Raw genomic sequence first — 529830 nt, 5'->3', positions numbered from 1 at the left:
CATCTACTAGTAACCCATTTCCTACCACCAGAATCCATCTAGGTGAGATACATTTCCTTCCACCAGAATCCATCTACGTTAACACATTTCCTACCACCAGAATCCATATAAGAGTAACCCATTTCCTACCATCAGAATCCATCTAGGTGAGACACATTTCCTACCACCAGAATCCATCTAAGTGAGACACATTTGCTACCAGCAGAATCCATCTAAGAGTAACACATTTCTACCACCAGAATCAATCTAGATGAGACACATTTCCTACCACCAGAATCCATCTAAGAGTAACCCATTTCCTACCACCAGATTCCATCTAGGTGAGACACATTTCCTACCACCAGAATCCATCTAAGTGAGACACATTTCCTACCACCAGAATCCATCTAAGAGTAACCCATTTCCTACCACCAGAATCCATCTCGGTGAGACACATTTGCTACCACCAGAATCCATCTAAGAGTAACACATTTCCTACCACCAGAATCCATCTAGGTGAGACACATTTCCTACCACCAGAATCCATCTAAGAGTAACCCATTTCCTACCACCAGAATCCATCTAGGTGAGACACATTTCCTACCACCAGAATCCATCTAAATGAGACACATTTGCTACCCCAGAATCCATCTCAGTGAAACACGTTTCCTACCACCAGAATCCGTCTAAGTGAGACACATTTCCTACCACCAGAAACCATCTAGGTGAGACACATTTCCTACTACCCTAATCCATCCAAGTGAGACACATTTGCTACCCCAAAATACAACTGAAGAGTGATGCACTGGCACTAAACGATGGATTCTGGTGGTAGGAAATGTGTCTCACATGTGCTGGGTCGTCTGAGGCATGCCGAGTCATCAGTTCCCAAACCTGGAAGCAAGGCGCAGAAAGGCAGCATATACTACAGAGGCTACACCCCCAACCCCATGAAACCCCTGCTTGAGAGCTGTCCGCACAACACCCAATCGGAATGAGGCATTCTAATGGTGTTCACTGAATCAAATATTATTTATTTCAGGTTGATGCAGTTTGCAGCAGGCAATACTTGAAATAGCCACAAGATGTCCTCCTGTGACTTATTTTTGACAGACACCAGTTCGTCAAACTAATCATTTTACTTTTGCAGGTGCTTTATGAAAACAAATACATGGAGTCTAAATTACACAGCAATGCATCAGTGGTTTTGAATAAGCACTGTTGTGTTTAGTGGAACTTGCCTTAACTGTTATATGTGATCTTACCGACCAAAATTACAGTGTGCTAAATTTTCAGTGCAGACAAAATACTGATAAATACAGATTTTTTTGTTTTTAAATTTGGGGCGTCCCCCCCCCCCTCCCCGCCTACCTCCTCCCGCCCCCCCATTTGTTTACCCTTATAACGCCACCCCAAACCCACCCTGATCCATTTGAACCCATTTACCCCACTACCTTTTATTTATTTAATTAATGTTTGTAGTGTTTTTCCGTGTTCCACTCTGAAATTTACCAGTCTGTTTTTCGAAAACGTTCATGGTGCGAGCACCAGGGTTTTTTTGATGTTCTTAACTGGGGAATAACAAACCGTGAATGGCAACAGTTTGCGGTAGCAGAGAAAATCATTTTTGTGTTATCAGGGCTTTTTTTTATAATTAAGATTGTTTACTGTGGAGGGCAATTGCAACCAGATTCAGGGGACAATAAAGAGCCAGGCCAGCAAAATGGCAGTACAAGATATATAATAAGGGCTTTAAGTGTGCTGTGTCTAGACAGGGCCAGGCCCCGGCAGTCTCAAGAAAAGGCTGCCGAGCCGTGGGGCCCTGCCGGGGCCCACCCTGACAAATCCCAGCCATGCCGACACCTCGTGCAGCTTGTGTAGCCAAAGCACTACATGGTTACGCGGCCTGCCTGCAGATGTCAGCACTTTGGATAGCCTTTTCTTTTTTTCTAATCGAAGTACTGACACCTGCGGACAGCCCCTGTAACTGTGGCTTTCGCTACACGGGCTGCCTGGTGACTTTGTACTCCGAAACAGAAGGAGGGCTGGAGGGCCCGGCACTCTTATCGTTTCTGAGTAAACAGTCATCAGGCAACATGAAAGACTTTTGACTGCACGGTTAAAAGGCTTTCCTGCTACCATATGACACTTTACTCAAAACCAATAGTAGATCCGGGCCCCCCAGCCCTCCTGTTTCTGAGTAGAGTCATCACGCAGCAGACAGACCTTTCACTCAAGGAGCCCATGGTTTTGAACTACGCGGCTCCTTGAATGAAAGGGCTGCCTGCTGCGTCTGACAGCTGGGGCGCACTAGTGTCACACCTTTGGGGCACCCAGCCCCTCCTTCTTTTTTAAACTAGGGGCTTGCCGCACCAACAGCAATAATGCCAGTGTGCCTCAGCTACCCTGCTTTCACCAGCCTCCCCCCGTAGGCAAGGAGGGGCTCTCTTTTGGGGCATAGCCTGTACTTAGGCCACGCCACCTAACGATAGCTCCCCTCGATTTAGCATCCCACTTAAAGCACTGTATATGACACCACTTTACATTGCATTCTAATGAGCATAACGAGGGACAACAATGGCATGGCACTGTTTAAACTGGCACGGTCATTTTCTGGGGCTGTGTGAAACTGGCAATTTGTGTGGACAAAATAGAAACTAGACCAATAGTACCAATATGCACAAACAGGCACTTTGTGTTTTCATGTTGTATTTATTGGTGAAACAGGGATAGCGCTTCGGAGGGAAATGCTGTACATAGGAATAAGACAGGCCAGAGAATTTCCTACTGTGGGTTCTTTACAAAAATGTTAAGGGCCTCATGACAAGTTTGCCAGTATGGGGAAAAAGTGGAGATCATTTTCTGTTACCACTACTTTTCCCACAACGCCAAATTAGAATCTTTGGCAGATGTGTTGCCAGTGGAATTACTGCGTGGTAAATCCACTGCTTTTTGGAAGTAAAATGTTGGATTCACTTCCAGCTTGTGCTGAAGCTAAGTCCTCCCCTTTAGCTCCAAAGATTGGCAGATTTACCACGCAGCAATTCCAGCTGCGGTAAACTTGGCAGAAATCCCCATGTAATTCTATGGACTCCAAAAATTCGGAATTACCACCACTTGTGATCCCGCTGTAACTCCAGAGGACAAACTGGCGTGAATGGTAATTGAGTTTTGAAGTATTCTGTCGGATTTACCACCAGAATACCGCCAAACTCATAATGGGGCTCTAAGTGATAACCAAGTAGGTTGACATCGATGTGATGGGGGTGAAAATAAAGCTAACACACAAGGAGGACTGACAGCAAATATTAGGAACAGTTAATGCGACCGGTCTAATGATTCCTTACGGTCATAAGTGTACAATATTTCCTGTATTTACAATGAGGGGGTGGAGATTAGGGAGTGGCCCTAGTGGCAGAGTAGGTGAGGTGTTCCCTTGAAAGGAGAGTAGATGGAGCAGGAACAGGAAGAAGATCAGGGTCATCAGCGTGCTAGGAGAGTCTGAAGGAGCAAATGAGTTTACCCTGTGGAGATGTGAAGAGGGTGAGAAGGGGGCCCAGGGCTGAGTCTTGAGGTACTTCTTCTGGGAGGGCTGGAACGGTCTGAGGCATCCATGATCCAGGAGATGGAGAAAGCACAGCCTGAGAGGCAGGACACACCCAAGGCAAGGGAAGTGCCTTGGATGCAGATGGCAGAGGGCCTTCTTAGGGAAGGTGGGTGGTCGACAGTATCGAAGGGAGTTGTGAGGATGTGATTTATGAGGACAGTTCAGAGAGTGTCACAGATGGCCTCAAGTTGCATGCTAAGGTGTATGCTGTTTGGCTGGCTGTGGCGGTGCTCTGACGTGAAGAAACTTTCTTGCCCGCGGTACGTCGGTCGATGCCTATGGACACGAAAGGCTGAACTGTTGAACATTGTGTGACTTTGTCTCCATAGACAACTTGGACAACTTGTGCTGCCGAAAAGGACACGTGGCTTTTCTAATAGTGTTGTTTTTTTTTCTGCTTTGTTCCCAGGTCCCGCCTTCTTTTTTTCTCCCGGACTCCATTTAATGTGAGGTCCACACGCATAGCGCGAGCGCATGTGAAGTTGCATGCTAAGGTGTATGCTTTTTTGGCTCTTCTGCGTGTTCGCTGTAAGCCCCTCACAGTATCACTCTCGTGTTTGTGCCCCTATTTTTGCGAAAGTTACACAAAAACACGAAAACACACATTTTTCATCTTGTGTTGAGACCTAGTCATTTGTCTGTTGTAACTGCATGTCTAACGGGTTGCATACCCTCAAGTCAGGCATGCCTACCAACCTGGTGACTTCTCGAGCGTGTTTAATCCTAAAATCCACCCTTATCAAGTCCTCTCCTATTATTGCAACCAGGAACATACTCACCGGAGTTAACTCCTTCTTGGTGGACAAGAAATCAATGGCAGAGGACAATCGGGATATACGCGACTTGTGATCCAGCTCAAGGAGTTGCTGCAATCATGGGGAGCGAGCTTCCATCACGGCAGGAGAACCCCTCAGACCCCCAGGTAAATCTTTAAAATGTCTCAGTATCTGATACTCAGCTTTTGTCAGGGGGGATTGATTCTCAGGCTGGAGATGTTGGCTCGCCCCCCCATTGTTGACCTTACTAGTCAACTCGAGACTGTAGACGAAACGCCCAGGGTACAAAATGTCGAAAACTTAAACAGTACTTTTGTAAGTGTTGAAAATGATGCTGAAAGAAGCGATGAGTTAGGTTAGGGGAGGTGAAATCTGGGTGTGAGGCCGAATTAGAGAACAATGTCGATAAAGAAGTAGATCACTCAATAATTGGAATTCCACAGTGTTTTTCACCCCCAAACAGCTGTAAAGCAAGAGCACAACCACCAAATCACTCCCATAGTTTATTTGAGCCGGCAAACCAAACAGATTTCAATCTCTCAGCTTCTTACATCCAGCCGACCCCAAGACGAACTCAGAATATTTCATCAGCTCACCATAAAGCGAGGGAAGTATGTGGAGGCCATAGTGAGCTTTCGCCTTTGTTACAAATGGCTTTGACTGCAATTAGTACATCTGTTTCATCGCTATTAAAATTGTTTGACACCATTGAGGAAAAAATTAGTCATCAGTCAAAACAGATTGATGATTTAACAAAACAGATCAAAACAGATGGATGCGTACAATAGAGAAAAACCTGCACAAAAATCCTGACAGCAGAATAGGAAATAACCTGGTTGTCAGTGATACAGTTAACACAGCAAGCGCATCTGTGCCTGAAACAAATACGGAGAGCGTCTTACCCATCTTTCCCTCAATCCTTAGGCCGGTTGAACCTGCTGCTGTTTCCAGCATAGATAACTCAAGCATATCCCAAACATTGCTCCAGCATCTTCCAATAAACAACCTGCAATGTCTGACTGCCTGGGAACTGATCCTAGTGACCTGGTGTTGAAAGTCACCCAAGACACCCAAGTGCCCAGTGTTACTCTGCCTTCTGATCTAAATAAACAAGTAGACAACCCACTGAAATCAACATATATGTTTAATGAGAGGTCTACTTAAAAATTAAAAGGTGAGGAGCGGTGAAAAAACATCTCTGTAAATAAATTACGCAAATCTCGAAAAATTGGGTTCAGACGTTTGTTGGCAGAGTGCTAGCAAGTAATAATGCCGAAACCCTGCCTCCAATACCGAAAAAATCTTGCAGACCTCCTAAAAGGAAAAACATGGACAGCTCTGTGTCTGAATATGAGTCTCCTAACTAGGCTCCTTTGAATGCCTTGATCTCTGCATTGGCGAGTGGTGAAAAATCCTTAAGAAACAAGCAACCAGAATCACAAGCGATTGTGGGCCATCCATCTGCAGAGATGAATGTGCAAAATAACAACAATGATAATATGCACAATCCACAGTCAGTGGCGGCCGCGCAAGCTGTAAGTCGTGAGAAAGCTTGTAGTATCGGGGCTGCTAGATCCAAAGCACAAATACCTATCCAACAGTTAGATGTAGCTCAAAGTCTTCTCCCTCAGATTAGAGACATGATGCAGTCTACTTTCAAAAACTTACTGTCCAATAAAAACCACCCTGACATTAGGGATGAAAGAGAGACTCAAACAACGAGCTCCTCAAGAGATACTCATCATCCCCAAATGAACACACAAAAGCAGTGGCATAATAACACAAATGGCACTTCCAAATGTGCTGCTAACGCTGCAAAATTGAAAAGATCTGGCCCAAAATCCATTTCTCAAGCCGCTTACTGTTTTATTCTGAAATGTCGGGAGGCTCCTTTTCCTCTGTATGACTTGAATCGAACCTCAATATTGGCAATCTTTGAGGAAGTTCCAAGTCTGCAGGATATTAACGCCAATGACATTTCACAAGTCGAGTTTCTCAATGACCAAGATCTATCTATATATATCTGGATCTTGTCCAATGTAGTACGTAATGTTCTTTGGAAAGCAAAAATGGAACTATTCACAATGGGTTTCCTGTTGGCTCAAGATCCTTCAGCAGTAAAGGAGTTTCCAGAAAAGGACACTCTCGAAACTAAAAATGTTAGATCAGATATTAGCGGATTTCAGGCTTCTAGAACTCAGTCAAATGGTGTTTCCTATGAAAACTCTAGGCAGCCCTCCGCCAGGGACCTGTGACTATCTAGCTTAAATAACTGCAGCATCTTGAATTTAGTGAGCTGGAACACATGTGGATCTTCACATTTGGCGGTTTCTTCCTCCAATATCTTATTACCGTTCCAGATACTAGCATTTCAAGAGACATGATTAGTTACGTCCCCGACCTGGAATGGATATGAGATTAGTTTACATCCCGCCAGAACAAATGCTAAAGGTAGACCATCTTCTGGCCTAATGGTAGCAGTTAACCGCAAGGCAGGTTTTAAGATGTCATCATGGTTGACGCCCAATCTCAATACTCAATTAGTTAGAATCACTTTCTGTAAGCAGAACACAGCGCTAATCAATGTATACCGTAATCCTATTGCTGTTCCAGATGGTGTTTTCTTTGGTGATTTAGAATCACTTTTAGATATAGTGATTCAAACACCTGATATTACTAATATTTTTCTGATGGGTGATTTAAACTTGAATCTTCTAGGGGCCAAAACGGTAAAGATGAAGAAAGAGACTCAGAGTGTTGATCGATGGATAACTAATGAAGGATCGACAGTTGATAGTGCTGAATGGTGCTTTTATAAAAGACAGGCCTCCAAGAAATACCTGGTCCAGAAATAAAAGTGAATCCATTCTAGATTATATCTTTACTGATCGGGCCACCTTTTGCAGTATTAGTGATTTTGAGATAGTTTCTCAAACACACAGTGATCATAACCTAATTACTGCCAAATGGTCTGTCGATCCAATTAATTTTTGTTCTGGGGAGATTATCTATAATCACTTCACAACCATTAATAATGCAGGCAATCGTATAGAGTGGGATGACAGAATGTTAGATAATTTACTGCAACATGGTTGGCGCGAAGAACAATACATGACAACTCTCCAATGCTATCAAGCTCCCCTTTGCAAGTCCACACACTCGAGATCTAAATATAGACATCATTTTGAAGCCGAGGTTGGGGCGCGCAAGTGAGATTTACATAACGAACTTAGATGGGCACGCCTTGCTCCTCCAAACTCTAGACATGCCCTAATCCAGGCGGCAAAATGCAGACACCGAAATTGGTAACATATGTATAGGAGCACATTATACCGACAAGACGGTGAAAAGATGTTGAAAGCGATTTGCAGTAAAAATACTGCGGATACTTGGGTCCTGATAAACAATACTATTGCTCCTAAACAATTAAAGGTACAGGTCAACTGAGTCACGGAACTACAATGGAGATATTATTTTTCGCAGATGTATGCTTCTCCTAGAAATCAGATTGAGATTGACAATTATCCTAAGCACAGTTATGGTGAATTACAAATTACTAAGGAAGACATATTGTCCTTCATAAATAAATCCAGTTGCTCACGGGCACCAGGCCCTGACGGGCTTAGTAATTGGGTCTTTAAGCAGCATCTAGAAAAATGGACTCAGATCCTCTTTAATCTCTTCAAAACAATCATTGAATGTAACACTGTGCCTGAGTCATGGAGATGCTCGATCGTCGTTCCAATATTCAAGAAGGGCGATCGATCGTGCCCGGCCAACTACAGGCCGTTCTCCCTTCTCGACGCCCCGGGCAAGTTATTCTCTCGATTTATTTTGAAAGAATTTAACGCATGGTCAATAACACATCTTAAACGTGACCCGTTTCAAACAGGTTTTATAGCAGACATGGGCACATCCATTAACTTGCCTACTCTTAAGGCTCTGGTGACCCATTATCTACCATTGAATCAGTCACTTTACATTATTTTTGTTGACCTCAAAGCAACGTTTGATTCTGTTTCCAGGGAACTTCTGTTACAAAAACTGATTGAGGCTGAATGTCAGGCACACCTGGTACAGTTAATAAAAGATCTACATATCGGCACCAAAATGCAGGTTAGACTGGATTTACAGGGCTCTCTGACCGCAGATGTCGAGACACGAAGAGGGGTGAGGCAAGGTTGTATACTAGCCTCTGCCCTCTTCAATTTCTTCATCTTTGATATTGGAGATGCCTTTGTGAGCATCTTGTCTGATTCTCCAAGTTGGCTGGGAAAATCATTGCGGCCTTTCTGTATGCGGACGACCTTGTTTTAATTTCCAAGTCACCACAAGGCCTACAGAGGTTACTGAACGCATTGTCAAGTTATGTAAGGGAGAACTGTATGACCATAAATCTGACAAAAACTAAAGTGATGATCTGTCATAAGAACAGAAGCCAGGATAGAAAGCAATGTCAGTGGGTGCTTCAGGGCGAAGTCCTAGAACAGGTACAACATTACGTGTATCTAGGTGTAACCATAACAAGTAAAGCAGATGACAAAGCCCATTACCAGTGTTTGGAGCTGAAACTAATTAGATCTATGTCGCAAGCGACCATAATTAATGTTACTTATGGCAAATTCTCACTCCTGTATACCTTGACCTTTTTTTCTACTGAAAACTACCCCCATAATTTTATATGGTGCAGAAACAAAAAACCCTGTCACTGAAATAAAGTGGAATAGTTTGGAATTTCGATTTTGGAAACGAGTTCTCAAACTACCGGGATGTGTTCCAGGTGTTATAATTAGACATGAATTGGGCATTATTTCACTGTATGCGCGTTACATCTGGCAAGTCATTTCTCTTTTCAGGAAGTGTCTGCTGGCAATTGATTCTCATTTGCTGATAGGCATGTTATCTAGACATATGTTTAGCTCTAATGGTTTGTTTGCCAGAAGATGGCGATTAACAGCAACACGAGCTTTAACAGATGCTAATATATCTTTGGACACCTTATTAAGCAATCCAGTTCAAGCAAACATTTTACTTTTTCAATTAGATTGTATTCGGAGCAGAGATAAATGTATGAAATATCAAGATTTTTATAGTAATCCTTTTACTCAGAAAAAATACAGTCAACCAGAAAAATATCTGAAATGTTCCCCGTCACTTCATTATAGAGCAGATTTTATGCGCTTGCGATTTAATATATGGCCAACCAATCAGATTTTGCATAGACACAAACTTACGGCAAACGCGACGCCCTATTGCTGATTTTGTAACCTTACAGGTGAAATAGAAACTTTAAAACATATAGTAACAGCATGTAAAAATGTAAGTTACCAACGTAAACAGTTTCTTAAAAAACCTCTAATGATGTATAGAGAGTTGTCACCTGAACATATGTGGGAATTGATATTCTCAGGTAATTTGGTGTCTTTGAGAATTGCTGTAATTAATTTTTTGAAAGCTTTAAAACTTGATCAAGTTAACATGAATGAAATAAGTAACAATCTCTACTGTGAGGAATCAAGTAATTTTGCTAATTAAGGGATATGGCTGTCGACAAAGGATATTATGAACAAGACTATTTTTAGTGTGTTGATCAATTTTTTCTGTGGATCAATTTTAGTTATAATGTACTATGTTGAAAATTGTCTGAATGAAATGGGTTTTTAGTACTTGTCTTGCTCTATTTTACATTTTCCTTGTACTGGATTTGTTCTTCATTTAAATTCATTTAATTTTTAATCTTGATTCATCTGTATGAAAGTGTGTAACATTGTAATTTTTGATATTTGTTTCTTTTTCTTATATAATGCTATTACGAAATTGTAAAAGTTGATTAATTCAGCTATATACAATAGAAAAAAATAAAATAAAAAAATTTCCTCAAGAACACACCAACTCTTGCAGAAGGTTCAAAGGTTTTTATTAAGGTCAGTAAAAAAGGGGCTCACTGAAGCTCCTCCATCAGATGGTTACTGGGCTAACCGCTGGCTTACTTTTCCCCAGGGGCTGAGTTGCAATAACCAAAAGGCGTACGACAGTCCTTAAGCCACGCCCATTTTTCATGTGCGTGTCCGCCGACTTTTTCAAATTTTGGCCTGCTGCAAATAAAGTCATTTTTAAAGTTTGTGTCAGGATTATGTGGCACATCTGTATTGCCGGTGTGATTAGTGTGGCCTCCCTCAGTGGCTCCACTTGTCGCTACCTCTCTCTACGATGAGCTGCAGGCTTGAGTCTCCACCGCTAGGAATCCTGGTACTTGCAGTCCTAGGGAAGAATAAAGAAAACACCCACTGGTGAGCAGTGCGCATAACAGGTCTGGAGAGAGACAAAGTGGTATTTGACATTTCTAGCTAGGCAGAGGTAGAATGAGCAAAGACTGGTGCCCTCCCAACTGCCACACCCCACCTGTGGAAACCATGTGGTAGGTCTCCTGCCCCAGAGTGAGAGGGGTCACCATCCACTCTTGACGGGGTTCAGACCCTGACCCTGGCATATTAACACATGGCTCAGGGCCATTTCCATGGGCTGAAGGCTCTGGAAGCCGGATTGGAGGGGGAGAAGGGGGATCACATAACTGGCTGGCTTTTAGAGATTTGGTGAGCCAGTTTAAGGCAATGCATTCAAGGATGTTGTCATATCTTGGAAGGGGAAAGAGAGGGTGGTCATTGCTAGGGTTACTGGGCTCTGCTAATCACCCTATTATGATGGGTAGCACAGTGGCTATTTTAAAGTAGGCAGGGGTGATTCTGTTTCCAGGCAAGCGTCATTCCTTTTGAGCACTGAAGTAATAGAACTTGGGAAATGGCAACAGATGTACACAAATATTTTAATTCGTCCCATAGGTGGGGCCTCAAATTGGGTCCTGTGGGGAGCCATTTTGCAGTTATCTTTCCCACCCCCTGTTTTGTTTTCAAATCATCATCAATGTTGTGGATGATACCCCTGCTTCTGCTACAAAGTTTCACTAATTTGGATGATGGATTTCTGCAGGGAATATATCTTTTAACTTTGCAATTTAGTGATATCAGATAACTCACTATGGCTCAATTCACAAGAAGGTTATGCCCAATGCACTGATACTTTGACACTCTTTCCAACTTTCTTCTTTATATCCATCTCATCTTTCTACCCGTCTCACCTTTCTTCTTTTTGTTCCATCTTTCTTTCTTTCTTTCTTTCTTTCTTTCTTTCTTTCTTTCTTTCTTTCTTTCTTTCTTTCTTTCTTTCTTTCTTTCTTTCTCTTTCTTTCCCTCTTTCTTTCTTTCTTTCCTTCTCTTTCTTTCCTTCTCTTTCTTTCTTTCTTTCTTTCTTTCTTTCTTTCTCTTTCTTTCGTTCTTTCGTTCTTTCTTTCCTTCTCTTTCTTTCCCTCTTTCTTTCTTTCTCTTTCTTTCTTTCTTTCTTTCTTTCTTTCTTTCTTTCTTTCTTTCTTTCTTTCTTTCTCTCTCTCTCTCTCTCTCTCTTTCTTTCGACACTTTTCTACCCATCTCACCTTTCTATCCCTCTCACCTTTCTACCGACCTCACCTTTCTATCCCTCTCACCTTTCTATCCCTCTCACCTTTCTACCCACCTCACCTTTCTACCCATCTCATCTTTCTATCCATCTGAACATTCTTTCTTTTGTCCCATGTATCCACTCTACTATCTTTCTTTCTTGTGTTGTTCCTTTCTTTCTCTCACCTATCTACCCCTCTCACCTTTCTACCCATCTCACCTTTCCACCCCTCTCACCTTTCTACCCATCTCACCTTTCTTTTGTTCCATCTATCCATCTTTCTTTCTACCCATCTCATCTTTCTAGCCATCTAAGCATTCTTTCTTTTATCCCATGTATCCACTCTACTATCTTTCTTTATTTTGTTCTTTGATGCTTTCTCTAACCTTTCTATCCCTATCACCTTTCTATCCCTCTCACCTTTCTATCCCTCTCACCTTTCTATCCCTCTCACCTTTCTTTCTTTTCCATTTTTCTATCGTTCTGTCCATCTCACCCTTCAACCCATCTTATCTTACAATCCACCTCACATTTATTTTGCTCCATCTCTCCATCTTTCTTTCATTCTATTCACCTCACCTTTGCTTCTGTCCCTTTTGTGCTCTTCCCTGTATTCTTTCCACCCTTCTTTACTTTCTTTGTTTCCTTGACTCTTTCTTTTATCACATTTCGTTCATTCTATCCTAGGTAAAACAAGCTCCTCTTTCCTTCTTTCCCATCTCTGGTTATGTCCTGTCTTGGGGCATTTCACGTTGAAGCATCAAATCCTAGAATGCTATTGGTGAGAGCCCTCAGGCATGCCAGCTGCAGTTACTGGCTGATGCTGTTGAGGGAGGTTGTACTTTGAAATAGTGCCTAATACATTCCCAGTCCTATTTTAGTGTCTGGGGCACTAACACCCAAAGGCATCTCAGCACTCTGACGAGTGCACAAAGAAAAATAAATAAATAGTAAAATTAAGCAGCATTGAAAAGGAGTCATTTGATATATGGATAGCATTTAAAAGTAGTCTAGCGTTGGAAGAAATGTTACGACCTTTAACATAACCAACCTGATCCGGTTTTACAAGTGAAGGAAGAGAAGATTCGATCCTATTGGCTAATATTTTCGCAAAGATTTTGCTTTCTACATTGATAAGTGAGATAGGGCGATAATTTCCGGGTAAGGAGGGATCTTTATCGGGCTTGGGGAATAGTACGAGTAAGGCTTCTGAGAAGGAACCTGAGGAGGTTTTCTGGACATAGAAGTAAGAGAATAGTTTCAGGAGCTTAGGAGTTAGAACTTGTGATAGACTATTGAAGAATTCTGCAGAGAGGCCATCAGGGCCGGGGGCCTTACCTTGACCTAGGCCTTTTATTGCTCTGGAAATCTCTAACATAGTAATTTTGTTATCAAGATGGGATATGTCTAATTGAGGGTATGAGGATCTGTCTATGTTATCGAAAAAGGATGAGATGGTATTATGGGGAATGGAATTTTCAGGAGTGTATAGGTTAGTATAGAAATCTTTAAAACAATTTAGAATATCCTTAGGCTGGTGCATAATGGTACCAGATGAGTCTTTAATATGGGAGATAAGAAATTTCTCTTTTTTCGTTTTCAAGTAAGACGCTAATGCTTTTCCGGCTTTATTGGATGTTTGGTAAATTTTCGTTTTATATTTGAGAATAGTTCCGGCTGCTAGGTTTGTAATCTCCTTATTTATGTGGAAGCGAATTGACAGTACTAGTCGGAGGTTGTTTGGGTTGGAGTCTTTGTAATAATTTTGTTCGGCGGTAGTAAGCTGAGAGTAAAGGTCGTCTAGATGTTTTTTGCGTAGAGCTTTCATTTTTCCAGAGTAGGACATTATGTGACCTCTTAAAGCGGCCTTAAAAGCATCCCAGTTATTTACTACCGATGTATCGCAGTCTTGATTATCAGCATAGTATTGATGAACAAACGCCTCAACAGATATAATAAATTTAGGATCTTGTAAAAGAAAATTATTAAGTTTCCAGCGGGATGATGGTTTATGCACGTCAGAAAGACTAAACGAGGCACACACAGGGGCATGATCTGAAATGATGATGCTGTCTATTTTAGAGTCGATGATGGTGCCTGTCAGGTTTTTAGTAGTGAAAATATAATCTAGGCGGGAGAGAGTATTATGTGCAGAAGAGTGGAAGGTGTAATCTAGTTGGGTAGGATGACAACTGCTGGTCATGTGGAGATCCCTCTGCATCATTTATGCATATGTTCTTTTGGTGTCCCTATACTTTTAAGTTTTGGCAACAAGTGTGGAAGTATCTAAGAGCTATTTTTTTCACAGACATTCCACTTTCTTTCATGAATATTGTTTTAGGAAACCTCGCTATTAACACCGACTTACCAACAGGTGCTGCTAAGCTATATGATCTCTTTATTTCTCTTGCTCTGAAAAGTATAACTGCTAATTGGAAAAACTCACGTTCATTGTGCATCAAAAGCTGGTGGAATAACATTTGTCTCACACAACGGATGGAATTGTGCATGGCTAACAATCTCAATGCTATACCTAAATACAATGCTAAATGGTCATTTTTCATTTGTTATCTTGATCACTTCAATGCAACCACACATGGAAGGTGATTTTGCCTAATGTATAACACCCCTTGTATGCTCCAAAGATCTGTTAACATATGAATATTACACCTGATACGTTATTGAATATTTATATTAATCGCAAAAGTGCCTCTCGTCCTTATTCAGCCCCCTTTCCCCAATCTCTCCCCTCTTCTCGTGTTTGTCATGTGTTTGTCATGCGTTTGTCCTCCCCCATTTCTACATATAAGGATGCAGAATTGTTTCCACACTAAGTTGCACATAACATATGGCTATACTTCATTGTGGTTTAAGTGAGCCTTATTACAATCTTTCTATTGCTAGTCAGTACTCTAGCCGAATACTCTTAACCTTTATATATAGCAACATTTGTTTAACTGTTGATCATTAAGGGGTTTTGTAGTCAATGGATTACTGCATTTTGCTGTAGATATAATGAATTTATATCTGTACATGATATACTTCAATAAAAACTATAAAACAAAAAAGAAAAGGAGTCATTTGATTGTCTTCCTAAAATGGGACCGCTCTGTGATTCCACAAGTCCCTGCCAAATCCCTATCCCATGGTTTTGCACAAAGGACAGAGCACGATCTACCAAGGGGCCTCATTCTCTGAAAGCGAGAAACAATCGTTGCATGTCATGTAAAAGATCATAGAGGGTGAGAAGACATATGACGTAAAAACACTATTTTAATGAGCCGGTGCACTACCATAGAGGTCTCCATGTACAAGCATAAGTAGCTTGGATTTAATCAGAAGCGAATGCAACCTCTTAATTGCTGGGGATATGTGGTCTCGTTATTGGTAACAGTCTCTTGAAGTACCTGTACACATTGTAAGATATATTTAGCAGAACCAGCAAACAGGGCTTTGCAATAGCCGATTGCATTCCCTATGGTGACATGGGCAACAGTAGGTTTAAGGGCTTTTGGTAGCAAAGGCCCAAGGTGTCATAACAGCATGAGATAGTGGTTTGCAGAACCGACTATACTATGAACACTGAGGTTCCATAGATAGTAATTAATCAAAATCATTCCAAGTGTTCTAACTTTACCAAGTGGTGGCATTGAAAACCCAGGATACATATGGATCTCCTTAGTTAAAGTGTTGGGAGGAGGATGGAAGCAAGCAGGGGAATACCAACCAGCCAGAGATGGGCATGAGTTGAATATCAGGTTGCACAATGCAATGGTACTGCAAAGTTACTTTTAAAGCAAAAGAGTGCTAAGGAACTTCTGTTTCCATTTTGGACTGAGGCAAAAGGGCCTGGCATCTTGGATTGATTGCCCTGGAAACTGAATTAGAGGAATTAGGTTGAGGATGTGTAGCATTATGGATTTGAGTCCTGAAGTGGAATTGGGGACTTTTTGTAAAGCACCCAGAGTTGTTTGTTTGAGCAACACAGGACAGATGGAAAGGTTATTGGAAAATGTGCATACATTTTGTTCGGAATAGCCTGTCATGAACAGTGGTTTTCTATTTAGTCCAGAGGTCATCCAGAGGAGCAAGAATGTAGAATCACAAGATAGCTCAGACTGTTCTGCGCCCGTAATCAAATTATACAAATATATTTTGAAATATATCGTTGGTTTTAGAAACAATTATTGGTAGACACAGACATTTGTTTTTTAAAAGGCTCACATTGATTTTATAATTTGTATACCTAGATACAAGCAGCCAAAATATTTTAACATGAACTAAAATCATTTTTGGTACAATTACAAAACGTGGGATTATTACTTGGAATATTGAAAGGCATTGATTGATTTTTAGTAAATAATGGATTAAAAGGTTGAGATCTCTTTTGGGGAACATGCATCATTCTGGATGCATTGATGTGTATTATGATGAATGAAGAACACATGCAAATATGTTTTAATAAACACTTTACAACGATACACCAATTTGGTAATCTGGCAAGTTTTCGAATCAGTCCCTGATTCAAGGAGTAAACATGAATATTCCCTTTTGTTATCAATAAATGTGCAATTGAAAGTGTATTCATAAACAGGCTGTTTTAAACACACTCCCCATTCACTAAGAAAAAGGTGACCAGAAGCATGGAATAGTTAAGATGCATGGTGAGAAGGAAGTGGGCAGAATCAATTAATCACTGACTCATTTGTATATGTTTTGACAAACGAATTAGTAAAAATGTATGTTTAACCCCTGAGAAGACTTTTCACAAAACTGAAGCTTTCAGGGGGGTCAGACAGGGTGAAATGCCAGATGGAAAAAGTCCCTGGTAAAATGTTTTTTAAAATAAATCTTCGATCTGAAGGATGACCCTTTCTTCAGAACAAGAGGTCAGAAGTCTAAAATACATGTCAACTCCCCTAATAAGATTAGTGTCTGCACTTCTTGTGGAAATATCAAAACACATGCCTATTGTTCTCCCAAACAGCTCGCAGCAGCAGATACAACATTCCTGTTTCCCCACAGTGAAAGCATTCCATTGATACTTAACAACTAAACAGCTCCTCTGGCTTACTGAAGGGTTCCTGGCTTCAAATGCACATGCTAGGGAGAAGAGCGGGCCAAGTTTAAGAGCTCACAAAGGGTGGAAAGGTCCGACAAAGTGTCCATAGCATTTCCAAAAAGCCTTCATATAACCATAGGCCAATATCAGCCCACATGACCAAAAGCACATGGTCTAATTACAGACCAACCCAGCCCAAATTACATAGGTGCAGTCCATATACCCAGGCAGAAGGGAGAGTAGACAATCAAGCCCCTAAGAGCACACAAAGTGTGGAAAAGTACTCCACAGGTCCAGAGTAGTCCTAAAAACAAAGACGTTGGCAGGCTTTTAAATAACCTTAGGCCAACCGCCTATCAGTCTGCATGACCATAGGCACATGTCCCAATCACAGACCAAACAATTCCATATTACTCAGATACAGTCCCTATCACAAGGCACCACCCAGGGGGAGGAGAGATAAGACTATCACTGCCAAGCTGGGCAGTCTTTGAGTAGGTGGTAATTGAGAAGGAGCTGGAGGAATGTGTTTGGAGAGGATTGGCATGCAAGAGTTTTATTGAGAAGAAATGATTTGGAGGAGGTAGTTGGAGGGAGGATGTGGCATTAGAGGAGGGAGGCTGACATCAAGAGAGAGATGTACTCAGGGGGAAGGCCGTCCTCAAGATATAGTTGTTCTAGAGGAGGAGGCTTGTGGTCAGGAAAGAATTGTATATGAGGTTGAGGTTGCAGCCATGATTGTGGTCACAGTAAAATCGCATGTGGGCACGGATAGGTACAGGTAAGTGCCGAACTGTGGAAGAGTCACGACAGGGTTGATGGCATGCATTTCCAATGAGCATACAGAGGACAGAGAGCATGGATTTGTCTGTGGGGTTTAAGTACTGAAATAGTCCCCACAAATGGTACAGAAATCACACTGATTCTTTAAGATGGTTGAAGGGTTTTTCATTTTTCTTTTTTTGGGGTCTAGTGCCATCCCGCTCTCTCATCTTGTTATGACCCCTGACATCCTAACCAATATGTCTGTAACCCCCAGTTCGTAGTACCAAACGTTGACCCTCTACTCTCTAAACTCTGTCTAATGATAGTTCCCTAAATTAACCTCCACAGGCACTTCCTAACTCTCCCTGCCCTAACCAAAGGTTAGTGTTCTAACGGGAATAGGAGTAGTACCTTGTGCTTACTCTGTGGATTCAGCCTAGTTCAATCATGTCCACCTCTTCTCCCCTCCTCTTACTCCTACCCGTCAAAAGTCAGTCCCTTCAATGTTTCACTCCTCCTAGTCTTCGCCTCCACCCTTTGATGGCACTTCTCCTCCCACTACTCTTTACTTTTCCTCCTCTCCACTACTACTCCCCTCCTCCCACTACTACTGTCCTCCAACTACTACGCTCCTCCTTCCATTACAACTCTCCTCCTTCCACTACTACTCTCCTCTTCCCACTATTACTCTCCTCCAACATCACTAATCAGACACTCTCTTTTCATCCTGTGTCATTCACATCACAACCACTCTTTACGCTTGTCCCACTAATCTGTCGACACACAAACATGCACACTGACTCTTCAGAACCACTTTCACTCCTAAGCCAATACTTCACCTGCTTCATAAATCTCCTCCACAAACCGCTGCTCTTTCCTTCCTCTTACTGGTCTCTTGGTCATCCTCCACCTCTGACCTCAGCCGAAAAACCTGCACTTCCTGGTTCCTGTTCCCTGATTAAATCTCCCTCTCCCTATGAGGATTAAACAGCTTTCCTGGGTCAATCTGGCCTTATCTTCGCCACCTGGAGTGTGTACGTGCGAGGGAAAGTCTTGAGGAAAGGTTTAAGTCATGCACACATTCTGGGTGCGAGTCTGCTCCTTACCAACGATGGCCACAGTCCAGTGCCACATTTCACGTTCCCGCTCCCCGTGCAGTGAGGGTCACTGGCAAGACTTTCTACCAATGGTGGGTTTGGCTCCCTTTCTGTCCTCTAGTGGTCCAGGGGGCTTTTGTGCTCTTTTGCGAGCTCACCAGCTCCATGAGACATCCCGTGTGGCCGACTAGGTCTATGGTCTCTTCCGTCATTCTTTTGGGTTTGTGCTTCGCTTCTGGTCAGCGGCTCTCTTTTTCCTGGACCCCTGTTGTCCTATGGATGGCACTAACTTCTCTACAATTGGGGCAGTGTCTGCGACTTAAGATGCATATTTTCAAAAAATAACAGCAAGACACTGGCAAGTACCTATTCCACAAGGTAAGGCTGAAGATAAGGGCCTTCAAGCAAGCTTGCTGGCACAAGGGGGCGGGGCGCAGAACCTGGGCCCCCTCTCAGCTGCCACCATCTACCTCAAGGATAGGACTGGTTCTAGATACTTCTCCGGTAGGCCTTCCTCACCCGAGTGAGAGGGGTTCCCATCCCCCCTTGCATTGGCCAGATTACTGGCCTTGTCCCACACCTTTGCCCTTTCTCCTAAGTCTTCCTGTTCTTCCCCCTCCTCTCCCTGCATGCTTTCTAATTTTGGATATCGGGGAGAAGAAATCATCATTAGCTTGTGTTCTTCCCGCTTGATGTTCAACAGAAAATGAAAATGGCTGTTGGGCCAAAAACGATCTCAGGACTCAGGGATTAGCTTCCTTGTGTCGGTTCATCCAGACTAAAGGGATGCGGTCAGTCACCAGTTTACATTTTCTCCCTGTCAAATAATACCGTAGACTGTATACGGCCCATTTAATATCCAGTGCATCTAGTTGTACTATCCGACAGTTCATCTTCTCTCTTGGTTGTAGTTTACGACTAATGTAGATGATGGGTTTTTCGTCCCTATCCTCCATTGGTGATAATATGGCTTCCAAGGCAACGGTTGAGGTGTCTGTCTGTAGGATGAACTCTTTGGTGAAATCTGGTATGAATAGGACAGGATCTTTGCATGAGGCTTCTCAAAGTTGCTCAAAAGCTCTTTGGGCTCGACTATCCCATTGTATGATGTTAGGGTGTTTTCTTTTTCAATCTGTCCAGTAAGGGACTGGCAGTTTCCAAGAACCTGGGTATCAACCGACAGTAGTAACCCACCAGGCCTAAAAAGGCTGAAATGTCCTTTTTTTGCATTAAAGTGATTGTGGACCAGACATATGGCCTGCACTGTGATACTTTGCGGTAGCATTATCCCATTCCCCACTGGAAGCCCAAATATTTCCCTGTGGACTGAGCTAGATGACACATTGCGGGTTCGCTGTTAGATGGGCTTTCCACAGCTGATGGCAGGCAGCTTTGAGCTAATGGATGTAGGTGTTCCTGCCAGCTTGAACTTTAGACTATTATGTTGTCAAAGTAGGTGCCAGCAAAGGTTTGGCAAGGGGCCAGGACTTGGTCCATGAATAGTTGGAACGTGGCCGAGGCCCCATGTAGTCTGGAGGGAAGCACAGTGAATTGTATAGGCCATCTGAGGTGGAAAAGGCCGTTTTAGGTTTGTCCTCTTCAGCCAGAGGTACCTGCCATTATCCTTGGGTAAGATCCAATGTGATTTAATTTTGCCGGAACCAACCTCTCGAACATCTTGTCAATTCATGGCATGGGGTAAGCGTCTGTTGAGATGGATTTCTAACATCTGACCTGGTGGGCAGAGGTTTAGGAGGCCACCCTAGTTTAGTAAACTGGGGAGCCTTCTGGACAAGCCAGACCAATCTAGGTAGCTTGGCAGGTGGTCAAGACTAAGTCTCAGGAAGGGTGAGAGTGATCGGAAGCCCACAATGAGCACACACAGTAACGGACCACAAACTACTCTTAGACAAGTGTATATCAAAAATATATATACATTAATGTCGGCCGGACCAATGGACAAAAGTAAACTTTGTTTATATAAAAACAGTTACCACACACTTCCTATACTAAGTAATATACATACAATACATTTCCTAATGCAACAAAGCAGTAAAACACAGCCACACCCTGTAACAGAAAGGGTTGGTTAATATATTTGGAGCATTAGACAATTCTTCAGAGTTGTTCCCTTACTTTACTTTCGAGTCCAGCCCTAAGAAGTGGGGAGCCTTGTGCTCAACAGTGCAGTTGTACGTAAAAACGCACGATCGTGCAGATGGAGCAAAAAGTGGGTCTTCTTTAGGGAGCGGAAGGGGCTTGAGGTGATGAAGAATTGCTTCCCACTATTTGAGAAGGATCTGTCCTTGGCGGCAGAGCAATTGGCAAAAGGTGAGAATAACTGGGGAGTGCAGGCTAGCCCACTCAAGAGTGAATACCTTTAAGGGATATGTGTGTGTAAAAGGAATTGGTTGTACCAGGGGGCCACCGGTAAGTGATGCAAGTTCTCACAAACCCTCGGCACAGTCCAGTCTAACTTTGCCAGTTTAGTCGAGGTTGCTAGTAGGTTCGATTCCTGCAATTTGCAGCGCTCTGGCTCTCAGCAGCTGCGGGATAGAATGATCATCCGGGACAGTTGCCTTTTCTCAGCTTCCGAAGGAGATACAAAGAAAGTTCCGGTGCAGCAGGTGTCAGGGCACAGGCGAGCAGGTCAGCAAGGCACCTGCAGCGACTGTAACCAACAGGTAGTGACGCGGGAATCACAGGTGTGTGCGGTGTTACGCACTCTCCTATTTCGGGACCAAGAGGAGCTAGTCTTACAGAATGTGGCGGGAGAGGGCATGGGACCACACGCAAATGATATCCGAAGTCTCAGGTTTCAATTCGAGACGGCGGTGGTTCTGAGGGACAGCCCGAGGTAGAGCTGAACTGTTCACTGGATGGCCCAGGAAGACTTCCGAACAGGCTCCTTCGGTGGGTAAGCAGGGGGCGCTGAGGCCGAGAGTAGTTGTTTCCACTACTCCAAAGGGGCGAAGCACCTTGGCAGGCCTTCTTGATCGATGAAGAAAACAGGGGTCTGATGGGACAACAGAGGGCAAAGGGTGCCAAACCTTCTAAAGTGTCTCTGGTGGGTTCACATGTCTGTTTCCTCGTTGCAGGATACTTGGCTCCTTCTGTAGTTTGGGAGAACTCAGGTGATAGACCTGGAATGGATGCAGAGCCCCTTCTCTTATCCAAGATTAGCTTTGCGCCAAAATGAAGGACTTCTAATCGAAGATCTGCTCTCATGCAAGCATCCCAATTGTGTACCAATCATGGCCCATGGTGGTCCCAGTCATTCAGGCACTCCAAACATCCTGGCGCCATTAGTGTGGATTGGGACCAGACAGTCCCAACCCGCTTCCTGGGCACACACACGTGACATGCAGAAGCCTGTGAAAGAGATCGGTGTTCGCGGGAGGATTCAGGCCCAAATAAGGAAAACCTGTGTTACTCGACCTGGGTGAAGGCAAGGGACAAAATGGCCAAAGGACAGAACAAAAGGCTTTGTGGCACGCCCATTTTCAGACCTGGCCACAGTCTTGGAACCAAATGCAGTAAACACAATATTATTCCGTAAAAAGAAGTAAAACACGTATAAAGAAATAACTGCTGCCACCAGTTTGTCCTAGGCACACTTGTACAATCACAAAAAAATACTTTGAGGGTGCCTAGGGCCATAAAACAAAAAGAACCCCAGCACACGGTACTGCAAGGTACATTGTGCACTGTTAAAAAGTTACCAAGAAATGGCAGCATAGTCCAAGACTAAGGGAAACATAGTTTCCCAATACTGACAGTCCTAGGAACGTGTCAGTTTCCCCATAACAAGTGAGCAAAAGCCCAGGGGAGTGCGGCGTAAGGCTGTGCTCCATGGACAAAAAGTCAGAATAGGATAGCGAGACAAAGCAAAAGGTTTGGGGACAAATGGAGGGAAAATTACACATTGATCAAATCTTTACTAACAGCGTCAAACTGCGAAACTTCATTCATGTGACGGAAGTTGATATAAAACCTCCAGCTCTGGTCAAGCTTGGGTACCAATACGACTGGTGACAACCATGCACTGTGGGATTTCATTATCTGCCCTAAGTTCAACAATTTTCATAACTCCTCACAGATAATCTGCTTCCAGGGGTTCTGGTAGTCGGTACAGTTTCAACTGTACTAGTGCGGACAAGTCTTTCTTGTGAGGTGATAGTTCGAAGGAACATCTTCTGACCTCACCCTGGTTTCATGAAAAACATGCCAGTGTACCCGCTGATCCATTGGTCAAGTTCTTGATGTTCTCAGATGCTTAGGTGGTATGGGCATTTCACATACTTCAAGAGGTAAGGGACTCCCTCTGGTGTTATCCAGATATACTACCAATAGTTGAGGATTACTATTTTCTTTGTAGGCCTTAGGTTTGTTAATATGATACAGCTGAAATAGTTTCCTCCGATCAGCCTATTGTACTTTATAAGTTAAGAGGGAAAACCTTTTTAGTAATAGTGTAAGGCTCATGCTTACTGGCCAACAGTTTGTTTCTTGCTGTAGGCAACAAGACCATTCATTACTTGGGCTCCAACTTGGAAGGTTTGCAGCCGGGCTTCTTTGTTGTAGATTCTTTCTTTGCTGCTTTGAGTCTCCTCCATGTAAGTTCTCACCAGCCAACAGACCTTTTCCATATATTCTCAGGTTTTTTAAAGTAGTCGATGCTCACTGGTTTGTGAGCTATAAAGGCCTTCCCATTCCTCTGTCAGGATGTTGAAAACATCCCTAGGGTTTCACCCATACAGTTCGAACCGTGAATATCCTGTGGATGCTTAGGGTGGAAGGGAATAGGTTGTCCCAATTCCAACCGCCTTCTGCCACTAGTTTTCTGAGAATCTGCTTCAGGGTCTTGTTAAACCTTTCCACCGGTACATTTGTTTGTGGATGGTAAATGGATATATGCAGAGTCCATAACTTTGTTTGCTCTTTCATTTCCCCATTAACCGAGACATGAAACTGCTCTCCTAGTCTGTCAAGGTCTCTGTTGGAAGCCCATCCTCGTGAAAAATGGTATGAGTACTTTCAATATGGCCTTGGTGGTATTACTTCACATTGGAAAGGGCTCCGGCTATCAGAACGCATTGTTGACCACCACAAGGATGTATTTGGTTTGAATCTCGACCTTTCTAATGGTCCGACTATGTCCATGCTGATCCGGGTAAAGGGCACCTCTGTGATCGGTAGTGGTGGTAGTGGTATATTAGAGGACACAGAAGGGAGAGCCCAGAACAGGAGCAGGACAATGGGCTAGCAAAGGCTGTAAACAAGAAAGGGTCCTGCCTGTAGGGGTACTATTTGGTTGCACACTTATTCACAATGCAAATTTATTTACATGAACGGCATACTGGCAGCATATTATTTACTGACAAGTTGTGCAAGGCTGTGTCAATAAATGCAGTACAGGCACTCAGAGTGAGTTACAATTTGTTTTACTGGTGCTGGACACATTCATTATTGAGGACATACATCAAAATTAAAAAAAGTTCTATGAGCAAATGTACATCAGAACCCGAGAGGGTTCATATAACAAGAAACAGGTTGTCTCATGATAAATAGAGAGGTACAAGTATCAGTATGATTCCAACAAACTATATTCTTTGTACATGCAAGGGTGAGTTGCCTAGGTACATGAATACCCGAACCAGGCACGTATCAGTATTGCTTCATGTTCAGTGTACATGTGACAATGAAATCTCAAAAGTGTTAATTATTCTCACATATAGTGCAGGGAAATAACAAAGAAATGTCCAACTACAAATGCATTACTTCAGGCAGGATTGTTATTTCATGTGAACACTGTAGGTAAGTATAGAAGATGGAAGAAGAATCCCAGAAAATAGAGTCCTTCAGGTACACAATTCTGCACCTAGTGCTTAAAAAGTGGACATTGTGTATAATGTTATTTTCACAGGGATTTTCTCCTTTTTAGACCTTAAGAGGGTCTATTCGAGCCAGGCTGTAAGATGACCTTGTGATAAGTCGATGCCTAGACTGTAAATCATAAACCCCAGGCGGGGTTGAACCATTCAGCAGCAACAAAAGGTTATGCTGATGTTCACAGACTTTTCGGCAAATGTTGTGGACAAGCCTGCTTCTGGAGCCAAGGCGCTGATCCGCTGCAAAAAGCAGAGGGGACTGTGAGATGGGTGGAGGTAGTGTCATAATGGTTATTGTTCAGTGTAACTAACTACAAGAGTGACACAACATTGTTAACACAGACTAAAAGGGTAAGTTTTAAAAGGGGTATATGATTTGCTCTAGGAAACACAATTACAAACGTGCACTGACCTTGACAGGGATAGCAACAAGTGGGGTTGCCTAGCTGGCTTGCAAGTTTGAAGTTGGAGGGTGAGTAGCCTGTGGTTTGAAAGGCAGTTCCGATTTGTTCACCATCCAAAGTCGAGACTAGGGCACTATAGAATGTCATAGGGAAACAAGGATAGTGCCCTCCAAAAATGCAGTGAGAAAAAGACACTTTTAAAATTGGAGGATGCCAGGCAGAGCTGTACAAAAAGAGCTAGTGCATGCACATAGCAGCGGGCTCGTACACTGATCCCGTGCGCATGCGTCTGAGCTATGGCACACAGAGGGAGCTGTGTACAGCGAAGTCAAACTGGTGGTCGCGTAACTAAGGCAGCAAGCCGGCGCAGGTAATGGATACAATTACTGCATTGTAAATGTGTGATAGGAATGTCAAATAGAAAAGGAGGGTCTAGGCGAGTATGTGGTGCACTGTCTCAAGATATGAGGCACGTGCGTAAGTAATAGAAAACATACAGAAGGGCATATCCAGTATCCCTAAAATGTTCCCAACATTAAAGCTCTGGTAGCCAGTAATGATGGCCAGTTCATCCCACTGTATAATGCCCCACCAGGGAGGGGGGCTGGTGGGGGGCGTGTTGGGTTCGGGAGCCAAAGGGCGAATGGTAGGGGAAAGCCCAGTTGTGTCTCATATCATGGGGCCTACTGGATGTGCCTCATTAAGTCCGAGTGTTATAGATTTAAGCGTAAACATCCACCAGGCTTCTTTAAAATTGAGTGAGCTGCCTGCATTATTCTTCTGTGGTGTCTTGTCCACTATCCACCATAGGAAGTTATCTGGGCCATAGCGAAATTCTGTAAAGTGTGCTACCAGAGGTGCAGTCATGTTCTTGCACCGTATTCGGGACCTATGTTCACTTACAACCCAACAACCCCCCGCCCCTCTCCCTGGTAGGCCATTATACAGTGGGATGAACTGGCCATCATTACTGGCTGCCAGAGCTTTAATGTTGGGAACATTTTAGGGATACTGGATATGCCCTTCTGTATGTTTTCTATTACTTATGCACGTGCCTCACACCTTGAGACAGTGCACGATATACTCGCCTAGACCATCTTTTTCTATTTGACGTTCCTATCGCACATTTATGACACAGTAATTGTATCCATTACCTACGGCGGCTTGCTGCCTTAGTTACGCGACCACCAGTTTGACTTCGCTGTACACAGCTCCCTCCGTGTGCCATAGCTCAGGCGCTTGCGCACGGGATCAGTGTACGAGCCCGCTGCTATGCACATGCGCATGGGAGCAGTCCCTCACTTCACGCGCATGCGCGCCTGCTCTTTTTGTACAGCTCTGCCGGCAACTGCTCACAGCATCTACCAGTCTCCCGCCGGCGGAGCTGTACAATGCGGAAAGTAAACGGATCGATCCATCCGTGCCCTAAATCCTGGTGAGAGTCCACAGTCTCTATCTCGCCTCCCAATAGCAGACCGCCCCATCTTGGGGCCACCAATAGTGCAAACCATACTTACAGAAATACGCTTCTTTTCTGTTTCTCTCTACGCAGCAGCATGCATTTTCTTTTGTGCTGCACGGCTCCACTGGGACCTCAAGATTGACACAATTCGATCCTGTCACTAACCTCTCCCTGGACATTAAGGTACCCAGTTTTTTACATTCATGGTGCCATGTTCTGGCATCCTCCAATATTAAAAGTGTCTTTTTCCCACGGCATTTTTTGAGGGCACTATCCTTGTTTCCCTATGACATTCTATAGTGCCCTAGTCTCGACTTTGGAGGGTGAACAAATCGGAACTGCCTTTCAAACCACGGGCTACTCACCCTCCAACTTCAAACTTGCAAGCCAGCTGGGCACCCCCACCTGTTGCTATCCCTGTCAAGGTCAGTGCACGTTTGGAATTGTGTTTCCTATAGCAAATCATATACCCTTTTTAAAACTTACCCTTTTAGTCTGTGTTAACAATGTTGTGTCATTCTTGTAGTCAGTTACACTGAACAATAACCATTATGGACACTACCTCCACCCATCTCACGGTACCCTCTGCTTTTTGCAGGGGATCAGCGCCTTGGCTCCAGACGAAGGCTTGTCCACAACATTTGCCGAAACGTCTGCCAACATCAGCATAACCTATTGTTGCTGATGAATGGTTCAACCCCGCCTGGTGTTTCTGATTTACAGTCTAGACGTCGACTTATCACAAGGTCATCTTACAGCCTGGCTCGAATAGACCCTCTTAAGGTCTAAAAAGGAGAAAATCCCTCTGGAAATAACATTATACACGATGTCCACTTTTTAAGCACTAGGTGCAGAATTGTGTGTACCTGAAGGACTCTATTTTCTGGGATTCTTTTTCCATCTTCTATACTTACCTACAGTGTTCACATGAAATAACAATCCTGCATGAAGTAATGCATTTGTAGTTGGAAATGTCTTTGTTCTTTCCCTGCACTATATGTGAGATAATTAACACTGTTGAGATTTCATTGTCACATGTACACTGAACATGAAGCAATGCTGATACATGCCTGGTTCGGGTATTCATGTACCTATGCAACTCACCCTTGCATGCACAAAGAATATAGTTTGTTGGAATCATACTGATACTTGTACCTCTCTGTTTATCATGAGACAACCTGTTTCTTGTTATATGAACCCTCTCGGGTTCTGATGTACATTTGCTCATAGAACTTTTTAAATGTTGACGTATGTCCTCAATAATGAATGTGTCCAGCACCAGTAAAACACATTGTAACTCACTCTGAGTGCCTGTACTGCATTTTTTGACACAGCCTTGCACAACTTGTGAGTAAATAATATGCTGCCAGTGTGCCGTTCATGTAAATAAATTTGCATTGTGAATAAGTGTGCAACCAAATAGTACCCCTACAGGCAGGACCCTTTCTTGTTTACAGGTAGTGGTATACTAGGCATATCATCTGGCAAAGTCTTTTGACATATGGGCCAACAGGCACAATAGTGTTTAATTTCTCCATACACTCTAGGCCAGAAGAATCTGCTTAGCAGGGTCTTCTGTGTTTTCCCTAGTCCCAAATGGTCTTGTCCCAATTGGTCTGCTGTAAGGTTAGCATGGGCTAACTCTAGCACAGCTTTTCTGAAGGTTTTTGGCACCAGATTTTGGTGGTAGACAATGCCGTCTCCTCTGGGGTCCATGTTGACTATGTAGAGGAGTAACGCCTTCTCGACAAAATGATGGGTTTTCAAGGTTCGGCTCTCGACTTGAGAAACAAGGCCCTTCCTCACTTGGTCCAAAATCGGATCCATCCTTTGCGCCTCCAGAAATTTGACTGCAGCTCGCCATGGGAGATTTTGGACTAGTCTGTCGGTTTCTTGAACTTCTGTCATCTCTCCAAATACGGCTTAGACTCGGTGTGTGGCCCTAAGGGTTTCAACTTCCTCTACGGTCGGGATGAGCACTCATTCAGACAAAAGTTAGGTCCTTGTTTGAGAATTAGGGGACTATATACATGGTTCAGCTGGGGTACCTTGACCTCTCCCTGGTAGTCCTGGTCTATTACTCCCGATCCTACCTCCAGGGACTGCTAGCGGGCCAATCCTGACTTTGGGCCCACTCTCCCGTAAATTCCTTCAGGTATTTCCATTCTCAGTCCTGTCTGCCACCATTTGATGGTACTTCTCGCTGCGCTCCTCTTTATCTTTCCTGCCCTTCTCTGCTGCTACTCCCCTCCTTCTCAATGCTACTCTCTTTCTCCCACAACTACACTCCTCCTGCCACTACCACTCTGCTCCTCCACTACTACACTCTTCCTCCCCTACTACTCTCCTCCTTCCACTACTACTCTCTTTCCACGCCACTAATTGGGCAGCATACTTTCACCCAGTTTCGTTCACTTCACAACCACTCCTTACTCTAGTCTCACTAATCAGTTGCCACACAAACACGCACACTAACTCTGCAGAACGACATTCACTCCTAAGCCAATAACCCCCTTCTCTACAAATCTCCTCCACAAGTGTCACCCCCCCCCTTCCTCCTGCTGGCCTCTTGGTCATGTCATCCTCTACCTCTGACCTCACCCGTATAAATGCACATTTCTGGTCTCCTGCTAAAATCTTCCTCCCCTTGTGAGGTTCGGACAGCTTTCCCTGGCCAATTTGGCCCTGTCTTCCCCAACCGAGGCATGCATGTGCAAGGGAAAGGGTCTAAGCGCTGCCCACTTTCTCTGTGTGGGTCTGCACTGTACCACCAATGACAGCGTAAGCAGTCCAGTGTTCCAGTTTGTGTTCCGGTTTCACGTGCGGTCGGGTCATCAGCAAGTCTTTCAAGCGAGGATGGGTTTGTCTCCCTTTCCAATGCCTGGTGGTGCAGGGGACTAATATGATCTTGTTTGGGCTTGCTGGCTCCCTCTGGCAGCTCCACAAGATCTCTGTGGGCTCTATCTCTTTCTGTTGTGCGGTACCAGTGCTTAGGGTGTTCTTCGGGATCTGCACTCCACTTCTGGACAGCAGATCCCTCTCGCTCCTTAACCCCTGTTGTTCCATTGGCAGTGCCTGCGACTTCAGAGGCAGGTTTTCTAAAATTAAAATAAAGACACTGGTGAGTATCTATTCCAGGAGGTAAGGCTTGAGTTAAGGATCTGTAATCAAAGTGCTGGCACAAGGGGAGGCAGGATTTGGGGCCCTCTCTGCAGCCACTATCTACCTTACAGGTAGGATTGTCTCTCGATCCTTCATTGGAGGGCCTCCCACTCCCAGCTGAGAGGGGTACCCGTTCCCCACTTGACAAGGCCATACTACTGGCCTTGTCACATAGTTAACTGCTGCGGTTCCATGCCTCTCTGGCAGAGAGGTGTTTGGGAGGTCTGCCAGAACTTTGCCTTCCAGGGCTCATTTTCTGCCACCGCTCAGGGTCTTGCTCACCACTTAGTCTCACTGGCCCTGGTTGGGTTTGATGGAGAAGCGGAACCCTACCCTTAACTGATCGCTTCTGCCTTTTATTTTGCTTCCAATGGCTGACTTTCTTCCTTTGCTTCTTCCTAGTCTCTATCCTGGCGCAGTGTCACCTGTTGTGTCCTAGCATGGATTCTGTAGACAGAAGGGAGGACCTGAGATGGATGGAGGAGAGAGAGGAAGTGATGAAAGTGGCGGAGGAGAGGCAGTACGTGTTAGAGAAATAAAGAGGAAGGTTGCTCCATACTTTTGTGTCCCGTCTATCATTTGCCATGGCCTACTTGCCCAAATTAACACTTCAGCTAGGCGACGAGGGCGGAAACGAGCCAGCGCACACTGCCAGCTCATCCGGGCACCCCTCCAGTGTGCCGTTGTACCGGTGTAAGCAGCTGTATAGCCAGCTACCCACGCAATGACATTCGCATGGTAAGTCGGTGAGAAGTGGGCATAATTCACCATAACACGGTATGGTTCGCCATTCAGCCGGACGTGTCACAGCAATGCACAGGCATGCATCCTCTCCAGTATCTGGGCCTACAGAAGAGCGTGCCATCCACATCCATCCACAGCCTGGACCACACCAATACCACAGCCTGCCGACACGAGTGTTGTCCCTCCTATCAATCTGATGCTGCATACTGGGAGGCAGCTATCCTCCCCATCATGCAGACGGTCCGTAAATTATCGTAGTATTCGGAGGCACTGCTCTTCGTCCCAGTAAATTTAAATATATACAATGCAGGCTGTAAAAGGAATAGCACCACTTCCACCCAATACAAACAGGGCATCCTTTCTGAGAAAACTGTCACCGTTTGAATTGGTACCACAAGCCGACCGAGGCTCAAGGTGGTCAGAATAGGTAGACGATTTCAAAGATGTTATCAAGGCTGTGTGAATGTGAGAAACCTGAGGTGTTTCTCCCATGCTATACCAGGGGAGGACCATCGGTCTTGGATCCCAACGCTGGGGGCGGACAAACGAGGGAGGATCACCTGGGAAGCGGGTTTTGGGTGAGACGCGATATCCTTTTTTTCTGCATACACCCCTCCCCGACAACCCCTCTGTCTTTATAGGATATAGGGCCTCATTACGAGTTCGGAGGCAGCCATGCCCTTAATAAGGGCATGGCTGCCTCCAAACTCGTGTCCAGGTCCGGGTTCCCTGAATGGGGAAATACCGGGCCATTCCGACTTTGGACGGCCCGGTATTTCCCCATTCAGGGAACCCAGACCCAGACCATCCCCATTTCCATCTGGTCTGACCAGACGTCTAGAGCTTGTCCTGCAAGGGGACCTCGTAATAGGGCGGAATGGGTTTAACGTCGCCGGCAGCTCTAACAACGCTGTTAAACCCATTCCGCCAGGGTCATAATGAGGCCCATAGTCATCAGAGTCCCGTCCTACCCCAAACTTTTCCCTTATGGAAAAGAAGATGGCACCATCAGGGGAATCCAAGACCATCCATAAACCCCAATGCAAATGTTACCTCTCCTTCCGTGAAACCCATTTCTCAGCAACCTTACACCCAAACCCCCTTTACTGACAAAAATCCACCCTATTTTTCATTCCCTTTCAAAGGACAATACAACTCCCATGATCCCATTCTTCTACTAGAATACGAAAAGACCTGGACGAGGAAGAGAGGGACTAAGAGTATGAAGATTACAAAAGGAAAACACACTAAGGCACAGAGCACAGGCTTTTCCATTCTGACAGCAGGCTATCTTGTTAATGAGGACAGGCAAGGTCAGGCAGACCCAACCCTGACCAAACACCTGCAGACAATTAGCATCTCACGGGTGCATAAAAGGAGCCTGCAGGGGAAGAGAAGACAGTTGCTCTTGGGAAGCTAGGTGTCAACATTTAAAGGGATGAAAGGGTGTCAACCCCTTCTCCCGAACCACAGAAGCCGAACAGTTCGACCCTCCCACCATGGTTGGCACGGGCGCCTGGATATTGATAACACAGGTACCCACGTGGCAGCCAAGGGAGGGGAAGAAGGAGTTTAGGGAAAGGGGGTGGACAGATAAGGGAAAGGTAGGGGAGAGAGATCATGCATATAAATCCTAATCAAACCTACTACTAATCCTGTACTCCTAAGCCTAGCTCCAAAGCCTGTTAGTTCCTACTCCTGCCTCACTCCTGCCACTACGCATAACCCATGTATCCTAGTACATGCTTAATCCACTCAAACAAACATAAGTGCACATATAACAAAGTTTTGACTAACATGAAACATGATGGAACATAGCCCCTGACATAAAGCTTATGAGGACCACAATGCAAGACACGGTTTTGACAATAAGCTGTATGGCACAGACAAGGGAATCTCCCTGTGGTGAAAAAACAAGAAACCTGGCCCATTGGGCTAGCAACAGCAACACATAAACATTACATTTAGCAGCGCTCTTCCTAACTCACCATAAAAGAGCCACCCCTGTTCAACATGTTATATTCTGCATCACGTGTCCTTAATATTCTGTAACAGCACTAGCCACGCGCTGCTAATCTCATGAGTTGTGCTACCATAATGTTCACAAACAGGAAACGTAAGGAACGTGTCCGTAATCCCCTTTGTTTACATTTGAATGTGTTCCTAAACTCATAAAGACATGAGCCGCATAGGAAGCCCTCACCAGCGTGGTATGTGAAAGCACGTGTCGTAACACGTCTCAAATTGCTTGTCACAGTCTGCTAGGAAAGGCTACACCCAACACATTTTCACATTTTGCATGTTTAGAATATCGAGAGGACGGAACACTTATACTGCCCACCAGGTAGGAAATGCTCAGTCACTTATTTGAGTGTCCGGGTGCCTTGCGAGGACACCCGGACTCCGTGGAATGAAGCGAGGTTGCTGCCGGGGCCATTGCTGCTCACCGTAGCGGCCCGGGTTGCTACATCAGCATTCTGCCTGCTTCCCGTGTCTTCCAGATCTCTTCACTCTCGAACGCTGTGACCGCCCGTGCTGCACATCGTTAATTATCCGCACAAGATCACGGGCGGCCGGCGGTTTAATAGCCACTTCATCACTCCCAGCTGGCTCGCCGTGCAAACTCACAAGAACTACACGTTGGCCCACATGATGCTGGGAAGTGTAGTCCAAACCTATTTTCTACAATGTACTCTTCTTCATTTGCCCCAAACCCAATTCCTGACACTAGGAGGGATGCAAGGCTGTTGATCCTTTAACACTGACTTTCCTTTGCATATACATTCCATTTACACACTTTTTGTATAAGAGATAGGGCAGGCTTTCGTTTTTATTTTAGCATAGGCCATCTTTATGTGACATAAACTGACTTGGACTGTTTCTTTCCTTATTTCAAAGGTCGAGATTACTCCCATTCAAGTTTTTCCAAACCCCTTGAAAACTGTTCTATAAACACCCTTGAACTTGTTCTTTGTTTTGCGTTCTTACTTTTGATACCATGGGTTCCTTACAGGAGACAGAAACGCTTCTGATATGGTGGGTATCTTCACCAACCTGGTTGGTAGAGACGTGAAAACAGTAATCAAAACACTTCAAGATGTGGACAAATTACAATATGCCACATTGATCGCAGCACTCAGCCAAAGGTTTGTGGCCCAGCAAAATGGAGACTATGGGCATCATTCTAACTATGCTGGTACGGTGCCGGTAAACCTACCAGCACCGTTGTTACCGGACTGGCACAGTACGACTCTGTGGGTGGCTGCCGCCCCGCCCGCCAGTGTCAGACCTGGCGGGCGGAACGGCACCTGCCCGCGGATCTTCACAGAAGCACCCCTGGCACCGTTATTAACGGTGCCGGTGCTTCTGTGGTCCCCATTCGCATTGCGTCCTATGGGACTCAAATGGGAATGGGGATTTACAATTACCGGCGCCTGACTTCCCGGAACGCCAGGGTTGTAATCCCCCAGTGTTTCCGGCAAGCCAGTGTAGAGGAGGTCCCAGACATTGCCTGCACCCCAGCCCCCCACTTTGAGCTACCAGGAGCATATTTGCCAAAATATGTGACGTATGAGGAACAAATGAACCAACAGAGAGCTACACTTGGACTCTGTCCAGTGCATCTCAGAAGAGCAATACCTGTTGAAGTGCCTATAACCAGACAACCATGGGCAGCTCTGTACCCTCTGAGGCAACCATACCAACAGCTGGCCCAAAATGAAGACTACTTACAGGCCGTCCCTGAAGAGACACAAAGAGCCCTAATGGAGGGTAAATGGTGATGACATAAGAGCCTGTACAGATGCATAAACGACGAACGAAAAGGATAACATGAACACGAACAACAATCGAAAGATGACACACAAGGATGAAATGTAAAGAATAATGATGTGAGGCATTTATAAGAAGAAACAAAGTAGATATATAAAGAGACGTAAGGAAACGTAGCTGCGAAACAAGATGGAAGTTGTGGGATGTTTTACCCATGCAACCGAGCCCTACCACAAAAACTGTGCATTACTGGCATTGAAAACATCATGATGGCCAGAACCCCCCAGAAAATGCATAGGGAAAACATGAAGAATAGGCTGCCACCCATTTTTGCCTATGTTGTGAGCACAGGAGGGGACTGCCTAAAACCACCATTGGGCTACACACACAGTAGCCTGAAACCATTGCGAATGGCAAGGCTGATTGCCAAAAGCAACCCAGAGCTGTTGGGAATTCATTTTCTTGATGTCAAAAAGTTGCAAAAATGGGTGCAGTACCCGCTTTGGACACAAACCGGCGCTAGCGGTCTAAACTCTTACAGGAGAGCTGTCTTGCAGAACTGTGCATTGATCAGAAGGAGTCTTAGTTAATTAAAAGTTCAAAGAGTCTCTGTTCATGGGAGGCATTTACACCAGCCCTGAGCAGCAACAGCCCAGGAAATCACAGGTCTCTGTTAATCAAATGCAGAGTGGCCCCCCTGGTCTGTTGACCTCAGCCTGCTGGACCCAACACAATAGACCCTTGCAATTGAATGGGGTATGTTGATTTTCAGTGTGGACTGTAAACAGAGCCCTGCCTGGAAGGAGATACATGTGTTTCCTGACTTACCCAGTTTCTGGGGGTGGGCACAGACACTTTTGTGGAATCATATTGCAGCAAATATATGTTTAAGTTAAATGCTTCTAAAATATTGTATTAAGCTTACAAAAATGTGCAATTTGGAGATCCTTAATCCAAGAAATGTACCCACAATTCAAGACTTGATTCAACTTTGTACCATGTTCTGAGGCAAAACCCCGCTATTTATTGATATTACAGACACTGGGTTTATGCTAGAGACCTAGTAAATTAATGGAATATGGGTAGAAAGGCGGTGTACATGTGTGCCATTTTTGGTGAAAATCCGATATTGGTAAATCAACTAAAAATGAAAATAAGTTGTCATTTTTTAATGCAAGCCCCCAGGAAGATCAGAGTTGGGCCAGAATGTACCTTAAGTAATCTGTAATGTGTACATGTAATGTCAAACAACTGTGTATCTGGGAAATATGTGTAGTTATGAAAAATGATTTCTAAGGTAAAAGCAAAGGGGCGTTTCTTCAATAGATCGTAAATGGCTGACATCACTCTGACACACTATCCTTTCTCAAATCAGGGACCAAAGAATCCTTTGGCCTATCAAATCTTGAGAGGGTTGGGCATGCAGAATTAGCCGACCCACCCACTTTCTAAACACATAAAAAGAGCCACTGGAAGCCAGATAGGGACTTTCTTTTTCACTTTCTGCAGAGCATTTTGACAGACAACTCCACATCCAGACAGAGACCAGAACTTTGAATTCAGACTTCAGAATTTGTCAGCAGGCCTCAAAATCTTTTGCAAACTGATTCACCCCAGACTCCCAAGGGGCACATCAGAGTAAAACAGCCGGGCTGAGCTGTTTGATTCTAGCCTAAAACCCTGCGCCAGAAATCTCCAGAACCAGAGAGCTGTACCCAGAATCCACTTGATCCAGACCAGCAGAACCAGAGATCCATGGAGTGCCAAGAACTTTTGCCAGAATCAGAGACCAGACGCTGTGAGCAGAACCGCCAGAAGTCCAGTCCAACCTGTTGACCCGATCCGTGACAAAGTCGAATTCCTGTCCAAAATCTAGTGTGAGTACCCAGCTAGCACTGTGCCAAAACCAATCTCTTAGTTTAAAATAATCTAATCCAAACAATTTTAACCTATTAGAACTGCCTCATACGAATCGTGTGTGTCTTTCTGTCAATTCACAGCTGCAAGCTGTCATCTGTCATTTTGAGTTTTACTTTAAGATTTCAAATCCGAAAAACTACCTTTACTAAATTGTCCGTATCTCCGGAACCGTTTGTGCTAGGAACAAAATTTAACTTTCATCTTAAAGCTAAGATTCTGGGCGAACCCAGAACCGACTTTCTATTCATTATACTTCTTCTGTAATCGCGCTCGACGCAGTCGGAAAAATTGCCGCAATTTGACATTTTGCTTCATTTTAGCCACGTGTAAAAATATTTGTCTTTTCTTGCATCCCTGAAATCCGTTTCCAACCTAATAATCCCTCATTAATCATTGTAGCGCGGACCTGAACTCATTCCAAGTATCTAACACCTACCCTGAACCTCCTATAGGGAATTAAAAGCAATTTTAGCACATTTCTCACTTCATTGTCATCACATTCAAAGCATTTTGGGCCTGTGTTTAAAACTTTTACCTGTTTTCCTCTAAGCTTGCTAGGGGGGGGGACTGAATTATATTTGATTGCATTCCTGAGAACTGTGTTCTTTCCTTCCATCTCTTTACCTTGCATAAAGGGGGGGGGGTGAATTGTCAATGAAAAGTGATTACATTGTCTTTTGTTGAAGTCATATCAGGTTTATTTTCTGTACTGCATTTTCATTCATCATTGCATTGTCCTTGAAGCCATAAAAGCATTCTCAGCTACTTTATCCTCTCTATATCACTTCTAAGCCATCAAAAAGAGTGTACCACTGTAACATTATCCATTGTTGATCACTATCATCTTCACAAGTGTGCTATCAAATATTAATTTATTATAAAAGTGCGATATATATATATATATATATATATATTGTTTAATTCTCAAATAAACCTTTTAAATTTGCAAAACAAACTTACTTCTTGGCTCAGTGGGGTCAGGGGGATTCTAAGAGAGGGGTGTTATATAAGGGTTGTCATCCAGAGTACACAAACTGTACATGAAAATATATAAATAAGGGCTTCCCTTGAGCAATCCCAGACAAGGCACTGACTTAGTGGGACTGCTTGATTGGAGTCATTTAACAAAGTGGGGGCTCGTAGCCGGGGATTCTGGATTAGATCCATCACTTGTAAAGATTAATACAGTGTGCCAGCTGACAGGATACATATCCGGTTAGATCACCACGCTGTGTTACGCTGTAAAGCACTCCTCAAAGGAACGCTCTAAGGAAACGGTCTGTTTTGCAAAATAAAATACAAACTTCTGTAAGTCAGGAAGGAACTCAAATTCCAGAATGACGATACTGGTAGACATCAAAATAGCCAGAGAGCACTTCTTACATAAGCTATTTGTGAGAGGTGAATGGACTGAGCAGGGCCAGGATGTGTGGTTGCAGGCAATCACACGACAGGTCACTCCAACTGGGTTAGATATCTGGAGAGATCAGGGTCCCTTACATGTGGCCCTGAGTGAACTATACATGGCTCCTAAAGCTAAAGATGAACACGACAAGATGGTTAGGATAGCAGCATATTTGTATCTATATATGGGAGCCATGCAGGACAAATGTGCTGAAGGCCAAGATCTGGCAAATAGGCAACAGATTGCGTTAGAGAAGGCCCAATCTGACCTGGTCTCTTCTGAGCAGAGGATGCACAGAAGCCAGGAGTCAGAAAATGAGAGCAGACAATATCTCATGAAAATCAAAGAAGACATGTGTATCCTGAAACAGGAAAAGTCTGACCAGGATACCAGATTTCTGGCCTTGCAGATCGAGTACCAAGAAGGTTTGGACTCCCTACTGCAGAGCCAGAAAAAGCTGGAGCAACAATTATATTTCAATAGGGCATGTGCTGAGCAGGTAGTTACCCTGCAAAGCCACCTAGATAGGGAAAAGGCAGAGAGCAATAAACTGATCCTGAAAGACCTGGATACCCAGGTAGAGTTTGATCAGGAGCGCCAGAAAGCTGGTGCCTTTCAAAGGCAAAGGGACGACCTGGCAGCACAGATGCAGACTCTTATTCAGGAAAGTGACACCTTAGGCCAGGAAGTCTGCCATTTAAAAAGAAAAACTGAAGAAAATCACTTGGCCCTCCAGGGGCTGGGTGACCTCCAAAAAGAGCATCAGAACTTGTTAGAGCACACCAGGAGGGTGGAAGAGGCTCTGGCAAGAAAGGAGCAGGCCAGTAGGGATGGGACACAGGAGGTAACCCTCCTGCAGCAAAGACTGGCCCAGTACTCCAGAACCAATCAGGAGGCACAGAGAGAGAATGAGGCTCTCTGCCAGCACAATGATAGGCTCCAGCAACAGGTAGCCATGCAGGAGAGACTGATAAAGTCTAGTAAGGCCTTAACTGAGGAACTGAAAGCGCAGGCTCTTGCATTGCAACAGGGAGCAGGGGCTGATAGAGATGAGGTTCGCTGGGAAAGGGAAATGCCTGAGCATAACCTCAGGAGCCCTAGTACCAGAGGCCTTCATCTCTCCCAGTCCCTGGACTCAGCCACCCCCATGTCCCCTGGCGCACATGAGCACAGGGCCACAAGGATGGCAGATTACTATCCAGCCAAAAGGATGGGCCTCATAGGCCAGTACCACCCAGGAATGGATGGGCGGGCATTCGGGTATGGGCACCTAAGTACAGTGCAATTTAGTGGGGAACCCCAGGAGAGTAGGCCCACTAAGGGCATCCTGAAAACCTCTGCCCAGTTAGGTCAGTGGGAGGGGTACCCATAAAATCCTGGTAGCAAGGAGGGATCTGAAGACTCCTCTGAGCGTCACAGGACACAGGAGACCAGGTCCCCACATTCTGCCAGCTATTCCCAGGCTCGCAGAATCCGGGAAAACCTGGAAGATCAGACGGGCACCTCTGGGAGCAGTGCTTCTGAATCAGAGGATGAATGGACCAGGGTTACCCGAACTAAAAAGGCCAATAAGGTGAAAAGGGCCTTGCTTAAGGACCCCTTAAAACAGATTAAGGCAATCAGGAGTGTCAACACGCCTTATCATAAGAATGCCAAGTATTCTGTTTGGGAACACTTGGAGCTCTATGAGCAAATGATGGAGACTTTCCATTTGAAGGACAGCAGTAGCTGCATCCAGTACGTCAAATGGACATTCTCCCCTGAATACTCCAGTTTCTTTGCGGGGCTGGAGGACCAAAACCATTCAAGATGGTCCACATATAGGGCGGCCATCTTGAAACATTTTTTTGTACATAGAAATCCCCAAGAGGCTCGCAAGGCAGCCTACAATTTGCTATGTGGGGAGGATCAGGCCCCACAAGAATTTGTGCAAGAATTGAAGCGTGCCTTTGCGCAGACCACCAGAAGGGTGCGCACGGACAGCAGAGAATTCATCTACACATTTTTCCATGCTCTTCCCATACATACTGACCCAGCTCGTGAGAGATTTTCATGAGAAAAGATCTTTAGACTGGGTCATTGAGCAAGCCACCCGGATCTATGAGGTGCAGAAGCCCATAGAAAATAAAAGTAATGCGCAGAAAAACCCCAAAACCAACAGCACCCCTGCTGCTGCAAAGGTGGCGGAGGTAAAGGTTGCCCCCGTTTTAGATTTGGAGATGGGGGGCCTAAAAGCCTGCCTGTGCAGAATAACTCTAACACCAGAAGGCCCTCGGGCCAGTCACAGACAGGGAGTCAAGGAGGTAGTCCCACAAATGGGGTCCCTCGCTCCCCTGATTATGTAAGTCCCCGCTACAAGGGAAACTGACCCATCCTGGGTTATGTGTGGACTCCTCCAGCCCAAGGGGGGGGATCCAGCCAAGTGCCTAACCCGGGGAACTTCCCTCCTAACTTCCCCCAGGAGGGCAGAAATTCACCAAATCCTTGGCAGAACTTTTTCCCCAGGTATCCACCCAATTTCCAACCCCAAAACCATCCATCCTTCTTTCCCCAAATCCCTGAGCCCAGACAACCTAATCCGGGAGAGGGGAGGCCAAGGGTGGAGGGGTAACCCAAATCTTCCCAACCCAGGGTATTACCAGAGAAGGGATAGCTACCCTTCCCGGGATCAGCCCAGGGGAGAAAATAGAACCCTGTATCAGCCTGAGCGGGTTTCACAACTTGAGCGCCAGGTCCAAAACATGGCACGGGATCTGGGTCACATGCTGAGGGCGCAACAGAACCCTCAGATGAGCATGCCAGCGCAGAATGCCCCAAACTCTGGACCTGCTGCTCCAGAACAATGACGGGGGCAGCACCCTGATAACCCATCGGTTGCCAGGGAGGAGGCACAAGGGGAAGGGTTGTGTAAAGCCTTGGAGGAAGCTTCCTTCCCAACTTGTAAACAGCCCCTGGAAAACCAGGAACCGGAAACAAAATCTCCTACCCCTGAAAGTCTGCCACCCAAGGAGCAGAGAGGAGGTAGGAGACACAAAGGACCCAAACAGACCCACTTTGTGGAGGAGGTACAGGTCTTCCAATTTGAGGGAGAGGGATCCTCAGAGGATCCTGGGAAAAGTATCTTCTCCTTCAGAGATGGGGGAACTCCTCCCAAGGAAAAATGAGTCCCAAGAGATTCCAATCCAGACTGGGTAGATATGGGGATTGAGCTGTCGCCGCCCATCATTCTATCCCAGAACCAACAAGACCGACAACCTCTGGTTCAAACCCATCCTGGTGACTGCCTCCAAAAAGGGGGGGCGGCCCAGAACTGGAACCAGGGGAACCCAAAACCGCATCAATAGACTGGGTAGATGTGGGGATTAAGCTGTCGCTGCCCATCATTCTATCCCAGAACCAACAATACCAAAATCCCATGGGTCAAACCCATCCTGATGACTGCCTCCAAAAAGGGGGGGGGGGCAAAACTGGCACCAGGGGAACCCAAAACCATATTAAATTGCCAACTTTTTCTTTCAGATTCCCCAGGCTCTCCACAGAATTCTGCCTAAATCTCTTCTCTCGCCATGTCCAAAACCAGAAAGTTAGCCCACCAGTTGTCCAAAAATGTGCATTATCTGTGCCCCTTGAGGAGAAGGAGGGAAGATACTATGCCCCGGTACAAGTAAAGGGGCAGGGTACAATTTTGGCACTGGTGGACACTGGATCCCAAGCTACCCTTCTGTCCGAAAGGGCCTTTGATGAACTAAATGCAGGAAGGGGGGAGAATTACCATATTCCTCTCACCTCTCTACCTGGACAACTCCAGAACTTTGACGGGAAGGAAATTCCCGTCGAGGGGACTGCAGATTTGGACATCAAAATTGGGCGACACAAGGTGAAACACCCGGTCAAAGTAGTGACTCCAGAGGGCACCCCTTGTTTACTAGGGAATGACCTCCTGAGAAGGTTGTCACCCCTAATAGATTGTGTAAACAAGGTCCTCTGGACCCAGACTAGCCGACCAATAAAATGAAAGCAGAGTGTCAACCATGTTAGTTTAAATGGCACGTGCCACATGGTTGAACAAAAATCTGACCAAGTAGAATTTCACTTCCAGAACAACCAAATTCCAGACGTGACAGTAATAGCAGTAGGGCAACAGACTGGTGATGGGGGGGTCCTCTCTATTTCTGAAAATCAACCTTCCTTCCAGTTTAAGGTGGTATTCCACACTGGAAGGAAATACTCTGAAATTCTTTACCAATCCAAAATCAGAAACTGCCACTCCTATAGTCCAGAAAGATGTGAAATCAGCTCAGAGCCTGGCTGATATTCAGCAAATTGGAGATCAGTTGTTCATCCCTGTTCAGTTAAATGATGGGAAGGACTCTGTTCTCGCCCGAGTGTGTGTGAACAACGGTAAGAGCTTCATTAGCGAAGCCATGTTCCGACAACTCCCAAAAGATCCAGCCATTCCCACATTCAAACTGATAGACAAATGGGAAATGGACCTGGAAGCACCTAATTCCAAACATCTCCTGCCAAGCAGGTGTATGCTCAAAATCTCCATTGGCAACAAGAGCATAGTCCATAATTGTTGGGTCGTGCGAGACGTCACTGCCGCCTTTTACTTAGGCAGTGACATTCTCAATCGCTTTGCCATTAGTTTGGACCTAATAAACTTCAAAGCTTGGTCCCGATTAGCGGATAATCCCATGGGCTTTGATGATCCAGAAAAAGCATTTAGGTCAGCTCAATTGCTACCTTATGCAGTCAAAATTCAGCTTAAAGAGGAAGTCACCATCCCAGAAAGGATCCAACAATTCTCCCTGGAAGTGAAAGTTAAAAGAGGACAAAAATTGAAAAACCCTGATGCTTATATTCATCTAAATGCTTCTCCCCAACAGAAAGGGTTGGGGGTAAACCCAACACCATTAGTCAACATAGAACATGACACCATTCCAATAGAGGTGGATAACAGCGACTTAAAGAGTATTACTCTAGCCGCAGGCACCATTATTGGAATGGCGGTTGATGACCGACATTTCTCCATTGATTTAGGAAATTAACTGTTAAGACCAATCCCCAAGGACTGTTTTGACAGTGACAGTGATGACAATACAACACCAGACAGGATCTTTACCCGGCATGGGGGGAACTTCCTGGTGTACACTTCTTGCCCTTATGGTAAGGAAGACGTGACTTGTGACTTTAGAAGGGATGAGGTGATTTTCCAGGTCCATGAGGGCTGACTTTCCCACCTGAAGCCTCCAGTCCAAATCAGCACTCTGACCAGGGACTTCTCCACCCAGCTGGAGGAGGCCGCTGAGATAGCAAAACCAGAAGTCTTTCCAGGCTTCAGGCAGATGGTGGAAGAGAGAGTCAACCTGGCTGATGCCTGTGTGACTCTGGAACAGAAGCAAAAGTTGAAACAAGTTTTCTTGGATTTCCAAGATCTCTTTGAGGTAGACTCATATGACTGCGGTCGCACCGACATCCACACCACAATTCCCACGGACCCTGCAATGACTCCAGTGTTTGTGAAGCAATATCATTTGTCTCTCGCATCCATGGAGTCCCTTACTGAAATAATTAAGAACCTTGTTGCCCAGGGAATAATCCGTCCAGTACACAGCACCTTCAATAATCCGGTGCTGGGAATATGCTGGGAAGCCAACCGGCCAGTGGAGACTCTGCGCCGACCTTAGGGAGCTCAACAAACGGGTCCATACTTCCCGATGGCCTCTGCCCTACATTGACCAAGGGCTGGCCCAGATCCAGGGGTCACGGGTATTCACTGCAATAGACCTGACCAATGGATACTGGGCCGTGCCTGTCAGTAGGGAGGACCAATACAAACTGGCTTTTACCTTTGGGGGCCAGCAGTACACATGGACCCGGACTCCCTTTGGATACTTCAACTCCGGCAATGAATTCAACATTTTCCTACATAAGGCCATGCCCGACCTGGGTGCGAGGGGTAACCTGGCTTATGTAGATGATGTCCTCATCAAAAGTTCATCGGTGGATGAACACATAGCGGAGATCCGTTATGTTCTGACACAGTTGAGGGCCGCCGGAGCAAAACTTTCCTTTCAGAAAGCACAGTGGTGTGGAACCCGTGTTAATTTCTTGGGGCATGAGATTACTCCTCAGGGTCTCTGTCCCCAAGAAAAGAAAGTGGAAGCACTCCAGAAACTGAAGGATCCCACAACTCTGCGGGAACTAAGGAGCCTCCTTGGACTGACTAATTACAGCAGAAAGTTCATTGAAGGCTACGCAGAGATCACTAGACCCCCGATTCATCTCTTGAAGGGGGGGTCAAGTGGGAATGAGGTCCAGAACAATCTGAGGCAGTAAGACAACTCAAGAGAAGCCTCTCACAAGCACCTTGCCTAGCTTACCCTGTCAGAAACAAGGAGATCTTCCTGGAGACAGGGTTCTCTAATACGTGCTTGACGGCAGTATAATACCAAAAGCATGACAAGGTCAATAAAGTAATCTCCTATGCGAGCAAAACTTTATCCTCTGTGGAGGAAAAATTCAACGATTGTGAGAAGGCACTCCTGGCAACGGTGTGGGCATTGAAGAATTACCGCCCGTTTATCCAGGGGGAACACATCATAGTGGAGACTCCACACCAGCCTCTGCAATATCTCCAAAGTGACAGAATCCTGGCCGGAAATGTGAGTAATTCCCGAATTACTTCCTGGATTCTGTCAATGCAAGGCTTTCCTGTGGAGGTCAGATATGGCCAAAACAAGAAGAGTCCCCTCGCGCAAGGTCTGGCTGACTTGCATGATTGTTCCAGAGAAAACTGTCTCGAGGACGAAAGTCTAAATCTCAAGGACAACATGGAGGCATACCTTAATTCCCCCCACAAAGTCTTTGAAGAAGACAAGTGTGAGGGAATTCACACTGTCTATGGGGATGGATGCTCTTACCATGTTGACAACGGGGAAAAAGAACTGGTGGCTGGCGTAGGGAATGCATGGGTGAATGAGTCCCCAGAACCCTCCCCTCGCTGGGTACAAAATTGGTCCCCAAAGTAGTCAGGTAGCAGAGTTGATGGCTGTGCATCAAGCCATCCTCACTACTGTCCAACATCAACTCCACGAACTGGTCATAATCACAGATTCGGATTAGGTACAGAACGGGTTTGTGGAGCACCAGGTCAATTGGAAAACCAGAGGCATGTTATGTGCTAATAACAAACCCCTGAAACATGGGAAGTTAATCCAAAACATTGATGATCTGGTCACATTGAATGGGATGACCATCTACTGGAAAAAGATCAAGGGTCATTCCAAAGTAGAGGGACCAGACAAAACTGGAAATGACTTAGCTGATCAGCTCGCCAAAACCGGGGCCACCCAAGGGGATCTAATAGAAATAGAGTCCCTGTTGGGGGAAATCCAGGTCACTGCTATCACTAGGTCCCAGACAAATGCTCACAATGATCTTTCAACTGCACAATGGAGTAAGGAGACCCCTGATGCTGATTTAATTACGGCTCAAAAGGGGGATCCAATAATTGGTAAGTTTTACCAACACATTGAGGACCCTGAGAACTTTCCCCTGATGGATACCGATTATATTGGGAAAGAGGACCTAAGAGTGGTGATGAAATGTCCAAAAAGGTTCCGAATCCAAGACGGTTTGTTGGTAAGGAAATCCCAAGCTGGCCATGATCAGTGGGTGGTTCCTACCTCATTCCGAAGCCTGATGTTAAGTCAAGCCCATGATGCGGCCACCGCCGGTCATAGTGGGTTTCACACAACACTTGAGATCTTAAGAGAGGTTGCATACTGGCCACACATGGGGCAGGACCTCGACCAATACTTGAAGGGGTGTCTCGTGTGTGCACAATTTCAGCCAACATCCCTCACACACCGTGCGCCTATCCAAAAGAGGGGGATGACACTGCCATGGTCAGATTTGCAAATCGACTTTGTAGGCCCTGTGATTCGCTCGGCTTGAGGAAACAAGTACATGTTGACGGTTACATGCTTGTTTACCAAATGGGTGGAATGTCTCCCGGCCCCAAACTGCAAGGCAGAAACAGCAGCTGCCCTGATGATTAACCACATCTTTCCCGTTTTGGTCTAGCTCAAAGAATTGAGTCAGACAGGGGTAGCCACTTCACCAGTGAAGTAATGACAAAGATGTGGGAGATACTGGGGGTTAAAAGGAAGCTACACATTTCTTACAGGCCAGCTTCTTCTGGAGCAGTGGAGAGATACAACCGAACCATTGTGAGCATCTTAAAAAAGTTTGTGGCAGATTCTGGGCCAAGTTGGGATATCCGATTACCTCTGGTCCTAATGGCAATCAGATCTACCCCTTCATCTGCAACTAAAATGTCACCATTTGAGTTGATGACCGGACTCAAGATGGTGCTTCCCCAGCATTTGCTCTACAGGACCCAAGAGCAGACACTGATAAATGCCTCCACAACTCATGAGTATGTGGAGAATTTAAGGAAACACCTTCAGCATGCTTTTGCCTATGCTCAGCGGAATCTAGAAAGATCAGCTTATAGCATGAAAACCCACTACGACCTGAAGACCACCAGGAAGGAATATACTGTGGGAGACCGGGTCTATCTATACAATTTCCAAAGGAACCAGGCCAAACAGCGAAATTTTTTGACTACATGGAAGGGACCGTTTGAAATTATAGACAAAATCTCCCCTGTAGCCTACAAGATCCGCATCCACAAAGGTAGTTTGGCGGAAGGGGAAGACAAGTGGGTCCATATTAATCAGCTAAAGTGTTGCCATCCCAGGCACACTCTGCAACAATTGGAGGAGTCCTCTGCAATACCAGAGGGGACCGCTCCAGATTAATTCAGTTCCAACCCTAAAATATCCCACATATAGGGCCTCATTACACAGATGGTTAAGAACCATGGCGCTATTAGCGCCATGGTTCATGCCGGTAAAATACCGGCACCGCCTTGGCGGAAAGGGGAATTACCGCCCCATTCCAAGGTTGGCGGGGCGGTAATTCCCCCTTCCACCATTGCCCTTCCCCATTCCCATTTTTGCCCCATAGGGCTCAATGGGAATGGGGAAGGCGCTAATTAAGGTACCGCAAATTGCGGTACCGTAATTAGCTCCCTGGGTCCCTTTGTGGGTTGGTTTTTAACGCCTGCAAAAGGCAGGCGTTAAATCCCCCAACCCGCAAAGGGACCTCGTAGTAAAGCGGTAAGGATTTACTGGTACCAGTATTTTACCGGTACCGGTAAATCCTTACCGCCATCCGTGTAATGAGGCCCATAGTCTCTAAAATATTATGATTCTTGTATGCAACTGTCTTTGAATTATATCTTGTTTTTCAAAATAAGAATGCTATGTCTCTTGATTTATAAAATGTACATGCCGCCCCACTAGATCAATAGTGGGGGAGAAATGTCTACGAATATTGCCGCTTTTGCTTTATCATCTTAGGAGAGATGAAACCATGGAGACTGACCAAGGAGAATGACCCAGGGACAGGGAGCAAAGATCCGAGGGGCCCGGGGTACCACCCAATATTCCCATCAGAACCGGCGAGGAGAACCGATCGATCCACCTGATGAAGGAAAAGATACAGAACTGTGCCATCTACCGGAAGAAGATGAGGCGAACATCCCAGATCTTGCGAGTTCCATCAGTGAAAGATCAGAATGGCCATCGCAAGAGAGGGGGCCTGTGGGATGTTTTACCCATGCAACCGAGCCCTACCACAAAAACTGTGCATTGCTGGCATTGAAAACATCATGATGGCCAGAACCTCCCAGAAAATGCACAGGGAAAACATGAAGAATAGGCTGCCACCCATTTTTGCCTATGTTGTGAGCACATGAGGGCACTGCCTAAAACCACCATTGGGCTACACACACAGTAGCCTGAAACCATTGGGAATGGCAAGGCTGATTGCCAAAAGCAACCCAGAGCTGTTGGGAATTCATTTTCTTGATGTCAAAAAGTTGCAAAAATGGGTGCAGTACCCGCTTTGGACACAAACCGGCGCTAGCGGTCTAAACTCTTACAGGAGAGCTGTCTTGCAGAACTGTGCATTGATTAGAAGCAGTCTTAGTTAATTAAAAGTTCAAAGAGTCTCTGTTCATGGGAGGCATTCACACCAGCCCTGAGCAGCAACAGCCCAGGAAATCACAGGTCTCTGTTAATCAAATGCATAGTGGCCCCCTGGTCTGTTGACCTCAGCCTGCTGGACCCAACACATAAGACCCTTGCAATTGAAAGGGGTATGTTGATTTTCAGTGTGGACTGTAAACAGAGCCCTGCCTGGAAGGAGAGACATGTGTTTCCTGACTTACCCAGTTTCTGGGGGTGGGCTCAGACACTTTTGTTGAATTATATTGCAGCAAATATATGTTTAAGTTAAATGCTTCTAAAATATTGTATTAAGCTTACAAAAATGTGCAATTTGGAGATCCTTAATCCAAGAAATGTACCCACAATTCAAGACTTGATTCAACTTTGTACCATGTTCTGAGGCAAAACCCTGCTATTTATTAATACTACAGACACTGTGTTTATGTTAGAGACCTAGTAAATGAATGGAATATGGGTAGAAAGGTGGTGTACATGTGTGCCATTTTTGGTAAACGTCCGATATTGGTAAATCAACTAAAAACGAAAATAAGTTGTCATTTTTGAATGTAAGCCCCCAGGGAGATCAGAGTTGGGCCAGAATGTACCTTAAGTAATCTGTAATGTGTACATGTAATGTCAAACAACTGTGTATCTGGGAAATATGTGTAGTTATGAAAAATGATTTCTAAGGTAAAAGCAAAGGGGCGTTTCTTCAATAGATCGTAAATGGCTGACATCATTCTGACACACTATCCTTTCTCAAATCTGTGACCAAATAATCCTTTGGCCTATCAAATCTTGAGAGGGTTGGGCATGCAGAATTAGCCAACCCACCCACTTTCTAAACACATAGAAAGAGCCACTGGAAGCCAGATAGGGACTTTCTTTTTCACTTTCTGCAGAGCATTTTGACAGACAACTCCACTTCCAGACAGAGACCAGAACTTTGAATTCAGACTTCAGAATTTGTCAGCAGGCCTCAAAATCTTTTGCAAACTGATTCACCCCAGACTCCCAAGGGGCACATCAGAGTAAAACAGTCGGGCTGAGCTGTTTGATTCTGGCCTAAAACCCTGCGCCAGAAATCTGCAGAACCAGAGAGCTGTATCCAGAATCCACTTGATCCAGACCAGCAGAACCAGAGATCCGTGCAGTGCCAAGAACTTTTGCCAGAATCAGAGACCAGACGCTGTGAGCAGAACTGCCAGAAGTCCAGTCTAACCTGTTGACCCGATCCGTGACGAAGTCGCATTCCTGTCCAAAATCTAGTGTGAGTACCCAGCTTGCACTGTGCCAAAACCAATCTCTTAGTTTAAAATAATCTAATCCAAACTATTTTAACCTATTAGAACTGCCTCATAGGAATCGTGTGTGTCTTTCTGTCAATTCACAGCTGCAAGCTGTCATCTGTCATTTTGAGTTTTACTTTAAAATTTCAAATCCGAAAAACTACCTTTACTAAATCATCCGTATCTCCGGAACCGTTTGTGCTAGGAACGAAATCGACACACTCGGAAAAATTGCAGCGATTTGACATTTTGCTTCATTTTAGCCACGTGTAAAAATATTTGTCTTTTCTTGCATCCCTGAAATCTGTTTCCAACCTAATAATCCCTCATTAATCATTGTAGCGCAGACCTGAACTCATTCCAAGTATCTATCACCTACCCTGAACCTCCTATAGGGAATTAAAAGCAATTTTAGCACATTTCTCACTTCATTGTCATCACATTCAAAGCATTTTGGGCCTGTGTTTAAAACTTCTACATGTTTTCCTCTAAGCTTGCTAGGGGAGGGAACTGAATTATATTTGATTGCATTCCTGAGAACTGTGTGCTTCCCTTCCATCTCTTTACCTTGCATAAAGAGGGGGGGGGGGGTGAATTGTCAAAGAAAAGTGATTACATTGTCTTTTGTTGAAGTCATATCAAGTTTATTTTCTGTACTGCATTTTCATTCATCATTGCATTGTCCTTGAAGCCATAAAAGCATCCTCAGCTACTTTATCCTCTCTATATCACTTCTAAGCCATCAAAAAGAGTGTACCACTGTAACATTATCCATTGTTGATCACTATTATCTTCACAAGTGTGCTATCAAATATTAATTTATTATAAAAGTGCGATATATATATATATATATATATATATATATTGTTTAATTCTCAAATAAACCTTTTAAATTTGCAAAAAAAACTTACTTCTTGGCTCAGTGGGGTCAGGGGGATTCTAAGAGAGGGGTGTTATATAAGGGTTGTCATCCAGAGTACACGAACTGGACATAAAAATATATAAATAAGGGCTTCCCTTGAGCAATCCCAGACAAGGCACTGACTTAGTGGGACTGCTTGATTGGAGTCATTTAACAAAGTATTCAACCCGCTAATGCTTGTAAATAGGCTTGGAACGCACAAAGCTAAGAAAACGGAACTGCTTGCGATGCTTAGTAGAAGCGCCAACCATATATCTTCCTCAATAAAAGCACACTATACAAGTACGACTCCATTTTGTAAAGCAGAAGTATGCCCAGGCGGCCAGAGGCCTACCAGGCCAAGATTCATATTCCAGCTAAAGCCAGAGGAACGAGCGGAATCGAAACTCAGTAAGAAGCAGCTCATGCTTGGGAATTCAAGGTCAACCTAAGGAAGGGAGAAGAGCAGCAACCTCGGAGAATCGGAACTTCAGAGCATACCAGCCAGCCAGTGAAGGTCGAGATAAAGAGGCCCCAGGCAGATGGCGAGGCTACAGAGGTATCAAATACACGAAATAGAGGGGAAATGGGGCAGATTCATGGTGAACAAACACGTGACCTGCCAGGCGCGAAGAGGTACCAACGTCTGATGTCACCCAGAACCCGAGGAGGCCATAACTTTTCCCGATAAGAGACTACAGTTTCGAGGACATCCTCAGCCAACTAATTGACACATAGCCCTAAAGCACTGATTGATGGAAAGGAGGCAGGGTGAATCTTGGGGCACAAGGCACCTGGGTGTCCATTCTGCATGCTGCTAATTAAAGTGGAAATTTATGTCTAGGGTGTAACCTGCCCAATCACAATGGACCAAATAATCTGGGGTCCTATAGCTGTAGAACCAATAGGATGTCGTACTTGTAGTGACGTCTATCACGAGTGATGTAGAGGGATGGACGTAGACGCCCACCCAATCAGAGTTATCCAATCCTCACGCTCTATTATCATATACAGATAAAGCACCTACACTTAAGTTACCTTTTCCAACCAATTACATTGCATGACAAACTTTTAGAGTTAGACGTCAATGATGACGAGTTTTGAGTATAACTGTTGCTGCAGTTTGCAGATTTGGGGGCGCTGAAGCGAGACAGGCGATCGCACACTGTTGATTTCCATTTGTTTCCACGTTTTTTGTACTTGTCATTAAACAGACTTCCCTTTGCCAAACTATTATTGAATTGTGCTGGAGTAAGAGAATCCTGAACCCCATCCTCCTCGAGGTGCAGCTATCTTGTCTTACAGGTACTCGAGGGTGAGTTCTGCCCATTGGCCCGTCAGAAGACGCTCCGCCCTCCTGTACACTTGGTAGCGATGAGGATGGTTTTGACCATCAACTATTGATTAATGAATTCTAAGACACCTATTGACCGATGGCAGGAAGTAACTCCAGGTCTTCGGCAATATCACAAGTCCTTCGCCATTCGGCTGAGTAGACTGAGAAGCTTCCCATGGACAATGATAGTCTAACTCAAAAAATCTGCAGTGGGTCTGAAGGAACCTGCCTTTCAAAGCATAACCCTTCTCATTTGCACAGGCAGCCGATCGGACGTAAAGACCGCAAGAGGCGGGAAAGGAGGGGTGGTGATCCCAAGGTCCCAGAGAGGAAAAGATGCAAGCGGTGAGTGAAACAATAAACTCATTACTTTGGCAAATGTCTTGTAGGCATTAGAACAAGTAAGGGAAAGGTAACCGAGGGTGGCGGAGAAAAATAAAATAGTTAGAAGTAGAGAAGACTGTATATATATATAAGAAGTTAATGACTCGAGTATAATAGAGAAAAAATGGTTACCGGGATAGACACCCGAGAGAAAAATAGTGGTTACCGGGAGGGCACCGGAGAGAAAAATAAGTGGTTACTGGGGGACACCCGAGAGAAAAAGAGAAGGATACCAGGAAGGACAACTGAGATAAAAAAGTAAGTGGATTCGCCTTGTTCCTGCACTTTAATATAGCGGTCAGAAGAAACGTGAACTCAGAGCCCACATAATGGGGGGCGATTAGACTACGGTGACGATTAAAGACGGCACTAAAGGGGTTACTTTAAACTCCATGCCTGGGTATTGATTAGAAGGCAGAGATATTTGTGTCCAGCTGGTGTCTGTCTAGTCTATCAAGTGTCTGTCGAGTGTGTTCTGTTACATGTCAAATGTAAAGAACTGTATATCATTGATTGTTTGAATCTAAGTTTGGGATTTACGCAATTCTGTAACTAAGAGGGAATCGCACATGGATTGATGTTCTTGAGTAAAATTGATGACATCAAATTTGGCGGGAAAAGATTGGATTGGAGCTTGCGTATTTGGTGCTCGCTCATATTGTTGGGAGTATTGAAATTGCATAAAAATATTGTTGGAAACTGAATTTGAACATGGAGGATATAACACCACTTGCTCATTTATGTAAACAGTTACCTAAGCATGCACCAAAGCTTAAGAAATATAGCACTGAGTGGATCAAGGGTACCGCCCACAAGATGTTTATGCCATGGCCACAGAATGGGTCCCTATCCAAAGCCGTCTTGCAACACATGACGACTGATCTGCATGCCACATATACAGGTAAAAAACTAGAGAAACGCCTCGCTGTTCTCGAACTGTGGAAAATGTTCGAACAGGTGAAGGAGGAAGAACCACCTGCAGACTGGATATTAAACGTATGCACGGAGGGGGGTGTGATGCCTACCACGCCACCAGCCCTGCCTGAGCCTGAGATTGAGGGCAGTAAGTCAGAGGGACTCTAGCCCGCTAAGAGAGCTCAAGGCGGCCACGAGGTATAGCAACCCCGCATATGAGTCACCTACGTACAGTAGTGACGAAATCAAGGGGAAGGATCAGGAAATTAATATTACCTCAGCAGTCCTGAGGGACAAGGAGAGGCGTAATGATGAAAGGAAAGACTAGGCACAGAGTTGTGCACCTCTTGATAAAGAGAGAGAGGGAAAGAAATGGAAAGGAAGCAAAGATAGAACTGATGAGATAGCATTCGGAAAAGATGAATGGATGGGAGGACAGATATTGTTGTAACTTGATGGAAAAGGAAGTGATGATGGGAGACCGAGAGAGAAGTCTGATGAGACACAAAGAAAGGAAAAAGAGAAGGATAAGGAAATAAGGGACGAGAGAACAAAAAGGAATGATAGGCTGAGGCGAGAACAGCTATATCGCGAAGAGCAAGAAAAACAACTTGTTCACAAAAATAAGGCAGCCTATGACCAGTACAGACAGAATCAGCAAAGGTTGGAAGAAGAGCAAAGAGTATGTGAAAAAAGAATAAAGAGACGAAAGGATGAGGAAGATAGAAGGGTAAATGAACGTAGAAATGAAAGGAGAAGGAAAGAAGATAAGACTAGAGAAGAAGCGAGGAAGCGCAAGGAAGGCGACGATGATATAGAACGCAAATGTAGACAGAGGGCACAGGATCTTGAATAGTTAAAAAACCCAATCCTGTTGTAGAATGGGAAGACATCGAAGAATTCTTTCCTGTGTACAACTCAGTACCAGGCACGAGTGGGACAAATATTGAAGATGACTTCGACACCAGAAGCATCGGGGAAACGATTGATAAAATATACGATGAAATGGGGCTGGAACAAATTTCCCAAGGGGAAAGGGAAGTCGAGCGCTTGGAAAGCACTCAACTGTATGACACAGAGGATGTCACCCGAAGTAGTGGGAGCAGGGGACTGTCCCTAGACAGGCTAGAAATTAGTAAGAATGATGAAGATGCAAGGAGTTGCGTGAACTGGGAACAATCAGCGTCCGACTCCGGTGGGGAGACGGAGGACAAGACACACGAAGAAGGGAGACGGCGCGAAAAGCAGCTCCTGAGGGACAAAGGGGTATGATGGTCAGATGCCAGTTAATCTGCATCTAGAGCATCAGAGTCTGCCGCGCAGCCTGACCGACATAAAGGAACACCCCACGGTCAGAGGGGGGTGTCAGCACCTGCCTATGTAGACATATTGAGGACATTGCCAGGTAGACGGCGATGCGGGAATGATACCCCAGTGATAGACAGGAGAGCTATGGGGAAAGAGAAGGAAGACTGCGCATTTCAATTCCGCTGCTAGAAAAGAGGGGAGCAAGACCACAATATATTCCATGGCCACACATGGATCGAGAGAACCTGAAAAACAAGCTTCCAATGCTGACATTGTGAGCCGGGAAGTGGATACATGAGTTAGAAAAAATGACAGAGGGTGTCACATTAGCTATAGGGGACATTAAGGGTCTCCTGATCGCCATACTTGGTGAGAGAACAGACGATGTATGGAAATGAGCTGGGTACCCTGGTGTAACCATAATTAACACTACCGATGACAGAGCGCCATTTAATAATTGTAGAGCAGCAGTGTGGAAAGCACTTCGAGTGCTGTACCCAGACATTTCCGATATGGGAGCTATAATGACTCAAAAAATGAAAGAGTCAGAGGATCCGTTGATTTATATCCAGAATTTTCAAGACACATGGGTGCTCGAAACGCATGAATCTTGGACGAAATCTATCCATGTATTCTACCATATATTGTGCCAAGGTTTGCCTGAACCGGTGCAAAAATAGCTCAAGAAATTGGTAGGAGTAGAAGCTAAACCATGGGCCGAAATACAGGTGACAATTGCACATTACTGTAGATTGTTGCAAGAAAAGAATCGAAAAAAGGAGGCAACTCGTAAGAAACTCTCAAAGTATGCTCTCGAAGGAGCTATGCTGACCAGCCCAGCTGAATCGAACGTACAACAGGCGACTAACCCATCACAGAATAACCACGGTAATGTGGGATTTTACCCGAGGGGAAGGGGATTCAGAGGAAGAGGATGGCAGAGTAATCAGGGAGGGTTTCAAATTAATCCGGGAGGTTTTCAGAATAATCGAGGTGGCTTTCAAAACGTGCAAATGGGCAGTCCAGATATGCCTAATGGACAAATGGTCCAACCACCGCCAGTGTGTTGGCTGTGTGGAATAATGGGACATGTGGCGCACGCGTGCAGAAGCCAAGGCACGTGGCAAAATGGCCAAGGAATGGGAACAGGCATGGTGAATCAGCCTGCCTTCCCACAACAGGGCGGTGCACAGAATCACACAGTACAGCAGCAATCGCCAGGCATGCAGCAAGGCGTACTGCAGGGGGTTCAACCCCCAAATATGGGGAACTTGCCACAGGGGCAATCCCAGCAGGCACCGCCGCAAATGTCTCAGGGCACAAACTCCGGCAGGGGAGACAACCCTGGAAATGGAGGAAATCCACAAGTATACAGTGGACCGGACTTATATATGAAATAGGACAGCTCACTGGGAACTCTGATGTGTTCTATCCTATCAGTGACAGGAGACCCTAACAGGGAACCAAGGGTAAATGTCTTCATAGGGGGGAAAGAATATTCCTTCTTAGTTGACACGGGTGCAACACACTCGTGCATACGAGAAGGCAAGTTCTCCTTGTCCGGCCAGGCCATAGATACTCAGAGTTTTACAGGAGCTCACAGCAGAGTTCCCTTTAAAGACGCACTCCCAGTCACCGTAGGAGAATGCAAAATGAATGTACCTCTAATGTATTCGCGTCAGACCCCAGTAAACATTTTGGGTCGAGACTTAATGACAAAGTTGAATATGACAATTTCATTCGCGGAGGAGGGCATTGTATGCTCCACTCCAGGAATGCATTATTCCAACGTGTGCGAAATAATCAGAGCATATTCAGGATGTGTAGCCATGAGAGCTATACCATTAAAACCAGAAGTCTTCGCATATGGTGTACGTGTGCTTATGGCGGGATTGCCAGGTCTCGCAGATAGAACTATGAGAGCCCCTGATGAGTTCCTATTCAGGCCAAGAATACCTATGCATGAAGAAGAAGGACAAGTATTTCCCTTAATGTTACATACTGCAGCAGTGCGAGGGAAAGTAGCATTAGTCGAAGGATACGATGATGAAGGCAGACAATGGTGCGCGATTATCACCATTGAAGAAGGGTATCGAGTGACTGACGTCACCGATGACGATCTGTTCGAAGAACACCCTGACTTAGAAGAGACGAGGGTGGAAGTAAGTCTCATATTCTGGGTCAAAATTATCAAACGAGAAGTGCCACAGAGAATTATGTTGGCGCTGGTCCGTCCAGCATACTTTGAGGATGACATGGCCCAAGTGCCTGTCTCAGTATGGACTACTGGACCTTATGATGTAGGCCTCCTGAAGGGTGTGGGAGAAGTGAAAATCAAACTGAAACCAGGAGCAATTTTACCAAGAGCGCGACAATATCCCATGTCCAGAGAAGCGGATGAAGGGATCGCGAAGACATTTTCCGCCATGATGGAGCAGGGCATCCTAGTGACATCAAAATCACCCTGTAATACGGTGATTTACCCCGTGAAGAAATCAAAGGGAGGGTCTTGGCGTTTAATCCAAGATTTAAGAGCATTAAACGATATTGTTGAAGCCGCGTTCCCTCTAGTCCCTAATCCATCTACAATCCTATGTAGCATACCCACAGAGGCAAGATATTTCACGGTGATCCCGTTGCACCGTGACTCGCAAGATCTGACATCATTTACTTTCAGACAAATGCGTCTAAAGAGCACGAGATTGCCACAGGGGTATTGTGAGTTCCCGTCCATTTTCAACAGAGTCCTGCAAATGGACCTAAGCAATATTGCAGTAGACTGTGTTGTTTTGCAGTATGTGGATGACATTCTGATCTGCAGCACCACTGAAGAACAATGCAGGTGCGATTCTGTCCAGCTACTGACTATACTGCCTGAAAAAGGATATAAGGTTGAGAAGGAAAAGTTACAATACTGTCAACAAGAGGTGCTGTACATAGGCCAACTAATCCCACATGAGGGGAAAAAGTTAACCCCAGAAAGGGCTGAAGCTATCATGAACATTTCTAAACCGCTCACGATAAAGCAAATGCAGAGTTTCCTAGGCCTATGCAATCATGTCAGAGCATGGGTCTTCGATTACAGTTCTTATACCAAGCCTTTGCTTCAGGCCCTAAAGAAGGCCCAGGCGACAAAGGAAAAGATTGAATGGACTGAGGCAATGGAGAAGGGGTTTGCAGAACTCAAGGGGGCAATTTGTAAGGCCCCAGTTCTTGGGATTCCTAATTATGCAGAGGAATTCTACCTGTTTTCACACACAGATGGCAACATTATAACGGCAGTGCTTCCTCAGAGAACCTTGTTGGGGTATAAGCCCCTGGCGTACTACAGTGGGAGTTTGGACCCAGTTATGAGAGGCCACTTTCCATTCAAACAAAATCTAGCTGCCGCAGCGTTCGCCATAAAGAAGGCATCATCGATTGTAATGGGATGCTCCATGACGTTATACGTCGAGCACTCATTATTCACCATTCTAGAGAAACCCAAAGGCACACTGACATCTCAGAGAGCGCCTGCCTATGAGGTGATTATATCCAACCCATCGATCAAAATAGTTCAATGTAAAACAGTAAACCCAGCCACGTTTATAGCTGAGCCAGTCGCTGAGGGAGAACCTATACACGACTGTGCAACCTATGAGGAATTCTATGATCAGATCCCCAGGTAAAGGAAAATGCCCTGGCAGGTTGTGAGATTGTGTTTATTGACAGTTCATCAAGAATTGACCAAGAGGATGGACAAAGATACACAGGCGTGGCCGTGGTAAAACACATCTCATTATTCAGCACAAGCTGCTGAATTACTGGCATTGATACTCGCCATAGAGAATTATACAGACTGGGAAGTAACGGTGTACAGTGACTCCGCCTATGTGACGTCAACAGTGCACGCAGGCTTAGCGCGCTGGAAAAGGAGGGGCTATCTCTGAGCGGATGGCACACCAGTGCAGCATGCAGCCTTATTGGACAGGCTGATAAGGGCACTACAGCTCCCAGTGGGCATAGCGGTCGTAAAATGCAGCGCCTACAACAAAGGGACAGATTTCATGTCACGCGGAAACCATGCAGCAGACACGGAAGCCAAGCATATGGCATCCAAGAGTGAAACGATCATGGAAGTAGAAGTGGCACATACCCATGAGCGTATGATGGTAGCACGAGCCACACCAGAAGCCTATAGCAATATGGGGCAGACCCAACTAATGGAGCTCCAAGAGGAGGCACCTCAGGACGAGAAGAATCTATGGAAGCATCGAGGGTGTTCTTTAAACCCCTCTGACGGATTGAGGAGGCAAGACAGCACTGGTAAACCGGTAATGCCTGTAAAGATAGCATTGGAGCAATTACATTACCCTATTCACATGTCAAAAGAAAATCTTGCTGCAACGCTCGCAGAAGACTGGTTTACACCGAATTTAGCGGAGCATGTTGCATTCTTTATGGTGAACTGCATAATCTGCCAGCAATTCACCGCTGGGCACTCATTAAAAGTTGATTCTCTGTCGCCTTTCGGTAATTATTTATTTTGCTCGTTGGATCTGGGCTATGGGCCCTTGTATCCTCCTGATGTTGCCTGGTACTTGACTTTTGCTTTGACCTCTCTTCCTGCCCTGTATTTGCAGCTTTCCTTTCTAAGGTTTTCATTATTTTTTCCACTCTCTCAATCGCAGGTCCGACGGTCTTTACCTCTCGCCGGTCAATTTTTCTACCTGGGTCGTCAAGTCTGTATCCCCAAGACTCCAAGTTGTTCCTTACACCCAACAAGCTTTCTTTCAGTTTACTTGTCCTCAGGTGTAGTAAGACCACATCCGGATTTTTTTCATCAATGAACTCCACTATTACCACATCATCACTATGGATTCCCAAAGTTGATGGTAGGTCTTTAAGTAGTGCCATCACCCAGGCCATATTTAACACAAACCTTTTTCTGTCTCTCCAAATCCGTTCCAATTTAAGTGTGTGGAATTGACCATACTGGCCCCCAGTCTCCCGTCTGTCCCCTTGCTGATTTTTTGTCGTTTGCTTTTCTAGGTTCCTATATCTTGGGGTTTTTCGCTCTTGCGAAATCGACGGGTTTCCTGTGCTCTTTTGAAGTCTTACTTTTCGTCTGGCTTCAAGCTGTTTTAGTAACTCCAGTTTCTTTGTTGCGTTATTAAGGCTCCTTTTCCTGTCCATTGTGGTTGTTTGAGATTCTTGGGCTTTGACGTCTCTCTTCTTTTCTTTAAGATCATTTGGTCTTTCATCATGAGATTCATAGGGAGATTTCACTCTCCCATGGGATCTACTTCCTTGGTGCCTATCCCGTGACTTCCTTTTGATGTTTCCTTTGTCGTTATTTGGGAGATTACCTCGAGATTCTCACCTCCTGTGGGATCCATTTTCTTGGTACCTGTCCCGTGGACTTCTTTTCACCTTCCAATGTTCCTCTTTTGGATGATGGGAGCCTTCATGTCTTTGTTTAGCCACTTCATTGTTCATTATTTTTTCATTGAGTTTCTTTTTCCGTTGGTCTTCCTTTATTCTCAATTTTTTTCTGTCGGGGCAGGATCTAACTGCTTGTCTATTGCTTGCCATTCAGATAGGCTGATATTATCCCACAACTCATCCTCTTTGACTTCCTCAATTGTTTCTATGAGGTCACTCAGGCAGGCACTTGTATCTAGTTCTTTTTCCTTCTGTTTAGTAGCGACTTTCACCTTCGATACACTTGACAAGCTTATTTCTCTCCTGGGCTTCTTAGTTAGTGGTTCATCCATCTCCTCAATAGGTAGTTTGATGTTCCTTAAGAATGCTCTGGATCCGTTAGCTTTACGTTTGTGTGCCTGATTTTTGGCTTTCTTTTGGCTGGTTCCTTTCTTGTCTTGGAGAGGTTCTTCTGAGCAAATGCTCCTTCTTTCTGGTTGCTGTGTGGGTTCTTTAAAGATTGCATAAGTTGATTTTTTCTCCTCATCGTCTATTATCAACCGGCAGTCTGAGTTAGTGGGTCTAGGTGCCTTTAAGCCCTTGCCAAGCACTAGGGGGCCACCTGGTTTTTGCTTTGGCTTGATCACTTCAGGATTTTTCCTCCTCGGCTGTTCCGGGTCCTGTTCCCTTAGAGAATTTCGTTTGGGGTCTATGTTCAGGGAGGACTGCTGATTTAGCTTCCTTATCCACTTATGATCCTCAAGAATGGCTTCCATCAAGAGTTGCTTATCGTTGGATTCCTGGCACGCCAGGTCACACAGGCGCTGTTGCCATTGGTGTGACAGGTCAGACTCTTTTTGCAGTCTCACATCCAATTGCTTCGTGAAGCTTGCTATTTCGCCCATTCCTTCCTCAGTTTTTAATGCTAAGGAATGTAGTGACTGCAAGGTTTCATTCATGGACTCATAAAGTTTCAGGAAGGGGGCAAGCGTGATATTTAATGATGCCATCACCACGTTCTGAGTATGAGCCATGTCGTCCATTTTTCCCTTGCAGTACAGATCACTTAATTTTTCCAGAGAGATGTCATCAATACTCATAGTCTGTACCTTTTTCATCGCCCCCTGAGGGGTTTGGCTTCTGGGATCAGTTCGGCTGGAGCCTGGATTTTGATGTACATTTCCCCCTCTTTGTGAGGGATTAGAATCAAATTGATCTATTAGATCCACATCATCATCGAGCGCTGCCAATTTGTCCTTAATGAATGATAGACTTCTCCTTTTTTCCCTGACAATTGTACCAGTAAGGTTTGAAATATCCAAAATTAATTTGGAAGCAAGACTTGAGTTACTGGGGGTTTCGTGAGCCATGCCAATACAGCCACTATGAGGGGGATTGGGCAGCAGACGACCAGACCTCTGCTCCCTACTATCTCCGAAACTTAGGTCTGTGTCATTAAAGATGTTTGCATCAGGCTTTATCTGCTCCTCATGTGGACAGGGGAAACCCCCCAAGCTAGGTGGTATAATCTGGGTGGCCGGTTGTAACTGGGGAATCTCATACTCAGTAACTGGGGGTTCTGTGGTCAACCCCCTCTGAGTTGCTGTTGCATCCAGAGGGACCCCCACTTCCCCAGATTGTATACAGGAGGCTCCCAACCCTGGTGCATCATTATGGGCTTCCCAATTCTCAGGTATAGTTGGGCCAGATGCTTCGACCCCTTGTGTCCTTTCTCCCTCAGCCTTCTCTATTTGAGCCTCCAGGTGTGACTGGTCAATGATCGAGTTCCCCTTGTGTGTGTCTGTCACCTCCCCTACGGGTTCTTCCCCACCATGCGTCTTCGAGTGAATAGGCTCATGCGGGATCACCTCCGTCTCCGGGGGCCTCTGCTGGTGTCTCTTATCCCCCTGGTCGTTCTGCAGAGTGTACTGATTATCCCCTACCTGGCCCCTGTCCACTACTGGAAAGCTCTGATCTGATCTGGCCTCAATAGTTATTTGGACAGGTTCTCCTTCCTCAGGTACTGGGTCAGTGAGAACAGATTCTTCCCTGGCCAATATCGCCGCCTGGGGCTGGTCCTTCTCATGGACTTTTTTAGTCGGGAAAGCCAGGCGACTTTGTCTCCAAGGCAACATGCCTTTATTGAGGCCACCCGTGGTCGGTGACAGACAGGAGCCAGATAGGAAGCAACACGCTACCTTACCTGCTGTCTGGTTTTCACTCTTTCTTCCGCCCCTGAGTCTGAGTTGTCGCTTTTCAGGCGTCCCATCGTCTTGCAGCTCCTCTCTGGATAAACCGGGGGAGAGGGAAACTCGATCCCCAAGTCTAGCACTCCTCCCCACCGCACCACCGGGAGCGCCGGCAAACGCCCCTTTACACCACTTCCTCTGGGACAACTTATTTGTCAGTTTGAATGGGCTCGCGTGTTAGCCAGCCGCAGAGTAGAGTCACAGCCACAGCAAGCAGCACAACAGCCAGGTACTTCAGCCAGACGATGCCCTTTGCGCGCTCTGGCTTAGCGCCGCAAGGGTGTCTGGGTGGGAGTTATGTAGCACTTCCTTCCTCCTGTGGGAGTAGCAGGGGGCGGGCAGGGGGCGGGCCAGGCAGCGCTACGGCGCAATGGAGTTCTCCTTTCCTGCCTTCCTCTCGCCTTTCTCTCGCAGCGTCCACACGCATCACGGGCGTCCTCACAGGGAATCCAACAGCTGACAGGCTGCAATGAGGGATAGCAGCCACAGCACAACAGCCGGGTACTTCAGCCAGACGATGCCCTTTGCGCGCTCGGGCTTAACGCCGCAAGGGTGTCTGGGTGGGAGTTATGTAGCACTTCCTTCCTCCTGTGGGAGTAGCAGGGGGCGGGCAGGGGGCGGGGCCAGGCAGCGCTACGGCGCAGTGGAGTTCTCCTTTCCTGCCTTCCTCTCGCCTTCCTCTCGCAGCATCCACACGCCTCACGGGCGTCCTCACAGGGAATTCAACAGCTGACAGGCTGCAATGAGGGATAGGAGCCACAGCACAACAGCCGGGTACTTCAGCCAGACGATGCCCTTTGCGCGCTCTGGCTTAGCGCCGCAAGGGTGTCTGGGTGGGAGTTATGTAGCACTTCCTTCCTCCTGTGGGAGTAGCAGGGGGCGGGCAGGGGGCGCGGCCAGGCAGCGCTACGGCGCAATGGAGTTCTCCTTTCCTGCCTTCCACTTACCTTCCTCTCGCAGCGTCCACACGCCTCACGGGCGTCCTCACAGGAAATCCATCAGCTGACAGGCTGCAATGAGGGATAGCAGCCACAGCACAACAGCCAGGTACTTCAGCCAGACGATGCCCTTTGCGCGTATGTGCATATTTTGCCTTTTTGACTGACCACAGCGGTTTCTGTTTCCCAGAACATAATGCACAAGTTGGTGCAAGGCAAACCAAAGGTGAAGGAAAGCATGGGAATACGCTAAATAGAGTATTTTCTATTTTATTGTTATTATTTGTGTTTGGTGCGAAAAAAACAAACCTTTTACACAATATTAATTACATAAATATTTGAATACATTTCAATACACATAAAAGTTAACATCAAAAACAGCTATTACATAGTTAAAAATCAAAGCAATTTGATTACTTAATAAAAGAGTTTTACAATCAATATCTAAAACCTTCCTCCTAAACAAGCCAATATAAAAAACAACCTCATCTGAAAAAAGACCTCTAAGATCATGAATCTCAAATCTTGCTAAGAGTCTACATATAAAACTTGATGTTTTACTTTTCTTTAAAAGCCACATCTAAAAATATAAGTCTAGCAAATATCAAACTCAATTGAGAGCCATTTAAGAAGATAGGCCACCATTCTTCTGTCAGCATGTCCTTGTAAACACTCAAACATTTCCCAAAATGAAGTTGTCTCAGGTTCTTTGGGCCAGACCATTGCACCAATACATGTTCCAATGTTTTGATGCATCCAACATTTTTTTGCCGGTATTTCCGTGTCCGCGCTAGTTGTGATGCTCACGGTGATTCGTGTTGACGGTAACGGAGGGGTTTCCGTGCAGACGGACTTAACGGGAACCCTATTTCCGCGGTGGCGGTTTAGGGTGGTGCTATTACCGGGGCCGCGGGTCATGATTGGGCGGACATGGAAACGGTGCCGGTATGGTTTTACCGGCAGTGTTAATTCCGGACCGGAGTACTTGTAATGAGGCCCATTGTCTTAGTTTTTGTCACATAAATCATGAAGTCATTATCTAACGCATATCTTGAGAGTTCATTTAATTGGCGCTGTAACCCTATGGGGTTTTGGTCAACTAGGACCAGATCATCAGCATACAGCAGCCAGTTGATATGCAATCTACCAATACAAGACGGAAAAGGTTTTGCACAAGTTATGTAAGCCCCAATATCCGATATATACAAATTAAACAAATATGGGGCCAACATATACCTTGCTTTAGTCCTCGAAAAGTAGGAATTTGATCAGTAAGCAGGCTCTTTTGGTTCAAACGTATATACGAATGAATGTATTTGTATGTTAATCTTTAATTATCTCTAATAAATCCAGAGGACACCCCCATTCTGACCATTTGTTCCATAGCCAAGCTCTGCCAATGCTGTCAAAGGCTGAAGGGAAGTCAATAAAAGCCAAATATACCTCCAACTTCTCACAAACTGCTCTGTTTAAGAAAATGTAATATAAAACCATTCATGGAGGTATCATGGCCCTTAATGAATCCTGCCTGAAACAAGTCCAACCTATTGTTCGCTTCGGCCCAATTAATCAGCCGAGATCGCACTAAGGATGCAACATTTATTCCAGGAATATCCAAGAGGGAGATAGGAATATAGTTCTTAGGATTAGGCCTATTGCTGTTTTTGGATATTGGGACTATTATCAGGGCTTTCCACAATGAGGCATCTCTTTGTTGGTCAGAACTTTCCAAAACAAAAAGGCAAGGAGTTCAGCCCACACGATCGGAGAGCCTTCAAGAGAAACATTCGAAAGCCTGTCAGGTCCTGATGAGATCTTGCTCTAATGGTAATAGACAGGATGTGGCCCCATCCTTCTAAGTGTGCTGATCAGCTAGTGGACCCTTGGAGTATAATAGAGCATAGTGCTCTTTCCAATCTGCCTCTAACATTAAGCTGAATCTGTCATTGGGGCTATGTTATACCCTTAATCAACCTCCAGAACCCTGATGCATTCTTATTCGAAAGTAATAACAACACAACTTGCTCGTCTTTCTGGATAATAGACGATTTATGATTTTTCAGCCAACCTTTGAATCTTTGCTTTAGTTGTTTTACTTCTGCGACATAGTTTGATTGATTTTTCGTACCCATGGTTCTTAAAGCAGCTCTTAAATGACGTTTCTGCTTATGGACTTCGGCATCAAAAACATGCCTATGTTTAAATAGACATTTTCTAGGACCGTGGGTTAAGTGTTTTAAGAGGATACATATCGCTATGAAGTGAATGCATTGAGTATGTAATCATTATTGGCCAAGGACTTTTGTTTACAGGGATTACATTTCAACACATAAGGTGACTCCATCTAATTTGATTCTCACCACTATTTACATTTAAATTGGTAGCGTATTGTACAAAGCATTGACTTAGATCTAAAAAGTCCCATTCCATTTTGTGTGTGTGATGGTCACTCATATTGCTTTCGATGATTCGAAAAGAGACAGACATTTGAAAAATATTTTGTGATAGAAAATATAATCAAAAAGAGCCAACTGAGGGCCACGCTGCCATATGGTATGAGCCGGAATGTCCCCTGAGACCTTACCATTTAAAATGGCCCTGCCCCAGTTGTTCATTAGTGCAAGCCATGCTAAACTTCGTTTAGATGTTGAAAAATGTCTTGCATCAGTAATCAAGTTTCTGAACTGTTAAGGCCACCCCATATCAAAACTGCATTTGAATTGGAGCCTTCCAGCCATTCACTAATTATTTCTTCAAACATATCTAAAAAGGTATATTGGGTTATTCTTGTTGGGTTCCAATAAAGATTACATAACAAAAAGAACCTAGTCTAGGATGGCATACAGAATCCCAAACTAGTTCTACTGCTTCAACATAGGGATTGTTAAAGTATATGTCACATAATACCGCCTGATAATGAACATTGGCCTAAGCGCATTCCCATCGTACTGTAAATCGCATTTGAATGAACCTGAAAACAGGCTGTCCACGCCGCCATCTTAAGTTATCCGCCATTTTGATAAACTCCTGCTTTCTGTCCTATGCCATAATTCGTGTTTTCAACTCAAGCAGAGCAAAATGAACTTTGTACTGTGTCAACGTAGATAAGCATGTTGAGGCTGCTGAAAGTTGATTCTTTGTTGTGCACTAAGAAACCTTGGAGCTAAACTAGAGTTGAACTGAACAGTAATTTAGATGATTGTCTGTATCAATAGCGTCATCCTTGTTCAAACAGTGGAACAGAATGTTGAATAGCTGAAACCATGTGCCTTTGCAGAAATCTGTGTGTACGTTCCTTGGAACTGGACTAACTTTAAGCTCGAGAACAAACGAAAAACCAACATGACCAAGTAAAGCAAAGATTGTTACCATTGTCTTTTTATGTATACAAAAACATGTCTAGTGTTTAAGGAAAACATTGAACAATGTATAGTTATTTGAATCTGTATTAGTTATGTGAACTGGCTACGAACCCTAAAATGAATGAATAACACAAAGAGGGGCTGGACAATGTAACCGGGATTGTGGAAAAAAGTATAAAAACCTGTGTCTTTGTACTATCCAGCTCTCTCGCCCCTTACGGTGTCTGCTGGTACAAACTGCGAGGCGTTGAGAGCCAGTAAGCTATCTGAGCAATAAACTGTACATGTACTTTTGAACTCGTGACTGGTGTATTTCATTTTTGGTGGTATTAAGCCTCGATATTTCTTTTGATCTTTCAGATTGTGCCTGAATAGGGACCCTCAATATTGAGGTCACATCGCTAGACGAAGACGAGGCTACTGGACTGGGATCGGAGAGTGACGGGGGCCCCTGCAAAGTGAGACATGATTCCTCCACAGTACTGCACAACCCAATCTCTGGACGGTGAGCATCCTTTAGGAGGACATCTTGACGAGGGTCCCCATATCGAGGCCTGTTTATCAGAATCGCCAGCCACGACGATCCTTTGAAATCCGATCAGACCTTTAGTATTTTGAAATCAGGTGAGTCGTGCCCCGATTCCTCAGAATCCTGATATTGGTTGCAGCTTTGGTTGCAGCTATGGTTGCAGCTTTGTAATTGCAAATAAAAACAACGCAAATGTCATCCTGTTTCACGGTATTATTCCGCAGAAATAGACAATCTTTGGGACAAGGCAAATCAGCGCCACCCGATGGGTCGCCGGCTTATTTTATGTATTGTAGGTACAGCCTAGAAGTTATTATATTTAATGATATTTGGCAGAGACAGACTAGACATGTTTCTGAACTTCAGTGGCCAGTTTATGGTAGTTTTGAAATTGCCCGCCTAGAGCATTTAGAATCGATAGGGCTTTTCAACTTGATGTGCAAAAGATATATCCCTCTCAGGATTATCATACATCAGATGAGTTACTTGAAAAATTATTGAATGAACGTAGAACTGTTTCAACTGCACCACCTCCTTATGTGCTGCCTCCCGTTGTTGTGCCTCCTCCCATTGTAGATCCTCCTCTTCCTATTGTTGTTCCTCTTCCTGTTGTTGTTCCTCCTCCTGCACCTCCACCCTTACCGACAGTTGCCGTCTCCTTGATTCCGTCTGCACCGCCAGCGGTATTGTCTCTGCTACCTATTGAACAGGATTTGTCTGCACTCTCTTTACCAAGTGGTTCTGCTCCACCTGTAGTGATTGAAGGGGCGGGAGCTGATTCAAGAATAGTGATTTGTGGTACAGTGTATTTGTATTTTGTATTTTATTTATAATGCGCACCTAACCCGGGTTTAGCCAGGTGCAAAGGCAGCAAGAGGGTTGCAAAACTTAGTTACATACATACAGTAGGGTGAGGTCCAGCTGCGCTTACAGTGCCGGACGTATCACGCCGAGTAGGAAGGGTAGACCATATACACTATAGGCAATGATATATACATATTTACATGCAATGAGGTAAGGAGCCATGTGACGCATTTGGGCATTAGAAAGGTCGTTATGAGTCAAGAGTTTTAAGCCAGTGGGTAGTCCTGGCTCTGAACTGGTGGTAGGGTAGGTCCTCCCTGCAGGTAGGAGGAAGAGAGTTCCAGAATTGCGCTGCTTTTACTGGAAAGCTGTTGCCTCCTGACATTGTACGTTTGAACCTGGGCACAAGAAGAAGGTTGGAGTTGGCCGTTCTCGAGGGGCGAGAGAGGGTGGGTCTAGTGAATCTGGAGATGATGTATTGAGGGGCTGCTTGGTGGAGGCATTTATGAATCAGAGACACCGATTTGAGGAATATCTTGTCCTTGGTGGATAGCCAATTGACCGATCTTCTGGAATCAGAGATATGGGCTTTCTTCGGGATACTAAGGGCTGCTCTGAGGGCATTATTTTGGAGGATTTGGATTTTGTTTGAGATATATTTATTACAGCCTACATATAGAGCGTTGCAATAGTCCAACTTGGACAGGATCAGCGCCCTGGCCAAGGTGGTACAGTTGGTGGGGGAAAGAAAGGGTGTGGCTGCCCTAATGAGTTTGCAAGTGCAAGAGGTGGCGGAGGCCATTGCATTCACTTGTTTGTTGAAGGTAAGGGTGGAATCTAGATAAAAGCAGAGGGTTTTAACCTCCTTAGCTACCTTGATCTTGTTATCGTCAATTATGAACGCTGAATATTTGTGGTCCAGCTTGTTGAGGTAGTGTGTAGATCCTAGAATAAGGAGTTCCGTCTTGTCATCATTCAGATATAGACCGTGTGATGCCATCCATGTCTGGATGATGAGGTACACTCTATTAACGAAGGCCAAATCCTTGTCATAATCCCCCGATAACGGGATGAGGATCTGGGTATCATCGGCGTAGTTAGTGTAGGTGATACCCAGGTCATCTAGATCATCGAAAAGGGGCTTTGTGAAGATATTATAGAGTGTAGGGGAGACACAAGATCCTTGAGGCACGCCGCAAGTGATAGGTGTAGGGTCGGCTGATGCTGACAGTGAGAAGACTCTCATTGTACGGTTGTTAAGGAAGGATTGGATCCAGTTGGTTGCTTCTTGAGAGAAGTGGGCAGCTATTTGTAGGTGGTTGCACAAGTTCTCATGGTCGACCAGATCGAAGGCAGCCGAGAGATCAAGGAGTAGCAATAGTGCTGTCTTACCCTGGTCTCTCAGCTCGTCTATCTGTGCCTTGAGATCTATAAGTGCAGTTTCGGTTCCATGCTGTGGCGTGAAGCCCGATTGTCTGACGCCTAGGAGATGGAAGTACTCAAGGTAGTGTTGGATCTGTTGGTATGCTATTTTGTCGAGAATTTTAAGAAGGAACGGAACTGTGGTAATGGGGCAATAGTTAGTTGGAGTGGATGGGTCTAGGTTCGGTTTTTTAAGCAGAGGGAGGACCCAGGACTGTTTTAAATTATTAGGTACTGTGCCTGATGTGAAAGACGCATTTATTAGTTTGGTAATAAATGGTGCGAGATCACGGGCTGCATCCTTGATCAGTTGCGCAGGGCATAGGTCTCCGTGACAGTTTGAAGGTTTGAGGGTGAGAATAGTATTTTCTACCTCTTTGGTAGATACTTTATGGAAATTAAAAGGGGGGTTGTGCGCTGGGGGGGATGATTGAGTCGGGTGAACCTTTTTATGGGTGACGTTGCTTGGCTTAGTGGAGGAGCGCACAGATTCTTTTTTGATGCTTATCTTAGTCTTAAGGGAGGTGATTTTGTTCGCTAGGGCATTTTGTATGCCTGTGCACCAGTTTTTATCTTTGATGCACGAGTCCGGCACTTGGATCGATCGGGGATTCAATCTCATTGAGTATTGTGAAAAGCTCTCTAGTGTTAGATTTAGCTTGTGAGATTTGCGTACTATAAGACGTTTGTTTGGCCAATATAATTTCTTTTTTGTATTGGGAAGCTAGCCTGCTCAAGTTTTTTTTGTTATTTTCTGAGGGGTGGGCTCGCCAGATTTTTTCACAGCGCCGCTTTTCCTGTCTGAGGGCTTTAAGATGGGGTGAGAACCAGGAGTTGATGTGTTTCCGGGGCTTGACCTTTTTTAGCTTCAGAGGGGCTATGGCATCGAGGGATGAAAGCATAATTTTGTTATAGATGTCCACCATCGTGAATGGATCGGCGTGATCCTGGATGGCGTTCAGGGTTGGTGTGATTAGCGGGATCAAGTTTTCAGGGGTGATGTTTTTTTTATTTCGGGAATGGACAGCTGGAGCTATGCTGTTAGCTTGTGCTGGGGTTGCCTCAAGGGTGAACGAGATCAGGTAATGGTCTGTCCAGGGCTGCGGGAGTATGGCCGAGACCAGGACTGGGCAGTTGTGCACTGCTAGCCAGTCCAGAGTTCTCCCTTTGATATGGGTGGGCTCAGTGATCTTCTGAGTGAAGCCCAGTTCCTCTAGGGTGTTGTTGATGGTACTGGCATTGGCATCTGCGGGGTCGCTAAGTCCGAGGTTAAAGTCTCCTAGTAGGATGCGTTGTGAGGAGTTTTTAAGATTGTTTGATAAGATGTCTGTGAGGTCTTCTTCAAATGACCCTAAAGGGCCCGGTGGCCGGTAGATAAGGTGAATGGAGATGGATTGAGTATTAGATAGTGTTAACTTGCCGGTTAGAGATTCACAGGAGCTAACAGTGGTGGGGGATTCAATGGTAATAGGGAATTTAGTTTTGGCTATAATGGCAAGACCTCCGCCTCTAGAGGTGGTACGGTCAAGTCTTAATAGCGTGTAGTCATCTGGTACCGCTAGCATAATTGCAGGGCCTGCCGTGGGGTGAAGCCAAGATTCAGTGACCGCTAAGAAGTCCAGGTCTTCGTTGTGAAGCAGGTCGGCAATGTCTGATGCGTGGGCTACCATGGAGCGGGCGTTTATTAGTGCACCCTTGGTCCCAAGATCTACTGGGTTTAGGGGTGGTGGCACCGATTTGTGCGTACTTTTTTGGACACGGATGGGCTCGCGGTGGAGTCTACTGTTCAGTTGAAGGGGGTGTAGGGATGGATTCCTAGTCACCTTGTTGTGGGCTAGTTTGGATAGAGGATCATAGAGCCTAGGGAGCCTGGCACGTAGTCTAAGGTTCCTCATGAGAACAGGGCAAGGTGAGGAGGTCATAACAGTTAGTGTATGTAGGTTGTGTGTGGGCTCAAGTGCTGGTAAATTGGGTAGCATGGTTGGGTAATGGCTGTTCAGAATATACAGTATTGATCTCAGTAACACTGTGTAAAGCGCATGGAGAAACATTGTGAAGTTGGGCAAGAAAGGGCTAGTACAGTGTAGTTGTTGTCCGTTAACGAGGGGTCTAGTGTCATCTAGGTGGTGGGTCGAGCGGTGGCAAGCGACCAAAAGGGTCTCAGATAGGTGCAGTGGTGAGCGACCAAAAGGGTCTCAAGTAGGTGCAGTGGCGAGCGACCAAAGGGTCTCAAATAGGTGCAGTGGCGAGCGACCAAAAGGGTCTCAAATATGTGTAGTAGCGACCAAAATGGCGAGCGACCAAAATGGTCTCAAATGGGTGCAGCGGCGAGCGACCAAAAGGGTCTCAAGTGGGTGCAGCAGCGAGCGACTAAAAGGGTCTCAAATATGTGTAGTAGCGAGCGACCAAAAGGGTCTCAAATAGGGGCAGTGGCGAGCGACCAAAAGGGTCTCAAGTAGGTGCAGTGGCAAGCGACCAAAAGGGTCTCAAATAGGTGCAGTGGCGAGCGACCAAAAGGGTCTCAAATAGGTGCACTGGCGAGCGACCAAAAGGGTCTCAAGTAGGTGCAGTGGTGATCGACCAAAAGGGTCTCAAATAGGGGCAGTGGTGAGCGACCAAAAGGGTCTCAAGTAGGTGCAGTGGCGAGCGACCAAAAGGGTCTCAAATAGGTGCAGTGGCGAGCGACCAAAAGGGTCTCAAGTAGGTGCAGTGGCGAGCGACCAAAAGGGTCTCAAGTAGGCTACAGGATGCAGTCTACTACAATACAATCAAGTGTGGTCTGTAGGCAACCAAAGACACCTAAGTCCAAGCTAAAATGCAGTAGGGTAACCTAGGTTCAAAATGACACAGTTTGGCGAAAATGCCATGGGGTAACACCTAAGTTCAAAATGACACGGTATGCAAAGGTAGTGACTAACAAACACATTTAGAGTGGCAGCTAGATTCGAATGGCATACTGACACATTAACAAAATAGCTCATACGTAAAGTAGACAGTTAGCAAATTGAGGTGACGGCTAGGTGACTAATAGTCATAAAGGGAGTTCAGAGGGCGCCTTTGTTTATCTAGAGCCAAGCGCTTACCTTGGCTCCAGTGGTAGTGTAGTTGCTATCTGGATTTGCAGAGAGATCAGTCTGCTCTCACACGGCGGACAGCTGCAGACAGGTCCTTATGGCGGGGACCTTGGTGCGAGGGTCCACAGCCGGCTCACACCTTCCGGCAGTGCAGGCTACGTGATCAGAGGACGGGCAGTCAATCTGGTGGCTGTCTGGAATCCGGTGTGCTGCGGACCATGTCTGAGCAGTAGCTGAATGCAAGGATTAGTGATGGGGCATGAACACAGAGTTCAATGGGAGTCGGGGGGGGTTCAGGTCCGCAGCTGCAGGGAAGGGCTGTATGTCTCTTACCCCTCTAGCTGGAAGGGCATCCTGGGAGAGGCAGGGGTCGTGGCCCTAGGCTCGAAGGCACAGACAGGCTCGAGACAGGCAGGGTGCCTTTGTTGTGTGCCTTTTCGGTGGGCCGGCTCCAAGCCTGCCGGCTTGTGGTTGGCTGCAAAGTAGCAGCAAGTAGCCAACTAGGATGCTCGTGGTGAGAAGGGCTGGATAGGAGGTCGTGGAGGTGGCGGTCGGCCATCTTGGAGAGGTGAAATACCTCGTGGAGGCCAATGGTGGGCAAATACCCTGCCGATGGAGGTGGGCAAAACCAGGTGCGAGCGGGGCCAGAAGGAATTTCCGTTGAAGCGCGGAAATTATTGCTTAATCTGCCGCGGGCTGCCGAAATTCTGCGGTCATGCTATTGATAGCAGAAAAGCAGCTGGGGGAGGCTTATAGCCTACCTTTGTTAAGCAGGGCTGGAGGGCATGTTGTGCTGGCTACTGCTCCTGCAGTAGGTGGAGGGAGCTCCTGCTCCTCCAGGCATCAGGATCTAGTATCTAAAGCTAGAAAAAGAGAACTGTATACATGGGCTAAAAAGTACATAGAAGAGGGCGATGAATCGGCTGTTTTAATTGCAATTTCTGTTCAAGGGGAAATACCCGAACAGACTATTTTGATAGAACGATTGGAAACACATTTAGCTGATATATGGAGTGATTTGACGGACATGAATGTCCCACAGGGGTTGATGGATTTGAATGTCCTTGCCCGCTCAAGAGACACTGTGGAGAAAGTACATGAACATGTAAAGAAGGTGTTTGAGTTTAAGAGGGAGCTAGATCGGTTACAGAAAGATGAAATGGATGATAATGGACGGAAAGTTTCATATTTGCAGAAACAATTTCTTCCGCCATTGAAACCAATGAGTGAAGAAATGCATATTTGCACAAGAGATGCTCTTAGATGGATTTCGGATGTTTCAATTTCTCCCATTGAAGTGCATGGCACGTTTAGTCAGTATACTCCGGCAATGCAAACGAAAGTGTTACAGGTGATAGTTCAATATTTACAAGATGAATTTATGAAAAGAAAGGTTTGTTGTGCCGCAGATTTAATGGTCATTTATAAGAGAGCATTTTCGCCCGATACTGCTTTGACTACTTTGTTGCTTTATTTAGCTTTGTTGCTTAATAGACGCTCAGATCTGCCTATTTTATAATTGCCGATGAGGGAGGTTCCTCCGACATTTGTTTAGAAAGTAGATATTCCAGCTAATGCCACAGCAGGAACACCTGCCACACTATTGAAGCACATTATGTCTCACAGTTTGTTCATGTCCCATTTTCTAGACAGGAAGTGAATACCATTAGGCAATCAATTCCATATATAAGGAAGAATCCAACAGGATTTTATAAAGAAATTTAATCTGTTTTGCATTCATCAGTTTTTACGCTGGGTGATATAGATTTGTTGTTTCCCGTGATCCTTCCTGCTGATTTGTGGAAGCAGATTAGAACTGTAGACGATCAGGCAGGGATGGGTGATACATGGGATGGCTTGGTACGAATAGATGGGGAAAGGAATGCTGGTGAGAAACCGCCACAAGTGATATTAGTGTTCCCAGACAGAATAGTGACTAAATTGAAAACTCTGGTTCCTGAGAAAAGAATCATATGGGATAAACGTATGGCTTGCGTACAATTGAAGTCAGAGGGTGCAACTGAGTATTTTAACAGATTTGAGCAAGTATTTTCTGATTTTAGTGGTCAGGATTTAAGAACAGAGTCAGGAAAAAGATTGTTTGTAGACAAGTTTGTGCGTGGATTGTTGCCTGAAATCCAGTCACAGATTATGACTTCTGAGAGTGATTGGCAAGCAAAATCATAATCTGAAGTATTACATATGGCTCAATACTATGAAAATAGGGTTAATACAGAGAAGGAGAAGGCGGAAAAGAAGAAGGGAGACTTGAAAACTAAAGTATTATTGCAGCAAATAGCTAGAGGAGCCAGAGGTGGGAATACACAGTTCAGAGGTCGATATACAGCACAGGGTCATGCACAACTGGGTCCTGTACACAGGAACCAATGTGCATATTGTAGACAGGAAGGTCATTGGCGAGCACAATGCCCGATCCTTCAGCAGAGATCAAATAGCACGTATGGTGCCATGGGTAGACGATCCAGACACCGTCCTAGAAGTCAGTTTGCACAGAGTCAACATGCACCTTTGCAAGATAATCAGCAACAAAGTGTTAACAGTGGGCACATTTTCTATAATCCTTCGACTGCCTATTTTTCCAAGGATCTTACATTTGATGATATACTGTTCCGTTAGGACAGCCTGAAACAGGGTCTGGAACCAGTACCTATTCCCGTCGATCAGAAAAGGCCCTACGTTGAAATGAAGGTGGGGAATACGGAGCATCTCTTCTTGATAGATACAGGAGCACAGAAGTGTTCTATTGATCATTCACAGGTTCCAGATATTCCACTGTCAGGGCAGAACAACATTTCTGTAGGGTTCTCTGTTACGCCAGTGGTTAGTCCAGTCTCTCGGTCGGTACCGATTTCACTGGGACCATTTCCTGATTCTTGTACATTTCTGTTGATGAAACATTGTGGTGGAAATCTGTTGGGATTACATTTATTAAAGAAGTTGAATGCTCTGATTAACTGTTCTCCAGATGGAGTGCATTTAACGATTTCGCCTCAACAAATTTCCATTCCACAATTTTTGTCTAGACCTTTATCAACTGAATTGAATAAGGTTCCGACATGTTTATGGGCAGTTAATGATAATGAGGTTGGATTTTACAAATTGAACCAGTTAAAATTGTGTTGAGCCCAGGTGTTAAACTGCCACATTTTCCGCAGTATGAGATTTCGGTTGAAGGTGAACAGGCTTTGAAGAGTATTATTTCTGATTTTGTACACATAGGTGTGATTGAAGAAATTGCAGGGAGTGTGTGTAATAGTCTGAGTCTACCAGTTTATAGAAAGGGGATAATGCAATTCCTTTTCGTTTCATTATTCATTTGCACGCCATTACTAACGTTGTTGCTCTACCCTAGGGGGCAGCTTGTTCACATTAACTTGTGTGCCACAAGGGTACGCTGAGAGTCCAAGCATCTATAGTAGAGCATTGAAAGAACAGCTTGATACGCTTGAGTTACCTTCTACTTGCACGTTGTTGCACTACGTTGACGATCTACTTTTAGCTGCTGATTCTGAAGTTGCTTGCAAAGAAGGCACTGTGTTGCTGATTATTCATTTAGCGGAACATGGGCATAAGGCTTCATTGAAAAAGTTTCAGTATTGTCAACAGGAGGTTGCCTATTTAGGCTATCCCCTGTCGAAGGAGGAAAGAAGGCTGACACCTGAACGGATACAAAGCATCTCTGATATGTCTGTCCCAAATACACAGAAAGAGGTCAGAGCTATACTGTAGACAGTGGATCCCGAATTTTCATTATTGATAAAACATATGTTGGCATTGACAAAGAAGGGAATTTCTTTGCCTTTAACGTGGGACATGGATTGCCAGAATTCTTTTGATCTGCTCAAGGCTGTGTTGTATTCAGCACCGGTTTTGGGCACACCAAATTATGAAATAGTCTTTGGGCCTCATTAGGACCCTGGCGACAGGGGGTTAACGGCACCGGTAGAACTGCCAGCGCCGTTAACGCCCTACCGCCTCATTACGAGGTCCGCTCGCAAGTTGCCCAGCATGCTAACAACAGGCCCGTCTTTTCCCATGGGGGCTCAAATGGGAATGGGGATCGTCTAGGTCTGGCTTCTCTGAATGGGGAAATACCGGGCCCTCCAAAGTCGGAATGGCCCGGTATTTCCCCATTCAGGGAACCCGGACCCGGACCCGAGATTGGGGGTAGCCTTATTATTGCCCTTATTAAGGGCATTGCCCTTATTAAGGGCATGGCTACCTCCAAACTCATAATGAGGCCCTTTGTGTTGTATGTGCATGAATGTGATGGATGCGCTTTGGCTGTTTTGACACAGGAACATGGGGCCAAGAATAGACCGTGTGCCTATTTTTCCTCCACGTTAGACCCTGTTGCATGCGCTTTGCCGAGATGTTTGAGAGCTGTAGCTGCTGCTGCTTCATCCGTGAACCAAAGTGAGGGTATGGTTTTAGGTCATTCTTTTACTGTGATGGTACACCACTCCGGAGACGTTCTATTAAACAGATGCAACATCTCACATCGGCTCGGCTAACAAGATACAAGCTGATTCTATTTGCTCCGCATATCCAAATTAAGATGTTGCTCATTAAATCCGGCTGAACTATTGCCTCTTCGCAAGAAACAGACCATAGTGACAAGATGTCACATGACTGCCTCTAACCCAAGAACAAGAAACTAAGGGCAGAATTGATTTAAGTGATACACCCTTAAAGAATCCACAAGGGGAGCTGTTTTGTGATGGCTCCTGCTTTAAACTTCCGGATGGTACATCCACTGCTGCTTACGCAATCACCACATTAAGCACGATTGTGGAAACCAAACCAATTCCGCATAATTCTGCGCAGGCCGCAGAGATTATTGTGTTAACCAGAGCCTGTGAACCTTCTGAAGGGCTTAGTGTATATACACAGACAGCAAATAAGCCTTCGGGGTAGTCCACAACTTTGTAGACTACCCCTCAGTATTGTGAAAAGCTCTCTAGTCTTAGATTTAGCTTGTGAGATTCGCGTACTATAAGACGTTTGTTTGGCCAATATAATTTATTTTTTGTATTGGGAAGCTAGCCTGCTCAAGTTTTTTTTGGTATTTTCTGAGGGGTGGGCTCGCCAGACTGAGAGAACTTTCTTGACCTCACATGGAACAGAAATCCAGCATGGCACTCTAATAGTTCAGTTACTTTCAGCACTTGGGCTTCCTACACAGTTAGCAATAATAAAGTGTGCCGCACACCAGAAAGTGATGGACGAAGTAGGAAAAGCAAACGCCTTTGCTGACAGAATAGCCAGACTGCCACTGATTTGCATTCAAAGATGTATGTGTTAGATCCAACAAAATGGGTCACTGACACTTGTATGATGAGCAAATGGATTAGCTGTATAAATTCAGGCTGAAGTTACTCTAGAAGAAATCAAACAGTGGGCTGAGGGTCCAGCGGGTCTAGATGATGAGGGTTGTTGGGCAGATAATGAAAAGCAAAGAAGCATGCTACCCAATGCCTATGTTACTGCTATGGTGACCATGGCTCATGGTCCAACACATATGTCATGATCTCTGCTTCCAAAAGGTCAGGGTTTTCCCAACTCCCTTGGAAGCAGATCCATAACCCAGGTTCCGAGTGCCAACCAGTCCCAATTGGGACCTTTTGGACCCAGTCCTGGCGCCAGTGGCACCAGGCTCATAAATATGCCCAGTCCCCTCATAATGCTTGGGTGGACTTACCTTCAGCAGACCATGCTGCTTACTTGCCTGCCAGTTGAGCCTCTGATCCTCTTCTGTTTGGAACTACTTTTCCTGTTGGGTGGGGCTGGAGCCACTCCCTAGATTCAGAACACTGGAACTCTTCTGGAAGGCAGGAACTCTTTTCTTACCAGGAACTCTTTTCTTACTTAGGCGTGGCTGTGGAAGGAGACACCTAAGCACTACAGGAGGCTATTTAAACCACACCCGGTGGATGAATCTTGCTTTGCGTTATTCTGCAACCTCTGCAGCAGAACGCTCATCGTGTCTTCTGCATCCGGTCCTGGGCCTAAGGAAAAAGGCTTACCATCCTGAATCCAGTCTTCAGCAACACCTATAAAGACAAGAAAGAACAGGTTAGCATTCCGGCATCTGAAAGGCAAAGGCTTACCATCCTGAATCCAGTCTTCAGCAACACCTATAAAGACAAGAAAGAACAGGTTAGCATTCCGGCATCTGAAAGACAAAAGTTTACCAACTCTTCGGCGCTGCATCCCGCATCTGAAAGACAAAACAAGGTGCGTTTAAAGACATTGGGGAACTTTAATACTCACGTGCCATTACTCATTTCCACATCTAATCCAGTGGGTATTCCGGCACCCTGCAGCCGCTCCGAACTCGTACCTGCAAAATAAAAAGACAGTTAGAGCGCATAGTGAAGCAGGCAACAAGCGCTTACTTACGTGCTTCCAGGCGTTTCTATTCATCACACGGGCTCCATCTTCAACTCACTTCAGCCCGTCATCCGCCATCGCCGGAACCCTGCAAAACAAGAGACATCATTACTAAAGACTTTAAAGACATTTGAATGACTCGAAACTTACCGTTCGTGCAGTAAACGACGGACAGCAGTCCTCTGAAGTCAAGAGGCCTGCGCTACATATCCAGTGAAGAAACTGGTTACAGCACCCTGCCCCGAGGCAGATGGAGAGCTCGGCATTCACTTACCTAAGGTGAGAGCGTTAACCTTTGGGGGTCTACAGGAGAGGAGAAGAGGAAAGAGATAGGGACACCCCAATAACCCCAGTTCATTAACCCCATATTTTCTATCTGCAGACATCTTACTCTACACGTCAGGCATACAGTGCACAGAGGTCCAGCCCAAAGAGCCAACCGGGTGCTACACATCACCTTTGAAGATACGGTAGTCGCCCAGTCAAGACCGGCGCCTCTGCGAGAATCAGGTGAGCGTTACAGAACGCAAAGCCTACCGCAAAACTCTCGCCCAGGCGCTATGGAAACCTCGGATACTGACCCCCTAGCCCGGTTACTTGGGGAACTAAGGGCAGAAGTGCATGCAGCTCGTCAGGAAACGAATGCTCTAAGAAGGGAACTAATTATTTCCAAGGAGAGAACAGACAATCTTGCTAGACAAGTGCTACAGTCACAAGCCGGACAGACCCCGTTACCCGCATCAGGGGCAAATCTTCCTTCAACATCCTCTATGAATCCAGTGCAGATCAACCTACCTGGGAATGTACCTCTGGCTCCGCCCGAACGATTTTCTGGTGACCCAAAGAGGTTTGCAGTATTTATCAATCAGTGCCGGTTGCACTTCTTATGCCGGCCAGCAGCCTTTCCAACTGATCAAGCAAAAGTAGCTTTTGTACTTTCGTACCTTAGTGGCAATGCGGCAGACTGGTCGATCCCTCTAGTTAATCAAGATGATCCGGTTCTCCATGATTTTCAAGCCTTTCAGCTTAGTATGGAAAAACTGTTCGCAAGACCTTCACAGGGGCAGGCCTTGGACAATGAGCTTCTTTCGTTGCGACAGGGTAATCAAGACCTTTTGGCTTATATTGCATCTTTCAATAGACTAATAGTGGAAACTCAATGGCCTGAGGACAAAAGGATTACGCTGTTTTATAGAGGTCTACAGGGAGAGCTCAAAGACGTTTTAGCCCAAGTAGTGAATCCCCCACAAGACTGTTCGGATTATATAGACTTGGTCGTTCAAATAGATCACAGGCTGCAGAACAGGAAGGCCGATCGTTCCAAGTTTGATGCTCAAGTATTTTCCAAACTGCCAACTCCTTCCAAAGGAGTAGACTCCGGGGAACCCATGCAAATAGGGGGTCTGAAAGGTCCTCTAACACAAAGGGAGCGGGAAAGGAGGAAACAGTTGCAATTATGCCTATATTGCGGAAACTCAGGGCACTTTCTTCGAGACTGTCCGGTGAAACCTGCCAAGAAGGCAGTAGGAGCTGCAGTTACCAAAGTTACAAACTCTGAGCAGGGAAACGACCTCGCCCGACAAGAATAGAGGTCCTCTTGCCGAGCGTGAAAACCAGTTCCGTGACCTCGCATTTCGTGATACCTATGGTCCTCATTAGCCCTGATAATCCGGATCGATTACATGCAATTGAAGCTTACGTCGACAGCGGTGCCATCGGCAATTATGTGGATCATGAAATGGTTTTGAGGATGAATCTAACTCTTTGTCCCAAGGCTGTAAAGGACGTCATTACTACGGTGGATGGTACGGAGATAGCCTCCGGGCCAGTAACGCATACCACTCAAGAGGTGACGCTAGTAAGTCAAGATGGACACCATGAGAAGATCGTGTTCGATGTGATCAAGGCCCCTCAGTTTCAGATTATTCTAGGAATACCTTGGTTAGAGAAACACAATCCTCTGATCGATTGGCGAGCAAGAACGGTCCAGTTTCCAGAATGTGTCTCTACTTGTCACCCTCCACCTGGTGTTGCACTGGCCGCAATTTCTTCAGAGACTCCCCAGTTACCTCCCGAATACCTAGAATACCAAGATGTTTTCCGGAAGGATCAGGCTAACTCTCTACCTCCTCATAGGTCTTATGACTGCCAGATAGACCTGATACCTGGATCTACTCCTCCTTGTAGTAGAATGTATGCCCTCACCGAGCCTGAGAACCTTCACCTTCGACAATACCTGGATCAATACCTGGCAAATGGGTTTATTCGTCCTTCCAAGTCCCCTGCTTCTTCAGCTTTGTTCTTCGTTCCAAAAAAGGAAGGAGACCTTAGAACTTGTATCGATTATCGCTCCCTGAACCAGATCACCGTTAAGAATAGATATCCGTTACCTTTGATCCCTGAACTCCTGGACCAAGTCAGAAAAGCATGCATATATACAAAGCTGGATCTTAGAGGAGCTTACCACTTGGTACGAGTAAAAGAGGGCGATGAATGGAAGACGGCCTTCCGCACCAAGTATGGGTTATTTGAATATCAGGTCATGCCCTTCGGACTTTGCAATGCCCCGGCCGCCTTTCAATATTTTATGAACGATGTCCTCAGAGAGCTCATAGATGTATGTGTTGTTGTTTACATTGACGACATCCTCGTTTATTCTTCATCGGAATCTGAACATCGGAAACACGTGAAAATGGTCCTCGAAAGATTGCGTCAACACAAACTTTTCGCTAAGTTGGAAAAATGTGTTTTCAACGTGACTGAAGTTGAATTCTTGGGATTCATATTATCACCTGGCGGAGTGCGTATGGATTCAAAGAAGGTCGATGCAGTTCTTAAATGGCCATCACCATCCTCCATAAAAGGTGTGCAAAGCATGTTAGGCTTCGCTAACTTTTACCGCAGGTTTATCCCCGAATTCTCTCGAATAGTCCAGCCCATCACTGCCTTGTTAAAGAAAAACAAACGTTTTGAATGGTCTACCGAGGTGGAACAAGCTTTCCAGGATTTGAAGACTAAATTTATCTCTGCACCAATCTTAAAACACCCTCGCCCCGAACTCCCCTACATCGTGGAAACTGATGCTTCAAGCCTTGCCATGGGGGCAGTTCTATCACAAAAGGACCCGGTAACCAATCAGTTGCATCCCGTGGCATTTTGGTCCCGTAAATTCTCGCCTCCTGAAATCAATTACACGATTACTGACAAGGAACTTCTGGCTATCAAGTCTGCCTTTAAGGCTTGGCGGCATTATCTGCTGGGGGCCCGACACACCGTTACTGTGATTACGGATCACCGAAACCTGCAATATTTGAAGACCGCAAAAGCCCAATCCTCTAGACAACTCCGTTGGGCATTATTCTTTGCCGAGTTTGACTTCATAATTACCTATCGACCTGGTACAAAGAACGGTAAAGCCGATGCCCTTTCTCGGATGGGAGTGGAAGAACACTTGGTCAACCCTAAACCTGTACCAATCATTCCCGAACAAAGAATTCTGGGTGTAATCGCCACAGAATCCATAGAGGAAGTTAAGGATAAAGCCAGGCAACTTGTAACTCCAGCAGACATACAGAATTGGCATCTGCAGGGAAAGGACTTTGCAGTAAAGGACAACTTATTGTATTTCCAAGAACGATTATACCTACCCAGCACAGATTTACAGAAAAAAGTAATCTCTTGTTATCACGACTCTTTAATGGAAGGTCATCCCGGTATAGCCAAGACCTCAGAAAAGATCAAGCGCTACTTCTGGTGGCCGTCTTGGAAAAAAGATATCAGAGACTTTATAATGTCCTGTGGAGTATGCGCCCAAAACAAGAGTCAAAAGGAAAGACCAGCAGGCCTCTTACGCCCTATTGACATCCCACCTCGCCCTTGGCATACGCTTTCTATGGACTTCATCACCGATCTACCTCCATGCTCCGGATACAATACGATTCTAGTAATCGTGGACTTATTCTCCAAGATGGCGCATTTCATTCCGCTCAAAGGCTTGCCAACAGCAGCAACTCTGGCCCGAGAATTTCTCGAAAACATCGTCCGACTGCACGGTTTTCCTTCGGTTCTAATTTCGGATCGAGGTAGTCAATTTATTTCTCATTTTTGGCGAAGTTGCTGTCGGTCGGCTCAAATTGATGTGAGACTATCGACCAGTCACCACCCTCAGACCGACGGACAAACCGAGAGGACCAATCAAACTCTGGAACAGTATTTACGCTGCATGCTGCAACAAACTGAAAAAACTTGGAAAGATATCCTTTGGATAGCCGAGTATGCCTACAATAACTCTGTCCATTCGGGAACTGGGAAAACCCCGTTTTTTCTTTTGTACGGAAGTCACCCTCGAACCTCGGAGTTGGATCCCCTCCAAGATCTTGAAACACCAGCAGTAGACTACCTGCATTCTACAATCACCCAAGCCTTTAAGGAAGCTGTTTCTCACCTTCAAAGGGCTAAAGAACAATACAAGAAAGGAGCAGATCAACATCGGAAGGAAGCCCCTCACTATCAAGTAGGGGATCAAGTCTGGTTATCCACCAAATATCTATCTCTAAAGGGGCCACGCACATTCAACCCAAGATACCTTGGTCCCTATTCCATCACTACCATAATAAACCCAGTAGCGGTCAAGTTGGACTTGCCCCCGCACATGAAGATACATCCGGTCTTCCACGTCTCTCTATTAAAACCCGTGCAACCTCAAACCCGACTAACCAAATCTCCAAAACCTATCCTAGTGGATGGAGAACTCAAGTTTGAAGTCAAAAGCATTCTGGACTCCAAGATCTCCAAATCTAAACTATTCTACCTAATTGACTGGAAAGGCTACGGCCCCCAAGAGAGATCCTGGGAACCTGCTGAATATGTCCACGCTCCTCGCCTAATCAAAAGATTTCACCGAACATTTCCTGACAAGCCAAAACCCCCGGAGAAGCCCGGTTTGGGAGGGGCCTTGAGGGGGGGTACTGTCATGATCTCTGCTTCCAAAAGGTCAGGGTTTTCCCAACTCCCTTGGAAGCAGATCCATAACCCAGGTTCCGAGTGCCAACCAGTCCCAATTGGGACCTTTTGGACCCAGTCCTGGCGCCAGTGGCACCAGGCTCATAAATATGCCCAGTCCCCTCATAATGCTTGGGTGGACTTACCTTCAGCAGACCATGCTGCTTACTTGCCTGCCAGTTGAGCCTCTGATCCTCTTCTGTTTGGAACTACTTTTCCTGTTGGGTGGGGCTGGAGCCACTCCCTAGATTCAGAACACTGGAACTCTTCTGGAAGGCAGGAACTCTTTTCTTACCAGGAACTCTTTTCTTACTTAGGCGTGGCTGTGGAAGGAGACACCTAAGCACTACAGGAGGCTATTTAAACCACACCCGGTGGATGAATCTTGCTTTGCGTTATTCTGCAACCTCTGCAGCAGAACGCTCATCGTGTCTTCTGCATCCGGTCCTGGGCCTAAGGAAAAAGGCTTACCATCCTGAATCCAGTCTTCAGCAACACCTATAAAGACAAGAAAGAACAGGTTAGCATTCCGGCATCTGAAAGGCAAAGGCTTACCATCCTGAATCCAGTCTTCAGCAACACCTATAAAGACAAGAAAGAACAGGTTAGCATTCCGGCATCTGAAAGACAAAAGTTTACCAACTCTTCGGCGCTGCATCCCGCATCTGAAAGACAAAACAAGGTGCTTTTAAAGACATTGGGGAACTTTAATACTCACGTGCCATTACTCATTTCCACATCTAATCCAGTGGGTATTCCGGCACCCTGCAGCCGCTCCGAACTCGTACCTGCAAAATAAAAAGACAGTTAGAGCGCATAGTGAAGCAGGCAACAAGCGCTTACTTACGTGCTTCCAGGCGTTTCTATTCATCACACGGGCTCCATCTTCAACTCACTTCAGCCCGTCATCCGCCATCGCCGGAACCCTGCAAAACAAGAGACATCATTACTAAAGACTTTAAAGACATTTGAATGACTCGAAACTTACCGTTCGTGCAGTAAACGACGGACAGCAGTCCTCTGAAGTCAAGAGGCCTGCGCTACCTATCCAGTGAAGAAACTGGTTACAGCACCCTGCCCCGAGGCAGATGGAGAGCTCGGCATTCACTTACCTAAGGTGAGAGCGTTAACCTTTGGGGGTCTACAGGAGAGGAGAAGAGGAAAGAGATAGGGACACCCCAATAACCCCAGTTCATTAACCCCATATTTTCTATCTGCAGACATCTTACTCTACACGTCAGGCATACAGTGCACAGAGGTCCAGCCCAAAGAGCCAACCGGGTGCTACACATCACCTTTGAAGATACGGTAGTCGCCCAGTCAAGACCGGCGCCTCTGCGAGAATCAGGTGAGCGTTACAACATATATGTGCTAAAAAGATTTGCAAACAGTTAGATCCTGTCTGGTATAACACTAATATTCAGAAAACTGCTGATCGTTTTGTCCAGAGTTGTATGATATGCTTGCAACATAACATTGGGAAAGGAACACTGACACTGAAGGATAGATTTGGCCCCCCCTCCATGTCTTTTGAGGTGATTCATTTTCATTTTATTTAGATGGAACGTTGTCAAAACTATAAATATGTTTTAGTCATCATCTGTAATGCTCACCTGGTATCCACGGGGACACCACCCAGCCCTCGTTGGATGATTTGCAGTCTCGAACCCTCTCCCGGTCCCTTGGTAAGGCCTCTGGTTAAAGATGGGTCTGCAATATAGGAGAGCTGGATTCAATACCAGATTGTCTTTGTTTTCCCACCTCCCTTGGCCTCAACTCCTTCCTCCCCCTTGGGCCTTCTCCTCACCTTAATATTGTAAAAGGTGGATTCTCCGTCCTGCTCCTCATGGCAGGGGCGCTTAGATGTGGGGGGCGAGCAGCGACCAAGTTACTTCACTGGTGCAAGCCCCCCTGTGGGAATCCAGGCCTGCTGCGACTCCGTAGGTTTGCTGCTTTAACAGTCTTTATATGCAGTTCTTATGTTCTTCTTGGTTCGAATAATAATGTCCTGCTTCTTTTCTTTGAGGTATGGAAAGGCATGTTGGTGTTGTCATGCAGTTTGAAAATGAGCATGGGCCGGTAGGCGAAAGCGCGGTGTGCGCAATGCTGTCCGATGAGTAATGCGTGATGCGCGGTGCTGTTTCGTCTTTTATATTGCTAACCTGTGTCGTTTCTCTCCTTGCAGGTTGCAATGTTCCTTGCCGAGCGCCGTAATGTTCCAGCAATGATACTGACCAGGAGATGGCTACCCAGGTAAGAATTGTGTGGCTTTCTTCATTCAGGATGAAACGTGAGTAAACGCTTACTAACGCTATCTTTCTTTCTCCTCTTTCCAGGTTATGGTATTCCAGGATGCGTGCGGTGCCGGATGATGGAGTTCGTACCTTCAGGTGAGTCGAACAAAGTCAGTGATGGATTGAAAACAGGATACTGTTCCAGGTAAGTTTCGTAGTTTTCTTTCTCTCTCTGCAGGTCCTTGGTTTCAAGTAAGCTGGCATCAAAGAACTGGACACGGTGAGCGTTACGCTGCCCACAGCAGAATAACACAAAGCATGTTCTGCTGTTTGGGTGTGGTTTAAATAGTCTCAGCTAAAGTAGTCCAGGTAAAATAGTCCCAGGCCTGCCAAACCCAAAGTATTCCAGGTAAAGTAGTCCCAGGCCTGCCACACCCAAAAGACTAGACCGCATAGCTCAGTTCCTTGTAACTGAGCTATGTGTGTGCCTCCATGTTGGCTGAACCCCCCCCAAGTTAAATAGGCCCAAGTAAATAGTCCCATTCTAATGTTGGTCTTCATGATGGTTATGAGCCTGGCGCCAAAGGCCAGGACTGACTCCAAGAGAGTCTTGGATGAGGTTTGAAGGCCTTTGACCTGGCCCTAACTGTAAGGCTGACTTGCCAGTGGGGGCCAGGGGCAAGGGTCATGCCATCATCTGTGCCTTCAGTAAATGGGTTGAGGCTTTTCTTTAAAAAGATGCCACAACAACAAAGACCATGCTGAAGGAATATGTTCCTAGGTTTGGCTTGCCGAGGGTAATATGGTCCGATAATGGCCCACACTTTATCGCTGCTGTCATCCTGCAAGTTTGTGTGGGATTACAGATTGATAAACGGTTCCACTCGGCCAGACATGCTCAGAGTGCCGGTCTTGTGGAACGTCATAACGGAATACTAAAGAACAAAATCGCCAAAGTGTGCGCACATAGTAATTTGAAATGGCCTGATGCTTTGCCGATAGTCTTTTTATCAATGCGGACGACCGCACAATCAAAGGCAGGGCTCTCCCCCTATGAAATCATAATGGGAAGACAAGCAAACGAATGGAATGTTCCAAAACCCAAACAGTTAAAATAAATTGAGTATCTGCTTCTGTCTGATTATTGTGACTAGTTGACTCAAACCTTGTGTTTGCTTCATCAAAAGATGCAAGCAGCCCTCCCTGTAAATTACGAGGGCCCAGGACATTTACTCCGACCTGGACCGTGGGTCCTACGGAAGAGTTTTGTATTGGGGCTCCTGTCTTGCACCTCGTTCGAGGGGACAACATCAAATCCTTTTGGCCATGCACACCGCTGAACGAGTAACTAGGAAGAAGCACTAGATCTATGTGACACATGTGAAGAGGATTCCTTTTCCTCTGAACTACGACAAAGGGGAGGAGAAGGGAATTGGTGATCTTAATGCTCACAACGAGCCTTCTCTGATCGACACCGAGGGTGTCACGGAAATCTTTCCTGAGCCCGTGGGGACTGGGGAGACTGCTGTTTCTTCTACAAAAGTTCTTCCTGAGCCTGTGAGGCCTGGGGAGATTGTTGCTTCTTCTGCGAATTCTTCTTTACCGTCGATTGATCTTGCTTCTGCATCTTCAATTTTTCAGGACACAACAACATTTTATTCACCGATCATACCATACCTGGAGTCTCAAGGTACGATCTGCGACCACGGAACCAGATTTAAATTTAGATTTTGCTGACATTACATTAATGTAAATAGGATAGGAAAGTGCAGCTAGGCTGTGCCCACAAGAAACCCACAAGAAACCAACATTGAGCCAGTCCCTCGTCATTCCTCTGCTGCTTAAAATAAGAGGTAGGGACCGGCAAAGTTACCTTCAACCAACATAGGCCACGTGGTCAGGTGCCACCCATGTATGAAGTATAAAAGCCTAACAGTGAGGCTTCTTAACGGGCGCTGAGAAACTATGCCTATTTTACAGGCCACTCGTACAAAAAAGGATGCTGGTCACTTTTCTGATGATAAGTCTGCTCGTCAAGGATCATGGTCCCTTAGGACCAAATGGATACTGGTTACAATAACAGCTTGTTTTATAATTGCAATGACATTGGGTTTTGGTATTTGGAAAATGCACATCCGCTTGATGTATTGTTACCGACTGCAAGTATCTCCACTGTGTCTCCACCTTACATGCATTTGCACACTCTTCATCCTCAAGACCTCCAACACAGAGGGGGTTATCATAATAACACTCTTTTAATGATTATGCATGCAAGCCATGCCATTCTGAATAAGACCAACTGCTGGTTGTGCTCGCATTTGCCACAACATGGGGAAAAGGGAGTGGGCTGGTATATACATCCTCTCCCTTTAACTACTGCTTGCTACGCTTTCAACGAATTTGAAAAGCAACTTCTAACACCTCTAGGATATTCTTGGTTTGCAAATAGGAGCAAGCTTAATGTTGCTTCTATTAGGCCTTCAGACAGACTCTCTAGACCTTTTCAATTGATGATTACCTTCAAAATGTCTCCCATAGGTAATAGGGATGCCAAGCCTCCTTCCTATACCATCAATCATAATCCAAACTCGATTCCATTCTGCATACAAAGAGAGGGTTCCCAACGAATGGGTCCATTTGAGGTATGTACTAACACTGCAGTACTAACCAGTGAGGGTAGACCTTTGTACATAGGAGATCCTGTTTACTTCGTTTGCGGTGATGAAGCATATCCATGGTTACCCGGAGATTGGAAGGTTACTTGTTATTTGGGTATATTTTTACCAGGAGTATATGTCGCCACTTCTGCTGAAGTCTCAAAAACTCGTCTCAGGCGGGATGAGGATGGTGACACTCATTACAAATTCTAGGTGAAGTTGCCAAATCCTTCGTGCCATTCTGGGGACAGATAATAAACTCCCAAGATATTAGAAAATTGTCAAGGGTTTTGAAGGAAACCATCAATGAGACCACTGACATCCTACATAATATGACGCTAGAGCAAAAGGTGTTAGATTAGTGGCTCTCCAGAATAGGATGGTGCTTTTGTACCTGATTCCTCCTCCACCATATTTAAGGCAATTAAGAAATTACATGTCTTTAGTACTGAAGTACATGTTCCAGAGGGAAACTGGAATATTAGTGCATGGTTCTGGGACTTATTGCGATCTTGGGGTTGGAAAATCTTTGCAGTCTTAATTTTAAACCTTAGCATTCTACTGTTCTGCTGTTGTTGCATGCAATGCCTGCCTGTCATTTGTTCTATGATAGGAGGAAGTTGTGCACAGGCAATAAGTGGACTAGAAACTAAGGCACATATGCCCGGGAAAATTACTAATGCTTTAGTAATGCAGGATATTACCATCAAGGAGTTAATGCCGATTAATGTCTTTGAAGACAGCGATTCAGGATGTTGTGACAATGATACATGGTTTTCGGATAATGCTGATGTTTCAATAAATGCTCTTGGCTTAGGCCAAAAGGAGGGTTTGTTAAAGTATATTTCACATAATACTGCCTGATAATGAACATTGGCCTAAGCGCATTCGCATCGTACTGTAAATCGCATTTGAATGAACCTGAAAACAGGCTGTCTACGCCGCCATCTTAAGTTATCCGCCATTTTGATTAACTCCTGCTTTCAGTCCCATGCCAGAATTCATGTTTTCGGCTCAAGCAGAGCAAAATTAACTTTGCACTGTTGAAGTATGCACACATCACAAGCCACTTGGAGGCATCCTTGCAAAATCATACTACGACAAGCTGTAAAAGAGATGAGTACGCTTGGCAGCCAAAGTACAAGATTTACTGTGTAAGCACAATAAACTAGTTTGTCTAGGAGATTTTAATCTATGGCTGGATGTTTGTTCTGTACCTAACTAAGGAGTTCTGGGAAATTTTGAGGCATCATGATTTAACACCTTTAGACGTTTCACCTACCCATGTTCAAGGACATTGCCTCATCCAATTCTGGTGATAGGGTCTGGTCTGACAATGATTGAGACCTTACCAGTATCCTGGTCTGATAATTTTGTTACATGGTTTTCTCTTACGCATCGTAAGAAACAGGAACTGGTATCCTGGGTTAAACAAACAGTATCATCGCATAGACTTAAAGACCTTGAAGCAATATCAGGACCATAGGTAAGGAGGGCTCTAGCCTCCATTGATCCTTGTTATTGTTATTGTTATTTTGCATTTATATAGCGCCTTATATACCATTGGTATGGTCTGAAGGCGCTGGTAGGTTGAACGCCCTTGGGAACCGAGGTTCGAGTCAGTAGAGAGGGTGGAGAGAGTCAAAAGGTGCGTGTGCGCACAAGGTATGTGTGCAGCTGGTGCGGGGTTAATGTGGTAGCTGCTTCTTAGCGGTAGGTGTGGTGGTTGAGAGGTCAGGAGAATGTGTACGCTCTGGCTGAATTTATCCAGTTCCAGAGTGGCTGCGTTAGGCCTGAGGAGAGACGCCAGGCTGGGGGTGTTAAACCAGCGGTGGTTACTTAGAGTGATGGGGAGTGAGCGGGAGATGTTGATATGAGAACAGTTATACCGAATGGTGTCATAGTATCCCTGTGTTCTATTTGAGTGGTGGTGTAAAGAGGAGAGTAGGCGTGGGGTGTGGTATGATATATGTTGATTCAAATTTACGCACACCAATGCATGTTATGTAGGTCATGCAATTTATGCGATCAGGAGCACACTCGCGCGTTCATAGTTCGTCTTGCGTGCTCTAGTTAATCCCTCATTTTCAGTGTGCTTCATGCATGCTCTCATGTATTCCAAATGCATGCATTCCCGTCGTCCCCGCGAATGCACTCCAGTCTGTCTATGCGTTCATCCGGTCTGCACGCTTATCCGGTCTGCTCTACACAGGCGTCGGCTCCACGCAGGCATACGCTCTACACAGGCATCTGCTCTACACAGGCATCCGCTCCATACGGCTATCTGCTCCACACAGGCATCCGCATCACATGTTCTCGTCCGCTCTACATACGATCGACTGCTACATACAGTCGTCTGATCTAGACACTCGATCGCATCCACACCCGTCAACACCCTTGGTCAATCCGCATGCTCATTGGATCTTCACACTCATCTGGTTTATCGACTTATCGGCACAACTCGTACGCTCTGCTCCTCACACTCAGTCAATTCCCAACACTCAGCCATTCTCCACACTCGGCCATTCTCCACACTCAGCCATTCCCCACACTCAGCCATTCCCCACACTCAGCCATTCCCCACACTCAGCCATTCCCCACACTCAGCCATTCCCCACACTCAGCCATTCCCCACACTCAGCCATTCCCCACACTCAGCCATTCCCCACACTCAGCCAATTCCCCACACTCAGCCATTCCCCACACTCAGCCATTCCCCACACTCAGCCATTCCCCACACTCAGCCATTCCCCACATTCAGCCATTCTCTCCTCCGCCCTCTTATCATCCACATATTCCGCCCTCTTCATTCATCAGCACTCGACACTCATCCATTCTCGACACTCATCTGAATCCGCGTGCTCATGCGCTCTACAATCATTTGCTCTCCAGACTCATCCGCTCTCCACATATTCCGCCCTCTTCATTCATCAGCTCTCGACGCTCATCCGTTCTCGACACTCATCTGAATCCACGTGCTCATGCGCTCTACAATCATTTGCTCTCCAGACTCATCCGCTCTCAAGACACTTGCGCTCTGCAGATTCATCCGCTCTCCAGACTCATCCGCTCTCCAGACCATCCGCTCTCCAGACCCATCCGCTCTCCAGACCCATCCGCTCTCCAGACCCATCCGCTCTCCAGACTCATCCGCTCTCCAGATTCATCTGCTACTCACACTCATATACTCCCCACACTCATATGTTCCGTACACTCATACGCTCCCCACACTCGGTCTGCACGATCATGCGCTCTGCACGTTCTCCAGGCTCATTTGCCGACAGAATTTTCCCTCACATTCGTCCATACTCATCTATACTCATCCATACTTAATCGCTCTTTCCAGTCATCCGGTCGCGTCCTCTATGCTCATCCGCTCTCCTTGTTCATCCGCTCTCCACGATCTCTTCTTTCCATTATTCAGTGGTTCTTTCTATTTAATCATTTCCCTGTTTAGATCTACTTTATTCGTTTCAGTACTTTTTCTTAATGTCTGTTACAATCTAGTTCGGTTATTTATTATTTATTTTTTTTTTGGTATGTTAGGTTGGTGTTATTGTGATGATGCTGGTTTGGGGCTGGTTAGTTTTAGGGAAAGAGCCAGGTTTTCAGTAGTTTGCGGAAGGCCGTTAAGTCCTGAGTTAGGCGGATGTGGGGTGGGAGCGAGTTCCACAGGGTTGGGGCCAGGGCTGAGAATGATGCTCCGCCTAACCTGACTGAGTTTGTTTTAGGAATTACTAGGAGGCCGGCTGAGCTTGATCTAAGGGTGCGGGTAGGGTGATAAGGTATTAGCTTTTTTTGAAGATAATGGGGTCCAGTTTTATGTAGAGCTCGATGGGTGAGGCATAGGGTTTTGAAAGCCACCCTACGGGCTACCGGAAGCCAGTGCAGTGTCTTAAGGGCTGGGGATGCGTGGTCCCTTGGACCGAGCGCAAGAAGCACTTTGGCTGCTGCGTTTTGTGCTCTTTGTAGTTTATTCAGTTGGTAGGCATGAATTCCGAGGTACAGGGGGTTACCATAGTCCAGTCGTGATAAGACGATTGATTGGACCGTGGAGACTCTGTTAGGGAATGAGAGATATGGAAAGATGCGCCTAAGGTTTTTGAGGTGGTAGTGGCAGGACTTTGAGACATTGTTGACTTGGCGCGAGAGAGTTAGGTCGGAGTCCAGGGTGCACCCAAGATTTTTTACTGTGTTAGAGGGGGTCGGTGAGTTGCCCATGGCGGGTGGCCAGGGTAGTGGGTGCGGAAGAAAAACGCAATGATGTCTTTGCCCAGGGGACAGCCATAGTGAATGATATATGCTCCAAAGCTGACCCCTGAGACCCAGGAAGCTAGAACAAATCAATGTCTTGGTTTTCTTCAAATCTTGCTTCCTTTGAAGACAGTTTATTGAAAAACAGAGTGGAAGTGGAGATAATATAGCACCCCATATTGTGCTGTAGGGTACTTTTAAGGCCTAAGGCAGAAACCCTATAGCAAAAACTGCATTTTAGCAGTCACCCAGAAAATGGCTGTGCTTTGGTCTGCTGAGCACATATGGGGCAAGAGTTGAACACAGCCACCCCAAGAATAGCTGCATTTTTTTGTCATTCACGTGAATCCAGAGAAAACCACTCAAATTCAGAATGGCTGTACATAGCTGTTCTGTCATTTAAACATTCACAGCTGCACAGGAAAATTACCTACATTTAAAACAGCATTGCATTGGTGCTACTTTCATTTCAAACATCACACAGTTTTGTTCTGTTAAAACACAGTCCTGTCCGTGTATTTTATTTTGAACACCATCAAATAAGGCCATCCCTCCCAGAACGGCATTGTTTCATCAGTAAAGTCCATGAAAAGCAATATAATTCTGATTCAAATCTGCACAGCTTGGATTTACTTTTTTAAATAAACCAACACATGCAAAGTATTTCAAAGAAAAGATGCTCTCTCTTGCCTCGTGTCAATTACCAAGAACTCATTTTTAAGCATATCTCTGTGTCCAGAAACTGACCAGATCTATAAAAAGCCTTTCAGAAAGTAAATGCAAAGGAAGCGGTGTGCGGGAAAAAAACGTGTTTTGAGAAATAAACATGAGAGAAAAAGAACATGGGTAAATCTGTTTAAACACGCTGGAGCACAAACATGTCCGAAATGTGGAGAAGTGAATGCAGGAATGGTACATATGTTCTAGTCATGCCCTGAAATAGGAACATTTTGGAGGGCGGTGGCCCACTTCATGGCAGGAAAAGAGATAAACTTAAATGTGATGTTAAGGATTTCAATCGGGTGACACACACCTTGGTCTCAGCCTAGTATGTAGAGCACAACTGAGATCCCGTTCTCTTTATTTTATGCGGATTCAATTTGAGATGGTACACAACTCATCTCACACCCCCTTTTTAAAATACCCAGGCCACAATGCACCATGAATCAGGCTGGTTGGTGAAAATGCAATATTTTATTTACTTCAAGATTCAAAGGAAATCATACAATTCTAATATGGGGCAGCAATCACCAATGGGGTGATAATTACAATGAAAACGGAAGCAATACACTTCTCCTAGAACATATACAAAGCACAAGTGAATAGGAGAACTTTTTGAATTAGGATAGATAGCACCCAAGGTAAGGTCTCCCCCTGCAACGATCGCTCAACCGCCAATCAATCAGATTGGATAGAAAGAAGCAGCAGGTAGTCAGGAATAAGGGGTAGAAAACAGATTCAAAATCTGACATTCCCTCACAGAATGAGATTTTAAACCCTTTGCAAAGGCATGACATGACACTTGGAAATGGACAAATAAATAATTAATGTGCGGTTAAATGTGTGAGGCAAATATGATTTCTCCCAACAACAGGAATGAAGAAACACTAGCAATCACAATGCAATGGATCAACAAGAAGCATACAATTAGAAAATGAGTGGAAAATTAGAACCCAAGCTACTCCTCACTGATGACGCGAAGAACGATGGTCTGGAGGGTTGCCCAGAGCGATGGCAGAGGTTAAGATTAATTCTAAACCTTCCAGCCATCACCTCTTTTATTTTGCTATTGTCACCCCGAGTGGGACGGGTATGCCCAGACGTGGGTCATGTGCCTGCTGGGCCTAGAGACCCAAGCTACTCCTCACTGATGACGCCCAACAAGGCTGAAACATGTCTGGGGATGCTTGTGGTCTCGTGCAGAAGGGATGTGACCTAGCAGTTCGGGCTGGACTACCCCTTTGGGGTGGGACCAAGCCTGATTTGCATATGGTCTTTCCCCTTTTGTAATAGCTTAGCAGGCAAAGAGCGATGGTCTGGAGGGTTGCCCAGAGCGATGCCAGAGGTTAAGATTCATTCTAAACCTTCCAGCCATCACCTCTTTTGTTTTGCTATTGTCATCCCGAGTGGGACGGGTATGCCCAGACGTGGGTCCCGTGCCTGCTGGGCCTAGAGACCCAAGCTACTCCTCACTGATGACGCCCAACAAGGCTGAAACATGTCTGGGGATGCTTGTGGTCTCGTGCAGAAGGGATGTGACCTAGCAGTTCGGGTTGGACTACCCCTTTGGGGGTGGGACCAAGCCTGATTTGCATATGGTCATTCCCTTTTGTAATGGCTTAGCAGGCAAAGAACGATGGTCTGGAGGGTTGCCCAGAGCGATGCCAGAGGGTAAGATTCATTCTAAACCTTCCAGCCATCACCTCTTTTGTTTTGCTATTGTCACCCCGAGTGGGATGGGTATGCCCAGACGTGGGTCCCGTGCCTGCTGGGCCTAGAGACCCAAGCTACTCCTCACTGATGACACCCAACAAGGCTGAAACATGTCTGGGGATGCTTGTGGTCTCGTGCAGAAGGGATGTGACCTAGCAGTTCGGGCTGGACTACCCCTTTGGGGGTGGGACCACGCCTGATTTGCATATGGTCTTTCCCCTTTTGTAATGGCTTAGCAGGCGAAGAACGATGGTCTGGAGGGTTGCCCAGAGCGATGCCAGAGGTTAAGATTCATTCTAAACCTTTAGCCATCACCTCTTTTGTTTTGCTATTGTCACCCCGAGTGGGATGGGTATGCCCAGACATGGGCCCGTGCCTGCTGGGCCTAGAGACCCAAGCTACTCCTCACTGATGACGCCCAACAAGGCTGAAACATGTCTGGGGATGCTTGTGGTCTCGTGCAGAAGGGATGTGACCTAGCAGTTCGGGCTGGACTACCCCTTTGGGGGTGGGACCAAGCCTGATCTGCATATAGTATTTCCCCTTTTGTAATGGCTTAGCAGGCAAATAACAATGGTCTGGAGGGTTGCCCAGAGCGATGCCAGAGGGTAAGATTCATTCTAAACCTTCCAGCCATCACCTCTTTTGTTTTGCTATTGTCACCCCGAGTGGGACGGGTATGCCCAGACGTGGGTCCCGTGCCTGCTGGGTCTAGAGACCCAAGCTACTCCTCACTGATGACGCCCAACAAGGCTGAAACATGTCTGGGGATGCTTGTGGTCTCGTGCAGAAGGGATGTAACCTAGCAGTTCGGGCTGGACTACCCCTTTGGGGGTGGGACCAAGCCTGATTTGCATATGGTCTTTCCCCTTTTGTAACGGCTTAGCAGGCGAAAAACGATGGTCTGGAGGGTTTCCCAGAGCGATGCCAGAGTTTAAGATTCATTCTAAACCTTCCAGCCATCACCTCTTTTGTTTTGCTATTGTCACCCCGAGTGGGACGGGTATGCCCAGATGTGGGTCCCGTGCCTGCTGGGCCTAAAGACCCAAGCTACTCCTCACTGATGACACCCAACAAGGCTGAAACATGTCTGGGGATGCTTGTGGTCTCGTGCAGAAGGGATGTGACCTAGCAGTTCAGGCTGGACTACCCCTTTGGGGGTGGGACCAAGCCTGATTTGCATATGGTCTTTCCCCTTTTGTAATGGCTTAGCAGGCGAAGAACGATGGTCTGGAGGCTTGCCCAGAGCGATGCCAGAAGTTAAGATTCATTTTTAACCTTCCAGCCATCACCTCTTTTGTTTTGCTATTGTCACCCCGAGGGGGACGGGTATGCCCAGATGTGGGTCCCGTGCCCGCTGGTCCTAGAGACTCAAGCTACTCCTCACTGATGACGCCCAACAAGGCTGAAACATGTCTGGGGATGCTTGTGGTCTCGTGCAGAAGAGATGTGACCTAGCAGTTCAGGCTGGACTACCCCTTTGGGGGTGGGACCAAGCCTGATTTGCATATGGTCTTTCCCCTTTTGTAATGGCTTAGCAGGTGAAGAACGATGGTCTGGAGGCTTGCCCAGAACGATGCCAGAGGTTCAGATTCATTCGAAGCCTTATTCCCACATGGTTTTGTAGCTGTAGTCAGCTTGTTTTACACAAGAGTCTATAGAAGGCAGAAGTCTTCATGGATTTGACATGTGCACAGAAAGCTGTGATTTTCTTTTCAAGCAGTGATTTTTTTGACATTTTGTAGCAAAATTTAAGTGTTTCCTGCGTAGCAGAAGGAAAGCTTTTGTTAATTTTCTCAGGTTTGGCTGGCACAGCCTGTCATTCAGGGATAAGGCTCTTTTCTGATGGAGCACAATGTGAATATGGCTGGGCATGACAGGGTCTTTTTGATAAAAGCAGTTTGATGAAAACAGAGGGAAAAAAGCATCAGAGCAGCATCATTTTAAAGGTGAAATATTCCCTTTTTCAATAGGAACTTTGGGGCTTGTAGCAAAGCAGTGCTGCTTTTTCACTCCCCTTATTTTGTACATGTAAGCAACACACTGGCAGGCTTTTTCAGTGAGCCCCATTGTTCCCTCCTGCCCAATATGTGCTCGGCAAGGTGGTGAAGCCCTCTTTTGTTGCTGAAAAATGCAGTTTTGGTCTGAGGCAGTGGTGCTCAAAGGAGCCACCGCAGCCATTTTGCTGTTTCTGATGAAATGCAGCTTGGTGATGTGGGGATGTACTGCTGAGTGGGTAAATATATCCCACAGTGAGCTCCCCTTGGGCGTGCCTGTTGGGGGGGGGGGGTTCTCCAGACCCTGTAGACTTAAACACGTGAGCAAACTTAAAGACCTGGCATATATATTAGTTAAATGTAGAATAGCAATGATCTGCAAAGTGAGTAGGAAACCGCAGGCACAGGTCTGGTGGCAAGATCTTAAGAAATGGGCAAATGCTGAAATGTCGGTATGGCAGGAAGGAGCAGGTAGGGGGGAGGAGGAGGAAGCAGAATCGTTGGTTGCCTGGAGACAACTAATAGCGAGATTATTCGCGCCAGACCAGGAAAGTCGGAGAGGAGATAGCCCTACAGGGGCGGAGTAGCCTGGGAATCGCTGGTAGCTGCATGTGGGGAAGGTTCTGTAGGTTGGGGGAGGAGGGGGGAGTTTGGGGTTGGGGGGAGAAAATACAAAATGAAACTGTACATAAAAGTTAATATGTACGATGGTTTTATTGTGCTGTATGGTTGGCATGTTGGAAAATAATAAAAATAATTTTTAAAAAAAATGGGTAAATCTGTTTTTGCAAAGCAGAAAATGACATTGGGAAAGTTAAATGTGAAATAATCCTGTAGCGCGCATAGAAACACAATTGTACATGTGTGGAGAGGGGTTGCAAAGATATGTATTGTGCTCTGTTTTTCCCCCCCAAAAGACAAATCATCCTGGCTGAGGCCTGGGAATTTCTGTCAAATCAGTTTGGCAGCAAGGCCAACGTCGCACCTCCCAGTGAACTGATACTGGAAGGGCAGGGGCCCTGTTCTTATGGACCGAACAAGTGTGATAATTATAGGTTCTCCCAGACTGCCAGGCAGAACTGCTCCCAAGGACAAAGGATGGGGGTGAAGCTCTGAGTTTTGCATCGGGGGTGATTTCCTCTACATTAAAACTGGAGGACTTCAAAGGTGAGTCATGCAAACCCTTGTGCAAGCTGACCCAGGGGAGACAATTTGGATTGTGGGGATGGCAGTGCCGCCCACATCTTTGGCAAATCCACCTCATTGACAATGCAGGACATTTATACTTTTAGATATTTTTCGCTGCAATATGAATAAGCAGTAATGTGATGTTATGATAATTTTAATGTGATTTTTGGACAAGAACAACAAGACAAGGTGCATCTTTCTGGCATGTGGTGAAATGGCAGGAAAAATGCAATTTTGGGGAAGCATAAATGGCACAGATATTAAACTTGGGAAAACAATGCCAAATACTATTATGCATGTGTGTAGCCATTTGCTGAATTTCAGATAAAAGATTGCTCCGGAAAATGGCAAAATTGTGCCCAAGGACGGGGCAACATCGCACAGATTTGGAGTTTGAACCGGCATATTCCTTGTGAAATATGGGATATGCCTATCTGATTTTTATGATGGTGACTATTGTAAATATGAAACTTTGTTCCATAACCCACTTTTGTGAAAAATAGGCTTTAGAGACAAAGGGGGTCATAAAAATGCACACACCTAAGGTGAGGTCACTTCCCTTTTACCAATCAGCCCTGAGTGAGGAGGCGACCCCAATAGCCTGGCCTATCCCATTCAGGGGGTAAGTCCAGGATACTTCTGTCCACATTGTAAAATTCGCTGATGTCATTCTGGCTATGCAAGGGGTAGACAGGGAGACACAGGGATATTAAACATTCAAAATTCACCCTTCAAGATTCAAAGACTCCAGATCCAGATCCAGGCAGAACCACCCATCCAGACACAGGTATACCCAATAATCCAGGGAGAAAGAAGGAAAGGCAACTGATCACCTTTAGGAGAATCCAGTGACCAGACCTTTTGCCCAGCTGTTCCCATTTAGGAGAGCCCAGCTGACCCAGTAACCAGATCTCTTGACCCGATGCCCGTGACCATATCCTAGGCCTTGCTGTCCAGAGACCTTGCTGGCTGTCCAAATTGCCCAACTCAAGTGTACCTTTTAAGTATCACATCACCCAGTACCCACAAACTGCATATCCCACTCTTTTACCTGCCATCTTGTTCAAACCCTATTAAAATCCCATTAAAACCCTAGTCATTTTCCAAATTGCCAGTATCCTCTGTTCACCCGTTCCCTAGTCTGTTTAGTCTATATCTGTTAGCATATTTCTTTTCTATTTCCTTCAATTACCTGTGTAAGTCCCTAGTATCATTTGGAATAGGTCAATGAATTCCCCATTGAAAATTCACGTTAATTATTGTTGCACTTCAAAAGTAACAATTTTATTGAGTGTTTTTACTAATTATAGTTTTTACTAAATATAGTTTCAGTAGGACTAATCATTGTGCCAACAAAACCGATTTTATCCATCTATTTTGCTTTCCTTTAAAAATCCGATATGCATTTCCCATAATAATAAAACCCATACTATGATCCTATAAAGAGTCATCCCTTCCCCTTAGCATCCTATCTGTTCTGTGTCTTGTTTCCCATCCCAAAACCGATTTACGATTTTGATTGCTAAGCCCATTTTCTTAGCTGTTTGCCAGTTTAAACCCTGTGTGAAATAAGAAATTGCAATTCTGCTGCATGTGATTTTTGTTGCATTGTTTTCCTCCCCAAAATCAAATTTTTCCACCTGTGTTCACGTTGCTTTAGTGCCCTGCTCAGTAGCTTGTCAGCTTCTTTGTCTCTTTAGTGCAGCCACACAAATTTCTGTCCAAGCTATCCTACCGCAAGTGTAACTGTTCTACAAGTAACAAGTGAAATCCGAGTATGCTATTTTTGCTCCTTTTGAAGGTTTTTAGTTTATTCTTTGATCTCCTATTCTGGGGTGGTGGGTCGAATTTAAAAATCGATTTTTCCCTCTTCGTGCTGACTCCTTTCCACTGCTTTTCATCCACACAGAATTTAGTTAGCAGGTGTTTGAGGGAGTGTTGCAGGAGGAGTGCCTAACATATGTGCCATATATGATTGTGAAAAAAAGTGATTTTCCTTCCATTTCTATTTAAGGTTTATGTAGATGATGCCAGAAAGTTGAATAGTTGTATCACAAGATTTTGGTTTATATTGTCACCACACTGGTGATTGCTGCCCTAAAATGTGTTTTGCTCTGATTTTTCATTTGCATTCTAAAAATAAATAAATATTTATTTGTTACACACTGGCCTAGTTCATGGTCCATTGCGACACAGGGTGTTTGTTAAGGTGGGTGTGAGACGGGTTGGGTGCCTATTAAAGCCAAGAATTCTAGGTTCAAATAAAAATAAAAAGGAGTGTTTTGGTGCACTACCTTCAGTGTCAGTGGAAGGAGTCCCTGGCTGGAGTGTGCTGCGTCATAAATCTGTTACAGTGCAATTAAGGCTAAACTTGCGTTAAAAACATAAATTCCTACAGAAAAAGATGGAGACAGTAAAAAATCATCCAAGAAAACTTTTCTCAATTATCGCCCATTTTTGCCATAATAGTAGTGCTTTTTCATCCATTGAGCCTTCACTAGCTCAGGCAAATACGTCCAATTTGTTCTTTAAGATTAAAATTGACCTAATTCAAAAGAAGATTATTTCGAATACACAAGCGGACCTGAAAGCAGCGATAATTCCTCTAGATCAGGTGTTTGTAGACTTGGTAAACGGGGCAAGATGGTAAGTTTGGAAGAAATGCAGAAAGGGTAGAGTGGGCTCAACCTGTCAGCAAAGACAAATATGATAAAAAGAAAGGGACATTTCTGAAATAAGTGCTTACTGATAATCCAGAAATGTGATTATTACCAGAATCACTCTGTCAGATGTTTTTTAAGGAACCTGGTGTTGGTGGAAGACGGGCAGAACTGGAATGTAAAAAGAGTGTTTACAGTCCATAACAATGAAGATGTTACTAATAATGACGAAAGGACCTAAGGTATGTGGTGTGAGGACAGCCAAGGAAAGCAGGAGAGAGTGTATGTTCACTTATGCGTGTGTGTGTGTGTGTGTGTATGTATGTGTTCACTTATGTGTGTGTGCGTGTTCACTTATGCGTGTGTGTGTATGTGTGAGTGTGTTCACTTATGCGTGTGTGTTCACTTATGCATGCATGTGCATGTGTGTGTGTGCATGTGTGTGTGGCATGTGTGTATGCATGCAGAGGGAGAAGAGCCACACAGTGAGTCTGTTACCTGTAACATTTCTTATGTCAGCAATGGTGAGACTGAAGAGCAACAGGTGACTGCTGCAGAAGGCCAGAAGGTACCGATGAAAAGTTCAATAAAGTTCAAAATTACCTCCACCAGTGAACAAGCCCCACATGGGTACATGAAAGGCCCAAAGGTGTGGAAATTTACGGCCTCTTCAGACTGACTGGCAGCCCTGCCAGAATGAACAAAGGTGGCCAGTTGGGCTGGGAATAACTTTGTGGTGCAATTTCTTCAAGCATCCCTCTGAAGGGGGAACTGGCAACAACTTCAAAAGACATCATAAAAGTTCTTTGTTGCAAGTTTGGCAGAGACAGTTGCTGTGGACATTTGTAGTACCGGCCACATCAAGGGCAAATCTATCCCATTGACAATAAAGGACATTATACTTTGAGACATTTTTCCCGCCATCTGAATAAGCAGCAATGTGATATTTTAACAGTTATCATGTAATTTTTAGACACACAGAAATAGACTATGTGCATCTTTTTAGCACATGGTGTACAGGAATGACAGAATTTTTTTAAATTTCGGTATGAATCCTAAATGGCACAGACATTAAACTTGGGGAAAATATGCCAAATACTAGTATGCATTTGCGTTTCCATTTGCAGAATTGTAAATATTATATTATTCCTAAAAATGACGAAATTGTGGCCAAAAGCGATGCTACCTCGCACAGAGTTGTCGATCGGATGATTCGATGTGAAATATGGGATCTGCCTATCTGATTTTTATGATGATGACTAGTGTAAATATGGAGTTTTTGTTCTATAACTCATTTTTGTAAAAAAAAAATAGGCTTGTGAGACAAAGGGAGTCATGAATTGCACCCACATAAAGTGATGTCACTTCCCGTGAACCAATCAGCTCGGAGGGAGGAGAGGATATCCGTAGCCTGGCCTATCCTATTCGAGGGGGAAGTCCAGAGTACTTCCGCCCAGATAGTAAAATTCTCTGATGTGACTTTGCCTATATAAGGGGGAGACAGGGAAACACTAGGGACAAGCAACTGAAAACCAGACCCCAAGATCCAGGAAAGCAGAGATACATCCCACTATCCAGAGCTAGGCAGAACCACCTATCCAGATCAAGGCATCCCCAATAATCCAGGGGGAAAGGAGGAAAGGCCGCTGATCCCCTTTAGGAGAATCCAGTGACCAGACCTTTTGCCCCGCTGACCCATCCCGCTGTCCACAGTGACCAGCTGTTCCCATCCAGGAGAGCCCAGCTAACCAGTAACCAGATCTATTGACCCCGCTGCCAGTGACCAGATCCTTGGCCTCACTGTCCAGAGAACTTGCTGGCTGTCCAAATTACCAAACTTAAGCTTGCCTTGTAAGTATCCTATCACTCTGTACCCCAAAACTGCATATCCTGCTCTTACACCTTGCATTCTGTTCAAATCCTATTTAAATCCATAAAAACCCTAGTCATATCCCAAATTGCGAGTATCATCTGTGTACCCTTTCCTTAGGAAAATCTGTGTTAGTGTATATCTATTCGCATATTTCTTTTCTATTTCTCTCAGTTATCTGTGTAACTCCCTAGTATCATTTGAATTACATACATTAATTCCCCTATAAAGAGATTCACAGTGAGCTGTTTGCAATTCGAACCCAACCACTTCATGACAAGTGCCTTTCTTTAACAATTATAGTCCTTAAAATATAGTCTCAGTAGAACTAATCATTGTGCAAACAAAACCGATTTTGCCCCTGTATTTTGCTTTTCTTTAAAAATCTGACTTGCATTTCCTATTAAAAAAAACATACTATCATCCTCTAAAGAGTCATCCCTTCCCCTCAGTAGCCTATCTGTTCTGTGCCTGTGTTACTCATCCAAAAACCGACTGCCGATTTTGACTACTAAGCCCATTTTATTAGCTGTTTGCCACTTTAAAGCCCGTGTGAAATAAGAAATTGCAATCCTGCCGCGTGTGTTTTCCTGTGCATTGTCTCCCTCCCAAAATCGATTTTCTCACCTGTGTTCACATTGCTTTAGTGCCCTGCTTAGTAACCTGTCAGCTTCCTTGTCTCTTTAGTGCAGCCACATGCATTTCTGTCATAGCTATCCTACCGCAATTGTAAACTGAGATACATGTAACAAGTGAAATCCGAGTATGCTATTTTGTTCTTATTGAACGTTTTCATTTTTCTTCTTTTGCCTTCTATCTTGAGGGGTGGGCTGTAGTTGAGATCTGATTTTTCCCTCTTCATTTTGACTCATTGTCACTACTTTCCATTCGCAAACATTTTAGCTGACAGGTGTTTGGGGGAAGTGTTGCAGGGGGAGTGATTAACCTGTGTGCTATCTGTCATTTTGAAGGAAAGTAATTTTGTTTCCGCTTCCATTAAAGGTGTTGTCACTCGCAGTCGCGGTCATCACCACGACTGGCGATTTCTTCCGCGTTGGAGTTTGAGAGGACGTAGAGGAGGATTACTTTAGTCCTTTTTCTGTGTTTCGCTCCGCAGCTCCGAATGCGGGACACGACGCTGCCGGGAGTATTTAAATCCCCGCCTCCCGGCAGGTCGTTGCGTTGCAACCCTCCTCTGTTGTTTACTTTTCGACTCTGGGTCCTTCGCTCTTCCTCTGCACCTCGCTTTGGAATTTCTCAGGGGATTTTCCCCTTGGATACTTTACTCCGGGGTTCCGGCTTTTCAGAACACCGTACTTGTTTCCTTTTCTTCTTCGCCGCCATCCCTGGGCGGCACTAGCTGTGCTTTTTCTCCGGCGGGCTCTCGTGCTCTCTCTCTCTCTCTCTCTCTCTCTCTCTCTCTCTTTCTCTCTCTCTCTCTCTCTCTCTCTCTCTCTCTCTCTCTCTCACTTTTTCTCCTGTTCCCTCACCTTGTCAGCGTGAGGGTTCCTTCCGTGCTCCTCCGCAGTGCCTTTCTGGAACATTATCGACCTCCACTGCAGCCTCCTCAGCCGCTGCCTTCTCCACCTGCGCTTCAGGCCTACAGCTATTGTTGGACTTGGACATTTATTGCCCCCGTCAGTTGTTGGAGATCCTTCGCTTCCTTCTTTTCATCTGGGAACAACTGGCCTTCACCGACAAGTCTTGGCACCTCTTATCAGGGTTTTTTCCCCTTTGCGGGTTTTTCCCTGCATTTTCTGGCTTGGTCCCGGAAAGGAGGTCACTGTGCCGCTGTTCTCACCCAGCGGCCACAGTGGCTTCTCCCCGTGACAAGCACACGCACCAGAAAAAGGAGAGAGTCTACCTGGCACATCGAGGACTGCAAGGAACCATTGACTCGGAAAGCTCAGGTGAGGAGAACGTGGGTAGAGGGGAAACTCAGCCAAGGGTACTTGTCAAGTCACAGATTGCAACGCCAAAGAGTATCACGATGTCAGCTGAGGAACAGGTCCAAGAGCTGTGGAAGGCTTTTCAAGCTATGTCCCAGGAGCTACAAGGGGTCAAGACTGAAAACGCTTTGCTTAAACAAATGGTTACGGCTAGGGAACCGACTCCCTCGGAATTGCCACCCATGGCGCTGTCCTCTGGGAAGTTTGATGGCTCCCCCAAGAAGGTGAAGGAGTTTCTTGAAGCAAGCCTGGTTCATTTCACGTTCAGACCTCGTACCTTTGCTACGGATCAGGCCCGGGTAGGTTTCCTGATATCCAACATGACTGGAAACGCTCTGTCCTGGGCCACCCCATTGGTGACTAGTGGAAACGCCATTTTGCAAGACTATTCGGGGTTTCAGAATCTTCTCAAACAGGCCTTTGAACGACCCGAGCTCTCCTTCACAGCCTGCGAAGATCTGTTGGATGTCCGGCAAGGCTCGCTAGACGTTTTATTATATATTTCCTCTTTCAAGACATTAGCAGCCGGAGCAGGATGGCCCGAGACAGCACAATATGCCATTTTCAGAAGAGGACTGAAGGAGGAAATTAAAGACGAACTGGCCAGATCTCCTCGTTCCCCTACTTTCTCAGATCTACTTTCTGCTGCACTTCATATAGAGTATCGCCTTCAAGAGAGAAGAGTTGAACGTCGGAAGCAAAGGATTCCTGGCCATATCACAGACCCCTCTGTACCCGTTCTCCCTAGTCGCTCTACTAACATCGTTACTGAAGAACCCATGCAGATCGGTGCCACCAGGGCGCCCTTGTCCGCAGCTGAAAGACGTCGCAGAAGAGAGAAAGGACTGTGTGCCTACTGCGGATCAGATCAACATTTTCTCAGAGACTGTTCAGAGCTGTCCAATAAGAGGTCGGGAAACGACTACCCTCAGCGTCAGTAGGGACAAGCGACCGAGGGTCTTTGAGCAATCTTCATCGTCCCTATGTCTCTCTGTCAGTGACCTCCTCTGAAACCAAGGAGGACTCCAGGCTGATGGTCATTCCAGTACAGCTCAACATCGGAAAACATCAGGTGGAGACACTGGCCCTATTAGACTGTGGCGCGGCAGGAAACTTCGTTGACACCCTGTGGGCAGACAAGGTGGGTCTCCGTAGGATTCCCCGGGCAGAAGGTCAGAAGGTGGAAGGTGTGGACGGTTCACCTTTGTCCTCAGGTCCCATCTACATAGCACCGAAGATCTCTCCTTGACGATTAACCAACATAAGGAAGACATGAGTTTTGATATTATCAGGGCCGCCCATTTCCCCATCATATTGGGCATTACTTGGCTCCGTCGACACAATCCTCTGATCAACTGGACGGAAAATCAAATAAGTTTCAGTTCCCCGTATTGCGCGACCAACTGTTTTTTACTGGAAGGTCGAGCTGATCTGCAGCCAGTCAAGGTGTTTTCCAACAACCATGTTGGTATCCATGCTTTACCCAATTTCTGCTCTGGCTTCTCTGAGGTATTTCAGGAGTGCCTCCATGCCAGACGTCCACCCCATCGGCCAGAGGACTGCACTATTGATCTGGAGCCCAATGCCTTGGTTCCGTTTAGACGGATGTTCGCTCTCACTCAAACCGAGAGACAAGTCCTACGGAGATACTTGGATACCAACATGAAAAATGGTCTCATTCAACCTTCAAAGTCTCCAGCAGGAGCCCCTTTGTTTTTCATTAAAAAGAGAGATTCCACCGATCTTAGACCCTGCATTGACTACATGGGCCTGAATACAGTGACGGTCCGTGACCGGTATCCGATTCCCCCTTATTACGGACATTATTGAGGCGGTGCAAGGTGCTCGAGTATATACCAAACTGGATCTTCGCAACGCATACCATCTGTTGCGGATTGCCAAGGGTGACGAATGGAAAACCGCGTTTCGTACTCCCCTGGGCCTATTTGAGTATAAGGTTATGCCGTTCGGTTTGGTGAACGCCCCAGCGGTGTTTCAGAGGTTTATGGATCGGATGTTCTCTGACATGCTTTCTATCTCGGTTATCATCTATTTAGATGATATCTTGGTTTTTTCCCCTAACATGAGAGAACACATCACACAAGTACGACGAGTTTTGGAGCGTCTTAAGGTGAACAATCTACTGGTCAAAGAGGAGAAATGCAGATTCGCTGTACCATCGGTACATTATCTGGGATATGTTCTATCAGAAGGAGGGATAGCCATGGATCCTGACAAGGTACACGTTATTCTTGACTGGCCGGCCCCGACCTCCGTCCGGGAGATCCAGAGGTTCCTGGGTCTTTCGAATTAATACAGGAGATTCATTCCTAACTTTTCGGAGGTGGTATACCCCATCACCCGCCTACTCAAGAAGACGGCCTATCCTTTTTCCTGGTCTACTGAGGCGGAAAAGAGTTTCTGTTATCTAAAAACCCTCTTCTGCTCTGCCCCGATTCTGCAACATCCCAACCAAACTCTTCCATTTATTCTGGAGACAGACGCCTCTGCCATAGCTGTCGGAGCAGTGTTGCTTCAGTCCTTTAACAATGTGGAGCATCCGGTCGCCTATCTCTCCAAGACTCTTTCCCCCAGCCAACTCAACTACTCGGTTCTGGTGAAAGAATTGTTAGCAATGAAACTGGCTTGTGAGGAATGGAGGCACCTTCTCATGGGTGCCCGCCATCGGTTCCTCATTCGCACCGATCACAAGAACCTAAAGGCTTTACAGGACATGGAATGTTCAAACTCCAGACAAGCCAGATGGGCCTACCTGTTTTCGCAGTACGACTTCCAGATCACATACATCCCTGGGTCTCTCAACCGTCTGGCTGACGCTTTGTCTCGCAAGGATTCCCACTTGGAAACGGTAGCTGTCAAGTCTAAGCCAATGTTCCACAGAAATCGGATCCTAGCCATGGTGAGTTCTTTTCTTCAGGAGGTCAAGGCAGCTGTTGCGCAAGAGGCTCCTCATATCTCTTTTTCAGCTGATTCCCCTTTCCAAATCAAGGACGGTTGGGTCTTCTACAAGAAGAGGTGGTATATCCCTGAAGGGTCGTTGCGCCAGAAGATCCTTAAATGGTGTCACGACTCTCGTCTAGGCGGACACAGAAGCGGAAATGGTACGATGGAACTTATCTCGAGGTCATTCCTTTGGCCCAACATCAGGAGAGACGTGTTCAACTACGTAAAGACCTGCCCAACTTGTGCCAGAATCAAATATGCCTCGGGGAAGCCCCTAGGACTTCTCACCCAAGTGGAGATACCAACTCGCCCATGGGGACTCATCTCCACGGACTTCATAGTGGAGCTTCCTGAGTCTGAGTCATGCAAATGTATCATGGTTACGGTGGACTCTCTAAGCAAGTTAGCCCATTTTTCTCCTCTTCCTGGACTTCCCTCTGCCACCAAGATGGCAGAGACGTTTGCCCGAGATATCTTCAAGCTTCATGGCCTCCCCGACAAAATAATATCCGATCGAGGAAGCCAGTACATTTCCAAATTCTGGACAGCTTTGTGTTCTCGTTTGGGAGTGGAAAGGGCCCTTTCCTCTGGGTTTCACCCACAGACGAACGGCCAAACGGAGCGACTCAACGCAACCTTAGAGCAGTACTTGCGATGCTTTATATCCCAGCGTCAAGATAATTGGGTTTCTCTACTCCCTACTGCAGAATTCATCTACAACAACTCCAGGCACACTGCCACAGGCCTATCCCCTTTTTTTTGTACCTACGGTGTTCACCAGCGTTATCTAATGCCCGAGGTACCTAGGTTCTCTAACTCTCCGACTGCAGAAGAGGTGTTAAGAGATGTCAAGGAGGCCAGGGACAGTGCATTGCTAAGCTTGAAGGTTTGTAGACAGCGGAATAAGACTGAAGCCGACAAACACCGCAGGGAAGCACCTTCATGGAAACCCGGGGACAAGGTGTGGTTGTCTACCAGATTCCTTCCCAGATGGACAAGACCTTCTAAACTGTCTCCGCGGTTCTTGGGACCTTTCCCCATCCTCTCCAAGGTCAATCCTGTTGCCTACCGTCTAATACTCTCTCCATCTCTCAGACGCATACACCCTGTCTTTCACACCTCTCTTCTTAAGCCCTACTACTCTGATCCACATCACCGGCCTCTCAACCGGAATCTTCCTGTCACTGCTGCCAACCAGGAGGAATACAAAGTTTCTGCCATCCGCGATTCTAGATTTCTTCGTGGCCGGTTGGAATACCTCCTGTCATGGAAGGGCTACCCGGTATCGGAGGATTCCTGGGAGCCTGCTTCTCAAGTCCATGCCCCTCAGCTGTTGGCTAGGTTCCATCGCTTGCACCCGGGTAAGCCCGGGTGGTTGCACTCTAAGGGGGGCATACTGGCCCTCATTACGACCCTGGCGGTAAGGGGTTTGCGCCAGCGTTAGCTGCGCCGACCCCTTACCGCCAACTACGAGTTCCCATAGCGCCATGGTCATTTTTCCGCCCGCTTTTTGCGGGCGTAAAAATCCATGGCGCTATGGGACCTTGGTGTTAATTACGCCACCGTAATTTACGGTGGCGTAATTAACTCCTTCCCCACTCCCATTATACCCTATGGGGCCGAAATGGGAATGGGGAAGGGTAAATGGGTCAATGGGGACTTACCGCCCCGCCGACCTCGGAATGGGGCGGTAAGTCCACCATCCGCCATGGCGTAAACGGACTTTACGCCATGGCCGGAAAGTCCGTCGATGGCGGAAAAAATCCGCCAGGGTCGTAATGAGGGCCACTGTCACTCGCAGTCGCGGTCATCACCACGGCTGGCGATTTCTTCCGCGTTGGAGTTTGAGAGGACGTAGAGGAGGATTACTTTAGTCCTTTTTCTGTGTTTCGCTCCGCAGCTCCGAATGCGGGACGCGACGCTGCCGGGAGTATTTAAATCCCGCCTCCCGGCAGGTCGTTGCGTTGCAACCCTCCTCTGTTGTTTACTTTTCGACTCTGGGTCCTTCGCTCTTCCTCTGCACCTCGCTTTGGAATTTCTCAGGGGATTTTCCCCTTGGATACTTTACTCCGGGGTTCCGGCTTTTCAGAACACCGTACTTGTTTCCTTTTCTTCTTCGCCGCCGTCCCTGGGCGGCACTAGCTGTGCTTTTTCTCCGGCGGGCTCTCGTGCTCTCTCTCTCTCTCTCTCTCTCTCTCTCTCTTTCTCTCTCTCTCTCTCTCTCTCTCTCTCACTTTTTCTCCTGTTCCCTCACCTTGTCAGCGTGAGGGTTCCTTCCGTGCTCCTCCGCAGTGCCTTTCTGGAACATTATCGACCTCCACTGCAGCCTCCTCAGCCGCTGCCTTCTCCGCCTGCGCTTCAGGCCTACAGCTATTGTTGGACTTGGACATTTATTGCCCCGTCAGTTGTTGGAGATCCTTCGCTTCCTTCTTTTCATCTGGGAACAACTGGCCTTCACCGACAAGTCTTGGCACCTCTTATCAGGGTTTTTTCCCCTTTGCGGGTTTTTCCCTGCATTTTCTGGCTTGGTCCCGGAAAGGAGGTCACTGTGCCGCTGTTCTCACCCAGCGGCCACAGTGGCTTCTCCCCGTGACAAGCACACGCACCAGAAAAAGGAGAGAGTCTACCTGGCACATTGAGGACTGCAAGGAACCATTGACTCGGAAAGCTCAGTTGAGGAGAACGTGGGTACAGGGGAAACTCAGCCAAGGGTACTTGTCAAGTCACAGGTGTATCGGGGTAATTCCAACCCTGGCAGTAAGGGGTTAACAGCGCCGGTAAAGGTGCCGGAGCCGTCAACACCTTACCACCTCATTACGAGTTCTGCTCGCGGGACCCGCTAAGGACGTCCAGCATGCTAACAATGGCCCTTTAGCATGCTCCCCATTCCCATTGAGCCCTACAGGGGCTCGAATGGGAATGGGGATCTACCGGGTCTGGGTTCCTTGAATGAGGAATTACCAGGCCCTCCAAGGTCGGGATGGCCCAGTAATTCCTCATTCAAGGAACCCGCACCCGGTACCCGGTAAGTGGGTAGCCATGCCGCTAATAGCAGCATGGTTACCTCCTACCTCGTAATTACCACCTATGTATTTTATGTTAGGAGTGTGAAGTAACTGTATTGTGGGAATTTTTGCATTATATTGTCACCACACTGGTGATTGCTGCCATACATTTTGTTTTGCTCTGATTTTCATTTGAATTCTAAAAATAAAGAAATAGTTCATTGTTAACCACCGGCCTGGTTCATGGTCCATTGCGACACAGGGTATTTGTCAAAATGGGTGTGAGATAGGTTGGGTGCCTTCTCAAAAAAGAACCCAGGGTTCAAATAAAATTGCGTTTTTATTGTGTGCCACCTTCAGTGTCAGTGGAAGAAGTCCCCGGCTGGAGTGTGCCGTGCCATAAAATCTGTTACCGTTATAAACAATTAATTATGGGAAGGAAGGAAGGAAGGAAGGAAGGAAGGAAGGAAGGAAGGAAGGAAGGAAGGAAGGAAGGAAGGAAGGAAGGAAGGAAGGAAGGAAGGAAGGAAGGAAGGAAGGAAGGAAGGAAGGAAGGAAGGAAGGAAGGAAGGAAGGAAGGAGAAAAAAACCAAATGAAGGAATGAAAAAAGCCAACATAAAGGAATAAGGAAAGAAATAAGGAAATAATATAGAAAGCATAGTAGAGAAAGCAAGAGAGGATGAAAGAAGAGAGAAAGAGAAGGGAAAATGAAGGAAAGGGGAATGAAGAAAAAACGAAATGAAAGAGAAACAAACAAGGAAAGAAAGGGAGCAAAAGAGGCAAAGAAAGGTAGAGAAGAAAGACAAATAATGGAAAAGAAACAAAGGCAGGAAGAAGAAGGGAGAAAGAAAAGTGGGCTGAATAGATAGCAAGATGGAAAGAGTTAATAGCATCTTTAGTATATTATATTTCTGTATTTCACAGCTGAAGAATGCTTTCCTGAAGCAGTGGCCCAAGTTGTATATACTAAACGGAAGCTATGTTGTCATTTATGGTCCTGGTGTTCACTGGTGAAACATTTGTCGAGGTAATGTTGAAAATAGCATGGCCGCGTGCTTAATTCGAGTATAATTAGGGCAACGCGGTTGAAATTTGCACGGCAATTACAGTAACGGGGGCATTTGCAAACTGGATTGACAGTGTGCCAACTGGGATGACAATGTTTTTACCTGGCATGCTCATGCTGGAACACTGAGTTGTTGGAGAACGCCCTGGTGTACCCCCTAGGAATGCTGGCACATTCAGAATGCTATAATTAGAAGCACCCTGGCACAGGTAAGCAGCAGTGTGACATTATTGAGCAACACTCTGATATTGCCATTCCCCAGTCAGAAGGAAATGCATTTCTTAAGCAATGACTGGGCAAGAAAGCTGCTTCCCCAATGCCTCGGTTCAGCATGTACCAAGCCCTGCGCAGGCGCGCAGAAGGCCCGAAAAATGTAAATTAGCTGAATAAACAACCAGTGAATCTTTTCCAAACAGTAACGTCACTGCTTGGAGAATAAATGAACTGCTTATAGAAGAGAGATGACTCACTGCTTGGGAACTGTGATTTCAACATTGCACCTGCTTGAGAAGTGCTTGGGAAACTTTGGGCATTTCAGCTGGTCTCGGGGTTCCTTGCGGGCGGCAGAGGCACACTTGCGCATCCTTGCAACCACGATTGCATGCTTTTCTGTTAGGATTGTTAGTCTAATGAGAGGGTAGACACACAGGTGCACATTATATTTTCTGGCACACTATTTAAATCTAGGTAATTATACCGCCTTACTTAATATTATATTTAAAACTGGTTCTGTTTTTTGCCGGTAGGCCACTTTCTAGTGTGCCAGTGAAATTCCGATGAGACACACGTATGTTTCCACTGTGACACCAACTGTGTAGCACATACAAATGTCATGCATAATATATTATGTTAATGCTTTTTATGTTATAGGTCACTTAAAGAGCGCACTGTCATCAAATCTGTTGTCACCTGGTCACTTACGAGTTCAGGGGCGAATTATAACTTTGTGGGCCATTCCGTAACTGACACTTTTTTGGGCAGTAGCAAAATGAATACCAGTTTTGCTGCTCAAGTTTCCCCATCTTTGCTGCTAAGCAATGGAACTCCCTCCCACATGCCCTAAGAGCAGAAGACTCCTATTGGGTCTTCCGCAAAGCCCTCAAAACGTTGCTGTTCAACTGACCCACCACCCTCGTGCTGCAATGTATCCTGGAGGCTACTGGTTACGCAACCACTATGTAGCCTTTAAGTAACCATGACTAACCTGCCACCCGCGCTCCACAATGTATCTGTATCCCTGATGTAACTGTAAAGACTGCCGGTGGGGGTGTCTGTACTTCCGCTCTCTCTATGGTAGAGGAGAGGCACAGAGGACCCCAGCCGAGATTCTCTATTATTGATATGTGGTCGAGCAATCAAGGCCTAGCTTCTCAGGAGATGATGCAGGCTGCTTCTTAAGTACAGTGCAGTCCCCAAGCACCCACAAAGGAATGTCCACACACTCAGGGCACCAGTCATTTCAGCACGGAGCTGCCACCAGCCCGTACCCTGCTCTGTGGGCCACCCACAGGTGCCCAAAAACATACACTAGGGGTACAGGGTTGCACCCCTACCCATGGGTGCCATAAGGGTATCCCATGGGTCTGTTCACCAAACCAAGAGAGAGAGCTGCACCGCCAGGAGTCCCACATGAACTCCTGCGTGGAAAACACGACAGAACACACAATAAAAAGCAGTAAAGGACCAGGATACGGAGGCCCTGTGCCTCCGATGCATTTCCAGCATCACAGTGGCCCCCCCACAGACTGAGGTTAGGGTGCCTAATCTCCCACGAGATAGACACCCTCATCCAGACGGTCAACATACCTTCTGGAAAGGCCATCTGCATTATCGTGACTCTTCCCGGGTCTGTGCTCTATGGTGAAGTCTAGCCCTTGCAGGTTAATGGACCACCTGAGCAGTTTCAGGTTTTCCCCCCTTCATCTGCATAAGCCACTTAAGGGGCTTATGATTGGTTTTGACCTTGAAGGTAGACCCGGTAAGGTAGGGTCTAAAACGCCTAAGGCTCCAAACTATACTAAAACATTCCTTTTCAACAGTAGCCCACCTAAGTACCCTACCCTTAAATTGTCTACTGATGAATATGATCGGATGTTCTCTTCCTTTGTCATCTAACTGGGACAAGACAGCTCCAACTCTGGTGTTGCAGGTGTCAGTTTGAACGATAAAGGGCTTGCTGTAATCGGGCGCACACAACACCGGTGCCCTACACAGACTCCCTTTCAAGCCATCAAAGGCCCTCTGACAGTCTTCAGTCCAATGAACCTTCCTAGGCTATTTGGGTGAAGTCAGAGCTGTCAGGGGTGCAGCTGTGGTTCCATAGTCTGCCATGGAATTGCGATAATACCCAGTAAGGCCCAAAAAGGCTCTCACTTGGGTTTGAGTAGTGGGAGACTCCCAGTCCTGTACATCCTGTACCTTACTGGAGAGAGGTTGGATTCGACCCCCTCCTACCACATGACCAAGAAACATGACTTTCCCCTGAGCTATCTGGCACTTGGTGGCCTTGATAGTGAGGTTAGCCCTCTTTATGGCCTGCAACACTTTATCCAGATGCGTCAAATGCCCTTCCCAGGTGGAACTGTAGACGGCAATGTCGTCTAAGTAAGCCACACAAAAGGCTTCCAGCCCACTGAGCGCATGGTTGACTAATCTCTGGAAAGTGGTAGGGGCATTCTTCAACCCAAAAGGCATGACCCTAAACTGGTAGAGTCCCTCTGGTGTTGAGAACGCAGTCTTTTCCTTGGCATGGTCCGTCAGAGCTAATTGCCAATAGCCTGAGGTAAGGTCAAAGGTGCTCACAAATTTGGCAGCACCTATGGTGTCCATGAGCTCATCAGCCCTGGGCAATGGGTGCGCGTCAGTTTTGGTGACGGCATTGACCCCCCTGTAGTCCACACAGAACCTCCAATCTTTGGTACCTGCCTGGGAACTTGCCTTGGGGACAAGGACCACTGGACTGGACCAGGAACTGGTTGAGGGTTCAATAACACCCAGATCCAACATCTTGGCGACCTCAGCCTGGATGTGGTTCTTTACAGTATTTGACATACGGTAGTACCTGCTTTTGACAGGCACACTATCACCAGTGTCAATCTCGTGCCTACACCACGGTGTAAGGCCTGGTATCAGTGAGAACAGAGAGGCGTACTGCCAGAGCATAGTCCTGCAGGCCTTCTGCGGCTCTGTCGTAAAATCGGGAGAGAGATGTACTCCCTCCACTGAGCCATCCTGAGGGTTGCTATGCAGCAAATCAGGAAGGGGCTCACTCTCATCCTCTTCTTGCTCTGAAGCTAGCAAGAGACATGGGACTTCGGCTCGCCGGTGGAAAGGCTTGAGCCTATTAACATGGAATACCTGAGGGGCTACCCCCGAGGCTCCAATGTCAACCAGATAATTGACCTCGCCCATCTTGGAGATTATCCTGAAGGGTCCAGTCCACTTATCTGCCAAAGCCTGAGGCTTGGTAGGCTCCATCACGAGGACCTTCTGTCCCGGAGTCCAATCCACATGCGATGCTTTAAGGTCATGCCAGTACTGTTCAATTCCTGGCTGGCCTTAAGATTTGCTGTTGCCTGACCCATCATCTGTGTCATCCTCCGTCTGAGGCCTAACACATAGTCCCCCACTTGCTTGGCGGGACCTGGAGGGGTGGCCTCCCAACCTTCTCTGATTAAGGCAAGGGGCCCCCTCACGGGATCTCCAAAGAGTAACTCAAAGGGGCTGAAATCAACACCCTCTTGAGGTACCTCTCTGTAGGCAAACAGCAGGCATGGCAGGAGAAGATCCCACTTCTTCCTTAGGGGCTCTTCTAAAGTGCCTAGCATGCCTTTGAGAGTTTTGTTAAATCTCTCAACCAGACCATTGTTCTGGGGATGATAAGAGGTGGAGAACTTATAGGTTACCCCACACTCTTTCCACATGGTTTTCATGTAACTCGACATGAAGTTGGATCCTCTATCAGCGACAACCTCCTTAGGGAATCCAACATGGGTGAAAATGCCCAGGAGAGCCCTGGCAACCACCTTGGCAGTTACAGTCCGAAGGGGTATAGCGTCAGGGTACCTGGTGGCATGATCTACCAAGACTAGGATGAACCGATGTCCACCTGACGTGGGAGGGTCAAGGGGACCGACGATGTCGATGCCCACCCTCTCAAACGGTGTGCCAACCACTGGCAACGGCTGCAGTGGGGCAATGACACTGCCTCCAGTCTTGCCAGACAACTGACAAGTTGGCGAGGTCCTGCAGTGGGACTCCACTTCTACTCCCATCCAGGGCCAGTAGAAATGGGCAGAGAGCCTCTGCTTAGTCTTCTTGGTACCAAGACGACCAGCCAAGGGCACCTCATGCGCCAACTGCAGCAGGAAGGGCCTGTAAACCTGGGGTACCACCAACCTCTTGTGTGCACCAGGTTCAGGCTTAGTGGGCTCACTAACAAGGAGCTCACCCTCCCAATAATTCCGGAATGTCCTAGGCACTTCTCTTTGCGCCTGGGACAGGGCCTGTTTCCTCAGACCCTAGAGATAGAGAGAGAGAGAGAGAGAGAGAGAGAGAGAGAGAGAGAGAGAGAGAGAGAGAGAGAGAGAGAGAGAGAGAGAGAGAGAGAGTGGCACTCTCTCTGTCCCTTACAGAAGTCCGCCCGGGAGGGTCCCCCTTCAGCTAACAAGCATTGACGGTCGGGATGATCCTCTGGGTTGAGAGCCTCTCTCACAGGAAAGTCTTCTGGCTCTTCTCCCACAGGAGTTGAGACAGGACTTACCACTGGACCCAGCCCGTCTGAAGCATGGCTCCCAATGGGTGATGTCGGAACAGCAGGAAGAGCAGGGGCTCCCTCCATAGAGGTGGCCTTCTTACTTTTCCGTTTCCTTCGCGCCTTGGGTTTTACTGTCAGCAAGGATACCGGGCTCGCAGCCGGACCCTGTGTGACCTGCGATCGGGTGACCGCCACAGCAGCCATGGGTAGACCATCCGTGATCATCCCCAACTCGACCAAATCGTTTCCCTACAAAATGTTCGCAGGCACGTTGTCCTGGACCAGGACCGGAAGCTTTGCTGTCTTGTCTCCAGTCGTAATGTTGACTAAGGTTACAGGCTGTAGAGGAGGTCCCAGACATGGCTAGCACCCATACCCCTCATTTTGAGGTACCAGGAGAGTACTCACCAAGGTATGTGACGTATGAGGAACAAATGAACCAACAAAGAGCTGCACTGGGGCTCTGCCCAGTGTACATCAGAAGATCCATACCTGTTGAAGCACCCATAACCAGATAACCCTGGGCAGCACGGTACCCTATCAGACAGCCATACCAGCCGCCTATACAAAACGAAGAGTACCTACAGACAGTCCATGAAGAGACCCAAAGAGCCTTAATGGAAGGCCAGTGGAAATGACACAAGGGCCTGGACAGACTCGCAAATAAGCTAAAAATGGCTATCAAAGACAAGCACGCCAGTGCGAGTAGCTACGAAAATAAGTGTAATGGACACAGAGAAGAGACAATGTTAAAACGTAAGGAAACGTTGCTACGAGACAGGATGGAAGCAACCAACTGTCACGGCTCGCTTCCTTCGCTCCCGTTCCCGCCACTTGAGGGCATGTTTTGGGGTTTATTCCCTACTGGACATTTCCTCCGAACCTTATGCTACAGTGTTGTGATGAATTGGGAGCGCTAAAACCTTATTTTCCAAGTTACTTCCCTTCCGGATCCATTCCAGGTTTTTGGCAGCCAGCATGCTACTTTACTCAAATGACTATGCTTCCCAGAATGCCTGGCTCACTGCTTCACCTCCTCCCTTGCAGGACAAGGTTGGGTGGAGGATAGGCAACACCTGTGGCTGCAGGTGCAGCAGGCGGCACACCTGAGGGGTGTGCTCGTTAAGCAGCTTTAAAAGCCTCAGTTTGCTTCAGTCCAGCGCTGGTCATTGTTGCAGTGTTCCTGCTGTGACTGGTCCCTTGTTCCTTGTTCCTAGCTTTTGTGCCTAGTTCCTAGTTCCTGTTTCTTGTTCCTCTGCCCTGGATTTCGGAATTATGTGCTTAATTGATTTCTGCTTTCTGGATTTCCCTTTCTGTCTTCCTCTGTCTGCAGGCAGCATTTCTCTGTGCTTTACCCTTTGATGCTGCCCAATTTGCCTGTGTTCTCAGTTTCTTTGATGCTGTCCTTTGCTACTGAAAAACTTGATGCATTAGTCTTTCCCTTTATAGATTTAGCTTCCTGCCTTTTCTCCTTGGATGGGTGGGAAAGGTTTCCTTTTGTGATATCATTTTCCCTGCTCCTGATCCTTACTTTCTATTGGGATCCATTCCATGTTTTCCATTGCACTTCTGCATTTATTTCCCATTGATTATTAGGTGTGGGGTGCTGTTGTAACGAGTCCCTGTGTGAATGCCTTTTGTTTTCCTCACTATTCTATAATCACAATTCCTACTTGCCCCTTTACTTGGGTTTTATGTATTTAGTTATCCTCCACCCATTGCTGTTATAGCCTTCTGGGTCCCTGTTTGATCAACTGGGTTCGTGGGTTTACTGACATTCAAGTGGTCTTTCCGGTCCTCGTGAGTACTGTTTCTAAGTTCCTTATTCAGTATCATCCAGAGTGCCAGCTCACAGATCCTGTCCTTGCTTGCCCTCTACGTGGGCTTAGCGCTGTCAGTATCTGTAATAGCATAGTGGGTAAGAAGGTTGCCGACTTTCCTTTCAGTCATAAGGAGGTTCTAAGTGCTTACCCCACATCCCTTTTCATATATTGGTATTATTGTTTCACTCTATTTGCACTCCTGGGTTTTTGTATACACGGGTCTTGGGTATTGTATGCACGTTGTTAGATTCAAAGTTGTTCACTGTGCGATTCCGTGCACATTTCCCTTGCCATATTCATTGCCTTCTTCCTTTCTTAACAGAATGACCAGCCGTTATTCCCGTTTGAATATGGCCAGTTTAAGAAAGAAAGGCAGCAAGGCCACTAAAAAGTTTGTACAGAAAGCTTCCCTTACGTTTACCTGTGACAATCAAATCACTGATCCTGACTTAAATGAACTCCTTGACATGAATGGGTATTTACGTGCAAAGTATTTTTCCCACAGCATGGCCCATCGTACATTGCCTGATCCTAGTTCTGTCTTTAATTTTGATCCAGATTCTATGTCCGCACAAGCCTTAGCAGCGGAAAACAACACACTGCTAGATTTATTACACACAAGTACCTCTGTTGTTGAACCCCATGATTCCGGTTGTGCTTTATCTCAGATTGAACAGTTTCATGATTCAAACATAAAGAATGGAGGGGTTCATTGCATATCTTCTGTTTTCAGCCCTCAGTCTACTGCTTACTCCTCTGCACAAGTACTTACTGTAGTCCCTAATGCCAAGAGGTCTGATGTCAGTAGTCTGCTTAAGGGAAACACAGACCAAGTCGGTAAGAGAGAGTATAGATCACAAAACCTGCAAGCAGTAGATGACAATATACAATCAGTGCACTTCCAGATGGCTAGGGCAGGATCCAGCCCTGATGCCACCATGCCTTCCCCTGTGCCTACTGATAGGGATGTACAGTTAAGGCGGGGCATGCTAAAAGCTGAATTTGAGGAGTTAAAACAAGAATACATTACTTTACTAGAGGAGAATAAAACCTTACAGTCTTTTCTGAATACACCTCAAACTTTATCCGTTGATGAAGTGAATACTGTTCAATCTCTGAGTGAGGAGGTTTTAGTAGGTCATGATACTTGTCAATATGTAAACTCTATTGGGAGTGAAAGTCTTTTTTCTAGCACAGCACTTATTCAGGGCACAGGTTCTGACAATTGTTCTACCGTTTGTCAGGAATTGCTGTTAGCTGAAGATTTACAAGCCACTCCTTTACCTAAGATTTCCTATGTAGCAGTTTGTCATAATTCTGAGCTTGAACACATACATGCTTCTGATTTCCAAACACAATCCACAATGGTTGCATACACAGAATCAGTCACTACTGTAGGCTTAGGTTCTGCCCTTGATCTAGCTGCTGAGACTGAAGTAGACATTCAAGCTGATGTGGAAAACGATGCTACCTCTGTGTTCGCTCCTCCTTCTGCCAATTTTTGTCACAACGAACAGTCAAAGACAGTACATAATTCTTGTTTTGATGGACTCATTCCACAGTATACTGAACCAAAGACCCAGCAGGCGATTCCTGAACTGTTGATTGTTAATATGCCACTTTCAGAAGCTAAGACAGAGGAATGGACACTTGACGAAATCCTGATTAACAGAGACCTTACTATGGTGATTCCTCTGGTTGATTTTGACTTCTACAAAGGAAGAGACTCTGTGTCATCCACTAAGGAGAGGGACGGCATGGGTACAGCTCAGTCTTTGGTTACTGGTGCCAAGGAGTCAACCGCCCAAAAGGTGCTTTCCATTCCTGAGCCACAAATGTGTCTGTCGACTTCTGGGACTCCAGTCTGTCCTCCTACAACCATGGACTCTTCAATTATCCAGTCCACGGCTCTACAGTCATCGTTGACACACGTGTCTTCAATCAATGAACAATTGCTATGCCTGCCAGTCACTCAAGAGCCTTCACCATGTACGTGGTCAGAGCCAAAGACCTTGACAAGTTTGTCTTCAGCTAACGAGACGGCTCCAGCTTGCATGCCCTCAGCCTCAGAATTTCCTCTGGCATGCCTGTTTTCGGCTACAGTGACTCATCCAGCGGGTTATCCTTCAGCCAAGGAGCCTCCGCACATCCTGAGTGCATGTCTTCAGTCCCAGAGCTAGTTTGGCTTCAGTTCATGAGAGACCTGTATCCTGCTCAGCCTCGCTGCCAATATCGGAGGTGCACCTGTCTACTCTGTCTGATCATGTTGCATATTCTTCTACTTCAGAGTTACCTCCTGAATCCCAACCATTTCTTATGGATGAACGTCCAGCCTGCCCTTCTTATGCTTCAGGGGGATCACCAGAATGCCTGCCTTTTACACAAGTTGATTCTCCGAACTGCTTGACTGTAGCTCCCGAATATGCAACATCTGAGTCTGAGACTTCTGCCAGCTCTCTCTTCAGAAACATCAAGCTGGATCACGACTCGGGAGGGCCTTACATGCAAGGCCATTGGACTAGCCTGGAGTATTATGAGAGGGAGACGGATACCATCCGCCATGGCCCAGTCACCGAACAAGTAGCCGACCAGGATAGCGGGATGGGCGGTTCGGATTTGGGGGCCGGTTTGGATCAGCCGCTTGACAGCTTTCTTGTTGCCGGATCCCACATGAGCCTGAGGGAGGGGACGGGCACGGCCCCCCAGCTGCAGCACCAGTCGGGTGCAAGTAGCCAAAGGAAGGGTATGACTGCTGCAGTTCAAGATGTGCCTGTTATTGCTCCTGCTGCGAGTGTGCCTGATGTACCAAGTACTGCGTCTATCACTCCTATCGGTAGGCCAAACGTCCCTGCGGTTGTATCCCACGTGCAACAAGGTGGCTACATGACTGACACCAGGAGTGCCAGCCTCGTACAACCCATTGGACTTCCAGGCCCCCAAGGCGTGGAACAGATGCAGTCGAACCTTGGTCACCCTCAACCACAGGCCTTTACCCAGATGGATGACGGGAGAAGATCCGAACCTCTACCTCGGCCGCCACCTTCTTTTTCTGAACATGAACATTTCCTGAAACCTGCTATTTTCTCACCTCCTGTGTGTCCGCTCTCGGCAGGGAGGCTACCAGAGCATCTACCATTGTCTAAAGCATGTTGCACCAGCCTGCCTCCCTCCTCAATGATGGTTGAGTGTTCGCTCCCAGTGTCTGAGCTTCCTGGACCTTCCAACTCTGCTTCGGGTCCTGCAAGTCCTTCATGCCTTTCTTCGACCCATGAGTCTCTTCCTCACCGAAAACCTGCCTATGGCTCTTCTAGACTGCGGCCTGATTCTATTAATTCCAGTCCTTCTGCTTTTGCCCGCGGGTCATCTTTTCCGTCTGTGCCACCTCCGAAGACAAAGCGCTCCTGTCATGGAAGGAAGATGTTTTGTGCGGGTGACGATCGCCTGGAGTCGGCCGTGGGAGGGGGTATACTGTCACGGTTCGCTCCCTTCGCTCCCGTTCCCGCCACTTGGGGGCATGTTTTGGGGTTTATTCCCTACTGGACATTTCCTCCGAACCTTATGCTACATGTTGTGATGAATTGGGAGCGCTAAAACCTTATTTTCCAAGTTACTTCCCTTCCGGATCCATTCCAGGTTTTTGGCAGCCAGCATGCTACTTTAATCAAATGACTATGCTTCCCAGAATGCCTGGCTCACTGCTTCACCTCCTCCCTTGCAGGACAAGGCTGGGTGGAGGATAGGCAACACCTGTGGCTGCAGGTGCAGCAGGCGGCACACCTGAGGGGTGTGCTCGTTAAGCAGCTTTAAAAGCCTCAGTTTGCTTCAGTCCAGCGCTGGTCATTGTTGCAGTGTTCCTGTTGTGACTGGTCCCTTGTTCCTTGTTCCTAGCTTTTGTGCCTAGTTCCTAGTTCCTGTTTCTTGTTCCTCTGCCCTGGATTTCGGATTTATGTGCTTAATTGATTTCTGCTTTCTGGATTTCCCTTTCTGTCTTCCTCTGTCTGCATGCAGCCTTTCTCTGTGCTTTACCCTTTGATGCTGCCCAATTTGCCTGTGTTCTCAGTTTCTTTGATGCTGTCCTTTGCTACTGAAAAACTTGATGCATTAGTCTTTCCCTTTATAGATTTAGCTTCCTGCCTTTTCTCCTTGGGTGGGTGGGAAAGGTTTCCTTTTGTGATATCATTTTCCCTGCTCCTGATCCTTACTTTCTATTGGGATCCATTCCATGTTTTCCATTGCACTTCTGCATTTATTTCCCATTGATTATTAGGTGTGGGGTGCTGTTGTAACTAGTCCCTGTGTGAATGCCTTTTGTTTTCCTCACTATTCTATAATCACAATTCCTACTTGCCCCTTTACTTGGGTTTTATGTATTTAGTTATCCTCCACCCATTGCTGTTATAGCCTTCTGGGTCCCTGTTTGATCAACTGGGTTCGTGGGTTTACTGACATTCAAGTGGTCTTTCCGGTCCTCGTGAGTACTGTTTCTAAGTTCCTTATTCAGTATCATCCAGAGTGTCAGCTCACAGATCCTGTCCTTGCTTGCCCTCTACGTGGGCTTAGCGCTGTCAGTATCTGTAATAGCATAGTGGGTAAGGAGGTTGCCGACTTTCCTTTCAGTCATAAGGAGGTTCTAAGTGCTTACCCCACATCCCTTTTCATATATTGGTATTATTGTTTCACTCTATTTGCACTCCTGGGTTTTTGTATACACGGGTCTTGGGTATTGTATGCACGTTGTTAGATTCAAAGTTGTTCACTGTGCGATTCCGTGCACGTTTCCCTTGCCATAGTCATTGCCTTCTTCCTTTCTTAACACCATCCAGTTAAACTTGTGTAAATAGGCTTGGAACGCAAGAAGCTAAAAGAAAACAATACTGCTTGCAATGCTTAGTAGAAGAATAGAGCGGCAAGCGCCAACTATATCTACCTCAATAAGGCACGCTATACAAGTGAGACTCCATTTTGTAAAAGCAGAAATGTACCCAGGCTGCCAGAGGCCAGACAGGCCAAGTTTCGTAACCCAGCCAGAGACAAGAGAAGGAGCTGAATCAAAACTCAACAAAGAGCGGCTCATGCCTAGGAAATTGAGGTCATCCAGAGAAAGGGAGGAGAGCGTCAGCTAACAAGGCTCAAACTTCAGAGCATACCAGCCTGCTCCGTGAAGGTCAAGATAAGGGAGGCCCATGCAGGTGGCGAAGCCGAAAGCAGAATTAAATACACTAAAAGCTAGAAACTGAAGCAGATTCACGGTGAACGGACATGTGACCAAGACAGGGGCAAAGAATTACCAGCGTCTGATGTCATCCAGATCCAAGGGTGCCATAACTTCTCCAGATGAGAGGCTGCAGTTCTGAGACCATGCCCAGCCAACTAATTGACACATAGCCCCAAGATACTGATTGACGGAAGGGAGGCAGTGTGAAACTTGGGACACCAGGCACCTGGGTGTCCATTCTGCATGCTGCTAATTAAAAGTGCTCGATCGCAACCAGAAAGCAGCCTACGACCAGAACAAACATAATAAGCAAAGGTCAGAAGAAGAGCAAAGAGCACGAGAGAAGAAAATGAAGAGAAGAGAAGATGAGGAAATTAGAAGAGCAAAGGAATGTAGAAATGAAAGGAAGAGGGAAGGCTAGAGAAGAAGCGAAGAAGCGCAAGGGAATAGATGAGGAAGCAGAACGTAAGCGCAGACAGAGGGCACAAGATCTTGAATATTTGGAGCGGGAAGTTTAAAAACCCAATCCTGTTGTAGAATGGGAAGACATAGAAGAATTCTTTCCTGCACACGACTCGGTGCAAGGAATAAGTGGGACAAATAGTGAAGATGACTTCTACACCCGAAGTATCGGGGAAACGATCGATAAAATATATGATGAGATGGGGCTGGAGCAAATATCCCAAGGGGGAAGGGAAGACGAGCGCCTGGAGAGCACTCAACTATATGACACAGAGGATGTCACCCGAAGTAGTGGGAGCAGGGGACTGTCCCTAGACAGGCTGGAGATTGGGCAAAATGAAGAAGATGCAAGGAGTTGTGTAGACTGGGAGCATTCAGAATCTGACTCCGATGTGGAAACGGAGTATGAGGCACACGAGGAAGGGAGACCGTGCGAAAAACGGCTCCCAGGGGACCGAGGGATACGATGGTCAGACGCTAGCGAGTCCGCAAGTAGGACACCGAAGTCTGCCGCGCAGTCCGGCCGGCATGAAGGAACACCCCACGGTCAGAGGGGGGCGTCAGCGCCTGCCTATGCAGACAGATTAAGGGCATTGTTCGGGAGACGGCAAGGTGGAAATGCCACCCCAGCGATAGATAAGAGAGATATGGGGAAAGAAAAGGAAGACTGCGCATTCCAATTCCCGCTGCTAGAAAAAGGGGGAGCAAGACCACAATATATTCCATGGCCACACATGGACCGAGAGAACCTAAATATAAGCTTTCAATGCTGACATCGGGAGCCGGGAAGTGGATACATGAGTTAGAGAAAATGACTGGGGGTGTCACCTTAGCTATAGGGGACATTAAGGGCCTCTTAATTGCCATACTTGGTGAAAGAGCAGACGGTGTATGGAAACGGGCAGGCTACCCTAGGGTAACCCTAATTAACACCTCCCATGACGGAGCGCCATTTAAGAATTGTAGAGCAGCAGTGTGGAAAGCGCTGCGAATGCTATATCCAGACACTTCTGACATGGGGGCTATAATGACTCGGAAAATGAAAGAGTCAGAGGATCCGTTGATTTATATCCAGACTTCTCAAGACGCATGGGTGCTCGAAACGTATGAGTCTTGGACGAAATCTATCCCTGTATTCTACCATATATTACGCCTGGGGTTGCCCGAGCCAGTGCAAAAACAACTTAAGAAATTGGTAGGAATAGAGGCCAAGCCATGGCCTGAAATACAGTTGACAATTGCACATTACAGTAGATTGTTGCAAGAAAAGAATCGGAAAAAGGAGGCAACTCGTAAGGATGAGGAGGCAAAGCTGGTGCAAAATAAACTCTCAAAGTACATTCTCGAGGGAGCCATGCTGACAAGCCCAGCTGAACCACACGCACAGCAAGCGACTAACCCATCGCTGAATAATCAGGGTAGCGCAGGATTTTACCCGAGGGGAAGAGGTTTTGGAGGAAGAGGATGGCAGAGTAATCAGGGTGGGTTTCGAGGCAACCAAGGGGGCTTTCAGAATAATCAAAGTGGCTTTCTGAACGTGCAGATGGGCAGTCCAGCTACGTCAGATGGACAGATGGCCCGACCACCACCAGTGTGTTGGCTGTGTGGAATGACAGGACATGTGGCGCGCATGTGCAGAAGCCAACGCATGTGGCAAAATAGCCAAGGGATGGGGGCAGGCATGGTGAATCAGCCAGCCGTCCCGCAACAGGGCGGTGCACAAAATCACACAGTGCAGCAGCAGGCTCAAGGCTTGCAGCAAGGTGCACAGCAAGCGATTCCACCCCCGCACACGGGGAACGTACCGCAGGGACAATCCCAGCAGGCACCACCACAAGTGTCACAGGGCACTAGCTCCGGAGGGGGAGTCAACCCTGGGAATGGGGGAAATCAGCAAGCATACAGCGGGCCGAACTTATATATGAAATAGGACAGCTCACGGGGGACTCTGATGTGTTCTATCCTATCAGTGACACCAGACCCTAACAGGGAACCTAGGGTGAATGTCGTCATAGGGGGTAAAGAATATTACTTTTTAGTTGACACGGGTGAGACGCGCTCGTGCATACGAGAAGGCAAGTTTTACTTGTCCGGCGAAGCCATAGATACTCAGACTTTCACGGGAGCTCACAGTAGAGTTCCCTTTACAGACCCTTTACAGACACGCTCCCAGTCTCCAAAGGAGAGCGCAAAATGAATGTACCCTTATTATATTCACGTCAGACCCCAGTAAACATCCTGGGTCGACTAAATTGAATATGACAATCTCGTTTACAGAGAATGGTATAGTATGCTCCACTCCAGGAATGCATTATTCAAACGTGTACGAAATGATCAGAGCATACTCCGGACGTATAGCCATGAGAGCTATACCATTGGAGCCAGAAGTCTTTGCATATGGCATGCGGATGCTCATGGCGGGATTGCCAGGCCTCGCTGATAGAACTATGAGGACACCTGATGAGTTCCTATTCAGACCAAGAATACCTATGCATGAAGAAGAGGGACAAGTATTTCCCTTAATGATACAATCTACCGCAGTGCGAGGGAAAGTGGTATTGATCGAAGGATATGATGACGAAGGCAGACAGTGGTGTGCAATTATCGCCATCGAAGAAGTGTATCGAGTAACTGACGTCACCGATGACGATCTGTTCGAAGAACACCTTGACCTAGAAGAGTCAAGGGTAGAAGTGAGTCTCATATTTTGGGTCAAAATGATCAAACGGGAGGTGCCACAGAGAATGATGTTGGCGCTAACACGTCCATAATACTTTTATGACGTCATGGCCTAACTACCTGTCGCGGTATGGACTACAGGGCCCTATGATGTAGGCCTCTTGAAGGGGTCAGGTGAAGTGAAAATTAAACTGAAACCAGGAGCAATTTTACCAAGAGCACGACAATATCCTATGTCCAGAGAGGTAGATGAAGGGATCGCGAAGACAATTTCTGCCATGATGGAGCAGGACATCCTAGTGACGTCAGAATCACCTTGCAACACAGTGATTTACCCTGTCAAGAAATCAAAAGGAGGGTTGTGGCGTTTAATCCAAGATTTAAGAGCATTGAACGATATAGTTGAAGCTGAGTTCCCTCTAGTCCTGAATCCATCCACCATTTTATGCAACATACCTGCTGAGGCAAAATATTTCACAGTGATTGACTTGAAAAATGTGTTTTTCTCAATCCCGTTGCACCGTGACTCACAAGACCTGACGTCATTCACTTTCAGGCAAATGCGCCTGAAAAGCACGAGGCTGCCACAGGGATACTCTGAGTCTCCATCCATTTTCAACAGAGTCCTGCAAATGGACCTAAGCAATATTGCAATAGACAGTGTCGTTTTGCAGTATGTGGATGACATTCTGATCTGCAGCGTCACTGAGGAACAATGCAGGCGTGACTTTGTCCAGCTATTGACTATCCTGGCTGAGAAAGGATATAAAGTTAGGTAAAGCTACAATACTGTCAGCGAGAGGTGCTATACATAGGACTGCTAATCTCACACGAAGGGAAAAAGGTAACCCCAGAAAGGGCTGAAGCTATCATGAACACGGCTAAGCCACTTATGATAAAACAAATGCAAAGCTTCTTAGGCCTGTGCAATCATGTCAGTGCATGGGTCTTCGACTATAGCTCGTATACCAAGCCCTTGCTTCAGGCCCTAAAGAAGGCCCAGGCGACAAGGGGAGAAAAAGAATGGACTGAGGCAATGGAAAAGGGGTTTGCAGAACTCAAGGCGGCGATTTGTAAGGCCCCAGTTCTCAGGATTCCTAATTATGCAGAGGAATTCTACCTGTTCACATACACCAATGGTAATTTTATGACGGCAGTGCTTGCGCAGCGAACCTCACTGGGGTACAAACCCCTGGCATATTACAGCAGGAGTCTGGACCCGGTCATGAAGGGCCACTTCCCATAAGAACAAAATCTAGCTGCTGCCGCGTTCGCCATTGAAAAGGCGACACCCATTGTGATGGGGTGCTCCATGACATTGAATGTCGAGCACTCGTTGTGCGCCATACTAGAGAAGCCAAAGGGCACGCTGACGTCTCAGAGAGCATCCGCATATGAAGTGATTATTTCTAACCCATCGATCAAAATAGTGCAATGTAAAACTGTGAATCCAGCTACGTTCATAGCTGAGCCACTTACCTTACATAGGGAGAACCCATACAGGATTGTGCAAATTATGAGGAATTCTATGATGAAATCCCCAGGGTAAAGGAAAATGCCCTGGCAAGTGGTGAATTTGTGTTCATTCACTGTTCTTCAAGTTTCGATCAAGAAGACGGACAAAGATATACAGGCCGTGGCCGTGGTAAAACACCTAGCGAATGGAGAGTTTCGAGTACTCGTTAGTGCACGAATACCACCTCACTATTCTGCGCAAGCTGCAGAACTACTGGCGCTGATACTCGCCATTGAGAATCATGCAGACCAGGAAGTAACAGTGTACAGTGACTCTGCCTATGTGACATCTACAGTGCACGCAGGCTTAGCGCGCTGGAAAAGGAGGGGCTACCTCCGAGCAGGCGGCACGCCAGTGCAACATGCAGCCTTATTGGACAGGTTGATAAAAGCACTACAGCTCGCAGTGGGCATAGCGGTCGTGAAATGCGCCGCTCATACCAAGGGACGGATTTCGTGTCACGTGGAAATCATGAAGCGGACACGGAAGCCAAGCGTATGGCATCCAAAAACGAAACAATCATGGACGTGGAGGTGGCACGTACCCATGAGCGTATGATGGTAGTGCGAGCCACACCCGAAGCCTATAGCAACATGGGGCAGACTCAGCTAATGGAAATACAAGGGGAGGCACCTCAGGAGGAGAAAAATTTGTAGAACCGTCGAGGGTGTTCCTTTAACCCCTCTGACGGGTTGTGGAGGCAAGACAGCACTGGTAAACCAGTAATGCCCGTCGCCCTACTGAAAGTAGCATTGGAGCAATTACACTACCCTATACACATGTCAAAAGAAAGTCTCGCTGCAACGCTCGCAGAAGACTGGTTTACACCGAATTTAGTAGAGCACGTTGCATTTTTCATGGTGAACTGCATTATCTGCCAACAGTTCACCGCTGGGCACACATTAAAAGTAGTGAGAGGAGTTATCCCCCGGCCAAATGGACCATTCCAGCACTTGCATATCGACTATGTCGACATGATTCAAGTGTGCAATGGGTACAGGTATTTAATTGTGGTGGTGTGTCCATTCTCTAGATGGATAGAAGCAGGTCCCTGTGCACACCCAGACTCTACCTGTGCTGCCAAATTTCTAGTGAGGGAAGTGTCCCCTAGATGGGGGGGTGTGTGAGGTAATGAGATCAGACAACGGGGTTCACTTTGTTAATGCATTTTTCGAACAGATCAGCTTGTTGCTGGGTATAAAGCACAAGTTCTCGTCTGCGTATCATCCGGAGGGGAATGGTATATGTGAGCGGCTCAACGGCCTGTTAAAGGAGAGGATAGCCAAGTTGAAGCTCACATTAAAAAAGGGATGGTTGCACTGTCTACCACTGGCATTGTATGCACTTCGGAACCAACCAGGCTCCGACCATCATCTCACGCCGCACAAGATAGTCACAGGCAGAAGGATGATGACCACTCTTACACCCCGAGATAGAGCTAGATGTGATACCCAGCCAACCACTGAGGTCCTGGGGACAGAGATGCAGGAGTACTTGAATTGTATGACATCCAGCGTCTCTGTCATTTCAGGCCAGCTGCAGCGACAAAGAAAAGGGTGCAGCGCAGCACAAAACACAACAGGAAGTGCTGGAACAGACTCGGTGCGAAGTCTATATGTGCCACCCGTCTTCGCTGGTGACGCTGTCCTCATAAGGAACTTTACAAGGAAAAAGTGGGATGAGCCACGATTCAACGGTCCTTTCATCATGGAGGACTTGACTCCTTCAGCCGTCAAGGTCCAGGGCAGAAGGGCATGGCTCTTCCTGAATGACATTAAACCTTATATAGGAGAGAGCCCACCAGCTGCATTCAATCACGAAGAAAACACAGACAACGGGGAAGAACTTCAGCACATGCAGACGAGATCCATGGCGAGGAAGAAGGATGCATGAGCAGCAAAATGAAGGCAAAAAGAACTCTGGTTTAAAGTGTGGCTTTTGATCAAGACTCTGATAGACTGCAAATAAAATATTTTCTGAGAGCATAACACAGTATCCTGAAGCAACCACTACCGAGACTTTGTTCACAGAACTCATGGTATCTCCTTGCAGAAGCCGCAAGTGGGATGTGCTTACATACTTTCAACTGGTGGTAATATCATATCCATCACTCATAGGGTGAGACCAGCGTCACAGACTTTATTCAAGACCCTGCGAACAAGAAAATTATCAGGCAACTACTGACTGTCATCGCAGAAGCCTTCGCCAAGCTACCCGAGCACAGCGAAGAGGACACAAATGCTTCCACCGCCAGTAGACATTGATGAACTCACATTGACTTTGTTCTTTCAAATAATCGAGAAATGCCCAGGACACATCGGGAGAACAACTGACACACGTACTTTCATCAGAGACCCAAGAACCTCAGTTGAACCAACTGTGGACTAAGCTCAATCACCTCGTGGTAGTCCACGCAACAGGAAGGTGCAGAAACTGTGTAAATCAAAAGAAAAGCTCATGACAAGGACCCGGCCAAACAGGACAAATGTCCCTATCACCCGAAGACACCCGGCTGGCGCACAACGTCCTGCTTAGACTAGTCACAGACTTTACAGAAATGGTGGCGAGGCCTGCAGATGTTGACGTCATCACCTTCCTTAGAGATAGGGCCAACGCCCCACACATGGGTACACTCCTCCACGGCATAATGCTCCAGGTGGAGCTATCTAACTTCCAGCAAGAATACCTTAGGAGGTTCCAGTGAGACTTTCCGCAGTGGAACAGATCGTGTAGACAGAGAGACAGTGCTTTATCTTTCGCCGTGGAACAAACCAAGGACAGAGACACAGTTCTTCAATTTTCCGCCACAGGACAGATCGAAGAGAGCAGAGACAAGAACTACACCATCCTATTTTTTCATTTTGCTTTTTCCTCTATTTTTCCTTATTTTTACTTTTTGTTTTTTATTTTTTTTTCATGTTCACTTTTATTTATATTTTCTATTTTTATTTTTACTACGTTTTATTTTGTGTGATTTTTAGCAGTTCCATCTTTTCATTCCTTCGCATTGAACAGGTTCCAGCATGTCCTCAGGACCAAGGCAAAGTCGAGGAATGCACTGGGTTTTTACCTACTGTAAATATGCATTATGAATGTGATATACCAAAGTTGCTAGCCTAACCCTTTTTCCATAGTCTAGCACAGTAACTGTACTGCATACCCAGAGATTACCGACAGCACCCGCAAGAGGGGGGACACATGAAAAAGCACTCATCACTTTAGTAGTAATGAACTCTTGAACTACGAGATCAGAGCAAGAAGAGGAATAAATAACTGACTATGGACTTGTTTGAAATGGGGGCACAGAACAGTAACTTGGTTTTACCACCAGCACAGGGGCGCCCCCGCTTCCCTGGAAGGAAATGCTGCCAGGTGTCTTACAAATCTATTATGTGGATATGCATAGTAATTATCATTGTCTTTCTATCTTTGACTATCAGAACTGCTTTCTTTATTGGTGCACGAAGTGTCCCAATCTCAGTGCACCCACCAGATAATGAACGTCTGGGGCCTACGAAAGCACCCAGACCCTATATAGTGATCTCAGTTCCCAGAAAAGCTGATGGTAAAACAAACAAGATAAAACTAAATGTAATTAGCACTGATTCATACACACTTGAGTTAAGGAATGAAGAAAAAGGCTGGAGACAGGGTCAGAACAGAATGAATGGAAAAGCAGCACTGACCACTGCACGCACCCACACACAGAATGCACACAGACAAGGGCAAGTGTCTATGGCTGCAGGGCCTCCAGCAAAGGCAGCAGAGAAGGGGAGACTGCCTGCCAAACAATCAGTTCCAGAAAATAGCGGAAGCGACCGAGGAGAACCAAGCGAGAAACTAATGAAAGAGGGCATAGCAAGATCCCTCAAAAGAACAGAAGTAACCACAAAGGAACTCACAGCGAAAACACAAACACTGATAGGCCATGTGTTCCCATTCATAGTCAAAGCAAGGAAACTGCATGAGGAACTGAAAAATAGAACTGCAGAGACTAGAACAGTAAGCACACCAGCTCAGATGCAAGGAACATGCACCAGACATACGACACAGCCAAGCAGAGGGGAGTTGGTGAGCCAACGGCGGTTAGAGAACATCGACGAAAAATTACAAAAGGAAAGGAAAAGAAATGCAAAACCTTCTCCTACCACAACGATACAGGTAATGAAACCCGCTCCGCTAACAAGCATGCCCAAGAATCCTCCAACAAGAAAGAGTCATATATATGCATTTAGAGACGTCGTTATAGCTAACTACAAAAGGACATTGAGGATTAAGAGAAACCCACATAAAGACAACAATGAACTCAATGATTACCTGGACAGCACAGCCCACCTCGGAAACAACATATGGTACCAGCAAATGAAGGAAGTAGGACGAAGCCAGTCAGAAGGAGAATGCTTCGTCTGTGCACTCCTACCATATAGTATGGGAAAATCCAAGAACTTCATGGCTGTAGAAATTGATGTATCCACAGCACACTGTATATCACATGCAGCAATGTGCAGGACAATTTATGGGAAGAGACGCCTCGTTGATATGGGCCAACGAAAAGGATTACCCGGATGAAGATGGCTACGTCCAGGACATTAAGACAAGAAACAGGGCGCACACAAGGAATCACGTGATCAGATATGAGAATCCAGGCATCAAAGGATCAGGAACACGTTGGGTAATAAACTCAAGATTGAACGTTCAGGGAAAAACTGCAGAAGAGGTGCAGACCTGGAAGAACAGAGGCCAAATGCAGATTTGGGGAACAGTGGTCTCCCCAGATGGATGGGAAGAAGGAGTAGTAATCTGCCGAGCTTGGATGGTCTTTGGAGCCTGCCGAGAAGCAATAGAGAATTTGCAGAGGTTGTGCAAACCTCTATGGCCAAAACTGGTAAAGCTGCTAACATGGGTCGAATACAGAGGAGGACCCCTGCAGATAGTACCACTAGAAAGCCCAAAACTATGCTTCCGAAATAATGGCACGAGGAAGATGGGAGAGAATGTAAACTGCAGACAAATCTTTGAAGCCCCAGGAATGACACAAGGAACCGCAGTTATTATGGACCATTACTGGACATGTGGATCCAAGGCATACATTAGGCTGCCGAAAAACTGGGGAGGCATATGCACACTGGTGAACGTCCACGTTCCCGCGCTAGTGATCCCTAAGAATGACATAAAGTTGGACAGTTTCCCGAAAGCAGATGCTCATCTAAGAAGAAGGAGATCTGTGGAATTGGTATCCAGAATGAAGAGAGAAAATTACTTTTCTACCAAATCAGAAGAGTCATTCCATGCAATCCCATATGAACACAGGCTGTTCAGCCTCACCTCAACAGAATTCACCACGATGCTCTTGCCACACATCCAAATTGGAGTGAATGCTAAATGGTTGCAGATAACCAGATGGGAGTTATTGCAGACCATCAATACCACTATAAAAGGATTTAACGCGATCAAAGAAGAGATGAGAGCAATCAGACTGATGACCCTCCAGAACAGATATGTGCTTGACATGATCAAAGCAATGGATGGAGCTGTCTGTGCAAAAATCGGAGAATCATGTTGCACATTTGTTCCATCGCATGATGAAGAAAACGGAACCTTAACAGAAGCCATAAGTATGTTAACAAACTTGAAAAACCAGATGATCGGTGAAAGTGATGAAGTGGACGATGACAGCTGGTTTAGAGACCTATTCTCGTGGGTCCCACAATGGATGGCAGATATATTCAAATTTCTGGAAGCACTATTAGCAATGGTACTGCTAGGATTCTGTGTTATCGAGATAACCATTACACAGTGCCAGAAAACTGCAAAGAAAGCCATAGGGATGAAAATAATGGTTGATGTCGAACCAGGATGGAAGCCCAGAGACCTGACTGATGAAGAAATAAGAGACTTTGTGAAGGCCAGCAAATTTGCGCCAGAAGGAACAAAGTTCACATATCCTAAGAAACGAAGAAGGTATGAAGGAAAATGGATCTACTGCAGCCCAAATGGACAATGCCAGCTAATGACCTGGAACAAAGATGAAAACAGCAGGGAGTTTGAAAGGGGTGATAAAAATATGGACCCCGACGACTCACACATTCACATCATCATGTACAAACCCTGAAGACGATGAGCATAACACTGAAGAATCAAAGGAAATAAATGCAAAGGAGATCGCAGAAGTGGTCGATGAACCGACCAGAGGGGGGAGTGTAGAGGAGGTCCCAGACATGGCCTGCAACCCTACCCCTCATTTTGAGGTACCAGGAGAGTACTCACCAGGGTATGTGACGTATGAGGAACAAATTAACCAACAAAGAGCTGCACTGGGGCTCTGCCCTGTGTATCAGAAGATCCATACCTGTTGAAGCACCCATAACCAGACAACCCTGGGCAGCACGGTACCCTATCAGACAGCAGTAGCAGCCGCTGATACGAAACGAAGAATACCTACAGACGGTCCATGAAGAGACCCAAAGAGCCTTAATGGAAGGCCAGTGGAAATGACACAAGGGCCTGGACAGACTCGCGAATGAACTAAAAATGGCTATCGAAGACAAGCACGCCAGTGTGAGTAGCTACGAAAATAAATGTAATGGACACAGAGAAGAGACAATGTTAAAACATAAGGAAACGTTGCTACGAGACAAGATGGAAGCAACCGACCAGTTAAACGTGTGTAAATAGTCTTGGAACGCAAGAAGCTAAAAGAAAACGATACTGCTTACAATGCTTAGTAGAAGAATAGAGCGGCAAGTGCCAACTATATCTACCTCAATAAGGCACGCTATATAAGTGCGACTCCATTTTGTAAAAGCAGAAATGTACCCAGGCTGCCACAGGCCTGACAGGCCAAGTTTCGTAACCCAGCCAGAGACAAGAGAAGGAGCGGAATCAAAACCCAACAAAGAGCGGCTCATGCCTAGGAAATTGAGGTCATCCAGAGAAAGGGAGGAGAGCGTCAGCTAACAAGGCTCAAACTTCAGAGCATACCAGCCTGCCCCGTGAAGGTCAAAATAAGGGAGGCCCATGCAGGTGGCGAAGTCGAAAGCAGAATTAAATACACTAAAAGCTAGAAACTGAAGCAGATTCACGGTGAACGGACATGTGACCAAGACAGGGGCGAAGAATTACCAACGTCTGATGTCACCCAGATCCAAGGGTGCCATAACTTCTCCAGATAAGAGGCTGCAGTTCCGAGACCATGCCCAGCCAATTAATTGACACATAGCCCCAATATACTGATTGATGGAAGGGAGGCAGGGTGAAACTTGGGACACCAGGCACCTGGGTGTCCATTCTGAATGCTGCTAATTAAAAGTGGAAATGTATGTCTAGGGGTGTAACCTGCCCAATCCCAATGGACCAAGTTATCTAGGGTCCTATATATCGTAGAACTAATGAGACGTCGTACTTGTATTGACGTCTATCACGTGTGATGTAGAGGGAGGGGCATAGACGCCCACCCGATAAGAATTATCCAATCCGCATGCTCTATTATCATATACAGATATAGCACCTATACTTAAGTTACCTTTCCTAACCAATTATATTGCATGACGAGTTTTGTAGAATTAGACGTCAATGATGACGAATATTGCCTATAAGAACTGCTGTTCAACTGAAGTTCGTGGAAGTTGGAGCGAGACAGGTGATCGCAACAATGCTGATTCCCATTTGTTTCCCTGTTTGATGTACTTGTCATTAAACAGACTTCCCTTTGTTAAACTACTGAGTCCTCATTATTGAGTCGTGTTGGAGTAAGTGAATCCTGCACCCCCATCCCTCACATGGTGCAGCTATCCTGTCTTACAAGTACTAGAGGGTGAGCACTGACCTATGGGCCTGTCAGTGAATTTCCCGCCCTCCTGTACAAGGCGATAATTTGGGAGGCCCACCAGCTTACCTGGTGGTTCTCAGAGGAGCACCTACATAGTCCTCTGTCTTGAGCAGGGTCCTGTCAACCACTGTCATGCTTGCCCCAATGTCTCTCAAACCAGTAGAAGGCTGGCCATTCAAGAGGACACTTCTCAAAAACCTACAAGTGTTCAGTGGGATAGTCGCCAGTACTTCTGCGTACTGGTTCCAGGCCCCAAGGGACACTAAGGAAATCTCTACGCGAGCACCGAAGGTGATTCCAGTAGAGGAGGGGAGGACAGTGGCCTCCACCTCAGGTACGGAGTAGGGGTAGGTCAGGCTGACAGCCTGGATGCCAAGTGCCTTACCCTTACACTTGGGGTCACCCCTTCGGTGGTCCAGAGCCCCACAATCTCAACAAGTGCCAGGAGTGTGGGGTACAGTACTGGAACTACTGGCACCCTGCTTTGCAGCAGGTGGACCACTGCTCTTACTCCCACCCACAACAGACTTATCCCCACTAGGTTTTTGGGTCTTCGGAGAGGAGGGTTTTGGTTTACCCGACTGTGTTTGCTTGTGGGACTACTCAGCTTTCTGAGAGGCCCCCTTTTCTTTGTCCTTGTCCTTCCCACTGGAGTCCTTAGGGGACACCCAGTGGGAGTCCCACTTGTCAGCTAGCCTAGCCAGCTTAAAGGGATCCAAAATGTTCTGGTCAGCAACATACTGACGCAGCTCCGGTGAACAGGCTTCCGAAAAATGCTCTAAAAACAAGAGGTGAGACAATTCAACAAACGTTTTCACTTTGTAACCATCAATCCACCCCATCCTGTTCATGTGCGCAGCACTCACCCAGCCAATCCAAGACACATTCTCTCGTTTCTTAAAATCCCTGAACCGTTTAAGGTATTAGGTAGGTGTTTTGCCAAACTTGGCGATTAAGGCAGACTTTGTGCACTCATACTGACCCCTTTCTTCCACACTCAGTTTCAGAATACAGTCATATCCAGTTTGAGGCACTCTGCTTAACAAACACTTAGCCCAATCTCTTTTATCAACATTGTGAATCGCACAAGCCATTTCAAACGCTTCAATCCATTGGAGGATATCAGAACCCTCTGCATACACACCAACCAAATCTTTCATAAACTTGGTTGCTGGGGACCTGACACTCTCAACTGGTTTCGCTGAAGTCTCCAATTGAGCTTTCTCTAACTGGATTCGCTAACATTCAGTGTCCTTGTCTTTGAGTTCAAGATCCCTAATTTTGAGTTCAACTTGCTGTGCCAACTCCTCTTTCTTAAGCTCAGCATCTAGCTCCAACTTGCGATATTCAAAGGCCAACTTCGTCCTCAACAACTCAAGCTCTAAGGAATTGCTGGGGTTTGGAACCGAGGCAGCAGGAATGGTGGCATTCCCAGAATCAGATTCAGCGACAACCCCCGGGGAAGAGTCCTCATTGGTTGCATCCCCCCCTTCAAGAGCTTCACAATCGATCTGGTAGTCCACCAGGGCAGCTATCAGCTCAGCCCTAGACTTATCCCCAAAGTCTAATTCCCTGGCTTCACAAGCACTCTGGAGAGCCTCTAAACTCATCTGAGTCAATTTACCATTCGCAATAGATTCCATTGCTTATAATGCAGTTATCTTGTACATAACTAAACCTTAATTTAATAAAGTGCAGATATCCTTCGTAAGTGGCACAGTTATACACTGATTCTAAAAACCATAAGCATCCCACCGCTGCCACCAGTGTAAAGACTGCCGGTGGGGGGTGTCTGTACTTCCGCTCTCTATATGGTAGAGGAGAAGCACAGAGGACCCCGGCCAAGATTCTCTATTATTGGTACGTGGTCGAGCAATCAAGGCCTAGCTTCTCAGGAGGTGATGCAGGCTGGTTCTTAAGTACAGTGTAGTCCCCAAGCACCCACAAAGGAATGTCCACACACTGTATCGGTTACAACACAGTCTTTATATAATTAATATTCAAAGGTATATACAATATCACGATAACTCACTTTGTACTCCGAAAATCAGCAATGGTAAATATATACAGTTCCAAAGTAGTACCACTAACGTTATTAGATCTCATTAAAGTGCATACGGTTAGAATGTGTCACGCCGCTTCCTAGACCACGGACACACCCCCCCACTCGCCCCTCCTTGCCTACCCATTCCCGCACTCCCCAACACTCGTGCACCGTGCCCCCCACTCACGTCGCACACATCAGGGCACGGCATGGCATGTTTGGGGGAGCGGGTGTATATCGCCCTTCACGGCGGTGGCAGATCGACTGGAAGCTCCGTCACTTCAGGAACTTACGTCCTTTGCGGAGACCGGCGCTTCCCGGCGCTTTACGGATCACGTGACTTTGGTTGCCTGGCAGCATTGCAACGCTTTCGGGTCACGTCACACGTGACTATACGTGCGTCCCTTCCGAGGATGAAAGGAGTCGGTGAACCGAAGGCGTTGCTTCACAGCTGTTTAGTTTCGGATCACGTGACTTCTCTCTTTGTTCAAGGACCTGCTCTGATTCTGACCTCGGCTTGCTCCACGGACTCCTCTTGCTTAACCCTTCAAGTACTTTTGGATTTGCCTGTTACCGACTCACGCCTGCTCCACGGACTCCTCTTGCTTAAACCCTTCAAGTACTTTTGGATTTGCCTGTGCCCGACTCACGCCTGCTCCACGGATTCCTCTTGCTTAAGCACTTCATTGGCTAGGACCTCGGTCCTACAAATAGGTGGTTGCCTGTTCTACCCTACAGCACGTTTCCAGCCTAAGCTAGGAGACCCACGCCTTGGCCCAAGTTCTCACAGGTATTCTGGTAGCTTTGGGGTTTATGTACATGAAGGTATTCGGGCCCTATTTCATTGCTTAACCACTGTATCTTGCTTTGCAGCGCTCAAGGGGTTCTTCCGGCTGTTCCCGCGTCCTGGCTTTCGGGACTTCCACCTGTGGCCTTAATATTCACACTGACCATATAACCAAATCGGTCAGGGTGTTTCTTGGGGACAGAGGGGTTGTCCATACTCTACACGACCAACGAACTTCGTAACAGACTGTGAAGCCTATTTTGTGGTCGTCCAGAGTATGAATCCCTCCGCCGGGGATCCAGTGACCGCCTTGTTACAAGCAGTAGCGGCTCTTAGGGCTGACATGACAGCAATACACCACCGTCTGGATGCCCTACAAAGCACACGTTTTCCGTTACCCACGGATGCAGAATTCGGTGACACAGTCCCCTCGGACCAGCCAGCCCCAGCCATGGCCCCTGCACCCACTCCTATACTGCTACCTACACCTGTTCCCCTTGCTGCCCCCGAACGTTATCAAGGGGAACCCCGGAAGTATCGCACTTTCATTAATCAATGTAGATTACATTTTTTGTGCAGACCCCTAGCGTTCCCCGACTCTTGTACTAAGGCTGCGTTTCTTCTATCCCATTTGTCCGGGGTAGCGGCCACCTGGGCCAACCCGATGTTAGAGAATGACCATCCTGCTCTCTATGACTTCGACCTTCTTGTATCAGAAATGGCCAAAGTCTTTGATACACGACATAAAGCCCATTCTAGAGATCTCGAACTCTTGGATCTAACACAAGGCAAACAGACTGTGATAGAATATATCGCCAAGTACAACCAACTCGCTGCTGAGACCTCCTGGCCTGAGGAGAAAAAGGCAATCGTGTTCTATCGTGGTCTATGCAACTCCATGAAAGATGCCCTCTCAGTAGTTCCTGCCCTTCCTTCAGGGTTCTCAGATTTGGTGGATCTTGCTTTACAAGTAGACGCAAGGAGATCCGAGAGAAGGGCCGAAACATCCTTCTCTATGCACTCCGGACCTTCCGTATCCACCACCCCTGTTGAACCCATGCAAATAGGAGGTATCCGTAGCCCGATAACCCCATTAGAACGGGAACGTCGGAGAAACGACAATGCCTGTTTCTATTGTGGGTTAAACGGACACTTTGTAAGGGAATGCCCTCGACGTCCCAAGAACAAAATACCGGGTTTTCCGAAGGCTCGCCCATGATACAGGGGGCACCGGCGAGCCTGTCTTCGACCCCCTCCGAACCTGCCTTTGGCCCTATTAGACCGATAGAGGTCCAGGCTCTGTTAAAACCCGCTGGAGAGATCAAACACACAGTCCATGTTGTGATCGATTCCGGGGCCACTGGTTGTTTCATCGATATTTCCCTGGCCCGTCGCCTCAATCTGCCCTTGGTTAGGAAAGAACATCCGGAACCAGTACATGCTGTAGACGGTACTTCGCTATCCTCCGGTCCGATTAAGTTCCAAACTGCTCCTATGGAAGTGGTGATCCAAAACATCCATAGAGAAACCCTGGCATTTGATTTGATCAATACACCACTGTTCGGCATAATACTGGGAATACCATGGTTACGACAACATAACCCATTGATCAACTGGGGCAACGGACAGGTCACGTTTGAGTCGGAGGTATGTCAACATTTCTGTCTCATCGACACTGATTCCTTGTCCACCCCTGCCACGATTCTTGGTGCCATGGCTGCCACCCATGTCAACGATAGTGCTTCAGACCCGGTGCCTTCACACACTGTGGGGGCTGTCACAGCCAACATCCCTGCGGCCTATCACGATTTCCACACGGTGTTCGATAAGGCCACCGCTGAGGGTCTCCCCCCTCATAGACCATACGATTGTCCGATTGACCTGGTCCCAGACGCTCCTGTACCCAGGGGTAGGGTTTATTCATTGTCACGGTCAGAGGAGCAAGCCCTTAAGGATTACATACAAAAAGCTCTGGAGTTGGGTCATATACGTCCTTCTTGTTCTCCTGCTGCTAGTCCGATTTTCTTTGTGCCGAAAAAGGAGGGCGATCTCCGTCCATGTGTGGACTACAGACGGTTAAATGCCATTACCATTAAGAACAGGTACCCTCTTCCGCTCATATCCACGCTACTAGACAGGTTGACTAAAGCATCTGTTTTTACCAAGCTGGACCTGAGGGGGGCGTACAATCTGATTCGTATGCGGCTTGGGGATGAGTGGAAGACGGCGTTTTGCTCCCGACAGGGGTTATATGAATACACGGTAATGCCCTTCGGGCTTTGTAATGCCCCTGCCACGTTCCAACGTTTTGTCAACGAAGTGTTCTCAGACATCCTGGACACGTTCGTGGTGGTATATCTGGACGATATTCTGATCTATTCGTCCTCCCTAGAGGAACATGTCGGGCATGTTAGGGAGGTGCTCTCTCGCCTTAAGACCAATGCCTTGTTTGCCAAGCCTGAAAAATGTCTGTTTCATTCCAAGGAAGTGGAGTTTCTGGGTTTTCGCATATCCCCTGGGGGCCTGTCCATGAATTTATCTAAGGTCCATGCCGTCACCGAATGGCCGACTCCTGTTACTCTGAAACAACTCCAATCTTTTCTCAGCTTCGCAAATTTCTATCGGCTATTCATCGCCGGCTTCTCTTCTATTGTTGCTCCGCTGACCGCCCTGACCAGCCCCCTTGTCCCGTTCACTTGGACCTCCGCCCATCAGAAGGCTTTCGAGGAACTCAAGGCCAGGTTTGTGTCCGCCCCTGTTTTACAGCATCCTGATCCAGAACTCCCCTACATTCTGGAGGCTGATGCCTCCTCGTTTGCTCTAGGCGCAGTATTGTCTCAACCTTGCCCAACCACGGGTTGTCTACATCCATTGGCCTTTCACTCACGAAAGTTTTCGGTGGCTGAAGCGCACTATACAGTAACCGAAAAAGAATTGTTGGCCATCAAGGATGCTTTACAAACGTGGCGTCATCACCTCATGGGTGCGAAACATCAGACAGTGGTGTATACAGACCACAAAAACCTACAGGACCTGGCCTCATTAAAATGTGCTAACAGCAGACAGGTGCGTTGGCATTTATTTTTTGCCGCGTTTGATTTTGTGGTCAAACACAGACCAGGTCGCAGTCATGGCAAAGCTGATGCCTTGTCCCATTCTCCCCGAGGGGAATCCTTGTCCGTGTACCCCGACACACTGCTAGGAAAGGGCCATGTCATCTGTACTTGTACCCCATCCCCCACCATGCTTATCGACATCAGGCGTTGGGTTTCCCAGAATCCTCAGGCTCTCAACGATTGGGACATTGCTCTTCACGAGGGGTTGCCTTTCATCCACGACAAACTGTTCCGTCCCACGTGTGACGTCCGCAACCAGGCGTTAGCATGGTCACACGATGCTGCTGTAAACGGCCATCCCGGGCAACAGCGTACCTTGGACCTGTTGCAACGCTGGTGCTGGTGGCCTTCCATGAGGAAAGATGTCGAACATTATGTTAACACTTGTTCCATATGTGCCCAATGCAAAACACGCAAGGGACGGCCTTTAGGGCTGCTCTTACCTCTTCCCGTACCTCCCAGACCTTGGCACACCGTCTCGATGGATCTCATCACTGACCTACCCCGCAAACAGGGCTACGACACCATATGGGTTATTGTCGATTCATACACCAAAATGGCCCGCTTTATCCCCTGTACTGGTATACCCTCTGCTCCAACCCTGGCTCGCTTATTCTTCAGATCTGTCTTCTGCCTCTTTGGTTTACCACAGGTCATCATATCATACCGTGGGTCTCAATTCACGTCCTGTTTCTGGCGCGCGCTCACCAGACTCCTGGGGATCGATGCTCGCTTCTCTTCAGCTTATCACCCCGAGAGTGACGGGCAGACCGAGCGGGTAAACCAGGCTTTGGAGCAGTACTTGCGGTGTTTGTCCCTCCAGTATCAGGACTCATGGGCCAATCTGCTGTATATTGCTGAATTTGCGTATAATAACTCCCGTCATTCGACCACAGGGTTTTCCCCCTTTTATGCTTTATACGGGCAGCACCCACGTGCCCTCCCACTTCCTGATTTCCCCTCTACTACTCCCGCTGCTAATGCCTGTGTTCGGGATCTGGCCGGTGTCCATGCCCAGACCTTGGTCCATCTCCATGAGGCCCAGACAGTTATGAAGACTAAAGCGGACCGCAAACGGACCGCAGCCCCGGAGTATCGGGTGGGCGATCGGGTGTGGCTTTCGACCAGGCATTTGCGGATCCCTGGCTGTCGCAAGTTGTTGCCTCGTTTTGTGGGCCCTTATAGGATCTCCAGGGTTTTGAATCCTGTGGCCCTCAAGCTTTCGGTTCCCCTTTCCTGGAGGATTCACCCGGTCTTCCATACTTCTCTCTTGAAACCTTACCTGGCTCCTACCCGTGTCCTGGTCCCGCCCGCTCCTGTCTCGGTGGTTTCACAGGATGTTTATGAGGTCAGTGCCATCCTTGGGTCCCGTTTCCATCGGGGTCGTCTTCAATACCTGGTGGATTGGCTGGGCTATGGTCCCGAGGATCGCTCTTGGGTTCCCGCCCGGGATGTCCATGCCCCGCTTTTGGTTTCCCGCTTTCACAGGGACAGTCCTGCTAGCCCACGGGGTCGTGGGCCTTTGAGGGGGGATTCTGTCACGCCGCTTCCTAGACCACGGACACACCCCCCCACTCGCCCCTCCTTGCCTACCCATTCCCGCACTCCCCAACACTCGTGCACCGTGCCCCCCACTCACGTCGCACACATCAGGGCACGGCATGGCATGTTTGGGGGAGCGGGTGTATATCGCCCTTCACGGCGGTGGCAGATCGACTGGAAGCTCCGTCACTTCAGGAACTTACGTCCTTTGCGGAGACCGGCGCTTCCCGGCGCTTTACGGATCACGTGACTTTGGTTGCCTGGCAGCATTGCAACGCTTTCGGGTCACGTCACACGTGACTATACGTGCGTCCCTTCCGAGGATAAAAGGAGTCGGTGAACCGAAGGCGTTGCTTCACAGCTGTTTAGTTTCGGATCACGTGACTTCTCTCTTTGTTCAAGGACCTGCTCTGATTCTGACCTCGGCTTGCTCCACGGACTCCTCTTGCTTAACCCTTCAAGTACTTTTGGATTTGCCTGTTACCGACTCACGCCTGCTCCACGGACTCCTCTTGCTTAAACCCTTCAAGTACTTTTGGATTTGCCTGTGCCCGACTCACGCCTGCTCCACGGATTCCTCTTGCTTAAGCACTTCATTGGCTAGGACCTCGGTCCTACAAATAGGTGGTTGCCTGTTCTACCCTACAGCACGTTTCCAGCCTAAGCTAGGAGACCCACGCCTTGGCCCAAGTTCTCACAGGTATTCTGGTAGCTTTGGGGTTTATGTACATGAAGGTATTCGGGCCCTATTTCATTGCTTAACCACTGTATCTTGCTTTGCAGCGCTTAAGGGGTTCTTCCGGCTGTTCCCGCGTCCTGGCTTTCGGGACTTCCACCTGTGGCCTTAATATTCACACTGACCATATAACCAAATCGGTCAGGGTGTTTCTTGGGGACAGAGGGGTTGTCCATACTCTACACGACCAACGAACTTCGTAACAGAATGACACACAGATCAGAATACAGAGGAAACCAGCAGTAGAGAGAGGAAGGAAAGCAAGATGGTTGAGCAATTGGCAGAATACTGGTCCCGCTACCTAGACACTGTTCTGTGTGGAGATCCCCCCACCTGGGCAACCTGTAAAGCAAAGATGTATCACAAGCCCAGTCCATATATTGTTCCCACTAGACTTTCCAATAGTTCTGTAACCCCAAAGTACCTTGGCGTTGAAGCATTCCTCGTCGGGGAATCGACGGCCCTTCTTGAGTGCCCTCCCTTTCAGGCAGGAGTCACGGGTCGCCGAACGTCCGACGGAAAACAGGTCGAGCTACAACATTGAAATGGCCGCGTCGTTCCTAGCGGTGCTCTTTGACGGGGAAGTGTAAACGTCCTGCAAGGAAGAGGCGTGCGGGGCACCTCGGTGTCGATAGTTCTGGACCACAAAGAGTTTAAAGAACTGTGGCTCAGCAAGGGCGTTGAGTCGTCGGCGTCTCTGTGGTCTTTGGGTGGCGGGAAACCCACCGGTGGATGCTCCTTGGCGCATCGACGGTCAGGTCTTCTCCAGCAGGATACAGCGGCGCCGATGCGGACGAACGCGTCCTTGGATCAATTAAGTTCTTAGGCAAAACGGGAGCACGGTGGGTCCAGTCGGCAACGCCGGTCGTCGACAGTGGCGGACAACAGTCCGGGCACTTCTCCTTGGAGTTCCGCAGCAGTCCCCATATCGGGTTGGCAGCCTGTCGAAGGTCTATCAGGGAGCTTTGGCAAAGGTCATCTGGTGCACGATGGTCCCTCGTAGCTCGGGAAGAGGGCACCTTACCAGGTCCTCTCTGGGTCAGTCCTTGGAGACACAGCAGCTTTCAGATTGCGAAGGAGAGCAACAGCAATTCTTCTCTTCCAGAAGGGCTTCAAGGTCAAGCGTCAGTTTCACTCCAGTTACTCTTTGTAGTTTGGACTTCAGCTCTGAACACTTCTGAACACGATTCCTAGCAGTGAGAGGTCCCCAGATATACTGTTGATCTCCCATTCATTCCACTGGGTCACACTCAAGCATCCACTCACTACGGAGGGCATTCATGCAGGCAGGCAACCAATCAGACACACAGTGCATTCAGGCCATTCACTTCTCTCCAGACACTCACAACAAGTTATGTGTATTGGGACAAGTACCGAGCCATTCAACACTTCATACTGCATTCATACCGGTTTCGGGCAGGGCTGTCTCAGTCATTGTGTCAACCACCAGCTACTAGACACCCACAACATAGAATGCATATTCGTCACGCGCTCCATTCACCCAGGTCCCACCCACAGGCATACACACAACATACGGTCGTTGGGAAGGCTCCAGCCAGTCTGGTCAGCACTTCCCCACACTACCATATATGGAACTTCCACCCAACAGTCAGTCAGGGGGAAGGGACAGAGTCAGGGCTTCCTGGGACTTCGGGAAGATCAAGGTAACAGGCGATGGAAGGAAAGAGACCATGGGGGCCATTTTGTCTCCATCAGGAATCTACCGATTCCAATGACAGGGCCTGGGCTCCCAAAATGGAGGACGCTCAGGGCACCAGTCATTTCAGCATGGAGCTGCCACCAGCCCGTACCCTGCTCTGTGGGCCACCCACAGGTGCCCAAAAACATACACGAGGGGCACAGGGTTGCACCCCTACCCATAGGTGCCATAGGGTATCCCATGGGTCTGTTCACCAAACCAAGAGCGAGAGCTGCACCGCCAGGAGTCCCACATGAACTCCTGCGCGGAAAACAGGACAGAACACACGATAAAAAGCAGTAAAGGACAAGGATACGGAGGCCCTGTCCCTCCGATGCATTTCCAGCATAACAGTAACTGTTTACGCAACCTCTGTGTCACCATTATGTAACCATAATGTATGCCTTGCTCTCACCTGGCAGCTCCATGTAACTGGTTGTCAGCGCTCTGATGCTTGAGGGTTTGTGCGTGCTTTACAAATGAAATAAATAAATAAAAATAAAATATATACAAATATTTGTTTGGGTGGGAGGCACCCCCCCTGCAGAACTCACTGGTAGGAGAGGTTCATAGCCAAGATAAAAGTATCACTTCTACCACCAGCCCCCACAACCCACACAATGTGAAAAACCTTGTGCGGGACTACACGCGTGAGGGGGCACAGGATGTATGCAGTACCGGCCCTCGCCCCTTTATTCAGGCTATAGTTATACATTAAGAGCGATATGACAGAACCTGCGCAGGCATATATGCATATGGCCTATGGGTTAAACGATTATCAGCCGCCACTGTATTTGCAGTAGAAACATGAATGGCGGACGGGTGAAGAGGAGGGAGTGTAACTAGTAGACATGCCTTATTTCTGGTTCTAAAAAATTAAGTATATGATTGGATTACGTTATTCGGTTTGTTGCAAAGAACTAAAGCAATGTTACTCCTGGCATTTTGAAATGTTTCCAAAACAAATTACGCCTGTGATCTGTAAACAAGTCACACATATCCGTGATTCATGAATTTCACATGTGCCACTTTTTTGGAATGCCCGGGCCTATTTTTTTTATCTCAGTCCGACCCTGAGGTGTAAGCAGGGGCACAACGTAATCTAAATTCGTGGGCAGGGGGGCTAACTCTTCCAATTTTGGGAGACGTGCTAACTTCAGAGATAGCGGGGGAGGGGAAAATCTATTTTTGTTGAGGGCATCTCACTTCTTCACACATTCTAATGAGGCTATTCTATTACAGCTTCAATGTTACAAGCAGTTAATTCTCTCCTTTGAGTCTGAAAGCACCCACTTAAGGACTGCTTTGAGAATGAGCAGTCTCCTGTCCGCTCTCTACCCTTCAAATCATGCCCCTGGCATGCAAACACTAACCCCACATCACAAATTCAGTTGCCTAAAAATCTATGCACATGAATGTGGCGTTCATCCCCCGTTCCAGAGGCTGGAACGGGAGATATATTCGGCCCGGTAGCCCAAGTTATCGGCCCGAGCGAGCTAAAAATAAAAGGATATTCCTTCCTACAACGGGACGCACGCAGTGTCCCGCTGTAGGAAGGAAAATCCTTTTCCAAGATGGCCGTGATGGAAAGCAAAGGCAGGGCTCCGTACAGAGCCCTCCTTCCCTTTCCAAGGCAGCCTGCGGGAAGCAAAGGGAAGCAGCGGATCCGGCGGCGGCACCCACTGAAATAAGGTAAATAGGAGGTCGGGGGAGAAGGAAAAAAATGGGACAGATGGTGGTGGGAAGATGGTGGCAGAGGGAGCCAGCCATTCCGGCGGCTTGGAACGCGGGCTTCTACCTGCGGTTCAAGTCTGCGTTCCTAGCAATCTGATTGGTGGCTCCCACCGCCCGGGTGCTAATGTAGGTGCCAACAATGTGTGTAATTACCGGGCCTTTGTAAGACATGCCAACATTCTGGAGCCCCTGAGAGGGAGATTTCATCACAGCAATCGGGAAAATGTATTTTTCCCTTAGGATTGCATTGGGGTTGTTATTATTTTAGCCGAGAGAGAGTAAAAAATATTCAGATTTTCAATTACAAATCGTGAGTCACCAGCCTAAATCCATAGCTCTCAACTCACCCGCTTTTGGCGGGTGTCACCCGCCTTGCAAAGGGCTGACTCACCCGCCAGGCCTCCTGCACGCCCATTCATTCCAATGGGCGTCTCACCCGCCAGAAACAAAATCGGGTGATTTCACCCGCCTTTGCAAGACAATTGGTTGAGAGCTATGCTAAATCGGAAGTGCTGGCATGTTTGCTTTGTTAACAGTGAAGCCCAGGACCTGTTTAAGATCTGTGTCCTGTTCTGTAGGCATAGCTCTCAACTCACCCGCTTTTGGCGGGTGTCACCCGCCTTGCAAAGGGCTGCCTCACCCGCCAAGCCTCCTGCACGCCCATTCATTTCAATGGGCGTCTCACCCGCCAAAAACAAAATCGGGTGATTTCACCCGCCTTTGCAAGACAAATGGTTGAGAGCTATGCTGTAGGTCAGCCAGGTCGAGTCAACATACTAGCTCAAAATGTAAAGTGGGGAGAGGGGTGGGGCGGCTGAAGCCCTTAGCTCAATGGTGTTGAGCCACTGGGTGCTGTAAGTGTTTATTGCCAATGGTCGTTCCATTCCATCACATACACTACCCCAATCAGACCACAATTCTCTGTGCGTTTAAGATTCACATTTATAGGATAAACTTTAAAAGTGCACCGTGATTGCAAGTCACACGTCATACAATGTGGGCTGACGCAGTTGTGTGTTGACTGTTCCTCATGCGTTTGTTAATTGCTTTCAAAGGACATTTGTGGAAGGTTTAAAGAGGCGGTGGAAGGCGCCGGGCCCTGGCCTGGAATGGCGTCAGGCCTGTGGCGCGCTGACAGGAGCCGAGATGACGCACCGTGATTACCAAAGCCTCTGACAGGGCCAGGCGGGGCTCGGTGATCGTGAACACGGAAATACACGGAAATACCCGAACCCGGCCGCCTCCCCGACCTGACACACTGCAAGCAGGGCCCACGAGGCCGCCACTGCCGCCTGTACAGCTAAAATGATACTAGTTTCGCATTCGGTAATAAATCCCGTACTGCACAAGTAGTTTGTTACAAAGATGTCATACATGTTTATGTAGTGATTACACTAAGATATATAATATAACCCCTGGAGTTCTAATGCTATTCTCCTAAAAAACAAGACACGTTTTTACAGGTAAACGTTAAAGGCAGTGGTCAAAGTGTAAAAAACAAAGTAGTGGAACTATGGTAATTCATGGAAAAAAGTGTCGAGGGGCGTGGTCAGAGGTGAGCCTACTGAAAGAGTGCACAAATATGGGCAGGACTAGAAAAGGCAGAAATATTCTTATTGACTGTATTTTAAATTGGCGAAAATAGCTATTATAGGTAGAGACAGGAGGATGGCTTAGAGGGCTTCAATAATGTGTTTTTTTTTTTTTTTTAAATGAAGTAATTTTACCACTTTCGGGCTTGTGCAGGCATACTCCTGAATAGGAGGCAAGAGAAAGAACATGAAAATTATGTGAAGGAAAAGAGAAGTGTGTGTATAAACCTGGGAAGTACGGTGGGTACTTTGTGATGTCTCTAATATCCCCTACCCAGAAGCCTGCCTCTTTTGTGTTTTGTATTTCCCAACTGTGCTGTAATCAGGAAGGAGCAGCTGGAGAATAGGGTTTGCCAATTTAGGACTGGTAGACTGTTTGCCACTATCTAGACAGTGGTCTTCAAAATTTTGTGGCCTGGGTCCCCACTGAGCAAAATGTGGGCAGGCTAGCCTCCCCAAAAAAGGGCAAATGGAGATTCAATTCAAATGGCCATGAACTATCGTGTGCCATTGCCACACCCTGCTCCCACTATAGTGCCTGGGCTCCCCCACCTGCTCCCAACACAGTCTCTGGGCTCCTTCATCCCACTCCTCCCCAGTCTTCGGGCCCTCCCCACCCCACCACAGACCCTGGGCTCTCCCCACCTTGTTCCCACGACTATCCCATGGCTCCCGCTCATCCTGCTCCCACCACAGTCTCTGGGCTCCTTCATCCCACTCCTACCTAGTCCCTGGGCCCTCCCCAACCCACCACAGCCCTGGGCTCTCCCCAGCTTGCTCCAAGGACTATCCCATGGCTCCCGCCCATCCTGCTCCCACCACAGTCTCTGGAATCCCTCATCCCACTACTAGCTCAGTTCCTGGGCTTTCCCCACCCCACCACAGACCATGGGCTCTCCTCACCCTGCTCTCACCACTATCCCAAGGCTCCCCATCCTGCTCCCACCACAGTCTCTTTACTCACCCCACCCTACTCCCAGCACAGTCCCAGGGCCAGTGGCAGCTAGGGAATTTTTTAAGTGGAGGAGCATAAATATTTCCCCCATATATGCCATAGCGACCGAGCGTAGCGAGGGAGCCTAAGCCAATAAAGGTGCGTTCAGGGGCAGGGGGTTCTTCCCCCGTTAAATATTTTAAAATAATGGGTTAAAAAGCCAAACAGTTTGCAATTGGAGCTGGGTGGCCCAGCGGGCAGGCATGGTATTTTTTTCTTTACTGGATATCAATGATAGATGTCCTGTAGAAAGATACCATCCCTGTCCCCCACAGGGTGTAACACACGCACACAATCAACGTGATTATATATGTGTATGCGAGGCGCTGGGGGGGGGGCAGGGGCAGGCAGGGTATTTTTACTGGACATCTATGGTAGAGGTACAGTAAAAAGATACCATGCCTGTCCCCTGGGCCCTGCAGCACCTAACACACGCACACAATCAAAGTAATTATGTGTTTATGCAAGGCGCTGGGGAGCGCAGATGGAAAGCTTGGCAGTCAGCTTGAATAAGCAGGGCTGGGCTGGCTCCCCAGCTCCTCCATAATGAGTATGGGGCAGGCTGGGTTGATGCCCCCTCACCCATAATGGATGAGCCGCCCCTGCCCAGGGCTCCCCCTGCCCCGCTCCTCCCTACCCCACTCCCTGCATCGTCCCTGGGCTCCCCATGCCCTACACCCTGAATAGACCCTGGGCTCCCCACCCTCTCCAAAAATAACTCCAGGCCCTCCACCAGCTCCAAATACAACCCTAGGGTTCCCACCATCCAAAAACAACCCAAAACACCCCCTTACCCTTCCCACAAACAACCCCATGGCTTCCCCACCCGCTCCAAAAAACAACCCCACAGCCCTGCTCCTTACCTCCTATAATCCTGGTACCGTTACGTTCCTGCGGTTGGATTCAAACACCCTGGAAGCATGCTCTGGAAAGGCATAGAGAGCGCACTTCCAGGGTGTTTATTTCCTTGGCCAGTCACTCCCATTGACCCGTGCCCCCCCCAACCACCGGGAGTTGGGCTGAGCCCCCCTGGGGGGCCTGCCCGACAGTTTGAAGACCTCTGATCTAGGGTGACCCTAATTCATGGCCTATCGATGTGCATAATAATTGCATGTGTTGATGTAACTGTGACCTGGATATTCCATAGCCAGCAACATTAGAGGCTATTATATCGTACAAAAGCACTGGGTGGAGGTTTCCCATCATTATTTTCTTTACATTTACGTTGAGCGTCTTAATCAAATGAATTTCTGTGTCTATGTTTTTCATAAAAATGTATATATTTTCTTAGTGTATGCAACTTGAAGTTTGCTGTCAACATGGTATCCCTGCCTTGGGCCTTTTCTGTAGCTAATTTTATGTTATCATTGTTGAAATACACATTTTGTTCACCTGGAAGATGAACTTGAAGTTGTATTATTGTATGCATAAGGTAACAGCTCCCTCTAGCGGTGGTAACAGGCGAAGCAGGTGCATGATGGCTTCGGAAAAAGATACATCTGGCCTTTTATAATATAGTATGATTTTTATGTGTAGCACATCATGACAGATTTATCAGGTTTCTAAGCGCTGTAACAATAGATGTTATTACTGTCAAGGTGTTCCCCCCTTCTCACCTGAGTCCGATTCTTGCAGGATTTCTTGGTCGATGCCTTCTTGCGGACGGATCGGGTCTTGAATAAGGCTGCACGAGTCTCTTCCGACTCCGGCGTGCGTTCAAAGTTCCGGGATTCAACGATCCAGGAATCGAGGAAATTAACAGAGTGCGCTACTCAGCACACGAATCCAGAAAACAAGAAAGGAGGGAAAAGAACTAGGAATGGGGTTGGTTGGGATAGAACCAAGGATAACAATACCGCGAGCTACGGAGCACACATCTGGTCGCTACTTCGCAATAGCATTGAGCCGCGCGGAGCCGCGGGGAGCATGGTCTATTAATAGAACATGCTACGTCCAACGTGTAGAGCGAGGAAGGTGTTTCACACTGGACGGCCATGTTGGGAGTACCAGGGAGTGTAAGCCCCGTTGAGACAAGGATCGAAGACCCGTTCCTCCTGGTTTGCCCGGATGTATAAGGTGAAATCTTCTGAGCAGTCTAGGGGTCTTGAGATTAGAAAGTGGTTCCCAGGTTCTTTCACTAGGAGGATATCCTTTCCATTCAACCAGGTATTGAAGCTGACTCCGTTTATACCTGGAGTCACATATTCGGGATACTTCATATTACAATTGGTTGTCGACCAGCAGAGGAGGGGGTCGACAGGATTTCCGGGAGGATTAGATGTAGGGTTTTAATAAGGATGTGTGAAAAACTGGGTGCATTTTCTTCCAGGAGTCTGGTAGTCTGATCCGGTATGAGACTGGATTTATAATTTCCTTGATGGGAAATGGACCATAGAACCAAGGGGCCAACTTGTTTGGCCGTAGATGTCGGGGTAGTAATTTCGAGGACAACCATACTTGATCACCAATTGCATAAGAAGGGCCTGGTCTTCTTTTGGAATCCGCATACCTCTTAGTCTGTGTTCTGGCCTTCTCTAAGTTTTCTGCGGCCTCCTGGTGTACGTTGATGAGGGTTTCGATCCAGGAGTCGACAGTAGGTACCGGTGTAGGATGAGGGAGAACAGAGGGTAGAACCGATGGATGGAAACCGTGGCTACAATAAAAGGGACTGGTCTTAAGTGCTGAATGATCAGAATTGTTGTAGGCGAATTCAGCCACGGGTATCAGGAGCGACCAGTCATCCTGAACCTTGGTGTCGAAACATCGAAGATACTGCTCCAGGGTCTGATTAGCACGTTCTGTGGCCCCGTTGGTTTTGGGATGATAACCAGATGAGAGGGCGCGTTGGATTCCCAAAATGCGACAGAGATGTTTCCAGAATTGTGAGACGTATTGAGGTCCTCGATCAGATATGATCTTGGAAGGAAGTCCATGGAGACGGAATATGTGTTCCAGGAAGATTCCAGCAAGTTCGGACGAGGATGGTAGCTTACACAGGGGTCTAAAATGAGCCATATGAGTGAACAAGTCTATGGTAACCATGATGGTCGTGTATCCTCGGGAAGGTGGTAATTCCACAATGAAGTCTGTAGCAATGAATTCCCATGGCCTTGTTGGCAGTGTAGGTTGCAGTAGAAGACCCGCCGGTCTTTTGTTATCATGTTTATTTTGACTACAGATAGTACAAGCTTTGATGTACTGCTGTACGTTGGTCTTCATTCCAGGCCACCAAAACTGTCTTTGTATGAGGCGGAGGGTGTTGGTTATGCCACGATGTCCGGAGTGAAGGGTATCATGACAGAGGTTTATTATTCTTTGTTGTAATTTCTGTGTAGGAATGACCAGTGCACTGTCCTTGAATAAATATCCTTCCTTAACTCTTAGGTTCCATTGATTCTTCGTTGAAATATCCTGCCAAAGATCAGAGGATTGGGTTTGCATTCGAATTTCTTCCAGGAGATTGACTGCTTGAGCTACAAAGATTGTGTGGGGAAACATCTTAGGATAGGCCCTATCTTCAGTACCTACATAGTCAGGACGTCGTGATTAGGCGTCAGCAATCAGGTTTTGTGATCCGGGAACATGAGTGATGTGGAACTGGTACTGGGCAAAGAAGTAGGCCCAACGCGCCTGACAACTGTTCCTACACTCCAATGACTGTAGAATTTGAAGATTCCGATGGTCCGTGCGGACCTAAACTAGATATCTAGCACCCAGAAGTAGCTGTCGCCATTCAGTGAAGGTTTGGCGGATGGCTAACAGTTCCTTTTCCAGGACGAAGTAGTGTGTCTCACTGGGAGTCAGGGTTCGTGAAAGGTAAGCAATGGGGTGTTCCAGTTTATCCTCAAATTCCTGCTTCAAGACCGCTCCTATGGCATAGTTAGAGGCATCCGTTTCCACTAGGAATGGTCGATTTATGTCGGGTTGGGCCAAGATGGGGGCCTGTATGAACTCTTCCTTTAAACATTGGAATGTCTTATCTTGCGGTGTAGACCAGATAAAGGGGGTGTCTTTCTTCAAGAGAGCAACGATCGGCTGAACGATCTCGGAAAAGGTGGATATGAATTTCCGGTAGAAGTTGGCAAGCCCCAGGAAGGATTGAACTTGTTGCACGGACGTGGGAGCGGGCCATGCCAGTATGGCCTTTACCTCTGAAGGGTCCATACCAATTCCTTCTGGGCTAAGGATGAATCCTAGGTAGTGAACAGAAGTAACGTGAAACAGGCATTTTTCGGGTTTGGCTAAAAGTTTGTGTTCACGGAGTCGTTGTAATACTGCCTTTACATGTTCTTCATGCTTTAGAAGATCCTTGGAAAAGATCAATATGTCGTCCAGATAGACAATGACGAAGAGGAACAACATGTCAGAAAACACCCTATCCATGAAACGTTGAAAACCTGAGTGGGCATTAGCTAGTCCAAAGGGCATGACTAGATATTCATAGTGACCAAAGGGTGTTCTAAAGGCTGTTTTCCAATCATCTCCTTCCCGGACACGGATCAAATGATAGGCACCCCGGAGATCCAACTTTGTGAATATTACGGCGCCTCTCACAGCTTCCAGGATATCCGAGATCAAGGGCAGTGGGTACCGATCTATGAGGGTGCATTGATTTAAGCCACGATAGTCGAGGCGAGGTCTGAGTTCCTTGGTGTCCCTCTTGGGAACAAAGAACAACGAAGCACCCGCTGGAGATTTTGAAGGTCTTATGGTGCCATTTTCAAGGTTGGTATTCAGGTATTCTCGGAGGGCCTTTTTCTCAGGTTCGGAAAGGATGAACATTCTGCCGAAGGGAATCACTGCTGAGGGATCTGTATCTATGACGCAGTCTTCAGGTCTGTGAGGGGGTAAGGCCTGGACTATGGCAGTTGAAAATACATCAGCATATCACCAATAGGCCTCAGGGACTTGTATGATATTGGAAACCATGAGTGGTGTTTGCTGGTCTCTTGGTGGTTCTTTAGGGGGTGTCAAGGAGGGATCCAGGAATAGACAGTGAGACATACAATACTCTGAGCCTAGGAATAGTGATCCTTCTCTCCAATTGATATACAGATTGTGCTTCTGTAACCAGGGCATTCATTACCATGGGGTAATGAGCTGACTTAATGATGTCGAATCTAATCCGCTCCTGGTGATGGTTTATAGAAAGCTGGATCTCTTTTGTCTGCAGGCTTATGGGTCCTGAAGTGAGGGTCTTCCGTCGATTGCTTCCACCGGCTGCATGGTGCTTCGTGTCTTGTATGGAATATGATGACTAACAACCCAATCTTGATCAATGAAATAGGTCTTATTCTTGGAGGGCGATAGGAAGGCCTGTAGTATCACCAAATTGTTTTGTCCATGAGAGTTCAAGGATGGAATTGATGTGGAGCAAACATCTCTCTCCCGAAGCTCTGCTCTATCTAGGATCGGGAGCTGGCGTTTCTCGAACGCCGAGGAGGGGCTATAGGACGCTCCCTAACCAAGTGTTTGTCTGAGGCACAATACATGCACAACCCCGTATGAATCCTTCTCATCCTTTCTTGCGGGGATATAGGTCCACGGAAGGCTCCTATCTGCATGGGTTCTGGTTCAGTGACTGAGCCTGGGTTTGTGTCCGTCTTGGTGGTGCTCTCAAAGGACACTTTCGGAGGATTACCTCTGGATTTCTTCTTCTCTGCCTTCCTTTCCTGGATACGGAAGTCTATATGCATGGCAAGGTTCATTAATGCCTGGAATGAGTTTGGGCGAGCCACTCTGGCCAACTCATCCTTAATCTCCTCATTCAGTCCTCTCCTGAAAAGGGTAAAACTTGCCTCAGGGGACCAATCAGCTTCCTTGACTAATTGCTTGAATCGGGTTACATAGGTGAGCATATCCTGGAATCCCTGCTGAAAGTCTAACATGCGTTCCTGGGCAATATAAACCTGCTCTGGTCGGTCAAACATGGTTTTAAGGGCCTGTATGAACCCATCATAGTCATCTAGGAGAGCATCGATGTAATTAACGAGGGGCGTAGCCCAGGTTAAGGCATTTCCTAAAAGGTGAGAAATTATGACACCCACCTTAGCCCTGGGAGTCAAAAAGTAGTAGGGCTTAAAAGTAAAGTGGACTAAACATGAATCCAGGAATCCACGAAGGGTTTTTGCCGACTCATCGTATTTGTCCACTATGCCGCCCAGCAAGACACTTTCTTTTGTGGCAGAATCTCGGGATAGAACTAATTGTTTGAGAGCGGCGTTTTCCGCCTTTAGGTTCTGCACCTCGGTTGATAGCTCTTGCATGCCACGCATCAGGTCCTGGACGGCCGCTTTCATGTCCATATCGAGTTCGGTCGGGTGGCGTCTCAAACTGTCAAGGAGTTCCCCCCTTCAGATTCAGATTCTTGCATGATTTCTTGGTCGATGCCTTCTTGCGGACGGATCAGGTCTTGAATAAGGCTGCACAAGTCTCTTCCGACTGCAGCGTGCGTTCAAAGTTCCGGGATGCAACGATCCAGGAATACGGGAAATTAACAGAGTGCGCTACTCAGCACATGAGTCCAGGAATCAAGAAAGGAGGGAAAGGAACTAGGAATGGGGTTGGTTGGGATAGAACCAAGGATAACAATACCGCGAGCTACGGAGCACACGTCTGGTCACTACTTTGCAATAGCATTGAGACGCGCAGAGCCGCGGGGGGAGTGGTCTATTAATAGAACACGCTACGTCCAATGTGTATAGCGAGGAAGGTGTTTCACACTGGACGGCCATGTTGGGAGTACCAGGGAGTGTAAGCCCAGTTGAGACAAGGACCAGGAAGTCCAAAAGGGGCGTGTTCTGTAGGTCATGACAATTACTACTAAATATAATGGTAGTCAATTAACCAACATCATAATGATGAAAGGGCACTATAGTGGTGTTTCCTATAAGTATTCTGCATTACTCTTTGAGGCATCTTCTTCTTCTCAGTACTTTGTGTAATTTCAGGGGGAAAATTAGGGTATGGACAGCAATATCCTACAAAGGCTGAGGGAGGGTAGGGTAAGTCAATGTCAGGAAAGGGGTGATACCGTGGCTCTCCCTCTGGCACCCTCTCCCCAATCCCCAAGGACCTTCCACCCAGGTGATCCTCCCTCACTAATCCACCCCCAGGGTCAGAATCCAAAAGTGATGGCCCTTCACTGGCCACCTGAACAGCAGATCCCTGGGGAGTAGTTGTGAGAGTGCCCTGATGTTTCTCACAAGTGCAACTGAACATCAGTGCAGGGACGACTCCATCACCTTGTTAAGATTATGGGCTGACAAAGGATACAAAGTGGACAGGGCCAAGCTACAGTATTGTCAACAGGAGGTCTTGTACCTCAGCCAACTGATTGCTTTTAATGGTAAGAAGCTTACACCAGAGCACGCAGCAGCCATGGGCAGTACACCCCAACCAGTGACAGTTAAGGACATGCAGAGGTTTTTAGGGTTGTGCAACTATTGCACAGTATGGATTTTTGATAACTCAACATACACTCGACCATTACTGCAGGCACTCAAAGAGGCCCAAAAGACCAAGAGCCCCATCACATGGACTGCAGACTGTTACGCTCACCTGGTATCCACAGGGACGCCACCCAGCCGAGTTACTCGCTGGTATGCTTCTCAGCTTTGCCCTGATGTGGTCTGCGGGGAAGGTTCTGCCTGAAAATACAGGAGGACTGTGTTCAAGACTGACCGACTGGGGTAAGTATCCTCCCTCCACCCCAGTATGTTTTCAGTCCCTCTGGCGCCCTCTCCTCACCTTGTGGTAGAATTAGGCATGCTCTCCATCCTGCCTTCTTTGCAGGGGCGCGTTGTCTTTCATGGGCGAGTGCGGTCCAGTTACTTCACTGATGCCGGCCCGTTTGATATTGTTCAGGTAGGTTTTATTGCTGTTCTTTAGTTTTGTTGCTATCCTGCATGCTGGTAAATGATGGTGCATTAAGAGCGCTATGATGCGGTAAGTAAGCGCTATGCGTAGCGCTGCAAAGTTTTGCCTTTGCTAACCTGTGTTTTCCTTCCTTGTAGGTCACTGTGTTCTTCAGTGCAAGTGGAATGTCCGGAGTGGTGTCAGCTGAGAGGCGACCAGCCAGGTAAGCCTTTTGAGAAGTTCGTAATTTGTAAATGTCTCTACAGCTTTCTTTAATGTTGCCTCTATCTTCCTCGTTCAGGTCGTTCTGTCCGGGAGGCATGTAGATTCGAGGAAGCTGTTCTCAGTAGCTGCAAGGAACCAAGCTATGGGGATGCCTCCATGTTGGCTGACAATATAATAAAGTAGTTCCCAAGCACATGGTTTTTCATGGTGTATGAGGCGCCAGGACTGACCCCATGAGGGCTTTTGAAGAGGATACCAGGCTCTAGAGGCCCGAGTCCTGACTCCACCTGGCCAATGGGTTTGCCAGAGGGGGTTTTGGGCGAGGGTTGTGACACAGACATGCTCACTATCTTTCAAGAGCTTAAGGATATCATTGCCACAGCCCCAGTCTGAGCGACACCTGACTATACCTAAGTATTCTTTCTCTTCTCACACTTAGGTAGCCAAATGATGGCGGCAGTCTTGACACAAAAGAGTACTATGGGCCACAAACCCCTAGTGTATTACAGTGGTATGCTGGACTCAGTAATGCATGGCCAATTCCTGTGTGAACACGCTCTGGCTGGAGCAGCTTTTTGCTATAGAAAAGTCTGCACTATAACGATGGGATGTTCAGTGATATTACATGTGGAGCATGCAGTATTTGCTATCTTAGAAAGGTCCAAGTCTACCCTGACCACACAAAAGGCCTCGGCCTATGAGGTGATACTATCCAGCCCTTCCATTTACATTATTCAATGCAAAACAGTGAACCCAGCCACATTCCTGACTGAACCAATCACTGACACTGACAAGGCACATGACTGTGCCACATTCGAAGCCCCTGACAGTGACATTCTGAAGGCACGAGACTACTCTCTCGGCGACAGAGAGGTATTCTTTGTTGACGCGTCAGTGACTATTGACCGAGGGATGGGTGAAAGGCACACAGGTGCGGCAGTGGTCTGATTAATAGATGGGGAATATGAGGTATTGGTCCAGAAGAGACTTCCCATAGAAGTGCTGGAGGCGTCCCATGGTTGTCAAGTAACTATCTATTCTGATTCAGCATAAGTCACAACCACAGTTCACTCGAGGTTGTCCAGTAGGAAAACACAGGGTTTAGAAGAGCAGACGGGTACCCGGTGCAACACGCCACGCTGTTAGACAGGTTAATTTATGCTCTTTCTCGCCCTACTCTTGTCACAGTGGTCAAGTGTGCCGTGCACACGAACAACACAGAGCCATTTTCTCTTGGAAACGATGCAGCTGACCAGCAAAAATAGCAGCATATCTTCCAGTACCAGACAAAACAGGGTATGCAGAGGTAGCGAGTATGCAGTAACAATTGGTGGTCTCCTACACCACACTACCAGTTAGCCAGATCATAGAGTTGCAGGGCCAGGCACCGCAGGCCAAAAAGTTCAAAAAGCTGGTCTGCAGAAAAGGGGTTGTGAACAATCTCCCACTGATCTAATGGTGAGACAGGACATCACAGGCGAGGTGGAAATGCCCCAGGAATTGGTAATATTGGCATTTGAGCAGCTGCACAACCCCTCCCATGTGTCAAAACAGTACATCGAAGCGGACATACAAGAGGATAGGTCTGTGCCAAATATACAGGAGCTGCTAACAGTGTTCATTTCGAATAGCATGAAATGTCAAATGTTTAACACTGGACAAACATTACAGATGCTGCACAGTACATTACCATGCCCCAGCGGGCCATTCATGGAGCGACACATTGATTTTGCCAACATTGGAGAACGGTGCAACACCTTTCGGTATTTAATTGTCATCGTTTGCCCCTTTTCCCATTGGTTTGAGACTGGATCTAGTGCTCACCCAGACGCTAAGTCGGCAGCCAAATTCTTAGTGTGAGAAGTGTTTCCCCGCTGGAGAGTGTGCGAAATACTTAAGTCTGAAAATGGCACCCACTTGTTTAACTATTCAAAGAAATTACAGCTCTTTAAGGGATCAAACACAAATTGTGCTCCATACACCATCCTCAAGCCAACGGCATTGTTGAACGGATCAGTGGCCTGTTGAAGGCTAAACTGTCTAGATTATGTGTCACCCTTAAAAGAAATTGAGTTCATTGTTTTCCCTTGGCCCTGAATGTGGACACATCACCTTTCCCCTCACGAAATAGTGATGGGGCGGAGCATGCACACCCCACTTTCACCTATGCATAGAGTCTATGATGCTCACAGTCAATAAAAATCATCTCTCAACACATAGCACCAAGGCGAACAGAAGAAGAAAACGGCACTGCACCACAGTCTGCCAGCTCGCCACCCCTTCAGTTGAATCCTGGGGATGCTGTGTGTGTTTGAAATTTTGTCCGCAGGTGGAGTGAACCAATGTGCAACAACCCATATATGGTTGTCTGTGCCAATCCATTTGCAGTAAAAGTGAAGGAACTGCAGTATCAGGTAGACCTCTAGGACATCAGGCGGTCTCCCCATACAGCCCCTCCTTCGTCTGATTCTGCATCACCAAATTAATTGTCGTTTCATGTCTTGTTTTCCACTTTTCAGACCACCAGATGCTTCCCTCTCATTGATTGAATTTGTGCTTTGTTGGTCCACTCACTATTACTTGATTATTGTTTTTATCTTTGCATCGGCCATACCACCTCAGCAAATAACATATACCTCATCATCTCTGACACTGAATACAATATCATCACAAAATGTGGATCGCCCTTACTGTGATGGTCGCTGACTAATACTTCTTTCCCTCTGCAGGTTCCTTATCACACGCATCGGATGATTAATGCAGTGTTGTACATATGTCTTGGCTTCATTTTAGGAGTGTGCATATATATGTGCAGCTAGGTTATCTGTTTGAGGCATACAAAATGGAGCTATAGTATAGCAGGGTGTATTCAAAATGACAATGATTTGTTTGGGTATGGTACTGTCTGCCATGAGGAGTTTCCAGTTGATTTAACAAGGGTTCAAAGGACGCAGCTAGTTGATATAGTCACATAGCAATGGAAACATTGAGGTAAAAGGGGCGTGGATGAAGTAAGAGAATATGACCAGTGTAAAGGGGTGGTATTCAATACAATGGCTGATGTGCACCACCTAGAATTTAGTATCATATGGTACAGCCAAATGCTCTCAGTGGGGAAGCAGAGGTCAAATGAGAGCTGCTGTTTGCTCTCTGATCCCCCACACGTTGGGACACCCAAAATGTTAGTGCCCCAAGAAATGCCATCTCTGGATGCCCAGTGTTTGATTCATCTAGCACAATGTCAGGTTCAGAGCTTGTTCCAGGGGCACGGAGTACAGATTGTGTTGATGGACAAAGCTGAAGAAAAATGTGTAAAAAACGAGAAACACCCACATTGTAAGCCACGTCCGCTGCTAAAGATAGGCAGTGTGTTGTTTGTGTCAAACAGATGGAAAGAAGCGGTAGTATGATGCACGGCAGTGGTGGTTGGCCGAAGAAGTACTATAGAATGTCAACAAGAACTGTCTCACTATATGGGCCACATATGTTCCAAAAATAACTTGGATAGAAACTAAAGAAATGCTGGTGAAAGTGCAAGCAGCGGAACAGTACATGTTTTGTTTTCCAGTACATGGAATTGTTCCAGTGAGAACCAACAGCAAATGCAACAAGACACTATTCATTCCTGATCTGAGCAAGGGCACAGCAGCCCTCATGGACATCTACTGGCTGTGTGGCCAGAAGGCTTACATGCATCTCCTACCATCATGGAGAGGGCATGTTTGCTAACAATCTTACATTCGGCCATTCTTGTAGTTCTATGCGCACATCTCACTATCAGACCCAAGAATATTGCAGCACAGTCGACGCAGTCCCCATCCCAGCCCCCGTAAGAAGAAAGAAATGTTCACAGAGAAGGCAAAAGAGGTTATCAAATTGTCTGTCTGAACATTCCTCAAAACGGCTGACAGATATTCCAGACAAGTATCATCTGTACACCAAAACAGAGGTCTTCTTCACTTCCCTTGTGCTACCAGGGGGTCCAGGCTGCAACCAACACCAAATAGCTCCAGAGCGTGAGGTGGGAAAGTATCCATTCAGTGAATGATACAGAACAAGGACTAATGTGATCAAGAGTGAAATGCGGGTGATCCGGTTGATGACCCTTCAGAACCAGTACGTTTTTGACCTACTAATGGTCATGGAAGGGGGGCGTGTGCAGAAAAAGTGCACTGTCATATTGCTCATACACCTTCCCAAACAATGGGTCCCTCTCGCATATCATAGGAGCCCTTCACAAATTAAAGATAGGCATGGAAAGTGAAGCAGGAGTAGAGGCTGAAGATTGGTTTGACACAATGTTCTCCTTGGCACAACATGGTTTGGAGCAGTGGTGAAGATATTGGCCCCTATCACAGAACCCGTGCTGGTGATGTTCTGCATGTGCCAAATGAGACTCTGGTGCTGCATAAAGGGTCAAGTATGGCACCTCCTAGTATGAAAGATCCAAGATCCAAATAAACCCCATATGGTGAGGATTCAGCAATCCATAGATCCCCTGGGAACTTTGACTACACTGCCACTAGATCCAGAAAAGTACACAGAACATTGGGTGAACCCAGCAAGTGATGGATCTATCTCACGTGTACCCTGGAGAAATACGCCCAAGCAGGGGAAAGTCTGCATCATGTATGCAGGGTGTGGGTGCACAAGGATGACGAGTATAGAGCACGGGATGCAGCTGGGTTAGCTAATGAAGGAATAACTAAAGGGGGAATGGTGGGATGCACGTCCAGCTCCCGTGTTACCCCAAACAATTTAGGTTAAGGAAAATCTATTAAGTGCACGAGGGAATAAATATGCTTCAGGCCCTGGTAAAAGTAGCATCACTGCATGGTATTCAGTTGTAAAATCCCATTCCAAGCCCCAGCACACAAAACCTGAACATGGTGGCCAACAGACCTGATAGAGGATGCATAATTGTATCATGTTACAGGTCTGCAAAACCAGCAAGGAATGTGAATGGCCTAACATGAGTTCGGCTGCACCTGTCCTGAAGGACCAACCAATGAGAGCCAGGGGAGATGTCTTCAGCTGCCAAAAAGCTCAGTCCAGATTTAGTGCGCTATCACTCCCAGAATGATTGCCATCCCATTTGAACTGCCAGATACCCACGAACAGACATCGAAATGCTTCACAATTCGATTGACTAGTGGGGCCTGCGGGAGGGCTCAGGGAGGGGCAGCTGATAAGGAAGGAGAGAACTGTGCCGTCATTTGTACTATGGGGTCGAAGGGGTGATACCAACAAATTCAATTCTGTACCGGGGAGGTATGGTGGGGGTGCCTTCGTATCTGGGAACAAGAAAAGCACTTTTTTATTCTGGTGAGCTAATTTAACCCCAAATGTATCCACTGAGCTCATGTCAACGGCCAGGTTATCATCACGTGACTATGACCAGGGGGTGGGAAACATTCCCATAGGCCCGCCAATCATAAGAACAGAACCAAGGCGGCAGGGCAGAAGACCATCTGGTAGGGGGCCAGAGGATCAGTTACAATAGGGAATTGGTAGTATGTACATAGGGTGTAGCCAGTGAGGGCGGGGGATGAGTACTCTATACGGTGGGCATCACGTGTGACAAGGATGTATTATACAATGACCTGTTTGCTTTGAACTAAAACAGAGTGTTCCGTGGCAGTTGGGTTCTACAGCATCCTCTGTCACCTTCTTCCTTTTTGTATACAAAATAAAACTTGTTTTCCTTGCATGAGGTGCATCGGGCATTTATCTTAGAGGATTATTTTAACTTGCCTGCTTGTCTGGAGTTCTGCCTTTGCAGAAGATGCTGATTCTCTGTCAGTTTGGTGAACTGCGATACATTACCGATACCCCTGCCCAAGCACTGTGGACCGTCTACTGCCGTCAGAAAAACTGAATTACAGTTGATAGTTATAACTTTTTTGAGATCATTTGTTGAAGCCATATTTCCAGAAGGCACTCACCCTTGAATCAGTTCAGACAGAGACCTTCTTCATGTCTAGCACCGCAGCTTACTGCAGATAGCAGCATACTCCACTCTCGTTCCGCAATCCCACACTGGGAGAGGGTGTTCCCAAAAAACTATGTCACAGTATCAGGCACCTTCCAGCAGAAAGCACCAGCACACCATGCAGCAGACTGCATTCATGTTCTGCACTTTAGTTAATCAATATATGATACGGTTTGGCTCAGCTCATAAGACTCACCTCCCAACATGGGAGGCCACTGAGGTACGGTTTGTTTGTTTATTGATTTATAAGGCTCACCAAACCCGGAGGCAACTGGTCAAATGGACCTATCTCTTCCATGCCTCTGCGTTAGCACCATGTCTGACCTGACTCTATAGCCTCTATGCCCTAGGATGAGTGGAGAAAAGTATGAAAGCAAAAACTGTCATCAAGGCAAGGCAAGGCCTACACTCATCCACAGAGCATGAGCCACAGGTCAGGAACCAACCAAGTGAGCTCACCATTGCAACGGCATCATTACATCGCTGCACCCACCTCTACCTCAGCAGCACCAGTGGGTGGTACACATGGTATGGTGCAATCCACAGCAATCAGCGGAGCAGCAGCACTCAGCTCTGCCTGACAAACGCGAGCCCAGTGCTTTATGTCGGCCGGGGCTAGCCGGGGCAGAACACGTCAACTCCCAGATAATTTTCAAGGTTTGGTCTACCTCTCATCCAACATAGCATTTCAGACCCTAGCCGAGGCATCCCCAGTCACCCGGTTAGTTTACAGACACTGCTAACCCCTACTCCCTACTATGTAATTTCTAAATAGCTGTCCGGGATAACCTAAAGGGAATTTAGGTTATCCCGGACAGCTCCCCGTGGGAATTTCTAAGCTACCCCAACGCTATCATGGTCTTTAGTAACTGAAATAGTTATAGGGTTGTGCTTTTCAGACACTCTACCTGACTCAATCTCCTTTCTCTCATACGCTTTTGTTCCTCTCCCTGTCTCTCAATGCTATTCTCCTATTGCCTCTTCCCTCCCTCCAACTTCACCCACCTTCTCTCCCTCTTCTCCCTAAGTCTTCCTCCTCTGTCCCTCTCGTGTCTTCCTCTCCTTCTATTACCCGCCTCCCCGTGTGATATTACTACTCCCTCCTTCACACTACCACTTCCGCCTCCTCACTACTACTCGCTCCACCACTCTACTACTCCCTCCTCTACTCCTCCCACTCCACACTGCTACTGTTGCTCAACCCCCCTTCTTCCCAGTCAACATTCTTTCACTCTTACACTCCCTTGTCACCCACACTCTATACTCCTCTTGCACACACACTCACCAGACAGTACCACTTGCTCTCACCAACCAATACCTCAACTGTGCTTCTCCAATTCACCTTCACACTACAGTCCACTATCCTTCCTCCTGCTTGTCTCTTGGTCTGCCGCCTCCTCCTTTGATCTCACCCAAACAACCCACAACTTCCTGTTGCCCCTATTATCATCCCCCTCCTCCTCCCATTGGTTTACTGTCCCAGACCAATCTCATCCTGTCTTCCCCAGGGGAATTTACAAATAGCAGGTTAAGCCCAGCCCCTTTTCTCCACACAGGGCCGTGGTGGTGCAGCAATGGCGGCCCGCAATGCAAAGTGTCCCAGTTCATGTTAGTGGTCCTCAGTGCGGTCACCCACAAGGTAAGTGAAGACTCGCTAAGTGACCACGACTCCCTGACAAATCCTTGATGCAACAAGTCTGGGCAGGGTTTAGGCTACTACTTGTGCTAGTACTGGGGAGTGCTGAGTAGTGTGTCCATCAGCTGCATACGCTCTCTATTTTCTCATTCGCAGGCTCTCTTTCTCGCAGCTGGTTCTGCGTCTCTGGTAAATGTAGCTCGCTAGCATGGGGGTGCTAATGGGTTGTAGTTCTGTGGGTGGTCTCTCCATACTCCATACTGCTGTTGCCTACCTTCTGGCTCCAGAATCATGAGAACACTTGGCCAGCATTTTCGTCAAGATGTACAGAGAGATCCAAGTTGGCATTGCACAAATATAAGCAGGCACTTGTGACGGAGACAGGAATTGGGTCCCTCGGAACTGCCTCCGCACTCATCTGGGGTAGGACTGGTTATGGCTTCCATTCTGGTGTGCCTACCATCCCAGGCTGAGAAGGGTTCCTATCCCCTCATGGCAAGGACAGATTACTGACCTTGTCACAGAGATTAGTTCACAAACAGAAGATATATGGGCAAGTGCAGTTGATGAAACAAGATCTTACAAGAAGGATGTGAAAATCAAAATGCGTAACGGAATCTAAGGTTGTTAAAGAGTTCCTGAAGGATTGTGTACATTTGCCTGGAATATACCAGGATACTCTATCGTCCTATCGTTAATCATAATCAGGTCTCAAGATTTCAGAAATTCTGGCCCTAAGGTTCCAATTCTGTAACAATATTGCCTCAGTCGTGAAGTGTATATTATCTTCAATATATCCGCCCAGTGAATAACAGCTTTTGGGTATCGTTGTGTTTAAATCGGCTGCTAGAAAGATGTTACTTAAACCAAAATCCCAGCTCCAGTATTTGATTATTCAATGAACAACGATCATTGCATCACTGTGGCTCAGTGGACTGATGCATCCACTGCAAGGGTCTCTGTTTGACCATGGTCACAGGTTCAAATCCCAGCAGGAGGTCCTTAAAATAAGTACCATTAAGTTGGGAAACAATAAACATCTGTTATCTATCAATCGTGCTACGACGACCCTCTGGGGGTGAATGTGCACTCTACAAATACTTATGCTATGTGAGTGATCCGGTGGCTCGTATACATTCATAAATATAAAAGGTATTTCTTGTTCTTTCAGCTTCATGAATATCTTTACAGCTTATGAGGTTTTAATCACTGACTGTAGATTCATGATCCCAAAGGAATCTTTAATCCCCATAAATAGGCTAGATTGGGATTGATCAAAAAAGAGAACGGTGTTTTAACCAGACTTTCCGAAGCAAGGAAATGGCATGTGCACCCACAAAATGGATATTGTCCCCTTCATTTAACCAATGACTGTGGGCCTCATTACGAGTTTCAGTGTGGTCAAAACCGGTGATAATTCAGTGGTAATAGAGTTACCACTGCATTACTGCTGCATTACTGCACCATTAGACTATGGGTTTGAAGGTAAGGCAGAAGAACAACCTCAAGTAGATGGCTGATCCGCAGAATTACCACCAGTGGTAATTCTTCCGAAATCCCCATGGAGTCCTATAGACTCCATAAATGGGGACTAACACCAGCCCCACCACTTGTAATTCGAGGTAATTCCGCCATACGAAGTGGCGGTATCGTTAACAGTAACATTCAATCCATGTGGTGGTATTTTGGCAGATTTACTGCCAAAATACCACCAAACTTGTAACTAGGCCCATGTCTCCTCGCATTCCAACCTGCACAACTTTTGACTCTCAGCCAGGACTGATTCTCACCGGGTTTTTTAATTGGTTGAAGAGCTGTGGCAAGCCAAGAGCAAACAGCTTCTAGCCTTTAGGTTGGCTTGTCTCGTTTTGTCTTCAATGACTCTTCTGCCACTTTCAACGAGGGAACAAGTAATACTGTACAAAGCCCGAGTCGGAAACCATGTTCCGGGAGCTTAAAATTAAATGGTCAAATTCTAAATTGGATTTCAAAGAGTCTCTCAACAATGGGTTCTGACATTTTGAAGCCGGTTCTGTGCAAACGTCATAACCCAAAGTTAGGAAAGATTCTGATTAATGTAAGAACAGTTTGGCAAGAACCTGTGATTTACAATGCAGGTTCACTCTCTGAAGTCAGTAAATTCCCTCAAGCTTGCTTCAGATGTTTGTATTACCCTCAAGGATTGAATTTTCTGTGATAGGCAGACAACCATTGAATGATTTAAAGGGTTAGAGTGAATGGCTGGAAAAAAGAGTGGAAAGCAAATGTAGTCCGGGTGTACTTGCTGTTGAAGCACGCCTTGGCATGCCAAGGAGGAAGGAGGGTTGGGACACGAGACCACAATGTCCTGTGTATTTCTTTGCAATTCTCACCTGTTGTGATGAGCAGGTTCTACTGGACCTGGGTAGTTTTTTTTGTTTTACAAGTACCAATTGCAACTCATCATTGACCATAGGATCAGAAATACAATTGGGTTTAGTATTTTGACCCCCACAAGACTCTAAAGTCCTTTCCTCTGAGGTTTTTCATTCTATTTTTCCTTAGCTCGCTTGGCCCCTGTCGCTCATTTGTAGGAACCTTCCTCTTTTTCAATCATTTCAGCGTTTATATGACCATGATCCAGGTATAGAATCAATTCATTTTTCTTCTTTGTCCCCTTGGAATTAATAGTCTTCCATTTACTATGATCCTGCACAGGCAAATCCGGCACACTCTTGGTGCGAGAAGGAGATAGCTCAATTAGTTCGATTTTTCCATCATCCACATTCAATTGTTTGTCCTTGTTTTTAGACAGGATTTCTTTATGTTAAATTTCCTTTGCATCATCTACAGACAAGTGTGTATCCTGGTCTCCAACTTTAGAGTCTGGGTGGAGCCGCAGGAGATTTTCATTTGAAGTATGCAAATTTGTTGAACACTTGTTTCTGATGTCGGTTCTAGAGCCAGCTGATCATGCAAGTTGCAAAGCTTTCAAAACCATGTGAAGTGCTCGTAGGAAAGATGTGGCCGGTGTCGGAACGGCCACAAAAGAATCCGTAGTTCATTGCAGATACTAGAAGTTTAGTAGGGGCGGCGAGAAGAGGAGCATTCCCTGAGCCACGTGTGATCCTTAAAGCGTTTCTTTGTTGCGGTGCTGCAATTTCTAGTTCCAAACTTCTGCACATTTTTGGTCGACTCAAGAGTCCGAGACACTTTCTAATCTAACTCACCATTGGAGCATAAAAAGCGGACTTTAGAGGTGTAATTGAGATGGAACAACGCTCCAATACGGAGTCTTCCTCCTTAATTGTTATTTGTAGAGAGCAGGATATATGACCTTGAAATAGTCCATAGTTTTCCCAAATGTGAGGAATAAAGCCTGCTTTGGGTGAGTTGTATAGTGCCTATTTTCCTCAAGTCCACAGGCTTTGTGCTTCATTATGGGTCCCGTGGTAAAAAATCATAATGACCGGCATGCCAGTGCTACCGTGTCTGTGAAGCACTGCTGCCAGGATCAACGGTTGATTCCATGTTAGCGTGCGCGTGCATTCCCGCATGCCAGAAACGGTTGCACCGGCGTGCAGGTAATACCACCAAACCCCTCCAAAGTCCCCAAACCGCCACCCTCAGTGGCAGGGACTCCAATTCCTACCCCATGCTACCGGACTCATCGGAACCGGTAACAACGGTGCCGTTATTACTGTGACCGGAAATAACACATTCACGGAAAAGGAAATGGACCAGCGGCCATTAACAAAACACAATCCATTGCAATCCTCTGAGCACAGGAGTGATACCCACATCCCGAGCACAGAAACAGATTAGTAGACATGTCAGCAAGGGTACAACAACTATTCAGCACCGACCTCAGAAGGCAGGCCCAGTTACGCAAAAAAGGCAATCTGGGAGGAGGTGGCCCAGAATGTCACGGCAGTTGCAACAACACCTCGAACTGTCTGGGACTGCCATAAATGGTGGGTCGACCTTCGTCTGAGGGTGCAAAACCTCCTGTTGGCCCAGCGCACCCAGGGCATGGCCACAGGAGGCAGCAATGCATCCCCCATCCACCTGCAGCCATGAGAGGAGAACTGCAGTAGCATGCTGCACCTAGAATCAGTTGAGGGAGTTGGTGCAGCGGAGGCCGGAGCCGTAACATTGGAGGAGGGCGGTGAGTACCGGTAAGCCCAATGTCACATCATCCACCTTGTCCACACTGCATACAATAGAGTCGGCAAACATGTCAAGTATGTTGTGCACAATGCCAGTACAGCACTGCCGGCCACCCCCAGCAACCTGGTTGCACACATCCACATACATCTTGCACCCAAACCTCATTTATACCCCACTCACACAGTGAAGATAACACAGGCCCCCTGTATCACCCTTACTAGATGTTCCTGCTGGCACTCAGACACACATCCCCCTGACACAGCCTAACTTGTGTTGTTACTGCCATACTAGCACAGGCACAAAGTCACGTCAGTGCCAAGCACCTACACCACCAGCAACTGACCTGCCACACACAGCAATGAAACATGTGGCCCCCTCGTCCCATCCACTATGACCCATGTTGCAAAATCATCGCTCATGCAGTAAGTGCAATAGGCAGCAGTCACATGTGTAACACATCCATGGCACAACCAACCACAACATAATATCATACAGCTTGAGTGCCACACCCATAACACCCTAACCGGGAAACACTAGTTCACCATGGAAGTGCCACTGCACACACCATGTAGGCACACCACACATGCACCCATACAGTATACCTGACATAAGCATCTGTGCACCATGCCATGGCCACCACAATGTCCCTGACACAGCATTGTCATCAAAAAGTACTAGCATTCATGTCTGTCTTATCAATCCGCACCCATCACTGATGCCCTGCCTTTCGGACTCCCTCAGGCACATCATCTGGCAATGAGGCTTGCCAACCAAGTACATCCAGGGCCACCAGGCCTTGCCGCAGATGGAACACCACGTTGACACAGGACTCCACAGCATCCTCCGGCAGCCGTGAGAGTGCATCCACATCCGTTTCCCACCAGCCACCCACCATCCCGGAGGCACCTGCACCCTTGCCGCCCACCATCCTGGTGGCACCTGCACCCCAGCCACCCATCATCCCAGTGGCACCTGCACCCCAGCCACCCACCATCCCGGTGGCACCTGCACCCCAGCCACCCACCATCCCGGTGGCACCTGCACCCCTGCCGCCCACCATCCCGGTGGCACCCGCACCCCTGCTGCCCACAAACCTGGTGGCACCTGCACCCCAGCTGCCCCCATCCCAGTGGCATGTGCACCCCTGCCAACCACCATCCCGGTGGCACCGCAGCCGCAAGGAAGTCCACAAGGGTGTCCTGATGAAAACACTGGTGACGAGGCTGGAGCAGAAAGTGTTGACACGTACCACAGCTACAAGGAGGCCATGGTCTTCAGTTCTGTTGGCCCAATGTGCCCCTGACCCCCACCCTTACGCAGTGTCAGGGACATTGAAGGGCTCCTGGTCAGGGATGGAGCAAGAGCAGGATTCCCTGACATAACTTCTGCAACATCACCTTCATGAGGCACAACTCATGTGGGAGAGTGTGCAGGCCAGTTTGAGGAGGAATGCACGGGCACTGGGCAGATGCACACGTGCCATCGTGCAAATGTCACGCCGGGGGAGGGCAACAGTGTTATGTCCTCAGTAGCCGAAACAATGTTCATGTTTCTCCAGGCCTTCCTGGACCAAAGACACCTGTCTATACCACCGGCACCCTCCACTAGTTACACACCAGGGAGTTATTTACAGAGGACCACAAGGCGTCGCTCGGTACTGCTGTCTCGGCCTGCACAAAGCCGCACCACAGAACATAAAAGGGGGCGGAAATCGGGCCATGGATACATGGGTGCCCTCTCTGTGTACACTGTTAATGTACATAGTTATACAGGACATGATATACACATAGACAGTTTGGTGAGGGGGTGTGGAGAGGTGGTGGGGTGTGGGGATAGTTGGGGAGTGGGTGTGGGGAGGGACCGTTGGGGAGAAAATAAAAAGCACAAACCTATCTGAGCCTGGTAACAAGCTCATACTAAAGCTTTCTGGCTAGGAACTCTGCGCCAACCACAGATTTGCTGATTTGACGAATTGCTCACTGCACTTTGCTACACTTCTCTTGGGCGTAGCGTTGCGCAAGTGTTGTTTAAAGCTGGCCTGCAGCTTCCAGGTTAGGGCACCATGAGCTGCCTCCTTGAGGTTCCTCTTCTTCTCAACCACACATTGCAGATCCTCCCTATCTGCTCACTGCACTTTGCTGCACTTCTCTTGGGCGTAGCGTTGCGCAAGTGTTGTTTAAAGCTGGCCTGCAGCTTCCAGGTTAGGGCACCATGAGCTGCCTCCTTGAGGTTCCTCTTCTTCTCAACCACACATTGCAGATCCTCCCTATCTGCTCACTGCACTTTGCTGCACTTCTCTTGGGCGTAGCGTTTCGCTAGTATTGTTTAAAGCTGGCCTGCAGCTTTTGGGTTAGGGCACCGTGAGCTGCTTCCTTCAGGTTGCTCCTCTTCTCAGCCACACATTGCACTTTGCCGCACTTCGCTTGGGCACTGACCAGCTCCTTCCAGATTAGGGCACCAGTGGCCGCTTTCTTCAGGCTCCTCTTCTTCTCAGCCGCACCACACATTTTCCCCAGATCCTTGCAGAATCACATTTTCTGTTAGAACTACAGTAAATGATTTTCTTTTTAACTTTATTCTGAGAACTTCCTCATCTTTTGATTTCAGTGTGGAGGTGGGTTTGAAAGAAGCATCATTCTCTGCTACAGCATTCATGTCAAGCTGTGTGCCTACACGTAGCGTGACGTCAAATCTTACACTTGGTTTAGATTAAGGTGGGGGTGCAGTAACATCGTAATTCAAGTGAGATTCACCTGTCACCTTCTTTTGATGACATTTTATTTAATCAAATAAATTATTATTGCAAACCAGCTGGTTTCTTGTGGTAAAGTGAGGGTGTGATTGTCACACACTAAATTCGCAAACTGAATGTTGTCCGAGACCGGAAATAGAAACTCAAAATATACATATTGTGCTCATCTTATTCAGGGGTGGGGTTTAACGCTGCTTTGGATAGGGGGTTGCGGAAATGATATATAAATGATCCGAGTATTGGAAGACCAAAGCCAGAGGCCCCCGACCAGCACCCTTAAGGAGCAAGAAGGGAGAAGCTGGATCCATGGCAAGGGGTGAAACAGTAGAGGCTTTCTCATGAGTACCCTAAATAAGGCAGCGAGGAATAGCAATCCTGTCATGAATCTTCAATAGAAGGAAGCCAAGGTCCTGATGGGACATGTCTGGATCCTGTAAGCGAGCAAGATCCTGCAGGCACCGGTTTGCATCTTGGAGATAAAGGCAAGTTCCACGAGGGGCCCATTGTGAAACTGAAGAGAGAAACAGGGCTCAGGAAGGACTGGTTGTGAACTCTGGGACAGTGAAGGTCAGGAGGAACCTGTGTTGGGAACAGACTTGCCCAAAGTCAAGGAGAAGACCGGCCGAGAGCTTGTGAGAATCCAAAATATAGGCAGAAGTTCTTGTAAGACCAATGAGAGCTTGACAAGAGATCTGAGACCCTGCAGGGGTGGGTGGGTGCTTGAAGACGCATGTGAAAGCTGAGGGAACAATTCCATTCCATCACAGCTGACTTTTCACTGCCCTTTAACATTTGTTTCATGGTGTGACAGCCCCAATACTCTATCATTCTAGAAACACCATACCCCTCTACCCACATACTCCCTAATAGTCTAACCACTGACCCGCTACCTTCCATACAGAAACAGCAGTAACATGCATTCCAGGGACCTGAGGGGAGAGGGCTGCAGTAGTTTGGGATGACACCAAAACAAAGATATGATCTGGCCTTTATAAGGTGCCTATACACAAGTGTTTCAAGGCGCGATGAGGCAAGGGAGGGCGAACAGAGCGAAGACAAAGACAGCGATCTTACTAGGCCCAGTGACATTGAGATCGAGCAAGTGCAGGGGATGCCTGGAGGCAACAGGCCCTATCAAGTTAAGGAGAAAAGGACTCCTAGTTTTAGGACTTGAACTTATGAGGAGGGAACTGATAGGGTTAGACCCCTGCGAAAAGACCCATATTAAGGTAGAGGGACTCTACATGACTGGCGCAACTATTCTGAATGTAAGGCACTTTAAATTACTTTTTGATCTCATCCTACGACACAAAAACAAATGCTCCACCCATATCTCAGAGAACATTGGAACATCCACTCTCCAAGAAAGCTTATGCACTCTGATCTTTAACGCTATTGATCCTATATTTTCTTGAGCGAATATATGCATCTTCCAAATAAAAATAATGCACAATTAAATAAATCAATCAAATGCATACAGGTGAAAATGGTACCATCATACCTAAGTCCACAAAAGACATAACTGACAAAATTAAATTACATAACACTGGAGGTGGCAAGACACTACAAGCAGAAAGGAAACATGTTTTAAAAAAATGTGTTTTAAAGAAAAGTGTAGAAATGAGTTTTAGAATAAGGCCAAATCCGCGAGCAACTCCTTTTCATTGCAGCCGCATCTGCTCTGTGATCTTGGAAATTAACATAAATTCTAGCAGGACAGGAACATGGAATAATGACTAATATAAACAGTTCAGGCTGTTAAGATGTTCCTTAATCAACCAGACCACACCAATCCCTCCTCTCCACTGACACTCACCTTTTTACACAGTCTGTTCTTGATTTAAATTCCGGATATCATAGTGTGCTCAAATTTTACTGTATGCTCAGGCAATTAATCCACCAAGCTTCAAAGGGCACTGCAAGCACATCTCAGGCCCCTCAAACATCCACATTTTATCTACTTTTCTAATTTCTTCTTGCTTCAAGTCTCCCTTGAACACCGCCCAATAGAACCCAAAGGGCCTCATTACTTGTCCAGCGGTAACCCTGCCAGTGCTTCCGACGGGTGGACGCCAGACTCGTAACACTTTACCGGCAGCTAGCTTCCCGGTGCCACCGGGACATTACAAGTCCCGGGGGGCCAGGGAAGTTAAGTGCAGGAAAATATTAGTCCCCAATCCTGTGGAGTCCCAGGGTCAGACCTGTCGGGCGCAGCGGCCCCAGCTGGCCGACTCAGAGTGTGGCGGTACGGAAACAAGTGTGCCGGTAGGCGTACCGACACCCTTGTTTCCAGACCGCCACACTCATGATGAGGCCCAAAGACTTAAGGGCATCTCCTTGTTTCTGCATTATAGATCTTTGCTCCACCAAACAGGACCAATATGCACACATGCTATCGGCAAACATCCCTCTCCCCTCTGCATTATTCTCTCTGTTTCTCTGTGATACCTATTCTCCCTTGTGGATCCTCTTATCTTTCCCATTTATCCTTCCCTTTTTCCACAGAGCAAGGTCTGGAGGCCCCTCTGGGGGGGTGCAGTATAGCAATTTTCCAGACAAGCCTAGATGATCCAAGACAAATGGGGTGGTGACCTGGAGCAGTATAACAGCTTGATGGCATGAATATGTGGCTAGCGGCTGCTCACCCGCCCCTTCCCTCAAACTATCCCCTGAATTTGCATTTCAGGTGGGAGCCAGTGTTGGACACCAGCCTCTGTGGCATTGTTTGAAGTCACTGCTCGCCAGCCGCGGTGAGCCCTGCTGCAGGCTCTGCCCCACTCTTCACCCAGACCTTCAATGGTCCCCGCCTGGTGCTCCTTACCGCCCCCAGGTCGCTGCTGGCAGACATGACCCGGGGCCATGACTCCAACCCCTGTCACTACGGCGATCCTTGCCAGGCTGTGCCTGAAAGGCACGGCCTGGGTCTTCAAATGGTGCTCTTTCTCTTCCCAGTGCTGGATTCTGAGGTCCTGGATGCATGGTCACACGACACTTTCCTGCACTCACTCTCCTCCACCCGCCCCCAGGCAACCTGTGTTTTTCTCTTTTTTTCAAATGCTGGATATAAAAGATTTATAGAGCTGTGCCTTGGGTTGTACTCAGAGTTATGGACCGCTACACCTTGTTAAATGCCTTTGCTGCACTCAGGCCTTTAACTGGGTCTTCAGGGTCTAGCACTCTGTGTGTGGATCTCATGCTAGGTATTTAAAGCTCAATTATAACCCTTGGATTGTTCTCTTGGTGTTCTCACTGGACACTCTGCATGCTCTAAGAACCAGTACAGCCCGTAGACTGGTTCATATAGTTCAGAACACTACATTCCACTTCTATTGGCAGTGCAGCGCGTTTCCACAGCCAACTCCCTGCTACCTCCAAGGCGAATTTGTGTACTAAATCTGCCTCTGTGGTCGCAGGGAATTGGCTGTAGAATGTATACCTTGCATATACTTTATACTTTCAAGAGCAATGCGGGTTATAGTAGCATTATAGACCGCAAACTCCACCCATACAAATCATTGAGGGCCAAGAAGCCTCAACACCAACTCTAAAGCCTAAAGAGAAAAGCAAAACCTACAGGCTTCTTATCTTGTTGGATGTCTTTGTAAAGATTTAAGTTATTTTGTACAAATCAGTCAATGAGCACCTATTTCACAACATTATTTTGTTCATACTTGTATCCTTGTGTTATTTGGACTACTGATAGAAATCTTTCTTAATATGACCCTGTGGCTTTAGTTGCTGAGGGGATCTGCTGCAGGGGGGTGCCGGTGAATGGTGTTCTTTTCAATTGAACACAGTGTGCTCTTGTGGGGGAAGATGACTAATAAAGCATCAAGGTGTGAGGCTGTAGCACAACAGCAAACTGGCACCTTAAGTGTTCAATGATAACCTCGCTGTGATACCTAAGGGTTTGGGCGAGTAACAAATGAAATAAATAAATAAATAATTATTTGCAGCCACATAAAACAATGTAACATGTGGTCACTTGACATTCAAGAAATTAAGCAAAAATTACAGAGCCCTGGTGCAGAGGATCACACCCAGCTGCCGTGACTGCTTCGCCTGTCGTCAAAGTTCCTTGTTGCTTGGTTAAGATGTGAAATGATACTTTGTACCACTGTTTGCATTATTATTATTTTGTTTTAAGTGTAGGCCATTTGTAAACGAATCAAATCTAATTAGCTAATTTATATATGCTTAACTAATCTAATCAATGTTTGACATATAAAAAAACAGTGTAAAAGACATTCGAACACAGCACCCAGGGTTGCTCCCTTTTTCAAAGTCCAGTCCTATACACTACCAATTCTCTGGTAATGTTTAAACACAGTACGGTACAATACTGTGGACATAACAGAGAGGCAAAATTAGTTTGCTTTTAGGCATATTAGCAGTAGGGAAAAAATAAATGTGTCTGAATTGGCCCGTCAAGATGTTAAAAGTTACACTGCGTTTCGGCTGATATTACAAATGACGATGTCAAATTCTATATATAAACTAAATAAAAGAGCTCATTGGGCCTAGTGTACAGTAGGTATCACCAGTGGACCATAGCTGGAAATGCCTAAGCAATGCCTAGGCAATCTTGGTTAAATGGCTGCTTGTTTTTAATGGGGTGAAAATATCAGATGAATTGTGATTCTCACCAGGGAAAGACAGATGGACCAATCACAATCGGCCTTTGCCATGAGCGTGATTGTGCTTTCACTGCCCACATGAGCAGCATAAAATAGAAAAGGGACTAGGTCCCTTTTCGAATGACGGTGGCCATTTTGGAACATGTTTTGTATGGCTGCCATCTTCCGAAAAGGGACCTAGTCCCTTTTCCATTCTAATGGCAGTAGCCATTTTGATCATTTTTTTTCCTCCGGACAAATAAAAGAAAAGAATAACATCTGCACCCCAGTAAATACCGGAGTGCGAATAGATTTCACCCCCTTGGCGAGGGGCTGCCATGTCCGGGAATGTCCCACAGCCCTCGCTGAGGTCTTCGCTTTGCTTGGGCTTACCTTGGGGAGGGCTGGCAGGCCATTACCGGCCGTGTCAGCCCCCGCTGCGGGAGTGAAAGCTATATTATAGATTGGAAACAGGAACTCTCTGTTGTAATCACGGTTTTTCCATTTGAACAAGGTGATTGATGCTGGGAAAATAATCTTATGAGCCCATAGAAACATGCTATCCTCCGGCATTGTGGGCTGTATAAAAAACCTGGACATTAACACCATGAAACGAGATGAGGTGAATGCATATAGGCCAGGAAAGTAAAAGATGGACAAAATGAGGACAGGAGGCGTGTCTGCTGGGAAGCCAACGCAGAAAGACACAGTGGAGCAGCAAGACAAAGGGGCAACCGAGACCTGGGGGAAGAGAGAGTGAGAGAGACTGATTCAGAGCAGAGAGAGGGTAGACAGACAGTGAAGTGAAACAGAAGAAGTAGAGAGAGCGAACCATGGGGATCATTACAAATCGGGCGGTAAGGGATACCGGGCACCGGTAAGGAGACCGGTGCCGGTAATCCCTTACCACCTGATTCCGAGGTCCCTTGGAGGGAACTGTAAAGGACGTGTGGTCGGACCACACGTTCTTTATGGGACCTGTTAAGGGACCTTGGAGCTAATAACGGGCCCGAAATTAACAGGCCCGTTATTAGCGCCTTCCCATTGAGTCTTATGGGGGCTCAAATGGGAATGGCTTTTGGAATGGGGACATACCTGGTCCGTCTAGGGCGGAATGTCCTGGTAAGTCCCCCCTCCACCAGACTGGACCCGGACTGATTTTGGAGGCAGCCATGGCGCTAATAGCGCCATGGCTACCTCCAAACTAGGAATGAGGCCCCATGACACAGACAAGGATAAACAAGGCTCAGTGGCTGTGGACAAAGGCAGATGTGGTCATTAAGAGTTTGATTTATTACCATTACCACAAGGCTGAAACCTTTTGCACGTTATAAAACAAAAGTTAGAAAAAGAAAAAGAAAAGAATGACAAATGTTGCAATATTACAATAAATATGTTAAATGTTAAATGTTAAAGGTATTTGTACCGCGCACCGTCACCAACGTAGTTGGACATCTTTGTGCATTTACAAGGCTCATTACAAGTATGGTGGTGCAGGGAAAATATTGTTGATAACGGAATTACCGCCCCTTTTCCACCAGTATGACCCTGGAGTGAGGGATTTACCTGCAGCGTAATGCTGGAGGTACGAATTCCCACTTTCCGTTGAAAATCACCAAGATCGGCAGAATTACTGCAACAGTAATTCCAACAGCTGTAAAAATGGCAAAAATGACCAATAGGGCCTCATATCAAGTGAGGCGGTAATGGGTTAACAGCGCCGGTATAGGTGCCGGCGCCGTTAACCCTGTACCGCCTCATTACGAGATTCCCTTGCAGGACCTGCTCTGGACGTCTGGACAGACCAGACGTCCAGAGCAGCATGCTGCATTGTTAGCATGCTGGTCCCGCGAGGGGACCAACATGCTAACAACGGCCCGTCATTAACGGGCCCGTTGTTAGCATGCTCCCCATTCCCATTGAGCCCTATAGCGGCTCAAATGGGAATGGGAATGGGGATGGTCCGGGTTCCCTGAATGGGGAAATACCGGGCCCTCCAAAGTCGGAATGGCCTGGTATTCCCCCATTCAGGGACCACGGACCCGGACCCGAGTTTGGAGGCAGCCATGCCCTTATTAAGGGCATGGCTGCCTCCAAACTCGTAATGAGGCCCATAAAGTCTAATGGACTCAAAAAATGGGGATTAACTCAGTCACTGCCACTTGTAATCCGGCAGTAATTCTGCTGGACCAAGTGGCAGAAACGGGTAATTCCGTTGGATGGTATTAAGGCCCGAAGTGTCTGCATGGAGTAATGCAGACTTATTGGTTATTCCCCATTTTTGTATTTCCATACACATGCAGTGTAAATGAAGTTTTTCGGGTGTTTGGTAGAGCGGGAATCCTCCGTATTTGAGCACGACCCCCACACTTGCAGTCCCCCCCAATGAAAGGAGATTTAGTGCGGAAGCAGGGGCTATAGAAAAAAGAGAGCCAGGCAGCTGTGCGTGGTGAAGCACCGGGGTGGCGCCGGGCAGCATGCCGCCAACATACTTTCCCTAATTACACACCCACAGAGAGTGCTGAGCCAGCGGAATAGCCCCGCCCTCGTTACTCAGCAGTAACAGGAGCCTTGGAAAAAGTGTACGAGAGGGAAAGCAAGGGGGAGCAGGGAAACCTGGCTGTGCCCAGCAGTCCTCGCACCTGCCAGGAAATCTCTGTGCCACCGGCCCACCCCACCCCCCCCCCCCACCTCACGACACCTGAGGCGTGACCGCTTCTCCAACAATGCAGTCTACAGGGTTCTCAAAGAACCGGTCAGTGCACTGAATGCTACTTCTCTCCGCCCACCAGCTGTATTTCATCAATTATTAGGGCTCTGCGCATTACATCAGAAAAGAAACACAAAGGAATACCTTGGTGCATTGAATCCAATTAATAAGTAGAGCATTAAACATCGAGGAAGTTGCAGAATTCAAGCATCTCGGGGTGAGCACACAGTATATGTTCCTATCGAAGGCAGCAATCAGCAGGCAATAACATTTCATCCTTCTGGAAGAATGCAGAATGTATGTAGCCTTTCAAGAGGGGAAGAGGCCAGCGTCAAAAAGCAGCCAGCTGAATTCTCAAATACACTTTGCACACACAGAGACACTGGAAAGCAGGCAATGGAGATATGTTGCTGCTGCAAATTGTGCATGCTCCATGCACACGCAGAAATATATTACAGTGCCAACGATAGTGGGCATGTGTTTATGGTGAAGTTGTCATAGGAAGAGCACCTGTTGGTTGGCTTGTAAGTTTAGCGCCGTTTGACAAATCTGCACAAAAGGTCCCCAAAAGTTTAGACCCCACTGAATTTCTTTGGCAGGTTTTGTGCAGATTGGTCCATTGGCCAAGATTAGAAAGGGGTGCCCTACTCTGGTTGCCCCATTCCTTCTCCATAGACAAATGTTTTGATCACGTTTACAACCCAAGCTGCATGATCGATTGGCGTCAAATCTTTGAGAGGAGATCAAGGGCCTCATTACAAGGTTGCCGGTAAAAAAAGAAAATTACCGGCATGCCGGTGCTACCGTCTCCATGTAGCACTGCTGCCGAAAATCTATGGTAGATGTCAAGACTAGCAGACTCTTTTACCGGATTGATCTCAGAATCTGCTCTATCCTCTTCACTGCTAGAATTACTGCACAGCCCCAAAAACCCTTCCTCCTCCTCACCTGATGAGGTAGAATAGTTTAGCTTCTTTCTTCGGGATTGCCGCGCTGGAGTCTTCTTCTTTGTGAGCAGATACGGTCTGCCTCGAAAGGAAGCCACCATGACTCTATATAGAGAAATTCACAGTGACTCCTCTCCGCGACAGCCAGATATATTTCAGGGGAAAAAGCCACGAAGGCATAAAAAAACCCACAATGTTTCGAAGAGGACTGTCGAATAGGCGGATCCGATGAGAGGTAAACTTTCCGTAAATGAAGCAGAAGTCTCTGATGGAGCTCTCCAAGACAGAAGTGAGGATGGTAAACAAACTTCACAAGCAGAAAACGAAGAAGAAGGAGAGGTAGTGATCCAGGAGGAAGTGGCAAGTAACAACGGATAGACTTGAAGCAAGGAAATGGAAGAGGGAGGAAAAGGGGGGAAGAAGAACAAGGATTACTGAATAAACACAGAATAGAGCGCACGCAACACGGGAAAGCACAGTTGCAACGCGCTGATCCGTCGAGTAACTGATGGTTATATACCTGACGGCGGCCATGTTGGAAAAAGACTACACCACAGTGTAGCGTTTCAAGGAAAACGTGGCGGAACAGTCTAATGGTGTCGGAGTTTCCACCTCAGCCAGACTCGCCAGCTGCCAGCAGTCGTGACATTAGATGCCGAGTCAGCGTGCACGCAAATACCGGCATGCTGGAAACGGAAGCACCGGCATGCCGGTAACGGCCCTTAAACCCCCGATACTGGCATCCTTGATGCCGCAGACACCGACTCCAGCACCCCCAATGCCGTAATTACCGGTACCGGTAATACCGGCACCGGAAGCAACGTCATCGCACCGGAACGGGAAATGCACCGGCGGCCATCTTTAAAATCACAATCCATTGCAATCCTCATCCTACAGGAGTGCAACGGCTAAACCAAGTGTACACCGACACTGAGGCAAATGACATCTACACGAGGCACCGTCCGTCGCCGCAAACCCCACTTCAGCGAACAGGAGCTCAATATGCTAGCTAACACACTAGTGGAGCATGCCGATGTGGTGTTTGGAGCTGGTCTACGGTGCCAAGCACAATTAAGGAGGAAGGCAATATGGGAGGAAGTGGCCACTAAAGTGTCCGCGGTGGGGACAACACCCAGGGCCATCAGAGACTGTTGTAAGAAGTGGGACGACTTACGTCTCCGGGTCCATAACCTCCTTGCCGCAGAGCGCAGCCAGGGGCTGGCCACAGGAGGTGGTGCGCCATCCCACATAAAACGTCAGCCATGGGAGGAGACCTGCAGCACCGTACTCCACAGGAAGAGCATTGAGGGAGTAGGAGATGCAGAGATGAGAGCAGTGTCATCTGATGATGCGGGTGAGTGCCCGTAACTTAAATCCCCAAATCACATCACACACATTGTATCCCCAATGCCAATGGTCAAGTCCAAATGACAAGTCAGTGGCACCAGATCCCTGCTGCCTTACTACCCACCGACAGCCTCATTGCAAGCAAGTAAGTACCTGCCAGGAAGACAGGCAACAAACCCCACTGACACACCTCACATGTCCCCTGTAATGCACACACAAGTGCCATCTGCCTGCACGGACACACATCACTGTCCAACAGCTGCCGTCACCACCGTGCCACCACATGGCCAAACCCACCATATGGCAAGATGCACACATCAATGACACCAGTCGCACACCTGTCACTCCCACCAAGTCCCTTCCCGCAGACTCAACATCAATGCAGCAACGTCCACAAGTGGAACACATTCATATCGCAATCAAACTGTACATGTCACAGAGCCCCTGCGGCAGGGCCACGACACCCAAGCCACTACACACCAATACCCCAGCTAACAGACACTGCGCCCTCCATGGCCACACTACAAATATGGCCCCACACTGCTTCCCCCACACAATAATGTGTGCACCATGCCATGGCCTATACTGTGACCATGACAAGGCACATGACTTTGAATGTACTAGCATTTATGTATGTCAGATGAATTCACACACATTACTAATGCCCTGTCTCACTGTCACCCACAGGCACATCACCTGACAGCAAGGGTAAACTTGCCACCACACCCAGATCTACAGCAACACGTCACCAGTGCACAAAATCAACCCCCACTAGCCAGGAGCCAGGCACCACCCCGGCAAGACCCGAGCGTGCCACTACATCTACCGTTCATCCTCCCCACCCCCAGAAAACACCTGCTGCCCAGCAGCACTGCAAGTCCATAAGACCTGCGGGCAAGCATCCCCGCAAGTCTACACCACCTGCGCCCAAGCCGGCTGAACAGCCAAAAACACCTGTGGCCAAACCTGCACATCAGCCGAAAACACTTGTGGCAAAGGTGGCATATCACCAGGAAGAGCCGGATTCCCCAGTCCGGTGCCTGCGTGAAGATCCGGAATCCCCAGTCCGGAGCCTGCTGGAAGATCCGGAATCCCCCCCACCCAGCCAGGCGCCCCACCCTGCAAGTCCAACGGATGGCACAGGAGCACACAGCACTGTTGAGGCCACTGGGGCCGACACACGGAGCGATGTAGCACATGATGAAGAAGCTGTGTTCACTCCCCCAGGCCCTCGGAGCGCACCTCTCTTTCCACTACCAGACTGCGCCACATTAGAGACATTTAGGGCCGCCTCAGTAGAAAGGAGGAGCGTCAAGAGGCTATGCACGCCTTGGTCAGCCAAAACCTCACCGAGGCACAGCTGACATGGCAAACAATGCAGGACACCTCCCGCAGCACTGCACATATGCTTGGTAGGGCAACAGAGGGCATGTACCAACTGGCGAGGCGTGTGCGTGAGGGGAATGAAGTCATGTCATCTATGGCAGAGTCGCCGAACATGCTGGTGACCGCAAATGCCAAACAACGGCACATTACCACCCCACTTGGCCCATCTACTAGCGCTACACCAAGCCGCTCCACCCAAAGTAGCCCTGTTCGTCGGTCGCAGAGACTGAATTGCCCGCATGGGGCTCACCCCCATCCTCAAAAAAGGGGCTGCAAATAGGCCATGTAACCAGTGCATGTGTGGAGGGAGTGGTTGGGAAGAGGATGTGCGGGTCATGGGTGAGGGGTCAGCGGGCGTGGGGGTGGTAGTTGTGGGTGTGAGGGTGGTGGTGGTGGGTATGGTGGAGTGGGGGCAGGGGGTAGTGAGGGATGAGGTTGCGAGGGAGGGTTTTTGGGGCATTGGGTGTGTGGGTAATGGGGGAGGGGGTTGTGGTGGAGGGGTGTTGGGGCATTGGGTGTGGGGGAAGTGGGGGAGGGGCTGTGGGGTACATTTAGGGGCATAGAAGTCTAAGGTTTAAAAAAGATAATCTGTACATAGTTCTTCGTCATTGAATACGCCTGGTGTAGCAAAAAATAACATGCCTGGACATTGCTTCTGGAGTGTGTGTCAATTTAATCATGTACAGTGTCCAGCACTCAGTGTGACCCATGCCCAGTGCATGTCTTTAACATTCCAACAGAAGTAATTGTCAATTAATGCTTGCCGTGTGGCATGTCCATCATGGCCATCATGGCTGAGGAATCCCAGCATCTTCTTCATCCTCATCCTCAGGTGGGATCATGTCCATGTCAGGGGGCAGGGAGACGTTGCGCCGGATGCACATGTTGTGCAGCAGTGCACATACCAGCACCATTTTGCCCACCTGTAGATGAGGTCTCCCCCGACCTGCTGAGGCAGCGGAACCGGGCCTTCAACAGGCCAAATGTCTATTTGATGGTTACGCGAGTGCGTGCATGTGCACGGTTGTAGGCCTCTTCGTGTCTGTTGTGTGGTCATGAGGTGATACCCAGCATCACCTGTATGGGAGCAAGAGAAAGGGGACTTGTGAGTAATTTGGCAATTCCATGTTACCACTGGCTGTACAGTGTTGTTAACAGTGATGTTAACAAAATGCACCGAAACACAAGATGGCATGACAGTACATTCTCTGTCGCCCGGGAAGTGAACGTACGGCTGATCCTTGTGGGGGGTGGAGTAGGTGCAGTTGCTGCCACATGGCCCATTAAATGAGAACCTGCATGTGCACAATTCATGTCCTACAGGCCACTATGGTCTCTGTTTTCAGGATTGGGTTACCAATGAAAAAGGGGTGTGCATATACAGTGGCAAGTCACACATGTGCCTGCTCTCATCAATGTGATAGAGGGGTATCCCCAGTATTCCTACTTCATACACAGGTCTCCATGCACATATGCATGGACACATACCCCATATGGCTAGGTCAGATGTCCATCGGTAGTATGTAGCATGGGTGAAGGGTGACGGTACTGTAATACGTCTGGGTGGGTGCTATCATGGTGCAATGGTGCTACATTGGATGTGCCCAGCACCTCACTGCCATATCTCGGGTGTAGTGCATAATTGTGCATTTCTCTGTTTTCTTATTCAAACCATTGCACTTGTAGGCGTCCCTTAAGGTGACAGGACAGTCTTACTGATCTGCGGTATACCAGTGGACTGAGTGCAGCAACGGATTTAGTAGGTGTGACTGATGGTTTTCTCTCTGGTGGAGCATCCTGACTCGTGATTTGCTTTGCTGAGATCAGATTTCATGCATTGTCACTTCAGAGTGATGCACTGTGGTACATGTGGTTCAGGTTTTCAGATGTGCCTAATACATGTGCTGGTTTGAGCTCTGCGTCTGTTGTTTGCATGTAGACACGGCTGTGAAGGCCTTGCATATCTCCATGCATTAGCTGTGCTGCACATTCTGGCACATTTACAAAACTCACACTTCAGGAAACCCCGGGCACTATGTGTGGTCTTCTTCTTATCAATGTGTGAGGCTTCATGGTGTGTATGTTGGTAATGCTGAGGTTGCTTGGTCTATTTCCACATCTGACTTAGCATTCTATTGGCCTACCCACTCTCTCTGCAATTCATTGCATACCTGGTTATGTTTATGGGTCTTGGCAGGAGTGATGATGCATTCATGCATGCAGTGTGCACTTGTGCTCCTCATGAATGCAATCCTATGCTATGTTCACACACCCCTCATGGCTCACCCAGCAGACAGCTTGCCTATTCTGTTAACTGTCCCCCACCCCTAATGGCCCACCCAGCAGAAAGGGGTTTATTTTTGGAGGCTAAATAATTTTGGATTAAAAAATCTTGAAATAACAAAAATAGTATTGACTATATTTGAACTGCGTGAACTATTAATTGGAGCATTTTGGTTTACAATATAATTAGGAGAGCACAGCAAATGTTTTCATTTCACAATATTTGACTATATCAGCACTCTGATCAGCCTCAGAACAAGGAAACACTGTGCAGCCCCATAAGAAGCCAATCACTTTCAAATACTGACTTTCCAAGAAAATACAGAGTTCGCCAAGAGCTGTGTTAAGGCTGACCCTTTTCTAAATTACATCACCCAGCAGACAGGTTGCCAATGCTGTTAACTGCCCCCCCATTCGACATCCCTCATGCCCCTGTGGTTAGGCTCACCCAACAGCCATGTACGAGGTCCAGCACGTCGTGCCATGTAGCGGGGCAGTGTGGAGTTCCGCAGCGCCATGGAGTCATGTGTGGAGCCAGGGAATCTTGCATAGCAATGCGTGATTATTTTGCATGCATCGCACACCATCTGTACATTCAGGGAATGGTACAGCTTCCTGTTACGGTACACTACCTCCACAGCATGCCGGACAACCAGCTCAACATGTGTACAGTCCAGCGCACCTATGACGTTGGGCATGCCTGCAAGTGCATGGAATGCTACTTTAGTGGCATTCACCTCCTCTGCAGTCCGTGGCAGGCTTATGTTGCGTACATGGCACATGAGTGCATCTAGAACCTGGGTGAGCACACGGGAGAAGCAGGGTTGGAAAATTCCATGCAGCTGTCCCACTATGTGCTGATAAGTGCCTGTGGCCAGGAAGTGTAGCACACACACTATCTTAAGCAAGGGTGGGGATGGCTGTCCGGATATTGATTACGCTCGCCAAGTCATCATGTATGAGGTCCACTACTGTGGTGATGGTGTCCCTGTCCAGCCGGTAGAGGGTGTGAATCTGGGCAGGGGTTAGATTGAATGGGCTGGCCATAAGGCAAGGGATTGGTGGCTGCCTGCGGGGTACAACTGCCTGCACCTTGGGTATGTGCCGGCCCATTCTCGGCCTCCTTCTCCACCTGCCCATACGCTGCATGCTCTGGCTCACTGCCTCCTCAAAGAGTAGCTGTGCAGGCATGTCCTCCAGCTCCAGTACTGCTAGTGCTAATGGTAGCATTGTGGCTTTGGGATACGTGTGGTGTGTGGCAGTGCTCCTTTTGTGCTGTGCCAGACTCCATTTGCTCCACCGGTGCTGATTGTGGGCACTTGTGGCAGGTTTCTGCACACCAGATTCCTATTAACGCCTGCACCGCGATGCTGGTGTTAACAGCATCGTTGTATCCATTATTACCGGCATGTCCGTGCCAGTAATTGCATGTCTGTGCACCTCTTAATGTGCACTTAACTGCGGAATGCCGGTGTCACTGGCACGGCTGCCGCGTGTCAATGCTGATACCGGCAAGGGTGAGGCCGGTCACGGCGGGTCCCTGCCTATGCCAGTAACAGAGGCATCATGGCTCGTAATACTCTGTAATACTCTGGTCCGGTAAACAATGCCGGTACAGTAATGCCAGCATCGATTTTACCAGACCAGCAACCTTGTAATGAGGGCCCAAGTCTTGCCCAAAAAGAGTTAGAGTTCACTAATGCACACACTTTTTGCAGCGTCCTCCAGATCTCACAAGCTTAACATTTTCAAAGCAGCACTGTTAGGGTAGATTGCTCTCTTTCTCGTGTGAAATCCCCACTCCTTGCGAGACCCCCAGCACTTTTTGCTGGACACCTGGATTTTTTCCTAATTCTCCTGGGTGAGTGGGAGCCTTTTTCCACACTCATCATTCTTTTTACTCTGATCATCGAAACTTTTTTGACCCCATTTTGGGATTTCTTTTGAAAGTTATGCTTTCCTCAAACGTTTACACATCTACATTTTGCTGAAGCAAGACACAGCACCTCCTGTGCAGTGTTGCGAAAAGCCCTTAAAGCTTCCTTTTCCTTGTTTCTTTATTTTTAAAGGCTAACCCTTGCAGTTACTAGGGCAGGGGGATATTTTTCATCCTACCTGTGCTTTACTTTTGCAAACTCAGCACACACCACCTTATTGTGACACAATGTGTCCCTTTTCTCACCTCCACAGGAACATTTTGTTATTTTCACAAGCCCGTCTGTTTGGGCTGGTGGCAGTGTACCCGTGCATCTTGCTCTGCAGTGTGCCTGGCGGAAATCTGTTCAGACTGGGAGGCTGGCTCCCATTGGACAGCAATCTCCAAGATTGAAAGGTGCATGGGACATGATTTCTGGACTCACCTGGTGTTCATGAATAATTCAGAGGTCCTGGAGCAGAAACATATAGTCGGCTACTGGAACAGAAGTATCCAAAGAGGGGAACGAAGCAAGACATTGCCAGCCCTTCCATCGACCACCAGAGCCTGTGTAGTGGCTGCTGCTGTCCTGACCTCACCACTCCAATCGACTGGGAAGATCTGAAGAAGATGACTTCCTATTATATACAATGAGAGGAACTTTTGGGGTTTCTAAGCTGTGAGAAGGAGATCAAAAACAGCTTACATTTTGTCCACTATGGCAATGGGTGCCGTGAAAGTTTTGTAATATGTATTTGATGTAAGATATCGTTGTGTATTATTGTCTTGCTGGTGTTATAACATTTGTGTGGAGTTTATAAATGACTTTTAAAAGATTCTACAAAAAATATTTGATAACATTTTTTTAAACAAGTCCGGTTGCCGCCGGACTTGCAATATTTACTGGCACCTGGCTTGCCGGAATCACCGGGGGGTTACGACCCTAGCGTTCCGGGAAGTCAGGCGCTGGTAAATGTTAATCCCCATTCCCATTTAAGTCCGATAGAACTCAATGGGAATAGGGACCACGGAAGCACCGTCACTGTTAAAAACTGGGCCGTGATTCTGTGTAATTCAAACCTGGCAGGCAGAACGGCACCCGCCCGCAGACTCGTAGTGTGCTGGTCTGGTAACAACGGTGCTGGTAGGCTTACCGGCATCGTTGTTACCGGACTAGCACACTTGTAATGAGGCCCAGGATCTATTTTTGCTGAGAATGGTTGAGTAGTTTTAATTGAGACAACTCCTTTTCTGGCTGTCCCCGTTTTCGGTGAGGTGGGCCTTGTGTATAAAAAGAAGATGACTTCCTCCCATAGACAGGTGGGCCGAACCAGTCTCAAGATGAACTACAATTTGCGCCATCCCCTGAAGAACTTCGAACCCCAGGGCCTGCAAACTCCCAATAATTGGGCTGCATCGCTGTGCATTATCTCCGGAAGTGGAGAAGAGTTGACAGCCTTATCTCTTACAAGCCTGCAAAAGGCACCAGCAAGCCCTAACCGTGAAGATCTGTTGCTGCATGTCCCTCTGCCAGATCCACTGAGGATACTGTCTCACTGTCACCAGGGCTTAAGAATAGGAGAACAGATCTTTTGTCACCTCACCACTGGAACAGTCCCACAGTAACGCCTTCTTCAATCTGCTGGTATTACTTACCTGGAGCCTTCTTGTGTGTTTCTGAGGATTTGGGGGCTGTAGATAGCTTGTATCTCACTGATATTTAAGTCCCCATAAAGTAACATTGGGATGGACAACCCACTGTACTCTAGCAGTCATACCGCCTGCTCTAGGACACTGGTCTTTGGGGCACCCTTTCAAGGGGATATCCTAACCTCCCTGAGCCCACTTGTAATAACCAACGTTACTCACCTGCAACATTAAGAGATCCCTGCTGGGCCCTTGTAGTGTGAACACTGCATTTTGCTCCTTCCTACCTTTCCAAGTCAACCTGCAGCTACTGGTGGCCCATCTGAACTTTGAGAGATTCAAACTAAATAGGGGTGGACTGTTAAGACAGGATTGGGTTGATGTTTCAAAAAGTTATTAAGAGTTTGGAAAAGTTTGCATATATGTTTCCAGTTAGTTTATGAGGTCAATCGTTACTAAAAAAAAGCTATTTGCATCTTACTATACCTGTGGGTTACTATTCTAAGAGTATTGCACGTATTCTTATACTGTTTATATGTTTTCTAGTAGTTACCTGATCTTTGAATTACAACAGTGTTCCTCAGTGTATACAATAAATATCTATTTTTATATAACATCAAACTCTGTAAGTGTTTTCTTGAACTAAGGTGTTGTGAGGGGTCAGAAATATGAGGTGGACAATTTAGTAAAGTATCTTTAACTTTTGCCATTTTATTGAACAAAACAGGTTGAACAAATGCATCACTATCACTACCCTAACGAGAATCTTCCTGCCTATAACAAACAAAAAAGGAACTCTATGACCAAGAGATGTCTAACCCTCACACTTCTGCAACCAAAGCAAAAAGGAAATCAATGGCAATTAAAATAAAGAACAGTATATAACATCTGACCTGCTTCCAAAGTATGATCAATTTCTCTTGTCATGGTCTGGGCGAATGTCCATTCCCAGATCCAAACAAGGGTTTTCTCCCAACAAAAGGGTAAAACAAGGGAATCTGTTTCAACACAAAGTTCCAGCACAGCTCTTAAGTTGTTGCATGAAGTTCTGTTGCATCAGTAAAGTACCTTGAAAAGGTCATGCGGTTTCACTCCTCCTGGAATAAGAACAGCTCCACAAGTACAGTAGCAACAGATAGTGTGGTTAAGGTGCTTTAACACAATTTTAACTGCAGCAAGAATTGTAACTTCTCTTTAGGCAACTTTCACAACTCTTCTGCAATAGTCACAATTCAATGTGTTATTCTCTATTAGTACCACTCTTCAGCACTTACACCTTCTACTGCTTGGCTTATCCTTTCACTAGGTTTCTCCTGGGAAATCACTTCTTGCCCTACAGGTACACTCGCCTGCCCTTCTACTTCAACAACAACAACAGAGAAAAGTGCTTCAATGGTAACTTTCAATTTTTGAAGAACAACTTCAATAATATTTCTTGGCATCAAAATGCAGCTTTCAGGGAATAGAATATACACTCTACAAATGATGCCCATCTCCCTTTGGATGGCTTTTTCCACAAGGGCAGCTCTTTTGCCACCTTTCTCTCCACTCTGCATCAATGGTTAACCAGTAGCTAGGATACAGTCTTTCTTTGTGGTTACTTTGGTTTTGGCAATGTGAGTTTAGATTAAACACATCCTTCTTAAGATAGGAATAGCATACAACCCTTGGGGTTATAATTGCTCCCCTCTGGCTTTGGGCAATGCTTGATGTACTCACTTTTGTCCAGCTTAAGTTCTCTTTTGGCTTTGGCATTGCTTGGTATTCTCAATTAGCTTAACTTTATCCCTCTTTTGACTTTGGCAGTACTTGCATGCCTTAGTTCTTAATGCTATTTTCTCGCCGGGTTGTTGGAATCTCAAAAAACGACATCACCGCAACTTTCTTGCATTAACCTCTGTGGTATCTTACAGTTCCGTTTTCAACAGAAACGCCCCTGTCATGCACATGCGAGCAGTGCGGCTGACCTGGCATAGGCAAGCAACAACCAAGCACTTCACTTACAAGTGGAAAACTCACTGGGTGTCGCTCTCACTGACACCTCGCTGACCGTTGGCTTCTGCAGCTCTCCTGGAACTGTCAAACAGTTTCTGGTAGTTTGCTCTTCTATGCCACACCAACTCGATGATTGTTAGGCATCTTCTGCTACGTTGACTTCTTGCTGCACAACCTCTGCCAGGGGGACAAAGAGAGGCACTGACTGTCTCAGGGCCTTCATGGGTCCCGGCGTTTTCTTGCTCTGTGAATGCCGCCTCCACCTGCAGACATGGCACGCACAGCGTACAATGCATGTGCTTCTCTGACTTCTTCAGCTGCCGCGACTTCTGCAGCTTCTCTTTGGTCCACACTTGAGGGGGCCATTTAAGGCTCCCAGTCCCCCTCAGGTCTGGGTCATTTAGGTCAATTAGCTGACCATTACACCTTTGTTCCTCAGTATCCCTTTTCCTCGTCTCAGTACTGAGGGAATTATGGAACTTGGAGTCCCGAATAGAAACATTGGTTTTCTTAACTATTTCTACTTTATAATACGCCATCAAAAGACTAGGATTTGGGGGGAAGTTAAACAGGGGAATTTCTCCTCCTCCTGACCTGTTCCCTCCCATATGTGATCCTCCGAAGAACACCAGCCACAGGGTGGGGATCACAAAGCGCCTGCCTTCCCCTGGCCAAATGAGGAAGGTTCCACTAAAAAGAGAGCCCACATCTAAGCCTGCGTCTCTGCAGCATCTAAAAACTCGGCCAAACTCTTTAAAATCTGCAAGGAGCTGGCCAATCCTGTTGAAGTCTCTACCTCTCCTGTCCCCTTTCAGGCCCTCTGCACGGCCAGGCTTCTCATTTAACCTCTAAAACCAGGACATCCTGTCCACCCTCTCGTCCCCTCCTTCCTCTACTCTATCCTCTACCTATGGCCCCCCTGTGGCCACCTCTCATCCCTCTTTCTCTTCCTTTCCTCTGTTCTCCCCTGATGTGGTTTCTAGACAAGTCTGATCTATGAAAGTCTCATCAAAACAGGTTCTTCCCTGTTCTGCCAAAACCATCAAGGACCACATTGACACCCACGCTCCTGCCCTGGCTGACTTCTGCAACCACTCCTTCACCACTGGAGCCTTCCCTCCCCCCTGAAACACTCTCTTGTGCACCCTCTTCTCAAGAAAACCTCACCCAACCCCTCCTGTCCGGCTACCTATCGCCCGATCTTCATCACTCCTTTCCTGGGCAAACTCCTGGAAAAGCTGACTATCTCCCAGCTTAATCTTCACACTGAATCTGTTGGTTGTCTCCATGATCATAAGTCTGTCTTCAGAGCAGCCAGAAGCACAGAAACTGCTTTCCTGAACATCCATGAAGACCTGGTCTCTAACCTTGATTCTAATCTCCCCCATGTCCTCATCTTAGTCGATCTCTCTTCTGCATTTGACACTGTCATCCATGCCATCCTGCTCAATCTTCTCTGTGATAACCTGGGTATCACCAATCAGGACCTGGCCTGGCTGACCTTGTTCCTCTCTGATCGACCCTCCTAGGTCCAACTTGGGTCCTTCCTTTCCTCCTATCTCCCTCTCTATCTGTGGTGTTCCCCAGGGGTCTTACCTCTCTCCCTGGCTGTTCAACCAATACCTCTCGCCCACTGCATTGCCGCTCTCTGCTCCAACTTTCAGTGCAATGCGGATGACACTTTGCTCGTTTTCAGGCTCCCCTCTGCCACCTCTTCTCCTTCTCTCATCTCTGACTGTCTTGCTGATATCCAGGAGTGGTGTGCCGCCAACGATCTCTGCCTTAATGCCAGTAAGACAGAGATTCTCCTCATTGGCACACCCGTACCCTCCTTTCCTGTCACTCTCTGGTCAGCATCCCTTGGCCACTTCCTGCTCCAAGCTGTGAGGCTAAGAACCTTGGGGTCATCTTTGACTCCAGACTCTCCTTTTCTCCTCACATCTCTGACATCTCTAAGAAGTCAAACTACCAACGGCACCTCCTCAAAGGTATTCTTCCATTCCTCTCCTTACCCCAGGAGCTCACTGTCTCTAGAGCTCTGGTTTTCTCTAGGCTGGACTACTGCCTCTTTCAAAATCTGCCTGCTTCTACTTTCCGCCCTGTGCAACTCATCCAGAACAGGACTTCGAGACTTGTCCTTGGCCTCAAGCCCAGTGATTGTATCTTTCCAGCACTGAAATCTCTGCATTGCCTCCCAGTGGCTGCAAGGATTAAGTTCAAGACCCTCTGCATTATCCACACAGCCTTCTTGGCCTGGGTCCTCAACACCTACAACTCTCTCTTCGTAAATAGCTTCCTACTCAGGCTCTTCGCTCCGCCACCTCCAACTCCCTCAGGGTCAGTCGCTTCTCCAAGCAATGAGTTGGTGGTAGATCTCTTTCTTTGGCTGGGGCCTCCCTCTGGAACAGCCTCCCTGCCTCCCCGAAACTTGAAGTGGACCATCTCCGGTTCCCGAAGCACCTCAAGACCTTCCTCTTTGCTTCTGCCTTCTCTCTTCCTCTCCCCTGCTGATTTCCTGTCTGATACAGCACTGGTCATCTGGCTACCCTCTGATTACGGGCCCAGGTCCCTGCCCACCCAGTTGCACACCCGCACTGCCTCCCAGCAACCCTTGCACTTGGGTCTGTATCTGTAACCCTAAAGTCCTCCTACCTGCACTTTTGGACACCTGCTGTCTGCACTTACCCTTGCACCTGCCACCTTCTAGCCACACTTCTTGTTATTGTTTTGATTCCATGTACAGCACTGCCCCCCTTTCCCCTGGAACCTTTCCTCTCCACCACTTGCACGATCTCAATGTCACTAGGCCTAGTAAGATTGTTTTCTCTGTCCCCCCTCTGTTCGCCCTTCCTTGCCTCATCAGGCCTTGAAAAACTTGTATATAGGCGCGTTACAAATGCCATATCATATCACATCCCAGGTTGAGATTTGGGGGAGTCATTACTGATTCATCACAGTAAGCTCTGAGGTCTTTGTACCTAACTACAGTCCTCCTCCCTCCTTTAGACTAAGCCTGTCTGCTCGTGTACTCTATCAATCCCTTGGGTATTTCAGACAGATCCTAAGAGGTGTAACTATGTTCGTCCAAGGTGGGCTTTCATAAGTCCTGTCACAGACAGTGACTTTTGCTAAGACCCTAGCCAGCACCATCGATAACATCAGCTTCTGCCAACATCCGAACCCACACCACTATCCATTGCGCCCTCCAACATGCCTCATTTCACTCAAGAAACTAGCCTCCATATGCACACCCTGCCACAATCCGTGACATCAGCTCCCACTACCATATGCACCACCATCCACATATACCCACCATCATCCTTCTCCACAATACACTCTTTATGCAACCATCCACATACCCTCCTCCCCACCTGCACCCTATGCCACCATTCAAACCCTATGCTACCATCTGCACAGAGCCACAACATGCCCTATTCCGCTCAACATCCTCCACATGAGCACTGAAGATCAGCCTCTGCCACTATCCACTCCATACGCCACCATCAACATAGAGACACAGCATGCCCCATTTCACTCAAGAAACTAGCCTCCATACGCACACCCTGCCACCATCCATGACATCAGATTCCACTACCATATGCACCATTATCCGCACATCATCAGCCTATGAAACCATAGGTACCCCATTCACACCCACCCATCTACCATTAGCCTATAAAGCCACATGCACCACCACACACACATACTCACCCTCATCCTACTCCAAAATACACACCAAATGCCATCATCAATAAAATGCCCGCTGAGGAAGGGAAAACAGTCTGTTTTATAATACAGTCTGTTTTCCCTTTCCATGGCAACCATTAAAAATAGTAAAAACAGTAAATAAACAAAATAGCTGCCATGGAAAGGGAGATGGGACTACATTTAGTCACTTCTCCCTTTCCATGGCAGCCATTAAAAAAATAGGGAAAAGGTAAACAAAAAAAATGGCTGCAGGAAGAAAGGACTACTTGTAGTCCCTTCTTCCTTTCCATGATGACCTGTCCCAGATCGAGAGCGGACACGCTGGGGACAGAAGTTTTCCCAGCATGTCTGCTCCTGAAATGGACAGAAAAGAAGGAAAGTGGGGGTGGGTGGAGGGGAGGAGTTATGTGGATGGGTGGGAGGGAGGAGGGGTGAGGAGAACCCCTTACCTCATTCCCTGGTGAGGGAAGATGGCAGCCTCCAGCTGCAAGGAGGCTCAGAGCGGGGGATTAGGAACAGGGGATTACTGTCTAGTAATTCCCGTGTTCAGAGCTTCCACATTGGCTGAGAGGCTGCCACCCCCGTGACCCCCCCCCACTCACCCCTCCCCACCGCCGGGTACTAATTGGAAGCAAAACACATCAGCACATGAAGAAATCCACAAGGAAAACAAGCACCCTTAGCACGTGGCTGCCACCCTGCAAATGGAGAGTGAAAAGTGGGCAGGGCTAAAAGCCGTTTCAATACCTTCCAGTGATAGCTTAGCCAGAGAATTACCAAGGGGAGCATGTGATCAGGGAGACCAATGGGAGGCGGCAGGAGTGTTCAAAGGGGAAGCTGGGCTACAAATGCTCAGCCAGCACAGAGGAGACTGAAAGGTGTCAGGTGAGATCAGGTGAAGCGGCAGTGGATCAAGAGACCAGGCGGAGGGCTGACTGAGGAGTGTTGAGGATGCTGTGGTAGTGTTCTGGGAGAGTGCATGTAAGGTATTGTTTGTAGGAGAAAGTGGTCCCAGATGAGTGTGGTCAGATGAGTGTGGAGTTGTAAGAGGTAAGTTAAAGAAAGGTGAGAGTTAGAGAGAGGGAGGGGAATAAGTGTAAGGGGATTTAGAGAGGTTGTGAGAGTGAGAGTGATGGACATTGTGTGACATGAGAGTGGGGGAGAGAGTGAAAGATTGTAGTAGTAGTCATAGTGGGGGGGACAGTGAGAAGAGGAAGGTAGTTGGGAAAGGTAGGCAGAGAGAGTGTGTAATATCACGAGACAGAGGAGTAGACCAGGGTTATTGAGGGATGGGGGCGATAGCAGAGGGGTGCTGGTAGAGGGAGAGAGAGCGGAAAGAGGGGGAGAAGAGAGAAGTGCAGGTGGTGTGAGGGTGGGGCACACGAGGGGAGCAGAAAGAAGGAGAGGGAGAGAAGTGAGAGAAGAAAGAAGGAGAGGGGAGAAGGAAAGAAGTACAGGTAGAGAGAGAGGGAGAAAAGGAACATTGCAGAGGAAGAGAGTGCAGATAGAGGGAGAAATAGAGACAGAGTGAGAGAGAGGGAGTGGAATGAGGGCAGGCTGGAAGAGAAAACCCTGGTGTCATTTGACAATCCAACCTTAAAAAGTCCCAAAGGGAGATAGGTGGAAAAGGTCAAAGCTGCTAGGTTTCCATGTCAAGATTACAAAAACTTAGATAATAGGGGTTACCTTGACTTAGACTACATTGGGGAAACTATCGGGGGGTAGGGATGCATGGGGGGAGGCCACGGCTCAAGTCATAGAGACTCCCTTAGTTTCACCGATCCCAGACAAATTCATTAGAACTTTAATAGAACCAGTTAGATCTATTACATTGTGGATTTCTGAGCCCAAATGAGAGCGGCAAATGAAGTGGAAACACTGTTTTCTACTTTGGGGCTAATACCCTGTGGAATTTTAAATTTAATGGTTAATGTTTTATTCCCACAACAGTTTACGGTAAGGTTTTCAGATGTTTCAGTGAAATGGTAGACAGGTTCTTCAAAGGCTTAAAAGGGGGGAAGTGGTGCTAGGGATGTTCCTCTCATCCCCATGGGATCTCCGTCTAACCTGATTGGTAACCCCCACTGTAACCCCTACTGTCTAGTAGTTGGAGTCGACTAATGATGGTTCCCCAATATGCCAGCTATCTAAACTCCCTTGAGGACTTTCTAACTTCCCCTACACTGTGAATTATGTCAGTACTAGAGGGTGGTGTATATAAGTGCCTTCAGCCCTTCAAACCCCACTCGCTTTACTACTCTCCTCCTCCCACTACTCTACTCCATCGAACTCCACCCACCTTGCATCCTCCCACATCTCTCTGCTATGTTTCTCTCTCTCCAACCACCTACCTCCACCCACCTGATGGTACTACCTTCTCTCTGATCTTACTACATCCTCCTCTGTAGTACTGCTCCCCTCCTCCACACTACTAACCCCCTTCTCCACACAACTACCACTTTCCCACTCTGTTCCATGGCTACCTTCTTCACACTACTACTCCCTCCTTACTACTACTCTCATACTCTGATCTACTACTCTTCCCTCTCCAGTTCTCTCTTACACCTTTCTCATTTTGCTCCACTCCACACCCCTCTACCAACCTCACTCCCTCCCAACTCTTACTCCCTCTCACACCTCCCTCTCACTAACCTTACTTCCCCACACCTCTCTCTCAGACAATCTCTATCTTTCTCTCTCTCACCAATGTTCTATGCAACACCCTTCCCCTTTCCTACACTATACTACACACAACTGGTACCACTCTCTCACACAAATACCTCACCTGTACTAAGCTCTGCCACCAACTCTCCAACACTGCACTCCTCCATCCTTCCTCTGCCTGGTCTCTGTCCACAGTCAACCCCTCCTTTGACCTCACCCGAACAACCCACACTGTGCCTCTCCTGTCTTCTTTTATGCTGTGGCTCTGGTGGATGAAGCACTCATCTGACTTTGTGCACCAATCTGTGCCTGTCTTTTTCCCAGGACCTAGGTGAGAAGCTTTAAAAAAGCTTTAAAAACCCTTTTCCAGCAGGTTCCAAGAACAATCTTTGATGTTTTCCCTGCTGTTTCTCTCCCATGCTGTGGGTCTAAACATTTGTTGTTCTGCTGTTTTGGAGTTCTAGTCTTTTCTGTAGGGTTGGACGCTGTTGGGATGGGGTGAAGGCTCATACGTCATCTTGGCTGCTCCATTTCTGTTTTCTCCTTGATTTCACTTTGATCCAGGCGTTCTTGGCTACTCCTAGGTGTATTCTGGGAGTTGCAGTTCTGAATGGGGAAAAAAGAACATAGGCCTGCAACTGCAGTGGGAGATAAAGAGTGGCATCAATGATACATTCTAAGGCACATTGGTGTTTTTGGGTAACTGGCAGCCCTCCAACCCCCCCGGGCCTCCACACCCTTCTCCCACTTCCATTTTCTGGGTCAGGGCTGGTTCAGACTTTTATTTTAGGAAGCCTCCTGCCCCAGGTTGAAAAGGGTCCCTGTCCCCCTTTTTGACAGAATCATGACCCTGACCTTGTTAAACTCAGAACTAGGCAGAGTAGTAAAAGTCACATAAATTCCTTTACCGCCATTCCTTCCTTTTACTGCCCAACTTATAATGAGCCCCTATAGTGTCTCCTACACTTTGCCAGGGACCCCATTTAATGCCTGACCCCTTAATTCAGTTCTTCCCTTTCCCTTTGCATGCTGGGACTTGTAGATCCACATTTAAGGGAGACAAACAAAACAACAGGTCTCAGTTTATAAGAAAAGTTAAGAATAGCTCATGGTTTCACATGAGACATGGGCCTCATTACAAGTCAGCCGGTCCGGAAACAACGGTGGTGGTAAATCCGCTGCCACTGTTGCTTCCGGATCGGCTGATTCCGAGTCCTGAAGGCGGGAGGTGTCACTCCCGCCAGGTCTGACCTGGCGGAAGTAACACCACCCGCCTGCAGGCGGACATGGAAACACCGGCTCTGTCATAGACGGAACCAGTGTTTCCATGGTCCCCATCCCCATGGAGTCCTGTTGGACTCCATGGGAATGGGGATTTGCTAAATTCCGCCTCCAGAATTACCGGGTCACCGGGGTTGTAATGCCCCGGTGATTCCGGCAATCACGGAGGCAGAATGGTATTACCGGTCCGGCAGCCGCCTGCCAGTTTTTCCTGCACGGCTACAGCCGGACTCGTAATGAGGCCCATGGTGTTACCTCTAGCTTTTAATGTTTTGCAAACGTGCATTTATTAAAATTATTCGTACCCCATATTTAAAGGAATCTGAGGGCTGTCACGGGCTCCAGTAGCATACGGAAAAACAGACTGTTACTCTGGCTGTGAAAACAAGGTTGGACCCATTTCAATGGGCCTTTTGTCACTAAAATGGAACTGTGGCATCATGCAGTCTTGAAATAGCCCTGTTCCAGGGAGAAGCTTGTGTGTGATCATTTAAGAACGTCTTACAAGTCACACATGACCCGAGAGTAACGACAGGCCTCCAAAAAGCAAGGACTCCACAAATATTGGTTGCGTTAAAATGAGTACGTCTCGGGAGGATAGCTCAGCGGCAATGTGCTCGCCTTGGAAGCAAGATGACGCGGAGCAACACAGGTTTGATCCCTGGGTCCGCGCTTAGAAACCTCTGGGTATTAAGCACATTATGAATAACCTTTCATATCAAGAGTACTGAGATGAGTAATGGAGAAATCTCCGGCCTAGGCCCACACTACTAATAAACCTGCAGTGATACCAATAATAAAGGTGAAACTGGCACAGCTCATGCAGGCATAGCTCCTTGGCCCCTTTAAGGTAGCATGGGCCGAGGGCAGCCTATACTTTTCACAAGGGATGCGAGCTGGCACAGAAGCAATCCAAACAATAGGACTGTGGTACAAAACTAAAAGAATGTCCAACCAGGTTTCTATGAAAATAGGATACTTTAATTAAACTAACAATACAAGCACCCTAATAAACACAGAGAATTATATGATAGGTTATTTATAACGCGCTTAATACCCAGAGGAGGTTTCTAAGCGCGGACCCGGGAATTGAACCTGTGTTGCTTCGTGCCGTCTTGCTTCCAAGGCGGGTACGTTGCCCCTGAACTATCCTCCCGAGACAAATGCAGACTTTGGAACAAAAGGGGCACTCTGGGTTTAGAGACAGGGGTGCACATGCAATCATTTCAGCAGTTATGTTCCTTTTACTAAAGATGTCTTTTAAAAAAGATATATAGTGGGGTCTTACTAGTCAGTAGGACCGTTTAACCCGAGCAAGTTGAGCAGGACCACTGTTATGCTTGTTTGTGGGGTAAATGGCATTGAGCCGGGCTTCTAGGTGCTTTGCAATTGGTCAAGTCACTGTGAAGACATTTTGAGTCAGTTGTTCATAAAGGATTGCAGGTGTCAAGAAAGTCCAAACAACTTGAGATGGTCCAGCCATGCTGTGCGGTCCTGTAGCGCTAATCGGCTAGAATTGGGTGAAGAACGGCAGGGGAGGGGTCGAGTCTGCCTCTCGAATCAGTCGAAGGGGTCCAGCGATGCAGTGTAGTTCTTCAGTGGCGATCGAGCGCAGGCAGGCAATAGATTGAGTCAGCAGCTTGTCACAGATGGCCTTAGAAATACCTAAGAAATAGACCCCAGAAGATGTTTCAAGGGTCTTTATTTTGCCAAGTTCGAAGGACTCAAACAATGAAATGCGAGGATGATGTGGCATTCAAAGGGGCATCCCTCTCTCGTTTCCTGTGGGCTTCTAACCTCCCTAGCCCAGGCTGCACTAATCCCCAGGTTGCATGAAAGTACCTGAGATGTGCTGAAGTGGCGTGCAAGCAGCGCATCAGTGATGCGCGTGTCGCTTGCGACCGTGGTGAATGTTATGGAATGTTTTGGGGGTATTTATAGACTTTAGCTCAGCTTTCGACCATATAAAGAACCAGCTTTGTCAAAAATGGATGGGCAAGGTCAGGTCTCAGATTGGATTCCAACTAGAAGGGGAGTGAAGCAAGATTGCCTTCTGGCACCTACCCTTTTTAATCTGTATTTAGCAGCTCTGAATGAGGTTTGATCATGATCGGCAGCCTCAGAGGCAAAACGTGATAGTCTTGAGGTAGGCTTGTTGGGATACGTAGATGATCTTTTGATACTTGACTATACTCTTCATGGTCTCAAGTCCAGTTGGATGCACCTGGTACATACACTGTGGAGAATGGTTTGAGAATCAATATAAAGAAGGTGAAAGTCATGGTTCTCCCCTAGTCAAACAATAACAAAGTATAAATGGAGTTTGAATGGTCGTCAGTTGGAGCAAGTATCTATCTACAAATACTTGGGAGTGCAGATAAACTGCATTGGTCTAAGCATTGTGTATATGTGGAACGCAAGTCTATACAGCAATCCCAAATTAGTACTTTTATTGGAAGGCAAAGTGGGTTTTCACCGCGTACGATTTTGCTTTTGTACAATTCAGAAATCTTGCCAGCTTTACGATATGGAAAGAAGATTTGGGCTGGTAAATAGTCACTTCCTACTGACATTCCTATTGTCATGCTGGGGGACTTTAAACTTCACGAGCCCACTGCAGCCACCCACCTTGACCTGACTCCCTCGTGTTGTCTCCCTCTTGTCTGACCACCCCCTCTACTCCATCCATGACCAGCCTTCCTAGTCTGGAGGGTACCCTCTTGACTTTGTCTTTCTCTCTAATTCACTCTCCTCCTCTGACCTCTCCATTGACCACTCTCCCTCTGACCTCTCCATTGACCGCTCTCCCTCTGACCACTCACGTAGCACCTTGTGGATAATGGCCTTGGAGATCACGTCAATCTGGCTTTTGTAGTAAAACACTCCAACAGGATTGCACTCATGCATGTCTTCAGTTTTCTCTCTGATGCTCACCATTCCAAACTGTCTTTTATACTCATCCTTTTCGACCTCTCTACTGCCATCCACACTGTCAACCAGTCCTCTCTCCTCCTCATTCTTCAGGACCTTGGCTTTCTCAAATCTAACCTCACCTGAATCACCTCTTAACTGGAAGGTTGATCCTTTAAAATCTCCTAGAACTTCCACACCTCTGACACCACCCATCTCACTAGAAGCAGCCACCAAGGATCACTCCTTGGGCCTATGCTCGTCACCCCCATGTACCTCTGCCCTAGAAATACTTACCTTGTCCTTCACTTTCACTATCACCTCTTTGTTGATGGCCCTCATGTCTTTTTCTCCTTTTCCTCCTTCACGACAGCTATCTCAGCACAGATTCCCACCTGTCTCACTGCACTTTGTCACTAAATGGCTCTCCTCTGCCTCATGCTAAACTCTTAAAAATTATCTTTTTCCCGGCTTCTAATGCCATGCACACCCTCTCCTATCTCCTTCACGCTTGGCCTTCTTGCTCCCTCGTTCAAGGTTCACACCCCTGGGGGTCGCCTTTGATAGTGACCTTAGACTGCAACATTAAGCTCCTCCATATTCAGAAAATGTGTTCATTCTTACTAACCTCTCAACAGAAAATTCTAATCTCCATCCACAAGCTTAGAAAACTGGACTACTGCTAAAGCCTACTCCTTGATCTTCAGCTCTACTCCTTCCTCCTACCGGGCAAAGTTCTCAACTTTGCTACCTTCACTATCTACAACCTACCCAGATCCTCCCCAACTTCTACCTACCCACAACATGCTGGTTGGCCCTCCATGCACAACCATTCCCTTCAAGTTCCTTCTTCTAGTCTATAAAGTTATCAATGGTCTTGCTCCTCAATATCAGTCCGATTGTATCTCTGTTTACTCACTATCTTGTTCGGTCCGCTCCTTGTCTGCACTCAACCTCACTCCCATTCTCCTGTGCCTCCTCTCACTTCCGCTCTTTCTCCCTACTCGTCCCTCTCCCCTGGAGCTCACTGTCCACAGGTTTTGACCAACTTAATTGTGAATTGCCAGAGACCACCATGTCAAAAGTAAACATGCCTAATATTTAAATTGTCAAGCCCCAGGTTCTGGGAGCTGTGAGACAGGCATGGTATCAAGAGATGACATAGACAACAATTGTAAAATTCAATTACAAAAGCTTTATTAAGGATCAGGATAGTGTAACGCCTAACTTGCCCTATAACTATGGTGGGAATTTCCCTTCCTAATGAAAACTAAGGGAAGTCTGTGTCTGTAAGTCCAAATCAAAGGTCTATCTGCGTCAAAACCTATGCTTGCCCTCACATCTAGAAATACAAATGGTGTGATATTCTGCCTACCCAACACCACAGTGTCCAAAAGTAAAGTTTCAGCTGTTTTCAGCATACGTTCTTTCACAAGTTCAATATAGTTCCAATAGCTGCTTGTCTTACCAAAGTTCTGTAACGTCTTGGGTATACCTTCCCCAAGTTAAATTTAGCACAGTTCATACAAAACGGGGTCTTGTGCTTCCCAAAGACTGCATTTCTCAGTACTTGAAGTTCTCAGGATTCCCTTCCCCAAGATTACACTGTAGTACTTATATGACTTGTATCGGTTCAATGTTCCTTTTAAGAAAATAAAAGGTCCACTTACTTGCCTTTGAGCTTGTTTTCGCATTCAATTTCCACTTCACTTTGGTTCCTTCACAAAGCCTCTTGCTTGTCACCATTTAGGGCTCCCTGGTCTAGACACAGTTATCAGAGCACACGGTCCACCCATCATAGGTCACGCAACCAGGAGCCCTGTGTTTCACCTTGACTCGGTTTGTAAAGTATGTGACCTTTACAGTGGGGAACTCCCAGGTCTAGGTGCAGTTCTCAGACTGCACAGTCCACCCATTACAGGTTGCGCAACCATAAATCCCTGCCCCCTTTTCCTTGTTCAACTCCTTTACAGTCTCTTCTGCTTGAGGCTTTTGACTTGCTTTTCCTGTACACTTACCAGTCTGTTCACAATGCCGCTTTCACTCAGTCGGACATTTCTGGTCTGGTTATTTTCCAATGTTTGTTCGTTATTTCATATGCCTTGGTTTTAATTCAAACCATGCTGTCATGATGCCTACCCCCGGGGAACCAGACCAGGTCCAGCAACCCCGGAAGCAGGCATCAAGTTATTTTGAGCAAGCCCAAAAAACCCTGCTAGGGGCTGTTTGGGTGCGGTCCTGGCGCCTATGGCGCCAGGCTCATATGGAGAGTCAGTCCTGGTGCCATAGGCGCCAGGCTCATAGAGTAGAATTTACCTGATGCAGACCATGCTGCAAGTTTACCTGATGCAGACCATGCTGCAGAGCTCCAAGCCAAATGAGGCATGGAAGGGACTATTTTACCTAGGGACTATTTTTTACTCGGGTGGGGCTGGGGAGGAGTACTTACCTGGGATTACTTTGGAGGCTATTTAAACCACGCCCGAAGAGCAGCACACGCTTCGCGTTATTCTGCATCTAGCAGCGTAACGCTCACCGTGTCTGCAAGTCTCATCCAGTCTTCTGCCACATCCGCCTCGAGTCTGCAGCTCCTAGAAAAAGGAAGGAACAGAAGGAGAAGAGGTTAGAATAAGAGCAAAACCTTCGATCCTTACCTGAATTCTGGATCCACCGCACCTTCGAGCTGGAAGAAAGAAGCATTTTACGTGCGCCGCCTCGCCTGCTGCAGTGCCGCGCTGAACTCACCGGCCTTCGCAGCATCCTCACGATCCACCGCATCCTTCTACACGTTCCCGCCGCACTCTGGCACCTAAGGGGAACACAAGAACAGCAAAGGTGAGCCAAGGGAATAAACAAAGGCAATAGTAACTACCCTCATAGACCTACCTGATTACCGCCGGGGGTACTATTCCTCTTCACGGGTCGGCGCAGTCTCCATTGCATCCTCGCCGTACCCCGGCCCCTAAGGGGAACACAAGGACAACAAGGTGAGACAAAGGGACAAACAAGGGGAACTCTTCTCACCACAATAGACTTACCTAATTTTACCGCCGGAGGTATTATTCCCCGAACTTCATATTTTCTCTCCACACCTGAATAAGGGAGTAAGCAACAGGTTACATTCTGGCCTTATTTTATTGAACTGTGTAGGATAAGCCAAATCCTTACCTGAACTTCGTCAGCTACCACGAGGAACTCTTCGCTGGGGTCAAGCTGCAAACTGCAAGGAATTGGACAAGAGTGAAAGTCAGACATGTGAACTCTTACGAACTACAAACTTTTCGGAGTCAATATTGTTCTGGAACTCACCAATTCCTTCGTGCCAGTGAAGCAACTGGTTATCAACGCACCACTGCGCTCAATGCAGGATGGAGAGCTCATCTTTTCACACCATCAGGTGAGACTATAAGAGGGGACATCAAAGGTGATCTGTGGGGAGAACAGCGGGGGTGGGAGGATTTACGCTCAACTCCACGGGTGGTTAATTCCCTTTCTCCATTTGCAGAAGAATATTCCTACGGGCCAAGCAAACAAAGCTAGGTGGTCCAGTCCAGTCCGTCATCTCGGCCCTACGCGTCACATTGGTGGAGACCGCAGCTGTCCGGTTCAGATCGACGCCTCTGTGGGAGCCAGGTGAGCGTAACACATACGTTCCATTCTGTTCGGCATTCATTATTGTGCGTTTTCATTCACACAGTACTTCTCGTTCAGTTCGGTATTCAATATTGCTTATATGTACTCATGAACCGCTATTTGTCTGCGGTTCCCTGGGAGCGGTCTGGTGCATCCAAGTTCTCTGAGCCTAAACGGCATGTGGCGACTCCACCACGGCGGTCCCTGTTGCTCCCGCTCACCTTCTTGCCACCCGGGATGCAGACTGCCTTGACTCTACTTCCTCGCCGGGCACTTTTCTGCACACGCAGGCAATCAGAATGGCTGCAGCTTGCAGCTGTTCTGGTTTGCAGTTGTTCGACAACTACAGCTGTCTTTTTTCAACTTCACAGGTTAACGGTCCTGCACCCACTACCGGACTTGATCGCTACAGGTCTTGCAGGTCCTCCGGGATCATTGCCAGTCTCCCGACCTCCTGGTCTCCTTCCACCAAGGCAGCTCTCTGTCTCCATAATGATTTGAACTCCACCTTATATACACCTGAGCCTTGTCAAGGGGCCTCAGGTGTGTGCTGTTGGCTGGTATTACCTGACCATTCTGAATCTAATTACTGGGACCTGTGTGATCTTCAGTAGTGGATGTCTGCATACCCCTCTTCTTCATCCCAGTACTAGGGTGGTGTTCCACATAGAAAGCATGCATTACTCCTAGTACTCTCTTCTTTGTCTCAGTACCTCAGGTACTCTCTCCCCAATCCCCAACGACCCTCCACCCAGGTGATCCCCCCTCGCTTGTCCGCCCCCAGGGTCAGGATCCAAAAGCGATGGCCCTTCCCTGGGCACCTGACTAGAAGATCCCTGGGCAGTGGTTGTGAGAGTACCTTAAGGTTTCTCACAGAGCACACAGATATATTATTTCATTCAAATTCAGCATTGTCCACGGTTCAAGGTAGTCTCTGACTGCTGGACCTTTGGTTCCAAAAGTTGTTGGCAGGAATGAACAAGTCACTTTGGGACTGCCATGTTGCAAACTACCGGGCAACTGATGAGACACGTCAGTAGACAAATTCAGCAGAGTTACGATTGTGCATTATGCTTTTTTGCAAGCAGTGTTATAAAAGGGGCGGGGTCTGGCTACCAAACCCCTATTTCAGAGACAGATCTGCCTGCATCATTTTATTATTAAAAATCAATACATCTCAGGCTGTATCACCATCACAAATGAATTCTGTTACATTGGGAGCCAAGGAAGAGAAGGCAACACACAAGACAAGTATCTGAAGTGGGGGAATACGCATAATGGGTCAATGCGCTTGCAGCAGAAATCCATATCTTTCGCATCATCGTAGTTCGTAATCATGGCTCAGGCTTCCTTAATTTTCATGCGCTTAAAGCTCCTAATATTTAGTTGGGTCCGATACAAACTGTTGCTTCTAGACCTCATAAACCGTAGATCGTTCATGGGAGGGACTACACCCACAATGCAAGTCTCAGTTGCTTGGTTACATTGTAAGCTTCGAAGGGGGCAGTGTGGCATGTGCCAGCCTCTGCTCTTTCCCTCCTCTCCACTGTGTTCCCTATCCTTGCAGCATGCATCTCTCCTTCTCCCTGGGCACTTTTGTCACAATGATGGCTTTTGAACTTTCAAACAGGGGCGGTGGACAGCCACTGGGATAGAGGCGACCGAACAGGACATGCGCATTCCTCCAAAACCCATCCCCCCGCATTCACTGGCCACTGCTGGGTTATTTGGGTAGTTTGCTCCCTAAAGAAAGTGGTAAACGTAATGAGTTGAAATTGTGCATTTTCATTAAGAAATTGATAGTCATAGGATCTATAGACAGTTCCGAAGGGGAACACATAACATTCCCGGACGTGTTGCGCTATATAAGAAATAAAGTAAACTAAACTGTACTTAGACTACCAGATCTGCCACAGAACACAGGAGTGTTTTTCCACAGCCAGTTCATTATGCGTGCATCACAAACATGCGTGCTGATAGAAAAAATGGGTTCCCAGTTGACAAATATTTGTGCCATATCACGAAGGAGTGGCTGATACAGTGTGCCGTTACCACACCACCCGGAGAAATGGCAATGTTATGCCAGTAGAAATTACATCCCTTTTAATTAATAGTGTTCCAGAAAATATGATTATACCACTTTCAATTACTATTGCATGAGATGTAATGCACCTCATTGTTCCTGTACTAGGTCATAAAAACCAAACAAAGTTACTGCTATTATATGCCAGGGCGCTGCCACCGCATAACGATTACACTCCACATTACATCTCAGTTATCCATAATTATTCCTGGGTGCTACATCAGGGAGTTGTTTGACTATTCCAGGGTGCTGCTAATAACAGAATGTTCCACTGCCTATGTCAGAACCACCTTATCCAACTAAGTCTTTTCTTTCTTTCCAGTATCATGTTATCAACGCTGCAGCCACGAGGAACCTGACAGGAAATACAGGAAGTGGTGAGTAGGCAGTATGCCAAGACCTGGCAAAATTGCTTGTCAAACCAGGAGGAGCAGCCAGGAAGGGGATCCATCAACTAGTGTGGGCTTGGGAATGAAGGCCGGTCACGAGAAATCACAGCCACAGAAGACAATGGAGGTAGAAAAGCTAGCCGTGCTGTGTATGTGCAGCCACCAGGGGGCAACATAAGCAGGAAATGCTCACTCATGCACTAATGACTGTCCCACAAGGAGTAATGGAGAAAAGGAAACGAAAACCCTGATGTCCAGCATGGAACTCCGGACACAAAGTAGAAGCAGAGTCATGAGTACCAAAGCTGGAAGAATCAGAGAAAATGCCAGAAGTGTCAGCTTTGGCAGGGGAGGCACTGGGAACACTATGGCCGATGTGGAGAATGTTAACAATATCAAAGGTGTGATAACCATTTAGGAAAGGAAGGAGATGAACAGTGACAACTGTGGGAAAACGGTTGCATGTTGAAACGCCAGGTTACCAATACAGAGGGTTGTGAGACACCTGAAGGTGTCTCCCTGTCTAAACCTTGAGGATCCATCATTCAGGTGGCAGGACACGGCCATTGCTGTTGGATCCATTTCCTGGGGATGGACCAGTGAGGGAGGATCACCTGGATGGGGGGTCCTCCAGGAGTGGGAGTGAAACACTGATGGATGAAAGGCAGTATCTCCCTTCCTTCAACATCTTTTCTCCACCCTCTTCTGTGGGACATTCAAAAACACTGCCCCCACCCACTTTCTGACACAAACTCTTTCGCGTGACACACAAGAGAACAGATCTGTTTACCTGACATGTCCTAATACAAGGGTCAGTCAAAGTCAGGCAATAGACCAGAATCGCACATACCTGACGGCCGGACAACCCCACTGGGATAAAGGTTGGAGCCCGAGAGCACAGTACGGGCATGGCAGACAGCACTACGAGACGGCTAACCAGGTGCGGCAGTTCAAGATGAGGAGAAAGGCAGCATGAATCGAGAGGGTGGCAAGGAGAGAAGTGACATTGCCCTTTTTGTCCCAGGCCCACTAAACCTTCGTGGAAGAGAGCCTAAGACCGTGAACAATAGCACTAGTGTCTTGCAGCAGATGTCAACGATACACAGGGCAAGCCTACACTGATAAACAGGAGCGAGGGAAGCTCCCGCGCCCATGGTACCGGCCTTGACTTCAATAAAGAGGAAAACCAAGCGCTCACCACAGCCGGTGAGTCAAGAGAAGAACAGATAAGAACTGGGCTATGTAAATTGAGAATCGCAAAGTGGCAAGTTTGAACCAAGTTCAATGAACTATAAAAGCACTGTAAAAGTGTTAAGGGGAGACCACCTGCAGAGGGAAACCAGCACCACGTGGGTGCTAACTCAAGAGACTCTCATTGATCCCCATCTAAGAAACTACTCTGAGAGAAACTATATATATCAGAGGGCCATAGGAGGGCCACCGAAATAGGTCAAAGTGGTCATACTATAGGTCAAGCAAAATCCCCGTACAATCGAAAAACTTTGATCTACAAACTGTGGGAAAGAAATGGAAATTAATGCTGTGAGAGGGAGTAAGGGAAGAAAATCCCACCAACATTGAACTGGGGAAAAGAGATGGCAAGAGTGAACCCGACCGAGGGATGCCAGTGAGAAGGGCCAAAGTCTAAAGTCCCAAGAAACAGTGTCTTGACAAATGTGAACCCGCCGAGGGATGTCCACTATGAACTGTCTGAAAAGACGTTGAGAAAGCAAGGGAAGTGAAACCCGCTAAAAAGAAGAGAAAGACATAGCCAACCTGACAGTACGGTACTGACAGTCAAGAGGGGTCCGAGCCCGACCGAGGGAGATCCAGGGGTAAGCTATCACCCAGAGCTCATTGAGAGAGGACTGTTATATAAATTGTGGAATACGAATTGAGAAGGGTCAGCACCCGGAGGAGGGGGTCCCAAGGGTGAAGCCATCACCCTACATGAACTGTGGCTGAGGATTGAGAAAGGTCAGCGCCCAGATTGAGAAAGTTATCATCACCCTAATGATAATTTAGTAAAAGCAACCTTTGTTTTAGTGAATATGCCAGGCCCTCGAAGGCAAGAGTCTTTCGAAGGAAACAAGACTTGACCATAGATGGTCCTGAGAGCTGCCATTGGAACTGTTGCCCCATGCCCAAAACATGAGGAAGGAAGTCCCAGGCTACCTCATCCTGACATATTATTTGAGAACATTTCTTTCTTTTCTTGAAACCTATCCCACACCCTTTGTTTTGTATTAGTTGCAAGGTTTGGCAATAGGTTTCTTAGTATAGGCCCTTTTATATGACACAACACCACTAGGACTGCCTTATTACTGGAACAAAACAGCCTGTTGCTTTACGATTGTGACGTGCTCTTAGCAGCCATGAGTAAAGTATTCGACATGCGATATGCAACACAGGCCACGGATTTGGAGTTATTGAGTCTACAACAAGGCAACCAGACCTTGTTAACTTATCTAGCTAGATTTAACCAGTTAACAGCTGAAACCCAATGGCCGGAAGACAAGAAAGCAGCTGTTTTCTATACAGGCCATTCCGAGGAACTGAAAGACGCATTGTCTCCAGTACCCGTGGTTCCCGCTGTGTTCACTGAGCTTTTAGACTTCGTACTTCTTATAGATGCCAGGAGTACTGCCCGAAAGGGCGAAAAAAGGCCTAATCTGCCAATTCCCGTCCGTACTGAAATACCGGCTGCTCCTTCTAGTGAACCCGAACCGATGCAAATCGGTGCTATTAGGGGTTGCTTGTCCATGGCAGAAAGGGAAAACAGACGGAAAAACAATCTTTGTATGTATTGTGGGTCCTCTGATCACCTACTGGTATCATGTCCCAAAAGACCTGTTAACATTCGGGAAATGCCAAAACTCAACATTAGCAGGAGTCCTTGGGCCTCATTACGGTAAGTTACCGCCTGGGTCGTACCTTTACCACCATGGCGTAAACTACGTTTACGCCATGGTGGTTGGCGGACTTACCGCCCCATTCCGAGGTTGGCGGGGCGGTAAGTCCCCAATCCCCATTTACCCTTCCCCATTCCCATTTTTGCCCCATAGGGCATAATGGGAGTGGGGAAGGCGTTAATTACACCACCGTAAGTTACGGTGGCGTAATTAACAACAAGGTCCCTTAGGGCCATGGATTTTAACACCTGCTAAAAGCAGGTGTTAAATCCTCCATGGCGCTAAGGGACCTCGGAATCAGGCGGTAAGGGTCGGCGCTGTTTACGCTGCCGTAAACCCCTTACCGCCTGGGTCGTAATGAGGCCCCTTGTGTCGAGTCACATATCGAACTCCGTTCCAGTAACGACTTTGGCTCCCACAGCACTTCCTGTAACCCTGCATTTCGGTTCAAATACGGTACACACTAGGGCTATGATGGATTCTGGAGCTACTAACAACTACATTGATGTTACCTTTGCTAAAACATCATCCATTCCATTGGTGGCGAAAGACAAACCCGAAACAGTTAACACTGTGGATGGCTCAGTGTTAGTTTCAGGGATTGTAACCAAAGAGACTGTCCCCATTCGGTTGGTTCTGTCAAATGACCATAAAGAGGAGGTGGTGTTTGACGTGATTGCGGCTCCACAGTACAAGATGTTGCTATGGCCTACCTGGCTCGCGCTTCATAATCCCACTATTGATTGGGTTACGGGACAGATACAGTATCCATCAGTCTACTGTAACAAGCATTGCTTCCAAAACCAGGAAGTAAGCACTACAACACGAATCCTGGCTTTTATGGACACATCTACAGCCATTAGTGCTTTACAACCTACCGGTCCACAAATACCTTGTGAATACGCAGATTATTAAGGTGTATTAGACAAGGGCATGACAGAACAATTACCTCCTCACATGCAATATGACTGCCCAATTGAATTGCTACCTGGGGCCAAAATACCAACCGGCTGTGTATATTCATTGACACAACAAGAGGACATTGGTTTGAAAGATTATATCGAAAAGGCACTTAAGATGGGATGTATATGCCCTTCCCAGTCTCCTGCTGCCTCTCCCTTCTTTTTTGTCCCGAAAAAGGAAGGGGATCTTAGGCTTCGCCTAGATTATAGAGCCCTTAATGATGTTGCTGTAAAAAAATCAGTACCCTCTGCCATTGATAAACGTGTTGTTGGACCAACTGGGTTCTTTGTTTTTGTTTTACGAAACTGGATCTGCGTGGGTCGTACAACCTCATCCGTATTCGTGATTCGTAAAGGTGACTTGTGGAAGAACACATTAAAAACACGGTATGGCCTTTTTGAATACCTCGTTATGCCTTTTGGCCTCTGTAATGACCCCGCTACTTTTCAGTTCTTTATGAACGACATCTTCAGCGTCATCTTAGATCAGTTTGCAGTCATTTACTTGGATGTCATATTGATTTATTCTCCATTTTATCAAGAGCATGTTGGTCATGTTTCTAGGGTCCTTCAAAGATTACGGGAGAACCATCTTTTCGTTAAGGTTGAAAAATGCGTGTTTCATTCACAGGCGGTAGAATTCCTGGGGTATGACATAACCAGTGAGGGCGTTCGGATATGTCATTCCAAGGTTAAAGCCATATTGATCTGGCCTATCCCTCAAAACGTCAAAGCATTGCAATCTTTCCTAGGATTTGCCAATTTTTACCGCAGATTCATCAGGTTGTTTTCTAAGACGGTGGCTCCACTTACTGCCTTGACCAGTTCTAAAGTGCCATTTCGTTGGGACAAGGAAGCACAATGTGCTTTTAATGCCTTGAAAGAGGCATTCACTACGGCACCCGTGTTACAACATCCAAATCCTGCTTCTCCTTTTATAGTGGAAGCCGACGCTTTTGGTGTTGCGATTGGTGCTATATTCTCTCAGGAATGCACAGACACAATGAGGAACATCCTGTTGCCTCCTTCTCACGTAAATTAACACCTTATGAATGGAACTACACCGTTACAGAAAGGGAATTACTCACTGTCAAAGAAGCATTCCTGGAATGGAGGCACAAGCTACTCAGAGCCAAACATCAGGTGGTAGTGTATTCGGACCACCGCAATCTACAATCATTCAAAACTATGAAGTGCCTTACGGCACGTCAGGCTCGGTGGCATGTATTCTTTGCACAGTTCGACTTTCATATCACCTATCGCCTCTCCAAACAGCATGTGAAAGCAGATGCTTTGTCTCGCATCAGTGGTAATATCAGTGACTCGCGCCCGGATCCATACTCAGTTCTGGCTGACCATGTGATATGCAGTTGTTCAGTACAACCACCATTAAGACAAGAACTCCAGGAATGGGTGTTACGGAATCCACGTCAGGTACAAGAACTGAATCTTGATGTACAAAAGGGATTGCCTTTCATACATGGAGCGTTGTATCTTCCAACTGATACTGCAAGAAATAAAGCCATTCGGTGGGGTCATGATTCAATGGTAGCAGCCCATCCAGGTCAAAAGAAAACGTTGGAGCTACTGAATTGCTGGTGCTGGTGGCCTTCTATGACCCGAGATGTGATTGATCACGTCTCTTCATGTTCTGTTTGTATACAATGTAAGAACACTCCAGGAAAACCTCTGGGGTTGCTACGTCCTCTACCAGTCCCACACAAATCATGGTTTATGATATCTATGGACTTTGTGGTAGAATTGCCTCAAATCAGTGGTTTTGACACTATATGGGTAGTGGTGGACTACTTCTCTAAATTGGCACTGTTTGTTCCTTGTATGGTAATACCCACAGCCCCTGTATTGGTGGATTTGTTCATGCAGACATGCAGACCATGGAACAATACCTGCAGTGTTTATGTCTCCAGTTCCAATCCGATTGGCTCTCAGTGTTGCCCTCTGCCGAATTCGCCCATAACAATTCATTGCACTCTTCAACTGGAACTACACCCTTTTATGCGTTATATGGTCAACATCCCAGAACAATTCCTCTGGATCCAGACCTGTCCATGGACGTCCCTGCAGCAGCAAGTAATGTTAGGAACCTCACCGCGTTACAGATCAAGATAAAAAAGCATCTTACACGAGCCCAGAAGCGTACGAAAGTGTATGCTGATGCGCACAGAGCTCCAGCTCCAAACTATCGTAAGGGCATGAAGGTTTGGTTATCCACCAGACATCTGAGGATTCTGGGAAAGAATAAACTGTTGCCTAGATTCATCAGCCCTTACGTGGTGACACAGGTGATTAATTCTGCTGCGGTTCGCTTGCGTTTACCGCAACGCTGGCGGGTACATCCGGTTTTTCATGTTTCCCTCATCAAACTGTGCTCATCCACCACCAGACTGCCTGTTCGCCCAGTGGTCATTTCTGTCAGGAGCTCTGATGAATACAAGGTGAATCACATCCTGGACCTGCGTATGCGGGGTGGTAAGCCATACTACCTGGTTGATTGGAAGGGCTACGGTCCTGAGGACTGGTCCTGGGAACCACTATCCAATATTTATGCTCCCACTTTGCTGCGCCGGTTTCATGCTAGGAAGGGTGTGGCGGTCTCTTTGGGGGGTGGTACTGTCATACCTAGCACCCCTGCTGGACCTGCATCAATGGCTCGTCATCTTCAAGGGACACGTTTTGCTAATAGAACGGCGAGACCATTCTATACTAAATGTAGACTTTATGATGGTCTACCAGGAAAGCAGCGTTTTCACTACACACGCCATTAGTCACGTGATCGGGGTCCATCACGTGACCTCAGTAATGCGTATTTAGCAGCATTGCAAAATTGATTCGCTGCTTCTGATTGAAGTTCATCAGCAATTCTGTAGTACGATCTGGAATATCCCTTCGTCTCCATATTCAGGTTTTCCAACGTTCTACTTGCCTCCGGACCGCTTCATTCCTCTCCGATCCTTTTTGTTTGTTATTTTGCTTTGCTCTACGAGCCTCCCGCCTTCTGGATTCCACAGCGGGTGTCGGCTCTGTAGCAATCAGCTCCATCTGAGCCAGCGTTCCACGTGGTGGCTCTCACGGTACTCAGACCTTTCCTGCAGTAACTGACAGCGACTTTCTGAATTCAATACATTGCGGTTCATAGCAAATTCTCGTTGTGCTGCGCTGCTACATTACAGCCTTTTCTCCTCTGTGCAGACACAGCGGCTGCTCCAATTACAGCACGTCCATACCTCACGAGCTGAATTTCATCCTTCAGAATAACATTGCACTACTCTGCTCCCGTTTCCTAACTTACTATATATATGCAGAAACGGCGGCTGCACTAATTAGCTCAATTCAAACCTTTTGAGCAGCACTTAGTTTTGGTGATCTACCTTAGGTAGTGTTTATAGTATTTCCTGTTTTGTTGGACAATCTAAGGGCAACTATTACTAGAACTGACCAGGTTTCCTTTTTCTCCCTCTGGCTCCTTGGATTACATATGCATTGGACTTCATGGGCGCTATCCAGTATTGCACCAACCCGGCACTAGTGTGACCCTTGTGCCGCTCGGGTTTAGTTTCCCTTACTAACCTTCCTTCCCTGTCGTTGTTTCCATTTTGGTTTAATTGGTGTTCCTGTGTCGGACTTTACTTCATTCTCTCAATGCCAACAGGTTAGTGGTATTCATTGGAATTAATAATATGAGATGACATTATTCTTGGTTCTTATTTCTAAACAGTCCGTGTTTACTCTCACAGGTAGGCGTATGTTCAATCTCCACGCCCTTTCCATTGATTCCTCCCTCGGAGTGTGATTACTAACAGTCATAGGGTGTCATCAATTGGAAGGTCTATATTTGATTGTCGTTCTACTAGAGACACTTACTGATTCATCTTAAGATCAGGAACCTGCCCTCAGTGCTTGTATCCTTTCAAGTGGTCATTGACCTGTATCATTTTTGGTACTTTTTGATGATACAGTAACTCATTCAAGACAGGGAGCTATTCAGCTCCTGCTTATAGTCTAGATGAGCCTGGTTAGCTTGCCACCAACAGTTGCCAGGAGCTACTTTTGTCTCCCCAGGCATACTGATGCCAAACAAACACACCCATGTCAATTTGACTGTGTGCATTTGGAACAATCACTAAATAAACATTAGGACAAATATATACAACATTTAAAGCATAAGGGGTCATAAAGAATTAGCACAATGTTAGGTTTGCATCTTATGTTGAAGTTAGATTTGTGTGACGCTATGTAATAGCTCCTGGTTCCCCAGTGTAAGCTCTGGTTTACTGGTTAATGCTGGACACCCGAGAGCTGCAATGTACAGTGACTATGATAGTGTATGATATAGAAGTCAAAGGCACCTACCCATGGGAAGACCGAGGATGACTCTACACCTAACTGTTCCCCCTGAGAGTGAGAGGAGTTGGTAGTACCTCTAACAGGGTCCACCTGAAGAGCACACTTGGTGTTGTACTTGGTGCAAGCAGGATTCTTGGTTCTTGATTCTTGGTTTAGAAAATGGCAAAATAAATACGAAGGGAAAAACACAATCCGTAGAGCGAGATCCAAGGGTAGCAGCAGTTCGGGTAAGCAGTCCTAAGATACCAAATCCAACAAGGGCAATCCAAATAGCAGTCCAAAACCACGTGACCGACGCGTGAACCTGGTTTGTATGAAGCATCACGCGTGCGGTCACGTTGAGCGGCCGGGAAATGGGAAGGACCATCGTGACCACAAGCGCCATGGCTGCCCCCAACTGTGTGGGGACCAGCAGCACCATGGACGCCACTTCGCCGGGGGGCCAGCAGGGCACCGAGCCGCTGAACACAATCTCGGCCCGCGGCCAGGCGTGGCAGAAGCTGGAGGCAGGCGCAACCCCTGCCGGTTTTGGGTCAGGCCCCCAGCGCGCTGCCGCAGCAAGGTACATGTGATCGGGTGCATGACACAATCACTCTTTCACCGCTTGATCTTTCTCTTTCTATCCTCAAGCACTCCCTTATGCATCCCCTGATAAAAAAGCCTTCTGCCGATCCTACATGTCTGGCAAACTATCGCCTGATTTCTATCACTCCTTTCCTGTGCAAGCTCCTGGAAAAGCTGGCCATCTCCCAGCTTATCCTCCACACTGATTTCTATCACTCCTTTCCTGTGCAAGCTCCTGGAAACGCTGGCCATCTCCCAGCTTATCCTCCACACTGAATCTGTTGGCTGCTTCCATGACCATCAGTCTGGCTTCAGAGCAACCAGAAGCATGGAAACTGCTCTCCTGATCACCCGTGAAGATCTGATCTCTAACCTCGACAACAGCTCTCCCTCTGTCCACATCCTCCTTGACCTTTCCTCAGCTTTTGACACGGTCAATCATGCCACCCTGATCAACCGACTCTGTGTAAAACCTGGGGATCGCCAATCGGGCCCTGGCATGGCTGACCTCCTTCCTCCTGGACCGTCCCTCCCAAGTCCTACTTGGGTCCTTTCTCTCCACCTCTTCTCTCTCCACATGTGGTGTCCTCCAGGACTCTATCCTCTCACCCTGGCTCTTCAATGTCTATCCGGCCCCTTTGGCCCACCTGATCTCCACCTTCCCTTCTAACTTTCAGTGTTAATGAGGGTGACACTCAGCTCTCTTTCAGGCTTACTTCAGCCTCCTCGCCTTACTTGGTTCCCTCAGAGTCTCACTGGGTGGCAGGCTCCTCCATGACCAGTCTTCCTTTGCACCGCATCCTGGCCTTCCGCACATCTAGGGGCTGTAACTGTAACCCCTGCAGCCCCGTTGCCTCCTTGCACTTAGCCAGAGCCGCACTGCTCTGGCTGCATTCACCCAGAGCCATGCTGCCCTCAACGTACTTCCCCCTTTCCTCTCCCTTGCACTTCCCCCTCTCCTTCCTCTTGCCCTTCTATTTTCGCACTTGCACAATCCGAATGACACAAGGCCTAGTAGGAATGTTTGTCTTGTCCTCCCTATATCCTCCCTCCCTTGTCTTGTGGTGCCTAGAAACACTTCTGTACAGGCACGTTATAAATGCCATATCATATCATATCATAGCTGGAAAACCATGTCATGTTATTGGGATGTATACCGCATGCATGGCCTCCTGGTGCTCTGGTGCATCTGAAAGAGAGGAGGATGGGTTAGGTTAGTGCGGACAGAGGGGAAATACAAGATAGTATCGCTGTTGTGTTGATACATGCAGACCAGACGTACCATGCGTTCTGCATGCAGGCATGTTTCTAGGTGTCCTGTGTTGTGAGCATAGAAGCATGTGAGCCGTATGTGCACATTGTGCTAGGATGCATTGGCTGTGACTCTGATATGTAAGTTGATCTAGAGGTGTAGCATTGCAGTGTGCCTGTGACATAGTTGCTATGTTTATTGTGTGCTTGAGCATATAGATTGAGAAGGTTAGTAAGGGCAGGTTAGTGGAGGGCCTGTTGGGCAACTTGGAGCCTCCATCTAGTGTGGCCTTGGTGAAGTGTTGATAGTGGTGTTCTTTGTGAGCAGATGTCCGGAGGTACTCTGGAGTGGGTTGGAATATTTAACAGTGGACTGTGTTCAGCAACTGGTCCTTTATCAGAGTGGAGAACACGGGAAGGAGTGGGAGACATAGGGTCACCGCAGCAGTTGCTACCAAGCAGGCACTGGGTGAGAATAGTCCCTGTGGGGATTTCACCTTAGGGGTTCCAGGGAGAGCAGAGTCCCAGAGGGGTGCCTAGGAACAACTCTGCATGCTACAAGGTCAAGGTGTGATATCTAGGAGCCCATGACAAGAGTTACATTGGGCATCAGAGACATAACTGGTAGGGCAGTAGTTGAATTGGGCACCAAGGGATGAGGGGGAACATTAAAGTGGGGCACCTGGGAGTAGTACTTTGTGAGCAAAAAGACACAATGTTGAGCAGGTTAGCAAGGGTGCGCAAACAATCAAGCCACATATAGCAAGGCATGACAAGGAGGTGTCTCTCAATCGCTCACTCAATGTGAATTGGCAGATGAAGGGAGGGTAAAGTCTGGAGGCTCCACTCATTACCATAATCGGAGTGCTTAGGATAAAGGAAGGCATGAATTTTAGGTTCAGAGAAAGGACCGCCTGAGAGATGGAAACCCCAGGTGCTCACTTCATATTCCTTAATATGTTGGATGGCAGGCTGAGCGCCATCTCCAACCTCATTCTACCTTCCTCAGGTGCTGCACTCAGCAGACTCAAATACTAACAAAATATGGCCCCTTTTGAAAATATTCAAGAAAAGGTGTCAACAATGTTGACAAAGTGTAATACAAAAACAGTCAGGTGATGAAAAGAGTTAAGTGAGGCAGGGTTTTCTTGGTGTAGAAAGCCAATAATTATAATAATCAAAAGCGAATATTCTAATAGTCAATATAATAATGTTAGAGTTATCATTACAGAGGCCACAAAGAAGAAAAAGTAAGTTGACAAAGTGTATTAGAAGAGAAATGCCAAAAAAACAACATAAAAGGGTGTTCAAACAGAACAGTATCTGAATACAAATGTGAAAAACCATCTCATAATACAATTATCAAATGAGGAGAAACATTAGTTAACATTTTTTATTCAAACATTTGTCAATAGATCACTGATGACAAAATGATAAGAGCAAATCCTATCAATTTAGCTATGTAAAATATCTACTGTATTTCGATGGTTGACATATAAAGCGTTTCGGCGTGATGAGTTCTAACGTCTTCTTCAGGACCCACAAAGTGTATAATAAACCATGAAGTCTTTCAAAGTTCATTACTAGAGTCAATCAGGAAATGGAATCAAGCATCATCAATGTATTGTCACGAATGAAGGGAGCGGTGACTTGAAAATCACAGTCCCTCTCTTGTTGTGTTGCCGGTGAAGGACTCCCTGAAAATATCCGACCCCTTGTACTCAGGCGGTTGTGTAAACTCAGGGAAACCCTCTTGGGGAAGAAAACCCTTTGTGAGATTCAAAAATTGAGAGATGTCAAGAGTCTGTTCTCAGCAGGATGCCGTGGGAATTGCGGTAGGTCAGCTAAGGCTAGGCAAGCCACATCCATGGAATGCAGCAGAGGCGTAGCTAGGGGGTGGCTAAGGGGGCTATAGCCCCTGGTCTTTTGGTTCTAGCCCCGGATAGAATCTCAGGAGCTACAAACAAAAGGCTAGCTAGCCCCCAGTCCTGATAGCTCTGACATTAGTGTAGCCCTGGGTCTTTTCCAGACCTAACAACACCCCTGGAATGCAAGAAGCAATAAAGGTAGAGAGAAGCAAGGGAGAAACAGAGTGTCCATGAGGATCGGGGTAGCGGGTGCAGAGAATGAACGAGGAAAGAAAGATGTCAGAGTCAGTGTTCAAGGAAGAAGCGATGCATGGAGCTTACCGCCTGTACTGCTTTAGAGCGGATCCGCCAGACCACGTCCACCACCCGGTGTAGCATGCACCATCTTGGGAACAACTAGAGAGTTGCATACAGTATAGACCTAAGGAAACTACCAGCAAAATCTTGGAGAAATAGTATGCCAAACCATTGCTCGTTTCCACTTTTGCCACAAGGACCAGGTTGGGATTTGTTTCCTAACAGTATGCCCCCCTGGTAAAGGGAGTGGCCCCGGTTTCCAAAGATGTGTTCTATGGAAACAGTTCACCCACATGCGAGCATGCACAGAAGAGGCTGATTCCCAAGTACGATCCGTGCGTCCATAGCCCTTCCAATCCATGTGATATTGAAGATGTCCATGGAAATACCTGGAATCACAAATGCCTGCAACTTCATATTCAGAACCTGTGTCAGTGGCCACGGGAGGGGGTGTTGCCTTCTTGTTTCTCTGCAATCGATCCTGTACATGAGGTTTTAATTGTGAAACAGGAAAGAATGGGTGAATCCTTGACCAGGATACAGGTAACTGACGACGATATACTACATACCCGACAGCAGACAAAACTTTAAAGGGGCCAAAATATTGTGGAGAGAGACTGGATGGTACCAAATGTTTGGGTAAAACCTGAGATGCCAACCAAACAAAGTGTCCTTTATAAAAAAACAGGTTCCTTAGTGCGCTTCTTATTAGCAAATATTTTAGACTATCCTCGCGAGTGAGTAAGGGCGGTCAAAGCTTTGACGTGACCTGCTTTGATGCCCAAGATCAAGGCGTCACCTGAAGGTACTCTATTTGAGGATTTTGTATTGGTTGGGAGGCTAGATGGATTAAAACCATTCATACACTGAAAAGGGCTCATGCTAATGAAAGTATGCAAAGTGTTATTATATGCAAATTCTACTAATGGGAGCAGGTTACTCCTATTGTCTTGATAGGCAGAAGCAAAACAACGCAGGTACTGTTCTAGTGATTGATTCAAGCATTCCGTTTGACCGTTGAAATGAGGGCACAGGCCAAGAGTTTTACAGACTACAGTCCAAAATTGAGAGGTATATTGTGAACCTCTATCTGAAACAATGGTGTTGGGTAATCCACGCAGGCAGAAAAACAGTGTGAAGAAAGTATTTCTCCATCTGAGCAGCTGAGGGAACTTTGGGCATTGAAAGAAAATGTGCCAGCTTAGTCATGAAGTCTATGGTCACCATGATGGCAGTATGTCCAGTGGTAGATAGTAGATCCACTATAAAAGCTAACAGTGTAACATAAACGGGTGGAAGTTGTAAAGTCAATTTTAATGGATTTTAATGTAATGTAATGATGATGATTTTTAGATTGAATATTGTTTTATCTTTTTTGAGGAACTGTTGGATGAAGCATGTGATCGCTGATTATGGATTCTTGGAATTGCTATATTTTCTATTGTGATGTGTTGTAGTAATGCTTTTATGGTTTTACACACATAAAATCGGTTGGGATCTGTTGCCAATGTTGTGAAGGCAAAGTAGGTTGAACCAAATGCCCATGAGGTGGAGTATGAGGGACTTGGTCTGTAAACATACTGTAGAAGCCGAATCACGAACATCATATATCAGATAGAGCCACCAAAAGTGCTGATGGATAAAGTCTACGGTGGCCCAGATTCCCCTATGACCTGCCACCACAGTGTTGTGACACATGCCTAGCACCTCCTTCCACAATGTAAAGGTTTGCAAGAACAGTTATTGTTCATAAAAGAACAGGTCTTCTTCTTGATATAATTGACCAGTGTAAATCTCAGTTTGTAAAGTTGGAAGAGCCTTTCTAGATTCCTTTTGAACGATGTGGAGAAAATCCGCTAGAAACAAACAAAAGGATGCCTTGGAGAACATCTTTTCGTTTTTAAAGTGAACATTCCTCTCAATTTCCTTACTTGAAAGTTGTCATGCGCAGTAGGAAGGTCAGGCACACCAGGCACACCGCCTTACAGAACACACATACCCTCGGGGACTCCCTGACACATAAAACAGCAAGACTCTCCCAAGTCACAGTCAGCCCTTCACATGATCACGCTACCTGTGGTGCGAGGGAAGCGTCACCAACTTCCAGGCTTTGTCAGAGGTCGATATTATTTGTTCCCTCGTTTCCGCTGGCAACTGCCATGGAGATTGCGAGAGGGCTGGAGCAGGAGCAATCGGCGGCAACTACTTCCCGGTTCCGGACCGAATTCCCGGTCACGTGCCCCGAGCTCCGCTCACGTGATCAGGAGTCGGCAGGTATAAGAGTGGTGCACTTTGAATCACTCGCCGCTTCACAGCTGTTTCACGGCACTGTTTGGCGTTTTCGATTCACGTTGGATTCATTTGGTTACAGATCTCAAGCCTACGGATTACGGACTGGTGTTTTCTTGCTCCTTGGATTTGATGTTTGGTTTCTGCTCGGATTTACGGACTTTTTGGTCTTTAACTAACGTTTCACAGATTGATTGGATTACCCTTCTCTGCTTTGTCACGTGTTCTACGTTCTCCAGAGTTCCTCAAACTAATACGATACCACAGTGTTAAGAATACATCCAAGAATCATCAGGTGGTAGCCAGCGCTGATTTTTCTGGCGCCTGGCTTTTAAGGATTACTGACGCTTCCCTGCACCACAGCCTCAGAGTTCCTGGCAGTTAGAAAATCACCCTTGGGTAAGCCCTGTTTCAATAACAGTTATATTATTGGCAGTACTGTGCTTGTTTGTCCTAATACCTAAATTCATTCCACAGCTCTGGGGTCCTCGGTGGCGTCTGGTCCTGCGAAACAACAACAACCACTTCTGGCATCAAGGCTCGCACAGGGAGTAGTTTTTCTTTCTCTCTGTGTGGAACTTAGGGACAGAGGCCCATATATTCTTCACGACGAGTCAAGTCAAGGCAAAAGTCCATTAGTCAGTAAATTTGCCTTTCCAGGCATAAAAGTAAAAGTGATATTGTAAGAAGAAAATAAATAGGCCCATCTGGCATGCCGACTATTTTGTGTCTCCGACTGCTGCAAAATGTTGAGATTCCGGTGATCTGTCCTTACTTCAATAGGGAATCAGAATCCTAAAAGAAGGTGTCTCCATTCCTTACATGCTCTTTTTATGGTGAGCAGTACTTTTTCCAGTACGGTATAGTTAATCTCTGAAGAAGACAGAGTTTTCGAAAGGTAGGCTTTAGGATGTTCAATGTCTGCTCTTCAATTTTGTTTTAACACTGCTCCAATGGCACTATTGGAAGCATCTGCTTTAACGATGGTAGAGTCTGGTTCGGAATATGCAAAAAGGGAGCAGAGGTTAAGGCTTCTTTTGAACTTTTAAAGTCCCATTGGGCTTCTTGATTCCAAATAAACTTTTTTCCTTTCTTCAAAAGAAACGTCAGTGGTAGGATATTATTGAAAAACTATGGTACAAATGTACAGTAAAAGTTGGAAAAACCTAGAAATCTCTGGATCTCACGAACCGAAGTGGGTCTTGGCCATTCCAGAATTGCCTTAACTTTGACAGGGTCCATCACAGTCCTCTTGTTTGATAGGATGTATCCCAACAGTGTTTGAAAAGGAGGTTTTTTGGAAGTGTTCCAATCACATAACATGGTTTTGAAGGCCCAGAACCAATTGGTGGAAATCAGATAGGGCTCACAGGATCAGGTGTTATACATCAGTCATTTTCGCCAGTTGGCGGTTGATGCCAAATGGCCTGAGATCACACATCGATTACTATTTTGACATGGCCTACATGAAGAGTACAAGGATGAGATAATGCATATTTCGGAACCTCCAGACCTGCAAACGATTCTAGACCATGTCATCCAAATTGACCGTAGACTTGCAGAATGCTGTGGAGAGAGAAGACAACAATATATGTGTTTCTCTTATTCCCTAATGCCCACGTGTCTCAGGCAAAGCCCAGAGAATCCCTTGGGACATGCTGAAGCCAGTGCACCTGAAGCTATGCAACTGGGGGCTGTTTGTGGCCCCTTGTCTGAGGGAGAAAGGAAAAGGCAATGTTCTAATTGGTTATGCCTTTACTGTGGGAATTTGGGTCATTTCCTTGATACATGCCCTCTACGCCCCCTAAGGGTTGGGGGAAACTAATGGGTTTGTTGTCAGCTGGGAAGACAGCAACAAACCCTGTGGTGAAATCAGCTCTTTCCACATCCCAGGTGGAAATGTTTCCCATGCCTCCTATGCAATTATTAGTCCTGTAGGTGCTCCTTTGAATACCTGGGACTGAAAATAGATTGACTGCCCATGCCCTCTTGGATTGCGGAGCATCTGGTTATTATATTGACAGGTCCTTTGCTGAGTCTAAGGGCATACTTTGGAGGCCAGAGCCACAAAGACCCTGGTGGAAGTTATTGATGGCACACCCTGAGGCCTCCGGGTGTGTGTGCGCTAAATAAAAAAGCTTTTAGTTAGTTAGTTCTACACCAGACCAAATACCATTGCCACACCATCCACCTTTTGATTGGAAGAAAGTTCTACTTCCCAATAAACCGATTCTCCACAAGTGGATTTATTCTTTGTCACCCAAGGAATGATTGGAACTACAACGCTATTTGGATGAGTGTCTTGCCAAAGGTTACATCATTCCCTCGTGGTCACCAGCTGGGGTACCCTTGTTCTTCGTCCCTATGATAAAATAAACATTTTGTCCCTATATGGACTATCGAGATCTGAATGGCATTACACAACGGGACTGCTACCCCCGGCCCCTGATTCGAGTCATCTTGGAGTCCCTCAAGGATTCTCATTGATTTTCTAAGCTGGACCTTCAGGGTGCTTATCATCTCCTACGTATTAGGCAAGGAGATGAGTGGAAGACAACATTTAAGATACCCTTAGGGCATTACACCCTTAGGGCATTACGAATACAAGGTAATGCCTTTCAGTCTTTGTAATGTCCCTGCTGTCTTCCAGAGGTTCATGGCCAATATCTTCTCTGATCTACTCGGTCTCAGAATGTGGGTGTCCCCGGATGAGGACATGAAAAAATGGAGGGCTCAACAAGAAGCTTTCTGGATCGACAAATTACACTCACTATCCCCTGATGGAATCAATGAGGAGTTTGATTTAAGTTGTTTTTTGTGTTTTTACTGAATGATGTGAATTATGCTCAACCATATTCCCTTCCTTGGGGCCCTTCCCCTAACCATCCAAGCAATCACCAATTTGAGAGGCGTGGATATTGCTTTAAATATTCTGTCCCATTAATATATTGTCTCAATAGAGACAATTTTTGAATAGCTTATTGTTTAGACATAATTGCAAATGTATATGAGATTAGGATAATACGTGTACATAGGAGTTATTCAGTTGTGAATTTATTAATTGATTCAAATAATCTATGTCCCCTCAACACAGACTTGTAGTGTTGAGATTTACAGTTTTGAACATACTCACCGGACATCTTTTGAATGACATGTTATCTTTCAATTAATTTTTTAGGGTTATTATAAGTGTTTCTTTAAATTAGTACCCCATGCCGCACGGTATTCCCACTCACACTACACATTAGATTATTTCCTCTCAGGTACAATCGAGTTATTATTAATGACTACAGACTCCACATATTACCAATAGTACATCTTTTTTTGTCATGGAACGGTTCACGTTTTTTCACGTTGTTTACGGATTTCAATATTCTCACGTTGTCTGAATTTAGTCAAGACATATACTTACGCTCTTGGAAATATGTGCAATTTATTTGCACACAAGCATGCACCAAATGCATACAGCACGGCTACTCTAATGGACACAGTCCACATTATAACATGGCTGCCACTTTTTAGCCATTGTTAACACGACTTCTAGGCGTTCCCATAGCAACGCTATAACAACATTGCTACTCGCAGTGCAACGCGCGTCCTCACGACTTTCACCGTTTCACTGCGATTCTCTGCGAGACACTAGGTAAGATCAAGATTATGCCTGAATTCAGCAATCTTTTCATATTGATCACACAAAGTGACCATCGCCCGTACTTATAATACTGTCAGATCCTCATCGCGAGATCGCGCTGAATGCCTACGGATGCATTAAGCAGCACCCGGAGTATCTTTACACACACGTTACACGTGCATAAGCTACGTTATTAACAATAGAGGTCAGTCCATGCTGCATTCACCTTTTTTTGCTTTTTTTATGACAGACCTTAGTGCCAAGTGTAATATATTATTATCCCTTTCTTTTATATTTTCTTGCTAACTTCTTGCCATTTCCCTTATATTTTCTTGCTTACTCCGTGATCTCATCACTTCAACTAATTATCCCGACCCGTATGTATATTTATCATTTGCTTCTAATTACAATTGTGATGTATGCTGTTGATATTATTTTTGATGGTACATCTGACAATATGGGACTGATGTTTTTGACCTATGGTGATGAATTGACTCTTGTAATGTCAATTAATGGGATGTGACCACAATGGTTACGGTAAATGATTAATTTTCAGAATGGAATATTTACGTGGAATTAACATGGTTATTATGGTACTTGTGCAACACTAATTCATTGAATAGGGTCATTTCAATATTGTTTGACTTTGGTGATTACGAATTTGTGTTATGATTATTGAAACCAGATAAATAAGGCCCTGATGAAGGAAGTTATTCCGAAATGCATTGGCCGTCCTTATGGCACCTGCATAAATAGAGACTTTACAATCTCAGAACACTATGAATAAAACACAGTAAAAAACAGATGAAACAGACTGAATATACTATTCTTTGTACTCTGGATATATATTTACTATAAAACAAGAGAAACCACATAGTAGTGGACAAGGGAGTGCAGCCCGCACCGCTGGCTTCACAGCCAAGGTCTTGGAACGGGTGTCCTCGGATGATGTCTTGATCTTTTCCACCAACCTTGTGCAATATTAGCAGATTGTCAGGGAAGTCCTATATCGACTGGAACAAAACCCTCCATTTGCTAAAGCTGAGAATTGTGTATTTCATCAGACCAGTACCTCCTTTTTCGGGTTACGTCATCAGTAACACCGGTATTCAGATGGATCCGGCGAAGGTCCAGGCCATTAAAGACTGGCAAAGTCCACATGATGTCAAATCCACTCAGAGATTCTTGGGATTTGCCAATTACGATTGTGAATTCATAGAGGATTTTGCCCTTCACACCCTACAGAGCACTCGTCTTTTGCAAGCCAATCGTGCCTTTCGATGAGATCAACGCACCGAGAAATCCTTCCAGTACATTAAAAAATCATTCATGTAAGCTCCCACATTACCACCTTATACTTCATCCTTGAGACTGATGCCTCAGATACTGCCATTGGAGCCGTTTTACTCCAAGCAGATCCAGCTATGTCACTCGAACATCCCATTGCATACTTCTCAAGCAAGATGAGCTAAATTATGCATGCATAGAAAAGAAACTCCTGGCCATTAAAGGGGCTTTTAAACACTGGAGGCATCATGTGCAAGTGGGGCCTTCCCAGTTACAGTCCGAACTGATCATCAAAACCTTGAACATCTAAGATAGTTACAGTGCCGGAACAGTCGTCACGCCTGATGAACTAACTACTTCGCTCAATACGACTTTCAGATAACTTACTTTCCTGTTACTAGTAACAAGAAAGCCGGCACACTGTCTAGATCCATGATTTCGGGCCCTGAAGCTGAACCACCAACTACTGTTATGCCCCCCACCAAGCCTTTCTTGGGTGTCCACTGATACTTTTTGGATCGGATTTGGTCTTCCACTGCTTCTGATCCATTGGTTTCTTCATTGTGGCACAACCACAGAATCAAAAGCAAGGATGGCTTATTGTTCTATGATCAGCAATTGTATGTACCCTCTGAAGCACGTCCTGACATCCTCACAGTCTGTCATGATTTTTTAGTATCAGGTCATTGGGAAATCAAATCCTCCAGGGAACCGGTTAACAGATATTTTTGGTGGGCCAGTTTCCTCCCCAGTCTGTCCCCAGAGTAAAACATCTCGCCAAGGACCTGTCGGGTTGTTGCATACTTTTGAATGCCCTCTGTATCTATGGCATACCATTGCCACCGATTTTATTGTGGAATTACCCAGATCGGATGGGAAAACCTGTATCATGGTGATGGTGGATTGCTTTTCTAAAATGCCCCACTTCAAAACCATGCCAGGAATGCCTACTGCCACACAGACGGCACAGGCCTTCTTTCATGATACCTATAGACTACATAATCTACCAGAGAAGATTGTCTCTAATCGGGGAATGCAGTTTGTGTCATGGTTTTGGTCTTAGCTCAGTAAACATCTCAGAGTTCAACGGCCACTCAGTTCAGGATACTGTGAGTCGGGAAAACAAGGGGTTCATAGTTTTGGTCAAATACTTTTATTGAAATAAAAGGCTTTGGAATAATGCCTCTCTGCCGCTGCACTAAAGGGGTTTCCCTACCTAAAACCAAAACTAAGGATCTGTCAGTGTTCAGAATATCCAAAACAAAACATCCTATGTCCAAAGTTCTATTCTGACCCTCCCATTCTAATAAAGCAATTCTAAAGTTGAAAGGGAAAATGTCTTTGACCTTAAGTGATATATAAATGTTCCAAAAAGAAAATACGAAATTCCAACACAAAACGTTATAAAGGATAGAGTTCCTTGCTCCAGAGGGTGATTCCCCTTCCCTTGGACTTCTGTTTACTCTGGTTTCTGTTCAGGATTATCAGTCTCTTGAGTATTAACATGGCTGGTGCACAAAACAACTTGACCCTTGCACTTTTCTGTGTAAGGATACCTGCCGTACTCGCCTGTCAGGTTTCTTTTCTCCTTTAATATATTTCCTCTGCCTTTTCCTGATGTGCTCTGATCAGGATTTCTCAAGTTAGTTTCAGTGCATCTTAATGTCTGATATGCTTTCCAGTCAGGGCTTTCTCATAAAGACACACGTTCACAATTAACATCCACCTGGAATACTTTCCATCAGGGCTTTCTTAAATAGGCATTTTTGTTATACTTTCAAAACTGCCTGGTATACTCTCCTGCCAGGGCTTCTGTCACAAATGCACTTTCTTGCACCTTCAAACACAACTTCCAATTGCCTGGTATACTCTCCTGACAGGGCTTTCTTATGTGGATTCTGCACACATTTCCAATACTGATAGGGCCTCATTAGGAGGTTGCCGCCAATGCCGTAACACTGAATCCCGCGCCTGACTTTCCGGTGCCACCGGGACATTACAAGTCCCGGTGGTGCAGGAAGTTAGGTGCTGGATTTCGTAAGTCCCCATTCCCATAGAGTCCCATAGGGGTCTATGAGAGTGGGGAGATGGAGGCACTGGCACAGTTGCTAACAGTGCCGGTACTTCCGTGGCGATTCTGCCTACTGGGGCTGCTGTGCCCGGCAGGGTCAGACCTGCCTGCCGCAGCGGCCCCGGTAAGCAGACTCGTAGTGTGGTGATCTAGAAACAAGGATGCTGGTAAGCTTACCGACACCCTTGTTTCTGGACCGCCACACTTGTAATGAGGCCATAATCTCTTATATTAGCCTTTGCTGGTCTCCTATCTGCCTGGTATACTATTCTGCCAGGACTTCTTTTATATTTGTATCGCATACACTCACATGGTTGTAAGTCTCTTGTTCTCAATACTTTTCCCCTTTTATAACAATGTTCACTTGCACATATTCTTTCAGGGGCTGTTTTGTTCATTAACGGTGTTTAGCATGTCTGACAATATGCTCTGGTGTCCCTGCTTCTCTGTCCCACTCACCAGTTCTTTCCGGTGTATTTAATCTCTTCTACTGTAAAATGGAGCAAGAGTTCAACGTCCTGCCCACTGCTTCTGTTTCCCGGCCTCTCTGCTCTTCCCGGCTCCTGCAGGGCTCTCTTGCATCTTCCCGAGAAACCGGTAAGGTGGAAGCGTCCGCCGAACAACTGCACACACCCAGAAGTCTTCCCTTGGCTTCTGGCATCCCTGAAGCATGTTCTGCCTCACAGTCCACTCTTCCCTTCTGCTTTTTGATAAGCCGACTGGCTCCACGGAACGCTTCTAGTCCGTCTGTCTCTTGGTTGCTTCTGGGAGATGCAGTTTTCTCCCGCCAGCAGTTCTCTTTGGTCAGTTGCTTCAGCTGTTTAAATTTCCCTACTGTAGGGATGTGCTCGTAACAACTACAGCACAACTTGTGCTCTTGGCCTTGGGTGATCTGTATTACTTGATCCCTCTTCCTCGTCCCAGTATTCTCGTGCTTGGGAAGGGAAGTCCGTTCTTGAAGACTTGTGTATGTAGTTTGGCCAAACATTCTTTGTGGTTTTCAAAGGCAAGTCCGTTGTTTGATGGTTGGTATTGAGATTGAGTAAGAAGGTTTTCAACACTCTTTCTAGGTGGATGAGGGGAGGTGTAACAATATGACATTAAGGCATTAGGTATAGGTGGGAAAAGGGGATTTATTATGTCTCATCCAATGTTGCCATGACACTTCCCCAGAGGTTGTCTCCCCCCATGCAATCCTCCCTCATATAGCCGCACCCAGGGTCATGTAAGGAACTCATGGTAGCAACAGTAAAGACAGACACAAGTGATCACAGTTCAAGGGTGTTTATTAAACTGTATAGGTAGGTTGGAAACATGCCTAATCTAAACCTAAATCTAAGATGGGAGCAAGCTACGACCAACAATACGACCGTCCAATAAAAGGGATTATACTAAACAAAACTATTTCCAATCTTTACAACTAAATACAAAAAGAGTGTGGGATATGGTTCACAAGAAAGAAAGAAGTGTTCACAAGTAATAAGTCAGGATGTTATAGCCAGAGGTCTCCCTTCCCATGTTTTAAGCACAGGACAAGGCGGGACGCCTGAGCACAGCACACGCTCGGGATTTCCAGCACAAGGCTACAGTTCCGTCCCCAAGTATCAGGATCTTTCTTGGTTATGTTTCTTTTCTACAAAAAAGTCTCTTGCCTCAGACGACCTGACGTGTTCAAAATAATAAAACAAACGTTCCTCTTCTGTGTTTATTTTGGGTGATGGCTTTCACACCTGGGTCCCCCTCTTACAGACTCAGACCCTTCTCAAATGTTAGCCTTCCTCCGTCGGGTTCACTACGGCTTGTATTCAAAAGATTTCACTGGTTGCATTAACAATTCATTGGGTGATGGCTTTTCACCCCTGGGTTCACCTCTTTCGGGCTCAGACTCTTCTCGAATGTTAGCCTCCCTCCATTGGGTTCACTATGGATTGTATTCAAAAGATTTTGCCTGTTGCATTCACAAGTCTAAATGTCTTTTTAAACAATCCACTGTGGACATCCCTCCGTCGGGTTCACTCTTGTCACACAATGTTCATTGGAGCATCATGCTTCACCCCATTCTGCAGCCATCCCTCAGCCAGGTTCACGTTTGCCAGTCACAGAGTTCCTTCTACTTTATCATGTTACAGGATATTTCCTTTAGCTTTTCATTTACTTGTCGGTCAAAGACTTTCGATGGTACAGGGGGTTTTGCTCAACCCCTTTATGGCCACTTTGACCTTTTCCTTGCGGCTCTCCTAAGTTTCAACAATAAGGGGGATCAGCCAGAGTCTTTTGAGTGAGCACCCACGTGGCGCCCGACCCCTCTGCAGCTGGTTTTCCCCTGCAGTGTCAACAGTTCTTTGATTTTCCTTAATTTGCCATTTGCAACTTTTGCTCAACGCAGTTCGGTTTCTTATCGGTTCTCCCTTTCGACTCACCGGCTGTGATGAACTGCTTCGCTTTTCTTGCCTCTGGATTCAAGGACGGTACCACCGTAGCAAGCATCTCTCCCTGCTTTGGTTATCAGCAGAGAAGGGCTATGTGCACTGTTGACATCTGCTACAGCACACATTGGCTATTCGCGGTCTTATGATTCCTTCCAGGGAGGCTTTGCGGGTCTGGATCGAAAAGGGCAAGGCCGCTTCTAACCTTGTCACCCCTTCAGTTCTCACCGCCTTTCTCCTCCTCATGAACTGCCTTCCTGGAATAGCTCTCTCGTTGTGCGGCCTTTCTTGCTCGTCGAGTGCTCTTGTGCTCCATGTTAGGGAGAATTCTCCAGAGTGGCTAATTTCCCTTACCTACTGAGTCCATCAGCCGCTTTCCTGGATTTCTAGGATTCTCTTTTCACCTGGTAAGAGTGTGAGCCTTTTTTCCCCACTCTTACATGTATTGTGCTGTGTGTTTTACATTTTTGTGTTCATAGACTGTGGAGCCTCACCTACTCCATAGGCATCTTCTTTTCACTGTGTGTCACACAGCACCTTTAGTGCAGTGATACAGGGTTGTCTTTTTCAGACTTCCCACTGCTAAACTCAATTTTTTTGGAACTGGCTACTGTCTCCCAGAACATGTAAAATTGCCATTGACTTTATTAGTCTTTTTAAATTCACAGACCCAGTACAAACTATCTTCCATAGAGTACTGGAAAGGATTAATAGTTATCCCTTTTTGTATGTCTCTCATGGAACATTATTTTGTTCCCCTTTTCTTTAAGATTTGGCTGGTGGCAGTGGTATCTACCATTTTTTTCCTACAGCGGACTATGAAAATAGCCTTGGTACTGTTTTAGTCTATGTCAGTAGCCTCGAACTTTAATCCGCTGGACCCCTTTTAATTTTATTTTGTTCCGGCTGGGTGTAGTGTATTCACCATTTCTTTTTGTAAAGATCTTTCTCGTGTTTTACCCTGCACGCCAAACCAGGTTTGGTTCCTTTGTTCACCGTCCTTTGGTGGGCTTCTGCACAGAAACCCTCCTTAGGCACCTGAGAGTCTAGGTAGACAGGATGTGAGGGAGGGGTTTTAGGCCCCCTGCACAGGGTCTCCTTGGAGACCCAAGTCGCACTCTTGTTTGATTGGCTAGGTGACTGTCGGGCCAGGACAGCCGCCCTGCTGTGTGATTGACAGCCAGGCTGTGTGAATGGGGGAAAACTGCATAAAAAGCAGGTCTCTGGGACTTGGAAGGCAGGGTCGCCACTGGATCGAGAGAACCGAAGAGAAGCTGAAGGAAGAGGATGACTGCAACTACTGAATCTCCCGGTGAAGCCCTGCTGCGGGTCTGAATCTCCTAAGCTTCGACGACAGAGAATATCTACAAGGAATCTTTTTCCCTTGAATTGGTGGGACCAACCATTTCGCCAAACACCAAGCAAGGCCTCCCTCCCCTGGTCGAATTAGCTGTGCATCACTGCAGTGAAGCGGTTAGCCAGGAGGACCGGACCCTTTTGGGTTTTAAGGAGCGCACCTTTTATTCAGTGCTTTGCTCTGCTGCTGGTTTCTTCCCTCGGCAGTGCAGGACCCTCCAGTCTTCCACCTTCTTGTCAGTCTGACAGTCGCTTCAGGAACCGTGAGCCTGCAGGACCTGCCAGGAACTTCTGCCTCAGATACAGCATTCTTTTCCTACTAAGGTACTGTTCAAATGCGCTCATTTGTTCCGTCCGACCGCGGTATAAATTGTTTGAAATCTTTCGCTAATCCGAGGGCTTGTCCTTCTCTACTCTTTTAAGTAACCTTTCTTCCGACCAACTTTGTTTCGAACTCTTGGCAAAGACTTAACCGTGAACTACTCTGAAATGTGTGATCCTCTGCAAAGACTCTGAACCATTAACTTTGGCCCAGGCCTATTGATTTGAATCCTAGTTGTAGTAAGCCTTTCCTAGATTGCCCTGCCTACTTACTTGTTGGTGCTGCTTGATTTTGAATAACCTTGTCTTTCCTTCCCTTTTTAAATTGCTAGAGTACCATTTTGCTCACATTTCATTTTCAGCTTAACTTGTGAAGAATTCATTGGGTGGTGTGTAATGTATTAAGATTGTGTTTTTCTGCTGCTTTATATTAGTGAACTGTTTTATAACTAATGGTGTAAATAAATGTATATTCTTTTACTCAGAAACCTTAAGTCAGTGTGTGTTTGAACCATAGTAATTGCTGTCCTTTGTGTAACTTCTGATACTGCTCACTTTACTCTTGAGATATGTCTGGCTACTCAGCCATCGCTACCACTTTACTGTGTAGTACAGGCTTGTTCCAAAGGTGAATTTGTACTTGCACTTGTAGTCTTAATTGCATATGATTCTGCCTAACACTCCACCTTTTATCCCTGTGGGGAAGGGGAAGGGCAGTCAGGTGTGTGTGGTTATTAATTGCCTGACCCTTGTGTTGGGGCATGTCAGGTAAACGGCTCTGGTGTTAGTCCGTTGTCTTTCGTGGTGTAAGAAAGTGTTTGTGTCGGAAAAGGGGGGTAGAGTTTCCGAGCATCCTACATGCTAGGATGGAGAAAGAGATGGGGGAAAGATGTTATAAGGAATGGGATACCGCGTCTCACCCATCGGTGTCCCACTTCCACTCCCTGAGGACCCCCCATCCAGGTGATCCTCCTGCACTAGTCCACCCCCAGGAACCGGATCCAATAGTGATGGCTGTATCCTGGCCACCTGGATGACAGATCCCCAGAGACTAGTAAGTGAGACACCATCAAGTTTCTCACAAGTTTCTCACAGTCAGGATCAGGTAGCGGCTCCCATCCCCTGGCCACATGAGGGAAGGTAACCGCTGAGAAAGGAGGGATGACACCATCAGATTCATCACAATACCATCCTCAGACTAACAGGAAAATGGAAAGGATCAATCAACCCTTTGAGCAGTACCTGCAATGTTATACAAATGCCTTCCAAAACAATTGGAGCAGGTATCTGGACACTGCTGAAGTGGCTTATAACAATTCTGTACACTCTGCAATTAAAAGCACACTGTTCTACTGCACCTATGGTCAACACTGGAAGATACTACCTTTGTCTACCTTTAGTTCTTCTACAGTGCTATCTGCTGACACCCTGGTGCCCAAACTTCAAGGGATACACAAGAACGTGGCAGAACACCTTTGAACACCCAGCAACGTCAGAAGGTACAAGCCGACAAACATTGTTCTCTGCAACCTGTCTTTACCATAGGGGAGAAAGTCTGGCTCTGATCCAAGAACTTGCCATCAAGCAATCTGCCCATTTAACGATCACCTAGATTTTTGGGTCCTTTTACCATCATCAAGCGGGCGTCTCCAGTTGCTTACCGTCTTCGCTTACCCTGCAGTTGGTGTGTTCACCCTGTCTTCCATGTCTCCCATTTGAAGCCATTCATCGCTGATGCCTATGGGAAGATGCCTAGCCAACCCGCTCCACTCTGTGTCGATGGGTGTCGTAAATACAAAGTCCAAGCCATCTGCGATTCTCGTTTACACCACGGTCGCTTGCAGTACATGGTGGACTGGAAAGGTTATGCCCCCTCAGATCGTTCATGGGAACCTGCCTCTCAAGATCATACACCTTTTTTGGTACACTGTTTCTTCAGGATGTACTCTTGGTAACCTGGAGCTCCTGCTCTTCCTGGAGTGGGTAGGAGTGTTACGTGTGCTGCACACACTTACTGTCACAGATTTCCCCCTTTCTCACCTGAGTTCGATCCTTGCAGGAATTCTTGGAAGGAGCCTTCTTGCGTACGGATAGGGTTTTGTACAAGCCTGCGTGAGCCTCTTCTGGTTCCAGCGTGTGTTCAGCGTTCAGCGTCCAGGGGTACTCAGAGTCTCCGGGAAGTCCAGAAAACGAGGGAGGTGTACTCGGAGGCGGTACACGAGATCTGAGAATAAAGGCAGAGTAAGGAGGGAGGAAGGGAAGAGGGGGAAATCGAGGGTCCGGGAACCAGGAAACAAGAGATTGGTTACAGCGAACTACAGAGCACACGTCTAGCCACTGCAAGCGATAGCGTTGAGACGCGCGGGGCCGCGGGGGCATGGTCTCTTTGTAGAATGAGCTATGTCTGACGTGGAGGCTGGTGGAGAGCGTACCACGTTAGACGGCCATATTGGAAGTACCAAGGAGTGCAAGCCCCGTTGTGACAGAGACCAGGAAGTCCAAAAGGGACGCGTTCTTTCGATCATGACACTTACAGCTTTCATGGGAGCTGTCATCTCTATCCCCAATGGAGACGGTTCTGTGGTGTTCAGAGGCATTCCGTCAGACATGGGGGATGCCACTTGCAGAGAGGCGTCACCATCGTGTGCCCTGTATGCTCAGCTGATGCTGACGTGATCACAGCCAAGGCTGGCATATTACATTACATTACAATATTTGTATTGCGTACTATAGACCCTCAGGCATAAAGGCGCAGACAATTTATACAGACAGATTACAAAAAACATTCATCTCACGATGATAGGTGAATCAAGGGAGTTGGTGGCGGGGGAGATCAGAGCTAGAATTATGCAAATAAATACGTTTTTAAGTCTTTCTTGAAAGCCAACAGAGAGCTCTGGAATCTTAAAGTCATCTGTAATTGATTCCAAAGTTTTGGAGCCACCAAATGCAATGCCCCAATCTCCGCTTTCAAGGTTCTGCTTCTGGGAAGAAACAGCAAGTTCTGTCCACTAGACCTCATCGCTCTGCCTTTGACCTTATCGATGATAGAGTCCTGCAGATAAGATGGCGTAATACCTTGTTTACATTTAAATGTTATGGTAAGAATCCTATATTTAACACGTGCTTCCAGAGGAAGCCACTGAAGAGACTGCCTGGCCCAGCACTACTCTTACCATCCTGTTTTGGATGGTCTGTAGCCTATGAACATCCCGCTTGCCAATACTGACCAATAAACTACCACAGTAATCCATCTTGGCATCAATAATGGCTCTGGCAATTGTCTCTGCACTAGCCTGAGTATTGAGCGGCTTGAGATGATAAAGCAATTTAACATAAAAAGCTGAAGCAGAAACTATGCTAGTAACAGGAGAACTCATGGTTAGCGACTGATTGAGAATCACTCCCAAGAACTTGAGTTTGGGGACTGGAGTAATACGATCAGCCCCTAGCCTAAAGGAACCAAAATTACTATCCAACTTTTTAATGGTGACTGAACTATCCAATATCATGATTTCAGTTTTGCTTTTGTTTAAAGACAAATTATTGTTGAGCATCCAGTTCTCAATTAGATCAAAGACTCTATTCGACTCAAATGCGTTCTGATCGTTTGCGTGTCGTCCGCATAGTTTGTAATCCCCTCTGCCTCTAGATCAGAGAAGAAAGGAGCCATAAATATGTTGTAAGGCACGAGGACGTACTAGCTCCCTGTGGTACCCCAAAACGGACCAGAAATGGGTGAGGCCTCAGCTATTTCCGAACATACTCTGCTAACTCTATTCTCCAAGAAAGATGCAATCCATGAGACTGCCAGAGATGAAAGGTTAGCCATCTCGGACAGTCTTGACATCAGAATGGAATGACCGACCAAATCAAACGCTGCTGACAGATCGAGCAAAACTAACAGTGAAAGAGACCCTTTATCTAGACGATCCAACAATTCCGACTTTAACTCGAGAAGGAACGTCTCAGTGTCAAAGCTCCGCCTGAAGCCTGATTGATGCGCATTCAGGATAGGGTACAGATTTAGATGTTCTTAAATCTGACCATACGCCACCTTATCCAGTATTTTTAGCAAAAACGGGTATTAGATATCGGGCGGTAATTCAAAGGATTATCCCTAGCAGGTCCAGATTTTTTCACTATAGGTGTGGCCATGGTTTGTTTCAAATCGTCTGGAACCTTGTCTTTGCACAATGAGGTATTGGCAAAAATGCAAATTGCCTTAATGAGAAGTGGGAGGCAGGTTTTTATTATCAAGGAAAAGCAAGAATCCCATTTACACCGGGTAGGTTTTAGTTTTTCAATGACTTGCTGTAAAGTCTCCTCTGTGATTGGGTGAACATTTAATTGAGGAACCGTCAAATTACTTACAAGGGGCTTCTGTTGCCAACTAATAGCCTTTGAAAGTAAATCCTTCTTTCATTCCGGCATAGCATTGCTGTTTGCCTTGGTGACATGCAGCTACTCGGAAGCCTCGTTGTGCTCACAGCATCCTGATATTAACTTGGGAGACACAATAGTGAGCATGTCTTAATGCTCCATACAGTGTTCAAGTTTCTCCTGGTTTATGGTCCAATTTCTTGCTTCCTGCTCTCGCTCGCTTTCTCTCTGATTCAGAGAGACTCTCTCTCCTTCCTTGTTCTCCCAAAATGGCTTCCACCTCCTTCCTTGGTATCGCCTGTTCCTCACCTGTCTTGCTTTCTGCCCCTTACTCCTTCCTCTTCTTTGAACCTGTTTCTGCCTGGCCTCCAGGTTCCTAGTTCAGCCTAACTCCCTCGATCAGTGGCTCCAAACTCCTCATCTCTGACCTCCTCAGCGGAGCTCCATCTTGGTACCCAGTTCAGTGCACGCTGAAGAGAGGGCCCCTGGAATGCCCCTCCTCATCCCCATCAACATGACAGCCCGAAGAGTCAAGAATGGATGAAGCAACTTACTGTTTGGACAGCCCCCAGAAGGGCCAGTGACATCCACAGATGCAAATAGATATTTTCTTAGACAGCCATTCAAACCTTATCCAGTCAACGTCTTTATGCATACAGGTGCCGCTTCGCTGATCATGGATCCAAATTTCTCGATGGATCAGATTGACTAACAATGGAAAGCCATTGCGCAGACATCATTAGTGACACCACGACATAGCAACGTTAGTCATGAAGTAAACTCACAGCCATGCACAAAGTTAAACGAACACACATGTGCTCACATGAAAAACATGATTACACAGTTCCGTAGATAGAGGACAGATAGATATACATACTGTAAAAAGATTTTATTATTTTTCTCATTAGCCAAGTGCAGAAAAGCTGAACGCAAGGCAAAAGAAGAGATGCAGAGCAAGCTTGCAGACGCTTATCGCAACTAACCGTATGGAACTACAGGATTGCATAAGAGCCCTGGAAGGACTGAATACTACTGACCAATAGGAAACATAGCACAGTATAGATATTTAGAAATCATAGTATAATTATAATGAGGTTACAGGCCAGTGCTAGTAGCCAAGGTCAGAGACAAACAGCACATTCCGAAGCTAAGAGACACAGAGCCATCTGCAGAAGAGCCAAATGAATCCTCATAAATTGCAGACCAGAGAGATTGGTTTTGCTGTCCTCAATCACGTGATGCGGGCGAGCCTGTCAATGGATATTCACCCGTGTTGGGAAGATGAACGGTTCTCAGCAATACAGACATGAAGTGAAACATGGAATTGTTAACAACGTTGCAACACTGAGGGCACTCTCACAGGCAAAAGTGGTAGCACTAACGGTTACATTTGGAACACATAGGGCCTCATTATGAGTTAGCCGGTAAGAAATTCTAATTACCGGCATGCCGGTCCCACCATGTCTGTGAACTCCAGTGGCCAGAAACACTGGTTGATTCCGTGTTGGCGTGCACGTGCCATCCATCATGCCAGATACGGTGGCACCGGCATGCCAGCAATTTCAAAAATCCTCCCCAAAATGCCAACCCTGGCACCCTTGGTGCCGGTGACTCCAAATATGGCATCACATGCCTGGGCAAATTAACAAGGGGGGTCCTGGGAGTCCCTCTGCCAGACATTAGTCCTGGTTACGAGAGACTTACCCAGAGTCTTTAGCTCACTATCTTTCACAGAGAAGAAATATCCCAAACATATCAGTCTTTGTCCTGCCCTGGGGCAGTCCAGCACCGAAATGCTAGGCAATTCTCCTCTGAACAACAGTACCAACAGAAACCCCAGACACGTGTTTCGGTCTGGTTGTACCTCATCAGTAGGGTGGATCTGTGCCTCTCTAAAAATAGTGAGAAAGGGGTCCACGTCTGGATTCCCCTAGTAACTTAGGGTGAGACCCAAAGTTACTTAAATATGCAAATTAACAAGGGGGGTCCTGGGAGTCCCTCTGCCAGACATTAGTCCTGGTTACGAGAGACTTACCCAGAGTCTTTAGCTCACTATCTTTCACAGAGAAGAAATATCCCAAACATATCAGTCTTTGTCCTGCCCTGGGGCAGTCCAGCACCGAAATGCTAGGCAATTCTCCTCTGAACAAGAGTACCAACAGAAACTCCAGACACGTGTTTCGGTCTGGTTGGACCTCATCAGTAGGGTGGATCTGTGCCTCTCTAAAAATAGTGAGCAAGGGGTCCACGTCTGGATTCCCCTAGTAACTTAGGGTGAGACCCAAAGTTACTTAAATATGCAAATTAACAAGGGGGGTCCTGGGAGTCCCTCTGCCAGACATTAGTCCTGGTTACGAGAGATTTACCCAGGGTCTTTAGCTCACTATCTTTCACAGAGAAGAAATCACATGCCTGGGTCCACCGGTAACAACGGTGCTGCAATTACCATGACTGGAAATACAGTGAACGCCGGAACAGGAAATTGACCGGCTGCCATTAAGAAAACACAATCCATTGCAATTCTCAAAGAACAGTACACATACCCATATCCTGAGCACAGTATTCACAAATTTAAGATGACATCAAGAGTCTGTGCAACCCGGAGGCGCAAGCCACGCTTCAGCGAGGCAGAGCTAAAGATGTTGGCGTACACCATAGTCCAACATGCAGACCAACTGTTCTCCATCAACCAACGCAGGCAGGCACTGCTCAGAAAGAAGACCATTTGGGGGGAGGTTTCCCAGAAAGTAACAGCAGTTGGCACAACCCGCCGCACTGTGTGTGACTGCCACAAACGGTGGGATGACCTGCGCTTGAGGGTGCACAACCTCTTGTCGGCCCAACGCAGCCAGGGTATGGCCACAGGTGGTGGCAGCGCATCCCCCATACACCTTCAGCCCTGGGAGGAGACGTGCAGCAGTGTGCTGCACCTCAAGTCCATTGAAGGTGTTGGTGCTGCGGAGGCCAGAGCCATGACATCCGAGGAGGCTGGTGAATACATGTAACCCCAATATCACATCAACCTCCCTGTCCACCCTGCACACACTACAGCTACAAAACACGTCAAGTGCGCTGTGCACAACACCAATATAGCCCTACCGGCTCCTCCACACCTCACCACCTGCAACCTGGTTTCACACAACGGCATACACCGTCATCCCAAACCTCACTCATAGCCCAATCACACATAGAACATAGCACAGGCAACCTGTATCGCCAACATAACATGCTCCTGCTGGCATTCAGACACACATCCCGCTGCCACAGCAAAACTGGTGTGTTTCCACCATGCTAGGACAAGCACAAAGTCACGTTACTGCCAAGCACCTACACCACCCACACATGACCAGCATCGCGCACACCAAGGAAACATGTGGCTCCGTAGCCTCAGCAAGCCCAACACAAGAGCATACATTTCTACCAATTGCTGCAAGTGCTACAGGCAGCAGGCACATTTGGACCCCATCCATGGCAAAACCCTCCCCAACACGACATCACATAGCATGTGTGCCACACCCCTAACACCCTACCCAGAAATTACAAGTACACCACAACAGTATCTCCGGCACACCACACACCATGTAGGTATATCAAACCGCACAGTATGCATGGCACTCATCACTTACGACCTGACTTTCTGACTACCTCAGGCACATCATCTGGCAATGAGGATGCCCATCCCAGCACATCAAGTTGCATCAGGCGCCGACGCCGAAGGACCACCACCACCTCAGCCCAGGACGCCACAGCCTCAACAGGTAGATGTGCAACTGCAACCCCAGCTGCATCCGTCCAGCAACCTCAGGCCCCTGTGGTCCCTCCACCACTGCCACAGCAGGCCCACGTGGTTCCTCCACCACTGCCACCACAGGCACCCGTGGTTCCTCCACCACTGCAACTGTGGCCCCCATGGTTCCACCACCACTGCAGGCCCCTGTGGTTTCTCCACCACTGCAACCACAGGCCCCATGGTTCCTCCACCACTGCCACTGCAGGCCCCCGTGGTTCCTCCACCACTGCAACCACAGGCCCCGTGGTTCCTCCACCACTGCCACCCCAGGCCCCCATGGTTCCTCCACCACTCCCACTGCAGGCCCCACAAGCTGCACCAACCACAGCAGCCCCAGAAGCAGCAGTGTTGCCACCACCACCACTGCCACAAGACTGTTCACATGCATGCTTGGGAGACGACACAGCTGACAAGGGTGGTCTGCAAACTGGAGACACGACAGACCATTGCATTGAGGGGCCCCTGCTCTTCAGCCCCAAGGGGCCAATTAGCTCCCAACGGTTCCCGTTCCCCAGTGTGAGGAATATTGAAGGCCGCCTCACCAAGATAGAGCAACGGCAGGATGCACTCATATCCCTGGTGCAGCAGCACCTTGAGGAGGCCCAGCATATGCGCAAGAGCGTGCAGGCCAGTGGAAGACGTAATGCATGTGCACTTGGTCGCTGCACACGTGCCATTGTCCAGATGTCACGGAGGGTAAGGCAGGGCAACAGCGTGATGTCTTCCATCGCCGAAACAATGGCCATGTAGCGCCAGGCTTTCCTGGACCGACGGCCCATGGCAGTACCACCCGCTCCATCAACAAGCACAGCACCTGGTAGTTGTGTACAGAGAAGCCCAAGGCGGCTTTCCATGCGGCTGTCCCACTCGGCACACAGCCGCACACTGGAGCCAAAAAGGGGGTCGCAAATAGGCCATGGAGGCATGCATTCCCTGCCTGTGACTCATGTTAATGTACATAGCAAAACATGACAGGAGTTGGCTAGCGACAGTTGGGGAAGGTGAGTGGGGAGGGATAGTTGGGAAGGGGGAGTGGGGAGGAATAGTTGGGGAGGGAGAGTCAGGAGAGATAGTTGGGGAGGGAGAGTGGGGAGGGATAGTTGGGGAGGGGCACTGGGGAGGGATAGTTGGGGAGGGACACTGGGGAGGGATAGTTGGGGTGTATGGGGTGTATAGTATTGAGAGTTAAGTCATTTCACATTTGTATATATTTTCTTATCGCAAAATATAGTTGGTGTTGCAAAGAAATCATGACTGCACATTGATTATTCAGTGTGAGTGATTTTATTTATGTGCAGTGCCCAGTGCCCAGGGCTGGGCTGTGCCGCGTGTGTGACATGTGATTAGAAGTAGTGGTGTATAAATTCATCTTGTGCGACAGGTCCATCCATGCCATCACAGCGCTGTGCAATTGCCAGCTCCTCATCACTGTCGTCCTCAGCCTCTGGTGGGTGCCGGTGACTCTGAATCTGGCATCACGTGCCTGGGTCCACCGGTAACAACGGTTCTGCAATTACCGTGACTGGAAATACAGTGATCACTGGAACAGGAAATCGACCGGCGACCAATAAGAAAACACAATCCATTGCAATCCTCAAAGAACAGGACACATACCCATATCCTGAATATATATTTTGCAAATTTAAGATGACATCAAGAGTCTGTGCAACCCGGAGGCGCAAGCCACACTTCAGCGAAACAGAGCTAAACATGTTGGCGTACACCATAGTCCAACATGAAGACCAACTGTTCTCCATCAACCAACGCAGGCAGGCACAACTCAGAAAGAAGACCATTTGGGAGGAGCTTGCCCAGAAAGTAACAGCAGTTGGCACAACCCCCCGCACTGTGTGTGACTGCCACAAAAGATGGGATGAACTGCGCTTGAGGGTGCACAACCTCTTGTCGGCCCAGCGCAGCCAGGGTATGGCCACTGGCGGCAGCAGTGCATCCCCCATCCACCTGTAGCCTGGGAGGAGACGTGCAGCAGTGTGCTGCACCTCATTCCATTGAAGGTGTTGGTACTGCGGAGGCCAGAGCCATCACATCCGAGGAGGATAGTGAATACAGGTAACCCCAATATAACATCAACCTCCCTGTCCACCCTGCACACACTACAGCTACAAAACACGTCAAGTGCGATGTGCACAACACCAATATAGCCCTGCCAGCTCCCCCACACCTCACCACCTGCAACCTGGTTTCACACAACAACATACACCTTCATCCCAAAACTCACTCATCGCCCAATCACACATAGAACATAGCACAGGCAACCTGTATCGCCAACATAACATGCTCCTGCTGGCATTCAGACACATATCCCGCTGCCACAGCAAAACTGGTGTGTTTCCGCCATGCTAGGACAAGCACAAAGTCACGTTAGTGCCAAGCACCTACACCACCCACAAATGACCGGCGTCGCACACCAGGGAAACATGTGACTCCCTTGCCCCAGCAAGCCCAACACATGAGCATACATTTCTACCAATTGCTGTAAGTGCTACAGGCAGCAGGCACATGTGGACCCCATCCATGGCACAACCCTCCCCAACATGACATCAAACAGCATGTGTGCCACACCCCTAACACCCTACCCAGAAATTACAAGTACACCACGACAGTATCTCCGGCACACCATACACCATGTAGGTACATCAAACATCCAACCGCACAGTATCCATGACACTCATCCCTTACGCCCTGACTTTCTGACTACCTCAGGCACATCATCTCGCAATGAGGATGCCCATCCCAGCACATCAAGGGGCATCAGGCGTCAACGCCGAAGGGCCAACACCAGCCCAGCCCAGGACGCCACAGCCTCAAAAATGCAGATGTGCAACTGCAACCCCAGCTTCATCCGTCCAGCCACCCCAGACCCCTGTGGTCCCTCCACCACTGCCACCACACACCCCATGGTTCCTCCACCACTGCAACCGCAGTCCCCCATGGCTCCACCACCACTGCAGGCCCCCGTGGTTTTTCTGCCACTGCAACCGCATGCCCCCATGGTTCCTCTACCACTGCAACCGCAGGCCCCATGGTTCCTACACCACTGCCACTACAGGCCTCCGTGGTTCCTCCACCTCTGCAACCATAGGCCCCGTGGTTCCTCCACCACTGCCACCACAGGCCCCCATGGTTCCTCCACCACTGCCACCACAGGCCCCACAAGCTGCACCAACCCGGCAGCCCCACACGAAGCTGTGTCGTCACCACCACCACTGCCACAAGGCTGTTCACATGCATGCTTGGGAGACAACACAGCTGACAAGGGTGGTGTGCAAACTGGAGACACAACAGACCAGAGCATTGAGGAGCCCTTGCTCTTCAGCCCCGTGGGGCCAATAAGCCCCCAACATCCCCCGTTCCCCATTGTGAGGAATATTGAAGGCCGCCTCACCAGGATGGTGCAACTTCAGGATGCACTCACATCCCTGGTGCAGCAGCACCTTGAGGAGGCCCAGCTCATGCGCGAGAGCGTGCAGGCCAGTGGAAGACGTAATGCACGTGTACTTGGTCACTGCACACGTGCCTTTGTCTAGATGTCACGGTGGGTAAGGCAGGGAAACAGCGTAATGTCTTCGATTGCCGAAACAATGGCCATGTAGCGCCAGGCTTTCCTGGACCGACGGCCCATGGCACTACCACCCGCTCCATCAAAAAGCACAACCCCTGGTAGTTATGTGCAGAGCAGCCCAAGGTGGCGTTTCATGCGGCTGTCCCACTCGGCACACAGCCGCACACTGGAGCCAAAAAGGGGGTCGCAAATAGGCCATGGAGGCATGCATTCCCTGCCTGTGACTCATGCTAATGTACATAGCAAAACATGACAGGAGTTGGCTAGAGACAGTTGTGGAGGGGCAGTGGGGAGGGATAGTTGGGGTGTATGGGATCAATAGTATTGGGAGTTAAGTCATTTCACATTTGTATATATTTTCTTATCGCAAAATATAGTTGGTGTTGCAAAGAAATCATGACTGCACATTGATTATTCAGTGTGAGTGATTTTATTTATGTGCAGCGCCCAGTGCCCAGGGCTGGCCTGTGCCGTGTGTGTGACATGTGATTAGAAGTAGTGGTGTATAAATTCATCTTGTGCGACAGGTCCATCCATGCCATCACAGCGCTTTGCAATTGCCAGCTCCTCATCACTGTCGTCCTCAGCCTCTGGTGGTGCATGTCCATGTCGGGGGGCAATGGGACGTTGTGCCTAATGCACATGTTGTGCAAAATAGCACCGGCAAGCACTATTTTTCCCCACCTTTTCAGGACTGGACATTAGTGCTCCCCCGATCTGCTCAGGCAGCTGAATCTCCCCTTTAACAGGCCAAATGTCTGTTCGATGGTGCACAGAGTACATACGTGGGCACGGTTGTATGCCTGCTCGTGGATGTTGTGTGGTTGCCTCACGGAGGTCATCAACCATGGCAATAGGGGGTAACCAGCATCACCTGCACGGGAGCAACAGAAAGTGTACAATTTCAATCTTCTGGCCATATCATGTTGGCACAGGCTGTACAGTGTTCATTTGAGAAGACAAATATGCAGATTTGCTAGCATATGTCATATTTCGGGTACCAGAAATTCACATTGTGATAATGTGTGTTGTGCATTCACATGGCCCATTCACCGACAGCATAACCTCTGACCCTTTTAGTACAACTTACACAAATGGAAATGCTGTATGTGTCACTATTGTGTTAGAAAGAACTAATACCAATATGTCCATGTACTAGGAAACATTTAGATTTCAAATGAGATGCATGTGTACTTGTGCAGTTTTAACAGCCAGGAGAACTGGCCAATTGGTGTGCAGACAAATGGTGTTATGTGGGTGGGAGCATAAGTATTCTCCTGTCTCTGCATCAAGTGTTGTGGGTTTGTTGACTGTGTTTGTGCTTCTTGTTGTCACTTTGGTTTGGGGCATTCTGGTACATGTAGTTCTTTTGTTAATTGCTATACGTAATTGATGTTGTCATGCATGCACTGGATAATTTTCCTAAATTGAGACACGCCTGTCAAGGCCTTGCACTTAGGCATGCTTTTACTGTGTTGTCCAAAGCACTGATGACGTTAGGCATGCCTACAAGGGAATGGAAGGCTATTTTCATGACCTTTACCTGGTCAGCAGTCCTGATGTGGTCTCGAACGTGACCCAGGAGTGCATCAATGACCTGGAACAGGACACGCGAAAAACAGAGTTGCGATATCCCATGCAGCTCACCAACTGTGTTCTGGTATGTGCCTGTGGCTAGGAAGTGTAGCACAGACACTACCTTTAGCAAGGGGCCGGGGGTAGCTGTGCAGATATTTAAGAGGCGGACCAGGTCGTAATGGATTAGATCTACTATTGTAGTGATGGTGTCCCTGTCTAGCCGGTACAGGGAGTGGATCTGGCTTTGGCTCAGGTTGAAAGCTGTGGCCCTTAAGCGTGGGCTTGCTGGCTGTCTGCGTGATGCAACCTGCTGGACATTGGAGTTTTGCTGGGTCATGATTGGCCCTCCTTCTCCTCAAGCACCTCTGCTGCATCCTGTGCCTCCCTGCCTCTTAAAGTAATAGGCCTGCAGGCCTGGCCTCCAGCTCAAGTGCTGCTACTGCTAGCATGGTGGTGTTGTAAGCGGTTTGGGGTGTGGGAGTGGTCCTTTTGTGCTATTGCATTGCTCATTGGGACCACCTGTGCTGATTATGTGCACCTGTGGCATGTTTCTACACACCTGAAACTACTGAACGCCTGGTCTGCGATGCTGGTGTTTCAGGCACCGTTTTCACGTTGCTATCAGTATGTCCGTGCTGGTAATTGCATCTGTGCAGCTTGGAATGTGCACTTGCTAACGCCATGTCGGTATCTCAGGCATGGCTGCCGCGTCTCTCCGCAGATTCCGGATGCTGTGGGTCACTTGTGGTGCGGTGTTACCGACATCACAACTCAGACTATGCCGGTCCGCAAAAAGGTGCCAGTACAGATCTACCGGCAACGCTATTTCCGGACCAGCATACTAGTAATGAGGCCCATAGTCTTTCTCATCACCTTGAGAAGGAGCACAGAGCGCTGAGAACAGAGCTGGTTCCCAGGCCTGGGGAGACCAGATCCAGCCAATCAGGGAACAGAAATCCAGAGGTGGATGGCAGAGGGCAAGGGCCAATGGTAATCCTGTGACCCTGCAACAATGTAATAGTTTCTTGGGCAAGGGGCAGGCAAGCCACCTGACATGTGAGGACCAATAGAGTAATCCCTATAGGCGCTGTGCATAGGCACTAACACCCCAACTGCCCAATCCTGTCTTCTCATAGGTTTTTGGGGAAGAGCCCCATGTTGTGATGGAGAAATTAAACAAAATGGCCCGACACAGGCTTAGGAGCCATGAGTCCGGGAGATTTAGAATGTCCTGTATGATCCCTGTCGGTTTGTGTAATAAACAAGAGTTCTAACTTGCCCTTGGCTGAGTCCACCATCTGTGCACTGGGGGAGGGTTTGTTGGGCCCTGGGAGCTGGAAAGGTGAGCTCGTAGTGTGACCCTCAGTCCCTCTGGTATACCTAAGCCAACAACGTACTGTCTTGTCACCATGGCAATATTGGGTGGTGAGTCCGTGGTGTTGAGAAGTCGGTCCTGACTCTCCCTGGTTGTGATAAGTCAGGGAGCTGAAAGGGCTGGGTTTTTTCGCACTACCCAGTCAGCATCCTAGACTCACCAAAAAGAACTACTCGTCGAACGCGAGCACGATCACCAGGTACTGTGAGCCCACGCGATCAAGTGCTTGACAATTGGTGGAAAGAGCATTTTTTCAATTTCGCATACATACTGTCAGGAAATTAATCCCGGCTTGATCCTTATGGCACAAGTGGAAACGAGTAGCGGTTCGGCATACTACTGCTTCTCCAAGATGGCGCTGGAAGTTTGCTGAGGTCTATACTGTTTTCATCTTTCTAGTTGTTCCCAAGATGGCACATGGCACACCGGGCATGTTCAGTAGGGGGCGTAGTCTGGGGGATCAGGTCTTAAGCAATGCAGGCGGTAAGCACCTTGCGCCGCTTCTTCCGTGAACACTGGCGCTCCCTGTGTGCTTCAAATCTTTCTTTCCTCGTCCCTTCTCTGCTCCTGCTACCCCACTCCTCATGGATATGCTGCTTCTTCCTCGCTTCTCTCTAACTTTATTGCTTCCTGCATTCCTTGGATGTTTGTGGCTTGTCTAACATTCTACCAGTCCTTGGCTCGCCTACCGCAATTCCCACGTCGTCCTGCTGAGAACAGACTCCTGACACCTCTCCATTTCTGCATCTCACAAAGGGTTTTCCTCCCAGGAACGTTTCCCTGAGTTTACACAACCCCTTGCCTCTAGTCAGGGGTCAGATATTCTCAGGGAGTCCTTCGAAAGCAACACAAGAGACGACTGCGTCTTTCCGGTCAGTTCATTGGAGTGCTGTGCTGGAGTTTGATTTGAATTTTGTTTGTGTGCTTTATTTGTGTCATGTTTAATGGCACAGAGGCACATAGGCAAACAGGGGCCACCAGGGGCAAAGAATGAACAAGGAGAAAGATAATTACATCCTGTGAAATGGCATTCCGTCTTTCTATAATATAGAGGGGAAACCTCATAGCTGAGGAGGGAGATCAGTAGAAATGCAATGTTGTGCAAGGGTCTTTTTGTGTCACAGAGTCAAGAGACATGACCCATCCCTTCCTCCATGGCTAGGACACTAGTTCTGGTCCAGCAGATGAAGGGGACAAAGAGAGATGCTTGCGTAAGATTTCTCAAGCATTTATCATGCAGGTGGAATGTTTAGCAGTTCCCAAGCAGTAATAAGCATTTCTCTGCTTCAAGACCTTCCATATTCTTTAAGCATTGAGTAAGCTGCTCATACAATGTTCACTGTATACTCATTAGCATGAAAAAAACAGCTAAAAGTGTATTACATTCTAAAATTATATGTTCTTTAAGAAAGTTTACTATCATAGCACTTGCTAAAAAAAATAAAAAAGCAGTTGTTAAACAGCTCTTGCCCACCGCATTGCCTTTCTGCTCCAACTTTCAGCGCTATGTGGATGACACTCAGCTCGTTTTCAGGCTCCCCTCTGCCACCTCTTCCCCTTCTCTCATCTCTGTCTGTCTGCTATCCAGGAGTGGTGTGCCACCAATGATCTCTGCCTTAATGCCAGTAAGACAGAGATTCTCTGCATCAGCACTCCTGCACCCTCCTTTCCTGTGACTCTCTGGCTGACCTCCCTTGGCCCTCTTCCTGCTCCTACCTGTGAGGCTAAGAACCTCGGGTCATCTTTGACTCCACACTCTCCGTTTCTCCTCACATCTCCGACATCTCTAAGAAGTCAAACAACCAACTGCACCTCCTCAAAGGTATCCTTCCTTTCCTCTCCTTCCGCTAGAGGCTGACTGTCTCCAGAGCTCTGGTTCTCTCTAGGCTGGACTACTGCAACAGCCTCTTTCTACATCTGCCTGCTTCTACACTTCGCCCTCTGCAACTCATCCAGAACACGACTACAAGACTTGTCCTTGGCCTCAAGCCCAGGGATCGTATCTCTCCAGCACTGAAATCTCTGCATTGGCTCCCAGTGGCCAGTGGCTGCGAGGATTAAGTTCAAGACCCTCTGCATTGTCCACAAGGCCTTCTTGGGCCTGGGTCCTCACTACCTCCAACTCTCTTTTCGTAAATACCTTCCTACTCGAGCTCTTCACTCCTCCACCTCCAACTCCCGCAAGGTTGGATGCTTCTCCAAGCAACAAGTTGGTGGTAGATCTCTTTCTTCGGCTGTGGCCTCCCTCTGGAACAGCCTCCCTGCCTCTTTAAAACTGGAGGAGAACCATCTTCGTGTTCTGGAAGCACCTCAATACCTTCCTCTTTGCTTTTGCCTTCTCTCTTCCTCTCCCCTACTGATCCCTGTCTGTTTCTGCACTGGGCATCTGGCTACCCTCTAATTTGGGCCCATATTCCTGCTCACCCAGATGCACAACCGCACTGTCTCCTGGCAACCCTTACACTTGGGTCTGTATCTGCAACCCTACAGTCCCCTCACTTGCACTTATTATACACCCGTTGTCGGTGCTTAATTCATTAACCACCACCCGATGGCCGCACTGCCTTTTGTTGTTTTGTTCCTGTGTTGTGCCCTTCTCACTCCTCCCCTCCCCCTGGCACTTGCACATTCTCAATGTCACTGGGCCTAGTAAGATTGTTGTTTTTGTCCTCTCTTGTACCCCTCCCTTGCCTCCTCATGCCTTGAAACACTTGTGTATAGGCGCAATATAAATAAAATATATCATATCACATCAAGCATTTGCTTGACATTCCGAAATCAGCATACAGGCATTATCACATTTAAAAGTGTCGTGCCTTAAGCATTCCTGGGTTGGACTTAATAAATGCTCAAGACCGTTTGCTTGCTTGCTCGATGCTTGGCATTGTCCCTGGGAGGGCTTTAATCGAGCATTGTCCCTGGGTGGGCTTTAGCAAGGCTGGGCGGTGTAGACCGTTTGCTTGCTTGCTCGATGCTTGGCCTTGTCCCTGGGAGGGCTTTAGCAAGGCTGGGCGGTGTAGACCGTTTGCTTGCTTGCTAGATGCTTGGCCTTGTCCCAGGGAGTGCTTTAGCAAGGCAGGGAGGTGTAGACCGTGTGCTTGCTTGGTCGATGCTTGGCCTTGTCCCTGGGAGGGCTTTAGCAAGGCAGGGAGGTGTAGACCGTGTGCTTGCTTGCTCGATGCTTGGCCTTGTCCCTGGGAGAATTTTAGCAAGGCAGGGAGGTGTAGACCGTTTGCTTGCTTGCTCGATGCTTGGCCTTGTCCCTGGGAGGGCTTCAGCAAGGCCGGGAGGTGTATACCGTTTGCCTGCTTGCTCGATGCTTGGCCTTGTCCCTGGGAGGGCTTCAGCAAGGCAGGGAGGTGTAGACCGTTTGCCTGCTTGCTCGATGCTTGGCCTTGTCCCTGGCAGGGCTTCAGCAAGGCAGGGAGGTGTAGACCGTTTGCCTGCTTGCTCGATGCTTGGCCTTGTCCCTGGCAGGGCTTCAGCAAGGCAGGGAGGTGTAGACCGTTTGCCTGCTTGCTCGATGCTTGGCCTTGTCCCTGGGAAGGCTTCAGCAAGGCAGGGAGGTGTAAACAGTTTGCTTGCTTTAGCAAGGCTGGGAGGTTAGGGAACAAGCAGACAGTTCATGCATTTGAGTTTCCTAAAAGCAAGTCCCAAAACGAAACTTAAGAAGAGGTTTTAAGGCGGCAGTTCATTGTTAAGGAATGTTTCATGGTTAAGCTGTGGGGGAAACAGGGGAGAAGTTGGGGTTCTGGTCCAGCAGTGGGCAGGTATACCAGAGAAGATACCGAGAAAAGGGGGCGAGAGATGGCACAGGGGGTGACTTTGCAAAGAATTGGCCAACGTTAGGGAGACAAGGTGATGACCCGGGGCAACAGAATGCGCAGAATGTCTGGTGGAGGGTGGGGGTGGTGGGGCCTGAGAAAGGATGTAATGCGAACACTCAAGGCTGAATGCAGCTTAAATAAAGCGGCCTTTATGAATTGAAAGGATGTGTAATGGCAAGCAGCCAGTTTCTGAAGCTTGGAAAGCAGTGAAGGTCGCCAAGTCCTCTCTCCACCCTACTCACTCGCTGCCAGCCTGGTACAGCTCTACGGCCAGCCAGCCACCTGCTGATGCCATACATCCCACAGCTCTGATAAGGTGCTGCACCCACTCGCTCCCACAGGCATCAGTGCCTAGTGGAGGTTGGCACAGCCGCCCTGGGCTGAGGAGCGAATGTGGAATGGAACGGCAGGAGGCCGTCGGGGTCCCGAGCGAAAGCAGTCAAGAAATAAACGTAGGACAACGTTGTGCATGTGACGGCGCCAGGGCCTTTCAACACTTAACTGGTAGGGGGCTCAGGTGGACCGACAGCAACTGTCGCGTGTTGCCAGTCATTAGTTGTATACCGCTTTGCAACGCTTAAGGTACAACATTCCTTTTCTGCAGCCCTTCAGGCCGTCACTTGGAAGTGGCACATCAAATGAAATGTGTAATGCAATCTCTGAAAATGGCACATTTTAAACAAAGAAAAACACCCGGGGTTAATATCCGCAGATTATCGCTAGACGGCCAGCCAGCAGGGAGCTAAAACACCAAATACCCACTGAACAGCTATAGAAGCTGATGAGGAGGAACCGGCGTTAAAAGGCAACAAGGTGATGAGTGGGCGTTTAGTGTTTCAGCTCCCTGAGGGCTGCCGGCTCGTAATAATTGGTGGTTATTAACCACTGGGTGTATTTCTTTGTCTCGCTTAAAATGTATGCACCCCTACGGATTTCGCAAACTGTCTTCTGCTATAATATATCAGATCATATCATATAAGCAAAGGCACCCCCAACCATCATGTTGAAATGCCCCCCGCCCCCCACATGTATCAGGTGCATTAACCATCCGGGAACCCGCAGAGGAACACCTCACTGCCAAGATTAGATTGGCTATGGGAATGTGCCTTGTGGGTGGGTGGCATAAATGTGCAGTCCAGTCTGCTAGGCGCACTCTGGGCCTAGTAGTCCTGGATGGTTTATAGTCATAATGCCGACAAACAAAAATGTCGACATCCTATACATATAATGTAAAAAGTCATTTTTTAGAAAAAAAAGTCGACAAAAAAATGTCAATTAGAACTATCAACACCTCACCCAACACCCCCCTGCCACCCCCCCTCCCCCCCACACCACCCTCTCACCCCTCATACTCAACACATTCTAATTATATATTTATTTATATTTTCAATAAATAAATAAACAAAAAGAGTATCATTTACTATGGGGGGTTCCCCCCAACCCCCCTCACCCAACACCCCCCTGCCACCCCCCCCCACACCCCCCACCACCCTCTCACCCCTCATTCTCAACACATAGTAATTATATATTTATTTATTTATTCAATAATTAAAAAGAGTATCATTTACTATGGGGTGTCCCCCCAACCACCCTCACCCAACACCCCCTGCCGCCCCCACACCACCCACCACCCTCTCACCCCTCATACTCAACACATTTAAGTTATATATATTTATTTATTTATTTATTTATACAATAAATAGAACATTTCGAAAAAATATTGAAAACATTTCGACATTATTGTTTGTCGACATTATTTTTTTCGACATTTATTTTTCGAAATTTTGACTGTCGACATTTTTACTGTCGAAATTATGACTGACCACCGTCCTGGATCTATATGGTGTAGAAATCCCGGAGTAAAAGTCCAAGAATGCAAAGTTAAAAGCAGGACTGGACTCGTTTCTCCCGGATGGAATGGATAATGTTGGCATGTTGGCATATATGACAGCTGGGCCCCACATTATGTGACCCCGCTAAGAACTGAAATTGTCCCAAAGCCTCTGGTCGGACTGCTATTGCACCCAAAGGAGGCGCTGCAATTGTTCAATTCAGCACAGACATTTTAACACCTCCAGGGCCGCTGGTTCCTGCTCTAACCACGTCAGTGATGGAGTCAGGCCTCCTGCGGATGGATGTCTCCTGCGACCACAAGGCCCTGCACCACGCGCATGGCAGCAAACTCACAGGCTGCCCATGTGACAAGAGCAACACAGGCCAAGGATATCACCAAACCCGAGACTGCATGTTCAGCCAGCGAATTTAGAGTTCTGCGGCTCAAGCCTTATTATCCAGAGTCATCACTGGCAGGGCAAAACTGCCAGGGCTAACACGTTGACTCCAAACCTTCCCTTTATGCAAGACCAGTTTGGGAGGCCTCCCCCAGGCATGTTCTGCTATGTGCCTTCTCGGAGCTATATTGTCTGTGCTCAGCCCTGTTTTGAAGCACTACACTCAGTTAGGTTTGCTATGCAACACTGTCTTATGTTATTCTACACCATGTTATGCTTAAGCTGTAGCAACATGTTGCGGAATGCCTTGTTCTCCTGGGATGAATGCGTTCTTTTCCCAAAGCTAAATGCAAGTTATCTTGAATCTACCTGAGCGTTACCGTTTTATTTATTTACTTGCATTTGTGTGTACGCATTTACACCTTTTGAGGGGCGTGGTAGGGGGTTGTCGTCAGTTTCATTTATAGTACCTGGTTAGGTCATGCCATATTATGTTGAGGTTTCATCATAGTCTTTGGCTCTAAATGTCTAATGCTCACGTGCCTTGAAGCAGCCTTAACAGAGCAGTTAGGACCCTCACAAACACGCAATAACAACAAAAACAGGAACAGAAGGTAGACCTGGAAATCTAATCTGTTGCTGGACCCTACACCCCTGGTTTCATTCATTCATTCGTTCGTTTTGTCATTTGTATAGTGCCTTTCAACATAATTATGGTGCCAACAAGCTATTGGTTTAATGCCTCGGAGGGACCAGCATCCAAACGTTGGAGAATTGGGAGGTGCTCTTATGCGTGTGTGCATTTCAGCCATTAAAGTTATTTGAGGGTGGCCAAGACCCTGTTAGTCCCCCATGTCTAAATGGCGTGTGGACGGGTGCCGCGGAGGTAAACTATGGACTAAACAAGGTGTATTGTGTTTAAGGAGATAGAGGATTATGTGGGAAGCTACAGTTTGTATTTTTGTCGTTAAAGGTAGCTTCATTCTTATGGCAGAGGTGTTGTGCAATAGTGTGTGTGTTATATGTGAGGCAGGGTGTTTGGAAAGAGCCTGTGCCTTCTGCTAAATCACGAAGGTGCGGTGTGCGAGGGGAAGATGGGTGTGCGAGGGGGGAAACGAGTTCCCTGTACAAACAACAATGTTTACCTTCTGGGATCAGTCTATGTACAAAGAGCATTGCTACGTATCACCTGGATTCAAAAAGGAGAGCAGAGCCTAAAATGCGTAGAAACACGAAATGTGGACACAGGTGTGTGAGGAGGACTATATCAATACATTACCTGTGAATGCTCGCCCCAAAAACATATGGACAGAGTTTTGTAGCTACCTGAACAGCAAAGCCGATTTGGAGCTCTTATCCTCGCCTCCATCGCCAGATCAGACAGAGGTATAGACTGAGCTGTGGCTCCCCCCATGGGACTCGATCTGTTTTTTGTGAATGTGTCTGCCTTGTTACTAATGCACTGATTGGTTGTCCATACCCTTATATATGCAATATGTTTTTTGTTGATGTAATACGTGATCCTCTTGCTACTGCTCCTTGCCAATAAAAAGAAGTTTAAAAAAAAAAGAAACAGGAAATGTGAACAAAATTAAGAAAACGCCTACATTTAAAAGGGGAGCAGTGCCTAAAATACATAGACATTGGGCCTCATTAGGAGCATGCCGGTGCGGTAACAACGGTGCCGGTAAGCCTACCGGCACTGTTGTTACCGGACCAGCACACTCCGAGTCTGCGGGTGACCTGGTGGGTGGGACGGCACCCACCCGCAGACTTTCCAGGAAGCACCGGCACCTTTATTAATGGTGCCGGTGCTTCCGACATCACCATTCACATTGAGTCCTATGGGACTCAAATGGGAATGGGGATTAACATCTTTCCGGCACCTTACTTCCAGGAACACCAGGGTCGTAATCCCCCGATGTTTCCGTGGAGCCAGGCGCTGGAAAGATTCACAAGTCCTGCTGCAGCCTGCCGGTTTTACCAGCACGGCTACCGCCGGCCTCATAATGAGGCCCATTGAGTGAATGATTTTAGAAAACACATTATGCAATATATGGCTACCATAGACAATTAGGCTAAATGCAGAATATGAATACCCTACACAATTAGGCTAAATGGAGAATATGGCTACCTTAAACAAGTAGACTAAATGCAGACTATGGCTACCTTTCACAATTAGACTAAATGCAGAATATGGCTACTTGCACATTTAGGCTAAATGCAGACTATGGCTACCTTTCATAATTAGGCTAAATGCAAAATATGGCTACTTGCACATTTAGGCTAAATGCAGAATATGGCTACCTTCCACAAGTAGACTAAATGCAGACTATGGCTACTTACACAATTAGGTTAAATGCAGAATATGGCTACCCTACACAATTAGGCTAAATGCAGAATATGGCTACCTTACACAATTAGGCTAAATGCAGAATATGGCTACCCTGCACAATTAGGCTAAATGCAGAATATGAATACCCTACACAATTAGGCTAAATGGAGAATATGGCTACCTTAAACAAGTAGACTAAATGCAGACTATGGCTACCTTTCACAATTAGACTAAATGCAGAATATGGCTACTTGCACATTTAGGCTAAATGCAGACTATGGCTACCTTTCATAATTAGGCTAAATGCAAAATATGGCTACTTGCACATTTAGGCTAAATGCAGAATATGGCTACCTTCCACAAGTAGACTAAATGCAGACTATGGCTACTTACACAATTAGGTTAAATGCAGAATATGGCTACCCTACACAATTAGGCTAAATGCAGAATATGGCTACCTTACACAATTAGGCTAAATGCAGAATATGGCTACCCTGCACAATTAGGCTAAATGCAGAATATGGCTACCCTACACAATTAGGCTAAATGCAGAATATGGCTACCCTACACAATTAAGCTCAATGCATGTAGCTATATGATATTAGATAATACGAATGGAGGAGTTTTACTGGAGTGCAGTAACGGCTGTACTCCATGCCCACACCATACCTACCTTATCTGCACCTCTGGGTCTGGGCGATATCAACAAATAAAATAAATGCATTAACAATAAAATCTGTTGCTGTAGGTTGTCAGCATCGGGCTTCCCAGGCAAACACAGGCAAACAGGGAGTGGAGCTGCTCTGTGGAGGACTCTGATAAAGCTTCCGCTTCCTGATGCCAAGCCACCAATCAGGGGCTGCAGAGGCAGTCAGAGGGCGGGATGAACACAGGGGAGGGTCAGGGCAAAGCCAGGCATGGGGAGAGGCAAAGAAAATGAAGAGAAAGGCAAAAGAGCAGAACAAGAGGAAAACATTAATAAAAGAGGGCAAGTTGGAAAGATGGAGGGGCACTCACCTCAGATGGTCAGGACGGATGTGCAGGACCTGCTCAAAGTGGGACTGCAGATGGAAAGCTTTTTTAACACAACAATCACATGATGCCCTCTATTAACAGGACACAATAACTGTAGCCCACGGTGAGGAGGCTAGTCAAAGGCTAGATTATGTAAATTAACTCCCATAAGCGCTCAGCCTAAGACGATTCATGATTCACACACAGCTACAAACGTTCCCATAAAGATCCTAATAGGACCCAGGAACCTCCTGGAAGCCCGGACCAGGGCTTCTAATCCCAGGGAAGCCAAGGTGTAAATCCCACCCTCGGTTAAATGTGCCCATACTTCTTTCCAGCATTCCCATCTTTAGAAACTGGCTCTGGCTGTTTGTGGCTGTTTCAGGGTTTACTGGAGGGAGTAGAAGGGATTTGCCGGCTCTGTTTTTTTAGCATAGTTTCAACATGCCTTGGCTCACCAGGACACTGGAAGGCTCACAAGCCTGACCAAGACTGAGCCACAGAGAGACGATGTGTCCTTAAGCACTCTGCCCTGAAGCACATGCGTAGGGTTTTGGTCAAGTATACACAAAATAAAACATCTTGTGATAAACAGGACATAAATGAAGAAACCAAACATAATTGAGGATGATTTTCTGGCTTTTCAGGGAGCTTGTGCAAACTAGGCACATTTAGATTTCTGACATACTTCCCTAGGACTCCACAGAATTTGAGGGTGGTATTAAGTAGAAGGGCTTTGCCATCTGTGTTTTCCTGCGATGGCTTCAAAATGCTTTGGCTCACCAGGACACTGTGGAAGGCTCACACGCATGACCACTGCTAAACCATGGGCAGGCTGAAGCACTCTGCCCAGAAGCACAAGCCTAGGTTTTGTTCAAATATATCAAAATAAAAATCCTTGTTATAAACAATGCCATAAATGAGGAAAGTAAGACACAATTAGAGGTTGTTTTGCAAACTTTTCAGGGAGGTTTTTTACAAACTTGATAAATTTGGATTTCCAACATACAATCCCACCCATACGCTGTTGGAGGCATAGGGTAGTAAGTAGAAGAGCTTTGCTGTCTGTGTTTTCTTGGGCATGCCCAGGTTCACCATGCGTTCAACAAATTCCAGACATATACCCCCTGGCATGGTGAACACCTCTCCTCTGCTATCTCTCCTTTTGGTGCTGAACCCCATACAACACAGTTGAGTTCCATGATTAATTCGGTCCAATTGTACACATACCTCTTCCAGCTTTTCCTTCTCATGCTTCCTGAGCACCTTGTCTATCCCTCACCCTCATCCCAACTGTCTACCCATCTTTGCTTCTCCCTACCACTACCAAATGTTCTATCGTACTCCTCTGTTGCCTCTCTGACAGGCAAAGCCCTTTGAAGGCATAACCTAGGGCAGGAGGCACTATACAAATGCAAGATAGCATAGGATATCTCCGCTCCACATCGGTGGTGACCACAGAGCAAAGCAGGGGTCGCTTCAAAGCTTTCATTACAGGGTGTATGCTACGTGCGCAGCAGGGGCTCTGCTGGCAGCCTTACACCTACTCTATCTTTTTGTTTAACACTTAATATTTGGCCTGGGGCAGGGACAGCAATGATTGTAGAATATTTTGTTGAAATGGTGAGAAAGCACATTTTGTCAACAGAATGGAATGATCCCACAAAGCTCCCAGTCACTCTGTCAAACTGCTGGCACTTTCAGAAAATGTCCCCAGAATTGACCAGGTACCTATATGTCGATCCTCTACAGCGCCCTGATGCTTCAGAGTTTGTGCGCGCTATACAAATGTAAAAATAAATATATAATGTTGGTTTCATTCTTTTGTGGGACGGTTCATTTAAATGACATCATCAACTTGCTGCATGCAGGCATCAAGCATACATGTATGGTTAGGCATTAACCATAGGACCTTGTACAGACCTCCTGCGTGGTCCCATGTCAGATGGGGTGCTGAGCCAGTGTTTGCACCTTTACTGGACTTTGACATTTCCTTAAATAGGAGTTACCACACGTGGAAGCTAAAGCCCACTCCATTAACTGGTCTAACTGTTAAACGATAATGTATAACTAAGCCATCCCTGCACTCGGCAAACACTTTTCTGTTGCAATTCGATGGTGTCCATTTAGAAAACATGTGCATGCTTTAGGACTGGCCTTTGCCAACTGTCGGCGCCCTCGCTGGGAGTTTGAGCGAGAGGTCAACAGGGATCACAGCTGGGAGGACCAGCAATATGGTGGTCCCTAGACGAGGGGGCCTGGGGAGCCAGAACATTCACAGGTAGAGCTAAAACAGGGGGTCTTGCTTTGTTCTAAGAAGCAAATACCTGCCTTCCCACACTTCAAAACGCAAAACTCAGACACAGCCAGCCTCCCTGCCAAACAGAACCCATACCCATAAAGGCCAGAGTAAGGAACTCATGGTGGCAACAGTAAGGACAGACACAAGTGATCACAGTTCAAGGGTGTTTATTGAACTGAATAGGTAGGTAGGAAAAATGCCTAATGTAAACCTAAATCTAAAATGGGAGCAAGCTTCGACCATCAAATAATAATAAGGCAGTCCTAGTGGCGTCTTGTCAAATAAAACAGCCTATACTAAGAAAAACCTATTGCCAATCCTTATAACTAAAAACAACAAGAGTGTGCGATAGGGTTCATGTCATAACCCCTGTCCCACGCACCCCTGACAATCATACCTCTCCTGCCCGAGACCTTGGATTCCCAGTTGCTCGCCCCTCTCCCCCCATTCCATCACTTTCCCCTTCCAGGGTCCGGGACTCACATGTGCTCTGCGCTGCCCCGCCTGCACGAGCACGCCTCATGGGCAACAGAGCACTTTCCAAGTTGTGCCCTTTCTTACACTGGCAACTTCCTTGGTGTCTGGCAGCCTGGAAAATCGGTGTTGAACTTCCGCGTCGCGTGACAGCCGTCGCTCGCTCACGTGACCTGTAGGTCGGACAAGTGACGCGGCGACGCATCACGTGACACATGGTAACGCCAGTAGGGCGAGTATTTAAACGCGGATTTCGGTATACTCGCTGCTTCACAGCTGTTACTCGTAACCTGTTTGGCGTCACGTGCTTCTTCTTGTTGGACTTTGGATACCTTGGTTTTTTGACTCGGCTTTGTTACACGAACTATCCTTGGAATTCCCTTTTGGCATCAACTTACCCTGGATGTTCACCGGCCACGGATTGTTTATCGGACTGCCACACAGAACTTCCCTTTGCATCTGGTAACCTGGAATTCATGTTTTGGAACCTCATAGCTTGGTTACGTTCTTGACATCAGGTGGACACTACATTATACCACTCCTGGATGCTCCAACCTGAGTGGTGCTGCATAAGTGAGTCCCGGAACCCTCATCACCTAGGTTTACAGCCCTTCTTCAGTCATCCCTGGTAAGCTCTTGTCATGTTGTTTGGTATTGCTGCTTACTTGATTGCTTGGTACTTAACCATTGTTTTCTTGCAGCGGATCGGGTTCTCCAGAGGTTTGTGGTTCCGGAGTAACATCTCCACCTGTGGTCTCAAGGGCTGCACAGGGAGTGATTTTGGTCCTCGCTGTGCGGCACTTGGGGACGGAGGTCTATTCTGCCTACACGACACTCAACATCACAACCGATCACAAGAAAGAAAGAAGTGTTCATAAATGATAAGTCAGGATGTGGTAGCCGGGCTTCTCCCGTACCCATGTTTTGAGCACCGGGTAAGACGGGACTCCTGAGCACAGCACACGCTCGAGCTTTCCCAGCACGATACGACAGTTCCGTTTTTAGCTATCAGGACCTTCGGTTGTTAAGTCTCATTTCTACAAAGGTCTCTTGACTCTGCAGACCTGATGTGCTCAAAATAATAAACAAAAGGTCCCTTTCCGTAGGCACGTTGGGTGAAGACTTTTCACCCCTGGATCCCCTCTTCCGGGCTCAGATCCACAAAAAGGTTCCTAGCGATACCAGGACCTTCGGTGGTTAGATCTCATGCTTCCGAGGGCCTAGTATGTTGAAAATCATAAACAAAAGTTATTTTCTGATTACACTTGGGTGATGACCTTTCACCTCTGGGTCCACCTCTTCCGAGCTCAGGCCCCTATCAAATATCAGCCTCCCTCTGTTGGCTTCACTCTGGCTTGTATTCAAAACATTTCTCTGTTGTATTCACATGACGGTGGGGTGCTGGTTTTCCACCCCTGGATCACCCTCTTCCAGGCTCAGACCCCAAATGTTTGCCTCCCTCCATCGGGTTCACTATGGCTTTTGTCAAATCACTTTCACCTGTGGCATTCATGAGTGCCAATGTCTTTTTAAACAGTTCACTGAGGACATTCTGCTGTTGGGATCACTATTGTCAACCCAGTGTTCTTTGGGGCTTCAGACTTCGCCCCATTCCATCGACATCCCTCCGTCGGGTTCACTCTTGCCAATTATACAGTTCTTTCTCTTGAACACACTATGCAGGATTGATCTTTCTTAGCCATCCAATTATGTGCAGGTCAAAGACTTTCGATTGTACAGGGGGGTTTTGCTAGACGCCTGTATGACAACTTTGTAATGTTATGTTATGTTACTTGGCATTTATATAGCATCTTATATATCATTAGTATGATCTCAAAGTGTTGGTAGGTTGAACGCCCTACGGAACCATAGTTCTGGTCAGTAGAGAGGGAATGTGTCGTAGGGTGCTTGGTTGCACCAGATATGTGTGCAGCTGAAGTAATTGCAGAATGATAGCTGCCTCCTAGCGTTAGGTGCAGTGTTGAGGATATCAGTTAGATGTGTGCAGTCTGGTGGGTGGACACCCAGACTGGGCTCTGGCTGCGTTAGGCCTGGAGGATGCATATGTGAGCAATTAGCCGGAATGTCAGCTAGCTGCATTTTATAGGGTGATGAGGTGATCATTGGGCTGTGTTCGTATGTGGACAGCTAAACCGAATTAGTCAGGGGTATAGCTGTGTTCTAGTTGAATGATGGTGTATAGTAGAGAGTAAGCCTAGTGATGTGATGGTTATATTTATAGTGCCCGAGACCAGGGACGTGAACAGGATGGCGGGGAGGAGAGCGACATACGGAGACAGTGCGCTGGGCTTACAGTGACAAGGGGGTATACGGATATAAAGCAACAGGAGGGGACTGGGGGTAGGTTAACATTTACATTTGTATTTCATCCGCTCTGTCTGATTCCGCCCACTCCATCCGTTCCGTCCTCTCTGTCCGTTCCATCATTCTATCTGTTCCACCATTCCGTTGATTCCCTCCACTCCTTCCACCTCTTCCATTCCATTCACTCTATCCATTTCATCCACTCTGTCTTCAGTGTGGCACATGCCATCCCTCCCACCTCTATCTCGGAGAGAAGCGACGTTGCCCTTTCCCACCCAAACCCACGAAGCCTCCGTGGAAGGAATCATAAGACCGCGAACAATAGCCAGTGTGTGTTGCAGCAGATTTCAACGGTAAACGAGCACACTTACACTGATAATCACAACAGGGAGAGATGCTTGCTACTGTGGTACCGGCCTTGACTCCAGAGACAAGAAAAAACAAGCAGTTCATCACAGCCGGTGAGACGAGGAGAGAGCCGTTCAGAAACCGAACTGTGTTGAACGAAAGTCGCAAATGGCAAAATAAGGAAAGTTCAAAGAACTGTTAACATTAAGGGAAATCCAGCTGCAGAATGGTCCCGCAGCATGTGGGTGCTCATTCGAGAGACTCTGGTTAATCCCACGTTTGATGAAACTACCAATACCAGAAGGCCCTAGGAGAGCCGGAAGGAAAAGGTCAAAGTGGTCATACAGGGGACTAGCAAAACCCCCTGTACAATTGAAAGTCTTTGACCTGCACCCAATTGAAAAGCTAAGGGAGATGAATCCTGCATAATGAGAAAAGAGAAAGAACTGTGTGATTGGCAAAAGTTGGCAAGAGTGAACCCGACGGAGGGATGCTGATGAAAAGGGGCGAAGTCTGAAGTCAATCCCAATGAACAGTGCATTGACAAGAGTGGACCCCACAGAGGGATGTCCACAATGAACTCTTTAAAAAGACTTCAAGACTTGTGAATGCCACAGGTGACATTGTTTTGAGAATTTTAAGGAAAAGCCAGAGTGAACCCGACGGAGGGAGGTTGATATTCGAGAGGGGTCTGAGCCCAGAAGAGGGGGACTCAGGTGTGAAGAATCATCACCCAAGTACAACCAGAAAATTACTTTTGTTTATAATTTTGAGCATTCCAGGCACTCGGAAGCAAGAGAACTAACCACCGAAGGTCCTGATATCACTAGGAACTTTTTATGGACCTGCCCGCAAGAGGAGGTTCCAGGGGTGAAAAGTCATCACCCACTGTACGTTGGAAAGGAACTTTTTTGTTTGTTATTTTGAACACATCAGGTCCTCGGAGGCAAGAGACATTTTGTAGAAAAGAGACTTAATCACCGAAGGCCCTGATACGTGAGAACAGAACTGTCCTCTCGTGCTGGGAAAGCTCGAGAGTGTGCTGTGCTCAGGAGTCCCGCCTTGTCTTGTGCTCAAAACTTGGGGATGGGAGACCCCGGCTACCACATCCTGACTTATCATTTGTGAACACTTCTTTCTTTCTTGTGAACCTTATCCCGCACTCTTTTTGTATTTAACTAAGCCCCCAGGGGCATTACCGTATGCGGTAATGGCTCGCAGTCGAGGGGCTTATTGCCATTTGTACCCCAGTGTTTTGGAACAGAAGAAAAAATGTTTTAAAAAATGGCCATCAGGGAAGGTAAGACTACGTCTGTTTAGCCTTTCCATGGCGGCCATTGAAAAAAATGGGGAAAAAGTAAACAAACAAAATGGCCGCCATGCGATGGGAGATGGGACTGTAATCCCTTCTTCTTCCTTTCCATGACGGCCTGCCGCAGAGCGGGAGCGCTGCGGACTGAAGTGATCCCAGTGCTTCCGCTCTCAAAATAGATAAAAAAGAAGGTAAGTGGGGGTGGGAGGGCAGTAAGGGAATTCTGTGGATAGGGGGGGGGGTGGCGGGTGGTTGAAGACTTACCCGATTCCCCAGCGAGGGGAGATGGCTCAGGGCAGCGGGATTATCATGTGGTAATGCCCACATTCTGATCCTGCACATTGGCTGAGAGGCCGCTACCCCCCCCTCGCTGGGTACTAATATAATGTATTCCACCCTTTACCTCATATTACAGAGTTTGTCATTATGCAATAAGATGGAATGGTTGCATTCTTTAGACCTTTTTATGACCACTGGGTTTATGGTTGGTGATCTGAGGTCACCTACTATCGTGGAATTCAGGGGTCTTGGACTGGGGCAGTTGTGGTTGTCATGGTGGGCTCGGTGGGGGTTGGAGGTCTGCTTTTGGCCTGGCTGTGATAAACATGCATTGTTAAGCGCCTGGTGCTGTCTTTTGGCCTTGCAGGGCGCATTCCTTTTTGGGGCAACACGTATTAGCAACAGTTATGAAACAAAGGAACATTTCTATGGGAGCTAGCAGCGTGGGTCTCTCTATCAGCAGCGCTTGGGCCTGTTCAGGTTTCTTTGTTGGGTCTGTGTTCATCGCGCAGCCATGCTGGGACGAATGTTTCTACCAGAACTACAAAAATGGTGCTTACTTATATGTGCGCACTAAGTCTACGCATTTGTAATATTGTGTTTGTGCAGGGTATAGCACCCTCCCCCCACGGTACATCGCAAGTGTAGTTATGGGATTCGTCTTACTCTAAGGCGCCTAGGGGGTCTGAGAGGTTCATTTCATTCCCAACAGCTTGTATATAGGTATTAGAAAGGTGTTTGCCAAGCACTACTATCCCATGGACAAGGAGGTTTATAATTTACTTGTGTTTCCAATCTGTTTGGATCCCTTCTGGTGTACTAGAGGTGTGGGGCTGATTGATGGTTCAGCAGATGGTTAACCAGGTTTTATCTGGTGTGGAAAACTTCAATGTTGCCTATTTAGACGACATTGCTGTGTTCAACCACACCTGGGAGGATCACTTATCCCACCTGAAATAAGTGCAGAATGCAGGTCTGACTATCAAGGCCATGAAGTGCCAGAAAGCGCAGGGTACCATCACTTACTTAAGCCACCTGGTCAGTGGAGGTAAGAAACAACCTCTCGAAGCAAAGGTACAGGCTGTGAAGGATTGGGACATCCCCACACAGACACAGGTGAGAGCCTTTCTAGTTCTCACTGGGTACTACCGGTTGTTCATCAGAGGGTATGGGACCATTGCCATGCCCCTGAATGATGTAACTTCCAAGAAGATGACGAAGAAGGTAACTTGGACCCCACTTGTCAAACCTCCTTTCAGGATTTAAAGGGTGGATTGTGCAGGGCCCCAGTTCTGAAAGTGCCAGACTATGGTCGGGAGTTCATTATCCAGACAGATGCCTGTGATTTTGGGATTGGAGCAGTGGTAGCACAGTTGAAGGGGTAGAGCAACCTGTTGCCTACATTAGCAGACAGTTGACAAAAAGGGAAAGGAACTGGGGTGTCGTAGAAAAAGAGGCATATGCCGTTGTGTGGGCCGTAAAGAAGCTGAAAACCTGCATCTTTGGGTCTCATTTTATGATGCAGACAGACCACCGGCCTCTCTGATGGTTAATGGCTATGCAAGGGGAGAACCATAAGCTTTTGCGTTGGGCCATATCCCTACAGGGATTAGATATGGACATCCAGCACAAGCCAGGCTCCCAGTATGGAAATGCAGATGGCCTCAGCCGATACTTTCGCCTTCATGATGAACCAGATCCTCAATTGGGTGACAATTTACATGTTGACACTGAGGGGCATGTGAGGAATTCGACCATTCGCACTCGCCTGGGCTTTTTTGAAGTTGTGCAATTAAAATAAATTATGGGATATCAGCTATCATCCTATGATCGCTGCAAAACAAACACATAGTCAAGTATACTCCTGGGGGACACAGCCTACAGGCACAGTCCTCCGTGGCAGATTTAGCTGAAATGTGACAGCCACGGGTACATCAAAGCATCTCTGAAGGGGGAAGGCACACCTTCCTCTGGCCATGGCCAGCCTAATTAAAATAACAAAGGCTCCATGGATCCACCCTCTTCTATTGTCAAAGTTCTGTGTGATGGCAGCGTATACTGATGAGAGTTAAATGAAAACAGGCCTGCGAAGAGGCCTGGTCACCGAACTAACACAAGGGACCGGAAACACCAACACCTCTTTCATGTGCAATGTGTCAGCTTGAAGCTAGCTCCCACCCCGCTGTATCAAGGGCAGTGAATGTCATGTCTGGGACAACTGTTTACAGTAGGCAACCCAAGCAGGGAACCCCCTTTCAGAGAGAAGAAGTATGTGATTTGATGGAGACAGAAAGTCTGTTCTCACCACAAACTTCAAGGGAGACCTGCGCTTTGATCAGAAGTCACAGAGAGCTCAATTAACCAGAGAGACACTTTGATCCACAAGTGACAGGAAGATGGGTGGGACTTAGTAGTACATGTTGTCACCCCTTACCTTTTCTGTTGCAAAGCACTATGGTTATGACCTCATGCATAACAGAAGATTGTTGGTGGGGACCCAGGCTTGGTTTATTAAGGTAGGCTTAGCCTGCGCCAATCACTTGGGCCCATTTGGCTTTAAAGGAGGGCTGAGCCCCTCACTTAGCAGATCATCTGACGACTTTGAAAGGAGTAAGAAGGAGGACTCATTTGGATCCTGGCTGAAGGTACAATCTCCCTTACAGCTTCTGCCAGTGAAGGAAGGCCAGGATTTCCATGAGTGAAGCAAGATCCCTCCTTTAAACATCTCCCAGTGAACAGAGGGAGATAGGGGACTCAGAGGACCCGTCCAGCAGCTCCAGACCAGTACCCAGACAGCGCACAGCGTGCCCTGCTAGATTCTGCCTGCAAGTGTCCTAGGTGGAAAGTGCCAGAGACCCTCTGATCAAAGGACAAGGCTGTTGCCTGCAAACACTCTCCTCAGCTTTGGGCTGTCCGCCTTAAAGGATGACAAGCCCTGCGGAGAAGCTAGGAGGAGTGCCACAACAAACATCAACCAGCATCCATCTTTTAAGGACATTGTCGAGACAGTCAAGCCCACGAAGTGCGACTGGCTGCACCACTGACTGTTGTCACGCTGCAGTCACTAAAGCCATCTAAAATGCCTCGACCAGCGTTCCAGATCTGACCAACCAGCACAGAGACGATTCTTGACCACGAGCCACTGTGTAGGCCAGCCTGCATCCGTCCATCCAGCCTTGCTTGATGAACTGCCTGCCGCCTGATACCCGCAGCTGTCTTCCATCTTGAACTCTGTCACAGGAGCTGCAAAGTGTCCTGGAACCCACTCAACACTGTCAAGCATCAAGATCATCTCAAGCATCAGGTACATTGTGGTTCTTTCCCCCTGGTCCTTCTCCGAAGGCCCCTAGTGACATTTACGACCACTTGCTCCCTTGGTGCTGAAACCAAATAACCTTGAATAGTTAAGACTGATTTCTTTACCGACTACCCTCCTGTCAGTATCCAGAGTGCACCCCTTTGTGAAACTGTCTGTCCTCTGTGTTCCTTTACAGGGTGGGTTGTATTTTGTAGTGTGCTAGAACTGTCTGTTGTAATAATAATGAAGTAGATATTTGTATAAAACCTTGATTGGACAGTCCCTTTTATAATTGGGTAATCATTGTATTTTCGCTGTGTTGAAACCAACCAACGATCGTGACCTTGTGGAGAGCCTGCCGTTCCGTCCACCACGTTACCAAAATTGGACAATGAAACTTATAATTTACTTGTGTTTCCAATCTGTTTGGAGGCCTTCTAGTGTACTAGAGGTGTGGTGCCGATTGATGGTTTAGAAACCAATATTCCTCCCTGGACCACTGGTGCCCCGGGAAGCAGTAGCGATGCCAGGGTGGGACCGGGACCCGCCTTGGAAATCCTACCTCAGCTGGGCTACTCTCTCTGCACTGTCTGCAGTGCTGCATCCGCCCAGGGATCTTGCGAACGCGCTCCAGCGTGATGTCCATCTAAGCAGGATCAGCCTGGGGATCGGATCCCATTTTGATCATATTTTTGAAAACAGTGTTAGGAAAGATTTCCATTTATGTGTAATTTTCCCTCCAGTTTTGAACCCCCCCACTTTTTGCTTTTGTCTGACCATCCTAGCCTGACTTTTACCAGTGGAGCCCAGCCTTCTGCTGTACTCCACTGGGCTTTAGCTCATCTTCTTAAGGAGAAACTGACATGCCCTTTAGAGTGTCAGAACTGGGAGACTGTTTCCCTTAGTCTTTCACTTTGTTGCCATTTCTTGGTAACTTTTTAATCAGTGCACAATGTACCTTCCAGTACAGTGAGCTGGGATCTCTTTTTCATTCTTAAGGCCCTAGATACCCTTGAAGGATTTTGGTGAAGGTACAGGTCACAGGATGGAACTGGTGGCAGCAGTTACTTTTTAAAGCATTTTCACTCTTTTCATGCCTAAAATGGCCATGCCACGAAGTTCTTTGTTCTGTCCTTTGGCCATTTTGTCCCTTAGCCTTCCCCAGTTCGAGCCAACCTGGGAAATTCTGTATTTGGTCATGCAGGGTCCCGCGCAAACCAAGGCTTTCGTGGGCTTCTGCATGCCTAGTGTGTGTGCGCTCAGGATGTGGGATGGACCTGTCTAGTTCCTGAGTGCCAGTATGTCTGGTGTGCTGGGATGACTGGGACCACCGTGGTCCATGATTGGTCCACTTCTCGGATGGTTGAATGTGAGCAGATCTTCCATTGGTTGCCCTTCGTTTGGCACTAAGCAGACTTTGGAAAAGCAAAGGTAATCTACCCCCATTCTAGGTTGATCTTTGAGTTCTCACCAAACCTAGTAAAGGAGCCAAGTATCCTGAACCAAAGAAACAGATCTGTGGAACCGCTAGATACCCGCTGGAAGGTTTGGCACCCTGACCCTGCTGTTGTTCCGCCTGAACCCCTCTTTCTCATCGATCACACAAGGCCTGCAAGGGCGCTTCGACCCTTTGTAGTGGGACCAACTATTCTCAGCACCTCCTGCTTAAACTGCAAGCGAGCCCCTTCGGAAGTGTTCCCAGACCGTCCAGTGAAATTACCAGCTCGTGTGGGACCTTTTCTCTGGAATCGCTGCCATCTCGAGTCTTGACATGAGACTTTGGGAACCGTAAGCTCTTGGTTGAAGGCACTCTCCTGCCGACTTTCGTATACATATTATTCCCACGCCAGGAACTAGGAGAGTCTTTACGAACCCGAGCCTGCGTGGTACCCATGTCGCCCTGCTGTGGTGACAAGCTTTGTGGTGCCTTTCTGCTGTGCCCTCCTGTGCCCTAAGACGTACTGCAGTGGAACCGACACAAACCCTTCCCCAGAAGCAGAGAAAAGCCCATTCTCCCACCATTGACTTAAGTCCCGGAACACAGCGCCTGAAAGCCGGAGAGGCACACAATGGCTGGACTTGAACCCGTGAGCGTACTGGACTAGAATAGCGAAGTTTGGTCTGGACTGCATTGAGGGTCGGTGAGTTATTGCATCACTTACCGGTGGCCCCCAGACGCATCCATAGGCTTTTACGCACAAGTGTCCCCTTAGGGTACTCACCTTAGTTAGGGAAGCCTGAGCTCCCACCCTTTTCCCAGTTCCTGGAAATTGACCTGCCCTCTTGTGGGGACCCTCCTCGAATAGTGGAACTCTATTCTTCATTGCCTCACCTCCCCCTTCCTGAGACACTACAGCCACTTGAAGAAGACCCATTTTGTACTTTAACACGGGTGAGTTGAGAGGGATGCTGTGGCAGCCCTAATTGTGTCTGTGGCCCCCTCTGTGGCCCCCTAAAGTTGATTCCTTGCGACGCCACTGCTCAGAAGTTGATCCGTCACAGGTGTGGCACATAGAGGTGTTTTAATTCCCCTAGTATAGGGTGACCAGACGTCCCGGTTTTCCCGGGACAGTCAGGGGAAATCACCCTCCGTCCCGGGTTCCAGGGAGTTTTTTCATTTTAGGGGTTTGCATGGTTGGGCGGCTATGGTAATTAAAATTGTCATTATTTTTCACAACACATTCAGAATGTTGGCGCTGGAGGATTGGTTTGTACACCCAACCTTTCAGGTACAAGTCACAACACTTACTGACTGTGCCACAGAGACTGGCTTGGAAATGATTGTACAGCAAGCCATGTAATATCAATGAGAGCAAACACTTGTTTTGAATTAAGATGCCAAGATTCACAGACAAAACTGCACAAATGAGATCATATACAGTTTATAAAAAGGAGAAGTGCTGGAAATATGATTGGATGATGTTATGTTATGTTACTTTGCATTTACATAGCGCCTTATGTACCATTGGTATGGTCTGAAGGCGCTGGTAGGTTGAACGCCCTTGGGAACCGGAGTTCAGGTCAGTAGAGAGAGTCAAAGGTGCGTGTGAGCACTGGATATGTGTGCAGCTGGTGTGGCATTAATGTAATAGTTGCTTCTTAGCGGTAGGTGTGGTGGTTGAGAGATCAGGAGTATGTGTTCGTTCTGGCAGGATTTATCCAGACTGAATGTGGCTGCGTTAGGCCTGAGGAGAACGCCTGGCTGGGGGGTGTATAAACAGCAGTGTTTACTTAGAGTGATGGGGAGTATGCGGCAGATGTTAGTATGAGAACAGTTATACCAAATGGTGTCATAGTATCTCTGTGTTCTAGTTGAATGGTGGTGTAAAGAAGAGAGTAAGCGTGGTGATGTGCTATGATGGGTTACATGCTCTTTCAAACGTTCCATGCACTCCAAAACGTTCCATGTAAGTCACGCAATTCTATGCACTCCAGTCCGCTCCATGCACTCCAGCCCGCTCCATGCGCTCCAGTCCGCCCCACGCACTCAAATCCGCCCCACGCACTCAAGTCCGCCCCACGCACTCAAGTCTGCCCCACGCTCTCCAATCTGCTCCAGACACTCCAATCAACTCCAGACACTCCAATCCACTCCACGCACTCCAATCCGTTCCACGCATTCCAATCCATTCGACGCAATCCAATCCGTTTCATGCATTCGAATCTGTTCTATTTACTCCGATCCGTTCCGTGTATTCTAGATTGTTTTATGCACTTCATCCACATATTTCACCCGTACCATCTACATACTTCATTCGTTCCATCCATATTTTGCACACGTTCCATCCACATACGTCAGCCGTTTCATTCATATATGTCGCCCGTTCGATCCACATGCATCACCCGTTCGATCCACATGCGTCACCCATTCCATCCGCTCTATGCATTCAGTGGCTCTACGTACTCATCCGCTCTATGCAATCATCTGCACTACGCATTCTTTCGCTCTAGGCACTCATCCGTTCTAGGCACTCTTCCGTTCTAGGCACTCATCCGCTCTACGCAACTCGTCCGCACTAGGGCACTCATCCGCACTAGGGCACTCGTCCGCACTAGGGCACTCGTCCGCACTAGGCACTCGCACGCTCTACGTATTCACCCGCTCTACTCACTCACCCGCTCTATGCACTCACCCGCTCTAGGCACTCACCCGCTCTACATGCAGTCTGCACTCATCCGTTCTAGGCACTCATCCGTTCTAGGCACTCATCCGCTCTACGCAACTCGTCCGCACTAGGGCACTCATCTGCACTAGGGCACTCGTCCGCACTAGGGCACTCGTCCGCACTAGGGCACTCGTCCGCACTAGGCACTCGCACGCTCTACGTATTCACCCGCTCTACTCACTCACCCGCTCTACGCACTCACCCGCTCTACGCACTCACCCGCTCTAACGCACCCCTCCTTTCTTAGGCACTCCTTTCTTACGCACTCATTCGCTCATACGCACTCGTCTGCTCCATACACTCGTCGGCTCTACCCACTAGTCTGTTCTACGCAATCATCCGCTCCACACACTCCTCCATTCTTACACACTCCTTCACTCTGTGCACTCACCCGCTCTACACAACTCATCCGCTCTATGCAACTCGTCCGCTCTAAGCACTGTTCCGCTCTAGGCACTTGTCCGCTTTATGCCCTTGCACGATCCATGTATTCATCTGCTCTACTCACTCACCCGCTCTACGCACTCACCCGCTCTACGCACTCACCCGCTCTAACCCACCCCTCCTTTCTTACGCACTCATTCGCTCATACGCACTTGTCTGCTCCATACACTCGTCGGCTCTACCCACTAGTCTGTTCTACGCAATCATCCGCTACACACAACTCATCCGCTCTACACAACTCGTCCGCTCTAGGCACTCGTCCGCTCTAGGCACTCGTCCGCTCTAGGCACTCGTCCGCTTTATGCCCTTGCACGCTCTATGCATTCACCTGCTCTACTCACTCACCCGCTCTACGCACTCACCCGCTCTTACGCACCCCTCCTTTCTTACGCACTCATTCGCTCATACGCACTCATCTGCTCCATACACTCGTCGGCTCTACCCACTAGTCTGGTCTATGCAATCATCCGCTCCACACACTCCTCCATTCTTACACACTCCTTCGCTCGGTGCACTCTTCCGCTCGGCGCACTCTTCAACTCGGCACACTCATCCGCTCCTGGCACTCATCCGCTCTATGCACTCATTCTTTCCACGCTTTCATCTGCTATATCAACTCATCTGCTCCACAGAGTCGTTCGCTCATACGCAGTCATCCGCTCTGTACACTCATTCGCTCTATAAACTCATCCGCTCTATAAACTCATCTGGTCCAGCGTTCTACACATTCTTCTGCACTTCCGCACTCATCCGCTCTACATACTCATCGGTTCTACACTCATCCGTTCTGCACATTCATTTGCTCTACGCACTCCTGCGTTCTACACACTTCTCTGCACTTACGCACTCATCCGCTCTACAGACTCGATCCGCTCTACATATTCATCCGCTCAACATACTCCTCTGTTCTATATACTCATCCGATCTACACACTCATCCGATCTACACACTCATCCGATCTACACACTCATCTGATCTACACACTCATCTGCTCAACGCATTCATTCGCTGAGCGCATCATCAGTTCCACACGTTTCATCCATTCTAACGATTTCATCCACTCCATGCACTTTGTTCATTCATCATGCATTTCATTAATTTAAATCTTGTTACTGTTTTTGTACGATTTATTCTTATTATCCACTTCACTGGTTTGGTCTACTTTACTCATTCTATTCTGTTTGTCCTTTTATTTTATATTAGTGGTTATTAGATGTTAATTTCTCGCATCTAGTAGATTAGTGTCATTTGAGATGCTGTTATTCTGTTTTTGGCTTAGTTTGCGTACGGGTTGGTTTTAAGGGAAGAGCCAGGTTTTCAGTAATTTGCGGAAAGACATTAGATCTTCAGTTAGGCGGATGTGAGGTGGGAGTGTGTTCCACATCGTGGGGGCCAAGGCTGAAAATGATGATCCGCCTAACTTGACTGAGTTTGTCTTAGGTATGACTAGGATGCCGGCTGAGCTTGATCTTAGAGTGTGTGCAGGGTGGTAGGGTTTTAGCTTGTCTTGAAGATATTGAGGTCCGGTTTTATGCAATAATCGATGGGAGATGCATAAGGTTTTGAAAGTCACCCTTCGGGCCACTGGAAGCCAGTGCAGAGTCTTAAGGGCTGGGGAGATGTGGTCTCTTGTGCCGAGTGCAAGTAGCAGTTTGGCTGCAGCGTTTTGTGCCCTTTGAAGTTTATTCAGTTGGTAAGCGTGGACTCCGAGGTAGAGGGGGTTTGCGTAGTCCAGTCTTGATATAACAATTGATTGGACCGCCGAGAGTCTGTTGAGAAAGGAGAGATATGGAAAGATGCGCCTAAGGGTTTTAAGGTGGTAGTGGCAGGACTTTGAGACGTTGTTGACTTGGCGCGCGAGTGTTAGGTCAGAGTTAAGGGTGCATCCAAGGTTTTTCACTGAGTTAGAGGGGGTCGGTGAGATGCACATGGCAAGGAACCTGGTGTTTGAGATGGGGCGGTAGTTTTGGGCTCGAGAGGGTCGAGTTCTTTGCTGGGGTTTTTGCAGTTTAGGATTCGGGAGTTGTAGTGGGCTTTTTTTGCTTTCCGGATTTCAGCCTTGTACTGATGAAGGTGTCGGGCCAAGGTGGCTCTGCTCCCCTTGGTTTTGTCTTTCTGCCATTTGCATTCTAGGTATTTAAGTTGTTTAGTCGTCTTCAACTCAGGTGTGAACCATCTAGGGAACAGGCCACGGCGGGCTGATGGTGTGCAAGAGGGTGTGAGCCGCATTAGTGAGGTGTTGAGCCATGAGTCAAAGGCGTCGGGGCTTAGTTGTTTATTGAGTTGGCAGGTAGGTGGTGGAGCCTGTAGGAGTGCGTCAGCTAGGTCAGGAACGATAATTAGTTTTTTCCAGCATTTGCGTAGCTTTGGAGGTTCAGGTTCGAGTACGGGAAGGAGGTCGGGTGAGCAAATGGCGAAAGAAACAATGAAGTGATCGGACCAGATGATAGGGGTGGGGGAGTTAAGATGTATCCGGTTGTGTGAGCTGAAGATGGCATCAAGAGTGTGTCCTTTATAGTGAGTCGGGCCGTTTATGTGGGGTTGGAGGTTTATTGCATATAGACCCTCAATCAGAGAGTATGTCATAGTGTTGGTGGGGATGTCGAGCCATATGTTGAAGTCTCCAAGGAGGGTGAGGTTGGGATGGTTTAGTTGAGGGTGGCAATAGAGTCGCAGAGGTTGTTTGAGAATTGTCTATCATAGCCAGGGGTTCTGTAGATTATTAGGAAGCTGTGTGAGAACGACGGGGAGAGGGATAGTTTAACGAGGAGTGATTCACAGGAAGGAATAGAAGGTTGGTTGTCGATGATTGAGGCGTGGAAGTGAGACTTGAAGACGAATGCTATGCCCCCACCTCTAGAGGGACGGTTCAGTGGGATGAGGGAGTAGTCAGGGGGGAAGGCTTCATTGGCGATTGGGGTGAAGTCGTCAGAGAACCAAGTGTTGGTGATGAAAATCAGGTCCGGTTTGTCAGCTGCGAAGATGTCAAAGATGCAATGTCTGTTTTTTGCTACGGATCGGGCGTTAAATAGGATGCAGTTCACTTCGGTAGGTGAGGTTGGCGTCGGAGCTGGAGCAGAAGGGGGTGGGGGAGAGAGTGGAAATTGGAGAGGAAGAGGGGTAAGGTGGTTGATGATCGATGGGAAAAGTGGGCGAGCAGAAAAGTTGGTGGGTTTCGGGTGGGAGTGGGTGGATCTGTGTGTTAGGATGGTTGGGTTTGGCCCGGGGGATTTGAAGGTGGGGTGTGGGCGGTTAGGAGCTTCAGTTGCAGTTGGCAAGAGAAATCGAGGGAGGGGGGTTTCTGGAAGGGTGAAGGGAGGGGAGAAGGTGGTGATTGGGGGAAAGAGGTGGTGGGTCGAGACAGGGGAGGCGAAGAGTGCTGAGAGATTGAGGGGGACCAGGTACGTTTCCTCTTTAATGTCTTTGTTGCGATTGGTGTGTTAGAAAGGGTAGGGTGGTCAGAGGGGGAGAGGGATGAGGCTTCTGTTCTTGCTAGGGCTAGGCGTGCAGTTTTTAGGGAGGGGAAAGGGTGTGGTCTGGGGGAAGATGGTGGGGGTTTGTGGGAAAGGCAGGGGGGTGGCTGATTACAGGGCGAGGTGTGTCTGGTATGATAGTGAGGGGAGCGGGCATGATCAACTTAGGCTGGTCGGTGGTGGGGTTCGGGGGAGCAGTGGTTTTAGGGTGGTTGGCTCGCCATTGTGCCCCTCTGGCTTGGTGTTTGGAAAGGGGAAGGTTAGGGGATGTGAAGGAGGGTGGGATGAGTTGGGAAGGGGGGGGATGGGAGGCGAGGCAGACCGGAGAGTGGGGGCGGTCCACGGTGGTCGTTTCCGGCAAACCCTGGTGGAGTGGGTGCACGCATGGTTAGTACGAGCTACTGGGTGTAGTTTCAGGTGCAACTTACACTTTATTGGACTTCATAAGTTCGGCTATATCACTGGGTGAGATTAGTCTTGGTTTCAGGGTTCCACTAAGCTGGGTGTTATTATTCACTTATTCTCGGTTTTAGTGTATTAGTTGTACTAGGCTGACGATATTAGGCCGTTTTGAAGTGTAGCTAGACCTTAGGATATGTTGCTTAGGCGGCCTATTTAGTTGCAACTACAGCACAGTTACGCTGTTGGGTAGGGTTTCTTCTAGTAAGCTGGAATACAGGTAAGCTATTAAGGAGAAACTGAATGTAGCAACACCACAGGTATTGCTTTTAGGCACACTTCTAGATTCAACTTTACATAGATGATATTAGACTATTAGGCACGCTTCTAAATTCAACTGTACACGGAGATGATAGGCTATTAGGTATACTTCTAAATTCAAATGTACACAGAGATGATATTAGGCCTACTTCTAAATTCAAGTTTGTACAGAGGGGAATTAGACTATTAGGCAGACTTCTAAATTCTACATTACACCGAGATATTAGGCATACGTCTAAGTTGATATTTTAGGGATATTTTAGGCACGCTTCTAACTAAGTTTTCACAGTGCGGCTATTAGGTAAATTTTTAATTTCAACTTTACACAGATCGGAAATTGGGGACTGTTCCAAATTCAACCAGGGTGGACTAATGGGCGCCCTTCTAATTTCAATCAGGGCACGCTTTTAGGCACATTTCTAATTTCAACTTTGAACAGGGAGACTATTAGGGGCACAAGTCAGTTCGACTAGGGAACACTATTAGGTAGACTTCTCAATTCAACTTTGCACAGCGGGGATATTTAGGCGCACCTTAGATTCAAGTCTTGCACAGAGAGAATATTTGGGCACACTTCTAAATTCAACTTTCACGTAGAAGCTATTGGGCACATTTCTCAATTCAACTTTGACATAGAAGCTATTGGGCACACTTCTAAATTCAACTGTTATTTTCATGTTTTATGAATGCAACTATATCGCAGACATGTTTGTAAATGCACACTCCTAGATGTAATGCTACCACAATATGAAGATTTTACAATGGTTTAGTTTCTAGGTTGAGTGGTAGGGTAGTATGGTGGGAAGTAATTGCTTCTGACCCTGCCCTTGCCGCACTTACTTATTGTCGGCTTCTTGCTTCTCCTGCGGATACCTGCAGATATGATCTGGAGTCGTCTCTGAAGGAGTCGTCCTTTGTCTCAGGTCCTTAGCCGATGGGCTGCCAGGCAGAGGGCTGCCTTGGGAGGACCAGCAATAAAACGGGGAGCTTCTCGTCTGGACCTATCAGGGCCAAGGAGGAAGCAGTCCGGCCAATCAGGGGTGGAAGGAGGCGGGAGGAGGGACAAACACGGAAGGGAGACGGTCTGGGAGGAAGGAGGGCTGCACGGGGTGAAAGCGGGCTAGGGGCATGACCAGAAGGGACTGCAGGCACGGGAAAAATAGGCCCAAAGGGTCTTACCAAGGCACAAACACTCACCGGAGTATAGGACAAAAGTGAGCAGTACGAGTGCAGCGTGGGCCGGTAGGCTCAGCTGCTTTGAATGGGAGCACTAATCGGGGCCAAGGAGGAAGCAATCCGGCCAATCAGGGGTGGAGGGAGGCGGGAGGAGGGACAAACACGGAAGGGAGACGGTCTGGGAGGAGGGAGACTTGCACGGGGTGAAAGCGGGCTAGGGGCACGTCCAGAAGGGTCTGCAGGCACGGGAAAAATAGGCCCAAAGGGGCTTACCAAGGCACAAACACTCACCGGAGTATAGGACAAAAGTCTATATCCATTTCTACAGAAACATGTTCAGCCAAAAGAATATTGTTTTATCTTCATAATCCACATGCTGACAGGAAAACTACTAATCCCAGAATGCAAAATAATACAAGACTGAAAAATCGTTTCTTAACAACACTACTTTAAGAATTCCAGAATAAAATTTAGAAGCGACACTTGGATAAATATTACCTCTGTCACAACCTTCCAGAGTGCTGTTGTGTATGGTGTTAAGAACATTTGTTAACTTATATAAAGTGGTGCCTTTTTTGTATGTCAATCACAGGCATCCTGACTAACGTTTAAAATTGAGCTTTCTCTCCTTTTGCATGGGAACCTTACAGGCTAGGTAACAATCTGTGAGGAGTCTTTCAGCTGGAAAGGTCCAACCCATTATTGCCAAATGCCGTAACATATTCAAAGGGAAAGAGCACTCCGAACGGGACCAGGAGCAAAGGAGTCAATGCGCTACTGGTAGTCCTTTAGCGACCTGCAATAATTGCAGGTCGTTAAAGGGCTGCCTGCACCCTTTTTCCAGGACGCTCTGTGGACAGAGACAATTGGGCTGTGTCAACAAGGCCAATTACGTTTCTTCGAACAAGCGGATAAAAACCGCAACAAACTGGTGTGGTGAACCCTCCTATGTGTATTGCCCCTTTAAGGGGATGTGTCCCTTCCCCCTGCATTGCCCTTTCATGGCCCAAGCTAAAAAAAGGGAGCCCTGCAGGCACGTGCGTTAGTAAGGCTGCAGACTCCACAACGGGAGCGCCAGAGTCCGTGTCTCATTCCAGGTGGGAGGCCCAGGCCTGCATGCCCTGATGCAGTGGGACCCTCGTGCCAGCACGGTGGCAGAGGCCCACACGGTCAGGGGCATGGCAGGCAGTGCCCCCACCTCCAAAGGTGCTGATCCAATATAGTACCAAGCGGGGGCCTGCCGGACGTCCAGGGCAGGCCCCAACCCCCACAGGCACTGGGCCTGTCGGGTGCTGACGATACCAGTACCCAGGGGCACCTGCCGGATGTCCATGGCAGACGACTCCCAACATTGCCGACGAGGACGTAGAGTCCACATAGCCCCTGATGCAGTAAGAGTTGGGGGAAGGAGGGGAGCCTGACCCCTTCGCCCACCGAGGTGGAGCATGCCCTCGCGGCGTTCCGCTGGAGGGAGAAGAAGAAGGAGAGAGGTGCTGGCCCCGCTGTATTAGGGAAGAAGATCCCTGATGGCAGGTCCTCCCTGGCCGCGGCTCTCTGCATGGGGGTGCTCGTGCGGCCAGGGAGAGAGCCTGCCCGCAAACCCTGCGGCATCCGCCACGGAAATGATGCAGCCGCGGTCGGGGAACAAACCCCGCCGGGGGAAGGAGCGGCCGCTGCCACGAAAATATGCGCCCTGCGCTTTTTCACCCAAATAGGAGATGGCTTATGGAGGTGAAGGATGCGCCCCCCCCCCTACGGGAACAAGGAGATCGCCCTGCGGTTTTCGGCCGTAAAATATGAGGGGAGTGAGCTGCCCGCCCCCCGTGAGGAGGAGCAGGCCCAGCGGCCTTCTTCTTCTTCTTAATTATCGAAAGCGTGGGCGGACCCACGCAGGTGCTTCCCCATCCTATAGGATGATGTGCACGGTACCCACTAATTATTATTTGGCTCCATTTAAGCTCACAACTCCTCCCACCTCCCCGTCTGCCTCACAAAATCCAACATCACACTATTCCTCCTCCTGCCTCTCTCCCCATCACCTCCCAGTATAATCCTCTCACTCAGCTCAGCCACACCCAACGCAGTCAACCGAACCCTCATCAATTCTCTCTCCGTAACATGTCTTTCACACCTAATCAAAAAATGTCCCACCGTTTCAGGCACCCCACACACCGCACAGTCCCTTGATTCACGCTTCCCTATTCGAAATAGACAGTCATTCAGCCCCACATGACCTATCCTCAACCGATTCAGCATCAGCTCCTCCCCCCTCCTCCATTCTGAACTCCCTGCATCCACCTTCACCGACACTTTCCCACGAACACCGAACATCCACCTGCCCTTCACCCCATTCACCCACCTCTCCTGCCACTCATCCAGGACCCGTTTCATCATCACAGCCTCCACCTCATCCACACTCAAAGGCAACCTCACATCAATCGCTCTCCTCCTCATACCCTCACCCGCCGCCAGATCCACCAACTCATTTCCCAAAATGCCACTGTGACTGGGAACCCACGCCAACTCCAAATCCATACCCCCGCGCACACACCGATCAATCTTCATCCTAATGTCCAAAATCACATCCTTCCTATCACCATCCCCTGCCACAATCGCCTGTAACCCACTCAATGAATCTGAGAACACCACCACTTTCTCATACCCCAACTCATACACCCTGTCAATCACCAATGCAATCGCCACCAACTCAGCCGTACAAATAGACACATCATTCGTCAGTCGTCCTATTTTATACTCCCCAATGCTTTCTAGATAATACGCCATTCCCACTCTCCCAGACATAGGATCCTTTGAACCATCCGTAAACACCTTGTATCCTTCCTTTCCTGCCACATACTCCTGACCCAAAGCTTTGATCTCACCCCGCATACCTCTCTTCTTTGATACCACATTCGCCAACTCCAAACACACCTTTGGAGATCTCATCATCCACCTCGGCCTTCTCTCCAAATCCGTATCTGTCACAATCATCAAATCACCCACACCCCACTGCACTCCCTTCTCCCACATGTGAAACCCAAAAGTGCCCCCCTTCCTCCTCCACCGATCCCTGTAATAGTCAAACCTCCAATTATACTTCAAACATTCACGCACCGGCTACTGCAACAAGAAGGCGCAATTGGGGCGTGTTGGGGGAGGGTCAGTAATTGGTGGGCTGCGATGGGGCAGTGCCTCTTTTAAGTTGTTGGTCGTCCCAGTTTTTCATTTTGGAAATCTGGTCACCCTACCCTAGTACTTCTGTCCAGAATAGTTGCATAGTTCTCAACTCACACGCTTTTGGCGGGTGTCACCAGCCTTGAAAACAGCTGACTCACCCGCCAAGCCTCCTGCACGCCCATTCGTTTCAATGGGCCTCTCACCCGCCAAAAATAAAATCTGGTGTTTTCACCCGCCTTTGCGACACAAATGGTTGAGAGCTATGATAGTTGTGCTGTAAAAATAAACGGGCTCGGATGTGTACTGCAGAGGTTGGCTGAGGCAGAACAGACCAGAGAGCTGGCGCACTGCCAGGCAACAGGGCAAAGGGGAAGGAGGATGCAGCGTAATGCGCGGGTTGACACTGGGGGAGTGGAAAGGGATAGGAACGCCCTGGAATGTGGTAGGGGGAGTGTCCTGGGCTCAGGAGGGAAGATGAGAGATGTCGCCAGCTCTTCACTCTATCAAACAGGAAACTCGTAAAACGCTACCCACGCTGTCAGTAGGGGAGAGGCAAACACCATCCCTGGAGCGCAGGCGCTACCCTAGCGCCTAGAGGTCTACCCAGCAGCTGCGAACATTACCCAACGCTGCAGATGCAATACGCCATCAACTTTTAACACTCGAGTGCTGCCATGGAGTTGTCGGCTGTATCTCTGAAGTAGGGACTTCACTGCAGAGCTAGCTGTGTCCTTCTAGGTGCTACACTGAACGGGGAATCCGGAGCCTCAAACCTTATGAAAACTCTGTCCCTGAAAACTAAAGTTTACTTCGGAGCTGAAACAACATATGCACTTAGTATTCGAATTTATCCAGCACCACAAACTCCACTCCGGTGTCAATAAGTATTGCGTTCTAAAAGCCCAACACTCCAGAGCCGCACAATTCACACAGAAGCACCACACTCTGCTCCAGACACACGACATCGCCCAATTTCTTCAGAGGTACACTTTATACCCGGAAGCAACTAAGTGTACTCCAGAGCTGCAAGCCCGACTCCAGCCTATGAAACACAGCCCAGAGCAGCACATCCGACCTCGGGGCCACTGAGTTCCTCTTCCTTCAGAGACCCAAACTCTACTCGCTGGCGGCACGCTCTACTCCACGGACTCTACTCCCGAGCAGCAAACTTCTCTTTGGGGGCCACGAAGTCTTGCACTTTCTGTACTCTGGAGCAGCAGTAAAGTCTCCCCTGAGCCTCCGGCTCATCGCCACACCTTGGGGGCGGGGGGCGCGCCACACGCACCCCCACTGGCGGATCCGATCGACCGGCCCCAGCCTCGCCTGCCAGAGGGGAGTGGCCCACTTCAGGACCAGGCGCCACGCCATGGACCCGCCAGGGAGGACAGCGCCCAGAATCGGGGTGCGGCGCACGGGACCCTGGCATTGGTGAGTGGGGCCTGTTGGGGGATGGTCACTGGAAGATGGGACGTGGGAGTGCCGACACTGCCCAGGAGGAGGGAAGTGGGGACCCTGAGAAGGGCGATCGGGGGGTGTTGAGAACAGGCTTCATGAAGGAGACTGACTGTCAGAGGGAGAGGAAAGAGACATGCAAAGGAGGGGGGAGGGAGACAGTGGGGACAGTGAGAGAGAACAGAGGGGGCAAGAGGGTGGGCTGAAAAAAGATGAGGGAGGAAACGAAGTGACACATCTAGAGAAGGAAGATCAAATGCACAGAAAACATGAGTAAATGGGCTATGAAGGACATGGGCCGTTGATAGGCAGGGTAGGAGGAGGTGAGGCGAACACAGACATACACCCGATCTCCCTTTAATAGACTGCCCCGGCTCTTGGGGGGGGGGGAGGAGGGTGTGAGAGAGATTTTAGAACATTATGCCAGGTTCCAGAAACTTGGCACCGATGCAAGAGCAATTTTGCACAGTATTACTAGAAGGGCAAAGTTTACCCTACTGCTCATACCAATCTGTACTAAGACTGGAGCAATCTTTGCCCTGGTGGAAAACATGCTTTGAAAGAATTGGCAGGGCTGGTTAGAGTCCCTGGGGGGCAGGGCGATGAGGTGGTCCGTCTGTCACTTCTGCAGTCCACGTGCTCATTAGTCAGTGTCCGGCGCATTTGCACTGTATTCCCTTCCGGGTATCCTCCCCCCCCCTGTGTGGTTAGCCAGCTGCTGTTGGGAGGTTCTGGGCTGGGTACACTAGTGAGTGCAGTGGCACCAAGCGACCTGGCGTAGTCTGTGCGTGCCCGCCAAGGCCTGCTCTGGCAGGTGGGCGCTGTGGTGGCCAGGCATCCAAGAATGGGCTTCCAACAGACCCATCCATCGCCCTGGAAGAAGTGTTCTGGGCAGAATGTCTCCCAGGACCCTCCCTCCGGAGCGCCTGACCACAGATGCCAGCCCATTTGGGCTGGGTTGTCCCCGGAAGATGCAGGGCTAGTGGACACTCTCGGGGTAAGGGGTACTCGGTAAGGGGGAGCGGAGGGGGAGTTATGAGTCTTTCCCCAAAACACTGTGTGACAAGGAGAGCGCAGCAATTCACTTTATTATGTGTACTTTTAGGTTTATATAGCGCTTTAATCCAAAGCGCTTTACAGTATAACAGCAAGGTACAATAATGAAAGAAGCATAATTACAATCATGGAACAAACCAGTGAGACAATATGTAGAACAGTTTACTTAGGTGGAAAGGGGAGGGAGAAGGGAAAAGCCCTAGATTAAGAGGAGCACGTGCTTAACATTGCTCAAACCCTTGTCAAGCAGGTGGAAAGTTTAAAAAAAAGTTCCCAAGTGGTGGTAAGTGGATCCCTCCCATAAGCAGTTCACATATTCTTTACGCATTGAGTAAGCTGCATAGAACATGTTCACTGTTTATTCATTACTGAAATGACTGTTGCATTCTTCTTAATGCATGTTTACTGGCATTCTTCTTAATGCATGTTTACTGGCATACTACTGGCTGAGCATCTTTCAGCATTAGCTAATGTTACTGATCGCTGGCACAGCTTAGTAAATGCTGAAATGCTGCATTCTCTCTGCAGCTTGCTTGCTCAATCCCATCTTAAGAGAGACCTGTCCCTTCGATTAAGGAATGAATAGCTTTACTCCTCTATGGCTGTCCTGCTTTCAGAGTATTTATTGTAAGGCCATGTGCTTGCAGGATGCATCTTTTCTTTGCAATTTTAAAGCGCTTGCACAGCCCGCAGGCATCGAGGCGCTGTTACATCGCGCTTAATACCCGGAGGTTTCTAAACGCCGACCCGGGGATCAAACCTGTACTGCTCCATATCGTTTTGCTTCCAAGGCGAGCACGTTGCCGCTGAGCTATCCTCCCGGGACACATCGGAGGATAAACTCTCACCCAAAACTCTGTATTTCACTCTCGAATCCCTCCCTGGACCACCCTCCACCCACCCAGTAAACATTGCAGGATCGTTTATTTCCCTTACCCTCTGTGGACAGAAACAAAACTCTCAATTGATGTATCCAGGCGCGGCCTAAGTGTTACTTCAGCCTGTAGCATGCACTCGTTCAATGGGAACCTGTATGATTATTCTGTACATTGTAACGCTGGAGTCTGCTGAGCCAGGCCTGGGTTAGTCTATTTGGGTAGTGTGTTGAGCCAGACCTGGTTAGTCTATTTGGGTAGTGTGTTGGGCCAGGCCTGGGTTAGTCTCTTTGGGTAGTGTGTTGAGCCAGGCCTGGGTTAGTCTATTTGGGTAGTGTGTTGAGCCAGACCTGGTTAGTCTATTTGGGTAGTGTGTTGAGCCAGGCCTGGGTTAGTCTATTTGGGTAGTGTGTTGAGCCAGGCCCGGGTTAGTCTATTTGGGTAGTGTGTTGAGCCAGGCCCGGGTTAGTCTATTTGGGTAGTGTGTTGAGCCAGGCCCGGGTTAGTCTATTTGGGTAGTGTGTTGAGCCAGGCCCGGGTTAGTCTATTTGGGTAGTGTGTTGGGCCAGGCCCGGGTTAGTCTATTTGGGTAGTGTGTTGAGCCAGGCCCGGGTTAGTCTATTTGGGTAGTGTGTTGGGCCAGGCCTGGGTTAGTCTATTTGGGTAGTGTGTTGGGCCAGGCCTGGGTGAGTCTGTTTATGTAGTGCACACCTGGAAAAAATCACTTCTAGATGACACCACTTGTGTCAGCTATGGAAACTACGGCAGGGTGATTTTTAAAGTGATCTTGTCAGGATCACACACTTTGGCCTAGTGGAAAAGCCGGAAATTTGTTTCCTAGTTCTGCAGTTTGTAATTAAGGAAGTATAGATTTCCCCCCTTATTAATGATTAGCGATGAGCCAGGTTGGCGATAATGCCACCCGCGCGCTTCCCTTGCAATCATTTGCTGTAAGCACCATCACACCTGCTGCTAGGACAGAAGTGCAGTGGCGTGCATGTGGCCACGTGCCTCTATGTGAACATGCATCTTGCAAATACGTCTCTGCTCTAAATGGAGTGTCACCGCTGGAAATACACTAGCTGTGCGTTTTATCATACTACTTTTTACATATCGGGTCTTATGAACTAATACATACAGTAGAGACGTGCTCATAATGTCTCATTTATGTAGTAATATCTAGATGGATACTAGATACCGGCGCATGTTTCGCTGCATGCAAGCTTCTTCAAGGCAATTTTCATTAATCTCAAAGAACGTTTGGGCCCATGTCTTTGAAGCGGAAAGACTGTGATGTTTTTAGAATGTGCCTTGCGGTCCTCTGTGTTTTATTTGGGCAATGCACACACATCCAGGGTTCCTTTGCTTGAAATTGATGTTGCTGTTCGCTTCAACGTGGACGACCCGTGTAAGGAAGGCGGCAGCTTGGCATGGCATGGTTTCTGATCCTAGACTGGCAGGCTTTTCGCTCCACATCCCAGGTGTTTCATGGTGTGACATCTGGCAACTATTGCTATTAATGCTTAAATAGGACCTCATATGTACATATCTACGGTTCATGTATTAGCAATTAAGGCCCGATATATAAACTCTTTATACTGTAAAATGCAGAGACCGTGTATATGGAAAAGAGCATATTTGGGAAAACCCATGATCGGCCCTCTCTAGTTTAATACCAGTTTGCAACAAGTCCTGTGTAGCTGGCTTTCTAGTATTATGTGTACAATAAAGCTGACTTGCAAATTACACGGGTACATCAAATGGACTGGAACTGGAAGTTATCGGTATAGAAGCAGGTTCGGTTAAAAACCAGTATGATTCACTCCGAAAGGGCACACCAGTGATTCTGTGCATGCAAAATGAGGAAGGCTAGCAGTCATGCTGATTGTGGGCTATTGGATTATTCTGTAGGTATGTTCTGTATTATATATGGTTTGAAATGAATAAATAAATATATATATAATAAAACAGACTAGAACACATGGATTAAAAATAATCATCATTCTCCAGAGTACAATATCGGGTGAGAAACAAGTATTTCTGCTGGCGAACGACACTGATTTTACCATTTGATAGTTGACAAACTTTGTAAAAAAAATACTAAAATCCACATATCATTTAGTGACCAATTAGTGCCATGTGTTCAGATACACAGAACTGCATGTGCACCTTAAGCTAGAAAGCAATGATGGCAACGTAGCTCAGTGGGTAGAAGGCATGTTGCAGAGATGCGAGTTCTCTTAAGTCATGTCCCTGAACCGTCCTCCTTCTGAAGTCAGTAAAATAACCGTCTCAAGTAATCGTAACATCTGTAACTGGCCCGGAGAGAGAACACCACTGTCCTGCTCATTAAATGCACACAATCTGATGGGACATGCCCACAAAAGGCTCCGTGCTGCAAACTGCATTTTACTAGAGCTTAGCACCTGTTGGCATCGGACTGCACCATCCAGGAAACAAAAAGGGGCAGATCCCAGCCAACTGGATTATAAACTATATTCCTGGGCATACCTAAACCACTAACGTTAAGGGGGTAATTGTGATGAGAATCCCCAACTTGCAATGTGAGGAAGTGGTATAACCTTTGATCAGTACCAAGGGGAACGGATGCAGCTGGCCTACCGGCCATTCGGGGAGGTTTAGGTGGCCAATCAGCTAGGTCGTAACATGAGGCAAAGCCAGCATTCAAAGTCCCCTGAGTAGTGGGAGGCCACCATTCTCCCTGCCGGGAATGTAACGGTTTGAGAAGCCGCCCTCAAAACAGGGATTCTATTCCCCTCCCACTCAAGATGTCACACAACAAACTGTTTAATGGATTCTTTTATTCAGGCCTATCTCCAATTCATCTAATAACCCTTGGATCCCTGCCCCAGAGCTACCAATGAGCCAAGAACCGGGCCGGTGTACAGGAAACATATTTGTTTATTTGAATTAGATGTGAAGAATACTCGCTCAAACTACACACGTCACCTTCAATTGCATTACATTACAAAAGGGAAACTAAGGATGAGCTTGCCCCCAAGATCCCTTTGCCACAAAGTGCTTCCCACTTATCTGACAATGGGACTGCATCCCACAGGGCGACGGTAAGCCACTCCTTCCTGACAGGCGTCTCCTAATTGGCAGCTAAACAGATGAGGGGGCTGGGGGGGGGGGGGGTGACACAATACACAGCACTTTATTAGACACACATGCTAAGTGAAATAGATGTTCCATTCTTTTCAGTAGAGTTCACTTCTTCTAAACGTCCACAATGCTTTGGTGTCCTTTCTCAGATGGCACTAACTTGTTTTGCTGTCCTCTCTGCTTTTTCCGATTGTTGTCCAGGAATAAAGCGGAGCTCTTCCCGTCAGGTTTCACTCACAAACTCTTCCTTATTCTTGCAGAATGTGGGGAAATGAGTGCCCTGGATGTGTTTGTGTGCAGGGCCCAGCAGGAGGTAGTGCTCCATTGTCTACTTCTTCTGTCGCATTGACAGATTCTGTCCTCTGTGTTGGCCAGTCCCTGTTTCCAGCTTGTGGTCACTCACTCTGTATTTGGTGAGTGCTTCTGGGGTTTTAACCAAGAATCGCACCCTGGGAGGTGCCGTCAACCAATGCGAATGCGCAGGACGTGGCCTGTACTCACTAAGGAAAGCCCACGTTCCAAGCATTTTCATTGGGGTCAGGCCCTTCCCCGCTCCCCTATCACCTTAGCACCCGTGTAGCCCCCTACACAGGTGCTAATGGGGCGTGTTTAAAAAATGTTGCGAAGTGCGGCTAAGTGCAGTCTCTGGCAGTCTGCTCCGTGCAATTTTGCTGTACTTTGGATTGCTCAAAGCTGGTACGTGCAACGTCAAGGATTCTACTGTGTAAAATATTGTGCGGAGGTCTGCAGTATTAGAAATACCATTACTGCTGCTTTAAGAAAACTGGCGTGGAAGCGGGCGCTCCGCCTCTCTTGAAACCTCTACTGCTCTTAAGCCTGAGGCTAAGTGCAGTCTCTGGCAGTCTGCGGCAGGAAGGCACGAAGGCAGCAAGGTAATTCTGAGACACTTTTTTCTGAAAGACTTGCATATCAACCTGGTACCTCTGAAATTCCAGTAAATTTGGCCAGGTGTTATTGACTAACTGCTTACAATGGTCGACTTCCTGGTTACAAAGCCTTTGCCACACAGGTCAGGGGCGGGTTGCTACCCCGAGGAAGCCATTACATGCAGTACTGCTTCGTATGAAAATATTTTACAAATAAATGTGGAAACGGCTGAGGAGGTGGTGAAAGGAACAAGTTCAGGAGAGGGGAAAGGCTCCCATACACAGCTTCACTCACAGCTCCAACAGCCTTTACAGATCCCGGAAATATCGGTGCCACCCAAAGAAACTGAAATTTGTGGACTTTCAAATAGCACGGTGGCCATCGAAGACATGGGTCAGAGCACAGAACCACAAACGGGACCGTCCCCTAAGGATACAGTGCGGGAGGTTTCCCCCAACTTGACTCCCTTAAATTCTACTCCCTCCTCTCTAAAGGACTTGGGTGCAACTTATGATGATGAGACGGGTTCCCTAAGGCCAACCCCCTCTCCTGATGTGAACCCCTTTGTCTTCGGTTCTTTAAATGGGAACAAAAGAGATCAGCCCCCTGCAAAAAAAACGGATAACGGCTGGAAACCCTTTGGGATTTCCTTACTGAACACCGATTTCCACATGAACTACTCAAGTAGGAACCAGCAAAACAGGGTGACTACTCGAGAATGTCTTCCGGATCCCTTTACGTCACGGCCTAAACCCCAACAAATGAACACTTCAGGGTCTTATACATTCATCCCCGAGCGTAAGGGGTCATCAAATAAATGGGGGGGGGGCTCTTGCCTCAGTTAATAAAACTCTACCTCAGGGACCCTTACAAAGACTCCACAAAGGAGTATTCCCTCAGCAAGCGCCATTTCCAAGTAAACGGCAAAGAAAACAACCCTCTCCTACAGACGAGGATCTCTTGTCTGTCTTGGAATCTACCCAAGGAGATGCCCCTTATAAAAAGGATCCTCAAATCGATCCTGGAATGATTACAGCATTTGCTCTCGTAATGGCCCCCTTTATGAAACTTATAGAGTCGCAAAATGATCAGCTTCGGGACATACGACAATTGCAATGCTGTTTTCTAAAATGATTTTTATAGAAGGCTTCGTTTCTGCAATTCAGTCGAAACTCAAAAAAAATGACAAACACACGACTGAAATTTTGAAAAGAATCATCGAGACGATCATAAAAGAAAAAGAAATAAGAAGATCGGAAAGCACAAGTCTTCGGTTAGGGAGTGCAGGTGGCCCAGAGAGTGGTCCGTCAACTCTGGAGCTGTCTCAAAACCCGCAGGTGGTTTTGCCTACAAAGAGTACTCTTGAGGAAATTTTTACTACTAAATACATGGACACTTCTACCAACACAGACCCTTCTGTGTGGGCAATTAGCCCAGCAATGAAGGAGGGTAGGCGAGCACCGAAAGAAGGATGTTCAGCGTCTTCCATTGCAACTAATACTTTGCCCCAGGTTACACTGGATCAGCTCGAGGCCCCAGTGCCAATTAACATCATCAAATTATTTGACTTATTTAGGAAACCAAAATCAGGTTTATCCCCTTTGAAGGAAGGTTTACTCAAAGTAAACAAGAAAGGGGACAAAAACTATGGGAAAATGGTTATATTAACGGAAAAACCTATAGGACAGAGACCTTTGCCTATTAGGAAACCCATAATGAGATCCAAAATCGCCTCTGGTCTATCCCTTCCAAGGAACTTGGCACTTCCCTGCAAACCGCCAATTCATGAGAGACCATTAAAAAAAACAGAAATTGCTTCTGCTGCCCGCCCAACAGTGAGTCCTGACGAGTCCCCTCGCCCACTGGACATCAAGTTGACAAATGAAAACATGGATATTTCTCTCATGGACTTATCTGTTTATTCAGACATAAACACCTCATGGGAGGGGAAGTCGGGATCTAACACTTCTGGAACAGAAAGTGGTACCGAGGACGAAGACCCAGAAATATATAGCAAGATAAAAGGTGTCGACTCTAAAGGGGAGACGAAGGGTCAGACGGCTAAAGACAGGGTGGTGCGGCTAGTGTCCTTCAAAAAGCCCTCAATGCCCACGTTGTCGATCCCGAACCCGGATTTCGACAAAAAACTTAAGTGGAAAACCAGAGTGCACTCCGGTAGAGAAGAATCGGCTAGCCCCACAGAAAAAGAAAGGACAGACATACGTCCATTCAATGCCTTGGTTTACACAACACTGGAAGACAGAAGGAACTGTCTTGTCCAGAGATCCCTGGAAACTACCAGTAGTAAAGGAGTCAGCCCTGACGCGACAAATGAAATTAAAAGAACAGTTTCAGGCGCAGAAACGACTGAGAGTAAGCCGGTACGTGGGCCCAACAACCAGAACGCTCACAAAGGACCTGGGGCAAAAAACGCTAAAGAACACTACAGAGTTCTATTGGAAAGAACTCTAGGTTACGAAGACAACTTAATTATGAATCAGGCAAACGTTATGAGGCTCTTACAATCCCTGGATCATCCTGAGAAATTAAAATCAAGGGATTTAGACTGGATCGAATTCCACAATGAACAGCGACACAACAGTGTGATTCTCCACACAGGTGATCAAAACACTAAAAACTCACTCTTAGAGCTGGGTCCAAAACTTAACTTATGTGGATTCGTGCTTAAGGAGTTAGAGGAGGAAAATAGATCTGACCGTGTAGTTCCAAAGGATCTGAAATATCTACTACGTAACCCCTCAATTTCCACTACCAAACCCAATAAGGAACATATGATGAAAGTAGGAAATAGTGGTAGAGGGACCCGAGAGGTTGACAGTAGAAGAGACCAAGTGCATATTCAATCAGAAAAAGCAAGACTAAACTTGGGGAACAGTCAAGATGACTGGAGTTGGCTGGCAGGGGCTCTATCTGCTAAGTCATAACGCCAACACCTATCTACGAGTGCCCAATCCAACTCCCCGCCAAAAGGGATAAAGATCATGAGTTGGAACACAAGGGGTTATTTGCATTTACTTGGAAATTCAGCAACACACCTGTCCTCCTATGATTTTTTTTGCTTGCAAGAAACCTGGTTGTGTGACCTACCTCTTTTGGACAGGTTCGAGCTATACTTAAACCCCGCAATAAAGGGCACGAAAGGTAGACCGAGTTCGGGTTTACTGTTGGGGGTAAAGCGCACTAGTGGCATAAAAGTGCTCTCTTCTCTAAACAGAAACCATTGGATCCAACTCACTAGGATTTCATTCATGTCTAAACCCCCTTTACTTATTCCTGATTGGCAGTTGCTCATATGCAACGTATATTAGGGCCCGACAGCCCGAGAAGAGGACAAATTCATGGAAGTTCTACTGGAAGCCATAGACGACGCGAGGATTGAATTCTCGTCACTCGAAATTCTGCTATGTGGTGACTTTAACATGGAATGTTACGATAAGAAGCAGAGGAAAATAGAGCTCCTGCCTCTGAACGCCTCAAAAAATATAACGAGAGGAATGGCCATGGAGAAGGAACTAATAGCCAGGAACATACATATGGTAAACGGGAACTAGGCGGGCGATAAACCGGCCACCCCTACATGGAAACGGGCTGCCCAAACAAGCACATTGGACTACATTTTTGCATCAGAAAACCTCTTTGGTAAATTAACATCGTTGGAAGTGATCCCCACAATCCAGAGTGATCATAATATTCTGGAACTCAAATCTGAGGCCTGGGCTGAGTTCTCGTCTGCACCAGGTAAGTATCTACCAAACCAGTCTCTTGAGTTAACCTCTGGGGGCAATAGACTACGTATGGGAAGAAAAGAGGCGGCCCTGGTGCTGGATTCCCTAATCAAGGACCAAGGTCCCAATTTGATAGAATATGCTGAACACTGAAGATCTTTCGCCCAAAAGTAGTTGCCAAGGAAATCCACCAATGCAAGCGGCACTATTATGACCATCAAGTAGTGACAAAAAAAAATTGGTAAGAAAAGCCAGGAGGTTATACGTTAAAACCAGTGCACCAGCTGACCTAGTCCTGTATAATAAAGCTAGAAACAACTACAGGAACTGGCTTAAGCAACACAAACATCAAATAATGCAACAAGACAGTGAGAAGATGCTTCACCTACTATCTACTAAAAATATCACTGGTATTTGGAAATTGATTAATGAAATAAACATCCCTTCTGACTCAAAAATGGTGAACCCAAAAGCCTCAGAAGTTTGGGAAACTCATTTTCGGAACCTTTATTCTATGGGGAAAATCTGTGGTCCTGCCTCATTCTTACCATCGAATGAGTCTTGGGACTTCAAATTTGGAAAACAAGATATCCTAGACCTCATTAAACACTCCAATTCTTCAAGGGCCGCAGGACCTGACGGACTTACTAACGACATCCTTAAAAGGGACCTGGAAAAATGGGCTTCGTTTATGTTGGTTTTGTTCAACGATATAACAAGACTAAAAAAGTTACCTAAATCTTGGACGACGTCCATAATTGTGCCGATTTTTAAGGAGGGAGACAGGTCCGTGCCCACGAACTACAGACCAATCGCCCTTTTGGATGTCGTCGGCAAAATATTTGCAGCATTAATTTTGAAAGATCTGAATGATTGGAGTCGGTTGGCAGAACATTTGGACCCTTGGCAATCAGGCTTTCGAAAGGGCATTGGAACATCCTCAAATGTGCTAATCATAAATATAATCAAATGTATGGTTAAGGACAAGAAATACAAGAACATCTACATCGCGTTAATAGACTTGGAACAGGCGTTCGATTCTGTTGACCGCGGAATGCTATGGCAAAAAATGAGGAAATTGGGTTGTCCGACCAACCTGAGAGAACCTCTGGAAGCACTGCACACAGGGACAACCCTCAAAGTGAGGTTGGACAAACAGGGCAACCTTTCAAACAATGTGGAGGTCCTGACGGGTTTGAAACAGGGCTGTTGGTTGGCTCCTGCTGTTTTTTTGTCTTTTTATATCCGATATGCAGGAAGCTTTCGAAGTAGTGAGGTGTTTCCCCCCAAAAATCGCAGAGACCACCGTGGGAAGGCTGTTGTTTGCAGACGATCTCCTGTTGCTAGACCAGACGGCCATTCGGACTACAGCGGCAACTAAAGGCACTCGAGTTATACATACAAGGAAACGGCCTCCGTATAAATCCGAAAAAATCAAAGATCTTGAGGCTAGGACCTATCATCGGCATGAAAAATCTAAGGTGGTTCCTATCCGGGGAATAGGTACCAGTGGTCTCGACCATGGTATACCTTGGAGTAACCTTAAACAACAGCATCCAAGATGGTCCAGGCTTTGTCAGGCTTAGAAGTAAAGTTACGAATTTAGCTTCACAAGCATTGTTAATTAAGCGACGATACTGTTCCTTTTCCCTTCGTCCTCTGATAGATTTCTACAAACTGAAAGTTGTGCCAATTCTCACTTACGCGGCGGAGGCGAATTTCTTCATCAATTTAGATGTTTGGAAACTGTTGGAGGGCCTATTCTGGAAAAGAGTTTTGGGCTTACCAACATCAATTCCAGTGGAAAGTGTGCATAAGGAACTGGGCCTATCCTCCCTTTACATATCCACGGTCTGGAAATCCTTGACACTCCTTGGCAAATGTCTGCATCCACAGGAAAGAAGCGGATTTGTGGCAATTAATGAAGCAATCAAAAGAAAACTGATTTCGGTTCTAACCAAGTGGCAATTAATCTGCTTAGAAATTCTGAATACCATAGCATTAAAACTAGACAATCTTATGTTAAATCCGCTTATGGTAAAGAGGAAACTCTTGGATTGGGATTGGACAGCCACCCTGGACAGGCTTAGTGTTTTGCCATCAATAACCCAAGGTATGGACGAGTACTATTGCAGAGGTACCGTTCACCCGTATTTGGATACATTTCCCTCAAATACGGAAAGGCAGTGGTTTTTAAAATTCAGACTAAACCTTTTCCACACAAGAGAAGTCCTAGGGAGAAGAAACAAAAAAGAGGAGAAACCCAGTTTGCTGTGTCGAGGTTGTGGGCAAGAGGCTGAAACCTTACAGCATCTAGTGATGAACTGCGTTATCTTACCTAAGCACAGAGAGAAATGGTTGGGGTCGCACCTTTCTAATTTAAGTACTTTAACCTTGCAGGACAGGTGGTTAATCCTGAGAAGGGGAGAAAAAGTATCTATGACCTTGGCTTTGTTGAATTTCGTGAGAGAAATTTCTTCAATTCTGGACATTTAGTTATTCTACCTTAGCTATACTGTTTTCTCCCCTATATATAACTGATGTAATTGTTTTTTTTTTTTTTTTAATTCTCTTTTCTTACCTTCACAATGCATTTAAAGTTTCCTTTGGTAACTAATTGATGCAATAAAAAATAAATAAATAAATTTAAAAAAATGTTTCAATAAAACTTGGTTTGTTGTACGGCTCGGCGCTGCTCCGTTCTGCCATCTGTGAAGCCTGTTTTTCATGTCATCCACTTGAAAAAGGGACTTCATGAATAGCAGCACTGCCTCTGTAGGAATACGCAAGGAAGGTGCGTTTATTTTATTTTTTGGAAAAAGAAAAACCACTACATTAGCAGCCATGTAGGGAACTGAACTAGAAGGGTGCTAATGGCAATGGGCCCTTTGGTGGCAGGCCGACCCTTTTGGTAACTGCACCACCACCCTCGTTAAGGGACCCTCGCTGCGCTAGAGCCCTTAACTTGGGCTACAGGCCGTTCCCTACAGGGTCGGCCTGCCCTCCTTGGGGCATGTCGCCTCCTTATGGGATCTGCAAGTTTACAGTTTAGTCTCTGTTTGACCTGCAGCATTCTATTTTTTATTTATTTATTTGCATGTTATAAGCATTCTAGCTTGCAGTGGTGTCCTAGTTCTGCTCTGCAGTACATTGTGTGTTGCTTCATTGAGGCCTCTAATTCCACAGCCAATACCTCCTCCTGTCTTTGGTTCCCTGGGATCTCCAACTGCGGGGCACTGCTGCTGAGTGCCCACAATTCTGTAATCTAGTCATCAAGAGGTTATTTCAACATTTTGCTGCTTGGTCTTCCAGTGCATGGTAGTGGAGGGCATTAGCTATGCCACCAGAGAGCTTTTGCATCTTGAGCAGCAAGGGGGATACCCTTAGGCTCTGCTCTGGACCCATCTTTTGGGCAGTTTCCGTGCTCACAACCTACCTTGGTGCAGAATTTCTGTCGCAGATTTGCCCCTTCCTCTACACTTCTTTGTTTTTGAGTTGGACCGCAAGCCTCAATCATGCAAAGTAGGAAAGGGGTGATGGTATTGTCAAAAAATCTTTAGCATTTTTTTAATTTTAAAATATTTTATTTGTATATGGTTTTTAAAAAACCTTTACAAAAATATACATATATCAAATATTTACATCAATATTCAACAAATATCAGTTCATTCACAAAATACATTAAAGATTAAAACCATACATAAAAAGAGAGCAATCCTTATATATTTCTAAAAAGAGGACCCAATAACAATAATTCATGAAATCTTTAGCTTTAATATTTTTCTTGAGTTGAACTATATTTGCTTCTTGAAGGCATGCAATGCACAAAGGGCTTTTTTTCTAAGTGTTTTTTTCATTGCCAGTTTAAAACCTTCAGATGCACGTGTATGGAGGCCCAGGTTAGTGGAGCCTGCAGCGTGCTTCTATTCTGTGCCATTCAGGAATAGTTTGAAGGTGTTGCTGCTGCTCTGGGATGTTGGTATCCTTCAGGTTCACCTCTATGGCCCAGATCTTGTAGTATCCTCCATGGAGAGTGAGGTGGTATCGGAGCCGTTCCCTGGTGGCTGGCTGTATGACCGGGTTATCTGCAGAAAGGAGGCGCTTGGTTTCTGAGCCGCTCAGGCTTGGGGTCTAAGATTCATCTGGCAACGTAGGGAGGTCATTGATCTAGATCAGGGATCCCCAACGTGTAGCTCGGGAGCAACATGTTGCTCGCGGCACCCTAAATTGTTGCTCTGGGCCATTTTGTGGAGGCCTAGAAGGAGGTGCTGAATGGATGAGACCTCCGTAGCACTGTAGTCAGTACAGAGTCCCGGACTGTGCAAGGATGTTGGCCAATGAGCCGCTGTGTTTCCAGCTGGCTTATTTTTATACATGCAAGATTTGTGTTTGGTGCCACCATGCACATAATTTTACAGTAAATGTCCTTACTAGTTATGGTAGTCTCATTGCTAAAACCCTGTCATCCCCAGTTACTTTGCCCAGCTGATAAATGTATTAATGAGTACATTATTTGAACCATGTTTGTGTCATGGAGAAAATTGGCCTATTCCGTTCCTTGGTACAGCTAGTATGAGCATAGTGGACAAGGAAGTGGTATGCATACCCAACTTTCATTTATTAAATAATGTGCATGCACACTTTCTGTACAAGTGAGGTTTGTGTTTGATGCCACCATATTTATCGACAACATTCATTATGGTGTCACCGGTATTTATATTACATAGTGTCCTAGTGGAAAAATGGTAATCGTTTGATACTGTGCCCATCTGGCACATGGTTAATGGGCAGATACGGTAAATGCATGCCCACATTTTTCATAATCAATTTTCCCTGTATTCCAATCCAATTAAGTTATTGTTAACTTAAGGCAATTTATTATGCCATTTTGAAACTATAAATCTGACCAGCAGTGTACACACCCCTCATTAAATCATGGTTCAGTTTTCTTTTTGAGATTCTACATTCTGCATCGAACCATGGTGCATCCCTTTCTATAACCTGGAGCTCCTAAACTTGGGGGCATGGTTTGCCAATAGCTCTGTCCTGGATAGTTTCTCCTAAAGACTCAAGCAAACTCTCGCTTTCCTTTGTGGCCTCTGAACTGTTCAACAGTTTTAAGAGAATATCTTTATTTCTTGTGAATTAGTAATTCTTTCCAATGCCTCCTTTTCGAGCGTAGGCATCGCCAACCAGCCGCTCTGGCTGTCAGATATCTTCTTCGTGGTGCCTACTCTGGCCATTGGAAAATGAACTCCAGAGGATTGTGTTTACTCTTTGTTCAATAAGAAATGTAACCGTTCATAACATTCCTGAAGAAAAAAAACATCACAATACAGTCATCAATGACTGTGGAACAGTATTGCTGATCTCGTATGCTTAGGAATGCACCATTTGTCATTAAAGATCCCATAAATTCCTAGGCAAAATCTCAGTAGATCTGAAAAATCAGTGCCCCGTTTGTGGCCCTTTTTACTGTCCATACATTTGCACTAATATTTTGCTCAGGAGCCTGAAACCCCTGGTAATGTTTACTTACTCCTACTCTATTTTTGAACAGCTGAACTGGTCCTATATGTCTAAAAATGTACTCCTGACCACTCAATCTCCTCAACATTTCTTGGAAATCACGAAACGTCAAATTAAGTTAAAGGCCTTCCACATTTCCTTGACTAGAATAACACGTGGTCTAGATAACTATTAAGTACTGCAAATTAAATGTTCTATACACAGTTTTAACTTTGTTACATTCTAATTTGTGTTGCAAACAATTTGTCCGCCAACTGTGCGTCGATATGTTCCGTCGAAAAATTGATGTTGCTCACCATTTAATTTGATATGCCAATTTTGCTCATTGCACACAAAAGGTTGGGGACCCCTGATCTAGATACTGAGCTGGGCTGAGCTACGGGCCTACTCATGTCTCGCTCCTGGTTCCTGTTTAAAAGACCCAGTTTGCATATTGTGCTGATTGAGCTGCACATGGATTTTATGATGTCCTGGGTCTCCCACACCTGCAGCAGTTCACGATTTAGTGCTGGGTGCCAAATCAAATTTAAATGCTTTTCGTAAATCTATAATGTAAGCAAATATGCCCCAATGCCACCTTTTTTTTTTGTTGTCTTTACATATTTTCTGATTAGAGACTACAAGGTGAAGATACGGTCTGTGGTTCAGTATTTGGTAGGAATCCTACCAGACTCTTATGTAAAATGACTGTTAATTACAAAGTTAAGAATTGTGTAATTTTCTTTTTTTTTTCTGTTTTTTTCTTTCGCTATATGCGGCTGCAAAATTGTTTGCTGGGGTTACTGTTTTGGATGCGTGGTGTGTCCATCTTTATAGATTGCAGTGATGGTGAAGTGGTGTCTGGAATACAGGCCGATGTGGAATAGTTTCACTCTTTTTGAATTTTTGGTATGAGCAATGCTCCTCACATTTAGTATCTGTTATGTTTGGTGGTTGAGCGGGTGTGTTTGTAGGAAAATGTAACTTTTTTTTATTTTTTTATTTACATGTTTATTAAATTTTAAAATAAATACAACACAAGGTATACAACCAATACACTAACATACATAACGTTTTTACTAGAGTTGGTGATGAGGGAGGTCTGTGCGTTCTTTTAAGTTGCATTGTTTCGCTTAAACAGACTTTTTTTATTTCACGCTTGGTGACATCGGTTCCATGTCTTTTCATTGAAAAATGTTTGATCTAAACATTTTTCCATCGAATATTTTCTAACAACATTTTCTTTTAATTGAATGCATTGTTTTGGGGGGGTGCCCCCAAACCCTGTTCTGGGGGGGTGCCCCCAAAACCCGTTTCGAACCCTTAAAAACCCACCCCAGACATTTTGCAAACAAAATTAACCCTTTACGCCACACAAAAATGCATTAAATTAACATTTTTTCGTTACAAAATATTCGATGAAAAATGTTAAGATGAAATTTCGATGAAAAGACTGGATATCGGTGACTCCATGCTTCCCTTTTGGTGTGCCAGTCCAGTTCGTTTTGGTTCGATGTTACATATATCCTGTAGATTAAATAAATCAAAATAAAGTCCTAGCATAGACCGCACATCATATAAGTTTAAAAACTGAAGTTTACATTTCTCAATGTAATCCGATTTAGAATACTGTTATTTTGTTTCCTTGTTTTTGCTGCAAATGTATTTACTGCGCAGTTCTTACTCATGCAGTAAATACATTGAAACACTTCCCTCACTGCTCAGTCCCATCCTGGCATGCCTCTTGGAACGTTGGGGGATCCCCTCCTTCAGCCCCCCACTTCATGCCTCCAACTCCCACAAGAGGGATATCATTCCAATTTATTTACCGCAACAACCATCACGTACCTCTTGATACTGATGTTGCTCTGTTCCTGTCTCTACGTGTGTGTCACTACAACACCCTGCTCCCTACCTGCCAAATTCCTGCTCTCCTGTTCACACACCCTCCCCACACTGCACAAAGAGCAATTCTTTATTTCATTTGTTATTTTATTTGAGGTGCCAGTGATGTTGACCTGCGCCTCAGGTCTGTAGCCTCCACTGACTGGCGCCTTAACGTTAGACGCCGCCTTCAACTTAAAACCTGACCACCGAAACCCTCTGCGGCCCAGTCCGTGCAGTCCAAAGGCGTGGTGTTCTGCGCCACAGGTGTTAGGCGTCGATGGAGTGGCGCCCCCACTTATGCGTCAAGATGTATTCCGGTCCTGTGTCCTCTTCAATAGCTGGCACCCCTTACCTGCCTGCACCTCCGCTGCCTCGCCAAACCACTACAGCAGGTATGATGGTTTCTCCCAGAAAGAACTGCCTCCTCCTTGAGGCCCTTCATTGGTGAAGAACCCCTCCCTGCCCCTTTCCTCCTTTAACTCTGTCCCTCGGCCTCACCTACTACACCACGATTCATCTACCATGCTAAAGAGGAGCTGACGGCCCATTTGGCCCCGAAGAGTTTGGTTTGGACTTCCATCTGCCTGCCTACCAGCTGCTATGCCGCCTGGTGAGTTTATTTGTGCCTGTGCAGTTCCTCTGTCTGTCTCTCTCGCCACGCGCCCCCTACTCCCATGGTGTTTTCCATCTCCCCTATTTATTCTAACTGCTACTCTTATCACCTATACTATCTCACTCAAAACCTGGAAGAAGAAAGTTTTAAAAGCTCTCCTGGCCTCCAATCCAGGCCTACCTATCGCTGACACCTACATCCATGCTTCCTCCAGGCAGACTATCACCAACATTCTCTAAACTGTCCCCTCCCCGGACCTATGGACTGCCCATTTGGTCTCAACCCTCTCCCCTTTCTCCTCTTCTCCCATTATTGGTGGCACTAGATGGGAAGTACTCTTGGTACGCTTCTCATCCTCTAGGTGCATCATTAATGTCCATCACAATGGCGCTGTTATGACCCAGGGTTCTCAGCTAATCTTCTCCTTCTTGACCAGTGCCTGCCGTCTCTCATTAACTTACTCCCTTTTCCTGCTACCTCTCCTTCCTCCTCCCTTCTAACCTCTTCACCACCACCAACAGGAATACCACGCCCCTCTACCCCCCCTCGGAAAACTTTCAAAGGTGGTAATCTGCATTCACTTGTCTACTCTGAATGCTCATTCTGCTGTTAAACACTCCTCTGACATCTGTCTCCTTCTTGAAGACTTTGACCTTGATGTCCTCGCCCTTACCGACAAGGGGTTCAACGCCAGCTGTTGCTGCGCTTGACACACTCCTTCCCGAGGGCTACAAGCTCTTCTCCAAACCCAGGCCCAACAGGTCTGGAGGTGGAGTGGCTCTGATTTTCCCTGAGTGTGTCCCCGCTTCCATCATACCTACTCTCTCACTTACCCATACCACCATCTACAGGCCTCTCTCTTCCTCTCTGAATGGAATGACATCACCTCTTCTCTTGGCCCATACTTCTAAACTCCTCCTCCTTGGAAACTTCAATATCCACCTTGACTCTGAGTCAACCACTGCACTCTTCCGCGACCTCTGCGACTCCCTCTCCCTTGCCATTCTTCCTTCCGGTCCCACCCACTCAGCCAGACACACTCTGGATGCCTTAATCTCTGCATACATCCCTATTTATAACCCACGAACTACCCCCTCTCCTGGTCTACCATTCTCTCCTCCCCTCCTGCCGGGGCCCCTCTGCCCTCTATCCAAGCCTTCTCCAGCACTGCCAGCCTCCTTTGCTGTCATTCAAGCAATGAGCGTCAGTCGCTTCCTTTACTTCCACTTTCTTCCCCCATTCCACCCCTGTTTCTGACTCTCCCACAGACTCTGTCCTTGCTAACCTTCACCTCTCCATCTCGAATACCCTTGACATCCTTGCCTCATGTCATGAGGATCCGCCTGAAGCCTGCCTCCAAGTGAAATGGCTGGTTTGATTCTGATCTAGCTTCTCTGAAACGTAAGTGCAGAGTTGCTGAATGAAAGTGGCAGACCTCGGGTACATCTGCTGACAAACTGGCCTGTCGCCTGCTCCAAAGGCAATATTGTTTCTCCATCCGCTCCAAGAAGAGGGCCCACATTCAAGCCTACATTTATGGAGCCACTAACAACATGGCTGAATGTTTCAAAATCTGCAAGGAACTCGCCCATCTGCAGTCTCCATCCCTCGCCTTCCTTCCCAAGCTCTCTGCACCGTACTGTCCTCCCAGTACACATCTAACACACAGGACAACCTGTCCTCACTCTCCACCTCGCCCACCCCCACTCCTCCTCCTGCTCTCTTGCCTCCCTTGTTCCCCCTCCACCTCACCACACCCGGCACTCTCCTCCTTCCTGCCCATAGCACCAGATGAGGTCTCTAAAGCTGCCTGCTCCATGAAGGTCTCTTCCGAACAAGTGCTCCTCTGCTCTTCCAGAACTATAATATCTCCTCTCTCACCCCGGCTCTAGCCGATATCTGTGACCACTCCTTCACCACTGGCTCCTTTCCTCTATCATTCAAGCACTCTCTTGTGCACCCTTTCCTAAAAAAAGCTGTCTGCTGACCGGCTAACTATCGCACTATCTGTACCACCCCCTTCCTGGGCAAACTCTTGGAAAGGTTGTTCCCCCACCCCCCCCACCTGATTTGTCATACGGAACTTGCTGGTTGCCTCCAAGACCATCAATCTGGATGCCGGCCATCCAGAGGCACGGAAACTGCTCTCCTGAACACCCCAAAAGATTTGCTCGCTAATCTTGACTCCAACTCTCCTGCTGTTCTCGTTCTCCTCGATCTCTCCTCTGCCGTTGACATGGCCAACAATTCTATCCTCATAAACCGATTCTGTGATAACCAGGCATTGGATCGGCTGACTTCCTTACTAACCACCCTTGCCAGGTGAAACTGGGCCCTTTCTTCTCCACCAAATCACTCTCTGCCTGTGGCGTTCCCCAGGACTCTATCCTATCACCGTGGCTCTTAAATATCTACCTCGTCCCTCTTGCTCACCTGATCTCCTCATTTCCAGTGGTATGCTGATGACACACAGCTTTCCTTCAAACTTCCTTCTACTACCTCCTCCTCTTTCCTGATTGTCTGACCGCTATTCAGGCATGGTGTGGAGCTAATGATCTCTGTCTTAATGCCAGTACAACGGAGATCCTCCTTACTTGGACACCTGCACCTTGTTTCCCTCCTGCCCTCTGGCCGCCTTCCTTGGGCCCTCTAACCTCACCATCCAGTCAGGTCAGAAATCTTGGGGTCATCTTCGACTCCTCTCTTTCCTTCACCCCTCACATCTTGGACCTTGCCAAAAAATCCCAATTTCAGCTTCACCTCCTTAGAGGCATTCTCCCTTTCTTCCAGAAGCTCAATGTCTCTAGAGCTCTGGTCCTCTCGAGGCTTGACTCCTGCAACAGTCTCTTCCTCAATCTACCCCTTTTCCCCCCTCTGCCCCCCTCAACTAATCCAGAATAGGGCTGAAAGGCTTATCATTGGCCTCAAGCCCAGGGACCCTATCTGTCCAGCCCTAAAATCTCTCCACTGGCTCCCGGTGGCCGCGAGGATTACATTAAAGACCATCTGCATCATCCACAAGGCTTTCTGGGGCCTTGGACCCGGCTATCTCCAACACTCTCTCCCTAAATAGCTCCCTGCTAGTGCCCAGCGCTCTTCTAGCTCAAGCTCCCTGAGGGTGAAGCGCTTCTCCAAGCAGAGTTGGGGTGGGGTGGGGGGGGTAGGTTTCTCTCTTCGGTTGGTCCCTCCCTTTGGAACAGCCTCCCTGCCTTTCTCAGACTCGAGCTGGACCTCCTTAAGTTCTCTACCTTTTTCCCCTCTCTTCCTCCCCTGCTAACTTCCCCCCACTACCATTGAAACTGGCGGCTTGGTCCTCCATGAGTCTTACAGGTTACCAGCCCTTCTGCCCAGTCGACACCAGCACCCACCCACCCACCCCCTCAGCACTTCCCTATGGGCCCCCTGCTGTGCGGCTGTAAACCCTCCCACCCCGGGACGCCTATGCCCTTGCTCTTAGCCAGTTGCCTCCTCCTCTGGCACCCCTTTGCACTTCCCCTCCTGGACTCACACTAGCACTTGCCCATACCTGTCCCCCTTCCCTCACCCCTTTACTTCTCATCACTGCCCTTGCATGTCTGAATGTCACAAGGCCTAGTAGAATTGTGATTGTTCATTTACTTTTTGCTATTGTTTAATTACTCCCCTTGTTCCCTCCTGACTTTTGTCTTGTGGCGCTTGGAAACACCATTGGTTGTGTAGGCGGCTAGAAAATGTTCAGTAAGTAAATTGACACTGTCGTTTGACCTCCTAGCAGGGAAATGAGGGGACTTGGTGCACGCATGTAGTGATCCGTGGGCACGTGCCCTTTTCCGTAAAGTCATTGCGTCGACCCAATAAATGTCTGTATGGTGTGGGTGGTGGGGAATCCTCTGGGAATAGTCCAGGATGATCCTGGCACTATGGCCTGTGTACATCATTGGGCCTGCGGAATAGTGCTGTGTGTGGCTCAGGACTTGTCCGAGGGTGTGTTATTCTGTATTTTATGTACAATAAATCATGTATACATCAATGAGGATTTAGCATTAAAAATACTTCATCCAACATGAGTCTGGTAGGCTGCATCAGATAGTAACAGCCCAGTGCCCTGGTGCAGCATTAGCTTATGTTATGTTAAGCATATTTCTAAAGCGCACTATCGCCAAAGGTATCTTGGAGCTAAAAGAACAGGCAGGAACCAAGCAACAGCCGAAAGCCTAAAGGCGAAAACTAGAACAAGAACGTTTTTAAAGCACGTCTGAACTGCAAGTGAGTGGCTGTGGAGATTAAAAGAAATGGAATTGAATTCCATAACTTTGCAGCCGCAATAGAAAAGGCTCGGCCGCCAGTTCTCATTAGTCTGAAACGAGGAACCTGTCCCAGCATAGGCGGTGGGCCCTCATCACGCGGTATGGCACCACATTTATCAGTGTGGCTTTGAGCCCGCTGGTTCTACGTCCACGTTGAAGAGGACATCTTCTTTTGTAAGGAGTAGGCCACACAGAGCACGCAGCTTGTGAGATCTCCCACAAAAAATCCAAGATGGCCACCATAGAGATGACGGGTGAGCACTATGTGGTCTGTCTTCTATTTCCATCGAGCCAGGTAGTTTGGTTGAGAGTGGGGGCTCAAACATGGTTCCAGAGTTTGGTACGTGTGCAAATTAGACATTGGCAGGAAGGTGGAGGCGAAGTGCAGAGAAAAGAGTGCAAGATGGCGAACAGCCATTTAGGCTGCTCAGAATGCGGGCCTCTACCAGTAGGTAATGCCCACGGTGCAAGCCACGTGATTGCGTGATTGGCTACTGTCGCACACCGAGGTGCTAGTTCTAGAAACATTTGAGTTTTCGGCTATCCTGCTATTTGAGACGTGTTCTGTTAGTACAGCCCGAATTCCAAATCAGTGGTGATTGAGTAAACGTCGTTGTATATGATCACTCTGGATCTGTACTTTTTTGAGCCAGACCGCGTGGCCACGGACACGTGAAGCGGAGATCTCTAGGTGTTCCATGCCATTAGGCTAGATCATCCAGTCCTGGGCTTTCTACCCCTGTGCTTCTCTTGGTTCAAACAGTGCTGGATTGCAAAAGAAAACCAGGACTGGATGAGCTGCTGGCACCTGCCCTGGGTCCTCCTAAGCATGCTACGTGTAGTAGGGACGTGGCCCCGCGTCCCTGGCTGCGTGCCCAGGCCAGCCTTGGCATCTGAGAAGTGCTTTCGGCTGCCCGGCTGTGATGTGGTTAGGAGAGTGTGCGAGGTGAGCTCAGACCACAGGTATTCTGCTGCAGAGCAGGCCTGTGCAGTGTCTCTTCAGACCAGGGCTGCTTTGCTAGCCAGGGGTGGCTAGCCAGCCTGCTGCTGTGCACCGCCTGAGCGGGGCATGCGGTGCTGCCGTGCACCGCCTGAGCGAGGCATGCGGTGCTGCATTGCAGCGCCTCCATGGATCCTGGTGTGAGGCACACGTGGCCGCCAGGTGTGCGGAGAAAGGTTTCCACTCGCATGCACCCGCCTACACGCCCTCTCCTCTCAGTCATCCGCCTGCCGGGCCCTGTTGCCAAGTGCACTCGAGCTTCTCCCTCGCTCTCTAGGGAATCTGTAAGGAGCCCCCTTTTCCTGGACTTGGAACCCCATTTCAGCCTCCCAGCTCCGCATCTTCGCATGATATAAGAATTGGAGAGGAGGGGGTTGGGGGGGCGGATTTGTGTAGCAGAACATTAGAGACGGGCAGGGGTGCCGGCTGCTACCCCTGGTCACAGAGGTAGCGCCTAGCAGCAGACAAAGCGCCTCAGCACGCCTACATAGCAACGCGAAGTCCCTTCGATGTCCTGCTCGTGCAGGAGGCGGGAAGCAGTGTGCTCGTGCACAGCGCGAAGCCGTGCCCCTCTTGTTGCTCATGTGCAGCCGCGACTAATACTTTCTGCTTCCCCTCTAACAGCCTTAAGAAGGGTATTTCACCCTTGTGTTATTTCATTATGTTAAAGGGATGCTGTAACATTACATTTACAATGAACCAAGCCCACACACCAGTCCCGCTAAAGAAGAACAACTCTTTATTATTCACCATTGCTTCGCCTTTCTGCAGAAATGTCTATCGCCCAGCCCCAGAGGACCCTAACTTGGGTGGCAGACCCCCATTTTCCATGCATTGCTCTGTTTTCCTGTTGTTTTGTTAAGTTCGGTTGACCCATCACAATATTTCTTCATCCCATTGCCTTTCAGGAAAAGTTCAGGAGCATTTGACAGCCCACACTACAAATTAAAAGGTTTAGAGTGTCTCTCGTATTGTAATTGTGACGAATCAACTTCCAGGGCACCAGTGGTCCAGGGATGAATTTCGGTTTCTAAATCAGCCCCACATCTCTAGTACACCAGCAGGGATCCAAACAGATTGGAAACAAGCAAATTATAAACCTCCTTGTCCGTTTTTGGTAACGTGGACAGAACGGCAGGCTTATCTCCACAAGGTCATGGATCGTTGGTTACTTGCAACACTGCGAAAATACAATTATTACCCAATCATAAAATGGACTGTCCAGTCAAGGTTGTATAGAAATATCTACTTTATTATCATCACAACAGACAGTTATAGCACACTGCGAAATACAACCCACCCTGTAAATGAATGCAGAGGACAGACCGGTTCAAGAAGGAAAAGGGATGCACTCTGGATACCGACCGGTGGGTAGTCGGTACCATAATTAATCTCAATAGTTCAAGGATACTTGGTTTCAACACAAAGGGAGCAATGGGTCGTAAAATGTCACTACGTACATTCAGAGGACCATGGGGACAGAACCACAATGTGCCGTTATACTGTAGATGTTTTTGGTGCTTGTCGCGGTCGAGTCAGTTTCAGGGTGCTTTGCAGCTTCTACAACAGAGTCCAAGACAGGAGACAGCTGTGGGTATCCAGTGGCAGGCAGTTCAGTGAGCGAGGCTGGACGGACGGCTGCAGGCTGGGGCACATGGTGGCTCTGGGTTAGGGATCATCACATTGCTGGTCAGCGATTCTGAAGCACTGGTCGAGGCGTCTCAGACGGTGTTTGTGACTACGGCGTAACAGTCAACGGTGCAGTTGGTTGCATCTCAAGGGGCTCAACTGGCTGAAAAATGTCATTTAAAGCGGACGTCGGTAAAGGTTTGTTTTGTCGATGCACTCTTCCTAGCTTCTTCACTGGGCTTGTGTTGTCCTTTTAAGGCGGACGCCCAAAGATGAGGAGCGTATTGCAGGCACTGGCCGTGCCCTTGGTTTGGTTCAGAGACTCTCTGGCTCTTCACACCTAGGAAGCTTGCTGCAGAGCCTAGCAGGGTATACTGGGTGCTGGCTGGATACCTGTTCTGAAGCTGCAGGAGGGTCCTTTTGGATTCAGTATCTCCCTCTGTTCCCTGCAAGATTGTTAAGGATTTTAAAGATGCGGCACACTCCAGACCAGGCCTCTTTCTACTGGCCAGGGATGCAGCGCACAATAAAACGCTTTTAAGTTTATTACGTTCAGATTCAGTTTTTGAGAAGGCAGCCAACCCGTCTTACACCCCCCTTGAACGTACACCCTGTGTCGCAATGTGCCAGGCCAGTGTGTAATCAATGAAATATTTATTTTTAATTTTTGAATAAAAATCAAACACATTCAATATACGGCAGCAATCGCCAGTGTGGTGATAATTACAAGGTTAAACTAACATCAGATACACAATGCACAAATAAATGAAAGCCAGATTACCTTTCGGGTAGTATTTTCAAATAGCACCACAGTTAGGCATTCCCACTACAACACCCCTCTCAAGTCCCTGTTAACCAAGTTGTGTGTGGGAGGAGAGGAGTAGCAAGGAGTCGGGTATACTAGGCAAAAATAAGAATTAAAATCCGACCTACCACCCCTGAAAGGGAGGCCAACATTGGATTAAGCTCCCTTGAAAAATGAGCAAAATGGCACCCTGAATTACTGAATGGTGATTTTATGTGTGGTTGAACGGATAAGGCAAGAATGTGTGCGGCTGTATCAAAGAAGCAAGAAAACTCACACGCTACAAGGCAAGGTACTAAACAACGGGCATACAGTTTAGAAAATGGACTTTGGGAGGAAAAACAGTGCAGCGGGATCACACATGGCAAAATTGCAATAGCTTAGTTTTCATGGGTTTAAAAATAGCAAACAACTTAGGAATTGGGCTAAACAATCAAAATTGGAAGTCGCTTTTAATGGTAAGGTACACAGGCACATAACAGGTATGATACTAAAGTGGAAGGATGACTCTTGATGGGTGACAGTATGGGATTCTTTAAGGAAAGGAAAAATCTGATTTTTACACAGGAAACACTTTCACAGGAAACTCGGTTTTGTTAAAATACATGTATTCTACTGCTACTATATTTTAGTGGCTAGGTATTTAAAGAAAGACACAGTACGTGAGGAGGTTACTTGCAAGGTTAACCTATCCACACATGGGAAATTAATTTGTTTATTCAAAATAGTACTAAGGACTTACACAAGGACTGAAATGATTGCGAAAGAATTGTGCTAACACATGGATACTAACTCGGATTTTTCTAAGGACAGGATACACCAAGGATTCTAACAAATTAAGAAGGTACTAGGATACTTGTAGGAATTCTTATAGAGTTTGACAGAGGAAAGGAGGCAGCTTTTTGATATTGGGGAGGGGTGATGCTTACAAGAAGCACTTGAATTGGGTAGTTTGGACAGATAACTGGGTCTCTGGACAGCAGGACAGGGGTCTGGTCACGGCACAGTGGCGGCTCTCCTGTAGGGACACGGCAAACAACCAGGGTCTGGTCTCAATGGGCAGCGGGGTGCAGCAGCTGGGCAAGGACAGGTCTGGTCACGGGATTCTTCCAAAGGGTCAGCAGCCTTTCCCCCTTTCTCCCTGAATTATTGGGATTTTTGTAGGGATTAGTTCTGGATGGTGGTTCTGTCTGGATAGGAGGTACTGCATGGATCTGGATCAGTTAACCCTGGCCTAGCACTGGAGTCTGGAATCTTGCAGGTTGAATGTGGAATGTCTGGATCTCTGGATGTTGATTTGTGAAGGAATGATTCTTGAAGGTCTGATTCTTGAAGTCCTGACTCTCCCTAAGCTTCCTCCTTTTATAAACCGGATGACATCAGAGGATTTTTACTATGTGGGCAGAACTAAGCTGGACATACCTCTAAGATCGGATGGGTCAGGCTGAGGATGTCGCTGCCTCCCTGTAAGCAGATTGAGCCCAGGGAAGTGACATCAGTTTTAGTGTGGGTGTTTTTATGAGGTGCTTTGTTTAACCACAGTTACTTTTGCCAAAATCAGTTTTGAAACAAAACCCTTATTTACAATTGTTGGCCTCCTAAAAATGAGATGGGCAGACCTCATATCTTACAAGGAATATGCAGTTCCAACTCCCAAATTTGTGCGATGCTGTTTTGTCCTTCTGGCAATCTTTTGCCATTTCTATGGACAACATTTCACCTAAAATTCTACAAATGGATACACACAAACTTAACAATGTCGGGCATAACTGTACCATATATGCTTTCTTCAGAAATGCCTCTTTCATGCCATTCGTGCCCACCACATGTCAGGAAGACCTGCATCGTCGTCTCTTGCTGCTACCAAAATCACATTTACCCCATCAAAATTTCACATTACTGCTTATTCATATCATTGAAATAAATGTTTTAATGCAAAACGTCTTTTGATTCACATGAGCCAGCTTTGTTCCCAAAAGTGGGCAGCCTTTCCAACTCCCCAGCCAAATGTCTTGCTTTGGTCAGCTTTTCCCAGACGTTGCTATGACTCCCCTTTTGATACTAGGCAGTTGAAGTTGAGGAGAGGTGTCAAAGGAATTCACACTTCAGTGACATGGCTGTCCATTGTCCCATGCTGAAGCAATGCCGGTCAGTCTGACGAAGTCACCCCTTCCAACACCTCTGGGCCTTTCATGTTGTGAAGGGACTTCCTTTCCCAAGGGGCTTGATATCTTTGAAGTGCCTGCCCAGTCAACTGGTTCTGCTGCTTTCAAAGGATTTTTTTCTTTTTTTCACAAATGCCAGTCTTTTTGTAAATAAATATATTATACATTTAAACCAAACCCCAGCCCCACACAAATAATGCTGTCTCTGTGTGAATATTGGGATGATTTCACATTTTAGCTTTTTTAAAAGAGAGTAGTTTTCTTGCTTTTGCAAAAACAGGTTTTTACACGTGTTTGTTTCAGTTCATTTTGAGATTTCCAATGTGGTTTCTGTAGCACACATTTTCTTTGGCACTAGTGGTTCTGAAAGCTTTTTATAGCTTTGGTCAGTTTCTGTACACACGGATATGCTTGGCAAATGGGTTCTTTGAAACTGACACGTAGCAAGTGAGAGAGAGAGAGAGCTTCTTTTGAAGCATTTTGCATGAGTTAATTTGTTTCCAAAAGTAAATTCCAGCTATGTTTCAGTAGAAATCCAAATTCTTGGTCTTTCAAGTGGTTTTCCAGAACATCAGCTGCTCTGGGAATGCTTTTGCCTCATCCCTTGCTACTCAGCAGAAATAAAACATGCCAGGAGGGGTTTCCTTGAAGTGCACAATCTTTGTGGAAATGAATCAAGAGCACATTTCAAAGCCGTCTTGGGAGTCATGTGCACAGTTTTAGTATTTCAACTGGACAGAACAGAAAAAGGTGATGCCGTTCTGAGGGGAGGTTATTTTCTGCTGGATGCAGATGAAAGAAGCAAATGCAGCCATTCTTTGAGGTGGCAGTGTTGAAAGCTTGCCACTCCTGCGCCAGGGAAAGAAAATGCAGCCGCTTTTGGGTGTAATGGGAAATGTGTTTTTTGCTGTAGGGGTTTTATATGGGGGCTGGCAAATGTACCCCACAAGATGTTTAGGGGAGTGCTTGCTTCCCTCTTTCAAAATCCTGGCCTTTCTTCACTGGCGGAAGATGTAGGGCAGACTGGACCTACAGCCAGGGTCCAATGCTGAGTTCTTCTTGTTACTCCTTGCAAAGTCTTCAGATCTGCCCAAAAGAGGGAATCGGCCCCCTTTTAAAGCCAAATGGGCCACAGTGATTGGATTAGGCTAAGCCTACCTTTCATGAACCAATCCTGGGCCCCCACCAACAATCTCCTGTATGTGTGAGGTCATAACTGAGTTCTTTGCAACAGAAAAGTTAAAGGGGTGAAAACATGTAATACTAAGTCCCACCCATCTTCCTGTCTGTTGTGCATCAAAGGGTCTCTTTGGTCAAGGTAGCTCTCTGTGGTTCCTGATTAAAGTGGCAATGTTCCCTAGAACCTGTGGCACGCCCAGACACTCTGCTGCTGTTAATCCACATACTTGTACCTTCTGAATGGGGATGACTACTGTAATACACGCAGTCCCAGACATGACATTTCCCTGTCAATCGATATTGAAGGTGGGAGCTGGCATCATGTTGACACAGTGCATATGATAGGGTGTTGGGCATTTCCCGTCACCTTTGTTAGCCTCTGTAGCCAGGCCCCATGGACTGTTTGAATTATAATCTGATTAGTATGTAAAGCTTCCACCGTCCTCAGTGCTACACAAAAGGACAGGGCGTAATTAATTAGGCTGACTATGGCACGTGGAAGGTTTTGGCCTCCCCCTTCTGAGATGACCTGGTGCAATCCTCGCTGTCATATCCCAACTAAATATGACTGGGTGATGGGGAGCTGTCCCTGTCACTGTGTCCACCCAGAGTACACAGGTCTGTGTATGCCGTGAGTCAAGAGACGTAGACCGAGTAGGGCTTGAGAGGGCAAGGCTCACCTAAATTTAAAGATGTTAATGGCACTGCAGTGAGCCCAGTTATATTGGTGTCAGGCCCCACTTGTTAGAGAATCCTGGCTATGCCACTGCCTGTGACAGTGCGTCGGTTCTGCTGGCACTGTTGGTGCTCAATTGCAATGTGCTTGGTGGCATGGTTGCTGCTTCCTGATATGAGGCAGGCTTGATTCCTCCTAGCACACTGTCTTGCGTGCCCTTGTCCTCTTTGTCAATAGCCGTTTGGGGGAATCCCTAGTGTTTTGTGGTCTGTTTCCGCTCTGATGCAGGTGGAGATGCGCTTCTCAGCCCACCCTGTGTGATGGTCTGGGTCTATCTCTGAAGGCTGTGGTCTGAAGGGGGGGCCCCAGCAGTCTCCAAAAAGTGAGGCTGAGCCGGGGCCCTGCTGGGGGGCCCCAGTCCCACCAATCCACAGCGCAGGCAGGTTATCATCCCCCACCACAGCCGCAATGGGAGAAGAGCCTGCTGGCCGCTTGCCACTGATTTGCCTGATTTGGCTGACACTTCTGCCAGTCACAGCTGCCTGCTGCTGGAAGGGTTTCACTTCTGTGAACTCTCTCTTAACTTCCTCTGGCGACCCCTTGCGAGGGTCACCAGCAGTGTTGCCAACTTGGCAACTTTCTCACAATATTTAGAGAGAAATCACACACTCCCCCGCCCCTAGCGACGTTCTACTGAAAAAGCTGCTAGCGAGAAATCTAGCTATTTTCTTCCATTGGTTTAGAGACTTACACTTTTTTCTACTGGTTTCCAAACCAATAGAAAAAATAGCTAGATTTATCGCTAGCCGTGCGGCTAGTAGTTGACCATTGTTTCTGAATAAATATTCTCTAAACTGCACAACTTGCATCACATTTCATTAAAAACTCGCGCTTGCATACTATTCAAAAAGTCTGTCCCAAAAAGAAGGAAGAGGCATTTGCAACTGTGGGACACTATTTCATTGGTGCCCGAGACACTTTTATGCCCCAGTTCAAGTGTGACGCTGACCTAGCAGGGGGGGTTCTGCAGATCAGAAGTAGCTAAGTGAGGTGCTTTGGCAGAGCAGTGCATTGTGTCAGTACTGGAACTTTTGCTCTGCTTCATGTCAGGGGCGAGGTGCATTTGCAGAGCTGCACACGAGTCCCAGTACGGAAACAGAAGAGAAAGCTTCAGGTCAGGATTAATGTGCACTGGTATGGCTTCTTCTCTGGGCCACAGGATTGACCTATCGCTGGGTGCTGCAGGCCAGCAGGGAAGTTCAATAGTGGAGGTGTCTGTGTGCCAAAATGCTAAACGGGCACAGTGTTCTGTAGTTAACTATTGATGCACATTCAGGGGTGTTGCTTATTATGTAATATTGTGGCGGGTATGATTGAGTGATCCCAAAAATCAATGGTGCAGATCCAGCTAAAAAAAAGGACAGCATGATGAGTCAGAAGCCGGTTCATGTACATATGCTGTTACATTGAGTAATAGCGATATTCTAATGCGTTGGCAGCGCCGTCACCCCTTCCATTATATCGCTCCACGTTTGTGGGGCGCATCCTTTATAATTATTCAGTCTCAAACCACTTTGAGGGAAATTCAAAACACTCACATTTCAAGCGTTTCGAGGTTTCCATAGCGGTCAAACCTTTACAGCTATTTAGAGCTGAAATAGTTCCTGGTTTGAAAACGCACAAGGGCCCTGCAGAGGAATTTTACACGTTTTTACCTTTTTCCAGCAATTCATAAAGAAGCCAAACATAGTTATTACTATTTCTGATAGGTATTTACTTCTGGCAATGACATATCGACATGCATGCTGTACTGCACGTATGCATTATGTTACCTACTGTCATCTGTAGGTCCTCAGACCACGCCACACGTATAATTAGGCAGCTAGCTGAATTATTGAATGAGGCTATAACAACCGTGTCCTCAGCAATTGCCCATCGTGCACATGGCCAATTATGCAAATTAAGCAATGACGTCATTTAGCTACTTGTAGCTGCTATTAGGACAACCAATAGCTACTTTCCTTACTGAGTACATGGCAACACTGGTCACCAGAGGAAGTTAGACAGTCCCAGGCTGGCGGTGCAGGGGTGCCATCACTCCTCTCACGCTCATTGACTCTTTCCAAGCTAAGCCCATCCACACCCCATGATGCCCCATTAACAGGCAGGCGCCAGTTCCTTCACGGCATTCTCTCTCTGGTGGTGATCTGCATAATATCAGGCCGATGCTCCGTAGGGGGTGGGAAGGGATCTGCGGGAAGTTGATACAGCTGGAGATATCTGCATGCTTTTTCTTTGTCCCAAGCACTCCACGCCTCCACTCCTCCACCCCTAGGAAGATCCACTCCGCGGAGAAGCAGACCCCAGGATGTGCACATCGTCCTGCAGTTCGGGGAAAGGGATTAGATATGTCACGGGCACCAGGGACTTTGCAAACCTTTAATGGACTGAACTGGAGTGAAACACATGGTGTTCAGTAACACAGAGGCCCAGCGTCTCTGCAGGAGGTCTAGGCTTAAATGTTTTGCTTGCCCTAACGCATTTTCTGGAATAGATGTTAAAGATCAAGCATGGAGTTTGCTGTCTTAAAACCTTGCCTACACGATTAGATGCCAGGATGTTCACATTGTCGCAGTTCAGGGTATAGAAGAAATAGGCCTCATCTGCACATGCATAAAAGCAAACGACCATTGCTGCCCAGCAGTGTGAGTGCAAATGACATATTGAGCTGTGTTCCATCTAATAATTTTATTTTTTATTTTTTAGCTGAAATCACAACTGTGTTTTGGTACTTGCAATTAGGCATTAAAAATGTGTGTAGCAAAACTGCAATTACCAGAATGCAAAGCTAATTAAAAATATAGGGCTAGCCGAAGATTTTGTACGGGGAAGATGAAAGACTGCAGGCTGTTTTAGAATAGGCAAGTTTTTCAGATAACAGGCAAGGGGCATTAGGAAGAATCCTGCTGCCTGGTTTTGTTTTAATGCAGAAAAACAAACGATGGGTTTCCCCTACTTTGCTGGCTGGAGGGAAGCAACAAACAATACTACATGGAGTTCAAGCCAACGGAAAGGCCAAAAAGTTCACTCAAAGGACATCATTCAACCATGTAGACATGGAAAGAGGCTCCCCAAGCTGCCCAACAGATCATCATACATAAAACAAACAATTAATTTGCGATATTATATTTATTTGATACAAATAGTCTTAAAAAAGTATTAAATTGTCTAAAGCTCTAGTGCAATATACAGAATTATATCTTACAGTTGACTAAAAAGGTGCATACTGTTTGAAGCACTAGTATCAAATAATGACTGCTGCGAAAGGTCGCAAGCCAGTTGATCACATAGAACCTAAGAATTAATCTGGGCATGCCGTGTGTGGTGCCCCAAGCGAGTGAAGGGAATCACTCAAGTGGGGGACCCCCAGTCGCTCTGAACAGACTAAATATATGAACAATCAAATGAATATCAAAAACGCAGTCAAAATAATATTGAGTCCAGAAAACCAAACAAAGAAGGTTTAATTTCAATCATCAAATCAGGAACACAAAAAAACAAAACTATGTAAAGAAATTGTATCAAATTCCAAACAAAAAACAGTGAAGCACACACACAAAAATCTAACTATGGGATGCTGTGCGTCAACTACTAGGGTGTCATGAAAAAGGAAAAAACTAATAATAAATATGAATGACTTGGCACCATTGAAAAATAGTAGTTTTGATGAAAATAACACATCTAACAAGACATGCAGGTGATGTCCATCTTCGTCAGGACATATCATTCCCTTGAATTTCATAGATTCTGGATTGTTCATCTGTGTTTTTTTCTGAACGTGCCCAGATGTAGTTAAGACTTTTTTACCTTCTACATGTTTACACATTTTTGAAAATAAACACATTTTCACCTAAAACGAGATGTAGAAGAGAAAAAAGAAGGGAAAAAAAGAAACGCATCATAAATAACAATTACATACTGGTTAAAAAATAGATGATCTGTAAATGCAGCAAGCGGGACCTCTCCCATGTCAATTGGTTTCAACAAATCATGTGACATTCGATGGAAAAAGGGGGAGAAAAGGTATTTACCATAATCTCAACCCTGTACGGGGGCTGATTCCGCAATTCTGTCAGTAAATCCAGGAGGTAACTGTGCAGCCGCACCAAAAAGAGATCTCAAACAAATTGGATCTACAACGCAAGGTATAAATGTACAGTTAGAATTTTCAATTCTCTTATAAAGTACATAGTAATAAAATTACTAAGTTGTCAAGAAATTCCTCCAGAGAACAAATGAGGCAAAGAAATTAGGTAAATTCATGCTGTCCGGTTTTTCCAGGGTCCAGGTGCAAAGGGCCCAAAGGGAATGGAATCGGAAAAAACAATCTAAACTACAATGTAAAGAACAATTGATGATAATAGGCTTGACCTCCATGTAGTATGGTTTTGTTTTAATTTCAGAGGCATCAGCAATAGTGAGCAGGATATTTGTGACTGCTTTGCCGGACTGGCTTATAGGGTAAAGCCTGAAAGGCAGGCTCAACTGGCCCGAGGGGTCATGTTTTGTAGGCCAATGTGGATCACTTCCATGACTTAATGCACTTTGTAGCTGCCTATCCTTTCATCAACGGCCCAGTTAAGGGTCCAATAACTAAATAATGACATTGAGCTTTGATTTGCTATACTGTAAGGCATGTAGCAAGCAGTCTGCTACACAATATGTACTTAGTAATGTAGCCCAGACCAGTTTTACATGTTCGTCTTTAGGCCACGCCCATCAATCAGGCCATGCCCATTTATTCTTAGGCCACACCTCCAAGTGAGAGCACCCCTCAATTTATTACCCTACTCAAAGCACTTGGTGAGAGTGGAATCTTGAAACCAGTGCTTTTGAATGAGTGTGCAGCCTATGGCCGTTGGGGTGAGCTGGCACGGGAATGGATGGGCCTGTGTGGGGGTTCCCCTCCCCTGCGCACTACTAACTTGTAACGTGTAATGACACCAGTGCAAACACACTAGGAGTGTGTGTGCATTACTGGGAGGCACTACTCTGTAATGGAGCAGTTGTGGTGGTGTTTTAATACAACTCCGCTTGAAAGCACTGCAGAGGAAGGGGGTGGGGATGTTGATGAGGACAAAGCAGTTCAGGAGTGGACCCGCCCCTGTACATACACCTCTGTCTCCTGGCTGTTTATCGCCCATTTTCTATTGCACCCTTCTCAACTCGCTAAATAGGTCCGGCATGGGCTTGCGGGGTCGCTCCCTTCTCTGCAATGTTTGCTCGTGTGCGTGTTTCTGGTTGAAACAACATGCTTTTGCAATTCAATAAAAAAAAGCAACACAATGTTGTATTGATAGCTTGTTCAGTGATTAGACCTCCATGATGGCGCTTTAAATTGCAAGCAGAGGATGAAGGGAGTCAAAATGTATGTAGCGTTTACACCACCCTAAGGCCATTTCAAAGAGCGGAGGGGGAGGGGTGATGGAGGGTGATTAGGAAGGGGGAAGCAACAGATGGAAGAAGGCCATATAATATAATGTTAGGTTGTTTTGTGTGGAGCATGCAGTGCCCGGGGAATGCTTCAAGGCGCTTTGGGGCTTATTTACGATGGGCCATACCATAAGAAACATGCGTAAAAGCCTTCCGAAAGGTGTGACGTCCCAGTCAGTTGTAGCGCATGCGCGAGCCTCGTTCGGGACCCACGCATGCGCAGGTTAATAAACTGCGTCCGTGCGGGCAGTTGCTGCCGGGACGCGTAGCAGGCAGCATCGCGTCCCATGTCTCTCTGAGTGTGTGCGTGTGTGTATGCGTGTGAGCCACCCGAGGCACGGGTGGCTCAACAACTGGCGACGAGGCAGGATACCATCGCAACGTTCGCTTGATGAACACGGCGTGTTTTACATCGGCGACGCTACACGGTGGTGAGTCACGGACCCGGCGGGAACAAATCCATGGTGTCCTAGCATCTGGTATGCAGCAGTAACGGCCTGAAAAGGTGCTTGTGCGCTGCTCATACCACATTCACAGAATCTTTGGAACTCTGGCAGTCCTCTACAACCCAGAGGACAGCCAACATCGCAGAGCTATCGAACAAAAGGTGGCTGGAAAGCACAGCTGGCAACAAGGAAGACACACAAAGCTGGAGGGGAGCAATGGCATGCTGAATTCCACCATACAGTAACGTGAGGTACGTGCACTGCCCACCCAAGTCAGGTTTGCGGCCTCTGAGCCATAAGGAGGTGCCTGTGCGACCTGTAAACATGGCGGAAAGTGACGGAGAGGCGGAAGCTGCGACTGTGGTGGTGAAAGCACAACAGGGGTCGTTGTTACCCATGCAGGAGTTTGATGTGTCCGGTCCCCCTTCGAAGCTGGGCCCAAGATGGTTGCTATGGATAAAAAAACTTGATATGTACTTTACAGCGACTGGGATAACCAATGACGATGCGAAGAGGGCCACTCTTTTGTACTCAGCAGGCCTGGATGTCACACGCATATATGAATCCCTGAACCTGCAGGTAGTCACCTATGATGCCGTCAAAACTGCTCTGGAAAATCACTTTATACCACTCTCTAACGTCGACTACGAGAGGTTTCTCTTCTGTGGCGAAAAACAGCGGGAGGAGGAGTCACTGGATCAGTTTTGCGCTCGACTGCGGCTCATGGCCACCACGTGCCGATGGGACAATGAGGAGTCGATGATTAGGAATCAAGTACTTCAAGGGTGTAGCTCAGGAAAACTACGAAGGCAAGTGTTGAGGGAACCGGGCTGGACCCTCCAACAAATCCTAGACAGTGGTAGAACCTATGAACTGGCGGAGTCCAGAGGTGCCAAGATGGACGCAGCAGTGCGCCCTGGGAAATCGGAAGAGGCATTTGCTATCAATAAACAGACTGCGTCGAAAGACAAGTGGGGTCAGAAACGACAGGAAACTCATTCCCCGACAGGGTCTGGATCTATCTGCCAGTATTGCGGATATGATTTGCCCCACTCTGAAGAGTGTCCGGCCAAATCGAGGTCATGTGGCCGGTGCAACGGACCAGGACACTACGCCCGTATGTGTCGTGCCCCAGCTCCTGTGTCAATACAGAGGGGCCCGGCCAGGGTAGGAGGCGGTGGTTCGAGAAGGCAGAGGAGCATTGTGGCTTTGGAGCAAGAAATGCAGAGACTTCAGCTAGCTGAGGAGGAAGATGAAGTATTTTTCATCTCGAGCATCGCTACTGGGGCGAAGAGTAAAAGACAGCCTAAATGTGTTGTGAACATTCAAGGGGTGCCGACACAAGTACTAATTGACACAGGGGCCTCCAGTATGCGTGCTGGCCTCGGAACATTACTAGAAGATTCCTGGCCCTCCCGCGCTGGACATTTCGACGGCGAGGATTTTCACGTTTGGCGGAGACACTCCGCTCCCCATCAAGGGTGTGTTTGTAGCGCCTGTATCCAGGGGCGGAAAGACCATAAAGGCCCGATTTTTCGTTACAGATGTGAGTCCCCACTCTCTACTCAGCTGTGCGGCATCCAAAGCCCTGAACCTGGTTCACTTTGCACTAGAGGTCTATCAGGTGGATATTGAGACACTGCTGGACAGGTTTGCAGGCATTTTTGAAGGAGTTGGGAAGTTGAAGGCGCCCCCGGTCCATCTGCACATTGACGACACGATCAGACCAACAGCTCTCAAGCACAGGCGAATTCCGTTTCATCTTCGAGAGAAAGTGGAAGAAGAGCTCCGGTCGCTTGTCAGTATGGACATTATCGAGACGGTGGAAGGACCGACGGCCTGGGTCTCGCCCATTGTGGTGGCGCCCAAACCGAAACAGCCTGGGGCGGTGAGAATTTGTGTAGATATGCGTCTCCCGAACCCCACAATTAAGAGAGAGAGACACTTAACGCCAACCCTCATTGATATCATTGGGGAGTTGCAGGGGGCGAAGGTTTTTTTGAAATTGGATCTACGGGCGGGCTATCACCAGCTTGAGCTCCACCCAGACTCTAGATTCATCATGACCTTAACCACACATGAAGGCCTTTATCAATTTAAGCGCCTGAGCTTCAGCATTTCATCGGCCGCCGAAGTCTTCCAGAACACTATTATGGGGGCGCTGGCAGGCCCTAAAGGCGTCTTGAATATGAGTGACGACATCTTGGTGTTTGCCGACTCGGAAGCCGAACAAATGAAGAGGCTCGAGAGCACGCTGAAAAGGTTGAGTGATCTGGGACTTACCCTACACCGTCAAAAGTGTGAATTCTTTAAAGACCGGATAGGGTTCTTTGGATTTATTTTTCACGCTGCTGGAGTGTCACCGGATCCAGCTAAGATCAGAGACATTCGAGAAGCTGCGGCACAATCATCCCCCACGGAGGTAAGGAGCTTCTTGGGGATGGGGAATTACTGTGGGCGCTTCATCAAGAGTTTGGCTTCCTTGTCTGAACCCCTCAGGGCGCTGACCAGGAACGACGCCGTGTGGAGGTGGGAAAGCAAGGAACAGGAGGCATTTCAGGCCCTCAAGAATGCTCTGTCCGATGGGGACACCATGGCGTACTTTAACCCTTCTGTGGAATCGGAGATTGTTGTGGATGCGAGTCCCATGGGTGTTGGGGCAGTACTATTGCAGCCTGATGAAAGGGGGGACATGCGTCCCATCGCGTACGCGAGTAAGGCTCTCTCCAACACCGAAATGCGATATTCGCAAATTGAAAGGGAGGCACTAGCCATTCTGTGGGGCTGTCACCATTTTCGACTGTACATCCTGGGCAAGCCTGTCGTAGTGGTGACAGACCACAAGCCGCTGCTGCCCATATTGGTGGGGGTGTCTTCGAAGCCGCCGCCCAGGATCGAGAGGTGGATGTTAGCCCTAATGGAGTATGGGGTTCGACTAATATACAGACCGGGAACCAACAACCCGGCGGACTATCTCTCACGACACCCCAACACAGAGAATACGGACAAGGACGGTGGCGTTTCCGACTGCCAAGGATTGCTCTGTCACGTGGTGGAGGGGGCGCTACCGGTGGCGCTGTCGAGGCTGGCTATAGCAACGGAATCATCCAAGGATGAGGTGTTCGGCATCATCAAGGCGGCCGTGATAAGTGGCGACTGGAGAGAGGTGCTGCGTAACAATTCAAGGCGACAGTCAGATGCCCAAAAGGACCTGCAGGCACTCTGGAAGGTACGGGACGAACTGTCAGTCTCAGATGATGGGTTGATTCTAAGAGGGAGGCAGATCGTGATCCCGCAGGCGTTGAGGGGGCGCGTATTAGAGCTGGCACATATCGGGCATCAAGGGGTCGTCAAGACCAAGGCGAGACTTCGGCCCAAGGTCTGGTTTCCTGATTTGGAGGGGATGGTGGAGAGTTTTGTGAGAAAGTGCTTGGCGTGTCAGGCAGCCAACCCAGGAGACAAGGCTCCACCTATCAGTTCTATGGAACGGAGTGAGAAGCCGTGGGGAACCGTCCACGTTGACTTTGGCTCGACTGGTCGGGGCATGTATCTTTTGGTGGCGGTGGATCAGTGGTCGAGGTATCCGGAGGTGGAGGTAGTGGAGTCCACAGCGACGGAGTTTACCACGAGGGCCCTAGACAAAATGTTTGCGACGCATGGATTCCCAGAGATACTTTGCTCGGACAATGGATCGCCATTTACCGGCAGCCAGTTTGCCCAGTATCTCCAACATAGGGGGATCCGTCACCGCAGGGTATCCCCGCTGTGGCCTCGAGCGAACGGAGAGGCCGAAAGGATGATGCGTACCCTGAATAAGGTACTGAGGATTTCCGCCAGTGGGGGTGAAGACCTTCTGAAAAAGCTTGTGAGTTTCTGTGAGAATATCGCACCACGCCTCACCAATCGACGGGGGTTGCCCCTGCGGAGGGGCTGTTCGGGCGTTGCCCTCGGGGAATGATACCAGAAGTAGAGGGCAGGAGACCAGGTGTCATAGACAATGACAAAGTTCGAGAGGAGCGCGCCGTGCGCAATCAGAAGGAGAGCGAGAGACGAGGGCTGCACGACACCGAGGTGTGTGTCGGGGACTCCGTGTTGGTTCGGAACCGACACCCCGAGGGCAAACTGTCTCTACCATACGAGCCTCGCCCGTGGAAAGTCACCCACGTGAAAGGAAATATGGTGAGAGCGGCCTGTGACCGCGGCACTGTCACCCGCAATAGGTCTTTCTTCAAAAAAGTGGACACATCACCAGAGGCCACAGGTCTAGAGGAAATGCCACACCAGGACACCATCCCCAAGGCCCCAGTCGAGGATCCCACCAGGGCCATCGCCCCCGCGGGCGTCAGTAACAGTGGAACTTTGCCGGAGACCTCGAGGTACCCCGTGCGGAGGGACCGGAGACTGCCGGCTCACCTCAAGGACTATGTCCTGGACTCGGGGGACTGAGCGGAGGTCTCCAAGGGCGGTCCCCAGTGATGGGAGTATCCAGTTTGTGTTTACCAGCTTTGCGTTGTTAGAGCACCATATTGTTGAACTGTTTGTTGATGGAAAAAATAAGGGATGTGACGTCCCAGTCAGTTGTAGCGCAAGCCTCGTTCGGGACCCGCGCATGCGCAGGTTAATAAACCGCGTTCGTGCGGGCAGTTGCCACCAGGACGCGTAGCAGGCAGCATCGCGTCCCGTGTCTCTCTGAGTGTGTGCGTGCGTGCATGTATGCGTGTGAGCCACCCGAGGCACGGGTGGCTATACAACGGGTGTAATGTTTCTAACGCCAAGCCCCATTTTCATGCATTTGATGGCGCGTTTCCGCTGCTCTCTTCCTGTCCGCCATACAAATCCTTCCAGCATTTGCGTCCGCATAGATTTTCATGCCAGTACAAATGCTGTGGATCCATATGGGTTCCGCTGGCTTTATGCGTACAAGGCTGGCAGCGTTTACTCAATTTGGCTGGCGGAGTGCAACATTGAAGTGCAAAAGGCGGCATACATGCTTGTACGCTGTCTTTTTGCCCAGCACTTTTGCACTACGCCGCGCAAACAACTAAACTTCGGCAGCAGTGACACGCCTGCGCCCGAATTACACGGCTCACTAAAGTGAGCTCCTTTGTGGGAAGACGAGCAAGGAGGGGGGCGCAGGCTTACACAGGGAATGGGGGATCCTACCCCCTTAGTTCTGCAGAAGTGGGGGCAGGCACCGCCCTCTGCCCCCTTGCTGTGCTTCCCAAATGGGGCTGCAGGCAGTGTCACTGCAGCAGGAGATCAACACGAAGGTTGCTAATGTATTGACTTTGAGCAGTATCCAGAATCCATCTGCAAAGTCTGAAAGTCCAGAACGCTGCCAAGTAGCACAGTAGGTTAGGTGACTGTTGCTGAGATGAACCTATTCAATTAGGATTTTTCAAATTCCTATTGTAAAATGTGCTTTATAATGCACTGTTTCTACCTGGGAAGGGGTTGAGCTCAGATGCTCGCTCCTATTAGCGGGAGGTGGAAGGGGATGTTTGCCCCCGCAGTAAAAAGCAAAAGTAGGCAGCCTAGGGGAGTAGGAGAAATGGGAGGGGGAAAGACTCTGTGTTTGGGGGCCTCGCCCGAGCTTGGTAGCTGCACGGGAAGATTTCCGTTACCCAGGCTCTTGAGGGGTAAAGCGCTGTGATGAACAAGATTAAATCATTTTACCTTTGCTTTTTATTGGCGTTGGATGTGGGAGTCAAACGACATGACGTGAGACTAGAATTGGGGGGGATGGGTAAGAAGCCATTGCTAGGTTTCTGTTAAATGATGGCCTTTGGGCCTGAAACCCCTTGGATGTGTGGACTCTTGGAACCTGTAGTCTCTACTCCCCTTCTCTAGTGACTCATAGAAGGAATAGCCTGCACCCAGGAACCCCTCACCCAAGCCAGGTCAATACCATAAAGAGCAAGCGGTATCCCAACACATGCCTCCCACCTGCAGGATCACACAAACTATGTCCACGTCATCTTGCCATGTCTGGATATGAGCCATGCTTCTGGAAGATCGATGGCTGGCGGTGCCACCTGTCTGTATCAGTGCTTCTAGTACCCCCCCACCCCCCTGTTCAGTTGCAGGATGTTACATTGTCCCTACAATAAGAGAAAAGCTTCTCCTGATCGGATAAGATCTTTGTAAGGTGCTAGCGGCCCGACCAATATTAAAGTCGAACAGGCTATACTGACCTAGGTCCAGGCAAGGCAAAGAAAATGGTGGCTTAGAAAAGGCTGGTCTTTAAACGAGGTACGTTGAAGTTCTACCTTACCTACTCTTGTAGGGATTTCTAACTTAATTACGTGATCACTGAAGGACCCACCAAGAGCACTAGACCATCTAGAGCAGGAACCAGCCATGGTGCACTTTATCCTGGCTCTGGAGCTCTCGCAAGACGGTGCCATGTAAGGCGCTTGCTGAAGTACTGTGGAGCTCGGGCCTAATGCGCCTTCTGGACCATGGCCAATGACCATCGTTATGCGGGCCTGCCCTGTGAGCCGGTGAAGACTCTCAAGCCCTGGAGATGTGTGTTCAGGCATCAAGGTTCTCCATTTTGCTCTACCTGTGATCGCTAGGGGGTTGGCTGGTTGGTGGGTTCCTAAAAACAGTGTATTACAGAAGAGCCTATTTGACTTTGGTAATGGCGGGCACACCGGCTTCCGGACAGGCCTGGTCTAAATTGCCCCAGTGACATCAGGTGGTAGGTAGTCAACGGAGCTGGACCTGAGATTAACTGGTGAATCCATAGAAAGGAAGGACTCGAGGACGAGGGCTCATATTTTGACCATCTTCGGCCCTGCTTTGGAGTAGCCCAAGCGTTAAGAGTCAGACAAAAGCATGTTTGTTCATAGCATTTACGTTCCAGAGAGCACCTGTCAAAACTGTCTCGCCAAACACATGAAGCTTTAGTCCTCAGATCTTGTTCGGCAAGTTTTCTGGTATTTTACTGGCATGTCGCTGTCCTGATGAGCCGCCGGGGAGGACAGTGTTTGCAGCTTCAGCGTGGTACCAGGCTCGGACTGGCCTGCCTGAAGTCTAGGCCCGATATGCTAGTGTGGGCTTTTTTTTTTTCCTTATTGTTCCAAAGTGGGCCAGTTTGACGAGTTAGCTCACTATGCTGCTAGAAGTTTTGACTAACGTTTACTGAACAAATGTTCTTTAAAATGCAGTTTTACAAAACCTCCCTGTTACATTGCTTACATTCAATTACTTATTTACATTTAATTGTTTATATCCTTTGCCTAACCGGTTTCACTTCATGTATTTTCGTTTACAGCTGTTTTTGTCTTCAGACTGGGGCTCCTGCCCAGCCTGCTTAATTGTGACATAGTTGATATGGTTGTGTGTGTGTGTATATATATATATATATATATATATATATATATATATATATATATATATATATATATATATATATATATATGGAAAGAAGGAGGAAAGGGCGAAACGCACTCCCGCAGGCACATAGCAACAAGTGCCGGGTTCGGTGGAGGGTCGGAGAAAAACACCGCAGACACAGTGATAAGTAAACTGATGTCTTTAATGTTAGTCCAAAATATTAAAAACCAAATGCATCGTGCAGCACACAAATGCACGACACAAGGCAGCACATAAAAGACAGAGAGCAGAACGCCTAGGCAGGGCAGCCTGCAAACAACGCGTTTCGCGCTAGACTAAGCGCTTGATCACGTAAGGGGGAGAGAGAGTTAGGCAATGATAAATACAAACACCTACATGGAGTCCCTTCACTATGTCAATTGCACCACTTCATACAGCACATGAGGGAACAAAGGTGGCCATGTTGGAAGGGAGTGTGTATACATATTAAAACAGAGAAATGAAGGCACAGTGCCTCAACAAGACCTCAAGTTGGCTGCGGGCTGGAGCTTGCGCCACTAATTACGCACTCCTGAAGAACCTTGGCCTGTTCCCTGCACCCAGAGCGGTCTGTGTATCCACAGAGCGCCGTGCAGTGCCCTGCTGACTGGCACCTGCATACTTGGGCGGATTTCACTGGACGGAGTAGGGGTGCAGAGGCCAGGGCTGCTCCACACCCTGCTAGCTGTTCACCGTCTGCGAGGAATCTGCCTCCCCTGGTTTTCCCCTGCCCATTACATAATCCAACTAAAGCACAGGTTCTCTCAAGCACGCAGTGTGACAGGGCCAGAGATCTGTCCATGTCGGGTGCGGGTAGGGCGGCCTAATGGGTTTGTGGCAGTTAGGAGTGCCCCAATTTCCATCCCTTCCATCTGTGCCCGGTTCTTTGACAACAGTACCACTGTCGCTCAACCCATGCCTGCACAGCCTCATTCTGGCCAATGCCTTTCTGTTTGTCTAGTGGAATCTATCCCACTGCAGCCACCATTACGTGGCATCCAACGGGCACAAAGAGCGGGAACAAACTAAGCAAACGGGAAAGAACAAGCCGCGATAGAACCTGAACAACGCAAGCCGCTACGTGACCAGCCTCTGTGGTAACCTCGCAGTGGGTCTCAACTGGGAGCGCCCCAGGGCCAAACCACCCACACAGAGACAATGACCCATGCCAGCACGAGTCAGGATGCAGAGTGCCTGGCGGGACCCACACAAGAAAAGACGTTATGCTCCATTTAGGGTGACCGCGGAGCAGTGCGCCTCGCCAAGTTCTCATTCATAAAGCATCAGAACACCTTCCGAAGAACTGCAACATGGAAACCAGGCTTAAGACCCCTTTTGAATGTTTGCACAATTGTGACCATGGAGGTGAAAAGACGGGATAAAATGGAGGACAGGAAACTGGAAGGAGTGAGTTGGTCAGGTGAGGTCGAGGCAGGAGACCAGACGGAGGAAGGACGAAGCAGAGGAGCGTGGAGGAACATTGTTGAAGGAGTGCGCTCGTTATGGCATTCTGTAAGCGTAAAAGGTTAAAAATATTGTTTGAACGCTGCTTTTTTCCAGTTTCCTTTCTCCTCTTTTTGCCTCGTACTTTCCAGTTTTTAAAATAATGAAGCCAGTTTTGTGGGAGATGTGTATGGGCAGCAGAAGGTATTTTTCAACCGTCGTCATATAGAGATGCACGCCCATCTGTTGCTTGCTTTATAATCATTCTGATAAAAGGGATATTGCTAAATATTCATAGTGCATCTTTGTAGAATGTTGTGCCAATGATATGAATACAGTGTAAAATGCTTGACCCCAAGGTGAAGACTGCTATGAAAAAAGGGAAAGGGGGAGATGTGTTTACATGCTGACTTGGACTGTGCAGAGCATTAGCATTGTGGATCTAGCTGCTCTGGTCCTCTTTCTCTTTCTGATCAGAAAGCGAAGAAGGACCAGACCGGTTCTGATCAGAAAGCGAAGAAGGACCAGGCCAGCTAGATCCACAATTCCTCGGGCACATCATTTCACCAAAATGCCAGGGGTAGCAGATGTAACATCACATGACCCTTGACCTCTGATGACATCACAGGAATGTATGTCATTTGAAACAACCCCAAAGTGACATCACTGGAGTGATGGGACACAACCTTTCACCCCTTGTCAAAACAGGAAGGGGCATCAGATAGCATTGTTCCTAAATACACAACAAAAATCTGGTTACGATATCACTAATATGATACACATTTCATACAAGAATGGATCTCCATATGTATCGTTAATATAAGTGTGTATTATAGGCCCATATTACCAAATGACTTTGACTTCAAGCAGACGTCCGAGGCCAAATGATAATGATGTGTTATTTTATAGCACTTAGGCTTAAGCAATTTATATAGAACAAATATGCATTCAATATCACCCAACCTGTGTTGGTACTCATTTCTCGACCTCAGAAGGATGAAAGGCTGAGTTGAGGTGCTTAAGAACAGTGACTCATCCCCCGGAAGCGCTCCTGAAATACACTTTTAAAGAGTCTAGCAGTTGTTGTATAGAATTCCAGAAAGATAAATTATTTATTCCTATTCTTTCTAATTTGGGGTCACTGCTCAAAGTGTTACATTTGTGCACCCGCCTTTCTGAACAAGCAAGCCAGCCACAGAAACAAAGAACCCCATGGCACTGGACACAGCCAGGCCAGGAGCTTACATTTTAAAAAATAGGGGTTGCAAGGGAGACCACGGGGGTTGCAAGGGAGACCTCAGGGGGTCGCAGTTGCGGCCCCTGGAGACACTCAATGCCTCTTATTACATGCACGCATGAATAGCAGGGCCGTTTCTAATAGTTGGACCCCACCCCTCACCCCACCGCTGAATACAATAGAACTTCTTTTATCACAAAGGACAGCAAACCGTCTTTGGTCAGGAACTTAAATTGAGGAGGTTTTCGTCTGTTGAACTTGAATGAGGAGGACTGGGTGGAAACGTTGAGTAAAGGGTGTTCCCGTATGATGGGTGCAGACGCGGTAGTGGGTCAAGAACTGCCACCGGGGAGTGTAGATGGCCCATCTTCAAGCAAGGGCTACATACGCCGGAATGACCTTATAACCTTTCTATAGTCATTTTTTTTTTCTTTTTCTTAAACAGTTTAAATGTAAAAGTGGGCAGTAAATAGTACATGTTTGCTTGTGTAGGTATTTGAAAGATTGGTTCAGCATCCGTTGGGGAACTACTTTGGCTGTTTAATTTCCTGGAAGCAAACTGCATATACCAAAAAACTGAAAGGAAAAGTATGATATTCCTATTTTCTTCCGTGAATTACAAATTAGAATTTCAGTGAATTGTGTGGCTATGATACAAAAACGGCAGTAATCCTCTATTTACAATTATTCCGAGGAAAGGAACCGTTATTTTGTGTGTGTGTGTGTGTGTGTGTGTGTGTTTTTTTTTTATATTACAAACATTTGAATTGTAATGTTAGGGGGAGATGCGAAAAATGTAATGAGCAGCAAGCCTAGTGTGTGTTATGTTTTAGGGGGTGGGGGGTCAAAGATCTGTGGTCATTCTGATATTCCCAAAAAAGCTCCTTGGCTCCTGGTGCTATTCGACCCCTTCCCCTTTCTGGAAGAGGCGTTTGCTGAGTACCGTAGGCGTGTAGCAGACTGTCCATCTTGGGAAGATAACTTATCAGATTGTAATTATAACATGCTTTGCTAAGTAGGTCAAGCATAACATTAACATTACTTGTTAATAAAATATGTGCTGGAGGGGATCATTAAATATAAACTTTGCAAAATGTTAACATAGCCAGTTTATAGTGTTATTAAACTTACATAATTTACTTTTTTTCATTGCTGATTTTGCACACAAAAAACAGCTGCCCCGCCCATCTGTAATATCCATACCCTCTCCCCTGCCACGCAGCTGCAAGCAAGCAACGGCTGGGGTGGCTCTAGAAAACACGTGCCTGAGAGGATGCGGGGGGCGTGAGAATACAGGATAGGCCGGGTTGTGTTCTCTTTAGCCTTTCCTTGTACCTTCCCCTGCAGTTCATCTTCAGCAGCATCCTCCTAAAATGGATGCCACTGCCTACTGTAGGAGTGCTGCGCTGCCTTTACGTGTTTGCTTCGGCGGAGAAAGGCCACGGCACAAGTGGCCAGAGCCTGTTCATTCCAGCCTGGAATGGGGAACGTGGAAAGTGATGGGCATTAGCCGCTGGAAGGGGGACAGAAGTACCAGCTCTTCTCTGTGTGCCAACTGCTGTGGGGGTTTCTGTTTATAAATAAATGAACGCAGGATAGTTGATGAAGTTGAAGGACTCGGCAACGCAGCAGGAAGGTGAGTGGCGGGTCGTGGACGAGGGGGAAGGGTTTGTAGCAGAAACCCTGCAACACTACATCTGTCTGGGCCTGTTTTGCTTGTTTGGGGGGCACCCTTTCTTTCTTTCTTTCTTTCTTTCTTTCTTTCTTTCTTTCTTTCTTTCTTTCTTTCTTTCTTTCTTTCTTTCTTTCTTTCTTTCTTTCTTTCTTTCTTTCTTTCTTTCAATTATCAGAGGCGTGGGCGGACCCACGCAGGCGCTTCCCCATCCTAAAGCCTGATGTGCACCAGACCCACCAATCAATACTTAGCTTACATAAACTCACAACTCCTCCCACCGCCCTGTCTGCCTCACAAAATCCAACATCACACTGCTCCTCCTCCTGCCTCTCACCCCGTCACCTCCCAGCAAAGTCCTCACACTCAGCTCAGCCACACCTAGCGCAGTCAACCGAACCCTCATCAATTCTCTCTCTTCAACATGTCTCTCACACCTAAGCAAAAAATGTCCCACAGTCTCAGGCACCCCACACACTGCATTTGGGGGGCACCCAGTGGGCTCCCCGGAGTGGGAGCAGGCGCAAGCAGGAGTCATGCGTAGCCGACTTTGAGAAATGCTTGCGGGTTAGAGTAAAGGACCTGCACGCGTGAAGGAGCATGGCGCCCTAGGGACATTAGCAAGTACGTGTGAATTCACTGTCAGGATGGGGACAGATGACCTTCTAAAGGATCAAATGCTCATGCGCACCAATAATCCGGTTGTCCAAACAAGGTTGTGCATGTGTGACAATCTAACTCTGGAGGAGGCAATGGCGATTGCCAAAAAAGAGCAGCTTACACAGTTGTGTTCCCGGACCATAAAGGAGAAGAAGAAAAGTGACATGGCAGAAGCGAGCAAAGTTGACATAAGTGAAGAGCAGGGTCATGTGAATTTGGTCACCAAATGAAACAAGAAAAGCAGTGCGAAAAAGGAGGATCCCAATAAAGAAACTGTAGCTAGAGGGGAAATGAGGGAAGCTTTGGTGTCCTTGCATTGTGAGAAAGGTCACTTCACCAGCTCCACGTTTTCCCCTGCCATCAATCGGAAGTGTTCAAATTGTGGCCTTTTGGGTCATTTGGCAGTCACGTGCTGCATAGGTGTGGCCGGGGCTCTCTAGAAGTCATCCCAATTATCAGCAGAGAACACTTGGGCCCATCAAAGACTCCCCACCGCAAGAACGGAAGACTCAGCCATGAGGCAAAGTTACTGTATTTTATTAGCAAACAAAATGACAGAGACATGGGTGTAGGACATGGGGAGGACGGGGGGAACAAATCCCCCCCACAAATTTAAGTGGGGGGGATATAATGGCATTTATCCCCCCCCCAGAATATGTCTGTGTTGTGCACAGTGCACTGTGTCTCTGCCACTGTCTGCAGTTGCATGCAGAATGTAAATATACTTGTGTAGGCTGTGCACTGCTGAAAAATGACAAAGTGCATTTTTGCCGTGCAAAGTCAGTGTAAAGTCGTTTTTGCTGTCCAAAATGACTTTGCACTGCAAAAAATACACTCTGCACGGTTCCATGAATCAGGCTTTGGGTCAGCAGTGCCAGTGCAAAGTCACTTTCGACTGGGCAAATAATTCCATGAATTGGGCCCAAAAATGTGTCTTTACATGACATTGGCGACGACCCCTGAGGTCTGTCTTGCTACCCCTGTGGTCTCCCTTGCTACCCCTAAGAATAAAAAAATCTCTAAAAAAAGTGTTTAAACATTTTTTTTTTAAATTGAGGTTCATGGGCTGTGGCCAGCAGCATGTGGCTCTTTGTTTCTGGAGTGGCTGGTTTTCTGATAGCTGTAGCCAGTAAGATAGCTCAGTGGGTTGAACGCTCTCTGCTGTAATGTGCGTGCGAACTGCAGGTTGCAGGTTCGACTCCCAGCAAGGTCAACTCAGCCTTTCATCCTGCTGAGGTTGAAAATTGAGTACCAACACAGGCTGGGTAATATTGTATTTGTTCTATATGAAGCACTTAAACGTAAGTGCTATATAATAACGCATCATTGTTTGGCCTTGCATTCCCAGTGATTTAGTACTATGGGCCTATACGCAACGATATTAACGATACATATGGTGATCCATTCTTGTTTGAAACGTATATCACTTTACCGTGATATCGTAACCATATTTTTCGTAGTATACTTAGAAACAATGCAATGTGATGCCACTTCCTGTTTTGTCGAGGGGTGAAAGATCGTGTTCCATCGCTTCCTGTGATGTCACTTCTGGGTGTGGTCAAATTACATCACGGCCTGTGATGCCATCAGAGGTCAAGCATCGTGTGATGCCACTTCGCTACCCTCTGCCATTTTGGTGAAATTACGTCCCTGAAGTAATCATAGGAAAGCTTTGCCACAACATTTCATCTTTGTATTTATTGAAAGCTCCTTCGCAACATAACCCTTGCATTGGTGTGTTTACAACAACAGGGCCTTTTCAGCTCCTGCGTTTGTGCATCACTAATCCAAGGCTTTGCTGGGTGCATGGTGTCATGGGAACATAGCTATTTATTTATGTATGTATTGGGTATTTAAAAAGTGCCTAGACAGAAAATGGTGTTTGAAGGCGCCACAAGACAAAAAAGGGGGCGGAGGACAGGGAAGAAAACACCAAGGACAGTCCTACTAGGCCTTGCTGTTAACAATATAGCATCTGGAAGCTGCTGTCTGTCAGACATCAGTGAGTTAATAAGTCAGTTGCGCCTGACCCTTATTCACATATCCTGATTCCTTCTCTTAAAATATCTCGGTGAAGGAACTGCACATGCACATGTTTGGGCAACCAGTAAGGCGTGAAATAGTTAGGTATCCAAAGCGACCTTCATTATAAATTCCACTCAGCCTCATGGAACCTCACCAGTCTGGAACCCAGGGTCGTTAGGTCCTTTAACCACTGCATACTCGGTTGAGGTTCTGTCCCATTCAGCTGCAGTACGGGCCAGAATGCTGCAAAACATGCGCGCCTACACCAGCCTGCGCCAGCTCCCACAGATTGTAGGCACACAGCTGAGAAATAGATGTCGCGGCTGCCAATGCTCTATTGGTGTAATCAAAATGTTGTAACCAGGTTCATGCTCAGCCACTCGATTTATAAGCACTATGTGTGTCCTTCACTGAAGCCCTGGTCCAAACAAACATTGGAAAAGCCAGCAGTTTTGGCTTGTGTACAAGTATTATGCATTTGCCAAACACTGTTGCTAGGTGCCCAGTTACTCACACCACAAGTGACTTTGCTGACACAAAAGCCCAAACTGTTGGCATTGGCAATGCTTGTTCTTCAAATCAATTAGGATAAAATCAATAGAAGAAGATATTGTGTGAGTACATGTAGTCTATTGGTGAAAATAAGATGCAAGCACTTAGACATGGGACTTCAAAAATAAGTTCTTGACAATAGCATAAACATCTGCAACAAAAAAATATATAATAAATGAAGCTTTGTATATTGTGGGATAGGGGATGCAGGTATAGGGAAACCTGAGGCTGGACAGGGCAGTTTTTATATATGGGGAACCCATGGGGAACCCTTGCATCCCTACTTTACCTGACTCTAATGCAGGTTTTGGCTAATGGGTGGGCTGATGCATTCTACTCACAGGTGTTAGCAACAAGAGGCCTGCAGTGTAGGGAATTGCATTATCCTGTACCATGTGTTTTGGTTGGATTGAGCCCGTTAGCACAGGAGCAGAGATTGAAACCAGCTGCAGTGGTTCAACCAGCTGCAGTGGTTCAACCACTGTGGTTTGTTGGTGCTCAGGCACCTCAAAGAGGAAGGGAACTTTTGTTTTTATATGGGAGCACAGCTTTCTGTTATTTTGTGGACATAGAATACCCTATAGGGTTGAATCTGCATTTGACACCCTTCTAGGAAGGACTTGGAATGATGCCGCCATATGATCTCAAGCAATGACAAAAACACACACCTCCTCTTCATACACATATTTGAGCGATGTCTCACATGCATTTTGACCACCATTGAAGGTTCCACACTGTACACATCAAAAAAGCCCCTGCATGCAAGCCTCCGCCTCATCTCCCAGCAACCATCAATCCCAGAGTCCCATGACCTTGTTTAGAGATTGGTGCAATCAACTCACTCTTTCATGGATGCCTCCTTCTTGTCCTCAGCACTTGGACTCGCCATTTGCACCACATCCATCAGGCAGCGATTAACACTTTCCACCACCCCATTACTTTGAGGAGGTACAGCGCTGTCCTCCTGTGTTTTATACAACATTAGTACCCGGCGAGGGACAATCCGAATGAAAGCACCATTCTGATTTGCCCTCGCCAGGGCATTACCCAACCGGGAATCCCTGGATTCATGCCTTTGTCCTCAGTGGAGGTGTGGCAGCCCCTCAGCCTTTGAGGAGGCTCGAAGCGGGGCCTGTTTTATACAGTGATGATATGAGTAATTTAATACGTACTACTATTTTAATTTTAATTTTGTGAAAAGTCGAGTTCTTTGACTAAAACAAAATTAAATAAAATAAAAAGTAAAGTCCCCCAGATTTGATGTGTCTCCTACGCCTCTGGACAGAGATCACACCACAATAACTAGTATCCTCCGGAGCTGTCATTTTCTAAGCATGTCACCTGGCTTTGTCCTGGTGTGACATCACAAATCCAGGTTTCATCCCAGAAACCCATCACACATTTACATGGTCAGTTGGGGTAGGCTACATATGGGAGCTATATGGGTTAGTTCTACTATTGAATAGCCATATCTAGTGGCTCTTCCTAGCACCACCTCTACTGGTATAAATTTACAATGTTGCAGGGTCACAAAGAGACCATTGGCCATTGCAATAAATGATATCCCCACATGAAAGGTGAATTTGGCAGAATGTGTCCTCCTATCCTTGGGACCCCGGGCAGTTACCAGACTGAGAGTACCTTTTCAAGGCAATGGGAACATGGAGGTGCCAAGTATTCCCCAATGTTGCTATTCTCTGATCACCTAAGCCTTGGTGAGTGCATTCAGTTAGCAGCTTGTGGGCAACACTTGTAATTTCTTCCCCTCTGGTTAGCTGGGAACAGTCCTCTTCATCTACCTTGGTTGAATGGGCATTGTCCTGTTCGGCTGGGTCACGTGTGTGGAGATCACAAAATGGTAATTATGAGGATTTTAGCCTGCTTTTTTTTCGGCAAGTGGCTCATTGTCTTGGTAACTGGAACTTTCCCGTTTCCACTTGTCCTTAGCGGAGTGCCTTGTTTCTGCTCGCCTCTGGCTGCGGTGATCATGTCCACCTTTCCATGTACCCGAAGCCTGTGTCTCCTCTTATCACTCATTTCTGATACCTATAGCTTCCATATCATTCCCTATGGATTCTCTGTTAGTAGCAGTCAATCATGTGCCAGCTAAATATATGAATATTTGCATCTTGCGGTTTCATCTAAATATGTATGTGTGTCCGTCCTCTACCTAAGTGGGCCATAAGCATGTGCTTCAGAATGGATGAATATGTACTTTATGTATAAGTACAGCTACGTTGTGATGTCAGTGATTAAGTCATTAGTCTCTGGTTTTGCAGTTAGACGACTTGCTCGATCAATGTCATTTCCATGTCGACCAAATCATCGATTTGGTATGGTCTGAACGGCTGCCTGAGCGAATAAGATTTCTCACACCTGCGATACATAGAGGGCGCTGATGGGTCTAAAAGTGAGGCACATCTGTCATCTCTCTGCCTTCGTGTTGAGTCCTGTGGTGGGCATGAGGGTCATGTTTGGACCCCTGTCTACAGTGCCATAGGGAGAAGAAGGTGGCATGCGTTGTGGAGGATGAGAGCTCAGATGATGAAGACTGTGTAGTAGTTCTGCAGGAGGCCAAAGAAGACTCTTCCCAAATGGAGGGCCACAGCTGCAAGATTAGAATTGATTGTTTCCAGGTGATGGTCATAGTGGATAGTTGATCACCTTATTCGATCTTGACCGAGGACAGGTGGAAGAAGCTGAAGGACGCTAGTCATCTGAGGAGTCCACTTAAACGTTCAAACATCAAGGACTCTGGAGGATATGAGGGTTCTACGATTGTCATGAAGGGATGTTTCAGGCAATGGGGGTATACAAAGGAAAGTGCCTGAGGGTTAGGTGTGCAATACAAATGTTATTAAATAAGTAAATAAAGGTTGGCCATGATTAATATCTATGTGAACGGAGGATAGCACAGGGGCAACACACTGGTATTGGAAGCAAGATCACGCAGAGCAACAGAGGTTCGAATCCTGGATCCGCACTTAGACACCGAACTCGGGTATGGTATTAGGTGCGTTTATAAAAGAACAATAAAATAAATATGTAGCAAAGAGAGGATTAGAGATGCCATGGTAGTGTGATCAAGCAATTTTGTGAATTAGTCTTGATCCCAAGAGCATTGAACTTGTGTTTGTGCACAACAATGTCACAGAGGAAGAAAGGTTTCCGCAGGTATTCAACAATAAGGTGGGGTGTATGCGAGGATTTGCTCACAGGATTGTGTTGAAGTCTGAATCAAAACCTGTGTGCCACAAGCTGAGGCACATTCCGATGTCGATCGGAGGAGATGTCGAAACTGAACTGGAGAAGATTCCTGAAGGGGTCATAATTAAGCAAGTGGAGGCTGCTGAGTGGGTCAGTCCCCTCATGGTGGCGTGCAAGAAGAATGGAAAAAATCAGGATATGTGTAGACCTTAGGGATGTTAATAAGAACATTGTGGTAGACAGATTTCCGCTGCCTATGATCGCAAAGATGCTGAACAGTGTCAGAGATCTGTGATGTCCACGAGTCTTAACTTGAAAGCAGCGTACCATCAGATACAACTTATGGAGGATTGCCAAACCCTGACTATGTTCATCACGCCGTTTGGACTTTTCTGCTACCGTAGAATGCCGTTTGGTTTAGCGTCAGCAGTAGCAGTGTTCCAGAGAGTGATGAACAAGATACGAACCAGATACTTAAAGGGGTTGATGGTACACTGGTGTACCAAGATAAAATGTTGGTAGGAACGCATTAGAGCATAAGTTGCATAAGGTATTGAGCAAAGTGAGAGGCAAAGGGTTGATGATTAAACCAAGTAAATGTCATTTTAGAGTGAGTGAAGTGGAATATCTTGGATGTGTGGTGAGTGGTGGGGGGGTATCGTCAAAAGGTGGACACCATGAACGCTGTATGAGAGGCACCGATACGCGGGAGCAAGGGTGAAGTTAGGGCATTCTTACGTCTTTGGCAGAATTTCATAACACATTTCAAAGAATTTTGTGTTGTCAGAACCTATTCGTAGGATGTTGAAAAGGGGGGTAGAGTTTGAATGGGATGGAGGATGTCAAGAAGCACTGGAGTTGATCAAGGAAGGGATTTGTAATGCCAAAAATCTTGGCGGGTTCAAGGTGGAGGAGGAACGTGTCATCACTGTGGATGCGAGTGTAAAAGGTTTGGGTGCTGTACTGTCACGTGGCATTGGAAAGGAGGAGAAGACGATTTGTCATGGGTCCAGAGCAGTGACAGAATGTGAAAGCAGATATTCTGTGATTGAGAGGGAGTTGCTGGCGTGCGTGCGTGAGTGTGTGTTTTTGTAACTCAATATTTTCCAAGGTTTGTATGGGGTCAGTGGTTCCTTGTCGGGACCGACCACAAGCCTTTGATTGACGTGCCCACGGTGAAAGGGATGATTAGCAGCTACCCACAAGATCACCAGGATGTGTTTGAGAGTGCAGGAGGATGATTTCACGGTGGATGGAGTATGTGCCTGGAGTTCTGAATCGTGTTGATGATTTTTTAAATTCTTTTCTGTGTCTTGTGCGCCTTTGGAGAAGTTTACTGATGGAGTTGTGAAGGAGGAAGAGGAAATGGTAGCTTTCCTAGAGGAAGTGTTTGTGGGTGAATATGCTTTGGTTTGGAAGGAGGAATGAGAAAGTAGTATGGAGCTGGATGGAGTTCTCAGTAGGGTAGTTGAGTGGACGAAGTCGGGATGGCTGACCAAGAAGGAGGTCTCGGATGATCTTCTTTTGAGAGGAGGGGTCTTTGTGGTGCTGATGTGTTTCAGAGAGAAATTGGTCAATAAGGCTCATGAGGTGCACTCTGGGATTACATGTACCAAAAGAAAGTTGATTGAAAAGTATTTGTGGCCTGCAATGGATGTCATGGTGGAGAGAGTGGTAAGGGAGTGAGGGGCCGATCATAATTGTGACGAGGCATTGAAGAGCCATAAACTGGAATTGTTGCCTGTTCCTTTGCCAGGGGGTGCGTGGCCACGAGTTGCAATCCACATTCTAGGACCATCCGAAATTTTGGGAAAGGAAGATATATTTTTGATTGTCTTGGTTGATCATTTTTCTAAATGGCCAGAAGTGAAATGGGTTAAACAGATTTCTAGTGGTGTAGCTATACAATTCTTGGAGCAAGTATTCAGGAGAGAGAGTTATCCTATGGAGGTGTTGAGAGCCAATGGTACGCAGTTCAGACGTGCAGAAATGGTGAATTATGCTGAGAAGAGAGGAATTAAGTGGAAATTCACATTGTACAGACCACAGTCGAATGGTTTTGTTGAGCGTTTTAACAGGGGTTTGATAGGTGTGATCGAACAAGCGGTGAGGAACTGTATACAGGTCAAGGATGCTGTAAGGAAATTGTTGTGGAATGTGAGGGCGTCTCCTAACTGGTTCACAGGAGTGTCACCTTTCAGAATTATGAGGGGAACGGAGGCCAACAGTGGTCTCAATCCAGTTTGGGTTAACAGAGGGGCTAAGGGTTGTTGTGGCAAGGAGGATGTGGATGAGAGTGTGAGAAGTAAGGTGCATTGGAAAAATAAATGTATTATGATGCTAGGTTGGGGTGGAAGACCAGACTGTGTATCAACATGGTGAAAGGTTTGTGGGTGAGGATCGGGAAGTTGTTATTTAGTTGGGATTGTTGTTATGCTGCCTTGTTCCGTGACTTGGTGGTTTTGCTTTGATATTTACTTACTGTGTGTGTGTGTGTGGTGTGTGGGCGTGGAGGCTGGCTCAGGGACAGGCCCGAGGCCATTACAGGCTTGAATGGGGAATGTGGTGGGCATTAGGGGTTGGGAGGGAGACGGAAGTGCCCGCTCTTCTGTGTGTGCCAACTGCTGCGGGGTTTCTGTTTCGAACATCCCTGCTTCTCGCCTCCTCGCCCAATGTCACGAGCTCTCCTGGAGCTCACGGCCAGCAGCCGGTGCTGCTGCTTCTCACGGTCACATTCTTCAGTTGGCGACTCGGGTTATCTCTGCGGTCAGCCATGGGGAAGCTAGAATGTGCAGCCACGGCAACCGTGCACAGTCAGGGTGAACATGCCACAGTGAACCCCAGCTGTGAAGGAAGAGTCCTGGCAGTGGTGTCCTATGGGACCTGTGTGCACAGAGACCGAGACACACACACCGACAGACAGACAGACCGACTCTCTCTCCAGGAAGGACAATACTAGTATTTAGTGCTAGCATCTAATCCATAACTGTTATGACCGGTAATCAATTCAACTCTGTATTTTGAAACCGATTTAAACTGAATAGGAACCTTTGCAATGACCTTTGTCCAGGCCCTGGCCCCTATCACTATACCACTGGATTACGGCTACTATTCAAGGCAATCCCAGACAATCTGCGGGCCCCAAATAAATGCGAAGAAAGACCCCAACAAAAGGTTTTCAGTTATGTATAATACAGATTTGTTTATTTATATTTCTTGTGTTCAGTTCGTTAACAAACTCTTACAACAATACAATTTCCATTTTCCGATTGACAAAACTTCATACTTTACACATATACAATTTAAAAATGAAAATTCTATCTACAATAGTTACAAATACACATCTCTTTTTGATATTCTTTATTTATTATTCACAGGAATAATTAGCACTAATAGTATTGCCAAGGTTCCATTCGTCACTATCTGCACCCAGATCTTTACATTGTTGTGGGCGAATCAATGATGAAATGATGAAATCTCTCTGAAGCGCTGGCACTGCGTGTTATCTGAATGCCGCGATTCACATGTAGCCAACCTTTGGACACTTCTACGTTCTCTGAAACTACTACAGTGGTGATTTAGCACCATCCGCAAGTTTCATAACCTATCCCCGAGACGTCACCCCGAAAGGTAATATATACAGGCAGCTGGGGAGCAGGTGCAAGTGGACCTACGTCACCTGGCCAAGCCCCGCCCACCTGGTGCCTTCCTGCTTGCTGCTCTTTTTCCCCACTTGGCAAGCCCGCCCACCTGGTGCCTTCTTGCTTGCTGCTCTTCTTCCCTACTTAAGGAGCCCTCCAGCCTCTTTTTCTTTGCCGATGGGGAGCAGGTGTAAGTGGATCTAGGTCACCTGGCCTAAGCCCCGCCCACCTGGTGCCTTCCTGCTTGCCGCTCTTTTCCCTACTTAAGCAGCCCTCCAGCCTCTTTTCCTTTGCAGCTGGGGAGCAGGTGCAAGTGGATCTAGGTCACCTGGCCTAAGCCCCGCCCACCTGGTGCCTTCCTGCTTGCCGCTCTTTTCCCTACTTAAGGAGCCCTCCAGCCTCTTTGCCTTTGCAGCTAGGGACCAGATGCAAGTAGATCTACTTCTCCTGGCCTAAGCCCTGCCCACCTGATGCTTTTCTGGTTGCTGCTCTTTTTCACCACTTAGCAAGCCCCGCCCACCTGGTACCTTCCTGCTTGCCACTCTTTTTCCCCACTTGGCAAGCCCGCCCACCTGGTGCCTTCTTGCTTGCTGCTCTTTTTCCCCACTTGGCAAGCCCGCCCACCTGGTGCCTTCCTGGTTGCCGCTCTTTTTCCCCACTTGGCAAGCCCGCCCACCTGGTGCCTTCTTGCTTGCTGCTCTTTTCCCTACTTAAGCAGCCCTCCAGCCTCTTCTCCTTTGCAGCTGGGGAGCAGGTGCAAGTGGATCTAGGTCACCTGGCCTAAGCCCCGCCCACCTGGTGCCTTCCTGCTTGCCGCTCTTTTCCCTACTTAAGCAGCCCTCCAGCCTCTTCTCCTTTGCAGCTGGGGAGCAGGTGCAAGTGGATCTAGGTCACCTGGCCTAAGCCCCGCCCACCTGGTGCCTTCCTGCTTGCCGCTCTTTTCCCTACTTAAGCAGCCCTCCAGCCTCTTCTCCTTTGCAGCTGGGGAGCAGGTGCAAGTGGATCTAGGTCACCTGGCCTAAGCCCCGCCCACCTGGTGCCTTCCTGCCTGCTGCTCTTTTTCACCACTTAGCAAGCCCCGCCCACCTGGTACCTTCCTGCTTGCCACTCTTTTTCCCTACTTAAGGAGCCCTCCAGCCTCTTTGCCTTTGCAGCTAGGGACCAGATGCAAGTAGATCTACTTCTCCTGGCCTAAGCCCTGCCCACCTGATGCTTTTCTGGTTGCTGCTCTTTTTCACCACTTAGCAAGCCCCGCCCACCTGGTACCTTCCTGCTTGCCGCTCTTTTTCCCTACTTAAGCAGCCCTCCAGCCTCTTTTCCTTTGCAGCTGGAGAGCAGGTGCAAGTGGATCTAGGTCACCTGGCCTAAGCAACACCCACCTTCTTAGCCCTGCCTCTTCCTTCCTGCTCTTAACTATTAGATCAAGGGCGTCTCTCGCCGGGCATCCGAAGTTAAGGGCAGACAAAGAAAAGGGCAATTCCTATTTGAACCAGGAGGAACCAGGGCCCGACCCCCTGCTCAGACAGCAGGTAAGCATGCACCAACATGTGTTTACTCCCTCTGTCCCCACAGGCCATCCCCAACCCCTCTGGTCCCTCTGTGATGTTACCTTGTGCCCTCCCCTTCTTGCACACGGGTGTTGCCTGTTTTGCTTGATTCTTCTACCCTGTTTGCCCTCCCCCACACCTCCTCCAGCCTACTTCTGCAGGAGTATGTCCAGATGCATTCTGGTTTCACCATCACCGCCGTGTGGCCAATGCTGGATTTGACTTTTATGGACTTCATTGATTCACAGTGCGTCACCCTTTCTCAACTCTCATGCTGGACTTCCTTTGCATCTCGTACTCATGGTGGTCCTGAATCATGCTGTTCCCATCTTCATCTTGTATCCTGGCTTGCAACATTTTATGTTACTACTGACTTCTGCAATTGTATTCGCTCTCCCCTCTTGCTTCTCCACTCTTTTTGACTGCTTACTCTCTGTTCTCTCCTCCTCTCCCTCTCTCCCTTTTCCTTTTCCTGTCTCCTCCCTCCTTCCCTTACTTTCTTCTATGCACTTACTCTATCAGAATTGTCCCTGCACCTAGTATGATAACCTTGTCTGTTGCCTCCCCTTACTGCACTCCCCTCCCTCCAGCACTATCTGAAATGTCGTCAGGCCTAGTACGATAGTCGCTTTTTTGTTCCTTCCAGCCCCTTTCTACACCCCTCTCCCTCACCTTTTTGTTTTTCTCCGGCTCTACCAGAAATGTTGTCGGGCCTAGTACGGTAGTCGCCTGTCTGTTTCCATTTCCTTCCCACTCTCCCCCTCCCTTCCTTATCTATGTCTTAGCTCTTGCACTATCTGAAATGTCGTCAGGCCGAGTACGATAGTTAACTTCACATCCTTACTGTTCATGGCCTGTAAGAATATCATTGTATTTTCCCTTGTTCCCTCCCTTGCCTTGAAGCGCTTTGAAACACATTGTGTATATGCGCTATATAAACAAACTATGATATCATACGAACAATCTAGATTTTCAGCAATTCATGCAGCGTTTGTATGACAGTTTGACTGGTTTTGTTGGTTAGATGGCCTCAGAAATTCCCTCTTGAGCCTTTGGGGATCTTGTAGAAGTCCTGCCCATTCTGAATGGGGTATGAGAGGAAGTGCAGACATATGCAATCATAGGAGAGCGAGTAAGGGTAGACATGAAGTGCAGGTGTATGTAATCATAGGAGAGCGAGTAAGGGTATACATGAAGTGCAGGTGTATGCAATCGTAGGAGAGCGAGTAAGGGTATACATGAAGTGCAGGTGTCTGCAATCATAGGAGAGCGAGGAAGGTATACATGAAGTGCAGGTGTATGCAATCGTAGGAGAGCGAGTAAGGGTATACATGAAGTGCAGGTGTCTGCAAGCATAGGAGAGCGAGGAAGGGTATACGTGAAGTGCAGGTGTCTGCAATCATAGGAGAGCGAGGAAGGGTATACGTGAAGTGCAGGTGTCTGCAATCATAGGAGAGCGAGGAAGGGTATATGTGATGTAGCGGATTATCACACGGCACACTCCAGCCAGGAACTTCTTCCACTGACACGGAAGGTGGCGCACAATAAAACACGCCTTTTTATTATTTATTTGAACCCTGGGTTCTTTCTTGAGAAGGCACCCAACCCGCCACACACCCACCTTGACAAATAACCTGTGTCGCAATGGACCATGAACCAGGCCGGTGTGTAACAAAGAAATATTTATTTTTAGAATTCAAATGGAAATCAGAGCAAACCTGAATTTAGGGCAGCAATCACCAGTGTGGTGACAATATAATGCGAAATGTTATAATAAAATTAATGTAACTTTCTGACATCATCTACATAGAAAAACGGAAACAAAATCACTTCTTCACAATCATAGATGGCGCTTATGTTATGCACTCCCCCAACACCTGCAAACTAGATTCTGTGGATGGAAAGCAGTGTCGATGAGTCAGCAAGCAGAGTGAAAAATCGGATTGAAAATCGACCCACCACCCCAGAATAGGAGGTCAAAGAAGAAAACTAAAACCTTCAAAAGGAGCAAAATGGCATATTCGGATTTCACTGGTTACTTATGGATCAGTTAAACTCGCGCTAGGATAGATAGTACAGCCACCCGAATTTCTGTCCAAAGAAGGCAAGGAAGTTTACAAGCTACTGAGCAGGGCACTAAGCAACATGAACGCAGGTGAGAAAATCGACTTTGGGGAAGGAAAACAATAGAGAAAAATCACACGTGGCAGAATTGCAATTTCTTATTCCGCACAGGCTCTAAATTGGGAAACAGCTAAGAAAATAGCTTAACAGGCAAAATCAAAATCGGTTCTTGTGATGGGGAACAAAGGCACATAGCAAATAGGATACTGAGGTAAAAGGATGACTCTTTATGGGATTATGCTTGGGTTTTTTATGGGAAAAAGGAAAATCGTTTTTTAGAGAAAAGCACAAAAGATGGGCAAATTTGGTTTTTGATGCAAACTAACTAGTTTTACTAAGACTATACCTTAATGGCTATATTATTAAAGAAAGACACTGCACGCAAGGGGGGTTAATGTTCAATTTTAACCAGCTCACGCCGCGGACCTCCTTATAGGGGAATTTTATTTATTTATTTCAAAAACGGTACTAAGGACTTACACAGATAACTGAAATGATTAGAAAAGAATAAATATAGACTAACACAGATTCTTCTAAGGACAGGATAAACGGAGGATACTAACACTTTGGGATATGATTAGGGTTCTTATGGGATTTTTTATAGGATTTGAACAGAATGCAAGGTAACAGAGTGAGGTATACAGTTTTTTGGTACTGCAGGAGGTGATACTTACAAAGTGCACTTGAGTTGGGTAATTTGGATAGCTAGCCGGGTCTCTGGGCAGCGGGCCAAGGATCTGGTCACTGGGCAGCGGCTGCGCTCTCCTTTATGGGAACAGCTGGGCAAAAGGGGTCTGGTACCTGGATTCTCCAAAAGGGAATCGGCGGCCTTTCCTCCTTTCTCCCTGGATTAGTGTGTATGCCTGGATCTAGATGGGTGGTTCCGCCTGGATCTGGATGGTTCTGCCTGGGACTGGATCAGGGGTTTGTCTCTGGATCTGGATTTGGGTCTGAGTCAGCAGGTCAGGAGATCAGGCAGTCAGTCAGGAATTCACTGGTTCAGTCAGTTTAGTCCCTTGTGTTCCCCTGCCTCTTACTTATGTAGGCAAAATGACATCAGAGATTTTTACAATATGGGCAGAAGTAATCTGAACATACCCCAGGATAGGCCAGGCTATTAGTGTCGCCTGCTCCCTTCCGAGCTAATTGGTTTGGAGGAAGTGACCTCACTTTAGGTGTATGCATTTTATGACTCTGAGTTCTGGAATACAAATGTATATATACAATAGTCACCATCATAAAAGTCAGATAGGCAGATCCCATCTTTCACTGGGAATATACCGGTTTGAACGCCAATCATGTGCGATGCTGCTTCGCCCGTGGGCACAATTTCGCTGCTTTCAGGAGAAACAAAACCCCTAAAATTCTGCAAATGGTTCCATGTATGCATACTAACATTTGGCATATTTTCCTCAGGTTTCATGTCTGCGTCATTTATGATTCACACCGAAATAAAAAAATGTCTGTCATTCCGGTTCACCATGGGCTAAAATGGCGCACCTTGTCTAATTCTGTGTATCTAGAAATCCCATAAAAACTGTCATAATATCACATTACTGCTTATTTGGGTATTGAAAGAAATGTCTTGATGTAAAAAGTTCTCTAAAGTCTATGGAGGGCATTTGTCACTGCATGGGTCGGTCCTTCAAATCTCCACAGCCAACCTACCCCCTCTGTGTCAGTCTGAACAACAGGGTTTCCATGGCGCCCTTTATCCCAGGCAGTCGAAGCTGAGGAGGGGTGTCAAAGGAGATCAAACCTCTTTGTGACAGTGCTAGTTCCCCTTGGGTCCATTGTCCCTTGCTGTAGAAATGCCAGCCAGTCTGATGAGGTCGCGAATTTCCACACTTTGGCCCTTTCATATTTGTGGAGGGGATTCCTTTCCCCTGGGGGCTGGTACCTTTTTGAAGTGCTGCCTAGGCTAAACCTATTCTGCTGTTTTTCAAACTTTTTTTTTTCTTTCTTTTTCTTTCTTTCAACAAACCAAGTCTATTTGGGAATAAGTATAATATACATTTAAACCAAACCCCATCCCCACACATATAATACAGTTTCTGTGCAAGTACCGGTAATATTTCACAATTAGTTCTCAAAATGTCATTTCCCTGCTTGCAAAAGCGGGTTTACACGTGTTTTTTATCTCCTGTTCATTTCACAAATGCGGTTCTTTTGGCATTCATTTTCTGAAAGGCTTTTAAAGATCAGGTCAGTTTCTGGGCACAGAAATATGCCTGCAAATAGTTGTCTTGGTAATTGACATATGGCAAGGGAAAGCATCTTTTCTTTGAACTGCTTTGCATGTGTTCGTTTGTTGCAAAAGTAGATCCGAGCCGTGCGGACTTGAACTAGATTCTCTGCTCTTCATGGACTTTATTTGTTTGTTTATTTGGTAAAGCACACCACACCCTGAGTTAGCTGGGCGCAGCAGTTACAAAAATATTCAAGGCTTAGTTACAACATGAGAGACATTACAATGCATACAAATTGGGTATAGGGTACAATATACAATATATACAATATGGGTATAGGGTACAATATACAAGGTAAGTACAGTAATAGGGACTTAGTGTGCTACATATAGAAACAAAAAGAAGCATCTAGAGGTCAGAAGCATAGGTCGGTCGAGTAAGTGGGCGACTTGTTAGATGTCCTTGATTCGAAGCCAGTTCAGTGTATTCCGTCTAAATCTAGAGTATGGCTGTTCCGCTCTAAAGGCAGGAGGCAGAACATTCCAGGCGAGGGCAGCTTTGACTGGAAAACTAGCTCCGGCCTGCACTCGATAGTCTAAATATACGAATTTCATGTCAGAGGTGGGTGATCTAGTGTGGTGGGTAGAGATTCTTCTAGTCATCCTGGCAGAGAGATAAGGAGGTGCGGTATTATTGAGGCATTTTAAAGTGAGGGATACCGTTTTAAGGAGTATCCTGTCACAAGTTTTTAGCCAATGCTGGTCTCTTCTGACGTTGGATACATGCTCTCTACGGGGTATATTCAGGGCTGGCTTAGACATTATTAGTGCATTGGTTAGCGTGATACGGCTAGCTTTGGACAAAAAGGGTCTGCAGGCCCTAATCAGTTTACAGGTATAAGCTGTAGATGAGGCCATGGAGCTAACTTGGTGATAGGGTGGAGTCCACGTAAAAACCTAATGTTTTTACCGTGTATACTACTTTGATTACGTTGTCATCAATGTTGAATGCAGCGTAGCTGGGGCTGAGTTTTTTTTAGGTTGGAGTTTGAACCCAGAATCAGGATCTCAGTTTTGTCGTCGTTCAGGCAGAGGCCATGTGAGGCCATCCATGCCAAGTATCCAAGGTAAAAACATTAGGTTTTTACCTTGCCCCTCCCGAATGAGGAGGTATATCCCATTTACCAGAGCCGTGTCTTCGACGAAGTTGCCCGAGAGGGGAATGAGGATCTGAGTGTCATCAGCATAGTTAGTGTATGTGACAACCCAGCCTGTCAAGTTTGTCAAAGAGTGGCTTGCTTTAGATGTTATACATTGTCAGTGAGACGCAAGATCCTTGTGGGACACCACAGGTAATTTGGCTTGGGTCTGCTGAAGCTGAAGGGGAGAACACTCTCATCGTACGGTTAGCTAGGAAGGATTGTACCCAGGCTATAGTGTCCTTCGAGAAATGGGCAACTGATGCTAGGTGTTTGCATAACACTGCATGATCCACCAGGTCAAAGGCTGCCGATAAGTCGTGGAGGAGTAGCATAGCTGTTTTACCTTTTGTCCTTCAACTCGTCGATTTGTGTCTTTAAATCAATTAGGTCCATTTCAGTGCCGTGTTGCGGTCTGAATCCGGACTGGCATGATACAAGTAGATGGTTAGCCTCTAGATAGCTTTGGATTTGGAGGTAGGCTACTCTATCAATACTTTTTTAGGAGGAATGGGACCATAGTAATGGGTCTATAATTAATGAGGATGGCTGGGTCAAGGGTCTGTTTCTTAAGGAGTGGTAGAACCCAGGATTCTTTGAGGTTGATTGGGACAGTGCTTGACTTAAAGGAAGTGTTAATTAGCTTCGATATAAAGGGTGCTAGATCTCTAGCTGCATGCCTAATTATTTGTGCTGGCCAGCTATCGCCCTGGCAGTTAGAAGGCTTCAGGGATATTGTAGATTTTTCGGTTTCCAGTATGGAAATATTAGTGAATCTGAAAGGTATATCAGTGCTAGGTGTTGCAATGGGTGGAGTAGGATGCATCTCTTTGGGGCACAGGGAAGCTTTTTTTAATGGCTATTTTAGTTTGCAGGGTGACTATTTTGTTGAATAAAGCATTTTGGATGCTAGTGCACCATTGTTTGTCTTTCAGGACATTATCTGCGGGTGGAATAGGATTTTCCATTTCCCAAAGGATGGTGAAAAGTTCCTTGGTATTAGAGTTAGCCTGAACGATCCTGTCGTTGAACGTATTCCTTTTGGTAATGATTATTTCTTTCTTGTACATATTGATGAAATTGGTCAGTTGGGATTTGTTTTCATCCCTAGGGGAGTGTCGCGAAATAGCTTGGAGTTTCCATTTTTGTATTCGTAGTTCTTTGAGCTGGGGTGTGAACCAGGTGTTAAGGTGGGATTTTTGTTTACTTTTTCGTAATTTGATTGGCGCGAAAGTGTCAAGGGCCTTAGTCATGGTGTTATTAAAGGTCTCTACTAGTGCGTTGGGGTCCGAGTTATTGGTGATGGAAGAGAGGGTGGGTAGAAGGAGAGGAAGTCATTTTTCGACAGTGATATCTTTTTTGCTTCTGGTTGGGAGCGGTGGTACTATTTCAATATTTCCTTTCTTTTTGGGGCTTTATTGTGGACGAGAAACCAATTAGGTGGTAGTCGGTCCAGGGTTGTGGGGTTATATTGGTGATAGTGATAGAGCAGTTTAGGTTGGCTACCCAATCTAGTATTCACCCTTTTTGATGACACCAATGCCGTTCTATTAGGCTTGTCTGATTTCATGGCATTCCAATACAATGCACAGGCAGGGCTGTGTTCCATAGAACAAATTGTGTGCTGTTTAAAACGAAAAGAGGCACCAGTGCGATGCTGTCCAGAATGCAGGTCATTTTCTGGTGCAACCCTGAGTTTTTAAATGACAGAAGGGAAATGCAGAGCCTTTCTGCCTTTAAGTTATTTTCTCCGGATTCACATGAAGGAAAACAAAATGCAGCCATTCTTGGGCTGGCTGTGTTCAACTTTTGCCCCATATGTGCTCAGTATATAAAAGCACAGCCATTTTTGGGCAACTGCTGAAATGCTGTTTTTGTTGTAGTGGGGTTTTGTGATGCAGGGAATTTCTGTTGGGGCTGGTAAATGTACCCCACAGTGAAGTACAGGTTTATACAATCGTAGGAGAGCGAGGAAGGGTAAACGTGAAGTACAGGTGAATGCAATCATAGGTGAGCGAGGAAGGGTATACGTGAAGTACAGGTGAATGCAATCATAGGAGAGCGAGGAAGGGTATACGTGAAGTACAGGTGTATGCAATGATAGGAGAGCGAGGAAGGGTATACGTGAAGTACAGTTGTATGCAATCATAGGAGAGCGAGGAAGGGTATACGTGAAGTACAGTTGTATGCAATCATAGGAGAGCGAGGAAGGGTATACGTGAAGTACAGGTGAATGCAATCATAGGAGAGCGGGGAAGGGTATACGTGAAGTACAGTTGTATGCAATCATAGGAGAGCGAGGAAGGGTATACGTGAAGTACAGGTGAATGCAATCATAGGAGAGCGAGGAAGGGTATACGTGAAGTACAGTTGTATGCAATCATAGGAGAGCGAGGAAGGGTATACATGAGGTACAGGTGTATGCAATCCTAGGAGAGCGAGGAAGGGTAAACGTGAAGTACAGTTGTATGCAATCATAGGAGAGCAAGGAAGGGTATACGTGAAGTACAGTTGTATGCAATCATAGGAGAGCGAGGAAGGGTAAACATGAAGTACAGTTGTATGCAATCATAGGAGAGCGAGGAAGGGTATACGTGAATTGCAGCTGTATGCAATCATAGGAGAGCGAGGAAGGGTATAGGTGAAGTACAGGTGTATGCAATCATAGGAGAGCGAGGAAGGGTATGCGTGAAGTACAGGTGTATGTAATCATATGAGGGCGAGGAAGGGTATACATGGATCACTACCAGGGGGCCTCCGGGCCACCCCTTGCACTGGGGTCTGTATCTATGCCCATACAACCCCCCCTTTTTCTTCCTGCACTTACCAGACCTACCTTGTCTGCTGCCTTAAACCTAGAACTTGCAAATTGCTGGCCAAAGTACCACTGTTTGTTGCCTTTATTATTTATTTATTGTTATTTATCTGTTTCTCCTCTGCTTCGCACTTTCCACTTCTCCCCCCTTCCATGCACTTTTCCCCTCCCACTCTCCCATGCACTTGCGCGTTCTCAGTGTCACTGGGCCGAGTAAGATTGCTGTTTTGTTCTCCCCTGTTCCCCTCCCTTGGCTTGTCGCGCTCTGAAACACTTGTGTTCAAGCGCGATAGAAATAAAATATCAATATCAATATCAATAGGACAGCGAGGAAGGGTATATGTGAAGTGCAGGTGTATACAATCCTAGGAGAGCGAGGAAGGGTATACGTGAATTGCAGGTTTGCGCAATCATAGGAGAGCGAAGAAGGGTATACGTGAGGAACAGGTGAATGCAATCATAGGAGAGCGAGGAAGGGTATACGTGAAGTACAGGTGAATGCAATCATAGGAGAGCGAGGAAGGGTATACGTGAAGTACAGGTGTATGCAATGATAGGAGAGCGAGGAAGGGTATACGTGAAGTACAGTTGTATGCAATCATAGGAGAGCGAGGAAGGTATACGTGAAGTACAGTTGTATGCAATCATAGGAGAGCGAGGAAGGCTATACGTGAAGTACAGGTGAATGCAATCATAGGAGAGCGAGGAAGGGTATACGTGAAGTACAGTTGTATGCAATCATAGGAGAGCGAGGAAGGGTATACGTGAAGTACAGGTGAATGCAATCATAGGAGAGCGAGGAAGGGTATACGTGAAGTACAGTTGTATGCAATCATAGGAGAGCGAGGAAGGGTATACGTGAGGTACAGGTGTATGCAATCCTAGGAGAGCGAGGAAGGGTATACGTGAAGTGCAGGTGTATGCTGTCAAGCAATCATAGGAGGGCGAGGAAGGGTATATGTGGATCGCTGCCAGGGGCCCATGAAAATACCCCCCCTCCCGCAAAGGTAGATTCAATATTGGATCTGGGTTAAGACTCGCGCCGGCTTGTGCCAATGCCCACGCATGAGCCACCCATCACATACCTGATCTGTGGCATGGTTGGTTAGCTACATGGCCCAGTCCCAGAAATGACTGTCATGGTGAGTGGGGATTTAGTGAATCACTTTCAGGTAGGCGTTGGATTGTACTTTCAAGTTTAACCCAAAGTGTTACTCAGAACAATGTTTTTAACACACATAAACACTTGTAGGGGTCCACATTTTTTAGTGTGGAAGCTAGTTCTTATTTTGGTTCCAATTAATGGGTGACCTCAGAGAACTGTTTTCACAGAAGGTTCTTCATAGTGTTTGAAGGGTTCTGTCCTTGGACGTGGAATGTGTGGGGGGGGGCGCTGTAGCCCATTTGGGAGTCAGCAGATTCGTTTAAAAAGTGAGAACATGGGGCCACATTTCAAAGAGGAACTGTTTTAGAATTTATTGACCCCACTTTGAATATGATGTACCGAGTGTTCAACAGCCCCTTTAATGGCCAGTAGTTCCTTTTCTTTAACAGCATAATTGAGCTCACTGGGAGATGACTTGCATGAGAAGTATGCAATAGGCTGTTCGACTGATGTAGCTGGGACATACTTTGATCAAAATGGCTCAGATGGCAAGCCTTGGCATCAAACTGTGTGCTTGAGGTGTCTTCCGGTGTTTTCCAAAGCAGTCTTCTGGGAGTTGATTGGAGCTGTAAATATGCTTCTGGTGTAATCAAAATGTTAACCGGGTCTGCCTTCAGCCACTTTATTTATAAGCACTATGCATGTCCTTTGTTGAATTCCTGTTGGTAACCAGTATTGGCATAGTGTAAGGAATTCATGGTGGCAACAGTAAAGACAGATGCAGGTGATCACAGTTCAAGGGTGTTTATTGAACATTAAATGCAGAGTGGAAAACCGCCTAAACGGAACCTCAATCTAAGATTGGAGCAAGCGTCAACCATCAAATGAAAATAAAGCATTCCTAGTAGCGCTTTGTCAAAATAAAAGGGCCTACACTAAAAAGAAAAAATGACGATTGCCAATCCATTACTACTAATTACAGAAAGTGTGGAATAGGGTATAAAAATAAAAGAAATAGTGTTCAAATAATAAGTCAGAAGTGATCGCCTTGAGCTCTCTCTCTACCACGTTTTTAGCCCGTTCCAGCTTTCAGGTTGTTTGATGATAGTCTGTTTTCAATAAAAGTCTCTTTCCTTCAAGGCCTGATGTATTCAACAAACACAAATTTCTGCTTCATGTAGACTTTGGGTGACGGCTTCACGCCTGGGTCCCCCTCTTTCGGGTGCAGACCCTTCACACTATCATATTCAACAAATTCACAAGACAGTTCCCTTCTCAGTGAACTTTGGGTGATAACTTTCCACCCCTGGATCTCCTTCGGCCAGGCTCGGATCCCAAATGACAAGGGGGACACTTCCCTCCCCCTTGTCCTGCAATACGTCTTGCTTTTTTGTACTTGAGGTGAGGATTAGTCACCCTTGGTCCCCCTCTTCCGGGCGCAGACCCCTTTCAGATTTTTGTCTCGGTTCTCAGCCTCCCTCTTCCGGGTTCACTATGGCTTTGCATAAAGACAGTTCACCCTTTTAACTTTCAGCAGTCTTAATGTCTTTTCAAACAATTCTCATGGACATCCCTCTGCCGAGTTCACTTTAGTCAACACACTGTTACACAGGACTTTAGACCTTGCCCCCTCTCATCAGCATCCCTTAGCTTTCTCAACAGTTTGTCGGTCAATGACTTTCGATTGTACAGGGGTTTTGCTCGACCTCCTGTATGACTACTTTGACCTACCTTGGCAGCTCTTCTACGTCCGTCTGGTATCTGTAGTCTTATTCAACATGGGATTGACCCAGGTTTCTCGAGTCAGCACCCACGTGGGGCCGGTTCCCACTGCAGCTGGCTTTTCCCTTAAGGACTACACAGTTCTTTGAACTCCTTTTCATATGCCACTTTGTGACTTTCATTCAACACAGCCCGGTTCTTATCGGTTCTCCCTTTGACTCGCTGGCTGTGATGAACCGCTTGGCTTTCCTTGGATCTGGAGTCGAGGCCGGTACCATGGTAGTAGGAGTTTCCCTCGCTCTGGCTTGTCAGCATAGGCACGCTTTGGATAACATTGACATCTGTTGCAAGACACTTGTGCTATTGTCCACAGCCTTACAATTCCCTCTGCGGAGGTTTCGCGGGTGTGAGTCGAAAAGGGCAAGGATGCGTCTCTCCTTGTCACCCTCTCAATATTTGCTGCTTTTCTCCTTTTGACCTTCCGGTTCTGGATAGCTGTCCCGTCGTGCTTCTGCCTCTCTCCCTCTCTGCTCTTGTGCTCCACCTTTTATCCCTCTGGGTAAGAAAAAGGGCTTTCAGGTGTGAGTGATTTATGTCAATTGCCAAACTTTGCCTGACCCTTGTATTGGGACACGTCGGGTAAGTGGCTCTGGTGTCATTCGTCTTCCGTGTTGTGCAAAACTGTATCGGAAAAGGGTGAGGGGACAGTGTTTTGGAATAGCCAACATGGTGGGATGGGAAAAGTGTAGAAAGAAGGGGGATACTGCGTCTCACCCATTGGTGTCCCACTCCTAGTCCCCAAGGACCCCTCATCCAGGTGATCCTCCCTCACTAATCCACCCGAGGAACTGGATCCAATAGCGATGGCCGTGTCCTGGCCACCTGGATGCCAGATCCCCGGGAACTAGCCAGGGAGACATCTTCAGGATTCTCACAATAGCCAACTGTTTTCGCTTACGTATAAGTGTTGGGCATTTGCCAGACACTGCTGTTAGATGCCCAGGTACTCGCACCATTTTGCAGCTACCACCATTAATGCCCAGCTAATACCACTACGGCTGTGCCTGTTAAGTGCCTTTCACACACCTACACAAAGACCCAAACTGTTTTTTTACTGTTAGCCCTTTTACATTTTGGCTCATGTTTTTCTTGAAGATAGTTCATTGCTTGTATTGTTAACTATCTGGGGAGTAGTGGTGTGTAAATCCAATGCTGGGGCTTGTCGGGTGGGTTGGAGGAATCAGCCTGATGGCAAGCATGGGAGTAATTGTCCCCATAACTTAGGGTGGGGGCACACAACAACCTAATTTTCAGTCAGTTTTGAAGGGTTGGGATGAAACTCCCATCTTCTCAAACTTTTAACCGTGTAAGGAGCTCTGAGATACTCTGGGTAGGGCCAGCTATAAACACAATTCAAATAAAGTAAAATAAATAAATAAAGGAGGTGGTAGTTTCCCGTCGACTATATGGGAATACATTTTTAAAGCAGTGTGTTTATTTTTGAGTTGGCATTAAGTATAAGGGCACTTGCTGCCACTTAAACGGGTGCGCGAACAATTGAATCACACAGCTCCAGCCAAATATGTAATCAAAAGCCACTCTGTGGAAAATAAGGCCTGTTTAGCCTCGGGCCTTTTGCAATTCTTGGCCTGTCGAAACTAGAAAACGACAATCGGGCATGAACTTGCACCCCTCACCCCCATGTGTCGGTGACTTGAATTGAGAACTATGCAATGTATGCTTTTCAATTCTGCATAATTGATACAGTACATTGGCAATGTCCATAATGTTCCAGTTGGTAAACATTAAAGTTTCTGTATGCTCCCGCTATGCGTAAATTGAAATTTCCCACAATGCTCGAACTAATGCGACACACACTGCAACTCTCCAGTGCGACACTATTAAGAGTGATTATCCTGTCAAACTCGTAAGCATGTTCTGTTGGTTGTATTTGTAGCACGAACATTCACACAAAGGCATTTTGGCACGAGAATTCCAAGGCAAGAATCCAGCAGCAGGATAAACTGTCTTCAGTGAACGCCTGAATTGGAGGTGATTCTCAATACCTCTGAGGTCAGGAGTTTGACCATTCCACAGCTTCCCTGCAGCAAAGGAGAAAGCACATCCTCCAACTTGGGATAACTGGATCTTAGGAATTGCCACCAAATTAGCACTACCAGAACAAAGTGACCGTACTGGAATATATGGACAAAATGTATCTTGGAGGTAATATAAAGGTTGATTGAGAGGCCACCGTCAACACAGGGAGTTCCTTCTCTTCCCACTAAAGGTGTGACGCAACAAACTGATGGATTCTTTTATTCAGCCCTATAGTCCTATATCCAATTCATCTAACACCCCTTGGATTCCTCAACATAAATGAATCATAAAAGTGAGTTGAAAAGAACACATCACAATTCTTTACTTTCTACAAATTTCAATTCAAGACATAATTGGCACTGATCAGTGAACACATTATAGATGTAGTGCTGTGCAATGTCAATTTCCTGCGGGCTTAAAAGGCCAGTAGTATATTTATTACAAATGTGTGCAAATGCATATGGCAATTATTTCACCCACACATTTGCTTTAAAATAAGCTCAGGGTTATTTTAGCAGTTTGTTTTTCAGACACCCCCCACCCCAACACTATGGTCTGGGTTGTGGAATTCTGAGAGAAAAGTTGGAATGATTTGGGAAGTTTGGATTTTGGACCCCTGCCCCTCCACTGAAAGGCCTGTGTTGGGGAAGCTGGATGGTACATATTGGGATGATTTGAGAATGTAGTATTTTCTGCCCCCACTTTAAGGCCTGTTTTAGGGGGAAGTTGGACAAAAAGATTGGATTGATTTAAGAACAAAGACACCCCTCTACTCAAATTATAGGCTATAGTTTTTCAGTGAGGTTTGTTGATTTCAATAACAAAAATCATCCCATAGTATTCTGCCAAATGGGGAATTAATTAAATTATTATTATTAGTTACATAGGCTAAGGATCTACGCTGTTTTGCCACCTATAAAGGGAAAGGATTTAAGGCAAGCAGACTTATCCTACCCCCCACCATTTGGTTTCCCAGGGCTCCATTCTACTTACTCATAAAGCCTCTGTTTAAAGTTCTGGAAAGCCAGCTGCATTTCAGAACACACTGGAAAGATAGAGCAGGGGTCTGGTCACTGTACACTCAAGGATGGCCTCCCGCTCTCCACCATAGAATCCAGACACCTTTTATAGGCCTTCCTATAAATAGACCGCTCCACCAAGATGTAATCCCCTCTGGTGTTTCCTTGCAGCTGTCAGAAGGTAAGTTTTATCAGCACTCTTCGATGGTAAATTTCAACAACTCTGTTCCTTCCTCATAGTGCATTTCTCCTTGTAGAGCAGTGATGACACCATCAAGTTTACAATCTTGGAGTATCCTGAAAGACTTCTCACAACTAGGATTGGACCGTTACCCTTCTCTCTCCCCCCTGCTCCATCCCAGCACTACTGATTGGTTTATTTATTACTTTTATATAGCGCACCTAACCCTCAGGCATCTGGGCGCTTAAACTTAAGAATATGGTTACATTAGAGGTGCTTGGTTGTTGGTTATACCATTTGCAATACATACCATTACATAGTTATACTATAATGTTTAACACTCTGGTTACAATGTAGGTATAGTCATGATACAGAAAGGTCAAGTAGTTGGCATTTAACGGTGCATATGCATGGGAGTAAGTTACCGTGCAGAGGGGCCAAACGGAGACTCCTTAGAGTGGGGTAGGTTAGTTCTTGATATCCTGGTTGAAAATCCAGATTTTCAGTTTTATGCAAAAGGACCATAAAGGGGGTGGGGGGTCAGTCCTTAGTTCCATAGGCATGGCGTTCCAATAGTTGGCCGCAATGACAGGGAAGCTAGATCCCACTGCTTTTTGCCTTTTGTATCTGTGTGTGGTCAGTAGCCCTAAGTTGGCGGAGCGGGTTGGTCTGGCTGGTTGCGATTTGGGGATCAAGTTAGACAGATAGCGAGGAGCAGAGTTTGAGAGACATTCGTGTGTGAGGGAGAGTATTTTAAATTTAATGCAGTCTCTGACTGGTAGCCAATGGATGTTTCTTATGGATGAAGATATGTGTTCTGACTTTGGGATATTGAGTGCCGCTCTGATCGCATTGTTTTGAACAATTTGGAGCTTCTTGATGTTTTGTGTTGAAGTGCCTGCGAATATGGCATTGCAATAGTCTATCCTGGAGAGGATTAGGGCTCTAGCCAAGGTGATGCAGTTCTCCACTGTGAGGTAAAGTCTGCAGGCAGTGATGAGTTTGGCGGTATAAGATGAGGCCGATGTAATGGTGTTGACTTGTCGGGAGAGGGTAAGTGATTAGTCAAGGTACACCCCCAGCGTCTTGACTTCTTTGGCTACTGTAATGCAGTTGCCATCTATGCCGAAGGTTTGGTAAGATGATGGAAGGCTGCCCCTGTCCCTATATGTATGGTCACCTTTTCACAGCGATATTATATACAGCGACCATATATATGGGGATAATATTACCTGATACCATCCATTTGGGTTTTTAGGTCTACCAAGGCCTGGACAGAAACCAGGGCAGAAACCAGATTGTCGAACCCCCAGGAGGTTGTGAGTTTCGAGGTATTTTTGGATTTGCACATAGGCTACCCTGTCTATTATTCTGGAGCAGACAAATGGCAAGTCCAATTTGCAATCCCCATTTGTGTCAGTGTTTAAGAATCCTGTTTTCCATGTGAAAAGGATCTTTGAATTCCTTTTTATTTAGTGGATTAAAATGCTGCTTTTCCTTTGGTAATGACAGGTAGGCCTTTTCCACATGTCCCTTGCAGCCACACGTGCAAAGCCGTTTTTGTGTCGGTGTTGAAAAATCCCGTTTTTCATGTGAAAGGGACCTTTGAATGCACGCCACAGTAGTCAGTCCCTTGGCGGTAAAAAACACGATGGACTAGACACAGGGATTTGAACTTAATCCTCTGGGCCAAAGGGAGCCAATGGAGAGTACGAAGCACTGGGCAAATGTGAGCTCCATAAGGAGACTTAGTGGCCACCCGAGCCCCCAGAATTTGCAGCAATTGCAGGCTAGATCCTGTGGGCTGAGCCAGGTAGAGGGTGTTGCCACAGTCAATATGACTAGTAATCGAAAATGCCACTACTAAAGGTTGTAGGTGGCTATGAAGAAAAGGGAGTACATTTCAGAGCACTCTTAAGAAGAAAGTGTGCCGGTTTGCACACTGCACTCACTTGTAGGGTTATCAAAGGAAATGACAATCCCCAAGTTCCTGACAACCGACATAGGAATAGGAAGATCACCGAGCGTGGGAGGCCAGAAAGATGACGTCCACATAGCCGAAGCGGGACCCACGTCTTGTCCCCATTCAGCTTAAGTCAGTTAACATTCCTCCACCCCCTTACTGCTGACGAGCAATCCCACAAACCAGAGGACACCGTGGCCTGGTGCAGATCTAATCTGACCAGAATCTGGGTGTCGTTGGCATAGGAGTAGCATCGGAAGCCATGGGAGCAGCGGATGAGGCGAACCAGCAGATGAACATAGATATTGAAAAGCATAGGGGACAAAGCGGAGCCCTGAGGAACACCAGATGACAGTGCGCAAGGAGAAATAAAAGCAGAGATGACTGTCTCCTATCAGTTAAGAATGAGGTGAAGTGAATCAGGCCAAGACAGGCCCGGAAAGACTTTCTGATGCTAACCGGGACAACAGGGTGTAGGCCGCAGACAGATCTAAAAGTATCAGGGACTCCTCTCCACCCCTGCCATGCAGCATGGTTAGATCGTCGACCACAGACACCATGAATTCCTAGCATTGAAATCCTTGTCCAATGTGAACTTTTTTTATTAAGATCCACAAGAATAAATGAAAATATTTAAGCATGATTGCAGAAAAACTGCTGTTTCAAAAATATGTGGATGGAACATGCAATAAAACTCCCCTCTTGAACTGAGAGAATGTCACTGTAAACTCCACACTGTGCAGTTTGCGTTCACTCCTTTTGTGGCAGAACACTTGTAATTTTCTATGATGCTATTAGAGATTGGCGGATGTTCAAGGCTTATCTGCACGCTAGAGGAGACGAGCATGACTAGACCATGCCTTGGCAGGCTGCCTTGGGCTTGTTGCAGTGCTGCGCCACTGGTAGTAGAGGGGCAACAGGCATTGTGTGTGCACTGAAACTCTTGCAGCGCATAGAGGAGGCTCGTACTGACCAATACAATTAGTCGGGCCACTTTATATGATATGACTGGTTATTTATAACGCACTTAACGCCCAGAGGTTTCTAAGCGCGGACCCGGGGATCGAACCTGTGTTGCTCCGTGTCGTCTTGCTTCCAAGGCGAGCACATTGCCCCTGAGCTATCCTCCTGAGATTTTACCTTTTGCACTATACAACAAACCTCTACTTGGGCCCATATGCCCAAGATATGCCAATTGCAGGTATACATGCCCGGCTTGCTGTTCATTATGCATGAAGGTCCATGTTTGTGCACACAGTCGTCTGTGGCAAAAGCTCCCTCTTAGCTGAACAATTCCACTAGCCGCCAGAGTTAAGCACCCTCCCCCACCCCCCGGCCGCTCCCACACAAGACAGTACAAAGTCTAATGGTGATCGCAAATTCATATCTGCCACTGGCACCCCCCAATTAATTCAGTAGCCAACGCATCCTTCTTCCACCTCCCAGAAACCTGAGTCCACTCTTTCACATAAGGCACGAGTTGCGCTGTGCTCAACATAATGAGCCGCAATTATGCAAATGGCCTGTACCACGCAGATCCTACATAACCATAAGCGGGGCCCAACCATTTTAAGACGCAATCATGTCCAGAGCACATCCGGGCGAGCCCTGCCACAGCTTGGCCCAAGAGCTTGCTCGTCCATAGTGCTCTACACCAGCTCACTGACTCCTGCTGCATCAGCTTCAAGGCACCTTGCCCGCTGGTTGCCTGGAGTTCATGCCGGTCCAATATTGCCATTTGCTGTGATACAGGCATGGTTTTATAATGCACTTATCGGGGGTAATATCTTCAGACACATCTGCATCAGCTGATCTTTGAGAATGCCTCAATGTCTTCCAGTTGCCAGGGCCTTTATCCGAGTACTTGACGGATCTAATATTGTGTATCAGTAAAGTGTTAAGTTGCCATGCATGTAGCCTCATAGCACGAAGTGAGCATTCACTAGTAAGACGGAGTAGTTACAGCATTAAGAGACCGTCTGAGGGCTGTACAGTAATTGTAGCAATAGCAGGGTTTGAAATTAAGATTCGATAAGCAGGAGCTAAAACCAGCTCCTGGGTGTCGGGCATCGCCCAGTAGGCAAGAGCTACCCCATGTAAACAAGGAGCAAATACCCATCCCACCGCAAATCCAACTTGCACAGGAGAGGCAAACGTTAACCTTTTGCCCATTATGTATGATCCATTGTATTTAAATGTGTCCTAATTCTTCTTTATTTACATTCTAAAACCCTCTAAGTTAATGTCTCATGTATGTTTGAGAGGCACCAGTTGGCCTGGGGAGCCAAAAGTATCTCCTGGCAACTGTTGGTTTTAAGCTAACTAGGCTCTCCTAGGATAGAAACAGGAGCTAAATATCTCCCATAGAGAGGCTACAGGCAGAGGTTATGTGAGATTGTGGGTCACTGTGTGAGGCTAAATCTGGGGTTAGTGTTTGTTGCATGAGTGCATAAAATGGGGCAGGAGGTCAGTTAGGGAAAACTGCACAAGAGGGCACACCTCTTTCCCAGCAGCTCTCGCACTATAAGGGCCCCATGATCAGAGAACAGGTGAGCTCAAGTTCCTTCTAAAGAGAACTGTGCCCACCCACCCTGCCTCAAAAGCCTCTCTCCCAGGCACATGAGGCAGCCACCAGCATTGCATGCCACTAAGCACCAGAGACCAGACCGTGTGCGAGCCGCCACACACTGCACTGTCTGTGGGCGAGCCGCCACACACTGCACTGCCCCGTGCGCGAGCCGCCACACACTGCCCGTGGGCGAGCCGCCACACACTGCACTGCACGTGGGCGAGCCCCCACACACTGCCCGTGGGCGAGCCGCCACACACTCCACTGCAGTGATTGGTCGTTTTCAGCACCCCCAAGCATACCACCCTTAGAAGAGCCCGGCTCCAGCTGGTCTTTCTTTTGTTTTGTATTGATGTACATTGAAGATATATGCCGGCCTATTAGAGCATTAAGGTTTCAACGTTTTGTTCATGATCCTGTTTTTTTAAAAATGTTCAGATAGGTTTTGGGATAGATTAATTTCAGGAAGTATTTCTTACGTTTGAGGTGGTTTCTGTCTTGAAAGAACTTAATCTTATACCAAAAAAGGCGCCATCCGTTAGTGTTCTTTCAGTGTCACGATAATAGTTTTTTTAGAGTAATTGGTTCTTCTTTTTGTACTTTTTTCCTCTTATTACTTTTTATTCATTTCCTTGTGTTGTCTGTGTGATTTATATTAGACTTTTATTGAGATGTGTGCGAAAAGTCATGTTTTAATTTTAAAAAAAAGTTCTATACCTGCAGATCAGACAGGGAGTGGAACGCTGGAGGTGGCTGTTGTCCCTTCAGAGGTGTGAATGGTGGGTAACTGATTGCAAATTGGAGCGGTGCCTAAGGATGCTTGCTGTGTTATTCGATGCTGGACATTTCTTCACTGTGTCCTTTTGTTTTTTTTTGGCTCCCATTACTTTGTTGGTCATTTTAGGCATACATTAAGGATGGGGAAGGAATTGGAATCATAATCTTTGCTCAACTAGATTGTCAGCTCAAGCCTTTTCCCTAAAATACGTGCTACAAGCCTATTGCTGGCTGCCAAGACTCCACCCTGGCCTTCGCTCGACCCTCAGGACCCGGTTAAATTCCAGGGTCCTTTTTCCGTGTTCTCTGTAATTGGATTCCGGGGATGAGGAACACAGTCCAAGGCAAGTACTATCTCTGATTCGATCGGAGCAATGTCTCGTCTCCACGTCGTCGCCGCTCCTCGTCGCCAGTGTTGTGTGGGGGCGTGACCCCCTGGGCCCACGCCGGCCTTCACACGTGCGCAGGCGCTCACACTGAAGGAATACACACGGGACGCGTGTTGCCTGCTCGGGTCCCAGCCGCAACTGCTCGCCGGGACCGTCTTTATTCACTACGTGCATGCGTGAGCCTCGTTATGGGCCGCGCATGCGCCTACAGCGTAGTCACCACGCAACAGAAGCGTGGCATGGAACATGGGTGCAGTGTTCGGTGTCGCGTTCCTGGGGATTACAGATGTATCGGGTATTAATGACCACACAAGGAAATGCCTCGTGCATCACGTTCACCTGCAAGAGAGATGCATTGCGCTAATGACCCACAATTGTGAAAATTGAAGACCAGTGCCGACCTTTTTGTTTATTTCCAAAGTCCGAATATTGTCAAGTCTCCTTTTAATGGAGTGGTAAAATGGGATTCGAACCTGTGTTGTGCCGTGATGTCTTGCTTCCAAGACAAACACTTTTCCCCTGAGCTATCCTTCCTTCAGCTCCATTGCCAGTAACAGCAACGGTTCCGGTTAAGAAAATGCCAGATAGCAAAGTTTTAGACTCGGATAACAAACGCGGCCAGAAGCTGGGTTACCTGGTTCGTTTTCTTTCTTATTCTGCTCGGACAGCTGACAGTGTGTTCCCAGTGGTGCCGGATAATACTGGTTCGGCGTGTTGCGCGTATTCGGAGTGCTAGGTTGGCAAGAAGGCCACAGACCACGTCTTCTCCCGCAGGGGAGCTCCGTGAGTCACTCACCCCCCCCCCCTCCCCCTCGGGAGGAATTCAGTTGCTTACTTGTCCCCTGCCAGACATGCCCTCATCCTTGAAAAGCCGCTTGTCTGCTGCTGTCTCTGTGCAGGCAGGCGGCAAGGTCAGAGGTGGGCGATACCAGAGCTGTCTTCCTAGTCAATGGGTCCTTTCTCTGTGGTTTCCATCACGTGGCCCCTCAAACCTTCCTCCCTACTATTTTTAACTTGAATAAGGAGGAAAAAAGGCCTCGGTTACCAGTGGCCTCACCTTTATGGCTTTAATGATGGTGTTGTCCCTCGCAATGCATTCCTTTAGCTAAGAGATGCACCGATCCACCATTAAGACTGAAAAGGCGAGGCACTGCCCCCTACAGGGTTCCCTGGTGGGGGGTTGTCTGTAATCCATGAAGCCGGACTGAAAAGGCGAGGCACAGCCCCCTACAGGGTTCCCTGGTGGGGGGTTGTCTGTAATCCATGAAGCCGTGGCCCGTTAAGGGGCATGGCCTAATGGATAGATGCCCCCCCCCCTAAGGCAACATCCCCCTGATGACCCCTGGCTTGTTTTCTTTGGCATCTTGAGGCACTGATTTTACAGGAAGGACAGAGCCGGCTCTGTGTTTGCAACGCAATCGCTATGAATAGGGCACAACGAACTCCATAATGTCGACTCCTCCCCCCGACCCCGCTCATACCTGTGAATAGCAGAGGGAAATTCTGCCCGGTGGCATGTTTTATTGTGCAGGTCTATTTTTATTTTTTACGGCGATGTTTAAAACCGAAAGTATATAACAAGTGGAACATGCCACAGTGTGCAGCATGTACATGGTATATATTTCACAGAGAGATGCCAAACATGGCCACTCCTTGTGAGAAGTCCTGGCCTGAGAACGAAAACAAGCTCGAATGGCCTGTTCAGGGATTTGTACTCGCACTCATGTTTTAGCTGCCGTTGCCATACCAGGGGAGGCTATCCAGTTGCATATCAGTATTGTCATCTCCGTGGTGTCTCGGACTGTCTAGTGTCTTGGTGATCTTGCTTCTGCTTCACTGGTCACACTATGGGTTTCTTTCTGCTGTGGATAGGCTTGACTGGATGCTGCTTGCTCTTGTTGCGCTGGGGTGTCTTCCTGGTGATCTTGCTTCTGCTTCGCTGGTCACACTATGGGTTTCTTTCCGCTGTGGACTGGCTTGACTGAATGTTGCTTGCTCTTGTTGAGCTCGGGTGTCATCCTGGTGATCTTGCTTCTGCTTCGCTGGTCACACTATGGGTTTCTTTCTGCTGTGGATAGGCTTGACTGGATGCTGCTTGCTCTTGTTGCGCTGGGGTGTCTTCCTGGTGATCTTGCTTCTGCTTCGCTGGTCACACTATGGGTTTCTTTCCGCTGTGGACTGGCTTGACTGAATGTTGCTTGCTCTTGTTGCGCTTGGGTGTCTTCCTGGTGATCTTGCTTCTGCTTTGCTGGTCACACTGTGGGTTTCTTTCCGCTGTGGACTGGCTTGACTGAATGTTGCTTGCTCTTGTTGCGCTGGGGTGTCATCCTGGTGATCTTGCTTCTGCTTGGCTGGTCACACTATGGGTTTCTTTCCGCTGTGGACTGGCTTGACTGGATGTTGCTTGCTCTTGTTGCGCTCGGGTGTCATCCTGGTGATCTTGCTTCTGCTTCGCTGGTCACACTGTGGGTTTCTTTCCGCTGTGGACTGGCTTGACTGAATGTTGCTTGCTCTTGTTGAGCTGGGGTGTCTTCCTGGTGATCTTGCTTCTGCTTCGCTGGTCACACTGTGGGTTTCTTTCCGCTGTGGACTGGCTTGACTGAATGTTGCTTGCTCTTGTTGCGCTGGGGTGTCATCCTGGTGATCTTGCTTCTGCTTCGCTGGTCACACTATGGGTTTCTTTCTGCTGTGGACTGGCTTGACTGGATGTTGCTTGCTCTTGTTGCACTGGGGTGTCATCCTGGTGATCTTGCTTCTGCTTCGCTGGTCACACTATGGGTTTCTTTCTGCTGTGGACTGGCTTGACTGGATGTTGCTTGCTCTTGTTGCGCTCTGGTATCATCCTGGTGATCTTGCTTCTGCTTCGCTGGTCACACTACGGGTTTCTTTCCGCTGTGGCTGGCTTGACTGAAAGTTGCTTGCTCTTGTTGAGCTGGGGTGTCTTCCTGGTGATCTTGCTTCTGCTTCGCTGGTCACACTATGGGTTTCTTTCTGATGTGGACTGGCTTGACTGGATGTTGCTTGCACTTGTTGCACTGGGGTGTCATCCTGGTGATCTTGCTTCTGCTTCGCTGGTCACACTATGGGTTTCTTTCTGCTGTGGACTGGCTTGACTGGATGTTGCTTGCTCTTGTTGCACTCGGGTGTCATCCTGGTGATCTTGCTTCTGCTTCGCTGGTCACATTGTGGGTTTCTTTCCGCTGTGGACTGGCTTGACTGAATGTTGCTTGCTCTTGTTGCGCTGGGGTGTCTTCTTGGTGAACTTGCTTCTGCTTCGCTGGTCACACTGTGGGTTTCTTTCTGCTGTGGACTGGCTTGACTAGATGTTGCTTGCTCTTGTTGCACTGGGGTGTCATCCTGCTGATCTTGCTTCTGCTTCGCTGGTCACAGTATGGTTTTCTTTCTGCTGTGGACTGACTTGACTCAATGTTGCTTGCTCTTGTTGCGCTGGGGTGTCTTCCTGGTGATCTTGCTTCTGCTTCGCTGGTCACACTATGGGTTTCTTTCTGCTGTGGACTGGCTTGACTGTATGTTGCTTGCTCTTGTTGTGCTGGGATGTCTTCCTGGTGATCTTGCTTCTGCTTCGCTGGTCACACTATGGGTTTTTTTCTGCTGTGGACTGGCTTGACTGGATGTTGCTTGCTCTTGTTGCGCTGGGGTGTCGTCCTGGTGATCTTGCTTCTGCTTCGCTGGTCACACTATGGGTTTCTTTCTGCTGTGGACTGGTTTGACTGGATGTTGCTTGCTCTTGTTGCGCTCGGGTGTCGTCCTGGTGATCTTGCTTCTGCTTCGCTGGTCACACTGTGGGTTTCTTTCTGCTGTGGACTGGCTTGACTGAATGTTGCTTGCTCTTAATGGGCTGGGGTGTCTGCCTGGTGATCTTGCTACTGCTTCGCTGGTCACACTATGGGTTTCTTTGTTCTGTGGACTCGCTTGACTGGATGTTGCTTGCTCTTGGTGCGCTGGGGTGTCTTCCGCTGTTGGCTCTTAGTCCGCTCTTGCCTCGATCACCTCCGGGCATTATTGTGGTGGGGTTAGTGGTGGCACTGTTTCTTCTCGCCGCATGGTGACCGGTACCTTTCTGAAACGGGAGGAGTTTCGGGTCACTGATTCATTGTTTCCTGTTGCAAATGCTTAATTTAGTCTTTCCTCATAAAATCACCATCAAGAGAGGCATGAAAATGCTCAGACTATTGAGCCCATTAATCTACTATCATAAAAATGCAACCACTTATTATGCTGAAAAACGCCCATGATATAAATGGGCATCATATTGTGCAAAATCTGTATTTATAATAAAAACATGTGCAAAATAAGCAAATGCAAATAGTGCAACCCAGAAAAATACAGAGCGCCTCTGATTACCTCACTAATCCATATACAGGCAACCGATTGTGCAAAAATTGCAAATGCAAAAATTCCAGACAGTTGTTAAAGTATGCTGCTAAAGTGCAAATTGCTACAGATTTCTGCAAATATACAGACATGACTTCAATTATCCTTCAACAGGTCTCTTAGAAACAATGTGTAGGGGGAAAAAGAGATTATCTAAAAAAATAATATATATATAAAATATATACATATTTTTCTTATAAAACATCAGAGAATGAAAACATGCATATATGATACTTCAATTCCACATTCTATACATGAGTCCTGTCAGTGCAACATAAAACACATCCAAATTCCAGACTCTAAGGGTCAATGGAAAAAATACATAATTCCACACACAGAATTCCTCATCTGCAATAAGACCACATGGTTTTGGACTCAACTGTCTCAATTGTAACTGTGTATTGCCTTGTCTAGGATGATCCAGGATATATGCTAGACCAACTAAGTTCATGCTGCATTTGACATCTCTATTGTGTGTTTCCATAAAGTACATGGTCATTGGATAACCAATGTCTGCATTCTTAATGGCACAATAGGTCCTACTGTGGAACCTATATATTCAAGTCCACTTGCACATTCAATCAAACATATCTTGTAAGGCTGGTGATTTTATGTTTAAAGGTCCACAACTTACCATCTTAGATCACCATATCAGAGTTTGTTCAAACAAAATCACATATCTTACAGTGATTACACTTAAAGAAACCCATAGTTTAATGTTTTCTCGTCAACCAATTGTCAATCGTATCGGCAGTCAAAATTGCATTCAGGGGCCAATAGTATTAAGGGAAGGTGCTTTAGAGAAAGTAACCTGAGGGAATGGGCTCAACACTCCCTCTAGATCCAGATCAGATAGTAAGATCAACCAATATTTAGAAGAAATTGACCTAATGTTCTTAGCCTGATGAGTATAGGCTGTTAAAAATCGTACTTTTTTTTTCAGATTTCTTTTTTACTGTTTCTGAAAGCTCATTTCGTTTCTTTGATTTTGCTTTCTCAAGCGCAATTTCTATAATTCTTGCTGAATAGCCACGTTTCAAAAGGCGTTTTTTTACATGTTGGCCTCTCACAAAATTATTCTCAGTAGAGCAATTGTGTCTTACGGTTCACCATTCTCGGTAGGGAATAGTTATCACTAGGGGCACAGGATGATGACTAGATGCATGAAGTACCGCTTTCGCACTAGTAGTCAGTGTACTGTTCACTATTTCAAATTTCACATCTAAAAACATTAATTCTCAGTGCTGCTTTCAATAGTTTGAGGTTCATCTCATTATCATTCAAACATGTAATGTATTCAACCCATTTTTCTTGTGACCCATCTCAAATGAGGAAAAGGTCATCAATGAACCTATACCAAGTCTCACATGTTAGCCATAGTCGTCATAATATTCCGCCTATTCCACAGTTTGTTCCTACCAACCCATATATATATAGGTGCCATGCATGACCCCATGGCTGTTCCCTGGGCTTGTTTATAACATTGGCGATACAAAATAAAGACATTGGGCCTCATTACGACCCTGGCGGTACGGAGTGAACGGTGCCGTAAAAGTTGCCGGTGCCGTTCACTCCGTACCGCCGCATTACGAGGTCCCCTCGCGGGACCCAGGAAGCAACGCCTGGGAAAACCAGGCGTGCTTACCGGGTCCCGCGAGGGGAAGAGGGACCAAACAACGGGCCATCTCGTAATGGCCATATGGGGCTGAAATGGGAATGGGCAAGGACCGTGTCCGGGTCCTTGGAGGGAGGAATTACCGGGCCGTCCGAACGGAATGGCCCGGTAAGTCCTCATTCCGAGGACCCGGACCCCGACGCGATTTCAGCGGCAGCCATGCTGCCGAACTCGTAATGAGGGCCATTGTGTTCTAAACCAAACCATAACATAATCAATAGCATTTCATCTATTGTCTAAAACATATTGAACGTGCATCTAATAAGTATCGACACGCTTTAAGACCAAAACAATGTTCTATAGATGTATATAAAGACAACACATGGAGGGAATCTAAGATATAACAAGTTTATTGTGACATAAATATAAATTATATATGAGGTCAGACTTTGCACAAAGGATTGAAAAAAGGAGTCTAGAAACTTTGACATAGTCTTCAAAAGGCTCTTCGTTGATGAGGTGGTCTCATGATGTTTTTATATAAATTTTGAGAAGGCATCATGAAGCAGACACAGACAACTGAGTTAGGGATATAGACTTTTATTTAAACAGAAAAGAGGCTGGAAAAGACCTAACTTGGCTTATGCCAAGGTGGGATTTCCGTACTTAAATAAAACTAAGGATAGTCTGTGTCAGGATGTCGAAAGCAAATGTCTCTGTGTCCAAAACCTATACTTGGCATGACATGTATTTGGATACAATGTGCAGGGATGTCTGCATCAAAATAATAAGTGTCCAAATAAATGTAAGCTCAGAGCTTCTTCCAGCAATTGGTTTTCAAAGGGTTTCCCTTCCCCCAAGTTTCAAATAGTTCACAGTGCAAAAAGGGGTTCCCTTCCCCAAGATTTCTAGTCTTCCAACAACTTCAAACAACACAATTCCATTGGGATACTTCCCAGCGCTTCTGATTTGGTTACCTTTGACCAATTTCAGTTCTTTAATTTCAGATCACACAAGATTTCCTTATGGTCAATTACAAACTTCTTTTCCAGTGCTTTAAGTGGCTTTTCCATAAATGGGTGTACTCGGTCTAGGCGCAGCAGTTGGACCACAGGGTCCACCAATTACATGTCGCTTAACCAGCACACCTTACTTGCTCCTTCGTCACCTACAGGTTGCCACTGTTTCAGCTCTACAGTGGTGCTCAACATATGCTTATTTCACATCCTCACGATGCTTTACCATCGTTTGATTTGCCATCATTCACTTGTACTTTCACACTCTCCTGGCTCGTGCCAATGCTTGTTCACTCAAGTTACACAGTTCTTTTATGGCTCTTGCCAACGCGTATTCTCTCAAGCAGCACAATTCCTTTATATCGTGTGATTTCACAAAACTGCTTTCATTTGTAACAGTATTCAAAAGACTTGCTATTGCTTTCATTCACTTTCTTATAAATCTTGCATGCTTGCCTGCTGTCCCAGTGCTCCTCTTCCTATTTTGACTCGCTAGTCGGGAGGCTTCCAACTGCAATAATCTCTCTCTCTTTCTCTCTCTCTCTCTCTCTCTCTCTCTCTCTCTCCCCCTCTCATTTTCTCTTTCCTCCTCTGCTTTTCTCTTTCCTCCTCTCCTTTTCTCTTTCCTCCTCTCCTTTTCTCTTTCCTCCTCTCCTTTTCTCTTTCCTCCTCTCCTTTTCTCTTCCTTATAAGTCTTGCATGCTTGCCTGCTGTCCCAGTGCTCCCCTTCCTATTTTGACTCCCTAGTCGGGAGGCTTCCAACTGCAATAATCTCTCTCTCTCTCTCTCTCTCTCTCTCTCTCTCTCTCTCTCTCTCTCTCTCTCTCTCTCTCTCTCTCTCTCTCTCTCTCCCTCTGTTTTTCTCTTTCCCCCTCTGCTTTTCTCTTTCCCCCTCTGCTTTTCTCTTTCCCCCTCTGCTTTTCTCTTTCCTCCTCTGCTGTTCTCTTTCCTCCTCTGCTGTTCTCTTTCCTCCTCTGCTTTTCTCTTTCCTCATCTGCTTTTCTCTTTCCTCCTCTCCTTTTCTCTTTCTTATAAGTCTTGCATGCTTGCCTGCTGTCCCAGTGCTCCCCTTCCTATTTTGACTCCCTAGTCGGGAGGCTTCCAACTGCAATAATCTCTCTCTCTTTCTGCATCCATCCAGAGTCCTTGAGCACTCTTGTCTGCCACGCTGCCTTCTAGGAGAGGTCTGCTCTGGTCCAGCAGTCCGCAGACCTGCTTCCACAACTGACTCCATGTTTGCCATTCTTTCTGCTTTTCAACGTCCCGCCAGGTTGATTGGTCTAGAAAAGGACTAGACTGCTCATTGCTCGTTTGGGAGTTCTGCATTGCTCTTGCTTACCTCCTCCGTGTCCCAGTACCAAACTGGTATGTGTGTGAAAGTCAGTAAAGAGAGGATGTATGGCTCTGGTTTGTCTCTTCCTTGTCCCAGAACCTGACTGAAGTTTACTTGGGAATGAAACAATAGGGAAATGGGGGATACCATAGCTCACCACAAGTCTCCTCCTACAGGTGAATTTCCCTCGCATATCCAAACCCAGGGTCGGGATCCGACAGCGACCGCCTTTCCCTGGCCACCTGGGAGGAGAATATCTTGGAGAAACAAAAGTGAGGACATTACTTTTCAGCACACGCAAGTTGCGATTACGTCCTCAGTTCCAAGGGATTATTTTCATTTTTGAATCCTAAACAAATAAAATGCGGGAGGTCACTGCTGCATTTCGGAGCTCTGCGAATTGCTGCTCCAAAAAGTCACTTTTAGTTTGGACTATTATGTGGTGCTTTGGCTCCACCTATAAGCCGAAACCATTGCATTAGAGTACAGATGGGGAGAATTGGCATATGAAGAGGGACACAAGCTTGTAGGTGTTGTATGCACACCCATTCACTGCCCATGGCCAGGCTAATCCCTATGACCATTCACACCCAGTTCCTGCCCCTTCCCACCCAAAATACATCCTTCTGGGATCTTGGCTTAATCAAGCCTTACCATCAAATGTTGCCCTAGAAGTGCCTGCCAGTGTTTTTTCAAAGCATTCTTCTGAGAGTTAATGACTTAATTGGAGTAACGAACTACTGGTGTAATATAAATGTCTTCACCAGGTCTGGCTTCAGCCACTCTAATCATAAGCACTATGCGTGTCCTTCACTGAAGTCCTGCTAAAAACCAGCATTGGGAAAGCCAGCTGTTTTGGCTTGTGTATATGGCACTGCTATTGGATAGCTATACACTTGCACAATGTTTCACCTGCTACTATCGATAGCCCATTAATGCCTGCACAGCAGTTTTGACATTGCCAATGCTTATTGATAATCAACCCCAACCCTCCATGCATTGCCATTTTGATGAGTGGCATGTCTTAGCTCAGCCGTTGGTCTGTGTGGCACGGCTGTGTATAATTTGAGTTTCTTGTCAGAGTAAGAGCTGTCTTTGTTACTATGAACTAACTAAGTGGGGCTTTTTTATTAAATCTGACAAGGATATGATGCCGATTCAGCCTTGTGGGGGTATGGAAACAACGGCTCTCAGGTTTTCCGGGTCCATGCATGAGAAAGCCCCTGAGACCTGTTTCTTTCTTGGTATTCTGGGACTTGGAATTTTGTCTTTTCCATTTTAAGCGGTGGATTACCAATCCCAATTTCAAGAAATAAACCGGATTGGGTGGCTTTCTCTTGCTTGGAAATGGAAACATGAGAGCCTGTTAAATATGTGACATGCTGGTTTTCCCAGTACCCAATTCACTGATCTATTTATTCACTTTTATACCAATTGCTGCCAACCGGCAGACACTGCACCAATTTTATAGACTTTTGTCAAGGATGAAAACTCGGTTGTACCCCGGATTTGCTGCTTTCATACATGCCCCATTCCATTTGGGATGTGCGACTCCAGTAGTCCTGGGGTTCATAATCCTAGATTTATAATGAGGATGCACAGAACTAGAAGCCTTAGAATATAAAGTTAAAACCAGGACTGGACTGGCATCTATGGAATGGGGCACGAAGTCTCCGAATGCAAAGTTAAAACCAGGACTGGACTAGCATCTATGGAATAGGGCACGAAGTCTCCGAATGCAAAGTTAAAACCAGGACTGGACTAGCATTTATGGTATGGGGCACGAAGTCTCAGAATGCAAAGTTAAAACCAGAACTGGACTAGCATCTATGGAATGGGGCACGAAGTCTCAGAATGCAAAGTTAAAACCAGAACTGGACTAGCATCTATGGAATGGGGCACGAAGTCTCAGAATGCAAAGTTAAAACCAGAACTGGACTAGCATCTATGGAATGGAGCACGTTTACATGTATGCGCTTTGACAAGCAGGATATATATTTCTGGCTCGCTGCCTTGATCAAATAGCGGCTTGTATGTTGGGGCATCATGGTCTATTTGCAACGAAAGAATGCACTGAAGGAGAGTCGTGAAATGTGCAAGGGACAGAAGCGTGTAAATAAAGAGGCCTTTGCTGGCAGCTGTACAGAAGGCACTTGCTGTGAAAAGTACAACAATTGGAGATAATAGGAACACTTTGCCCCGCCCCCTTAGCTCAATGTCTGCACCAGACTTGGGGGGTGGGGGGGCAAAGGGCACCCAAAGTGCACCCATATTGCAGTTCTCCGAGCCCCGTACCCATGCATCCCTGGGCTGCCAAGTGCCATGCCCACTTTCACCCTCTTCAGAATACTTGGAGGAGTTGTTGGGTGGAGAGGCGAGGGAGCAAACAGCAGACTCCTATGTTGAGAGTGCTGAGCTGAAGGGGGGGTGGGGCAAATGAGGGGAAGGTTTCCTGCAGACTGTTCCAGAACAATGTCTGCCAAGTCAACTTTTAATACGAACATTGTGGCCAAATGATTACTTCTGATCTGCAGGAGTGCAGGGATGAGTGGTAGGGAAACCGCCTACTCACCCCACACTTACTACTAAACCACCAGTATCCCAATCATGAAGGTGAAATACACAGCCCAACAGGTGTACCTCATTTGCCTCTTTTGGTAAAGAGGTCAAAGCAGGCTAAATATTTAGGGGCTGTGTGAGATGACCATAGCAACGCTTAAGTCACTACAATCCCAATGGTGGACCAGGGGGTCAGGGCATCCCTGCAGTACCTTTTTATTCTGATCTTTGGAGGCTCGACAGCATCGAATTAGGCTTCTTGGCAATTTAACTGCAGTCGAGACGGCAGTGAGACAACCGAGGATGCAATCCTACTGGCAGTCAGCATAGTCCGTTTGAAGGTGCAGTACTGCCGATGAGTCCAGTAGTTGTTCAAGATGATGAGTCATTGACTTCCAACAGTTTGGGACAGCAGTCAAGTCGGCTGCAGGGCGATTGCTCTCCATAGCCAACTATGCTTACGAGACGGGCGACTTTGCTGGATTACAGCAGTCACATTGGCACTTGAGTTACTTGCTTCTTCAATCTCTGGCCCACGATCCGGTCGAAACAAAAGACTCCAGTGATTAGCATCCTGCTGTAAGATGGACTTTGTCAGTGCTGCCTTTTGAAGCATGAATCCCAGGGGATAACCTGGGGGGACTTTCCTATGTCCTGAGAGGATGGTGTTGCCCCAACTGCTGGAGAGTCAAAGGGGCAGCATCCTGGATATTGTTCCACACAGCATTTGCGAAAGACTCTACGCCTAGACACCAATACACATCAGTCCTGTCATATGGAAGCCCTGCTCACAGAGCTGAAACTGGTGTGATAACAAATTGCTGTGGATGTATAATTATGGGTTCTTACCAGTATCACCATGCCCCAACTGGACATGGATAATATTCAAATATTTATGTGCAACCAGACTGTCGAAGGGAGACAATAATTATAATTTAGAAGAGAGCTTCTGAAGAATAAAAAGCTGCCTCTGCCTGTGGGGACTTTGTGTCCCAGCAGCTGCCTGGAATGCAGATGTGAACTTTGATCTTGCACTTCAGAGATGAAGCCGAGTACGCCAGTAGGCTGCCTTAACAAGGGCACATGTGTGCACTATAATTTTGTTATGGGGCATTTATGAAATATGGGGATGTCGTTACTGCTTCTACGGGGGGGGGGGGGAGTCCCGACTCATGAGGCAAGGGAAATAAGGCCGCTGCCCGATAGTCCCCCTGGGGATGGTACTCAGAGGATGGATCTCATGGGGAGGGAAACCCCCCTAAGGGACAAGGGACGAACACCTTGGGAGTTACACACTATTATTCCCCTACACCCAGTTTCCCTCACCCTGTTACCCTGCAGAGGATATAACTCCACACACGTCCATGTATGTCTACAGAATAGTCAGTGTCGCTTCATCAAGAAATACTGGCACGATGAAGAGTAACCAACAACACAAAAAGAGAGGTAGAGCTACCCACTAATAACCGGCCATCTACCAAGGTAAATACCTTAAATACAACACACAAGGGTTAGGTGGGTATCCATCTCCAATTTATCTTGGTAACACAGTAAAAGAACCAAAGTGCTTTCAAAACAAACTGCCTGCTATTGCATTAAATCACCAGGCAGTACAACGACATAATGAAAAATATACATCTGCAATTTTTATTAATGTAAATAAAACATATTAATCCAAAAGACAGTAAACAGCAGTGTTTTTGACTATAAAGAGACAGTCGTATAGTTGATGTAAAGGGCTTACCCTATGTATTGCCCTCTAATGTCCATGAAGTCAAAGGGCCTCATTACAACCCTGGCGTTGGACCATGGTGCTATTAGCACCATGGTCCATGCCGGATTCCGCCATGGTGGATGGCGGATTTACCGCCCCATTCCAAGGTTGGCGGGGCGGTAAATCCCCATTCACCATGGCCCCTTCCCCATTTTTGGCCCATAGGGCTCAATGGGAATGGGAAAGGCGCTAATTACGGCACCGTAAATTACGGTGCCGTAATTAGCACCAAGGTCCCTTAGCGGGTTGGACTTTAACGCCTGCAAAAAGCAGGCGTTAAAGTGTGAATCGTGCGGTAAGGGTTTAACGGCGCCGCAGCCTTTTACAGCGCCACTAACCCCTTGAAGCCAGGGTTGTAATGTGGCCCAAAGAAAGTGTCATATGCTGTGCAAATACGCAATTATTTAAAAACAATTTCACGCATTCTCACCATGACCATTTCATACACATACTCTCAACACAACTCATCCAACATGTTTCTTTCCAACAAACAAAAAAAGGGGGGTGAACAATAAGTAAAGGGAAATTCGTCAGGGAACTGTCCAGGGTATTTGGGTAGTCAGTACACATTGTCAAGAGCAGTATGTATCAATGAAACTGCATTATAACACCATAGCAGCTTGTCTACTGGCTGCTTTTATTAAACACTTCTGACAATTAGCAAAAATGCAAAAGGCAAAAGAGCACACTATCAACAATTGCTGATGATGAGTTGAAATCCGCATCAACAACGCAACACCTTCTAATACCACGTGTTACCTAAAAAGGAGAGCGAAAAAGGAGGACAATCGGCAACATCGTCCATATGTCTAACCAAATGCTGTTATACTTAATTAACAGTTCCAGGCTTGTTACGTGATCCTGGCATGGCTAAGGTAAGTGTATCTAAATTAACACTCTGGCAAGCTTCCGGAGCTTTTAGGAGAACTTCAAACACATCAGACTAGAACAATACTCTTAGTCACGTGTATCTCAAATGGGTCAGCGTATGGTGGTATAGCAAATGACTCGTAACATAACACAGCTATCGTGAGCACCTAGATAGGCTCCTTCACAACTACATCTCAAAGCCCAGGGGAAACGTGTATATACTCCCGTATTTCGGACGCCGTGCATGCCAATCTGTAGAAGCTTCACAGAGCGCACAGTGCACAACATAGGCTCGTACGTCACAGGTTGATATTTTATCACAATCGCCCCCCCAGGCTCACGTATAATGCACTGGATGCGTAGTGGCTAGCTGTTTCCAAGCACCCCACCATAGCCATATTACCGATAATGGGCACACATCATAGCCAAACATGGCGATACATGCTCTGTAGATGCGAGTGCATACATTTATTTTAATTACATCTCACTAGATATTCATTATCTTGTTCTACAGCTAGCCAGCTGCGGACCATATCCTAGATACACAGGATCGAATTCCACAAAAGCACACGTCAGGCGCTTGGAGCGAAGAGCCCAAACTATTCTCTTCAACAACCTGTGACACTTTAAAGAAATGCTTCAGGTAGGATTAAGCTCAGCACATTTATCAGGCACTACGGTCCCTGAAGAGACACACCCAGTTTTTAATTTTTAATTTGTACCTCCTTACCTTTAGATGTCCCATCATTGTCATACATCGCTGACACTTCCACGTCAACTACACTTGTCCTGAAGACGGCACCAGAAGATTAGCCATCTAAAGGGTGCCAGAAACACCACCGAGTGTCGACTAGATAGATGTGAAGATAATCATACCACATTTGAAAGTCACTGTTGTACTAACCCACACTGCATAAACTGTATGCCAATTTTCATTGTGTGAGGCTGATGCGAGATGCCTTGAACAGTGTATGATTACCTGGCAATTACGGGCAAACAAAAAGGTTCAGATGATGGCTGTGTTATGCTATTTTTTTATCAGTTACATGAATAAAATTGTTATTGTATGAAAAGCAATTTGGGTGTTCTCTTATGCACAGACCACCGATAGGGATCTGTACAAAGTGTGCTGAATCCAGGCCAGAGTCAGACAGGTGGGGTAGCCTAAGTCCCTGTTGCTATTATATAAGTCACCTAAACAGGCCAATGTTTAGCTTGAGAGTTGTTAACACAAAACAAATCCTGCTCGTGGATCCTGGTTTCTTCGTGCTGTTGCACGCTAGGTTTCCGCGGGCATGGCCGGTTCAGCTAGCGAAATGCCGAATGGTAGAGCGTGGGGTGGCGTTTGATGATACTTCCGGTATTCGCGGGTAGCAGGGACACTCTGCGGGTAAACAAGAAATAAGACAGAGAATGGATAACGGTTCCACACGTATAGTCGTATGAGGTCAACTAATGGGAGTTCTCCTCCTGCCTGTGCGAGTGTCTGAAACAGATGTGGGTGCTCGAAAGATTGCTACTCTCTTACCTATTTGCCCTGCTCCCGTCCTCGCTAATATCACGGTCTGAGATGGGCATGGTCCCGAGGTGCGCTGATCATGGGATCATAGCGTCTGCCTGAAATGTGCGAGGACGTCGTTCTCGCCTGTTTTCAATAGGTCAAAAAAGTCACGTGGTTACGAGTGTTGCCCCTAGTAACTGGTATTGTCACTGCTCCTTGAGCAAGAAGATGTTTGCTGGATGTTGAATTAGTCACGGCGGTATGGCACGTCAATTACGGGACCTTTTAGAAAGTTCTGACTGCATGAAGACGGTAGGCTTCCAGTCTTGCTGCTACTCTAAATCTGGATGCTATTCTCTTTATGCTGGCAGGGTGGTTTCTATAGTCCAAGGCTACGTTGTCAAGATGGAGTCCCCGGGAGTCCCATATACTGCTGGCAAGTGTGGACATCACATTATTAAACATGACCTATTTAACATGACCTATTTTGGGAATGGTGCTTCTTACCATTGACAATGTTGTTCTTATCATAGTAACACGCTCTAACGCTATTGCCCATTGAGCCAATCCATTTTTTCATTTAATCCCGAGATGGCACTTTTCGTCAGGAAAATCATCTGTTGTTCTTTCCGTAATAAGAGGCATTTATCTTTATACGTGTCTGTACTGGGTGGAAGTTTATATAGGACGGTCCACCCAGTGGTCCACCAGTGGGGCATTTGCGGTTCTGTTCCTCAAACAGCTCTTGTGCACACCAATTATGAGTTTCACCTTTCTATATCAGTAAGACCGATAGTCTTTTGCACGGGCACCATATGGCATAAATTACCATACAGGCGTTGCAATTTGTGTGCCCTTTTTGTTTCCATGGTGATCGTAAACCAAGGTTGACCTCTGTGCTTTTACTTGTAGATTTACAATAAATACAGTGTCCACAGGGGAAGTGTCCCAAAATTGGGGGCATATTCCACATCTCTGTCATCCTCTTCGATGAAGAGTAACAACAACATAGTAAGGAATGAGGACCTTACTTCTGGGACCAGGAAGAGGAATGGATCCACATGGCAGGTACCACAGAACCAAGGTACCCTGAGTAGATGCCATAGAAGGGCTAATGCCGTTTCTCTAATAAAAAGGGAAGGGCTCCCAAAAGAGAGGCTCGCCCAGGACAAAACAGGAGATTTGAATGCCAACGACTGTAGACGAGATGGGACGCTGAGAGCACCAAGAACGGGACGCTTACCTGCTTATAGCGGTGTCCCTAGAAGCTGCGAGAGGCAGAAGCCTGAACTCCCTTCCAGTCGGGAAGCCGTGGAAGCAGCAAAGGGAAGCTGCGGAAGCCTGAAGCACCTGCAAATGACTAAGAAGCACCGGTCAGCTCTCCAGGGAGACCAGCACAGTGGGGGGGGGGGGGCTAGGAGAAGGCAGAATCGCGACCGCAAGTCTGGGACCTGGGCCCACAAATGTAATCATGCCCTCTCACCAATCTTAATGTCACAGCACCTGGCAGGACAGTACACCAGGTTGGCTGTGACCAAAGTAGTAACAGTGTTGCAAACCAAGAAGATTACAATTAAAGCCACATGAAGATAGCCAACGCAATATTCATATGCACAGCAGTAGTAATCCAGCAAGAAAATCCAATTGGATAATACAGAGAAGGCAAAGCCTAAGACTCCCTCACATATGAAGAGAGCAAAGGACTCTGTAGACAGGATGAATCACAAATGTCATTGATGACATCACTGATGACATCACATATCTGGGCCACTTGTTTTTGTTCCTTGACATATATAGGCCAGGTGGTTTTGTTAACTGGCAGTCAGAATAATAAAATTTAAAAAGGTGCTATATATCTAGATGTTAACATTGTCATATGTTCTTTAGGTACTTTCCTTGCACATACATGTGGAAATGAGCAGGCCTCAAACACACAATTCATTTGCATACATGAAGATAAACTTTAATGTCATTAACATTTTCTGATGATGCAGTTTCTTTCTTCCTTACTTTAGTTTCTCTGTATGTGCCTCTGATTTGTATGCATTGTGGTGCTTCATGTGTATAGTTACATGTTTAACATTACTCAAAACTCTGATAAGGGAGCATTCATTATTGTACTATCCAAAATTACAATATTATAAATAGTGTACTTCCATGGTGCATGCTGCAGTCATTGCCTATGTTTATATATGATTAGGTTTCTGTATTAACAACAACACTCCAATACAATGATATTAGATAAGTATGTTCTTTAATAGATTAAGTAGTTCATGATAGGTCCACCGATCACGCCTGACATCTTGTTATCAACAATATAAACACAACTCCTTGTAGAGACTTCATCAAAATGTATTTCATGTGTGATGTCATCAGTGATGTCATCAATGACATTTGTGATGTCATCTTTGATGTCCTGGGTGTTAGTCTTAGCAGTGCACGGTGGTGACGCGAGTTATGTTTTCTGTACATACTCAGCTAAAGCCATCCCTCCTCCCCAAGAGCCACCACCACTGCTGTAATCAAGGAGCATGAGAAACCGTGCCCTCTAACTTAGAAATAACACACATGCAACATTTTCCCTTGTCCACCTACCCCTCCATATTAGTGTTTGGTTGCTCTTCCCTCATTTCCCTCCCCACCTTTGGTTCTCAGCTCTCCTGCCAAAAATAATACATCCAAAAACAACAAACGACATATTCCTTTAGGAACTACCTTTCACAGTTAATAATAAAATGTATAGACTCCATCTACTTTATATTTCTCAGTAAAGTAAATGGTACATATACTAAATAAGATTTTCCAACATTTCTATTTGCATTTTGTGTTATGCTAATGGGAATATTGTGGCGTTCATCCTCTGTTCCAGGGACTGGAACGGTGGAGACCGGCCCAGCAGCCCACGTTATCAGCCCAAGCAAAGCGAGGGTGGATAACGAGGTCTCTGGACCATTATCCCACCCCCATTCCAGCCCCTGAAATGGGGCATGAAGGCCGTTAGCACCCTAGGTTCCCAAAGCGAGAACCCGGGGTGCTAGAAAATAGGATTTTTCTTCCAACACCGGGACGCCTGTGGCATCCCGGTGTAGGAAGGAAAATCCTTTTCCAGGATGGCCACCATGGAAAGGGAAGGTGAGGGTTCCATACAGGGCCCCTCTTCGCTTTCCATAGCAGCCTGCAGAAGGCAAAAAGAGAACCCTATGACCATATTACCACAAGCACATTTTTCTTCCCTTTCAAATCTATCCTAATTTCGAATAACTTTACCACAAAGCTAGTCCCAGGTGGACATGGCCACTTTAATCCTGTTTTCTCTCTTGTGGTCATGGCCAGTAGCCAGATTGTCCAATCTGGCCACTGCCCATGGCTACAGGCTACCCTTCAGTCACTAAAGGTATACCGCTATTTTTGTAGCTACATTATGACACTTGTCAAATAATAAAACACTGGCACATTTGCAAAACCATGCTTGTAGGTCCTTGCCAATGCTCCTTACACAAGTTTGCTTGAAATCCACCCATGTTTTATTTTTTCAAAAGTGTCAAATGATGCACATACAATCGTCATATAACTTAGCCCCCACTTGACAAAATCCATTCAGACTTTACGAAAACATCTAAATCTAGATCTATAATCTTTTTGCAAACCTTTGTGTAGATTTGTCAAATTGTACCACATCTATAAGCCTTTACAATATTTTGGGACCTCCACTCTAATTTTGCTCCCTCTCGACAGAATCCCACCAAACATCGCAAAAACATGTATATTTTGATCTATTATCAGTTTGCCAAATGAAGTGTAGATTTGTCAAATTGCACCACATTAATAAGCCTTTATGTTATTTTGGGACAGCCCCTCTAATTTTGCCCCCTCTTCACAAAAACAACTTCGGAAAAATATTCACATCTAAATGTATTATCAGTTTCCCAAATTAAGTGAGGATTCGTCAAATTGCACCTCATTTATAAGCCTTTACATTATTTTGGGACCCCCCTCTAATTTTGTCCCCTCATGACAGAATCTCACCAAACATTGCAAACCCACTCAGAATCAGCCCAGGAATATACATGCAAAATGTTATGCAGTTCCATCAAGTGGCGCCAATGTTATAAGCCATCCAAGAACTGCATTTCACCAACCGTGTAATGCTAAGGTGTTCGCGAACTTTCACATGACTGTTTGCGAACATCAGGACTTTCGTGGCAAAAAACAACCGTTTTTATTTTGCTTCTTGCAGCCATATCCCATCCCATCCGCCTCACCCCTCACCTCCCCAGAGATTATTTGATAAGTTTGACAAGTGGAATGCTGTGTTTTTTCATATGTTTTTACCACGATGGCAGCGAACATCGGCCACTGTCCGCGAATCCAAGATGGCAGGCGTTTCCAAAAATTTGACGCACTTAATGCTCCTCACCATCCAATCAGCAAACATGTCGGACATAAATATCACACATTTTTTGTGACCTACTTTTTGGTCATTTTTTAAAAAACTACTGGACGGATTTTCAACAAATTTACAAAAGCACGCTTTCGGGGCCAAGCCGTTGCTCCTGCTGCAAATTTTGTGAAAATCCATCCAGCAGTTTGGGCTGTAGGCGTGAGCAAAGTTTTTTTCCCCATTCAGTCTATGGGGAAAAAAATAAATTTTGGGACCCCCTATAACTTTGCCCCCCCCGGACCAAACCTCACCAAACTTTGCAAAGAAATTCAGAGTGGGCCATATACTCTTTTTGCAAAGTTTGGTGAGGATTCGTCCAGGGAGAGCGAAGTTTTATAAGCCACCCAAAAAGTGCTCTTCCTATGGGATTAGCAACGTAACCATAACTACACGGCCACTACCGTGGCCGTGTAATACATTATTACATATATTACAATTTCTTTATTTACATTTTGATATTTACACAGCTGTGTGTATTCTCCAGCAGGAAGAGGAACCTCGTATTTGCACTTTATTTTGATCCATGTCTCATAAACAAAGGAGGTTGTGGCATCTCGCATACAGTTGGCGGCTTACAACTGAGCATTTTACCCACATTAACAATATCGAGATACATATCGTATATATCGATATTCAGCCCAAAAATATCGAGATTTGACTTTTGGTTCATATCACCCAGCCCTAGTCTTCTAGTTAGTTTTTGCGTGGGCTGGTTGGGGGCACACTGAATTCCAGCATGCTTATCCAGATCCCAGGCTTGCCACCTCCCACATATCACTTCACTTCTTCGCCCCTCTCTTTCACCATCCGGGACCTGGGAGCAGTGTCTCCTACTCCCACTTGTACCTGCTGAGAGACTAGAGAAAGCTCCCCTAGGGCCTTAGATTGCTAGCATCTGAGTTCCGTTTGCTGCTCTCTCTCTCACTCTCCCCAACTCAAGGTTACTGATCTCATCAGCCTCAGAAGGATGAAATGTTGAGCGGACTCATCTATGACACAAACTTGCAGCTTGTGCACAGATCTCTGCAAGAGATGCAGCAAGCGACTGAGGCACCTTACAAATTGCATTTAAATACCAATTCTATATAAAGGTGCTGTTCTATGTTGTTACCTAGTTGAACAAATAATTGATACATGAAAGGGAAAGCAGAGTAAAATCAAAAAGTGAAATGAGCAAGAGGTTGAATTAACCATAAACTGTAACATGCTCAGGGCAGACTTTCTCTACCATTATTTTTTTGTTTTATCCTGCCTTTAGTCATCCTTTCAGCCATGTGGTCTAGCAGTATGATGCTATAGAAGTCTGTGCAGAGCAATGCAAGTGGTTATGATTGATTCAAAGCCTTCCATCTATCACTTTCTGGTTTAGATTGTCTACCTCAATGAGGGTGCATGCTTCCAACTTGGTTCCCATGCTTGCTAAATCTAGGGATTCAAGCGTCTCCTCCCTGGCTCGATCCAACTAGGCTGAAGCATGCCTGAGGTGGCTTGTGTTCCCGTGTGATTGGACGGCTCCAACTGGTGGCTGGACAAAGACTGGTTTGCAAACAGCTGTTTACCTTCTGTTATGTCGCAGGCCAGGCAAAATAATTGTTAGGGACGGTTGGTTGAAGGAATGCCATTGGTTGGAATTCATGTAAAACTTTCTATCCATCATGTTTTAGTTTTGGTGGAAAGCTTGCTGAGGTGGAAACCTTGCAGGGGGGGGGGGGGTTATCATGAGTAGATCGATGCCTTAACAGTGCATCGCCAACAGGTAAGTGCCAGTGATGTCACTTCATGTGATGTCAAGTCGTGTCACTTCCCATGCTATCACCTGGGCCAAAGGTTGTACACAAAGGATACGCTCCTCCTCCCTCCCGCCACAGTGAATTGAAAGGTTGGCACCCCATTCTATATCAACAGTCCCCACTTGCCTGAGCAACTCCACTGGCTTTGTGTTTGTTTATCTGTACGAATTTGTCTTGACTGCAGTACCCATTCTCTTGCTGTTATCCAGTCAAGAGAAATGAGTACCCCGGTAACAACACAGGTTTTATGTCCATTGCTGAAACCATGGCCAGCACCATTCAAACAAATGGAGTGCAGCACATGCGCCCCAAACCTTTAACTCCACTAACCTCCAGATATGCAGCCTCCAGAATGTTGAGATCTCAGCAGCCAGATCCCTACTCCTTCTTGGCCCAGAAGACCACATCTCCCCAGCATCCAATAGATACTTGAAATTGAAATCACGTATTCAGGAGGGCAGCCTGTGCATTGCGCTTAGAAGATGCATCAGGCCAGCATGTCTATTGCGCCTAGCGATAACACGGCCTTCTACAGATGACCCTATCGCTCTACTTCAAAGACAAGGTTCCAGCCGAGCCCCAAGGTACCTATGCACGCACCACTGCAGTGAACTTCAGGCACAGCTACCTACCTGCACGCAGTTAGAATGCAGCAACGAACACGATAAAATTCGGTCTAGCTGTACACTTCATGAATTTTTCTTGCTATCGCAAATAATACTGTCCACCGAGCACCCATCCACGTGCCTGATGTCACGGGTAGCTTTAAGGAGCCCGCCCAGCCCCCTTAGCCCCTTATGTTGGCCAAATGTAAACACGCGTCCTAGCCTGCACACAATTTCCCACATCTTGGTCTTGGGTCCTCCAATGGCGTTCAGCACAAGCGCGTTGAGGCTGTAGTAATATAATAAAGGCGCTATACAAATCACTATTAATACTCATCATAGGATTGACCGAGTACGTGAATGAAGTGCTACGCAAGCGAGCAGGCACCCCACCCCAACACAGTACATTCTTATACCCAGTGGAAAGGAGTTAATTCGCCTTGGAGTCATTGCCATTGTCCGTGCATAGCATAGGTTTGAAGTGCAAAAGAAATAGCAGTGAACTGAGAGCAGCGACAGTACATTCATCTACACGCAGTATTAATGTACTAAGCGAACCGAGAGCAGCGATGGTACACTCTTCTACACACAGTATTCATTTACTAGGCGAACCAAGAGCAGCGATGGTACACTCATCTGCACGTAGTATTAATGTACTAAGCGAACCGAGAGCAGCGATGGTACACTCATCTGCACGTAGTATTAATTTACTAAGCGAACCAAGAGCAGCGATGGTACACTCATCTGCACGTAGTATTAATGTACTAAGCAAACCAAGAGCAGCGATGGTACACTCATCTGCACGTAGTATTAATTTACTAAGCAAACCAAGAGCAGCGATGGTACACTCATCTGCACGTAGTATTAATTTACTAAGCAAACCAAGAGCAGCGATGGTACACTCATCTGCACGTAGTATTAATTTACTAAGCGAACCAAGAGCAGCGATGGTACACTCATCTGCACGTAGTATTCATTTACTAGGCGAACCAAGAGCAGCGATGGTACACTCATCTGCACGTAGTATTAATGTACTAAGCGAACCGAGAGCAGCGATGGTACACTCATCTGCACGTAGTATTAATTTACTAAGCAAACCAAGAGCAGCGATGGTACACTCATCTGCACGTAGTATTAATTTACTAAGCAAACCAAGAGCAGCGATGGTACACTCATCTGCACGTAGTATTAATTTACTAAGCAAACCAAGAGCAGCGATGGTACACTCATCTGCACGTAGTATTAATTTACTAAGCAAACCAAGAGCAGCGATGGTACACTCATCTGCACGTAGTATTAATTTACTAAGCAAACCAAGAGCAGCGATGGTACACTCATCTGCACGTAGTATTAATTTACTAAGCGAACCTAGAGCAGCGATGGTACACTCATCTGCATGTAGTATTAATTTACTAAGCGAACCAAGAGCAGCGATGGTACACTCATCTGCATGTAGTATTAATTTACTAAGCGAACCAAGAGCAGCGATGGTACACTCATCTGCACGTAATATTAATGTACTAAGCAAGACCATGCATCATGGTACAGGAACGACCCAAGTTGATTTTCAGGAACTCCATGGCTTATCGCGTCCCCCTGGCTTTCAGCAATTGATGACTGGTTGAGTGAATAAATCTAACCACTTAAAAGAAGGTTTATGCCAGAGGCAAAATCCCTGGTGCCAGCAAGAATGACTTTTTTCAGGAGCTTGCATGCACCAGAGAGCAGATAAATGGGGTGGGAGCTGGTGGGTTCTCCCCGTGCCTTTGCCAAAAGTCAACACAGCCCAGTCCTTTTTATCTTCTCACATTTATTTACATTACTATTGAATCAAGCCAAATGTACAAATTAATCAACTAATGAATATGTCATGTAAGACATTTCTACTTGTATTGTGATCGTTAAAAATTATTGTAAAGTTGATTTTTAAACAATCGGCTAAATCAATAAAAAATATATATATTATTGCTGAGAGGGGTCTAACGAAAGGCAGCGGCAGTGGGTTAACCGGTTCATACCAGTGCTGACATTTTCTCTCCTCCTGGGTATATGGAGAGGTGCCAAATGGCCTCACATTATCCGCTCCCACCTTTATACAGTGCTGGCTTTTTAGCCTGTACCACTTTGCATGCTGGGCCCTGTAGGCCAATTCTTTCATAAACTGTGAAATTACAGTTCGTAGCAGGCAAAGTGCTGTTGGCTAAATAGTCAGGGCCTTAAAACGGTGATCCTGATGACAAAGTGCAAGTGTCCAACCCTGGACTTATTTAAATTCTTCCACCACTCGGTCAAACCAAACCACCCCTGGTCTTGATTTGGTGGAATTCGAACCTGGTGTGCTAGCAAATCGCGTTCCCCTAAAACCAACTGCTCCAAGGGTTCAGTAACTTCCCATGAACTGGATGAAACCAACAGGGAAATGAGTGTACACCAGAAGTGCTCCTGCCATAAGGGTCTGCAACCTGAATCTCTCCAGGTCCTTTGGCCAATGGCTCGCCCTTTACTGCACTGGCGGGGGCAGATGGGGACTTGAAGGCCAGGATTTTTACATTTTGTTTACGAGATTAGCAAAGTTTGAATTTGGAATTAAACACCTATTTAATTTCTTATATAAAATTTTGAAAGTGTTAATGAACGTGCTGCTGAAATGATTTGGAGTTGATGATAATAATTTGAATGAAAAAGGACTACAAATAAAATGGCATCCGAGAGGTGTCTTTGTCTGGCATTTGAGCCAAAAAGACAGCTCCCAGTGTACTCCTCATATTCCAGAATGGGCTGGTAAATCCTGTTCCCAGATGGCCTGACGCTGCCATCTTCCCTCCGGGATACCTGCCAGCCATTGTATAGGCCCAACAGCACTTCCTCCAACTTCCAACCACACACATGCAGTTTCCCCGAGCAGCTCATCTGCCTCCTATGACTCCTGGCTGCCACTCAAGGGAGTCTTTCCTTTGCTGAACCCTCTTTCTCCTCCCTTCAAAGATGGCCACCATAGAACGGGTTAAGGGTCTTGGAGCAGTTTGCTTCTTCTTTTTCTATAGCGGCCATTGTTTTTGTAGCTTTTTTTCAGCCATGTAATTAATCAACTTAAAGAAAAAAGAGCTAAATCGGGCAGTGTCATGGTGAGCTAATAGCTAAAACCCCTTCGGCAGGGGGGCTTTACCACCTAGAAATGGCATTGCAGACTGCACTGGTCCCTGGGCCATTAGTGGACAGTAAAGACCCTTGCCTAGAGAGTTATTACTAAATTGTTCTCTGTAAAATGAGGTTATATGAGAGTTTATACTCGTATCGACTTCTTCTATGAGCAAAAACCAGATGAAAGTTCCTAAAAAGGGTGTAAAGGATGGGAAATCTTCTTTCCTAGTGGACAAGTAAAACGGACAGTATATTTGCCTTTCTGTTTTCATGTGGAAAGTAGAAAAATATATGTATTTGGCAGGAAGGCCATTTGAGTTGGAACCCCTCACTGATCATGACCTTTGTGCTTTGAAAGTCTTTGAAGAACCTCTGATATGTCTTGGATTGTCGCAAGGGGCATATTCAGCTTGAGCCAGAACATTCCAATGGAACTTCAATGTTCCTTTTAATGTACAGTGTACGATACAATCCATTCTGCTCACACGTCCACCACTTGTTAAGTGTGTCCTCAGAACTATGTAGAGCTATTGAAGAGTTTGAATGCAAGCTGTCTTCTCATGCGAAGTTTGTGTTCCAGAATCTGGTAGTGTCAACAGTGATTGCCTGCTTTCTCCTACGTGCAGATCTAAGGTGGAGTGTTTTAATGGTTTCACATTCTGGGTTCTGGTAATCTTTGGGGGGAGAGGGGCTGTTTTCCCTGCTACTTGAGTATTGTTTTGTTGTTGTGATAGACAGTACTTTGTAAAACATGCAAGCTAGTTCCAGTAGCTGGTGTAGCAGTGTGGGTGTGTACAGGAGAAGGCTACCCTGCTCAGAGTCGGGCTCTTTCCCTAAGCCGTTCTGACTTGTTTATTGTGGTTTGTAGAAGGGTCCGAAGACTTTTAGCGAGACCAAAAATAACAATCTTGCCGGGCTACAGGAAAGGCAGGACATGGAACTCTTGCTATCCCAGTGGGGAGAGCGTTATGGACGTCCACTGCAAAATTGAGCTTCTGGAACTGAAATGGCACAAATTATTCCTGTCAATTACCATTGTCCAAATATCAACCCGTAGACAACTTGTTCACTGTTCTCTGGTCTTAAAACGTTCCTGCTATAAATGTTAGTAGACAAAATAGTATGCAAGTCCAGCGGGCGGAACCCACCACTAATGACTGTGTGTTTTCATGCATCTGATCTTAGCAAACCTATCGCATTGGGGCCCGTGCTCTATCCCCCGCCTTTTCCCTACTCCTCCCCTCTATTTGTATGCAGCAGAATCCCAAAGGAAAACATTGTCGAAGTCCTGCACTTCAGCAAAATATTCTAAAGGGAATGGGAGGGCCAGAGGAAAATGCCCATGTTGGTCCCCTACTCGCAAGTGAACTTCTCCCTTTCTAGTTACCACGTCTGCCCTCATGCAGGGATATCCCTCTGTGTGTAATTGGTTTAGTCTCATCACTAGTTATTAGTAAGTTGGAATGGATCAATTTGCCTGCCACTGGCGTTCAGTGTTCTCATCCTGGTGCAGCCCAATCTTTGATAAACTCTGCCCCCTTTAGGCAGACAGCTCCAGAATTGGAATGTTCATCAATTACATGGCATCCAGCATCTTTAAGCACGCGCTGCTCTAAGTTGGCAAACTGAAGAGGACCTTAAAACCATTATGGAGTCTCCAGGAGGCCAAATCTCACGGGTTCAAGATCATGCAAATTCCTCTCTTTCAAGACTTGGATGTTCTGCCCATCCAGCGAATGCACACCTCTCCTTCCTGTCTGGAAATCTTTCTAAAAGCCAGTGTACGCACGGGGTGCAGGGGTGGGCTAAGGTGAAAAGGACGAGGGTGCCCCAACTATAGCGTAGATTGGGCTAGTGTCCGGTTGCCCCATCGCCCGTGTCTTGTTTTAATCAAGAAGCTGTGAATTATTCCCACTTTTCCAGATTATGTCTGAGAGGGAATATTTGTCAATTTTAATATTCCTTGGATCTATTCTGAGAGGTTCCAGGGATTTCAGAGTGATTTGATATCACTAGCCCAACTTCATTTTTGAGGAATCGGCAACGTGGTAAATGGAGCCTCATGCTGTATTTAATGTTGTCCCAATGTTTATCGGACGATCATTAATAAAAGACTTCTTTTACGTCATATCAGTGAGGGAACAATGTTTACAAGGCTGCCTTCAGCTGGTGTAGCAGGTTGTGCTGCATACCAAAGCCCTAACCAGGAGGGCGCCCTGGCGCATGACCTGGGTGTGGGGAAAATGCTGGATACTCAACTTCTTTCAAGCATTACACATCTGACTTTTCAAGTCTTCAGTTGCTTAACACACCTACTGCAGGGAGCTGTTTTGTAACATGCAGATCACGAGCTCAGGGCAAAGCAAATCTCCTTCCAAGCTCAGTGAATTGAGTACCACCTCCACCTCGTTTTGATGTCAGCGGTTTTGGTGCTTTTTCAAGTAGTTGGGCACATTGGAGAGCATTTTGTGCAATACAGCGTTCTATTGCACATGTTACACTAAGGAGGGTATCCCGAGCCTGCCACAAAACCTAAATCGCAGGTGTCGATTCACCCAATAACATCTTGCATTTGTAAAGTATGCCATGTAGCAGATAAGTCAATGTGCAGTCGTTAATTTTCAAAACCGTAAGTTTGCTCAGTGGGTTGTGCAATTGCTGCTGCGATCTGCCTGTGATCTGCAGGTTCGAATCCCGGCAAGGCCAACTCAGCCTTTCAACTTTCCGAGGGCGATGAATGAGTACCAAATTCGGTTGGGTGATAATTGTATTTAAGTATGTTCTAGATACAGCGCTTTGGAAAAAGGGCTATATTAATAACAAATCATTATCATTATTTTGACTGTAGACAAAAAACAAATGCAAACAAATGTGCAAAGGCGCCAGTTTATATGGGCCTGTTGGCCCCAAGTCACAACCATAGTGACTATTAAAGCAGACGGCCTGCTACCATGCAAGCTGCAGCCTGCAGTACTCAGGCTTTCTGGAGCAGGCATCCTAGTGACTAAGCAAAGATCCCGGGCCCCTTGAGGGCTTGGGGGTCTATATAATATTGCAACAATTAGGATGGCACAGGAAGCCAACATAGGTTCTGAAATCTATCTAAGAAAGAGCAGCAGAGAAATGTGCTGGAAGTTGTATAGATCTGGGTAGGCCCTTATGAGAAGGGGAGAGATTACTCCAAGTTTAAGGGGAGAAAGCAATAGAGGGCACGTCCAGCAGGGCAGTTCCTGTCCTCCTTCCCACCAGGCCCTGTGGATGTTTGAAGCGGTGGCGTAACACAAAATTTGGGGGCCCCACTGTGAGCCATGCTGAGGGCGCTCCTCCCACAACTCGACAACAAAACACGGGTCGCGTCGCACTCTGGGCCGGCCTAGATTACCACGCTTGTGCAATACACACACACACACGAACGTGCTGCTGCAGTGGTACGACGCACACTGCACTAGGAGAAATATATAAATATGTTCTAATGCATGATATACAGCATACTTTCTGAGAAAAATTGGCTAAAAGGCCAGAGTGTTTGCAATTGTTTTGTAGAGTAACACCAATCTACAAAATCCAATACATGCAAGTCAACAACAGTGCACAGGAACATTAATGCTTTAATTAATATAATGTGTTGATATTACAATGAAAACATGTCCAACTGGCTGCACAATGTAGACCAGTCTAGACACTTAATAACATATTACAGTAGAGCATGCCAGGCCACATTTAGACAGACTGGTTGCACCAAAATGTCAGTCAAAGCAATAACACTTATCATGGTTATTTTATCACAGGTGCGCAGAAAAATATACAATACTGCAGTAGGAAATGGCTAGACTGGCAGCACCCAAATGCCAGTCTAGCCAGGTAATTACACTCCGCAGGACTGCTTTATCAGAGATGCCCAATTAAAAAAAGCCAAGCAAAACTAAAATTACTAGACTGGCTGCACCAAAATGCCTCTCTAGCCACTAATAACACACAGCAAGCCTGCTTAGCCTGGACATAGGTGACCATTACGATTTATCGCACAATCCCCATTACACCTCACCACCCCACACATCGCCTCTCCCTCCAACCCTCTGCCCCAACACCCAAAATTAGCGCCTCTGCCCAGAAATACATTCACATCCCTTTTTCTTGTCCCAGTGCTTACATATGAGGCTCCTTGCCTCATAAGTAAGCACTGGGATGAGGAAGAGTGGGACTAGGAGTAATGAAGATTGCAGGTACCTAAGACAGGCATTACCTCTATGTCCCTCTACCTTACCCCAGTACTTTTGTATGAGTCAAAGTGCCTCATACACAAGGACTGCAACGAGGAAGAATAGGGCTATGAGTAATGAAAATTACCAAGTAGTAACCAAGGGATTAAACACAAGTAGTGGTGCAACACCATTGAGCTAACTGGGCTTCAGCTCACCCCCTCGCCCCTCTCTTTGACATTTTGTGCTATTTTGACTCAACTTGGTTGCCGGACAGAACAGGACACAGATGTTAAACAGCACCTGGGTTTTGCTGTTAAAAAAGGCCCAGTAATTACCAACGTTAAGCATTTCCAGGTTAGTATGTGCATTCAAATGCATAATTCTTTAGGCAATTGAAATCTTGATGTGGGTTTAGTACTTGCATGCCAGGGAAGTGATTGGAAGGGTAGAGAGGGGACAGGAGACTGCTTATTCTAACATCAGTCCATAAGTGGGTGCTTTCAGACTTAAAGGAGAGCGTTAAGTGCTTGTAACATTGAAGCTGCACTAGAATAGTCTCATTAGACTGCATAAAGAGGTTAGATGCCCCACACAAATAAGTTTGCTCCTTTGACCCTCCTCCACCACCCGTGAAGTTAGCACCTCTCCCAACATTTGAAGGGCTAGCAGCCCCACCCCCCAAAATGTAGGTTTTGTTGTGCCCCTGAACCCAAGCGCACCCACCATTCAACATACACACATGCACACCCTGCCACCCATACATTTAAGTTTGCACCCTTTTACCATACACTCACACATGCACACGCCATGGGGTTGTGGGGAGCCTTATTACTTCAAAAAGAAATTATTTATTTTTGAAGTCACTCTGACTTCATAAATACTTTATTTCCGTTAAGGACAGAACCATAATGGAAATTATTTCTTTATGAAGGCATAGAGCTCCCCACCCCATGACATGGAGTCCTCCAACCTAGATGCTTCCATGTGATGAAGTGGGGGAGCCCTTGGGCTTCAAAAAGAAATGGCTTCTTTTTGTAGTTTCTCTGCCTTCATGAAGAAATGATTTCTGTTACGCTGTAGCAGAAATCATTTCTTCATGAAGGCAGAGTACTAAAAAAAAGAATGTTTTTTATTTTTTTTTGTCCAAGGGGGCCCTCCTCCCAGGACATGTGCTGGCAGGGGCCCCCCTTACAGCAGTGGTTTGGAGGTGGCAGGAGTCGGGACAGATGCTAGAGACAAGTGTTCTGCCAAGTGACTGCCAGGAGGTGGGGGAGGGGTAAAGGGGTGCTGTGTTAAGAAGCTGGCACAACAAATAGCGAATGCAACTAAACAATATGGCAATATGGTATGAGGGACTGTAGCTGCAGAGGTGAGCTTCAGGAGAAAAGACAGGCCGAGCTGGGACATAGAATACAACAGACACGCTGCAGAAACACATTGCATGGGAGACTTCAACCTGGGAGGGGGGAGACTGCTGAGCAAAAGTGAAGAATTAAACTCTGAAACTACATCTGAAGGGAGAGGCTGCTGAGCAAAAGTGAGGGAATGCAGGAGGGTGTAGAGCTGGCAGCGTATATCACACCGCGGGGTGGTCTATTGAGAGACGGACACTGCACAGAAAGAAGCATTTCCCATGCAACAGGGACCTAATTGGAAATGACAAGATGTAGGGGAAAGTTAGAGACCGGCCATGGCCAAGCAACTTAACAGGAGATTGCGGGGTGCAGGAGGCTGCAGTCTTCTGGGGTGGTGGAATACAGGCTGTAAAGGAGAGCGGTCCCACAATGAATAGTGCGGTTTTAGAAAGGTTAGCTGCTGGTGGAGATTGTTTTTGGGTGTTTGGCAGGGGGAGGGGGTGTAGAAGGCAGTTAAAATGGAGGGTGTGGAGGGAGCAGATACTAACTTCTGCAGGGAAAATACTTTCAGGGGAAAATGGGGCAGACCGTAGCACAGTAACTGTGGGAGTGTAAGTCTTTCCGATAGACAAAGTGATGCAACTGTGCATTTCTTAACATAAGGGCAGTGTAGAGGTCGGGGGTGAGATTGATCACCGGAAAAAAGGGTCACTCACTTTAAAATAGTGAGGATGGGCATGGTAACTATCCCCCCCCTTTAGACTCGCATCAGAGGAGTCTGAATGGTTGCGTGGTGTGGTGCTGCCCCTTTAAGGGACTAGCACGCGGCGGAGTGACTTTGCACTCCATCGCGTGCCCTATAAATAAAAGGGGCATGCCCGGCCGCAGCATTGCGACCGGGGAGCCCAAGCCTGCCGCATGTCTCCGTGTGAGTTCCTGGAACGGAGGGAGGCTCACGGAACAACGCAGTGGGAGCCAGGGATTCCCCCACAACAGTGGCGACGAGGCCGAGACATGCCCGGACCCGGCTGTGATCTTTGTGATTCATTTTTACACTGAACGAGGGATGGATCTCTCGTTCTACGCTTGGGGGAGGGTCAGCCCACGCGGCGGTGGCCATTTTGTCGCCATTACACAGATGCTTCACAGAGCTCCGGTGGGGCCTGTGAGTGCCATCCAGGAACAATTTTTGGACGTATGGACAGCGGACCGCTATCCCTACATGGACATACATGAGACTTGCACATTTTTGTAATTGTGAGGTATATTTCACCGATTGAAGATGAGGCACTGGGGGAGATTAGCTATTCTGGAACATCTACCCTAGGCCTCACTGGCTCCATTTTTGGACACTCCTTAATGCTGGACAATCATGTGACTGGCCACTGGACCTCTGCTACTGCTGGAAGTTGAAGTTGGTGAGTGCTGTGTGCACTGGTGAAGGACTGGTGGGGAGTTTTGAAGATGGAGGCCTGTGATCCTGGTGTGGAAGATCAAGGTGGCTGTGTGAACAAAAATCAAGCTGGGCGAGTTGCAGCCCCTATGCAATACTAAAGGGGTGCTTGTGCACTCTGACCCATGAGTGATCCAGCAAACCAGGACAGGGCACAGGCTGTCCCACAACAGCAAGGATTACCCCCACCTCCAGCAATGGCCCAGATGAGGACCCCGGTAGCTCTCCCACCCATACCAGAGTTTGATGTGTCTGGCCCCCCCATCCAGTCTGGGGCCTAGGTGTAGGTGATGGATTGATCGCCTTGACATGTACTTTCGGGCTACGATGGAAACCAGCAATGACAGCAAGCTGGCCACCTTATTGTAAGCCGCTGGATATTTTTGTCTCCCTCCAGCCCACAGACACCACATATGCCGCAGCAAAGACAGCCCTACACAATTACTTCCTTCCACTGGCTAATGCGGACTACGAGAGGTTCGTCATGCTATCCACCAAAAAAGAAAGAAGACGAGACGCTTGACACGTTTCATGGTTGTCTCAGAAGACTCTCAGTGGCATGTGCATGGGACAACGCCGATGACGTGGTCAGAAATCAGCTCATCCAAGAGTGCTCCTCAGGCAAGTTGAGGAGACGGGTGCTGAGAGAACCAGGGATCACCCTTCCTCACATCTTGGAGCTGGACCGCTGCCAGGAGATTTCCGAGGTACGTGCATCAATGATGGAGGTGGGTCCCGCGCGGCCAAGTCAGAAGAGATCTGCGCTGTGGGTCATGGCGGCAGGGGTGCCCAGAGACCGGCTGTCAACTTCCGCGACAGGGGCGGTAAGCCGGGAGAAGCATGCCAGAAGTGCGGGTACGACCTGTCCCACCCCGGTGAGTGCTCAGCTGCAGGGAGGCCGTGCAGACGGTGTAGCCTGATGGACCATGTGGCTCGTGTGCCGAGCATCCCTGCCGGTTCTGGTACCGAGAGGCCTTGTGCGATCTGTGTTTTTCAGACAGTCCCGCCATCCCAATGTTGCCCAGGTAGAACAAGGGGAGGAAGGGACCCAACCTGAGGAGGAGGAGGAAGAGGAAAACCTCTTCTTTGTGTCAAGCATTGATGCCCTCCAATCCAAGGGCCGAAGACAGCCGAGGTGCATCGTGGCAGTCAATGACTCTCCTGTATCGGTGCTGGTGGACACAGGGGCCTCAGTCAATGTTATGGCCCGTCAGCATTCTGATGCCATGCCCAGCCCACCCATACCATCTACCCCGAAAGCTCGCATTTTCACATTCGGGGGCTCACATCCTATTCCCCTGGATGGTGCATTTGTGGCTCGGGTGGGGCATGGAATCTCGAGAAGCATGTTTTTATGTAATGCCCATCAGTACCAACACCATACTGAGCTGTGCGGCGGCCGAAGCCCTTGGACTGGTGAGCTTTGCGTACTCCGTATATGTGGAGGACATACAAACGCTGCTGTAGAAATATACGGGCCTGTTCCAAGGGATTGGTTGCATGGCTGGGGATCCAGTGAGACTGCACATCGATGAGTCGATGCAGCCAATTGTTTGTTTAGTATTTAGTATTTATTATGCGCACCGGACCCTGGGGTATAAGGGCGCAGGAAGTAAGAAGATGTACAGCTTAGAGCATAAATTACAGGTTACAGTTACATGTTACAGATAATTACCAGTTACAGATGCAAGTTTACAATGCAGGTTTACAATCATATGGTACAGATGCTGTGTAGCAAACAGGCGTGAGCATTATCATAATTTCAATTAGCAATAGCTGTCGTCAGCCAGTTAATTAGAATTTGCCTGAATTTGGAAAGAGAATGTTCTAGCCTCGCGGTAGTGGGTAATTCGTTCCACAATTGAGCAGCTTTGACTGGGAAGCTAGCTCCGCCTATGGTGGTCAGTTTAAAGCGAGGTACTTGGAGGCGATTGGTGTAAGCAAGTCTGGTTTGTCTTGTGGGGTGTGATCTGGTGAATCTGTCCTTAAGGTATTGAGGGGCTTTGTTGTGTAAAGATTTGTATGTGAGAGATGCAGTTTTAAGTCTGATTTTCTCATGGGTGGAGAGCCATTTGTGTTTCCTTCTTGTTTCTGTAATGTGTTCTCTCCTGGGGATGTCCAGTGCCGCTCGGAGGGCCTTGTTTTGCTGTATCTGGATTTTGTTGATGATGGATTTAGAGGCTCCTATGTACAGTGCGTTACAATAATCTAGTTTAGAGATGATAAGGGCTCTGGCTAGTGTAAGACAACTGTGCTGGGATAGGAATTGTTTTCCTGCTCTAATGAGCTTACATGTGTAGGCTGTTGAGGAAGCTAGGGAATTTACCTGTTTGGAAAATGATAAGGTAGAATCAAGGTAGATCCCTAATGTTTTAACTTCTTTAGCAACTTGTATGCAGTTCCCATCTATGATAAAGGAAGAGTAATTTGTGCTTAGTTTATTGATGAGGGGTGCGGTGCCTAGGATAATAAGCTCAGTTTTATCATCGTTCAGGCATAGGCCGTGGGTTGCCATCCATGCCTGAACGATGCTGTATATTTTGTTCACCAGTGCTAGATCTTCTTCGTAAACCTCCGTGAGTGGGAGGAGGATCTGGGTATCGTCAGCGTAGTTAGTATACGTGATACCCAGATGGTCCAAATCATCAAACAGGGGCTTAGTGAATATGTTATATAGCGTTGGTGAAACGCACGATCCCTGTGGCACACCGCAGGTAATAGGGATGGGGTCTGCAGCTGCTGTAGGTGAGAAAACCCTCATGGTGCGGTCACTGAGGAAGGATTGTATCCATGCTATGGCCTCAGTGGAGAAGTGTGCTGCTGAATCTAGGTGGTTGCATAGGACTTTATGGTCCACTAAATCAAAAGCGGCCGATAGGTCTAGTAGCAGGAGGAGTGCTGGTTTTCCAGAATCTCGTACTTTGTCTATTTGGGCTTTAAGGTCAATCAGTGCAGTTTCTGTGCCGTGAAGAGGGCGGAAGCCAGATTGTCGGGAGCCTAATAGTTGGTTTTGTTCCAGGAAATTCTGGATTTGGATATATGCCACCTTGTCCAGTATCTTCAAAAGGAACGGTACCGTAGTAATAGGTCTATAATTGGTGGGTATAGTGGGGTCTAAAGTAGCCTTTTTTAAGAGTGGGAGCACCCAAGACTCTTTTAAGTTACTGGGGATAATGCCTGTGGTAAAGGAGGCATTAATTAGCTTAGTGATAAATGGTGCTAGATCTCGTGCGGCATCTTTGATGAGTTGTGCTGGACATAGGTCTCCTTTGCAGTTGGACGGTTTTAGGCCAAGTATTACTTTTTCTACTTCTAGTGTGGAGACTTTGGAGAAGTGGAATTGCGTAGTGGGTTTGAAGTTAGAAAGTGTCTTAGTAGGCGGTAATATATTGGATGCTAAGGTCTCGCGTTTTAGTTCTATTTTCTTTTGGAGGTTTCGGACTTTGTTAGAGAGAGCTTGCTGGATTTCAGAGCACCACTTTTTATCTTTAAGACAGTTATCTTGAGGTGTTATTGGGTTTTCCAGTTCTCTGAGTATGGCGAACAGTTCTTTTGTGCTTGATCTAGCTTGTGTAATTCTGTTATTGTAAGTCTCTTGTTTAGCTAAGATGATTTCTTTTTTATAAAGAGAGGAGATATTAACTAGTTTCAGTTTATTTTCTGGAGTGGGGCTAATTTTCCACGTATTTTCCCATTTCCTTTTTTCTAATCTCAGATTTTTTAGGCGAGGGGTGAACCAGTTGTTCAGGTGGCTCTGTGGTTTGCTGTTTCTGAGCTTGAGTGGTGCGATGTCGTCAAGGGTTTTGTTCATGATGTTGTTAAATTCTTCCACTAGGCTGTTAGGGTTAAGGTTCTCAGGTAAAGCGTCCAAGGTGGGCATGATGCCAGGGAGTAGTTTGTCTAGTGTCATGTTTTTTTTTGTTTCTGGTAAGTGCGGGTGGTGCACACGGTTGTTGCCGTTTAGGGGTGACGGTGTCCAAGGAGAATGAGATAAGATGGTGATCTGACCAGATTTGGGGTGAGATGGTGAGAGTAGATATATTGCAGTTGTGGTCAGCAATCCAATCAAGGGTTCTCCCTTTGATATGGGTGGGCTCAAACACTCTTTGGGTGTAACCCAGTTCTGTTAGGGTGTTGGATGCTGCTGTGGCTTGTGAGTCGTTGATATCATTGAAGCCAATATTGAGGTCACCTAGCAGTATTGATTGAGTAGTATCTTTGAGGTTTTCTGATAGGATGGTAGTTAAGTCTTCTATGAAATTCTTGATAGGACCTGGAGGTCTGTATATCAAGTGAAGGTTAAGAGTTTGAGAGTTAGCTGTTGATGTCTTGGTAGTCATTATCTCACAAGATTCAAAGGTTGGTGAGGGGGTGAGTCTCATCCCAAGTTTAGTTTTGACGATGATGGCTAGTCCGCCACCTCGAGCTCCGCACCTATCCGTTCTGAGGATAGTATAATTGTTGGGCACAGCTAGGGATAGTGCTGGGCCTGATGCCTCATGCAGCCAAGTTTCTGTAATGGCAAGGAAGTCGTAGTCTTCTGTCGAGATGACTTAAGATATTTCTATGGCAGGGGCGACTAAGGATCTAGCGTTTATTAAGGCTCCTTTAAGTTTAGGTGTGCGGTTAGGGTGTGTAACAGTATTTATTGCTGCATTAGGAGTGGCATTTGTTTCTTTGTTTGTTTGGTAATTGTTGTGCTTAATGTAGTTATGGGTGAAAGGTTTGCGAGTGGGTTCCTTTTTGGCTCGAATGGTGTTAGTTTCGTATTTGATGAGCGGATCAAAGATTCTGGGTAGTCTTGCTCGTAGTCTTAGGTTTCTGTCGGCTATGTTACATTGTATGGTGGATTGTTGTATTGTGGTTGCTATAAGAGGCAACATGCTGAGTCGTTCCAATAGGGCGAGTGAGGAGGCCAGGTATACTAGATAGGATAGTATAAGGAGCATTGTATAATGTGTGGGAGTCCTGTATCTAGATGGATGGCTAGAGTTCTAGTTTTGGGTAGTGTGCAGGCAGAGTAGCTGCTAAGTCTGCTGTGTTAAGCGACCAAAGGGCACAACACAATTACTGTGGTCTATGAGCGACCAAAGGGCACAACACAATTACTGTGGTCTATGAGTGACCAAAGGGCACAACACAATTACTGTGGTCTATGAGCGACCAAAGGGCACAACACAATTACTGTGGTCTATGAGCGACCAAAGGGCACAACACAATTACTATGGTCTATGAGTGACCAAAGGGCACAACACAATTACTGTGGTCTATGAGCGACCAAAGGGCACAACACAATTACTGTGGTCTATGAGCGACCAAAGGGCACAACACAATTACTGTGGTCTATGAGCGACCAAAGGGCACAACACGGTTGCAACGGCATTAATGAGGTGCAGCGCGATATGGCGCATAAGAGCAGTATCAATCGCACCATGCACATGAGCAACAAAAGTTAGCAAGAGTGAATTCGCCAAGTTTGTATGTATATGTTAGCAATAAGCAGTTGACATTTCCATGAGGACCGTAGGGTAGACTAAGCGACTAAGGGTATTATGCTTTACTCACAGCGGGTTGAGTCCAGACAATGCAGGTAAAGAGTACTGGTTCCACGGCTCCAGAGGCGAACAGGGGCAAACAGGAAGGGGCCTTACTCTCGAGGGCCTTCCTCGAGTGGGCCGGCTTCCGCCTGCCGGTGGCCTTCTGGGTCAAATGAGCGTGTTGCTAGGCAACGCGATAAACAATGATGGCGGCGGCCATCTTAGGATCGGGTGCCTGCTAGGCGGATGCGCGGGGTGGAGCGCACCGCCGGTGGGCTTCAGGCTCACCTGCAGTGGGCAGAAGGAGGGCTACAGATGATGCACGGCTGCTCCATCAGACCGTGTTGATGTAGGTCAGGCTACAGATGATGCACGGCTGCTCCAGCAGACCGTGTTGATGTAGGTCGGCAGGATTGCAGAGGTGCATCGGGTGCACAGTGAGGGGCTCCTGCCCTCTCAGGCTTCTGGATGGAGTGGGAGACAGGGGCAAACAGGAAGGGGCCTTACTCTCGAGGGCCTTCCTCGAGTGGGCCGGCTTCTGCCTGCCGGTGGCCTTCTGGGTCAAATGAGCGTGTTGCTAGGCAACGCGATAAACAATGATGGCGGCGGCCATCTTAGGATCGGGTGCCTGCTAGGCGGATGCGCGGGGTGGAGTGCACCGCCGGTGGGCTTCAGGCTCACCTGCAGTGGGCAGAAGGAGGGCTACAGATGATGCACGGCTGCTCCATCAGACCGTGTTGATGTAGGTCAGGCTACAGATGATGCACGGCTGCTCCAGCAGACCGTGTTGATGTAGGTCGGCAGGATTGCAGAGGTGCATCGGGTGCACAGTGAGGGGCTCCTGCCCTCTCAGGCTTCTGGATGGAGTGGGAGACAGGGGCAAACAGGAAGGGGCCTTACTCTCGAGGGCCTTCCTCGAGTGGGCCGGCTTCCGCCTGCCGGTGGCCTTCTGGGTCAAATGAGCGTGTTGCTAGGCAACGCGATAAACAATGATGGCGGCGGCCATCTTAGGATCGGGTGCCTGCTAGGCGGATGCGCGGGGTGGAGCGCACCGCCGGTGGGCTTCAGGCTCACCTGCAGTGGGCAGAAGGAGGGCTACAGATGATTCACGGCTGCTCCAGCAGACCGTGTTGATGTAGGTCAGGCTACAGATGATGCACGGCTGCTCCAGCAGACCGTGTTGATGTAGGTCGGCAGGATTGCAGAGGTGCATCGGGTGCACAGTGAGGGGCTCCTGCCCTCTCAGGCGTCTGGATGGAGTGGGAGACAGGGGCAAACAGGAAGGGGCCTTACTCTCTTACCCTCAAACACCGCAGGGTGCCATTCGATCTGAGGGAGTTGGTGGACAAAGAGCTGGATAACTTGGTAAACCTTGACAACATCAAAGAGGTCGAAGATCCAACGCCCTGAGTGTCCCCAATTGTGGTTGCCAGGAAACCGAAGCAACCCGATTCGGTAAGAATCTGTGTGGACATGAGGCTTCCCAACCAGGCCATCAGGAGGGAACGCCATCTCACACCAACTATTGACGATATCATCGCAGAGCTGCAGGGAGCTCGCTTCTTTTCGAAGCTCGATCTCAGGGTGGGATACCACTAAGTCTTCCTGCATCCGGACTCGAGGTATATCTTCACAACCCACCGGGGTCTATACCGGTACAAGCGACTCAGCTTCGGGTCTCCTCCACGGCTGAGGTATTTCAAAATATTATCAGAGTGATGCTGGCGGACCTAGAGGGTGTTCTGAACATTAGTGACGACATCCTGGTGTTCGCTAGGTCAGAATTGGACCACCTGCAGAGACTGGCGAAAACATCAATCATTATGGTTAACACTCCACAGCGAAAAATGTGAGTTCCTGAGGATGAACATAGAGCTCTTTGGATTCATGTTCAACGAGGGAGGAGTGTCTCCGGACCCCAGGAAAGTAAGGGACATCAAGGAAGCGAAGCCCCCAGAAAACTTGTCTGAATTGAGAAGCTTCCTGGGTATGGTCACCTATTGTGGCCGGTTTATCAAAAATCTGGCATCCAGGTCCCAGCCGCTACGGGCCCTCACAAAAACAGTCGGCGTGGCAGTGGGGACCGTTGGAACAGGCGGCCTTCGAGGACATTAAAGGCGCCCTCACTGAGGAAGACACAATGGCCTTCTTTGATCCTGTGCTGCAATCGGAAAATTGTTGTGGACGCCAGCCCGTTTGGCCTGAGAGCAGTTCTAACGCAAGTGGGGCAAGACTCCGGCGTCTACACCATGGCCTATGCCAACAAGGCCCTGTCCGACACAGAGTAGCGGTATTCCCAGATAGAGCGAGAAGCTCTGGCCGTCCTCTGGGGGTGCAGGCACTTTCAGCTATACATCCTGGGAAGGCCGGTGACCGTGGTGACGGACCACAAGCCCCTACTGTCGATTTTGGCAGGCTTGTCCTCGAAACCACCAGTGAGGATTGAGAGATGGATGTTGGCCCTGCTGGAACACGGGGTCTCGTTGGTGTATCGGCCTGGTGCCAACAATGCAGCCGACTACCTCTCTGGCCATCTGGGGAGCCACCAGAACAGAGAAGCGGACGGCTGTGTGTAAGAGGCCAGTGATCACATACAACTGGTGGTTGAAGCGGCTACCCCGAATGCCCTACCCCTCGAAGAACTGGAAGTGGCAGCTGCAAACGACGAGTGCTTCTGAATCCTCGGAGCGGCACTGCAGCAAGGGTCGTGGAAGAGTGTCCTGGAGTCGCTGGCTGGGCGCACACAGGAAGCAAAGGTAGTGCTCGAGCAGCAGTGGAGAGTGTGGGAGGGTGGATGACTATGTCGCCTCAGGTGTGTGGTGTGAGGCAGCGTCGCCCGCCCAGAGGGAGCAGGCCATCGAAGCCATGCCATCCGGCATGCGGCCCTGGGAGGATGTCCACGCTGATTTTGGGTCCACGCCTCAGTGAACGCACTTCCTGGTGGTGGTAGATGAGTACTCCAGATACCCGGAGGTGGAGTTCATCCAGTCGATGGCCTTCGAGCATGTGGTGGTGGCAGTGGAAAAGGTATTTGCGGCTCATGGTCTGCCCACAGTACTCTGCTCTAACAATGGGGCTCCATTTCAAGGAGAAAGATTTGCTGCCCTGATGGAAGGCTATGGTGTACATCATAGGAAGGTCACACCTCTGTGGCCAAGGGCCAATGGAGAGGCTGAAAGGGTGATGCGCACGCTAAACAAAGTATTTCGGATTATGCAAGGTCAAGGTCAGTGTTTGGAGAGGGCCCTCTACCAGTACTTGCGGGTATATTGAACAACCCCACACACCTCCACAGGAGTGGCCCCGGCCGAAGCACTTTTCAAGCGGTGCCCGAGAGGGTTGCTGCCCGAAGTGGGGAGAAAAGGAGGCGGCGGTCATCGACACTCAACAAGTGGCGATGGAGCAGCAACTACGGATTGAGCAAGAGGAGGGGTCTCCGCCCACAACAACTCGTACCCGGGTATGAAGTGCTAATAAGAAACAGGCACCCCCATGGGAAACTGTTGCTAACCTATGAACCAGAGCCGCTGGACGTGATAGCAGTCAAGGGCTCCATGGTGACTGCGTCAGACGGCCGAGCCTCGGTCACAAGGAACGTTAGTTTCTTCAAGAAACTGGGAGAGCCCAGGTCCGAGGCTCCTGTGGACCAGGACAGTGTGGACATACCCGACGAGGGTGGGGGTTTGGAGCCCCTCCCTCGATCCCCTGTGAGAGCGCCAGCAGACGGCGTGACTCCCACCCCCGAGGTGAGCAGGAGGTACCCCCTGAGGACAGGACGAGGGAAACCTCGTTTCAGTGACTTTGTCTTGGAGCCGCAATAGAGTCCGACCCAGAGAGACCTGCCCAGCGGGGACAGGGGGTGGCTGTGAATAAAGGGGCTCATTGGGGATCTAGTTATTTGGGTTAAGGATGTTAGTGTGTTGTAGAGTTTAATTGTAGTCATGCCATGTGTTGTGTTACTATTGGTTGTCCTCATGAAAAAGGAAGAGTGTGGTGCTGCCCCTTTAAGGGACTAGCACGCAGCGGAGTGATGTTGCACTCCGCCGCGTGCCCTATAAATAAAAGGGGCGTGCCCGGCTGCAGCATTGCGACCGGGGAACCTGCGCCTGACGCATGTCTCCATTTGAGTTTCTGGAACAGAGGGAGGCCCGGGGCTCACAGAACAATGCAGTGGGAGCCAGGGATTCCCCCGCAACAGGTGGCTTCTGTGTTCCTCCCACCCAGCTGCGGCATCACTTTGCCTCTTCTACAGTTATTTCTGCGGTAGTCAGTGGTGAGGCATGGGAAGGAAAAGGAAGTGGAGCCATATACCGTGGCCCCTATATAAGGTACCTGCACAGGGGGAGCAGCCTCTTTGCACGTCTGCTCCCCCTGCAGCAGGATCAGCATTGTCGGTTGCCCTCGCTGGCTGCATGTGTCTAGGCTGCTTGCCGGCTAAATATTCGATTCACTGCTGCTGCGTACCCGAAATACCAACAATGAGAGAGAGAGCCAGAGGAGCTCACCGGCAGACCAGGGTGTCGGCGGGCTCAGGAGAAAGGCAGGCGGCGACCCCAGCAGTTCGGGCTGCCAGCTGGGAGCAGTGGACAGTAAGTAAGGATCAGGGGCAGGAGAGCTGGCACGGCCCGCGGTGTGCACCGATGCAGATGGAAAGCAGCTCGGGTCCCCCACCCCGGCATGCCGGAAGGGTGAACAGGAGGCTGAGGGGGTAATCCCGAAACCCCCACCTACCAGCAGAACAAAGTCATAAGGAGGGCAAGCGGTGCGCATTTGCTCAAGTGAGGGGACATACAACCGTGCCCGCCAGAGCACGTGCGTGCTGCGCATATACCTGGAGGAGAGCCTGGATTTGAATCTGGCACATGGGGACAATTCGATGAAAGGCCCTACATGCCCAGCAGCCATTTTCAGGAAAAAGAATGGCACCTTCTTTTTTCAATAAACGCTGAGTTTGGCTCACATAGGTGTATGCAGTGACTGGTTTGGGGACCCCGGGACAATAGAGAAACTTGTGCGTCACTAATCTTCTTCGTCACAGTACCACCAAAAAAAAAAACACAAAAAAAACTATTCACCACGGGAAAAAGATCAATAAAGACCAAGAAGAGAAAAGAGCATGGAAAGTTTGGAAGAGTTGGCGGACTTAGTGAGGAGAATCAGAGCAGCGTCGAAGGACCGAGGCATGGACTGTCTCGTATCGCAGGTGACTGCTGAGGCGAAGGAGACGGAGACCGTGGTGGTGCCAGATGATATTGAGAGTGAGGATTGTGTGCCAGATTCCTCCTTCCCTCCCCCAGAGGATCCCAGGGTGTACACCCATGACTACAAGGGCAGCGGGCATGGTTTGGCATGTGGCACTAGAGGTCAAGGTCAAAATATGGAGCAAAGTGTTCATCGACATATTTACTTTGCTAGAGCAGGTGGGGCTGGACATGGTGAAAGGGGTCAAGAAGGATGACAGGAGGGATAGCAGGAAGAGAGTGAGGAAGGAAAGGAACATTATGAATTGGCTATATGCCTTTGGGAGGTACGCATACATCATGGTGGAAAGGTTCCTGGGTGACGCAGCTGCGCTCATCGCATACGAGCAGCGCATCCACAAGGCACATGAGTATGGGGGGACGCTTGGCTCGGATACGATGAGGGTTTCAGGTTGAAGATGCAAATGTTTCCCAGCATGAACTGGGATAACGAGGATGTGTCAGGATACATCCATAAGAAGATATCGAGCAATGGGCACACGAGCATGCTGGGGGAGGAACAGCAGCCAGGGAGGAGTCAATACTCAGATTAGGGGGACGGGAGTTATCTGAATAGCAAGAGGGGAAAGCGCCCCCTTCATGGCGGGGGTGGTGCCTGGCCTAGGGATAGCCTAATGGAGAGGGACAACTGCTGGAAATTCGAAAAAGGGAACTGCAAGTGGGGAGCTGAGTGCAAGTTCAGGCATGCGTACAGCATATGCGGCGCAGACCACACGGCTGCCCAGTGCAGGGGTAATTAGCAGTACGTCCCCAAGCAGAGGGAGCAAGCGGAGGAGAAGGGACCTGGTCAGTTATTATCCCTAGGGTCACGGGGAGGGAGTCCAGCTCTGGCTGAGTCCCTGGAAGGGCCTGTGTAGTACAAGAGGGAGGGGTTCACCGGGCGGTCAGGGATTAGCACCTATTTTGCAGAGCAGGTGTAATGCCATGAGAGGGGGAGGCGAGAATGATGGGGCAGTTTTCAGAAGGAGTGGGGGCAACAAAGGGGGCGGAGACACCTTTTTGCTGTGGTGGTAGCTCCAGCTTGGGCTGGTGGAAAAGAAAAGCATAACCGCATTCCCTGCAGCCCCTCAGCGGCGCCGGCCAATGTGTGTTGCCCCGACCGAGGCTCTGTAAGGTCCGGCGGGTGGTGGCCTAAGTATGCTGGAAAGGAATGGATACGTAAAAAGAAGAGCTGAGTGGAAATAAAGGAAGGAACAGATAAAGGTGAAAAGGGGGTGCCAAGGAAGGTGTAAACAGAAAGGTGCTGCCGATCGTCTGGGATTGTAATAATGTGATAGTGTGAAATGTTTATAAATAAACTGCGGCCTTGTTATGCCACAAATGAAGAAAACTTGTCTGACCTCGGTTATTTAGCCGAGGGGCAACAGGTTTTATGTGTGTCTTGCCTGGTGGTGGGCGAGCAGTCCCCGATCGCCCATGTTAGCAGTCCATGCTGGCACTGCAAAAACGTGTGTCTGCCTCTCTCCTCGGCACCTGACGACTTCAGGGACGTGTAAAGTCTTTGCAGGATGGTGATGCCGTGCGAGGTTTCCCTGCCACCTGCTCGAGATCTTTTCGATCCCGGTGGAGATGTGCCTGGATTCCACTGGCGCAAACCATGGGTCTGAATCGAACACTACAGATGCCACGCTTGCAAATGCGGCTTCATTTGTGGATCTCTGCTGCGTGCGTGCAGTGCTAGGAATGGAAAGCCGAGCAGATCCCGGGTTCCAGTGCCTTTTGCTGTACTCGTGGGATGAATCCCAGACGAGTCTGTGCCAGGCAGCATTTTCAGTTCTGGATCCCACTAACGATGATTTCCGATAATGTTCTACACTTGATACCCATGCAAATGTAGACTTCCCACGTAGGGAATGACGCACGCAGTTCTTAATATTGACAATGAAATGGCTCGTGTGCCAGAATCTGGGACCGAGCGCACCGGGTTTCGAACCTGTGCTGCTTGGTGTTGTCTCGCTTCCAAGACCAGCGCAATGCCCCGGAGCTATTTTCCCTGCTTTCGTGTGAAAAGGCCTGTTGTTGCCAAGAACATTTCATAACAAACTCAGTTTAATATCACGTTCCAGATTATTATAACACGAGCCATTGTATTGCATAATTAATACAAAAACTAGGATTAAGAGTCCACCCAACTCTTGATAATTCTAAAGTTGTTCAGCTCATAAACAATTGCTACAGCTTAATAAGTTGAGTCAACAAAAATGGCTCTCCTTTATGCCAACGTGTTTCGGTTATATTATATTATCCATCTTCAGGGTTTTTCAGTTGTTCTTCTCTGGTCCTATGTTAACTGGAATTCTCCTAAGTTAACCTACATTAAGAAGTGTAGAGTTGCTATCTCTCTGACAATTCAATAGTACTTTAATTATCATCACTAACCTCTTCACCCCCAGCATCTCCAGCCGGCCAGGCTACCACTACCTACCGACCAGTGTGGCAGTTACTGCAAAAGCTAAACTATTTGGGTAAACAAGACTAAATCAGCCCAATGCCCGTTGTTCACTTGCTGTGATAATGTCATAACCAGAAAAACTTTGAGGGAAACTTTGAGGGATCCTTGTCTCCCATATGTTCAGCTCGCAATCCAAAACTGCCAAACTTCTTATTTCTCAAAATTAGCAACCTTTTTAATGCTGCAGGGGCATATGTCATACACACTAACGGAGCCTCCCCTCTGGCATGTAATCCATCTCCTTTGGCTGTGGGATATCCGCCTCTAGTTCCCTTTCATGCAGTTAAGCAGTACTCACTTGCAGGGTTCATAGATTTACAGACAGCGGAGTAGCTGACCAGCATTACTGGTAGGGTGCCCCACGTCTGTATAATTATGGGAAGGTAGGTCATGTGGTGGTAGTTCACTCACTGTATGGAAGTGAGCAAACGCCCACGGCGGCCATCTTGGTTTCCCTAGCTATTCATTGCTATAGACACAAGGCAGATGTCCATGCCTTGCGTATTTACTATCCTCCGGCCCACTGGCCTCTAATTAGATGAATATTACTAATAATCATCCACAGGGGCGTTGCTAGGGGGGGCTAAGGGGGCTGTAGCCCCTGATCTTTTGGTTGTAGCCCCGGATAGAATCTCAGGAGCTACAGCCAAAAGACTAGCTAGCCCCCAGTCCCAACAGTTCCGACATCAGTTTAGCCCCGGGTCTTTTCCAGACCTAGCAACTCCCCTGATCATCCATCTCCTAAAGCATGTACACCATGCCTTTCATTTGGATATGTGGTTCCCTTATTCATGTATTTAAGTATTGTTTGATATGCGTCACAGTTTTACTCGCACGTGCATTTGTTGCAGGTAACATCTAATGGAGGGTCAGGATTACATAGCTGTACAGTGCATCATTGTTACTGTCTGATGCTCCTGATCTATAATCCCTGTTCTTGCTGTCTAAAGCAGATTAGACATCTCCCATCCTTACAGTGGCCATTTTGGAACGTTGAGATGTCCATCTGGTTTACCTCTGATGCTTCAGCTACCATGTTGCATCTAGTGCTATTGTAAGCACTGTCACATTATATTGAGACCCCCCTTAACCTGGGGAGTTCCTTCCATCCCCCAATCAAGAAGCCCTGCAATACTCGCTTGTTTTTAAGTGCTCGCCTTATTGAAGGCTCATATAGAGTCACACAAAAACTCCTCTCTGTGCCCACAGCGAGCCAGGAACCAGGCTGGGGTATAGGAAATATATTTGTATGTATTTGAATGATAAACAATGGAGATCACACTAAAACAACACACGCCACCTTCTTCATGGCACACAATAAACTTCTGGTTACACATCACACAATTTGGTGGGGAAAAACACAAATCACAATACTTAACTTCATCCCAATTTCACATCCAGAAATAATCAACCCTGGCCAATGAATAAAAACAATTAACATCTATAGGGCTGTGCAATTTCGATTTTTTTTTTTTTGCATTTCAAATAAACACAGGGTGATTGTGGTTTGTTTTCAGACCCCCTCACTTAAAGGTCTGCGTTAGGGGAAGTTGGACAGTAAAAATTGGGATGATTTAAGAAAGTTGGATTGTCAGCCCCCCTCCACTTAAAGGCCAGTGTTGGGGAAGCTGGACCATAGGATTACCCATTTAAATCACAGTCTATAGTTTTCAGTGCACACTTGGAATGAGCTTTGTTGCTTTATAATTTTAACAAAAGCACCCCGTGGTGTTCTGCCAAGGGGAATTAAACTAATATTTTTAGTTAAATAGGCTAAGGATCAAAACAGTTTACCCCCACCCATTATAAAGGGAAAAGATTTAAGGCATGCTGATTCCCCCACCTTTGGTTTCAATTGTCTCAATTCTACTTGCACTGAAAGTCTCTGTTTAGAGTACAGGAAAGCCAGCTGTATTACAGGACCTAAGTATGTATATAGCGGTACACCAGGTGTTGTGGGCGCAATGGCTCAAATGTAATGTTTAAACAAAATATGTAATTGTCAGCCGCAGATTGCAGCACTACTAGGCTATCCCCTACCTAGTTTAATGTATAAATTGCAACAGAGTGCCAGAATCCATGTGCTGATACAGAAGTAAAAACTTGCGACCAATTAATTGCAATGATAAATAGTAATGTTATAAGAGCTGAAATGAAAGTTTATTTTCTGTTTTTCTAATTTGCTACCACATGCCGACACGTGTTTCGACCTTTGTGGTCTTTTCCAAGGCTAAACGGTGTCTTTGTCTGAATTAAACAACACAAAGATTCGAAACACCTGTTGGCATGTCCTAGCGAATTAGAAAAACGGAACATTACTTTAATTTCAGCTCTTATAGCATCGTTATTTATCATTGTGACGCATGCGTGTTTGAGTGTATGGTGAAAGGGTGCACACTTCAATATATAGGTGGCTGGGTGTGCATGGTGAATGGTGTTGAGCTTGTATTCAGATGTGTAACGAAACCCACATTTGGGGGGATGGGCGTGCTAACCCTTCAAATGTTGGGAGAGGTGCTAACTTCACGGGCGGGGGGGAGGGGCAGACTTATTTGTGTGGGGCATCTAACTTCTTTATGCATTCTAATGAGACAATGCTAGTGCAGCTTCAATTTTTCAAGCAGTTAACTCTCTCCTTTAAGTCTGAAAGCACCTACTTATGGACTGCTGGGGGAATAAGCCATGTCCTGTCCCACCTCTCTACCCTTCCAATCACTTACCTGGCATGCAAGTACTAAACCCACATCAAGATTTAATTGCCTAAAGATTTATGCATTTCAATGCAGGTACCAACAGTGAAATGCTTTACTTTAGTAAATGCTGGGCTTTGTTAACAGCGAAACCCAGGTGCCGTTTAACATCTGGGTCCTGTTCTGTCAGGCAATGGCTCTGTAGGTCAGCCAGGGCGAGTCAACATAGCAAAAAATGTCAAAGGTGGGTGTTGGGTGTTGAATCCCAGTCAGCTCAATGGTATTGTGCCACTCCTTGTGTTTAATCCCCTGGGTACTTATTGGTAATCTTCATTACTCATAGCCCTATTCTTCCTTGTCCCAATACTTGTGTATGCGGCACTTTGACTCATACACAAGTAGTGGGATGAGTTAGAGGGATATGGAGGAAATGCCTGGCTTAGTTACCTGTAATCTTCATTACTCCTAGTCCCACTCTTCCTCATCCCAGTACTTACCTATGAGGCAAGGAGCCTCATACGCAAGCACTGGGACAAGGAAAATGAATGTGGAGGTAATTCTGGACTGAGAAGCTGATTTTAGTGGTTGGGGCAGGGGGTGGGAGCGAGAGGAGATGTGTGAGGGGGTGGAACGGGGAATGTGAGATAAATCATAATGGTCATCCATTTCCAGGCTAAGCAGGCATGATATGTAGTACTAGTGGCTAGAAAGGCATTTTGGTGCAGCCAGTCTAGTAATTTCTTAGTTTAGCTTGACTTTTTTTTTTTAACTGGCCATCTCTGATAAAGCAGTCCTGCTAAGAGCAATTACCTGGTTAGAGTGGCATTTGGGTGCTGCCAGTCTAGCCGTTTCTTACTGCAGCATTGTATATTTTTCTGGGCATCTGTGACACAATAACCATGATAAGTGTTATTGCTTGGACTGGCATTTTGGTGCGCCCAGTCTAGATATGTCCAAATGTGGCCTGGCATGCTTTAATGTAATACGTTATTACGGGTCTAGACTGATCTACTTTGTGCAGCCAGTTGGACATGTTTTCATTGTGGCATGACATTTTTAATGGTATCCAGTCATTGCATTGAATACAAAGCAGTGAATGACAAAGCATCGAAAAAAAAATGCACCGAAAAAAGCATTTAATGCATTTTTTCAAAGGTAAAGGTTTTATTTTAATTATAATGGGTTTTAAGGGGTAAATAGGGGTTTGGGGTACCCCCCATTAAAAATAAAATCAGAAAAAAAATGCATTTGATGCTTTATTTTTCGTTGCTTTTTTTTTTAGATGCTAAGGCATTCGATGCAATCACTATAAACCTTTTTAATAGTAAAGCGTTATATTAAAGCATTAATGTTCCTGTGCAGTGTTGGTGACTTGCATATACTGGATTTATGGATTGGTGTTACCCTACAAAACAATTGCAAACGCTCTGGCCTTTTAGCCAATTATTCTCAAAGTGTGCTGTATAATACATTAAAACACATATTTATATCTTTCTCCTAGTGCAGTGTGCGTCGTACCCCTGCAGCAGCACGTTCGTGCGTATGGCGCAAGCGTGATAATCTAGGCCGGCCCAGAGTGTAGCGCGACCTGTGATATTTTGCGGGGTTGGGAGGGGCCCTCAGCATGGCTCACGGTGGGACTTGGGGGGTAGACATTTTATGTTACGCCACTGGCGTAACTCGCAGCTTTTCAGTATTGCGCATAATGTACTCATTTACTCATTTTTCTCGGTGTTGGTGCTTAGATTTGAGAAAAGTTTTATGAATGGCCCCTGTGCATACCCCGTAAAAGTGGGGCTTCAGGGCCTCGTCATCTGGCCTACAATCTTATAAACCAGAGCCATCTTTGCCCACCGACAAGTCTGCATGTCTGAAATACCTCCAGCCCGAAGGGTTTGCTTACATGTTTGCTTCCTGCGTCTCATGAGAAAGGAAGGCAAAGATATTCAGGGCATGTTGGAAGCATATGCTCACAGCCCTTTGACTACCATAACAGGATCTGGAACAGAAAGTGAAGGTGCGGTAGTCATCCAAAGGAACTGGGAAGATCCCTGACCTCTTAGCCAACAAATGCAGTTCCTCAAACTGATGGAAGCCCCAAACTGAATCATCAGCTCGGAGGTGAATCCAGAGTAGTCAACCACAGTAACTATCCGGAAGGTTCAAGCACATTACCAGAAGGTGATTACGAAGTCCCCACCAGACTTGAACATCGGAGATGGGAAGAAATGGAGCCAAGTCCCAATCGGGGTAAAGTTCCAGTTCAACAACAATCCGTCAGTAACTGGTACTCCCATTGTAAGAGCCCAGAGGTAAGGGAGAGGGATCCCCCTAAGAAGACCCAGAGTATAGGGAGAGGGATCCCCTAAGAAGATTCCAGCGAGAAATGAAAGGGAACACTCTGGAATCCCCAAAACCTTACCTCTGGAAACAAAAAACAAGGTTTCAACACCTCAGAAAATCTATGGAGTACAAGATTCAAGTTGAGGTGGTAAGGAAGTACTGAACGGGAGAAATTACATGGAAGCTTCAATAGAAGACAAATCGGTCTACATAGGGAACTCTGCTCCAGCTACAGAGTTCCTCACCTCAGTCCAAGGGACCAAAGAAGAACTTAACTTTCTGATTCAAGAACAAACCAATGAGGGGTTACAGAAGGTCTGGTCTGCCTATGAATGGAAGGGGGATGAGGAAACCCGGTAGCAGTTGCACCACTATCACTCAGTCCCACCTCGCCAAAATTCAGAAAAGCGAATACGGACAAAAGGGGTCCCTTCCGCAGAACAACAAACCTCCATATTGAGACCTGAAGTCATTATTAAAAATTGAATATGAAGCGAGTTAGTAAAACTGGGTCAAGGGACAGACTGGGGAAGCCTTGGAGGCGGCTTGAAGGAAAGGGTGAAGAGATGTGACGAAGTCCCCTTCCTTTTAGTAGCCATGAGGCAAGAAAATCGGGGAACTGGCTTCTCAGATGAACTAATAATGGGAAAATACGTTTCCCATAATACCCCGGAGAAACAAAAGCAAAACCCAGACTGGACCAGGGAAGCAGAATTAGGGGCAAGGAAAACAGTAAAACTGGGAAACCATCCAATCCGTTCCTTTTAAGAGAGAAGTCACCATAAACCCAATCAACAAACCCAAATGTCAAGATCACACAAACAAACCACCCTAAAGACCCTTCTCGCACATCAAAAAACCCGGAACAGATCAGGGAGGTTAAGTTGTCCCTTCAAAACACAGGAAGCCATAACAAAACATTTCACGCACAGGGAGAACCTTGGAGAAACCCAAACACCCCTAGAGAACCCTTAGCCCACTTACCTGCCCAAAAGCAGCACAGCGTGCGGTCTGTCACTCAAGCTGCCTCCTCGGCTTCTGCCTGCATACAGAATTTCAAAATGGCCTCCAGGGTTTTTATAGTAAGCCTAACCCTCAATCTGAATACCAGGAAGTGAGAGAGACCAGCCAATCCTGGCACCCGCACCCTTTACGCTCACAGCTGCAGACTATCCGCCCTAATTCCAGTCAGTCAGGGGTAGTGTTGCTATATAAGCCCAGCAGCCCCATCTAGTGTGGGAGTTGACAGGAGCAGGGGCCTCCAGTTTGGAGAAGGCTGGAAAAGAGATTGCTGCAAAGTAATGGCACTAGAGAGATTTTGAAGACTGAAGACATGGGGTCTGCCAGAGAGAGGAGCTGCAGAAGGGCCTGCAGGAGAGAGGAAAAGGGGATCCTTATAGAAGAGAAGAAAGTGGTGAGATTTAAAGGTAAGAGGGGCTTGTGAGCAAATACCTGAAGTAGAGCAAAAGAGGGCTGAGGCAAACCCAGGAGGGGCTTGTAGGCCAGTACTTGATAAAAAGAAGGATTGAAGGAAAACCTGGAGTGGATTCCAAATTAATATTGGCAACAAAGGAAAACCAGGAAGAGCTAAACCCAGGCAAGGGTTGGAAATCAGTAGTAGAAACAGAGGACAGAAAGGGGGAAGAAAACCCACAAGTGGATTTAAAGGGAGAAGGAGGAATAAACGCAATAGGGGGAAGGAAAACCCAGAGTGGAGTTAAAGAGGGAAAAAAGAAAAATACAAAAGGAGGAAATAAAATGAAGTAGAGTGGAAGGATGGAATATTATTAGAAGGTAGGTGAGAGAAAGTAATACCCAAACTTTTGCGGGAGGCACAGACAAAAGACCAAGTAGTAGTAAAGAGACATTGAGAAATCGGCAGAAGGAGAGTGTAGGCAAAAAGTGAGGAAACTTGATTGATACAACTTCAGTTGACCAGATAGAAGATGATTTAAAGGTCTGAGCTTTGGAAGAGAAAGTTCAGTAAAATACGGAAAGGAGAGGGAAGGGGCCAGAGACAGACTAGTTATTTAGAAGTAGGAGGTTTGCCAGGGCCAGGTCAGGCCGTAGGTAGGATTAAAAAGGGGGGGGAGGAGGGTCCCAGGTGAGTCGGGGAGCTTAGTGATAGCTCAGCGAGGTGGTGGAAAGAACCAAGTCCAGATCAAAGGCGAGTGCTGAGTAGTCCTTTTTACCTCTCTCCTTGCTGACCCCAACAAGATCCCTAAACCAGCACCGTCTTGGGGTACAGAACCCCGGAAAGCCTGCAACTAGGCTCAGAGGAGCAGAAGAAAAGTTTGCAACACATTGGACTGGGGGGTGAGGTAAATTCCCTGCAACATTTGGAAACAGCAGCTGAGATCTGACAGTTTGAACTGGCATCCTGCCATTGAGAAAACCATTAAGAGACACGGAACGAAGAAGGCGGTGTTATTTTCAGTGGGAAAGATCCTGTTGACATTTCCGTCACCCCTCCCCTGTACACAATCCCCAATACAATTGGTGAACTTTGAGTACATTGGTCTAGGCATACATCTTGCTCCCAAATGTTCAGTTTGTGACACAGGTTACAGAAATGATTACAATGTGAGTTGCCTGCGCACTTTAAAAAATACACTGGAGTATCCCGTCTTTTAAACGTGGTATTTTTTCCACCAGTTGTTTTACTGAATTTTTTCCATGAAAATAAAGGGGTTGGATTGTTTGAGTGTGGACATATTGTATTGGTAGAGATTGAGTTGGTGAGGGATATGCGGGCAGTGTTCCCCCCTCCCCTTTCATTGCAAATACTGCAGTGAAAAAACTTCAGTAGAAACACATAGAATCTATGTAGTATGTTGCCCGCAGCATGTTTGTTTACATCGTCTCAGTCTGCTTACTTAGGCTAAAACGTCCTTGTTTTGCACATCACCTCGACAGAGTTTTATCCTATGTAGCCAGTGGTGTTCTCTTGTAATGTGTGCCTGGTGGGAAAACACATTTCCCAAGATTTTGAGCCCCATGTTTGCTTTTGAGTGCAAAACCTGTGGCAAGAATCATATCCATGTTTACATATTTTGGTGGCTCTGCGAATAACATGCTGGCTATACGATTCATGCCCAGGGTGAGGTCATGAGCAGTTCGGCTTTACGGGTGAGGTGAGGGGTCAAAGCAGAGTTTTTCTTTGTAAGAATCTCACACACCAAAAAGTGAAAGACCACATTTTGATTACCGGTCACAAACCTGTACTGCATCCCTGGAGCAACATTTATGGCTGTAACACTGCCTTTTACGCGACCTCAGACTGTTGTGCAGAGCATAATTTCTCTACAAGGGCGTGGATTTTAGTCCTGGAAGGGTAATGGTGCCGCCTAACTGGTTTCTGGTACCGGATGAGGGCACAGAATAACCTTCATCTTCTCTTATACTTTCAAGATGTAACTTTGCCAAATAGATACGTTTGGTCTTTGTATAGCTTCACAATTAATTCATTGAAGCAACGGGTGGGTGCGGATCATTCTTGAGACCCCCAGGCCACCGCCCCACCAAAAAATAAAGGAATGTGTCAATGTGAAGAGTAGCCCTGTGTAGACTCCAGTATGAGCAGGATGATCTAGCATGTCGGTGCTGGACTGACTTTGGGTGGGACAAAAACTTATATGCATATTAAAATTCTCCTCTGTGAAATGCACAGTGACCTAAAGCATAGTTTAGACTCTCCCGGGGGCCCATCCACCCAAGAACAGGTCAATGGGCTGTGTTCGTGCTGGTAGAGGGACTCCCAGACCTTCTTTTGCATACTTACCTCCTCAAGTCCTCGACTTTTTCTACTCCCCTCCCCCTATTTATTTTTATCCATTCCTTTCTCCTCCTGCACCATACCCCTCCCCTTTGCTTCACCCACATTCTCTATAGCCTCGAAGAGGGCTAAAGTCCTAAACAAAGTGGGGAAACATATTCTATTATAAAAAAGTGTGCACCCTTTAAACATAAAATGCTGTATTCAAATATTACCTGCAGACTAACAACCTAATAAAATATTTCAGAATGAGAACCCGAGGCGTCGCTATGGGGGACCTGGGGAGGGGGGCTAAAGCCCCCTGGGTCTTTTGGTTGTAGCCTCGGATAGAACCTCAGGGGCTAAAACTGAAAGGCCAGCTCGTCCCGATATTAGCACAGCCCCGGGTCTTTTCCAGACCTAGCAACAACCCCGACGACAACAGGCCTTGGTGTGCTTCAGTGTGAAATCTCACTGTTGTGGAGAAGGTCCACACTGGCAGATGCCAAGTATTACGCTCTCGTATGTGGCATAACGGAGCTTAGGGCTCAGGCTGGCTCTCAGCAAGTCACTCATGTTATCCTATTCTTCTCCATATACCAGACTGGTTTCTGTTACTGTACATGTGTGTACTGGCGTGGCCAATGACGGCCTAGCAGAGGCTTTAGTCTGGGCTCGTAAACCATCAGGGTCCCTGGAACACTTCATCAGCACCTCAGACCTGGTAATGGGAAATGGAATTATCCTACCTGCAGACATGTGTACAGGATAAGTAATACAAGTCTCATGTATAACCATCTCCCTCCTTATGTTTTACCCATTCATTAGGTGCCCAAGTTGAAGCTGTTGGTTTCAGGCATCAACATGTATGTATGGGATTTATAAAGTGCAATGCTAGCTGGGAAGCAACAGAGCGCTGTACAACTGGGACACTCCCAAGGGGTTACAAGTAGGGTGCAGGGGTAGCAGAGCAGCAGGAATGGGTTAGGGGGCAACAGAGAACGGGGATTCTGACGAGGATAGGATTGTGTGGGGAGAGCAACGATTAGCGGGAGAAACGTGTGGCACATCCGCATGTTCTCCCTCAAAGATACTTTCCAAGCATATCGCTAGTGTGTTGTGTTGTATCTTCTTGTCCGCCAAGCTAATTACATTTATAGCAAAGTCTTTCTTGCACAAGCCTCGGAGCACTTTAAATCTCAAATGCTTTTGTGTGCATTCCAGTTTGGGCAATGCTTGTCCATCGTGGATTTATCTTTGCGTTCTGGCAGAGAGCCAACTGGGGAGGCCGTACCAACAACTAAAAGCCAGATTGTGGCTCAACTGGCCACACCACAATAGGAGTTACTGGGGCCATGAGAGCAAGAACATAACTGGGTCAGAGCGAACAGCACGGGGTAGTACAGGGCAGGGAGCCCAACAGGAGCAACAGCCAGCATGCAAACGTCTTTTACAGTAGCCATTATATTTGCTCACAGACAGCATTAAAATGTGTTGTAAAATGCCCCTGTGTGCTGTGGGTGACCGGGTGGCACCTGACATTTTCATATGTTCTACAGAACCGATTGTAAATTGTATGGCTGGTTATCCAATTTTTCACTAACCCCCCGAACCCTCGTTATGATATATTTGATTTGTATCGCGCTCGTACACAAGTGTTTCAACCAACAACGTTGGTTGGTTCTCGCCAAGCTTGGTCGCTGCCGCAAGCACATCTTCTCCCGGATTGGCTCCTGGCCACTCCCTATGATGCACTGGAAGGGGTGACCATTGGGACTTTTATATTCAGGACTATCTTTCAGTGATCTGGTGTTAAAGGGAAGTCCTGGAAAAACTGTCTCGCAACGCGCATAAAGCATTTGTCCGCTTATCTGGATGGACAGGTTTTCTGATTGTTGCTGTCAAGGGCTTTCACACTATACTACATTACATTATACTTTTCTGGAGCATCTTCATGGTATTCAGTCACAAAATTCTTATGGGCTCTTCCCAATAAATCTGATTTTGTTCACTGGCCATAGCAGTCATTTTCAAAATGGAGGCGATCTTCACTATTTTCTGGTTGCAGTATATTTTGGTAAATTCATTTCTTTCAAAGTGACCATCTTGGATGCCGTGCTATGCAAGGAGCTACAATCCCTTTGCTAACAGCAACATAATTATTGTCGTTTTTAAGTCGTATCCGGATAATGGAGACTCGTCATAGTGGACTTTGTTAGTTTACTAGATTCTTTAGGTTTTAAGCTTCCTACATCAGGTCCCACTCATACTGAACGACATTGTTTAGATTTTAATGTAAAATTCCACGATCCTATGATTTCGATCTATTTCGTGGTCTGGCAATGTTTTAGTAAGGTTATCTGTCAAAATCAAAGGGATGAAAGTGTGTCATCCCCCTCTCCCGAACCACAGAAGCCGAACAGTTCGACCCTCCCATCGTGTTTGGCACAGGTGCCTGGATATTGATAACACAGGTAACCACGTGGCAGCCAATGGGGCGAAGAAGGAGTTAGGGAAATGGTGTGGACAGTTAAGGGAAACCTGGGGAAAAGAGAACATGCATATACATAATATTCAAAGTTTACTACACCTCCTCTACTCCTAAGCCAAACCTACTACTTCCTACTCCTGATGCTCTACCTAACCAATGTATTCTAATACATGCTTAATCAATTCAATCGAAACATAAATGTCCCCATATACCAAGGTTCCTAACTAACATTCTCCAGCATGGGGTTTGGCATGGATTCACATGCTCATGAATATTCCCCGTCGTCAGGCCGGGAATCATCGGTAAAGAAAAAATCAGTATCAGTTTCGTTTCTGATCTGTCTTTCTCAGTAGTAACCAATCACTGGTCTCTGGGTCATACTGCCCCAGCCAATGACTGCCCTCTCCCTAAGCTCCGCCTCTGGCAGCCATCCTCAGATTTTTACTGCACGCTCAAGTGTTGGGAGTCCTCGTGTTTAGCTCTCGAGCTTTTGCTGCACTTTTGCGCTTTTTCAAAGAGAAGGTCTCATTTTTCGGTCAAATAGAGCCTCAAGCTCCACCGTCTTTACATCCGATCAACGGGGATCCATGTCGGATTTTTCTACGCCCCTCAAGGGTGAAGATTTCGTTGAGTTACGCTTCTTGGAGGGGTCCAGGAGTTTCTGCGGCCTACCCGAACATGGCCCAGGAGAAAGGAAGCTCGACGCCCGGCAAGCTGTTCAGGGTTTGCCCTGGATGCCAGCTGCAGAATGTGTTCAAGGAGGACGAGCACTCGAAATGTCTCTACTGCCTTCACGAGGGCAAAACGCACGTGGAGAAGGACTGTGCGTTTTGCGGGAACATGTCGGAACGGACCATCGGGGACCGACGCCTTCGTCTCTCCAACTGGCTGGAAGGAAAGAGCCCGTCAGGTGAGAAGAAGAAGTAGTCCGAGCGGTCTTCTAAGTCCTGTGAGGGCGCCCGGGCGACGGGGGCCCAATAGTAGGCAAAGCACTGCGAGTCCGCGGGCACCGGGAGCACCGAACAAGAGAAGACAGATCCATCCAGCCCCGCCTTTTCAGCCCTCGCAGCCTACTCAACCTTTGCCCGCGTCCCCGTCCCTGGGGATGACACAGGAACGGACAGGGCCACGACAGGTACCGACGACGACGGCGGTGACGACGGGACAGAGCTCCCATCGCCCCCGGGCCGGGCATCCCCGCCCGACGAGATCGGATCTTTCCATGCAATGATCGCCAGGGCATCCAAGCTTTTTCAGCTCTGCCCCGAAGAGAAGAAGAAGGAAGGATTCCTTTACCAACAGCGCGAGGCCAGTAGGAAAACAGTCCTCGCCGTGCCTCTGCTGGATGACATCCGGGACAAGGGCCTCACCCTTCTCAAGAACCCATCTACAACGCCTGCCAAGAGGGATCGGTACGAGAAGAAGTACCGGGTCCCCCCGATGCGGCCCCTTTGTGCCTTAGGACACAACCGACCCCTGACTCGGTCGTTACGGCGGCAGCCAAGAAAAAAGCGGGGGGGCATCGGCCTCAACATCAACTTCCCCACCGGACAGCGAATGAAAGAAGCTGGACGCAATGGAATGACGAGTTATCTCGTCGGCGGCAACAACGATTAAGGCGGCCAACGCCCTCGCGATCGTGGCCCGCTACGACAGGGAGTTATGGAACAAGATCGCCCCCATGTTGGACTTCCTACCGGACGACAAGAGGGCCGAGGCCCTGGAGATCTTGCAAGAAGGCGAAGTGGCATCGGACCACGCCATTACGGTGGCAACGGACATTGCCGACACCGGTTTCCGCCAGCTAGGCAACAGCGTTTGCCTTAGACGACGAGGGTGACTGAAGGCGACGGATTTCCGCCAGGACGTACAAGTCAAGGTTTTGGACATGCCGTTCGACGGGAACAATCTGTTTGGGAAAACAGTGGATGAGTCTCTCCAAGCCATCAAGGCAGACACAGAGACAGATAAGGCCCTAGGCATTCTCCGGCAACGAAGGCCATCCTTTCGGAGCACCGGAGGCAAGCAGGGTGACTCCAAGGTATTCAGCAGTGGCTCCTCTACGTACCGCTAAGCGGCCGGCTCGTCGCAGGAAGCCTATAGAGGACGAGGCAAGTCGGGTGGACCCCGCCATCGTCGCCATGGAGGCCAAGGAAGCAAGGCGTCCTCCAAGAAAGATTGAACCGACAGTGGTGTCGGGCCCCCACCGAAGCACCCCGGTGGGAGGCCGGCTGGCGAAGTTAGTCAGCGTGTGGGAGTCCATCTCCACCGACTGTTGGGTGCTGGACGCCCTGGCACAGGGGCACGCCCTCGAATTTCTAAAAAAGTGCCCCCGCATTCCACCCATGGCCAGGAAGGAAAATCGCGTCCCTCAACTGCTATTGGAGGTAAGGCCGATGCTCAAAAAAGGTGCCATCGAGCTCATCCCGAAGAGGCTCCGGAGTATACTCAAGGTACTTCCTCGTGAAAAAGAAGACAGGAGGATGGCGCCCCATCCTGGACCTGCGACGACTGAACAAGTACATCGAGGCACAGAAGTTCCGGATGGTCACCCTCCAGCATGTGCTGGGACAGCTGGAGGAGGGCGATTTCCTGTCGTCGTTGGATTTGGAGGATGTGTACTTCAACATCCCCGTTCTAAAAGGACACCGAAAGTTCCTCAGGTTCATGGTCTAAGGACGGCACTACCAGTTCAAGGCCCTCCCGTTCGGATTGAAGTCGGCACCCAGGGTGTTCACCAAGTGCCTCGCACCGCACCACGTGGCTGCACCTGCAGGGTATCCACGTCTACCCCTACCTGGATGACTGGCTCATCCGAGCAAGGAAAAGGGAGCTCGCCGTAGAACACACAGCGAAGATCGTCCAGCTGCTCATGGACCTGGGATTCTCCATCAACTTTCCCAAATTCCACCTGGTCCCGTCGCACTGTTTCTGGGAGCCAAGCTCGACACAGTGGCGCGCCTGGCCTCGCCGTCAGGGGAAAGGACGAAGGCCATCCTGGGCAAGGTGCAGCGTCTGCTGGCCACGGACGTGGCCAGGGTGAGGTCCATCAAGACCCTCCTCGGGATGATGTCCTCCTGCATATATCTCGTGCGCCTCTGCAGGCTTAGGATGCGCCCTCTGCAAGACTTCCTCGACGCCTGCTGGATCCAAGCGACGGGATCCCGCTCAACGAGACTTTCCGACGATCGATCTGGTAGTGGGGCATCCGCGCTCATCTGACGGCGGGCACAGACTATCAGACCCCATCTCATCAGATAACGGTGATGACGGATGCCTCCCTGGAAGGGTAAGGAGCACACACCGGAGAGGTTCACGCGAGAGGCCTTTGGCTCCCGGAGGAGAAACCGTTCCACATCAACATCCTGGAGCTTCGTGCAGTGTTCTGGGCCCTCAGGTCCTTTCTCCCGTCCCTTAAGAGCAAGGTGGTGAGAATCTTCACCGACAACACCACCACGATGTTCTACATCCGGAAGCAGGGAGGAACCAGATCCCAGCTCTCTCCAAGGAAGCCCAGGATCTGTGGCATTGGGCCCTCGCCCAACGGATGTTTCTGGTGCCCTTTCATCTGGCAGGGATAAAAAACACCATCGCCGACTCACTCAGCAGGGAGCTGCGCTCGTGCCACGAGTGGGAACTATGTCAGGATCAAGTGGATCGACTCTTCCGACGAAGGGGAAAACCGCAGATCGGCCTGTTCGCGACGGTGACGAACTCCAGTGCCAGAGGTTCGCCAGCAGGTTTCCCCAGCCGAGGAGCATGGGCAATGCTTTCTCGTTCCCCTGGGACGGCCTGTTCCTATATGCATTCCCTCCGTTGCCATTGCTGCTCCGACTCGTCAACCAGCTCAAGAGGTCCCGGTGCAGGATGATCCTCCTCACACCGGCGTAGCCGAGGCAGATCTGGTTCTTGGACCTTCTGGACTTGTCGGCGTCCCAACCAGTCAAGCTGCCGACAGACACGGATCTTCTCTCCAGAGAAGGAGGTGCCATACTTCATCACGGCCCGGAGTCGCTGAACTTGCAGGCCTGGCTTCTGCAGCACTAGAGTTTGGAGGGTACGATATCCCGGCAGACTGCAAAGAGGTTCTTGCAAAGGCCAGGGCGTCCTCAAGTGCTATGGGCATAAGTGGAAGAGGTTCTCTGCCTGGTGCCATGCACCGAAGATTAACCCTCTACGGATTACGGCCCCTCAAGTGCTGCCATACCTACTGTCGCTGGCCAAGGCTGGACTGGCTCACGCCTCCATCAAGATACATCTGGCTGCGATCTCCCAATATGCCAGAACCACAGGACGGGCGCCCTTGTGGTCCCATCGCCTGCTGAAGGAATTTATGAAGGGACTGTTCCGATCGTTCCCGCCGGTGAAGGCCCCTGCCCCGGCGTGGGAGCTCAACGTGGTGCTGACCAGGCTCATGGGGGTGCCATTCGAGCCCCTGCATTCGGCACCGTTGAAGTTCCTGTCGTGTAAGACTGTGTTTCTTGTGGCCATCACCACAGCACGACGAGTGGGAGAGATCCAGGCCCTATCCTGCAAGCCTCCATACTTGACTTTTCATGACACGAGGGTGGTGCTGAGGACGCACCCCTCCTTTATGCCCAAGGTGCCGTCGGACTTCCACCTCAACGAGCCTTTGGTGTTGTCTGTTTTCTTTCTGTCGCCTTCGTCGCCGGCCGAGAGGACTTTGCACTCGCTGGATGTGGCTAGAGCGCTGAAGTTCTACGTGGACCGCACAAAGAGTTTTTGGAAGACATCACAGCTATTTGTGAAATTTAGACCTGTGAACCAAGGAAAGGCTCTCTCGAAGGCTTCCATTTCCAGATGGCTCTCTGGCTGCATCATGCACTGTCATCGGTTGGCAAACCGACCGTTGCCCGGCTGTCCGAGAGCCCATTCGACCAGAGCTATCGCTGCAACCACAGCGTTCTTGTCTGGTGTGCCCCTGCTGGACATCTGCTGGGCTGCTACGTGGAGGTCGACGCACACCTTCACGAGATTCTACTGCGTCGACCGGGATTCCAGGGAGGAGTCCAGGGTCGGCCAAGCAGTGCTGCGCAACCTGTTCGCCTAAGGTGAGCCTGGTGAGGAGGTAAGAATTACTTAATGTTGAGTTTTGATGTAATGCTTAATGTTGAGCCTTTGCCACCTCCCGTGGTTGTGCATGTGTGTACTGCTATGTATTCTTATATTCATGAGCATGTGAATCCATGCCAGACCCCATGCTGGAGAAGGAACAAGTTACTTACCTGTAATCGTTGTTCTCCAGCATGGGTCTGGCATGGATTCACATGCGAACCCTCCCTCGTACCCCTCTGCGGCTCTTCACTTGGTCATACTGCCAATTTACGTGCTACCAAATCTGAGGATGGCTGCCAGAGGCGGGGCTTAGGGAGAGGGCAGTCATTGGCTGGGGGCAGTATGACCCAGAGACCAGTGATTGGTTACTACTGAGAAAGACAGATCAGAAACGAAACTGATACTGACTTTTTCTTTACCGAGGATTCCCGGCCTGACGACGGGGAATATTCATGACCATGTGAATCCATGCCAGACCCATGCTGGAGAACAACAGTTACAGGTAAGTAACTTGTTCCTTCACATGATGTAACATAGCACCAGACATAAAGCGTATGAGGACCACAAGGAAATACATGAATATAACAGCAAGCTGTATGGCACAAACAAGGGGGTCTCCCTGTAATGAAGACGCAAGACACATGGCCCTTTTGGGCTAGCAACAGCAACACATAAACATTACATTTAGTAGAGATCTTCCTGAATTCCCTAGAAGAGCCCCCCCCCCCATTCGTCATGTAATATAGTCCAAATAACGTAGCCCTAATGTTCTGTAACAGCACTAATGGTGTGCTGTTAATCTTATGGGCGTGTGAGTTACCCCAGTTTTCATAAACAGAAAGAACTTAAGGATGTGTCATCCACACTCTTCTTTGTACCCTTGACTCTTGTCGGTAACGCCACAAATACCAGAGCCCCCCCTGGGAAGCACTCGCCAGAGTATTATGCAAAAACACGTGTCGGAACAATTCTCAACGTGCTTTTATCCTTGTCTGCAGAGGATAGCCTATCCCGCCACGTATTCACATGTTACATATTTAGCACAATGCAAGATGGGGAAACACCTGTATTCCCCATAAAGTAGAAAATGCTCAGCCACTTATCTGAGTGTCTGGGTGCCTCGCGAGGACACCCGGATGTAGTGAAATGAAGCGAGGTAGCTGCCAGGGCTGACGCTGCTCACCGCCGCGGCCCGGACTCCTGAATCAGCTTTCCTCCAGCTACATGTGTCTTCCAGTTCTCTTCACTCGTGAATGCCGTGACCGTCCGTGCTGCACATCGTTAATTATCCTCACCAAAGCACGGGCGGCCGGTGGTTTAGTAAGCCACATAATTGCCTAATTGATTCCAGCTGGCTCCCCAGGCGAACCCAAAATGAACTACATGTTAGCCCACAGGTCGCTGGGAAATATAGTTCCCAACCTATTTTCTGCAGTTAAAGCGTCTTTTCTTGCCCCAAATCCTAGTTCTGACATTATCCTGCGAGCTTGATAGGGAAGTTAAATCTCCCACAACTCCTAAATAAAATAAAAAATTGTTGTACATTGGAAATTTAACTCACTAAATTTGGAGGAGTTTAGTTCTAAATACTCTTCCTTTCAAACTATTGCTGAAATATCTCAATCCCAGATCTTCTCCTTGTGTCTTTTAATTCCAGGATTGCAGCTATTCTAGACAAATGAGTTCCAGGTTAAAATTGTCGGCAACTACACATTCTCAAAATGGTTGGTTTATGGAACTGAACAGAGAAGGTCGATGACTAGCGCGGCAACAGAGAAACTCCTTGTCCGCCTCTAATAAAACGAAATGTAGGTGACATTGTTTAAATTAGAAAAGTCATTTTGGCGGCCAAATCTTTTCTGAATCTCTTCTGCTCATTCCAGTTCTGCAGACCTTTTTATAATGTGGAGAACTTTCAGGTCCCCATGGGGAGCCAGGTAAGGATATCGACGCAATTGGCCTACTACAAGCGTCGGCCGCCGCAGAGGTAAATGACACCCATGTGCTAGGACCATTCCATTTGGCACTGGATTCTCTGCCTTTGAGTTTTTATCCAGGAACGATGTTTGAAGCCTCTTCATCATTCTTAAATCGAGGTAATAATTATTTATACTTTGTCAGATTATTGCTAACGCTTCTCAGCAAAGAAACATTTTCCCAAGTCAAATGAAGGACGGTCTAGTTGCCCGCTTTTGAAGAAGGCTAATCTAGATACTTGTCATGACCCTCGCCCAAAACCGCCTCTGGCAAACCCATTGGCCAGGTGGAGTCAGGACTCGGGCCTCTAGAGCCTGGCATCCTCTTCAAAAGCCCTCATGGGGCCAGTCCTGGCGCCTATGGCGCAAGGCTCACACACCATGAAAAACAATGTGCTTGGGAACTACTTTATTGTATTGTCAGCCAACATGAAGGCATCCACATAGCTTGGTTCCCAAGAACCAGGCTATGCGGTCTAGTGTTTTGGGTGTGGTAGCCTAGGGACTACTTTACCTGGACTATTTTATTGGGGCTATTTAAACCACACCCGAGCAAGACAACACGCTTTGTGTTACTTTGCAGCTTGCAACGTGACGCTCACCGTGTCCAGCTATTCCCCCCCGAACCTCGGAGAAGCAGAACCTGCAAGGAGACAAAAGGAACATCATTAGCAGCAGCATCTTACCTGCAGTCTTCATCTTTAAACACTTGCAGCTCCTGAAAACAGCTTCCTCGAATCTGCACGCCTCCCGGACAGAACGACCTGAAAGAGGAAGATAGAGGCACCATTAAAGAAAGCTGTAGAGACATTTACAAATTACGAACTGCTCAAAAGGCTTACCTGGCTGGTCGCCTCTGGGCTGGCACCACTCCGGACATTCCACTCGCGCTGAAGAACACTGCGACCTACAAGGAAGGAAAACACAGGTTAGCAAAGGCAAGACTTCGCAGCGCTGCGCATAGCACTTACTTACCGCATCATAGCGCTCTTAATGCGCCATCATTTACCAGCGGGGCTCAACCAAGCCAGTTCGCCCCGCTGAAGCTCTGCATACCTAAGGGAGAAAAAAGACATTTTAAACAAAGAAATGCATGTAGGATAGCAACAAAACTAAAGAACAGCAATAAGACCTACCTGAACAATATCAAACGGGCCGGTGTCAGTGAAGTAACTGGACCGCACTCGCCCATGAAAGACAAAGCGCCCCTGCAGAGAGCATGCCTAATTCTACCACAAGGTGAGGAGAGGGCGCCAGAGGGACTGAAAGCATACGGGGGTGGAGGGAGGATACTTGCCCCGGTCGGTCAGTCTTGAACACAGTCCTCCTGTATTTTCAGGCAGAACCTTCCCCGCAGACCACATTAAGGCAAAGCTGAGAAGCATACCAGCGAGTAACCCGGCTGAGTGGTTTCCCTGTGGATACCAGGTGAGCTTAACAATACTTCAATCCCTGTCATTTGTAGACGTATTTCTAATTTGCCTTTTGGTAGTAACATTTTAGAAAGTGCTGTCAGAGCTCAACTTTCAGTGTATTTGGAGAAAGAACATCTTTTCCACGGATAACCAGTCAGGTTTTGGTGTTGGCAGGAGTTCTTGAAACAGCTACCCTGCTTATCCGGGAAAAACCTCAACTCTGTGATACAGGAAGGCTGGCCGCTCTAATCTTATTGGATCTTTTGGGGCTTTCGAGACCGTGGATCACAGGAGCTTGATTGATCCGCTGCAGAATGATATGAAGATCCAGGGCCCTGCACTAGCATGGATTGACTAGATTGAAAATTGGCTATTTTTATTTCTCCAAGTGTTTGGATTTCTTGCGAGGTTTCATCTCCTCTGTTTAATATCTATATGAATCCACTGATGACACAGAAATCTTGGAAGATCTTCATGGGGACTTAGTAGATTTCACTGAGCGTGGATTATTGTCTTGGGTTTGTCCAACGGTGGATGCAAGACAATTAATTGCCTGTGTTTAAATGGAGATGAAACTGAAGTAAAGTTAACAGGGTGTTTACCGTAGCACGGTTTTCCCATTAAGTTGGCCAGCATCGCTTGGCTTTCGACCAAAACCTGTGAAGTGAGCCAGGAACCTGGGGGATGTATTTGATAATTGTCTCGCTTTCTCCCCTCGGGTGGAAGCGGTGGTAAAGGCGGCTCATTTTCATCTCCATAACCTCAGCAAATGTCATCTGCTAGAGGAGAAGAACCTCACAACTTCGATGCAGGCAGTAGTTCTTTCGAAAATGTAATCTTGCATGACACTTTCTTTGGGAATTACAGAGAAATGCTTAAACAAGCTCTAAGCAGTCCAAAACAGAGCAGTTAGGGTGATTTCATTGCTGAGAAAGCAGGGCCATGTGTCTATAGCTTGGGACTTATTGGTCTGGATGCAGATTGAGGATCAAAGAGTTGTGTTCCAAATTGGTAAAATCCTGCATGGGTTTGCTCCAAACTACTTGTCAAATTTCACTGACTTCCCTATCCCTAAGCAAACACTTAGGTCTACGGCTCTCAAGTTACTCCCTGGGAGTAAATCGCAGATAACACTCCCAGCAGGAAGATCTCCAATGGTGTTTGGATGTCATATGTGGAATAGACTGCCCTTCTATTGTGGATTGCCCTTCCCCCGAGAAGATTAAGTGATGTGTAAAACATGTGCACCTACTACGAATACTCTGGGGTAATGCAATCTGTTTTATAAATGAGGGCTATCTGAAGTCTTGGTGTTGGATTTATTAGTATATGTTTTTGATGTTTGCTTGTGGAGTGTGAGGTTTAGATTTAGTAAGTATATGTATGTATCCTTTTGATGTGTAATTGTGTCAAGTGTTTAATGTATAACGCCTTGAAACTGCTTTCGGGTATTGCGCTCAATGAGTGTTTGGTAGTTGACTGTTATGAGGCTCTTGCGTCTTCCACAGTCATGGCGTTTGTCAGTTTCATTGTTGCTGCTCAAGCTGGTGTTCTACATTCTTCTCAGTTATTTCTATGTTTTAGCTGGCACTTTGCGGGACTGGGCCTAGCACGCCCGTATACAATCTAGTTTAGTCCAAAGGTAAAGATTGCCAAGTATTTCTCTTCTGTCTCTATAGGTCAACCTGCTCCGTACAGCATTGCGTCCAGTTGAAATTCTGAAAGCATTTGTTTTTCAAAAGGTGAGCTTTGAAATCCCCCCTGTGCTATAATTGAGGATCATTTCTTATATTGTGCTTCATGCCGGACTCGAACCTCTAAGCACGGGACCAGGAATGGGCGCGGGACCAGGAATGGTTATCGAACCTGTGGTGCTCATTGTAACCTTGCTTCCAAAGACGAGTGGGTTGCCCCTGAGCTATCCTACTCCCTTTACATACAGCCCCTTGAAAGTGGCGTCTTTTACAGCAAAGTGGAAGCCATTGTCCAGTTTGTGGTGCTGTGGAAGAAACGCCCATCCATGTTTGTGTTACGCGGAGGATACAAGGGCCCTTATATCAAGGTATCTTCTCAGATTGAAAAATATCAGGTTGACAGAATTAGAGTTGGATCTTTGTAACGACACCAGTGATTTCTTTGTTTTGAAATATCTTCATCTGGCATGGATCAGGAGTTTTTGTTAGCACCTGTGGTGTGTGGGCCAGTAACCCAGAAGGTATTTAGTTTGAGCGCCTGGAACAGCTTGATGCTATTTGTGGCACCCTGTATATGGGAATTTTATTTGTGAGCATTGTAGTAGTCCTTCATGTAGTTATCCAACGTGCGGTTAAGCAGCTGTAGGGATATCGCGAGACCTCCCGGTCTCGCGGCCGAAAGCAGAAGTGTGGCCCCGCACTTTGCGCGCGGCAGACGCAAGGAGAAGAGGCACGAAGCAACATCAGCTCCTGTGTGCTCCTTCATGGGACTGGCCCTTGAGCCTCAAGAGAGACTATATGGACTCATATCAGCTGCACAACAGTTCAGGGGCCTGTTGCCCTTTTTGTTAGTATAAGATTTAGGATGCAGATTCAAGTTGATGTTACACCTGAATAAAGAGACATCATCTGCAGCCACGCAGCCTCTGGTCTATAATTTCAAGTATTCTACAGCAGCGACGAATGGGGTGTTTTTTAGATTTGCTGCTGTTGTTATGAAGGAGCAAGTATGACGTTTGCATCCTGGTGGCGTTAAAACTGACGCGCCCTGTAGTCAAAACAAGATCTTAACCCCTCCGCTATTCTGCCTCTCACACAGGCAGGGGGTGGGTTAAGGATTCTGACCACACCCCATCCTGTGCAAAACCAGGGAGGGGGGAAGGAACGCCCCCTGTTCGAGACCTCTCCTATCTGTGGTGTCCCGCTCACGGGTCACTCACCAGAGCTGAAGACACCGGTTACCGGGATCACCCAGATGATCAGTCAAGCTTAGGGTGACCAGACGTCCGGGTTTTCCCGGGACGGTCCGGGGAAATCACCTGACGTCCCGGGGTCCCGGGAGTTTTCTTAGTTTATAAACCCCGTCCGGGGTTTTGATTACAGACCTTTTTGCCGTTTTTTTTTTGCCGGGCCCCGATTTAGAAATCCCGAAATCGGGTCCCGGCGCAACTTTTCCTGTGAGAATGGGCCCCCATTTCCTCCCCCTTCCCCTCCCCAGCGCTCTCCTCCAATGCGAGGAGTGTGCCTGTTAGCACACCCCCTCCATGACCCCCGCAACGGGCCAACAAAATAGAAGTAGGACTAAAGTCGAATGTGTATTTTTCTTTAGTCCTACTTCTATTTCCATAGACCGTCCGGGTTTTTTTTTTTGAAAATCTGGTCACCCTAGTCAAGCTGCAATCACGCAGCGGAGGGGACCACAGGGGGCACCCTGCAGGGTCCGTGGCACAGAACCACACACCAGTGCTGGGGGCACCCAGCAGACAACAACCTCAGCTCTGTGGGCACACAGGCCGGGGCTTTCAGGCAGCCCGTGATCACAAACCATGCGCACCAGTAATAAAGACTCCGGACACAGATTTGCTGCTTCCTGGGTCTCTGCTGCAGTGCCTGCACGTGCATGCAGAGGCCCTTTTTTTAGCACGAGTTCTTAAGGGGGGCAACATGCCCCAGTTAAAGAGGCGACACACAACATCCTGGGCAGGGCTTGACTTCCTAGTGGATTTTTGTTTTGTGAAACTTACAGATTGTGTGGAGGGGGCATGTGTTATATTTGCTAGTGTGTGTGTGCGTGCGTCGTGGGCAGAGCGCGTGACATTGGAATTCTTGAGCTTGAGTATTACAATGCACGGTGTGGTCTGCAATGAGAGGTGACAGTTTCAAGAGTCTTGGGCTGAGACGAGCATGTGCACTACAGTGAGAGATGAATGCACACTGGCCTGCGCTGAGAGGGGGAATCGCTTTGTTGCTGGGGGCGAAATGCATGCTGGTCTGCACTCGCAGGAGACCACGCTGGGAGGCCTACAGAGAGGGACGAATGCAACCTGAGCTGAGGCCTGAACTAAGGGGGTGTTGGGGGGCTGTGAGTACTGCGATGCTTGCACTGATACCGCTCCAAGCCCACCATTACGGGAGGCCGGCACAGCTCTCAGCGCCTGCACTGATTCTCCTACTGCTCCAAGTCCCCGATGCCTGTGCCCTTAGACCTGATAGCGCCCAGAGGCCTTCACTGAGACGTGAAAGCACTGATGAGCCTGCCAGCAGAGCTGGTACTGCTGCACAGCGTGCACTGAGGGCGTGGTTCCGTTCTGAGGCCCGCAGACCCGGGCCGCACTGGCCGAGCCTTGGGAACTGTACTGAGCTCTGACAGCTAATCTGCTAGCGCCCTGAGGATAGAGGTAAGAGCAAGTGCGTCTGCCGGGTTTGCACTGGGAGCTGATATCGCTCAGAGGCCGAGCCCTGACCGAGGCTGACCCAGGTTTTCATTCAATAGGTGTGTTTCTTCTTTAAAACCCTTTCCACCAATTGCATCCGATATTTTAAAAGCGTTCCTCCAGCTCTATGTTCTGCTTTCCAGGATTGCGTTGTATACAACTGTACAATCTTTTTGTTTTCGAGCAAGTGCGCTATGACAGCTAGCTGTAGTGATTTGGTTTCCTTGTTGCTTTTGTAAGTGTGAGTGGAATGTTGGGTGAGTGACATGGAATGTAGCCTGTGAGAATGTTGATGTATGTGTAGTAAATTAATACTTGAAGGAAGACAGGAGCCAGGCAGGGATTTCACCAGGGCTTTATTTTCCTGATAACACTGGAACTGATCTTGCATAAATGACATCCGGAATTACCAAGGCCAACGTGGCCAGCTGGGGCTGGGCTGCAGTAAACGAAACGGTGCAGCTATAATGTTAAATTTGTCCCGTGCTCGGAGGAGCCAGGAGGACGCAGCTGTCCGTGTCCTCAGCTCGTCCCGTAGTGCGCGCATAGCGCGCGGGGGCGGAGCCGAGGGCGCGAGCGAGATCTCGCGAGAGCGGGGCTCTCGCGACATCTCTACACACCTCCCTTTTTCCAATGCGGAACGGGTTCACTGTAACACATAGTCATTGTATCTCACCGGTCTTCTGTGCTCCCTTCGGGGCCTCTCGCTGGTTGCAGGGCATGGTCTCTGCTGATCCGGTTCTGGACTCACATTGGGTTCTTCCCGTTCTGTTTCGGTTTCATCTCTTTCTCCATCGCTTCCTTCTGGTTCTCGTTCCTCGTTTCTCCGGTCCTCTCTTTCAGTCTCTAAGTGGGGTGTCTCTGGGGTTCTCGCTTCTTCTTGCCTTCGCTGGTATAATGCTACCCTTTCAAAGTTCCACGTGCGCCCGTCTTCTGTGCGGACATGATTTGTTCCTTTGTGAGTTACCTTTATGGGCCGATTATACAGGCATCCCATGGCTTGGTCCTTTCTTGGCAGTTTGATTTTGACCCAGTCCCCTTCTTCTATGTTGGGCGCTTGCTTCGTCCTTCTTCTTTCATCACTCCACGATTTCATACGTGTCTTGTTTCTCTCCATGCGCCATACCACTTCTGTCATGTTAACAGCTTCATCTTCCCTTACTCTCGCCAGCCATGGTGGAATGAGGGTGGATGCCGCACTCCTCCCTCTCAACATTTTGAACGGGGATATTTGAGTAATTCCATTTGGCGTGAGCCTGTGGGCCGCTGTCACGACTCGCTCCCTTCGCTCCCGTTCCCGCCACTTGGGGGCATGTTTTGGGGCTTATTCCTTGCTGGACATTTCCTCCGAACCTAATGCCACAGTGCTGTAATGAATTGGGAGCGCTAAATCCCTATTTTCCAAACTACTTCCCTTCCGGATCCATTCCAGGTTTTTGGCAGCCAGCATGCTTCTTTAACCAAATGACTGTGCTTCCCAGAATGCCTGGCCCACTGCTCCACCTCCACCCTTGCAGGACAAGGTTGGGTGGAGGATAGGCAACACCTGTGGCTGCAGGTGCAGCAGTCAGCACACCTGAGGCGTGTGCTCGTTAAACAGCTTTAAAAGCCTCAGTCTCACTTCAGTCCAGCTCTGGTCATCGTTTGCAGTGTTCCTGTTTTTGACTAGTCCCTGGTTCCTGGTTCTTTGCCTTTGTACCTACTTCCTTGTTCCTGTTTTCTTGTTTCCTCCGCCCTGAATTTCGGATTCATGCGCTAATTGATTTCTGCTCCCTTGATTTCCCTTTTTGTCTTCCTCTGTTTGCAGGCAGCAATTCTCAGTGCTTTCCCCTTTTAGATGCAGCCCAGTTTGTCTGTGTTCTATATTTCTTTGACTCTGTCCTTTGCTGCTGTTACCCATTTGCCTTAGCCTTCCTCTTAGTTTAGTTTCCTGTCTTTTCCTTGGAGGGGTAGGGAGAAGTTTGCATAGGTTATTTCGTTTTTTCCCTGCTCCTGATCCTTACTTTCTAGAGGATCCATTCCATGTTTTCCACTGCACTTCTGCATTTATTTTCCCTTTGATTATTAGGTGTGGTGTGCGGTAGTAGCTAGCTCCTGTGTGAATGCTTATGTTTTCCTCACTATTTTGTAAACACTATTCCCACTTAGGTATTTAGTTTTCCTTCCATTGCTGTTCTAGCCTTTCGGGGTCCCAGTTTCTTCCACAGGATTCGTGGGCTAGCTGACATTCAAGAGGTTTATCTCGTCCTCGTGAGTACAGTTCTTAAGTTCCCTTATGTAATACCATCAAGAGTGTTAGTACACAGATCCTGTCATTGCTTGCCCTCCACGTGGGTTTAGCGCTGTCAGTACCTGTAACAGCAATTGGGGGTAAGGCGCTTGCCGACTTTCCTCGCGGTCAGGTGCTTACCCCACATCCCTTTTCATATATTGGTTTTGATGTCACACTCTATTTGCACTCCTGGGTTCTAGCATACCTGAGTCGTAGTTCCTGGGTGCACATTTCCCTTGCCATATTCGCTGCCTTTGTACTCGCCTGACTAATCTTGACAGCCGCTGTGGCTTCTTTGGTGGTTTTGAGGGGGTCCATTCCCGACGCTGTTGCGAGTTGGATGGCCCCTTTTATGAACCTGTTCGCCCTCTCCACAAGTCCATTTGCCTGGGGGTGAAACAAGGCCGCCTTCTTTTGTTTGATGTGGTTCTTTCTTAAAAATGCTTCCATGTCTTTGGAAACTAGTTGCACTCCATTGTCTGTGACGACTTCTTTGGGGAGGCCTTCCCTTTGGAATATTTCAGTGAGCACCTGTATGACCGTCTCTGTGGTTATGTTCGGGACGAACTCGGCTTCCACCCACTTGGATAGATAGTCGACCAGCACTATGCCGTATTTGTGTTCCGTTTCCATCGCCTCCAGGGGCCCTATGAAGTCTATGCCCACTTTGGACCATACCGCTTCTGGTATCTCCGTGGGTATGAGAGGTGCTTGTCGAACCTTCAGTCTTTTGTCACTGTTTAGGCATTCATGGCAGCGCTCTATCATGGCGCGTATTTCTTGGTCCATAGACGGCCACCAGTAAGCTTCTCTCACCCTGCGACGGGTCATCGTGTTCCCGAGGTGTCCCGCATGGGCCCTGCAGAGAATGGTGCGCCTCATTCCTGTGGGGGGGATGATTTGATCCATTTTCATGATTATCCCCTCCGTTTCCGACAACTCATCTTGCACCTTCCAATATGGTCTCATGCCTTCCGGCAGAATTTTCTCATTTGGCCAACCTTCTTTGATCCATTTGCGAATCTTGGCCATGGTTGGGTCATTCACGTCCTCTTCTTCCCAGTGTCTCTCACTGAGTTTCAGGTAGTCTGGGGCCCTTATGTCCGCTATGGATGCGACAATGCATTCTCCGTGTAGGAATGTGGTAGCCCTTTCCTTGTTTTCTGGCAGTCTCGACATGCAGTCGGCTTGCGAGTTTTTCCATCCGGAGATGTGATGGATTTCAAATGTGTATTCCTGTAGTTTCGCTGCAATGCGAGCTAGTCTGGGCGTGGATGTTTTGGTGCCTCCCGGACTAAGCATGTGGATTAGCGGCTTGTGATCTGTCACCAGCTTGAACTTTGTGCCCCACACATGTTCTGAAATGTTCGACTGCCCATGCGCATGCTAGCATTTCTTTTTCAATGGTGGAATAGTTCTGTTCCGCCTCTGATAGTGCCTTCGACGCAAAGGCCACTACATGTTCGGTGTCACCTCTCCTCTGCGTTAGCACTGCTCCTAGTCCGTACGCACTGGCGTCAGTGGTAATGACCGTATCCCACTCTGGGTTAAAGGGTTGAAGACATGGAGCTTTCATGATGTGTTGCTTTATGGTGTCCATCGCCCTCTTCTGGGGTTCTCTCCACAAAAATTCTGTCCCTTTTTTGAGTAGATCGCGTAGGGGTGAAGTGGTTTCTGAAAACTTTGGTATGAATTTCGCATAGTACTCAGCCAATCCCAGAAAAGACCTCACCTCTTCTTTGGTGGTGGGTTCAGGAGCTTTGGTGATGGCTTGCATAAGATTTTGTTTTGGGCTGATGCCCTTTTCCGAAATCTTGTACCCCAGATATTCAACTTCTTTTACTCCAAATGAACATTTCTCGTGACGTAAACGCACTCCTGCTTGTTGTAGTTTGTTGAGAACCACTTTGAGGGTGGTATCGTGCGTCTGCTTGTCCCTTGCATAAACCAATATGTCATCCTGAAAATATACCACATTATTGACTTTCCTTAGTAGGACGTCCATCATGCGCTGAAAGGCCGATGCAGCTGATGACAACCCGAAAGGCATTTTGGTGAATTGAAACGTGCCAAATGGCGTGATAAATGCCGTAAGGGGTTTCGATTCTTCGTGGAGCTGTATCTGATGATATGCATTTCTCATGTCAAGTTTTGAGAATATTTTGGCCTCTTTCATTAATAATATGAGTTCGTTTATGCTTGGGTGCGGGTAATTGTCCGTGATAACTTCTAAATTGAGGCTGCGCAGGTCTATGCACACCCTTAATTCCTGTGATTGGGGTTTCTTTATCAGGACGACTGGGCTCAACCATTCGGACGCTTCAATTTCCTCTATCACTCCTTCCTTTTTCATTTTGTCTAGCTGTTGTCTAAGGGTGTCCCTTGCTGTGGCCGGTACTGGTCTCACCCGGTGCTTGACAGGGACGGCATTTCTTTTGAGCACAATTTTGTGAATAAAACTTTTAATGTGCCCCGGCTCCTCCGAGAAAAGTGTTGGGTAATCGCTCTTGACAACGGATTCGCTCCTCGTATGGACTGATAGAACTTGATCTTCTGTGCTGGGATCCAGTCTGATTTTTAGTTTGTCCTGATCATCCCAGCCCAAAACAGCAGGCCCTTCATGGCTGAAGTAGACTCTGGTGATGGTTTCTCTTCCTTTGAATTCGACCTTGCCGTTGATATACCCTAGCAGTTCGACTGAAGCCCCCCCAAACACTGTGGGCTTGTGTCGTGTGGTGAGTACTTCCACTTTCTCTTTACCCAGCATGTCTTTGTATGTCTGAAGGGGTAAGATGGTGAGGTCCGACCCGGAATCTGCCATGACCCTTGTCTCTCTTCCATCGATTTTGATCACGCAGTGGGGCTTCTCTCTCCTGGCTCGTGTGCTGTTCACCATTATGACTGTGGGTCTACCCTCCTCACCTGAAGAGGATTCCCTTTCCCTTGTGTATTCTGTGGTGAGGCTTGTGACTTTCTTGTTCCTCCATCGACACACTATCGAGAAGTGTCCTATGCGTTTGCAGACGGAGCACTCCTTGTCTCTGGCTGGGCACTCTCTGTCAAATGCCAGGTGTTTGGTGCTGGTGCACCTATGACACTTGAGGGGTTCTTTCTTGCTGTTTCTTGCTTCTCTCGTGTCTGGTGCAAACTTTTCCTTTCTCGGACGGAATCCCACCGCTTGTATTTCGGTGGGAACTTGGGCCCCTGTAAACTCTTTCCTTCTTCCCGCTGTTTCCTCTACTGCTCTGGCAATTTCGACGGCTTTTTCTAGCTGTAGCTCTTTTTCGAGGATGAACTTATCTTGGACTTTCCGACTGTTGGTGTGGACGACTAGCATGTCGCATATGCGGTTTTCCGCATTGGTGCCGAAGTTACACAGGGCTGCTAGTTCCCTTAATTTCGTGACGTAGTTATCGACGGGTTCAGACTGCTCTTGTTTTCGAGTGTAAAACCTTATTCTATGGAGTACTGTGTTCTCTTTGCTGGTGAACCTCTTAATGATTCTTCTAACCGCCTCCTTAAACACATCATCATTGTCGTCATCTACTAATATCGGGGTAAGGCCCTCGAATATTCTTTGCCCTTCCACCCCTAAGGCATTGAGTAGCATGGCCCTGCGTCTCACCGCTGAAAATCCTGATCCACCCATAGCCTCCACGTACGTCGTGAACAGGGGCTGCCATTGTGGCCAAGGAATGGCAGGCCTACCTGGCGTTTGTAGAAAGGGTGGCGGCGGCGTGGCTCCCTACATGTTTCTGCGCGGTTTCTCGTGGTGATCCTCGTCGCCAATTTATGTAGTAAATTAATACTTGAAGGAAGACAGGAGCCAGGCAGGGATTTCACCAGGGCTTTATTTTCCTGATAACACTGGAACTGATCTTGCATAAATGACATCCGGAATTACCAAGGCCAACGTGGCCAGCTGGGGCTGGGCTGCAGTAAACGAAACGGTGCAGCTATAATGTTAAATTTGTCCCGTGCTCGGAGGAGCCAGGAGGACGCAGCTGTCCGTGTCCTCAGCTTGTCCCGTAGTGCGCGCGTAGCGCGCAGGGGCGGAGCCGAGGGCGCGAGCGAGATCGGGGCTCTCGCGACATCTCTAAAGTATGGTTATCTGTTCTGCGTGAGTCCGTTGGAGTTATGTAGCCTACCTGAGAGGATGCCAATGCATGTTTCCTGCAGCTCAGATGAACTTGACAAGATAAACCTAATTACACCAGCAAGGAAATCGTGCCAGGTGGTGCCCATCTGAGGCTGGTAGTGGCCCAGGGCCAGAGGCCCTTCCCATTGCAGTTGACCTGAAGTGAGGCATTCGGCAGGTCACCTCTGTTGGTTGCTCACTTCTGGCCCTGTATGGGAGACCAGGTAGAGGGTCGGTGCAAAAATCTGCCCATCCTGGCACCGGGGACATATGTAATGGGGCGTACCTGCCTCTGGCAGGGGAAGGGTGCTTCTTAAGAGTGTAGCCGTCTTATTGACCAACAAGCTTTCTATCTGATGCATGCACAGAGAACTGATCGCGGTAGCCTGTGCTGTGAAGTGGGAGTGCTCTGATGCTTACACTGACAGGCGGTGTTACTGCAATGAGGCGTGTTAGTGCTCTAAGGGATGCACTGAAACGTCGTAGCGCTCTGACTTATTACCCATGGCACTTATTGCCCTCACATTGGTGCTATTTGGGAGATTGGCTGGCTAAGCGGCACAATGCTGTTTTCCCGCAGTCTACAATCTCATGCACCATACATGTGTAGCGCCTAGAAGACTATGGATCTGAAACTTTATCCTCCAGTGTGCCTTGGTTTGTTACTGGTGGGCATTGTGTGCTCAGTGGGGGTTTGACAGATGCTAGTTGGGCTGGGCCAAGTAGGCAGGTAAGTAAAATAAAATGGTGTGTATAGGTGTGTAAGCTGCAGAGGTCTGCGTGTGCATGTGAATGTGTTTGTCTGCGTGTGTCTGCACCCATGCATGGGCATGCATGGGGCAAGACTGACTTGCTGTGGCCCTTCAATTAGTGGCAGTACTAGCATGCATTGTGGGCAGAGGCATCCTGGAAGTATTTTATAGTGGCAACAATGACATATTTTGGATGCCAAAGAGTGTCAATGTGGACATATATTTGGGCACCAGCATCATGAAACTGTCGGGGGGGAAATTCTCCCGGGGTCGGCTGAGCCGTCCGCGGACCTCCGGGCAGGGAGGCCCCAACTCCTCCTGTGTATCCCAAAAATGAGTATGAGGCACACGCAAGAAGCAAGGTGGTTCTGCTGTTTCTCCAGCATGGGGTCTGGCATGGATTCACATGCTCATGAATATTCCCCGTCGTCAGGCTGGGAATCCTCGGTAAAGAAAAAACCAGTATCAGTTTCGTTTCTGATCTGTCTTTCGTAGTAATAACCAATCACTGGTCTCTGCGTCATACTGACCACAGCCAATGACTGCCCTCTACCTAAGCACCGCCTCTGGCAGCCATCTTCAGATTTTTACCGCACGTTCATGTGTTGGGATCCTCGTGCTATTGCTCTCGAGCGTTAGTGCTATTTTTCGCGCTTTTTTCACAAAAAACTTCGATTCTTTCGGTCAAAGAGCCTCAAGCTCCACCGATCCTACATCCGATCAACGGGGACCCGTGTCGGATTCATCTGTGCCCCTCAAGGGTGAAGATTTCGTCGAGCTACACTTCGGAGGAATCCAGAAGCTTCTCAGGCCCGGTCTCGGAGATGGCCCAGGAGAAGGGAAGCTCGACGCCCGGAAAGCTGTTCAGGGTCTGCCCTGGATGCCAGCTGCAGAACGTCTTCAAGGAGGACGAACACTCTTTCTGCCTTTACTGCCTTCATGAGGACAAGACGCACGTGGAGAAGGACTGTGCGTTTTGCGGCAACATGTCGGAACGGACCATGAAGGACCGCCATCAACGTCTCGCCAACTGGCTGGAGGGTAAGAGCCCGTCTGGCGAGAAGAAGAAGAAATCCGAGCGGTCTTCTAAGACCTTTGAGGGCGCCCCGGCGACGGGGGCCCAACATAAGGCCAAGCACCGCGAGTCCGCTGGCACCGGGAGCGCCGAACGGTCGGGCTCTACGGGCGCCAGGCAGGGCGCACCCTCCCCGGCACCATCAACCACGAGCCAACGCTCTGGGTCGGGTAAGAGGAAGGCCGAGCACCCGGCAAAGCTCCTGGAGAGGCCCCGGTTGAGCTCTAAGGCAGAGGAGGAGCGTGGCAGTGCCCCCTCCCTCAAGGATAAGGCGGTGAGCGCACCTAAGGTGGTGAAGGCCTTGATCCATCCGACCAAGCCCTCTATCGAAACGGTCGCGGCGGCCCTGGCTCAGCCTGTGGTGGCTGCACCAGTGGTGGCGACCTCAGGGCCCAGAATCTCCCTGCCTCCTCGGAGGGAGTCTTCCTTTGTGCCCATCGATAGGACCCCCGTGAAACCCTCCGTGGGGAAGAAGAAGGGGGGGCAGGGCGTCTTCGGAGATTCGGCCTCAACCTCAGAAGAGGAGCTGATCGAGGTCTTAAGCCACGGCCTAGGCGTGGAAGAAGGCCAGCCCGTCGGAATGGACCCCGACGCAGGTGACGACGACGACATCGTCGAGGATACCGACGGTGCCCCTGCTCGCCCGTCGGATTCCCCTCTGCCAGCGCCGCAAGACAACTCGGCGGCCATTTTGTTGGCCATACAGTCCTTATGCTCCGAGATAAGGACGAGGCTACCGTTACCGACGGAGGAACCTCTCCCGTCGGGGGATCCAGAACCGGGACCTTCTGGTGTTCCCCCTACCAAGAAAAGAAGGATCCATCCACCACCTCCTTTTCAACCGTCGCGCCCCTTACAGCCCTCCTCCCCGTCCACCCGAGGGGATGATACGGGGACTGACACGGCAGCGACGGGTACGGACGACGAGGCATACGACGAGGATTTTCCGTCGTCGCCTCCCACCAGGGCTTCTCCGCCCGACGAGATCGGATCTTTCCACTCCATGATCTCCAGGGCTTCCGAGCTTTTCCAACTCTGCCCTGAGGAGAAGAAAAAGGAAGGCTTCCTTTATCAGCGGCGCGAGGCCAAGAGGAAGACGGTCCTCTCAGTGCCTCTGTTGGACGACATTTGGGATGAGGGCCTTTCCCTCCTCAAGAACCCTTCCACGACGCCAGCTAGAAGAGACCGGTACGAGAAAAAGTACCGGGTCCTGGACACGGCCCCCCTGTGCCTCCGGGCGCAGCCTACCCCAGACTCCGTCGTCTCCGCGGCAGCCAGGAAGAAAGCGGGGGGGGGTGCGGCCTCCACATCGACTTCCCCGCCGGATGGCGAGGGAAAGAAATTGGATGCTATGGGACGTAGAGTCATCTCGTCGGCAGCGACGACGATTAAAGCGGCCAACGCCTTGGCTATCGTGGCCCGCTATGACAGGGAGCTCTGGTACAAGATAGCTCCCCTGCTGGATTTTCTGCCGGACGACAAGAGGGCGGAGGCCCTTGAGATCCTGCAGGAAGGTGAGGTGGCCTCGGACCACGCCATCACCGTGGCGACGGACATCGCCGACACCGGGTTCCGCCAGCTGGGCAACGGCGTTTGCCTTCGACGTCGTGGATGGCTCAAAGCTACGGATTTCCGGCAGGACGTCCAGACCAGAGTCCTGGACATGCCCTTCGACGGGAACAACCTGTTTGGGAAGACAGTGGACGATTCCCTTCAGGCCATCAAGGCGGATACTGAGACGGCCCGGGCCCTTGGAGTCCTGCAACGACGGACGCCCTTTCGGAGCGGCGGAGGCAAGGGCGCCTCCAAAGGTTCCGGCGGCGGTTTCGCTTCCTACCGTCAAGCGGCCCGCTCGTCGTCGCAAGAGGCCTACAGAGGACGAGGCAAGTCTAGCGGACCCCGCCGTCGTCGCCAAGGAGGTCAAGGCGGCAAGGCCACGCCCAAGCAGGGTTGAACCGGCCGTGGGGTCGGGCCCCCACCGAAGCACCCCGGTGGGAGGCCGGCTGGCGGGCTTCGTCAGCGTGTGGGAGTCCATCTCCACCGACCGTTGGGTGCTGGACGCCCTGGCCCGGGGCCACGCGCTCGAGTTTCAAAGAAGGTGCCCGCGCGTCCCCCCCGTGGCCAGGAAAGAACTTCACGTCCCTCAACTTCTCCTGGAGGTAAAGGCGATGCTCAGAAAGGGCGCCATCGAACTCGTCCCAAAGAGGCTTCGGGGCTCCGGAGTCTACTCGAGATACTTCCTCGTGAAGAAGAAGACGGGAGGATGGCGCCCCATCCTGGACCTGCGACGTCTGAACAAGTTCATCAAGGCGCAGAAGTTCCGGATGGTCACCCTCCAGCACGTCCTGGGTCAGCTGGAGGAAGGAGACTTCCTATCGTCGTTGGATTTGGAGGATGCCTACTTCCACATTCCCATCCTAAAGGGGCACCGCAAATTCCTCAGATTCGTGGTCCAAGGGCGTCATTACCAGTTCAAAGCCCTTCCCTTCGGACTACGGTCGGCACCCAGGGTATTCACCAAGTGCCTCGCACCGGTGGCGGCGCAGCTGCGCCGCGAGGGGATTCACGTCTACCCCTACCTGGACGACTGGCTCATCCGCGCCAAGACGAGGGAGCTCGCCGTGGTCCACACGGCAAGGACCGTCCAACTCCTCACGGACCTGGGATTCTCCGTGAACTACGCCAAATCCCACCTGGTGCCCGCGCAAGTCGCACTGTTTCTGGGAGCCAGGCTCGACACAGTGTCCCTTCTGGCCTCCCCGTCGGAGGAGAGGACCAGGACCATCTTGGGCAAGGTGCAACGGATGTTGGTGGCCGACGCGGCCAAAGTGAGGTCCATCAAGTCCCTCCTCGGGATGATGTCTTCCTGCATCTACCTCATTCCCATGTGCAGGCTCCGGATGCGCCCGTTGCAAGAATTCCTGGATGCGCGCTGGATCCAGACGACGGGCAGCTTCGAGGAAAGGATCAAGCTCGACGAGAGTTTCCGACGAGCGATACGGTGGTGGGGCACCCGCGCGCATTTGACGGCGGGCATGGACTTCCAGACCCCAGCCCACCAGGAGACCGTGACCACGGATGCCTCCCTGGAAGGGTGGGGAGCGCACACCGAAAATCTGCACGCAAGGGGACTCTGGCTCCCGACGGAGAAGTCCCTGCATATCAACGTCCTGGAGCTCCGTGCAGTGTTTTGGGCCCTCAGGTCCTTCCTTCCGTCCCTCAAGGGCAAGGTGGTGAGGATCTTCACCGACAACACCACCACCATGTTTTACATCAGGAAACAGGGCGGAACCAGGTCCCCAGCGCTGTCCAAGGAGGCGCAGGACCTGTGGCATTGGGCCGTTGCCCAAGGGATTTTTCTGGTGCCGTTTCATCTGGCAGGGATAAAAAACACCATCGCCGACTCACTCAGCAGGGAGCTGCGCTCGTGCCACGAGTGGGAACTACGGCAGGATCTGGTGGATCGCCTCTTCCGACGGTGGGGCACACCCCAGATCGACCTGTTCGCGACGGCGATGAACACCAAGTGCCGGAGGTTCGCCAGCAGGTTTCCCCAGACGAGGAGCATGGGCGATGCTTTCTCGTTCCCCTGGGAGGGCCTGTTCCTCTACGCGTTCCCTCCCTTGCCTCTGCTAATCCGGCTCGTCAACCAGCTCAAGAGGTCACGGTGCAGGATGATCCTCGTCGCACCTGCGTGGCCGAGGCAGATATGGTTCCCGGACCTTCTGGACTTGTCAGCGTCCCCGCCGATCAAGCTGCCGGCGGACGCGGATCTACTCTCCAGGGAAGGAGCCGCCATCCTCCACCACGACCCAAAGTCGCTGAACTTGCAGGCCTGGCTCCTGCAGCGCTAGAGTTTGGAGGATACGACATACCGGCCGATTGCAGAGAGGTTCTTGCAAAGGCCAGGGCGTCCTCGACTCTTAAATGCTACGGACACAAATTGAAGAGGTTCTCTGTCTGGTGCCACGCACAGAAGATTAACCCTCTACGGATTACGGCCCCCCAAGTACTGCCGTACCTGCTGACGCTGGCCAAAGCTGGCCTGGCACACGCGTCCATCAAGATTCATCTTGCTGCGATCTCCCGATACACCAGAACCACGGGGCGGACGTCCTTGTGGTCTCATCGTCTGGTGAAAGAGTTCATGAAGGGACTGTTCAGATCGTTCCCGCCGGTGAAGGCTCCGGCCCCGGCGTGGGAGCTCAACGTGGTGCTGACCAAGCTCATGGGACCTCCGTTCGAGCCTCTGCACTCGGCCCCGTTGAAGTTTCTATCGTGGAAAACAGCTTTTCTTGTGGCCATCACCTCCGCACGACGAGTGGGAGAGATCCAGGCCCTTTCCTGCAAGGCCCCGTACTTGACTTTCCACGACACGAGGGTAGTGCTCAGGACGCACCCCTCCTTCATGCCCAAGGTACCGTCGGACTTCCATCTCAACGAACCCTTGGTGTTACCTGTGTTCTTCCCGTCGCCTTCGTCGCCGGCTGAGAGGACTTTGCACTCTCTGGATGTAGCTAGAGCGCTGAAGTTCTACGTGGACCGCACGAAGGGTTTTCGGAAGACGTCACAACTCTTTGTGAACTTTGGACCTGTCAATCAGGGGAAGGCTCTCTCGAAGGCTTCCATTTCCAGATGGCTCTCCGGCTGTATCATGTACTGTCATCGGTTGGCAAACCGAACGCTGCCTGGCCGTCCGAGAGCCCATTCCACCAGAGCGATCGCAGCTACCACAGCGTTCCTTTCTGGTGTGCCCCTGCTGGACATATGCAGGGCTGCTACGTGGAGGTCGACGCACACCTTCACAAAGTTCTACTGCGTCGATCGGGATTCCAGGGAGGAGTCCAGGGTCGGCCAAGCAGTGCTGCGCAACCTGTTCGCCTGAGGTGAGCCTGGTGAGGAGGTAAGATGCTTAATGTTGAGTTTGATGTAATGCTTAATGTTGAGCCTTTGCCACCTCCCGTGGTTGTGCATGTGTGTACTGCTATGTATTCTTTATTCATGAGCATGTGAATCCATGCCAGACCCCATGCTGGAGAAGGAACAAGTTACTTACCTGTAACTGTTGTTCTCCAGCATGGGTCTGGCATGGATTCACATGCGAACCCTCCCGCCTACCCCTCTGCGGCTCTTCACTTGGTCATACTGCCACTTCACGTGCTTCCAAATCTGAAGATGGCTGCCAGAGGCGGTGCTTAGGTAGAGGGCAGTCATTGGCTGTGGTCAGTATGACGCAGAGACCAGTGATTGGTTATTACTACGAAAGACAGATCAGAAACGAAACTGATACTGGTTTTTTCTTTACCGAGGATTCCCAGCCTGACGACGGGGAATATTCATGAGCATGTGAATCCATGCCAGACCCATGCTGGAGAACAACAGTTACAGGTAAGTAACTTGTTCCTTATTGAACAAACGGCAGGGATGGGTCAAGGAACGTACGCGTCCATCCTGACTCTCTCTCTCATCATGGGCTCGCAGGCCCTTTTTACCTTAGTATGACGCGCTACTTGCGTCACCTTGGAAAGTTAGCAAAAAACCTATTGCCACTCTGGATTGGTTCCTCGAGTGGTAGGGTTAGTATAGCATACGTATAGAGAGCATTGTTAGTGGTTGAGGGTTAGTCAGGTGGTATAATTGGGTTGTCCCTTCAAATTGATACATGAAAATTGTTACATGAAGATCCCTGGGGATTGGTCAATGTTAATGGCGTCAGTGATAAGAGCCCCATGTTCTGATTGGTCCACGCACAAGCCCCCCAGTCTGGGACCATCGTTGTTCCCAGCTCGCGGTGCACCTGTCATTTGCAACAATGTTTCACTATGGTTATGTGCAGACAACGTGAAGATTTATTGGTATGCCTGAAGGCCGACTACTCCCACCGCCGCAGATGTCCATTGAATCACTTAATTGTATCTGCCTATGTCTTGAAACGGGGGGTTTCGGTGCCTCCCTCCTCCTGGGCCTGGCACCCTGTCAGGTTTGGCTTGGTCACGTGAGGTGGGACCGTGGTCGAGGCAGAATTCTGCACAATTAATATTGTATTTTCCACTGTGTGCCTGGTTTTAATTGCAGGTGTGGCATCGGCTTGCGGCATACGAGATTGCAACATTGTGCCCTTGACTGTCAGTCATCGCCGGGCTCATTCTGCAGGGTCAGCAACTGTACTCTTGCTCATTCAATGTTCATGGAAGCTCTTGCTTGCGGCCTTCTTGGGCCTGGTGCATAGGCGGAGACGTTTGATACACAGCGCTTTAGGTTATGGTATCATATTGCTTTATCCCCAGTATCGTGTCTTCGTTATATTTCTTATTGCAATGCGTGGGTTTAGGAGAAGCGTGAGCAAGCTTTTAGATGAGTTCATTGTGCGTCTTGCGTTTCTGCATTTTGAGAAGCCTATGTGAAAAATAATAAAGATGCGCGTCTGTGGGTGTGTCCGTCACCTACGTCATAGCACTGAGTATGTTCTTCGTGTGGATTGGTGTGGGAGTGTCCAGTGTGTATGTTGCGTGGGTATTCTGGCCGTTGGCTGGGTCGTCATGGCATCTCTAACGATGTGTTGAGTTAGTGCTGGATGATTCAGTCGAGTCCCTCCATGCCGCAGGCGTCGGCAAGGGTATGGCAGGCTGGCGGGCACGCGGGAGGGCACATCCGTATGTTCTTGTACCAGGGTATTTGGTCGTCTGGTAGATGGGAAAACTCCTCTCGTGGTGGGTGCGTAGGCCGTGATCCTCTGGGCCAGTGGTGTGAGGGGATTGGTGGGAGTCTTTTGTTCCATTCTCCCACTTCAAAACTGTTTTACAGGACTGTGTGGAATGTGTTGTAGGCAAAGGCACAAACGTGGATTACGGTTGCAATGTAGCCTTATATATTGTGGGGACAAGTATCATGTACCCCACATAATCAATTATAAATTGTGACATTTCATCCAATATGTCTAATAAAATGTACTGTAAAAATCACAATTTCAACCCATTATTTAAAAAAAATAATGTATTGGGTTGCTTCGGGCTCCCTTGCTAAGCCTGCTCGCTCACACTAATTTTGGGGGCAATGTATGCCCCCACCATTGAACACATTTACCAGCTGCCACTGGCTATGCATACTTTCCATCCACGCAGATGCAGAGCCTCTTATGCACACAGGTGCACGTGTGCGCACGCACATCATTCCCACCATCTTGTCCCTAGTCTGTGAGTTTTCAGCCAACCACACCATTGTGCACCCTCATAGAGGACCTAAGTGTTGAAATGTGTATTACTATCGAATTGAATGGCTCGCCATTTATAGAAGGAAAGAGGCGACACAAGGCTCTCTGGCCTGCACATGCAACAGCAATAATGAGAAAAGATCTAGTGATGATGATGATGATGATGATGATGTACTTGCAGCAGTAAAGCTACAGATGTTGATAGAAGCAGCAGTGAAATGATTTAGTGTGCTTACTTATTAACACATAGTTGCACACCTGCACCCATGATGCTTATTGTTGGGAAAGATTTCCTTTTATGGGTAATTTTCCCTCCCATTGTGATCCTCCCACCCCCCCCAACTTTTTCCTTTTGTCTGACCATCCTAGCCTGACTTTTGCCAGTGGAGCCCAGCCTTCTGCTGCACTCCGCTGGGCATTAGCTCATCCTGTTAAGGGGAAACTGACATGCCCTTCAGACTTGGGAGAATTTGTTTCCCTTAGTCTTTCACTTCGTTGCTATTTCTTGGCAACATTGTATCAGTGCATAATGTAACTTCCAGTACAGTGCACTGGGGTCTCTTTTTCATTTTTAAGGCCCTAGACACCCTCAAAGGATTTTTATTGAATGGCCAAGTGTGTCCAGGACAGAGTTGGTGGCAGCAGTTACTTTGAAAGCATTTTTGACTCTTTTCAATGCTCCAAACCGTGTTTCCCGCATTTGGCCCAGGACAGTGGCCAGTGCCTAAAATAGCCATGCCACACGGTCCTTTGTCGTTTGTGTTCAACGAGACGAGCGGACCCAGGAAATTCCTTATTTGGTCATGCAGACCCCGCACAAACCGAAGTTTTTGCAGGCGTATGCATGCCTTGTGTGTATGCGCCAAGGATGTGGGCTGGAGCTGTCTAGTTGCAATACACATTCTGGGTGCCAGGATGTCTAGTGTGCTGGGATGACTGGGACCACCATGGACCGTGATTGGTCCACATCTGGAATGGTTGAATGTGAGCAAATCTCCTATTGGTTTCTTAGTTTTGGCGCAAAGGAGATTTCGGATAAGAGAAGGCAACCTAGACCTATTCCAGGTCGATCTTCTGAGTTCACACCGAACCTAGCAAAGGAGCCAAGTATCCTGAACCAAAGAAAACAGATCCATGGATCCGCTGGTGACCTGCTGGAAGGTTTGCCACCCTGACTCCGCTGTTGTCCCATTGGAGCCCCTGGTTCTCATTGATCATAGAAGGCCTGCAAGGGTGGTTCGACCAATTGGAGTAGTGGACTAACTACTCTTGGCCCCTCCTGCTTAACCAAGTTTTGACCTGAGACTTTGGGAACCATAAGCTCTTGGTAGAAGGCACTCTCTCGCCAAGTTTTGTACACATAGCATTCCTAGGTCGGGAATTGGGAAAATCTGCCCGAACCTGAGCCTACGCGGTACCCGTGTCGCCCCGCTGTGGTGACAAGCTTCTTGGGTGTCTTGCTGCTATGCCCCCCTGTGCCCTAAAACGAGCTGCAGTGCAGTTGGCCCGGTCCCTTACCTAGAAGCAGAGAAAACGCCACTGTCCTGCCACGGACTGAGGTCCCAGAATGCAGCTCCTCCAAGTCGGAGAGACACGCAACTGCTGGACTCGAGCCTGCTAACAAACTGGACTTGACTGGCAAAGTTTGATCAGACTGCATCATGGGTCGGTGAGTACTTGCAACCCTTACCGGTGGACCTTGGCGCATCCATAGACTTTTACGCACAACTGTCCCACAAGGGCCACTCGCCTTTGTTACGATAGTCTGAACTACCATCCTGTTACCAATTCCTGAAAATAGCTCTGCACCCTTGTGGAGATCCTCCTTTAATAGTGGAACTCTATTCTTCATCGCCTTACCCCCCTTCCTGAGACACTACAGCCCCTTGAAGAGACCCATTTTGTACTTTAATGCACGATAGAGTGCTGCCGTGCCGAATGTACCTTTGAGCACAAGGCTCCACACTATGTAGGGATTGGACTACCTATTAGTTAGGGTTGAGACTCCTGAGGAATTGCCTAAAGTATATTTGCACTGTCTGACTCCTTCGGTTATAGGCTGTGGATCCTTGTTGAATATTCCTTTAGGCCAATAGTTAATGTAGATATGTTTCCTAGAATAGTGTTGTGTTAGTATTGTTAATATTGTTGTGGTTACATCTTGTGTTTGATTTAAAAGTCCTTTAATAAATGTGTATGTACTTTTGATATATACACCTGACTGGGAGTGATTTGTAGTTTCCTTTACTGTGTGGGCTCATTGTGGGTTTTCAGAAACCCTCACCCCTCCTGAGACCTAGTCTTGACCGCTGCCAATGCTACCTTGATTGGTCTGGCTTGTCCAGAAGGATATCCTGTTCCAAGAAACTAGGCTGGCCTTCTGATCTCTGCCCACCAGGTCAAAGTTCAGAAATCCATCTTCACACTCATGCAATAGTTCAGGTCTGATTTAAAAAAAAAAAAAGGCGCAGCTCTAGATGTTGGGGACATTTTGTTAATATGGCGGTATTATGTATGCCAACAACATTCCAGCTAGACCGTGAAGTGAATTTGTCACCGGTTGGCATGTACCCTGTGCATCCTCCAGAACAGAATGCATGTTTTTGGTGTGCATGCTTTGAAAGCGGAAGTGCTCTCCCCAAGCAGTGCAGACCGCATCTAGCGAAAGTAAAGCCAAAGCAGAGTAAGTCATTTCAGCGAAGGCACACGTGCCACACAGCGGCACCCAGTAGCCATCGCTGCATGGCCACCTCCAGTTCAGAGCGACCGGAGCAATGCATTGTGGGTAAGCAAATTAGAGCGAACGCAAGCCTTTGCTCCAGGAAGTGGTCTTCTGACTTACAGGGCAGTGCTATTTTATACACATCTTTTTCAACCCAAGACAGATCGCTCTCAGGATGAGGACAGCTGCATACATGTTTCACTTGTGAGAGGGCTCATTGGTGTAGTGTAGTCTAGCATCTTTTTGGTTGGAGCAATGGTCTACGCAGGGCCGGCGTTTGCAGCGGCAGCATTTGGCACACACCCTGCCCCCCCCCGCACACCGCTGGTCATGCGCATTTGATTTCAATAGGGCGACTGCCGCACCTTCATCCACCACTCCAGCTCAGGGGAAACCTTAAAAAAACTCCCCCGCCCCCCCCCCAGCTGGCGTGGCGGGGATATGATATGAATGGTTATTTATAACACACACTTAATACCCAGAGGTCTCTAAGCACGGACCCGGGGATCGAACCTGTGTTTCTCCGGTCGTCTTGCTTCCAAGGCGAGCACGTTGCCCCTGAGCTATCCCCCCGAGACAAATGGGTCTAAAGGCAAACCCCAGCAAAGTTATGGCGGGTTTGTAAAGGCTCGGAAAAAACCTTCCCCCTGAACCGTGATAGTAGAATAAGCAATTTAAGTTAAGCCAAGCAACCAAGGAAAAGAGGAGAGCTGGGAGAACGGCTTCAGAACGGTTCCTGGTCTATAGCTGAATGTAAAACTGATTGCAAAAGTGCACCTGCTGCAAGCCAGGCCCTTACGTTCCGCCCAGTTCCCTGTTGCTTTCGGGGTGGCCAGCTTTTCAGGGGTGCTTCCTGGGCAGTAACTTTCTCTGATCATTCCTTGCCATTGGGCGCTAAGGATGCATTTAAACTATGGTTGGCACAGTGTCGAGTTCACCACAGGCGAGCAGGAGTCCTGCATGGCACCGCTTGTGGTAATGCCCAAAGCCAGTTTTCAAAGCAATATCTATTAAAATGCTAAGAATATTTGTTTGCAGCAGAATGAAAGGTATTGACGGGTCTAACAAATGCCAGAGCTTTCTTCCTTGTTCTCAACTGGAAGATGCCCTTCATTAAAATAAGCAAAAGCAAGAGGCAAACATGTAAATGTGTAGGCGAGGAACTGAGAGGCGGGCGGGCGGGCCAGGCCATTTAAATATGCAGCTGCAAGAGTTCAGTTTCCCCCATCAGCGTGTCATGTGTTATTAGCAAGCCACCCCCGAGTTCTGTGGCCTTGGGAAGGCGAGCAGCTGGCCAGTACCCTTAGAATGCACACTTAGCAGTGCGTTATATTGTGTAACGGCATGCTCCCTTTGAGCTGTCATTTGCAGGTTTAAGTACCCTGGCTGGGTGTCATCCTGCCACGGTTCACCAGTTCTGGTCACTATTGGATTCTGGTGCCAATTCGATTTGGCGCTTTGATGTAGTGCCTCGAAAAGAAGCAAATGGGACAACAACATTCCTGGGCAATTTACATATATGCCCTTCCCTATTTTGTGTAGCCTCGTGGGTTGTATGTACCTCTCGTTTTTCGAAACCGTTTTCAAATATGTATAAGGATATCTGATATTTTCTAGGGAAAAAAAACGAATTGAGAAATGACCTAAGTTTTTCTTTCAACTTTCTTTTTTTTTTTATAATGCGAGGGGCGTCCCCTGCACTGCTCTACCCTAACCTATACCCTTACCCCACCTATTATTTAGCATACATACACCAAAATACCTACTATTTTTGGTCAAATAAATTAGGTCATTCCTCATTCTTTTTTTTCATTTGGTTATTTGTGCCGATTTGTTTAATAATAGGTGTGCCTCCTTTTATTCTATCCCCTCCATCTTTAACACCGGTCTTTTGAACTGCTCTCTGCTATCTCCCTTTAATCGAAGACACATGTTTGTTTGTTTATTTGTATAGCGCGCCAAACCCAGAGGTAGAAGGGCGCTTAAGAAGACGGTTACATAACTGTGAAGTATCTTTGTGTTACATACTTAATACATACATACATACTTATACTACATACTTAGATTATATAAAGGTATACAATTGTACAGCTATATATTTAAACAATATACAGGTTGCAATATACAATTTCAATATACAGTCATTTACAGTACATGCAGCAATTTGCCGAGCAGGGGGATGTGAAGTCAGGTGTTAGTGGTGCTACTCTTTGTTCAGGAGCCAGCTGATAACCTGCTTCCTAAAGATCTGGAAGGACTCGATAGTTTTGATGTTGAGAGGTAGGGTGTTCCAGAGTTGGGAGGCAAGTACTGTGAAGCTGGTCCCTCCAGCTCTTTTTAAGTGGAATCTGGGCACTGCCAAGCATAGAGTGTTGGAGGATCTAGTGGTTCTGGTGGCTGGTTTCATGGTGAATTTATTAGTTAGATATGGTGGTGCTAGGTGATTAAGGGACTTGTACGTGAGGCAGATGGTTTTCAAATCAATTTTCTGGCGTATGGACAGCCATTTGCAAGATTTCCTAGCAGTGGAGGTATGCTCTCGCCTAGGAATGGTGAGGGCTACGCGCAGTGCGTTATTTTGTAGTACCTGTAATTTGTTGATTACGGATTGGTTAGCACCTAGGTACAGGCTGTTGCAGTAGTCCAGTTTGGATTGTATGAGGGCTCTGGCAAGAGTGAGGCAGCTATTGGATGATAAGAAAGGTCTGCTGGCTCTGATGAGTTTGCTGGTATAGGCTGAGGCGATCATATTGGTTTGTTTGGAAAGGTTAGTTTTCACGCTTTTGGCAGTAGGGATGGTGTGACCATCGATCGTGATGTTATTGTAGTTGGGCTTAAGTTTAGTTAGGTTGCTGGGGAAGCCGACAATGAGTGCCTCCTCATCATTCAGGCATAGGCCATCAGAGGCCATCCATGCCTGAATGATGGAAAATATTTCGTTGATCCGGGTGATGTCTGCTTGGTAATTGCCTGTGATGGTGAGGAGTATCTGGGTGTCATCTGCGTAATTCGTGTAGGTGACACCCAGACGGTCCAGTTGGTCAAATAGAGGCTTTGTAAATATGTTGTACAAAGTGGTGGATTCACACGAGCCCTGTGGGACCCTGCAGGAGATGGGGATGGGGTCTGCTGCAGATGTTGAGAAAACCTGCATGGTTTTATTTTCCAGGAAGGATTGTATCCAGGTGATGGCAGAGGAGGAGAAGTGAGCTGCGGTGGCTAGGTGACTGCAGAGGATTTTGCGGCTGACCAAGTCGAAGGCTGCTGAGAGGTCTAGGAGGAGTAGAATTGCGGCATTGCCTTTGTTTTTATTTCATCAATCTGGCTTTTGAGATCAACAAGGGCAGTTTCTGTTCCGCGTTGAGGTCTGAAGCCAGATTGACGTATTCCTAGCAATTGGTTGGATTCCAGGTATTCCTGAATTTGGATGTAGGCGACACTGTCCAGGATTTTTAGTAGGAATGGGACTGTGGTGATAGGCCTGTAGTTGGTGGGTATGGCTGGGTCTAGGGATTGTTTTTTCAAAAGTGGGAGAACCCATGATTGTTTTAAGTTGCTGGGGACTGAGCTATTGATGAAGGATAGGTTAATAAGTTTGGTGATGAAGGGGGAGAGCTCTCTAGCTGCGTCTTTTATGATCTGGGCAGGACAGCTGTCCCCTTTGCAGTTCGATGGTTTTAAGGAGGTGATGATTTTTTGAACTTCAGCCGTGGTAACTTTCTTAAATGTGAAGCCCGATCTAGTATTGTTGGGCGTGGGAAGGCCAGGGTTGGTGACCTTGTTATTGGACAGTTGTTGGCGTTTGTCCTCAATTTTCATTTGGAGACCTGTAATTTTGTTGTTAAGGGCGTTTTGGATGCTGTTGCAACAGGATTTGTCTTTCAAGCAGGTGTCTGGGGGTGAAATAGGATTTTCTAGGTCTTTCAGAATTTTAAATAATTCTTTAGTGGAGGATCCTGCCTGAGCAATACTGGTGTTGTATACATCTTTTTTGGTGCGAATTATCTCAATTTTGTATAGAGAGAATATATTTGTGAGGTTAGATTTGTTTTCCACAGAGGGGTTGGTCTTCCATGTGAGTTGTGCCTTAGCTTTCTTTTTTCTGAGTAGCTTGAGTTTGGGGGTGTACCACGAGTTCAGATGAGCTTTTGGTTTATCTTTACGTAGTTTCAGGGGGGCAGTGGTGTCCATCGCCTTAGCCATGGAGTCATTGAAGGTGTCAATCAGTAGGTTTAAATCGGTGTTGGCTGGGAGAGCGTTGAGGGTATGTAGGACCAGGGGTAGTAGGGCTTCAGCAGTAATGTTCCGTTTGTTCCTGGTGGGACAGGCTGGTGCCAGGGGGTACTTGTTGGGTAGTACATGATTAGTGTTGACCTCAAGAGGGACCAGGTAATGATCTGTCCATGCCAGAGGTTGGGGGTCCTTACAGGTTGTGTTGCAGTTGTAAGTTGCTACATAGTCAAGGATTCTGCCCTTTTGGTGTGTGGGGAGTACATTGAGTTGTGTGAAGCCGAGTTCTGTTAGAACATTGGCTAGGATGCAGCATGTGCATCGTTCGGATCCTGGTAACCAAGGTTGAGGTCCCCGAGGATAATAATTTGTGCTGAGGGTTTGGAGTTTTCAGCAATGAGAGATGTGAGGTCTTCTTCAAAGACCCCAGGGGAGCCTGGGGGTCTATATATGAGGTGGAAGGTGATTGTACTTGTGGGGGAGGTTTGCAGTTTGGCTGTGAGTATCTCGCAGGATGTGAATGACACTGAAGAGGCTGATCTGAAGTCTAGGGAGGATTTGGAGATGATCCCTACGCCTCCTCCTCTAGCGTTTGGTCTATCGACTCTGAGGATAGAGTATTTGTATGGGGGATGGCTAGCGATAGGTGTGGTCCGGACGCTTCATGAAGCCAGGTTTCTGTTAGGGCTAGGAAGCCGAGATCATTGGTAAGAATGATGGCTGCCAACCCTACAGAAATCGCTGACAAGGATCTGACATTGAGTAGGGCTCCTTTTACTGGGGGTGGTATGGGCTTATTATGTGCATTGTGCTTCATATTAGTTTTGGTATTAGGTTTGGCATTGAGCCTACTAGTTGTAGTGAGGAGCCTGGTGCCTAGTCTGTCATTGCGGGTTGTGATGCATTATTTCTTGAAGCATTGCATGATTTTTCATTTTGTTTGTCTTGGAATAGCTTTGCCCTTTTGCACATAAATGCGCAATGTTCAGGCCTCCCAGTTTTGGCTTAAAATCTCAAGACGTAATAGTTTTCCCAGACTGTGATTTTATTTTGAATGACAACCATGTAGATGAATAGAAATAAAAATTTACATTATCAATATATCTCAGTGAAATCTACCACCATGAGCAAGGAAGTGACAACACACTCACCCCCACTCCACACATCCCTCTACTAACTTATCACTGCTCAAATCTTGCATCCTTACATCTCATACAGACGTCCTCCTAGGTCTTGTGTACTTAACAGATTCAGACCCTAGCCATCTTCTGTCAAACTACATGCTGTACGTTTTTACATTCCACAATCGGGGGGGCGAGGGGGGCCTGCCCATATGGCTAACCTGCCCAGTCGGTACCATCCACAAACCGCTTAGAGATGTTCATATTGACACACAGGTAACGGGTACTTCCGGCCTGCATCTATCAACGCCAAAGGTTTTTGCTGCTGCCTTCCCACTATCCGACTTGCAGACCGTGCCCTCCTTTCTTACAGAGCCATATGGAGCAAGGCCAACATGATTGGCAGAAGAGAGCGAATAAGGCAGTTCTATGTGAAAAAGACCTCATTTTAAAGGTCTCAAGAGATAAAGACCGATTCACAATGCTCAATTCTATTTTGATCGTAAAACACAGCATTGTAAAGGTCTTTCTTGTGAGACCTATAAAAGGCGCTTAAAAAAAATAAAAATACATTTGAGGTGGGGGTTCAACCCATTGTTGACAGTTTGATTTAGCCGTCTTTCTAAATTGGTCTTTTAGTGAAAAGATGTTTATAAAAAGATTTTTTCACTTAGGACCAATAAGACCACTTTACATTGAGCTGCAGTCCCAGGTTGTGATCCCATAACGGGAGACCCGGCCTTTACGCCTTCCAATGCCAATATATAGGGCCTCATTACACGGATGGTGGTAAGGGATTACCGGCACCGGTAAGGGCACCGGTGCCGGTAATCCCTTACCGCCCTACTACGAGGTCCCTTTGCTGGTCCCTACCTTAATGGCTGGTTTTACCAGCCGTTAAGGACAAGACCCGCAAAGGCGCTTTGGAGGCAATTACGGTACCGCAATCCCCATTCCCATTGATGGGGGCTCAAATGGGAATGGGGAAGGGCCAATGGTGAATGGGGAATTACTGCCCCGTCAACCTTGGAATGGGGCGGTAATAGCTAATAGCGCCATGGTTACCGCCTTCCGTGTAATGAGTCTGATAGAGTAATATACCACTAAACAATAACAACACTGATTGTTACAGTGCTTGGACCGAGAAGGCGTCTGGAATGGAGTGCTATTTCAAAACAGATTTTTACCGAAGTCAAACAAAAACATTTTGGAGGAAAAAAGTGGAAGCGTAACCATGTTCAATGTGGTCGTCGGAATAATTGGAGACGCTTTGTGTTATTAAATAGTTAAGAAGGCACTTTGTGAAGAGACAATTTTTGTACATCTTCATAAGGCATGTATAATGAAAACATGATAAAAAACTTAAACAAGGGTGTGAAATATTTCTAGCATTGATATAGCGTGCTACTGTACCACAGTGCTCTGCGGATTGTGGGATTAAATAACAACCTTTGTCAGGGTCCGACTTGGACCCACTGCAAAAGGCTTGAAATACCTGGTTCTTAGTCTAGCTGGAGGATGTTTCATTAATTATATTCTTACTGTCTAATAAAAGTGATAATGACAGCATGTTTTTAAATGGCTCTTTTTTATTGTGTTATTGTTCGTTAACTTTCACAAAAAGAAAATAAACAGAAATAAAAACAAATTAAAAAAAGCACAATCGAGCTCTTCATGGCGGAACACTCCTGCTTCAAGGCGCCTTATTTTTGAGGATGTAAAGAATGTAACTACTGCTGTCACGGTGCGTTATGTTCTGTTATTGCGATTTATACGGCGCATCGCTCTGCTTCACTTTCATGGTATCCAGGCGCTCCGGCGGATCTGAAAAGGAAGCGGGATTGGGGAGGTTTAGTTAGTGGGATTGAGAGGGAAAAGCACAAGAGAGCATACGTTGTGCTGTTGGTAGCTTCAGATCGTAAGAACTGGTCTCCGTGTGCTGGGTTTGCTTTTTGTTGGCGTGAGTTTGGTGCTGTTTTGGTGTGCGAGTGTGCATGGGGATATGTGCTCACTGCATCTCTGGTTTAGTTCTCTGTAGTGTTGGGTTGAGTCAGATGTTGCAGTGTCTGCAGTTTGCAGTGATTTGGAGTGTGTTCTGAGGTATAGGTAAGTGTTTTGTTTGGCGGTTGCGGGTGAGTTTGTAGGAAAATTGAACTTTTTGATGAGATTAAAGGTGCGGTCCAGTGCCACGCGTGAGAGGCACACAGATATGATTGAAGCATTGTTATTGGTGCTTAACCTAGTGTCAAGCGCCTGTAAATACTGTACAAACAATATTTCAGAATTAAAGTATAAATAAAATAAAGTATTGCAGCATTTGGCGCGCGCGGTGCACTTTCTGCCACTGGTTTACAGTGTGGAATTGTTGCAAATGGCAAACAATTTAGGCACTTCAACTCGGCAACTAAAAGGGGGAGTCTACCAAATATGGGTGTGCCTGAAAATTCCAATAAAGAATGCCATGGAAGAGTTCCAACATATCCTGGTGATATGTACAATATGTATTCAACTAGTGACATTGCATAATGTTTCTGTGAAGAGCTGCATCATCAGGGCACAGCCCGCTTAATCCTGGCACCGTCACAGGAATGCTTCGGTGTACGCACAATGAGAGGCAAGCCATCATCACAGGATTAAGACTGCCATGCGCAGCATTAGTGCAGTTATTGGTCTATAAGGCCACTGCAAGGAAAGCAAATCTATCTTTGACAGTTTACTGTCAAAGTGATTGTGGTGTAGAAAGAACAGTGTTAATAAACCAAACGAAGTCTGTGTGTGTAATAGAGTGCGATTCCTGGGATTGGCTCCCGGGAGCCTTGGGTGGCTCGACATCCCAAGAGCTGACCAAGATGAACAGCCCTCGATATTTGGTAATGCCGTCGGGGAATTCAAGAGGCTATAAACATCTTCCGGCCAAAAGTGATTTGAGGCTTGGGGGATTTGATCTAATATGCCTCCAAGAAACCTGGCTGGACAGATTTTAGCTGGTTATACTGTCCTATTAAACCTGTCAAAAAAAGGTTTAAAGGGACGGCCGGTATCTGGACTACAGACGGCCATTAAAAATGGAGTGGGATTGGACGTGATTGAAGCAGAGACTTTTGGTTTGCAATGAGGTGTGGTGGGGTGGTCCCCAGTGGGTATTCTGAAGGAACTAAACCAGAAGTCTGTTATCCCATTGATTCATGTGGAAGAATTTATTGAAAAAGTAGCAGAACTCATCGATGAGGATTACCACAAAGACGAACCTGGATTCATAATTTGGGTGGTGATTTTAAACACCAAATACCTGAACGAAGGAGGTAAATCCTTGATGAGGGGTCCGAGCTATGCTCATTAAAAAAAGAGGTTTGGCATGGATGAAGCTTGATCATCAGGAGACCTGCGCATTTTGAACAGCCATTTTAAAGGAGATATACCTGGCCGTGTAACGTGGGCACAGGAATATCAAACAGCAAACTGTTTTTGTGTCTTGGCCCATGCTGGCCTTTGTGCAGAATTTTGGGGTAGTGCGCACTGTTGCAAGCGACCACAGTTTATTAGAAATGTCGTGGGTGTCAGCGGCGGGCCAAAGGGATATTATGATGGTTGTCTGTGTACATGTGTATAGAGGGGTGGTAATAGCCTTGGAATGTGTACAAAAAACATAGAATTACTTACTGGGAAATATCATGAACGGGCTAGGCAGGAGCTCAAGGGAGATAAAAGGAAACTGGTCGATCACTCCCCACTATTGTGTAATTTTCGGGGTAAACAACTGTCCAGAAGGGTGCCTTGAGTAACCATCAACACGTTTATGATAGCCTGTTAGTAGCAAAAAGAATAGAAATGATCAAAGCACTTGGGGGATCCGATGAAATACTTCTTTTATTTTTTTATTTAGTTCAATTGTATAATAGTTAAAAAACGGAACTTTTACAATATTTACAATTACTATCAATTGACGCAAATAACACATTATAACAAAATAATGACGAAGAAGATTGTGAGGAAATATATACATTATGGTCATAAATAATGTATCTGAGGCGCCATTGGTGGACCACTTCAGATGCCTCTGTTTAGGTGGAAACGGATTACAAGTTGATGTGGTGGGTGAGGCACTTGAGGAATGGCTGGTCCCACATAGTGTGGAAGAGATTTGCAGCCTGATTCATGGAATTATTTGCGTGAAAAACACAGATTTGCGCACCTTTCTTCCCGAAAATCCCTGTTTGAAGTACGGGGATTTTTGGGCAGAAAGGCGCAAATAATTCTATGAATCAGGTAGTTAGAAATGAAGAAAGCTTGCAGCTCTCATGCCCCAGGCCCAGAAGGGATTACTAACGTAATGTAATGTCATGTTCAAGCAGGCACCAGAATTGCCAGCAAGGTTTCTACACATCTTATTTGCAAAAATTGAAGAACTGAGAAGTTTGCCTGATTCGTGGAAAAGAGCCACGATAGTCTCGATATTTAAGAAGGTCAATAGTGACGATCCTAAAAAATTATGGGCCTATTGCCCTTCTGGATGTGATTAGTAAGATCTTTGGCTGCCTCCTTTTAACAAGGCTAAATGAGTGGCCTGTAATTGAACATCGCAACGATATTCTCCAAACTGGCATTGTGGGGGGTGTGGGAACTAGTGCGACTATAATGATTTTGAATATTCTTAAGAGTAGGGCCTTGGAAGGCAAAGCAAAAACATATATGGCCTTTGTGGATTTAGTCCAGGCTTTTGATTGTGTCGATGGGTGTAAATTATGAGTAAATTATCTGCTTGGAACTGTCTGGTGTCCCTATTGGAGTCTCTGAAAGCACTCCATAGAGGTACACGTCTCAGAGTAAGACTGAATATGGATGGGCTCTTATCAAACGAGATACTGATCTCCACAGGACTGAAACAGGGCTGCCCGTTGGACCCTGCACTTTTTAATCTTTTTCTGTCAGATTTGGGAGACAAACTAAGTCAGGCGAGGAGTTTCCTGCCAAAATTGGGTGGCACACCGACTGGTCAGCAGGCTTTTATACACTGATGACTTAGTATTGTAGGACCAAACTGCGGTTGGGCTGCAACGTCAATTAATTAAGTTGGAGGAATATGTCATGATGAATGAACTCTTGATAAATACCGGGAAAACCAAAATATTAATTTTGGATAACCCCAAGTGTAGACAACCAACTCGTTTTACGTGGACTCTGGGGTCGCTGAGTGTAGAACAAGTCATGTGTGTGTGTGTGCGTATGTGTGTGTATATATATATATATATATATATATATATATATATATATATATATATATATATATATATATATATATGAACTCTTGCCAAAAACGATTGATCGAAAATGTGTGCTTTTTTCTTGCAGCCAGTCTAGGAGTTTTAGAAGTCGAAGGTGGTAGCGACACTGACATATGGAGCGAAATTGCTGCTTTTTATACAGGAAACTTTGTGGCCCATTTTTGAGGGGCTATTTTGGAAAAGGGTTCTGAGGGTACGGAAGTCTACACCGATACAGGTTCTGCGTACAGTTTGGTTTGATCACATTGCAGGCTTTTGCGCAATGGAAAAAGCTAGCCTTCTATAGGAAGTGCACTTTAGAAGCCGCAACAGCGATATTTGAAATTCTAAAAAAGGAGATGGCAAAGAACAGCAGGAAGACTCAGAGGCAATGGGTTATATCATGCAAGGAGTTGCTTGAAAGACTGAGGGCCTAAATCAAAGAAGTGTTTTATAATGGCGGAATCCCATTGGCAAACGCTCTGTGAGTAAGGCCCTGAGAGTCTTTAGTGGTAGACTTGGAAAGTAACCCGAATAAGCTAAAGAAGAGATTATGGGAGTTTGATTGGATAACAACTTTAGACGAGTCGAGGAAATTTGAATTGTTCTATCACCTACGACATGCGGCAAGGGCGGTTGGGTCGGTCACAAAGTATTTGATTAAGTTCCCTAATAGTTATTATTGGGGCATTTTGACAATTCGTCTAAATCTGCTCCTGACTAAGGAGATCACGTTTGTTAGAAACCAGGTGGGAGGGACAGATTGGCAATGCCGTTATTGGAGAGAAAACGATGTGATAGAATCTTTATACCATATTTTGTGATTTTGCACTGGGTTAACGGCTGAAAGAACAAAGCATTTAAAAGATTTTCTTAGACAACACAAGTACCTTAACGCCGGACGAATGATGGGTGGTTTTATTAAGTGGGGAAAGGACTTAGTTGGTTTTAGCTACAGTGAAATCTTTAAAGATTGTATTAGTTGATGGATCTTGGGGACCTGGGTAATTTTTAGAAGAAGCCCTATTCTCATAATCATTGGAAACATGCGAACATGCGCGACCATGTAATAGAAGGTTGTTGATTTAGTTTTAAAGAGAGTGAATTCTGCCCGGCAACTACCCCCGACAGGAGTGAAACTTACTCAGCCACTCTTCCCGGGCCTGGCTGCATTCTGCTGCCCCTGCCAAAAGGAGATGACACCTCTCTGATTGAATTAGGGGAGGAGCACCTGGGGACTACAGGAAACTAAACAAAGCACTGTCCTTGGCCCAGGCAAATGTTAAATTAGGGGGGTCGTAAATGGCTTCCTCTTGGAAGGAATCGGGGAGGGGCACTGCATCTGTGAGCCAGCTGGGCTTGGGGGAAGTGGATAAACCAGAAATTCCACCATGTGCTTTGGAAAACCACACCCCTTTGGGGCCAGAGCATAATTTTAAAAAGATGGATAATTCATAGTGCGGACTTGTAAAAAATATATAAATAACATCATCATTCTTGTGATTTTTCTGTGCACATTCTAAGAGGTGTTTGGACCCTGTGGTATGTTCTTGGGGATAGTAGCGGAAAAAAGGTTGTTACACCAAATGTATGCATGTTAAAAATCTGACACTTTATCATCTGAAACCCATATCCCTGGTGCACATTTGTGTAAAACCTGGAAAGGTTTAGAGGTCGTTATCTGGATGAAAAGGGGAGAATTCTGTCATAAGTGGACACGACATCTTACAAAGACAGGGATCGGATGGTTTGGTGCTACAGAAAATATGTTAACTGGACATGTAATATTAGAAAAATGGTACATAGATAAATATGTATTTGGATCAGAAATAGATGTGTGTGCAAGTTGACAAGGGGAGGATCCTCTGACCATAAACCTACCTCATCACTCTGACTCACAACCCAGTTCCCCCAATCAAGGGAGAGAGGAGGAACTGGCCAATGATAAGTTGAGAGGGTTGGGCATAGAAGATGAGCCAACCCTCCCACTTTCTAAACACATACAAGGAGACTGTGCAGGACAGGTAGGGAAATTCACTTCCCACTTAAAGCTGATTTCTTGCGCAGCGTTTTGCCAGAAGACACCAGATCCAGCACTTAGACTTCAAATCCAGACAGAGACCAGAACTTTGAATTCAGACTTCAGAATTTGTCAGCAGGTCTCAAAATCTTTTGCAAACTGATTCACCCCAGACTTTCAAGGGGCACATCAGAGTAAAACAGCCGGGCTGAGCTGTTTGATTCTGGCCTAAAACCCTGTGCCAGAAACCTCCAGAAAGCAGAACTTTACCCGGAACCAGAGACCAGACCGCCGTGCAGTGCCAAGAACCTTTGCCAGAACCAGAGATCCAGACCGCTGTGCAGTGCCGCTAGCAGAGCTGACCCAGATCGCTGTGAGCAGAACCAGGCAGAGACCGTCCGTGGCGAGGGAACCGCAGTCCAATCCTGACCCGACCCGTGGCGAAGTCGCATTCCTGTCCAAAATATAGAGTGAGTACCGCCAGAACTGTGCAAAACCCAATCTCTTAGTTTAAAATAATCTAATTCAAACTATTTTAACCTATTGAGAACTGCATCCTAGAAATCTTGTGTTCCTTCTGTGATCTCAAACCTGAAAACTGTCATTCTGAGCTTGACTTTTCTTTTGAGAATCTACCTTCACAAAATCGTCCGTATCTCCGGAACCGTTTGTCCTAGGAACGAAATTTATTTCATTACTTTCATCTTAAAGCTAAGATTCTGGGCTTTCTAACGACTTTCTATTCATACTTTTTCCGTAATCACCCTCGACGCACTCGGAAAAATTGCCGCAAATTGCGATTTAGCTCAATTTCTTCACTTGGCAAAATAGCAGCTCCTTGCTTTCCTTTGCTGAAATTCGTTTGCCACCTGACAATCATACATAGTGCATTGCTAAAGTGATCCTGAACTAATCTAAAGTAGCTATCACCCACCCTGAACCTCTAGAGGAATTAAAATCATTTTAGCATATTTTTCCTTTCTTTGCATACCACCTTTAAAGTACTTTGCCTGTGTTTTAAATCCTCCTTGTGATCTAAGCTTGCTAGGTGGGAACTGAATTCGGATTGTACTGTGATTGTATTCCTGAAGACTGTGTGTGTTACTTCCAACTCCTTACCTTGCATAGGGGGGGGCGAGTGAATTGTCAAAGAAAAAGTAATCATATTATCTTTTGCTGAAGTCCTATCAAATTATTTCTGTGTTGCATTCTGTCCCACCTTGCATTTCCTTGAACCATATAAAGCATTCTCTGCTACCTTAGTCCTCTGTTCCTAGTGAAAAGTCACCAGAACTGTGCTATTGTAGGATTACTTATTGCTCATATTCACAAGTGTGATATCAATTATTAATTTATTATAAAAGTGCGATATATATATATATATATATATATATATATATATATATATTGTTTAATTCTCAAATAAACCTTTTAAATTTGAAAAACAAACTTACTTCTTGGCTCAGTGGGGTCAGGGGTTTCTAAGTGAGGGGTGTTATATAAGGGTGGTCATCCAGAGTACACGAACTGGACATAAAAATATAAAAATATATAAATAAGGGCTTCCCTTGAGCAATCTCAGACAAGGCACTGATTTAGTGGGACTGCTTGATTGGAGTCATTAACAATGGTGAACAATTGATTTCGGTATCACTACATATTATCCCCACCAAAAATATTGCCGTATATATGGTCGTCTGGAACGGCCATAGGCAATATTTTTTGGGGGAATCATTTTTGGGGTTCTTGTGAGCGGGGGTGTCCCCTGCTCCTTTAATAAAAAATAATGCAGGGGTTGCAGGGGTGTCCCCCGCAGGTTCCATGCCTTAATATCGCTTCAAAAATATGGTGATATACTTGTATGGCGATATTCTTGCGGGGATAATAACACATGGAACCTTGATTTCTTATCCAGCAAGTTGCTGCATGTACTGGGTTGCCCTTTGCTAAATGTACTCTTTCATGTACAGGGGTCATATCATGTTTTACTGCTTGCATTTTAACTGGCATACATGCTTTTAATATTATTGGGTTTTGGGGGTTTTATAACCTGCCAGTAAATTAACAAACCTGAAGAAAGACTTAATGTCCTTCACTCTTAGGATTACCAATAAAACGTAGAGCATCATTTAAAATTACGCCTTGGTGTAAAGCGCTCTATAAATAAACAAATCAATCAATCAATCAAAATTTACTGCTTCATGCACCGAGTCAGCTGGCAGCATGGCCCAAGCGAGTCACCTGAGAGCATGGCCCCAAGCAGGTCACCTGGGAGCATGGCAGGGCCCCAATCGAGTCACCTGGGAGCATGGCCCCAATCGAGTCACCTGGGAGCATGGCCCCAAGCGAGTCACCTGGGAGCATGGCCCCAAGCGAGTCACCTGCGAGCATGTCCCCGGGTGGGTCACCTGCGAGCATGACGCCAAGCGAGTCACCTGCGAGCATGTCCCCGGGTGGATCACCTGGGAGCATGACCCCAAGTCACTCACCTGGGAGCATGGCCCCAAGCAATGTCACCTGGGAGCATGACCCCAAGCGATGTCACCTGAGAGCATGGCCCCAGGTGAGTCACCTGGGAGCATGGCATGGCCCCAAGCGAGTCACCTGGGAGCATGGCCCCAAGTCACTCACCTTGGAGCATGGCCCCAAGCAGGTGACCTGGGAGCTTGGCCCCAAGCGAGTCCTTGTTAAGGAAATGCCCCCCTACCGGACTCCTAGTTTTCTCAGGACTGGCTTTTTGTATGCTCCTGGGCATAAGATAAGTCCCTCCCAAGAAACAGGGACCTGCACCTCCCTGTTCTATGGACGGCTCCTACTACAACACAAGTTTTATATAAAAGCTAATAAATGATTGAGCTTTCTCTCCACCAAAACAAATTGTGGTGATTGCCAGTCTCTGCCACCCATGGCTTTCCTTTTTCTAGTCTTGGGATATGCGGGTTTTAAGTAATAATGACTACCTGTACCCCAGTGTATCGTGCACCAATGGGGGGGGGCTACACTTTCTGTGTGTAGGAGTTGCCTTGTCAAGTGCATGTTTGCTAGAGCGCCCCAGCCGTTGCTGACTGCAGAACAACACTAGGAAAAATAACAGATATCTGAGACTGGGTGCTGTGTTTTTCTTTGTTTTTTTAGCTAAAGAAGCTATTGAAAAGGAAGGAAATGTATTTAATTATTTTAACATTACGTGGATATTTTTAAAATGTTACAATAGTTATTTCTATTGATCACCTGCATTATGTATTCTTGACAAAATAATAATGTTACACTTGTCTAACTGAGCAAAGCAACATATCTCAAAAGTTGCAACAACCATATAATTTATTTTTGGATAGGTTAAGAAGAACTGTCTGGTACATCCCTATTGTGTTCTTTTGAAATAGGAAGGGGTCAAATGGCACAACTGATGGTTCCTGGCTGCTTTGCATAACATCAATGAGCATTTTGGGAGCATAAGCATAACCATTGATCTTTAGATTTGACACACGTCTCTAATAAATAGATTACATGCTTGAATTATTACTTGTCTTGGTGCTAATTTCATTTTTTATAACACTCACCCTAACATTGAAATCCTAGCTTGGGTGACAAGCACCTACCTGAAACTCGCTACCACCAAAATGGAATGAATCCTACTAGGTCATCCATCAAACGGAAGGCTATCCAAGGGTGATAAATGAGATGCACCTTGATGGGTTCACACATAGGGAGGACCCATGTGCCAAATCACTTGTGTTCGTTATTGACGGCAATCTCTTCATCCAGTAACATATCAACAAAAAAAAACAAACCACCAGGTATCAAAAAGGATAAAACCCTTGCTTGCACTTTAGGATTTTAGAGCCATGGTCCACGCCATGGTAATCTCCCACTGCGATGGAAGGAACAATGTCCTCCCTGGCAAACCAGCCACCCACCTACCGCTGCCAATTGCTATTCAAGACACTGCTACATGCTTCATAACAGAAACTAAGACATTTGACCACCTCTCCCAATCCTTAAAAATTATACTGGCTATATAGCCCAGCCAGAATAATTTCAAAACTTCCTAAATCACATATAAGGAAACTACTGCCTGAACACTAGGCTACTGTGAGGAATCTGAGGGCATCCTCACTTCTTTCCCTCAAAGTATCCACCTCCCTTGGGGCCAGGGAAAGGCTATTGCTATCGGGTCCAGACCCTGGCGGTGGATATGCAAGGGATGACCACCTGGGTAGAGAAGACTTGGGGAGTGCGAATGAGGCACCCTTGGGTGAGTCACAGTATTCCACTTCCTAATTAACCTAATATCCCCTGGCCTTTATAGGTTATTACCAATCCCTTCCCAGTTTCTTACCTAAAGTACCTCCCAGTGAATAACAGTCGGGTACTGTGACGAGGAAGAGACATGCTAGAGCTATACATCTGCTCTTTATGAATTCTCACACACACAAGCACTACTTTGGTACTGGGACGAGGAAGATGCAACAAAAAGACTGACAACAGACTGCAGACTAGTTGCCAAATGACAAATCAAGCTGGCAGGATATTTAAAGGCCAGTGAAGGAACCTGAACGAGATGGAATAGAGCAAGAGAGCAGTTATGTGGGAGCTCAAACCTAAGAAGTCCAGAGAAGCCCGAGAGGGATGCACGGTAAGTGCAGCAGGAAGCCAGCTGGAAAGCAGGCCGGCGCGAGAAAGCTCTGAACCAGAGAAGCAGCTGGAGAGGCTGGGTGAGAGCCAGAGAAGCACAGCCGAATGAACCGCAGCAGAGAAGGAGCTGGCAGAGGCACAGAGGCAGAGCGGTGCATCGGTTAGACCGGCAGGCGAGAGAGAAGCTGTCCACAAAGCCGCATGAGGACAGAGAACGCTTCGCTGGGGACTCAAGTGTCGCAGTCTCACACCTGATGTCGGACACGCCAAGCAATACCAGTGAGTCTGCCCAGAACCGCTGGGAGTCTCGGGCGTACCAACACTGGTTTCAATGGGCTAATTACCACATATGGCAAGCGGATAAAAGAAAGAAACTGAAATCAATTTGATGAAAATACAGAATAAGTTCAACAACGATGTAACAAACTGTGATAAAACCAAAATGGACATGAAAAGCAATGCTAATAAAGAAAGCTAAATCGGCAAGAATAAATGAATGTCAAATGAGCTTTGCCAAGTGTTAAGCAGATAATATTGTGCATTATTGAAAGACACAAGTGAATTGAAATTGAAATCTGAATTTTCTGAGCTGGTGAAAAGTAACCAGATGAGAAGAATATCCTAAGGAATTGTATTGTTTTTGGAACATTGACAGAGGTGAACGCTTGGGGACGGGAACCCCTCTGTTGTAAAGTTAACTGTTTGAACTATGGGGAAGGGAAACCCTCTTTCCATCAAAAAGCTGGCTGAAGCTCTGAACTTTTATTTGATCACTATTTATTTGATGCCGACATCCCTACAGAGTGTATACAATTTGATGTGAGGGCAAGTATAGTCATCTGCTTTGGACTACCTGACACAGACTATCATTAGTTTTATTCAGGTCGGGAAATCCCACCTTCGCATAGGGCAAGTTACGACTTTTCCCAACCACCTCCTTTTATTTAATAAGAGTTTACATCCAAAATCTTATTTAGTTGTCTGTGTCTACTTCGTGATGTCTTCACACTACTTGGTCACGGTACTCATGGGCTCAGGTGAGACACGCTCTTCTAGGAACCAGACCATTGTGAGGCTCAAAACTATACTGGCACATAGAGAGAAAACCAGGACACTGGACTTCTCTTGCCCCTTGCCTACTGGAATACCATCCTGGTCTGAATTGAGACTTCCCCAAACACTTCAGTTGCAACTTCAGCTGCAGTTGGAGGAGCCCAAGACCCTGCTTTTCAGATGATACCTAGGCGTCACTTAGGACCTGCTACTCACCCCTGTAGTGTGAAATATCCAAGCTACTATAAACTCCCTTCCACTGACCTCTGTTAACCCCATATTGCTTACACAGGGCTCTATGGTGTGCTACCTAGGTCTGCACTATATAATTCCACAGCGCATACACTTTTGTAACCATGAACCGTAAATACTAATTTGGCTGACTAAAGGATTTGTATGTCAGGAGGAAATGGCTGTGGCATCTGTCGCTCCTTTGGCGTCCTAGAAATGTCATACTACTTGTTGCTGGAGAATTGTAGAAAAGAAGGATGCTGGTCTCAGTACGCGCATGCCCGCTTCCTAATGCACCGACATCCTTGGAGAAATATATTATATCGTGGCGGTCACCGAACTATAGTTGAGTATCAAGTTCCATAGGAATCACATTTGACTCGTACGACTGATTTGGGTGAAATCTTTTAAACAAAATTGTACTTACGGGCCATGGATATCTTGAGAATGATCCGTTAAACCAAGAAGTTATTACGAAAACTATTAAAAAAGCAGTTTCGGACCAGTCCCCATTAATTTTACCTTAGAGGAAAAAGTCAAATTGTGTTGCTCACAGGCAACACCACTGCACGGAATTGGACCAGGTATGAAACTACTTGGGCACAATGCGTTGGCTCAATTTACAGAGTGGAGGGGGGTGAGTAGTGATTGTGTCCAGTAGTTTTTAAAATATTTGACGGACAAGGTGGTGCACCCTTCTCCCAAAATGTAAGTGATATCTCCCATCGTGCTTTACAGTAGAGAGGCTGAAAGGATTTTCAGAAATTCCATTGCTAATGACTTGCTGGATGGATTTTTATGAAATTCTCAAAATATAACGTTTGTCAAGCGCCTCCTCCCCATAAAATACGTTATAAAATGAAAAAGTTATTAAGAAAGCAAAACGTTTTCAACCCATTCATTTTCCCATAGAGAAAAAGTGCACTTTTTGAACAGCTTATGTTACCGTTGAAGTCCCCATAATGCCATTTTGTATGTCTTTGCTTTGTGACTCCCTTCTCTTATATGTATGTGCTCATGGGCTTTGCAACAGGAACGTGCGACTCTAAGCTGGTCATGGCTTCTCACGTCCACAGAATCTCAAGGGTTTGTTTTGTTGCATTAAATCTGCTCCACTTAACTACACTTTAACAAAAGTTGTTTTCTGTGTGTGTGTGTGTGTGTGTGTGTATATGTGTGTGTGTGTGTGTATATGTATGTGTATATATATATATGTTCTTGTTCCGTGTGAATTTATATCCACTTCTAAGCGCTGCGTCTTATTTCTTCACACTGGGCAATAACCCAGCACTGCCTGAAGAAAACAGAAGTAGGTGATCCTGGGTGGGTCTCAGCAGTGACGTAGGAGTTAACTGGCGGCTCAAGGTGCAGGCTGAAGGTTATTGTCCGCCCCATCTAGGTAATCTGTAATTATATGTGTTACGTGTGTACTGGGTTGTGCATAGCCCAGAAGGGGGTGTGTCGCTGAGTCAGGGACCTGGGAAGCATTGAATCGGGGAGGAGGCGTGCAGAGGCTGAGCGGAAAGAACTGGGGCAGACTTTGGGCGCCTAGGCACAGGGCGAGGTCATGATGACGCAAATAGGGCAGCTGGGCATTGTCTCAATGCTTTAAGCTTATTGGCTCACAGCTGGCCAGGGGAGTTGCTAGGTCTGGAAAAGACACGGGGCTATGCTGATGTCGGAACTGTTGGGACTGGGGGCTAGCTAGTCTTTTGGCTGTAGCTCCTGAGATTCTATCCGGAGCTAAAACCAAAAGATCAGGGGTTATAGCCCCCTTAGCCCCCCTAGCAACGCCCCTGCAGCTGGCCAGTGCCTATGAAGGAGTTTCCCGGAAAGACTGGAAAGAATCCCAAATTGACCAAAAAAACTATGCTCTTAAGGAAATCAACAACTGTCAGGATGGCAGAGGAATTCTCTTCCGCTGACCAGGAAGGAACTACCCAGTTTCTGAACAATGTGACACATTTGAAGCTTGTTAGAGCTACTGGAGTAGATTAAGGTGCATGCAGCCTCCTTTCAACTGATGAGACCAGTCACCACCAAACAGCTCCCGATGGACAGCAAAAGAGGTGTCCATTTCTTGCAGGATTAATGGAATTCAAGCCTAATTTCTAAGGTGTTTCTCACAGTAGCAATAGCGCCTTGACCTGGGCTGGAGTAGGGCTCTCGGCTTCCCCTCGGGACCCTCTAGCTTTGCCCTCACTCGAAAACCACCTCAGAGGGCCGCCCGTCCCCTTTTGGGGAGATGCTTCACGCGGGGCACTGTATGGCACGGCTTAGAAATGGAATCCGCTCCAGCCAACTTTAATAGGTTTTATTATTCCATTGAAGCTACTATTTAAAGTTATGAGGATCTAAGCCAATGCCAGTAATTCGTAGTAAAACTGTTTTAATATCATTTCAGAGAATGTAGTATATTAATTCTCTGAGTTTGAATGGTAGATGTTATGTTAGATTTGTCTCAGTAGACCAGATTAATTTAGTTAGAAATACTATCTTCATGCCAAATATCGCCCTCCAGAGTGCTATAATGGCTGTTATTACCCAGTTTAATGGTACTCAAATTATGAACCCCAGAAGGGTAAGGGGCTGAGGCGGGCCTGTAGGGATTGGTGGACCTGAGTAAGAGGCGCAAAGCATCCACTTAAGATGCACACTTAAAAACTGAGACACAAGATGTCCCATGCACGTCATCGTAGTTGATAAATATAAGACAATACAATCATTTATCAATAAAATCAAGTTTCAGTGGGAGGGGGCGCTGCTGAGCAGCAAGAGAGATGCGGCCTGAATGTGAGCTCCAGCCCCGGCATTATCCTGGTTTCATTAATATCCTTCTTTGTGCCAGATTTCAATGCACAGCCGGTCTGCAGAGGCGGTGGTCGGTGCAGAGCACACAGTGACCGAATTCTGTCCCTATCCGATGAACAGAGGGAGGTGCGAGCCACTGATGAGGCTGCCGGCCCAAGTGGGGGAGGGGCTGTAAAATCCAGTAGCCCACGCTGAGCTTCTCTTCCTGGTTGCCGTAGATCCTCGCAGCAAGAGAGAGCACAGAAGAGAGGACCTACTGCGAAGGAGAAGGCGCACATCATACTTTGCTGTCCACATTCCTCCCCCCCCCACACAATATCCTGCTGCCCGATGCTTGGAATGTGGTGGTGGTCCATACCGCATGAGTAAACTAGAGCTCTGAGACATGTGATGAGACCAGGACGAATAGAGGCTGGATAGCACTGGCTGCGGCCATTGTGTGCTGGTGTGCGGTGCTGGCACGTTGGATTAGGGCCTGCAGCGCAGCGGGGTCTACCACAGGTGAGGAGAGGAGGCCCCCTCAGAGCTGTTGGTGTGAAGCGCGGTGTGGCGCCCTGTGGGCCATAGCACTCTGCAGTGCTGAAGAAGCTGATACAGATGGGACATGTACTGCCCTGTTGAGGTGGCCCCGGAGTGCAGGCGCTACTGTCGTAAGGTGGAGTGAAGTGAAACCGGAATAGGCTCCCTGGGGCTGGCAGCCATAGCCGACCCGCTGGCTCACTTTAGGAGGTGGCAGATCCTGCAGAGTACGAGCTCCTGGGCAATCCTTTTTTTGTGCTCTTGACCGGAAGATGCAGGGGGTGCAGTCGGGCCCACACTACCACACAACACACAAGTGTGGCCACGCCGAACAGCTCTACCCAGCAGTGGTGGCACTGGTGAGCAGAATGAGGGGTGGACAGTCACTAGTAACCCTGATGGTCTGTTTTGTTTGATCCTGCGTGCTGAGCACTGCTTGGTGCTCTGATGCCTTTATTCCTGACGCAGCCTGGGAGTCACCCTCTGGGCCCCTGGGCTGGGACTGGTGGTTGCGAGTGGCAGCTCACCTGACAGTGCAGAGCCACCAATGAAATTTTCCCTCGCGGGCGGCGCTTAGGAGTTGAGACCTCCGGTGTGCTCCATTGAGTGCAGGCCTTGAAGTGCTGTGTCTTTGCCCATTAAAATATATCCATCAGGAAGTGGGTGGGTGGCTCTGGAAATCCTTTGGGGCATACCCAACTGAGGAATTGGCCTAGAGCTGCACTGGGCCTGTCGGGAGTGACTACTGGGGCCTGCAGAAGGCTTCTGACCCATGGACCGGGAGCAGCGCAGGGGAAGTTTACGATAACCAGCGCCAGAGGAGCAACATGACAAAAGGCGCAGGGAAGAAGCGGGGTCCTATGGATTCATTCACTAGCACTCCTGTGAGGACCTCTAGGTCAAAGGACCCAGAGCAGGGTGGTGGCCCAAGCGCAATGGCAGGTGAAACCCATGATGACCAGCTGATGGCAGCTATGCAGAGTGGCTTGGTCTGTCAACGTCAAGCTGGACGATGTTGTCGGTGAATATTAGCTCACTGAAATCCAAATCGGAAAAGGAAAGTGACCGCATCACTGAAGATAAAACTAGTATCGGGTAGGTAGAAGGTGAGGTGGGTCATAATGGCCGCGCTATAGCGGACTTGAAGTGGGAATTGGCCACGATCAGTCAAGTGCGATGACCTTGAGTCGCGTTCGCAACATAATAATCTGCGCATGGTCGGAGTGCATGAGCCAACATGCAAGGAGCCTATGGAGCCATTTGTGGGGGACTTGCTAAGAGACATGCTTGGAGCAGCGACGATTTCTGCACACTTTCTGGTTCAGCGTGCACCTCCGCACACTATCATTAGACAACTGCCCAATTGCAGGAATAGAGACCTCATCCTGAAATTGCCCAGAGGGCAGGGCACACTCAGTTATGAAGCCAACAACGTTCATATCTATCCGGACTTCGCTGCCGTAGTCCAGGTCCTGAGGAGATCATATGACCCGGTGAAGAGACTGCTGTGAGCCAGACATGTCCCATTCCCCGCCAAGCTGTGGATACAACACGGGGGTCGGGCACACTTCTTTTACAATTCAGCTGACGCCATCACTTATGTGGAGGCATCAATTCCACTCCCACCACAGGTTCACAGGAATAATCAACATTCCAATCCGGTGGAGAAGGACACGCAGAACGACGCAGGAGACTGAACAAGAACTCCTTATAATTGAGTTTTTGATTATAGCGCATCACCACACAGAACGGTTAATTGGATGATGCTAGGGCACACAGCCATCTTGTGAATGCCATGGCTGTCCGCAAAGCAACCCAGGAGGTGTCCAGTTGTTATGGGGTTACATCATCAGGTTGGGGGGAGATGGTGAGGGCAGGGGTGTTGTGAGTTGTGACAGATTGGGGTCAGTCAATTCACAAGTTGGAGAATGGGTGGGCCAGCTGCAGTTGGGCGAGCTGGGGGCGCGGTGTGGGTGGGGAGGTCAGGGGAAGTTTAGTTGAAAGTTGGCAGACTGGTTGTTTGACGAGTGCAGCAGCATATCATGGTCATGCGAGTTTTGAAGCACATTCAATTTATTTGTTGAAGATGGCGAATGGGTGAGTCTGTTGCTTTCCTGTCATGGAATGTACGTGACCTTAACAACCCCATTAAGGCTAGGAAGATCCTGGTGCATCTCGACCACCATTGCCCCAAAACTGTTATGCTGCAAGAGACACATGCAGTTGGGCCACTGCATGATGGGTGTGCCCCTAAATGGGGTCGGCAAAGGTACTATACAGCCTACTCGTCGCAGGCAAGAGGGGTGCTCACCCTATATGGTTGTTAAAGGGAAGATTTCTGGTACAGAAGTGCTGCTGGTTAATACTTACGGTCTGAATGTGGATGACCCAGATTTTTATAGTCACGTATCCGGGATTCTCCTGAAGGCAGCTGACACCCTCATTATTTGGGGGGTGACTTTAACACTATCCTCGACATCTGCATGGATCAATCGAAAGCTTCACAACACGGTTTATCTCCTGCGGTCCAAATGATTAGACAGATTATGACCCAGTTGGGACTGATGGACGTATGGAGAGATAAGCACCCTGGGTTGCTGAGTATACCTAATACTCATCAGTCCATGATACAATATTCTGGTTAGATTTTTGGCTGCTTTCTGCGAACAGGGCGCCGCGGCTACGGCCGCTGTGTGATCCACCCGCGCACCCTGTCAGACCACTCACATGTGGTAATGTCCTTGATGTTGGGGGACTCCCCTGGGCCCCTATGGAGAAACGCCCACACGATGTTACTAGACGCAGTGTTTATTTCATCCCTACAGGAGAAAAGACATTTTATTTTTTATATTAATGAGGACACAGTGCCTCGATGCACCACAGTGTGGGAAACGTTAAGTATGGTTGCGGGGGGAATTTATGTCCGTGACCACAGAGGTATTGAAAGAGACGCGGTGGAAGGTGAAGGTGCGACTGTGCTGTCTCGAGAATGAATATAGCACATCTAATGATAGGGCGCAGTTGGGTGGTCATTAAAGGAAATATGCTCAGGTTTCGTGAGCTGGTGGACAAAGAGGTACGCTATATAGCTAAACCCACCCAAGCGCAGAGATATAGAGAGGCAAATGGGCGTGGGTGCTTCCTGGCTGGGCTAGTGAGGGGCGAGAGGGGGATGCATCCCATTACTGGGATTGAGGAGAGAGCAGGGACCTTCTGGCCACAGCTGAGGCAATTAATAAAGAATTCCTGCATTACTATACAGCATTATATGCCAACGCATATACATGCATGGATGAGGAGATGGACCGATATGTGGGAGAGATCGCCCTTCGAGTCTATCATTGGAGGCTCGTGAGGTGCTTGAGCGACCTGTGACAATAGAGGAGGTAGTCAAAGCGATTACTACGCTGGCCTCCTGAAAGGCCATGGGATCCCACGGACTGGGGATAGAGCTCTACAAAGAGTTTTCAGACCTAGCCCCAAAATTGCTCAGAGTTTGGGAGGAATCGTTGGAATTCATGCAGCTGTCGTCTTTGCCTTCGGAAGCCATTATTTTGGTGCTGCTGAAGCAGGGCAGGCCCCCACATAACATGGCCTCTTTTATTTTTTTTATTTTTTTTTGTTTGTTGTGTTTAGTTCGTTTAACAAACTTTTACAACAATTGTTTTCATATACATTTCTTTCATATATATGTACATTCTTTGCAACAGTATCTTACATTGACCTTTATCTTCTTACATCATTATCTAGTATTTCATATGTATCATTTAAAACTTAAAAATCATATTTTAAATTTGTACATAAAAGATTTCAATTATCATATTGCATCATCGAAAGTTAGGTGACATTGATATTTTTTTTTTCCATCTTGCCAAAATCAATTTGTTGTATTTTCAACATGTGCAAAAAACGCTTAGATCTCAAGATCTTTAAGGTAAACCTCCACCATTGACTCTCTGCCTCAAAACATTAGTACAAGATTATAACTTTGTATTTATTTGTTGTGTCTATGGTATGTGGCTCAGCATCCTCTGTGTTTTTTTTTTCTGTTTGCCTTATATTTCATTTTGCAATATCCACGCGAGTTTTTAAGTTGCTGTTTAAGTTCTTCATGTACATGTGCAATCATGCATATATGTTGGTTGTATCTCTGATGAGATTATGCCCTGTGTCTTACTACCATGTTATTCATGGAACATCAGTTAAAAATGTAACGCTCACAGAGTCACTGTGCTCAACTAACTTTTGTTGTAGTTCTGCGTTAATAATGCGCAAAAACCTTGTCAGTGCCAAAATCAGCGTCACATTTGTGCCCCACATACTCCGAATCCACAATCATTCTCTCCCATATGCCACAGCACTAACATTGTTTTCCCCAAATATGACATTACGCTGCATCTCAGTGTTTACAATAGATTGTAAGTTGCTTTAGTGTTGCTTTTATCGCAACATTTTCACAGTATCGACATCCACCAAGTGTCAACCTTTCATGCATTTTGCTCCGATGCTGAATTTTTTCAAGGGTGGCAAACTGGTTGAATTTGAAGCGTATCTTGCTCTAGGAGTATAGTTGGTGATGAATTGTGCAATTTCTGTATAAAATTTGAACTTGGGGAATTTATGGAGTGTATTTGTCCAGTCATATTCATAGAGCTTTTTTTTTTTTACATAAGCCGGACACAACTAGAGATCGTCAGTTGTTGCATCGATATTATTTAATAGGCATAACATTTCTCCATAGTATTTATTTATGGATTCGAGGGGATTGGGTCCTCCGACGTATTCCATATCTATGACATGTAATCACCACAGCTGTGCTGCTTCGGAAACTTTTTCGGCGTCTGCGTCCTGCGTCGATGACGTCGATGCGCCGTCGTCGAGGACCTCCTCCGACGTCCGACGTCATCCGATGTGATAAGTAGGACGCACGACGCCCATAGCCTCAGTTCCGTTTTTTCCGCGAACGTGTTGCTTCGTGTTTCTCGGTTCTACGCCTCGACTCTTTGGAGTTCTGTTCTTTCTGGTTCTTCGAACCTGTTCGTTTGTGAATTTCCTTCGGCGATGTCTTCCACTTCGTCTTCAACCCCGCGTCCGGGCTTTAAGAAGTGCGGGGAGTGTGGGTCCAAGATGTTGGTGACTGACTCGCACGACGCCTGCCTCTGGTGCCTCGGGGAGGCCCACGACACGGATGACTGTATCGACTGCCAGTCGCTCACGTCCAAAGCCTTACGCGAACGTAAGAAGAAGTTGTCGGTAGGTCGGGTGTCCAAGCCCCGGAAGTCGAAGTCGGCGGGGCTTTCGACGGATGATTCGAGGGGTGACTCTCCGCGTCATCGTCGGAAGTCTCGTCGGTCTTCTTCTAGGAGTGGGTCTCGCCACTCCTCGGCCTCTTCGAGGCATTCTCGGAAGCGCCGTCACCGGTCGCCTTCCAGGTCCTCTTCCGAGGATTCTGCACGGCACGTCGGTTACCCCACCAGCCGTGCGACGCCGGAGGAATGGGCTTCCTTCGGGAAGAAAATGTTGGCGATTCTTGAGTCGCAGGGTACTCAGCCGTCCGCGCCCCCGAGTGGGGTCGGCCGTGTGAGGTCGAGAGACGCCGCTCGCAAGAGTGGTCGGCACGAGTCACGGGAGCGGTCCCGTTCGGACAAGGAGGCTCGTTCTCGCCGTACCCGTTCCAGGTCCCGGTCCTCGACGCGTTCGAGACCGTGTGCTCCTGTGAAGTCTTCGAGGAAGACATCGACGTCTGAGGCGTCGAGGGCGTCGACAGGCTTTCTCGAGGCTCCGGCTTCGAGGACCTCGTCGAAGCCGTCGACGATCAGGTCGTCGAGGGACACGCTCGGGGCTCCGGCTTCGAGGGCTGTGTGGACGCCGCCGATACTGGAGGCGCTGCATCTGAGGTCGACGCCGATTTCCTCGACGTCGACGCCGATCCTCTCGGCGCCGTTGCCGATTTTCTCGGCGTCAGCGCCGATTCGCTCGACGCCATCGACGCCTTTCGTGTCGGAGGTGCCCTGTGTCACGGGTGTACCCCCTAGGAAGGCTCTGGTTAAGAGCAAGCACTCTCGGGTGCCTTTTCGCCACCTGGAATATATTTCGGAGGCGGATGAGGATTCTGATGGCCTGGTTCCTAGTCAGGTGCCAGATGAAATTGTCTCGGGCCATAGTCAGTTTGACGATTTGAGGCAGTCACTGCATGATGCCAGTGGACTGGACACCTCTCCGGAGGTGGAATTTTGTAGGCCTGAGCCTGGCTCCCATGCCGATTCCTCGTACCGGCGCCTTATGGCTAGGGTGTCTGAGTATCTGGGATGGTCTGCTCCCCCAGGGGAGTTTGTGCAGGATGATCTGACGGACATCCTTGATGTTGGTCCCCCAACTGACCCGGTTCTGCCGTTCCATATGGCTTTACAGAGAAGGGTGGCGGCGGCTTGGACTGCTCCGGAGAGTCTCCCGGCGGTGGGCAGATCCTTGTCGCGTAAATACCGTCCAGCCAGTAGCGACCCCTGCTACTTGACCAGGCACCCCACTCCGGAGAGTTTGGTGGTGCAGGCGGCCACGGCCCCGGCAAAGCAGGCGTCGTACCCTACCATCCCTCCTGATAGGGACGACAAACGTTTTGATGGCTGGGCGAAGAAAGTGTTTTCTTCTGGTGGTATGGCGCTTCAGGCGGCCAACTCCATTTGTGCCTTGTCACGTTTCACGCACACTCTGTGGAACTGTGTTGCGTTAGCGGCTGAACATATTCCCGAAGGGGATGAACGGGATGGTTTCCTTGCTATGGTCCAGGATGGTAAGGATGCCATGTGTGAGTCCGTTCAGTCGGGTCTGGACTTGGCTGAATGCGTCAGTAGGTCCATGGCGGCGAGCACCGTGATACGCAGGTTTGCGTGGTTGCGGAAGTCGGGGTTTGCTCCTGATGTGCAGTCCCGGCTCCTCAACATGCCCTTTGATGGTGAACACCTTTTTGGCAGCAAGGCTGACGAGAGCCTTGAGAGGTTGCAGACCTCAAAAGCTGCAGCGAAGTCGTTGGGCGCTGCAGTTCGCCAACCTCCGCCTTTTCGTCCTAGGGGACAGCAGTGGAGGGGTGGTTCCTTTCGCTATTACTCATCCTTCAGTAAAGCGAGAGGAGCTGGCAGTCAAAGAGGCCATCGCAGGGGTACCAGAGGTGGACGACAGGGTACCCGTGGTGCCAAGGCCGCTCGGGCAGTTGCCTCTTTGCCCTCAGGTAACGCCGCAGCCGCTCCCACTCAGTCGTGAGGCCATGTCCCATGGTTCGCCGGTTGGGGGAAGGCTGGCGCAGCATCTTGTAGAGTGGCAAGCCATTACTTCAGATGTGTGGGTTCTGGAGATCATAACCCACGGCTACTGTCTTCCTTTTCGGCACAGGCCTCGCGACAATCCACCGGGGAACCTCTCTTTGCAGAGTCCGGATCCGCTCCTTGCGCAGGAAATTCAAGCCCTGCTGGAGAAAGGCGCCATAGAACTGGTGCCTGTAGCGGAGAGGAACAAGGGATGGTATTCCCCTTATTTTTTGGTTTCGAAGAAAGACGGGGGATTGAGACCCATCATGGACTTGCGCGATTTGAACAAACTCCTCAGGAAGGACAAGTTCAAGATGGTTACTCTCTCTCAAGTCCTCCAGGCCCTTCAGCTTCAGGACTGGTTGGTGTCACTCGACCTCAAGGATGCTTACTTCCATGTGCCAATCCATCCCAAGCACAGGAAGTACCTGAGGTTCGCGGTTGGCGACTCGCACTTTCAGTTTCGGGTCCTGCCGTTCGGATTGACCTCCGCCCCGAGGGTTTTCACCAAGCTCATGGTGGTGGTGGCAGCGCATCTCAGGCAAGGGGGGATTCACGTCTACCCCTACCTGGACGATTGGTTGATCAGGGGGAGCTCTCCCGAGCAAGTCCTGGATCATCTATCGATCACCTGCCACTCCCTTCACAGGCTGGGCTTCTCCCTCAATTTAAAGAAGTCCCATTTGACGCCAACACAGCGGCTCCAGTACATCGGAGCAGTGCTCGACACTTCCCTGGGGCAGTGTTTTCCTCCCCAGGTGAGGGCTCTTCACATTCAGCAGATGGTGCACAAGTTTCAGCATGCCCAGACGCTCCCAGCGTTCGAGTTCTTGAGGTTGCTCGGCCTCATGGCATCCTGCATTCTTCTGGTGCCAGAGGCTCGCCTGCGGATGAGACCTTTGCAGTGGGCACTCAAGACGCAATGGTCGCAGTCCTCCGGCAGGATGTCGGACTCGATTCAGGTGCCGTCCTCGGTCGCCCGGGACCTTCTGTGGTGGGCCGTCGAAGGCAACTTGATGAAGGGGGCTCCGTTTTGGCTTCCCTGGCCGGAGGTGATGATCGTGACGGATGCATCCCTCACGGGATGGGGAGCTCATGCCAACGGGCTGACAGTCAGCGGTCGTTGGTCTCCGTCGGAGTCCAGACTCCATATCAATCTGTTGGAGCTGAGGGCCGTCAGGCTAGCCCTGAAGGCTTTTCTGCCGTCTGTGCGAGGGAAGAATGTCCTGATCCTGACGGACAACACAGTGGCCATGCACTACCTCAACAAAAAGGGGGGGGCAGGGTCACTTCCTCTGTGCAGAGAGGCGATGCAGCTCGAGTTCTGGGCCATCCAGCAGGAAGTTTCGATCTCGGCAGTTCATCTGGCCGGAGCCGAAAACGTGACGGCGGACGCTCTGAGCAGGCAGAGCGCGATCTCTCACGAGTGGGAGTTGGCTCAGGAGATTCTCCTGGAGATCTTCGCCCTTTGGGGGACCCCTCAAGTGGATCTCTTCGCTTCCAGTGTCAACCGGAAGTGCGAAAGGTTTTGCTCGCGGGAATTTCCTCCAGAAGGAGCCTTAGGAGACGCGTTCGTGGTGGAGTGGTCATTCCCGCTGCTGTACGCGTTTCCTCCAGTCCCCGTCATCCCGCAAGTGCTGCGGAGGTTACGGAAGTTCGGTTCCCGGATGATCCTCATTGCCCCGGCGTGGGCTCGGAGGACGTGGTACCCGGACCTTCTCGACTTATCCATCTGCCCTCCACGTCGTCTTCCCTACCGAGACGATCTGCTCTCACGGGAGGGGGGTCAGGTTCTCCATCCAGAGGTCAGATCCCTCAACCTTCACGCTTGGCTTCTGAAAGGTTGAGGTATAAGGATTGGGACCTCCCTGAGGACGTGATGGAGGTGTTGCTTTCGGCCCGAAGGCCGGCAACAAAGTCTCTGTACCGTTGCCGTTGGCGTAAGTTCTGCGACTGGTGCAGAGTTCAGAATGTGGATCCTTTTGCATGTGACATCCCCATGGTTCTGTCCTTTTTACTTTCTTTGGCCCACAGGGGCTTGCAAGTGGGTACCGTTAAGGGTTACCTGGCGGCGCTGTCCATATTTAAGCGCTCGTCTGAAGAGTGTTCTTACTTTAAAATCCCTTTGATTTCACAGTTCCTGAAAGGGCTCACTAATGTGTTCCCTCCGTCACCTTTCCTGGTGCCCGGTTGGGATTTAAACCTGGTTCTTAAGTTTCTTATGGGTGCTCCGTTTGAGCCTTTACATTCTTGCCCTTTGAGGCTGTTAACTCGTGTTTTTAGTTGCGGTTACTTCCGCTCGCAGAGTGAGTGAGTTACAGGCACTTTCAGTTAAGCCTCCCTTCACTGTATTTCACAAGGACAGGGTTGTCCTTAGAGTTCGTCCTTCTTTTCTTCCGAAGGTAGTGACGGAATTTCATTTGGCCCAGAAGGTTGTTCTTCCGGCATTCTATCCTCTTCCGCATCCTGGTAAGGAAGAGGAGAGGCTCCATAGGCTTGATCCTAGGAGAGCTTTAAGCTTTTATGTTTCACGCATGTCCCGGGTCAGAGTGGATGATCAACTCTTTATTGGTTACGCTGGAAAGCGTTTGGGGCAAGCTGTGACGAAACAGACTTTGTCTCGCTGGATTATTTTGGCCATCTCGGAGTGCTACCGTTTGGCGGGTAAGGACCCGCCGGCTGGCTTGCGGGCCCATTCTACCAGGGGTATGGCTGCGTCTACTGCCCTGCAGAGGGGTGTTCCTATTCGCAACATCTGTGATGCAGCCACCTGGGCTTCAGTACATACATTTGTACGTCACTATTCCCTTGATTCCATCCGAGCACAGGATCTGGCCTTTGGCAAGGCGGTCCTTTGCTCTGCTATTTGATTGGCTATTCTACATTTTGATTCTAAATTCTTTCCCTCCTCCTTGCTTTGGTACTGCTTTGGGAGTCTGTCATAGATATGGAATACGTCGGAGGACCCAATCCCCTCGAAGAACAAGTTACTTTCTTACCTGGTAACGTTCTTTCGATGGGATGGTCCGACGACGTATTCCATATCGCTCCCGCCCGGCCTTCCCCGCTGCAGAATTTCTTTTGCGATTGCAGCTTACGTTCCGCAAGGCTCTGTGTCTGACTGGCAGTTGACTTATGTCACACGTTCTGGGGGAAAAAACTACAACTGAGGCTATGGGCGTCGTGCGTCCTACTTATCACATCGGATGACGTCGGACGTCGGAGGAGGTCCTCGACGACGGCGCATCGACGTCATCGACGCAGGACGCAGACGCCGAAAAAGTTTCCGAAGCAGCACAGCTGTGGTGATTACATGTCATAGATATGGAATACGTCGTCGGACAATCCCATCGAAAGAACGTTACCAGGTAAGAAAGTAACTTGTTCTTTCGGATGTTTATCTGTAATCATGATGGCTAGAATTTTGTGGAGGAATAAGCATTTTTGCAAAATTGTTGAGGCGCCTCCAATCGAGACGAGCAGAGAGTGATATTAATCCAAGCTCATGTTGCAACACTGCGCTAGGAATGGAATTTGAAAGCCTCAGTGTTTTTTTCCAGATCAGGGCTTGAGTCTGATTTAGCTCAGGGCCAATTTTTATCAGACACATGTCCAAAACATATAACACTATTGCTTCTACATTTAAAGTGTAGTCTTCAAATAATGGAGTCGAGGAATACTCACAATATCTATTAAATAAAATTTTCATTTGCGCGTATAAAGGTTTCGTTTTATATTGAATCAAGGATTTCCACATATTTTTAGACGCAATGTTAGATAAGTTATAGCCAAGATATTTAACTGAGGGAGTGCGTTCAATTCACACATCATCCAATGACCATTTGTATACAACATGTTTTTTCTCTAGATTGTTGAATACAACGATGTTGGATTTTGCTGCATTTGCCTTCAATTTATGTGAATGTGCGTATGTCGCAAAAAGTTCTAGTTTTGTTTGCAGACCATATGGTGTTAAGTCAAATAGTAAAATGCTGTCCGCAAACGCCAACCACTGTATTCTCAACCCCCCGAGCCTTGCAGAATAGACGGATTTCCCCTGCCATGTGTTATCCATATCACTCAGATAGGCGTTAAACAATGTCGATGCTAAATTGCATCCTTGTCTGACGCCAATGTGGGTGGAAACTGCCTCGGTCGGATTGACTTGTTTGTTAATGCAAACTCGCACCTGGGTATTATCATGGAGTAAAACCAACATGTGTATTATCATGGAATCAAACCCAGATTCTTCTAGTTTGGACCATAATATTGAACGTATAACTGTGTAAAAGGCAGACGTTGGGTCCAGCGAAGCCATATATATAGGACCACATTCACAGTTTTTAGATTTAATTAGTAAATGTGCTAGGATGGTAGCGTTCAGTGGGGTACCCATTGCACGGCGAAATCCCACTTGAAATCTCGATCGCATATTTATGCGTTTCATGTGGAGTTCCAATTCTTTAAGAATAGAGAATATTTTCTCTGATGTATCTAATAGAGCAATAGCTCGATAGTTCGCTGGATCTTCGCAGCTGCCTTTTTTCCATATGGGAACCACTATGGCGGTGTTCCATGATGTGGGTATTTCCAGGAATTTAAAGATGATGTTATATTTTATTTTGCATATAAGGGCCCAAAAGCTGGAGTCTTGTTTCATTACACACGCAGGTATCCCCTCAGGTCCTGGGGCTTTTGGGTATTTCAGATTTTCTATTGCCCATTCAATATCTTTTTCTGACCAGGGACAAACTAAGGCTGTTTGTGTATTTGCATTGCAGGTATTTATTTTGCGGAACCTTACGGGGAGTTGATATTTATTATCTATAAAAGTGGTCCAAGTTAGCGCTGAGATAGGAGATTCCATTACATCTGTTCTTTTATCCACACCACTACGGAGAAACGTCCATAACAATCTCCTTTTGTTTGTGCAGAGGTAAGAGACCATTCTTTGGTTATTTTAAATTTTAGTGCCCCATCTGATGTTGCGACACTTATTAATGTATGTGTTGCAAATTTTTTATTTCATCTTTAAGTAATCTTCAACGTTGGGGTAGAGTTTCTTTATTTTACGTATGTGTTTATTTTTAATTTTTGAATCTGGCTGTCACACGGTGGGAAGTGATGGGAACCTTGTCTATCAACATCCCTGCCTAGTCATAACAAAGTGCCTGCGATCATCTCAGTAAAATACTTCTCTGTGCCCTTGGTGTCGCATTGTTCCTGTGAGATAGTTCTTAGTGGTGGCATAGCTGCTTTAATTATTTTGTTTACTTTACGACATAGATTGGCGTTCCATTTAATGGAGATATTGGAGCGTTCAATCTCTACATATTCCAACACAGGATCCCTAGTTAGTACTTGGACTTTCATCCTAATGTTTGTACCAATGATTATATGATCCCCCAATTGCACATTCACAGTGTGTATGGGTGATGTTAAAGGCACCAAGGTCTGTGAAACAGCCAAATAATAAATTCTGGAGTTCATTTTGTCTCTCCGCCACGTATACGGAAGTGCTGTAATATCAAATTCTACTAAGTATATATCCCAACTTTCTAGGAAGTATTTCCAACTTTCGCCATTCTCCTGAGCTTGGAGTTGGTGAGAGGACAAAGCATGTCTGAAATTTTTGGTTGCATGCCCAATGCAGCATGCATTAAAGTCACCTCCTATAATTATGTAATTTGAGGAGTGGCATGAGTATTTCTCCTCCAAAGTTGAATTTAGCTGCTCCAGCATGAGATCCAGGGACACATTAGATGGATTCCAATATATATCGATTATATAGAGTGTTATCGATGATTCATCAAGAAGTGAAAGTTCAACTGCTAAAATGTTCTCTGATGCCTGGATCGTCTTGGAGCTCATGTTTAGGCTATTATTAATGCAAATTGCAAGCCCTCCAGAAGGGCGTCCTCCCCTGCCAAGCTTGGCTTTAATAGAATGCGTGGTAAATCCATTTACTACACAATCTCGTGTGTTCATGGTTTCCTGTACTATGACTATGGACGTTTGAGCATGTGAAGGAAAATTATATTGCCATGTGTTGAAATTTTTAATTCCACAAGAGTTCCAAGATAAAATGGATAGTTCGTAGTTACTATGTGGAGTGCAGTGGTGGTTTTACTTCATTTAGCGTTTTTGCTAGCGGAATCAACCATGACCAATCCTTGATTGACGCGGTTAAATTGGCAAGTTTCTGTGTCCTTCCGACCGTGAGTGATATGAGGTTGTTCCTCGTTGGTGGAGAATTTAGGAGGTTGAAATTGTAAGAAATTTTTGGCAGCATCATGCGATTCAAATTAAAAAAGTTTGAATCTCAATAGCTCAAAATCCATACAATGCTCCCGCAACAGCTTCGTAATTATTAAAGAGTGGATCTTGCATACCATTCTTTTATTATTTGAGTTGTGAAGTTCCACCCATTCAATATCTTCTGATTTCAAGTTTCTTAGGGATGGTATGGGTTTGAAGATTTGCTGCAAGTGGGAACGGTTGATCCGTTTTTTGCCACTTACATCTTCATCACTTTGCCAGCCTGTTATATTCTCCATTTCCCTGTCCATCTCATTGATAGCTTTGAGGGGAGTTTCTGTTTGGGAATCGAAACTCTTAACCTGTTCATATTCTTCCTCATTGACGGATGATAAGTTGTAACTTTTACTGTCACTCACTTGCTTACTATCTCCTTTTTCTGTGCCAGTGGTTGGGCATACTATATGGTCAGAGTCCTTCTTTGTCACAGGAGCTTTCTTGCGTTTCAGTTTCATATCAAACTTCATTTTTGGATTAATGTTTAGTGACTTAGTGCTTCCCTTACAAGGGAAGAAGGAAGAAAGTTGTGATTGCTTTGATGCTTTGGACTCAACAGGAAGTGACCCTACATCACGCATTTGGGAGGATACTTTAAACTCCCCATTGTTGGAAGATGCTGCACTCTTTATGATTTTTTCAGTGGTAATCGCCTGAGTTCCATTTTTTACTTTATTTTTTTTTGTTTTTTATTGCACTCTTTGTCTGAATACCTTCCTCCTTTTTATTTGTCATTTTGTTTTTTTCTATCTGGAGGGCTTTTTTGCTTTGCTCGTCTAGCTGGTCAAGATCAAGGGTGCCCTCCTCCACTGGGTTAGCTTCCAGGGTGTCTTCCGTATGTTCACCTTTCTTGTCGTCATGGGCAGGAATCCCTGATTGTATAGTTCCTGTCACCTTTGCCTCTTTCTTGGGCCGTATATTTCTTTTTAGCTGTCGCGTGTGCATACGCTTTTGTCTGCGAGACATGTAGGGGCCCGATGTGAATCCCTTATTACTCCTAGGCAAAACATCAGTTGTCACACTGCATAATTCTACCTCGTTGTCCTTCTCAATTAGCTCAACTAGGAGTGAAGGACTATCACAATTTGTTCTACAATTTAAATGATTTTATGGTGGAGAGCTTGAAAAACCAGAGGCTAATAGAGGTGGTACTCTACTTGTTAACTGAATTAGCATAGATTCAATCACATCTAATTTTGTATACATTGTATCAGTGGCTGTATGTGTTTCCACAGTGGCCTCTGCCTGTGTACTTTTAGTTGACATAGGTTTTTTTCCCACCACTTTGGCGTATGATCTTGAGGAAACCGCAAATGGTTTTTCTGAGAGGTTAGTTTGTGCAGCTTTAGAGTGCACTAAAAGCTCTTCGGTTTGTGTCGCTTGTGAGTAAGCATTATTTTTCTTAGCTGCGGTCATATTGCTTGTGTTTAAATCGCCAACCTTCTCTTTCCCCATTAGATAGCTCTCTATTTTTCTTATTTTGCTGAGGGTTTCTTTGGATGTTTGTTTTAATTCTCTAATTTCCAGGTGAGTAAACTCCTGCCCCTTATCTAATGAGTTCAAGATCCTTGTTATTACAGGGAATGTTTGTTCTGCATTCTCAAAATCATTGAGTGCAATTTAAGACGCTTCGTGGACTGCCACCAAGATTTGTTTGGCATCCAAGGGGCTAGAGAATGCTCTTGCTCCTTCAGCTGTGCTTTGATGTAACTCATAATTTTGGAGGTTGTTACTGTTAGCAAACAGGGATATATTCATTGAGGCTAAATCTGAGTCATGAGGTTCCACTGAGGGGAATTGGGGGGGGGGGGATCTGTGTCAACACATCTCGCTCCAAAAAGATGTACTTCCTCAATGGCCCCATGTCTGGGATTAGCAGGGGTAGATGGCCCCAATGACATGCAAACTCGTTTTCCTAACTCAGCCATTATGGTTGGAGCTAGCATTGAGTCATCAGAAATGCCCTGATTGGACAAAACGCCCACCCCAGCGCCAGATGGTATGGCATGTTGGTCTTCGCGTATGCTCAAAAAACTAAGTTGGACTGAGTGTTCCCCTTCATACATTTCTTTTAAAGGGAACGGAACTATTCCGTGTGAATGCATGCACGGTGTATATACTTCTACATTTACTTTCAATCCCCCATTATACTGTGTAGTTGGATCCACATTGATTCCAATGCCGATGTTTTGTGCATTGGGGGTTTCCATTTTTTCTTCTTCAAAGAGGGGTGCTGATTTTGCTGATTTGTCGCATCCCTTACCACTTCTTAACCCACTGGCCATTATTCCTTACCAGCTTAAGTGTATGAAAGGGATACTTCACTGTCTTTGCTGTACCAATAGAGTGTAACCGTCACGTGTTTTTCAAATAAAATTGAAAATAACAACACTCACTGTTCAACAATCTCTAAGGTCTGACATGCAAACCAATGGCTCACCCTATAGTCTTACTCACGTGGCCGTCAAATTTGAAGACAATTGCAATTTCAATTATCACACAGTAAATGAACGCTCCCTCAACACCCGAACAGCCCAAACAGCACTTCCGGGGTGCGCAGACCCGTGCTTTGTTGTAGGAAGTCCAGGAGGTGGGTGCAAGGGGGGGAGGGAGCTCTCTGGAGTGATGGACAGGTCCTACAGGGAAACAAAGAAGGGACGTTTGAGTGCGTGGTTCGTGAATCAAAGTCAGAAAATTACACGCAACGCGTGTTCAATAAACAGAGTACTGGCCCAAAGAACAGGGTACTGACCCAAAAGTCAATGAGGAGAGGTCAGAATATGCTATAGTTCCAATAGGTAAAGTTCGAGCACAAAGGAAATAGTTACTTGTTGCTCGTAGTGTTTTGAGCGCTTATCCAGCCACCGTGCTTCTTTTTGCAGATGGCGACTAGGTGCAGGCAGCAAATCCTTACTGCAAGGGCGCGGGAGACTTGTCAGTGCGCAGAGTCTCAGCCCAAACAGCACTTACAGGCACTTCCGGGGTGCGCGTGCGGGTGCACAGACCCGTGCCTTGTTGTAGGAAGTCCAGGGGGCAGGTGCAAGGGGGGGGAGCTCTCAGCAGTGATGGACAGGTCCGGATGAGTGTATACAGACGCCAGACCAGCACCACGAGCAGTAGCTGAAGTAGACCAACTCCAGGTCTGCAGCAAATGCCCTATGGCAGAGGCAAGCAGTAATCCACCTCGACACTTGTCCCTTAGCCAGCAGACTGAAGACGGACACGCTTGCCACACTTTGCCTCTTATGGCCTCTTATCAACCGCTATCATTGATCAATGCTGTGATGCTAAGGTCTTCGTGAAAGTGTTGGCCAATTGGCACCTTCCGTATATGTCACAATTGGTACACCCGGACCAATCAGGCTTTATCCCCAATCGATCCGCTGCTTTGAATCTACGGTGTCTCTTTTGCATTATATCGCATATTAATCCGCAGGCCATGGCGGCAACCGCCTTCCTGGATGCGGAAAAAGCCTTTACCTCCAACTCATGGAGATTTCTGTGGGGGGTATTTAAAAATGTTTGGTTTGGGGAATATTTCATCAGCTGTGTATGGTTATTGTATGCCAAGCCAGTTGAATGAGTACGCACAAATGGGGAGATGTCGCAGACCTTCACATTGGGTCGCGGGACATGACCAGGTTACCCCGTTCACCCCCTGTGTTTTCCTTAACGGTAGAACCACTTGTGCGGCTGATGAGGGAACGGCATGGACGGCATAGCGGGACCTGCCCAGGCCATCTCATAGATACTGTCTCCTTACAACAGAGATCTCGCTAAACTAGAGACTTTGGCTCATACAATTTAAGGCACTGAATCAGTTGTATTATACTCCAGCGCGACTATCCCCTTTTTTCCCCAGGTGTGGCTGATGAATGTGTGAAATGCGGCAAAGCAGGGGCCGGCTCACCGCACATGTTTTGGACCTTTTGGGAAATAATGCGCCTATACAGCAAAATGTGTTTCATGGCGCAAAAGATTGAGTTAAAAAGTGAACTTCTCAAAAATGCACCCCTTGGAAATAGGCACATTATTTTACGCCCTAAATCCATAAAACCATGCTAAACAGAACTAAAATACACTTGCTACAAAAACGTACCTTTGGCCCATCCAGAAATGTTAGTTCCTGCATAAAATATCAGTGTGTTAGTTTGAGGTTGGGTTACAACGCATTCAATGCTAAATGTGTTTAAGTTGTGGCACTGCGCAGGGTTAGAAAATTGCCAGGAGCTAGGAGCTATTTAGTTCCTGGTTATAGCCAAGGGGAGCCTGTTTAGCTTGAAACTAAGAATTACCAGCAGCTACTTGTGACTCCCCAGGCAAATTCTGACATACAAACATAGATGTGTGTTATTAACTGTGTAGGTTTGGGAATGTGTATACAGGAGAATAAAGGAGACACCTAAGGGACACTTAAATATATTGGATAATGTATAATGGACAAAACGTTAGTTTGCATCTTTCCCGAGACATAGCTCCTACCTAATGGGGGACCCCTGGGATATTTGATGCCACATGTATCATCTTTGATGCCCAGAAGCTGCTTTTTGCTCCTGGTCAATAAATGCTAATTTCGATCCCAGCAGCATTCTTCTCAAACATGTGTCAGGAATGGGTTTTCGTAATGTGCTGCTTTCTTAAAGTGTGGAGGATACACTTAGGAGTAAATGTGTAGGCACAGAGATGGGCAAAGGGTGGCTGGATTGAGTAGCAAGGGCGCGGAGTGAGCTTCAGTAGAGACTGCAGGGAGTTGGCGTTGTGAAAGGGAGTCTTATGTAATCTGCAGGTGGCAATAGCTTTTATTGGGCCATCAAAGGTGTACTCATGTGCCCTGCTCTCTTTACTACGAGTGTTGCAGCTATATTTGTTATCGCCTAGTGAGATAAGATGAGAAATCACAGGGCTGGTGCCTTGGGCCGGACCAGTCGTCACAGGTCGGCTGGAGTACACGCTGTCCGCCTTCCTGGGTGCAGTAGTGTGCATCTGCATTCTCCTGATGAGACACTTGCGTGTTTCTACTCTGTGGTTACTTCCTCTGACGCTGTTGCGATGTTGTCTTGTTTGCTTCACTCTAGCATCTTGTCTTGCAACTGATGGACATCAAGTAGACTGGCTGGACCTGTAGAACCTACAGCAGTCCCCAAAACCTAGAAGTCCTGCCTGGCCCCCTTTGGATGTGGATGCCTGACCCTCCAGCCTCCAAGAAGACCCAGGGGCTGAGGACACATCTAGAAAAACGGAGCATCGACTCCTCGATAAGATGGCCGCCGCTGTGGTAATGTTTGAGGGAGGGCCTTGCTGGCCCATTGTCCCGCCTCATCCGCAGCCTGATTGGCCGCATCAGGCTTTAACTAGCCGCCGAGGAGCGGCTGCCCAAACTCCCTGCATATTGATAGAAGCCCATGCCCCACACAGCTACCTGCGCACCCATTCGTCCAAAAGCACGTCCGCAAGCACAGCAACACTCTCCTCCCACGACAAGCTCCACAACTTTATCAGTAGAGACCACCAATGCACTGCCGGCTTCCACTCTACAGCCACCCACATAACGTTGGGTACTGATCTAGCAGCTTTCTCGCGAACACTGGCACCTACTACTTCATGCAAGACCATCACAGCCAAGGAGGCCCCAGGTACTACTGTTGCCATAAGAAACTATGACCCTGATGCCCCAGCAAACGATAACGCCATTTACATCTGAGTCTGCTGCCAACAAATCTACTTATGTCACAGGTGCCCTAGTGCCTGCAGCCCCTGTATGTATGGATGCCACATGCACGCTGAAGCCTGAAGCTGCCCATCATTTTTGTTGCTTCACGCACCTGGAGCCTTTGGCCCTTGCAATTGCTGTAGCCTCATGCAACTCGAAACCTGTAACCCCTGCAATTATTGATGCCTCATGTATCCTAGAGTCTGGAGCCCCTGTAATCTTCAATGCCACAGGTATGTTGGAGCCTGCAGCCCCTGCAATTATTATTGCCACATGTATTCCAGAGCCTGTAGCCCCTCTAATTTGTGATGCCTCATGTACCTGACAGCTTGTAGCCCCTGCAATTATTGATGCCCCATGTATCCTAGAGCTTGTAGCCCCTGTAATCTTCAATGCAACAGGTACATTGGAGCCTGCAGCCCCTGCAATTATTGATGCCTCATGTATCCTAGAGCTTGTAGCCCCTGTAATCTTCAATGCAACAGGTACATTGGAGCCTGCAGCCCCTGCAATTATTGATGCCTCATGTATCCTAGAGCCTGGAGCCCCTGTAATCTTCGATGCCACAGGTATGTTGGAGCCTGCGGCCCCTGCAATTATTGATGCCTCATGTATCCCGAAGCCTGTTGCCCCGGTAATTCCTGATGCCTCATGCACCTCGGAGCCTGCGACCTGTGCAATTAGTGATGCCTCACTTATTGTGGAACTGACTATTTATGTAACTGCTAACACCCCCTTTACCTGGGAGCCTGCTATTTCGGCAACTATTGAAGCGGTTACAATTTATGCAACAGCTGACCCGACCAGTGACACCAGTATGACTAAAACTCGCTCATCTGGCAAGCTTACTCGCACCCGTGGTGAGTGCCTGGACGCCATTACAGACGCAACAACAACACACTTTAAGGGAGCCTTGATTAATGCTAGATCCCTTTTAGCCCACGCCATCACTATTTCTGATCTCGTCACCTCAAATAACCTTGACCTAATGGCCATCACAGAAACATGGCTACATTTAGCCGTGGGACCTTCCCTCTCCCTTGCCATACCGGATATCTACACCATCTTTAGGAAAGGCAGATCAGTCACCAAAGGAGGGGAGATGGCTATCATAGTCAAATATCACATGGCTATTAGAGAAATCTCCAACCATCCATTGCAGTCAGGAGAACTGCTCCAGTCAAAATGACCCTCTCCAACACGGCCACAGGATCCTCTTAATCTATAGACTTCCTGGCCCCTGCTATCCTACAAGGAAGACATTGCACATCTCCTCTTCAGTGATACCAAGCCTACCTCGACAATCACTCTGTAGGGCAATGTAAACTTAGGCTTAAACAACCCTACGATTGACAACACACTTGCCCTAGCCTACTCCATCGGAGCCCTGTGCTTCACCCAACGTATTACAGGTCCCACTCATGACAAAGGTCGCACGCTAGACTTGGTGGCAGATGCAACTGCAACACCAACATCATATCCAATGCCACATGTCCCTGGTCTGACCACAATATTATCCTATTTACTATTCCCAAGAATAGTCTAACTTACGTTACACCTCATGTCAGGAATATCACCCCAGCCAATATGATCCCATTGCTGCAACCATTAATAGACTACCTACACTCAACCAATGATCCTAAGTCCATGGTAGAACTTTATAATCAAAGCCTCCTACTCACCATCAACAATGTAGCTCCTTTGAGTAAACCCAAACCAATAGCTCACCTGAACTCCTGGTGCACCCCAAATCTCAAAGCCCTATGCTCTACAAAGCGAGCAGCCGAGTCTTCTTGGAAAAAGTCTCTTTCAGTTGCCAATAAAGAACACTTCACCTCACTGTCCAAAACGTACAAACAGGCCATTCTCCATGCAAATAGCTTGACTTGCAATGAACAAATTGAAAAAGCTAGCTCGGGTAAGAGAGAGCTCTTCGCTATTTTGCGAGAACCAAAATCACCAGTTTCTCCCCCAGATAGCTGCCTTAGAAGACATCATCTGGTGCTCTTAACACTCACAAGACACTCTTGGCCAAAATCTCCTTATTTCAAATGGAAATTGCGGCACAAAACGAATTGTTACTAACTGAGGCACCACCAGGCCCTGTGCCCCCACCTCTGCTCTCCACGCACCTATTTGAATTCACCCCAGTCACAGTCCCGGAAGTCACACAAATCAAAGGCCTGAAGCCATCCAGATGCCATGAAGATAACTGTCCAGCCTCGCTCATAAAAGACTGCGGGCAGAGCTCTCCGCCTTCATGCCACACTTTTCAACAACTTCCCTGCTGGCTATATACCAGCTAATCTAAAAGACGCTTGGGTCCTCCTCCCTCCTCAAGAAGCCCACACTAGACCCTAATTCCCCCACCAACTACCACCCTATCACAACAGTCAACTTCCTACTCAAAATACCGAACAGAGCTGCATACCTGCAAATTCAAAAACACCTTGAAACCAACAACCTCCTAGGCCTACGCCAATCTGGTCTCCACCCTGGTCACAGAACAGAATCAGTACTCCTGGACTTAAAAATCCAAATGAATGAGCTTAAAGACGATGGCAATCTTGCCATCCTCCTCTTGCTTGACCTCTCTGCAGCCTTTGACTTGGTGGACCATAACATCCTTTGTCAACACCTATCCTCAACAGCCTACTTTTCCACCAAAGCGATAGCCTGGATTGAGTCCTTCCTATCTAACTGAACAATAAGTGTTTTTTCCACCTCTGCAGCTGCCCTACCAGCCCCAATCACACACAGAGTTCCCCAAAGCTCCTGTGTCATCTCAATGCTTTATAACATATTTACTAAACCTCTATTCAACCTCCTGGACGATCTGGGTGGCGTTTCCTACACCAACTATGCGCATGACAACCAGATCCTCCTGCCCATTTCAGGCAACTACAACACAGACTCCAACGCTCTAAGTAAAATCTATCAAACCATCCAGGCCTGGATGGCTCAACATGTGCAATGCCTAAATGACTCAAAACGGACCTCTCCTCATAGGATCATAAACTCATTTAAATAAACTTTACGAAGACTATAAATCCTTCGTCATTGATGGTAAAATTATTCCAGTCTAAAAAGAAGAAAACGCTGGGAGTTTTCCCTGGACTCCTCGCTTTCCCTAATGAGACATGTAAACGCCATCGCCTCAGCGTCTGCATACATCTCAAAACTCATCACCACCTGCAGAACTTTCTTGACCCCTGAAAGATGCATCACGATTGCCAGAGCCCCCATTCTCTCCAGGACTGACTACTGCGATGCCCTCTTCGCAGGCTCAACCACTCGGAACAACAAAAAACTACAAGCATACAAAATGACACACTAAGAGTAGCTTTAAACATTGCAAAAAAGAGCATATTTCTTCCGCAAAGCGGAAGTTCCACTGGATACCTGTTCGCGAACTCCTCTTGTTCAAAACACTCTCTTCTTATCGCACAAATGCTTGTCAAACACAGCCCCCAGATACTAATCTAGAAAATTCTCCAAATCACAATCCAGCAGACCTACCCGGGGCGCCCAGTCGCTCCTCCTATCCATCACCAGATTCAAGCTGAAAAAAGCAGGGGGTAGCAGCTTCCCAGTCACGGCTGCCAAACAGTGCAATGCCCTTCCGCTTTCCCCAAGGTCTGAATCTTCCTTCTGGCCTTCTGTAAAGGCCTGAAAACATTGTTTTTCATGGAATAACTCTGTGAAGCTACCATGCTCCTCTAAGTCTGTAAACCTCTCATGCGTTGTGTATCATTAAGTATTATTATTGTCTGTCTGTATCTTGCTTTTACTGTTTCCAGCGCCCAGTTGTCCTCTGGTTCGGTTCGTGCTACAAAAGTCAAAGCAAATAAATATCTGTGAAACTCCCTGTTGTGGCAGGGACAAGGGAGATCATGGAAATGGGGTCGGGCGGGAGGGACTGTAACAGACTTATCACTAGAAAAACGATGGGGCTAGTGCAATTGACACAGCAGACATGTACCCATTATGGTTCCAACACCCTCCTGTAGAAAACTGCACACCTGATACCGAAGGGTAACCACTCTGTGAAGCTTATTGTTGGGGCATGGAAGACCACGGCAGGAGCACCTGGGTGCGGCCAGACCGCACCCAGTCCACTTTCCCAGTCCACTTCACAGAAGTCTACTTCTGCGACACAGTAGCAAAGAGACCCAACATGCTGAGAGAAGAAGTATAAGCAGCGAATCCGCAAACCATTTGACGTTGCCTCGTCATTATCTCGATCAAAATAAATGGCAGTTTGACCCTCCTGTGACCAGAAAGCAGTACGGTGCACAAGGCGCCATCTTGAATGGAGGGTTGCCCTGAAAAGTACTGTTGGCAACCTTGAATGGACTCTCATAAGTTGCCTTATGAACACAAGGACACTACGTGCAGGACAGCATCCACAACCTTCCAGAAATCCAATTCCCAAATTAAAGTGTATGAACGTAGTCCATTTTGCTGTCTTCGGTCCAGCCTGAATTACTAGGTCGCATCCCTTCTGCACGAGTCCACAAACGATCCCAGGCATGTTTCAGCCTCATTGGGCATAATCGGTGAGGTGTGTTGGCTGGGGCTATAAGGGCAGCAAGCTCGAGACCCAGCTCTAAGCATACCTGTTCCCCTCAGGGCGACAGAAGCAGGACTGATGGCTGGAAGGTTTTGAATGAATCCTAGCCCCTTGCATTTCTCTGGGCAATTCTGAAGGCTTTGTCATTTTGTTTTGCACGTTGTCTATGTAGTCCTAGATTAACAGATTTATATATGCTGACGGCCTCTTGTGCCTGATCCCTTTGCCAGTCTACCAGGACTTGTTTTGCCCAAGTCCTCCTGGTTGAGTAATGACGTGTCTGTATCCGTCTGTACTTGGGCTTAAGAGCAGGCTTACGAGATTTCATCATGATGCGGTGTTGCTAGTGCACAAGTCACTCCGTACATTCCAGTAGGGCCTTGAGATCTCAAGTCACATACTAACACAAACCTCATCTACCAACCATGGTACGACCTATGTTCCAGGGGTTTGTTGTCTTAGTACTCTAACGCTGAATTGCCCTCAATCTCTTGAATGCATTCACTTCCCGGCCTTCAAGAAAAACGTCAAGCACCTCTTCCGGCTTGACGGCTACGCTCTTCCGGCTTGACGGCTACGCTCTTCCGGCTTGACGGCTACGCTCTTCCGACTTGACGGCTATCCTCTCTGCATTCTTGGATTGCTTAAAGGCTACATTAACATGATTTCATACTGCACCAAACACCAACGTTTGAAGCTTTAGAGCACCTAGGTTGGCGTACCCTTGTCGGAGGTATTGAGAATTTAGCCTGCTGCAGGGAAGATAATGGGGACGGGAAGTGAGTGGCAGGAAATCGGTGCTGTGAACACAGGGAGAGAGGGATGCAGCGTAGGAATAATGTGTTGTGGTAGCATGAGTGCATGTCAGTCCTATTAGGTGGATCCTGGTTCTGCAAAACGGTGGTGGGAGGGCATATGCCTTTTTGATTACGGAAGAGCATACAATAGATACTAAATCAGATTTGCCGAGTTTCAGTGAGCTTCTTACAATGAGGTGAGTTTGAGGGACATTTGGACTAGGTTGTGAAGGGAAGAAAATGGAACAGTCACCGGGGACAATACATGAGTGGACATACATACATTAAGTACAACCACCACTGGACCTTTTTAAGTGCAGGTAGGCGGTATGGCCAATTGTGATCGGGATGTAACCCTGATGGGTGAAGTGCTAGAGTGGAGGCAGAGGAAGTAAGGGACAGAGGAGGGTTAAAGGGCCAGGGAGAAATGTTAGCTAGCAGGCAGGTGAGAGGTAGGTTAAGATTATAACTAGGAGGCGAGGAGGAAGGCTTTTAGTTTGGTTTTGAACAAATCTGTGTGGACTGTTTCTCGGATGCCCAGGCGAAGGGCATTCCATGCAAGTGGAGCAAGAAAAGAGAATATGTCCTAATGCTTTGTGGTAGCAGTGTTCTGTTTCTAGGGCAGATTTGGAGAATAATAAATTAGAACACTGTGTAATGGTGGATACATGCGGGGACGGAGTGTGTGCTCTGGCACTCCTGGAGGTTTGGTGGATTGTCTCTCCCGGTTGTCTATATGTGAGCATGATTGGCTGCACCACAAGAGACCCTAAAACATGGATCAGAATTGACCAAAAACCCAGGAAAATCCCTGTGCCAATCACATCTAGTCCCCCTGATGCAGCATCGACTAATGCCCCATGCCTGTTTGTTGAGGCTCCTTGACCTTTATTACGCCTAATTACTTTTCACCTGATTGTGGGTGGCAGTACATTTGAGGGCAATGTTAATTTGCTTCTTTGCATGGCCGGTAAGAAAACTCTTTATTTCTGGTGACATTTTGCCATACAGTAATAGTGCATGAATTGCCACGTTTTTGGATTGCCTGGGCAGGTATCATATGCATTCCAAAATGTTTTAATTTGCCCATTCTCAGAATCTTCCTTTTTACCACATTCCAATTCATCCCACCCATATTAGAATAAATTGACATTTTCTACATTACCCAAGCCGCACCCATGCTACCACAAAGCCCTCTTCGCCCACAATATGCCACCTCTCAGAGAAGCCTACACACCCTAAGACTACTGCAGTGGTGATCTGGGGGCAGCAAAATGCCAACACAAGAAGACATGCAGTATTACCCCCATTAAGCTAAATAATTCCGCCCCATAATAACTGCAGCATAAAGTCACCATATTGGTCAATATTTAACGCACTATTCATAGTAAGGCCTGCATGTGGGTGTGCGTTAAAGGCATGGTGGGTGCCAAGTCCTCAAGCCTTTTGAGTGATGAGGCATTTGTGGTGTGAGCTACAGAAAAGGGTATTCTCATGATTTCAAATTACGCTGTTTTTCTAAATCCCAAATTTGGTGAGAAATGAGCCATCATCCCTCCAGTTGGTTGCACAGGAAGCAGAGGGGTCACTGCTACCTTTAGAGAATGATGGCTTCCGGGTGGAGAATGTAGGACAAATTGGTTCAAGTGCCTCAAAAGGAAAATGTGGGGGTGGCGGCGGGGTGGGAGGTATTCTAGAGTTTCCGGGGAACTGGCCATCCCTTAAATGCAAGCCATTTGAAGATGGTTTCTACACATTTAAAGCTAGGATCTTGTTTTGTGTTCTCTACATTGTGACTTTGTGCATTTGCTATTGCTGGATCTGTAGCTTTATATTTACAGGGTGTGAAAAACCAGAGGGTATTTCACAACCTCGTCCCTGGGGATCCTGTACTCGGGTGGCCAGGGAAAGGCCATCTATTTTGGATCCCCACCCCTGGGGGTGGACAAGCGAGGGAGGATCGCCTGGGTAGGGGGTCCTCAGGGAGTGGGGCAGAAGCACCTGATGGAGAGACATTGTATCCCCCTTTTTCCACAACCCATACAACCCCTATCCCTACTTATCCTATTCAAAACTACAGCTCCCATAATTCCTCCCCACTTCACATTGACAACACTACTGAGCCCAGGAAGATGAGGAATGAGGCCTGGAAGATTACCTCTGCTGACTTGCAATGGCTCTGTCCCTTTAATGAGACCAGGTTGAGTCAGGCACGTAATCCTAACTATTCACACCTGCCACTTGCGAACACTCCCTGTTAGGATAAAAGGTGACGCGCACAGGCAGACTCTGAGCCTGCCTGGGTACGAGAAGGAACAGCTCTTTCGGGGCTGATGCGAACCAGGCATGGAAGTTGGAAGGCCAAGGGGCCATAAGCATTCCAAGGCTGAGACCGAGTGAGCGGAAGGGAGAAGCCTTCAAGGTGCTTTAAAGCAGCACGCTACCCTCCTGGTTAAACAACCGTGTTGGGGAGGAGCAGAGAAGGCATTGTTAATGGCCTTGACTGCGAAATGAAAGGCTTTGAAGGGTGAAGCTCAATTAACACTACCAGTGAGTTATAAATGGCAACAAAAGCCTGGTTTGTGTTAAAAGAAACTGTAACCAAAAGTTGATTTTTGCGCGTGTGCCGATAAAACGCGTAATGGAAAGGACAATTGCTGAGTGTTGAAAAAAGTATACAAAGTAACAGAGTGGTCCTGCGAGGTGGAATCGCACATTCGAAAGTTCTGAGTTGAAGTGTATTAAACTGGAACTGAAGGCAAGAAAGTAACCGCGATCCCGAGCTACAACTGAATAAGTGAAAGGCAAATTATGTGAACTCTGAATTTGCAGAGAGGGCAAAATATATGAACTTTTGAAAGACACCAAGAAGGCAACGTCAAGAGAATAAGAAGCTACAAATACCATAAAGTATTGATGTTGCATATGAACTTTGAAAGAGGACAATGTCAAAAGAATAAGAAACTACAAGTACCAAGAGGCATTGGTGTTGCGAGGTGAAGTAGATTGTTGATTATTGAATTGTTTAAAGTAAAGGGAGGTTGACGTGGTCATGGAGAGGTCTATTTAAAATCCTTGCAGTTTTGAAAGTCTTTGACAGTGAAAGAAAAGACCGGCTTGAGCCTGGCGGAGGGAAGCCTGGGTTGAATTGTGGCAAAGTAAAAGTCAAGAGTAGAACTGTGTCTATATGAGAAGACGAACAAAGCCTAAGGAACTGATTGCGAGACTGATAGAACTGTGCCATCCATGTATCCTTTTTAAGAAACTCTCGAGACCCTGTGCTGCTGAACGTGGGGAAGGGCATTATTACCTAAGCCATTCTGACATTTCTTTTAAGACACTATTTTCCTTTTGAATTCCCTTAACACATTTGTCATTTAAGAAAGAGGGCAAGGTTAGATTTTTAGTATAGGCCTTTTTCTTTTGAAAAGACTGACTTGGACTTGTTTGTTATGTGTTTAATGGTCGAGACTGCTCCTGTTCTAGAGTTAGGGCCGGTTAGGAATTCTACCAACCCAACCAAAATAGCAAATAAAGGTTTTCAAAGCTTGTATCTGTTGTCTGTCTACTCTTGATACTATCCCTTCCTTACAAGGACAAAATTCATGAAAAAAAGATGTTCTATATTCAGAGAACATCCGCCCTTGCGAATGATAGATGTGCATGTTTAAATGCACGCTGTGTGAGGTCTGGTGCACCATTCTCCCTCATTAACAAGTGCAGCTTGATCAATGAACATTATGAAATGCATAGGAAAAAAAAAGCATGGATATGCACCTCTTTGGAACAGGCACTGGGTGCTGTGCAATGCAAATGAGCGATATTTGTGACCCTGGTGTGTATTTTTGTTCAACTGATTAGGAACCACTTCTGTTCCAATAGCATTTGTATTTTTTTATTGCATCAATCAGTTTCCAAGAACTTTAAATGCAAAACAATCAGCAATGAATTTAAGTTAAAAAACACGGTACAACAAATATATATGGGGAGGTAAAGGGATGGTAAAGAGTTCTACGCATCCAACTTAAAGAAAATCTCTTTTACAAAGTTGAGTAGAGCCAAGGTTAGAGATGCCTTTCCTCCCCATCTTAAAATACGCCACCTCTCATCTGGAGGTGTGAGCTCCAAGTTCTCAAAGTGTTTCCCCAGCCATTTTTCTCTGTAGGCTGAAAGAGCAGCACAACTACCAGGTGCTCCAAGGTTTCAACCTCCTGACCACAACAGCAACAGAGAACAGACCAATCTTCACTCTTTTTAGTTCTCCTTCCAAGTACCTCCCTCGTCGGAAAAAGATTTAGGCGGAATCTTAGAAAAAGCTGTCTTTCCTGGGCGGAAGGAAATTTCTCTAGGTATGGAAGCACTGTCCCTCGACTATAATGTTCTTCCTTGCCCACAGAAATAGACGGGAAGGCACAAAGCCTTGCCAACGTGGCAATTCAGTCCCAATCTAAGAGTTTTGTCTTTACTCTAGTTGGGTTTTGCATTAGGTTGTCTGAGCTTTGAGCAATCGTGTCTAAGATACCTTTACAAGTTAACTGCCATAGATTTAAGGCTGGAATTGATCCTTCAGACATTGCTTCGTTTATAGCCAGAAATCCACTTCTTTCCGGCGGGTCCAGACACTTGCTGTAGAGTGATGGTGATTTCCAAACCATTGTACTGTAGAGAGAGGTTGGCCCCAGTTCTTTTTTTACACTTTCGATCGGGATAGATGACGGTAGTCTCAAAACTCGTTTCCAAAAGAGACTTTCCAAGAGACGCCACACCTCTGGAGCGAAAAAAAAATTAGCCTCAGCCGCATACGTCAAGGTAGGAGATACTTTTAATTTGTAGAAGTCCATGAGAGGACGAAGTGAAAAGGAGCATTAACGTTGCTTGAGTAAAAGTGCTTGGAAAGGCAGATTTTTAGTTTTGCTTCTTAACCTTGCAACTCCTTGCTCGTCTCGAATACTATCATTTAAGATGATTCCTAGGTAGACCATTGAAGAGACCACGGGAACGATTTCTCCTGTTAAATGCCATCTACATTTTTTTAGCTCTATTAGATGTTCCTAGGCCCAGAATTTTCGATTTTTTTAGATTTATTTTGAGGCCGTTCTCCTGGACATACTGGTCTAGTGCTTTCAACTGTCTTTGTAGACCTATCGCAGTCTGGTCCAGTAGAAGAAGGTCGTCGGCGAACAGCAGCCTGCCCACTGGAGTCCCCGCAATCTTAGGTGGAAAACTTCTTACTGGTCCAAAAGCCTCCTGCATGTCTGATATAAATAAACAGAACACAGCAGGAGCCAAACGGCAACCTTGTTTCAACCCATTGTTAGAGATGACATTATTCAAGAGTATTCCTTTTCTATCCAATCTGATTCTAAGCGTTGTTCCATTATGAAGAGCCTCCAAGGGTTCTCTCAAATTGTTCGGGCAGCCCCACTTCCTCAATTTAGACCACAAGAGGTTGCGGTCAACAGAGTCAAACGCTTGTTCAAGGTCTATTGATGCGATGTAGATGGTTTTATATTTCTTTTCCTTGATCATACATTTAAGGATGTTTATGAGTAGAATGTTCAAGGAAGTCCCGATACGTTTGCGAAAACCCGACTGCCAAGGGTCTTGATGGAAAGTTAGCCGACTCCAATCATTCAGGTGTCTCAGGACCACAGCGGCAAATATTTTCCCCACGACATCCAAGAGGGCGATCGGTCTGTAGTTCGAAGTATCGGCCCGATCGCCCTTCTTGAATATCGGGACAATTATGGACTTGGTCCTAGACTGAGGTATCTTTTTAAGAGATTTTATATTATTGAACAAGGATGACATAAAAAGTGCCCATTTCTCCGGGTCACTCTTAAGGATATCATTTGTTAGACTGTCTAGCCCAGCGGCCCTTGAGGAATTTGAGCTGTTGATAAGGTGTATGATATCCTGTGGTTCAAATTTGAGGTTCCAGGGTTTGTCCGAGGATAGATGGTTTTGTGGTTCATAGATATTCCCCGTGGAATAGAGCTTCAGGAAGTGTTCCTCCCAGACCTTTGCAGGTATTGGGTTTCCCGTTTTTGACTCAACGGGCGTGGATAAATCATTTATCAGTTTCCAAATGCCCGCAATGTTTTTACTGGCGACTAGATGTATCATCTTCTGACTATCTTGATGTGCCAACTGATATTTGTGTTGACGGAGCCAATTTCTGTAGGTATTTTTGATTTTTTTATACAGTGATAAGTCGACCGCTGATTGCAAATTTTTAAAATGCCTCCTAGCCCTGTGGACGCTCCTTTTTTTTAGCAACAACTTGGTGGTCGTAGATGTGCCTGGTGGTTAGAGAACCACCCTTTGCCAGTTTCTTCGTGTGGAATACATTTAGTGCGTCATTGTAATCAATGAGGTTTGTCAAATGGTCTTGGTTGTCCGATTTTAACTTTAATAGTGTCCAATAACACACTTAGATCTTTTTTTTTAAATTCTGAGTCGATTACCAGCCGGAACCAATTCCAAATGATGTTCAGGTAAGTGTGTGTCCGGTAGGACATGGTGTCCCTCCCAGTCCTCGCATACAAGCTCCAAGATGTTGTGGTCACTCTGTTCGGTTTGGACCACTGTCAACGATGTAATCTTTGCCGTCAGCTGCTCTGTTGCGAAGTAGTAGTCTAACATACTCAGTTGATTTGCACGTTTCCAGGTTGGTGCTGCTGGTTGGTCTCCCCGCACACTACCATTGATCATCTGGATGTTTCTGCTTATAAGTTCTTTTTCGATGTCCACCCCTCTTAGCATGTTCTTCGTATGCGTCAATAGGAGAGACTCGATTTTGTTCCCCTTTTTATCGAAGCATTCCATGTTGAAATAACCACAGAGTAGGACCTCTAATTTGGGACACTTGATCCTGGCATCGTCTATGGCCTTTAATAGCACGTCTTTGAAGTTATCTTCCAGTCTTTCCAAGGGTCTCCAATATACATTACATATAAGCAGCTTCTGTTACATCAATTTATACAAACCCTTGGCAGATGTTTGAACCGTGGTCAATTGTATCCACGAATTTTGATTTGTGGATGAGATCACCTTTAATCCACTTGTAGGATTTATGCCCAGTAAGAGGCCCGAACTCTGTCTCCCTTTGGGGCCCTTCACGGCTGGATTTAAGAAAAGTTCGAACCCATCGAGAAGTGGGAGGTCGCATAACCAAGTTTCTTGTAAACGGAACAGATCGTATTTGGCTAAGTCCACTGCTTGGTTACCCCCTAGTATTCCAACTCATTATGGTTTTGTGCTCTTTTGGAGATGTGCTTTCGAGGACTCTGGGGGCATCTGGCTGGCATTATGATTTATATGCGAGACACGCCGCAAGCCAACTCCAGTCCTCCCGGCTGCTCCCATGGGTTTCCTCAGCTTTTTCTGAGACGGTACGTGTTGAGGCCCCGCGGGCATCCACTAGTGTTTTTCCCTGTGGCTTTAGCGCCACATGCGCAACTTGGACCTGCTTTTGTTTTGATGTAGTATTTCTAGAACTTCCTACAGCCAGGTCCCTGTCCTTAGTGCCTTCGTAATTAGGACGCTGGACCTCCTCCAGCTCTTTAAGCAAGAACCGTCAAAGGTTTAATTTAGGGCCAAGATTTAGTAATGCGCATCTGGTCTTCCATTCCCCCATATGAAGGATCACGCTGTCGTAATGCTGATCGTTGTGGAATTCAATCCATTCAATGTCCTTGGATTTTAATTGGTCGGATGAGCTTAGGGAATGCAGAAGTCTCATGAAATTTGCCCGATTCATGATCAGATTGTCATCGTAGCCCAATGTTCTCTCCAGTAACAATTTGAAGGGTCCCCTAGTGGTATTTGTCTCAGATCCTTTATCAACATTTTCATTTTTGGGCTCCGATGATTTCTCAGTGATTGGATTTTCTGCCCAAGTCACTGTTCTTCTTATACTTTTTAGCAGCACACTTTGCGGACTGCTGGTTTTTCCTGTGTCCTTGTTCTTCAGTGCCAATGAGTTTCTCCTGTTTTCCAGTGTTTCGAAGGCCCGGTTTCTAGTAGGGCCCCCATCCACCCTGTCCTGGACCCTGGAGTGGTCTGGGATTTCTGTTTGGCTGTGAATTCGAGATTTCCACAAGACTTTCTTGTTTGTCCCCGCTCCTGGTGCCTTCAGGTTGGCTCTTGGCGGAGTAGTATGTGCAGCCAGAACAACACTACAATCTTTGAGCTTTTGTTTGGGTACTTCCCATTTGTGATCAAATTCATTATGCTTGATGTTTTCTATCAAGTCTTCTTCTTCAGCAGAACTTGTGTTTTCAGAGGAGGTAGTTTCCACTTCCTCAGGACAGGAATCAATCGTGTCTGTATATACGGATAAGTCCATGAGTGAGTTATCATCATTTTCACTCGACCCATCATTATCTGAGTTGCCCTTAGTTCCATCTGGTAAGTCCTTTATTGTTATCACACCACCTGAGTTCTTGAAGTATCTTTGGTGAATTGACGATTTTTCTGGTAGAACCAAATTTCTGGGTAGAGCGAGTCTGAACGCTGCTGTAGTGCGTGTGCGAGCTTTCCGTGAATTAAGGGTCTCAGAGGGCAAGGATTTACTTTGTTTCTTCACAGGGATGGATTTTCCTCCTTTTTTGTTGACTTCTAGTTTTTCACCCTCCTGCGGGGCCTGACTCTTCTTAGGTTTTTTAAACAGGTCATAAAATGTAACTGTTGAATTTGCCACACACATTCCTGAAGACACAGTACTAGAGGGGGGCGAGATTGAACTTTTGTCTTTGATAGAAATGCCACCAGCCATCACCGTAAAGTCTGCCAACCCCGGATTTTGGTCGGTATTAGTTATTTTATCCATGTGGCTTAACGGAGTGTGTATTTGATCTGGCCCCTTGCTGGTAAAAACTGATCCTAGGACCATTGGATTGGTCAAGCTTGCCGAAGCAACGGGAGCACTCCCTACTCCCGCCGCTGCGGGGCTGAGCTTCTCAGACCTTCTCGTTTCTTTTTTCTTTATAATTGGCTCAATGATACTCTTTCAAATTTGAACAGTCTGTTTAGCGTTGTTGTCCAAATTGGACTGTATAGCGGAAATGAACCCTTCTACGAAGATCATTTTAGAATATAACATTGCTATAGTAGTAGTGTGATCCCGGAGCTGTTCATTTTGTGATTCTCTCAATTTCATAAAGGGAGCCATGACAAGGGCGAAAGCTGTCATAATTTCGGGGTCAATTTGTGGGTCCTTTCTAGATGGTTCTTCCACCTGAGTTGTTGCCAGCACCGTCAAAAGCAAAAGGTCTTCATCCATAGGAGAGGGTTGCCGTCTGAATCTTTTACTGGGAAAAGTAGCCTGCTGTGGAAAGACCCCTTTGTGAGGTCTTGGAGAGAGGCCCCTATTGCTTGAATTCATAGGTAAAGTGGATTTTCCTCCCTTTTGGTGTGTTAGATCGCCATCAACTCCTGAAACAAGCCACCTGTGTTCCCTTTGTTTAGAGGGTGGCCGCATCGTTGCCGGATCAAAACCACCCGGCTGTGAATAGTCCTTGTGAGAGCCTAGTTCATTGTTTGTAACAGGATTTATGTAGCTCGTTTGGGTGGTGGTACCAAATGGTTTCCAACCATTGTTTAACCCTCGTGGATTGGCCAAACGCTCAATACATTGGTTTTCTGTGCCAAAGACAAAGAGATCGGAGGCAAAAGAGGTAGTAGAAGTAGATTTAGAGTTCAAGCTTTCACTAGCTGAAGTCGGTAATTTGTTGTGTATGCTTGAAGAACTCTGTGATGACAGACCCTGGTAGGCCTCTTCGGGTTTCTCCGTTGAGGATTCTATTAACAACATTTCATTTATGGGCCCAGGGACATCCTTGCCCTCCCCTCCAATATGCATCTCACTGATACCAGGCGCTGTTTGAGGAACACCGTCAACCCTCCCTTCAGTTATTTCAACTATAGGTAGCAAAATGTTTTCAGAAGAGGCCGTTTTACAAATGATGGCCACTTCGGGGTAAGAGACACGCTCTGGCCTATCTGTTTTTTTTTGAAGGACAGAGCTTTCATCCATTGCAAAAGGTCCGCTTAACAGTTTAGAGGGCTCTTGACCCAAAATGATGTAACCTCGCAGGTTTGGGCCTATCACAAGTTGTTTTCTGTTTTAAAGTCACTCCCTTCAAACAGCAGCCAAAATAGAATTCCCAATGTACTTACAATACGGTGAGGGTAGCCTAATGTTGTTTGTTGGAAAGGGTTACCTTTCGTCCTCTGTGTCTTGTTGCTTGGGACTACACTTAACCACACTTCCAACACAGGTAAACTCAGCCAGGCAGCCAAGGCAGTGTTTCCCAAGACAGACTGCACCCTCCAGCGCCTAACAGCCGCACAACAGCCAGAGGGCTTGTCTCCTACGGGCTTAACGCCGCGAGGGTGGATGGCTCGGCCTTTTCAAGGCGATGTGGATCACATGACACAACACGTGTGCAGCCCAAGCCCCACCTCCTCCAGGAAGCACACGGGCACCAGCAAGAGCCCCTTGTCAGCTCGCAATGCTGGTTGTTGAAAATAAAGTAACGTTTGTTCGTTTTGCAGAAAAGGCTACTGAAAGGAGTGCATTCGTTTCCTTCCTAAACAGTGTTAGGAAAGATTTCATTTATGTGCAATTTTTCCTCCATTAACGGACCCCCTCCCAAACATTTTGCTTTTGTTTGGATATCCTAACCTGACTTTTTCCAGTGGAGCAAAGCCTTCAGCTGCACTCCTGGGTTTTCGCTCACTTGTGATGGGGAAACTGACACGTCCTTCAGACTGTCAGTGCTGAGAAACTGTTTCCCTTAGTCTTTGACTATGTTGCCATTTCTTGGTAACTTTTTAACAGTGCACAATGTACCTTCCAGTACAGTGTGCTGTGGTCCTTTTTTGTTTTATGGACCTAGACACCATCAAAGGATTTTTTGGTGATTGTACGAGAGTGCCTGGGACGAGCTGGTGGCAGCAGTTTGTTTTACTTCTTTTTACTGAATTCAACCGTGTTTCCCGTAAGACTGTGGCCAGGTCTGAAAATGGCCGAGCCAGTCTTTTGTTCTGTCCCATGGACATTTTGTCCCTTGCCTTTACCCAGGCCGAGTAACCCAGGTTTTTTTTATTTGGGCATGCAGCCTCCCGCAAAAAAAACGATTTTCTTTCCCAGGCTTCTGACTGTCACGTATGTGCAGTGACGTCATTTCACCAAAATGCCAGGGGTAGCGGAAGTGACATCACACAACCCTTGACCTCTGATGACATCACAAGAAGTTATGCCATTTGACCCCACCCCGAAGTGATATCACAGGAAGTGATGGAACACGACCTTTCCACCCCTTGATAAAACATAAGTGGCATCACATAGCATTGTTTCTAAGTACACTACAAAAAATATGGTTATGATATCACTGTAAAGTGATATACATTTCATACAAGAATGATTCACCATATGTATCATTAATATCAGAGCGTATAGGCCCATTTACCAAATTACTGTGAATGCAAGCAGCCATCCAAGGCCAAATGATAATGATATGTTAATATATAGCACCTATGCTTAAGCGCTTCATATAGAACAAATATACATACAATATCACCCAACCTGAGTTGGTGTTCATGTATCAACCTCAGCAGTATGAAAGGCGGAGTTGACCTTGCCGGGAGCCGAAACTGCAACCTACAGATAACAAACACATTGCATCAACGAGTGCTGAACCCACTGAGCTATCTTGATGGCTATAGCTATCAGCAAACCAGACACTCCAGAAACAAAGAGCCACATGCTGCTGGCCACTGCCCAGGAGTCTCAATTACATTTTATTTAAATAAAAAAAAAGATATATATATTTTTAGGGGTAGCAAGAGAGACCTCAGGAGTAGCAAGGGAGACCTCAGGGGTCGCAGTTGCAACCCCTGGCGACCCTTAAATGACATCCCTGTGTATGTGTACCCAGGAAGAGGGCTGCGACTGTCTCGATCCAATCCACACTACTGGTGCCACGATGTCTGGAGTGCCTGAATAACTGAGACCACTGTGGGCCGTGATTGGTCCACATCTGGGATGCCTGCAACAGAGCAGATCTTCTAGTGGAAATCTCGATTTTGGCGCAAAGCTAATCGTGGATAAGAGAAGGGGCTCTGCAGCCATTCCAGGCTGATCACCTGTGTTCTCACTGAACTACAGCAGGAGCCAAGTCTCCTGGACGAAGAAACAGACTTGTGAAACTGCTGAGACGCTTTGGAAGGTTTTGGCACCCTTTGTCCTCTGCTGTCCCGTCCGAACCCTGCTTTCTTCTTCGATCAAGAAGGCCTACCAAGGCGCTTCGCCCTTTTGGAGTAGTGGGAACAACTACTCTAGGTGCCCCCTGCTTACCCACCGAACAAGTCCCTTCAGAAGTGTTCGTGGACCATCCAGCGAACTGTCCAGCTCTACCTCAGGGTAACCTGCAGCTCTGCCACCATCTTGAGTGCAGACCCGAGACTTGGGACATCGCTTGCTCGTGGTCCCGTGCATTCTCCCATCACATTTTTCAAGCCTACCTCCTCTGGGTCCCAAATAAGGAGAGTGTATAACACTGCCCGCATCCATGACTCCTGCATCACTACCTGGTTGTGACGGTCACTATGTCACTATAGTTCCCCTGCTGTTCTGCTGTCCTGTTCCCTGAATCCAGCTGCACCAGAATTTTCTTCATACCTCTTTAGGAAGCTGAGAAAAGTCCCACCACGGACGATCGTTCTCCACCACAGCCGCTGAGAGCCAGAGCACTGTGAAACTGCTGGTCTCAACCCTACTAGCGACCTCGACTAAACGCTTGGTACGGACTGTGCCAAGGGTCAGTGAGTACTTGCATAACTTACCGGTGGCCCCCTGGCACAGCCAATCGTTTTTACGCACGACTATCCCTTAAAGGTACTCAAACTTGGCTAGGTTAGCCTGCGCTCCCTAGCTATTATCCCCTGTTCACCACTGCTTTGCCGCCAAGGGCAGGGCCTACTCAAATAGTGGAAACTTATTCTTCATTGCTTCAAGCCCCTTCCTGACTTGCTGCAGCGCTGCAAAGAAGACCCGCTTTTTGTTCATCTGTGCGATTGTGCTTTTTTACGCATAACTGTACTGTTGAGCACAAGGCTCCCCTCTTCTTAGGGTTGGACTCGAAAGCTAGGGAACTAACTCTGAAGAATTACCTGATGCTATTTGTATGCTAACTTAACCCTCTCTTCACAGGTTGTGGTTATATTTTCACTGAATTGCATTAGGAAATGTGTTGTATATGAACTGTATAGATTAAGGATTTGTGTGATCATTGTTTTTCTCACTTCCACAGTTACATGTGTCTATTTAGTCCAGCTGATAATAAATGTATAGATATTTTTTATATACACTTGTCTAACAGTAATTTGCGGTTTGGTGCTTTGTGTGCTCATTGTGGGCTTCCAATCACTCTCACCCCTCCTGAGATGTAGTCTTGACCGACTGCTAAGCTACCTAGAATGATCTGGCTTGACCAGAAGCTTCCCCTGTTTCACTAAACCGAGGGTGGCCTCCTAAACTTCTGCCCACCAGGTCAGAGTTCAGAATTCCATCTTAACACCGGGGTTGAAATGCATTTTTCTATTATGAAATATTTTGGCTTGAATGGCCCTTTACAGAGGTGTCTGAGTGAAATGTGCTCCCAGCATGCACATGGTTGCTGGGAACCTATAGCACATGAAGTTCAGCATGTTCGCCTGACACCAATGTACTCACGGGGGCTGGTCAGCCATCATGAACTGGCGTGAGACTCTGAGAAATGTGAAGTCCTCCTTTCTGAATAAGGTGACCTTCTCATTTCTCTGAACCTCATAACTCCCTTCTGAGTTCTTTTTGTGTTGAAGTTTTCTTGGGAATTGGGCCCATAGTTGTTAACATTAAAATAAGGTTTTTCAATGGAGCCACAGGCAGGCCATGCACGCCCTCTATTATACCAGAAACAAAAAAGGAAAACAAAAGACACATGGAAAATGGCAGCTTAGGGGCTCTTTGGCTCCAGTGGGGCAGTGTAGTATTAAAATCGGGTATGGTGGGATGGCGGTATATGTGAAGCAGGCAGTGGCCTCTATGGTAACTGTACCTACACCCATAGACCTTGTATGCATTTAAAGTGGTTGGTGTGAGCTGCCCATCAGTTGGGAGCCTGAACTTCTTTTTTGAAATGTACAATATGTAATGTCAAAGGTTCTTCTCCTGCGCATTGTTGCCATCTGCATGGTCTCTTGGCGCTCTTATAAACAGACTTACTATGATAAACATGGAGTCATTCAGTAGTTTGTGTATATGCTTGCAGGGATCTGCAACCTTTGGCTTGCCAAATGTTTTGAACTAGAACTCCCAGCAGCCCTAGCCAATATAGTCCATGGTTGGGCATCATGGAATTTGTAGTCCCTAACCTATGAAGAGCCAAAGGTTGCAGATCTCTGTGCTAGATCCTTGTAACTTTGTTATCACTTGTCTGCCTTTGTGTGTTTTTTATGCCCCTTTATTCTTTGCTGCTCTTCAGACTGGTGGTGGTACTTCTTGTTCCTTTCCCTACACTGCCAACTCCCTGATGACATTGCCTTCATTTCTGTTCACAGATGCCGCTATTAGCTGCTTTTAGATTAAGTCACCGCACCACATTTTTGGGAATTTCTGCCCTTTCTACAAAGTGACCATGTCCTCCGTCCGAACATGGCACCGGATAACACGGAGCCTCTTGACACTGGGCATGACCATGCTTATAATTGGCATCATCCTTGTCACCATACCGGGAAACGTGTTCACAATTGGAGTCTTCTTCCTTGTGGCTGGGGTCATTGGAGTGATCATCTACCTGCTATTTACTGTTGTGATGTGCTTTGCCAAGCGACCATCCTCGCCGACGGAATCTGAGGATCAAGCACAGCCAGGGAGGAGGAACCACCAGGATGACAACCAAGAGAGGTACTCTACCCATTGGAAAACAGCTCTAGTCGTTCCTTTTAGATCTGTTCCTCTCACAGCCACCTTTTCCTGGTCTTTCTTTCTCCTTTTCCCCTTGGGTTTCTCATTTAATGTCTGGCCATTCAACCAGTCTCAATGGTGTTCTTTGTTATCCCTCACCCCTTTTCTCACGTGACCCTTCTTGTCTCACTGTCCTCTGCCTCACCTCACTATTCCACCCTCATCCCCCATGTCCATTTCTCTCTTACATATCCTCTCTTCACCGCTTTGTCGCTGTCTGATTCTCTGCAAGACTGCAACGCCCTTTTTCCCAACGTCTACAGCCTCAATATCTACAGCCTGTCATTTTCTCCCCTCGCTGTTCCATGTAATGATTTATTGGATGACCACCCTCAACACGGGTAGTTCCTGCCCTCCCACCCAAGGTGTTGCACAGCAAAACATTAACAGATTCTTATCTAGCCCAATCCCGACCTGTATAATACCATCCGGCTCCACCCCCCTGTGCAACCAATGAGCCAGGAATCATACCGGTGTATTGGAAAATATATATAGATTAATTTGATTTAGGAGATTAATAAAGTTACACTAAAAATAACACAATCCACCAACCCCGTTCACAATACAATCACTGCAACACTGAGATCTCTTGTAGTAATGAACTGTCAAGTATTTCTTCCAGTGTTTTTACACATGGGTTTCTATGCACATTAAACATGAGCAATTTTGAAACAGTCATTTAGAATCAACACCTTTGTTCCTTCTTTACCCCAAAGCAGTCTCAAACCTTTCTGCTATGGGTGCTACTTGCTCAACCCCAGAAGAGAGTGAATTTCCTTAACTGGAGGATCACGCCTGCTTTAATTTAGCTGGCAACAGTCTCTTTTCTCCCCACACCCAACACAGGCCTCAGTTATGTGTGACACCCCTCGGGTTAAAGGCAAGGTTTAAGGAGTGGACTGAACTGGGAAAATGTGTTTTGCAACAATTTCACATTCACATGAAGGCAAGGTTTTAGGATATGGAATCTATGGGGAAAGGTGTTTTGAGAGACAGCACATTCACATGAAAGACATGGTATTGGGATTTTGCTTTTGGGACCAGAGGCACCCTGCTTCTGTCAAGAGGTCTGGAGTCGCAGGAAAAATAGGGTCACCCAATTACGTTATAGGTTGTAGTGGTTAATATACACTGGGAATGAGATTTGTTAATTTGAAATTTTAACAAGAATCATCCTGTGATCTTTTCTATAGGGGAATTAATCAATTATTTGTAATCAACTATGCTGAGGGTCTACACAGTTTACCCCTGCCTCCCCCACCCCCACCCACAGGATTAAGGCAGGTATTTTCCCCACACATTTAATACCATTGAGATATGACTACTTACAAGGAGATCTGTTGTTGGCTCAAGAGGCCAGCCAGGTATTAGGACCCTCTGGTGGGAACAGGTAAGAGTCAGCTCACACCTCAGGCAAGGATGGTTCAGCTATTCACAGCAGGACCCAGTCAGGTTTTAGGCAGTCTCCCTCAGATGATACCCTCAGCCTTCCAAGTTTAAGTCTCCAGCAAAAGCGTTGAACAAACTCTAGCAAGTGTCCAAATGTCTAAGTCTCGAAGTCCCATCAGGGATTGAGCATATATAACACCGATGACACCCTGCACATTATGAATAATTATACAATGCCAACCCATTTTCCCACACATCGGATTAGACATTTATTTTCCTCTCCCTCCGGAGGTCTGGCATCTTCCAGCTGATAGGGCAAGGGGTTTATGAGGTCTAGATTATGGCTAATGAGAGTAGGAGGAGAGAGAGGATGGTCTAAAGTGACCATCTTAAACGTACACTTTATCAACTCCAAAAAGTCACACATGTCAACTTTTTGTAATTTACAACTAGCCCCAATAATAGATATATATTTTCGGATTCAGCGATTCATGACGGACCTAGAGAAATTAGTTTGGTCTCGGAACGACCTTCGTGAGGCGAGCTGTCATTTTTTGCTGTTTGTTCATAAATCCAAATAGTTATGAATATACAACTTCAGAGAACACACATTAATTTAACCTTCTATCATCTCACCAATTTTCAGATTTCTATCATCTATAGGAATGCCACAATCCTATTTTTCCCCATACCTCACGTTCCACACATTACATGGAGCTTATATGTACATAGAACTGATGGGCGTGTTCCAAGCTATAAAATGGTATAGGTCTCGACTCTGTGTGGTTTCGTTCCTTTTTTATTAAGGAAAAATGTGTCCAATGTTAACCAATAGCAATGCATTAATATGGAAATCCTTGGTTTCACATTCAGCAAGCTCAGTAAGTTTAATTTTTTAAGTCACATGACATGGGTCTGTGCTTGGCTCAATGTTCTTTCAGCCCTGTAATTGAGTGCAATAGAAGGTCTCTGTTTGAAGTTCATGCACAGTTTATTGGGACTGTAAAACAGTCTGAGAGTTCAGGCCTGTATTTCCTTATCTGACCCCCTCCATGAATTTGATCTCGGAACTGGCGTTAGATATCCAGATAACACAGTTACATGGACAGCATTTTATTTCAATACGTTGCATCTTGGCCTTCTGTCCGTGTGTGAGTACATCTCTTTGATCTGACGGTTGAAAGGACACTCTTCATTCTGAATTATCCACACATTTCTATGGGAACGCCGGCCTTTCCATTTCAATAATCTCCGTTTGTAGGTTGGGAAGTAAGCGTTTTATTTATTTCAAATTAAATATGTTGCTTGGCTTCGCATTTAGATGCAAGTCCTTTTTACTTCTCAAATACACTGCTATTTCATGTATCAGTGTTTCATGTATATTGCTGCTGTTTGTCTTTCTCAGTCATAATGTGCCTTTACCACTACACATGGAGTCAGCATTTGTAGAAACACATTCAGCGGTATTAAAGTTCTAAGGCACACTTTCCTTCACCTGGGTGCCTTCCCATTTTGGCAAGGTTCAGTGTGGCCCATTTTCCGCATTCACTAGGCCTCCATTATATATCATGGGTTTGGCTGGCCTGCATGTTCCAATGGGTCTCTTCCATAAGCCAGCTCACATTGGTGGCCTTGCTTGGCCTGTTAGTTCATGACATTCTGGGGCTGAATGTGTACCCCACAGCCACTCCACTTCTCTCTCCTGTCCTAGCAGTTCTTTCACCTCATCCTCATTCACTTTACCCTCCCTCGTGCCTCCGTATTTCCTTTTTTTGCAACTAACTCATCTTCCTTCCCCTCTGACCTCATTTAAATGCATCACTCACTATACACCCCACACAGTAATCTATTCTCCTATACTAAATGTGGGAAACGTCCCATGATGCCCAAGAATGTCACTCTAGGGATGGACCAGTTAAGATGGTGCTGCAGCGACCACACTGTGAGTTTCAAATGGTGTTGGGTGAGATTTTTGTATAAGGCAGCCAATAGTTAAAGCACTTCTGCTTTCTACTTAAATATATGAGGTGGGGCTTTTGGATTGCATCACTGGTAAATCGCCATGACCTGCTGAATGAATTATCTGTCATGGCAGGGAGCAGGAACAAGGAAGCTGTATGCCGCAGCTATCATACTGGTTATTGAAAAACCATATTGAAATCTTCTGATTGGAACCTTGAAAAACACCAGTTGCTGTGCGAAACATAGGTCGGCTTAAGATAAGATTTTGAGATGGGAGTATTTCCCTCTCTATTTTTAAACTATGAGAGTAAATCTGACTCCGAGTTTTGTCCTCCATAAAAAGGTGATAAGTTAGGGAAAATCTAGCCTATGCATGTCTGGAAATCATTATGTGGCCGCGGTTCACATCAAGACAGAAAATAGTCTTTCTCTCAAATGAACCGATAAATCAGTGTGCAGTAGAACAAACACCTCTTACAAATGGAGCAGATGAGCACTGTGTGCTTCCTCTGCATGCAATGATTAGGTACAACAGCAGCATAAACCTTTTAACGCTTCACGCACACAGAACAGGTGATCTTGAGTAGGGGCCGATCATGCTTCCCCCACACAAACGGAAAAGGCAAATCAGGGCACAGCAATGCAAGTTTCATCATGTAGCTCAGGTGGAGTGGATCAGTGCAATTTAAGCAAGGGTAGAAGATACCCACACTGAGAACAGATAAGGAATGGGCCTATAGAACCCATGCAACATAGGCTTCACAAGTGTACCCTCCCTCCTAACATAGAAAAGGTATGACATGAACCTCGGTAGATCATGCTTTCCGAACATGTAACAGGAACATCATGGGTCTTGTTAGAATCGATTTCTAAACTCTGCTCTGGGGAAGAGATGTTTAGGAGGCCACCCTTGTTAGTGAAAGAGGGAACACTTTTGTGATATTAGCCAGTCCAATTCACTGTAGCTTGGAGAGCAGTCAAGGCTAGGTCTCAGGAGTAGTGGGGGTGATATGAGGTTTTGGATGAGCACAAACAGTAGGACGACTACATTTACAGAAACAATGAAGTCATTAAACACTCAAAAGCAGTCTTGCATAAAACACTGGCAGGCCCTATGCATCCCAAAGAGTCCCCAAAAGGGTATGTTTTGGCAGCATGGGGCAGGTAGTTTGAGGGAATGCCAAGGGGTTAACATAGCCATGGGTAGTCATCAGGTGGGTAAATGACTAAACAAGCATACAGGATGTGTGTCCCTCCTCACATCCCATCTCCATCCTATCTGTGTTCCAGTGCAAGAATTCTGGATTACACCTAATAGTCACAACTAAAAAAGGAAAGGTGCAAGGCTCAGAACCAATCGTAACCACTGGCATTGCTCTGGTCAGCTTTCAATACTATTGATTGCAAATTGGCCGTGGGCCTGCCACTAATGTGAGCAACCCTGCCCAAACTGCTAGACCATAAGGCCTAGAAATGCCTCCGGTGGCTTGTGGTCGATTGCAGAGAGATCATGGCCAAGCTGTTGATGGCAGAAACCAGACTCATTTTCTAATGGCTTATCACCTTCCTTAATGGCACAGGCATAATAAAGAATAATGGCATGGAAGGTTGCCCTGAGCAATGATGGAACAAAGCTTTAAATTAAAAATTACCACAATCACTTCCTCATTTTACTACACGCTCCTTCGGAATCCCCTTATACTCAAGCAGTTAAAGCAGCAGAATCTACACGTTCAATGCCATTTGTAAGGGTCCTCTGCTGCAGGGAACTGTGGGCAAGCAACATCGCCTGATGGCGTTTATTTCTCGATACAGTTAACAATCTTAGTAAGCATGATGTATGTGAATAACAGTTATATTCCCACAAAAAATAAGCATCCATAAAATCACAGAAATCCACCTGTGATTTTAGGTTTGAGGCAATAGCTAGCTTGTAACTGAGAGGATGGAAACGGAAGCTGGTAACAGTGGGGGGGTCAATAGTTGCAACACAGGAACTTGCTAGATGGTTGCAGGCAGCCTGCTTGAACAACGGTGCCACTTCATTAAGAGGTCTGAATGATCCTCCATCTCCCTGGTCATTTTTGCTTTCATGGCTGTGGCGCATTAATCACTGCCCAGGCCAAGCAAGCCAACCCTGGCCGGGCCCTGCTGCAGTGCAGCCGCTCAGGATGAGGTTGCTCGGGAGCTCAGCGCCCTGTGATTTTAACACCACTGACAGGGTCTCCTTACGGGGGGAGGCAGGGGTGGTGCGAGTGGGAATGATCCCACAGTCCCCTGGAAGGAAAGGGGTGAGGCCCACAGCATTGGCTCGTGAGGAAAAAACCTTTCTTGCATTGATTTTATATGTGAAATTGATTGATGACGATATTAGTGGGATAGATGTATGCCTACTGTAGACTGTTCCAAAGAGGCTAGTCCATTTCCAATGCATGTCTTGTTTCTATCTCCATCCTTCCTTTTCATTACTTCATCAGCCATGCCATCTTTGTTTCCCTTCTGCACGTTCATGCCTTCATCCCCCACCCAATTCTTTCGTGTATATTTCAGTACACTCCTTCAGAAAGCAGTCAGCAAATTATTTGCAGGAAGACTGTGTCCTATAGCAGGAAGTCGTAAACAGAAACACTTTTCATAGCATGGTCCATAACAGGAAGTTCACTTGGATGTAGTTCTCTTACCTGTCTGCATATCTGCCTACACTGAACACATGATAAAATCAAGGGTCCGATTGAGAAAGATCGCCTACTACTGGTGTTAGTTACTACTGGTCTGAGTTACTACAGGTGTAAGTTACTACAGGTGTTAGTTACTGCAGGTGTAAATTACCTACAAGTGTAATCTCAGTTTATGGACAAAGAAGCATGTCCCAGCAACGTAAGCCAGTCAGAATATATCCATTGGCTGTATTGGCAAAGGCAACATCGAGACGCCCACAGGTTAAGTGTGCTATACAAATGTATAAATAAACACGTGTATGCACGACAGTGTGGACTTGCGTGTATGCAACACATAAATTGAACAACTGCCCGTAACTTTCACACCCGCCTCATTGTAGTGACAGGAGGTGGGTTCCAGTGTTCCAGCTACTGAATGCCTTGTATTCTCCTGGCTGGTAACATTGGTCCCATGCCCATTGTGGCTTTGCACACACATGAACTGCTTACATTAGATGGGTATATACTCGAGAGAAGTGCCTTTACACTTCTTACTGAAAACCCAAGCACGTGATGAGAAGTTGGGTGCACCCCAGCGTGTGCATTGTCCTTCCCTTGCCCCTCCCCCGCACACTGCTTGGAGTATCCACATTTCGAGGCTTGGTAGTAAGATGCACAGGTGTGAGTTAAGCACCATTGTGCAACTTACCGCAAAACATCCACAAATCCGTCGGCGATCAATTGCCTCCGGGGTGTTGCTAGGTCTGGAAATGATCGTGGCTACACTAATGTCGGGACACGGGTTAGCTAGCCTTTTGGTAGTTTCCCCTAAGCTTCTATCCTGGGCTACAACCAAACGACCCCGGGGCTATAGCCCGCTCACCCCCAAACCCCAAGCAATGCCTCTGAATTACTTCGGTAATTTGGTTATACCGTACACAGTCACAATGACTGCTTTGTAAGTCATGTTTGCGGCTAGAAACCCAGAAAAAGCTTTGTGAATTGTGACAGTACTTACAGCTTGAGTGCCAGCTGCACTAGGTACAGGATGGAAATCAAGCGGTGTCTTACTGTGCCACGGACACAACAATAGAGCAATGTGTATATCCGGAGTGTGCCAGTGCCTGGCTACCCCAGGCAAAGGATAGATGTAGTTCGGCGTGTAGAGTCTCTTGGGAGCGCTACACAAGAATTACTTTTTTGGTAAACATTAGCCCAGGTGTGGTTTGCTTCCATGCCTACTTGTATTTTACACCCACATCGACGTTAACATGAAACCAGCTGTGAACGAATCTTTGTAAATTACACTTGATTCAAAAGACAAAACACCCTCTTATTGGTTGCCTGACATGGAATAAATAGCTTGCTCTGGAGTACCTTAAACATCTGAGTGGGAAAAAAAAACTTTCAAAAACTGTTACAAACATGTTTTCCTCTCAATCCAAAATATGTTTTCACCACACTTTCATTCTCTTTCGCGCCTCTCGTCCAACATTTATGCCATGAAGTTCCGGTCAACTCAGTGTTACCAAAAGTGAACAAGGCAACTTTAATGTTTTATTGACCTAAATGGAAGTGACAATTTTCTTGGTGTGTGCCTCTTTGCTATTCAGAAGCCCTCCCTTTTCAGACCCGCAACTACCTGGGTACATTCTTTTTTGTTGGTCTGATAGTAGTGTTGTCTGCGTAAATTGAGAAACTGTGTGCAGCATACGCCAAACCCACAGTAGTGAAATCCTTTGGACTCTAGCATCAGTCCTTTTGCGAATTAGTTGCAATACTTCCATAAATTGGTACTTTTTCCAAAGGTAAGGCACACCTTCTGGGAAAGTCGACATGAATTTGTCCCTGTGTACGTGTCTGAGTACACAAAATAGTATTTGCTAAAATGCATTTTTGCTGCGATTTATTATTATTATTTTTTTTAAAGGCAATATTTTTGCCGCGATTTTGCACACCGTTTTTCTCTATCTTCGGTGGTGATATTTTTCATTGTCTGATTTTCTAGCATCCTTTTCCTATACATTTTTTATGTCCATCTTTATTTTTAGTAAATGTTTTGCCTTTGTTTTTTTTCGCCTCACGCAACTTTTTTTTATTTTTACATATACATGGTCCATAACATTATATTGATTATATTCTTCTGAAATATACAGTCTAATTATCAACCTCAGAAATTCAGCCCTTCCGATATTGAAACCCATGATCTGTAAACTGCACACCTCTGCAAGCATTTCACTCCCTCAGCTCTCGCACTCGTATGAGGTGCGTACAGAGGTGTGTATACAGTCAAAAGCACATTAGTACTTTCCTGATTTCTGGGTGCTTGCATTTCTATATTGCGGTTGAATAAAACCAGCAGACCCCAAGACTTTGCATTGAGTAAGCATGGTCTATTGTGCCTGTGTACTAATCCCTCTGCTTTTCTTTTCCCTACAGTAACGCGGCCGCCTACTCCGTCCCAACGTATGACGAAGTAGTGGCCTCCAGTTATCTCCATCCTCCAACCGAGATCTGGACAGTGGGTCTCCGGCCTGGTCAGAGCCCACTCGTGGCTGAGTTGGGCGAACCCCCTCCATACAGCGTACTGGACATAGAAACTGCAGGCCCAAACGCAGCCACTAGTTCTGTGGAGACGCATTCTACTGATGGTAGGAGCACCACAGAGGTGAACGCAACTGCCCAGCATGGCCAAGTGACAGAAACTCACTCGGCTGCGATGGAAGGGCCCAGGTTGATCATGCCCCACCAGCTGAGAAGGATCAGCTCGGATATCCACGAAATCCTGGCACTGAAGGACGTGTCGATGCACTTGGAACCGTTGACTCCGCCTCCGGCTTACCTTGACATAGAGGAAAACCCTTTTACTGAAGTAAACTTCCATCGTGCTGAATAGGATTTTATGAACACCTGTCATGGGCTAAGATTTGGTCATTACAATTGGAAAATGGCCTACAAGGTGCAGTAGTGGTGTGAGGCCAAACTCGCACCATGTTCAGAAGATGCCTGCGTACCCATGGGTGTTGGATGGCCATGCATAATCGCTATGTGTAATGCCCTACAACGGATGTTCATAGGGACTGTGTTCAAGACTCTGTGGTAGGCTGAGTTTAACCTATCCTGTTTGCTGCCCCTTCTGGGCGAGAACTTTACCATTTAGAGAAGTCTCAACCCAAGCCATGATGAGGCAGCTGGACCCTGGGGGCTTGTGTCTTCTGCAGCAAAACATGGATGGGGCACCACAGTCCTTTGAACACTAACCTTTTAGGTGGCAAATATGTATGAAGGATGTCCTCTTGGTGCGTCTTCTCACAGCAGCTTGGGCTTACACGGTTGTGCCACTGCCTTCAACTAGTGACATTTTAGTATCTCCTCAATGGAAGAGTCCGAGAAGATCAGGGCATATGAGTGGATGCACGGCATGCTCCGCAGTTACAGGAGGGAGTCTGCAAAGGGCTTGACACAGCAGGGCTATCAATCGGTTGAGTTCGTTATGTAGCCTGCTACCTCAGTCAACGGCACAATCATTTAGAATGAATGGTACTCTTGCAAGTTGATGGTACGGAGGGAGATGTTTTAGAATCCATCAATACCCAGCCTCCACGATATCCCTATATCTTCCTAGATTTACTTAACTCACAACGTGGGCTGGAGGCATTCTTCCACAGGCGCAAGAGTCTTCGGGCCTACCCAAAACACATTAAAGCTATCCATCAATTACCACATGCTTCTTGCATTCGACACCAAAGATGAAGAGATGTTACATGCTCATGTCTAAAAGCAGATCTTTCTCTCACATTACATCGATCTTACAAATGAACGCGTTCAACGGCAAAGCCCACTCTCGGCTTTTAGAGGAATGCTGTGGACACATGCGTGGGGCCACAAAGATCATGGGGTTACACAGTAGATCTCCTCCAGGGAATACAGTAAAACATCCCCTCTGAGGAATCAATTTTAGTAGGCACACATGTGAGGCAAGCCTTATATCAATTAAGTCACACAGGCTGTAGAGGTTGGGCCAGATACAGGGGCAGCTTGTAGAGGATGTTGCTTGAGAAAACCAATCATTAGCAGAAGGTTGGTGGCCATATCCGCGACAGTAAGACAATCCCTCGCGACAACCTACAGTCAGGGATCGGGAGGTGCCAGAAGACACCCACTCTACTTACTGGAATTACTTTTGACCCACCAAAAGTAGCTTCAAACCATCAGGGACATACCATTGCAATCCCAAATGAGTGTGAGTCCTACAGTCGCCCCATAACCATGTCGGACACGAGACATAACAAATATGCACACGCAGCACATTAACAAACTCAGACAAAAAGGTGATAGGTTTCCGGCCCCTGTCATGACAGACTCCTCACCTGCCCCTGAAATATAGAGCATGGCTTTCCACCAAAGGGCTAGAATTCAGTGACCACACAAGCTAATCAGCATTACGGGGTTGTGGAAAATCAAGAGTGCGCTATACAAATCACTACTAACATAACATAGCATTACGTTAAAAGCTCCAATCCGACAGCAGTTGCTTCCCTTGAATGAAGGAGATCTTGCCTGAAACAGAAACACCTCCCATCACGTTACTAGGCTGGGAGGGTAGCTAAGGGGCAACGCGTTTGTCTTAGAAGGAAGACCAAGCAGAGCAACACAGGTTCGAATCCCGGTCCTGCATTTGGGTACTAGTCTCTGGTAATTAACACGCTACAAAAAGATGAATTAATTACCCAGATGTTCTAACTTGATATCTATGGCCAGCTGAGCTTTCCCTACTACAGGTACATAGTCCACCGCAAGCAGGGTGATCCCTCATGCTGCACTTTTTAACCGGCAGAGAGAACTTTCTGCAAACACAAGCAAATACTCAAGAAATCAGGGACACCCAACCGCTTACCTAGATCTTTCAGGCCCACAAGGAATAGCACCAGAACTATTCCTCATGTTGCAAGAATTTTGAACGTATATAACACAAAATACAGGGTAATCTCGATATCTACATATAGATTAATTCCAGTGGGAAAACCAAGCTATAAATCAGTATGAACAGATTTCTTAAATGCATGTCGGAGCAGGCACAACTATCTCTAGTGATGTCATCATTTTCAAACCAATAAGCAGGTCATTCCATTGCTTTCCTCAGCCTATGGGATACGCCACGAAACATTTGAACACTGGTATGAGTGTAGTGTTTGGGAAATCTTGTACATAAGCAAAACATGTTAAAAGTAACTCTGGGTTGGCCAGACAACCCACCTCTCCAATGCGGGATCTTAAGGTTTATGGCAGAAAATTATTCTAACTACTGCATTCAGTCAGAAGATAGTCATTTTGAGATGCCACATTCTCAGGAGACTCATCTGTCTTGGCATTCAAAATGCCACCATTGCACTCAGAAAGTCCCACCCTCAATACCACACAGGACAATAAATGTGAACAGAATTACCTTGTGCACCATAGAGAATAAGCAAACCCATCAGATGCATCAATTTCACCACCTACGTCGGGGAGAAATCATTTTTGGCTTTCTTATAAGGCAGATGATAAACATGAATGTACAGGTTTTATGGACACACGACTGGGCCGGAAGGGGGAATCAAAACCCCCTATTTTCCTTCCAGCCTAAGTGAATTTTATAGCTCCTATTTCTTAAAGACTAACGAGAAATCCTATGTGATTATTTTTGTTGGAGAAATTCAAAGCAATAGTTGTGCTGTCGAAACTGGGATGAGCTTGAAGATGATAGGAGGGCATTTATATGTCATACTGTCACCTGAGCAAACGTCAGTATTTGTTAGACAAAGCAAATAAAAGTGAAGCAGTGTTTATACTTTTTTATGCAAAGCATTGACTCTGAGATTTAGACAAAGCAAACTGACACACATTCACATCATTTATGTCACAGTGTAGATCTTTATTTGTAGTTCTTTTGGATTAAAACAATCTAGAAATATGTCCATTTACTGCTTACTCCACCAATTAATGGGACCAGAAAGATGTTTTTACCTAGATGATTGCAAAAAGTTAGTTTACTTTGGCTTTCCATTATTTGTATCATCATTGTCATATGTAGTACAGTGCATCACCTCCAGTGTGTCTGTATAAGGGCATTGGCAGCCATTTGGCTTGTTAGTGCATATGTCAAGTGCATCTAAATAGTAACCTTGTGAGTACTCTAAAGTAAAGTGACCTTAAACAATATTTAATGATGTTTTGCCATTCAGGGTGTCCAGTAGTCTGAGGGTGGTATTTTGGTTGCTTTGGTTCTCCAGTACTAGCTACATTAAAGTACATCACAAGTTGAAGTAATACTTGTATGGAGATGAATGTGAAACCTCCCTCAAAATTTGGAACCATCAACATATTTATAAGGGAGCATTAACAAATATGAAGCTAATCAACCAATTTCGGATGGAACTCCATTTGCTGGTCAACAAAATAATGTACCCACTCATTAAAATACCCCAAAATTAAAGTGTAACCTATTTACTGTCAGAAATCTAAGCCTAGTCCATACAATTATCAATATTCATATTTCCGTGTTTTGGAGCTGATGAACTCTAACTCACACTGGTAGAAGTTCTACCATCTAAGGACAGAGTGAGTAATGTCCAAATGTTCCTTCTTCAGTAAGTTGTTCTGGTTGAAGCAGGAATGGCTAGGAGTTCCATACAGGAATAGTAATTCACTTTTAGAGAGGATTACTATCATTTGCATTATCACGTGAGAAAAGGCTGCGTTTCAATAACTCAGTGTAATATAACATATAAAAGGGCAGACTGATGGCTATTTGAAGAGACCTGCAGTAGAATGATTTGCCAAACTAATTCTTCACACATCATGAAATATATTTCAAGCACTCCATCCAAAGCACTTAGAATGGGCCTGGTTTATAAAGTATGTGGACTTGGTTTTCTCCAAATTTCCTTGAACCTAAACCTGTGGCATTTCTGATCTGTGAATAGACAGCTATGTTTGGGTTTACATCTTCTAGATGCTCCTTGACTGGAGGGCCTGTAGTTGATGGCAATGCTAAATTGCCCTGTTTAAATATTTAAATGCTGTCCACCCTTCATGCCTTTTCACAGATTGTCGACCGCATTTTGTATCAGTTGCAAACGTGGGCCATGACTATAGTTTACACAGTCATTGGCACCAAGAACGCCTAGTCTTCTCCCAATGATCTGGAGAGTAAGAAATCTGATTTATTGTGCATCACTTTGGTTCCAGCTGATCATGCAATTTGTGAAGTCCTTTCCATTGTTTCTTTATGTACATATGTCATTGTATGTTGTATTTTTCTACTTATTTGTATGCAATATGAATTCAGTGTGTGTCATAACGGTCTCTAAATTGTGATAGTGAATAAGGGAAATGCCCTTACATGTGAAGTTCTTATCAGAGAAATTCCCCAAAGACAGAGTTTATCTGTCAGAATATCACAATAACAAGTGCTCTTGTTTGTGGGTGTGTATATTTATATTGAGGGTGTATCGCCATCACCGTTTGTGGAGCTTAACATTATTATACAACCCAACCTCAAATTCTGGTGGTAAAGAAAGTATACTTTTTTAGTGTTACTGTATTCAGAGCAAATTATTTAAAGAAAATATGCCAAATCATTTTGAAATGGCAGCTAGCACTTTTCTGATTTTGTACAGTCAATTGGCAGTACGAGCCTTTGCTTTATCAAAGCTGATTTGAATGTGGATCATGTTTCATGCTTACTTGTGTCACCAGTTGCCTAAGAACTGAGAGGTCTGAAAACAATTGCCAGTGTTTAACCTCTGAAGATTAAAAGACCGACCAGCCTTGATTTCCAAGAATGTGTGATCCAACATCTGTAGCATTTATTTGAAATATGTTAGATGAAACAAAACCAGATTGAATTACTTCTGTGCAAGAGCTCTTTTGGAATGTAGAAAGGAAGACCGCTGTGCATATCCTAAAGTGATTTTCTTGAGAACGCCCTGGGACATGCCAGAGTTGCACCAGACATAGTTTACCCAATGGGCTATACAATGTGGTGTTTTACACATATAGGGTTACAAGAGCATCTGAGAGATTCTTGATCTAAATTCCAAATACACTGAGGTAAATCTTGAATTCAATGTGCAGCTTAGCGACTTCTACATTTCTTCAGTAAATTTTAGTGAGTAAAGTAAAAGGTGTTTTGTGTGAGTCTGAGATGCTCCTGGAATCACCTAATTTAGATGCCATCTTTTGGAGTCTGGGCTTGCCTAATGTCTTCCTGCTCCCATTTCCTGGGAATGCCAATGCAAACCAATCGCCACTGTGTACTAGTCCCGTTCTGCGTCCACCTGGCAAAACCTCCGTTCTGCCCTTTAGCTGTTTTTTGTACTCTTGCTCTACATTCCTGCCTATTTTTTTTTAAAACAAAAAATAAAAAAGTGGTAAGTACCATAATGTTATCTTGGAAGATGTACATCTTGACCATTTCACATTTTAGTTTAGGTTTTTGGTTTTTGAGCATGGTCTTGCTGCTATTGTATACAATTCTATAATTGTATACAAACCATTACATTTGCCAACATTGTTTTAAAAGGAAATTCTATTAAGAGAAGTATTACTTATATAATATGGGAATATGAAAAGGGAATTGCATGGAGGTTTTCAGGTTCATCCACAGGTCAATTTCTCTGAAAATTGGTAAAATGCTGCATTATTATATAACTCCACAGGATATCCTACATTTCTGAGAAATACTTAAGTGGTGGCCTCCCCGAATTGTTTATAGAAAATAGGAAAGAAAATGCATAAGTAAACAAAACGATTTTAAACTGGGATCTCTCCATAGAATCTTAGTAAATAATATATGAATGCAATTTCTTTTTACAAAGAATGAAAACGTTATGAATTTAAGGAACTTGGTCAAAGTTTGTATCAAAAGCATACATTTATGCAAATATTTGGAAGCATGTTCTCAAATATTCAATGTACAACTTGTTTTTTGAAAATAATAAAATGGTTTAGGATTTTATTTAAACTGCACTGAGACTTCAAAGTCTATATTTTGACTGCAGACTCCAGGTTCTCTGGTAGGGCCCGGCACCCACTTAAAATGTGATGTCACTCCGAATAGGACAGGCCCAACAGAGCTGAAGTTGGACTGTGGGTTTACACCTTTTAAGCACTGACTGGACCTGCCAAACCGATCAGTTCCTGAGCTTCTAACCAGTCTCATCGCCTGACCCGGAGTCGAGCTATCCTCGATTCGAGTATTCGGATTCCAATGTCTTGTGCCTATATCTTTGGAGCAGACCAATCTCTCAAGATTACTGCCTCTCATGAAAGGGAATTCTTTATCGGAAGACTGTTGAAGGGAATGCATCCATGTGCAGCCATCGTGCGCCTAAAAACCCCGCCCTCGGCACAGTGCACCAGGAGCCATTCACCAAGTTCTGCCATTTTATAACTCAGCACGTGAACAAAGCCGAATTTTGGAACACTAATGAAAAGTATTTTGTAGTTTAAGACTTGATAGCTATTTAATGAAAATCTTTGTAACAATAAATTAGACTGTCATTAAAACATTATTTTTATATAGACCAAGTCTTCGGAATCGCAGATTTATTCTCTATGAAATAGTTTTTCCGTTTTATTCAGATAAATGTCAGTGTCATTCGTCTCTTTCCGCAGTACTGTATGTCAGGAACTCCTGTGTGGAGGTAGTGGGTTCAAGTTACCGACTGAGTGCAGCAGTTATTAGAAAGGTTGGTTTCCGAAAGAAAATTACACCACAAGCCCTCTGTTTTTAAACTTCACCTAGGAGTTGAGCAAAACAAAAAAAAAAACTAAAATCAATTGACCATATGATATTGATTAAAACCAAAAGTATAAGGAAAACAGTGGCCAGCAAGAAGCAGTTGATTGTTTTTCTTAAATATATCATTTTCTAACATTATATTTGCATCATGTATCCAGAAGGGGTTTGACCCCTGCATCGAGATTGATGGTGGGGTTAGCCGAATTGGCACACTTACATACATGCCTTGCTTAATTTGTAAGAAAATAAGTGGCAAGGCCCAAATAGTTTCTAATACGCCTGTGACACACCGGCGTGGACACCGCCCACTGTTGCTCCATACAGTGTCAACATATTTGGGTTTAAAGCTGCAACTCCCACCAGTTCATTGAAAGGGGGGGGGTGGTGAATGATCTGAATCTGGCAGTGCTGACATAATATATGAGTAGTGACTCAGAATAACATAAATGTTTGTGTTTCTTTAAAACACATCGTCGTTAACATTTTGCTCTAATCCTATCAGTGGCAAGTTGAACATTGGACCATCTAACCACAGGCAAAAGAACAAACATGCACACAACATCCCTCACGTTCCACCTTCCTCACCCCCAATCCAGAAACGTGATACCTCTCCCTTCTTTCCTTACACCAAACTACCCACTTCACTTTCACCTCCCGGCCTAGGTTCCAGTCTTGCCCTCCTTCTACCCTCACCACACCTTATTAACTTGCACTGATTCCCTATACAACATATCACTCTTCTTACTCACATCACCCTTTCTGATGCTCACCCAATCACCCCTCAACTCCCACTCCACTCCTACCTCTTTTCGCATTTGCCCTCTCCACACACACCTTTCCGGTGATCAACTCTCCTTACCTCCTCCACCACACAATCAGCCTCCCTCGGTCTCCCCAACCACAGTGGCAAACTCTTTGTATTACACTTCCTTACGCTCCGCAATTCAAACGGACTGATGCCCGTGACAGCATATGGTGACATTCTCAGTGCCTGCAACCTCTCTCACAGCCACCTTCCTATCTCGTCCACGTACACCTGCCATGCTAATGGAATCCATGATGCACCGGTGCACCCTCTCAACCACACCATTACATTCAGGGTGATATAGAGCTGTTCTCTTGTGTACAATGTCACATGTGAAGTTGTACATCATGGGTATCAAAGATGAGGCATATAGTCTGTAGTCTAGATGTACATTTATTAAGGAGCAAATTGGTGAGTATTGACGGCAAGGGAAAGGCATCCACCGGTCCAGTATAAAACAAGAGCAAGCCCCAACTGATTTAAAAAGAATGTTCCCTGCATACATTAAAATAAACATTCTAAAACAACATTCCACCTGGAACCAAGCTTACCTGCATACATTAGCATAGAACCCAACATCACACCTCCTCAAATAATCTCCAAAACATTTCACACATTGACTCCCATCAGTCAACACACTTCCCAGCAAGCCCTCTCTCAGAAATCCCCTCCAAAAAGTCTGCTGCCCCTTGCTTCCCGCACCACCTTGCATTCGACCCACCGCAACAGCAAATCCACCACCACCATAATTAACTTCCTATGTCCTCCTCCAACATCCACTGGATCAACACAACCATAGTCGACTCATCCTACACATCTAGGCACACCCACTTTATAACATGAAAATAGGTGTCCTCTAGGTCCGCCAGTGTCCTCGACCGGTGTCCAGAATTCCCCCCCCCTGTTGCCAAAAGGGGAATGATGGCATGAAGGGTCTCCATACAGAATGAAATGTTCTTGGCACAGCCATTGACCAGCTTTAGGTCTATACTGGGTCTCCATGCTTCTGAGGGTTTCTGTAGTAGAAGGAGTATTGAGAAAACTCCCAAATTTGCCTCCATTGGTGGCACTGGAACCACAGCGCCTTAGCTCAAAAAGTCCTTGATGCCCTCTTGTAGTGTCAATCCTTCCAGAGAGTCCCTGAGCCAAGGCGTTGTTATCAACCCTGAGTCTAAAGAAATTAACTCAATGCAGTATTACACACATCCAGAACCAAGGCGTCAGATATTTTCTTTTCCAATACGGGAAAGAAGTTCAACAGGCAAACCCCTATTTCTGCCCGATGACACATGGGAAGAGGCGGGCTGGGGGCCCGCCTGCAGTCAGGATGGCGAGGAGCAGGCGCTATCCTAGCTCTGGTGGCGATAGGCTTAAAAGTACCTCTGCTCTGGAAATGCCTGTAGCGTCCCCTACAGGGGCCAAGCCATTCTGGTTCAGCATTAGCATCATCTGGTGGCCCTACGGGCTGCGCAGGTTCAAGGACTGCTGCCTGTGGAGGACGACCATGAAGTGGAAGCTGCGCATTATTGGTGGCATTCACAGTCTCCGTAATGAGGGCCCTTAATTCTGCTGCCAACAAGATGGGGGGACCAGGGGCAGTTGGCCCAGGAGGATTCCTCTGTGCCTACCGAGTAGGAGGTGGGGAGCGGTGCCTTCTGTAAGATGGGGGATCTACTCCTGGGTTTCCCATGACCCCTTCTTCTTTTCCGTCTTCTAGAGAGGGATCTGGACCATCTGCTGCATTCACGCTACATCCTGAGAAGCGCACACCACACACGCACCCAACTACACATACCTTGTAAAGCTACAGGGTGTGCCTCCAAGCCTTGATGAACCAGACAGTGCCACACTGACACCTGAGTACACTTCACAAGCCTCCCAGGTCTGTCAGACTTCGCTTATAGTTCTTCTAAATACTGTGGTGTCTGAAGGCTCATAGCTACCGCCTCAGGCAACTGTAATGTATCCTAGAACTAAATGCATAACGCCTCTCAAATCTTCAATATGGTATTAGTATGATACCTGGTGTCAAACAAAGAGCTTTCTTGATGTTCTTCCAGTATGATGGAGGTGAGGGTGTGTGCTCTATAAATTATGTCTGCTTCTCTACATCCCTCTTCCAAGCGGAGGAGCGAGACTGTGAGGAAGGAGGAGGCCTCACTGTTCGGCACACAGCAGGCCCCCGGGGTACTTTCTGCTACCTCCAATGAGGAGGACTTTTCATTTTATTTGTTTGGCCCTCATGGGTGGGTGCAGACAGAGAAGGCTAATACCTCCCAGCCAGCACATTGCTCCCCCGAAATGGTGCCAGTGAGGAAGCTCCGGTACGGGCTGGCTACAATGGACCCTGCGCACCAGCATCCTCGGCAGCAGTGACATGGTCTATGGCAGCGGGATGCGGGCAGCCAGGTCCCCCATTGGCGAGCAGGACCTGCACAAGGCAGGGCCACTGGGCTCCCATACTTACCTCCACCGGGTTTCCAGTTGAAGCTGACAGGAAAAAAAACTGGTTGTGCTTGGGGTTGGCAAGAACTATATCCCTCCCCCAGAAGGGGAGTGGCCAACCAGCCTCGAAAGGATTTGTTTA

At 47.0% G+C, this 529830-nt stretch overlaps 1 protein-coding gene across 2 annotated transcripts; it reads left to right on the top strand.

Moving 5' to 3' along the window:
* The first annotated feature begins 281533 nt into the window (after positions 1 to 281533).
* On the top strand, positions 281534 to 526220 carry LOC138580134 (transmembrane protein 139-like). Of its 2 annotated transcripts, none has more exons than XM_069650444.1 (3): positions 281534 to 282514; positions 510238 to 510583; positions 519091 to 526220. In XM_069650444.1, exons 2-3 carry the CDS (start codon positions 510315 to 510317, stop codon positions 519545 to 519547), a joined length of 726 nt encoding a protein of 241 aa, XP_069506545.1. In that variant the 5' UTR covers positions 281534 to 282514; positions 510238 to 510314; the 3' UTR covers positions 519548 to 526220. The 2 variants fall into 2 exon arrangements, with proteins under 2 accessions (XP_069506545.1, XP_069506546.1); XM_069650445.1 differs by lacking the exon at positions 281534 to 282514 and adding an exon at positions 283333 to 283535.
* The last annotated feature ends 3610 nt before the right edge of the window (positions 526221 to 529830 follow it).

This window comes from Ambystoma mexicanum, chromosome 3p (genome assembly GCF_040938575.1).
Source record: "Ambystoma mexicanum isolate Mex_15411 chromosome 3p, UKY_AmexF1_1, whole genome shotgun sequence".
In the NCBI taxonomy this organism is placed as follows: domain Eukaryota; kingdom Metazoa; phylum Chordata; class Amphibia; order Caudata; family Ambystomatidae; genus Ambystoma; species Ambystoma mexicanum.
The sequence above is the reverse complement of the archived record's forward strand: the minus strand, read 5'-3'. Positions and strand labels throughout refer to the sequence as shown.

What these genes read in the sequence shown, in the direction of transcription:
- LOC138580134 (XM_069650444.1), top strand. Translation starts at nt 510,315, where the DNA reads ATGTCCTCCGTCCGAACATGGCACCGGATAACACGGAGCCTCTTGACA. An exon ending in CAGGATGACAACCAAGAGAG is followed by an intron (nt 510,584 to 519,090) that starts GTACTCTACCCA and finishes TTTTCCCTACAG; the next exon opens with TAACGCGGCCGCCTACTCCG.